This window comes from Sebastes umbrosus, chromosome 23 (assembly GCF_015220745.1).
Source record: "Sebastes umbrosus isolate fSebUmb1 chromosome 23, fSebUmb1.pri, whole genome shotgun sequence".
NCBI lineage: Eukaryota > Metazoa > Chordata > Actinopteri > Perciformes > Sebastidae > Sebastes > Sebastes umbrosus.
This window is the reverse complement of record NC_051291.1, coordinates 18886742-19453475: the sequence shown is the minus strand read 5'-3', so window position 1 is coordinate 19453475 and position 566734 is coordinate 18886742. Positions and strand designations below refer to the sequence as shown.

The 566734-nt window shown below is 41.1% G+C and overlaps 4 protein-coding genes and 2 long non-coding RNA genes across 16 annotated transcripts; 2 read left to right on the top strand and 4 right to left on the bottom strand.

The window, feature by feature from the left end:
* Positions 1–94597: 94597 nt before the first annotated feature.
* Positions 94598–310397, bottom strand: LOC119483147. The gene is made up of 7 exons (XR_005205630.1): positions 310342–310397; positions 306203–306372; positions 283978–284101; positions 191186–191250; positions 190278–190397; positions 135894–135986; positions 94598–94661 (listed from the first exon to the last, which is right to left on the bottom strand). It is a non-coding gene; the product is annotated as an uncharacterized LOC119483147 (long non-coding RNA).
* LOC119483146 (leucine-rich repeat neuronal protein 3) lies at positions 136126–139671 on the top strand. The gene has a single exon (XM_037761235.1). The coding sequence runs from the start codon at positions 136361–136363 to the stop codon at positions 138488–138490; it is 2130 nt and encodes a 709-aa protein (XP_037617163.1). The 5' UTR covers positions 136126–136360; the 3' UTR covers positions 138491–139671.
* Positions 310398–313139: 2742 nt separating the features above from the next.
* On the bottom strand, positions 313140–455589 carry dock4b (dedicator of cytokinesis 4b). Of its 10 annotated transcripts, none has more exons than XM_037761280.1 (53): positions 455370–455589; positions 417735–417818; positions 414053–414093; positions 412079–412134; positions 411899–411995; positions 411180–411328; positions 408305–408389; positions 399701–399852; positions 392805–392886; positions 392567–392627; positions 392312–392444; positions 390971–391059; positions 382385–382510; positions 377448–377572; positions 376680–376842; positions 373579–373685; positions 371791–371944; positions 369878–369975; positions 369602–369685; positions 367872–367972; positions 366795–366876; positions 365019–365189; positions 362580–362769; positions 361811–361962; positions 359649–359783; positions 359012–359110; positions 357692–357786; positions 356809–356884; positions 356232–356332; positions 355929–355987; positions 354016–354164; positions 352564–352649; positions 351272–351298; positions 350799–350894; positions 350610–350670; positions 349159–349252; positions 348181–348329; positions 346719–346805; positions 346400–346504; positions 345921–346062; positions 342634–342800; positions 339228–339314; positions 337079–337255; positions 333403–333486; positions 331871–331990; positions 331339–331460; positions 330341–330461; positions 328276–328357; positions 326761–326870; positions 323897–323969; positions 320045–320161; positions 319199–319263; positions 313140–315507 (listed from the first exon to the last, which is right to left on the bottom strand). In XM_037761280.1, exons 1-53 carry the CDS (start codon positions 455404–455406, stop codon positions 315052–315054), a joined length of 5961 nt encoding a protein of 1986 aa, XP_037617208.1. In that variant the 5' UTR covers positions 455407–455589; the 3' UTR covers positions 313140–315051. The 10 variants fall into 10 exon arrangements, with proteins under 10 accessions (XP_037617208.1, XP_037617209.1, XP_037617211.1 ...); XM_037761281.1 differs by having other exon boundaries at positions 319199–319260; XM_037761283.1 differs by having other exon boundaries at positions 361826–361962.
* Positions 455590–457144: 1555 nt separating this feature from the next.
* Positions 457145–487205, bottom strand: LOC119482964. The gene is made up of 3 exons (XR_005205586.1): positions 487070–487205; positions 473876–474080; positions 457145–457400 (listed from the first exon to the last, which is right to left on the bottom strand). It is a non-coding gene; the product is annotated as an uncharacterized LOC119482964 (long non-coding RNA).
* Positions 486235–493891, top strand: ifrd1 (interferon-related developmental regulator 1). 2 transcript variants are annotated; one of them, XM_037760875.1, is made up of 12 exons: positions 486235–486462; positions 488957–489061; positions 489556–489637; positions 490315–490439; positions 490713–490870; positions 491034–491084; positions 491388–491566; positions 491731–491839; positions 492002–492136; positions 492362–492490; positions 492979–493074; positions 493210–493891. In XM_037760875.1, exons 1-12 carry the CDS (start codon positions 486426–486428, stop codon positions 493294–493296), a joined length of 1293 nt encoding a protein of 430 aa, XP_037616803.1. In that variant the 5' UTR covers positions 486235–486425; the 3' UTR covers positions 493297–493891. The 2 variants fall into 2 exon arrangements, with proteins under 2 accessions (XP_037616803.1, XP_037616805.1); XM_037760877.1 differs by lacking the exon at positions 486235–486462 and adding an exon at positions 488755–488785.
* Positions 493892–542630: 48739 nt separating this feature from the next.
* On the bottom strand, positions 542631–555464 carry tmem168a (transmembrane protein 168a). Its single transcript, XM_037760759.1, has 6 exons — positions 555411–555464; positions 553051–554024; positions 552576–552866; positions 550604–550746; positions 547068–547345; positions 542631–543518 (listed from the first exon to the last, which is right to left on the bottom strand). The coding sequence occupies exons 2-6, from the start codon at positions 553900–553902 to the stop codon at positions 542968–542970; spliced, it is 2115 nt and encodes a 704-aa protein (XP_037616687.1). The 5' UTR covers positions 553903–554024; positions 555411–555464; the 3' UTR covers positions 542631–542967.
* Positions 555465–566734: the final 11270 nt, after the last annotated feature.

Sequence of the window (566734 nt, the reverse complement as noted above, 5' to 3'; positions counted from 1 at the left end):
AGTGTTTGGCACTCCGATTCCAATGCACAAGCCTCCATTAGACTCCGAGGCTGCAGAGTGGATTACCCTTCCGTGATAGCCTGTAGTGATGTAACCCAGAACAGATATTTGGATATGAACAGATAATGCACTCCAAACAGGCATCTGAAATGGAGCAGTAATATCTTTTTTTAAATTTTTCTCACAGCATGGAACTGTCATAACATTGTGGATAATTTCAAGCGAGAATCCCCCTGGACGTACGTTGCTATTAGGACCTTTTTATCCCCCAAGCCTCCAAACAGCAGGCAGTGTGTCAGAGCCCATTGCCAGACGCGCGCGCACACACACACACACACACACACACACACACACACACACACACACACACACACACACACACACACACACACACACACACACACACACACACACACACACACACACACACACAAAACAGGAAGCGGCGCCACACACTTCCATCATCAGCTCTTTTAAGTGAAAATGCTCCCGTGCACCAAACAAATGGTTCAAGAGGGTCAAGTGAGAACAAAACCCGGCTTAATGAGTGGTATGTGTGGTTGCGTTGGTTACCGTCATCACTTCTCTTTTCAGTCAATACTCCTGTTTTATAGAAAATGTCAACAGAATCTCAAGCCCTATATTCAATAGCTTATTTTTATAATCAATTTACCAGTAATATTGCTTTGAAATAATATTAAATTAGAAGCTCAGATACTGCTGGATATGTCATATAAATGTATGTATATGCTTTACCCTCTGTTCAGGACTGCTACCAAAGTGACTTATTTAAAAAAAAATTACACAATAGCTTTAACTTAAGGTCCACTTATTAGCTTTTTCTGGAGCTTCCAACCATATCCCAGCTTGGTCAAAAATTAACTTTCATATCCAACTATAGACTGTACATAAGAAGTGGACGTAGTCACTGTGACGTCACCCATTGGTTTGTAGACTGCCGTTTTGAAGCATTTTGGCCTTCGCCATCTTGTTTTTTTTTTGCAACTTGAAGTGACATGAGAGTTTGGACCATAATTTACTAAAAGAACATCATGCTGTATTGAATAAGACTTGAAACTAGCGATTGAGACCATAAACTCATAATCAAGTGAGTAGTAGGGTCATTTTCTCATAGACTTCTATACAATCAGATTTCATTGTGCAACCAGAGGAGTTTCCCCCTGCTGGCTATTAGAAAGAATGCAGGTTTCAAGGCACTTCCGCACTGGCTTCACTTTTGAAAATGAAATAGTCTAAAAACAAAAATATTCTTAGTATTATTTATCTTACGTTTGGTGAAAAAGAACACTGGTTACTGTTATGTGTGTTATTGTTGCTGTCAACCTTTAAGGTGGTGGTTGATTGACAGGAGACAGATATGTAACTTATCTTACATGTATCATATTTTTTAAAACTGAGAAACAACTTCAGGTTATCATCAGCAACGGGCTGTTGGAATACCAATAAAAAAAGAAGAAGACAAAACCACCAGATAGACACACAAAATCATTAAAACGACTCGCTTAATTCAAGGTGCTTGAGGATTAAATGGCCCGGGCAACCCGGCTGACAAAAGAAGCATCACCGCGAGCAAAAAATAACAAATCAAGACCAATAATTGTTCTTACATGGCCCGTGTCAAGGCAAGGGGACGACAAGCAAACACATCAGGAGCGAGCGAATCATTTCCCAACCGCGATCAATAACAGGCACATTATTAAGGAGATGACTGATTGAGATGCACGACGGTGTGACAGACAATCACCCCTCAGACAGGTTGCCCTTGTTTAGATTTCCTGATGGAGAGAGCCAACACATAAGCAATTGGCTGGCTTCCGTTCACAGCTGTGGCATGTCATACCGGGCACCATATGGCAGGTATTATAAGCTCACCAGACTTGATTATGTGTTGGGAGATATTTGCATTTTGATTAATAATAAAAGTTGTGAGAACACAGAAGCTACATATTAGCGTTATTGTGTATCATAATTAGGGCTGTCAGTCGATTGAAATATTTAATGGCGATTAATTGCATGGTTGTCCATACTTAATCGTGATTAATCGCACATTTGCGAGTCGCACAAATGTACCTTAAAGGGAGATTTGTTTTGTTATTTAGCCTCCTTTGCAACCAGCTGGTATGACATGTTTGGTAACAATGGATTCCTCAGGTTTTGTAGTTTCATAAGATATCAGATATTTTCACATTAGCTTTAAAACTGAGCCCACTACAGCCTAAAAATTGTGTTATGCGTTAAAGAAATTAGTGGCATTAAAACGAATTTGCGTTAACGCGCTATAATCGCTTTATTAACTTTGACAGCCCTAATCATAAGGTGATAGTCCACTATGTTAACATACTGTTACTATGCAATGCAATGATCTTTCAGTACTATCTATTTAACATAGCATTGATCTTCACATATGCTGAGAGAAGGTAGCCGACATCATTACATCGTTTGACCCATTAACGGTTGCTCTGATTTAACATACATCACATTGATTGAAGGAGCCATTGGCTGAGGCAGCACTGATTATCCGTATGTAATTGTGTTAGAGCCCCCACGGCCGTACTGGCCTCCTCTCCTACGCGCTGACCCCGGCCCCGGCTGTAGCTTGTCCCTGCGATTTCTACAGAAAATGCTATTACAGCCACCTCTCCGGGGACCAGATAGACAAGGTCCTCGCGGTCTTGGCTCGGGATAAAAAACAGCTGAACCCGTCTCCCTCATCACACGCAGAGATGAGGGTACACGAGAGAGGGGACGAAAGTTCATCCCGCGGGTTAATAGGGTCCTTGGGATGAAATCATGTGTTCGGTACAAACAAAAAGAAAGTGAAGGTGCAGAAGTTTTTAAAATAGATTTTTTGATTTCCCCAGCTCTTTTGATTTCCTCTCCGTCTTCTTCCCTACTTGTGTGGCCGATTGCCCTTCAGATGTTTTGAAGGAGAACATTAACTTGTGCGAGATAAGATTTCACGCTGTAATTGAGGCTTAGGGAACATAATAGCGTTTCAGCGACGGTGTCTGCTGTACCAAAGACCGGCACGAGGCTGCTGAGTAAAGAGGCCGTCTCCCTTAATGTCACCGGTGTGACATTACACGCAGGGATTGAACTCGTGACCTTCATTGTGACACATCGTTCTGTTGGTTCTAGTGGCCTTATTAGCTCCCTTGAGCTAAAACACCTTGTCGCGCACACACACACACACACACTCGGCTGTGTACTGTATGTCACAATGTCACGGACCAGGATGTGGCCGTCTTGTTAGAAGGTTACAATACATTACAAGGAGCCTCTTGGCAGGAGCTCATTTTTCTCTTTTTCACACAAACACTCACGCACACACATGCACAGTATCTCAGGTTGCAAATGAATAAGAATTAGAAGGACAGGTGGGGGAATGAAGTCAATGCACCATTTTACAGGCAAACGATCTGACACCAATAAAAAGCAGCTTTATTGGGAGAATTTCTCGCTTCAAATATGAAGGAGGATATGAGCTGTGACCTCCAGGAAGACTGAGCGTGCTGCTACCGCCACCAGCCATGTGCACACATAAAACATGCACACACACACACACGTGCACAAAAGCAATCAGGCAAGCACGAAAGAAGACTTGACCTACTTGTAGTCATCATCACTCATCTCGTTGCATACCCACAAGACAATTAACTCTGATTCAGCTTTGATTATTACAAAACCACTTGAAACATGAAAACAAAACTCTCAAAGAATAATTATATCTCTTTTAAAGGGATAGTTTGGGTGTTTTGAAATGGGGTTGTATGAGGTACTTATCCACAGTCAGTGTATTACCTAGAGTAGATGATGGTCAGCGTGCCTCCAGTTTAGAGAAGCAGACAGGAGTACAGACACAGGAGCAAAGCAATGTACTGCTGTGGACGGGGGCCGGCAGCAAAAAGCTATTTTAGCCTCCTAAAAGAAAGGCCCACCTTAAAAAAAAATCAAAACCATTTAAGTGTACGCTATATTTAGAATATTTTCACCACTTTATCTTGCCGTCAGACAGCCCTTTCTGACGGGGAACTGAACTGAAAGTGAAACTTATCTATGCTCTCTTCAAAGCCACCAGACTCCATTAACAAAAACAGTAGGCTACAGATAAGTTTCACTTTCAGTTCAGATCCCCGGTCGGAAAATATTCTAAATATAGCATACACTTAAATTGATATTGGCCTTTCTTTTAGGTGGCTAAAATATGTTTTGCTGCCGGCCTCGTCCACAGCAGTGCAGCAGTACATTTGGCTATCTGGAGTGCCTACCAACCCAAAATCTGTGAAATAAGACAACCCAGTCAGTTTTTTGTGGGCTGCCTAGATCAGAAAACATGTGATCCAACAGGTCATTCGGATTTGGCTTCAGAACTACCTTTGCAAAGGTGCACCATATTTTTCTTGCAAGCCAATCAGAGCAGACTGGGCTTTTTTGGAAGGGGGGTCTTAAAGAGACAGGCACTAAAATGGAGCATTTCAGAAAAATGATGAATACAATAATGTGTTTTTTGAACATTAAATCATGTAACACGTTCTAGTAGAAACCCAAAATATCAGTATGAACCTATGTCCCCTTTAAGTAAAAACTATTACGATAAGATTCTTTGCAGGGAAATGTAAGAGTAGAAACCAATACTGTTTTATTGGAGGCTAAATTCCAGTAAACAACCAGGCTCCACCTTTACATGAGAACTAGTTTGTGTGGTGTTGTGATTTAGTGACGCGTAAATCCCAACTTAGTAAGCATTTCTTGTGTTAACTCACAAGAGCCGGTGCGACCGGTTGTGCTGATTACCTGGTGACCAGACTTTTGCAAAAAAAACTACAGGCTACAGAGCTCACGTTGCAAACATTAGTCCAGTTACTACAGACACACTGAACTCCACGCAGCGAACTGCATACATCAGCGTGGGATCATTGCCAGAGCGGGAAAAAAAAGCCAAAGACAAAGTAACAAAAGAGACGTGTAAAATATGATTTTCCACAATAATGTTAATGCCACTTGGGCTTCGGGGCACCGCTCATATTTGTCACCTGGAAGGCTTAATGTAGGTTAGATTGTTATAGTGCCATTTTCTTTCTAAAATGACTTTCAACCCTGCACAGAATTTTAAAATCAACTTTCTTTGTGTTTGACTCATTATGGCATGTACAACTAACTATGCAAGCTGTTCCGTTGGACAATATCCAGCCCCGTCTGTGTCTCGCTGTTGCCACATAAAAACAGGTCTGGGAACCAGGGAGATTATGGGTCAATAATTTTGGCGAGGTAATCAGCCCACGCCACATCCCCAGCGAAACCCCCCCCTTTTGCTCACCTCCAAAGACAACACTGGCTGTGGATGTGCTTACGGTCAGGTGGCGCGGTCGTAAAGCCTCATAATTGTTTAATGGTGCGTTTTATGAGGCTACACTGTGAGTCAGTGCAGCCTAAAGGCTCTGAATTCCACACGATAACACGTCGGGCTCGGTAATGCGAGGTTAATCACAGGTGGATATTAGTACACTGTGGGCTATGGGCAGCTGCTGGAGTGTGTGCGGCCTTGGGTGGAGGGAAAAAGGTGCATCCAGAGCTTTCTGTCTGAGTCAGGCCGACCTTGCCGTCTGAGCACAAACAGGCATCGGAGGGGACGGGGACATGCTGTTCCCCTGCAAAACACAACACACACAATTGCAGATGTGCTTGTAGAAGACGCTCACGCCTCACACACTCGTACGTACATATTGTGCGTGTGCACACAAAAGATTTGCTGAGGTAGGGAACCTACACAATGCTTTGTTCCGTGATCAAAAATAACTGTTCCCCAGCTGTCTGCGCGCAGTGATGCAAGGTAACCCGATACTGTCCCACAGCACTGTTCAGCATGAGCTGAACAGGCCCCTGTAGACGGTCCCCAAACACATGCCAAGTCACACACACAGGCATACACACACACCAATGCAGTTACAGAAATTTAATCAAAGAATGCATGAGCGTGCACACACACGCAGCCCGACGCAGTTAATGTAAGCTGAAGAACGGAGTTTGTGTTACCCTGTTAGCGATTGTTGTTACCATGGTTACAGTAATTATTTGCAGTCACGTAGACAACAAACCCCAGCACTGAACAAGAAGTAGCCCAACATTTTTACTTATTTTTGCACTAAATTCTCACTAAAAAGAACTTGAAGTACCATGTCAAGTAGGCCAAACCCAACCAGAACATCATTTGTAAATATTTGTCCGACGGCTGTCATGATATCAGACTTTAATTACACAGTTATTGTGGCCAAAAGAATTCACGATAACCATATAATCGCGATATTGATAGAAAATATGTATAATAAAACTAACAATGCTATCAGTCAAATTCATCTTTGTGCGTTTTGTATCTTCTTTTGGTAAATTAATTATACTCAAAAAACAAGTGTAGGGGGTTGAGAGAGTCTGTAAACATAACTGTATATAAAAAATGATTTAAGAGGCACTGGATTATGTACACAATATTATCATATGTGTATCAATAACGTGATATCAATAATTTATTTTTGTAAATATCACGGTTATCGTCAATACTGGCATATCGAGACTGTATATAAGAAGTGGATGTCACCGTGATGTCACCCATTGACATCTCACAGACCGGACAACGCCGATAGCAACCTGTCAATCACAAGGTAGCCACGCCCTAAAGCATACCCTGCTTTATGGATGAATGAATGAACAACATGCTGTATTGAAGAAGACATGAAACTAGTGATTGAGACCATAAACTCATGTTTACAATGTTTACTGAGGTAATAAATCAAGTGAGAAGTAGGCTCATTTTGTCATAGTCTTCTATACAATCAGACTGCTTTTTGCAACCAGAGGAGTCGCGAATGCAAGTTTAAGGCACTTCAGCATTGGCTTCACTTTTCAGAACCAGAGGTTGCTGCCTGAGTGTGAGACTCATTTTGTCTGAACACTCTAACAGACACACACACACTGCACCTAAATAAAGACACTAGGCTCCTGAAATGAAGCTTCTCTGAAGAACTAATATCTTTGTTTATTAAATCCAAAGTAAACTTTTTATATTGTGAAAGTTACTTAGTTTCTAATGTTCTTTCTCGTAACTCACTGCATGCTGATATTACTTTATTGGCTGACTCTGAAGAGGATTTTCAGGTTTTGCTGAAATGTGGCTGACTGGTGTTAGAAATAAAAGGCTTTGGGAAAAAAAAATATGTTCCTCAACGCACATTATTGTCCTATAAGCAAAGCTTGATTTTAGACAAAGACACTCTTGTAAAGAGGTTGAACAGAAAAGCATGTGAGCTCACTCGTCTTGCTCACTGCAGCGGCGGCCTGTAAAGACGTATGGAACCACACGTACACACCACGCAGGTGTCCAAATAGCCTGTAACCATCACTTTAGATCACTTAAGCTGCAGGTGTTTGGGAGTTCAAAGCAAACTGAAATGGTCCTGCTCTTCAGAGGGCTGTTAAAGCCACTTTATGGATTTAGCTGTACTGACATTAAATCTGTGAGCGCAATCAGATATAAATATGACTTTCTTCGCTTCAAGAAAATCTGAAATAGGGAAATCAAAGAGTCACTATTCTTCTGGGAGGCGCTCTGATAGGCAGCCATGAGATCTGCTTATGTTCCTTCTTGTTTTCAATGACTTGTTTGAAATTGATATACCAAAACAGATTAGGGTGTGGCATACTACACATGAAAAACTTGAGAAAACTGCCTTGAAACTATTTCATCATCTGTTATGCCCCAGTTTGGAAGCTAAAAATATTTTTTTTATTAACAATATTATTACGATAGACACTCATTTTAACTAGTTTCTTATTCATTTCTGTTGTGTAAATGAAAAATGCCTGTGTCTAAACTGCCAGAGATTTTACATACAAAACATCCTGCTTTACTGACAGTAAACGCGAGAGCAAGATAAGCTTCTTTGTATTATATTTTTGAGTGACATGTTTTCTCGATGAGTGTCACCTGTTTTTCTTAACTTTCCTTTCAAAGGTCTGACCGTCTTGTGCCTTACTTGTCATTGTGTTTTCAATATAAATCAATGCTTAAAATAAAATAAAACTAGAATTACCGCCTCACAGTTGTATGCCTCCGCCAACCAGTCAAGTTGTAGTTTTATATCCATGTCTGTCCACAATCGTAATTTGATCCTATTAGACATTTCTGTAAAATTGTCATAATTAGCATATGAATTCTTGAGTTATGGCCAAAAACGTGTTTTGTGAGGTCACAGTGACCTTGAACCTTTTATTTTTTTTTTAAATGTAGTTATTTATTATTATTTTTTTAAAGATTACTTTTTTGGGCCTTTATTTGATAGTGATAGTATAGACATGAAAGGGTGAGAGAGAGAGAGGGGATGACAGGCAGCAAAGGGCCACGGGTCAGATTCAAACCTAGACCACTGCGGTAAGGACTCAGCCTCGGTACATGGGATGCCTGCTCTACCAGGCGTGCTACCGGGTGCGCCCACAGAGACCTCGACCTTTGACCAACAAATGCTAATCGATTCATCCTAGAGTCCAAGTGGACGTTTGTGCCAGATGTAAAGAAATGCGCTCAAGGTGTTCCTGAAATATTATTGTCACGAGAATGGAACGGACGTAAGGTCAGAGTGACCTTTGACACCAATCTATTCAGTTGATCCTAGAGTCCAAGTGGATGTTTGTGCCAAAATTGAAGTCATTGGCTCCAGGCGTTCCTGAGATATCGTGCTCACGAGTACGTACGTACGGATGGATGTCTATCTCTCTGTCCAATACGGGTGAAAATGCCAAATAAATAAATGAGAAATGATTCTAGTTAGAACTACATTCATAGTTACAGTATGGTAATCCCATGTGGGCCGGAGATGCATGAATGCGTGACATTGAAAGAGATTACACTAAAAAGTCCCCCTCTCTCTCATCTACACACATACTGTACATTACACCCACGCAGGCTCAGCTGCGCCATGTATCTGAGTGAAGGAGTTAAGCCTCCTAATCAGATGACAGAGACTCAACAGTCACGGCGTTAAAACTTAAAGGCCCGCATCTTGGCTCTCATGCATACGAGCTATTAGGCTAATCCCGACTACGAGGTAAATTCGAGGGGAGATTTGACGCGTCATTAGGTGCGACGGCGGTGGCTAACGCCTCGTTCTCATCTCTGCTTCCGCCTGCGGTGATTTCACGTTAAAGCGATGCAGCTTTGATAATCTCCCTGTGTTTTTTTTTTTCAAGCAACGGAGACAATGCCACACATTATCAGGGTTTACTCTGCATCTTTGAAGAGAAAAAACTTTATTTGCTAAGTCTAAACTCCAAGGTGAGACGGGAGGCTCCATCTAATAACTCACAGCTACATCCGAGCCCAATAACACAGCGTGGTTATTTGTTCGGATTTATTCAGAGATGCAACCAGATATGAGTGTGAAGAGAAATGCTGCATGACGGTGAATTAGGTTATGCAAATGAGGCCCAGCAATAATATGATTTAACGTCCCGTCTCCCCATCCATACCTTTCGCCTTGACTAGTGCGGTTCTAATTTTAATTACATTAGATTTACATAACGATTTCCCATTAACTGGGTCCCCGGTGACCCCTCACTGATGGCGCCAACTGGTTCCCCCAATTCCCACAAACACACACACAGACACACAGACTCTGTCTCTTGCCATTACTTTGGAGTCTGTGGGCGGTGTGACTACTTAGCGACGCCAGGAGTGTACCATTAACACGCAGAACAGGTCTGATAATATCGGCGTATAAAAATCTTGTTAACAAGTGTTAAGTCGTCAAATTGAGACGACTGTTTCGAGAAATCGCTGCATGCATGAATTTTAATGGTCACCTTAAAAAAGAATTTCTAAGAATGTGTGGATGTTCCTTCAAAGTAAAAGAGCTCAATTTAAAGGGGCAATCGGCAATCTATTTGGCTTAATGTGGATACGTTTGTCCTGAATTTTTTATATTTGATCTAGGACTAAACCTTTAAAGCTGCAGTAGGCAGTATATTTTTGGCATCACTGGGCAAAAATTCCATAATAACCTTTCAGCATATTGTAATTCAAGTGTTCTGAGAGACTTCTGCTCCTCATCATGGCTCTGTTTTCAGGCTTTAAAAATCTAGCCTGTGACGGGAGACTCTGGCCAATCACAGGTCATTTCAGAGAGAGAGAGCGTTCCCATTGGCTGTTCATTCAACGGAGGCAGCTGTCAATCACTCGCAAAGTCCGATCAAATGGTGAAACTAGACAGCGCTGATCAAATATGAATCAATATTCTGTTACTGTAATGCCTATTTCTCGAGTAAAATGTTTTCAGAAACATCTTGTATTGTACTGTTTAGCTGTAAAATGAGCTGGTGGGCGGTGCTTGGTGTTTCTTCAACAGATCTCAACATGGCTCCCGGGGTCACAAATGTTCTCATTTCACAGCTAAACAGTGCACTACAAGATGTTGCTGTACACATTTGAGGCGAGAAATAGGCATTACAGTAACAGAATATTGATTCATATTTGATCAGCGCTGCCTAGTTTGACCGTTTTTTGCAAGTATTACACATGCAAATGAATCTAATTATTATTCATATAGGATAAAAACTACCTGACATGACATTACAGTGCTAAATAAAGGCTGCCATGCAACTTTGGACTTTATTTTCACATATATTTAATCCCAAATCCGAATCCACAAACCCCATCTCCCGAGTCGTCTCAGGGTTATCTCCGCTTCCCCCGCTCCTTCACAGAAGGTGACTCATTGTTTAACATGGATGAAAGCCCTGAATGGAGTTGTGTACACTGCGGGTGGAAAGCGAGAGGCAGGGGGCCTCCTCCGTTATCTCCTGACACACTTACACACATGCCTTTTTTTCTCTGAACTGGGGCAAATTTCAAACAAATCTCCTCCGCCTATCACATCCTGTCCTTTTGCAGTTTACACCGGGAGCGAGCAAGGGAGAAGAAGAAGAAGAAGAAGAAGAAGAAGAAGAAGAAGAAGAAGAAGAAGAAGAAGAAGAAGAAGAAGAAGAAGAAGAAGAAGAAGAGCGGTCTTGGAACTGACCTAAAAACAACTCCTCGCGGACGATCTCCGTGTCTCAAAGACGCAAGGCCCCACTATCAAATATTTACCAAAAAAGCCGATCACTGAGCAGAAGGGAGGGGGGGGGGGAGGAGGGCGTGTTTGGTAAGAAAAGGTCTTTGAAAAAGATTCTAAAGCATCTGCGAGCAGCAGTACATCGGCGCTCTCTCCCTCTCTGGTCTTTGAATGGTGATGCGGAGAGAAAGAAAAACACTTCCTTTCTTTCCCACTTGCCCTCAATTCAACTGAGTGATTATATGGGCCAGTATAGAGTCTCTCAGTGTGACGGATGCTCGCTGTAATTCTTTCAACGCTCTGGGATCATGAGGGAACATTTGCATATGTATGATCAGGCTGCACAATAAGTAATCTCCCCCTACACATGCAGGGATTCACTACACACCAGTGACTTAAGCCCCTCAAACCCAATTTCGCATACTCTTTGCAATTAAGGTGCTTTTTTTTGGGGATGTTTTTGCTATTTTCAGATTACCATTACTCAGCGTGTGTTTGATAAAGCTGAAAAGGGAAACTCCGGAAACCATATCATTCATATGAAAATGAGTCAAAGCGCTCGGTGATGCGCAACCGAGCTTTTTCTTCCTGTCATGCAGGGCAACACAGTTACAGTAAACGTCTGAGATGCGTTACTCATCCTGGCCACTAGGGGGTAGAGGTCCTCTGCTGTGCAGGAGAGAAGAGGTAAACTGATGCCATGGTTTTCAAATGAGCGGCCTTGTAAACATGCCATAGACCCGTTGTTAAAGATGATAATGAAAACGGGGGGGTGATAGAGTGCACGGCACAATGAATCCATTTTTCCAATATGCACAAAGGGGAGTGCAAAGGAAGCTGGGGGAGTTCTTGTAACCACTGTAGAGGTGAACATTTTGATTTTTACATCGTCGAGCAGCAGCCTTTACAATGCCGTCTTAAATCCTTCAACCCTCGCTGACAGCATAACAGCCTCACTCACTCCTTGCAGACAATTATCGTAGCTTTTAATTGCATTGTTGTGGAAAGCGACATCTCTTGTCACTCAATTGTGTCTGCCGCGCTGGCTCGGTGTATGCAGCTGTCACTCAGAGCTGCCAGGTGTTCCTTTTGGGCGACGCGCGTATGTTTTCTTCTCCTCTATGTGTGTGACTGAGTGGCAGTGACACATTTGATCAACTTGCGTGCGGGGGTGACAGGGTCTTGGAGGTGACAACAGGGGTGGTGATAGAGGCTGATTTGCCTTTCTACAGGTGACACGGCGTTGTCACCCACAAAGTCTACCTCAACCTGTGGAGGGACAGAGAACGAGTCTTCTCTTCCGCCCCGATAACATCTTGTGTATACTGTCAAGGGAATTGACGGCGGCTGCCTCGAAGCACTGTGGGTCACTGTCAGTATCGGCCAGCATGTCCATCACAGGTCTGACCTCGGGAAGGGGAGGCTTGGACCTTGAGGCGAAAAGGAACTGAACACAGAGCCGCAGGAAGAAAATAGAAGAAGCTGATGGATAGAGATGGAGCGAAAATAGGCAGCCGGAGAGAAGGATGTATTGGATGAAGGAAGATAATTCTATATGACATGATAAGGAGGAGACAGCCCTCATGGATGGAGGAGGATGAACTGGACTGGAGGCAAGAGGACGCATGTATGAAGATGAAATAGTAATGTAGAAAAGATTCTGTATCCATGTTGGAAGATAAAGCAAACCTGCGATAAGAGATTTATTTTTGGCCACTTGGGTGAAACGGTTGTGAAGATTGATACCACTCTCACGTCTGTATGCTAAATATGAAGTATGGACTATTGAAAATGAGTGCTGTCAAAGTTAACACGATAATAAAGCATTGACGCATATTTGTTTTAACGCCACAAATTTCTTTAACGCATTACTTGCAAATTTTAGGTTGTAGCGGGCACAATTGTAAAGCTATGACCATTTCAAAGGGGTGACTTTGACCTCTGACCTCAAAATATGTGAATACAAATCGGTTATATATTTGTGCCTTCAAATGAAACTCGTGAGCTTGTGTTTACAACATGGGAACTCCTGTGTTTTGATGCAATCTCTGAGGTAAACATGAACCTGAGACGTGGCGGTGAAAGCATGATTCATCGTGGAGACGTGGGACTTTAATGTAAAGGCAATTATCAGCACACAGAACAGACAACGCTGACACACGAGCCGAGGTGCACTTTAAGGCCGTTGAGAATATCAACATTTTCCTCAGACATATTATACGTCAATATTAATGTCAACAAACGCATCACGAGTCATAAACTCTGAGCTTTCAGAAACTTTCCACTTACGAGGTGGTGAATACCATAAGAGGGGGGCGTTCATATGGACTCTTCTCGCGAACACGGTAAATACCGACACCATTTGAAGGCACCATTTGGGTACCCACGAGTCTCCCCTTTACAGACATGCACACTTTAAGTTAATCACATGCAGTTTAGGGACAAATCATAATCATAGTCAAGTCAGCACACTGACACACTGACAGCTATTGTTGCCTGTTGGGCTGCAGTTTGCCATGTTATGATTGGAGCATATTTTTTATGCTAAATGCAGTACCTATAAGGGTTTCTGAACAATATTTGTCATTGTTTTGTGTTGTTAATTTCCATAATAAATATATACAGTACATACATTTGCATAAAGCAGCATATTTGCCCACTCCCATGTTGATAAGAGGATTAAATACTTGACAAATCTCCCTTTGAAGCTGAAGTAGGAAAGATTGGAGCAAATCAAAAAAGGTTATTTTTTTAAACGGTCGCTTATCGTGACATATCGTAGTACATGAAATAGGTATCCTGAAAAACATCATGTGCCTCTGTGTCCTCCGGTGCTCCTAACGGCATCTGCAAGATTTCACAGATCGGAGGAAAACAAGCAGTAAGAGCTGATCTGAGGTTCGCTGTCCATCTGCTGTCTATGAGAGCCGGCTGTCAATCACTCGCGAACTCCGACCAAACGGTCAAACTAGGCAGCGCTGATCAAATATGAATCAATATTATGTTACGTTAATGCCTATTTCTCTCCTCAGATGTTTTCAGAATCATCTTGTAGTGCACGGTTCAGCTGTAAAATGAGAACGTTTTTGACGCCGCCGCCATTTGTGAAATCTGTTGAAGGAACGCCAAGTACTGGTCACATGACCGGAGCACAGCCAATAGATTTTTTTAAGCCTGAACAGAGCCATGAGGAGGAGCAGAAGTCTAGTTATCTCTCAGAACACTTGAATTACAATATGCTGAAAGGTTATTATGGTATTTTTGCCCAATGATGCCAAAAATATACTGCCTACTGCAGCTTAAAGGTACATTTTGAACAGATAAAAAATGTGCGATTAATCATTATTAACTATGGACAATCATGCGATTAATCGTGATTAAATATTTTAATCAACTGGTAGTCGTTGTAATACAGTGGTGATGGAGGTGTAAGAGCATCAACAGCGACGACGTGCCTGATCAATCCAAGCACACATAGTCCATTAGCAGGCGCAAAGACTTTGAGCTGATTAATTGATTTTTAATTGGCCGAGGCGACATGGTGGCCAAAGGCCCAGCATGATGGCTTTATGGGAGGAAAAAAGTCCGTTTGACATCCGTCAGCTATTGTTATCCTCCACACACACACACACACACACACACACTAAAGCCGTGCACTTGTAAAGCCTCTCGAGTGTGGTTGTGATGATGCTAATTGAGAGGTAGCAACTCCAATGCTCCTCGTGCCATGAAGCTCGCCGGGAACAGGATAATCATCGGCACTGTGCACAGGGGGCTCCTCGGCCCCACAATCCTTTGCTGCCGGGAGGTCTCAGGGTTTAGCTGGTGTCGGAAACCCCTTTCCTTTCCTTCGCTCTGCTCTGACAGAGCAGCCTATTAAACTTGACTTTATTATACAGGGTCCCGATACACCCTAAAATAAAGTCTGGGAAGACTATCACAGATGCTGTTGGTTTTATTTCCACATTTATTACGTGCCCGCCGCGCGACATCTCGAGAGCTGCATCTTATAAACTGTTACCATTTGAACGTCGTTAGCCGAATATTACACATCTGCAAAAGCAAATGCACAAACAATGTGACTAAATGTTCTCTACATAAGTTTCTCAGCGCTTCATCTTTCTGAGTTTAGAAGTCAAATCTGTAAACCTCTCTGACTGATGTGTTTTGGATGAAGAAGGCGCCGTTCACGGCGGCGTGATAACTTGTGTTCTCCTGTGTTTTGATGCAATCTCTAAGGTAAACCTGAATCCGAGGCGTGCCGGTGAAAGCGATGATTCATCGTGGAGACGTGGGACTTTACTGTAAAGGCAATTATCAGCACACAGAACAGACAACACCGATACACGAGCCGAGGTGCACTTTGCGGAGGGGAGTTTATTAGCATTAGTCATTGTACCTGAAGCGACAACGCAAATAGGCCTGCTCATATACAGGAAATTGGCAAGTAATGGAGAGAGAAAAAAAAAGCGTCTTTTGTCGAGGGAGCTGTTCAAGACGCGGCATCATTACTATAAGTCACTGCATTCATTACCGAGCACATTATGTTGCTAGAGTAAACATATCAGAATATCACATATTCTGCTATAGTTTGAGTGTCATGATTCTGTGCCCTATTTGCACTGTGTGCATCGACTGTAAATAAGTGGTAGTATTACATCTCATCCATGGCAAGTTTGTATCTGTTATTTTTTTGAGATGAAGAACATCGCCTGAACAATAATTACACTTCCACTCAGCCGCTTAGCTGGACGGCCGCTGTGAAGCAGCAGCAGCAGAGTGTGGGAGGCCGGATGCCTCTCAGCATTAACTATCTCTCTGAGAAATTCGGCAAATGAGGAGGATTTCAGCGTTGCCAGAAACTAAACGGGGTTGTAGTAAATCACCGCGGTCAATTATCCCCGACCTAATGCAGTGACAAACCTGCACACACCCACTGATTTTACTGCCGCAGATTCGGTATTAGATCCTGTGTGCGGTTTTTAAAATGAGGCTTCTTGGAGGTGAATGTCATGTTTGTAGAAAATGATTTCTCTCTGTAGCGTTTTCTGCCTCCAACAGGAATCTTCCAGGTTGTAGCAGAAACAGCTTTCTAAATCCCCAAGGAGAGATGAATTTAGGACACATTCTCATTTTCTGCATTTCTTATCATCACAATTAGAACTTAATGTGAAAGTTACATTGAAGCATAACGGCGCTGATCGGGAATACCAATAGCGTGTTATCTCTAACTCCTCTTTGCCCGTGTAATTGTTGTTAGCATTCCACTCATAACACAACTGAAGAATCACACCAGACGATGGGTGTTTGAAGGGCTTCAGTTTCGTGCCTCGACCCCCCCCACCATCAACTCCCCCCATACTACTGCAATCAGTATCTTTAGAACTGCCCTGATTTCCATCTTTTCTCCCTGAGTGGTTTACACATTAATTTTGTTTTTGGTGGTGAATATGTATTGGCATTAATCACAGATGATAGGAATTTGCAAGTTTAATTCTGCCCTCTGAAATCTCAGCTGCACACTAGCTGCTTATGAATAGCGTTTTTTTTTGTTTTTTTACCCCCACAAACATTTGCAATAAAAAATAATTACAGCCAGATAAAGAGCCTTGATGATAACTCGGTGATTTCAAGTGCACTTAATGGTCTATTGTCTAAATTTGTCAAGCGCTAAGAGTTGTTTGGTTGTCTTTTAGAGCGGTAATTAGCCAAGTGCAGTCTGTCCTCAAACGCCATACACATGACGCAGCTATTTCAGCCAATCTTTCTCCAGACTGTCACAACAATGGAAGCTAATGGAGAAAATGGGCATCTCAAACATCCTCTTTTCAAAAACTCACAATGCTGAAGTACAAACCGCTCTCTGTGACAGATTTCTTCAACTTCACTATAACTCCACTCGCTTTTGTTTAATGTATTATTTGAAATATCAAGTCCTCTAGCACTGTGGTTCCCAATCGTTTTTGTCTGATGGGTCCCCACAGCCGTCACATAACTTTTAACTCACTATTTCAACTTGTTTATCCATTACTTTTAGCTCACTATTCCAACTATTTATCCACTACTTTTAGCTCACTTTTTCTACTATTTATCCAGTACTTTTTGAGATCTATTTCAACTCTTTCCCCATAACCTTAAGCTAATTATTTCAGCTGTTCATCCATTACTTTTTGAGATCTATTTCAACTGTTTGTCCACTACCTTGAGCTAACTATTCCAGCTGTTTATCCATTACTTTAGCTAATTATTTCAGCTGCTTAACCATTACTTTTAGATATTTATTTCAACGGTTTATCCATTACTTCAGCTGATTATTTCAACTGTTCATCCATTACTGTTAGAGATCTATTTCAACTGTTTTTCTGTTACTTTTAGCTAATTATTTCAGCTGTATATATCTATTACTTTTAGAGATTTATTTCAACTGTTTATCCATTATTTTTAAGTGAATTATTTCAAATGTTTATCCATTACTTTAAGCTAACTATTTCAACTGTTTATCCATTACTTTTAGAGATCTATTTCAACTGTTTTTCTGTTACTTTTAGCTAATTATTGCAGCTGTATATATATATATATATATATATATTACTTTTAGAGATTTATTTCAACTGTTTATCCATTATTTTTAGTGAATTATTTCAAATGTTTATCCATTACTTTAAGCTGACTATTTCAACCATTTATCCCCTACCTTAGCTAACTGTTAAGACATCTCTGCTCGCTTGCTGACTGCTTCACAATCACAACACAAAGTTTTCAGTTGACTCAATGTGATTAAAAAAATACAATACAATTAAATCAGAATTTTTATTCTGTCAAATTAGTTGAGCTACTCCCCAATATTTCTACGTACCACTATGTGGCCACCACAGGAGTACACCCATGGGGAACAAGTAAGTTACCCCTAATCACTGCTCTGTGCTATCTATGGTATATCCAGGCATGGAAAGAGTATAGTCTACTAGAATATTTTACTCTAGCAAAAGTAATGTCACTTTATAGACACTAATATTATAAATAGTACCTTACTGTCTCGTTAAAGCAGTTCAAAAAGTGAGCAGTACTGTAGGTTCACCATCTCTCCTGCTGTCTTCATTCTCCTCGTTAGATGATTTCTCTCTTGTTCACTGATGTATGTGCCACAGAATGATAATGGAGCCCAATCATTGTAAGGAGATTGTGTCCTGAAATGGGAAGCAGCGGCAGCTGAGTCCTTTGGATCATCTCTCCACAGATTAAAAGCTTATTCAAATTATATTTCTCCCTCTCTTATAAACAAGGCGAGCTTTGCATTCCCTGCAGACAAGAAGTGCTGGTAAGTAGCTTTGCAAACATTTGGGTCTAGAAGCGCACAAATTGAAGCTTGAATGAGCTACTTCTTGTTTGTGAAATGAATGCCCAAAGACGTAAATGGATTATAAGTCATTTAACAATATTGTGGAAAACAAATGTGGTAATTGTTTTTGTAATCTGATATTGACTTAAGTAAATTGTTTCATCATTGTTAGGGAAAGGAAGAAAAAAAACCTCCTACTGCACCTATACTTCAACATAAAATGAATTTAGTAAACAATTGTTCCCTGAGCGTGTCTTAACATGGTTAAAAAAAATAAATGTGTTAAATATGATTTTTCAAAATGGCATCTGTCATGCCCCTGCGGAGCCCTATTAGCAAATGGGTTTGTCATTAAGTTAAAGAAAACAATGGGCAGAGCGAATTCACAGCAAGAATGCAGCAAATCCTGTAGCAGCATTTCTTTGATCGCTCTATCTGTAAGCTACGGAGCACTCGCCATGGCGTAAAAAAAACATCTATCACGTGTACTTCCAGCAGAAGAAGCTTAGATCTCCACAATAGCGATGGGCTGTGCTGTGCTGTACCAGTTCGGCTCTACTCCAGCTTCTGGCAGCTTGGCAGTCCCCACGCTTTGCATATTCATGTGAAACTGTGCCTGACGATGAAACTGCAAAGCCCTGACACCTTGTTGCAAAACACAGTTGATAGTAGTAAGACGCCGGCCCCTCAGTATAGGGGTGTGGATATTTCTCCTGTCAGCACAGGTGTCTGCGTCTCACTGCAGCGTTTCCTCGAGTCACAAGCATTTAGGGGACGGGGAAATTCTGGGTCTCCGTCGCGCTTCGACGACGACTGGTGATGAAAATGAAACGGCACATCACCTTGGCACGCTTAAGAGAAATAAATTGCTTTAATGAGGTGGAGTTATCCTCTCTCTTTGTCTTTAAAACAAACCGATGGAATATTGATACGGCAGAGAAATCACAACAAACTTCTTCTATCGGTTTCGCTGACAAACTAAAGAAAAAGTGTCATGCATGAATTACTACTCCAAAGATAAGAATGTCCACACTGTTTCAGACAACTCTCTTTGCATCCTTGACTGCTTATTACATGTTACATCCTGACAAATGTGATTCTTAAGAAATCCTTTCAGCCAGATGATGGCTCACCCAAGCCCATACTACACGGCTGTTGGCCTTCAGAAAGTCTGAGCACATTTACTCTAATAATACGGTGCTAACTTTCCAGTAAGCATTCGCATTATACAGTCGGGCTGTATTCAGATCCGTCCAAATGAATGATGTGTAATTACTGTCCCCGCTCCCCTCCTAACCCCGTGCTATGGGCATGCACAAGCGCTTGCCACGGCACACTGCCTCGACAATTCGAGCCGCGATGTCATATCGCATTATGAAGAATGACCTTTGTCTTTGCTGTATCACAAGCCCGGAGTCTGTACTTAATCAAAGATGATTAGTTCAATTTACTAAGTCTGCTCGGTAATGGCTGCACAGAGGACCGGTGGCACTGGGGAGAGGTCACACTGAGAGGAATTCAACCCCTCTTGTCATTTGAATGACGTGTGTGGGTAAACACTCGCTGTGGCTCAGCTGGTGAGGATGCCCTTCATCTGCAGCATTCTTGGGTTACACATGTTGCTTTATTTGATCTTATTATGTTTGTTTTGTTGCTAGTATACTGCTTGCTAATTATCTTAGACTATCTGTTCCCTAGAAAGGAGGCACCAGCACCAACATGGTGTCATCTGTCCAGTCTAATATGTCCTTAAAGAGAACTTGAGTTAGTCACTAATCCTCACTGTACCTCAAGTTATCAATAAATGCATGGGTTTGATGCTTACACTCTCATAGCATAACATTCCTAGTATTTGTTGTATAATAGTAAAATAAGGGCTGTTAATCGATTCAAATATTTAATCTTGATTAACTGCATGATTGTCCATAGTTAATCGCGATTAATCACACATTAATTGCACATTTTTATCTGTTCAAATGTACCTTAAAGGGAGATTCGTCAAGTATATCAACATGGTAGTGGGCAAATATGCTTGCTTTATGCAAATGTATGTATATATTTATTATTGGAAATTAATTAACATCACAAAACAATGACAAATATTGTCCAGAAACCCTCACAGGTACTGCATTTAGCATAAAAAATATGCTCAAATCATAACAGGGCAAACTGCAGCCCAACAGGCAACAACAGCTGTCAGTGTGTCAGTGTGCTGACTTGACTATGACTTGCCACAAACTGCATGTGATTATCATAAAGTGGGCATGTCTGTAAAGGGGAGACTCGTGGGTAGCCATAGAACCCATTTACAGTCACATATCTGGAGGTCAGAGGTCAAGGGACCCCTTTGAAAATGGCCATGACAGTTTTTCCTCGCTGAAATTTAGTGTAAGTTTGCAGCGTTATTTAGCCTCTTAGTATGACATGATTGGTACCAATGGATTCAATAGGTTTTCTAGTTTAATATGATACCAGTATGTTCACTCTAGCTTTAAAACTGAGCCAGCTACAACCTCAAAAAATCGCAAGTTGTGTTGATGCGTTAACACAAATTTGTTTTAACGGCACCAATTTCTTTAACGCGTTATTGTTATGTTAACTTTGACAGCCCTAAGTAAAATACATAAGAAATATCTTTAAAATAGGTGTTCATAAAGATCCATCAAATAAGATCAATTTGATTTCATCTCACATAGTGTTAGCAGGGGTTGATATTAAACAGGATTGGTGTGTGGGTATGTGTGTACATGAAAGCTTATGCTTTCACCCTTCACTATTTTACATGCATGGCTGTGCGCCGCCGTGCTCCTCTTAGACATGTAGGTCCTCAAGCTGCCTTTTGAGGAACCCCCCTGTCACACTTAAGCACTCTCTCTTTGAGATATGTGACCGCATGCAGATAAACTGTATCATGCGTCAGATGTGGCAGCTGCTGATAAAACGCTCACAAATGACTCCTCTTCCTCCTCCTCGTCTCCGGCGTTGAACATGCGCTGGCACATTAGCATTTCTGCTGTGTTTTGTAACAGCATATGCACACGTCTTTTTATTTTACTTTTTAGTTATTGGAGGCCTGTTTCAGTCAGCTCCTGATGTGCAGACTGTAAAAAGTCCTTTGTCAGAGCTCTGCCTCAGACTAATTTGTTAACTGATAAAAAGTTCCTCAACTCTAAGGTTGTGAGAGCCTTGCCCTGGGCATCTACTTCCCCTACCAATTAAATGAAAGCTAATTAAAGCCATTTAAGCAAAATGAAACAATTCAACAGAGGTTGCTTGCCACAGGTTATGAAAGCTGGTGTTAAGACATCCAGTAGGGAGAATGCTATGACATCTATGTGGCAATAGCTATAAAGAAAAAAACAACATCACACTGTCGAATGCATTTTTAATTTAAGATGAGTGACCTAAATATAAACAGCTGGGTTGCCTTCTAGCCTTAAAGTGTCCACATATTAAACATTTAAATCTGACCTAGTTTTTGATACTATGTTTTTTTTCCCTGTAATAGCAATTAAAAGTATGCACATTCAGTAATTACCTCCTTATATAGCCGTTTTCATTGTTAGTGGCGTGGTCCGCCATTCCCGCCTTGGACTCAAATCGCCTTCTACTCATGTAAAATGGCCTTCGTCAGAGCTCTGCTTCAGTTACATTCATTAACTGATGGAAAGTTGCTCAACTCTGGGATGCGAGGGCCTTGCCCTGGGCGTCTACTCTCCCTCTACTAATTAAATGAAAGCTAATTAAAGCCATTTAAGCTAAATAAAACAATACAACACAAGTTGCTTGTACATATCCAATAGGGACGGTGTTTTGTTTCCAACAGGACAGAAAATCTATACCCCACTCTGTGAAACATACACTTTGACATTTTGCCGCGAAGCATAATGTCTTGTAGTTCATATTAAAGGTGCAATTAGTAATTGTAATTAGCTTTATTAGGCTAAAACTGTATAATTACAAGAGAGCCAGGGCCGGCCAACAAAGGTCACTTGTAGTCACATGTGTTTTTCATGTTGATTAGGAAACCTTTTAGTTACCTGCCTTGCTGCCAAATTTAAAATGTTAGTGTCTTTGGTGTTGGTGGTCAAATATATTTGATTCTAAACCAAGTAAGTTCAGTTATCTATTATGGACTTGTTTACTTGGGTCAGGGACACTTTAAGGTGTTTCACTGTGTTTTTTTTGGTGTCACCGAAAGTTTAAATGCCAAAGCAAAGTTTCATTCATTTGTTCAAGCATCCTATATTGTATGCATTCATGTCCCATTAATGCATGTTACTAACTTGGTTTCTTCCCAAGAGGCTTTCTCATATATTTCCATTATTATTACTGATACTATTACTACTATTAATATTTTCATTCTATTACATCCACTGCTGCTATTATTAGTAGTAGTAGTCATTTTTCTATTATTATTTCTGCTACTATTACTGCTATTGCTATTATCATTCTATTACATCCACTGCTGCTATTTTTCGAAGTAGTCATTTTTCTATTATTATTTCTGCTACTATTACTATTATCATTATATTACATCCACTGCTGCTACTGTTATTATTATTATTAGTAGTCATTTTTCTATTATTATTTCTGCTGTTACTATTATCATTCTATTACATCCACCGCTGCTATTATTATTATTATTATTATTATTATTATTATTATTATTATTATCAGAAGTAGTAGTCATTTTTATATCATTAGTTCCGCTGTTACTATTATCATTATATTACATCCACTGCTGCTATTATTATTATTATTAGTAGTAGTAGTCATTTTTCTATTATTGCTGCTATTACTATTATCATTCTAATATATCACCACTACTATTATTATGTTGTTGTTAGCCCTATTTCTATTGATATTATAGATGCTGTGCTATTATTGTTGTTGCTGTGCATCTGTGTCCCTCTCTCTCGCTCCCTCTCTCTCTCAACCCAACCGTTCGAGGCAGATGGTCGCCCACTCAGGACCCAATTGCGCCCAAGGTTTCTACCCGCTAAAGGGGATTTTTTTATTGCCACTGTCGCCCCAGTGCCTGTTCATGGGGTAATGTTGAGTCCCTGTAAATTATAGAGTACGGTCTAGACCTGCTCAATATGAAAGTGTCTGGAGATCATTTCTGTTATGATTTGACCCTGTATGAATAAACTGAATTGTTGGTAAGAGGTTTGATATGACATATGGCTCAGCAGGTACATTATGGCATTAATATAGTATATTATGGCACCAGTAGTGATTTAATTCCCCATAGAAGCCAACAGGCAGACTCCAACACTACACTGTTAGGTATTCAACAAAGCATCTCTGCTGTGTCAATGCATGCTATAAATACATGCACTCATGATCCTGCATGTTGCTTTTGGATAACATGAATTTGCCAAATGACAGCAATTATGTCTAAGTGCAGCATCTAGCTTTAGATAGAAACTATGAAATATGGGGCACTAGGGTCGCATCTCTGCCTTTGTGTCATATTTGCGTCCACGGTAGTTGTGATACTTGGTATAAATTATACTCTACTGGACCGTAACATACTCTGGGCAGGGATTAGTATGTGGACTATGTGGAGAAAAAAAGGAAAAGCAAATGATACATGGCAGAAGGAGAAGAAAGAGAAAGATAGAGGAAGAGACAGTCTGCTAGTTCCAGCACAGTGGATGCTCCAGCCTGCTATCCAATCTGAGCGGTATGAGACTGCAAAACGCATTAATGCCTATTGAAAATATCCTCGCTGCCTGATGGAATCCCATAGGATATATGAACAGTCGTACCTCAATATCAGCTTCTGATCTAATTTGACAAATGGATACCTATTATACAATTTCCTCTGATAGGTGTGCTAGGCAGTGGAGTGCGGGGTGCTGCCACTTTGAATTTAGAAATAAAACATCCCCCCTCTAAATTCCTCCTCTCCTGTACCTGATCCTCTAGATCTGCCTGGATTTGTATGTTATCTTTAGGATGTATTCTGATTGAATTCACAGGAATGCTGGCTCGGCTAAAAACACATTAAGTACATCTTCAATATCTCTTCATCAAGCTGTGCTGCGGGCACCTTTCCTCTCCTCTAACCTCTCCTTTGAACACAGTTTGGCCTTTTTCTGTCCTCCGTGCAATTAAAAAATGTGCAAACACATAGCTCATACAGTGTGGACAGACATGACTCACATTAATCATTTGTACTGCCATATCCTCTCCAACAATACACACACCCACGCACTTTTTTTGCTCATGTCCTCACACATATATATCTCTCTCCCCAAACGTAATTATCAATTCAGAGTCTAGAGTAGTGTCATGCCTGTGACAGGGTATCACTGTGAGAGTGTATTTTCTTTTTTTCTCTCTCTATAGATGTGAATTTACCTGGAGATAAAGAATCTGCCGCTCTCGGATACTTAATTAGACTGACCCTCGCAGGAGACGGAGACTGAAGCGCTTGCTGGGTATACCTGGAAAGCTGGGAAGGGATTTCATTATGTAGTCATGCTAATGATCTTATTTTCTAAAAAACTGGTGAAACACAGAGGCAACTTTCTTTTTAACAATTTGCACATTGAAAGACGGAGATACGAGCTGTCTGGAGATCCTCAGAAGTTCCTCAGAGTATGAAATCTGGTTTCACAACACGGAACAATAGAGCTCCCTCTTCTTTGTGTAACTCACCCTTGTACCCTTTTCTAGATGAGCAGGGAAAATAGTCAAAAATTAATGAGCTTTTTTGTTGTTATTTATTGTTACTATCAATACATATATACATAACTCCTCCTGCCCTTTTTTAACAGGGGAGGGGAACAGGGACGGGTTGAAATGTAATTATTATTTATTTACTTGTTTATTATTATTAATATTATTATTTTTACTTTATTTTATTTACTTACTTTAACTTAAGTATGTCTTGTCTGCCTTGTTTTATTAAGTATGCAAAACCACTATGTATAAAATCTTTTTAAAAAACAAACAATTAAAGCAGCAGTAGGCGAGATCAGAGCAAATATGATTAAATGGTCGCTATATCCTGACAGTAGAACATGAGACAGGTAATCTGAAAAGATCCACGTGCCTCTGTGTCCTCCCGGCTCCTAACGGAATCTGCAAGATTTCACAGACCCGAGGAAAACAAGCAGTAAGAGCTGATCTGGAGTCTGCCGTCCAGCTTCTGTCTGGGAGAGCCGGCTGTCAATCACCCGCAAACTCGGACCAAACAGTCAAACTAGGCAGCGCTGATCAAATATGAATCAATATTCTGTTATTGTAATGCCTATTTCTCTCCTCAAATGTTTTCAGAAACATCTTGTAGTGTACTGTTTAGATGTAAAATGAATGAATTTCCTCAACTGATCTCAACATGGCTGCCGGGTCACAAATTGTCTCAATTATAAGCTAAACAGTACACTACAATATGTTTCTGAAAACATTTGAGGCGAGAAATAGGCATTACAGTAACAGAATATTGATTCATATTTGATCAACGCTGTCTAGTTTGACCGTTTGATCGAGTGATTGACAGCTGCTCAGAGACAGCAGGCTCCAGCTCGGCTCTGATTGGTTGTTTCCCTCCGGACACCGGAGGCACATGAATTTTTCAGATTACCTATTAGGATATAGTGACCGTTTCATAAAAATAACTTTATTTAATCATATTTGCTCCAATTCTACCCACTGCTGCTTTAACACACTGAAATGGGGTCTATTTTATTTCAGGTTACTGCTTAAGAGACTAAATTAAAACTTGTGTCTGATCTGTATGTAGCTTGTGTGTTAAAAATATTACATTAAAACGTCACTATGTAACAACATTTTCTGAGCAGCAGCCACTGTGGCCACAAGTGGACTCTCTTGCTTTGAAGACAAACTCTTAATATTTACAACAAGTTCTTGTATGTGAAATGTGTCGCTCATAGTGATGAATCCACACAGAATTATTCCCATTAGTTCCCATTGTTTTGAGTTGCATGGCTACTGACAACTAAACTGCATTCTCAATTAAGTTTTGAGGGGAACGTCCCTTCTCCCTGATTACAGCCACAGTCTTAAACAGATGGTTAACATTGTAAATTGAAAACAAAACAAAAAAACGCAACTTCACTACTTAGTTATAGGTTTAGGCAACAAAACTATTTGATTCAGTGCTGGCAGGAGACTGTTTTATACAAAAAAGCTCTAGAAAACCCACCACGCTCTACCTTCCCAGCACCAAATAGCAAATAGAGTAAGTTAGCAACTAGTTGAACATATTGGAGGATTTAGCGGCTAACACGTTCACCATCAACTTAACATACATACAACATTGTGATACACATACCCTGTAGCGAGGAAACATTGTTTTTGTCTCATTATGTGCGTAATGAGATACACAGAATGAGGCAAACATCTCGTTATAAGCTAAAAGTTTCTTCTAACAAGAAAACTTAAAAGCAACCACTGATACTGCAAAAATGGCAAATCTAGTTCTACATTTTACGATTTTTAAAAGCACACAATGAAAATGACTCAGAGGCTTTACTTGTCTCTGCAATTGAGCCGCTGATTAACTACAGAGACAATTCAGCATTTCGTATTATTTCTTACAGGACAGCTTGTTCTATCAATCACTGTTCTTCTGTGTAATATTCATCCGTCAGTGCAGTTTGTGGGTTTTATTCTAACCAAGTCGCATGATTAAAGATCAACACATCTTGTTTTAACATGAAACTTTTTGTTGCCATAACGAGCAAAGATTCTTGTTTGACAATGTTTGCTTTTCTGTTACAATGGAAAAAACAAATATCTTTCCTTTCATAACAAGATCCAGTGTGAATTATTTAATCTCAGTGTAGAATCTCTGCATTGCTGTGTATGGTGTTTCTATACATAAAAGCCTTCTCTTATGCTGCTTTACCAATCACATAAAAGCAAATATTATAAAAATGAGTCATGAAAGTAATGGTAAACTAAACATAAAAGCATGTACATAAATTGTTGTAAAAAAAAGTGCTAAAATAATGATGAGCCTCCTGACCGGAGCGCCAATAACGCAGGTCGTTTCAAAGCTTCGGGTCTCTGATGGCAAAAGTCTTAAACCCAGATTTTGTAAAATCCAGAAGAGTTCTGGCTGCGGATCTGAAGGCTGGCATCGGCTCATAGGAGGTTAGAAAGTTTGCAATACAGCTTTGGACCAGACCCAAGTGAAGACTTATATTTGAGGTATTTTTTTTCTGGGCTGTGCTACTTGAGATCACAGCTGCTGCATAAGACAAAATACAGCAGAATATCTTAAATATTATGGGATATAAGTGTGAATGACTTCCTCCAGATCGCTAAATGGTAAAAATGGCCATGCAGCTCTCTAATAATGTCGAATTCTGCTTCTTTCAAAGGAACTAATCAGAAACAGTCCACACTTAAACTGATAAATGTCTCGTGTCTCCCAAAACTGATTCGCGGCCCTCTCATTCATCAGCGCGATAAGGGATTAGATGTGAGAATGGCACGGGTCTGGTTGATGGATTTACGCCATTCATCATAACCATTCTGAAGATAGCTTCTCTCTTACAGCTAACGATACGTTTTGCAGAGTGTTCCCTTGCCAGAAGCTCTGACTAATGCAGGAGTTGTCAGAAAGATTATCATTGCTTTAATGTAAGGAGGTGAACCAACACTAAATCTTGATAACAGCGGCAGGCAAATAAAACTTCGGTTCCTGCCCTTCCCCTGCTGTTGATGGTGATGCTTCACAGCGTAGAGAGAGATGATGTTTGCTTTTTTTACATTCGAAAAAATCCTTCAATCCTCTGGTCGCACATAACTTCACACCGTACCGATGGAGGTAAAGTGGGCTGTTTATTTGCTCAGTGCTTATAGTCTTTTAATTTTTAATCTGAATTTCAATCAGCTTTCTTTTCTCATCTGTACAGAGGAAATTGCCGATGCTAATGAGCGACAGAGGAGAATTATTCAGTTAGACTCTAAGCCAATATAAATGGTGTTTAATTTCTCAGATAAATGAAGAGTGTGCGTCTGCGGATTCATCACTTCTGGGTAAATGACATGTGACCTGTGGAAGGTGAATTGTCAGCTGAACATCGACTCTTGGTTAAATCGACTGCCTCTTGACAAGATGAGAGCTTTATAACGAGTTTCAGCTCGTTGTTTAGCTCCCCGGTCCGCAGCTGTTCAATCTAAAAACTCACTGTACACTACCTGCTCAGCACCAAACGGCACAGTTAGCAACTAGCTGGGGAACATAGTGGAGCATTTAGCAGCTAAAGAGTGAGATATTTCCCTCAAGACCTGGTGGAGACCAAAAGCAGAGCTAAAAGGAGAGTGAATATTGGACTTACAACAATCAGGTGGCTCCAAATGAATGAATTTAGTTGCCTAATGTGGCTAAACATTATTCATAAAGCTGACAGATCAGAAAACAGCAGCAGCGTAACATAATTGTGATTGGCCCCAACTCCCATACTGGAAACCAGCCTTAGATCAGCACCATGGACAGCAGCCGGAGCGCTAAATTTATCAACGCTAAATTAACAGCCTGTACAGCACATTATCACAGACACAGATTTCAGTAAGGACATATTTTCCAATATATGAGACGTAACAATTACAGTGCTATAGATTTAAATCCCTGATCCCATTCCAGAATAACAAAAAGAAACCAGTACTCACCCATTAGAAGTTTATCCTACTGGTCGGAGGTTGCCAGAGAGCTGAAGGTTTCCTACTGCGGTTGGCTATATTGTATGTCATTGTTGTGATTTCTGTTTAAAAAGAACAAATGAAGAAAGATAAGTGGTTACGTATCCAGTCTGATCTCAAGCACACAGCTGATAGGTAGCCTATGTGGTTTGTTTACATGACGTGTAAATGACGTGGACACGGTATAGGAAGGTGATTTTTTGGCGCATGATAGCTTCTGGGTATTTATGCCACTGGAAACCAGTCATTCTGTAATGGTTTTGTAAGGTACTGACAGACTTCTACCAATGTGCTACATCAGAAAATGCTTTTGTAAGGCAATGCCAACCAATCTATTTTATCTTTTAGTTTGGAAGACTTTGCAAAAACTTTTCACCTTTCTATCTGGCTTGTTGAGAAAGAGTCAGAATTAATGGATAAACCAATTGGTCCGTTGGCTGGTGTCAAAAGCCTGCAGGGACAGAAGTGGTTATTTCAGCATCTAAATGAAAAGTATGGTCCCTGTATCCCTCCATTTGCTTTCACAGTGAAGAGATGACAGTTGGCAGCCAGCAGAGCGCGACGCGACAAGACTCATTTCTCACTTCAAACTAGGTTAATCAGTAAATTAGCTTTCGATATAGATGTTCGCACTTCCATGGGATGTTAGGATGATCGGCTTTATGGCATTTTCGACAGATCTTTTCCAGAAAGAGCTGCTGTGCGGCTCAGACTTGCATGAAGAGAACTGGAGTCCCTGTGTGATCGCGCTCTGATGCACACTGATAATAAGCAGCATCTTTTAGATAATACTTTTCCCTCTGATACAACATCTGCACATTCAGCTAAAAGATAATATGGCCACTTGCTGTTCTGTATGCGATGATGGGTGTTCTAACCTCACATCTGTTCCTACAAATTACTCACCACTCCAAGCTCTTTAGCATCAAAACACTCCAGCTCAAACAAGTTTTAACTAAAAGTCTCAAGACTTCTTTAAGTATCCTCAAATATTTCACAGAGTTCGGTATTTAAAGTATAACCCCCCCTGAAAATTCAGCTTAATCTACCCTTGGGTGCCTCCTTCTGTGGCAATGTCATTGCCAAGGTTTTAAATATTTATCAGAGGTATCGGTTAATTAAAACAGAGCGGGGCTGCAGATATCCTGCACTCTAATCCATTTTAACGAACATCTGCCAGCAATGCATACGAGAACATGTCATTAAATTTAGCTGCAAAAGTACGGCGCTTTATAATCTCCTCCCAACCGAAAACAGCAAAGCCCTCTGAATTACTGAATTCATTATGATAAACATGTGCTTTAAAGAAAATCTACTGAATAATCTTTGCCCAGGGCGTCATTTTGTACTAATAGTGTGTTTCTTATTGCCAAGAGTTTTCTGTAAAACACATCATGTTGTTTGGGAAAAGTTCTGTTGTTCATAAAAGTGCAATCACAATTTCTGAATGAAAGACCAATAAAAAAAAAAAAAGCACAGAATCCTCTTACAATCCCCATAAATACCAACTTTGTTAAACTGTCCACAATCCTACAGTAAATCCAGTGTTTTTATTTCTTTCTCAGTTCAGCTGATAATCTCGTTTAGAGCTAAGCAACTGTAAGATTTACCAGCCTAACCTTTCCCCACATAATTCATGAAAAGAAGCAATTATAGATTGGAACAATGAATGAAAGAGAGCCATCGCCACATTGCAAGACTCCCTTCTTTCTCAATAATGGAGGAGATAATCCTATCAAAAGTGAAATGCACTAACATTTCTGAGGTTAAGCCCTCAGACTGGCAACAAGGCCTGCATGTCGGCTGCATTCACAAGAGACAGCAGGCATGTTGAGACAAGTAGCAGCTGTGCATTTTCATTATTTCCCAAAATATTGAGCAGGAGAAGTTGCTTTTGCGTGGGCTGTCGGATTTTGGAAGTTCTTGAGATTGGAAAATACTTCAGGTTCATTCTTTTGGACCGACCGAACACAACAAGTGAGTCTCCACAGTCTCCCATGCTCAGCCCAAACCTTTAAATTCACAATCCATTGTCAGGTTTGCATCAACGCTGTAATACTGAAACATTAGAATATCAACTAAGCGTGCAATACACGAAGGGCTGTGTGTTTTTCACATAATTTATGAGGCTGCAAGATGTGCTGCCCCAGCTGACGATAAGAGAAGCAAGGTTTTAACAAACGAGAGAGAGAGGCAGGAAGAAAAAAATCCTCCAACTTTGATTTACAACTGGAATGGAGAGCAAAATGAATGTGAGGCTGTGAAGCTGAGACCTCCCATCTGCTGTGCTGTAGGACAGAGGCAGCGCAGCCATCTGTGCCTGAATCTGTTTTAACATTTACATTTAGCAGTGAGAAATAGGCAATCTAGATAACAGGCCCAAGATTATACAATCTGCTATCAGAGGCACGCTACATCTTAATATACAATGCATACACTACACCGTAGTTGTAGCACAATTTCTGGCAGTGTGAAGAGGTAATTCCATTTTTCATTTTATATGCTCAACTTGTTCTAATAACTCTCAGAGACATTATTTCACAATAAATGTAGTGCAGACTATTTCACGATCTTGGTCATGACCGTGATCCCAGCCCCTTTATTTAAAATATAACCATTATTAGCAAATTCGTACCATTCAATAGCAAGAAGCACTGCTGTTCCAGACTTGACATAATCATTTCCTGAGAATCGAAAGTCAGGGCTTCTACTTTAAAAATCATATCACATCTTTCCTGCCTCCTCCACTGGACCTTGGGCCTATGACAAATGTCTCATATTTGAACACCTGCCAGACATCACTCTCCGATTCTGTCTTGGGTTCTGCAAATTACAAGGACAAAAGAGGAATTGAGGCAGATATATAGCTAGATTAGATAGGCTAGATAGACAGAACTTTGAACAACTTTGGATTTTGAGAAAAACAACATATATATATAGTAAGTATTACAGAAACACGTTTGAAAAGACGTTTGTGGTGATGTTGTGGATTCACTTGACGTTAGCCGAGTTAAACTAGTGTGAACTAGAAAAGAAGAGCGATATGAATCTGCTATAGCGAGCAGAATTGAGACGTCAACTGGTAAGCTCTGCTGCCCGGTCTTTCTTACCACATAAAATATTATTTAACTTTGCGGTGTGTTTTAATGCACAGTTAGAAACAGTGACATTTTCAGGGATAACTCTAGCTGGGGACAGGCCACCAAAAATAGGGACTGTCCCCGGAAAATGGGGACCTCTGGTCAACCTAAAAGAAATGCACAAATCTTAGAGCATACTTAGATACTTAGATAGCTAAATGTGTAGCTACACAGCGAGCTAGGAAGCTGGATACTGTGGATAGATATTTAGACAGCTAGCTAGTTTGCGAGCTACATCAATACAGTAGCTCGCTAGCTAGCACTGGGTGGATGGATGGATGGATGGATGGATAGATGGATAGATGGATAGATCGCTCGATCCAAGCTTAAAGTGTTGAGTAGCTGAGCAATAGTTGACTATTATTCAACAAAATATTTAAACCAAAAGGAAGTTTGGACATACAGTACACAATATTAAACCCATATAAATTACAGGAACCTTTTAGTAATAGGAGGTTAAGGAACCAATACCTTCAAAGAGGAGCAACAAAAATCAGAGTTGGGTATCTGCAGAGAGTGCATGAGAAGGACAGGGAACTACAGAGAGGCGGTGAGACTTCAATGCCATGCACATATCAGCCCGTCCCTGGATTCAGAGCGAGCCACCCCGCGCAGATGATTCACATTGTGAGATGCAATTACCAGCGTGACATTTCCTTTTAATTGGGTTACCAATGACTCCTTTCTGAGGCAAAGGTCATTTTCTGGCACAAGTCAAAGTCTTCTCCCGCCTATATTTCAATGGAGGACTGATGAAGGATGGGTCTAGTGAACGGCAAAATCACATCGGTGCTGAAAGTGATATTTACGTATCATTTTCAAGCTCTTTGGTGAGTGGAATTACAAAGGCCATGAGGTATTTCATACATCAATCCCTATGGAAACAACCTAATGTCCGTGCATGTGCTATGGTAAAGAGATTATGTATCTAACTAAACTGAATGTCATTCTTTGGCATCCATCCAATGAACATGTGCTTTACAACTGGGCAGTAGTGAAAATACATTAACTCAAACTTCACAATGGGTGTCGTGCTCATGAGTGCAGTATAGCTGCCTTTCAACCTTACCACATCTTTGCTTTAACGTCTGGTGAGAGCGATTGTGCTGTTCAGGTTCCTTTTATTACCTCGTAGCTATGCTGGTGGAATTAATCTCAGTACAGATGGAATGGCTCTGAAAGTAGACTACATATAACATCAGTGCAAACATCAAGGACATAAGTGCAAAAAGAGAAAAAAAACACAAACTCCATGTACAATTACAATGAGGCCGACTTCTCAGTATTATCAACTGCATGGCTCTGGAGAAGAAGCTCCTGTTCAGTAGAAATTAAGTCCCTGTTGGGCTTTTTGCATTTGATTGTTGTTGTCGTTGAGGTTCCATTTCAGGCTATTGCTGATGTGTGTACCAAGGAACTTGAAGGAGTCGGTTATTGCAAATGGTTGGCTTTCAATGAGTATAGGTGCTTTTATTGAGGGTAGGTGCTTTCGGTGAGAATAGGTGCTTTTATTGTGGATTGGTGCTTTCATTGAGAATAGGGGCTTTTATTGAGAATAGGTGCTTTTCTTGTGTCAGTTCTATAGCTACCCAGATAGCAAAAGTTGTCAATTCAACATTGAGTCAAGGCAAGAAAGGTTGGGTTAGGGCTGTTGTTAAAAACCTACTTTGAACCAACATTTCTACAGTTTAAATTTTGTAATTTAAAGTTTGATGTAGCATCTTTTATGCTGAGCAATTTGGTGAAAACAGATATGTTTGTTAGGTTAGCAGCAAACCTAAACTCTAATATACTGCAGTTAGCGGTACTATCAAATGTCACCTTTGCTAGTTGTGCTCATATTAGAAAAACTACAGTATATACGCCCATATGTGAACTTACTGTAAGGGATACAAAATGGTAATTGTCTATCAAAAGAACATTAAAAAACCCAAAACATCAGAGTAGTTTGACTTTAAGTCCTTTAAAGAATCAGAATTCTTCAAAAACATTTCAAAGTCATCCTTTCATTTTCAGAGAAACGTCCACAGGAGCACATGCCATCGTTTCACAATCTCATAGCTCGTGGTGAGTCTGCCTTGGACTCTTATGACATTACGGCTAATAATCAAAATCCTTGATTCAGAATACGAATCAATGAATGTTCACCTCTGGAACCTCACTGTTGAGCTCTATTCACACCTCCTTTGAGACGGGTGGGAGCTTCTTACATGATTTGCACTTGACTTAGTTAATAATGGTAAGTGAAATAAATTTTTTGGTAAAAGGAATACATGTTTCACAATACTGTAGTGTGGAGAGCTATGTAAAATGTCCTTATTTGCCAGCAATACAAAGTCTTTCTTTTGTATAATTGTCAGGGTTGGACTTCCTAAGTGGTGATGTACAAGAAACTGTCCACCACCACAAATGGTCAACTGTCAGCTTCAGGTGGGGATTTGAGACACTGATGAAAGACAGTATATGATTTTGTATCACAATAAATTATAGATAATGTGGATTTAATGCCCCTTTGAGCCCCATTAATATACATTATAAGATCGTCAGTTTGTTTGATCCTTCATCTACTTTTTGGAAATATTCACGAGTTAGCTAATTTATTTTTCTTTTAATAAAATCAACATTTGTCTTGAACTTCCTTTACATGTAGAGAACAATATTATGCTGAATAAATACAGAAAATGTCATGAAAAGGTCTGGTTTCTTATAGTTAATTAGTGCAACATTATTTCAGTACATCAAAATTAAATAAAATTCAGTCACAGGCACCCTTTTAGAAAATGAGGTGAGAGTCAGTCATGATTGAAAATCTGACATTTATTTAACATAATGAGAGCTTTAATTTGGTTTTCTGTGTCAGGCATCAATCAGTACTTCTTCCTGACAATACTGATTCAATCATAGTTTGCTATCTGGGTAGTGTTTTTGACATTATTAGAGGCACACATCGATGAGCCTCATTTTTAAAACAGTAGTTCTACATGTCAGGAAATACAATTATTCACTTCCTGTCTTGAGTTCATAAGAAGATTGATACCACTCTAATGTATCTCAGTTAAAATAAATTTGGTTAGCTTAGCTTAGCATAAAGACTGGAAACGGATGGGGCAGCTAGCCTGACTCCATCTGAAGGTAAGCCCCTGCTAAAATCAAAAACTGTTGTTTTTACACTTTTCTTCGGAGTACACAAAAGCTATATAACTTGTTAAGTAGTGAGGTTTAGAGTTTTCCGTCTTTGTGCTAAGCTACTGTAAGCTAACCAAATGATGGCTCCTATTGAACGAAAGAAGGTTAGAGTCGACAGTCGTAATCCGTTAAAACATGCTAACTAAGGAGGTGGTTTTAAACCGCCATCACCTGCTAAATACTGGAGAGTTGCAACCTGAGTGAGTCGATGACGGTTAGAGCAATTTTGCCACTTGCTCACTTTTTGCAATTAACTAATCAGGTCAGATACTATGGGAGTTGGCCCCAAGGTGTTTCCTAGCAACCATGCCGCCGTGGTCGACCCGCAGTGTTGGTGTGTGTGTTTCTGTGAAGAGGGAGAGTTACTGCCGCAGTAAAACTGTCTCTCGGCCCATAAGTGATTTGTGACTTTCCTCTCTTTGCTGTGCCAATGTAGTGGAAGGCACGTACCGTCTTTTGTTTGAGCAAGCACACTTTTATTACGAGGAAGAGATTGGCAGGTGGTGCAGGATCTTACTTACAGTATAGCTATGCTTCATCCAAAGGACAGTGCAGCTCTTTCTCACTATGAAATGAAGAAGTTTGAGGAGGCCTACATTGTATTTTTATCGTGTTTGGCAAATGAACACATGTGGTTAACACAGCGGTGCGATATCACAATAGCTCAGATCAGAATGCTGGTAAACAAAATTTCCAGGTGGCAAACAAAATAACAGATGTGCATATTCAGATTCGGATACCATTATACTCTTATCTAAGATCCAAATAATGGTGTTATTGGTTTTCAAGTTTTAAGCACAGGTGCGGCAAGCTGGAATCTAATGGGGAATCATCTGGAGAAACCTCAGGAGCTACATGAGTTACACTTTTGTCTAGACGAAAATATCTCAACTTTTGAAAGGATTGGATAGCAATGGAATTTGGAGCAGGCATTCATGGGAGTCCCTAAAATCTTGGTATTTCAGGGGTTAGAAGACAGCAAAACCGTACCCCAACCACGCCTGGACTTCACTGCAGATTTTCAAATTACTTATATATGACCACTGATAAATTCTTAAATTGACCATCATAACGTTATGCTGGAAAATAAAGATGAAGGCACAATGGATAAATCTATAAAACGTTACCCCTAAGAGCAAAGATTAACGTACCTGTCTGATCACATTGTGATTTTACTTGACTCACACACACACACACACACATTACTCAACTCTCATACGCTCACTCGCCGATTGTAAATTGAACAGCTTACGTCAACGATAAGGTGCGATTCGTTTTAAATTTGTTGACAAACTGGTCACGTTAGGTTTATATAATTTTACTTTAGGGTTAACCAATTTAACATCAACAATAGACTAGGGTGACTTCATTCTTTATAGCTCCATGGGGCAAACATTAACATTACCGAGCGCTCCGCACGCGAGGCTTGTTTACAAAGGAAACCTTTTAACGTAAAGTTAGCTTGTTAACAGTTAGCTAACATTAGTTTTACTAGCCAGTAAATTTCATCCAATATTTCCATGGCACATGATGTAGGGCGCAGGTTATGATAAATCTAATGTTAGCATGGCTGGATAGTGCAAAATAAAGTAGTAACCTACATTATGTACAAAACTAACGCAACTCATGAACGGGCGATCACGGAGGTTGCCGAAGCACGCGCTTCTACGTCCTGCAAAACCACTCCCATCCGCGTGAAATAACAAGTTTTTAGGGAGACCCGGGCATTCATGTCCCCCTCAGGATGAGTTGTAATCACTTTGGTGATCCAGCGCCATCATCTGGTCAAAATATGAATTTGTCCCATACTTTGGTTTATGAGCTAATACCTGCAAAACTGACATCAACCTGATCTGTACTGCGTGTTTATTGCCAAGTAGAAAATGCTAACAGCTAAACTAGGATGGTGAACGTGGTAAACCTACTTCACCATGTTAACAGTGGCATTGTGAGCATGTTAGCATGCTGATATTAGCATTTATCTCAAAGCCATAATGTATAAAGTAGTAGTAGTAGCAATAAAGGGGGTTCATTTTCAGGTTCTGCATTTACACCAAATGTAATGAAAGCCACAAAATGAAACATTTTAAATTGGATTTCATATCATTATTGCAGTATGTAACACACATTGCTTATTTTCTCCATACCTCAGAGCTCATTTTCTGTACCGGCTGGATGATTATTCACTCTCTCTCTGAACAAGAATTATACCAACATTATAAATGTAGCCTGTCTTGTAAACTAAGCCATCAAGCCACTGTGTAAAATTATGCAATACAAGGCATGCAGCGTTTCAATGGCCTCCCTGCATGCGCCGTAATGAATGCTGATCAACCTTAGATTAATGGACAATTACAGTTGTATTTTACTGCACATCAACAATATGGCCAAGTAGACTGCTGGGGGTAGCAGGATGGCAGCTCCGAGGCATTGCAGAAGTAGAGCATGTGGGAGCGAGATTTTCTGTACGCTCCTACATGTTTCATTTCTCATAGTATACTGACGGAGAGCTGGCGGAATTAAATGATCCAAAAATATGGGAACATTGATTATCCTTGACATGCTTGTTCTCGCGGAGGGAGACTGTGAAATCATTTTCCTCCTTTTTCGCTTCTCGCTGCTGTTCGGCTTTGTGCGGCGATACTGTAACAATTTTATTCTTAGAATGTGCTGTGAACAACACAAAAAACACTGTCAACTTCATTAGCTGCTGCCAAATTCATTAGCCAGTAAACTGTTCATTAGCTTAAGAAGTTGAAAAGTGATCCTGACTTGGGACAAAGCTTTGCTTTGATCAAATTCAGTCATCCCGAGAGGAGGCTGGCTCTTTGTCTTTATCATATCTTGACAACAAACCCCACAAGTCTGTCCTCTGTAGTTTGTGTATGAATGTGAAGGCACACATTTGTGCCTGGAAGTGAATGTGTCTTCGGGGGTATGTGTGTGTGTTGTGTGTGTCTGTTCTTGTGTTTCTAAGGAGAGCTGGGAGAGTAGGTGTGTGTGCCAGTGCCTGCTTGCGTGCGTGTGAACTGACAAATCTGAAGTTGCCTCCCTTCGGCACCGGCTCCCGCTAGCAGCTCTCTGTCTCTGTTGTGTTTGTAGATTACAGGGGCTGTTGATTTTGGAATGTTTCTCTTTCCAACTTCAAAGTTTGACTGATCTGGCTCGCAGTAAGGGACTGAGCCACTTAAAACTTTCATTATTACTTCCCTTCCTTCCCATTTTTCTCTTTACTTGTGTCCACACGCACGCTATGTACATATTGCTTCTTCTAGCACAGGAGCACATACGACTTGATACCATACCATAAGCCATTCTCACCGATTTCCCCTTGCCAGCATGACCAACGCCTGAAAGATATTGAAGAAATTGTAGCAAGATAGACTGCACAATCAGACTCACTATACAGCTTTAGAGCAAATGTTAATGCAAAAGCAGCGGGCGCAAAGGCATTTGCGAGTTGCCACTGCAGAGTAGACGCATTAGAAATCCGGCTGAAATCAAATACAACAACTTGAAAGCTTTTTTAAAGCTCAAGAGAGTTGAGAGTTAGAGTGCATTACAGTTCGTACATTAGCAAGTAAGGGTGGTTAGCGGTAAATGACATTAATCATGCACCCACTCAGTGTGTTGTGGAACTAAATGCTTGGGAGACCTGGAGAGGACACGAACAACACCTCATGTCATTACTTATAGTTATTATTCAATATTAAGTATTCTGTATGAATACTTTATCTTGCTGATATTGCACATTAATGACCCTATGTGAGTGTTGTTAAGTAGCTCTGGCGTTTTTAATTAAGTGACACCGGAGCAACAACGCATTACAGATCAAGGCAAAGCTGCTAATTTTGCATACTTGCTACATTTCAGTGGGAAAGAGAATTCATGCACTTGATTCGAAGCCATTACTGTGGGTAAATGTGTCAGGTTTTACATGAAGTGATTGAATTAACAGTACGAGTTCAGCCTTGTGTTGTTGTGTAATCATGCTCATTATTTACGTAATCCTATTGGACCTCTAGATTAGAATCATGTTCCTCTGATCAGTCAGAAAATCAAAGTGGGATTACTCCGGCCGTATCATGGATTTCTAAGAAGATTAAGAGCTGAAACGCTCATTATAATCTAAGAATATCGCTTACTTCCTGATTGATTGTTGATAAAGATGAAATCATTTTTTATATTTCATACCGGCAGTGTCCATAGCAACGGAAAACCCTGCATGTGATGTTCTTGGAATCTGACAGTTGATTGGTGTGAACATTTCGATTTCACAGTCTGTCTGTCTATTATCCTTCTCTGGAGAACAATCAGCTTTGAGATGATCAGATTCAAAGCAGCTATCATGTCAGATTTGACGAGAGGGAGGTGGGGGAAGCGGAGTAAAGAAACAGCCCTGCGATGTATGAATGAAGCAGAGCTGTGTTTGCATTTGTCTTGTATTACATATGTACATCTCATTACCGAGTCTCCCAGTGTGGGTTAATGAAATTAGCTTAAGAAATCAGTGTAAGAACATCCTACAGAACTTGTAAAACATGCTTCCCAACCAACTTCGGGTGTGTAATTAATCATGTGGAAATTAAAGTAACGGGCGAGGGTTTGACCTTGTCCTCAGAGAGTTAACCCGTGTCCTCGGCACACGACTATTTTTACATTATTTTCAATTATCGTCTGAAACGGACAGGGACCCTTGAGGAAGGTAGCCTCATTTTTTTGCCAACTCCCTGTCATTGTTACATTACCACGTTCTTTATATAGCAGAGCTGTGGAAACACGGTCAGCTGACCCACACAATACCCGTCCCTTCCATCCCGCTTTAAAATCCAGGCTTGATTTGACAGAAATGTTGGATTTTTACTTGCTTCCTACATGCTCTCTTTGAAAAAGCACAACTATCTTTTAACACCGTGGACAAAAGATGTTAAAGTGATGAATTAAGTATAAAACAACTCAGCCCATTACATATACAGCAGAAGAAAGACTAGTGTTGACAGGTACATTCACAGTGCATTATTTCATAAAATTACCCTGCATAAAAATGTCACCAAAAAAAAATGGCACTTGAGTAATAACATAAAAGCATTCTACTACCCACGTAGTGTCCATGATAATGACTTTAGAGATACTGTCTTGTTATGCACCAAATACTTCTTCGTTTAGTGTGACAGCATCTTAATTAATACACACTCTGGGGGTGCTGGAGTGGACTGGGTGCCTGTGGTGATTGGCAGATAGATTAATATTGTCAGACCCTGGAGACACACGTGTCACATTACACTTGAAGCCATTGTTACTTGTTTCAAGGACAGTTTCCCACCTCGACTTCTTCTCTATTCCACTGTTGCTGCACTGAGAGAGGGACTGTGAGGGTCATAGTATCATTGAAAGCAAAGTCTTATAAGACAAATACAGTAGTGGCACCCATGGGAGAAGTAGCGCTTTGTACAAAACATACCGACAGCTCTCTTTTCTGTGAATACTGCTTCTACAAGAAGAAATACAAGTCAGTGGGATGAAATTCAGGAAGAATCCTCACCGGCAGCTATTCTACCTCCCTACCTACTTACCTATTCTATAGCCTCTACAAGATGCCGTATGTGTATTATCATAAAATCATGGGGGTTGAAGCTATGTGCTGTTATGTGTTGTTATGAAGCTGTGTTGTTATATGTTGTTATGAAGCTGCGCTGTTATGAAGCTTTGTGTTTTTACGAAGCTATGTGCTGTTATATGTTGTTATGAAGCTGTGTTGTTATGAAGCTTTGTGTTTTTATGAAGCTATGTGCTGTTATGTTTTGTCATGAAGCTCTGTTGTTATATGTTGTTATGAAGCTGTGTTGTTATGAAGCTTTGTGTTTTTATGAAGCTATGTGTTGTTATGTGTTGTCATGAAGCTCTGTTGTTATATGTTGTTATGAAGCTGTGTTGCTATGAAGCTGTGTTGTTGTATGTTGTTATGAAGCTTTGTGTTGTTATATGTTGTTATGAAACTTTGTGTTGTTATGAAGCTATGTGTTGTTATATGTTGTTATGAAAGTTTGTGTTGTTATGAAGCTGTGTTGTTATATGTTGTTATGAAAGTTTGTGTTATGAAGCTACGTGTTGTTATATGTTGTTATGAAAGTTTGTGTTGTTATGAAGCTGTTTTGTTATATGTTGTTATGAAACTTTGTGTTGTTATGAAGCAGTGTTTTTATATATTGTTATGAATTGTTGTGTTGTTATGAAGCTATGTGTTGTCATTTGTTTTTATAAAGCTATGTGATGTTATTTGTTGTTGTGCAGCTTTGTGTTGTTATGAAGTTATGTGTTGTTATGAAGCTATATGTTGTTGTGTGTTGTTATGGAGCCATGTGTTTTTATGACGCTACGTGTTGTCATGTGCATGTTGTCATGAAGCTGTGTTGTTATATGTTGTTATGAATCTTTGCATTGTTATGAAGCTATGTGTTGTTATATGTTGTTATGCAGCTTTGTGTTGTTATGAAGTTATGTCTTGCTATGAAGCTATGTGTTGTTGTGTGTTGCCATGACGCTATGTGTTGTTATGAAGCTATGTGTTGTAATGTGTTGTTATGCAGCTGTGTTGTTATATGTTGTTATGAATCTTCGTGTTGTTATGAAGCTATGTGTTGTTATATGTTGTTATGCAGCTTTGTGTTGTTATGAAGTTATGTGTTGCTATGTAGCTCTGTGTTGTTGTGTGTTGCCATGAAGCAATGTGTTGTAATGTGTTGTATGAAGCTAGGTGTTGTTGGGGTGTTTTACTATGTAGCATGTCTGATTTTATGTCCTGTGGAATTACAGGACAGAGTTCAGAGCAAATTTCCCCCCGGGGACAATGAAAGCACATCTTATCTAATACTGTTAATTATGAATTAACCGTTCACTAAACCCCTCCTCCAAGCGCAGCTTAGCAACCGTAACTAGGGTCGGCAGGCCTGTCAAGCTTCAGATTTCTCCACACAGAAGAACTGCGTGCATGGGGCTGTACTAAGGCAGATATCCACTAGCTACAGAGTTACTTAAACAAAAACCCCAAAGACGTAAGCTAAGAATCAAAATAAGATTATGTTAGAATGAAAAGAAAAAAGTCTAATCTTTTTATTCTTTTCTAATCTTTTTCTTCTTGGCCATGTAGCTTTACCTTCAGTCTTTTAGCATGATCAATTGCATTTTGCACATAACCATCAAGTGCCTATTCATAACACCTTTTACAAGATTCATGTTTTAAAAGAACCAGAACCAGAACGCTTCCGATACCAAAATCTTGTCCCGTTGCCTACAGATTACTTGATTCAGAAATGACTATAGAATTTTGAGTGTCAAATCTGCCACTGTTATCATTGTAAACTGTGTATGTGCTCTGCTAGAATGAAAAGCAAGAGTTACATAAAAAAATAAACTTTATTAAGACTGAGGGTCAGAGCATTGCTTTAGTATTATAGACACACTGTAAATACTGTGTGGCAGAATTTTACTGCTTGCTTACGATCTGTATTCAGGAATTTTCCTTATGTTGCAGCTTTAAGACAAAAGTGATGAATTAATGCACCGCTGATAAGTATGTCTCTCCATTCTTGAGGCATTCTTCATGTTTTCATTTGCTCCTACTGTGTTTTTAAGGTCATCAAATAAATCAAATCAAAGACACGTCTGAAAGCCAGAGGTATTTCACACACCGCTTTAACTCCACCAGGGGCTATGTTTCACTTCCTGGACTCCACATTTTATTTCATTTTTTTCCCCTTCACCTCGTCCCTTTCCCATATGGGTTCTCCTTTATGTTTGTACTCTGCTTCAACTCTGCCTTGGGCTCAACTTTGGAATGAGTCTGTCTCTGCAGGATGATTGGCGTTTGGGTTGCAGCCAGGGACAGCTGGGCCTCTAAGAAAACTGTCTTGGTGTTTGGAATACATTAACGGCCACCGCACTCAAGGTGCCTTGATGTAGTTGAAGAAGTCAGGCTGCCTTTGACACTCCATCTTCTTTCAATATCTTGTTTGACATTTGGGATGTAGATTTATTTCTTTCAGCATTTCCCCGAAATGAATTTATTCCATCTAGTTATTATTTTTTTTTTACCCCCCCCTCCTCCCCCATGCCTCTACGGTGCATTAGAATCATATTAACACATGGCTCTGTCACTCACAGGCGGTGGCATTTCTCTTGTTAAAATCGCCTGCTTATGCTTTACAGTCACTAAGCATCCCCCACAGTCAATCTAAACATTTTATTTATCAGGGACTGACAGAATATGCCCCAGAGTTTGAATGCTGCATTTGTTATCAGCGCTTAATTGCAGACTACATGTTTAACACTCCACTGGGCCATGGATGATTCAAAATTGCTTCATTTAAAATGACTGCAGTGTCAGTCAATGAGGGAAGCCGCATTCTCTCCTTAAGCTGCACTATCAGAATTCAAAATGACAAGAGAGAGTGAAGGAAGGATATTATTAGCAAAGACTTTCTTCTTGATTATCGCTGCCATCTCCCTGAGAGTCATAGTTAACATGCATGAGTGTATTTGCAGTTGATCTGATACCAACAGTGTTGGCCATTAATGTGTTATAATAATGGGATTGCTTTTTTAGCTTCTACCAGAAGGAGAAATCAGTGTTGGCAACTATTTTTAATGGAAAATAAATAGCTAACACAACACACAAATTTGCATATCCATTTACACATTATTTTTTTTTTTTTACATATATACAAAATCTTTAAGAAATTCAAGCTAAAAAAAGAGAAAAGAATCAAGCGAAACAAACTGACTAACTAACTTTATCATTAGCTATTAATATTTTATAAAATGCTATCACGCCAACAATATGCATCTAAATCTACCTTTATTTTCAAAATCTTTTTATGAAGGCTGCTGTACGAATAGACTGTGGAAATGTAGTGCCAGACCCGGGAATAAAGTCACTCGTGTAAACTCTATATTTTGAGAAAAAAATACCAACTTGAATCGTCAAGTTAAATCATTTTCTTAGTTCCTCGGACAAAACAATGGGGATCAGTGATTGGTTGTTAACTCCACACATTTACAGCTCATTCATGTTTCTGTCTGGCGAGTGATTGGTCAACTGAATATCACTAAATGTCACTAAGTGGGTCTTAAAAGTCACTAAGAGAAAATCACTATGTCACTAAGTAAGGCAGCACTGGGAGCTTTAGTGTGAGCTAATGGAATTGCTCCAGGAGTCTTTTTTTTTTTTTTTTGGAATTAAGGCCGTTACACACCGGTGACGATTTTTTATGTGTGATTAACTCGTACACCAATATATTTTTTTGAACTGTTGTCATGAGCATTTTCACACAGAATGCGAATATTATGTGGCGAAAAAGCAGAGTACTTTTATTCTGGACCGAGGTCGATCTTCTGAGCTTTCGCACCGCAAATAAAGGCATCAACCAATCAAGTTGTGCAGAACGGGTTGAGCTCCGCCTATATTTATGAAACAACAACTCCGTAGTCTAAACCAGGATGGCAAACATTATTACTCCTTTCAAACTTGACAAAAGGCAGCGCATACAAGATCCACTTCTTCTGATCCCACCTTTCAAAATAAAAGCCCTAGACATATATTAATCGCAGGCGAGTATTTCGCATTTTTGTGTCCTTTATTCGTCACACACACATAGTGTGTAAAGGCCTTTAGAGGGAGTGTGAACCTTGCAGCTTCACTAACAGGACTTTTCGAGTGCTTACCGTCATCGGGGCTAACGTTAAGCTTGCTGTTGATGGTCACTAAATACCTCAGAACTATCGCATGGCCACTTGTTGAGACACAATCTCTTGTTTTCTAGTTCTACATGTGTTAAATGAAGGATATGTGACATGAGGTTTGGAGTTGTGTTCTTAGTAATGATTAAGTACTTTTATTTTCTAGTGAATGATTTTAAGTATTCATATTAAGTAACTTGCATGGACACTGGATACCAATTAGTACACCACCAAGGCGAGTAGAGTGCTTTACGTCAGATTGGAGGTCAGCTGGCATAGTTTAGTGTGACTATGCTCAACACATTTTTCTTGATCTTACATTGGCAGTTTGTTTTGTAGAGATCAAATTATTTTTTTCTAAGGTTTTGCCAGTGTGAATAGCATTCCACAACTGTAGTCAGAGTAATATGTATCCGTCTGATGTGTAGATGACATTGTCGAAAGCATTGCAGCCAAGGACAGCCCTCCTCTTGCCTTTTGTAGCCATGTGTTGCCCGGCTATTGAAGTTGCCTTTTGCTGCTTGGCAGGTGCGTGTGTATGTGTGGCCAAGTCCCACAGTGAATGACCTCCATGTCCTCGACCTGGCCAGACCTGCCATCTCTGTAATGGCTATCATATCTCAGCCCCACTGTTCACGCTCTCCAATTGTGCCTCCCTGTCCCTCGCACTTTTTCACTCTCTCCGCCTCAAGTTACTGTGTAATTGGCGTTATTAAACATCAGCCTGTTTGAGGAAGATATATGAATGTATAGATTTTTTTTCCCCCCACAACGAACTTGTCCAATTTACACAGTAATCTCAGTGAAATGTATGTGTTTTAAGAAATGGTCTCACTTTAAGATATTTAATGGTAACAAATAGTCAATATTAGCGCTGATCTTTTGTCTCTGTAAAATAACCACTTGTTATTTGCTGAAGATGACTGCAGAGATAATGGAGTTAGTGTGCTGGAAGATAGCTCGGCCAGACAGCGGAGGTACAGTACACAACTGCCCAAGGCGGTCTCGTCAAGCCAAAAAATGTATTTATGAAACATTTTGTTCTTTACAGTACATTAGGCAATTCAGTTTTTCTACCCGCTTTGTGAATATCCCAAAACAAAATCAGTCACAGCAACCAACTGGAGCAAGAGGAAACGCATGCACATTAATGCAAATCAGGTTAAATGACCACTGTGTTTAGAAAAGAAACTGGGCCGTAACAGTGGGCTGCAGTCTGAGATTTCGTCAGCGTCAAATTCCTATTTCCCTTTGGAAAATAAAGTTCTTTTCTCCACGGTTGTGCAAATGCTTTCATGCCGTGAGCTTGAAGTCTATGATGTAAAATCTGATTCATGCTGGTACTGTGCATAACTCATGTTACTCAAACAATTTGATTTGTCTTTTAAGCCTTTTAATGTGTGTTAATGCAAAAAATTTGCAACTGACCTGTACATACTTTTCTTTGAATAAGACACCCTGACTTTCCTGCATATTAAATTAACATACTCGAAGCACATAAAAGGGCCAAAAAGTCTGCTACATTTCGTGTAACAGATGTTTGTAACAGCCCCCCCATGATTTTTTTTTTTTACACACACAAGAGAATTTGAATGTGAAAGCAGGAATGGGCTCCTTTTCCAAAGAAGACACTGGAGCTCAGGATGTGGTTGACCTCTTGAAACATCATGTTCCATTCACTGTTTGTGTCTGTTTTTGAGCGATTCAACTACACTTGTGTTGACGTGGCCAGATGGCATAAATAGTTCTCTGGCTCTGTACATTACAGAAACAACTCTTGCATTGTAAGAAGCTTGGTGAATTTTGCTGCAGTGTACTGTACATGATACAGATCAGGAATAATGTTGAGACTGGAGTGTTGTGGTGCATTGAATTTATTCTTCAATGTGTTTACTAAATGATTTAAAGTGAAATGTACTTGAAAGTGGCAGACTTAACTGTCATAAGATCTGAATAGAATTCAAAAATCTAAATAAATACATCTTATGTATTACTGGGAAATAAGACAAAGAAGTGCCAATTGGCTGTAGCACACCACAGTGGCACAGGATTATGATTAAGATGCTGAGATTTTGTGGCGGCCAATATAATGACATTACAGAACATACCCCCAGTGTGAAAACTAGAGACAATATTTATAGTTACTTATAGACGAGGAAATGCTGCCAAGTGCTCTTCTCAGAAGTAGCCTACAACTACAGTTCGTCATTGTTTGTTGTGTTAAGGTATGAAGGTCAGAATTGCTCGTGTAATGAGAGAGTATACTGTACGGTACATTGTTAGATCAGGTAGCGCTTATACGTATTTCTTTTCTTATTTCTTTCAAAGTTATATCCCATTACCAACACAACAATAAGACCACAGAGTCTGATCTTACATTTTTCTGTACTGTACTTACAATACTAAGACTAACTAGCTCTACACTGCAGTACAAGATCAATACTGACACTTTATTTGCATGTCTCCCACTAATCATCAATCAGTGAGAATGCCTTGAGTATAGCTTTAGCCTTTGTGTTTTAGCATGATTGCATGCATGTAGCCAGCAAGAGTGCCATGCCATTGTTCCGATGGCCCATTATTCCCAAACCATAATAGTCCAAAAAATGTCCCACTGGACCGAAAGCCCTTTTTTTCCGACAGCCTGTTATCCTTAAAACAAACACCCATTACTCCAAAAATACAAACTCTCCATGCAAGGTACAGAAGCACATGGCTTATTATTATGAAAAGTGATCTTCTTTTTTATCCTACCATGGCCATAACTATGCATGAGGTGAACCAACCAATGAAGGCCGCAACAAGTACTAAGAGGCAGAGTGGTGGGTCATGCCTTCTCCAGTGGGAAAAAAAATTGTGAAGGTCTGATGAAGGTCATTCTGCATGATAATTAGCCATGTGCTTCTGTTTGTTGCACTGAGAGTGTATTTTCGGAGCATATAGGCCTTCGGAACAGTGGGCGTTTGTTAGCGGAATAATGGGCTGTCGGACAAATGGGCTTTTGGTCCAATGGGAAATTTTTTGGGCAATTGGGGTTTCAGAATAATGGCTGGGCTATCGAAACAATTGGCAGGACCCCCATCAATAGAACATTCAATACCCCTTTTATGGAGAAAAGGAAAATAAGTCAGCTGAGGACATTATAAAGTCAGCCAGTGTTGGCATTTTAAACCAACTCACGGAGCTGATGTTAGCTTAGTTAGCTAACTGATCAAATCAGCCAGCAACATTTGTCACTTAGCTGGCAAAATCAAAGGCCGCCAGTTAGAAATGAGGATCCTGCCATTGTCTGTGTCTGTTTTAAATTCAGAACACATTGTTTTTAAAAACTTGCTAAGAATTTTGAGTGTCACACTGTTTTCATTCTAAACTGCAATGTGCCTTGCGAGAACAGTTAGCTTGATATTTGTCAGCGAGAGATCAGTTGAGCCTGAAAATAACTGATAATTCTGTCACATTGACATACAGTAGGCGTAGTAGTTATTCATTTACTGCAAAGCAAATTTGATGATTACTTCCGATACCGTGTGGTATCAGCAACCGTAAATATCTTCATGACTTGGACACTGTACTCCATTTGTGCTTGTGAAGTGTTTTGTAAACACTCCACTTGACTACATGGTCAAAGTATTCATGACAATATAAAGCCGGTGGAGGTCTGGAATATCTCAGAAACACTACCACCACACGGTCTATTCAGCATCCACAACCTCTGACTAGTCAACATTTTTAAGTGCATCGGGATCCAACGCGATCCAAAGTGCACAAATTACTCCCTCTTCCTAAAAGGGTCTAAATGATATGCTTTTAAGAATAATTATTCTCAAAGGCATGCAGATAAAGCAGAGCAAAAAAAGAGAGGCAGAGTGCCTGTATGTCCCCGACCTTAGCCGTGATTAGCATAATTGAATTTCAAACGATCAGGGGAGTATTGAGGAAGAGGGAAGCCATTGAAAGTGTGTAAATGGTCCACAATCTGCACACCTCTGTAATATCATCATAGAGAGTGTGGATGTGGTTGACTGCAGGCTTGATGTGTCAGGCTAAATAAAGTACATTAAGTGAAGACATGAGAGAGGGTCAACAGGTCACGGAGGGATTCTGTATGAATCAGTCTGTAATCTTAAAATGTTGTTACTGCCACTGAAACTCTTTGAGCTCATATGAAGTACTGGCACGATATCCATACCATGGTTTTTCTTAGCCCACATTCATTTATACACTCTGATTAATGTTTTGCTATCAGGTGCCAACAAAATTGAGTAATGTGTTTGTTCTGTTTACATCTGTGATATCTGGTATTTTGAGACTGTCCTCTCAAGAAAAACATCAGAATCTGTCATTGCAGAAAGTGCTCCAAAACGACTAATTTTATGTTTAAGTGACAAAGCCCTTTATTGGCCGAAGTGATGATGGGAGCAAAGGAGGAAGGAAAAAGCAACAAAGAAGGCAGGAAGGCACGTTAGAAGGCAGTAGGGGGGGATAGGTGAACAATACGTGTTTGTTTTCGTTTCCAACCGACAGTCTAAGTTGGTTATTATTATAACCTTGATGACGATGGTCCCCGAAGTAGTAATTTGAAGACAAACCATAATGTTTCCCTAAACATAACTAAGCACTTGATTTTAACCCAAAACACGATCTTCCCCTAAACTTAACCAAGTCGTTTTTGTGCCTAAATCTCACCGAACATGAACCATAGCGTTGTCAGATCAGAAAACAGATGCATATTTTTGGTAACGGTTTTGAAAGGCACAGACAAATCTGCCGTCAGATCAGAAAACGCCTCTTTGTGACGTTGTAAAGGGCAGATACAAATAACCTGACCCACAAGATGGATTGTAACACAGAAACATCTGAGAAACACTTTAAAAAAAATGACTTGGCAGGTGATTGGATGAGCAATCTGTCAATCAAACTCAGCCAGTCGGACTGGGGAGAAGAGAGAAAACATCTTTTCCATCTAGAAAAGCCTTCAGTGCTGTTCTTTGTTCTTCTTACAATGAAGAAATACTCCAGTTCTGATATAACTGATGCTGTTGCAGCATCTACGCTAACCCCTTCAGGAGCCATCATTGTTGTTTAGAACAGTCGCCTCTCCGTGTCGTCACACACACCTAAGCCACGCCCGTAGCTGCCAGTAGCTCTCACAGGATGCTGATTAGCCCGTGGGCTGGCTTGTCAGACACAAACACGTTACTTGAAATCTGACAAGATGGTTTTTCATGTGAGATGTGATGCCGCAATTCTTGCGTGATCTCGTCACATCGCGAGAATCCATTACTGTATTTTGAAGTTTAATTTGAAGGAGTTGTTGGGTATTTTGTTTTTGCCTTCTAAGTACTTTTCAAATATCAGTCCTTCTCCCTTTCACTGGCTTCATTTCCCCCTCAGTGTTCAACCTGCTATGCTATCTTTAATTCTTCCCACCTGTCGCTGGTCTGTTGACATGATGTCCCCATCGATGTAGGTTGTGATGATATGGAGGTATTCTACCCCCCCCCTGTGTCATTATGATGAATGACCAGAGAGGTGTGGCAGTGGGTAGGGCAGCTTTCTCCTTGTGGAGCGGTGAGCTATCGCTCAAACACGGTCTCTGGAGCCGAGATGTCCATAAACATGCACATAAAATCAGATCCCTCAGCAGGTGGTATGCTGTCCTTGGCAGAGGAACGAAAAGTCAAATTGGCATACATTAGAATGATGGCTGCGGTCCCCGAGGACAGACTGTTTTTAGCTATCTGTCACTAGTCGGAAGTCAGAGCCTGCCTTAAGAGCCCTCTGATAGGATTTGATTTGTGCCTCAGAGGAGACTAAATGTAATCTTAGCACTCAAAAGCAGCTACTGCCCACCCTTCACAATGTAGAGCAAATGACTCGCATGCCACCCATTAAGGAACGGAAGATTCAAACTATAGGTCAGACAATTGAAATCATAATTTTGCCCAAAGCGTGCAATTTAACTCTGTTCTTTATTTTCTATAGTTCGTTAAAGAGCAAAGTGCAGCGTGCATACAAATAGGTAATTAGTCTTACTGATTAACCATTTCTGAACAACTACCGCTGTGAATCCCGGAGAATCTTTATGTGCAGCTCTTCTTTTTAAAGCTCCGGCACAGCTCATAAACAACATATGCTCACAACAATTATGGTTATCCTCAAGGCAAATTTAACCTTGAGCCTCCACAGCAGATGTTGGCAAAAATAGCAGAGATTGTAACAGCTTCAGATGCATGATTCATTGGCACTGATGAGCGCTTATATTGGTCACCAGTGTTTACTGCTGTGCAACTTTAAAAAAAAAGAATCTGCACGATATAACAGACCATTACACCCTTGCTTTTTCCCTTTGTCCACCCACACTTTAAAATTTGAAAGATGCAAATGCGCTGGTTTGGCAGTCTGTAGATCGAACAGAGGATGCTCCGGGCCTGTTGGAAGATGCGGAAGCAGAGGTGGCACCTCTCACATTTATGGCACGAGACTGTTTGGAAAGTCGGATACTTTATTCTTGTCTGTCTCACACTGTGCAACGTGAATAATAACAAGGACTATTAGTCACTGCTGGAGAAAACATCTTTACCATCAGACTTTGTAGCTTTTGTTAGAGAGTAATTTGTGTTCTGCAGTGCAACAAAAGGCATGCGATAAAACTCCTGATCTACACATCAAACGTCAAGACTTGTTTTTTGTGATGTATTTTGCTATTAGAAGGGAAATATCATGCTCATTTTCAGGTTCATACTTGTATTTTGGGTTTTTACTAGATTATGTTTACATGTTCACACACATTAACACATTATTTTTCTCATACCGTCTGTCTGAAACGCTCCGTTTTAGCACCTGTCTCTTTAAGACCCCCTCCCGAAAAAGCCCAGTCTGCTCTGATTGGCTTGTGAGAAAAATATGGTGCACCTTTGTAAAGGTATATTTCTCAAGATGTGGGTTGAAATATGCAGATGGGGGGCGGTATATTCTAATGAGCCTGCTTGTGACATAGGAAGGTGAGCCAGATCTTGTTGAATCACATGTTTTCTGATCTTATTTCACAGTTTGTGGGTTGATAGGCACTCCAGATACCCAAATAAATGTGCAAAAGCACTAAAAACGTGAGTGTTTCATAATATGTCCTCTTTAATCTGATATAGGGCTTGGTTTGCTTTGTTTCAGGCTTGGCTTATCTCAACTCCCTTTAGACTCTTTTTGTCCCAAACTCAGCCGGGCATGGTCCTAATTGACTTGGATATGAAGCAGTCTGGGCTACAATCCTGTCCTGGGGTTGCAGTCTTAATTAGGTTGTAAACCCTTGGAATTCTGGGAGGGTTTCACCAATGAAACGATTGTGTGTTACCAACATGGCCAGAGAAAGCTCAGGTCTACTGTTAGTGTGATGAAACACTGTCTTATAAACATCACAAAAAACATATTTTGTTTCTCGACCCTACAGCCTGCCCTCAGTCTACACCTCCCAACAAGACTACAGCCACTCTAGAGCTAAATGCTAACATTAGCGTGCTAGTATGCTACCAGTTATCATGCTAACAAGCTGATGTTTAGCAGGTTTAATGTTCAACATTGTAGTTTAACATGTTAGCATGCTAACATTTGCTAATTAGCACTAAACACAAAGTACAGCTGAAGCTGATGGGAATAATTCTGCTTTACAAAATGCAATCTTCGTTTGACCATGCATATTAAAGGTGCAGTGAGTGTGGCGGCATCTAGCAGTGACGTTGCAGATTGCAACCAACTGAAACTTCTCCCATGTGCCAAGCCTGTATAGGGGAAATACGGTGGCAAACGCGAAAATGTGAATGGCCCTATCTAGAGCCAATGTTTGGTTTGTCCATTCTGGGCTACTGTAGAAACATGGCAGCTGGCACCGTGAAGGAGACCTGCTCCATATGTAGATATAAACGGCTCATTCTGAGGTAACGAAAATACAATGATTCATATTCTCTGGTGATTATACACAAAGGAAAACATACTTATTAATATTATAGTCTGCTAATACATTCACCAAAATACTACACACTGTTCCTTTAAGAGAAAGAAATGAACTCTAAACAGCGTATTTCTATTTTTATTAGCGAGTTTACCGCAAAAACTCTTTTCCGGAGTGTTTTCAGATCATGACGATAACCTTGAGCAGAATATGACAATTTTCATCTAAAGTGTTCAGCAGCATCCCTCATTGTTCCAGCAGTCACATCAGAACACTTCATAATAAATGCATGCAAGCTTTCCTTGTACTCTACAATGTAAGATCAATGCCAAAAGAGGTTATAAAATGGTAATTACATCTCATTCTATTTTCATGAGTAAGTTAATTTAAGAAGGCCTGGTGCACCAGGCTGACTGAGTCTTGAGTCTTGACTCTTAGGAATCTTTTTTTTTTGTTTCAAATAGTCAAATCAGTTACTGTCGTACTCTGAATTGTTTCTGTTATTCTCTTTAAACATTATGAAATCAATTATATATCATTTAGAAGTGTATCATGAATATTGGCCCAATGATAAATGACTGAATGCTGCGGGAACTTGAATTGTCTGAATAGGCTGGACTTGATTAGCCTTGAGGGAGAAGTGGATGAAATGTTGCACCCCCAGTTTAGTTTAGGGCCCGGCTAGAACTGACGGCCTCCATATGCAAGAGGCGTTCATCATTTGCTTTATATCTTAAATGTCCGTTTTGGGAGGAATCTTGGCAAGATGACACACTGTAAAACAATTTTTTGTCATAAGTTGCTATGAGACTAAGATTTAAACTGTCATGCAGAAATGCAAATTAATTTGGTGATCCTCTGACTTTTCCTCTAGCGCCACCATCAGGTTGAAGTTTTTAGCTTAAATGAAGTATCTCGGGGATTAGCAGATGGATTACCGTGAAATTGGGTACACACATTTTTGTCCCCCTCGCGCCGTCATCAGGTCAACAAAACTGCCTTAGCCTCCGTTGTACTATGTTTTAGTGCAAATTAGGAAATGTTAGCATGCCAACATGCTGAACTAAGATGTTTAATATGAACATTGCGTAGCTCAAATCATCGCCGTGCCTACATAAAGCCTCACAGTGCCGCTACCTTGGCTGTTAACTCTTATTTTTATTTAAAATATTTACAAAAACTGATGAAGCATATTAATCGCTGTGTTCAATATGTTAAAGCCGTAATTCGTATATATACCATAAAATCAATTTGTATTTAATACACATAATCGTGAACCAGGAAGTATAAAGGCCGACAAACACCGTGTAGGGAGGAGGTTGGGGTGGGTCCAAAAACACCGGACTTTCGCTCAGGAGACCGGTCTTGGTGTCCCATATGAGTCACGCAACTTCCGCACTTAAGATACGCCAATTCCGTATTTTAACCCAAGCGTTGACTTATTTGTCACGTAACTTCTGCACTTAAGTAACGCCACTTCCATGATCTTTTCCTAAACCTAACTAAGTAGTTTTGTCACCTAAACCTAACCAAGTTGTTTTATGTGAAGACGGAAGTTTATTTTGAAAAGACTGTATGCATGTAACAAGCGGAATTTGGAAGGTGTCGCTGGACTAGGAAAACGCATGAAAAATGAGGAATAACTTTTCGTAAGATATCCTACAAATTGTTATATGAGGGTACGTTGAACTGTTTACTTAGCCGTGGTGGTTCTGTTGATAATGTCCATGAGAGCTCCTTCAAGGACATGTATTAATGTGTCACCTTACTGGTAGATGGGGCAGTTAAAGGGAGAAAAAAGACCAATATATGGGGGGTTGAGGGGATTTTCAGTACAACAATCATTATCATCACATTCTGTGTTATAGAGTTTCAGCGATGGACTGGAAATCTCACAGGTTTCCACTGTGTAGTCTTGGTAAACAACCAAGCCAAATGCAAAAGTCCCAGTGCAAAGCAGGTTATTTGAATTCTCTTCCTGCCAAAAGATGAAAGCTTTAGACTCAAGATATGAAACAATGATCAGAACACAGGGACAGTCCGAAGCATCTTGCACTCAAAGAAGATATACACACATACCTGAGTTCATACATTCGTAACAGGCAGTTGACAGGCAGGTGCACACATACACAGACAAGCACCTGTCCACCTGTCTGTTAACACGTACACAAACTCAGACATCCATACAGAAAACGTCTTTCGGTACACCCATTCCACCAGATAATGCTTTAATATATCAGTCTTGTAGTACACCTTCAGATAATGAAGATGTTATGAGAGCAGAGCTTTCAGAGTTCTCCTGATGCAGCAGTTCCACACCGAGCCACTATTTCTTTTCACAAATCTTTCACAGTATGACACGTTTCAGCCTCAGGACGTATACATTATTGAGTGTAACTACTTTATGCTTCACTTGTCACCGTTTCTGCTCTACAGCTGCAACCAGACTCTACAACATGCTAGCTGGATGTTGTGTTCATATGTTATATCTGAACAAATCAGTGTAAACAGGGTTATGTATGTCTGATGCCGTCTGAGCATTTGTACTTGTTCTTCGTTACCATGCAATTGGCAGTAAAGGATGTGTTTAATTACAACATGGGCTGTATTTTCATAGTTTTTGCCATCATTCCTCTTGGTAATAATAACAATACGCTTCACCTAGTTAATTGCTGAGATCTTAACAATGCTCACGATGCTAACAAACTTTTGTGGAATGCAAACAAACCCCCAGGTTAACCAAATTTATTTGGAAAAGAAAAAGAAGATGAAGGCTGAAACTATTACCCAAACTGGTGCCAATAGATAAAATGTGATGTAAGTTCACTGCATGTTTGCACTGTACAAGACGGTCTAAGAAAGTCTGAAACCAAGGTTTTGGACCTGATGATGGAGCTAGATGAAAAGTCAGGTGGGAGTCATCAAAATTATTACAATTCATCCCGTGGGGAACGTGAATATCTTTACCAAATTTCATGGCAATCCATCCAATAGTCACAAAAAAAAATGTCAGCCTCATGGTAGTGCTGGATAAAAAGTCAGAAAAATCACCTAAGTCAGTAGACTCATTCTCATGAATGCCTGTAAAAAAAATGCATGGCATTGCATTCAATAGTTGTTCAGATATTTCAGTCTGGACCAGGCGGAAACCTCTGGGTCTGAGAAGTGAAGCCAATGCTGAAGTGCCTTAAACTTGCATTCTTTCTAATAGCCAGCAGGGGGCGACTCCTCTGGTTGCTAAAAGAAGTCTGATTGTATAAAAGTCTTTGAGAAAATGAGCCTACTTCTCATTTGATTTATTACCTCAGTAAACACTGTAAACATGAGTTTATGGTCTCAATTGCTAGTTTCAGGTCTTCTATTATACTTAGCTCCACCTTGTTATGTCACTTATGTTTGCAAAAAAAACAAGATGTTGAGGGTCAAAAACCAACACGGCGACGGCTAAAATGCCAAACTCGAGGCTTCAAAACGTCAGTCCACAAACCAATGGATGATGTCACGGTGACTACGTCCACTTCTCATATACAGTCTATGGTCTGGACCAAATTGGCCGACCAACCGAGCAACTGACAGACCAACATCACCATCCATAGAACGTGACCCTGTGTGACCATGTGACCCTAGCATGGCTAAAAAATGTAGCAGAGCAATGAACAAGCTTTTTCATAGTGTTGCCACTTCTATGTATTGAAAAATGTCAAAATAGGTGAAGAAGCTGGATTGGCAATTTAAACCCTATACACTTACGACTGTGCTTCCCATGTGAAAGTGTTTCCTGCTGCTTCCCAGCCGATGCTATAAGGAGCAAAGTCGTGGGATTCAGCTCTTTATTCCTAGCAGTCGGAGGCAGAAAGAGGCTCTACATACGGAACACTGCGTTTATAAAAAGACACCTGCTAAGGGTGAGAATAAGGGATGTTCATGACGTATGCCCCTATGCACATACATACGAGTACCTTCATGTGAACGTCTTTCTCTATCCCTCAGCTTAGCAAGCTCAGAGAGCCGTTTGCAAGTGTTTGACTGGATGTTGCAATAAAACTCCAAAAGACCGCATGTTCTTTGTGAATTCATGCCACCACAGAGGAGAGTGTGATGGTCTTAGCAAGTGTCCCTTTGAAAGATTTGGGTGCTACATTTTTGACACTGTGAGAGTTTTGAAGTAGCCTGTCTTTGGGCACCAAAACTGCCGGTGAACTTGTCTAACAGTACGGTATAAAACAGTTGATTGACAACTGAAGATTTCACCACGGTTCTCTCATGATTTCCTCTTGGACAGCCCAAAATCACACACTGTAAAAAGGCATTTATTGGTTCAACTTTGACCTACTGTTCTTACCGTGGTTGTAGTTTTCCTGTTGTAGCTGAATCTACACAATTACTTACTACTAAATGAGAACCTATGTGCAATAAACCGGAATTATCCTTTTTATCTGCGCAGCAATGCAACCAAGAGACACTTTTCTGTACATCTACATTGTATACTCAGATTCTTTGAGAAACCAACCACAAGATATTGGTCTTCTCTACAGTGATGCGGTTACACAATATGGATCTCAGTTTGGATTAGTGTTATTTGTAGAGCCAAACTGTAATGCACTGATGGCCACATCCCTTTATAGGAATCAAAGGCATTCATGCTGCGGCTGACACATCTACAATAGCGTTTCCTATCTCTTGATCAAGAGAATCAAAGACAGCTCTCGGAGGGCTACTGTGCTTTTGTAATCGCTCTGTGTTCGCTCTAACACGATTGCCCATGCGTACGTTAAGGGTTTCCTGCTCCTCCATGTTCCAAGTACAGTTTGATGGATGGAGGCTGGTTTGAACCCCGCTGCACCACGACGCCAAATTGCAGCTATCTGCTGATGTGTTTAAGAAATAACATTCTCCATCTCGCCCTGTCGAGACGCCAGGCTGTTTGGCCTGGCGGCGATGTATTAAATGGTATATTGATAATTGAAATCTTCGCGGCCCCCGCAATGCCTTTTTGCTGACTGTGATCTTTTAGGCAGATGGTCTCTATTACTCATGTGCAATTGGAGAACAGAGAGGAAAGGGGGGGGGGGGGGGTTCAGATAGACCTTATGTAAAATTCAGATTTTATTATACGACCGTGTCTTTGTATCCGAGACATACAGAATACATCACCACCTGATTGTACAAGCGAATTTGACAGAACATTATCTTTATGAATACAGTGTGTTTTATCCTTGTACTTCATATCCCCCATTTGGAAACGCACTCAATATTCCAAACATACTTAACGATTGATAAATGTGGACCTCGCTGGTTCCCTCTGACTGTGTGCATCAGAGCTATAACCAGATCACTGCAACACAAATGAGAGACCTCTTTTCATTTCCATCGCCTCCGAAATATCACATTGAAGGGTAATAGCCCATTTCGTTTCGATTCCAATGGACCTCGTGAGTGTATTTTCACCCATGGCGCTCTGCTAAAATAGAAATAGAACAGACTGTTGACAGTAACCAATGTCACATAATCTCCCCCTGAAGGACAAGCATCAAAGATCAATTTATTTTCCTAAATGCTATTCATATATCCATCTCCGCCGAGCGCCCGGGGACATTGCATATCAGAGTTTAAATCTAATGTTGCATGAATGGATTCTACGAAGGGGCAAAAGACAATACAGTGACATAGAAGGCAGACATGAGAGAAAGAGAGAGAGGTGACAAAGAAGCTTGCGGAAAACAATGGAATGAATTGAATAGCTGCACGGAGAGTGACGTGGGAAATGGGGAAAATGTTTATCTCTAGAAAGCTATTTGTGCTGCGCCCTGACAAAGACATAGCTCATCCACCTGTGCAACTATATGCAAATATCACGTACTGAAAAAAGATCAGAAAACAAAGTGGAAAGTGCTTATTAGATGTATCTGCAATGCATAATTAAAGCTAATTGTAAGTGTTTCTTTGCCCGCACCTTTTTTGGCTCCAACTGTTTTTTAGCCTTTTTATAGCTCGTGCAAAACCTGCTACTTCTTGCACTTCATAATTGCTCAGCACACATGGGACAGGGAGGCTTTGTTTACTGTACCGCAAGCCGGCAGATCAATTTCTCTCCCACTCTGCCCCCTTTGATAATTGCTGAGCAGAAGATGTGTGTTTCGCAGCTACAATTCTGCCAGCTCTGAAACACTTTGGACAGGAATAAAAGCGAAAGGCGAAGTGGATGGGAGCGGGGAGGAGAATAAAAAGCTGGCAGCATCTTTTTGAGAATGCAAGGCCTGATATGATCGGTGAAAAATCAATACTATTAAAAATGAGGGATGGGCCCAACAGAAAGCCCTTCAAAGTGTCAGATTCAATAAAAGATGGCGCTGGGATAATTAGCCGGTGTGAAGAAGCCACAGATCTCCTACGTGACCTTGGGAAGAATTAACATTCGAAAGACACACTCAGCGTTGGACTGGTAATCTGGCATACCGGGCACTTTCCCGGTGGGGCGACACACATTGGACGCACCATGGGGCCGATATAATTTAATTTTGAATTTTGAAGTAAGTGTAGTTTGGTCAGAAATTGGCACTACAGGCTACGTATGGCTGTAATCCACCAAAAACAGAGTAGAAGAAGTAGAGGTGGCGAGTCGGCTTGGCCATCTAACCCATCTTAGAGAGAATAATGGAGAGAGGTCTTCAGGGATGTCAGCTAGTATTGGCCATGTTTCATCTTATCCGAAGACACACGTTATGGAAATAACCGAGAAGACGCCAACAGCAGAAACAGCTGATCTGTCATGTGAGTTAAATGTTCGCTACGTCAGAATTTAGTCGGCACAGGTGTTTTTCCATAATCCATTTAGCCAATCAACTCTTTTTCGACAAAGGCAAAAACCTCCTCGAGCGAGCGAAAAACAATTATTTTGCAATTGAGGAAGTTTTATCAAATTTTAGAAAAACAGCTTTTCTAATGTGATACTTGTGCATACAAATATGTGAATGGAAACACGGCTTGTGACAGATTTGCAGGTGGTAAGACACTTACACGCTTCTAGTTAAAATAGTACAGATGAGCTGTGTGTGGTTGTTCAATGAATCTGCATTTGTATGTTGAATATTTCTATAGAAAATCAGTTTGGCACATTGATTTTCCCTTAATTCCCCAAGATCCTTGAGTTAGTTTCTTTACAGACATCATCATTAGGCAGCCTGACAGAGTAAGTGGGAGATGGGACCACAAGCAGGAAACCGCAAACGTGTCTCACGTCGAGCTGAGACATGTTTACGTCTTGTTCTCCTTTTGTGATAAAAGGGTTGAAATGTTTGTCTGTGACTTGCTAAAACACAGTGTAACAGTACCACAAGTAGAGAAGTAGAGAGGAGTCATATAATTAGTATCAGTAATGTCCATTATGTAGCAAAACTCTGTATCTTTTATATCTGTATTATTGTTTTTATAATTTTTGTATACCTTTACCTCTCCTGTGTTTCACTCTGTTTGCTGATGTTGCTGCTTTGACATCTGAATTTCCCTCCGGGGATTAATAAAGGTTCATCTTATCTTATCTTATCTTATCTTAATACCTAAAGTTTGCTAATATCAGATTTTGTTGTTTTTCAGGAAAATTATTCAAATAAAACAAGAAAAAGAAATCACACTTTAGTTGAACTGGTCACATCCGATGGTGACAACTGGGGGTCACAGGTACACACTCCTTTGTTCTAAGAGGTCAGAAGCCAGAAAGGTTGGGAACTACTGTGACACCTGATTAACTTGTCATACCCCCTTTCCAAATCATTTAGATAAATAAATTAAGATTTAATTTTGCAGTTAAAAAACAAGGTATTACACAGCTTTTTGTCAGTCGGTTGGATGCTGCTTTTAGTTATTCTGCTGTTGTTTTTATATTTCTATTTCTTTATTATGATGCATATAAAACAGTGGCAATGTTCCTGGTTGATAATAAATGAAGCCATGAAACACAGTTGTACTCACCTCATGATTAGCTTTGGTTGAAAATGTTCTGCACACCAACGCACTGCACTAAAACGCATATAGATTCGATGTTTCTAAAATGGGAATTTGAGTAGCAGCCAGCTTTAATGTTGTCTCTCAAAGCCCAACATCCCCAGCCATGAGGGGTGGAAAAAAGGTCTAGGTAAGGAAAATATTATTACCCTTTATATCTTTGAGGAGGCAGGCATCCAATCCTGCGCTCCTACCCTTGAGATATGGCAGAGGCTGGTTGTTTATGGGGCCCCTGAGAGTCAACCACCAAAGTGACAGTGCAAAGGGATCCTCAGGCATGGCAATGAACTGTGCACTTCTTCAGAGAGAGGGGTAAAGAGAGGCAATTTCTGGAATGATGGGTGCCGGAGATGATGCCCAATATGCTTCAGCTCTTTAGAATTTACAGCCTCTGCAGCACTGTGTAAACAGCTGGGGAGCAAAACAGGGTGCTCTGCAATTTCCTCCTCCCCTTTCCGCTTTTTTTCTCCTCTTTTTTTTTTTATGCTCGGTCGGCAATGTCCTTGAAAGAACATAATTTTAGATTTCTCTGGAGAAATGCTTAACGATAGTGCCTTGCCTATTGTTTGGATGCCAATATTGCAGTTTTTTACTCATGCATCTATCACCGGTGACAGCAGAATTGTTGTGCTAAATACAAGAGCGCATTCCTGCCTGTATAAGCACGCAGGGGTTAAGAATGCTGTTATGAGCAGGTGTTTAATGGATAGTTGTGGAAATGACAACAAGAATTCACTGCTATCTTGATGCAGGGCCATTATTGTGAATCTTTTTTACGATGCCTGTCGGCTAACAGAGTCCTTCCGAAAGATAGAGACTCTTTGCTTTTTCCAGCTACTGTATATAGTACATCAAATATATAAAATATTAGAGCCAACTTCATAATACTGAGCTGTATAATCCATATCTCAGGTTTATTGTCTCGGGGGTTTAAAAAGTACTTTTCCCCCTGCATCCACTTTGTCTATACCTCAGCTTCAAAACTGAAGTATAGGCTCATTTAGAGCTTTCATCCTAAACCACTAGTTGGTTGTCATCACTTTGCATCTGTTCTTTATTGTAGTTTTTTTGTGTAACTGTGTAACTTTCAGAAATGTTCTCTTGTGCTCCCTCGCGTTCTTTCGCAGATGCCCAGATGACCCGGCAGAGCATTGATCCTGGTGTTTAAACTTATTTTACACTTTTGCAAGAAAAGTTCAGCTTGCCCCCGCACAACTTTTGGGAGACGATACAAAAGCAGATACATATCAAATATTTTCTCCACTTCTCTTCAGAGCTTTATATAATTCTGCCTAATGTATAGCTTGGCTTTTTTTTTAAGTTTACTTCTTTTACTGTATTTTAAATAGGTAATTTAACCCTCTGTTTTGGGAATTTTTAGGGGGTACAGGGGGTCTTTAGGCGGCAATAGCAGGTCAACAGTAGATGTCACATAGAAGTGGTTTACATCATCTGAAAGCTGGGAACCTGGAGATTAATTTGAGATGCAGCTCACTGTGTTGAGTCCTTCCAGTCATAAATCAGAAATAAACATGAATTAATTAATTACAATAAATGCGAAAGTCTAGAAGGGTTTAGAACATTATGATAGAAGTATATGATGGTCATCCCCATGCTCTCTTTTGTCTCATAAGTTGTTGCAGCAATTTTGAGTTGATACCATTTTGTTACAAAGATTTGGTGCTAAATTTAACCATGTTTTACCACTTGAGAATTGATAAAATTAATGATCAATAATCCCTCCAGAATACGACATTAAGACACCAAGACCTTGAGAGAAGAATTGCATTTTTTGGCGATTGGATGGCGAGCACTTCTGTTCTGGAAACTGCTCAGAATCCCCCTTATTGTCAATCTACCTAGGGAAGCCATCCATCCTCTGAATGCTGTAGGTCTCTAGTTCAATGTACGCAATTCCAAGGCTGATTAGGGACCCCAGTATGCAGAAATATTCAAATACACCATTTTCAGAATAGGCAAAAATAACACATTTATACTGCATTCAAAAAACTGCATGGGTTTTGCCCCAAACTGCATGTGATTATCATAAAGTGGGCATGTCTGTAAAGGTGAGACTCGTGGGTACCTATAGAACCCAATTTCAGTCCCATATCTTGAGGTCAGAAGTCAAGGGACCCCTATGAAAATGGCCATGCCAATTTTCCCTCGCCAAAATTTATCCTAACTTCGGAGCGTTATTTAGTCTCGTCCCTGACATAGTAGCATGACATGCATGTTACCAGTAAATGAGGTTTTCTAGTTTCATATGGTATCTGTAGCTTCCCTCTAGCTCTAAAACTGAACCTGCTACAGCCTCTGAAAGACATGAAAGTTGGTCAGGATCGCAACCTACTTTAAAAACTTTTTATTTTGGCTTATCACTTTCTTTCCACATGCTATTATCTAATGCCCATCAAGAATAATATCCATAAATCCGATTAGAATTTATAGAAAAAAGACGCTCCAGAGCTTGCCTGAGATTTCATCATGTTTTAAGTTTTCAAGTTTTCTTCAGTGTCAAAGTAATCCAGTGATGGTTGTCTGTACATCCGTGGGTGCATTGCAAACAGGAACTGCTATTAGCTAATTCAGCATTACTTTTAATGGTGCCAATTTTACCAAAATGTAAATAAATACAGGCTAAACTTTGAACATTCCTGCCTTCATCTAAATAGATTTGGAGATAAAATGTGTTACACGAATCAACTCAAATACAAATAAACTTCCAGCAAAATATATATTGTGTTCAATATGTCATCATTATTATTATGGCTTGCCAATTTACTGAGACAACTACTGAACTTCTACAGTTCAATAGTTGCTAAGAAAGTTCTTTCACTCTGTGAGCTGCCTCAGGGTCTGTATGCATGATCATCCTCTGCTGTATCTGACACTGTAACATCACCTACTGCACAATAATCCAAAGACCTTTTTCTCAATCAGACATGTTCACATGTCATAGCAGGAAAAACACAGGCATAACTGATAACATTTTAAATGACTGCATTCCACTTAGGTGAGCTAGTCTCAGTGTCCTGGCCATAGAAATAGAATAGGAGTAGAACGGACATTCTTATTCATATCAACGTAGCAGGATGGTCAGAGTAGCGGCCATTTTTATGTGTACTATTGCCATTGTGACCGCTGTAGCGCACTAACTTCAGTATAAACTAACCGACTTATGGTAAGTCGCGGACTCACTGAGGTGACAGGGTACGTGGGAGAAGTTTGCCTTCAGGGCTTTCTGCCAGAAAGGGTTTATTTTAATGCACACCAAGATCTTTTCCTAAACCGACCCAGGTTTGTTGCCTAAATCTAAGGATATTTCTAGCAGAAAGCCCTGAAGGCAAACTTCTCCTATGTGCGGTTTTGCAGTAACAACATGAGCAGTGGAGTAGTACCGTTACAAAGTATAGAGAGCTGGAGTAAATGAGTACAATTTAACAACTCAATGCTTCATCCACACACTTGTCACAGCGTAGGAAAGCACATTGCTATCGCCAGATGAGTAACAACTTTGTTCGACTCATTTTCTGTAACCAATGTAACATTAAAGCATGGCGCACAGCTGGCTGGCTCGCTAATTCCGCCACTGGTAACCAGGGCCGGCTTAAGGTATAGGCCATATAGACGGTCGCCTAGGGCGCCATCTTCTAGGGTGAAAAAAAATCTAATTAAAAATGTAAAAATTAAAAGAATAAAATGCTGGTGGGCGCCCTCATTTTCTGCATTGAGGTAACAAATGAACAAATAAATAAAGAAATACACTTTTCACCCATGAAACTCTCTTTCTTACACTTTTCCATCTGCCCGGCAGCACTTATTTGTTCATAAAAGTGTAAATTGTAGTGAAACTAACTTAACACTTTTCAGCCGACAATATCAGGGATCAATTGTTTGTGTATATTATAATAAATACAGTTATATATGAAAATAAAAATCTAAATTTTTGTCCTGAAACCATCGTGATGTTTGATGCGTGTTGTGGTTTACAGGGCTAGGGTTTGGGTTTTGGGGGGTTGAACCCTAACCCTAGAGCAGCGTAAATTTTGCCTAGGGTACCAAAAGGACTAGAGACGGCCCTGCTGATAACAGAAAATGAGCCGAACAGTGGGCTGGCTGCTAACGGGCCTGCCTCCCCGCCACTCCAGAGCTGCGTCCGTTCTCTTCCTGGCGAGCTACGACCCAGTTTACGGCCCCACTGACATTTTCTTTTGTACTAGTCAAGTGACCATGGAAAACAGTTTGATGTCAGTTCTCCTCCTATTCTATTTCTATGGTCCTGGTACTGTGCATGCTGGCTCCCTCACATTGGCCTTCTGGGACACTTGATGGCACTGAGCCATCGTTAACAGACTGTATTTCACCTGTGCTCTTCCTGCTATGACAAGTCACATGACATTAATCAGGTTGAAACGAGCAATTTACGACATTTATGTGGATCGAAGAGAATTTTGTGAATCCGACCTGCAACACATTTACTGTACAAACAGTATACTGTATATATACACAAATATATTTTCTTGCATGAAGCACAGAAACAATTCACCTAACCAGACCTCTGCAGCTATCCGACTTATTCAGAACATCAACTTGGAAGGCTGTGTAGAATAAATTTCCAACCGTTTATTTTAGAAATGTAATTTAAATCAACCGTACAAAATCGTGGCAAAAACGTCTGCATGCCGATGTACTGTATTTCAGAAAGTTTTACTTTTTTAAAAACATCTATTTCCTTTACTATTTATAAGTGTTGTGGATATTACTTTCCTCTGGGGATTGCAAAACATGCCGGAGGCCAAAAGAGTTCACACAGTCTCAAGCCGTGTAGGTCAACTCCCCGTTGGAAACAAGCATGAGAGCCGGTGCCAAACATGTTGAGCTCTGACCTCCAGAGAAATCTATCGCTCACTCTGGCCCGCTCGTCTGACTGGAAACTTTTTCCAGACCTCGACGCAGATCTATAGCGTGAAGCTGCGGGGGTCCTCGCCTGTCGGTGCTAGCTGTTAGGTCTCGGGGGCCAAACAAGTCGACATGCAGCAGACTTTGGCGAGCTGTGGGTTTGCTCTGAAGGAGCCCTGCTGCGTGTTTGTTACTGCCGGTGCACTGCCTGTACCCTACGCAGTGCAGAGAGGCATTATGCAAGGTAGCGTGGATAAGGAAGTGGTTCTGTCCACCCACAGGGATGGATCTCGAGTGTGTGTGTGTGTGTGCGAGCGAGCTGTGTGTGTGCAGGGATGGAGTGGTATATCTTGATGTTTTTTTTCCTGCTGCTGTTAAAAAAAAAAGCCTCTTGCACATTTCTGCCCAGCGCACAGCAAATGTCCACTCAATGACCCCGACCTTTCATGTAATGCACAATAAAATGTTTAAGTGGCATAGCAGCGCCATTGAACTCTGGATAAATTGCCTCATATTTTTCTGTGGGTGCTCCACGTTGTTCAAGATAACACAACATTCTGGACACACAATGGAGAAACTACGAGATTGAAAAAATATATTGCGGCAAAAATTGTGTTTATGGTAGTAAACAAAGCTTTAGCAATATTGTCATTGCTTTACTTATATCTCCAAACTGTGACCGTCTTTTTTTTTTTTGGGGAAATGAATCCCACGCAGATAAATATCTGTATTACACCTTTGTTTTCTCACTTCATTGTTTACTTTTGCTCACTTCCAGCATTATCACAAAAAGGAAGAGAACACAATGCATATTTCAGCCTGAGAAGCGAATGTGATAGAAATGCACGACGACGACGGTGATTCATGCATATAATGGCTCCGGCGTCCCAAAAGAACGTTGCATAACCCATCTAACTTACGTCGGCTTCAAACTGTCACCGTGGCTTTTAATTTCACATATTGCCCCGAGGTGTGTCGGGAGACTGTTTGCATCCAAAACACCTTTAACATAAAAATTGAACTCATGAACTCGCTTGCTTTCTGCCTTACTTTTTCTGTTATGATACATAAAAAGTGAGGGTAAAAGCTATCTTTACCCAACAGACTGCTTCGTACAAGACCTGCATAAAATGGGCATGCTGAGGGGTTTGCAAATGGACTACGGTCATTCCATTTTAAACTTTAGTGGCTTGCCCATTAAAAAAAAAACATTTTAAAGTGCTGTTAGTCAGATATTTTTTTAATTACAACTCTGAAAAGACTTATTTATAATTTACCTGGGCTGAATAAATCCAAGCGAGCACTGAAACCAAACTGCCCGTAATCTTAAATGCTTGTTCAACGGTGGCATGGGGGAAATGAAACACAGTATTTTCTGGTTAGCCTGAATTATACATTTATAGGAAAGCCTGTTTAAAATAAAACCATTATTCACTGTAGTGAAATAAACAAGTCATGGAACAAGGTGCAGCCGTGCAGTTTGTAGGAATCTGTGTACGTCTCAGCCTTGGGAAACCCTGCAGGCAGGGGAACACCGAATGCCTTCACACACACTTTTTTTTCAGGCTGCTCACGGAAGAGATTACCATGATAAACATGTCCGCTGGGGAAAGGGTAAGTAAGAGGGTAAGATGGACACACAGTATTGGATGCTTCCCAGGTCTGCAGTGCATGTACTTCAGTGTCATTTCACATTCATATCACACACGGCAGCAGCGAGCACTGCGATTGGCAGCCACTGCGGCTTTAATTTGATTTTAAAATACACACATAGCGACAGGTTTTCAATAAAAGAAGATATATTAAACTGGGAAAGAAAAGGGCTACATTTATCGGGAAGAAATATAAATATGCGAGGCAAACTATCCTCACACATTATACATAACTAAGGGTGATATAAACAGCTTGAATTATTGAGAACAGTAGGAGGAGGGAATGTGTGATTACTCCGACACAACAGGACAAAGGGAGACTATTTTTGTGAGCTGTTTATGGATTTACAACGCCAGTTGTGGTTGCATTTGGCAGAATTGCTGGGGTAAATGATGCACATGTGAAAGTGCAAGATTAATAAGCAGTTTATCCCAGAAGGGGTTACATCTCCTGCATCTTAATGTGTTCGCTCTCTTCCATTTGGGAAAATAAATGGTCGTACACTACACACACAAACAAACCTCACCAAAAAACAAAAGGCATTAAGTTACTTCCACAAAAACACACTCTCCTTATGTGATAAAATGTCTCATTTTTGTTGAGGAGATTACATACTTGGTGTGTAAATTCAAAAAATTAGGTCTCTTGATAAGTTTAAAAACAATTTTCACTGGAGAAAAAGGTTTTTTTTGTTAAAGGACTGGATTGTTAAACCTCATTTCCACATGGATTTAATGTTCCCTCCTGCTACTACTGTAGAAGACACTGTTCACTGCAGTTTACAGCAAATGATGTCCTTTGCGAGAAGCGAAGCTTAGAAAAGAAATGAGAGAAAACACAAATGAGCTGCTCATTATGCAGTCCCTCAAAGTAATTGAAAAAAAGAAGGAGAGAAAAAAACAGCAATTACTAGAAACAATGTCCCGGTTACTCAGGATAATCCACAGACCTCAGCATCAATAGTTTTCATATAGGGGTTATTTCCTCAGTTATGAAGAAGCTCTGGAGGTCTGTGGATTAACAGGGACCATTTTTCCTGGAAAGACACACTGCAGAGTCTTTTCAAATGTCATTTTGCAAAGCTTTAAGCTCCACGAACAACATTACATTCACCACCATTGTATTGTGGTGGCAGCAGAGGTGGATATATCAGCAGCAAGGCAGATAAAACCGAGTCTATCTGCATGGCTAGATACCACAACTGGTGGGTGAGGAAAATATGTTTTTTTTATGCTTTACATATAAGTGCTTTGGGTGAGATAAATTCCTGGAAATCTTTTTACTGCATCTGCAAATTTGTTTAAAAAAAATTCAAGCTAAGAACAAACTTTTTGTTAGATGTGAAGCACCTATATATGCCAATCTGCACCATCTACAGAAGAAAGAACAACATGTTTAGACCTGCAGGTGTAGACATGTCAATGTAGCCTCCATAGCTGAGTAAACTTTAATGGCCCTAATTTAACGATCTATAGTGCATGGTCTAAAATGCATGGCGCAAGTGCATTTAGGGCATATCAAACTCCACTTTTGCTAGTTAAACGGAGCATAATCTGGGCGTAAAGTAAGGGGCAAAAGGGTAAAAGGGTTGTATTTAGTCTCTTCATTAATCATAGGTGTATTTTGAGTGCATTTGAGTGGTTTTCTGCAGTGAAAATGTTGCTTTGAAAGGCTAAACGCCAACAAATACGGCTTGAAACAGAATATATTCTTAGATAAAAAACATGCTGTGAATTTTGGATATTATTAGATCTATCTTTTTTCAATCAATTTTGACTTTTGGACTTTACAATGCTCTGGAGTTATTGGAAATGTTTGGATCACACAAGTTGGAGACAATTCTACGCAGCCACCACTGGAATCTAATTCTACAAAAATACTAATCATATTAGTGCAGCCTGATCTTTTTCAGAAATACCGGGTCCACACACAATGAATACACTTGCGTAAAACAAAAAAAAACATTTAGCTTGATTTAGAATTTGAATCTCAACGTTATGAATGAAGCTTCAAAGCTTCCAACTATTCCGAACAGCCCAAGAATTGTCTTATATTGATGAGTTTCATATTCTGTTGGCACTCCGTTTACTATTTTTGTCGCTGTCCATTGTCGAGGGGTGCTGAATCTGGAGGCTGCATGCACACTGGGACTTGCTGCCGGGCACTGCCGGAGAGGCGGTGTGTAATAAATGGAGACATCAGCCTCAAAACGCCGCTGTTTCGGGGAGAGGGTCCGCAAACTTTGAAGCATCCTACGTCTACACTAGCACACACAGAGGGATGAAGAGAGGAGATGCTGAGAGTAGACAGAGGCATGGGTGCACCGTCCACACAAGGTTTAAAAACAGCACATTTTGTTAGAAAAAACATGCGTGGGGAAGCCTCCGAGTGTGTGACAGAGGATTTTACGTTTTCCTTAACAAAAATAAAAACATTTCCAGTATATATTAGTGCATCAAATTTCACAAGAATGGAGGAAATGAAGTGTTTGATGCTCAAGATTTCCGTTGTGAACCCGCCTATGTGAGAACATCTTACTATCTGAATAATGTGCCCTTAAATAGCAAGAAAATACTGCGCCAGTGACTGTAGACCAGGTGTTTGTAGGTCAATGGCGCAATCGCTTTCTGCTGCCTCAAGATAGCAACGCGCCAACAATGCGCCTGACCAAACCTCATTTTAAGATCAACACACCCATGGGCGCACAGATGGGACATTCGCTACTTATAAAATGTGGGCGCTGGGCGTGATAATGACAACTGTGTCAGTGTGAAACTAGCAATGACAGTTGCGCTGTGCTGTGCAGCGCTTTGCACCGGGTGTAAGATAGGACCCCTTCTGCCGCCGGCTGGCTATGAGGGTTTCATCTGTCCTTTTTTCTTTTTATAGCAACTTCTTTCTGTCTCTGTGTGTGTGTGTGTGTGTGTGTGTGTGTGTGTGTGTGTGTGTGTTTTAAGATTGTATAGGTTTTTGCCAACACTTGAACCAACTGTTAGCAAAAATGAAATTGTATATACAAATTTTATCCAGATATGAGACACTGGAAATGACATTAAATTGGGCCTTTGCCTGCCTGTATATGGTGTATATCAGCATGTCTACTGTACTTCCGGAGCTCTAAATTGGTGCTGCCGTTACCTGCCAATAGGTGGCGTGTGTTGGATTGTCTGGTTTTGGGAGATTTGTATCAATGCCACTGTTATTTTGTGATCGTGCAAAACATTCTAGAGGCCATCCTCCACCTAATTTGTATTTTTAGCATCTAAAGTTATCCACCGAGATTGCTCCGAGTTCTGTGATCCTTGGCCAAGAAGATTGTTTGATGTTGAGAGTGGGGGTTTTGTTGGAAAATCGCAACAGGCTCTAAATGAATATTTCCACCATATTTTGGAAGGGGCAGCACTGCGTGTCGATGCCAGCAGCCACCAACTGTCTGCTCTTTGAAAATGTCCTGGAAAAAGAAGGCCCTTAGTGGCGTCTAAAGAAGAACAGGAGCAAAGAGGGAATACTCATCTATGTTGCCTGGAAATATCAAACCCCCTCTGTGACTCATACCACACATGGCGAGTGCACCCAGAGGTCTGTGTGTGTGTGTTTGTGTGTGTCACTGATTTGTTCATCACCAGTGACTATTCCTGTTTGAAGATAATTCAACATGCTTCCACTACACCTGACTCGTTCTGCCTCGGCATCGAAATCAATTTCTCCCTCAATCCCCACTGTAGATCCCACTCGGAGCCTCACATCCCCCTGACTGCCAGACTGCTCAGCTGTCCATCATGTGGCAGCCTTTAGCATCCCAGACAGTAATTGGATGTGCGCTGCACACAGGCAGTCTCCTTCATTTACATTACGCTGTGAATATGTAAGCAGAGGATAAGGTGGAAGTTATGTGGATACGGTTATATGTCTACATTAACATATCTGCAGCTATATGTGGAAATGTTCATATAGATCAATCTTAATGGGAACACCTGTCCGTGCATAAAGATGAGTCATGGGGAGGGGAAAGGAAAAAGTGAACACTTTCTCCGGTCGTCAGCTAAGGTAACCATAATTGGAAGTAGGAATAGAAGGGGAAACTCAATTCAGCAGCTCACATTAAATTAGAAAAATTGCACAGAAAGTGAATCATGTTCTAAATCAACTTTGGTTATTGGCCCGGAGCCTCCTCTCAAGCTGTCAGGTGGTGCTCAGACCCAAAAAGAACTTCCATCTGAGATTCGGCTGCAGCAACATGAGACGTTTTATGCCCACGCTAATATACTGGATGCATCAAATGTTCCATTTTCTTTCACACACCTGTTGTTTATGCTTCATTTGAGAGTGCTGGAGCCAGATATTATACCACTATATTTCATTTACAGCACAATACAACGGTAACACAATACTTCCTGTCTTTGTTTTGTGTTTGACAATGACACTCCTAGTGCTGCTTTTTTCAGTGTAAGATATAATTATTTATAGCCCACAAAAGCAGTCGCTTCATTATTTTGGTATTAGTCCTGAAGCTGACACAAAGACTTAAGGGACTGTTAAAATCACTCCGTCATAAAATATTTACCACCGCCTAATTATTTGAGGCTTGGCAGCCATTTTTCAAAAAGCACCTCAGTGGACGAGCCAATTTTCAAATGAAAAAAAAAAAAAAAAAAAACATTTCTGTGAAGTTAGCCATGGCCCCTATTAATATTCCTCTATGCAAATGCCAGATGATCTTCCCACACATTTAACGGCTGGGCCTTTCTGCTATTCACTGGGTGACTCACAGCCCAAAAGGAAGTGTCTTTATTTTTTTATACAGTATAGAAGAAGAGAGCATGCGGTAGAAATACATAACAATAACTGACAGCTGTAAGGGTGAATATTAAAGAGTTTGATTTAACTGTAAAGAATGACGTCAACCTAAGCTTAAAACTGATCTTTTGAAGCAACATGTTTCTTTGATAGACCGCATTAGTCTGACATTCACCGCAGAGAGAAAAGTGCCATTTCTCCACTCCTAATTCCTCTTTTCTGCTTTTGTTGTTTCTGACGTGCGAGTGGCAGGTAGATAGTCCGGCTGGTGCTCTAAGACGTCAAAAATAAATTCAATGATCAAAAAAGTAGAAATACTGCTGGTAGTTAAGTGGTCCACAATTGTTGGGTTGGACTCAAATTGTTGGATTTCAAGTGAACACTTTTCAGAGCCACTGCCAACACTTTGAAGTATTTATTTAGCCTTGGCCACTCTATAAATGTATAGTTTTGAATTAACATCGATGTCAAAAATCAAAGAGCACTCCAGATTAAAATATGAGTACCCATCGACTTCTCTCTTTAATTAAATAAAGTAGAAAAGATTAAAGCGTCTACAGTTCCATAACGACTCAGCAAACTACATCTGCTGATGAGGAATGGGGCGTAGAGCGTTGGCTCAGGCAGAGCACTGAAGTTGCGCTCGCATCAGCTGTTTCATTCATGCTTCATAATCACTGGCTCACCGGGAGCTGGGTGGCTATAAGCCGACTAGTCACGTCCAATCATATTCATGGAGGTGTACAGTGTGGCCATTATAACCAGACATTTCTCACTATTACACTGTTAAGACGCTCATGCTATTGCCATCTGGTTCCACCGCTCCTCCACCACTCCAACCTCCTTATGTGCTATATTTTTTGGTATTGTTTATTTAACGCTATAAATGGTCGCTTCCTTGTTGTAGGTGTTTCAAGACATGTGATCAAAAATAAGTGGGACTTGAATTGAGATATTCTCGTCTTGTTAAAAAGTATTTGTTCATAGGAATTATACCAAAAAAGTAGAAGTAGTCTTAAAGTTATAGTGTTTAATATTTCTTTTTGATGCAGCAGTCCTGCCCCAATTCCCCAACTGAGGGGTCGGTTCAAGCTGACTGGTAGATGAATAAATGTACAGGCCAGATAGATAGACAAAGACACGCCAAACATAATTCATTGTTTTTTACTATTGCAATTTGCTATTATTACTATTCAGTGTGTCATCTTGGTCTCATATGCAATTCTCAATCAATATTATAGTAGTGTGCAGTAATAATAGTAGTAACACCAACTGTATGCAGAAATATGAATTCAACTGTTTCAACACTAAAGTGTAACACATTTGAATTGATAAATTCAGTGGTATTCACACTTTGCATTTCAGTGCAAGAAGGATCTTTCTTCTCATCCAAACTGCAAAGACAAAAATGATATGCTAAAATTATTATATCAATGAATTAAAACGCATTAATAATACTTAATTACAGTGGCCACTACTGAGTTACACTTCAAATGGGGTGCTCAGCAAAACTCGGAGAAGAGGCTTGTTGTGTCACTAAAGTGAGTCTGAGCCGAAGTCGTCGCTAACTTTGGGTCTAATCCCTTTCACTTTAATCAGCAGGTGGCAAGCAAGACACGGGAACTTGGCTTGGGTCTTGAGGAGTTGTAGCATCTCTTCACTTACTAATAGACTAAACACACGCACTGCACTGCTACGTTCACAGCTGTAATGTTATTGCTAACTTCATCCTCACCTTCACTCACATTCTCCCCCCGTCTTTCTCTCTCTCTCTTTCCGCTCCATTGCAACTTCAGCGCCCAGCAGCAAAGCTACGTTTGCGCCATTTTGGACTGAGAGCGACTTCTGGACGCCAGTAAAACGTCAGCTTAAAAAGTGCTGTACAAAAGTAAAACAAAATTATTTCTATTCTACGGTCATATTCTACCGAAATGGCCAATTAAATACTATAAATATAATAAATGTTTGCAGTCCAAAATAGCGGCAGTGGCTGTTGTCAAAATAACATCATGATGTCACGCACACAACGCATGGGTTATTCTTTAAAGGAGTTTGCTACTTGTAGGCCTATAACACAATAGTTTAAAAAACACCTTAAAAATGCATTAAAAAAACTCTGTTAGCTCTGTTACTTGCGGTAGCTAATGTTAGCCTTGCATAGCAGGGCAGAATTGAAGCAGATTGAAGTGACGGTAAACCAGTAGCTTTTTCCAGTGCGTGTAGGAAATTATTATTTTCTTCTACCGGCCAGAGTGGCGGGTGGTCTCCATAATTTGCTCGCCAAAGACTAAATTTACTCGCATTTGGCGACTGCCGACTGTTAATCTTGGACCCTGTTGAGACAGCATCTAGCCTGAGGCTGAAGAAACTGGCATTCACAAGGCTACTAAAGGCATCAAAGAAGCAGATGGCAAGCACAGGCAATCTGCCATAAAAAAGCAGTACTGATGCTCACCCATATTTTTGAGCTCGTCTTGTCCGTACGTTTGATTGCTCACTTATTCCTTACTAGAAACGGCCATTTCATTCCTGTTGCTCTGTCGATTTCCAATGCCAAAACCCTACTCTTATCATTTCATAAATCATAGAATATGCACCATCTTATCTGCCCAATCACACTTACACTTAAGTGACTCTTGTAACCAGAGAGACAAGGGTGAGCTAAAAAAAGTTTAATACAAGGACATGTTTGAAAGAACACAGGGCACATTCAGGAAATTAACTCGAGACCTTCTAGTTGTGGGGTGGACTCCCTAACTACATTGCAAACATGACACTATGACCTATCTTAAGTAGCTCCACAAGAGTATTTCAGGTTAATGATATCAGTAAAGACAAATACTATGGGCATCCAACAAAGTCCTTATTCAAACTTAATAATACACCAAATCTAAATCTTAAACATTAACTCAATTCTTAACCCCTCTTTGGAGGATTTTTTTGCAGCTTTCTGTGCTTGTGAGGATATCTTATGTTCTTGAATATATAAATACTACAAACTGCCTACAGACAGACACAGACAGATATCTCAGCTGTGGCCATATTTTGTTACATTTTTAATTTTTAATAATTCTGTAGTTTGGTCCACCACTTTGGTCCAGACTGATTCTCTCAACAACCGTTGGATTGATTGTAACAAAATTTGGTACAGACATCCATGGTGCCCAGAGGATAGATCTTAAAGACTTCAGTGATACCCTGACTTTTTTTCTGTAGCACCACTAGCAGGTCAAATTTACCCGACAACTAGTTCCACCATAAGTTCGTCATTTGTGGTTTTGAGTGAAATGTCTCCACAACTTTGGGACGGATTGCCATGAAATTTGGTACAGTAAATTAATTGTAATAACTTTGGTGACCCCTTAACACATCAGGCAGCACCATCATCAGGTCAAACTTTTAATTGGTCTAATAACTATACAAACTAATGACATTGTTTTCAGCCCTCAGCTAGTGCTACTCTGCACGTTAGCATGCTAAGATACTGAACTAAGTTGATGAACAAAGAAAACAGTAAGCCTGCTAAATGCCAGCATGTTATTGTCCTTTTGAGGACGTTAGCCTGTAGCTCAAAGCACCACTCTGCCTATGTACAGCCTCGCAGAGCCTTTAGCATGGCTGTACTCTTCTTTTGTCTTTTCATTTTCATGTTTGTTGCTCTACTGAAGGCACTAAATCAAAGTGGCTTGACAAGAACAAAAGGGAGGTACACCCCCATTCACACACAAAGCCCCTAAATGCTGATTGGAACAATGACACTGGCAATGACTTAAAAACATAACACAAATCCGATGGTAAGCCCCCAAAGTTGCATGCAGACAGGAACACAGAGAAAAACACATGCCTCTTTTGTCTCCTCCGCCAGGAGTCTCCTGAGAACCTCTGAGGCCTTGTTCCCGTGACGACAGGATTTGGCAGCCGGCACCGGTGTCACGCCTGTGATACAACACCGGGGGTCGTTTGCCAGCCAATCATAGCTCGGTGCCACATTGTTCCATACTTTGTGATGTCTCGCTTCACAGCTCAGAGTGAGGATGAAGGTCTCCCTGGCAACTGGACAGATGCTGTGCAGGAGACATTACTGTTCTGTTCCTCTGACCCACCCACAGCACATACACATACTATATCCTGTTATTTGTGATGTTCACCATTCACTTTAGCCCTGGGGAGGACCAGCGGACCAAGGAGGCTTCTGTGTTTCATGCACTGTTAGGTTGGCTAGGGGCTCTTTACAGCTGACTCCTGCCAGTCCTGCCCAGAGTCCATGAGTGGATAACCTGCTGGTCCATGGAGATCCCACAGCTTCCCATGGGGATGTGATAGAAAACGATGCTTACTGATGCATTATCACCGAAAGAGAGCCAGCTTATCAGTCTCAATGCAGACTTGATGTGATTGCATATAAGCAAGGTTTGAGGAAGAAAAAAACAACAGGCAGTCTTGTTAATTCTTTGCAGCACTCCTTGTATTTGACATACCTCTGTGGGAACCGAGTTGATGGAGCAGAAAAACAAACAAGCGGTGACGTTTGTTGCATTCTGAACACTTGTGTGTCATCAACGCGCTGACAGCTTGGCTTGTAGCCCCAGAGAGCAAAAAGGGTGTTTGGAAAATGAACAGGTCCAGATTGAGATTTCCATTATCTCATGCTTGATCACCGCTCAAATTGCAATATTTCGCCAAGACAAATTTGCTCCTTCATGCTTTGCGAGTTTTTAGGTTGGATTGTTTCACTCTGTGCCTAACCGAAAAAGTCATTTTATGGGTTGTTTTAGCAAATCGTGTTATTCAGAAATGAGCCATTACTTACGCTAATGTGACACGAAGCTCATTCTGACCAAAGGCCCAATATTTCCCGGCCTCACTGAAGCAAGTCATATTTACATGATAAAGACTTGTTCATCTAGCAGATTTACTTATATCTACAGCCCCCTTTAAGCCTTTTATCAGTTACAATGTAATATTGTGCTGCTGCTGCTGCGCCCCCTCCTCTGTGCAATGTTCCTCAGATCCAAGACACCACTGGCAGGGCACGATCATCTCATTACGCCAAATACTGAATTTTTAATGGGTCATTATGGTCGGCCATTTTCCGGCAGCGGTTCTGTCAGTGCAAACAGGTGGAATAGGGCTCCGTCAGGTCACCGTCTGCACAGGCAAAATATCTCCACTGATCCCCATCTATATCCTGTCTGCCAAATGAAAAAAAAAAAAAGCGACAGGGGATAAAAGCTCGCTGCTGCCATATCAGAGCCAGATCTTGACCCCTAATGTCCTTGTGGAGTGGCTGCGAGACGGACGGTGCCTTTCAAAAGCCATCAATTTATTCCAGGGTGAGGCTAAAGCTAATTTCAACAGCCCTCAAAGGATTTGCTGATATAATAGATTACGCATTATAACCCCACCGTGCTCCTGTATGCCATTAGACTTTGTTTGTACTGCATTACTGATTCAATCTTATTTAAATGTACTCTGGTAATTAGGCCCTACAGTAATTATATGGAATGATTGTATTAATGCAAACTTGAAAATTGAGAATTGACAAATGCATGCAGGCCTATTAACTGACTTCCACATTCACCTAATATTTATTCATGTTTTTTTCACGGTGGTTCGCTGTACATCAGAGAGACAAGCACCAGTGTTCCAGACCGAGTGCCAAGAGCAAGAGACCATTAAGTCTTAAGAGACTTGCAGTAGATGAGGGTAAAGAAAAAGAGAGAGAGAGGAAGAGGAGAAGAGAGAGAGAGAGAGAGGGGGTAAGAGAAAGAGAGAGTGCAGAGTCCGATCAATATTCAAACTGCAAAATGAATTTGACTGGAGCGAGAACTTCTCATCAAATGAGAAAAGAAATTGGATATGAAAGATGACCTGCCATAAAATCCGATATCCCACAATGCCATCTGTCAGACACCGGCTGAGGAATAATGACAACGGCTAATGAAAGTTGAGCCCTGGTTCGGCGGTGGTTTAAATCAGCTCCTCGCTGCGGCCCGCCTCGCCGTGCTGACTCAGTGCCCCGTCTTCATTCCGGCTCAGCTGGATGCCACAGAACAAAAGAGCGGGAAACCTCCAACATTACCCCGAACTATTTCAAACACGGACAGAAAAAGGGAATCGGGTAGTTTGTAATATTCCTCAGGTATGGAAGGAGGTCTGTACTTGCCTCAGACTAACAGGGAGGTCAAAAGGTCAAGATCAGTAACAGGACGGCAATAGTGGAGCTGGTGGAAATGACGGACTCCTCAGCAGCGCAGAGGCTTTCTGTTATGAATGCTTCAACTTAGGTCTTCTAGTTGATGGACAGTCTCTCTGCCACCCTATAGATGTATATGTAGATGGACGACGCGTCTCCACTTCCTCCCACTTTACAAAAGTAAAGCCAAAATAACCCAAATAACACAGAGAAGGCAGGATTTATGACCTATGCAAACAACTCTTGCAAGACTCACTGCCCAACGACCTATCCTAACCTTAACCATTCAAGGTCAATGCCTAACCTTGACCATCTTGCAAGAGTTTCTGAATTTGCGTGTTACCTTCTAGACATGCCTCACTTTTGGGGAGCTGTCATATCGTCCATCTTTATATACAGTCTATGCTGCCATGGCGCTGCACGATGTAGATGCAAACAAGTGTAGAGGCTTGTAAAGGTTGCCGGTCTCTACAAAAGTGTTGCTTGTTTATGGTAATTACACGGCTGCATCAAAGTAAATTGTTTCTTTAAATGCTAGACGTTGAAGTAGACATATTCAGAAGTTAAGAATAAATTCCAAATTGTGACTATCTTTAATGTATTTTTCACGTCAGATCCTTTTTTTAAACATGATCTTTTCTTCTCTCCAAATTAAATTATAACACATTTAGGCAAACAAAGGGAAATTATTAAGAAATCGGACTGACTTTTACGTTAAGTTTTGTGCCTCTACTCTATCTTCATCATTTGTTCCAGCCTTCATGTACATTTCTTAGTGATTTACAGCAAGAAGTGCCTCCATAAGACCAACATGAAATCCAAAAGGTCAAGCTGTCATGTGCTCCGTATTTCTATTAGCAGAACAACATGAGATATTCGGAAGTAGCAACGACAAGCTCCCATTCTTGAAATGTGCGAAATGAAAGTGTTTGCCTTAATCTGGTAACTTTTTCAGCAACGTGGCTGCTAGGAAACTCAGAGCCTCGCGGCATTAAACTGCAACGCAAGTGTCTGTCCTTTCAAAGCAACGTATGTAAAGTTAATGGCCTCTTAAATAAACTGTCAATTGTGCCAACGCTTGGCTTTTTTTTTTTTTTCTCCAGCCATGAGAAATATTCCTCCACGCTGAGAAAAAAGCTTCTCTCGCTTCTCCTTCTCCTCCTCTGCCCGTCAACCTATACTCCATTTTCTGCCAAACAGGCGGATTTAATAATTGATCTCATTTGATCCTGTCGATTTCCATTTCAATCTACACCTACGGCCCGCGGGCGGAGGCGGGGAGGGGCGGTTGTTGCCGGGAAATCACATGACGCTGTGTCAGGATAGATTGCGAGGGTGCAAGGTGACTAATGTCAGGAGAAGGGGGTCTTATATCTTACTGTCTCATTCAAATATACACTCTGCTGTTGGGCTGTCAGCCTAAATCACGGCGCACTGGTTTCTCTGGGCCAGAAGGGGAATTAGCAATATTGAATCCGCAGTCGGATATTGAACAGCTCATGGAGTTTGGCAACTTTGGAGCGGCAATTAAAGCCAGCACAGAAAAAAACTATAGAAAAGGGGAAATACGGGAGAGTATGGAAGATTTATAGCAGGAAAGTGAATGAAATCCTCTAACAGCAGATAAACCTTGATGACATAACAGTATGTTGTGGGCTTCTGTTGCGGAATATCAAAGTGAAGAATATACCTCCAGCACTGCGCTCGATGCCCTGACATACTGTTTATTCCATCAGGGCCAGTGAATACCCTGAATACAGCTTTGAGGTGACTGGAGGGCAACTGGATGCTTGTTCTTTGTCTCAGTCTCATCAGTTAAGGACATTTAAACCAGCCGTGCCCTCTTTTTTTTTCTTGCCTGCGAGTATCTAAAAGCAGTTTCCTTGTTAAATATTCATGCTGCCCTTCTCTTTCAGGCAGGCTAAGATTTTTTTGAAGTGCATAAGTGCTGTATTGGTGTTTCGATGGCGGGGCGTAAATGGAGCGTGAGGACTTTGGCAGATTTGCGGCCCAGGAATTCAGCTGTTAACAGCCGTGTCCGTTACATGAAGGAAGAACACAGAGGCGCGCATCTCACGACGCCGATGAGACGTCTACTTTTGTTTGTGTGCGGAGGAGACTGGGGAGGCGGAGAGGGATCGGAGGAAGGAAAAACGAGGAGGTGTGAGATACTCTTGAGGGACCAGCCCTCGATAGAAGAGCTATGTAACAGAAATATGAAATCATTTTGAGAGTTCCCCTTTTTGTGTCCTTGCACTAACCCACCCAGCAGCTCCTTACTTAAAAGCCAGAACTTGCACGTCCTTGAGAATAACCTGCTTGTAATGAGCACTGTGTAATCTTCCGTTGGACTTACTTTTAATTGACAAAAGAACCATCAAAGGCAACTTCATAGCTGGGACTAAGCGTAAATCATGTTTTAATTAAGGAGGATATAAGGATTCCTTTCTTCCCTCAGCGAGGAAGACTTTCCCAACGGACTGCCTTCAAATTCCACAGTAACGTTACTCCAAATAGCTTAACGAGATGCTAATTGGAGACTGTGCTAGCCAAGACGAAGCTACACTCTTTTTTTAATCAATCTTTTAGGCAAAAGGGCTACAGTGGTGCTTTTTGCTTTTTAAAGGAGCCGAGTTGATTGCCCCCAAAACAGCACTTCTTTCTAGGCAAAGGGTTTCTGCAAACGTAACAGAACAAGAAAGGTATAGAGTTTAGTGTCAGCAAATTGTTTGTGGCTTTGCCCTTTGATTCTCCTCTCAGTACTTTCACTTAAATAACAACTATGAAAATGAAATGCTGTGCAGTGTGAATGAAATGTAAGGAAGACATGAAACTGCCTCAACCGTGAAAAGTAGTTTACACTGCAGCACGTTGTGTCACCTAACTACACTTTTCTCAGGAAAAAAGCTCCTGAAAGCAAACCAGACACATCGGTGACATAATGAACATTGATCAGGAACCTTCCCAAAGTCTCAAGACAAAACAAAATCCTGTTATTTTGTCTGACAGGAGGGCCTAAAACCACTTAGAAGCACTTATTGATTTTTGTTGAGCAATCACAGCTCACATACAGAGATATGATTCACAGATAACCTTGAGGTATATGAATGGAGCCGACAACTCACCGCCCACAGAAGCCATCATCAGCGTACGAGTCATTAACATGTCATTTATGTATGGTGGGGCGTGGGGGGGACAATAGGCCATCAGAGGGGCCAGGTGGAGTAATTAAACTCGCAAATCACTTAGGATCTGCCATTTCTACTGGCAACACGTTAGCAATAAACACAAACTCATTATTGCAGTGCACTCCTTGGCCTATAAACGTCTCCGAAGCTGAGACAGGTAATAGTGATGAGCAAAGCCTTACATCACTGTTTGGACTGATAGGCCAGAAGGGAACCCGCCCGGCATCTGTGTGTATTCCACCGAAATGGCTGAAATGGCAGCTGCAATGGCCTGCGAGTTATTTGATTAGGGCTCCCTGCGGACCAATCATGCCGCTACAGAGAGAGGAGAGAGACAGAGACGGATGGAGAGGGTGAGAGAAATGTGCTGTTGGTGTGCATGAAGCGCCAATAACCAATCATATTTGTCAAAGGAATAGTTCAACATTTTGGGAAATGCAGTTGTACACGTCCTGCTGAGAGCTACATGAGCAGATTGATACCACTTTCATTTCTGTGCCTTCAATATGAAGCTGGAGACAGGGGATGATTAGCCTAGCTTAGCATTAAGACAGAGAAATGGCTAGCCTGGCTCTGTCCAAGGGTAACAAATACACCAACATGCACCCCTAAAGCTCACTAATTAACACATTATATCTCATAACCGAAATGTAAAAACAACATTTTGTGGTTTTGTTTGCGTATTTGTCATCATCGTTTCTCGGCCAAGAAATAGTACAGCACATAACCCACCGTAAAACCATGAATTGTTCTTTCTATACATGGGTTAGAGTAGGTTTAGCTTCAGAGGAGCCATAGATTGATTTTGTTGTCTTTGGACAGAGCCAGGCTAGCTGTTTTCACGTATAGGAGTAGAATGGACATTCCCATTCAAATCAACGTAGCAGGCCGGTGAGTGTGGCGGCCATTTTTATTTGTGCCGGGCTAACTTCCGTAGGCTATACACTAAACCGACTTTCGGCAAGTCGCAGACTTACTGTAGTGAGGTTTTAGTTAGCTTAGCTTATCTAGCTAGCTAAGTAGCGGACAGCTGGCTAGTTAGCTAGCTTGCTAATTCCGCCATGCTTTAATGCAACACTAGTAACACAAAATGAGCCGAACGGATGGCTGGTGGCCAGCAGCAGCGCAAAGTCTAATGGACTCCCCAAAAAGCGGAGAAGGACAAGCTACCGGCAAGGCTCAGACCACATTTTACAGCCCCACTGACGTGCGTTCTGTAGTCGGCATAACAACTAACAACAATCAGCATTTTCTTTTGTCCTAGTCAAATGACCAAGGAAAACAGTTCAATGTCTGTTTTACTCCTATTTTATTTCTGTTTTCACCTCCTACGTCGCGGTGACAACAATAACTTCAAGAAGTCACTGCTGGTCAAGAAAGAGTCCAGCACACAACACCCAGTAAAAACCCCAAATTGTAGTTTTTACACTTCAGTTTTTGAGTAGATCCAACAAACAAGATATGACGTGTTAATTGGTGGGCTTCAGAAGAGCCGTAGGCAAATTTTGTTACCTTTGGACAGAGCCAGGCTAGCTATTTCCCTCTATTTCCAGTCTTTATGCTAAGCTAAGCTAACAGCCACTGGCTCTAGCTTCATATTGAACGCACAGAAATGAAAGTGGTATCAATCTGCTCATCTAAATCTTGGCAAGAAAGCATTACAGTGTATTTCCCAAAATATCAAACTATTCCTCTAATTTATGACAATAAGTGACAGTTGGTTATGGTTCATTAATATTAAATATAGACACGCATCTGACAGTGAAAACAAAGTCCATCTTTTCATGGAGTTATTATGCTAAAGGGGATTAAAAAGTTGATTTTGTTTCCCCCTATGTAGCTGCAAATGCAAAGTGTCTCTTCAATTGGCAAACAATCTCATCTAGCCAGGCCTTTAACCTTGAAAGCTGGCATCAGATGCAAAGGCAAGTTTTATGATTCCAGTGTGGACACTGGAAGAAAACAGTGAGTCACTGTTCATTTACATCTGTAGCAGCGTGCCCTCTGGTGATATCTAGGCAAATGACTGAACCTAATTCTTGACTCTTACACTGTACCTGTACAAGACTTTCTCACATTGACTTAAGGCACACTCGCCACATCAGAGCAAACACTCGCATTTCGCCAGCCCACCCATGCTCACATCACACGCAGTTGCTAATGAATGGCACCGCTAATTAGCCTCCTTCCTTTCTTCTGCCTCCCACTCCCTTAACACAGGATCACAGAGTGTGGGTCGGTTGTTCTCAGTGTGGAGGGCAGACTATTCACTAGAGAGCCCTTTACTGCCGAAATCACCAAGATGCCGGTGAGCAGCTTGTCTGATTAGCACTGATTACGCTCTAATTGGAGTTCTCCAAAACACGATGACCTCTGCTTTGTTTACTGATGGGATTAATCACAGTCTGGCAGAATTAGAAATCCCAACTGAATTCATTCCTTCCTCATTATTTGAAGGCTGCGTGGCTCAGCCCCCTGCCCCTCTCCACCCCGCCTCCTTTCTTGTCGGATGCCGAGTGGCCAGCAAAATGATTTCAAATGCCGTGCATTTTCTGCAGAAGCTGTGTGTGAAGACATTGGGTGAACCTCGGGCCTGTCACTGTCCACCTTCTTGTTTTCAGGTTTGACCCAACGGTTGGTCTGCCTCTGTTAAGTCGGAGTCAAAGAGGATGGCTTTGGTTTTGCATTTGTGCTCCTGTGAAGGTGCAGTGGGTCAATTCCACATAATAAGATCATCAGGGATGACCAGTTAATGCTGATGTCATTGATTTTTATGTATGTATTGTGTTAAATATATCATATCATATTATATAGTATGGTAACACCATTTGTGACGGATGTGAAATTGAATTTCATCACACAAATGTGACCCTCAGATGCTTCTGTGGGTCCATCCAAACTTGTAATTTACTTGACATTGTAATTAACCAAAATGTAACAAACATTTCTTGTCAAATAATTAATATCTTGGTAATTAGCTCATGTAATAAGCAGGAAACTGCAAAAAGAAGCCAGTAATTATTGCCAAATTGGGTCTTTTTGATGTGATCAAGACCCTCCACTTCACACTAGGGTCTGCCTGAGCTTGTTTGGCAACAACGACAGCTCTCTTTACAAAACCACTGATTCATTTTCCGCAGTAAACTCCTAATTAGGGAGATTTTGGCTGTTTTCTCGAATGACTACTTTACTGATTTTCAATCTTATCTTAATGTTCTTGTTTATAGACACCATTACCTCTATCAATACTCTTTGTATAGCATAGGCAGGCACTGTTCAACCACAACCTAAAATTGATGCAGTCAAGAAAAGCAAGAAAAACTGCAGTTTTTCATTTTTTTTGCAGTCTTTCCATTGTATCTGGAATAATCAGGGATCTTTGTGATGAAATTGAGCTGTTCTTGCCACTACTCATCCCGTGCTTGCATCATCAGGTGAAGGATTTGGGGATGAGCTTTTTACAACGTTCACATACTGTAGGTTTGACAAAAAAGGTTAAATATAGGCACATAAGGCTATGACAGTGAGATATACAGGGAAGGTTGAACATGGGCAAAGTGGTTGTTAAAGATATTGGCAGTACAGCTGATGGCGAAGAGCAGCACTGAGAGTGCAGACAAAGGATGACAAAGTGTTGAAACCAACAACCTTTAGGTTTGAGTGACCACTTCGGACAAGGAAGGTAACTGATGACACAAGCCACAGAAGACAGGAGCGGTTACATATGTAGACGGGTACAAAGACAGAAACACAGATGCATGTGGATGGATCCGGTGTCACAGCCAGAGAACCAGCCAGCAAGTGAGAGGACAGAACAGATGCTCTGGGACGGGCCTGGGCTCGCAGCCGTCACAACCACGGAGTCTGTTGTCAGTGCGGAGAGGTTGATGGCAACATCACAGATCTCACTTTAGAGCCTGCTCGGGAGCATCGGCCGATCCATGGGGACCGGGTCAGGCAGCCGGCGCTGTCGCGTGGCTGGCACTGGTAGGAAATGACCAGGTTTTCAATGATTTCACTGACATCTGTCACCCTCTGAACACTCGAAGCCATACCACTCAGTCTACGCTATAGAAAAATGCCCATCCTACAGCATTCATGAAGTCATACACATAGATTGTATATAAGAAGTGGACGTAGTTACCGTGATGTCACCCTTTGGTTTATGGACTTCTCTGTTTGTGGTTTTGAAACCTTGAGTTCGGCGTTTTGGCCTTCGCCATCTTGTTTTTTTGGAACCAGAAGTGACACAAGAGGGTGGAGCTAAGAATAACCGAACACTGAATAAGACATTTTTAGGCAACCACGATGTTACAATTAACTTTCATGACGAAAACAGGGACAACTCCCAGACCGGACAACATTGTGGTAGCGACCTGTCAATCACAAGGCCCTAAAGCATCCCCTGCTTTATGGTCTATTTGACTCTGAACATCATGCTGTATTGAAGAAGACTTGAAACTAGCGATTGAGACCATAAACTCATGTTTACAATGTTTACTGAGGTAACAAATCAAGTGAGAAGTAGGCTCATTTTATCATAGACTTCAATACAATTAGACTTCTTTTTGCAACCAGAGGAGTCGCCCTCTGCTGGATATTAGAAAGAATGCAGGTTTAAGGCACTTCAGCATTTGCTTCACTTTTCAGAACTGGAGGTTGCCGCCTGCACTGTTTCTTTTTCTTCTGGAAACTCTTAAAGGACATTACACCTAATCACTTTCTTGCTGAAAGTAAGACGGGAAGATTGGTACCACTCTAATGTCTGTCCATTAAATATGAAGTTCAAGTCAGGAGGCGATTAGCCTAGCTTAGCATAAAGACTTGCAAGCAGGGGGAAAAGGCTAGCCTGGCTCTCTTTTCAAAATTCAAAAATACACCCACTAACACCTCTAAAGCTCAATAACTCTGGTTTTACACAGAGTTATGCGGCCAGATGCAGTCATTTTCCTGGAGTTTTATTGACACTGTGAGGTTGCCAATAGCAGGGACTCCAGACACTGTCCAGGCGCTGTTTGTCAAGAAATATCTAAAGCATGTTAATTAGTGAGCTGGTACAGTGTAGGTGTACTACTTTTGAACTTGAAACAGAGCCAGACCAGCTGTTTCCTCCAGTCTTTATGCTAAGCTACGCTAATTGTTTCCTGGCTCTGGCTCAATACTTGACAGAACAGTATGTAGCATTTAGGGGGATCTATTGGCAGAAATGGAATATAATATTAATAAATGTGTTTTCAATAGTGAATAATCACCAGAAAATATGAATCGTTGTGTTTTCGTTACCTTAGAATGAGAAGTTTATATCTACATTCGGAGCGGACCTCTTCACGGAGCATGTTTCTACAGTAGCCCAGAAGGGACAAACCACGTTTTCATATTTTCGCATCGGCCACCATAGTTCTCCTAAACGCTTGGCACACGGGAGAAGTTTCAGTTGGTCGCAATCTGCAACCTCACCACTAGATGCCGCCAAATCCTACACACTGCACCTTTAACACGCAGACACGAGAGTGTTATCGATCCTCTCATCTAACTCTCAGCAAGAAAGCCAATAAGTTAATTTCCCAAAATATAAATATTTTCCTTTAAGGTAATTCTTTGTATGATATCACTTGCAAAGCTCCCTGTATCTTGAGAATAAGGCACAATAAGGCACTTCAGTTGTTTTATTTGATTATTTTGAGTAGTATAATTAGTCATAACAAAATATATCAGTACCAGCCACAATATAGTGCCCATCCATTTGAGCTGTTTCAGCAGCATCCAGTACTCCGTGAACATGAACAAATTGAAACCCTCCATGCCACAACCAACTGACATAAATACATTATGGTGAACTTAATGGAAAATATTTTTCCTGCTTCCTAATCTGAGGACATTTTCCATTAGGCTAATTGCAAAAATTGTAAATTTCAAAATGCCCCAGAATATTTGATGGTTCTGGGTCTTTGCCACTAAAAACTTACTTCCCCCGCCATCCAAACAGTGTTGTCCTCTCTCGACACTCTTGTGTGCAATCCAAAACACTTAAGGACCCATTAAGGGGTGCTAAGTACATAACCCCTAAGATGCAACCAGGGACAATGATGCCGAACATTTACTCATCTATCTGCTTAGAAAAAATAACATGCACGAGAATAAGGAGCTGCACTGAGTGAAACACACAGTTCAAAGGGGTTTTTACATGACTTGATGTGCAAATCATTCTTCGTCTCTCTCCGTGCTGTCTGGGATCCTGGGTTGAAAAGATCTCCCATCAATGATGAGCGAACAGAGCGCTGTCATTTTGAACATCATCAAAGATGCATCCGCTCTGAATGGTTAAAGAGAGAACAGCTCGTTCACATCACACAAGGCCCTGCTCAGCACACTTTTTAGCCCCTCGCAGCCTCAACCAAATTGCCTTATCTTGTGTAGAAAACGATAGAGCTGCTATTACCAACGGGGATACTAAAACATTTAACTGACAGCTTCCAATTACACACCTATTGATTACAGTAGATTTCTCTATCACCCTCTCGCCCCTGCCATACCTATCATCTGTACCTTTCTTTGCCCTTCTTCAGATGACAAGATAGTGAGGCCGAACTGCCCCCACAGATCAAAATTCCAAGTCCTGTTTTCGGAGAGTAAAAAAAATAAATAAAAAACTAGACAGAACAGCAACGCAGAGCAGAGTGTGGTACCCAAAGAGCCTGGCTGACAATGATTGCAGCAAAGAGTGGTAATGGCTCACAATTGCACTTGTATGCTTTGTACCCTGTGATCAAAAAGGCTGCGAAGGCTGTGGACATTTTTACAGTAACGTTTAACTGCAGAAGGGGACACGCAAGCCTTTTTGTAGCTTTTTCGAAGGTTGCAGAAATGAACAAGGTTGCATATCAAAGTCTTTTTCTTTTTTTTTTCGGAAGCTGCTCAGGTGGCTTCTGCAATCATACTTTAGATGAAATAGCATAATCCTCTCTTATTCTCCTTATCATAAAATATAAAGGCTGTCAACATGATAATAACGCATTAATGCAAGATTATTTTAACGCCGCTAATTTTGTTTGTGATAATAATGAACGCAAACAATCTTTTGGAGGTTGTAACAGTCTCAGTTTTAAAGCTAGAGTGAAGATACAGGTATCATATGAAACTAGAAAACCTAAAGAATCCACTGGTACCATGTCATGCTAGCTTGTCTCAAAGGAGTTTAAACAAAGCTCCAACCTGAAAAACTGTCATGGCCATTTTCAAAGGGGTCCCTTGACCTCTAACCTCCAGATATGTGAATGTAAATGGGTTCTCTGGGTACCCACGAGTCTCCCCTTTACAGACATGCCCACTTTATGATAATCACATGCAGTTTGGGGCAAGTCATAGTCAAGTCAGCACACTGACACACTGACAGCTGTTGTTGCCTGTTGGGCTGCAGTTTACCATGTTATGATTTGATCATATTTTTTTATGCTAAATGCAGTTCCTGTGAGGGTTTCTGGACAATATCTGTCATTGTTTTGTGTTGTTAGTTGATTTCCAATAATACATATATACATATATTTACATAAAGCAGCATATTTGTCCACTCCCATGTTGATAAGAGTATTAAATACTTGACAAATCTCTCTTTAAGGTGCATTTTGAACAGATAAAAAATGTGCGATTAATTTGCCATTAATGACAGTCATGCGATTAATCGTGATTAAATATTTTAATTGATTGACAGCCCTATAATAAATACAAATTAAAGTAAAACAAGAATAAATAATTATTCTCTCTGAATGACCCTGATATTCTGCGACCACAAATACACCACAGCCTGGTCGGCCGACCGGGCTCCCCCCCTGACAGGACTGTGCTTACAAGCGGAATGCAAACGACATAATTGGCTATGTAAAACTCTTGCTCTATTAGACGATGGGAGCATGGTGCCTGATAGCCTTCATCACCACTAAAGCTCTTCATTAATCTCCATCCACAAGGTCAAGGAGTTGCCCCGTACAAGACAAATGAATTAAAGCTCCGCCATCAAGAAATGAACCTCGTGTGACCGAAGCGTCCGGGGTGGCACGCAGTTTCTGTGGGGGGACTTTGTTATCGCAGTAAGCTCCGATGCACCTTCTTTTTTTCCTATAAAAGAGATTATTTTGTTGGAAAAGTGGAAATCATGTGCATGTCTCCAATGTCCTCATGTTACGTGCAGAGGTCTAACTCAATTTTTCTTTGCTTTGAAGACCCCTAAAGCTTCAAACTCCCCCAAGAAAACTCAAGTGCTTCTTCCTCAATGCAGCGAACAACAACTCTGGGCATTACCAGAGCTTTTATGTGCACAGCGTGCCGCCTGACCCTGAAATAATTCCCTCTTCCACCAAACCAGGCTTCTACTCGGAGGTAAAGGTTAGCCTCCGAGCCAGCGTTTAATGTAGAGGAAAAATAATGTGCGCCTACCACAAATAAATCAAAATGCATTTAGGACAGATCTGCACTCGTTCATAACCCCCAGGAGCACACTGCGCACACGCACTATCTTCCTCCTCTGAGTATTGTAAGCAGCGAACACAAAAGCTCCATTGATCATACCAGAAATAGGTGCTTTCATTATATCCTCGGAGGTCCCCTTCACTCCCTGAGCGTGCCCTTTTCCTACCAGTTTTTTTAATCAAAGTTTGCTAATGACAGATGAAATTGAACACATTCCGATGGCCAACTCCTCTAGTTTATCAATAGGCACAGGTCAGCTGCAGGGCGCTCACCCTTCTGAAAGACGCTCTCTTATTAAGGCCCCCGCGATCAAAAGTGCTTTGGATGATGATAAAATGGGGTTATATTCATGAAATACGCCTCTTTAATAAATCCTCTCCCATCTGCCTAAATAGATGTTTTTGAGCTATTACATCTTGTCCTCAGAGGACAAGGGGAATCGAAATCTTAATGGGGCTGGATTGCCGCCGTCGTTGTCGGGAGGTTTTAATGACGGACATTTTGCCGGAGAAATGACCAGAGAAAAAAAACAACTGGTGAGACTTGACTGGAGAACAAGGCTGAGAGAAGCGAGCGGCCTGACCTCAATTACATGGGCGCCCCTCGAGCAGCGGCTTCTCTGCCGCACCTGCAGATAGGCATTTGCATAGGTCCTCACTCATACATGCATACATGCTTGTGCAGATGTCAGGCACTTGCACATGAACACACTTGCAAAAGGAATATTATTACATAGAGGAATATCAGAGCAGCTTTGTGTCTGTTTAACTTAGCTGTTTTATGTAAATTATTTCTCTCTTAAAGGCGAACACGACATACTTTACACATCAGTAGCAGTTTAATACTCAGGTCAAATATGTATGAATGTATGTATGTATGATTCATAATTTTTTTTAACACAGGTTAAAGTGTAATCATTGTGTTTAGTGCAAATTGTTCCTTATGGTTTGATGCTGTTTATGTTTGATTATAAAGATATTGTCTTGTGTAAGCAGAATTTCACAAAAAAATGATTAGCATTAAACAGGCAGGTTTGATGAGAAAAAAAAAAGACATGAAAAGGACAAATTTCTTTTCATGATGATTTAATGATGCCCAGTGGAGTTTTCTTGTAAACAAACAGCTCTGTTTACATTAATTCTATTAAATGCGCCGTGTTTATCACTAAGGTCTAACAATCGTTTCTTCCTCATTAAACATTTGCAAAGCATTTTTAAAAAATATCTTAAAATTGTGCATTCTCTTCCCATCCATGTTTACTAGCTACAGTAGCATGCTAGCGTGCTTGTGCATTCTGTGTCTACGTGTGTGCATGATACCAACAAAACGAGGACTCGCACATAAAAAGCATTGCACCATAGAGCCACTAGTGGTCAGAAACTCTGCAGGGTAGAGTTTTTCTTCAGGGCTAAACTTTTTAATGAATTCATTTAAATTCATCCTTGAATATTACACATGTGTATGACGGTGCAGTATTAGCACGGGGCAACAGAACCAATCACTTAGGTTTAGACAACGAAACCACTTAGTTAGGATTAGGGAAAACGGCACGGTTGGGCCTAAAATAAGTACGTAAACAACGTAACACCAGCATGGAAAACACGTCACAATCATTATTAAAAAATATGTCACAAACATCACTAACGTAACTTACAAAACAAAACACCGGTCTCAAACACCGTTCTCCTGGTTGAGAGTCCTGTGTTTGTTGGACCCATTCACCTCCCCTCCCGCTCGCCATAAGCAGTCTCTCTCACTTTTTATTCTACATCACTAGCTCTGAGCATAGCATATTTACGCAGATAGATAGATAGATAGATAGAAACTTTATTGATCCCGAGGGAAATTCAAGTTTCATGGATCACAGTTCCATAGTGAAAACATATTAGTAAAAGTGGCACAAGTACAACAGAGTATAACAATATATACCAGTTATAAAAATAAAAGGAGATGAAGAAACTGTTAAATGTTGAATATAATGCAGGTTAACAACTGAGATATGAGACTATTAAAAATGTGAATATAGTGCAGAAGAAACTGTTAAAAATGAATATAGTGCAGGGTAACAACTGAGATACAGGACTATTAAAAATGTGAATATAGTGCAGAAAGTGATATAGTGCTGGATAATAAAATATAGGAGATATAGATATTAAGAAATGTCAAATAAGGAATATAATGCGGGATAAGAACTGAGGTAGAGTTTTTTTTTTTTTTTCAAATAGACTAAAGTGCAGAATAAAGCTGTACATTGTTGTAGAATACAGTAAAATGCATTTACATTGCAGTCAGTACAGACTACATGGCCTACAAATGACACGCCAAAACCAAGAACAGCGTTCTTATTGCACGCTTTGGCCTTGTGTATTATTGTCTACACCTTTTTCGTGCAACTGGGCTGCAATGTTATACGTTACAAGTTATGTTCTTGTCTAACAACTGCAACGGTATTTATAGAGTATTATAAGTTCATGTGGTCTGTATGTGCATAACAATAAATAAGATATCTAACTAACAAACCGCTCAGCCAGTCAAAACTGTTATATAATGTCTTATATGGGCCTGGAGGATCTTGGGAAAAAATCCCTGATGATGTCATCAGGATTATTTTGGTTTGGGTTTAAAGACTACAGGTTCTTGCAGTTTGAAACATCTGAGATCAGGCAGGGAGGGTCTAGCAAAAAGTCTATTCAGTTGCATCATGGGAAGTGTAGTATCCTGCTTCTTTTTGGAGCTTGGCCCATATTAGGGACAAAAAGTCAGGATATCTCGGCCTCTGCCGCTCCAATTTGGACTATTCCTCTTCTTATTTGTCTCTCACAAGTTGTCCAACTTTATCAAAATGCCATATAGCTAACATGATAACTCATTTAACAGACTTGCCTCAATTATTTAAATGTGTGTGTTTTTTATATACTACAACACCTGCAGCCACTCCATCTTACATTCCATTATATTGAGTCTGGGTCACACCAGTACGATCACATACTACACAGCGCACTCATTCATGCTCACATATATAAAAAGCCAGGAGCAATAATGGAGGTGAAAAACTGGTCAAGGTCAGCCGGGCAACTTCTCTCCATCACACACACAAAGAAATAGAAGGGGCCGTGCTGTTCAGTATCAGCGAGATCTAAACATATGCTGCTTACACATATACTTTCACAAGCACACACACACGGCCTTGAAGCACACTAACACACCGTAATAATTCAAGCTCTGTGCGGCTCACGCTGTGTCAATGTGACGCCTCTCATGCTCACTAAATGAGCAACATCATTTGTTCTGGTATACAACTGCTGGTGGTGCATGTGAAACTTGGCTCCCCACAGCTAAAAATCATTACAAGTCTATATGTATGTGTGTGTGTGTGTGTATGTGTGTGTGTTGGTGCCCAGTGGGAGGGACGAGGATGCATGTTTGCCCCGAGCACTGATAAGACAAGTGGCTGGTGTGCTGCATGCATACATAAAAGAGGGAAATCATCATGTGTGGTGCTTTATATGCAAAGGGTTTGATTTCTAAACCTGACATTCCCACAGCAGAATGTGTAATAGTATATATTGCGTCAATTATTTTCGCATCAGTCTTGATTTGTTTCTTCATACGACCTACTGCTACTGTACATGATGCTGCTTTTTTTTTTTAAATGCATAACTTCCTTGAGCTACAGGACAATAAATCACCTGCACATTATTGGATTGAATAAGTTCCGCGCTAAACAAAAAAACATATTGCAAATTCATCACTTTGATTAAAAATGACTGCAAAGTTGCTAAATATCGACTCGCAACTCAAACTGAATAATTCTCTGCTCCCTGTTTTTATTACCTTTTTAAATTACGGCTCTGCCTTTTGGCTGCCGCTGCTACAACACGAAATGCGAAGCTCGCCCGCGCCGAGTGCCACTTAGCAGCTGCAGCCCGGACGAGACATTTCAGATAAGTTGAGCTCAGTGGGTGAAAGCTCCCGTGGAACGCCCTCTAACCCTGGTTTATTGTCCCAACAACCGGCGGTGATGTCACACCTCAATGTGCAACTTGGCCTTGACACCTCACACACTGGCTTGATGCCCTGCGGTGGCTTAAGAACACCACTGGGCCTAGTTACCGTGTCCTGGCGAATGACACTCACTAGCAAGGTGACTCAGTGCTCGCCCCGCTGTAAATGGCACCACTTCACATCAGATTGATAGAAGCGGTGTGTGTGTGTGTTTCTGTGTGTGCCTCCTTACCTGTAGCAGTCTCTCTCTCTCTCTCTCACGCTCTCCCTCTGGTTAAGTGCTTAATGGGATGCATGACATCGGCCTGAGGAAGAGAGCAGTGACAGCAATAAGACGGCAGCACTGTATTCACGGCTTGTCGCAGCAATGAGAGCTTTGGTGAAGTGAAAATTAAACTAAACATTGCTTTCTCAATTATACAAAAGGTGCCATCTATATTTAGTGTGATGCATAAACAGGATAAACAGTTAATTTAATTAGCATGTTCAATTTGCATGTCATTTAGAAACAATACAAATACAAGGCAACATTTCCACCCGACTGAAATGTGGCTTTGATGAGGTGAAAGTCTGCAAGCTGCTTCAGGCAGCCACCTCGATTATGCCGCTTCACTCACACAGCACACTGCTTTCATGTCTGCTGCAGCACCGGTCAGCTGAAATGCTGTTGCTCGCTGCTACAGCTGCCACTGCTGTAGCATTTCAAAGGACCCTACTCCACCTCAGCATCCACTTGTAGGCTCAGAGCCCATCGACGTGTCCAAAACCAAACTACATACTAATTCTAAGCAGTTTTTTTATATATTTATATATATATATATATATATATATATAGTGTGTTCACACTGGAAAAGTATATATACTGAAACCAGGTGGAATGCATACTAAATACGGACGATTTTTGAGTGTGCTGTTGATGGATACTATTCTCCCACAATGCAATGCACATGCATTGCATGTTAAACCAGCAGTGACATTCCAAAGTCATAATTTGATAGACGTCTGTATCACTTTCTTTTAGTAGCTATATTGAATTTTTGTTTGTACAAATTATTAAAACAGTCTATTATGACAATAAGTATGAAGTATATACTGTATGAAATTAGTATTTAGTATAGATTTGGGACACAAGTGAGTTATTATCATCACTCCCAGTGGGCAACCTCCGGTTCTGAAAAGTGAAGCCAATATGGAAGTGCCTTAAACTTGCATTCTTTCTAACAGCCAGCAGGGGGCGACTCCTCTGGTTGCAAAAAGAAGTCTGATTGTATAGAAGTCTATGAGAAAATGAGCCTACTTCTCACCTGATTTATTACCTCAGTAAACATTGTAAACATGAGTTTATGGTCTCAATCTCTAGTTTCAAGTCTTCTTCAATACAGCATGATGTTCATTTAGTAAATTATGGTCCCATTTAGAGTCAAATAGACCATAAAGCAGGGGATGCTTTAGGGCGTGGCTACCTTGTGATTAACAGGTCGCTACCACGGCCTTGACCCGTCTGAGAGTTGTCCGTGTTTTCGTCTTACAACTTTAATCCTTTCACAGTGTGTTTTCACTTCATGAAAGTTAATAGTAACATTTCGGTCGCCTAGAAATGTCTTCAGCTTCTAGTTGTAGTTAGCTCCACCCTCTCGTGTCACTTCTGGTTGCAAAAAACCAAGATGGCGACGGCGAAAAACCAAGATGGCAACCGAATTCGAGGCCCCAAAACGGCAGCCTACAACCCAATGGGTGACGTCACAATAACTACGTCCACTTTCTATATGCACTCAATGTTTACTCCCTGCTCTGCAGAGCTTGGGTTTTTCTCATAAAGACTTCTGATGAAGTCAGAACCTCGATGCCAAACATCAACTCTGTACATATTCTACATTCAACGTGAGTTGGCTGAAACGTTATTCCCTCCCAGGTAGACTCTCCTTCCAGTTTTTGCCTGCAACCAGATAGGTTTAGTCAATCACTAAAAGCGGTGTCACGCATGGCATCAAGCACATGGCAAACGTTCTGCAACAACATGCCTCACAGCAGTCCATGTTCTTTGATGAAGCCCATAAAATGTACCCAGATATCGGCACTCTGGACCCAGTTAGCAGTCAAATGAGAACACTTGTTCTTTTTAATAGATGCACACCACAGAAGGTACACACGTTGCCTATAGGTGGTGACAGCAGGCAGTTTAACTATTTACATGATGAACAACTCAAACGGCTGTTGGTTTGCAGACTCTGTGGATTTCATGATGATATTCATCAGAACCTTTTGACAGGGACTCTGGGCCAGTCTCTCCCCTGGCCAATAGGCACGGCTAATATCGAAGCGTCTCTTCTCTAATTCCCCAGTCAAACAGTCTGACCGTCCTCTTTTTTTTGTGTAGCTATAATCTTTATTTAAATAACCGGGATAATGTCTTTAATTTGTGTCGCAGTAGATGGAAATACTTTTGATGGTTAACTTTGAGAAAGTCGACTTCACAAATCACATTTGCAGACATTTTTATTGTTTTAATGAAGACTAATGGCTGTCCTAATTATTCATAATTATAACAATTATTGCATGGGTTCTGTTTGAGCCTGTCAAATCAATTGATGCGTTTCCACCTGAAGCCTCAACTCAAATTTTTCTCCGTTTTTCCTATGCGAGGACAGCGAGCAAGAAACAAATAACTGTGGACCTTGCAACTATAAATGTGGGCATGCCTTACAAATACACATCCACTCAAGTGCACATGCGCATACACAAGGAACGCAGCCTTTATCTGGTAGATAAATACAGCTCTATTTGTGCATCGGCTCCGAGCGCTAGAAGATAACACTGGAAATTAGAGCGTATAAAAGCTTCCCCACTGGGAGCGCCATCAATGGGTTTACTGGCAAATTTTACACAGTTTGTGTGTACTCATGTGTGATTATACTGTATGCATGTGTTGTGCATGCTCTTGTGAGTGCTTGAACAGTTGCACACGTGATCTGCGAGTGTGTGTGTGGCTTGTGTCTAAGTGGGAGAGTAGAAGCATCTGGAGATTTTATCCTAAAGCCCCCAACACCACCTCCTCTCCGAGTCTATTCCTTCTTCTTCTCACTCCTGCTCGCTCTCTGTCGCTCTTTCTCATGGTTTGATTTGAGGCAGAACTCAATTCCTCAATTCCACACCCTGAGTGGTGTTGATAAGGGCCCCGCTCGCTGCAGTCGGGCCCCAGAGAGGGACACAGCGTGCACTCAGAATGGCAGAAAATCGAATTCCTCAAGACAATGAGGTCCATTTGTGGAGTTAAGCCGGATGAAAGGCCCATATTTAGCCAGCCACTGTTTCAGCCACCATCTCCCTGTTTCCCATTGTCGGCCAGAGAAAAATAAAAGCTTATTTAAGAGAAAGGAAAGTTGTGAAAAAGTGTTTTGGCTCCAATAATTAGCAGAGGAGCCAGCTGGACTGCTTGGTGTTTTATTTTACATGCTTTCTCTACTTATTTCCACATATTTATGCATTTTATTCTATTGATGATTGACAGATATGTTCACTGCTTTTTCTCCATTGGCAGAAAATAACAAAAAACTAATTATCATATTGTGGATTACTGTTTTTATGAGGCTTAATGGTTGAATGGAACATAAACTGTTAAAAAGGAGGAACGATGTATTCTTTTTAAATGAATGATGCTGGAATCTGTTTTTGTGTTATGGTGTCAATCAACAGTTTAACATTTTGTTAGCAGCAACCATTCAGCTTTTGATATTAGAAAAATATACACAACATTGCAAAATGTCTTACAGTCGTGCTTCTCTAACAAGCAAAGTAATCAAATTTGATAAAATATACTGTATAATATACAATCAATGTACAGAGTTGCTAATTGATAACATGATTAGCTTAATGAAAGATAATAAGCATTAATAGGGTGTTACACTCCGGCCCGTGAGCGTTCAGCGAAGCAGACAACCATGTGTTCCGGTTATTCCTCATTAACTATATGTCCCATTGATTCCTCCAATGGTGCGGTAAATGGAACAGACCTCAGTCAATGATCTGCTGCCTGCAAACAATCTCTTTGATTGCGAAGTGACATCATCCACAAATAACAAAATGCCAGCTCTTGACTCCAGATCTGTTTCACACAGCTTTTACCTTCGGGAGCTACATATAATAGGTCTTTGTGCACGATTAGAATGGCAGGATCGTCCTTTTTGGTTGACTTAAAAGGTAAATTTGACAGTCTTTTGTGGTTGAAAGACATGGAGTTGTGAAGTAAAAGGAGCTGCTGGTTCTGTATTCCCATTAATTAATATATATATATTTTTTTTTTTTCAACGATATCCTCAATGTTGCTCAACATAGATATATGACACTCTCCTAGATAGCCATCCTAAAGGTTCATGATATGGCCACCAGTTTCAATTACCTTAACTCTGTTTCTGAGAAACCATGTGTTGTCCGTCATTTTGGCAGACAGCTCTAAATACTATAACAACCATAAGCCTTGGCTTCATCAAAAACTGACTCAAATCAAAAGTGAAATTGATTTAAGCTGCATGTTGTAAAAACACAGTAATCTCCCACAGCCAAAGTGACAGAACTTTAAGCTCTATGATTGGATGTTTCTAGCCAAAATGCACCTTGGGAGTTGTAGTTAAAGGTGCACTTTGTAGAATCTAGTGGTGAGGTTGCACATTGCAACCAACTGAAACTTCTCCCGTGCGCCGAGCGTGTAGGACAACTACGGTGGCTGACGTGAAAACGCAAATGGCACTCTCTAGAGCCAGTATTTGGTTTGTAGATATGAAATATAAACAGCTTATTGTAAATTAACAAAAACACAACAATTCTTATTTTCAGGTGATTATATACCATAGAAAACATACTTAATAATATTATATTCCATTTCTGCCAATAGATCCCCCGAAATGCTACACACTGTTCCTTAAAATTTCTCAAGCAACATTTTTATGTACACGAGCTTGTAACCTTGATTTTGTTTGTTTGATCAAAAGAACCATATATATCAGTTGTTAATCTTTTGGACTGATGATTCAACCAGTGTGCTGATCGAAGCCGTGAAAGTGCTATAACTTACGATTATGGCCAAAATGATAATGTTAATGATACGATTATAATGATCGTGATTAGTCATTGATTCACTTTCACATTGAAATAAACAGAGCACTGCTTTAACTTCCATGTTGTGCTACATTCCTGCTAATGTACACATCTTTGGACAAATGATAAGACTTAAAATAAGGTTTTTCTTCACCTGAATTCGGTGCATTCTCACGTTGCCCGTCTGCAGATGAGCAAAATGAGTGATATACAGTACATTACTCTTTATTAAAGGGACTATTTGTAACTTTCAGAAATGCTTCTTAACAGCGACACATGGGGCCGTGAAATCAACGAAAGTCAGCGTCGGGCTCGCGCCTGCTCGCTCTAAATATACCTGAACGAGCATCGCTCAAAACAGTGAGGTGACACACGTCAGCTAAAACTACAATATCACTCTATATTTCAGCTGCTTGGCAGTAATGTTAGCTGACCAGACGAAAGTCTCTCCATGAACATGATTTAGATCTGATCTTAGTGTTGGCTTTTACTGCCTCAGCGCAGGCTGATGCAGCGGGGCTCTACAGCGTTTCTCCCAGCTCTCTCCGCCCGCAGCCGGAGAGAGCAGGGAGACACCGGCACCCGGTCGGTAACAAGACGATAACGTTACTAGCTGAGGAGCTCCGACACTTCACAAGACACGGGAAACCTCTGTTGGTCTGGAGGAGCTGCAGCAGTTATTTCTGCACAAACGTCCCCTGTACATTCACTAGATATTCTCAGAGCTAAACTAACTCTTCTGCAGTGTGGAGTGAGCGCGTGTTCACGTCTAGAGGTGGAGCGAGCTGAGAACGCGCGCGCTCTCTGAGTGAAGGCAGGCAGGCAGAGGAGGAAAGGCAGCGGCCACACGCGAACGCGCATATGCGAGCGCGCATGTGTGACGACCCGCTACATTTATACGCTTAAAAAGTTACAAATAGTCCCTTTAATCGAGTTCAGATCGAGTTAAACATTTCGATCGCCCCCTGGTGGTTGGCTGTTAGTTTAGAAAGCGCTTGATTTGATATGCAGCAAAGTTTTCTATAAGTGGAGCACACATTTGAAATGTTAATATTGTATCGATCATGTTCATTTAATTGTGGGAAGCCCAAATCATGACCGTGATTAATTGTGCAGCCCTGCTTCGACTGTAAGTCACATAATATTGTCTATCGGAAAAATTCATGGGACTTCTACTTCCAGAACCCGGGGCGATTCAAATAGCTCATTCCGCTCCAAAAGTCTATTTTATAGAATAGAGCTGAAGGTCTGAATACTATTATAATATCATCAGGATCGCTTCCATGTCTAGCTTCCAATCTAATAAATATAATTTCAAGTGGGCTGTGTTTACCGCAATCCAGAAGACCATATGGAGAAGACCAAATGAGTTTGGGGTAAGGTACGAGGACGTGTGAGCTGAAACAACAATTTTTCCTACTGAACTGATGAGAAATGATTAGAAACAGAGCGGTGAAAAACTAAGAAAAAAATCACCATAACCAAATGATGGTTACTGGTATAGCGTTGATTTATATTTTGCAGATAAATGTCTGCAGATGTGATGCAGAGAGAGAAGAAAACTGAAGCAAAGATAAACAATTGTGGGAGGCTGACCAAGAAATAGCCGGAACAACCTCTCATTTCCTTGTCAATGTGTAAAAGCTTCCCTACAGTGTGAAGACCGGGCGAGGCAGAGCGGATGACCGCCAATTGCCTGACTCTTCACCTCCTTCCAATCAACTCCTCCTCCTCTATAAGAACTGCAGCCCAGATAGCCCTATAATGGTGACTTTTAATGGCCTTTAGACCTGCTGCGATCCACACAGGCTCCTACATGCGCTGCTGCCATTTTCCCTCTGATGCACGCCTTGACGGCCTCCCGCTGAGCGATGGGAGGAGAGGAAGAAGAGACAGAAAGACAGACGGAGGAGATACTGCCTGTCTTTACATGAAAGCGGAGACAAAAGAGAAATGCTCATCTTATACGTGAATCATGGTGTCACTTCCTCTCTTTCTTGTGTCTTTGTTTATTTGTTGCGGCGGAACGCTCGGAGATGAAGTGGAGGGAGGTGAGGAGACACAGACTTGATGACTTGTGTGTTTTGGCGTGCCCAATAGGAGGAAGGGGCGCAGTTTTATTGGCATTGATTGGAGCATTATACTGTGCATTGTTGCAAGATTATTGCATTAACGGGCCTGACTTAATCACATTAGGAATGCGAGGGAAGAGAACGGAGTATGTCATACCCTCGCAGATACACACATCATAGCCTCGGCCTTTATGCTCGGTTGGTTTATTTGGCGGCGTTCCAGGCAGCTACAAGAACTGTGGGAAGTTTGCTGACTTCACTGACAAATGGACTTGAAAGGGGGAAGGCAACTTTTTCGGGGTTGTGATTTATGTTGTGTTTCTGTCCTCAATGACTGTGGCGATCTACCCTCCCTTGGATTTTTTAGATTCGACCTATTGTTCGGATCGCTGGGAGATGACATGCCTTTGTTCTCTAAAACAATGAGAAGAGATCAATTGAAAATACATTTTCTGTGGTAAACTAACTTTTTTTGCTGCTGGCGAAATTCCTTCAAAAAGTTCTCCCGGCAGCTGACCCCGCTAAAGGGGCCGAGAGGAAGTGACACGGCAGTCCAAATCGCTTTTACTTGGTATGCCTTCTACGCCTCATTGCCCTGTGACCTGCTTTATGCAAGCAGCATCGCGGTCCGAGGAGACAAATTGTGCCACGTCAGTATCTATAAAAAACAGTGTTCCTTAGAGCCCAGCTCGGGCTGCTCGGGAGGTTAATTGACCCCAGGCAGTCTACCTCCCTCCGCCCCAGTCAGGGGGCCACTCGGCCGGAGTACTGAAGCTCTCAAAGCATGTGGGAGTCGGCGCCTTTCCCATTTCCTCCCCGAACAACAGGCTTTTAACTCCATTGTCTCTCTTTCCCCCCTCTAACTCTATTTGTCTGTCTCAGTCTATCTCTGCGTTTCTCTGACTGCCTCTGTGCATACCCGCGCGCATAATGAGACATTTCACTCCTCAGAGAGACGTGCTGAGGTCTGCTGCCAGGACCCCACCTGTTCACCACGGGGCCCTGCACCTCCAAGCTGCCCTCATTAGTGCCTGGCTGAATACTGATGCTCTGCATGTGTCTGTCTCCATGTTGATCGTCGCCAGAGTACATCGGGTGTCAATTACAGATGCATGCAGGTAATAAAAGTTGGACTCAACCTGTAGATAAGCGATGGGCAGGTCCTGTAAGAAGTCCTACCGTATCAGATCGATGAAACTATGGGATGGCACCATATCAGAGATTTAGTAGTCCATACCAATACCAGTGAAATTATGGAATTCTCGATACCAATTCAATACCACGGTAAAAAAACAAAAGTAGAACAACAAATCCCATGTACTTCAACATATACTCCTTTTGCATACTGGTTTTTGTTAGGAAGTTAAAAAGGTCATAATTCCCTCTCTATTATCTATTTTATATTGCTGTGAAAACTTCGATTGATTAAAACATTTATGCCTGATTAATCGCATGATTGTCGATAGTTAATTGCGATTAATTGGAAATGAATAGCTAATTTTTTTTATCTGTTGAAAATGTACCTTAAAGGGAGATTTGTCAAGTATTTAATACTCTTATCAACATGGGAGTGAGCAAATATGTTTGCTTTATGCAAATGTATGTATATATTTACTATTGTAAATCAATTAACACAAAACAATGACAAATATTGTCCAGAAACCCTCACAGGTACTGCATTTAGCATAAAAAATATGCTGAAATCATAACATGGCAAACTGCAGCCCAACAGGCAACAACAGCTGTCAGTGTGTCAGTGTGCTGACTTGACTATGACTTGCCCCAAACTGCATGTGATTATCATAAAGTGGGCATGTCTGTAAAGGGGAGACTCGTGGGTACCCATAGCACCCATTTACATTCACTGATCTGGAGGTCAGAGGTCAAGGGACCCCTTTGAAAATGGCTATAACAGTTTTTCCTCGCAAAAATTCAGCGTAAGTTTGGAGCGATATTTAGCCTCCTTTGCGACAGTATTCAAGCTAGAACAATTTTTTGACAAAAATGTGCTATTACTCTCCATTTTTACTGAATAGAGCCTGAAAACATCATAATGTAGATCAATGACATCTCCCATTAACGTTAGATATTAGCTCCGTGCAGGACTGTGCTACTTACCGGCTGCTAACAGCTAACGTTAACTAGCTCTCGTCCTGCCGATTTCAACACAGATTCGTTGATCACAATGTGGCATTATCAGGGAAAAATAGGGTGCATCACCTGGACATGTCAATAGTGAGTTTACTGCGTCCCAAACACATTTTCTTTCGTTTCCGGGACGTCGGGACGCCGTTAGTCTCGAGCCCTGATGGTACCAAATGAATATCGGTACAATTTCAGAATTTTGGCATGGACTTGGTAATGAAGTATCGGTTCTCGTGACATCCCTAGATGAAACAGCTGGATAAATATGGGTTTTATGGGAAAAAATAAACTACTTCGCAACAAGTGTAAAAGCTTTAAAATCCCCCAAATTCTGACTTCAACTTCTTGAGCAGATGGACTTATCCCACCTCACAAATCCCTCAACCTCCACAGGTGGTAAGCATCACCATGGCCACATTCTCAAAAGCCCCTGGCTTGCCCAAACTGATAAATACAGATTCTCACACACACCGAAGACCCATGGTTTTCTCTTCAGCAGTCAGAGAATTTCAAAAAGCCTCATTCTCTGCTGTGATAATTACCCATGCTGCTCTCTGATGGAACATTTGCATAATCATCATCAGCCATTCACCGAGGATACACAAAGGATTATAACGAGGCAACAGAGAAACAAGAAGCATTTCAGGGAGCCATCGAAGAGTCGCGCTGAGAGGGCAGTCATTGTCGTCCCGATATTGCACACAGAACGCCGCCGAACAAGAAGAGGGATGTAATGATCGTCCCTTTAGGGGAAAAGAAATCACAAAAACACTCCGGCCAATGTGTCCCCGAGCGCTCATGTTGCTCAATTCGGTGTAGCCTTCTCAGGTTGCTGAGATGCTGTATTTGTGGAGAGTCGGTGGAAAGGTGAACCAGAGTGGGAAGTGAAAAAAAAATAAAAAATCCTCTTAGCAAACTTGCTGTTGCAACAATCACAGTAGGTGGAAGCAGCAGGAGCTGTCAGACACACCTGCCTTTAAATCCACAGTTATTTCTCCAAACTTTGTTCTGCTTGCTAGAGCACGAGTTCTTGTGCAAAGCAGCAGACATCAGGTAAACTTTATTTTACTGCACAATGTGGATTAGCAGTAACAAGATGATGTTTACTCATATATTTGACCACAGATTGATTTCATACACTGACCTAAATGCCTGGTCCTGCTATGTTAAGACTGATTTTTGCAGTTTAAAGGATTGAAATTAAATCAAAAAAGTAAATTACTTAAATAACAAATACTGTAAATGAGCGAATTCTAGGTTGTGAGAGATGTGAGCATTTAAAAAGAAAGATTTTCTTCCACCTTCAACAGCTGCGTGCAGGGGCTCAGGTGTGTTCTGATGTCTCTGGAGGCTACTGGATCTCACACAGCCTTTTCATGAAAGGTTCGACACCGCAGCTTTATAGTCCTGTCAATTTAATGATGAAAAGCTGGAGGGGTGCTGCAACACGTGCAGGAACATTAACGACATTAAAAATTCCGTTTCTGTTTTGAACACGATTTTCAGGTCAGGCTTTCTTGATCGCTCTTGGAAGATTTTATGAGGACCGGGCGGAGAGCACAACATGTCAGCCAGAAAGCGCATCATCCTGCATCAACCCCCTTTTAATGCTAGGATCAGGATGATAGAGAGGGGGACTGCGTTAGATAAGGCAATCATAAAGCCATAAATTCTCACTGAGACTTGGCCAAGATAACGTGGCGGACTGCATGTTGGACGCAAACCAATCATAGCTTGCTGTGTTTCACGGCCTGCGCGAGGTACAAAAGGTAGTCTCTGGTCACCTGGCAGCACAAACATCATCTCTCTTTGTCATGTTTACTGTGGAGGAGCGACATGGGACATGTCATAGAAGAAAACATTCTAACATGCTTGTCTTTTGCTAGTCCATGCTGCATTGATTTACCAGGCAATTGTTACGCCAAACAAACATTTTTTTGTTCCCCTCACCCCATGTCTGACTTGTTTGGCTATTATCGGGGTGATACTGTGTAGCCCCTTTTCAGGGCTATGTATTGCCCGGGGCAAGTAAAATGCCACATCGGGCTAGTAAATCTAGCACCTCACTTGCCCCGATCGGGCAAGTGGTAAAAAGGAATTAAACGCATCGTATTTTCTGGAGCTGATGATGGAAGTAGCTAAGTGAGTGAGTCATCTCGCTTCCTTCTCATCTCTGTTGAGAGTTGCACATGCTCAGTAGAGTGGTGCAGGGATGACGTATTGTTGTAGGCCAACCAGGAAGTTAGAATCACCCTGGGTTCCCTCGACAAAAAGTCGACCGGATTGTTCCACCGTTTTGGATTATTGCAGAAAATAAGCTCTGTGGCAAACAAAAGTTTATGATACTTACACATTTTGTTCCGTAAAATAATCTCCACCAATGAACAACACTTTTATGATTTTCGAAGCATAAATGCAATCGCCAGAAGTAAAAAGATAACGTTGGGCTATGAACGAACTACACCATGGTCAACAAAACGTTAAAGTCTCTTAAGCTTGTGTTAATATTATTTCTGGCATCTAATCAATAATTAATTAAAAAAATGTATTGACTTCAGAGACCAAGGAACCGGAAGTGCTAAAATGCTAACTCATTTCTAGGTTTTAGGACTCAATCCTGCACCACTCTATACCGATTGGGCACTCGCGAGAAAATGGCGGCGGGTACAGATAAAGTTTATGTACTGAAGCGCAACTGAGCATTTTAATTATCCTGGAAACAGGTGTTTAGTTGGGTGGCGTTAGAGGATTTGGGCAAAACTGCAGATTAATTTACTTAAATAAAAGTAAACATGGCAATTCATTTTATTCTTTGTTGTTCCGCTAATAAATAAATAAATTTGTAATAGGGGCAAGTAAACATTTATTTTGGGGCAAGTAGATTTCTGACCCACCTAAAAAAAAACAAAAAAACATGAACGTTGAACACTGCTTTCACACTGTTTCAACACCTGTTTTTTGCCCAGTGGGTCCCAGTCAGAGAAGTACTAGTGTTGGAACTCCCCAAGTCTCCAGGTATAATTGTTTCATCAAAAGAGTGGTGATAAAGAAACTTTTGTTCGTCTCAGTAGGGGAAAAATTGATCTTTTTGCACAGTGTCTTAGGGACAAACACAAATCTTCTGTAGAGTTTTTTTTTCACCGTCTGGGATTTCTTAACTAGAAAAACGAATGTGTGCACATCAAAGAGAATGGCATGAGCCGTGATCAACCGGCCTTCCAGCCTCCCATGTGGAATTGTTCAAAATAAATGCATCTGCACTTTGAAGTGAAAGAGCCTTATTTATTGGATGTTGGGAAGGGGAACTGAAGAGCAGGCAAGAAAATGTATGACAGATCAAAAGTTCCATCATTCAATCCAGCCAATGATTTATTAAGGCTCCATACTGTGCCGGCTTAAACATTAATGTTAAACTAACGACGGAGCGCTGGGAATCAATAATTCAGGTTAAGATGATCATGCGTTGCGTGCTGAGTTTGACGTATCAAAACATTAGCCTTACATGCCGATGCCACACATGAACAAAGTAGGTTAAACCGCGACATGCGAAGCCGCCTTTTGTCTCCGTGGCTTTGATAAATCCATGTTGCATAAAGCTGCGTGCCCTTCAACTGACGGGTAAGATATGGTTTTATGTAAACAACAAGCAAATTATGCATTCAGCCAATGAGCTGGATGTGAGCAACATCTGCCCACTGCACTGTGCAGTCGGCTAGCTTATTCGAGGATGCGCTCGCAGAACAGCCAGCCTGTGGGGAGAAGTGCACGAGTGCCATCCCTGAGCTGTTTCTCCTCAAAAAAACATCCTGCATGCCTGCTGGTGTCCCCCTCCCTTCCTTCCCGTCTCTCGCTTCTCTCTCCCTTTTCTGCAGCTCCCTCACTTCACAAAACTCCCCCATGAAGGGACTTGTCATCTGAACACCTCCTCCTTGTCATGTTTTTCCTTCCCCCTCCTCCTCCTCTCCCTCCCTCCCTCCCTGTAACTTTCACTTGCTCTGCCTCGTCTTCCTCAGAGCCGGTCCGTAGTGACAGCGCGGCCTCTTCCTCTGGATGCTGCTGTGACTTGACAGGGCCAGGGGAGGCCCAGAAAGCGAGGAAAAGACAAGATAGGCAAGGAGGGGGAAAATAACAAACAGAAAAAAAAGGGATAGTGAAGGATAAGGAAAGGCATGCAGAGAGACAGAAAGGAGGAAGGGGAAGGGGGAGCTGATTAGAATTAGAGGGAGAAAAAGAGGCAGGTAAAAAAGGGAGAGATATGGTAAGATAGAGCGAAAAGACGGAGTGATTAAGAAGAAGAGATGAAGGAGGGAGCAGAGAGTGTGCAGTCAGGGCTGTGGGGATATGAAACATCCTCCGGCAATATTCCTCAGCCTCAGCTCTCTCACGGTGAAAAGACAAAAAACTTAGCTTTTATGCCGGTAAACTTTGCTGCGTTGTAGACGGGGCTTATAGGAGAGTGTGTGCAGCGCGGTGAGGATGATGAGGAATACAAATGTTAACTCTCCTTTGACTGCATAACGTAGGGACTATGGTAGGGCATTAAGTTGTTACTTGGGAGGTGTGATCTTTTTCGACAAGGGCATCAGGAGCAACTAACGTGGGCTGCCACAGAGAGGTTGAGCACAGTGAACTCGTGGCCGGGCTGACCCGCCGACACAGGCTTCATCAGTCATTACAGTACGGCCACCCTTGGTAATACCAACTCCTGGGTTTGTTTGAGGAGAGCTATTGTTAAGAGGGCAAAATAAATTGACTGTTTGCTAAATCTCCCCTGAACGGTAATTGTCCAATCATAGCATAGCAACTGTAACTAAGCACAGCCGGTCCAACACATTCTCACTCTCAACTCGTCAAATAGTACCACTTGGTCAGTGGCCCGACACTTCAAATTATTAGTTCACGAGCAAGACCCCCAAAATTTGGCCGTCGTGCCAATTTGGCGGGCTCATGGTGATTTTTTTAAAGGTCTATGTCCCTAGTGTTGGGAAATACATGATAGCATTGCAGCAATGGTGGCATTTAAACATAGATCCGGTATAAAAGAGGGTAACCTACACACAATCACAAAGTCATATATCATTGTGAAGCTTAAACTATAATCTATCTACCAGTCACATTTGCATGACACAGAGGACAGCAGAATTTGACATTTGATGCTCTAAGTACTCCTCTAGCGTCAGTTTTAGACTCAGGCACGGCATGTCAGTTTCCGCTCAATACACGCATAGTGTCTTTTCACAATAAACTTACAACGTAGGTTTACCTACGCAACAAAACTACTTGGCTATAAATTTAGGAAAAGATCGTGGTTTGGGTTAAAATATGTAAGTTTGTTACATAAAAAATACCTACGCTTATTACATAACTGTCATTGGTTAATTTTGGAAGTTACGTAATAAAAGTAAGGTAAAATAACTTGACGTTGACGTTCTCCCTTGGCGGTCTCCTGGGTGAAAGTCCTGTATTTGTTTGTCCTGCATGTTAATGGATTTGGGGAAGATTACAGACTGGTAACCCAAGATATGTTAGGGTTACTTTTGCCAAACACATCAGTTAGTCTTCATCCCAGAAGACTTTTGTTTTGTAACGTTAACAGTAAAAACATAGCCATGTACACTAAGCAGCCAAATGGGGTTTTAGCTAGAAGGAAACCATGATCGTATATTTTTTTCTCATCATACTTCTAATACTAGGACTAACTAGTTCTACACTGGATTAGGAGAACAACGCTGTTTCTTTATCTCAATGTATTTTATATTATGTATCAACTGCTGACTTTTTGCCTGGGACATGCAGCATGATGTCACGTAAATGGCAAATGGACTTGCATTTCTATTAGGGCTGTCAAGGTTAAAGCGATAATAACACGTTAACACAAATTTGTTTTATCGCCACTAATTTCTTTAACACATTAACGTGATCAAGGTTGTAGCGGGCTCAAGTTTAAAGATAGAGTGAAGATACTGGTAGAAAACCATCCATGTCATACTAAGTTGTTGCAAAGGAGGTTAAATAACGCTCCAATCTTGTGCTAAATTTTGGCGAGGAAAAACTGTCATGTCCATTTTCAAAGGGGTCCCTTGACCTCTGACCTCAGGATATGTGAATGAAAATGGGTTCTATGGGTACCCAACGAGTCTCCCCTTTACAGACATGCCCACTTTATGATAATCAGTACCTATGAGGGTTTCTGGACAATATTTGTCATTGTTTTGTGTAGTTAATTGATTTCCAATAACAAATACATACGTACATTTGCATAAAGCAAGCATATTTGCACACTCCAATGTTGATAAGTATTGAATATTTGACAAATCTCCCTTTAAGGTACATTTTGAACAGATAAAAAAAATGTGCCATTAGTTTGCGGTTAATCGTGATTAACTATGGACAATTACGCGATTAATCCAGATTAAATATTTTAATCGATTAACAGCTCTAATCGATATAGGGACTTTCTAGTCTTTCGACGACTCAAAGCACTTTACACTACTGTACATGTCAGCATTCACCCATTCACACACACATTCATACACTGATGGCAGTAACTGCCACGCAAGGTGCCAACCTGCCCATCAGGATCTGATCTAAATACTCACACAGCGATGCATCAGGAGTAATTTGGGGTTAAGTATCTTGCTAAAGGACACTTAGACATGGAGGAACTGGGGATCGAACCCGCTCTACGACTCGCTCTACCTCTGAGCCACAGCCGCCCCATGTATGCAGCCATACGTTGAAGACCCCATAAGATTCTTGTTTTGAAACGAGTCATCCGGAAACATTACCAAGTCAGTCGGAGACTGTGTTTTCAACCAATTACTGAAGCTTAATTAGCTAGCTAGCTACAGCAAATAACATCTGCCAGTGACGGTTGTTATGCTAATAGCCACCGGCTAGAAATGAGAAACCTGCTTTTGTCTACCTGTCGGAAATCAAGGAGCCATTGTTATAAATCACAAAGGATTCTGAGTGGTAAACCTTCCACCGTTATCACTGTAAACTGCATTATGTGCTGTGCCAGAACACAAAACAGGCATAGCAACCGTAACTACGAGGGGGGCGGGGCCTAGTGAATAGCCAATTAACCGAGAAATTGACCGCATAAGTGAGTTTTTGAAGAAGCTTCACTTGAAATTTATTATCTCCTGCATATTGATTAGCACTTGAAGTACTCTCAGGGCTTTTTTTTTTGGACCACACTTGGAGATTGTGCCTCAGGCTGTGTGCGTCTGTGCGTGTGTGTGTGGGAGGTTCAGAGAGGTGTGTGGGTGCAACTGAAGCATTTTGACTGCGTTAGAAGAACAAGGTCTGTACAGCTAACACGACAAGCCTCTCACTCTCTCACTCATTCTTTCGCTCGCTGTCACTCTCTCTTCCTCTGTCATCATTATGAAGTAAATTGGCCTGCCGCACAACAGCCAGATAGTCTTTTAATGTGAAGTAGGTCATCACATACTGTGGCATAATGACTCACTCAGGATCCAGCACGCGGACTTCAAGCATTTGTCTGTTTTATCATTAGCGATGTCGACTTTCATGTACTGTGAACGTGATGCAAATTGGTAAAGTGTGACTGATGTTTTCCTGTTTCATCGCTACAGGAGGTAAAGCAAATAGGCCTATTTTCTATCCTGTATCCATGTATTTATTTACATACAGTAGGAGAGGGTATTTTTATATTTTCCAAACATGAAACACATATAACATCACAGACAGCATGTTGTTTTTGAACCCAGTCAGGGTCATTACTTGAGGGGATATTCTTATATCTGTCACAGAATTATCAGAAAGAAAATACAATTTCCCTCAGTTGTTTATAAAGGGCACTAGGTTTAATTCAATCAGACACAGCACGATACAGAAACGTGAAATAGAACAACAAGCCCGAGATATTTCTTTCTTCTTTTATTCCTGGCACATGCGAAGCAAATATCAAGAGAATAAACGAACGTAATTGGAATTTTGAGACCTGAGTTTCGGTGTCTGCCGACGTCCAGGTTTGTCATTTCTTCAGGGGCTTTAACCAAAGCACAGGCTGCCTGTTCTGTCTTAGCCAGATAGACGCAGTGAGCCCAAACCTGCACTGTGAGTCTTAACTATTATTTAAAGAAGCACCCGTGGGGGTGAATGTTTGACGTCACCGCTATTGTAGTGGTGGGTGTGATTAGCTAGAAATAGGTTTGGAATCAGAGCTAAGAATGGCATCTGCAAGGGGAACGTGATTAGATGTGATCCTGAAAGGCCTCCAGCACCGGAGGACTATCGATAAATTACAACTTAGCGGTGCAATATTTTCATTTCCGCTACCGATTGAAATAACTCAGTAGATAGAAGTCACTCAGTGTACATCAAGCTTTTACATTTGCCTCTAAACAGCCAGAGTCCGGCAGGTTTTTCTATCTGGTGCACAGGAAATGGTTTGCTTAAAATAAAAAAATAAATAAAAGCTAGATACAGAGGGTAAGCAGCAATATCCACAATGGTTAAACAAACAGAGGAAATAGTGCCACTTACTCAGACCTCATTAATGGAAAATACAAGCTGTGACAGCGCTGCCCACACAGGTGATCTCTGTCAGGTTCAGTGCAAATAGAACAAAACACTGACTGCTTGTAGAACCAAAGATTTGATCAAGTGTTAAAGAAAATCTAGAAAAATAGGCTTAATGAGCTAAAGGTTACAGAAGGCAAATCTTTGAGTAGACTAGTCATTTATAGAAGTATAATTTACTACATATGGATCAACAATAGCGTATTATTCACTTATTACACAATGCAGCAAAATGTGTGGTGGAACATTATAGAAATAAGGTGCAACAGTGACCAATACTTTTACTTTCGATACTTTAAAGGGGACATATGCTGATTTTTTAGGTTCATATTTTTATTTTGGGTTTCTACTATAACATATTTACACGATTTAATGTTCAAAAAGCACATTATTTTCTCATACTGTCTGTCTGAATATACCTGTTTTCACCCTCAAAAATGGGCCAAGAGGTGGATTGTTGGTGGAGCCGAGGCAACCAAGGAGCAGCGGAGAAGACAGCTAGCAGCTAGCGACCTGGTACGGCACCAACCTATCACTCAAAGCGGCCACGCCCTCAATTATGCCTTAATATAATTTAAACAAGTGAATTATATGAAAATTCACCCTCGCACAGTTGTCATGAACGGGGGAAATTAGCTATAGAGAGACGCTTTTTGCACCAGGCTGTAAACATGTTTATTTCTACTGTAAAGTTGGCCGTTTAACATGGAGGTCTATGGGGATTGACTCACTTTTGGAGCCAGCCTCAAGTGGCCATTTGAGGAACTACACTTCCGCTTTGGCTTCATTTTTCAGCATCGGAGGTTGCCGCTTGGTTGAATTATGTTTTCTGATCTAGGCAGCCCACAAAAAAACTGACTTGGTTGTCTTATTTCACAGTTTTTAGGTTGGTAGACACTCCAGATACCCAAATGTATGAGCACAAGCACTGAAGAAGTGTGTTTTTCTGAATGCACGACTTTTACTTGTGACTTCCACGACTGTTTTTTTGGTGGAACAAAATATGTCATTCGAGTGACACAATATCTCTTGCTTCCTGTGAAACTTCCTTGAATTCTCTTCAATGATGTAACTTTACTTTGAAGAAAAAAAATAATGATCCATCTCATTCAAAGAAACTGTCACTTTAGACTCCCCCCCCTACACCAGCACCAGCAAGCTGTTTATTTGCTGAAATAAATTTCCAAGTTTGCGGAAAACTAAAAATTTAAGGAGAAAAATTGCTTGATTTCTAAACAGTGCATTTTTGCAGCGTGCGATCCAGCTGTATTTCTCAGACCGCAGCAGTTTGAGGAAAGACATTAAAGCCTCGGGGTGGTTTTTGTGAGGGATACGTATTGTTTGAGTAACACTGACTGTGCAGCATAGACAGTGGTCTCTTTGTATACAGCTTTTCTCTAGAGACGATTATTCTTCTGGAGATCTCCCCATAGACCGTCTTCAGTGCAGAACAGAAGGATTTTATAAAACATATAAGACAATGATAGTGAACACAGCTCCGACTACATACAAAATTGCGAATGCAGGCTGTTCATACAGTGCCTAAGGAGAATGAACATATTGCTTGGAGAGCAGCTAAGGGGTTTTCCAGGTGCTTTAAATACTTTGCCTTCATCTTGGACAATATTTATAAAAAGCAAAGTTATAGTCTATTGAATGAAACTTTATTTAATACAAGAGGCATGACTGTTGGCAGCACACGGAACAAGTTTACAGATCTCCGCGGCCCCAGCCGAGAACAGATCATTTTCTTTATGTCACTTGTAAAAGACTCATTTATAACTGTGAAATTCAGTCAATAAATTCTCCTGCCCTCTGCGGCTTTTTTTCTCCCCCCGCGGAACACATTGCAAAATGTCACCATGAAACGCCTTCAGAATATTCCCCAAACGCCGCAATAAACGAGAATGAGCGAGAACATATTTTCACACTGTAAACACCTCGGGCCTTTTCGCGGGAAGCTCCATCCCCTTCCAAAAATAATGTTTTATTGCATCAAATGTGATGCAGATTCTTCACGGCCGGGGTGATATCCTGTGTTTTTTTTTTGTCTATGAAAAACCCTTACTCCTCCTTGACACTGCCAAGCTGTGTTTAATGAGGCAGCGAGTGCACCCTTGACTGGCTTCATGAGGTGTGAAGTCACCACGGTCAACTTATACAGTAAAGGTTCAAGGCAAAAAGTGCAGAATCAGCTCTGGGTATGGTGCTATCACTGCCCCAGTCATCCCTAACGGCCGAAAAGTAGGCCGCTTTAGAGGATTTCTTCTTTGTAAGAATGGAAATTCTTTGATTTTATGTATTATTGGAGTTTATGCGTCATAATATACTGTACATATAAGGGCTGAACTCTGGTTTTCAGGAAAGATAAGCAAGACGTAAATACTTTAAATATTCAGAGCTTATTTTTCAAGCACTGCAGGATCTTGTGTAAGACAGGATTCACTGTGCAGAAGGTTAAATACACAGACAGCCCATGTATGCTTAAGTGTTTTTCCATGTCTCTGTCTGTAACTACTATAGTCCACACTTGAATAAAACGAAGCAATTTCAAGGTGTGCTATGACATGTGCAAATGTTCCATATGTGAGAAACACAATAATGGACTTTAAAGCAGTGAAAATGCGAGCAGGTTCAAGACATAACACAACTTCAAATGAATTATCCAACTGGAAACTACAACAACTACAGACTTTACTGCTTGGTTATTGGGTCGAGTTTGTTTGTCACATTCTCCTCATTAACCACAAACTTACATTAATAGGATTAAAGAACGAGACGGAAGGTTGTATTCTGCAACCTTTGGCTATAAACTGTTGTTAATGGATTCTCTGTTAGTAGTCTTCTCAACAATGAATCAAAGAATCAACTGAAATAAAAACATTTAGGTTTAACAAATACCTCTTAATAAACCTAAAAGCTATAAAATAAATCAGGTGCTTTATTCTGTGTATTAAGTAGTGTGTCACTTGGTGAAAGCTTCCCCACGGTTTGAAAATCACTGTGGAGCCTCACTACATTGTCCGGTTGTACCTCGGCTGATATTGTTATATTGTGCCTACTGAAATGTTTAGTTACTACGGCAAATATAGGTGTTGTCCAACCACTTCCAAAGGCAGGAGTGTCTATAACTGGCCGAACACACTTTGGTTTGTGAGCATAACTTTTGGTGCCTTCAAATGAAACTCGTGAGCTTGTGTTTACAACGTGAGAAGTCATGTACACAATAGGCTTGGCGTTCAAGCGGTTAAGTCGTGAGCACACCGCTGCTAAGTGACGGCAATATTAACATTACTGTCGGTGTCTAGAAGCCACAGATGCTAACAATTAAGCAAGCCAGCAAGTTGGTAACATAATGCAGGAAATGCAAAGGCATTATGACGGAGGAAAAACACGAGGCTGTTGGTGAATATCAACATTTTCCTCAGACATATTATAAAATTACAAAGAAAAACAATATACGACTAAAATTACAATATATTCACTTATTATGTACCGAAAAATGAACTTCAAACAACGTCTACAAACACGTCACAACTGGTAAACTCTGAGCTTTCAGAAACTTTCCATTTACAAGGTCGTGAATACTACAAGTGGGGGGGGAGTTCATATGGACTCTTCTAGTGAACACGGTAAACACGACCCCATTTGAAGGCACCATTTGCCCTTCCCTCTTTTATTTTGAAGGAATCTGAGTTTCTGTGGATGTTTGTCTTTTTCTCTGGAGGTGTCCAGCCACATTGTCTATACAATAATACAGCTCACATCTAAACTGCATAAGTATGAGGAATAAGGCATGACATGATGATTCATGATTAAATGTATAACTGGACTTCTATTCAATGAAAGGCGCTGTTACAAAAACTAGAATTACCGCCTCACTGTTGTATGCCTCTGCCAACCAAGTCAAGTTGCAATTATCATCTACGTCTGTCCAAAATGTCATCACTTCATCATTTTATCCTGTTAGACATTTGTGTGAAATTCTCACAAATAGCATATGAATTCTTGAGTTATGGCTGAAAACGTGTTTTGTGAGGTCACAGTGACCTTGACCTCTGACCACCAATCAGTTCATTCTTGAGTCCAAATGGACATTTGTGCCAAATTGAAAGAAATTCCCTCCAGGCTTTCATGAGATATCGCGAGGGGGCACAAATGTTTAAAAATATGCACAGGCATAAATAAATAATGCTATGAATTACCATTTTTTAAAGACTCCTAAAAACCAATATAGGTGATTTAGAAATGACCAAAAAAGCATCTGAACATTTTAAATGAAGAAAAGAACATGTGACTGTATTTTTCATATTTTTGAAACATGGATTTAATATAAATTTGACAACTGTAAAAGCTGTGTTGTGTTTTATGTCTATTTATGACATACATGCTAATGAAAACAACAAATGTGTCACCCTGTCAGGTAGCCTGTCATCCTGTCATTGAAGCTGGCAGACAGGCAGAACAATAAAAAGCTGTAAAAAAAAAAAGGACAAATTCAGCTGGAATTTGCTTCAGAATTATGGAGCGAAATAACAGATTTATTTCACTACGTTAACCAGACGAGGTTTACTCATTAAACTTGACCACATCAGTGAACACACAAACGCAATGTGATGAAAATTAGAACATACAAACTACAGCTTCTCTCCAGGCTCACCATTGTTGTTGAACAAGTCCTGAATTAAAACAGCTTGCTGGTTTTTCTACTATCAGAATAAAAAAGCAGGCGTCTTTTGAAAAGACGTTTGTCCCATTATTACAGGCAGAGGGCGGTTTAAAAAATCTACAGACAACAAATCTTAAGTAGCGTCATGAAAAATGCAGAATAAGCTAAGGAAGGGGAAAAATATGGTTGGAAAAATTGCATAAATACTTAAGTTTGAGTGGGTAGCACCTGAGGCATAGCAAAATCCTCTGCATCTAATTAAAGAAAACTGTCTAAATAGTCTCATGGCATTATATTTATTCATAAAGGTCATCCATTTATGAGGAAACAAACTTTCAAAATAAATTAGCCCAGCACAATTTACATGAAATTTGAATAATTTCTACGGGAGATTCAAAGGAGAACTTATGGGGATATTGACCCAGGAAAAGTCCCAGAGGCTTTACACAAATGTGAATGACACCAAATAGATAAAAGAGCACCATCGTGCACTTTAAGATTGTATTCATTAAGACTTGGACCCAGCCTAACAGCCTCAGGTAGTAGTGTTTGGATCAGAACCCCTTGGGCTGTCAGGTGAGGTACGTCTCTTTCTCAGAGGCGGCGGATAACCCTGCCCGACCTCCAGGAACATCAGTTTGTAGAACATTGTGTTAGAAATCCTCCTGGGATCTGAGTCGGGAGCTCTGGAGCTAATAGGTACAGATATCCATTTTCTTCCCTGCCTGCGCCTTCTTCCTCATTCCCCCTGCACTGCAAGAAATGTCCATCTCCAATGTACTCGCACACGGAGAGTGGCAGCTGCCGGCTGGGCTGACACAGTGTGCGATGAATTCAGCGGTTGCACTTGTACTGATGCGATAGTGCCGGGAAGAGGTGTCAAGTCAAAATATAACATTCAATGCTTTGACATTTCTTGTTTAAAGCTGGAGTGCAGATGTTGTCTCCCCCTTCTGGTAGTAATTACACAAACACTGTCGACCCGGTGAGCTCGCCGTATCTCCCCCTGCCCCCAGGAGTATTTGTTCTCGCGGTCGATCACTTTCTATTTTTACTTTAATCCTTCCTCTGAATCCAATTCCATCGGGTGCATCCACTCCAGAAACTTTTCTTTGACGCCTCGTAGGATTTTCCGCCATACTCCTAGCTGATGCTTCATCGCTATGGTCTCCCCCCTCACCCCCTTCCTGCCCTTTTTAGCTCTGGCTGGTTGACGTAAAATGCTTCACAGGAAAGTCGCCACAACTCCGGTATACTGCGAAATACAGAGAGCCTTCCCTGGCAGCGATAGGCTTAATCATCATCGTGTGAACTCGTTCGGAAAGGGCTCGAATGTAACGGATGTTCATTTATATGTAAAAGTGCTGCACTCCAACGTTAAAGGGGACATATTCTGCACATTTTCAGGTTCATACTTGTATTTGGGGTTTCTACGAGAACATGTTTACATGCTTTAATGGTAAAAAAAAATATTATTTTTCTCATACTTTCTGAATATACCTGTATTCATCCTCTGTGTGAAAGGCTCCGTTTGAGTACCTGTCTCTTTAAGACGTCCTCCCAGAAAAGCTCAGTCTGCTCTGATTGACTTCAGAGAAAAATATGGTGCACCTTTGCAAAGGTATTTCTCAATCACATGTTTTCTGATCTAGGCAGCCGACAGAAACCTGACTGGGTTGTCTTATTTCACAGATGGTTGGTGGGCAGTTCAAATACCCAAATGTAGTGTATGTGCACAAACACTACAAAGTGAGATTTTTATAATATGTCCCCTTTAACTGGTAAAATACGTAAATGTAAGTCAAACTACACAATATAATAGGCTGAAATACCTTCAATTAACGGCTTAACGGTGCCAACAGTGCAAACAACGGTCACAGTGCTGACAGAGCTAAGGGTGTGTGCTACGCTGTGTCTGTGTGCAGTCAGTCGGAACAGCGTTATCAGCAGTAACGGCCATATGAGTGCAGTGCAGACCGTTGGCCATTAGCTAGCCAGCGGGGCACGCTCACATGCACAGACCACAACGCACACAGAGGGAGAGTGAATTCTCTGCTCAAGTAGACAGTACTCCTCTATATCTTTACATAGCAAATAGTTGTTTGCTGCTATAATAATGCTCTGAAAATCGTAGAGACGCCTTTAAATCTGAGTTAATCACATGTTGGTATAGGATTTTGTGACATCACAACTAGTATAAAAGCCAATCACGAACCAGTATGTAACATAGGCAAGTGTGCGACGTGGAAACTTGAATCCTCTAGCGCACATGCACCAAGAATGGACTTAAGAGACATCTTGTGTCCAGCGGTTATAATTTTGAAACAAAAAAATATTTGCATATTCGTAGAGAAGGAGGAGTTGTAATTTTGAGAGTTTTTAATTATGAAATTTAACTTTTTTTGTGGAAAAACATATCAGACACAAATTATTATTTGATGCAAAGTATTTTTAAATGTCTTAAAACATGTCTAGATCTTAGTGCTAAATGGCCACATGTTGCCATGGTCAATTATTATTATCATGAGAAGATGCATTGTCGATACACAAAGTAGTTTGTACTGCCTTTTGTTACTTTTTTATACTACCACTACTACCATGCATTTTCAAATAATACACATAGAAGACCCAATAGTGTCTGTTAGGCAGCATAATTAACTGAGTTATGTCCCTGTCATGCTGAACTCTACATTTCTCAATAAGAAATACCTGTAGAAATACCCTAGTTAATATGGATATTTCTTGCAGCGTGCATCACCTCCATCAGAAGAAGAAGAAGACATGGATGAGAACAGAGCTTTGTGGTGGATATGACTGACGGCTCCTCTCAGCCAATCAGAGCGCGGATGCTGCGAGCTTCTCTGCCGCTATTGGCTGCTCTCTGGAGAGAGCCGCGCTGCGCTCTGATATTAATGACTGCTGAGGAGGAGACGGCGTCAGGCGCATCTATGTGGTCCGCCTGCCTGACACTTGATCGAGAGGGAGAGATGCGCCGTGCAGACGGGAAGGGAAGGGCACAGGGATAACACATGAAGAACAATCTCTCTCTCCAAGCTCTCCACAACCTGCTTTTGGACTTCTTTTTTGGTGCGTTTTTGTGCCGCGGATGAAGCTGATTTCTCCATCAAACTGCGTAAAAAAATAAGAAGAGCACACATTGTTGACTGGCTTTATGTTGCGCGCTGCTGGCTCGTCATTGGAGCGACGCGCACTTGATGGGAATATAGACAACACGCATACTGCTTCGAGGAGGCTATCATGGTGAAATCGGGTAAGTTTACTCTGCTTACTCCAAAAAAAATGATTTCTGTCATTTGATAAGCTACAGTACACACCGCACGGTTGCATCTGCGGCGCAACGCGTTCTCCAAGTTAACGCACAAATGCCTGAATTCAGGGATGTTTTACTGGACATGTAGTCTTGTGATCTTAGACACAAATCACTCATGCGTGCGTGCAGGAATTAGGAAAAATATTGCATGATAATTCTGCTGATGACTGGCCTCGAACCTCTCACTTGACGCGCTTTTGCGCAACTCTGCAGGATGCGCCTTAACCAGACCGGATTTATGATGGAGTCTTTTTTTAGGCTAGAAGCACTCCTTCATTAAAGGAGATTTGCATGTGTATGTGTGGAGTGATGGACTGGCAGTTTTCATGTCCCCGGGTCCTGTTTAGTGAGACACCAGACACGTCTCGAAGAAATCCACAGAATGGTGGCCACCCCCCCTCCTCTCCAAATCCTCCTCCTCCTCCTCCTCCTCCTCCTCCTCACTCTCCCTGTTAAACCTTCCTGTTGCAAACAAGAGAAGTCGTTATACCGACACATGCCACGAAAGTGTACTTCTTTTCTGACACAACCACTCCAACGGTGGACAGAAAAAAAGGATGCTTTGCTTTCAAGCGCCTTTTGTGTAATTAAGCCACTGAGAGAAGCGGCGCGGATTCACCATCACCTGCCCGTACACCCACACATCCAGGAGGAGAGGGAAGGTATTCACTAATCCCTTAACTGCATTGGGGCGTCTCTCTACCCTCTCTCTCTCTCTCTCTCTGTCACCCCCCCCCCCCCATCCCTCCCATTTCATCTCTCACACCCTCCCCTCTGTCCAAAAATGTATGTCATCCAGCAAGATGTATTCTTCATGAATATTTCAAAAGGCAGATAAACAGATAATGGCCGATAATGACAAATGTGATTTCCACCAGGGGGGCTACTGAATGTGATTGCTGTAATCTTCCATGCATGTGTGTGTGTGTGTGTGTGTGTGTGTGTGTGCCTGTTTCCCCCGGTGATGGATACAATAGATTTTGGCCTCCACGGTGTGCGAATGACTCATCCCAAAGCAGCTGCTCAATATGAAACACACAGTCAAATGCCACATGAGAGCCATCATGCCCTCACATCAGACAGCCACAGCTGAGAGAGAGAAGAACCCTCACGGCCCACACGCTACGTATTGTTCCCGCTTGGGATGATGGGACTATACCTGCTGAGCCGAGGCCGTAATATTCAGCCGTCGGGCTTTTTCACGAGTGACCCTTGAGGGGGAAATGTTTACAGAGGTCTTTTTTTCCCCCCTGCTAACAGCAAACTGCTGGTCATTTCATGACAGTTTGTGAGGTCCAATATTAAGTATTAAGGCTTGCATCATAACATTGTAGCCACCATGTTCTTACCCTTCAACAGTAAAGCAAAGCAGTAATGGGTTGCTTTATTAATTTGGTCACATTTGTTCAAAACAAATCAATATTACATGTCCACACTAAGTCATACACTTAAAGTGAGTGGCTTTGCGAATTGCCTATTGATCTGCGTGTGAAACAGTGTGTGTTTGTGTGTGTATGTGTAAAAGGTATTGTGCCTGCAGTGGCCTTGTAGAGGCTTGGAGAGCGTGATAGACAGCACTAGTGTGGGTGTTCCATATTCATTTCTCTATAGGCAGAGGGCAGCCGGTTCCTGCGAGGTGAGACAGGATGCGTGGGTTACCAAACACTACTACCACTTCAGAGTCAAAGACTATACTATTGCGGCCATCAAAATCAAATTAATCTTTGAGATCTTTTTTTTTTTTTTTTTTCTCATAATGGCGGTAACAAGAAGCCTCAGGATCTATCGAGGCTCCTGAGTGAAATGCATGTAAACATATTCACAAGACGGCTGCAGGGGATCAGCCTGCGCAGCCAAGCATAGGCTCTCTGATAGCATCCTGTTCCCAAACAAACACGGGCACCCATTAAAATGGAATAAGCACAGACAGAGGGCAAAAGGAACAAGGGGGTGGGGGGGTGGGAGAGAGTGTTTTTATTTTCTAGGATCTGGCGGCTGGACTGTAGCAGAGCCAAAGTATATGAAAAAGACACAAAGAAAGAGGAGCAAAGGATCAAAACATGGTTTGATGGCAGCATGCGTGGCATTTTGCTGGTCAGTCCATATCAAAAGGTCAGAATGGGATGTGACACCTCCTTTGTATCCAATGATATTTGCTTTTACATTAGCATTTAGCTAGCACACGTGTGTAGGTACAATGTAGCGCAAGTACCTAACCTGTTTTACCTAAACAAGTGTTCTAAAAAATGATCACGTATAACAGATAAATGTCAGGTGTTTGGAGAACAAGACTCATGCTGATGCTCACAAAAAGAAAAAAAAATCAAAGCTACTCATCACTAATTAGTCTGCAGATTCATATCAGAGCTGGACATGATAGGGACATATGCCCATATTGCAGTTTCAAACATGAGCAGAGAAGAAGAAGGACATCTAAGTGCTACCGCTGTGCCGCCCATCTGTTCTGCGTTCAGATTGATACGTATAGGCCCCTCAGTGCACTAATGAAAAGCTTTGTGGATGCTGTATCGTGAGACCGAACCAAAGTGTTCATGCACAAGCCTGTTTCCTGCTACATTACATTCCCATGCAACTAAACTGGGTTCTCATGAGATTTTTCTGAAGTAAACCTACTTGAAATCTTGTTTCCTCTCAGTAAGCGGTTTATTTTTCTCTCAGATAATGACACGTGATTCTTGACCCTTCGCTAAGCCCCGCCCCCTGCTGCTACACCGTCAAGCCGTCAGAGCTACCATAGAGCCCACGCTGTCACTGACTAACTGCAATCCCTGCAGAAATATTATCTAATATTATCTATCTGATTGCATGAGAGTCTATGGAGCAGAGCTGGACAGTTGTCAGCCCCTGGTCGAAGCTGGCCAATGCTACGCTATGATTGGCCAGTCTGTGTTCGAGGGGCGAGACTTAGCGAAGGGTCAAGTACGTTTGGAGGGAAACAAATTTTCTCCTGGATTACGGTTGCAGTTTTAAACATGTTAACGTTGTAAATTGAAACAAAACAAAACAAAACAAAAATAAAAACTAAACTATTAAGTTAGGTTTAGCAAAAAACATTATGGTTTTGCTTAAAATGACTACGACGTTGAAACAAAACAAAACAAAAAAATTCAACAAAACTAGGTCTACTTAGTTAGGTTTAGGCAACAAAAGCACTAGGTTAGGTTTAGTAAAAAAAAAAAAATCATGGTTTGGTTTAAAATTACTACAACTTTGAAACAAAACAAAAACAAAAAAATGCAACAAAACTAGATTTATTTAGTTAGGTTTAGGCAATGAAAGCGCTAGGTTAGGTTTAGTAAAAAACATTGTGCTTTGGTTTAAAATCACTACGACATTGAAACAAAACAAAACAAAAAATGCAACAAAACTACTTAGTTAGGTTTAATAAAAAAACATCATGCTTTGGCTTAAAATGATGTAAGTGAATGTTGACTTTTAGTTTCTAGAGGAAAGCTCAGTGTTTGTTTGACCCATCCACCTCCCTTCCTGCCGGCCCTTAGTTGACTTTCTCACTTATTATAGGCTACTCGTTATTAGACCAATAATGTTATTATTCCACGTAACATTCATTATTGATATACTACATCCCCTGCTCTGCGTGTTGCTCGTTGTACTACGTCACTCGCAGTGGCCGCCCACAGACTATTTGTCAAGACAAATGCAATCTGCAACAAAATACGTTTCCCTCCAAAGGTAATTGAGGATGCAGTTTAGTCGTATGGGAACATAACAGGCCTGTCGTGTATTGATGAAGCTGCGGTGACTTAGGCATAGATTATGCATGCATGTCCAGACACACGTTGCCTGTATATGCATTCATGTGCAGAAATATGCACATAAATGCACATATATAAAGCAACGACTGTCTCCAAATCAGCCAGTCATTGAGGCTGCTAAAGCCTTTGAATAGACACAAAGCCATGGTGCCGTTTCAAAGTGTCATATCTTCCATCTGTTTCGGCTGAGGGAAGAGTAGCAGAGAATGAAAACAGAAAGAGAAAGCCCATATCAAACCCCATGAAATCATAATAAAGAGGTCCAAGCCGGCGATAAATGCATTTCAGTGGCATATAATGATTGATTCCGTCTGCCGTAGGAACTTATTCCCTGCAGGCTTGTGGCCCCTTGACCAGCCATATATTATTCATATAAATATAGATAGCTGCGCATCTTAGAGGCAGCACACATGCCACATTTGCACCTGCAGATTCAATTTGGCTCTGACTTTGAGGGATATGCCGCTGGCTCCATTCCCCCTGCCAGTCCCCCCCCCCCAACCCCCACATCCCCCTCCTTCCTCACGCCTCCCTCTTTCATTCTGGCTAGCAGCTATACATGGAACATTATGCAGATTTTTGTCAAGAGTGAGTGCGATTATGTTGGGGGAGAAATGAGTGTTGGAATGTTCGCTACGCCTTTGACCTTATCAGCGGCAGCCTTAAGCTGGATACCTTGGCTTAATTTTAATAGATGCAGCACTATGCGAATTAGACGGGGGGACCTAGCTGTGCTCTTTCACTGTGTGGTGCGTTATGCAAGCATTATTCCAATGAGCTTGGGTATGTTTGCTTTTTTATGTTCTCTGTGAGGACAAAGTTACATGTATCTTTCTATGTATCTCCGCGTGTTCCTGTCTGATGTGTGTGTGTGCTATTATGGTAGTGCAGCATGTGTGTTCTCCCTCACTCAGCCCAAGGGCATGTCTTGTCCAGAAAACGGCTGAAAAACCAGAGATCAGGGTACTGTGGTTAATTTGGGACATTGATTTTACATTAACAGTCGACTTGTCGCTGATTCATGGCCATACAAGTGCAGATGTAAGGGGAAAGGCTTCCGTCCGCTCTCCACACACACGCGCGCACGCACACACACACACAGGAAGCACATACAGGAAGCTTCATTATGCATACACGCTGCATTGAAGGCTCCCTTTAATGGACTCTCCCTTACCTTGGAGATAGTGTAATAGTAAATCAATGAGGTGAAGGGCAGAGGGAGGGACAGTAAAGCCTTTCAGAGGCATCCGCCCACTAAGGGGCTTACCCAGGATGTCTTATCGGAAGTGGCTTGGTTGCGTCATGGCTGCGCTATACGTGCCCACTGTGGGTCCAGTGTCCACCGGAAGTGTCTTCAAGCTCACTTTTGTTCCTTTGCTTTCAAATTGTAATCAACTATAACCCTGGAAAGAGAAATACAAACTCTACAAAAAGCTTAGCAACAGTAAAACTGGTTTGTATTTATAGCGAGAAGGATATTAGCAGGAAGTAGGGCTGTCCTCGACCAAAGAAATTCTTAGTAGACTAACACTCATACGATTTGTCGTCTAATCAATTCGTTGATTTAATCGACAGATCTGTGAAATTGAGTTTCTCTACAAAGAACCACACAAAAGCACGACTTTAAATCTTGTGTTTACCAGACATGTGCTCATAAGTGTCTTGGAAATAAGTCATTCAGCATGAAATAAAGCATAAAAAATGACTAAAAACTGAAAACTATCTTTCTCTAAAAATGTCAACTTTTCATGAGCAAAGAAACCAAAGACCTGTTTTTAGCCTTGTGACAATTGATTTCTTTAGATAATCCAATGGGTTTTAAATGTTTTTTATACATATCAAGAAATCATGAAAGAACTCTGAACTCTTTAGTTCATCTGGAAAAAATCAAAATCACTTGGAGGATCATGGTTTTGCTTGGACAGCTACGTAAGGTTACATAGGTTAAAAAGGTTAGACACCTCTAATTTTGCATTAATGCAAAGTGACTGCTTGTAATATTAAGAAATCTAAATAGATGTTATGTGCAGTGATAAATGACATCATTTTAGAAAACAGAATATGGGCAATAGTCTGGAAACACAAATATTTTGCATACTCTCTTTTCTTTTTTCCCATACTTATGCATTGAAAACACTGTTACTGTCCTATGAAAACCATGTACTTCCAAAATGTCTGCTTTTCATGAGCAAAGAAAAACTGCCTTTTGACAATAATCTTTTAGACAATCCAATGGGTTTTAAATGATTTAAAATTAAATTAAATTAATATTAAAAAAGCATTAAGGAATACATAGCTTTGTTTGGACAGCAACAATAGGTCAGACACCTCTAATTTTGCATTACTGTGCCTGTAATTTGAAAAAGTCAAAACTAGAACGTTATGTGCAGTGATAAATGACATTGCACTGGCTATCACATTAAGATATATGGATAAGATTTGCATTTCAGCTGTAAATGAAAACAGATTTATAGTATTACATTGTACATTTACTGTACAGATTGTAAAGCCCCCCTGGAGCATATTTGTGATTTGTGGTATTGGGCTATACAAATAAAATTGAAAATTGACTTGACATCCACAAGGGATGATGCTCTTTCAAAACACAAACCAGGCACGTGGTGGACAATGACGCACTGGATGGAATGCAATTGGCTCCGGACCGAACCACATCCGCTGGACTTTAGGGGTTACAAAAAAAAAAGTCATCATACGCAGGCCAAAAGAAACTAATACAGACACGGACATTTTGTAATTAGGAAATAGCAGCCACTGAGACAAACGGTCAGACGGGATGCAGATAGACTAGATTTGACACAGCAGGGCTGACAAGTATTGAGAAGGCAATTAGGCCGACAGCGAAGGAGCAACGAGACAGTAGGATGCCCAGGAAGAAAGACGGGAAGCTGGATATGCAGGGAGACTAAATTAAATGCCTATTTTTCTAAACAGTCCGCGGTTTGGCTGGATCGTGATGCAAGTGGGGGAACATAAGGAGAAATGTTCACTATAAGGGTTTTGTAGAGTGAAGACAAATGTGAAGAGTGCAGGATGAAAAGGACAAGGTTTATAAAAAGAGATGTGGGGGTTGCAATATCACGAGAAAAAAAAACCGGGAGGAAGAAGAAAGAGCCTGAGAGAGAGGGGGGGGGGTGACTTGAATAAGAAAGCCTTGCGAGGCTTATTACCAGTGGATCAAAATTCCCAGTGAACCATTTCTACAATACACAGGCCATTCTCCTGAAAGACGAGGCAATTCGGCTGCGCCCTACTTTCCACTTACGTCTGACCTTTATGTCTTCCGCCCAGTTTTACCACAGTGTAATGTCTACCTCTCAGCAGATGCAATACCGCCTTGTTACAACTTAAACCGTGCAGGCCTCATAATCATCTCCCCGAGGGCCACCTACATCTCGACTTGTTCCGCAGCTCACATCTCACAAGTGCCCTCTCTCATGCATTCCGTAACCCCCCACGCAACTTGTGTTTTGTCTAATAAATGATTTTATTTTTACATTAACTGTAGGTCAAGCTGTCGCCACACAGGGCATTCACGAGCACCCGACCTGCGACAAAGCAATCATCTTTACTTCCCCGCTCCGCTAAACCTCATCCGAGCCCCGTGAAGCGAGGGGGTAGGATTTATAACTCATTTCAATAAACAGCATAAAACAAACAGTTCTGCCCGGGCTGTTTGGCGGCCTCGACCGACCTGAGTCAGGCTCGCCTGAATTAGCGCCGCAGAGCCACCAGGACCAACGCTTCCTGCCCCTGCTGTGCACACTCATTAATTTAAAGTGGTCGTATCTCACTGGTCTCTAATCAAACTGTATTTGTGCCATTACTGTCCGCAGCAGCCACGGTGTTAGTATAATGGAGGTGGCCCGGTGGGAAAGTGAAGTGCGAGGTGTTGCCAAGATCTGAATGGAAAAGCTTTTCACCTTGACAGCGGCTGAACCTCTTAAATGTAGCCTCGTCCCAAATCTGGTACATCATGATTAGTCTGGCTGCCATTTCCAGATGAGAGCAAATGGGTTCCAAATAGTACATTTTGGGCACATACGTCATGAAATCCACTCAACGCATAAAATATGTGCCTGAGTCAAATTAATATTACTGAACAAAAAAAAAAGAAAGAAGAGCTTTTACCTGACAACCTAAATGTGCAGCATTTTAATGAGGAGGCAGTAATGTCAAATGTCACGCTAATTAAGAGTGGAATCTGTGACTAATGGGGACTAAAAACATACCGGTTTATAATGGTGATGCGGTGACAGCTTCTCAGTTGGAATATGTCAATAAATATACAGATATAGTAGCTCCCAACTCTTAATGGTGATGCAACAGCACTTCCATAAAAAATATTTTTAAAAATGCTAGAATGAATACCAACATGAAAATCTGCATGATATTGGCCCAGTGTACAGATTTGAAGTGGCAATAATCAATATTTTTTAAAATAGCAATGGATCAAATTACTGGGTATAATTTCTCTTGTAGTGACCAGCGAGTCACATTTTTTAAACTCCCAAATAATTGATATCAATATCGTCCTAAAAAATCCAGAATCAGTCAGTCTATAATAATAATCACTTCAAATCTTTATAGTGTGTTTTAGCTCATAGTGTCCTTTTCAGCTATAACAGGCAGCTAATTTAAAAGAAAAAGCTCTAAAAGAACCCACAGTACGCTACCTGCCTACCATCAAACAGCAGATGCAACACACAAACAACAGTGGAGCATTTAGCAGCTAAAGAGCCAGATGTTTCCCTCAGGAATTAGTGGAGACCAAACCAGAGCTGGAAAGGAGTGAATATCGGACTTGGTGAACAGAAACAAGACGAATAAATGCTCATGTTTCTCCGTATCTGCTGAATGTGTAAATAGGCAACTGTATGCTAACAACTTAGCTAACTTAAAAAGGTGATAAGTCGATTTTCAACGTATCCTCATTCAACGGTTCGTAATGTACGGATCTTATGAAAAGTTAATCCTCATTTTTCGTGTGTCTTCCTACGAATGTCCAGCAACACATGACACACGTGTCAATTTCCGCTTGTTACATGCATACAGTCTATTCAAAATAAACTTCCATCTTCACAGGAAACAACTTGGAGAGGTTTAGGCAACAAAACTACTTAGTTAGGTTTAGGAAAAGATCAACTTGGTTAGGTTTAGGCAACAAAACTACTTAGTTAGGTTTAAGCAACAAAACAACTTTGTTAGGTTTAGGCAACAAAACTACTTAGTTACATTTAAGCAACAAAACTCCTTTGTTAGGTTTAGGCAAAAAAACTACTTAGTTAGGTTTAGGAAAAGATCAACTTGGTTAGGTGTAGGCAACAATAGTACATACTGTAGTAAGGTTAAGGAAAGGATCAACTTGGTTAGGTTTAGGCAACAAAACTACTTAGGTTTAGGAAAAGATCGTCTTAGTTAAGTTTAGGCAATAAAACTATTTGGATAGTTTTAGTGAAAAGATTGTGGTTTTGGTGTAAATAACTTGACTGAAGTGGCATAACATAAGTACGGATGTTACATGACAAAAGAAATCAATGTTATCTCGTTTCACACAAGATATGAACACCGGTCTCCTGGGCGTAAGTCTGTGTTTTTTAACTCACCCGTCCATCCCGACCTCCCGGCGTTTGCCACTGTTTATACTTCCTGGTTCACCATTACGTGGATTACATACAAATTGATTTTGTGGGATATTACACAAATTGCAGTGCATTATTATATGATTACATTATTTTTGTAGGTACAGCTACGAATGGTGCATGAGAACAGCCTGCGATGTTGTGTTCACAGTTTGTGAGCACAACATCAGTGGTTGTAGATGTAACCTTATTTTCGTTGGTGTAACAAACCAAGCTGTATTTCTCACAGTTAAGGCAGTCCTGAAACAAGCCAGATACCAGGAGCTTGTTTGCTGTAATGTTCACAGTCAGGATTAACACTGGTGAAAGAAAAAAGCCCATGGGCTAGACTGTCAGCCTGCTACTGTAATGGAGGTGCTGTGGAGACCATGGCTTGAATGATTCCCCCCCCCCCCCACTCCCTTTCCCTCTGACACCTGGGAACTCGTGTTAGCTCCATGAGTGAACACCTTAGCCTGACCTATAAAAGGTTTCCATTGGCCGCCCGGACAAATGTCAAAGCTTAGGCCTAATGTGTAAGTGCAGTTAGACATTAAGTTACAGGAGATCCCATTCAAAGCCCTCTGTTACCAGCTGTTGATTATGTATCCCTCTATGCAAGATTTCCAAAGGCTTTTTCCAGGCACATATTACAAGCATCCATCTTTTAATTCTATTTGCCCAAGCCTTATTAACCACATTATTCTTGGTGTACCCAAATGCAAGTTATTGCCACTTAATGCCAAATACACCACAACATTTGTTTTGCTTGGAAGCCGTTGTTTTCTCCCACTCTTTGACTGGCTAATTGTTCTGCTTTGTGGTCTTGCTAAGGTTAATAGTATTTCCTGCAATGACAGCATTCTCATGGGTTACCAGAGGTTAATGCGCCACTACTGATACTATGACAAGTTCCTCCTCTGGCGAGTCATTTTGTCCTCCAGATCTCTTCTCTCCCTTCTCCCTCCCCTCTCCACCGCAATTACCGGCGCTGAGCAGCGGATTGTGGGAAATTAGCTCTACATCGTAGCAGTGGGTGTATGTGTGGGGGGGGGGCTGCGGCTGGGTAGCTTGACTGGGCTTCTCACTAATAGGTTAGTACAAGTGTGTGGACTCGATAGTCACAGCAGTCACGGTGCAAGGTCCCAAGAATATAGACTGCTTCTTCGCCGGGCTCCACTATAATGCAGTCGTACAATACCAATTTACCTGTTCAACTGCCTGTGCATGATTAGGATAATTCACTTAATATGATGCAGTTTGGTACAATACTTCAACCTCATAACAAAGTGTAATGAAACGCAGCTTCTGTACCCTTAACAAGCTAAATTTCTCCAGCCAAACAAGCTTCCTTAATGGGAGGCGCTGTTGTTGAAAGCTTTTCAATTTTGCTGATGTGTGAACACATCTTGATTAACTAACACGGAGCTCTGAGGATGTTCCACTTGTCATTAACATTCAGCTAATCTGAAAGCACGCATTGTGTAAGCATTTTCTTAGTTGTATTACATAGCCTTGCCTCTATTGTTTTTATCCCAAACTGTTTTATAACATGACTAAGTCATTGGCTCAACACTATTCCGCTCAGGCGGCAAGCATGCCTGAAGACTCAGTACTTTTGCCACATCAGACACATTGCCACACAAGATGTCACCTCTGATTCAGTCAGCTCCTTCTTACAAATGACTCCCAATGTTTTCCTTCAGCTGCCCTCCGCTGGGACCTCAGCCCGCATCAAGGAGACTGTATGTTTAACTGAATTTACATAGATATGTCTACAGCATTTAAAACTTTATTTCTGGGACTATGAAAGGCATGCAATATTTATATTATATATAAATTAGATAGCAGCATTAATAATAATAATTTGAGAGTAAATCTCCATTTTTAAATGTATTGGCTGAGTTACCTCATTGTCATGGCTAGAGCCTGAAGTATAAATCTGCCTGTGATTGGAGTAGATATTAATACCATGAAATATCCACATTACTGGATACAAAGTGAAACTAGAATTACCACCTTGTAGTTGTAGGCCTCCACCAACCAGTCAAGTACAGTTTACACCATGTTTGCTCAAAATATCATCACATCATAATTTTATTCTGTTAGACATTTGTGTGAAATAGTCATAATTAGCATATGAATTCTTGAGTTACGGCCAAAAACATGTTTTGTGAGGTCAAGACAGTGACCTTTGACCCCCAAATTCTAATCAGTTCATCACTGAGTCCAAGTGGACGTTTTTGCCAAAGTTAAAGAAATTCCCTCCAAGTGTTTCTGTTGTGTCACGTTCACGAGAATGGACGTACGGATGTATGGACGGAAGGACGGATGGACAACCCGAAAACATAATGTCTCCAGCCACGGCTTTTGCCGGCGCGGAGGCATAAAATTTCATGAATTATTATTTTATCAGCTGATTAGTCTAAACACAACATGTTATACTATTTAACGACTCAAGTGATATCACATGAGGCAATTTATCAGATATCCCACAGCTCCCTCTGGATAATATGCTTAACCTTTAAGGCCATTTTACCGGAAATTGAATTGTTGGATTCATAATTTGGTGCTAACTTAAGCTAAATAAATTAATTGATTAGTTGATCATTAGAAAATTAAATTTGTGCCACAATTTCGGTAATCGCCTAATTGTTCAAGTATTTTTTTAAGATGAAAATTCACTGGGCTCAGCTCCTTAAATGTGATTTTATTCTTCCTATAACAGTAAACTGATTATGTTTGGGTCTAGGACTGTTGGTTGGACAAAACAAACAGTATAAATATGTCAGGTTGGGCATGGTTAAACATTTTAGAGACCAAGTGTTTAATTAGTAATTGGAAAAAATACGATACTAACATTCCAAATTTTAACAGTAACTGTAATTTCGCTGTCACAGTGAAGTGGTGGCGTTTGGAAAACAATACACACACCCTAGTGGACACAACCAGGGCTATATTTTCATGAACCAAGTGTTGGATTATCATTAACAGAATTGTATCCTCATTAATTAGCAGGGAAATATGTTGCGTCTGCTGGCCACACCATCTTGCAAATTGTCCGGTAAAGCCTTCCTAATCCCGTCCACCAATTTTGCCAATGCGGGACAACAGCCGTTAACATTAAACTAAAGACACTAATTAATTCCCTCTCTCAATCTGTCTCTTTCTACCTCTCATTACCATCAGTGCTGTCCTCCCTCACATCTATCATTAAGCCTTACCAAAATCTGATGTGAAAATAGGGCAGCGCTGTTTTCTTATTCCACACCAACCCTTCACACTCAGACTTTATTTCTGAGTGCTGCAAAGCCTCTAACAGGAAATATTGATCATAAACTGAAAGCCAGAGCCTAAAAAACGTCCCCAAAGACACCATTAACATCATCAGTAAAACAAATAACAGCAAAACCCCGTTAGAGCCACCTGCAGTGATTGCACAATAAAGCTACGCTGACCACATTACACTGCTGGTAATTGTGATTACTAAAGAGAGAAGAGCAGAGCGAGCAGAGGTGAGACCCAAACGCTGTAGGCTGAATTACAGATTATGGCCTGTGTTTCCAGGGCACGGATCAACTGCATAGCCCTCAATGAGGAGCCAGTGCTGAGGGAGAGAAGCTAAACCCTGTTTATCAGAATGCTCTGGGTGTTGCAGCTTATTAAAGTGCCAGGTGTTTTTGAAAAATAATCCCGCCCCGTCTCTCTTCCTCTCTCCTGAGCTCCATGTCTGCCTTTCCTCCTCTCCCACCCCCCCCTAAAACCAGACTCCAGCCAACGCTGGAGCAGAGGTTGAGGAATGAACCCTCGACTTGGCTTCGCCAGCGGGGCCAAACTGCAGCGTTTCTGCTGCCTTCTTATTTATTTATTTATTTATTCTATTTTATTTCTCTCCCCACATCTCCCCGTGGCCACTGAGGTGGAGACGGCGAGGGGTGATGAAATGAAACCATTTCTCTCTTTTCTTGTTCTCACTATTCCAGCCGCCGTCACACTTCTTCTCTTGATTCTTTCCATTTCATCCCCTGTCTCTCTTGACTTTTTCCCCATGATGTGCTGCGTGCTCTTAAAAGGCCCGAAATATCACAAGCACCATCAAACCTATCTGTTCGGTAAGAGGCGGTTACATGCGACAAATTACATGGTGCACTTCAACTGTGGAGTTTCTGCCATAGCAGGAGAGGATGGAACATGAATAATGGGATGATAAAAAGAGGCACTACATGAAAAAGAGATATCTGACTCGCTTGCGAGAGGATGCATCGTAGTTCCATTTGTAATCTACAGCATGTGATTATTTTTCTCAAATAATTTCATGCTTGAAATGAAGATATTTATGGACAATTTAATCTTTATTTTATCACTGGAAGAACTGAAAGAATTGCATCACCTCTAATACACCATAAATGGCAGATAATCAGAGGACAAAAATCTGCTCACTGTTGATTTGTTTGCCTTGTAATGCTCGTTTAAGCTTTTACTCTTATATGTGCCCCATTTCACAACAGGGCTAATAACTATGAACTATAAAATGGGCCTAGAATCTGCCACTAACAGTTTCTGGCTCTTCATTGATTGTCACCAAAACAAACCTAGAAATTATTAACGTCTCAAAAATACTACTTGTACATAAACAACATTACCTGCATCTCTAATATACAGTACAATACATGTACCTGTATGTTGTACCTAAAAAACGAATGAAATATGTAAAATATAAAAAGCCCTTAGCTTTCACTCAATTTAGACAAAAGTTGTGTCCAAAATCACTCCCTATAAAGTGCTGCAGGGATGACGTTATTTTGTAGGCCAACCAGGAAGTTAGCCTCGCACTGGTTCCCTCAACAAAAAGCCAAATGGGATTTTATCATTGGGTTTTGGATTATTACAGAAAATTAGCTCTGTGTCAAACAAATGTTTATAATACTTAAACGTTTTGTTCGGCAAGATACTTTTATGATTTTTGAAGCATAAATGCGATCGCCAGAATTGAAAAACTTACGTTAGGCTATAAATGAACTACACCATGGTCGCATGACTTCAACGTCACCACCACTAATCTTCAGTGTTCAGCGTGATGACGCATAGTAGTCTCATTTAGTCACTTGTTCGCAACCGCCTTTTTTCACACATAAAAACTTTAAGTTGTTTTTGTCAGATATTTACTGACTGATTTTATGTTGTTGAATAAATTGTTAAAATTTCTTAAACTTGTGTTAACCACAGACCTTATTCCAGGCATCTAACAAAAAACCCATTCAAAAAAATCCATTGACTTCCATAATGTCCCACACTAGAATGAAAAGTCAATGGCATGTAAACTACTTTCTGTAAAGTATCCTATTCATTTTTGCTATAATTGATGCAAAAATTCCTGTGAGTGATGATGATAAATGGCGATGATTCATAAGTGTTGAGAGTACTGAATGAGTGAGACATTTCAGACACAGTTAAAGTGTCACTTTTTTTTCTCCAATGTGTCATTTTGAAGAAGTCTGTAAATGTCATTTAACAAAGCCGCAGATTGGACTTGTGGTAGTCTCTTTTTGACCTTTAATTATTGTTATTTGTAAACAGCTGTGTCCAAGACCATGTTTTTTTCTTTTTCTTTTTAGGCCTCTGTGTGTGTATACACATTAACATAGCTGTTTGCAGTATGTGGGCACTGATGAACTGCATGATCTGTATTTTCCAAAAATGTTAAATCCCATTAGCGTGCAGGTTTGTTGATTGCACCGATTAATTATGTGAACACATAAATGCATTTTCATTTTTATGGCCGTCGGTTGCTGCAAATTCTAACAAACAGGTGCAAACTGCATCTGTGTCAAATGCTTCGTTTGCATGTACGGCCCAACTGTCTCACTGTGGTGTGTGTGTCATTGCCTGCCCGTTTACTTGTTGCCATAGTGACTGACATATTCCAGTGTCTTTAAGCAGCTTGCCTTGAAGGCTAATGCTTAAGCCCTAGGATGTCTGCCATTTAAGAATCTTAATAAAGCCTTCTATTTAACCAATAAGAGACTCACACTGCTAACATCAGTATTAAATGCCATATTGTGGGGGCGTCCCCAGAATGAAGTCTAGAAGGTCAAGTAGATATAAATCCACGGTTCTATATCTTGAAGGGAGCGTGTACAAATGTCAACATGCATCAGTGTGCCTATAACAAATGTCAATATGCCCAAATCCTTCTCTTATGAGATTCCCTGACCACGTCCAGTATCGTGTAATACTCACACCGCTCCTCTCTGTCTTGTTTGTCTTACAGGTAGGAATGGACTGGGCTGTGGACTCTGGAAGCTGGTGACGACAATCAATGAGGACATCCGTCTGTAAAGAAAGAGACGATTTTTCATGGATACCTATAAATGTGCTTAACATAAGTCCTTTGAGGTGTAATATCAGTCCGTCCTTTTTTTCTTTTTCCCCCCTCCCAACCTACTCGGGTCTGCCTGACTGCAGCCTTGGTCCCGAACCCTGACACCTGCAGGCAGCATTGAGTGATTGGTCATTACATCCAAGGGCGTCTACACAGCAAGACAAAAAACCCCAGGGAGTCCTGCTGCAGTTGGTGGTGGCGGTGGCAGGGGCGGTGAGTCAATCGCCTCAGCAGCTGCAGCCAATGATTCATTATTTGTGAAGTTAACAGCTCAGACCACTTAATCTACAAGGACCAATTTCTTACTGGAGGGAATCGGTCCAATATGAAGGACGTGTCATTCGTGGATCGTCTCTTTGTCGGCTTGGCCGTGGCCTCTTTTGTTGTGGCCACAGAGGAGAGGCCTGATTGCCCGAAGCTCTGTGTATGTGAGATTAGACCCTGGTTTTCTCCGAGTTCGGTGTACATGGAGGCGCAGACAGTTGACTGTAATGACTTGGGACTCTTTAGCCTGCCGGAACAATTACCAGTGGGCACACAAGTACTATTACTGCAAACAAACAATGTTGCCAAGATTGACAAACCCTTGGATTACCTGGCCAACATCACGGAGATCGATTTATCGCAAAACAACTTATCCTCTATCAGCGACGTCCACCTGGGGAATCTTCCTCTGCTGCTGTCCCTTCACATGGAGGAAAATTGGATACGAGAGTTGCCTGAGCGAAGTCTCGCTGAGGTGGCGAACCTTCAGGAGCTTTACATGAATCACAACCTCATCTCCTCCATTTCCCCGTTGGCTTTCCAGGGCCTCAGCAACCTCGTGCGACTCCACCTCAATTCGAACAAGCTGACGGCCATTAAAAGAGAGTGGTTCGACCCCATGCCAAATCTTGAAATCCTGATGATTGGTGAGAATCCTATTCTTTCAATTGATGATATGAACTTCAAACCTCTCAGTAACCTCCGCAGTCTCGTTCTCACCAGAATGAACCTGTCTCAGCTTCCCGACGATGCACTGGCTGGTCTTGATAACTTAGAGAGCATCTCGTTCTATGATAATATTTTCCCCGAGGTGCCTCATTCTGCCCTAAGAAATGCTAAAAATCTCAAATTTTTGGATCTAAATAAAAACCCAATTTCGAGGATACAGAGAGGGGACTTTGTGGATATGCTCCATCTGAAAGAACTGGGGATTAATAGCATGCCAGAGCTAGTTTCCATCGACAGCTTTGCCCTCAATAACCTCCCCGAGCTGACCAAAATAGAAGCCACCAACAATCCTAAACTCTCCTACATCCACCCTAATGCTTTCTACAAACTACCACGGCTGGAAACCCTAATGCTAAATGGCAATGCGCTCAGTGCCCTCCACAGGATTACTGTCGAGTCCCTCCCAAATCTCAGAGAGGTTAGCATGCACAGCAACCCCATCCGCTGTGACTGCGTGGTCCGCTGGATGAACATGAACAAGACCAACCTTCGCTTCATGGAGCCTGATTCGCTGTACTGTGTGGAGCCCCCGGAGTACGAGGGCCAGCATGTCCGACAGGTGCACTTCAGGGAGATGATGGAGATTTGTCTGCCACTCATCTCTCCCGAAAGCATGCCTGGTCATATTAAAGCACGGAACGGGAGCTCGGTGTCGCTCCATTGTCGGGCCTTTGCTGAACCAGAGCCGGACATCTACTGGATCACCCCGTCTGGCACCAGGGTCCTGCCTAACACCGTGTCTGACAAGTTCTACATGCACCCAGAGGGAACTTTTGACATCTATGATATAACAGAAAACGAAGCTGGTCTTTACACTTGTGTTGCCCACAATCTGGTCGGAGCTGATCTTAAATCTGTTTCGGTAGAGGTGAACGGATATTTTCCCCAACCTGTAAATGGTTCTCTGAATGTCGTAATCAAATCAGTGGAGACAAACTCCATCCTGGTTTCGTGGAAGGCCAGCCGTGGCACCCTGGCTCCCAACATTAAATGGTACACAGGGTCAGACGCTAACCATCCCACCACGGCATTTACCACCAGGGTGCCCTCTGACGTCCAGGTCTACAACCTCACCCATCTCAGCCCCGCCACTCTGTACAAAGTCTGCGTGGATGTCGGCAGCATCCACTACAACCATGACACCAAATGTGTCAATGTCACCACTAAAGGATTAGAGCTGGCAGCCAAGGACACAGAAAAATGGGACGCAGCAGTAATCACCGTCTTTGGTGTGCTCTTGGCGGTGATTTCAGTGGCATGCCTGCTTATTTATGTGTCTCTGAGGAACCACCACCTTTATGGGGATATAAGGAAATGCGACTCCAAAGCTCCGCTGACACCAGCGGAAGCTACCGGTATGCACTCTCCTTTCTTTACAAAGCTGTGGGTTTCGGGTAAGGGACTGCCAAGTGGAGTGAAAGTGAAAGCCACAGTCATAAATGTATCTGACAATGCCTTTTAAGAAGCGCCGCTTTGTAGAGCACCACACACCAACTACTACACTGAATGGACAAGGCCATGGGCAGGGGTGGACAAATCTGTAGTACTGTTTCAAAAAGGCATACCCATTGCTGGTCCCCGGCTCAGATACACTGGCAAACCTATTATTGGACTGGGATGGAACAGTTTAATATAGACTACATGCTCTCCCAGTTTCAACCCCAGCTGAAGTGGTGGCTTTGTAACCGTTAACATCAAACCAAGCTAACATCAACAGAAAAGGGGCATTTACGGCAAAACGATATATTTCAGTACCATTCATACAGAGATGCAGGCAGAGAAAACGAAAGTGAAAATGATGATGATGATGATGATGATGATGATGGTCAACTCTCTTGTAATTGACTGTTAAATGTGTTCAGAGTTGTGGAACTGTCCCGTGTGGTCCCAAGCAATACCGTCTGTGCTTTGTCAAACATCCATAGACGAGTTAGAGATACACTAATAACACCTGTCTATTATGGGAAGGGAGATTTAGTAGAGTAGACAAATTACAGTGACTATGGTGTAAGCCTTTTGATGAAATATAAACCCCCCTCCCCCTTTTTCTATTTAAAATGGATTCTTGATTTTTCATGGAAATATTGTTATATATTCTATTATGTTGATGTAATGACAAATCCTCTGTATCTGAACAGTTTAAATGGGTTTTAAATTAAGGCAAGGGGCAGACTACTTTTGATTACAACGTCACATTAAGCTTAATGAAATTCAGCTACAAAATGAGTATCTAGAGAGGGCATTTGCCAAATGGCTGTTTATGCTGTGTAGTTCTCATTGCAACGGTGACTAGGAGAAAAAAAAAATGCGTTGGACTAAAACAAATATAACAGGTTGATTAAAACTGAGGTGATTGATGTGTTATCTCCTCGCGAAGCGGTCTGTTATACCCTGGTAAGTGCCTACGACAAGAACTACATGAGGTAAACAGAAGGAGCGGAAGAAACAGCAAAACATGGCCATGTCATCATTGCGGAATCACAAGCTACTCTCCGGTACTTTTAGTGGAAATACTTTCTCAGTATTTTTAGCATACATATTTTAAGAAAAACATTTCGTTGTTGCTTTGGGTGTAAAGTTAAAAAGCCATTTTTATATTAACTGTACTATATGTGATCAATGGGCACAACAGACTAATTAAGAAAAGTGCTAAGAAAAAAATAAATGTCATTGTTTCTTTTACAAACAATTGCCTACTTTTCTGCTTTGCTTTCTTCTCATATTTGTCATTTCAGACCAAAATGCATGGTATTAAAAGTATATTACTTTTCTTTTCTTCGTCATCCAACCATGGGATAACTGTAATGACTTTTACATGTGACATTTCAACTGCAAGCATGTAAAAACAAAATATTGATAATGACCATGTAGTACGGAGGGAGTCTTTTGAGTCAGACCACGGGGGAAAAGTCAGGAGACTTTCAGCTGAATGGTTGAATGGTCGTCCTAACCCTGGCAAGAAGAAAAAATACAGCAACAAAAGAACAGAACTCATTAGCCGCCTCATTAAGAACATGTTCGTCCTTCAGCCGGTCTGAATATAGTCACTGTGCTGCAGCTACAGCTGCTGCAGCCTGTGCTTTAGACGGGGACACAGCGTCCCTATCACAGAGAGAGAGATAAAGTACAGTACTGAAAAGTCAACGCAGGGTGGGACCGAGCCGAGTCGAAGCTTTAGGACTCCCCCGTTTTATTTGTCTTACTGAATTATCCAGCGCACAGAACATTTCACGCGAGAAAGCCGAGCGTGATGAATGGCTGTCAGAGGCGGAGTGACACGGTGGATTTATCAAGCGGGGCCTGACGCTCATACATCAGGAACAGCCTTCAGCACCACGGACAGAGGCTTTTAGAGCCGAGCCATCTGTCAAAGACAAAGGGAGTTAAAATATTGACGCGGTGTGCTCCTCAGGTAACGCTCAGGTCGGACTGTCTCTTTGCAAATGCAGGCACAAATATGGATCCACAAACACCCACATATACATATAAACATGCGTAGGTACATGCAAACATAAATTCAAGGTTACTCAGAGGTGTAATGTAGCAGCTTCGATCTCTCTGTGTGCGTGCTCGGAGAAACTAACCCATGACAGCAGAGGAAGAAGCCACCGACCAAACACGTTCTTTGAGATTAAAGCATCTGCCATATTTGTTCTTCCTATTTTTCTTTTACAGCTCATTATTTGATGACACACTTGAGTGAATAAGCTGAATGCAATCCAGTAACTCATCTCTCCTGCTGTCGGTCCCAATCTCATGCATTTCCTCCATCTTCTTCTCTCTCTCTCTCTCTCTCCTCGTCCTTTCTATCCACTGATTTTTTTTGTTTGAATTTGTACATTCAAAGCAACCTATATTAGAAATAAAAAACCCTCTGGATTTAACTTAAATCCCACATGAAAAGAACCAGCGAGCTGCCACCATTTAATCCGCAGCGAGGAAGGAAAAAAATGATGTTTCTCGCTGAATCTTCAAATATTTCAAATATTAAAACCACCTTGTTCTATTCAGAAAAAAGCCATCTGCTCTGAGGCAGATATTAATGCGTGCTCTGTAAAAGGCTTATAGATGGGTGTTCCTGTCGGTTACATATTCATTTTAATTTCGCGAGGATCATTGTCAGAGGGGGCCGGAGATTTGAAGGTGCAATCCACCAGTGGGAGGTGCGAGTTCAATGGGGCATTTATTTATTTAATTTTTTAACAAAAGGCAGTCATTAAGTCAGTGGCTGGCATGTCATTTTTTCCTTTTACATTGTTAGATGAAAAAAACAGTATTACAGGAAATGTACATCTGTGAGCCTGCTTAAAGTTATAGTTTTATTCAGTTGATTTAGTTGAACGCTCTTCTGCTAATTTCCTTCAGCACGTGGGAAGCTACTATTTACTTGTTCTATATGATGGTTCTCCAAATAGCTCATATTTATATAGTCTTATTCAGACAACGGCCTGATTTAATACCAAATGTTTTCACTTTTTCTAATGCTGCAATCAAATATTTAATTTCAACTCCATCTGAGATAAGATTTAAAAAAAAAAATCCTATAGTACTGCGAGGGGGCTGCAGAGAGCAAACAATGTCGGAGCTGCAGCAGGCACTTTTATACGTTTGAATTATCAGCTTATTAAAGTTACAAACTTCCACGTAGGTCAGCCTGTGTAGCTACAGGCAGCTACATTCAAATGGAAAGTGAAATGTCAACATGCATTTACAATCCTGCTGCTAGCACTATGTTTAATGCCATTGCTTGCTTTTAAGAGGCCTTTACGGCCGGCTATTGGGGGGAACAAATGGATGACCTATGGATCGCAATAACAAAGCAGGGATTGCTTTCATGATGGAATAAAAAATGGATTTGCCTCCTGGAGTCGCACGACAGGAAAATAAATTCTACATATTATCATGATGGTGGATCTTTATTAAAGGGATAGTTTGGGTGTTTTGAAGAGGGGTTGTTTCAGGTACTTATCCATAGTAGGTGCATTACTTACAGTAGATGATGGTCAGCATACCCCCAGCATCGAGAAACACCGGCACCAGCAAAGCAATACAGTGCTGTGGACGGGGACGGCAGAAAAACTTATTTTTGCCACCTAAAAGAAAGGCTCACCTAAAAGTTTTTTATATCCATTTAAGTGTACTTAATTTTACTTATATTTTCAATATTTTTACCGCTTTATCTTGCCGTCAGACAACACTTTCTTTCTCCTTTCCGATGAGTAACTAAACTGAAAGTGAAACTAATCTATGTGCTCAGATGACAAAAATAGCATAGATAAGTTTCACTTTCAGTTCAGTTCGCTGTCGGAAAACATTCTAAATATAGAGTACACTTAAACGGATATAATTTTTTTAAGTGAGCCTTCGTTTTAGGCCGCTAAAATATGTTTCTTCTGCCGTCCCCGTCCACAGCACTGCATTGCTTTGCTCCAGTGCTCCTGTCAGTTTCTCGATGCTGGAGGCACGCTGACCTTCATCTACTGTGAGTAATACACCTACTCTGGATAAAAACTTCATACAACCCCACTTCAAAACACCCGAACTATCCCTTTAATTAAACAATTCCGCTGCAGCAGTGTCGTTTGTTTCGTATCTTATCACTTTTTGATGTGTCTACACCGGAGCTGATTGTTACTCCCGGTGACAGGTGAATTTTTCATACCCACCACGTATCATCAGTGAGCCAGAATTTGCCAAGCGCATCGCCATTCTGAACATGCATTGCTGTGTATTTCCTGAAAAGTAGAGACAGGACGTCGCGGCGGATTTGGCACGGCTCGTCAAAGAGCAACCAGTCAAAAGCCATTTGTGTACGGGCATCTCTGCTCTTCCTGTCTCCATTTCCACAGCCATCACTCCCAAGGCGGCTTCTAAAAATGACGTGCTTCTTTCCCTCCACCCCCCTCGAGCCTCTGCAGTGCATAGACACACAACCACATGCAGCATGCACATCCACATGTGTGCAAATCCATTAACATGCAGGAAAAGAGTCCCACCAACACACAGCTGCTATTAGTCACTTCCATTCTGTCCGCCCGATAAGAGTTCACATTTATATATTTCCTCTGATTCACAACTTTGCATGACATCACATATAAAAGAGGAAGTTGATTCATTGATTCATCATAAGGAACCCAACATCCTGATAAATGCGGGGTCCACAAGTCTTATAGACCGCGGTGAAAAATCAACCTGCATTGAATGTGGGAATATTATTACACCACAGAGGGCTTTTCCGCTAATTGGACGAGCCATTCTCAAATAGCTGATTGGTTTCCCGGGCTACTGATTGATTGCTGCCTCCCTTTGTCTGTTTCCTCTATGAAGTGCGCATGCAGCCGATCGATGCGGGGACTAATGAGTTATTCACATGCATGTGCTCACATTAATGATGGATTGGGATTGAGTGGGAGAGAAAGGGAGGGGAGTGTGTGCCTAACAAGCAAGGACATGGAGGAAAACCCTGTTCTTCCTAGGTTTTATAAAGCACCGTCAACCTCGTGACACAGACGCACCATCGCTCTCGTCAGAATCATTAGCGCTACAGAGGCCATCGATATCGATGGCGGCCCGCATTAATCATCACCGAGCATTAATGTCTTGTTGTGGAAGAGCCACCTACAGTTATAGTCCCTGTGGAAGTACCGCCATTCTACTGCAGGCTAATGCTTCACTCACATCCATCTGCACATTTGAAGAAGAGTTGGGTAATAGTTGTTCACGCTGGAACTTTTGAAGTCGGTCTCCAGGGTGTTTTTAATTGAAATCATGAACGCCTATATATAACTAATATGTGCAAAAGCATGCATAAATGCTAATTTACTCACTGGTAATTATGCACTGGCCAAATTGATGGAGCATCTGTGCCAACTGTCACAATTTTTTATATAACCAGGGGAGAGTTGAGAGGAGTACATGGAAAATGATGAGGAGTTTGAGTTTAACCTCAATGACTTTAAGTTTTGTGTATAAAGAAATATAGAAACATGCAGGAAAAAAAAGATTTTGTACATAAAAATCTGCTTGGGTGTCTCATTAATGTAACTTCAGTACCATTTTTTCATGACTAGTTATTTTTTTTCTTACAAGTTCTCAGAGTTTTAGCAATTACAAAGCTATAATTGCAGCTTTTGAGAGAGCAGAAAACTAAATTAAGCAATCTGGACACGATAATAATAAGCGGCAACAACAAAATACCAGAGGGAGAGCACACAATAGCATGACAGGGGGAAAAGAGCAAAAATAAATTTAACTCCGACAGTAAAATAAACATAAAAGTAAAGTTTTGTTTTTTAAAATTGCTGGCACATCTTCTGTAAATAAGTGAGGCGTTTAACACAGGCTGGTCATAATGAAGCCAAAATAGGGAGAGAAATGAAATTAAAAAAAAGGATCTTAAATACTACAGCGCCAGTGATTGTGCTTCTTTAAATCTTATAATGATGAAACCTTGTATTTTTTTAGTCAGCTGGAATGGCTTGGGGCCCATTCTACAAATGTGGCTCGACTAATTCAAGCTAATGATCCTGGTAATTCTCGTCCATCTAACTTGGTTCAGTTAAAGGTTTGGTTTGTTAATGCTGGATGAAATTATCTAGAACAACTTCAAAACGGCAGTCCACAAACCAATGGGTGACGTCACAGTACAGCCATTATTGCTGTTTGACATAATGTCAGAATACACCAAACACATAAAAAGATCTGTCCTGAGGCATTTAATAGTTTCCGACTCTGGGAAAGTGGGAAAAAACAGTAAATCCCCCCAAAACTACTGTATCTCTGAAGCATCTCTTTAACCAAATCACACACATTCAGTCTATTCTATGTGATCTTCTGTTGATAACTCATGTTTTTAGCGTCTCCTGAAACTGTTCGGAGCCTCACTGGGGTGGCCCGCCTCACACTTTGCAAACCTCTGATCTGGAACAACAATGTGCTCTTATTTTTAAATGAAGGCAACATCAGTAAAATACCACGACCAACACTCATATGATGGCGTGGTGGCACTCTGGGTACAAACGGCACTTTTTCATGGCAGCTGTACAGTAGTTCATTTAAAACTGAGGAACCACCTGAAACATATTCTAACTATGAAATGAAGCCTGACAAAAAAAAACCTCATGAAGCAGATTTAACGCATTCGAAATTTCAATTAAGAGATTCAAATTGTATGACCCGTTTCCAGCAAGTTCTGAATCTGATTTAAATATTTTACAAATAAAATAATAAACTGACGTCAATGACTGACTAAAATGGATTTTTTCAGTGTAATTGTATACAATTTATACGTAAGTACATTTAATAACAAATGATAATATGATTTCATTAAGTGTCAGAAATGTGTATTCCAAAATAAATTTGGATTGTTTTTTTGTAAGATCGATTCGTCTTTTATTTTGTTTTATATGTTTTGCCGTGTTTATCTTGATCTTACATGCCAAACACAGCAACAAAATCATGCAATCTGATAATTAATTTGACAAGAACAGCTTTATTTCCCCCAAAACATACAGTGTGTCCAGGAAAACTGGATTAAAACTAACTTTAACTCGCCCCTTTTCACTCTTGTTTAATGTTTAACTATACTTTGGTCGGTTATTGGTGTTCTCAATCACTTCTTAATGTCAGAAAATGCAAAATATCTGAACTGCATTTCAGCATCACTCCAGTGTATGTGTGTACTATAGGAATGCAGCAGCAAAAGGGGCCTATGGCCTAAATAAAATACCTTTCCTGCAGTGTCTCTTTCATCATAACGGGTGGCCTTATTCTTTGATGTAATGATGGCAGCGTCGGGTGGAGAGAGGGATGGGTTTTATTAGATGGGGGTCGAGGCTCATGAGGGCCATTCGGCGAAGGAACACATCAGCGCAGATAAAGTGCCGTACCCCTCGTACGTTTCAAATTACTGTTCACACCTGAGCACGCTGCGAGCATATTTTATTATACACGAGATACTCATCAGTTTTGTCCCTTGCTCAGGTGTTGATGCTAATCAAGCCAAAGGACGGGAAAGATGTCTTTGTATGTGTGTCCCTGCTGTCTGTCAGCGCTGTTTACACCGGGAATTTTAAGCCTGCTTTCAAAATGAACACACAAATGGCCGCGGTGCACCATCAATCATCCTCCCAACCCCCCCCCCCATCCCCCGGCACGTTTGGATGGCGGCTCTGTGTGATTCCATACACTGTGGAGCAGCATGCGGCTCGCAGTAAGGTTACACAAAACAACCATATTGCTTCAGTTCATTACACGCTTCCCTGGAAACTAGAATAACAATAACCAAAGGCCCGCGTTTGATCTTCATTATCTTTTTTGATAGATTCCCGTTTCCTGTTTCCTCTCACCTCCCCCCGGATAAGACGAATCCACCACTTTAGCTCAGATCACGGCGAAACCGAATGGCCGTTTCATATTGATGATAATTGTGTTTTACATAAATTATCTATTGGGATTATTTGCAATTGTAATGAAGGGAGCGGGGTAGTTAACAGTCTGGCAATCTGCTCTCCTTCATAATGTACGCTATCCAGAATGATGTTTCCACTGACTGAAAGCTGTTCATCTATGAAATAAAAGAAACCGAGTGACCTATTAAATTGTATTATGTTAATGGTGGAATTAGCAGCAGACTGTGGAATACCATCACATTCATTATTGTCTTAATAACAAATTATTCTCTCTCGAGGCCATGTTAAAACACTCTTTTCTCTGACTGGGGAATGTAAAGCTACCGCATACTGTAGTTTTGCAAGTGCCTACTGCTGAATATGTCGGGATCAGTGAAGAGAAATGTGTCGAGAAAAAGGCTAAAAAATAAATGAATATGACTAAAAGCCCTATTTATGTGCTGTCTGTGCGACTAGCTGTAGAGATTTGTAGCCCTGTCTCGTCTGTCAAAAGAGAAAGCTCTCCTCAGCCCTCTGAAGTGTGTCCAAAAGAACATGGGTGATAACGAGGGCCTGGCTCCTCTCTCTTAGTCCTGCAGGCCATTAGTGGTTAGTCTTCGCCGCATCTCCATTCGAAGGAATGACTATTTTTGTCTCGATGGGCTTTCGCTTTGGGAGCCGGGAGACGCTTGTTGGCGAGTCCGCCCCGCGGGCTTCAAACGGAGGATGTGAAAGGTTGAGCGAGAGCCAGTCTCGGTTCCGTGACTCTGGCGGAGGATTAGCAAGGTGAGAAAATGCGAGAAGGGGTTGTTGAGCCTGATCGGAATCAAAAGGGAGCTGAGGTAATGAGGGAGGATTCGATTAAAGGAATGGGACCGCTCTCAGAACAAAGAGGTCTTAAGCCCACAGCAGTCAGGAGACAGATAGAGATCTTCTGACAGAACTCAACCAAAGCCACATTAGTGTGTGATTCAGCTGGACAGCCAAATGAATAGATGCCTTTATTATAAAGGAAACAGGACACACTGATTCACCTGATAGACCTTTTTTTTAACTTTAGATTAAAGCTGCAGTTGGTATCTTCGAGCAAATATGATAAAAAAAAAAGTCCTTTTTTAGGCCTGTCAATCGATTCAAATATTTAATCATGATTAATCGCATGACTGTCCATAGTTTCACATTTTTTATCTGTTCAAAATGCACCTTAAAGGGAGATTTGTCAAGAATTTAATACTCTTATCAACATGGGAGTGGACAAATATGCTGCTTTAAGCAAATGTATGTATATATTTATTATTGTAAATCAATTAACAACACAAAACAATGACAGATATTGTCCAGAAACCCTCACAGGAACTGCATTTAGCATACAAAAATAGCGTAAATGATAAATGGCAAACTGCAGCCCAACAGACAACAACAGCTGTCAGTGTGTCAGTGTGCTGACTTGACTATGACTTGCCCCAAAACTGCACGTGATCATAAAGAGGGCATGTCTGTAAAGGGGAGACTCGTGGGTACCCATAGAACCCATTTACATTCACATATCTGGAGGTCAGAGGTCAAGGGACCCCTTTGAAAATGGCCATGACAGTTTTTCTTTACCAAATTTTAGCATAAGTTTGAAGCATTATTTAACCTCCTTCTCGACAAGCCTATGGGTTGCATTGGGTTCCTTAAGTTTTCTAATTTCATATGATGCCAGTATCTTCACTCTAGCTATAAAACTGAGCCCCGTACAACCCAAAATTCGCAAGTAGCGTTGATGCGTTAAAAAAATTGTGTCATTAAAAACAATTTGCATTAACACCTTATTACCATGTTAACTTTGACGGCTCTATTATTTCCATAAAACGGTCACTATCTCCTGACAATAGTGCATGAAAGAGATAATCTGTGAAAAAAACATGTCCCTCCGTGTTCTCCTAGTGCTCCTAATGGCATTTGCAAGATTTCACCACGCCCAAAACAAAAGCAACCAATCAGAGACGAGCTGTCTCTAAAGCAGCTGTCAATCACTCGCAAACTCTGATGAAACTGTCGAACTAGGCCAAGCTGATCAAATATGAATCAATATTCTGTTATTGTAATGCCTATTTCTCTCCTCAAATGTTTTCAGAATCCTCTTGTAGTGCACTGTTTAGCTGTAAAATGAGAAAAGTTGTGATCTGGCCGTCATGTTGAAAACAGTCGACCCAAAAGCAAGCACCGCCCACCGGTCGGAGCAAACTTATTTTACAGCTAAACAGCATCTAAAATATGTTTCTGAAAACATTTGAAGCAAGAAATAGGCATTACAGTAACAGAATCTTGATTCGTATTTGATCAGCGCTGCCTAGTTTGACGGTTTGATCGGAGAGTGATTGACAGCTGCCCAGAGACAGCTCGGCTCTGATTGGTTGTTTCACTCGGGCACATTGAAGTCTTGCAAATGCCATTAGGAGCACTATGAGGACACAGAGGAACATGATTTTTTTTCACAGATTATCTGTCTCATGCACTACTGTCAGGATATAGTGACAGTTTTATAAAAAACAACTTTTTTATCATATGTGCTCAAAGTTGCTGAATGTAGCTTTAAACCATCACGTTGTTTTTTTTCCCCCACATAGATTGTTTTACCCCAAACCAGTGCTTTTACTCATCACTCATACAGCTGGTTGATTTCTTGTCATTTCCCTCCCCCGTTCGCGCAGTGTATTTTCACAGTTCAATAGTCCAAATTGGATATTGTTTATGATGCATGATATTGAAAGCAGACAGACTCCTGAGGGACCGGCGACAGTCTCGTCGACTGACTGAACAAGCTAACAATCAGATCCAAGTGATTTTTGTTGATGCTCCGAGGCATGTAGCTCCCCGAGCACAACAAAGGGACATTCATTCTATATTTATGCCACCACTGAAGTGTCAGAAATATTGATGACCCTGGGCAGAAATTAGCCTGCTTGTCAAAATAGAATAGTGCAAATGCAGGCTTTTTCCTTTTCATCCCGCGCGGCGCTTGCAACACTCATCAAGTAACCAGAAATTGTGAGTGAACAAGCACAAAGCCCCGACGCACTGGATCATTGTCAGTCTAATTTTAAACTAAACACATCTGTCATTTTGTGTCGCTAATGCACAAAAAACGCTCCAAGGTTATGAAAGTTACTTGCTTAATTGAAGTGAGACTTGTTTTCTGCTGCTGCCATCAGGGAATTTCAGCATCGGCGTGTATCTGTCACTAAATGGAAATAAACGAGACTAAATTGACGTTTTTTTTTAACTGTGATCTAGGCAGAGGCAAATTGTTCAGGGGCTGGCACACCCCTCTTTTGTTTGTTTACTTTGCTAACTGAGTTAGAGAACTCTAATCCAAAATCACTTTTCACAGGCCCGGACTTGTAAGTAACAGATGAAAGCATCGATTCCCGTCTTAGATCGATTCCTTTATTTCCTTGACTCAAAGTTCACCATCAAACTCTTAACCGCGAAACAGCCGGGCCGGGGCGGGGAGAAAACCATCAAAAAAATAACAACGAAAAAAACATCAGCGCCCGGAGAAGACAATGGCAATTGATCAGGCGTTCGGCGAGAGAGGTGGCATCTCTCCTATCAGATTCATTAGTTTTCCGGCCGCTCTGACATTTCCATTTGCACACTCCAATTGACAAAATAAAATACCCGTTCGGCTCTCATCCCTCAGCTCCACGCCGGGTAATCACTCCTCCACTGCGCCATACGCTCTCGCCCCCCTCTGTTCCTCCGTCCCTTAAGAGTGCAGCCTCATCATGAACGGAATATGAAACATAAACACAACATGCGCCTTTTTTTTGCAGACGAGTACGCATGCCACTGAGCATCCCCTCAAATCTGGGGTCACTTGAACAAATCACCTCAGGGAAGGGCACACTTCAACTTTTCATTTTCCTCCCATCGCCACCCTCTCTCGTCTCTTTTTCCCTCTCTCCGTCGGGCCTCTCTCGCTCATCCTGCATACCTAAACAACTCCTCCGAAGTGCAGCCATCTCCTAGAATCAGCATCAGCATCTCCCTGCCAGGCTATTGACTGGCCGCACGCTTGCGGGGAGTCTCTCAGCCATCCATTTCATTTAGACACAACTTTTTGACTCCTCCACATTAGGGGTCAAACAGGCTCTTTTCAAAAGAGACTCGGAACGGAGGTAAATTATACAAATTGAGTGGCAGGAGGGAAGGGAGTGAGGCTGAGCCTCGGCGGCTCCGTGAACCCAGACGACCTCGGGTTTTCTTAATGATGTCTTTGCCAAGCCAGATGGAGACACATTGGATGATTATGCTGCAGATCGGGCAGAAATCTCTCGGTCTTGCTTTTTTCTCTCTGCACCCCTCCGTCGCCCGCCACATCCTCCCAAACATCCATCACCCCGCTGCTTCTCTCTCTCCCTCTCCATTCTCCTCCTTTCCATCTTTCTCCATTCCACTATACATTCATCCTCCTCCTCCTCTCCTTCCTCCTCTCCCTCTCTGTACATTCATCTTCCCACTCCCAGACTTTCTCACAACTCCACCCGTTCGGAGCAGCGGCAACACGCTGAGAGACTTCGGTCAAATCTGATGACGCTCCCTTCCAACAGTGGCACTTAATCAATCGAAATCTTATTTTGGGGATGAGCAGAGAGGAAGTTGTTTTTTTCATGAGCTGCTCTATAATAGAATAATACAGCCAGAAGGCCAGGTCCCTCATCACCGGGGACTCCACAGATTGATGTGATCGAGTTGTTTGAAGATGAATTTTGAATGCTGCCTACGCCGGCTGGCAGGCTGTGCTCAACTCTAACTCACTTGAAATTTAGTAATAACGTATAAAAATGTCAATTAAAAATGGAAATTAGAGTGAAAAAAAGAAGCTAATATTGCTTTGAAGTGGGTCTGATTTGCATAAAACATGTTTAGGGAAATTTAAGTGTTGGCTTTTTTTGTAGAGAGTAACAGTAAACAGTAACAGTAAAATACTGTGCCTAACACCTTTCTTGGCACCATTTCTTGTTTTTTATTTTCTTTTTAAAATGTATTTAACCTTTATTTTTCCAGGATAGTGCCTTTGAGATTTAAAATCTCAAGGGAGTCCTGGCCGAGATCTCTCTCGTTCAAATTTTGGCATAGATAAAACCAACAAGTCCATTAAATTAAATGACTATTTCATTTTTCATTTAACCAGGTTTAAGTCCCATTGTGATTATTAATAATATCTTAATTTTTATATTTTTTTTATAGCTCTACCTTAGGAGTCTAGAGGCCTGTACTACGGAGACCCTAATAACCGAGATCCCGCTAAACGGTCCTACCACGGTGGTTATCAACTCAGTAAATCAACCCAGGGTTTCTCCATCTGGTTGTGAGCGCATTCACATGAATGGGGCGGTGTTCGCAGCATCTGACCAATCACAGACATGGACAAGTCTACAGATTTTGCAGACAGACAGGCAGAGCAGCACATTTTACAAAGGAAGAGCAAACTACATTAGATAAATACGAAGAAGTTAAACATATAATCCAGGCTAAAAGTAACACGGTTGAAGCTGCCAAATGCAGGAAGGACAGCTGGTGAAAGAAAAAACTCCCGATGTGTGAATGTGTAAATTAACAGACTTATTAATTTAACGGAGCACTCAAAAGTCAATAAGATATAAAAAGCTTTTAGAAGTGTTATGTAGGAATAGATTACACTTCTTTATGCATATTTACAGGGACGTGGCGTGTATGACTATTTCAACCTTCTTTCAGCTGCGTCCCCGTCTCCGGCGGTGTGAAACGAACTCAAGAACAAGTAAAAAAAATTAATATAAAAACATAATTCAAAGCGGTAAACACCCACAGCATAAATCCAGCTGTCCTTCCTGCATTTTTCAGTTTAAACTGTGTTGTTTTTAGCCTTGATTATGACTTAAACTTCCTCATATGTGTGTAATATTATCATGCGATCCCCGCACTCAGCTCTGATTGGTCAGTATTATACGAGTTGATCTCTTATCTGGAACATAACCTGCTCCGGAGCAGGTTAGCTGTTCAGCACAAGTTACCATGGCGATCTACCCCGGTAAGAAGTGATCCACCTTCATAGGACTGAAAACCCTGAGTTAACTCTGAAGCTACCTCGCCAACGCCAAATCCTGCTTCGTAGTACAGGCCTCTGGTCAAGAGGGCAACAAAACAATATAAACAGCACAAACAGACTAAGACATCTGTCACACATTCCAAAAGAGTATCCAGTTAAAGGTGCTAAATACAGGATTGGGAGCATTTCTATTGCCTCTCAACGGCTCTCAACATGGCGACCGCGAGCTCAAAACTAATTTCTTATCGGACAACTTTATGGTTAAGGTTTGGTTAGGTTTAAGCACCAAAACAACTTGGTCAAGATTAGGGACAGATCATGGTTTGCGTTAAATTACTACTTCCCTAAAGTCAGGGGACGTTCATCATAATAATAATAACCGCTTGGTTAGGGAACAACTGTGCATGGCGATGGTTAAAAGAATCCAACGTTGATTGTCAGCAGGAAAGAGGAAGCGAACAGCGGTGTCCTTTATTATAGTCTGACATTTTGTTTACCCATTCAGCCACTTTGTGGATCTATAATGTCATGCTATTTCCTTCTTTTCTCTCCCAATGGACGAGTCATAATTCATAAGGCTGCCAGAGAGCTTTGTCATTTAAATGGTAAATGGACTTGCATTTATGTAGCGCCTTTTCCAGTCTTCTAACCACTCAAATCACTCACTTCAGTGTAAACAAATGTCATTTTTGGCCATTTGATGAAAAAAAACGGAGGCTGTCATTTTTCTTGGGAGAACAAGAAGAACCCACTATGATATATTTCAAATCTTGTGTCGGCAACTTCATATCTTCAGTCAGTGACATTTTCGTAAATAAAGATCTGTTTGTAGCATTAATTGCCCGATGATAGAACAGAGTATTGATTCAAGCTACACACAGGTCATTAAAGCTTTGACATTTGCTGTCTAAACATGTATCGACGGGTTGGTGTGCCTCTGGCGTAGAAGATGAATAAATAAATAAATATAAAATAACAGTTTTGCTATACGTATTGAACTTACAATATATTGTAGTTCATTTGATTCCAAACAGAAAAGTCTTCATAGAGCAGACATACCCTTCAGCAATATGTTCCATTTGATTCCTTCTATATACAAAGCAATTGTGCATTCACAAAGTGGGCAGTGAAGAAGAACCCAAGTGTCTAGTATTTTTCACTCAGATGTAAGAACATGGCGGAGCTGTAAGACTGCAGGATATGAGCTCTGCATCAGATCCACCATCTGACAGAAGACGCAGCCTGTTAGTTCCTCCACAGCAGATGGACAGATGAATGGTGGTCAGGTGTCATACACACACAAACACAGGCTCCCTCACACAGACACACACATACATACATACAGTACAGTACAGTACAAACGACCAACACGTCTTCACATGCAAATAGAGACGCACACAAAAGCACTATTATTTCCACACTGCAGATCAGTTTTGTAATAAGTATTCAGATCCTTTGCTCAAATCAAATCAATATGACATACTCATCACAAGCACTGTAAGAGTACTGCATTCAAAATGTCACTTAAATAATAGTACAGAAGGGTTAACAGCAAAATGTTGTTAAAGGGCGGGTCCATCTGCGTTCTTTTCTGATTTTTTCAAATGGAAACGCCCACTGTTGCAAAAAAGCAATGACGTAGGTTACCACAGTAAGCTAATCATGAAGCTAATCAATAAGGTTATGAATAATGTGAACGCTAGCACTAGCTGAATCAAAATTAGCTGTGCTAAGTTTGTAAAAACTGAAAGGGTTAGTTCGGATTTTTTGAAGTGGGGTTGATAAAATTACTGTTTCTGTGAACGTAGTCTGGTGGCTTTGAAGAGAGTGATATAACAGCTTCAGTTCCCTGTCGGAAAGGGCTGTCTGACGGCGAGGTAAAGCGACTGTGACGGGAGCAGCAGCAAAAACTTATTTTAGCCACAAAAATGTAGTGTAGTACTAATGTACTAATGTAGTGAGTCAAAAGTACAATATTTGCCTCTCAAATTCAGTGAAATAGAAGCAGTAAGAGTAATAATAGCAGTAAAATTAGCAATAAAGTAAAGTACACGGACCTCAAAATTGTACCAAAGTACAGTATTTGATTAAATGTACTTGGATATATTCCACCACTGCCGTACTGTAGATACATACAAGTATTAATGTGTAATCTTGCAAGCACACATACATGTTCACCAACCCTAGTCTAATAAAATATACGTTCATATAAGACTTACATTCGCACATGATTTTTAAGAAAAACTGCTTGGATAATTTTTTTAAAGATCAACTTAACAAAAATATGTGCATATTGAAAGCATCTGCAAAATGTTCATACTGAATGTCTCTGCAAAACCTTTACTTTCAATGTCATATTTAATTTGTTTCCCTTACAATGTGACTCAAAGCACCTTGGGTAAGGTGAGGGAAAGATAATGGCCTTGGTTAAATATTGAAGCATTACACAGGATGCTTGGACTTTTTTAGTATTGTACCAAAATCACAATAGTTCCCTAACCTTAAACATTTTTTTTTAGTAGTCAAACTCTAACCACACCTGGGACACAGGACACAAACATCAGCCCCCAGCATGTTATGTATAAGGTAATACTCCTGACATTGCCCTTGACCAAGGCACTGGCCTCAGAAAAAGAGCTGGTCCCCAGGCACTGCCACTGCTCTTAAACAGTTAGGATGGGTCAAAAAGCAGAGGACGAATTTCCTCACAGGGATTAATAAAGAATAACTAAAAGACCTGAAGTGCAATCATGCACGTAAACAACGCAGAGGAAGCTACACACACACACACACACACACACACACAGAGATTCACACAGAGACTGATGCGGCTTTGACTGATGGTGATGATGATGACATGGCATTTGGCAGGTCATGCACACAGATGGTGGACACCTAGCGATTTCACTGGCTCGCTGCGGCGTGTTAGATTTGGAGCCGGAGCCTGACATTCGTGCTGCGTCCTCGAGAATCGCAAGTTCAGAGAGGGGGGTAAAAAAAAAAAAAAAGAACTGGCCCCACAGATTAACAGAACAGATGTTCTCACCTCCTCCATCACTGACAGCCAAACACATGGTGACCAAAACTGACTGCAGAGAAAAGTTGGTTCAAGTTTGGACTTGACTGACAGGCGTACAATGGCTAAAGCTAAAGTCTGTGATTGTGTGAATCAGACGGCGGCTTTATCTAGATAGAGCTCCTTTGAATTCTGGGCCTCAATTTAGCAGCACTCACTCTAAGCAGGGATCTTTCAGGCTGCCAGACACCCACCTAATAAACACCAAAGCATTACATTGCTCTCACACGACCATTTAATGCATCAAAAATAACATAAATAAATAAGTGCGTGACTTTAACCCCGACAGAAGTGTGCCCTTGTTTCATTGATATAATGCCACAGAGGGAGCGTTTATAGTGCCTGCGTTTTCTCGAGACACAGCGCATTCAGTAAACAGAGAATAGGCCCGGCTATGATTGGAATAGCAATGACCTTTTCGTCGTATTGATTTTGGCTGGGGTTGCTCTAGGACGGGCTCGGGCACAGGCTTGTATGTGTCTTTGTGTGGCACTGAAATGTGTGGCTTGGCCTTTTCTTGGAATACAAACATTCCTTCAACAGAAATAGCCATAATGCCCCAATTAGGTTGAGCACTAACAGACAAGAGCAGCTCAGGAGGAAGCTTTCTCCCATGTTCCCACGCATTGTAAACAGTGACAGAGGGAGACACAGTGCACAGTATATGTTGTGAATTGTATTACAGCACAGCCTTTATTGGCCACAAGCTTCAGGAAGTTTTGAATGTTTTGCTAAGAAAATATCACTTTGATGGGGTATACTAGATAGCAGCTTTCTCTCACTTTGTCCCTTATCTATCCATCCATCCTTCCAAGCATTCACCCATACATCCATCCTAATATATATCCTCCATCCATTAATCAAAGTATCCATCCATCCATCCATCCATCCAGAAACCATCGAAATAGCAACGTTTTCATCAACCTATCCATCCAAGTATTCCTCCATCCAATAATCCATTCATTCATCCATCCAGCCGTTCTATATCAATCCACCCATCCAAGTAAACCTACACTATGAACTACAAACAATGTGCACTTTAAAAGGATTCATGAACTGCAAATCAACTCATGTAGTATACAACTTAAAACTGAAAGAGAATTGCTTCTCATAGTAAGGAAGATGAAGACTACCCCATGGTCAAGCATTATACTACTCTGATTGTCTGGCAGCGTACTCCAGCCTTGGTATATCTGTGAACTGTCATTTGTTTATACATGCCCTGAAGAAGACTGTGAGTTGAAATGCGTAGGAGCTAAAACCTTTTATTTAAAGTGTTTTTCATTTTTGCAGTGTGCCTTGGTATTTTTGATTAAGACTGATGATCACAACGCAAGGTATCTTTTTGTTGTCTAATGATGTCCTTGGAAAGAGCACCTGTTTTTTGATACAGGCTTTCCTGAAATAGCACTCCTCAGCCAAACTACTAGAATTTGTTCTCTCCATCCATCCAAGTAATCATGGGTCCGTCCATCTATGCATCCATTCAATTATCCATCAAAGTATCATCCATCCATCTATCCAAGTATCCATCAGTAACAAACCATCCAAGTATCCATCAGTAACAAACCATCCAAGTATCCATCAGCGACAATCCATCCAGTTATCCATCAGTAACAAACCATCCAAGTATCCATCGGTAACAAACCATCCAAGTATCCATCAGCAAAAAAACATCCAAGTATCCATCAGTAACTAACCACCTAAGTATCCATCAGCAAAAAAACATTCAAGTATCCATCAGTAACAAACCATCCAAGTATCCAGCAGCGACAAACCATCCAAGTATCCATCAGTAACAAAACATCCAAGTATCCACCAGTAACCAACCATCCAAGTACCCATCAGTAACCAACCATCCAAGTACCCATCAGTAACCAACCATCCAAGTATCCACGTATCCAAGTATTTATCAGTAACCAACCATCCAAGTATCCATCAGTAACCAACCATACACCCATCCATCTGTCCAAGTATCCATCAGTAACCAAACATGCATCCATCCATCACCTATCTCTCCAGCCATCTCCACCTATCTCTATCGATCCATCTTACAAACCAAAGACAACTCAATGCAATGAGAAACACAAGCCATAATGTCAATTTAAGGAAAATGAAGGAGCCCCATGAGACAACCAAGAAACATTTCAGTGCATATTAAGAGTCAATAAAACCCATTACATACTTCACTGCTCTATGATTACGCTGTTAGTTTTCACGGTCAGTGATGGTGCTAAAGAAGACATTACCATTAAATGCTGAGACATATTGTACAACTGTGATTCAACATCCCAATGACCCAGATAGAGGATCTGTAAAAACAGGGAGGCCAGAAATTAGGCTAAATGTGTTAAGATTAGAATATCATGTTCAAAGTGGTGTCTTCTGAAATACATTTACTGTGGGAGCAAGAAAGCAAGCGAGTAGTGGGAGAGGAGGTGAGGGGAGGGGGGCTTTAATGGGCTTCTCAGATGACTAACTAAAGGTCCCAGGCGCTCTGCTGCTAATTAGTTTGATTCACCAGCCATGCTTAAAGCATTGTGGTTTGTTGTTTTGCCATTATTATTTCCTATCTTGAGTTGGCGTCCACTCTTTGTGGCTCCGTTTAGTGTGCCATCTGAGGCCCTATGGAGAGGAAAAATCCGAGTAGGGCCCACCCTCAAGTCACAAGAAAACATTGTTGTTTTCTTTCCTCCATGGTGTAAAAAGATTTCAGAAACCAGAGTAGCTTGAAATTAACTTTACTGTAAGATAGAAGAAAAAGTTAACTGAGATAAAGAGAGTAAACACAGTACAGGAATTACCACCGGGGACTTTCAGAGCAGCGGAAAGTCGCAGAACAATCTCCTCATAAAGGACACTTTTCGAAGCAGAAACACATTGTCCCTAAAGGCTCGGTGTGATGTGACGGCGGCGGTCAAACGGCGACAAAAGATATCGAAAGAGAAAGAGTGGGGGGGGGGGATATGGGGGAGGGGAGTAGAGAGAGAAGCAAACGATTAAAACTATCATTTACCTTAAAAGCTGGAAACTGAAGTTCCGCCATGTGAATGAGTTCAATAGAATTCATCACCTTTGTCCAAAAGCGGCTTGGGAAATCAATGGAGTTTGGGCTCTAGGAGACTGGTAGTGGTTAAATACTCTGGTAATCAATAATGTAATAACCTTCACAGGGGTATGTAACCACAATGAATCCTGAAGCCCCTGCCTTTACATTCGTTTGCTATGCAATATTGTGGCTTTTGGAAGGTATACACAATACAATAATCTAATTACTATCCCTACTTGAAATAGGACAATATTTTACTAAAGCTTTTTACACTCAAGAAGATAAAAAGATGTTCTAATTACGGTGCCGCTTTGCACCGTTTCCTGAATTACTGTGCGAGACACAAAAGCTGGAATTTAAGCAGATGTAAAAAGGTAATTGGATGTATACTGATTTGATTGCTTTGAGAATGTGTCACTAGATTGCTGACATGACTGTGTGTGTGTGAAAGTTAAACTTTGATAAATGTAATTTCTTTTGAATCAAAAATGGACCAGAGTTTTGAAGTGCGCTGGGTGTTGAAGCAGTACAGTAAACAAACCGTTTTCTAAACATTTTTTACTCTTCTGCTGACTTTGGAATTTAACTTCTATTAGCAACTTACTTGTAGAGAGAGAAAAAAAAATGCTTGGTTAGCTTCCCGGCACAATGACAACACCCTAACGGATGTCAGCAGCGCACCGTGTTAGCCCCAGAGCCCATCTTTACCAACAAGAAAATATTAGAAATGGAATTCTGATGATTTGACAATCAGATAAAGAAAACGCGGAGCACGTCTCCCGGCAAATGATGAGCGCCTGCAAAATAAGTGCTGTATAGAGCCTCGCAGGTGATGTACTGACTGCTGCGGAGCGTTAAGCGACACATTCAGGAAATAGCTGCTGCCTCTGCATATGTTTTCAGTATTGTGAAGGGAGTGGAGTTGGGTTTAAAAACAGATGTGCAACCTGCCTGTGAAAAAGGAAGTTGCAGTCAGTCAAAGTTGTGAGGGGGGAGAACGTGCGTGCACGATTGTTTCATTGAACTCCGAGAGTCGGGAGGAAAAAAAAAAAGGCAGAATAATTCAAACGGTTTGGCGCGGTCGCCGCAGAACAGCTTGTATGCATTAATTATATGCAAAACCTTAAATTAAAGATTGGCGTTTTTCTTCCTTCATCGGTTGTGTAGGGAAAAAGACCCAGAATCATATTTGATGAAAAGAAGAAGACGATTACCGAGTGACAAGACGAGGGTTTTATCAGGTGGTGTTTGTTTCCCCTTTGCGTTATTACTGGTCTACTGTAATGAAACATTCAGCGCAGTCATGGCAGATGGTTGCACGGATCAGCAGGTGACGGCACCGGATTGAACACCATGAGCAATTTGACTGATTACGACTGCTCCGGGTAAGAAGTGGAGTTACTGTAATTAGTATCGCAAATATTTTCACAAGTTCTAATTTGTTGTATTGGAGAAAGCTACGCTCAGGCTAACAAACAAATTAGCTGTTAGCTAATGAAATAAGCTCTTTTGTCTTCTGTGAAGTCTCCCCAGCTCTCCTCCTACCTTTCCAAGCTTCCCAGGCAGCCATTAATGAATGATATTTCACCGCTGCCTCTTTCTTTCCTTGCTCCTTCCTTTTACCCTCTCCCCTCTCCAAGACCCCCGCTCATCAGCCGGGCTGCTCGTCTGTCTCTCGCTTATCTTCCCTAACCACTGTGCAGTCATATCACCCTGACCCGACCATCTATCTTACGCCATCTCCCTCCATCACCGTCAGCGTGTTTGGTTGTGTGTGTGTTGGACCTTGAGCTGTCTGGCAGCGCTGCATTTTCCAGCCCGAAAAACCATCCGTGTTTCCCCTCCAACAGGCCCTGAAAACCCTCCCCGCTCTCGCTGTCTGCAGCGGCTGAGATCTCTCACTGGAAAATGTCTGTCTGGTCTTGTGTAATAGAGAAACAGAGCGGGCAAGAGCATCAAGAGGTCCGCCTCGCTTTCAGCTCACAGTTTATTGCGGTTGATGTATCTGAAGACAACCGCTGACAGCTCTGCAGCCCTTTGAACCCCCACATCAAAGGACGACAAAATGGTGGGCACTGTGTCGCAATTTGATCAGTTGAAATGAGCCGTCAGACGTGGACTATTACTTATCTGAAATTCAAAAAAAAGTTTATGGAAAGCCTGTTTACTCATTGCTATTGAACATCTATTTTAAAATAGTGACGCAACACTCAAAAGCTGAATATTCCTATCCTATGGACGGTGACCTGTGACCTCATTTAAAGTAGAAGTTTTCCCAACTGGCACAAACTCTGCACCACATTTGCATGATGCTAAGCTGTCCCACTTATCAGCTGCTGCACAAACTGCCGGATCTTAACTTTAATGGTTTTAAACCTGTCACACACACACACACACACACAGACACACACACGATAAAATCCTTTTGGATCCCGCTACGAAATTGTGTGCCTAAATACTGCGGGGTAAATAAACGAGTGCCAGAGATATGTCTTTCTGGCATTTGTCAGTTGCGCAGCAATCTATTTCAAACATTTACAGAGCACAGCAGAGGTGCTCTCAAGCTGTGGCTAAGCAATCATTTGCTTCAACACATTCAGAAGGAACAGAATTAAGATGAAATCACGATGGAAAAATACTGTATGCAGCATGCTGTTGCTCTGCAACAAATCAACAACAGTATAGCTTGTTTTGGACATGGACTCTATTCCATAAATGCAATTGTACATGATAGTAGTGCTGAAAAAATTAATCCATTAGTCAATCAACAGAATATTAACCACCAACAATTTTGATAATCGATTAATCATATTTAGTCATTTAAAGGTGCAGTGTGTAACATATGGCGGCATTTAGCTGTGAGGTTGCAGACTGAAAATTCTCCCGTGTAGGAGCGTGTAGAAGGACTACGGTGGCCAACGGGAAAACACGGATGGCCCTATTTAGAGCTGTTGTAAAAGTAGCATAGGTCATTTGGAGAAAAGCACAGTTAGAGCGTAGAGTGTGTGTGTATTGTGGGAAGTGAGTGGCGAAGCAAGAGAGAGAGAGAGCAGCGGCGAAAGTGTATGTGAGAACAAGTGAGCCAGCGGAGCAGAAGACAGTTTATCTTTGACAATATCAGGTGAATGTACAGCGGAAGTTGCAGTTTGTGCAGAAATAAATGCTGCAGCTCCTCAAGACCAACAGAGGTTCCCTGTGTCTTGTTTCCCTGCGGCTGAGTGGAGTGACGGGGGTTAACTCCGGAGTGAGTAAAGGTATTGACTCTGGCCCAAGCAGAAAAAAGTTAACACAGTGGTTGTCCGTTCTGGGCTACTGTTGAAACATGGCAGACGGCTCCGTGAAGAGGACCCGCTACGTATGTAGATATACAGTAAACGGCTAATTCTAAGGTAACACAAACACAATAATTCCTATTTTCAGGTGATTATAAACTAAAGAAAACACACTTATTAATATTCTATTTAATTTCTGTCAATACATCCACCTAAATGTTACACACTGTTCCTTTAATAACAAAAAATTACAAACATTCTCTGATTCCATCTCAAATTTGAGCATTTGCTTCATTACTCTGTCTTGTATCATTGTAAAACTAACATCTGTGGGTTTTGTTTTTTTTTTGCTTGGACAGAACAAGTAGTTTGAGGCCTTCTTTCACTGTTCTATTCTTTCACATTTTATAGATGATGCTAAAAAATAAATTGATTGAAAAAAAAATGGAAAAAGAATAGTACAGCAGATGAATCAATAAAAACATAATAGTTAGTTGATGTGTTTTGGTTGTTTGAAAAGTTTGAAAAGAACTCTTCTTCTAGAGCAGTCTTGCTGGCGGGCACATTTCCATAAAATGTTTTAACATGGTCTAAGTGTGAAAAAAAAGCCATCATAATGCCCTTGAAGGCAAGAAATACAACATTCTTACAAATTACATTTTTGTTTATATGATGACAACCAACTATCAGAGAGTAGGAAGTGAAGCTAAATGCTGCACCTTGATCAAGGAAATAATTTTGAAGAGATAAATTTTGGGCTCTGGAGAATGACCTTTGCAAGCTACAGAAGCTACACCGCTTTTAACCAGAATTACCGCCTCGCAGTTGTATGCCTCCGCCAACCGGTCAAGTTGCATTTTACATCCATGGCTGTCCAAAATGTCATCACTTCATCATTTCATCCTATTAGACATTTGTGCAAAATTGTCATAATACGGAAGGACGGATAACCCGAAAACATAATGCCACTGGGCGCGGCTGTCGCGAAGGCATAAAAATGGCAATTTGTTCAACACTAAAGTTTGAGAAATGTGGGGATCACCTTATATTTGAAACAGTATGGTATATGTAACATCCTGCATTGCCTATATTCCTGTGTGCTACATGCCAGCTATTACCCTGGTATTGTGGCTTTATCTGTAAAGATCAAGCCAAAACAGTATGGAACCTTTTCGTAACAGAGATGTTGTTTGTGAACTACAACTCATTAAGTGCATACGTTACTGTGGAGACAGCCTCGAAAGTTGTTTGAGATCAAATTAATGCAAATTACGTTCGCAAATTCTGCCCCACGCGGCGTCTGCTGAGCGTGCTAGCATACTTAAAACACCAGCATGCAACATCATATATCACATCTTTGACTACGAATTTGAGATAAGCATACCAACCAGTAGTGGTAATGCTTTTAGCGGGACGGCTGCCAGCCATATCAATTTGTGTTTTCCTATACAGAACATACGACGCAGCTGAAGAGGAGGTAATTAAGAGGATGCACCGCCTGCATGTTCATAGACTCCTCTCTTTGTTATTTTGTTTGTGTGCTGTATGTGTGAGCGCAACCGTCCCGGGGGAAAGGCGCCGTCTCTTTCTTGTGGGTAATTATGGGTAATGTAGGATGACAAAGGAGCAGTCACATAAACAGCAAGGGGACTACTACGGTGACTTACAGCACCCTGATTAATACAGAAATACCGTCTACAAGTAGGCACACACACCCACACACACACTGTATAAATACAGAGACAAACACACATGAATGTAAACACTCAGCAGGTAATGGAGGTGTGTATTACAGCAGCTCATTGTGGCCCCTCGGTAAACACACATTCTGCTAGTCAAGCATGTTCCATAGCATAACATCTCATCAGCTGTGATCACTGTGAGACCATTAGATTGTGTTAGTCAGACGGGAAGTGGAATCAGATACCACACAGCATGTATGTTTACCACTTGTGTGGTCTTGTGTGTACACACTGTATGCACATTTGCATGTATGTGTGTGTCGCCTCTCTGCATGGAGTACCAGCACCGTCTCAGTGTGACCATGTGTTTGTATTTCTTATCCAGCTAAGCGAGGCAGTTTTGCCGGCTTGACGCATAGCAATTATGCAACGGCGAATACACATGAGAAAAACAACTATGGAACGACGGTGGATGTCTTTTTTACTTTGCTGATAATGGATCACCGGGGTTTATTTTTCATTCTAACAAGGTAAACACACCTCTATCCATCCATGACAGGAGATATTACATCAACAAAAATATGTATTCACCTGCATATACAGTATTAAATGTAGATGGTGCAGCATACCAATGAGCTGTGTCTTCTTTGGTTTAAACATGTCCATTAAATATGAAGCATCAGCCAGCAGCAAGTCAGCTTAGCAGCTAGCCTGGCTCTGTGCAGAGGTACTGGTTTATGAGTGGATTAAATAAATGAACGTGTTAACTAGAGACCATGTTGCAATGGGATCACACTAGCCGTGACGCAAAATTAGGCCAGGGGCGTAAAGTGGGTGCGCCCTATCCCCACTTCCTACCCACTTCTTTTGGCACCCGTCTTTGAACTCGGCCTTCATTTGATCTCAACCACACATCTGTAAAGTTTCATGACTGCATCTTACACAGTTGCGATGCTCTCGCGGTGACACAATCTGTCCAAAGACAGACAGACAGGAATATAAACACTTAGCAAAGTACTCAAAACCGCATGCGTGGTAGTTCTTGATCCAGTAGGCGTCTCCAGGACCACAGTGTGCCATGATGACTCACACACAGATAGAATCACAAGGTGAAAACAAAATCGGTGTCGCTACGTACAGAGACTATTAGCTTAGCTTCGCATAAAGACTGGAGCAGGGGGAAACGGCTAGCCTTGCTTTCAATTTAGTTTGGAGTGAGATCGGTATCAATGAAGTCGGTGCATTTTATGAGTAGACCTTCTGTAATATTACCCACCACAGAGGTCAGAGATCATCAGTCCTCAATCCCCAGGAATTTTGTTTAAAAAGTTCAGCTGTCAAATTCACAATTTTCAAGCATTTATACGTGAAAAACCAAATCAATAATCATCATTCATCATCAATGATAAATAAGTATGTTTGATCGGCATACTTGCCAACCTCCAGACATCATAGCCTAAATGGTGCTGATTAATCACCCTGAGTTCACTTAAAAAGTTGAGTGTGAAATCATCCTTATTCGATATATTCTATTTGACTTATGTTTGATCTATATCGCTTTGTAATGTTGATTTTTCAATCAGCTGTTATGGCTGTAATGCCAGCTAGGCTGCTGTCTGGTATGAGCTAGTAGTACTATACTGAAGACTCTCTTTGCAGCCATCTGAAGGCAGCAGGTATCTGTTCCATCTGCAGTCTCTAATTGGAGTGATGTTGCGTACTGTCAAGCCAAAATTTGCACGGCAGATCCACTGGTTACATTTTGTGTAACCAGCAACAGACTGTTGTAAAATAACCACAGAACCCCTCCGTACTCATGTGCACATCAAACGTGTCGTTTTGATTCATCCTTCTACACAGTAGAAGTACAACAGTACTGACAGGACACATTGAAAACAGTTCACACAGCTGCATGGAAAATTGCGAATCACTTAAAACTTGTCACCCCCTCAGGACGGCCCATTCTTTCCTATCCCGCCCCGTGCCCAAGTACGCCACAGGTGCGCCAAGAGAGCCTGAGCACAAAACTACCAAAAGTCCAGAAAAAAGGGGCCTATGGTGTCTTCTAGTGCACACAGAGCAGCAGTAACCATCAACTTTAGAGTCAAAGAGATAAAAACAAACGCTCTGTGAAGAGAAAGTACTGACAGCTGCTGATTCTGAGGACAGACAGGATGGACATCTGAACCATGATGCAACATGGTGAATAAAAACACCACACAGTAAGTGGTAATCAGCCCAACTAGTGTTATATAAGAATTTTGTTTTCTTTTCAGTTTTGACTCAGCAGCAGCATGTTGCAGGTTCAAATATCTCATCACATTGTTTACCCTGCTGGAATATTATTTCAAGTTCAAGTTTCAGATTGTTCAGCTGTTTATTTCAAACAATATGTGCATGTAAGCTGCACCTCGAAAATAAAGCATATTTCCCAAAATGTCTATTAAACTATTGCTCATTAATGTATATTCAATAAAAGAGAAAATCTAATAATAGTTGGTCTATGAGGTATGAAATAAAAAACACTAAAGATGGGTCAATAAAGTTACCTTTACAGGGACAAATAAAAGGAAATTAAGAAGTGGCCGTGTTGTTTCCTCGGTGTACAGCATTTAAACTTCATGATATTTCACTTCACAGAAACACAGCAGGACATCAACACCGACATGATGTGTGTATGATCTGGCCATATGATGGATAAAGCAGCACTGCTGCGGTGGTTATGAGAGCCCTACAATGCAAAACACATCCTTCTTGATACATTTTTTAAGTCTGATTCAAAGTGAAATGAAAAATTCATCATTGTTTGTGCAAAAAAATCATGTCGAAGTGATTTCAGATTGATTGATAATTTTGAGGGATTGACAAAAATGTCAAACATGTGGATTTGCACTGAAAAGGGGAAAACTATTTCACTCCTTTGGCAACATTTTCACTTGTTTTATTTGGATTTAAACACTTTTTCCCCCATTCTCTAAGCCCCATATAGCTACAGTACCATACAGGATGATGATAATCCTGTGCCTTCTCCCCCCCTCTGCCTCTCAGGTTAGGGAATCAGTAGGCAGCCTCACCGGGAGACACAGAGCTCCCCAGGCATAAATCACACACCCACACTATTTTCCATCCTAACTCCCCTTTCTTTATCCTTTTTTTTCCTCCATCCCCCCCTCTCACTGTCCAACCCCTACCCCCCACCGCATCCTCTTCTCTTCTGGCTTTGCTCCTCTATTGCTGTTTTCATCATGTTGCCACAACTCCTTCGCTATTGCTCATGCTGCCTCTTTCTCCTACTTAACATTTCTCTATTTTTCTCTGTTTCCACTGTTGCCTCTCCTCCTCCTCCTCCTCCTCCTCCTCCTCCTCCCTTTGTCTCCCTCCCTCTCGGTCTCCCGCCTCCTCCTCCAAATTTACATCACACCATCCTTTGTCTCAAACTGCGAGAGGATGAACAGCCACCTGCCGGGTACAGCATGGGTGTTAAAATTACACTCAAATTATTATTCACTGTTAATACGATTATGATGCGAGGAGGTCAAAAGTCGAGACAGAAGGAAAGAGGCGAGCGGCGAGAGGATGAATTACTGGATTGTGTTTTATTGCAGTTTTTCATCATAGTCAGAGATACTGGAATTATTTAGGAGAAATTACCACAAAGTGTGTGTGTGTGTGTGTGTGCCTCCTTGCTTTATCTGTCCCGCCATGTGTGTGAGTGTACTTGTGGGGCCTTAATTCCAGCCTCACCATCTAATTACTTAAATTGTGCTTACAGGTCTTATTGTACTGTACACTTTCCCTTGGAGAGCAATACCCTGTCTTCCTGCTTGCCTGCTGCATTAGCAGTAGAAATAAGCACATTAGGCAATTTTGTGCTCCATAATAAGTACTGCACCTGAGGGATGTTTTGGGGTAAAAATGTCTGGACAGAAAGAAAAACAGCTTTCTAGCCCAACCGCACTCTGTCCTTCTTTTCCTCTGTTTTTTTTTTCCCCTCCTCTCCTCTCCTCTCTCTTTTGTTCTGTCCCTCATCGCTGGCACAAGGAGAGATGAGTTTCTCGATAGAAAGGCCCCTTGTTTTTGTGCCGGCCACCCCTCACCGCTGATTGCTCTGTGATTTTACAATTATTAGTAGATAGGACAGTTCACCCTTTCCAGGAAATCGTTTCTCTCAGCTTTCGCCGCCAATCAACAGGTCAGATTGCTTCATGGCACCTAAAACAAAAGCACTTAAAAGAATAGTATGGAATTTGGGAAGCCCATCTCTATTTTATACTCGCCACTCATGTAGTTGTGTAAAGATAGGCTTGATTTTCACACACTTTTTCTTCACACTGTGAACTGCAGCTCCAGCTTTCCATCCTGACTTAGCCAGAGCTATACCATGATGCTACAGCAGCCCCTTAAACCAAGAACAGTCCTTTTAAAATAAACGTAATCAGATGCTTACTTAAACTAAAGGATTCAAAATAATCACCTTTTGTTTCCTTAGAAACCAGAAACTTTTAATGTACCTGAAAATGAGATATAAAATATGAAATGTTTTAATTAGGGCTGTCAAAGTCGACGTGATAACAACGCGTTAAAGCGAATTAGTTTTAACGTCACTAATTTCTTTAACGCATTAACAGAACGTGCGATTTTTAGGATGTAGCATACCGTAGTTTTACAGCTAGAGAATTATGATTTTTGCCATAATCAAGCAGCCCTAGGGAGAACATAACGCCTCCGGTCGCTGCTAGGGAGAACTCAAAGAAAAACACACTCACACACAAAAAAACGATGCACACAGTCACAGCACACATTACTCGGGAGCACTCAGGCTCAATTTTCCTGCGAAATCATTGCCAATAAGCTAAGTTACGCATGCAGAAAGGAAGGAAATAAAGAAAACAGCTGATGAAAGCAGCACACGGGGACTGTGGCTTTATTGCTGACAGGCAGTATCTCAAGTCATTTAGAAGAGAAATTCCCTCACTGATTACCTATAAATTAGCTGTCGTTGGCACATTTGCCTTTTTTTTTTACATAAAGAAGTGTTGTTTTCAAATTGCATCGCCATTAAGTAAGATGAATATAGTCCTGGTAGCCAGGGCTGAATAAGAGCATTGCGATGTGAAATATCACACCTAATTACTAGGAGCACAGCAAACGATACAAAACACTGGGACACCCACCAACAGAACTCGACGCACATACAATATGTAAAAACATGTTCAAGGGCCACACATTAACGGGGGGACTTCCACTTCATTAACTTTAGTGAGGGCCTCCGTTTGGGTGGGTCGCAGGAGGACGAGGTGTTCCAACACGTGGACGCATCTAATGAGGCGAGACGGCACGATCGATAAAGTGTGAAGAGTGTGTGTGTGTTTGTTTGCAACATAATCACCGGTCCCTGGGTAATGTGACAAAAAACACGAGAGAGAGAGAGCGAGTGATGGGAAGAAAGCAGCTATATGTGTGTGTGAAGTTTGCTTTTTTATATGTGTGTTTAGAGTATTACACACGTCCTCGCTGATATTTCTCTCGACACAAGTGTGGTATATCTTCAGTGAATTGCTGGAACGGGAAGATAGGGGAACGCAAGTGTGATTTTGTCAAGTGTTTTATCTGTCTTCAAAGCTACTTAAGGGAAGATTTAAGTGGAACAATGGGAGCATTAGGGCTCAAGTGGTTAAACTAACCTTCAGCTTTCATTTCCAAAGTTACAGTCTTTTTTAGAATAATACCGTCCTGCTGAATATGAAAATGCATGCGGCAGCGACGAGCCTGAAATATAGGACAAAGATGCCTCTTTCATAAAAACTGCAGTTTGTATGTGCGCAGTCTGTGTGTGAGCGGAGTACAAAATTTAGCGTCGCCTGAATAAAATATTTCCCAGGGGCCTCTCTGCTTGGCGCTTTGCTGGGGGAAAGCCTGGAGCATCTTTCAATATCACCCCGAGAGAGAAGAAGAGCATTCATGAAGGGATTAAACGAATTGTCACCTTTCTCGCTCTCCGTCTTCGCCACCAATAACAAGGGACTCACGGGGGCTCTCTCTGGGTGCAATGCGGTGCAGAGGCTGGGGGCGAAAGGTTCGGACGGGATCATGTGATCAAATGTGTGTGAGTTTGTGTGTTTTTTGGCCAATGCTCGTTTCCGGATTGTTGCCACGGGGCATGACTTCACCAACCACACTACGGTATACTGCTTTGATCACATGTTTCAGCAAGATAATGAATAAACCAAAATAGGATTATGCTTGTTTTTTTCCAATCTAAAATCTGTACGTATATCAGAAAATCATTTTATAATGTGTGCTTAAAGGGATTCTTCTCCACCTCATTCCACGTCGACTCCTCATCTCCCAGCTGTGCGCATTAGAAAGATCAAAGGTAAGATAGAAGAATGTCAAAAAATCAAAGGGAGAAATGAAATATTTCCTTAGGGCATGTTTAAGTCTTTTAACTTCTTCTGTGCTAAAACACCATAAACTCAACATGAAGAAATGTGTAGAAAAAGGTGCTGCCCCTTGCCTGGCTGGTTCAACCTAGTGTGCATGACCTCATTTTTTTCCTGCTAATAAATCAATAAAACAAAATTCAAGTTGGATTTCTTATTGTATCGAACAGTCTAGAGCTGCATGCTAACACGCTAAACTAAGATGGTGAACATGGTCAACATTATACCTGCTAAACATCAGCATGTTAGCATTGTCATTGTGAGTTGATGTCATTGTAGCATTAGCATTAAGTACAGCCCCACAAAGCTGCTAGTATGGCAACAACTCACAATGTTGTGACAATGCTAACATGCTGATGATTAGCAGGTATAATGTTGACCATGTTCTCCATATTAGTTTAACGTGTTAGCATGCAGCTAATTAGCACTAAACATAAAGTACAGCTGAGTCTGATGGGAAGGTCGTTAGTTTTGCAGGTTTCTGGTCATAGACCAAAGTATTGGACAATTTAAATGTGCTAAATAGTGGCCGGCCCGGCTATGTAAACAAAGCACGGAGAAGCTCAGATTACAACACACACAGAGGGAGAGGGACTTCATTCTCTGCTCAGGTAGACATTACTCCTCTATATCTTTACATAGCAAATAGTTGACCTGATTATGGCGTCAGAGGAAAAGTCGAGGGATTACCAACGTTATAATAATTCACCCTGAGGGGAACATGAATGTCTGCACCAAATTTCATGGTGATCCATACAGTAGCTGTCAAGGCATTTCAACTCTAAAGGGAAAGTCAGGGGATCACCAAAGCCATTAGGATTCATCCTCTGGGGATCACAAATCTTTATACAAGATTGAGTTGAAATCCATTGTATAGTTGTTAGTGGTTAATTGACATTGCCACTAATAGAGCTATGTCACCAGCACAGCTAAAAGGCTGATTTTACAGCAATTGTACCACTTTTACTGGAGTCATTTAGCACCGTATTTAGCCTCCTTTAAGTTCTATTTTTTTCCATGATCAAATAAATTACACAAAACAAGCAGAAATTGTAATGTTAGAAAGTGTCAGTGCAAACTGAAGAGCATCTGGAGCTGTTACAGCACAGTGAGGGTTAACATTGTGTTTCAAATTACTTGTAGTTTGTCCTAAATTAGAAAAAAAAAAACAGAGCAGATGGTTTTGGCTTGAATCTGGCGACGGGCTCTTTCAAATAATCAGAGCTGAAAGTTGGATGCTGAGCTACTCCCTGTTGCGTGGTTAATTACACCATGATACAAAAGACCGAGACCTGCTGATGATATGAGGACGAGGACGAGGAGGAGGAGGAAGAGGAGGAGGAAGGGAGGAAGGGAGGAAGCAATAACGTAGGCTGTAAAGCCATCAAAGCTCCAGTAAATGTTGACTGAGTGTCCTTGAGATCACGGTGGAAGGGAGAGGAGCGTGCCGCTGTGTGTGCTCATAATGGACTTTGTGTGAGCTCATGTGTGCACATATAAGTCAACATGTGCCATTTGTGTGCATGTGAGGAACATTATGTGGACGGGCATGTGAATGCTGGAGAGCGTAAACATGGACCCTAGTGTGAAAATGAGGAACGATGCAAACGAGGGATGAGTGGCTAAAGACAGAAGAACACAAGTTAAGTTTGGAAAATGATTCTTTACAGATGACACACTTGTGTCTTCTACAAATGCATGATCATTAAACAAAGGATCATGTCCATATGAGGGACCCAATTATCAACGTGAGACCTTTCCTGCATTGTCTTCAAATGTCTCAGTAATTTAATTAATCAAGCGTCAACATGTAGGCTGAGAAAAATATCATAATAGTTGAAAGTATTAAATGTTATTTCTTTTTCCATCACACATTCAATTAACCCCGGGAATGAAAACACTCACTCAGACACTACACCTCACCGTAAGCAGTGTTTAGAGTACGAAACAATAAAGTTTAAGTGTGAATAAAAGAGCAAACAATAAAAAGTGCTTCCTTGTGCTTGCTCTGACACACACACACACACACACACACTCCACAACAACAAGCCTGCAGGGTGTGAATACTGTAAGCAACCAACTAATCAGGCAGTCAGCACATGTGCAAATGCAGATAAATGAGCGTCAGTGTATGTGAGCAACTTCCACTGCTCGCTCTCAGCTGATCACCACCTTGCATCTGTCCTATAGGACCCGGCAGGAATACCTACAATGTGTGTGTGTGAGTTAATGTGTGTTTGCATGGTGACAGGAGCCCGCCACTCTGTTTATCCCATAATCCGCCCTCTAAGGGCGAGTGTGCTAAACACAGATTGTGCTCCCCATGTAATCTACAAGGGCATCATCGCCAGCATACGTGCAGGCACATATGCAAACACATACACGCAGACATCGGGTGGCCTCGAGCTCTATGCGGCAACAATAAATCTATTGTATGTTCGTTTACACAAACACATTTTGTGTAAAAAAAAAAAAAAAGAAAGACAAAAAAAAAGTAAATTAAAGATAACGAAAATGAACAGAAACACCTGTCTCCTTGTGCACATGCAAACACACAGTACTGGGTGGCCTTCAGCCGCATCTGATAATTTCATTCAGCCAATCAATGCTCATCAACCCACAGGCTGGGAGGGGGGGAACATGTGCTCCTGACAAGAAGCACACACACACACACACCAAAAACTCTCATGCACTCCCTGATTGCATTGTTGAGTTGCACCCATGGATGCAAACGCACACACACCTCACCTCAAAGAACAGGAATAATGAGGGATTTATATGCAACTTCCTCTCTATGCAGAATTTTGCTCAGAGTAATATACATAGAAAAACAAAAACACAAGGACACTCGGGGATCTCGGCTATAAGCTTCCTTTTGCCTCATTTTCAGCTCAATTTCAGCTGCTAAGAATTTTTTTTTTTTTTCCATTGTTCTTACTTGTGTTCCTTCCAGCGTTGGTAAATCTGGCACGTTTGGTTTTACATCACAATGTTAGAAATTAAAGGGGACATATCATTAAAAACTCTCACTTTTTCAGTGCTTGTTCACATACATTTGGAGTGCCTACTAACCAGTGGGCAACCTCCAAGTCTGAATAATGAAGCCAAGATGGAAGTGCCTTAAACTTGCATTCTTTCTAACAGCCAGCAGGGGGCGACTCCTCTGGTTGCAAAAAAGATATCTGATTGTATAGAAGTCTATGAGAAAATGAGCCTACTTCTCACTTGATTTATTACCTCAGTAAACATTGTAAACATGAGTTTATGGTCTCAATCGCTAGTTTCAAGTCTTCTTCAATTCAGCATGATGTTTTACAACTTTAACCCTTTCACAGTGTGTTTTCAATTCACGAAAGTTAATTGTAACATTTTGGTCACCTTCTGGTTGCAAAAAAAACATGATGGCGACAATCAAAAACCAAGAACAGCTAAAATGCTGAACTCGGAACTCGAGGCTTCAAAACGGCAGTCCACAACCCAAAAGTGCACCGTATATTTTCCACAAGCCAATCAGAGCAGACTGGGCATTTTTGGGAGGGGTTTTAAAGAGACAGGTGCTAAAACGGAGCATTTTAGACAGAGGGTGAATACAGGTATATTCAGACAGACCGTATGAGAAAAATAATGTGCTTTTTGAACATTAAAGAATGTAAATATGTTCTAGTAGAAGCCCAAAATATAAATATGAACCTGAAAAATGAGCATGACATGTGTCCTTTAAAATGACCATTCTTCTGGGCATAGCAGGCCACAATGATAGTACATCAGTGTACATGATGAGGAACATATATGCAACACAATGAAAGTATGATCTCACTGAAGCAAAGCTGTACAGCACATGCATGTGGCCCATATGACATCCTGTGAGATTAATGAAAGAGCTTAAAACCCCCACTGCTCGCAGTATGGGCTGTATATTCACACACACACACAAACACACACGCGTAGATAAGGAAGTGTTCTTCCTGCTCATTAGAGCATCTCTATCCTTAGGTCCTGCGGCCACAGGACAAATGAGCTAAGGGTGAAAGGAAGTCTCTTTCCATCTTCATTCATCTTTTTAGTTTCATCTTTGCTCTCTCAGAGCCTTAAAAGCTAAGTCTCTGTCCATCTTTCCAACAGTGCCTTTTTCAATCGCTCTCTTTCTCCTTTGTTTGCTTCTCTTTCTGCGTCACCACACTTCCTTCACCACCCGTCCCTCTGTGTTGATACATTAACCCTGTGTTGTACACTGCATGTACCTCTAGAGCTGCTTTCTTTTCATTTCTTTCATCTGCGTCTTCACCTGCGGGCCTCCGCGATCCCACAATGACTCAAACATTTACAGACCCCAGTTGGCCTAATTAGGCTAAATAGAATATTGAGAGAACACAAAGGGGATGCTTTAGTGCCTACCGTCCTTAAGGATGCTTTGTGAACACTTGGAATTTCACAGGCAATTTACCTAAGGGCTGGTCTTTTCCTCAAAAAGCCCTTTTCAGCAGAGAGCACGTCTGCAGCGCTCAGAGTGGGCCATGCATCATCCCACGCCGCAGAGGACTGCAGAGCTGAGGAGAGCTTGAGATGCCAGGAGGCTAATGTTGTCTATCACATCACGTCTTTGAGTTTGTATTATTGAAGTCTGTGCTTCATATACAGACCTTGAAAGGGCCGAGCTCTCGCAATGCTGAACATGTTCAGTAATGAGAGCTCAGTGCTGTGCATTCCAGAAATGAAAACGGGATACTTTTTCAGATTGAAAAAATGTTGGTACTGTGGAGATCCACAGTACTATAGCCAATATTTGCTGTGCTAACTTGTTGCACTACTAGGGCTATTTAAATCGCGATTTATCACATGACTGTCCGCGATTATTCCCAATTTAATCACACATTTTTTATCTGTTCAAAATGTACCTTAAAGTGAGATTTGTCAAGTATTTAATATTCTTATCAACATGATAGTGGGTAAATATGCTTACTTTATGCAAATGTATGTGTATATTTATTGCTGGAAATCAATTAACACAAAACAATGACAAATATTGTCCAGAAACCCTCACAGTACTGCATTTAGCATAACAAATAGGCTACCAATATGCATATATTAATATGCTGAATACCATGCTCGTTACCTGTGCTTAATTATGAAGCTACAGTTAGCAGTTACAGTTAGCTTAGCTTAGCACAAGGCCTGGAAATGGAGGGGAACAGCTAGCGTGACTCTATCCCAGGATAAAAAAAAAAAAATTCACCCAAGCTAACCATCTCCTAGCTGTAGATTCATATTTAATTTTAAATTATGCAAGTGGTATTGACCTTCACATCCAATATTCAGCAATAAAGCGAAGGAGCAACTTATCAGCATTTTTTTTGTAATACAATTTTAGATTCAGTGTTTATCATAAAAAAAAATGTAAGAATTGGAGAAGGAAAGAAAGACTATCTCCGTTCCGAGAACTCGTCTACAGCTGCATCACTTCAGCAACAGCAACTACATATCTTTTCACGGAGTACGAAGAAAGGTAATCTTGCCCTGAAACTCTCTGCTGAATACTTCCTCACTGCCCATGCTGTATTTTCCACTGATTCTATTATCCGTCCCTCGCTCTCAGCGGGGGAAGAGAGTGCCTTGTGTATTCCTTCAGACGACAAGACAAGCTTTGAAGAGGCTCCTTCTCTCTCTCTCTCTCTCTCTCTCTCTCTCTCTCTCTCTCTCTCTCCCTCCCTCCCTCCCTCCCTCTCTCTCTCTCTCTCTCTTTCTCTCTCTCTCTCTCTCTCTCTCTCTCTCTCTCTCTCTCTCTCTCTCTCTCTCCAATAGCCGTCCCAAGGATGAGGATATTTAATATGAGGGAGTGAAATGGCCCGATGAAGCAACCCCGGCTCGGTACCGTTACATCCCGTTCCGCGGAACATAAAAGCCAACGTGTCCCTGTAATGTGCATAAAACCTGAGGCCTTCGGCAATGTACAGTGCTCGACGAGATACATAAAGGTACATGTCTGCAGAAGTGGTTTCTGGGAATTGTTTTGTCCTGGATGGGGAATCCAAGGTCAGAGATGTGACTTGCTGATGATCCTTCACTAAAATAAAGAGCTTTGACATAATTTACTGTTGCTCCCCACTTACAAGCATTTATCTCTGCATTATACAGATGTCTAATTGATAATGAGTCTTGCATGCATAACAACGTCGGTTATTTATAATTACCTCAAAGACAACAAGCACTTCCTCTGTGATCAAATCACGCTGATACACCTGCACGACTGCACCTGCTTCTTTTCCAAATGGCGTGAACCACTTATGCACCCGTTTTGAGCTTTACTGTTGAAATAAACACGTGAATAAAAGCCGCCTGAATAAAAAAGACAAGGACATTTGAGACTAACTTTGGATTCCTGTGCCACAAACTAACTGTGCAGCGGGTCTGGGTGCTACGTGTGCAGATGTGTATGATTTATTTACACCAAATCATATAGCATTAACCGGTGCCAAAGACAGAATCTAAATGCAGGAAAATGAACTCCGTTATACCTCTACGTGGGAGGTTATACAAGAACCTTATCGTACTTCCATTTCTATTATCCGGAGGAGAATGCAAGCAAGTTGGCAGCAGCTCCCACTCTTGTTTATTTGCCTTTATAGATTTTTCTCTCTCTCTCTCCTTCGCTTTTTTTTTTTTTTTCTCTAATGGAACCCGGCACTGTGCCACCTGCCAAATTGTGGCGGTAGAGAGAGAAGAGCAAAATAAATACAGCCTGTGTATATATATGTGTGTGTGTGTGTGTGTGTGTGTGTGTGTGTGTGTGTGTGCAGGTGTATTGGGGCTTGTGGGAAGACAATAGTGTGTGTGTGAGAATGTTGTGGACTTTCTATTTGCGCGCTGCTGTCAAATGAGCTCACTGTAGAGAAAAAAAAAAAGGAGCAATCAGGAGGCCGCGGCATCGGAGGCCGTCTGGCAAATCAAAACACAAACCTGAGTGTTATTGAATTGTCTTGCGGTGTCATGTCGCGCCGGCCTAGTGTTTTAAAAAGTGACCCGGTGAGGCTGAAACGAGGCCAAATGGGCCATCACAATCAATTAAGTGCTTTTGGGTCTGTCTGCTTGTTTGCCAAGCCAGACGGGGGCAACCGTTCTATGTGGTCAATAAAGAAAAAAATAGATGATATTTGCAGAAAGGAAGGGGAATACAAATGGAGAGAGACGTGCAGATTAAAGCTTCAGTAGGCAGAATGTTTTTGGCATCATTGGTGGCAAAAATTCCATACTAACATTTCAGCATATTGTAATTCAGGTGTTCTGAGAGATAACTAGACTACTGCACCTCCTCAAACTTTCTCATTTTACAGCTAAACAGTACACTACAAGTCTAGTTTGACCGTTTGATCGGAGTTTGCGAGTGATTGACAGCTGCTCAGAGACGGCAGACTCCAGATCAGCTCTGATTGGTTGTTTTCCTCCGCTATGTGAAATCTTGCAGATGCTAATAGGAGCACCGGAGGACACAGAGGCACATGATTTTTTTTTCCAATTACCTGTCTCATGCACTACTGTCAGGATATAGTGACCGTTTATAAAGATAAACTTTTTTTTAGTCATTGTTGCTCCAGTTCTACCCACTGCTGCTTCAATGTTTTTTAGAGCTGAGAGGCTCGACGCCCAACATGCAGAAATTCACAAGCCTGCAAAACAAATATCTTCAGTTTGCCACTGCATCCGGCTCTTATGCTCGACTATTATAATGACCACTGCAAAATGGATTGCCACTTCAGTGTAGTACGGCAAGCAGAGGGACGAGTTATTTTATTTATTTATTCTTTTTAACTTGGCTACAAAATAAAGCCCATTGTTGTGATAGTCTGACTTGCATTTTAAATGCATCATTTATTCATTAGTTTACAACATTTTGTCACTAGCAGCTCTGTTTTCGTGCCATATTTTCATCTCCGGTGCTTTGGAAGGGATTCTTTTTTTTTTTGATGATGCATTCAGTTACCCATATGAGCATTGTTAAGCCCTAAATTACCTTAGTGATGTTTTTTTTTTCAAGCCCATGAAGAATTTTTTTTTCCTCATAGGCTCAATTTGTACAGTTTTTAAACCAGAATGAAATGTAAAATCAAATTACTGCGTGGTTCCTCATTTCACTTATTGTCACTTCATAACAGCATGGAAAGTGAGCACTTGGAGGCATTTACATGAGGAACCATTGACTGTGTGTGAGTGCTTGTTGAATTTTGTTCCATTCAAAGCGAAGCAGCAAAATAATGCAGGCTCATTATAGCACACCTGGGGCGAGGGAGATGTGAATACATACTCATTTGCTAGGTCTATATGTGTGTTTTATTACGAGTTTGTGTTTTTTGTGTACGGAGAACAGAGTGAATGACATGCGTGGGACGATGCATTAGCAGCATCCTCCTTTATATTCCTCTATAAACATCTGTGTGAATTGAAAATACAAGTTTACATTGTGAACTGACTCAGTCAGGGTTCCCGCAGACAAAACCCAACAAAAGGCAATGTTTGCTGAAGTTGTACGGTGGATTGTGAAAACTGTCATCAGAGTAGTGCTTGTAGTTTTGCTTATTATCTATGCATTCAATAGGCCATAAACCTACTCTTCGATAAGTAATAAAATGTATTCCCGTAGTCATTTCTCTGCACATGCCATTTTTGTGTCTTAAAGAGGACCTATTATTCTTATTTTCAGGTACGTGTTTGTATTCTGGGTTTCTACTAGAACATGTTTACATACTTTAATGTTCAAAAACCACTTTATTTTTCTCATACCAGCTGTGTTGAAGCACCTCTTTTCACCCTCTCTCTGAAACGCTCTGTTTGAGCTCCTTCCCCCGCCTCCCGAAAAACCCAGTCTGCTCTGATTGGTCAGCTGGCCCACTCTGTTATGATTGGTCAACCAAACCTTATTTTTCGGATTCCACTCCAGCTCCGCACTAACTAGCTTTGTTTGAGGGCGTGCCAAACTAGCCTCTAGACAAAGTATGTTACCTGGTGACATCACCACGTTACGGAAGAAAAGGCGGGACTTCAAGCAAGACGTTTCAGGCAGTTCAGGAGCAGTGTTTCTGTGGGGGAGAGTAACTCCCTTTGGTGCCGACCTTGGACTTTGCAACTTTGTAGACCTTTTACATGCACAAATATAACACACTAAAGGAAAAGGGAAAAGCACGAAAGCATAATAGGTCCCCTTTAAAGATGCAGTGTGTAGGATCTGGCAGCATCTATTGGTGAGGTTGCAAATTGCAACCAACTGAAACTTCTCCCGTGTACCAAGCGTGTAGGAAAAGTACGCTGTCCAATGCGAAACCGTGAAAACGCGAATGGTCCTATCCAGAGTCAGTGTTTGGATTGTCTCTTCTTGGCTACTGTAGAAACAGAAGAGGACCGGCTCCGTATATAGACTCAAACGGCTCAATCTAAGGTAAGGTTTTTATACACAAAAAAAAAACATACTTATTATTATTTATTCCATTTCTGCCATTAGATCCCCCAAAATGGTACACACTGTTCCTTTAATGTATTTATTCATATGTCTTGTAAATTTTTGTCTGTTGTGAGATTATGTTTTATCCTTTTCCGAACATCCCATTTGGTACAATTTAAAGCAAGACCAGTATGTGGTTTGAAAGAGTGAAATAACTGTGTAACCTTGGGTATATTTGTAATTGCTTCGTTTTATGGTGATTTATGAACAAGAAAACACATGCAAACAAGTACAGACTTCATAATATTAACAGAGCAAAACAAATGTTAAGTAACTGCTCCCAGCCAAGAAAAATCTGGCGCATAACACCACCTCTAAGACAAATTGACTATTCTTTAAGCCTTGCCCCCCTTAGTTACTGCTGCTTCGCCTGTCAAGATGTCCGTTTTCACGCAGCACATATACAGTTCACAATAATAGCGATGGCAGACTTACCACTCAAAATTCATAGTCATTCTTGAAACATTGATTTCAGACCCAGACTCAGACTCCAGCAGTTTTCCTCAGTTGTAGCTAACAAGCTAATTAAGATCACATTTGCTCCATGGTGAAAAATGCTGTCTATCATACTAAAAGATTGCGGCTTGTCCAAGGCAAAAAGTCAGCTTCCCTACTAGCGGATGATCTATGTAGAAGTTATGGAAATAAGAAAGCAGCATTGTCTCTGTAGCACCACAAAATGTAGCTAGCTCATGATACCCCCTGGCCTTAGAAGTAATGCTGAGTTAGGTTACTACTGTAAGTATAGCTGGACATGCCAACATTAGAGCAGAGGAGATAAACACACAATTTAAACCATTCCATACAATTTTGTTCTTTTTGTTTTTTGTTTTTTTTGCAAAGGCTGAACACCATACTCTTAAAATGCAGTATCACGCACCATACACGCCGCTTCAACTGCGCTGCTTCGAAATTCAAAGGTTGACAGACCTGCCATACCTATGGGGTTATTCCATTGGCACTTTTGGCCAGATCAAGTCAAACTATGCTGAGCTGATTTGCGTTTCCATTACCAGTGTTAGCACACCGAATTGTGCTGCACCGTGCCGTGCCCAAGATGGACCAACCGGGGCAAAGTGCGCCTGACCCGCCTCCAAGCGGGTTGCGGTGACGTCTTGCCAACTGCAGTCAACCAACCTGTGACGAATCCCCCCGTTTCCCCCTCAAACAAGCGTGTGTTGCGAGACTCCACTCAAGTCTGTGCAGGAGACGAGAAAGAAAGACTTTTCTTCTGTGTTCAGCTCTCAGTACCTTTGTAGCTTCTAACTGAATCTCTATGGTTTGAAGTTTAGTCTCCCTCCTGCATCCCTGTTTATACTTCCAGATATCTTCTTTATTTTACTGTTTCACTTTCAGCTGTATGGAAGTCGTGTTAAGTTTCTGCTGATGAAAACCCAACATTTCCTAATTTTGTAGTTTCATAATAAAAGCTTTTGATTAACAAGATCATGGGGGACTTCTATTGTGAAGAATTTATAGGAAATGAAATGTGTTTATCACCGAATTAGCTGAGCTTTGTTGGCGGCTATTCTTCAATAAAAACAAGTCTACTAATACTGCAAGGAAGAAGAGTACAAGGAGCAAAAATAACGGGGTACTTTTATTGTGAAGAATATAGGAAATGGAATGTGTTTGTTCACTGTTTTAGAGCCGCTCCTTTGACCACTAGTCACAGCCTTGGTTACACACACATTCAAGCGGGTAGCACTGTTGTAATGGAGATGCAAACCCCTGCCGTGCTGGGCTGACGTGCCGAGTCTGACCGAGTGTGTATGGAAAAGGGGCTCTAGTTATAGTTGCTATGCAATGATTGGACAGTCGCTGTACTGAGGAGGAGTTTAGCGAACAGTCATTTGTCATCTTTGGTTTTTGTACGGATTAAACAAGATACATCACCTGCTTCAGACCTTTCTGCTAATCTATGATGTGAAAGACATGACATCATCTAACTCAACAAAGACAATTAGCTTATTCCACCCAAATCTGTTACTGTTCCTATAGCGTGATCCCCATTTGCTTATCATGCACACATGGGCCTGCAAACACACATATTCGCACACTCAAAGTGAGACATCCAGATATGTAAAACTTGCACAAACAAAAAACACAGAGATGAAAGCCACAGACGGAGCACTAAGTTTCCCCTTAAGCCACCACAGGTGCTGATGGAGAGGAGAAGAAGCAGCAGGGGGTGGGTGAGGGCGGGGGGGGGCATCTCCTTTAACCAGCCAGACAGATCGTATCAGAGTGTTTGCTTGCTTGCTTCGGGCCCTTGCGGTGCCATCAGATAGCATTTGATAAGACTGTGACACGCTAGGGCAGCGAAGGTCAGGACATGTTGGCAGCGAGGGCAACGGCAGCCAGAGTCACTGTGCTGGAAGGGGAGGGAGATTGTTGAGGGTTGGGGTCAGAGATGAAGCGGTCCGCCGAGGCAAAAAGATGCAGCTGCTTTAGGAGATTTACCGCTTCTGAGGCAAATTGCTTGGCACGTCTTGTTTCAATTGTACAAATGTGCAGAGGGATCGAAAAGTCAACGTGCATTTGAGAGGCAGGTTTCTTAATGCAACTTGACAGTTTGTGAAGAATTACGGAAGTCATTTAAATACCGACACAGGATTTATGTAGGATTAGGACTTGTACAATAACATCGGGGGGGCGAGCCCTTACAATTCAAGGCTGCATTTGATTTGTCTTCAATTGCCCTTTTTCCAAATAATCTTGATGCAAGGTCACGGGAGTTCCGTTTTTTAAGCCGATCCAGTCAGAGGGCCGTGTCTTTCCGCCGAGCCGATTCTAGCAATCCCCATTACGCACACATTGTCATGCGTCGCCGCTCGGCTCAAATGAGTTACAAAGGAAGCGGGGAGGGGGAACCATTAGCGGCAGTTGGATGGACTGGATGCATAAAAATATTAGAGAGTGATTTATGGCCCATGTCGATAGCCGGTTCCAGGCAAACAGCGCTGTGTAAGCAAAAGGCCCCTCTGGCGTCTCTATCCACCATTCTGGTACAATGGGTGACAGGTGGAGACTATTGAGCCATAATCCTTCAGCATCAATCAAAGGGATAAGTCTACCTGTGAGAAACTGCCACTCATGCAACTAATGTTAAACTTCACTCCCAAACCTATACTCCTACCCATACCCCAAAGACCCCAAAGTGGCTAAACAGCTACAACAACCCAGATTAGATTAGACATGAAGATACCTACAAGAGTAAGATAAGAAAGAAAAACGACGTCCCTAAAAGATGCACTGTATCTGGGGCTGTAAGGAGTCGGGCTTTATGGTAATCTTTGCTGTTACAAGAATGGAAAACTAGTCACAGCCAATGGAGTACAAGCAGGTATTTAGAGGGCAATGTAATATGTTTCTTTCCATGTTAATCAGAATAATTGCAACGTTTGATTCATTGATGACAAATAACCAAGAAAGACAGCTGTATCTACCTACACATATCGTCCATAAAGTTCCTTCCGTTAGCGGTGACCAACATTGCGGTGACTAATACATTAGTGAGGTTTAAATAAGTGGTTGTCTGCACGGCTGTCTATCACTGTACGGTTATAGAAGCAGGTTTATCATTATGACGTCAAACTGCTTTTGTCCTATAGAACAGTGTATGAATAGGTATGGAGCAAATATCTGTTATTAGCTACCTGAGAGCTGCACTTTGGTTCATATGTACTGCACTTTGACACATACACTCAAAACTACAGTGTACTCTGTAACCTTTTCCCTTGGATTATATAGACAACTGTTCTGCATTTGTATGCTCGCAGAAGTTAAGCTGGAAAGAGCCACCGTGAGATTTGTGTACTGCAAATTCACACTTCTGGGTGACTGATTTTCTGCAGTGGCAGCGCATAAACTATATTATCTTGATGAGTGACATTCACCGCTTTGGTGGCAACACAGGTGGACTTTTTAAAGTCAGCATAGCTTCATTCAGATGATTATCCATGATGACCTTACACCGTCAACTGAGCACTTAGAGGGCACTACACAGCAACACTCATAGGCATGTGACTATAACTGTGCAATAGAAGAAAGTCTGTGTTACAAACAAGCCGAAGGGGGCACAAACAGCCTGGCCATAACACTGCTGTTTGCCACTAAGGTGTTGCAGCCCTCACTGTAAAGACAGCTCAACTTTGGAGCAATATTAAGCCCTTTTCCCAGTAAGCTAGCATGACATGTTTGGTATCAACGCTTTTATCGCAATCTCAAGATTCATATGATACCAGGATCGAAACCTGCAACGGCTTGCAAAAGTCATTAATGTTAATGCCAGTCAGATCAATTTCAGAGGTAGGCCAAGTAAACTGAGGAGGAGAATAATTCTAATTTTAAGATCATGGTGATCAATGAGACAGGCAGAGTCCAATTAAAATATAACCTATGGTTCTATTTTTCACTTTTAGATGGTTAAATTATGTTAGAAATAGGTCTACAGGTATGCTGCAGTTAAATTTTTTGCCTATTCAAACAAGAGAATTGCATTTAAAAGATTTATATCTTCTTACCTTGGTTTTTTTTTTTTCAATGTGTTACTGTTACTAGTGCGTTCTGGTCAGATTATATATATATATATATATATATATATATATATATATATATATATATAAAAACTGGAAAAACAAAGTTTGGAAACTTGTGTTTGGTCGATTATTTCTCTGTTATTACAATGCTAATGGTCATTGTATTTTACATCGTTGGAAAGCCTGTTTATTTACCTTCGCAATGATGTCCAACTTGTAAGGATCATGCATTTGTGGGATGATCAGCACAGCTGATTATGTGGGTAGCGCCCAAGAAAAATTTGCCAAAATGCTCCGTCAATGGTAAACAGTGTATTCTCCTGTTGGTATTGACTCTTGTTTTGAGTTGTTTGGTGGATTGGATGATTGAACTCTCTTTCAGTAACAAGGAACAAACAAGACATATTGGTTATTTTACACTTTATTCATTTAATACACCGTCAGGAGCCTCAGTAGCGGTGGAAGATCCATACGCAGCCACACCAGCCTGGCACCTCCTCCTAATGCTGGTCACCAACCTGGTCACACGTTGCTGTGGGATGGCGTTCCATTCCTCAACCAGGATTCGTTGCAGGTCAGCCAACGAGGTTGTGTGGGTCACTCTAACACGTACAGCACGCCCAAGCTGATCCCACAAGTGTTGAATTGGGTTGAGGTCTGGACTCTTGGCAGGCCGTTCCATTCTCTCTACTCCCACATTGTGGAGGTAGTCTGTGATAACCCTGGCTCTGTGGGGGCGAGCGTTGTTTCTTGGAGGATGAAGTTAGGTGCCAGATTGTGGAGATATGGGATCGCCACTGGCTGCAGAGTCTCATCCCGATATCTTACTGCATTGAGATGGCCTTCAATGATGACAAGCCTTGTTTTGCCAGTGAGGGAGATGCCGCCCCACACCATGACACTGCCCCCACCAAAAGCTGTTACTCCATCGGTTCAACAATCAGCATAGCGTTCTCCATGTCGTCTCCATACTTTGACCCTGCCATCCAACTTTCGCAGACAGAACCTGGACTCATCACTGAACATGACATTCCCCCACATGTTCAGGTTCCATTGTCTGTGTTGTCGACACCAGCGCAAACGGGCCTGACGGTGAAGGGCAGTCATTGCAGGCTTCCTGGTAGCCTTATGAGAATACACTGTTTACCATTGGCAGAGCATTTTGGCAAATTTTTCTAGGGCGCTACCCACATAATCAGCTGTGCTGCTCATCCCACAAATGCATGATCCTTACAAGTTGGACATCATTGCGTAGGTAAATAAACAGGCTTTCCAACGATGTAAAATACAATGACCATTAGCATTGTAACAACAGAGAAATAATCCACCAAACACAAGTTTCCAAACTTTGTTTTTCCAGTATATATATATATATATATATATATATATATATATACACACACATGTATATATATAAGAAACAAGATTTGATCTTAAAAAATTTAGTCTTGAAAAAAATGGGTTGCCTCACAATCAAAGTCAATATGGTATATGATAAGCAGGTTAAGAGGCTATGCATAAAAATAACACTGTTTAAGAACTTCCTCTTTGCGAGCGTACAAACAAAATTGTCATTGAATCTTGCTGCCTAGGGCACCAAGCTCTGGTACCCATTTAATAAGATGCACACAATTTGCAGCAGCACTATCTGTAGCAGTAGAACGTGTCATATCTACAGGAAAAGGTATTTATGCAAAAGGCATATGTAAATTGAGTGCTCTTATTATATCAACAGTTATATATGAGCTCTCCAATCAATGCAAAATGATCCACTGCAGAGCACTGGAGAGGCGCCCCAGGTTAGTTTCTCAGTAAGAAGAGGTGGCATGCTTCAGCAGCATCCCTGGTGGCTGTGAGCGGGGCTATTCACACAACAGGTATTGTACAGTCTGATGGCACAACAGAGCGCCTAAAGCACTTCGTGTTGCACCTTGGGGGCAAAAGCCAGAGGCTCTAGGTGCTCCGTTGGTGGCAGCTCACCGTAGAGGGGGCGGGTGGTTTTGTGTAGGACAGATTTCAGTTTAGCTCACACCCTCCGCCCTGCTACTGCCTTCAGGCTGTAGCAGCCAGCCCTTTTTTTAAACCAGTTTGTTTATTCTGCTTGCCTCCTCCATCTCAGCACTGCCTCTCGTGCACACCACAGCGAAGAACAGCACACTGGCCACCACTGATTTAACAGTGACAAATGAGCTTTTTGACCTGGATAGTGGCTGAGATGTATGAATGGGTGCTTGTGAGACTGCATCATGTCCTCTTCACCTCAATGCTGAGGAGGTGTCTTTTTGAAGTCATCCACTAGTTCCTTGCTGCCACTGAGCTGCAGACGGCAGTATCAAAAGACGAGACAAGGTTCCCCACTATACTCAAATACAACATTGTCTTGTCCTCCTTACTAGAGTAGTTAAACGTGTCCTTCTGCACTGGTGTTTCTTTACAGCTTCATGGCTCGCAGCACATTAGGTGTAAAGTTACTTGAAATCTACAGAGAAAACACAGATTGTATGTTGCTTATCACACCTTGTCAACACCTCTGCGTTACTATGGCAACATGCTGTAGTCATCCCATACATACAGTGCTGTATCTCCTGGCAGATCCAGCCATGTATTAGTCCATCCTCAGCAGCCGAGGATGAGTCTTTGGGTGGATTTGCTGCAGGATCAGCAGCCACTCAGAACGAGTGTCGTTCACTTTACCCCCGCAGCTTCGGAAAAACTGTGTACATGCTCACACTTGATTGTACCTACAAAACACACATGCGCTCACACACTTTGGTAGATATCTAGTCCAGAATAGAACTTGGACGTTCCAGGGAAGCAGCGAGTTTAGAGGAGACATTTCAAGCTCAGTCTCACCACAAGGTCACAGTCTGCAGGCAGCAGCAGCAGCAGCAGCAGCAATAACGGCTCTCCATCTCCCAGCCCCATTTAACTGACTGATGCTTTTTGACATGTCGGAGCAATCGAGCCAGTTAGCCTCTGGGAGGCTTCAATTAGGACCGGGACTTAATGCAACAGAGAACTTTGCAAAGCCCTGATACGAGGTTACAGCCAGACTCAAATCAATACGGGGGAACATGGTTAAGAGGCAGCTGCACCGAACCCAACGCTCACAGAGCGGCTCGACAACTCGGGAGATTGGGGAACATAGATTGTGGGGAGAGAAGTGAAGCGGCGACAGAGCGTTTTCTGAGCAGATGTGTATTTCAGTCAGGCTGAATAGTCCCCAGGTTGTCTTCTGAGAAAGAGCTTGAACCCTCATAGGCAATTAGATAAATCTCAGTGAAGTCGGAGGCAAGCAGGTGCGTGTGACTGCTTGAACATGTGCTTGAATCTTAAAAACGCACAAATTGGAAATTGTTTCAGCTGCACCTGTTGCCTGCATGGTGCATCACACACACCCACCCACACATTTTGTTCCGGTGTGATAATGACATTAAGGAGGAGAGCTGTGTGAGTGACGCGGCTTGCCGCACTATTTCACGTCTCCTCCGACAGGTCCATTTCCTTGCAGCAGGCACGTGATTCATCCGAGGCTCCTATATAACCGCCGCTGCCACCTCGCATCGGCCCTACGCACCTGATTTATGGATAAGATGCGTGCGGTTTTACACCCCCTCAGGGACCAAGCCTATTTGATTTTGTCAGGGGCAATTAAACAGTCCGCCATAGGGCTCGCAAACCGTAATATGATGAACTACGAGGCGATACCGATGATGATTTTTATATCTTTAGGCTGGTTGATTCTTGATTTAGCAGAAAATAAGCTCCAACTGGGAATCGTGTTTTGTCGGGAATGCAAGTATTGCACTTATTCCGTATATTTGCATCAGCTTCAGTGAATAGCAAATATCAAACGCTAAAGTTTTGTCTGACTTCTTCTCAATTCTTGAGTACATATTACATCGCTAAAAACTATTTTTTTTCCATCACTTCAGTGAGTGGTAGTCTGTGCTAGCAAAAGCCAGTTTGACGGAGCAGTGGAAAAACAACTTTGAGCCAGGCAGACCTTGAGGTTGGCTGTATATCATTTTCCCCCCACAGTGCGAGTGCATCATTGTCTGGGCTGTAGCAGTCAGAAATGACAACAGAGGGTGACACTGAAAGGTCCCAGAGTTCAGCTGCCTGAAAATGTCACTGGGCTGGCTCTGACAGAATGCCACACAGGGAGAGGGGAGGGGATATGACAAAACAACAACCTTGAAGTGCTACAGATCTCTCTCACACACACACACACACACACACTCATGGAAATGTGCATATTCTCTTCCTCCTCCATCCAACACACACACTGTCGCCCTTCATCTAATGTAAAGCACACAGACAGGAAGGTTCTGTAAGGTGAATTAATGTTTCACTGATGAATCGTCAAAACATTTCATAATTAATTACTCGTTGAAGTTATTCATCCAGCTTTCAGCTTCTCAAATGTGTGGATTTTCTATTTATTTGGAGAAAAACAAACAACTTTAAGACGTCACCTTGAGATTTTGGGAAATATTAATGAGCATTTTTCACTATGTTCTGAGATTTTCTACAATAAACAACTACCTGACTATTCAGAAAAATAGTCGCCATATGAATCAACAATGAAGTTAAAGTGATAATCTTTAAGATTTTAATTAAATCAAACCTCAATTTTGAAACTATTATGATTGGCTTTTTCCAGCAAAAGTCATTTGATGTATTTACATTCTGTAATTACTTCTCTATGAAGTAGTTGTTTTGTTAGTGGAGTAGTCTGCCATTACCGCTGGATTTAAATTGCCTACCTACGCACAGGGGTGTCACAGGAAACGATGCATGCATGTAATCCATTGTTACTGTTTTTATCTCTTTGATAACAGCCTCACTATTTACTGCTGACTTCTCCTACAGCCGTATGTTCTACTGCCGCTGCTCTACACGGGGGTGGCTTTTATTGTGAAGTCATTTTGCCTTTTTTTAGCAGATTAGTTTTATATATGGCAGGGTAGCTGGTCATGGAGCGTTTGCAGTGTTTCCTCTATGATTATATGGGGGAGGGGGGCCCGTACCACCTATCAGACCCCCCTGCCCCGCCTGACCGACGGAGGAATTATTGATTTCATCCATACGTTTTTAAAAAATAAATAAATATATAGATATTAAGAAATAAACTTGACATTTAATGTTGAAATAATGTCATGTATAGTTCAAGTATTGTGTTTCTGAATGCTATGGTGTTATTTCTGCATAAACAGTTTGCTTTATCTTTTCAAAGTTGTTTATCTGTACATTCCTTGCTTCAGTAGTAGCGTGCAAAGTAAGACGCACTTGATATAAGTTCTTTGAAAGAGGCGAACACCATCAACCTGGCGGCGGAGGCGATGCAGACGCTGCCTCTGGACCAACTGAGAAGCTCTGGAGCTGACCGGGTAATAGACTGCGGTCAAGCCAGCTCACGTCTCTGTGGTCAAACTAGCTGCCGCTAAAGTTGGAGTGCAACCGTATTCTGACTTTTATGGTAAATGCAGTGAAATGGCTGCTATGACTAATGCAGTGACTATGTCTGCTTTTCAAAATAAGGTGTAAACACATGTAGTACTCACAAAATATACAAATGGAAATACGATTAATTGGATTATATTCACAGAGAGTAGGTTACCTAAGCCCTTTATACATTAAGAAAACCAACTTAATGGTAAGAATTGTGGGAAATTACGGACATCTCTCACTACATACAGACTCAAAATCAAGCATTCTTTTTACTGTATCAATTTGGAAAGTTGCCAAAATTAAAGTCCTCCATTTGTACCTTGAAATAGCTATTCAGCTTTGTTCCCAGCTAACACCAGCAAACAACAGATTGTTCTTCACCACAACTCCAAGACGGTTAATCTGGGGGAAACACTGGTTTGCTGTCGTCTTAAACTGCACTTGATGTTACCATGGTAACCACAAGTGTCACCAACTCAACCAGGATTGAGATGTTCAAGCAACAACTTTAATCTAATTGACATAACAGTCACCTATTCATACGTCGATGTACTGAGTGAATGTGTGGGACACTGAGGATGTGACAGTCCCTCTAATAGCAGACTGCATGTTCCTGTGAGTGTGTTTACTGTAAGTATGTAAGGTGTGAATTCATCACGGCTTTCAATCCTTTCATATGTGACTGAGGGGAGGAGATGGTGAATCAGAAACGTCTTCCCTCATTACACCTGACTCCCTCCCTCTCGTCTGCCGCTGACAGAGAGACTCATATCCTACCTCCACCAGTCGGCTCTCTCAGTGTGGCACCGGTCCATCCGCATGAGTAACTGTAGCTCTTGCCTCGAGTCAAAATCAGTGCATCCGCTTCATCCGATTGGCCACGCACGTCAGCATCACCTAGTGTGAACAGAGAAGATAAAGAAAAAAGGGCTCACTGTCTGAAGTCTGGCCAAGTGCTGCAGTTCTGCCACAAAAATGAATGTACAGTACATTTCCTCCGGGGTGTCAACTTATTGTTTCAGCTCCTAATTTTTCCATGCTGTCAGCCTTGTTTGTCTCGTCCTTGTAGTTCCAACGATTTTGCTGTATAAATGTAACTGTGAACTGTGAAAGGCATGAAGGGTAAGATGTACCTGTTCAAAACAATATGGAAGTCTGCACAAAAGCTTCATGAGGTACTGGACATTGGAAGTACCTTAAAGGAAAATCACAGGCTATTAAAACGTGGGTCTTAGTTTCATAGTTTTCACCACTTTGTGAGAAAAAAACTGGAATTATCCTTAATACCCTTAACCAGGTACCAATATATTCTCAAGCTTAGAGATTTGGGTATAATTTCTGCTAATATTCATATCACATGCATAGTAAGAGGACATAGGACTGGCTAAACGAGTGATCAAATTCATCCTGGCACTTCAACCCCTTCTTACACTTTCTGTCATTTTCATACTTTCAACACGAGGAATTCACAGAATTCTTAGCGAAGCTTTTATTCTGGAAAAGCAAGCTAAATACACCAAAATAAACTCCTTGATAACGATGAGGAGGTTTAGAAACAATAAGGACCATCACAGAGAGTTGTTGTTTTCTTTGAATAGAGAGATTTTTGATTTAAATAGTGAGACAGAAGAGTAAAAAGAAAGCACATTAAGTGAATTAACAGGGTTAGTGTAGTTGCAACTTACCCGCAAAAGATGACTCAATCTTCCGGTAGAAGGACAGGATGCATCTCTGCATTTCGTCATCATTTCTGAGAGAAAAAGAGAAACTAGTATTATGTTTTGCTCATTTCAAAAGCATTTAAACATTCATTTAAATGTATTAACATGAAAAACAAAAATATGTCCCCTAATAGGTGTTTTTCACAGCAGACATTTAGACTCATCATAGTAAGAAATGCGCATGAGTTACCAATAACATTAAAGAGGACCTGTTATGCTTTTGTTCTATTTCCCTTTCCTTTAGAGTTAGTTTTTTTGTGCATGTAAAAGTTCTGCAAAATTACAAAGCCCTAAGTCCACGCCCCCACAGAAACACTGCTCCTGAACAGCCTGAAACGCCTTGATTCAAGTCCTGCCTTTTCTTCCGTAACGTGGTGATGTCACCAAGTAACACATTTGCATAACGCCTTCCACCTGCCTTGCGGCGAGTTTGGCACGCCCTCAAACAAAGCTAGTTAGAGCGGAGCTGGAGTGGAGTCGGAAGAGTTTGGTTCGGTTGTCCAATCACAACAGAGTGGGCCTGCTGACCAGCAGAACTCATCAGGGGTGGGGGGAGGGGGGGCTCAAACAGAGCGTTTCAGACAGAGGGTGAAAAGAGGTGCTGCATCACAGTCGGTATGAGAAAAGTAAAGCGTTTTTTGAATTTTAAAGCATGTAAACATGTTCTGGTAAAAGCCTGGAAAATGAGCATAATAGGTCCTCTTTAAAGATGGCTCTGTTCTATTCAAAGCCTACACAATACCAGGAGTCTGAAGCCAAAGCAGCTAAATGTAATTCAGCCATTATTATTTTATTATTTACACCTGTGCTTTTCCTACTGTGACATATCAAAGTGTCTTCCATGAAAAGGCCTATTCTATACACAAATACTTGGTATTATTTTGACCAAATATGTATCCAAGCATTTTTTCAGTTCGTGGTTATATCAGTCCTGCTTTATATTTTCCATCTTCCAATCACCCCCAATCCGGCCTCACACTACTCTAAAAATTGGGTAGCAGGTGTAGGAATATAGGCATATATCCACAGTTACATAAAGAAACCCTTTCACACAGATGCTGCCAGCTGCATGTGTGTAATTACACAAGTACAAATAGACCAACGCACTGACACACACACACACACAGCTGAGAGGTTTCCGTGGTAACCAGAGGCCAGGAAAGGACTCGTATTGAGCGACAGTGTTTTAGTGCATATAAGACCATTTGACCACATATTGAATCTTTCTGCTCTCGGCGGAATCGATCCTTTTTGTCTGAAATGTTGTCATTTAACTGAAAACGCAAAACAGATATAAACATTTGTGAAAGGATGAAAAAGTAAAAAACTCTTGTATGACTTTTAAAAAATAATGAGCTCATTCCTAACAGCTTGGGTAGTTTCTTTTATGGATTACTGAGTCTATGATAAGAGCGCTTCCACAGATGTTATCACAGCTATGCAGATGACTTTTGCAGCATGTGCCGAGTTTTCAGGAATCCATTTTCATAAAGACGCATTATGGTGAAGTGATGAACCATCATTAGCACCCAAAGGCGCCACGGTGTTAATTGGAAGAGCTGTCGCTATCCTCCAGTAATAACTCTGAAGTAAGAACAAAAATGTGTCAATACCATTACCTTTCTGAAACCGCATACGATCGTGTGATAGCCGCTAAATTATTGGCCACAAGGCAGAGCATGTGTCAAAGTGAGTGAGCGTGGGATTGGGAGAGAAATTGAGGTTACATGGAACGGAAATAAGCATAGCTCAGGTTAATTTAAGACTATCAAGTTTGCTAATTTGTTTTAAATGAAGCCCTCTCTCTCATACACGCATGTCCAATTAGTGGAACTTTGTGGAAGGAATCTCTTCCCGTCATCGTTTGCCAAATGCAGCAGCCGAGCACTAGCTGTCAATTCAATCAGAAGCTATCTGTCAGTCTGTCTCGGAAGGAGAAATGGCCTCCCGGGGGATCTTACACATTATGATGGTTAGTAGTTTTAGAGTGCTCAGAAAGAAAGTAGGTTTGGTAAATGTAGAATGGTGGTATATAAGTTGTACATTCAGATCCAGTCAGTATGAACATGTAGAGACAGTTTTCCCCCAGAGAGGGATGATGGGAGATCTCATGTAAAAAGCTGCTTGTGAATCATGCATCGAGTGTTTTTCAGAGTACCTTCTCGCGCTGGCGCTCATAAGAGATGCTCTTTTATGCGGCTACTCTTCACAAACAAATGGGACATTCTACTCCTAAGCAGCAGGCTTTAACAGCATCAAACGCCCCGACTGCATGTCAGCTTTAACATGCTCTCATCAAAGGGCAGCCAAAAACAATGCGCAATGGGGAAAAATGTTATTTTTCCTCCATGAGAATGCGGTTGCATCATCTCTTCTGAAGTTATTTTGATGAGAATGATTGTAAAATAAAAGAAAAATGCCAGCATACCCTTTGAGAGAATTGTTTTTTTCATAACCTTGGGAGTGGTGAGCAAAAATTCTAAGCAAATAGTCCTGATAAAGCTTAACACGTTTAGGCATGCTAAGAGGTTAGACTGATAATGTCATCATATGAGGGCGTGGGAAAAGTGCAGCCCAGTCGCCAGGAAAAAAATGTTGGCATTGTACGTTTCTGCAAACCATGGATACGTTGAATGGCGACGTTTCTGCATTCGGTCAGAGCAAGTGACGTACTAGTACAACGAGCGATGCGCAGTGCAAGTGACGTAGCATATCGAGCAACCGTTATTGAAAGTTACGTGGTATAATAACGAGTATAACAAACAAGAAAGTCCACTTATGGTCGTGGGTGGGAGTGTTGGTGGATTGGTCAAACAAACACAAGACATTCACCCAGGAGGCCGCTGTTCGTGAGCCTTGTGAAACCAAAAGTAAATTTTTACTTTACGGTTGTTACGTAATGTTACCTAAGAAAGTCGAAGAAGGGCAGTTGTTATTTATTTACATTTTGTTTTTATTTTAACACAAACTTTTTTTCTAACCTTAACCAAGTAGTGCTGTTGCCTAAACCTAACCAATTGTGAAACGAGGCTGATATGAAACATATTCATGAAACACATTTTGGGTTCAGAAACGCCGACATTCAACATATCCCGTGGTTTGCGGAAATGTACAATGCCAAAAACAATTCTGGTCACAGGGTTGAAAAGTGAGCTAACTTCACTCAGGCTGTTCTCATACACCATTCGTAGCTATACCTATGAAAAGTGAATGACAAATGATTTATATATATCCCACAAAATATATTTGTATGTAATCCTGGACCAGGAAGTAAAAAGGGCGACAAACGCCATGTAGTGAAGAGGTTGGGGTGGGTCGGTGAATGGGTCAAAAAACACCAGACTTTCGCCCTTTGAAAAACAGAAGTCAATGTTGGTTTATTCCCCTCAATACCCTGAAGAAATCTGTCATATCGGAAGGGTAAATTATTAAATCATCTTTTGCATCGTTGCTACGCGTGTGAGACTATTTACCTCTACACTGGTGTCTGATCCATCTCTCTCTCATCAACGATGATTTATTTGTCACGTAAATTCCGTACTTAAGTTACGCCACTTCCGGTGTTATTTTAACCCAAACCATGATCTTTTCCTAAACCTAACTAAGTAGTCTTTGGTGCCTAAACCCAACCAAGTTCTTTCCAGTGAAGACGGAAGTTTATTTTGAAAAGATAAACTTCAAAATGAAGTCATGTAATGAGCGGAAATTGGCACGTGTTGCTGGACATTCATAGGAAAACGCATGAAAAATGAGGAATACGTTTTCGTAAGATATCATACAAACTGTTGTATAAGGTTGAAAGATTAGACTAGATTAGAAGATTAGAACCCTATGTGAGGGGAAAAACATGCATTTCTTAATCGGAAAAATCAGTAAGGAGGGGCTTTCGACAGTGTATGAGTGCAGCGCTGGGAGTTGCAGTCGCTCCAATAAGTGTGCCTCTCTTTGGGATGAATGTCTTGATCAGCGAGAGGGGAGGAACAGGAGGCTGGGAAAACAGCTTGTACAGCCGGTATAATCAGCCCCAGCTTTGGCAGAGAGTGGCAGCGCTTTATTACTTGTCTAAGTAAATGTATAATTGAGCGAGTCACTTCATCCACTGGTGCACTAGACTGCACTGCGAACACTGGCGAGAGACAGACGGATTTATTTGAACTGAAATCTCAAAAAAAAAAACTGCCAGGGAGATGACTGACGGGCATCAGGACAGCTCAGGATGCTGGGATTCTTACAACCTAAAGGCATGCAGGGCTTTTGGGGAATAGTACGAAGCAGTTCCTGTCAGATTTAAACTATATTTCCAAAAACCCTGGAAATGGTGGATGGAATTGGCGCTCGGCTTCCCCGGGGAGGGTATTAAATGAAAACACTGAGATCAAACATTCCCTGCTCTTTCAATTAGATGCCATTCCACTTGAGCCCACTTGATCTCTTATGTAAAAACCCATGTGTTGCAATTAGTTCTGATTTAGTTTGTTTTATTAAAACATAGCCTGGAGGTTGTGAGGAAAGTCAGCACATTTATGTTCATCCTGGCTTTCTATCTGGAAGTCAAATGTTAAAATCATTAAGCTAAACTCTTGAGCTGAAATTTGACATAAAGGACACTCATTACAACTCAATAGTACGAGAGCAGCGGCTAACTTTTGGCTTATACTTACAGAACTCACATCTGTGTGCTCAGTTTTCTACTGATAAATGAAGGAAAAGAACCGGTACAACAAGATATCTTACTCTTCATCATACCAGCTCGAACACAGGGCACCTCAACATTACGGAAAGGGGAACAGAAGGAGTTTAATTTCCACAGTGCTTTCAGCATCATTAACGATGGCGTTGATTAATGGTTTACATCCACCCAAAGCCCCACCTGTGAGAATCACAATAAAGATCATCATTTGTCGGGCTGCAGCCGCCTTCGATTCCCACGCACAGGCGCGGAGAAAGAACAGGAAAGTAAAAAGGCACAGGGGGCTTAATTTTCCTTCACACCTGTACTAAAGTCACCGCTGTTGTAAATATTGTGACTTTCTAATCAGCAATTTCGGTGCCAGTGCAGAAGGGGGCATGCAGTGGGCGTGTTCGATAGGGAAAATAGCCTCGCATCAATTCTCCCGTTTTCTGCCGACCTCTTCGCTGTTTGCAATCCACCCATGTAATCCATCATGGAGACATTAATTATGTACTAGGCTCTTCCAGGACAAAGACTCTAATGAAGGGCCTGTCAACACAGGCCTTTTCCCCGAAAACAGTGCAGTCACGGAGGTGGGAGGGGACGCTAGCGCTGAGCCCCCCACTCGGATTTGATCTTGAAGAGGAAAGCGAAAACAGTTCAACTGCATTTTCAGCACCTGCATTGTGATAATGCTTGCTCAGTGCTGCACACCTGGAAATGTAAACTCTAATAGATACACATGGACCACTGGGGGTGAAGCTAACTTTGCAGCAGTGCTACCAGACTTTACACACAATTTGTGACTACTTTGTTTTCAGAAAAGGTTTCACAAAATGCTATTTTATCATCATTTTTAGTTGATGTGGAAGCTGCAGTAGCGGTTTCTAGGAGCAGGTAACATTAGGAGTTGAGTTACAACTATTGTTCATGGTTGTAGCTAGGGAGCAAGCAAGCTATGCAGAAAGACGATTTCCCCCATTCTTAACATGTAAAAACTGTATGTAGCAGTTTTTTGAAACCACATTCAGACTCAAAAATTCAGAAATTTACACAAGGAATATCATTATTCTCCCCAGTTGTGACATTACACCGAGAGGCTGTTCAACTCTGCGTGTTCAAATGGTGCAATCTTATTTCATCAAACAGTGAGGAGAACCAGCTTTTGTGCACTTTAATAACATCTTCAACTGCAGGATGCAACTCAAGACTAGACAGTCCTTGTTTACCCTAATACCCCGCCTTTAAATGCTATTACCTCGAAACATTTGTTAAAGAACACACAGTCAATTGCAAACATATTTCAGAATTACAAAAATATATATTATATATAAGCAATCTGTCAATCGATAATAATATTTAATCGCGATTAATTGCATGATTCTCGATAGTAAATCACGATAAATCACAAATGAATTCATCTTATTTAATACCTTTATCAACATGGGAGTGAGCAAATATGTTTGCTTTATGCAATTGCATGTATATATTTATTATTGGAAATCAATTGACAACACAAAACAATGACAAATATTGTCCAGAAACCCTCACAGGTAATGCATTTAGCATAAAAAAAAAATCACAACATGACAAACTGCAGCCCAACAGGCAACAACAGCTGTCACAGTGTGTCAGTGTGCTGACTTGACTTTGACTTGCCCCAAAGTGGGCATGTCTGTAAAGGGGAGACTCGTGGGTACCCATAGAACCCACTTTCATTCACATAGCTCGAAGTCAGAGGTCAAGGAACCCCTTTGAAAATCACTATGCCAGTTTTTCCTCGCCAAAATTTTGCATAAGTTTGGAGCGTTATTTAGCCTCCTTCTGGACAAGCTAGTATGACATGGTTGGTACCGATGGATTCCTAGTTTCATATGATTCCAGTATCTTCACTCTAGCTTTAAAACTGAGCTTGCTACAAAAATCGCAAGTTGTGTTAATGCGTTAAAGAAATTAGTGGTATTAAAACAAATGTATGTTAACGCGTTATTATCGCATTAACTTTGACAGCCCTATATATATATATATATAAAGCATGTGTATGTGGACAGCGTTTCAGTTTCATGTTTTGTCTCGCAGGGAGTGAGTACTACACACGTGTATGAAGGTGTAGTAGCCTACCAGCAGGGGGCAACAAAACCACTTTGATAGTTTTAAGAAAAATGTCATGGTTGGTTTTAAAACAAGTACGTACAATTAGTAAAATATGTCCAGAAACAATGACACATCAGTACGGAAAACATATGACAAGCTACAAAACATGTCATGTCACTAACCTAACTTGCAAGACAAAACAGCGATCTCAAACACTGGTCTCCCGGTTGAAAATCCTATTTGTTGAAAAAAAACAACCTAGACAAAACAATTATTCACCTTCTTGCCAAGAGTTATATGAAAAGACTGACACTACTTTCATGTCTGTACAGTAAATATGAAGCGAGAGCTAGCAGGTGGTTAGCTTAGCTTAGTTGATAGACTGGAAGCAAGGGGAACCTAGCTTGCCATCCTGGCTCCTGTCAAAGTAAAAAAATAATATGCTTATCAAAATCTTTAAAAGGATACTAATAAAACAAAGTAAATACAACATATTTATCAGTACCCAAATAAGAATGTAAAAAGTTTTGGCTAAGCTACACTGAGCTAAGGGCTTCATGGAGAACGTAGCTTCATACTTACAGTACTGCACGACATGAGAGTGGTATCAATCCTCTCGTCTATGTCTCAGAAAGAAAGGGGACAAGTAGAACTATTTATTTAACACACAAAATGGTCAAAGTACCGCAAAACTAGAGAGCATGTTGTGTTAGTGAAGTTGCTTCACCTGTGATATTGCATCTAGCCATGATTCTAGTGGGATCCATAACCGTGTGCCCCAGACAGACATGACAAGTCAGCCAGACAAAGCACGTCCCCGCCAGCCGGGCCAGAATGAGACAGTTGTGTGGAGGCGGCGTGATGGATTGAAGACAGACCCAAGACAGGGTGCTCTCTGTTTCAGCTGGACACCTCGCGGCATCAGCAGCCCTCGCCGCGCTCTGAGCCTCGGAGGCACGAAGGGACGACTCAAGGTGTGAAACTCCAGCCATAACTGAGCCGTGTGGGCTTTTGTTTCATGGCTAATTACCGCTGACTCCTGGCTCTGGTCCCCTCCCCCACACACCCCCGCCATGCTTTCTCTTCCCTCCATCAACCCCTCTGCCTGCACTGTCTTGCTGTTCACCAGTGGAAAAGGTATTACTAATGACAGAAGAAGGTTACCCAATTTATCTTCGGGCAAAACCTCTCAGAGCTAGCTCTCCGTGCGTCCCTGCAGAGCGCAGATTGCCAGAGGAAAAAAAGCACAAAACACACACAACAAACAACAACGGGTGCAACCAGGGACTTAGCTGATCCCAATCTGACTCAGGTTTGAATTAATGAAATTATTTAGCTTTTCTTTTTAATTTTTTTGTTCTCTCATTCTTTGTTCATACGGCTGCAACCTTAAGACATTCAATTTTTAGATTCTATGGGCGAAGAAACCTAAAGGAATCTTTTTCAAGGTAGCTTCCAGATCCAGGTGGTGTGCTTTCAATGCAGATGGTGTGATTTATCACGGAGGATGAGAAGAAAGACTGGGGGGGGGGGGGGGGGGGGGGGGGGGCAGCTTGAAGAGAGCTATGGTGATTTTGACCATTTGATGCAGTTCGATTTGAGAAAGGCCTTTTGGCATTGTGAGGGATCGACAGTTGGATGAAAATCTAGCTGCATGCGGCTTTAGACGACATCTGACTCTCTTGGAGTCATCACGGTCGCAGCCAAAGTGAAATTAAAAGCGTCTCTACCCTTCTCTCTTAGGAGGTACTGTCGAAGTACCCTCGAGTATGTTGCTTAACTCCACCTAAGCTGTTTAATGGCCATTAGTAAACGACTGGCTGTAAAGACACAGATGTGACTGTAAAAGAGCCAGTGTTTTAAAGATTAGGGACAAGTCCTGTTTTTACACTCTACAGACAAAGTGAATCAAGGTAAAAGCCATTATTCCTGATTGTTTAAACTGCCAGTCACAAAGAAGCTGTAGATAAAAACAGAGGCACTTACAGAGGGACTTTTTAAAAATAATTGCTGCCAGTCAGTTTTAGGAAGATATTTTGCACGAGGTAGGGTATTGCATGGAAGTAGGGCTGCAACGAACGATTATTTTCATTGTCGATTAATCTGCCGATTATTTTCTCGATTAATCGATTAGTTGTTCGCTCTATAAATTGTCAGAAAATGGTGAAAAATGTCGAGCCTCGAATGACGTTCTTAAATTTCTTCTTTGTTCACAACTCAAAGACATTCAGTTTACTGTCATGGAGGAGTAAAGCAACCTCACATTTAAAAGACCAGTGTGCAACAATTAGGGGGATCTATTGGCAGAAATGGAATATAATATTAATAAGTATGTTTTCTTTAGTGTATAATCATTTGAAAAATTAGTATGAGCTGTTTAAATCTACATAGGGAGCGGGTCCTCTTCATTGAGGCCACCATGTTGCACCACCATGTTTTTAGTAGCCCAGAAAAGACACAACCAAACACTGTTAATTTTTCCTCCTTGGGCTGGAGTCAATGACGTCACTCGCTCCCGTTGCCACCGCTCTCTCTCTCTCTCTTGCTTCACCACTCACTTTCCACGTACACACACACACTCTACCCACTGGCTCTGGTCCAGACGGTTCTAGAGAGGGTCATTCATGTTTTCACGTCAGCCACCGTAGCTCTCCAAAACGGGAGAGGCTTCAGTTGGTTGCAATTTCCACAACTCACTGCTAGATACCACAAGATCCTACACACTGTACCTTTAAGAAGCTGGAATCAGAGAATTTTGTCTTTTTTTCTTAAAAAATACTCAAACCAATTAATCGATTATCAAAACACTTGGTGATTAATTGAAAAGTTGACAGTTGTTGCAGAGCTACATGGAAGCAGCATGTATAGGTCTACCTTTATCTTATCTTTCATTGATAAAATAATGTAACTTCATAATACAACATAATTTGAACATGGGGAAAGTTACGGATTTTCTTGTTAAAAAGAAAAGTATGATATTTTGTCAAATTTGCTGATTTGCTCTTTTGCTGAGAGTTAAATGAGAGGATTATGTGTTAAGCCACGAGAGTGGTAGTAATCTTCTCATCTCGGCAAGAAAACGGATAATGGTATTTCGCGAAGCAATTTCTTCAATAAAATACTCCGCACATAATGTATATGAGTATAGCACATGTACATTCAGCTAATAGTATAGAATAAGGGATAGGAGGTAGCTTGTATTTAGAGGGAGTGCAAAAAAAGAGGATGAGATGAGGGTGAAAAGCAAGGAGAAAGTGACTGACGTGTCCATGCTAAATAAATGAGGAGCAGGAAGTCCACAGCTGTTACCGACTAAACCCTGATTAAACACTTATTAATCAGCTGAGGCCGAAGGAGTCGCTCCAACATCCATCAGGTTTGAGCCGCTCCGCAAAGGCCAAAGACGTAGAAGCACTAACACAGACGGATTAGAAAAAGGTGGACCAATAGGAGATTATTTTAACACGCATGTCCGAGGTTTTGAAGGTGAACACGATCAAGTCAGTGATCTTTAGTCTCATCCCTTACTCTTATAAAAAGAAACATTTCTACTACATAAAGAAGGGCTATCCGGTGCGTAGGCTGATGGAGATTTTGAAGGGTGAAATCTCACACCGTCATCTACTCCTCCATCATCCCCGGGTTGCCCTGCCTCACGTTTGCCAGAAATGCCAAACTATTCAGTAACGCAATTTATCACGACACTCCCCGTGTTCGACTGCGCCTCCTCTGTCACTGCGCCGGGGCAAGCTGTCACTTTGGGACCCACCTCCTGTTTTGACCTTTGTGATATTCGTCCCATTCATTTTCCCATCAATTCCTTTAGAAGGTACACAACAAAAAGCTGCCAATTACTTCTGTGGTGCGCAGAGACTGGAAGATTTATGGCAACAAGGCCATTTTAGCTGAAAACACTGATTGACTGATACGTCTGCACACTGCACGGTTTGCAGCGATGTCGCTGTAAAAAGCATGAAAAACTGTGACATATGGAAATAAACATCCTCCGCTCAGTGTCGGTGGTTTTACAAGGGTTTCAGTCCTGTGTGAGAGATCTATGAAATGTGACTGCGCCAATATGGATCTGTCCATAAAAAATATACTGAGTGAAATTAATTTATGTAAATGATGGGCGAAGGTATAAGGTTTAGGGTCTCTCGAGACGTGGCATTTCATCAATTCTTTTGCGGCCACTTTGACATAATTGCGAGCTCTAAATCTGTGATCTGCTCGTGCGAGTGCAAAAACCCACAGTGACATTTATGGAGGGTCACCTCCTGCGGTAGAGAAGTGTGGATAAGAGGTGGGACAAAATGAAATGTGATTTTGACCTGCCGAAGAGCGCGTGAAATGTACAGAAAATTACAGGTTGAAGAGTATGAGCGTATGAAACTGAAGGAGTGTTTAATTAGAGGCTTTGCTATTGATTAAGCTGGGCAGAGGTGGGTTTTTCATGAACTGCTTGGGCTTTTGTGGAGCAATTTATTTTGCAGCCGGCAGCAGGCAGAGAGGATCCATCCTGCAGAGAAATGAAGCTGTTGGATGGAGAAATTCGAGATAAGAGAGGGAAAGGCGAGGAAGGGGAGGAGAGCGATGGAACGGAGACAGACACATAGATACGATTTTTTTTCTTTTGGTATTAACTTGGTTTAACTTTGCACAAGCAGGGGGGGTTCTTTCTAACTTAATTGACAGCCTGGAGAATGGCTGAAGATGCAGTGGGAAGCAGGAGATTCAACACTATATAGGAACTGAAACATAAACAGTATGAAGCCGGGGGAACCAAACGCACAATAACAAGCTGAAAAACAATGGCTGGTGCAAGAGATCAGCATAGCAGACTTTAAGACTGTGCGTGTGTGTGTGTGTGTGTGTGTGTGTGTGTGTGTGTGTGTGTGTGTGTGTGGTGTAGTGGGGGGTATGATCGTCCTGGCAGAGCAGTCTCAACAGCTGTAGTGTCTGTGAGCAGAAGCAGCGGCATCAGCAGTGGCGGGTGCAACATCTGTCTCTGCTTCTGTGCCCTTTAGTCAACTGCAGATTTGCTAACCCTCCATCACAAGTGTCCCTCTGATGAGCTCAAGTCTGAGCTGTACTCAAAAACAATCACTGTTATTGAAATTACAGTAGCAGCAGTGTTCACATCACCAAAGATCCTTTACTTTACTGATTTACTGTATTCTTTTTAACTGTAGTTTTTCCAGAGAATTAGGCTACGTTCAACATACAAGCAAATGAGTAGTGTGGATTCTTTAGTTAGTGTCACCCGGACTGCTTTCTTCCACCTCCGCAACATCTCCAGACTCTGCCCATTCCTGTCTCATCGAGACATCCGACCTCCTTCAGGAGTAAACCCCCTCCCGTTCCCTGCACTCATCTTCAGCTGGTCTTCTGACCACCCCCACCTCACGCCTCAGCACCATGAGAGCTAGGGCGTTCAGCTGCACTGATCCCAGGCTCTGGAACTCACTCCCTCCTCACATCCGGCAGTCTGATACCGTTAATACATTCAAATCCCACCTCAAAACTCACCTGTTCAAACGGGCATATTCACTGTAGTGTGTCCATCAGTCCATCTCGTGTGTCTGCATAAATGTGTCTTTGTCATGTCTGGCTGTTTTTATCTGTTTTTGAGTTTAATTTTATCTTTGTAAGGTGTCTTTGGGTGTCTTGAAAGGCGCCACCAAAAAAAATGCATTATTATTATTATTATTATGAGTCGTAACAAATCATAAATTGTGTTTTAGAAGGAGTAGATGTTTACCGGTAAGCTCAGCTCCGTTGAATTTAACAACAAGTTAATTGAGGTTTTCCTCCGACAGTAGGGAACAGTTGAAGACTTTATTTTGTCTCGTCAGTTTTAAAATGTAAATTAACTTTTCAGACTTTTCACAATTCACTCAGTTCTTCAGATACATTTTTCATGTTTCACAAAGCAAAACTCTGATTTAATGAAATTATGTGTAATAAAAATGATGATAAAAAGATGTGTTGACTGGCGGTGTTCTGAGATGTCAAACAGTAACGTCACACATCGTACTTTAGTGTATTCAATTTACTTCGAAGAAGAGCTGTTAAAGTTAAATATCAGACGAAATGAAAAGTATTTCTTTAGGAGTCATTCAAAGTCATACGTTATGATTTAGGAGTGTAACTGTGTAACGGGGAACCCAGATCTGTTAAATTGAGTAATATGTTAACGGAGTCTGGCAGTCATTGGACTCCAGACAACTCAAGTGTGTATTTTCGGAACAATGGGCTGTCGTACGGCAGTCCCCCATGTGTGTGACGTTAATGGTTGTATATGAGGTTTTTTAGAGCAGAGATCTTTGATGTCAGATACAGTCTAGGCAGAAAGATCGGATCTGTGGAAAATATCGGAATTGTAATGTGAACGTAGCCTAGTGATTTGTGAATTAGGGTTTGAATAGATTGTAGGAATTGTGGTTGATTAAGATGCTAAATGGACATTAATCAAAGTGAAAACTAGAGCAAACAATGTAGAAGTAGCTGCAGTTTTATTGTTGGTGATATGTCTTCAGTAGTGTGCTTGAATATAGTAGCTCAAAAAAGAGGTAAAGAAAGGGAAATAGAGAGAGGATAAACAAAGGCAAAAGCATGAAAGGGAGTATCATGAGAATCTCACACCCTGACTGATATGTGACGTCATTGTTCAGCCAAGCTTTGTAAAAAAAAAAAAAAAAGACAGAAAAAGATGCAAAGTAAAAGTATAACCTCGCGCACAGAGAGCACCCACACAAAGAGGAACTCGGTGTGAGGAAGAACACAACTTTCAAAGAGAAAAACAGATGAATGCACAGGCATGACTTAAAGATGAGAGAAAAGTTTAGTGTTAGACTTTGAGAACTTGCTGTCTCTGGGCTTTTTGATCATCTGCAAACTCTGCAGTTTTGACGCCATGTTCCTAAATGCAAAATGTTGAATGAGTGGAAAGATATCAGAGAACACGCTGACAGACTGATGTAAGGCATTACCGTCACATCATCAATGCGGCTCTTGACAGGGTCACAGGTGCTTGTCAACCTCTCACATATAATCATATTAATATGGTGTTTTTTTTAAAGCGTTGATAGTGATTTTAGCAAAAATAATACATATACTGTAAGTAACTAGTCATTCTGTTTGATGCTTTCTCACTGGTGCTACTTGGCCTTGGCCCTCGCCTGCTTTCTCAATTTGCATAAATATGAGGAGTTTAAAATGCCAGTGTGAAATGAAGCCACCTGATGAACTCATCCCGGGTTAGCCACGGAGTCCATTAAGTTTATTAGGCAGGCAGCGGGCGCAGGCCGACGCTCAGGGTTAGGCATGTGAGACACGTCTGCCTGCATCTGGCAGATAGCTGCACACACGTGATTCACACGGATATTTGCATTTGTAGCATGTACACAGACATTTGGACTCGTATATATATGTGTAAGCTTGTTTGCAGACACAAATAGACACACATGCTTGTATAAATACACAAATGGATTTATCAGATTAGTAAGTGGAAGTGGATTTTTTACCCTCAAATCCATCATATTAAACCTGCATTCATAATTAGCACATCTGGAAAAAGTGGTTAATCTGTGCATTCATGGATGTTCACTGCTAAAAAACTGTGTTTCCTTGAGAGGAAGAACATTGTACATGCCGATAGATGGAAATTACTTATTATTTGAAGCATCTGGAACTTGCAAAGCATCATTAAACTCCGTGATTATGACATGATTCTGCCATTTGAACAGTTTACTGTCTACATTGCAGGATGTTGGACTGCGAGTATACACCACCCGTTGGCAAAATGTTATATTTTGCTTCTTCCTGCTGTCCTTTTCCCCTCTCTGTGCTCTCATTTTTTTAAGTCCCCGTCTCTATTGTCTCCACCAGCAGGGGTGGAAATGGGTCGGGACTCACCCCAAAGGAGTTCCGGCAGTAAAATTTGAGCAGGAACAGAGCCCAGTTAAGGGACTAGCTCAGTAAAGGGATTTGAGCCTCTCAGGCAGCGCTTACTCACAGGTTAGGATTACGGCCATTGTTGGGGCTTTTGGGTCTGCCAGTCTCGGTGGGAGGCTGGGAGGAAGTGCTGCCTGGGAGGCTCAGCTCATGTCAGAAAGTCTCCTTTTATGGAGTTTCACCTTACTTTGATACCAGTGGTAGCAAAGCTGGGTTAGCCTGCACGGCAGCGTCAGGAAATGCAACTTGATGATTGTACCACCTAGTATATGCTTTATCACTGTTGGAATCTGACTCGACAGCTAACTCAGATGTTATTAAAATTGGTATTATCAGCTGTGTATCCTAAAATATTGTGTGTTTTGTTATTATATTTGACCTTTTACTTGTTTTTTTGGAAAAAAAGTAATTCAACCAGCAAAATGGCAACAGAATAATGTGGCAAAATCATAGTCAGGTTTTTCTAAGCTTCAAGTTTCTAGATCTTTTAAAGGTCTAGTGTGTAGGATTTGGCGGCATCTAGTGGTGTGGTTGCAGATTGCAACCAACTGAGTACCCCTCCGCTCACTCCTCCCTTTCCAAGACTGCGGCAACGCGAGTCGCTCAGTGCGTAACCGTGGTAACACCGTTCGCCTCTCTTAGAGGCCATTCTTACCATAATAACACTACTTTAGCAGCAACGGAAGTCATATGCCTGCTGACGATACCACGGTTTTGCACTCACAAGTGAGTCAGAGAACTACGGTGGCCTTCAGGTAACGTAAATACACGAAAGGCTCTCTCTAGAGCCAGTTTTTGGTTTGTTCGTTCCGGGCTACTGTAGAAGTATGGCGGAGCAACATGACAGACTCCCTATGTAGATATGAAAGGCTCATACTAAGCTCATGAAAACACAAAGATTCTTAGTTTCAGGTGATTCATTATACACAAATGAAAACATAGTTGCAAATATTATATTCCATTTCTGCTAATAGATTCCCAAAATGTTACACACTGTTCCTTTAAAAGTCTTGGAGAAGTGACAGACATGTAATAAGAGTCTACAGCCACGCTAGCGGCTCAATGAGGCTGTATTTGCTAACATCAACATGCTAACAAGCTCACAATGACAATGCTAACATGCTGATCGTAAGCTGGTTTAAGAAGGTTTCATGTTTACAATGTTCATCATCTGAGTTTAGAATTTTAGCGTGCTAATATTTGGTAATTATAACTAAACCCAAAGTACATGCTGACTGAGTGATTGTTTAGTCATAAACCAAAGTATTGGACAAATTGAAATTTTGACCGACCAACAGACCGACATTGTAATCCCTATAGAGCCATGGCTATAAATAATGCAATTTCATAGCAGTCTAATTGTAGCTTTAAAGGTGTATGGAGAGTTTTCATTTTGATTTAGAAAAGGGAGGATCAAATAGTACCAAATTATAGACCAGACATCTTACTTCCTAATGAAACTGCCCCAAAGGTATATAGTACTATAAGAGAGATAATTGCAAGAGTGATTGCCTCTTTCTAATGTACAGATCATGAATAATATTGCTAATGCTATAATTAAGCCTTGTTGATTCATTCTGTAGATAGTTTGAAATGTAAACACATCCAATTTTGCATAAAAAAGAGATTTTATTTCAATAAATTACTAAAAACCAGTGAACGATATTTTGCAAGGTCGCGGGTAAACTTAGAGTTTTGCAACCATCCTTGATAATTCTGATTAGATTAAGAAATACATACACCCCTGACATAATTGCTCTTGTAACAGAATGAGGCTCCAGCTCGACTTTCCTTCTGTGCTGCTGGCACAGCGTGGAGACAGTGCTCTGCCAAAACATCCTGTTTTATCTCCAAATATGTCCGATTATAGAAGCAAGACACCTTCAAACTGTCATTTCCTGGTGACTTCAACCAATTCCCCAAAAATCGTTGTTGTGACTCCAGCTGGAGCCGAGTCCACTATGTGATCTGGATCACAGCATCGGTGTTACAGGTGTCATGCAGACAGGCTACCAGCAACTAGAACTTCCTCTCTACAGTTTCTGTTTTTTGTGGGTTTTTTTTTTTTACAGCCTTACAGTCCTGAGCTCACCACCATGACAGACAGCTGTGCTACAGACGGGATCAAATCGAAAGTGTGGTGTTGACACGGATGAAGGGTGGTAGTCAGTCAAGAGTGAGTGTAACATTTTTCAAAAACTTGCTCTACGGTGTCACAAAGAAGACTTCCAGCCACACAGTGATACTCAGGCACACACACACTAGCACGGTCACTGGTTTGATGTGCGTGATGCAGTGCTGGAGGTACTGTTGGAGCGAGTAAACATCACTGCCATGAAGAACTCAAAAAACATTAAAGACCGTCTCGGTTTGGTCATCGAAACCAAGGCACACGGTGAAAACGTCTGTGACCAAGTGAGAGTACAGTGTGCAACCAAGATGGAGTAGAAAGAAAGAAGAAAAGACGCAAGACAAGCAGAGACAAATAGGAGGGGTAGAAAGTAAGTTTGCTCGCCACTCCATGGCACGGCCAATGTGTTTGATCTCTCGAGGAGCTTCACACGAGAAAATACAGCACCACAACACATCTCAGTAGGGCTCCTCACTCTTCCACAACCACATGCATCCCTCTCTCCTCTCAGCAGAGAGCGAGAGAGAGAGAGGGCTGCCTGCTACAAACAAGGGCGGAGGGAGATGAAGATGGAGCGAGGATGAACAAACGGTAAAGTATGATTTATGAACACTTCTCTTGCTCCGGTTTCCCCTCTCCCTGCTTCCCTGTTGTTGGGGTAAACAATGCTGATTCCTCAGAGGGAATGTGTGTACAGCCCTTCTTTCATTCTGCCTCTCTCTTTCTCTCTCTCTCTCATGCACACAAACACAGCAGGAGAAGAGAGCCCTCCTCTGTCTACTATACCTTACCCTTCCTCCCTCCTCCTCCTTCCTCTCTTGTCTTTTTAGCCCAGAGATCTATTTGTGCTGACTTCTTAAAAGGCCTTCGGGGGTGTCACTTGGACAGAGTGGATGGGCCTAATTGCATTTAGCAGAGTGGAAGCAGATTTGTACAAGCATAAATGGATTGAATGTTTTTGTTTTTTTTCTTCTTCTTCTCGCTTTATTCAATTGCTCCTTTAATGCACGTCTGTCACTTTGTGCAAACTCTGTCACTTTGTGTGCTTTCAGCGTGTTCTCCTGTTTTACTAAGATAGTTTAACATGTATCGTATCGACTGGCAGACGCTGACACTTAAAACAATCCTCAGGGGCTATTTAGGGAGCGCTGTAAACTCACTCTGAACCCGGCGCTTGAGCAGTTAGCAACAGCATTTTGACATTTTCTATTTAATTGTTAGACCTTCGTTCTTTTCACAGCGAGAGGTGAATCATTACTGTTAGCCTCGCTAATGTCTTCACTTCCGCAACCGCCGTGTGGGATTGTATGCAGAGCAGCGGACGCCCACCCGCGCAAGTCTTGTTTAGTGCTTTTCATAACGGAAATCGATGCGCTTGATGGTCATAAACTGTATTTGATGATCATATAATTTCATCTCTATAGCTACTCAAATCCAATCAACTCTCAAACGGAGGCTCTTTGTTCTAATAGTTCAATATGAAATGTAAGGCTCGTGGCAGTTGCCCCGGGTGGCCCAGCTTTATCTATCAGCTATTCACAATGTATTGAGAGGTTTTGTGTTGAGTATGCACATTGCATTTCCTCACTACACTCTTCCTAACGTGGCAACAGCTGCTCCGTCCTCCTGTCTTTGTCTACTGCCTCCAGCTGAGCTATCAATATCTGTCTATGTATTTTGTGTCCTAATTCAAATTTGTACAGGGCCAATACCAGGAGTGGTTTCTTTCTATTGACATTTATATTCCTTGGACAATGTGTACATGTTTAAGTTTAGCTGCCAACAAATTATACTAAAAATAACATGGCATTGCTTTGAGCCATATTGCATGATTGTATTTAAAAGGTTGTGCATATAAGAGGAGGAGTGCACAGATGAATGTAAAAGTGGTCTGAGGAATCTATGATAACAAAATGATATAATAGCATAGCATATAATTACGATTGTATTAGGGCCATTGTAGTAAAATGAAGGGGGGTAATATTTCTAGAAAGAAACTCTGAATTTCCGAGGTTGAATTTGTAAATTTACGAGAAAAAAAAGTTGGATATTCTCAGAGATTAAAGTCATATTTTTATGAGAAAAAAACATTCTAAAGTATTGTTACTATGGTCAGGATGGCCTCTGAGTGAGGCAAAGGTCCTGAAAGATACATATACACGTTTTCTTTCATGTGCTTTCTATGTTCTTTCATAAACATAAGTATACTACTATTGTAGAAGTTACAGAAAATCTTATTGTCGTAAATTTACGACCTCATAATCTCACAAATTTGTGTTTTTTCTTCTCGTAAATCTGCCACTTTAATCTCAGAGAATATCCACGTTTTTTTCTCGGAAATTTACAATTTTTAATCTCAGAATATTACCCTCCTCCCCCAACTCCGTCATTATTTTTTCTACCTACAATGGCCCTAACACACCGTCGTATATAATAGCTCATTTAGTTTTGTTTTAGTAATTTTAAGTAACTTTTTAGCCAACCTCTCCTGCCGTTCCTCACCTGTCCACTAGCTGTCACTATTGAGCTTCCCGCCTCACATCATCACCTGCCTAACCAGCTGCTCCTCATGAGCAATCACCCTCAGTATATATAGAGGGCAGATGTTTTAATGACCATCTGCCACCCTCATCCCTCTGGATTCATTTCCCGGTCTGACTACTTTCTCATTTGCAACTGCAATCATGCCTTTTGACCTATAAAAGACTGTTTCCACCTCCCGAGCCTGCTTTTGAGCACCAGCTCTGTGATTCAGTATTGCACTTCCTCACACTGCCTGCCCCCCCTCTACTGTATCCCCCCCTCCTGCGTGACCTTTCAATTGTGTGCCTTGGCAGTCTCCATCTTGGGGGGGGTGTCATGTCTCCTTGTGAGGGTGATAATGACTGTTATCATGAATGTGAGGAGGCAGAGGCAGACGGTGGGCATACATTAGCGAGCCATGCGAATAAGGGGAGGGATGTGAGTAGAGATGAACAGCGTGCTTTAACAGCACAAATGCAGGTGCAGTACACAGAGGAGGACTGTTGGTTAAATATAACTGTCAGCATGTGGTATTTTAAAGGCTTCCTACAAGCTTTACAAGTTATTGACACACAGAGCTTCTCATACAATGGCTTAACAGTGTGTGACAGGAGAGGTTTTACCCAATATCCGGGATTTAATGGACTGTCCTCTGTGCTTTTAAAATATGAGTGCTTTAAAAAAAAGTTTTCTTTCAGTTAAGTATTATGTATCAGTAGCAACAAAAAGAAATCCAAAAGAAAGTTTTTATAAACATCTACAGTATGTGTGATTAATTCGCAATATATTTTTTTTATTTTTTGTTTGGATACAACGTGAATATTACGTGGCGGAAAATCAACATTTTTTTTTGGAACAAGGTTGATTTTCTGAGCATTTGCACTGCAAATAAAGGCATCAACCAATCATGTTGAGTGGAACGGGTTGAGTTGCGCCTATATTTATGAAACAACAACACCTACGCTCCATAGTCCGAACAAGGAAGGCAAACTGTATAGGAAGGCGAAGTCGGGCGGGACTTCGCCTTATAAAAAAAAATACGTATGATAGTCAACGGCGAGAGGCAGATACTTTTCGATCCTGTTTGAATTGCGCCATGAATTACACATATGTTAGTCAATTTAAAAAATAAATTTGCAAGTCAAGAAAGTCTTTTGTTTTTTGTAGGTTTGTTATGGAAATCATTTAGTTTTGTGTGAAACCGCTCAGTGAACTACATCTCTCTTCTTGCTCAATATACGTCACCAATGCTAGCTTGTTAGCCAACTTAGCTATGACCACGCACAAATGTATCGTTATCTTTCCTGATGTGTTTTATCCAGCAACTGCAGGTCTTTTTATCAGTCGGCAAGCAAAAGAACGAGCAACACCAGTTGCTCCTGTGAGTACATCCCAGTAGGAAACACACAGGGATCGTAGCTTCAGAGAGAGAGAAGCACTAACGTGTCTTCTGGGTGTGTCGTCTTTCTAATGATGTATTTTCACAGTCTGATGTTTTACGACGAACTGCGACTTTCTTGACTTGCAAAATTATCTTTTAAATTGACAAACATCATACGTGTGATTCATGGCACAATTCAAGCAGGATCAAAAAATTACTTATCTCTCTCCGTTGACTACCGTACAGATTTTTTCCGAAATGAGGTGCCATGGTGTTCCACCGGAAGGGGCGAGACTTTGCCTCTCTATTATTCCTTTCAACTTTGACAAAGGCAGCACAGGCCATGATCCATTCCTTCCATTCTCACATTTCACAATAAAGCCCTATTCATATAATATTCACAGACGAGTATCTCGCATTTAGTGTCGTTTATTCGTCCCGGTGTGTAAAGACCTCAATGCTGGAATAGAAACTCTTCCATTATGCTGTTCAATGCATTCCATGTGAACTGTCTGAATCTGCCGCTCTTCTCTCCTGCCATGTCTTTAACATCAAATCCATTCATTGCTCTTAGATCATTAGAGTGCACCTGCAAGTTCATGTGACTGACAGTCTTGTATGTATAATTATAGCACAAAATTACTGCTCGCTCAACCTTGAATCAATACACTACCCTCTCGAAACACATCCATCTCTGTAAAAGCAATTAAACACTGACAAATCAAAGAGTACATTCCATGATACACCCTGCCTGCGAAGCCTGCAGTGAGAGGTCAAACATCGAGCGACATGAAAGATTAAATGTATCAATAATACATTCAGGCAGAATGATTCAGTGGGGGCACATAAATGAGGCGTCACTGCCTTGTCACATTGGGGAACAGGTGTGCCGCCGCATAAGGCGCGTATATTTGGCGTGTCAAATGAGCAGGTGTTGTGTATAATTCATCTTTGTTCCATATTTCATGTACGGGAGCAGGAGAGTGGGTTTTGGAGTCTGCTGGGGGGGTCTTTCTGAGAAACAGTGCTGCCAGCCTTCTGGCTCAGCGTGGTGCACCTCTTCTGGAGGTCTCTCAGTGGGATCCGGTCTCTAGGAATGTGCGTCTGTGTGTGTTTTCTGTGTATGATCTACCTGAAATCTCATGCTGTTTTTTGCGTCTAATGTCTTCTAAGAATGTCCCCGTAGTCCAGTTTTGACCAGGACTTTTTTTTCTTTTTGACACAGTGATCCGCAAACCCCAAACTGGAATCTGCTCGCCTTTCATCCCATCTCAAAGGAGCCGCAGTAGCCAAAAAAAATGAACATGAAGTGGAATACCGGATTAATCCACAGAGGCGAGGGAATGTACGTGAACCCACTGCCAAACACAGTACTCAATTTGCTCTCTCCATCCAAATATTTTACTGTCAAATTGTGACAAAAAAAGTACTTGTAAACTGACACGTTAAAAATTTAAATTTGCTCAATTGAGACAAAAGCCTCCATTTATTTGAATTATACCAGATTTGATTTCAACTTAGTCAGCAAAAAGTGATTCAACTGCACCACTTGAGGGAAAAAGTACAGAATCTATTTTCCACGTAATGGGCGATGTCTCCTTTAACAGCGATAAAGTGAGTCGTTGATCTGTCACTCAGATGCCTAGAAGGGATTCTGGACCATAATTGTTTCAACTTAGGCTGTAATTCATGTCGCGTACCGCTTACATCGGGTTTCTTCTGAGGCTGTCAGTGGGTTAGAGTCGAGTTCTGGCTTTACGACAGACAGAATTCACTAATGAAACAGTGGTCGAATATATTTTTCATTTGTACGGCAGAGCAGTGCTAAAGCAGAATGTTGATGTTAAGGACAGTATATTGGAATGGATTAGGACATTGGATGATATAAGAAATGATATGGTAAAATTAATATGTATTTTTTTTTAAAGCAGCTATATTAGCATGTCAAATTGAAAGGGGTCATCAGTAGTGATGACATGAATCTGCAGCTACTCTCGACTCTACAGAGCTTTTCTGTGAGTTTCAGTGGTCCGATTCTTCACTATAAACGCTCTCATGGCACCGTTTTCGGTCACAGCTGGCGAACATAGTGGAGCATTTAGCCGCTACAGACCCAGATATGTCCCTCAGGAGTTGGTGGAGAACAAAACAGAGCCAAAAGGAGAGTGAATATTGGACCTATATTCACCAGGTGGCCAGAAACAAGACTCCAAATGAATGCTGATGTTGCTTTGTGTCTGCTGAATGTGTAAATTAGCAACTGTTGGCGAACATGTTTGTCATATCAACCTTATAAGGGGTAGGGGTTGTAAATCACAAGTTTAATCACGATACAATATTATATTGATTTTTTGGACAACAATACGATATTTGCTGATATCACAAAGTCTGCCACGATACGATTTTGATTTGATTAAATTCAAACGCCTGCGATCGATATGAGACAAAATCATATGCCCATTTACAACAATCAGTTACATTTATATTGACTCACAAAAAGCAACTAAAATATGATCTGACAATTTTATTACTGAGCTCTTCCAGACATTTAAATGAAAAACAATCTATTCTTTTTTTTTATAAAAATAATAAATATAAAGTGTGAATTTCGAAATAAAGGCATATCTTAAAGATGAAGATCTGTATCAAAATTTTCAACGATATTGGATCGTTAAATCGATATATCGATCCAGACCGAAGTATCGTTACACCCCTAAGAAAGGCGATGATGTGTCGATGTTTACAGCTTGTAGCATTGCCCCAATTGACCAAAAAAAGAAAACAAACAAGAAGTTCTCATGATGATGCAACAGATTTCAGTAAAATTCAGCTATTTAAACATGCTTACAGTGGCCCATGATCTCTTAATATGATTTCTGTAATAAGAGGATTGTATGGAGAGACAGTAAGTCGCTTATAGAAGGGCTGAGGGTAGACATTATGGCCAGTGGCTGTGGTAATTGGCTGAAATACTTAAAATTCACATTTCAGGCCTGTGTGTGTATTTTCAGGTGTTAAAAAAGTTGATAATGGGGCCCAGAGGAACAAAGTGGAACGGACATATCTTGAGAATGGAATTGCACTGGTTGAGTTCTACTGATAGTCATCATTACGCCCATTACATTGTCCAGAAACTGCACTCTTGCTACTACAGTCAGGGACACTTGGAGGAGGTTATGGGAGTTGTTCAAGGGCCCCTCAGTGGTGATTTTTGAGGGAAGGAAGAACAAATTTGGGCTTTGGATTTCTTCTGCAAAAACGTCTTGCTGGCTTACCACCACAAATTTACAGAGAGTTTATAATGATTTTGTCTTAATTGCTTTGTTAACTCTATTCTTACAAAAACCTCCAATTCCATTTTGAGAGGATATACTGTAAAATCCCCTATTATGCCACTTATACGCCTTTATGTTGTGCAGATCCCGCAGTATGATTTAAATAGGATCAGACAGTTACACAAACAACAATTAAAAGCTTGGTTAAGTTTGTTCTTCCTGATTACCAGTGAAGTTGTCTCCTGCATACAAAGCGGCGCCTCCACAACAAATGTCTGTTGATATGCATTTGTGATGATCAAGGCTTCATTCAAAAGCTGCCTCCGTCCCTCCCACAGCACAATACACACTCGTCCAAGGCCTTTATGAAAAAGGCCAGTCACTTTACAAAGACAGATGGTAATAGTCTAGTCAGTCAGGGACTAGCAGAGCCATGTGTTTGTAGTCCTTTGTTGCTCAGTCATAACAATATTCAGTGAAATGAGGTAATTCATTTTGATTGGTAGACATAAGGAACATCAAAGGCCTGCCAGGGATGTAACACGTCATCTGTACGGGAAGACAAACACGAGGCCTCCAACGGTCACAGCCATCCTTCATGGTTCTTCTAGGCGAGATGGCGCGCTGTGATTGCCTCGCAAGGTGATGGCGATGAAGACAAATGGAAAACCACAATATGTTACGGTTGGCGCGGAGCAGCACACGCACTGTAACAGGCAGAAGTCAGTATAAATGTCAAAGAAGATGGAAGGTCGTCTGAACGAGATATTACCCTACGGCAAACTATAAACACAACTTTGATAAGTTGCAAGTTGTTTGAGGGTCTTGAAATATTGATATTAAATTAAATATTTACACACACCAATACTTTATGCCAGACCTTTCTGAAAGCTTGTTTTTTTCCAGTCGTTTTCTTTGGAGGATGAAAAATCTAATTTGCCATCCAAAGTGTTGTGTGTATAGCAGCAGAGATGCACCAATTGCAATTTTCTTGGCCGACCTGACGATGACCTGCCGATACCAATTTGCTTCCTTTCTAAGAATACAATTGACAGCATACATAAACATTTTTGTAACTTTTCTTTCATGGTCTGAGCCGCTGTGTACTCGATGTGCATGTTGTGTGTGTGTGTGGCTGTAAATGTTACGTTCTAGGCCGCTGTGTGCGCTGGCTAAGCTAGGCTTATCCCCTCCCAGCTCCAGCTCCATGCTGTACTTAACGGACTATCATGAGATTGGTATCGATCTTCTCCTTTAACACTTGATAAAAAGGTGAATAAGCATATTTCCCAAAATGTTGAACCATTTCTTAGAATGTACATATTATCTTAACAGCTAAGAATCTAGTAATATTTAGATTTTAATCCTAAAACCTTGAAAAATTATTTATTTTCTTGTGTCGATATTAGCAGCTGTCATAAACTGTTAAAAAAAACTACAAGGAACTTTAATTTTGTATTGATTTTGGTGAACCCCTTGGACAAAAGAGGTAGTGTTTTCCTGGAATGAAGACTGCATTTCCCATGAGCACCATCGCCTTTTGTCGTAACTGGACGATCTGGAGGTGGTGGCAGAGGGGAGGATGAGGAGGAAGCTGGACGCTATCCTGGATAACCCCTCCCACCCCCTCCATGATGAGCTAGTCAAGATGAGGAGCACCTTCAGCCACAGACTCATCCCCCCTCGGCACAACACAAAGCTCCTGGTCAGTCCTTCATGCTGGTAGCCATCAGGCTCCACAACCAAGGCTGACCCCCTTATGAGAACTATGAGGACTTTAAGAACTTTAAACATGCACTATCTGCAACCATCTTGGACTCTAACCACTGGCACACTTTACACTATACATCCTATATACCACTTTATAGACTGCACATATGTACATATTACATTTATTTATTGTACATACTACATTTATTTATTGACGGACTGTACACACTATGTTCACCCATTCACTCTGTATCTTTTATATCTCTATTAATGTTTTTATAATTTTTGTATACCTTTACCTCTCCTGTGTTTCACTCTGTTTGCTGATGTTGCTGCTTTGACACCTGAATTTCCCTCCGGGGATTAATAAAGGTTCATTTTATCTTATCTTATCTTAAACATCTTAATCTGGCTAGCGATTGCATTTTTTTTGGAAGTGGGTGAAAGAAAGATGCGACTTCTTTTTAATAATATTTTACATTTTTAAACTCAGTGATCTCGCCTCTCAACTTTATACACTGCTGTCGATTGCCTGGTGCATGTTAGTTGGTCATCATGCTCATAATCACAGAAAGTTTTGCGGAGCTTGACAAATACAGCTAGCTACACGCTACACGTTAGCTACATTCAACTAACATTAGACAAAGCGTTAGCTAGCTTTGTTTTAGCCACCAACCAAATTCATATATTGATGTAAAACCATGTCTCGCAATGTATAAAAATAGACATATTACATACCAGTCTAGGAGCAAGAGGGCCTGTTCAGAATCGGTTTTGGTTGGTCTTGTAGTAGCTTTAATGTTTATGCTATAATTTATGGTGAGCTGGGAAGCTGGTCATCATTCATGACTGAAAGTCGACTTTACATGATTGTACTGCTGCAACTGTACAACTGTACAACTGTACAACTGTACAAGCAGTCATGTATTCTGTCTCTGTTGTTGTCCCGGAGCAAGACGTTGAACTCCTACCTGCTTACTCATATAAGCACTGGATAAGAATGTCAGCTTACTGTCTAAAATGTAAATATCCAGTGGGAGGAAAAACTGCACTATAATCCAATAAAGACACTATGAATGGTTGTCATAACAACCTACACGCTACCTTAATGTTGATGCCAAAAAACCAAGCCATTTTTAAGATCCAATTTTAGCTAATATCTAGTATGCAGTGTTTTGTTATTTTTCCAGTATATGGTGTTTTGCACTGATTTGTTTTAAACAATGAGATGTCGTCTACTCAGTGGCTGATGATGTTGCCTGTAAACTGCTCATTAGCTCAGGCAGTGACCCTGGGCCTGGTCTGCCTGTGACTCATCCGTCTGAAATCATAAACAGCACACAACACTATCCCCGTGCTTCACCGCAGGAAGAAAATTAATAAGAGAAAACTTGTGAAACCTAATAAAAGCGTCTCGGGCGAGCTTCGCCATCTCCCTCAAATATTGTCGTGAACGCATGCATTGTTCCGCTGTTATATGGAAATATTGCTGACATATCATTGGAAGGCTTTGAAATACTATATTAAACAAACAATGCTATCCAATTTCTCGAAATGGTACACTGATCACTCTGTGCGTGGTCAGAATTGGATTTTTCTGAAAAGTGATATTTGAACTGACTGCATCTCGGTGAGGGGGAGAGTGAAGGAAAGAGCCATTCATAAATCATTCCTTGACATTGCTGCTTCATTACCCCAAACTCACTTTCTCCCAGCCTCTCTCTGTCTCTCATCAAAACTCCATAATCCCTGTCAAAGCTGTTTGGATTGTAGGTTAAATGTGATTCACAAACAGGGTGAGAAAAAGAGAGAGGATGGAGGGGAGATGGAGGGGATGGAGAGGACTATAATCTCCTCAGCATGGAGCTCTGTTCCATACACTCTTATGATAATTACCTCTTGCTAGCTTTCACCGGCTCCATACCTTTTTTTATAGGTGCTGGGAGCGTGCAAATGGAACTAGCTTGTAATTATAATGCTCCCAAGTACAGAGAATGGTCCCCTCTGTGAGCACATTGCAGAGCTGATCATTGGATTTTCGAGGCTGCCATCGGGGCCCCTGTTTTCACCAGAAATGTCAGCTTGATGGATTTAAGTCAAGGTCAAATTTGAAAGCTCTGATTAAAAACCGAGTGCTGTTATGGATCAAATGTTGGGAGAGCAAAAGCAAAACAGAGTGCAGCAGAGAGGAGTACGGTACTGTTTTCAATCACTGTGACATAAGACCATGTAAAATAGCTTTTGGTCAGAAGCTAACTATGTCAAGCCCAAGGTTTTTGGACCAAGTGGGTGGAGGACGGGAACAGATATCACCTAAAGCTGATCAACACAGCACAAACAACACAATTCCAAGCCAAGCTAGGAAGTATCCAAAGTTGAGAACCAACCACAAACATGTTACATAAATGTGGGGCCCTCTGGCAAATGATGATCTGTGGGCCCAAATTGAGCCTCCGCACACACATGTTGAACCAACCCATTTTGTCCAGAATCCTAGAAACCAACTACTATTGCTAGGAACAGTTAGACATTTTGACTGTTGGCCTTTTAGAGAGCGGTGTTGTTTTTATAGGGGTATCATCAGCATGTATGATTCAGACTATAACTATCATCTGAGCTATACAGGTCACAGTGACATAATTATAGAGGAGTGTTAACAATGCAGTGGTGCTGGGAAAATCATTTACTGATTCACTACATACTGAGTAGGGCTGCAACTAACAAGTATTTTCAGTGTCGATTAATCTGTCGATTATTTTCGCAATTAATCGATTAGTTGTTTGGTCTATAAAATGTCAGATCAGTGTTTCCCAAAGCCCACAATGATGTCCTCAAATGTCTTGTTCTGTCCACAACTCAAAGATATTCAGTTTACTGTCATAGAGGAGGAAAGACACCAGAAAATATTTATTATTTTACTTTTTCTTAAAAAAACGATCAAACTGATTAATCCATTATCCAAATAGTTGGCGATTAATTTAATAGTTGACAACTAATTGATTAATCGTTGCAGCTCTAATACTGAGTTCCAGTTTTTACGTTTTCAAGACTTGTCTCTCATAAAGTGTGGTGCACCTGTTACACGTGAGAATAAAAAGCAGCAGTCTAGTAATAATCTACACTAATATTGAGTTGATGTAAGGGAATTTAACTTAATAGGAGAGTGCACCGAAATGAGCAATATCTGCAGTGTCCCATATCACCTTTACGTGAGTCCATTCCGCTGTAGGGACTTGCCGGTAATAATGAAACATCTCAAAACAGTGGTTTTTAAAAGCCAGGGTAAGCTCAGAGGGACAAACAGGTATCACCACCCACGCTGTTAAAAGCCACACTTTGCCACAGTAAAGAGTGAGTTTGTTAAGATTAAGATTGTAGTCCCTCCATTGCAATGACAGAGTGTGTAGTTATCGAAAAAGCTGTAAGTAGGCAGAAGGAGGCGAGTTGTTGTCGGAATCAGAGTGGAAAGCTGTATGTAACAAGGCAAAAGTGAGCATGGCTCACATACCCTCGCTCAAGTACGGCCAAAGGTTTTGCCCTTTTGGAACTAATGGAATAAGTCTATTGAGCACAATGTAGCTTGTTATTAGCTCACCTTCCTCTTCTAACCCCCAAAAGGCACAACAAGACCACAACTAGACCACACTGTCAACCATCATACCAAATGTGAAGTTCCTAAGTTAAATAGTTTCCGGGTTCTGCTCCCGAAACAAAAGTGTGACGCGGAAATGGACGGACGGACAGACGGACACGCGGAGCACTATATACCCCCAACTACGTTGTCGCGGGGGTATAATAAAAGCAATACCACTGTAGATCAGGTAAGATACATACAGATCTCATAACCGATTAGACTGTTATCAGGCTATCAAATAAGCATTATCAGTGGCTATAAGCACCATAGATGTGGGTCAGTAGGGCTTTGAGACCTGGGTTCACATCACGTGTGAAACCAAAAATGTTATTTTAAGCCAAAACATTATGTTTTTCCCTAAACTTAGCCAAGTGTTTTTTTGTTGCCTAAACCTAAAGAATTTTTTTTTGTGTTCAAAACGTTTCATTCAGTTTTACAAGGCGTTAGAACGTGTTGCTTTTAAGTTTGGCTTTCACTTTTACAACGTAGTAAGGCCCAAATGAACCACATCTAGTGTGAACATTGGCTCACTGAAATGAATGGGTGATAAGAGCCTTGTGAACCTACTACTATTAGTTTAGTAGGCCCCTGCTAGCCTACACACTTGGGACATATGTGTGTTGATAATGCCTATTCATAGCCTGAAGTCACATTCACTCATTTTTGCACGGCATTGCAGTAGACTGAGGCTGATTAACTGAGAAACAGAGGAAACATAATTAAAAAAGGAAAAGTAAGGAACCGACATGGAGTGGGAACTCGTGAAAGCATCCATATTATAGTGACATTTTCGAACCAGTGTGCTTATCCTGCACTGGCTATAAGTGATTCATCTCCTGGAGATAAAAGCAAACAAATGCCGCTTGGAGAGATGTCTGATGGTAGCTGTCCATGGTGCTGAATTTACCCTTGGCTGCTTTCTCTCCCTCCCTCTCTCTTTCCCTACCCTCTGTCGCTCTGTCGGCCCGTCTGTGTCCATCTGCCCAGAGCCTGTGTGTAAGCACACATTGCCAATGTCACTCAAGACTGTCAAAGCAAGGCTGCCGCAGCCACCTCCTTCGCCCGGCGCCTATAATGCCTCAGTCAGTTGAAATATAGGCAATCTCTGTGTGCATAGTGTCAGTGGTTGCAGTCAATATGTTCTTTTTACTGTTTCAATATAAGCCTTAAAAGTCACCAGGCAGAAGACATACAACAACATAGCCCTGACCCATTCAGATAGGTGTCAACTGCATTCACTCTAACATTGGCCTGTCCTATCAAATACATACATCAAGCCTTCCACTATCTTCATAGGAATGTAACAGGCGGTGCGATTGGGTGTGTGGGAAGCAGCAGACTGCGGCTGTTGTGCAGTTAAAGACACTGGCTGATTGACAACCCAGCAGTGTGGCAATCTGGGAGATATACATCCCTTTCAACGGGGGAACATCTTCCCCTCCTCCAGTCAAACCCATGCCTGGCAAATAAAGACCGGGACAGAGATATTTGAAATAGTCACCAAGACGGGGACAGACAGAAGAAATGACACAAATAATCATTACTCATACCCGCATAGACGCATGTACATAGATATGGCATAAACATAAACAAATTGCACAGATATTTATAACAAGACTAAGAGTCTAGAGCCTTGCTAGCAGCTCTGGAAGGTTGTACTTAGGCACAGCAGTGCTTTGAGCTAAATGTCAATGTCGGCATGCTAACATGCTCACAATGATGATGTTAAAGGTGTTATTGATGTCACTTTTATGTAGACCAATATTTAAAAAAATAATACATCCACAGAGCTTTTAGAAAGGTACTGTGTCTTTTTCTTTAAAAAAAAATATTATGAATGTGAATTAATCATTTTAAAAATGTTGACTGGTCCAAAATGAATATTTTGTTCATCTCTGTGGAAGATATCTAATAGTATAACAACGTTGGTGTCACATAGTGTCTCATAGTGCTCAAAAGGAGGCTGCCACACTGACACTGCTGTCTGACTGCTCTCCATCGGAGTGCAGAATAAGTTAATATTTCATGTTGCAACAAGTGACAACTGACGTTAGCACATATTAGCTATTATAAGCCATAAAATTACAATTCTGCATATTTACACGAAACCAACAACAACTACCAACAGCCATAGTCCTTACAACCGTAACGTATGTGTTGTCACTGGTTTGATAATCAATATGAGAAAAATAAAGACAAAGTACAGCTGCGGCAATTCGTTTTTCAGATATTTGGTCATAAAACAAAACTACTAGATGATTTAAAATTTTGGCCTGATGGTGGTAGTGCATGAAAAGTAGGTGAATCACCAAAGTCATTAGGATGCATCCTCTGGGCACCATGGAAATTTGTACAAAATGTCATGGCAACCCATCGAATAGTTGTTGAGATATTTCAGTCTGGACCAAAGCGGCGGACTGGCTGACATACAGACAGACCGTGCCTAGAGCCATGCCGCTAGCATGGCTACAAATATACATGCACAAACAACCACGACAATATATTACCATTTAAATGAACATAAAAGTTGATTCATTTCTTCATAGCGCTGTAAAATGAAATGTCGAAGCACTCACAACAGCTGTCCTGAAACCTAAATTGATGGAATCTTGGCTTTTAAAAATCTCTATCACACTATGATGTTTTTTTTTTATCCCATGATTGCATATTGTCATTTTTTTTCTTTTTTTTTTTTTTTTCAATAATTGAATTTTACTAGCTTTGCCAGTACACACCACTGTTGATTTTATCCACACCAATTCATTAACTTATCAAAGGCTTTACTCTTTTATCTTCCGTGGTTCTGAGGCGAAAGAGGCCCTTTGTTATTTCTAAGAAAATAATCCTTTGTATTCATGGCATGGATGAACAATCATAGCTAATGAAGTATTACTTCACAGGAAGAGAAAAGAGAGCGATGATTTTAATTTAGAATGTGTCAACAGTTTTTGAGAAGCATGTCAAAATGCTGCGGCGGTTTAGAAATTAAAAGTGAGCTGGCTTCTTATGGAGAGCTTACTTTTTTTTTCTGTAATAGAAGAAGCTGTCACCTTACTATTAAAGCCTTCTGCTCTGTGTTCTGCTGCGTTTCACACGTGTCACAGAAAACATGGATCTCTCTTTGAATATGGTGTCTCTTTAAATCTATTACTGTTTCTATTAGTAATTCAATTTCTTATTGCTCTAATAAGGACGTTTTAAGGCTTTATATAATATTCATTTCACACATTTAAGAGAGGCCCAAGGCTCACGACTGTTTCGCTGATTCTTACAGCGAGTTTCACAGTTTAGAATTCTAATTCTAATTTTCAGTGGACTTATTTAATCCTAAAATGCCCCTCTGGTATGTCGACATCAATTAAAGATGAAAGTTCAGCGCTCTGTGTGTTGGCTTATCTGTGAGCTATACAGATATTACCCTGAAACTGACACCCACAGTGTTTGAGCCAGACTTGTCTGAGAGGGGGTCGAATGGGCCCAGTAGTACTTTTCTCAGGGGTCACTGCTCTACCCAAGGGGGGCAATGAACTATAATTTGTAAGATGTACACCAGCAAAGGCTGTAAAATTATACTAAAATAATACACTAATTGATAAGTCCATATGATTGTCCATAGCTAATCGTGATTAATCACAAATTAATCACACATTCTTTATCTGTTCAAAATGTACCTTGAGGGGATATTTGTCAAGTATTTAATACTCTTATCAACATGGGAGTGGGAAAATGTGCTTGCTTTAAGCAAATGTATGTATATATTTATTAAAGAAAATCAATTAACAACACAAAACAATGACAAATATTGTCCAGAAACCCTCACAGGTACTGCATTCAGCATAACAAATATGCTCAATCATAACATGGCAAACTGCAGCCCAACAGACAACAACAGCTGTCAGTGTGTCAGTGTGCTAACTTGACTATGACTTGCCCCCAAACTGCATGTGATTATCATAAAGTGGGCATGTCTGTAAAGGGGAGACTCGTGTGTATCCATAGAACCCATTTTCATTCACATATCTTGAGGTCAGAGGTCAAAGGACCCCTTTGAAAATGGCCATGCCAGTTTTTTCTCACCAAAATTTAGCTTAAGCTTGGAGCGTTACTTAACCTCTTTCTCAACAAGCTAGTATGACTTGGTCGGTACCGATGGACTCCTAAGGTTTCATATGATGCCAGCATCTTCACTCTAGCTTTAAAACTGAGCCCGCTACAACATCTAAAAGATTGATTGCGTTAACTTTGACAGCCCTACAAATTTTGTTTCTGATTAGAGATAGAAATTCTTAAAGAAATTATCCAACGGCAGATAGTTTATTGACCGACAGACTCATCACTCTGCTGGTCTCCCTGTTAGCAATCTTCACTAACTTCTTAAATATCACAACGATACACAGTGGCATTTCACGCCTTAAAAACATCTTTGGCTGCGCATACAGTGGGACACTGGCTTACGATACGTTTAGCAGATAACAGTCAAGTTTAATTTTACAGGTAAGCTAACTCAAAAAATAGATGTCGACACAGCTTACAAAATCTAAAAATAGAGAATAATTGTTAAAAGCTTTTTCACAACAATCAGCCTTTACAATGATGGGACACTTCATTTGTTAAAAACGGGTGAGTTTTTTCTCTCACATTCTTTTAAGGTAACATTTTTTCATAGAATAATTTGTAATGCTTAAATGCATGCATTTTGAGGAGACACACTTCTTCAGAGAAGCAGCATGAAATTCATGAACAGTCTCATACTACAGATCTCTAACAAACAACGCTTAGAGTGCCACTCTCTTTCTCTCTCTCCTTCCCCTCTCAGCCATGCATTTGACTGTCAGATTCCCTTTCATGAATAGCATTTGCAATAAATGGAGAAAGGCCTTTTTTTTTTCTGAGGATGCTTTTCCTCCCCGAGTCCCTTTAGGTAACATGAGAAATCAGCAAGAAGAATGAGCTCAATTCAATTATCTTCCTCCGTACTCGGGGGTGCCAAGGAGCCTTTAACAGATTGAGGATGGCGAGGGTTGATTCAGGTAAATGGACTGAATCTCTTTTAAGTATTTAGAAGGGGGGGAGCGTTAGTAGGAGGAAGATCATATCTTGCAGTTGAAAAGCTGAAGATGAAATTTTCCATTGACCATTTTAGACCAAAAAAGTCTGTTGCTTTCAATCAATCTCACACATGAATAACATTCATATTTTTGAGCAATATCAATCAGGATTCTGCTCCCAGCAGAGCACAGAAACAGCTCTTAACTAAAGTAACCAATGATTTACTTCTCAACGCTGATTCTGGGGCTTGTTCAATTTTAATCGGTCGTCCAGGATACCCTTGTGAATTGCCTTGAAAACAGTGACACTGCCCTTGCCTGGTTTTGCTCCTATCTCTCTGACCGATTGTTCTCCTCATCCCCAGACCCCCTCTCATGTGGTGTTCCACAGGGGTCAATTCTTGGCCCTTTACTATTTTCTGTTTATATGCTTCATTTGAGTCAGATAATCCGTAGGTATAATATTAACGTCCACTGTTATGCAAACGACACTCTACTTTATGTTCCGCTGACTTGTAATGACATAGACACATTTTCTCATGTTATGGATCGTCTCTCTGATATCAAATGCTGCATGTCACAAAACTTCTTCCGTCTCAATAATTCCAAATCTGAGGTCCCCCCTAAACTGAACTTTGACTTGAAAAACAATCTTGGGAACCTGTCCTCCAACAACAAATCTTCCGCCCGAAATTTGGGTGTAATCTTTGACTCGGTTTTGACATACAAATCACCAAGGTAGTTGAATCAAACTTTTCCCAATTTAGGAATATTGCAATTATTTTATTTTAATTATTTCATCTCAAGCATACCTTGAAAGCGTTATCCATGCTTTTATCTCATCACATCTGAATTATTGTATTTGCCTGTATTCAGGGCTCAGCCAAAAGGCCATCTCATGTCTCCAGCTCGTCCCAAACTTGGCTGCTAGACTCAACAAATTCTGAGGGAGACAAGACCATTACATATCACTCCCATCCTTGTAAAGCTACACTGGCCTTGCTCCTACCTAACATGATAGACTTACTCGTGCCCTATGAGCCTAGCCACTGTCTGCCTGTTTTCCATAAAAGCCCCGCAGTTGTGGAACTCTCTAACTGAGGACTTACCTTCTTTAAAATCACTCCTCAAAACTTAAGGTTTTTTTTCCAGTAAATTGGTTATTTGTCTAGTTTTATCCCTCTTTTATCACTTTTACTTTACCTGTTTTTATTATACGCTGTTTTATTCTGGTCTTATGTTCTATGTCTTTATTTATGTTTTTGTTGTTTTTATGTTGACGATTTTATCTTGTTCTGCTGTAAATCACCTTGTAACTGTGTTTTCAAAAGTGCTACATAAATAACCTTTATTATTATTGAATGGTATAAAGCTTGAGAGGCCTCAACAGCTTTGCAGCACCAACCGTCCTCCAATCGGGGAAGCGGGAGCGAGCCCAGCATTGCTTTTGTTCCACTCACTAGGCTTTACCTTCTTTGCTCACAATGCAAGATGACAGCTTTGATGTAAGGCCTTGTCTTCCTCCAGTATACTACCTCTGTCTTTAATGTGGAACCGATGCCTTCGTCATGGTGAATCACAAACATTTTGTAAAGGTTGGCTTTCCTGCTCAAAACTGTTCCTTCTAAACCTAAAGCAAAGGAAGCGGTGATTTTTCATGCAAAACCCAGAAGAGATATTCCCCCCTTCTAGTTGAGCTGTATCATTTAGCATGTGCCTGGGACTCTATTCATTCTAGTCACTGTGGTGACCTCAATAAAATGAGTGGGTGCTGAGCTGCAATAGATTTTGTAGGTGACAAAATATATTTTTGTGTTCCAGTTGCAGATCTATTTTTTTTACTGCACGTGTGCATGTTTGTGTGTACATACCACACAAACCTAAGTATGTATGCGTGTATGGATGAACAGATGAAATTAACATTTCATGTGTGCATATATGAATAAAAAGAACAGAACGTCAGTAAAGCGGATACAGAGACTCTATATCAAGTCGGATCCAGTTTGTTGCCAGTGCCCTCTCCTGTGGGGAGCAATTTGCTTGTTTTCCTCCAGGCTCCAACAGCAGTGGCAACGCCAACAGCTCCTCTACCCCCAAAATGAAGAGGCCTCTGCTGGGGAAATCACCTCTCAGTTTGGCCTCTCCACTCCTAGATCCCTCATCTCCTGCGCCGTAACCTCTGAAAGCACCCGCCGTGCGACCATTACCCAGGCACTGGGGCTTTAAGCAGGGGAAGATGGATCTAGAGGCTGTCCCCAGCCAAAGCTCCACACATCCCTCCTCTGTATTCCACACCATTACTTGTCTAGCCGCCTGCCTAGCTTTCCTGCCTTCTCTTTCTCCCTCACTGATTTTTTCCTCTTTTTTTTTTTGTTTTGTTAGCCACTACAGTACATGGCTGTAAAAAGATATAAATATCCGAAGGCGTGAGCCACATCCAATAAAGCAAACTGATGTGAAGGGCTGTGACAGGCGATCACACCATTTGAGGACTGTGACAGCGATTTATTCGCTCAGTTAAGGCTGGTAAGGCCTTAAAGCAGTCCACTGGAACCAGAAGACAAATGAACATAGATCTTGGTAAACTAATGTATTAGGGGTAAATGTTACATTGGTTCCATATTCATTTATTATTTAAACAGATCGTCCCTTGACCATTTTAAAATTACATTTAAGGACAACAGTCAGTAAAGTATGACCGAGATCGTATCAGGAAAGGGTTATGAGTTTTGTTTATTATACACTGACAGTCAGTAAATACCCAGTGGTCTCGTACAAGATGATTCCTGTCACTGTGAGCTGCTAATACTGTCACATCCATTCCTTGCGCATGAATAAACTGCTAATTATAAGAAAGCTGAACAAAACAAAGTGTTGATGGCGTTACTTTGATGTGCCATGTGTGGCTCTGTTTGGAGGACCCAGCAGGTGGCCTGAAACAAACCTGAAAGGGAGTCGCTGCCCTACTGTAACTCCCTATCACACATTCAAACCTCTCGTCTCTTATCTCCCGGAACCCACAAAACAGCCGCTCTGTGTGTGCTCGAAGTGCGACACATCAAAAACGCCACGTTTAAAAGGCGGACCACAACGGCGCCGTTTTTTCGGGAATCTTTAAAGGACTGAAATGACTAAGCATTTCACGCTGCGATTGTGCTTTTCACATACTTCTGAGTCAGTATACACGCTGTAAGATGCTGCAAGTCGGGGATAACAAGAGTTGTACTCGTTGAATGTCAACACATCAATTATTACGGCTCGACAACAGACGCATTTATTTGTTTGGTGACAGTTTTCTTATGGTTACTTATACAGAGGCCCGTAATTGACTCTGACTTGCAAGTGTTTCAAATGCACATATCTCAATGCATATTGGCTTCTTTCCCATCTCATATGACAGGACATGTCATCGCTGGACATTGCCAGAATTTGAATCGTGCTTAAGTGGACCTTTGGGGATGATCATAATTGCCACAATCCAGGATCATTCAGCAACTCGCACAAAGAAAGGATCAATAAAACTATAGAATAAACGATCAGCCACAGGGACCTGCTGTTGATTGTATAGATTTCTATTGAGTTTACTCAATGATATAGTATCCCTGTAATATAGCCATTACCTCATAAGCTGCTGTTTATCATGAATTATAAAGATGCCACTATAGTTCTGTGCCTTTCCTCAGCTCTTCTTTTCCTAGTGTTGGTGTGATGCCAGAATATATAAATGTGAATGTCCAGACTGAGAGTGCCCACAACAATGCACACAAAGGAGCCTTAAACAAAGAGGTGGAATTGACTAAATAGCAACGTGGTCCACTCAAAGCTCAAACAAAGAGGATGCATTGATTGAATAATTATATTCCCTCCAGACAAAAAAAAGTAATCAAACTTATAGGTGTCCTTTTGGGTGAGTGGGCTAACACACAGGCCATGTGCATAATTAGACCGTAGTATCTTCCATTTGGACCCAGCACAAGATATTTGTTGCACTGCACCCCATCCTCCACTCTGTCTCTTCTCTACAAGTCTAATAAGTGGAAAAACAGCCAGATAAAATGAAAAATACAAAAAATGTATCAACTGTAACTATAAAGCTACGGTAGAGAATACAAAATGTGTCTCTTGAGAACTCTAAAAGCAGTTTGAGAGTTTCAATAGACCGTCTGAAAGCAGCTTATAGAATGATAGAATGTGACTACCATCTTGTAGAAGAATTAAATAACAGGACTACAGGTGCATTCCAATACTCATACTACCATACTGTCCCAATACATACAGTAGTGTGTCAAATGCAGTATGCCAAAAATACCAGGATGTCCATCTGCATCCAGTTGCATTTTGTAGTATGCAAGTCAGCATTCTTTTCTGGCTATTCTGACCCACAATCCTCTGCGCAGCGGAAGATACTGTACGTCACATCGACGGGAGAGCACGGATAGATGACAGCTCATTGACAGAAGCCGCCGGATATATGAGCAAGAGGATCAAAGTTCAAGATGCAATATTATGACGAAGTAATATGTAGTATACAGCAATTGTATGCATCCTGCATGCAACAGTACGTATACTTTGTAAGGGCAGCTGCAGTATGTACTAAAAGAAAGTGTGCGATTTGGAACAAGTCCTCTACAGCCCTGATAGTGCCTCTGTGAGGCTCTACTACTACAGTGCTTTGAGCTAAAAGCTAACATCAGTATGTTAATATACTCAGAATGACAATGCTAACATACTGATGTTCAGCAGGTAAAGTTTACCATGTTCACTACTGTAGTTTAGTGTGTTAGCATGCTAGCATGTGACTCAACCTGTATATATATAATCTATTCTTTAATATTCATCTTATATATATATTCACTTAGTCCCATATGCATATAAGATAAGACAAGATAAGATAAGATAAGATGAACCTTTATTAATCCCCAGAGGGAAATTCAGGTGTCAAAGCAGCAACATCAGTAAACAGAGTGAAACACAGGAGAGGTATAAAGGTATACAAAAATTATAAAAACAATAATAGAGATATAAAAGATACAGAGTGAATGGGTGAACATAGTGTGTGCAGTCCGTCAATAAATAAATGTAGAAAGTGCAATAAATAAATGTAATATGTGCATATGTGCTGTCTATAAAGTGGTATATAGGATGTATAGCGTAAAGTATAGCAATTAAAAGTAATATAGTTATATGTATATAACCTATCTATGTATAGATATAGATATAACTCCACCTATATATATAATTTATTCTTTATAATCCTGGCGGGATTTGCACCGTCGATTTATATACACCACATATATCCCTATTTGTATATATTGTCTTAATCAGCACTTTACTAGTTTGCACTCTGGTTAGATGCAAAACTGCATTTCGTTGTACTTGTTGTACTATGTGCAATGACAATAAAGTTAAATCTAGTCTAACCTAATCTAATTAGCACTAGTACAGATGAAGCTGACTGAGTAAATCAAAAGTTGACCTGCTGGTAGTGCTAGAAGAAAGTCAGTGGATCTCCAAAGTCATTAGGATACACCGTCTGGGAAGTGGTCGGCTAACTGACAGGCCGACACTGCCATCTCTACAGTACAAGCAGCTAGTATATGGCTAAAAGCCCATAACATTAAAGCTGTGACCTCCTCTAGGTCGGGTGCTTGGCAAACCTGCAGTACTTTCGCAAGCCGCGGTTCACACCAAGACTGTGCGGGAAAGGCTTGAAGTATGACTGAACATGCAGACGCATCGAGGAGGCTAAAAGCTGCAGACAAAAACACTAATGAAGGAAGTCAGGTGGAAAATGTAAGCACAGTAGTACTAATTGACCTGACAGACACCTCCAGTGAGTCTCAGTGGAGAGAACTGGTGGCAGGGCCCTCTGTTCAGCTGAAGTGTGTGTGTGGCACTCCTCTCTGTCATTCAGCGCTCTTTGTCTCGCACCGTCCAAGTCTCTAAATATTGCTTCTCCCCCTTTGTGTCCTTTGCTTGTCCATTCACCTGTCATCCAGTGCAGCCCCACTTTTTCTTTTTTAAACATACTCAGCTGTACGCACACGCGCACACACACACCGTTCCATTTCAGAGGATACCACTCAAACTAAATCCCAGTAGTGCTGTCCCCAAAAAGCCTCCTCCATCAGCGTAACATAGTGCGTCTAAGTGCTGGAGCGGATATCACAGTGTGTTGCTTGACCCTCTAAAGTGACAAAAAGCACGGCAGCAGCAGCACATAAGAGCAACATCAGCACTCTGGGCCACACTGGAGCAATTCCTTAGCACACCGCAGCAAACTCAACATCAAAAAGCACGGAGAAACTGTAAAAAAAGGAGCTGTTACAGTGCCCGTTGAAGAGATCTTAAAGGAATTAGATTTACTTGTGTTACGTCCATGTTTCCAGGATCATGCCAATCAATATTCAGAAGATGCATTCTGAAACAAACATCTGTCCTCTCCATTTTTACATTGCATATTATAAGATGTCTCCCCTCAACACGGTAACGCTGAGGGATTGTGTGCTTGTGCGTATGCATCACACACCTCTTGGGGCACGGGGGCAATGAGCTGGCAGTAATTGGGTTTGATTTAATGCAGAAATGTATCCAACACAGCTGTCATGCTAAACAAGCTTGTGTGCACAAGTACCATATTTACCTCTGGCGTGAATGCGTTATCTCAAACGCACTGCCTTGTGCTCTCAATTAAAAGCTCCTCCATCGTTCGTTTTATTCAATTCTATATCATTAACTTCCAATATATTCAGAAATTAAGTTTTTGCAAGTGTAGACACTTAATAAATGTATGAGAAAACATGCTGGGCCAAACTGTGCAGGAGCAAAAGAAATCATGTGAACGTAGATTTCCGTTTGGATAAGTTGACGTGCGCTTGATGTATCCAAGAAGACACTAAAAGAGTCTTGATACCACACAGATCGCAGGGGAGGATACACTTCACATGTTTTATTAAGGTTTTCAAACTGTACTCATCTACTGTTTTGTTCAAGCCTGTTGTAAGTTTTGCAGGAAAACACAAACTCATTTGGGAATCCCGCCAAACTTCTTCCCTTTTCTGAATGTAGGCCACCGCTAAATTAATCGTTTAATTAATCATTGACAAAAAAAAATTAAATTTGTATGAAAAAGAGCATGCAGGTGGTATTCCATTACAGCTGCTACGGAGCGGCGTGTCAACTAGGATAACATCATCCGTGGCCATCCAGAACCATTAGGAAGTCCAAGCCTTTCTGTGCCTTTCCCCCCGTGAGCTGCCATGTTAAAGAATACATGTCTTCAACACAGTGCACTGTCAAGACAGATGCTAGCATCTGATGGAGAAATGGAGTAGAGTGGGAGTACACAGCCACACAAATATGGTATACATGCACTCTTCTTGATATCTTTATCTGGTGGTGACCACAAGCAAAAAATATCATGACTTTTGTATTTTGTAGAATGCAAATGTTGGCTTAGTACACACTGCAACCTCACGCAGGCACAACCGCATGGGAGCACATTACTACACACGCATAAACGAACACAAACACAAAGTATGTATTTATCCAGCTGCTCCCCGATTGGGCAGCTTAATGCCTACTCGACCTTGTAAAATCAATTCATGAACAGAACTTCATTTTTTCCTATTTCACATTTTGATCGGGTCAGGTGCCCCAAAGCACAAACAGTTCCCATCGAAGTCACTAAACAGGTGCATAAATCATGCGGTGACCTTTTTGTGGTAGAGCAAGCAGAGGACAGGTTGGTAGCTTTAGTTGTCCCAGGGCGTAAAACTTCTCACGGTGTGTGCGTATGTGCATGGCTCACAGACTTTGTAAATTTCATTGATGCAAATGCATGTGTTTTTATGTTGACGCTGCTAATTTTACATTCAGCAATGTGCAAAAAAGTTATTTTAGGCTTCCAAAAATAACACATCTTTGTTTTTAAATCTCCGTATGAACATCCAGACTTCACTAACTTGCCTTAATTGACAAATAATCCCGATAAGCTTGGTGTCCAGGGAGGTTGGCAGTAAAAAAACTAAACAAATAGTAAGCCATAGTTACAATCTGGCCTTTAAAGAGAGACTCATTTTAAAAGAAGAAAGTGCACACTTTTCCCTCTTACAAACGGACAGTTGAATTCATTAGCAATAAACACACATTTGCTAGTATACACTCAGTGGTTTTGCTGCTACAGTATTACTTGGTCCGGTATGTCCAGGAGCTTATGGTAGCTAATGTTAGCAAAGAAATGACTGTGTGACTGACATGACTAAGTGCTGAATGTAGGACTATTCTATAGTTACCATTATCCCATAATTGCTACTTGTAGCCACAGTGGTTGCTGTTTAGCAAACAGTTACAGTACATTAGGTTTGCTTTAAGGTACATTTATCTACCTATGGTAAATGTGTTTTTTCATTTTGTTGTTTTATTGTTTCTTACTTTACGTTATCTACACATATCTTTAGAATTCTGAATATTGTTTTGACTTGTTGATTATACATTATTTAGGTAAATGTCCTGTATCTTCGTATCATCCCTGCACACTTTAATCCTTTCATTATTCTGTCTTTTGTATGATTTTAACCTCTAAAGTAATTGTGACAACACACTTTCATCACCGCTCAGCAGCAGTTGATGTTTAACATTGTTCGAGCATCCTAGATGCGCAGGGCAATTCATTTCATCCAGCCCTGACGATTAAAAATCCCACTTTCATCACCGCATTCAATTAAGGTCCATTAGAGAGCGCAGGGACTAGAGTTTGTGACTCTCCTCTTATTTTTATGTTAATGCACAATTCACAAGCATATGTGGTATTACATAATAAAGTTTTTTTAAATTCTGATTATGATAACCTTGAGAAAGCATTAAAGGTTCTAAATGCCTATTTTCAAAGTGAGCGTACTACTACGAGCGATGAAAGACTGCCAAAGTTAAAACAGTTTTTCAAATTAGATTTCTGTATTTGTGTTTTGTCTGTACTCTTCTTGCTAGTTTGAAGTGGTTGGGACCATAGACTGTGTATAACGAGTGAACGTGGTCACTGTGATGTCACCCATTGGTTTGCGGACTGCCGTTTTGAAGCCTCAAGCATTTTGGCCGTAACATCTTGTTTTTTTGCAACCAGGAGTGACACAAAAGGGTGGGGCTAAACACAACCGAACGCTGAATAAGACATTTTTAGACGACCAAAATGTTACAATTAACTTTCATGAACTGAAAACACACTTGGAAGGGTTAAAGTTGTAAGACGAAAACACAGACAACTCCCACACCGGACAACGCCGTGGTAGCAACCTGTCAATCACAAGGTAGACACGCCCTAAAGCATACCCTGCTTTATCGTCTACATGGGACCATAACTTACTAAATGAACATCATACTGTACTGAAGAAAACTTAAAACTAGCGATTGAGACCATAAACTCATGTTTACAATGTTTACTGAGGTAATAAATCAAGTGAGAAGTAGGCTCATTTTCTCATAGACTTCTATGCAATCAGACTTCTTTTTGCAACCAGAGGAGTCGCCCCCTGCTGGTTATTAAAAAGAATGCAAGTTTAAGGTACTTCCGCATTGGCTTAATTTTTCAGACCAGGAGGTTGCCCACTGGTTGGGACCAGATGTCACAGATGTGATTTCGCATATTTCCGTGCACCTATCAGAATTTAGTAATATTCTTGCCAGACCACTGTCAATAAAATCTGATCAAAGAAATTCTGTAATCTAATAATACCTAAAATTGTTGCTTATTTAGTCATGAATATTTAATGTTATAAAGAAAAACTCAATATTTGAAACCAAGTTTTCAGGGATTTTATAAACTTTACAGTTAAAGTAATGGCATCAGTGCAAAGATGCATATTTGCTTGTGTTCTAAAACTGTAAAGCTCCCCCTCTGTCTACAGGAAGTATGTGGTGAAGATCTGTATGAATTATGGTTATTCATAAAGTTTTCCCCAAGTCATTTTCACAACTCTCTTCATTATCGGTCCAATCACTTCATCAAAGCCTTTTGGAAATCAAGAGTTTAAGACAATGCAACACAATCAGGCTGACGTAAGTGTAGGGCTGCTGTTCACACAACAACACAAGCAATGGAAATAGCTAATTCTCCCCTGCTGATTATGTAAATACCACTAGATCCCAATCTCAAAACACCATTAATCATGTCCGCGTGGTTCGACTGTGTGTTATTTCAATTTCCTTGTGAAGGGCTCATTTGAGAAGCAAAGCTAATCAATTGTGTCTCATTATCGCTGCATAGATCTATGTCTGTGACACTGTACACTCAACACTGATATTGACAAAAGACTGATACTTTAACAATTATACCAGCCTCAACAGTTCTTTGAGCTGAATGCTAACATGGGCATGCTAACACGCTCACAATGACAATGCCGGCATGCACAAAGTACAGCTGAGTCTGCTGGGAATTAGTTTTAACGGGATTTGGTGATATCGGAGTCTCAAAAAAAGGCGAAAAACTCCAATATATAATAAACTGAGTAACATGCAGCCTCCATGTTTTTGACCTTTTTGTAATTGGCTGCTATTATTTGCAATTAAAGAAACCCATTTTCCCCAGTATTGTCACCGTCTCTAAACACTTGAATACACACGTGCAGTACATAAATCATCATAGCAACGGCTAAAACTGGCTGTTTAAATTAGTCAAGGAAATAAACAACGCATGGCACCAATACTAATGAGACTTTCACCTCTCGCTGGTGCTGGTATTTTAATTATAAACTGTTGTGCTGCAGCATGCTTTTAATGACTCGCTTTTAATAGAAAACACAATTGTGTACATCTTGCTGCCATGCCACATTGAAAAAAAAATAGTCACGGGAATTGGAATAATGAAGAATCAATGGAGCAACATATTGGATGTAGATGTTCATCAATATGGCTGTAACCAAAGAACAGCCTTGCTGCTTGTGGATTCATGGCATGGTTAAAGAGATGGGGGCCAGGATTTATTCATTTTTTCCATTTAGTGTGTGTACAGTATGTGTGTGTACGCCTTTTTCCAAATTAATTACGGCTTTAATCAGAAGTTTTTTGAATAAACAAAACCCTCTGCGAAGTTAGTGACCTATAAATACAATCAGAGGCTTTTCAAATAACTGCTATGCACAAATATATTGTTATTAAAAAGTGTACTGTAGTTTAAAAGTCAAGAGTCGAGCGTCTAGACACGGGCTAAGTGAGACTGGGAAATTATTAGCATTTTCTGTCACTCTGCCCGGCAGGAGACACATTTGGGGCTTGTCTGCGAGACGTGTCTACCCTGTTCCTGGGCTCCAATTGCTTTCTGTCCACTATCTCTTGTGAGGGACAGTGATCCCACATTTGAATTAACATGCAATCCACTTTGGATTGCCTTCTATGAAAATAACATGAGAGGGCGAAGATGGGGGAGACAGACTAATTTAAAAGCAGGCTGGAAAAAAGCAATTGGCGACACTGATGGAGGAAGCAGGAGTTGGAGTGGAGGGCGGGGACGAGAAGAAAGGCGAAGGAGGCCCTTTGAAAAACATGCGCCTGGTGGGAGGAGAGAGACCTTTGTAGTGTGTATCCATATTTGAATTGTGTAAAAACAGGAAAAGGTTCCTCTGCTTACAATGTTTAAGGTACGCCGTCCTCCTGCTCCATATTTCTCCCCTCCAACAGACTGTGAAAGATCATATTAGTGGGTGTCTGCTACCTCTCATTACACACCACAACCTGGGCAGCGATTGGATTTTGTGGCATTTAGAGTCAGGATGTGGTCAGACGGTGAGACAGTAGAGGAAGTCTGTAACAGTGTAGTTGGCTCTGTTTGGATATGGGATCTGACAGGCGTAAAGGAAAAAAGAAAAAAAAGAAAGTGTGCTTGTGTTTCTACGTGTGACGAGAGGTGCGTGTGTTCAGGACGCGGCGGCCTGTGCACTTAACTCGTGGGCATATTATCGTGCTCCTGCTGGTGACAAGGTGTGTGTTGCCCACAGCTACACAGCTGCAGGGGCGTGGGGCATGATGGGAGCTGTCTGACAAGCGGTGGGTAACCAAGCGTCGGGAGAGAAACTGCAGCAGCCAGTCGTATCTGGCAAAGCTGAAGTCCAATCGGATTCCTCTGAGCAGGGGAGGAACATTTACTTCACTTTACTGAAACCTGACGGTGAAGTTCTTGGTAGGGCATGTACTGGAGGCAGAAAGCTGTCAGTCATGCCGAAGAGCCACTTCCACACGAATAACAAGCTCTCTTTGAATTGCTTCGGACGTTCTGTTCCGGTGATAAGATGGCATATGACATCCCCGTGGTAAAAATGACGTGCTTTATTGGTACCACCAGGAAACAGGTGACATCACACAAATCACACTGTGTGAAAATGCAACACTTGAGGTGTAAGTGTGTCACACTATTTTCTATTTTTAAACAAAGTAACACTGATCCTGGTTTGCTGCAGGAAGCTCATTTATATGATTATATTTTTTGTCACCGTATTACAGTGCAATATCAAGAAAAATATATCCCACATAAAAAAAAGGTTAAAGTCAGCACCCCATACTATTTTGACAAGTAGTTGTCCCGAAATAAAGGTTGTGGTTTGCATGTTTGCTGATGTGCTCGTAATCCTGTTTCATGCTCTCCTGGAGAGGAGTCGCACCATCATCCCCGGGCATGACAATCCCACCTACAGGAGTATATCAGCAACCTCCGCAACACCAGTATGACTGATGTGTTTACGCATTCTCTTATCGTATTTACCCCTCAGTATCCTCAGTGCAGAGACTACTCAACATTTACAGGGAAGTGATTCACAAACCATCAAGAACAGTGGTGCATTATTTGAAAACGTGGGGGCAGCTCTACTGCTGCAACATTTTTCTTCATATAGCAGCATATTGACTATAAAACCTCCATCCAGGATGTGAGGAAATAACCATAATCTAGTTTGAGGAATGCATGGCGCAGTTTTTTGGATAGTCTACTTACTTCTCCCACAGTGGGCCTAAATGCTGAAGAGGAGGAGAGAGAATTCAATCACACCTACGCACTCCCATCGCGGCGAAATCAAGAAATAAATGGCAGTCCGGGTTGTCATCCTTTACTTCCTGATAAGTGTGACTTTCGGCGCTACTCGATAGCCCAAAAAATGTACAGCGGTGAGGTCAGCCTTCAGAAAGAGACAAAATGATTTAGGAGATATCGGTGACAGTCGAGGTGACGCTCTCTCTGTGCAGATATATGCTGTTGCTCAGAAAGATAGAGAGAGGAGGAGATGGAGGTGGGATGAGATAAAGAAGTGGGAAGAAAAGCTGTCTATTGATGCTGCTGCAAATTTCCCCGTGGCCGGGCTCTGACAAAAATGGATGATTTTTATTAAGGGCCTTGGCTTTGTATCCTCCACGTCGTATATCTTCTCTAGCAGAGGAAGGCCATCTTTGTACCGCTCATAGAAAGAGAGTGTCGCACTGCTCTTACTTTGAGAGGGGTTTAAATGTGGGGAACTGAAATTTTGACTTTGCCTCACTTTTTATGTAAGGAAATATAAACTATAATGCTGCTACAATGTGTGCACATTTTTCAAAATAAGATCAAACTGTTTTTGCATTTCAGCTTTAGGTCTCTGAGTGAGTATTTCCCAATTTGAGGGCCGGTGTTGCTAGGAGACGTACGGCCAACTTTTGTAATGGACTGGAGCGCGATATAGCCCTGTATAGCCTACAAAAAAAAATGCTGATTTTCTTTCAACAAGGTCAGATACTGTAGCATCATAAACTTTTATCGACTGAAGATATCTCTCCCTTTACAACATTTTCTCATCAATTTTAATTTCATTTTAAACATTAATGCTGAGGTTATGTTATATTTTACTTCCCAATCCCATGAAAAGACCAAAACCAACATTGTGTCAATCCCTCTCCAAATATTTTTCTGACTTCCCCACCCTGTGTGAGACACTGTGGCTCAGTTCTTTCTACTGAAGATCTTTAAAAACGGGTCACAATTGAATTTTTAAAAAAGGCACAGTAATGTCCTGAGCAGCAGGGTATTGTAGATTTTTTTGGCAAACATAATAGAGACACAAGATAATAGTGTATTTGCAGACTGAGTTGTTAACGTGCCAGTGAGTATTTTTGGCACCTGAAGGGATAGGATCGACTTAAAATAAACTACATTACCCGTGTTCATGGCAATGTAGGAACGTGTCTGTGTTTTTGGACGGAATAAAGGCTTATGGCACAGAGGAATACCTATTTTTCTTTTCATCCTCTGCTCAAAACATTATGTGGAATAATATATCGACTACTAGACCCTCCACAGACAGCACAACTTGCACAAACTCCACCACTCTCTTTCTTCCAGCCTGGAATCGCAGCCCTGGATTGTTGTACTCACAGCCTGCCACCTCTGACCCCCACCCGTCACATCTCCTCCCTCCCTGGGGAGTCTCCCGGCTCGGCCTCTCTTTGTAGTACATGCTCCTCCACATCCCAGTGACAGGCCCCATAAACCACCGTCGAACAAGATAGCCCGAGCGCTCTGCTCGCCGGACGGCCTGCGGGATTGCCATCAGAGAAACGAACAAGGGCACAAGTCGGGTCTTGTGTTGATCAATAATGTACTCTCTCCGCCATCGCACTATCTGTCACCTCCATTTCTGAGAAAACAGAATAAATAGAGCCTGGATTTGTTGCTTCCAATGATGGATAATGGGAGATAACGTCGCCTTGGCAACTGTTCTGCAGTGTACATACGCCATAAGGGTCTCCAGCGCTATCTATTCTTACTCTGAGCCTGGATGTCTATTCTCTTATTGGCAGACTGTCACTGTAAACATCCTCCTATAGCTCAAACTGACAGTAAAGTAAATGAAAAGCTTCGTTCCTCCCCCGCAATCATTTTAGGTTAGTGCACAAAAGCTATGACAAAAGCCATGTACGGTATACCCCCTTTGCTCCCAGTGTCAACATAAGAGATTGTCAGCAAATAGAGAAAAATAAATTAAAATCTGAGGCTTTGACTGGATACATAAAATAAGTGTTTTTCCTCCATTCAGGCTGTTTTGTGCAGCCGGTCACTACATGAATCATTCTGTCCCTCTGTCCACCATCTGCTAAACAGGTGACACCTGCGTATACACGGATAAACATTTCATGTGCTTTGAGAGCAAAGTAGGCATCAGGGACCTTGACTTACAAAACAAAATCATTTATATTTCAACGTTTGAATACTAAATCCATTCTGAGACTGTGTTATCCATGTTTACAATAGAGAAAGCACGCACTTCACTGTAGAGAAAAGCCAGGAGAAAGGTCATCTAAAAACACATCTAAAAATAATTTCCTGGTTGTATCTCACTAACCTGTCCTTTAGTGCTGTTTATTGAGTGTAAACAACCGCCGCTAACTGTGTGAATACAAAGAAAGCACATCGAAAAAAGACAAAATGTCAAACAGCCGTACATCTAGAGCAAATCAAAACGGACGAGCCAAAGCAGAACGTTTAGCCTCCCGTGGCTCTGTCTGCCTCAGAGAAATCAGTCACGGCCAACTACGGTAATGCTTGAGGGACTGCCCGCTGTCAGGCTGAGATGAGCACTAAGAGTCTCTACCACAGGTTCCATGTGTTCCGACTCGCTGTACCCAAAATGAGCTTTAAGCTGCATGCCTGTCGGACAGACAAGAACAGACCAGAACACCCTGTTTAGAGCGGACAAAAACCGAGCCCGCTGAGCAGGAGAGGAGAGTGCTGGAATAGAAATGTGGACAGTAATGATCCTGATACAGATGAATTCTTCAAAGGGTATTAAAGAAAACATGTTTTTTGTTTTTTAACATGGATTATTCTGGCCATTACTTTTCTTGCATTGAAAAAAGAAAAAAAACTCTTTAAAATCTGTTTGGCTATTTATGATGAAATATGACATTTTCCTTGCAAAGCAGTGTTTTTTCCAACCCAATCTCATGGGAAGGCATATAAATAGCACATTTCCATGTGTCATAATAACACATTTTACATTAACAGTCTCTTTTTATTCTACGTCACTAGCTCTGAGCGTAGCATATTTACGTGGATGCATTTGCATTGCAGTCAGCACAGACTACATGGCGTACACATAACATGCCAAAAGCAACAAAGGCGTTGTTATTGCGCGCCAAATGACTTGCAAATTATCGCGTCATTCATACGCCATTTGTTTGTTTTTCAGTGCCTTCCAAAATGTCCTACATGAACTGACCTGCCACCTACAGTATATGGTTATAGTTTGGTTAAGTTTGGGCTACTAAAACAACTTGGTTAAAGTTATGAACAGATTGTGGTCATAGTTACAAGACTAAGAGTCTACAACCACGCTAGCTTTGAGCAAATGCTAACATGCTCATAACAGCAATACTAACATGCTGATATTGAGCAGGTATAATACTCACCTTCTTATTTCAGCATGTTAGCATGCTAACATTTGCTAATTAGCACTAAAAACAAAGTACCTTGATGGCGCTAGATGGAAAATGAAGGGATAACCTAAATTGTTACAGTTCATCTTGAGGGGGCCAAGAATGTCTGAACCAACTTTCATAGCAAAAGTTGTCAAGGTATTTCTCTGAAAACCATCAACATCAACCTCGTGGTGGCGCTATAAGAAAAGTCTGGCGATCACCAAAGTCAATAGGATTCATCCTCTGGGGACCATGAATAGCAAACCATCCCATACATACCATTGATATTTCAGTCTGGGCTATGTTTTGCAGCGCTGTAACACCACCCTATAGTTGACTTTGTTTCTGAAAGACAGCAGCATTATTGTCACGAACACAAAATCATCTATAGTTGTAATGAAGTGTCAACTTTTAGAACTCTAACACATCTGTGCTCTGAAGATGCCTTTGTTTGTTTTTTTTCTGCAGCATCTGGCCTGTCAGCACAGGTGCAATGTAATGTTATCATGGTGAAGATAAGCTTGTATAGCGCTGCTGTCACAACTGCCATACCCCGACTCCCAGAGAAAACAAGAACCCTGGTGATACTGCGGTAAACTTCCAGCCCTTTGAGCCATAAAGTAAATTATGCTTTTTTCTGATTGCAATAATCCGGAGCTTGATTGTAGAGCATAAATTAGTGCATGACCTTCAGTAGAAGATTAAACAGAGAAGAGAGAATATATATTCACACCAGCTCATCAACCCTCTGGCAGTCGTGGAGCATCCTGATATTTACCTATGATCAATAGTCTTGATATCACGAGGCAACTTGAAAGCAATATTCCTCATCATCCACAGCATAAAGTAGGTAAAACCAATAGATTTTGTACACTTCCAAACTAGCCCACTTCAACAGCACTTATGCAGTAAACACAGAAAAGGAGTGCTGCTCAGAATCGCTAAAGAGGATTCAACTATATTGAACAACGTTTTAAAAACAGGCATGCGCTTTGGAAGCAGGCGTTCTCAAAAGTCTTCAGTTATTGAATATGCTCTCTATGTGTTGTTCAAACAGCTGCACTGAATTCATATAAGCTTAAGACGGCGCGTTCCCCGACAAATTCCATTATTTTAATCGGGACTTCTTCAAATTAATTAACAAAGATTAAAAACAATGAAAGCAGAAGCGGGGACCGCAACCCCTGTTGTTTTTAATAAAAGCCAAGTTGTACAGAATCCATTCTAATGAAGGCAAAGGAAACGCGCGTCTGTTCTCTTTGTGATGTGCATGGAAATAGCTTGCATACTTCTACAAACAAAAGTCTGGCATTTAATTAATGACACAAAAAAAAAAAGTCCTTTCATGACGGTTGAAGCGGTTTATAAAAGTAGAGGTAATGAGCTCTAAATGGCCAGTGAGGGCATTAGGAGTCGAAGGGGAAAAAAAGAGAAAAGTCACCGACATGCCCAGTCGACGCCGCCAGGTAAAAGCCTCCAGGACCAATTACTGAGCTGGTCACCTCACAGCAAGAGACACAAAGGAAGCTGGTCACACACAGGAGTATGAGCACACCCTGCTAGCAGCTTAGGGGGAGGAAGGTTTTTTTTTGAGCTGCTGTGTGGCCAAAGCGCCAGAAGCACTGTTTTTCTGCAGGCAGTAATGTGCTGCGCTCAGATCTGGTTTGAACAGGCATTATGGAGCCAAATGGCCACCCAAAATATCTTCAAAACTCCCAGAACAGTAGGCTGGATGATAAGGAGGCTTTGGGTTTCAGTGTAGAGAGAATATTTATGCTCTCTAATTGGGCTGCGGTGGTTGAATTCACATAGAGGGGATTGTCTTTAATTTCATCTCGAAACAGTGTTTTGCTAACAACTCTTTTCTTAATGGTGCATTCCTTCCGAGGCTTGTGTGACGACCTCCCCTCTTCCTTCTGCTTCAAGGACGGCGGGGAATGAGATAAAGCGAGCTACAAAAAAGGACAGAAACAATGATGGCTTGAAAACCAAAAGGGTAGAAGGGGGCTCAGAGAAAGAAATGAAAAATGTAGAGAGTTAATAGAGGTTGAGAGGAGGGATTAGGAAAGAACAGAAGAGAACAAATGAATTCCACACTGTCCATTATACCAGACGTTATGTGGTGTAGTGCCACAAGCCAAATGCCCTATTTATTCCAGGCATAATTACACGGCAATGAGGCCCTGCTGATGCCCAATGCGAGGTTAAGTCGATAGGTGACCCAGATTTAAAGCAGCCGTGTCCTGTAATGGCATCTACAGTCAAAGAGCCTTGCCTGGATTCCAATAACCCATCTCATCTGTCATAATAAAAGTTTAGCTTGCAATTTGTGCTGCCCACTGTGTCCCTCACTCCCCGCCTCTCATGTTCCCTGTCCTCACCCTCTCTCCCTCTCTCTCTGACTCTCACTTTGTCCCCTACACACACGCTCTGTGTATGTGGACACACATACACAGAGCGCTTCAGTGGTAATACTTTATGTCACCGGGCTCATATCGATTCCGGAACAGTATCCACCGATTTAATTACCCATGCTGCATATAAAATACCCCACCGACCAATCATTATGCTCTAAGCAACGTGAGCCAGTGAGGCTTGAGGTATCTTGCCTAACAATCCTGTTAAAGCATAAAGCTTTTAGTGCTTTTGACCACACTCCAGAACGACGGAACCCTTGACCTCTTGCATTTTTTTTTCTCTGTTCGCTATACCACTCTTCCTTTTCCCTGCCTGCCCTTTCTGTCCTTGGACACAACTTTTTTTGCCTGTCAAACAATTTTTTTCTTCTTCTAATTGAGTTTTTGGACATAACATTTTAAAAGTGCAGTGTGTAGGATTTGGCGGTATCTAGCAGTGAGGTTGCAGATTGCAACCAACTGAAACTTCTCCCGTGTGCCAAGTGTATAGGAGAACTACGGTGGCTGACACAATAATGCTAAATAGCCCTCTGAGGAGCCGGTGTTTGGTTTGTCCGTTCTGGGCTTCTGTAGAAACATGGGTTACTATGTGTTGATAACACGGCGCTGATACGCAAAAATGAACTAAATGGGTTTTATTCTATAAAAAAGCGAAAACGACAGTGGGGTCGGTGGGCAAGTAATGTAATCGGTGTATACCTGAACACTGTGTAACATCGGTAACACCGACTACCACAGCAAACCTATTATACACTAAACAAAACATACTTATTAATATTATATTCCATTTCTGCCAATAGATCCCCCTAAATGCTACTCATTGTTTCTTTAAGAACTCTTTTACTATAAAAATGTTGTCATTTTTTTTAGCTTAAAAGGGGAACTCAACCAATTGTACACATGCCTCGTCTTTGAAAAGAGTTGTACATGTCCTCTGTGGCTGGATGGAACTTTCTAAAGTCTGAGAAAATACCCTGATGATGTCATCAGTGTTATTTCCCTGAATGATGTAATCGGGGTCATCTGAGATAGGGCTTGAGACTTCAATTTATTTTAGCAGAAAGCCTTTGTTAGAACTTGGAGCTTGACAGACATTGGTATTTATGAAGTAGAGAGGGTCTAATGAAAGATGCCTTTGAGTTGCATTATGGGAATTGTAGGATCCTGTGTTTTTTTTTTAGCATTAGTCATGTTAGGAACTAAAAGTCCAAATATGTTGGCTTCTGCTGCTACGATTCCTTTTGCAATCCGTCTCTTGTGAGTCCCTCAACTCAATGAGAATGCAATGCTAAATCACTGGAGTGACCCTTTAAACTTAGCTTTGAAATATACAAATAGCCTACACAATGTGTTTATCAAACAGTTGAATTCCAGGAGTGACAACAGCACAAATGATCAAAACAACCACAGAAACTTAATCCAATATATCCACTGTTGGCCTTCAGTATGTTTTTTTTATGTTTTTGATATTTTTATACTCAAAAAATTTGAATTTCTGGTGGAGTATCACAAGTTCTGACTTGCTGACGAGCTGCCAAATGTTTATCGAAATCTTGAGTTATTTCTGTCGTTTGATTTGATATTTTTAAGATCTATTTTAGAGATCAGATTTTATAGATCAAATTGCATTATGTCTGACATTCCTTCCTGCTGTCACTCTCCATTGTGGCTGTGAAGAGCAGTCGGAAATTATGTAAGAAAAAGAGCTCCGAGCTTCATGCAACTGTCTACTCTGACCTACAGTAGTCGGTACAAAAAATAGATTTTGTGTGCAAATGTCACCATGACACACACACACAGACACAGACACAGACACAGACACACACACACACACACACACACACTACCTGAAATGTACGATACGACCCAATTCATTTTTCCTTGTATATTTCCCTGACGGCGACTGAAGGTGACGGCTGTGCAATCTACAGTATTAGCATGTCTGAGATGAAAGACAAAAGAAAGTGACATTTGTGCTGGTGAATTTCATTTTTGTGTAATGAGTTGACCCCTGTATTTTCCATTTGAATGATATGTGAGCGCTGTCTCTCCAGGGCCTGAGAAAGTGAACGTAAACAATGCGCATTAAAATGATTTCTGTTGTTTTTGCATCCATTTGAACCTTTCACACTTTATGTGATATGACACTAGGTATCATCTGGGTCTTTATGTTCTGATATTGTAATTGAAAAAAAATTTAATATACTACTTCAAATTAGTGATTGTGTTATTATCATGATCATTTAAACATACACAAATTAGGTCGCTGGAAGGGTTGAGACTCATTTGAGAGACGTTCCACCTGACTCACCTAATGTGAAACAATTATATTCACTGTGATGTTACAACCACATTTGTTAATTTAGGTGCTCAAGCTGCTGCAACAAATGGCATTGAGAACAATCATTCGGTTTTACTTTTAATCCAGATTTTGTTTGGGTAGCTATGATAATTTCCACAAGCTGATTATCCAGTTTTATAAAGGAACACACTGTACATTTTGGGAATGATACTTACTGCATTCATGAGCGTCTAAATCAACAAGATCATTTAAAATGTTAATGCTCAATATTTTAAATTGAGATAAATCACGCTTCCTTGTTATTTTACGTCAGTGTAGGCACCTATCCTGCCTTATGGGGATTCATGGCTATTGTACAGATTAAAAAAAAATAATGAGACAAGTCCCAAGATGTACAATCAGTATTTTTAAATTAACAAAGGATCTAATTACTATGTGGAATGTGAAAGTTGCACCAAGTGGCACACTGACAAAGCTGTTGAACACAGCGGTGCATTTTGGAGATACAGAGCCAGATATTTCTCTAAGGAGTTAGTAAAGACCCGAGCTAAAAAGGAGAGGCCAGGTGGCCAGATGCACGAAATGAATGCTAATGTTGCTCTGTAACTGCTGGATGTGTAAATAAGCAACCGTTTGCTAGCAAGTTCCCCACATCCACTTTAAATGTGATATGTCATTGTTACATTTACTGCTTGTTACCACCGCTCCCAAGTGGCCAAAAGGAAATCAGTGGACGCAGGTTTAATGCTGCTGTTAAATGGTCAGCATCAAAGCGTATTATTTTTAATGTCGACCAGCTCAGCAACGCTGCACGCTGCATGGTCCTGTAATGTGTTGTCACCATCTGACAAGGTGTTGAACACGGGAGTCCATGTGTTTCATTGGACTTTGCTGATATTGTAATAGTGCAACAGTTCTGCCGGCTTCAGTGGCCCATTTATTGTCATTTGACTTCCGACAACCTTGTTCATCTCAGTCAGGGTAAGATGCAAAGTCATCACTAGCTAATGGTGCAAATACTGCAAATGGTGAGAAAGCCCATTATGATCCATTGAGGAATGTGGACAGTGAGTCTTCCGCGGAAGTTGCCGAGCTGTGTGTGCGAAATCATTCGCATCCGTCTCTCCTAAAACTCTACAGTATGTGTAACGAGTGCAGCGGCGAGAGAGGAAATGAGAAGTGCAGCCATTAAAACAAAGGAGGTCTGGGATTTCGTCCAATTAACATTTAACCTGGATACGATCAACTGGAGGTGGAGAATGAGGGAGGAGGAAATGTGAAGTGGATTACCCTCATTCCCGATGCCAACCTTCAGAGGCTGCTATTTTCTATTAAGGATATCCTGATAGTGATTTTAGTTTGAAATTGTGGATGCCAAACATAGCTTTTTTAGCGTGTAAGTGAATACTGGAGTCTATACTGTATGTGTGATTCCCATGTGTGCATGAACAGATGCATATACATTTCTACAACAACAGGTACGTTTTCCCATCGGGTTTGTCTGTAGTTTAAGCAAACAAAATGCAAATCCAGCTGCGTGCATTGCTAGATATAACCCAGACATTGTCAACAACACACAGAGACACTAACCTGACAATCAAAAGCGAAGAATAATTTCTCTGCCTCTATTTCTTTCTCAGCAGTAAGCCAGCTATGCCGGTACCCATGCAGTGCAGGAGAAGTCATTGTGTGTGTGCCCATTATAAAAGTTCAGGCCCTCACTAAAGGAGCCAGGGAAACAAGGCTCCTCAAGCTTGACAGCAAATCTTTACTAAAAGCATATAATAGGAAACGTTTTTTTTCCCCGCACAAATGCCAACATTATGCCACACGCGTGAGTAATGGAGGCAGGTTGCAGGGCCCATGCCACTCCACGCTTTGATCAAATAAATATTAAAAACGGTTGCCAAAGTAACAGACTGCTTAATTGCTGTATGTTGAATGATGAATAGGGTAGTGTGTTCTCTTAAAAACATGGGTTAATTGGACTGTCAGACCCCGCTGTTGACTTTGCTCCAACGCAAAGTTTCTGCTGAGTAATGCCAGGCCAAACAGGAAGCATTCACCTTATTCCCAATGAAATATTTCACCTTTAAAGCTGTAATGACAATCACAAAGTAAATATGTGTATTGGCATCTTAGAAGGATTCATTTTTTAAATTCAAACTAGGGCTGTCAATCGATTTAAATATTTAATCCCGAATGAATCGCAAATTTTTTATCTGTTCAAAATGTACCTTCGAGGGAGATTTGTCAAGTATTTAAGTGGGCAAATATGCTGTTTTATACAAATGTATGTACATATTTATTATTGGAAATCAATAACAACACAAAACAATGACAAATATTGTTCAGAAACCCTCACAGGTACTGCATTTAGCATAAAAAAATTAAAATCATAACATGGCAAACTCAAGTCCAACAGGAAACAACAGCTGTCAGTGTTTCAGTGTGCTGACTTGACTATGACTTACCCCAAACTGCATGTGATTATCATAAAGTGGGCATGTCTGTAAAGGGGAGACTCGTGGGTATCCCTAGAACTCATATACATTCACATATCTTGAGGTCAGAGGTCAGGGGACCCCTTTGAAAATGGCCATGCCAGTTTTTCCTCGCCAGAATTTAGCGCAAGTTTGGAGCGTTATTTAGCCTCCTTCTGCATAAGCTAGTATGACATGTTTGGTACCAATGGATTCCTTAGGTTTAATGCTAGATTTAGTTGTGTTAATATGTTAAGGAAAATAGTGGTGTTAGAATTATTAGAATTTGTGTTAACTCGTTATTATCACGTTAACTTTGACAGCCCTAATTTAAACCTATAACAAACACTCCTGCAGTCAGTTGTTCATGACAAAGCAAGTCGTTTCACCTCGCTCATCCTTCTCTGCCTATTCAGCATGTGAGGGAGGGGGGGGGGGAGACGACAATAAATCAAAGTCCCCTACTCCTGCTGTAGTGCTCCACAGGTCCAGGAGGACAGTGTCCACTTCCTTACATTAATCTTTTAATGGACTCTCCTTCCTTCTCTTTGGCAGCTGCACTTCCCCCGACAGGTCAGCAACGATTGCCGGGGTCATTAGTCCTCTGATAGGCTGAACGATAAGATCAGCAACAATGGGGACAAGGTGTGGGAGAGAGAGCGCTGAGCTAGCTACACGGCTCTGGGTTAAAGAGGAGAGTCGTCTTCGCAAGGTCGTTCGGAGAGAGAGAGAGAGAGACGGCTGGAGTCAATTTAGCACTGGAGAGCAGTGCTTGGGGTTGTGTTGTAGTGCTGATACTCTACTGTTGATAGATTACACTGTGAATATTGTTATAACAGCAGGAGGAGCAGCAGCCTCAATTTTGTCTTCAGTAATAAATGCATTAAATTAGACAGATGTGCTTCTTCTTCACAGAGAAACCCTTGTTTCACTTTACTGACCTTAGCTCTGTTGAAACACTTAAAATTTTGAAAATAACCAAATAGATTTGAAGCCTTCCAGTGTGCGGCAGAATACTTAATCTTTGGACGATCTTCTCAAATGCGTTTCGCACAGCGCTATAGCCCCGCAGATCAAGGTCGACTTTGAATTGTATGACTGAGTTCTCTGGTTCAGATCACAGCGGATAAGGCTGGAAAAAGACAGATTTTCTCTTAATGAGCTGAGAGGAAGAGTATTTCATAAAACAAAAAGGACGAGATAAGAGGGAGGATGTTTGTTCTCCAGGAAAAGGCTTTTGGCCCGTCCTCTGATGCGGTTTTCACAGCCGGGCCTCATCCCAGTTAGAATTAACTGCAGACAAAAACAGTTCAATCCATATTGTCCGAGGGGAACAAATGGGCTGGAGTTGATGGGTTGATAGTGGGTAAATGTATTCCTTAATCTACACTGGGGTGTAAGGGTAACTGGGTAAATGTGGCCCACTACTCACAACAAGTCCCTTGAGAGATTATACCAATTGCCATTTCAGAAATGAATTCAGTGACCTACAGTAATGTGAATTTCATTTGCACACTATTTGCTGCCAGACAATTGTGTGTGTATGTGTGTGTGTTATGTGTGTTATACATTTCCTCCTGTCGCCTCAATAGCAGTTGAAATATGAATGTGAAAAACATATAAAATGAAAACATGACAGCCAAACAGAGTGTCAGCATGGTCTGTAACTCTGAAGTCCCTGAGGTTAGGGGTGGTCATAAAAGTGCATGCTAAATGTTCAGATTTGTGTCACTAGCTTTCTTATTTTTCATCATAGAGACTTCAAACCAACGTTACATTCATCTGGACACTGGTGGAAGTACATTTTACTCAATTAAACATTAGGCTGCTTAAGTATAATTTTAACTTACTTGTACTTTAGTTCAGATTCAGAGCTGCAACGATTAGTCGACCCATCGATTAACGTTAAAGTAATTTTTCATGCAAAAATGTCATAAAGTGCTCTTTTCAGCCTCTCAAATAGCGAGATTTCCTGCTTTTCTCTGTTGTATGTTAATTAAATATTAAATATTAAACTCAATATCTTTGGGTTTTGGACTGACAAAACAAGACATTTAAAGACATCACCTTGGACTTTGATAAACCAAGATGGACATTTTTCACTATTTTCTGACATTCTATACCAAACTATTAGTTGATTAATATAGAAAATACTCGGCTGATTAATCTAAAATGAAAACAATCGTTAGTTGCAGCCCTACTTTACTTGAATAATTCCCTTTTCTGCTACTTTCTACTTCTACTCCACTGCATTTCAGAGGCAAATATTGTACTATTTCTCCACTATATTTATTTGACAACTATAGTTACTTGTTATTTTGTAGATTAAGATTTTACATTGAAAATATATAATCATAAAAATACTACTGCATTTTATAGATTACACAATGAATTAGGTATAATTATCTTCCTTTGACCAACTACAACATTAAATTCTGTTTACACATTAATTCATGTATTTAGGGCTGGGCGACATGGCCAAAATCTTCTATAACAATATAGGTAATTTCATGTTTCTTGGTAGTTCAATAAATAGTCTATAAATAAATATAAATAGCCACATGGTAACGCCTATGTTTGTACAATCCTGTGTGAATTAAATTAAGTATTTTCTCATTTAATTAAGAACTTTGGTGCAAAATTAACATTTTTGTAATTTAAATTCTTAGTTTCAATTGAAAATATGGAGGAAAAATAAATAAATATTTCCAGCTATACAGTGACTGAAGTTTACATGCATGCACACATTAAACTTTCTGAGAAATGTTACTTAGTTTGTGCTTGTTATTATCAATTTAGACGACAAACAATTCAGCCCTACATGTATTATTGTAATACAAGAATAACATCTATACTCTTATAATGACCTGGGAGGGACCATTCTGCCTAATTAGTATTTTTTCTTCTTCTTTTATTTAGACTCAGTTAAGACTTGATTGATGAGTTAAGTTAGGGATCCACATCGCCCTGAAGGGGTTTATTTCACAACAATGACCTGTGAGCTGTACAATATCTTGCTTATTACACAGCTACTTACTTAAGAAATCAATAATTTGACACAAAAATGGTCTACCAGAATTTGAAATCAGATCTGCACCCATAGCAACAGTCTGTTATACATAGCAACGGTTTGCTATAAAGAAATGACAGACCGTAGAGCGCTGTGATTAACCAATCAGAATTGAGTATTCAACAAAGTTGTGTAATAACACTCATTAAAACACTAAATTCTGAAATCAGTTTGCTTGCCTCCAACTCTTGACTGCATCTAATCAAGAATGTGCAGAATTTAACTACATGGATTTATTTCTTGCTTCCACATTGGGAGAGAAGCAGCATTCAGCAATCCATGTCTTTTTACACGAGATAACATTTATAAAGCTAGATCAAGAGGAAATCCTACGATGTGCCTTCTTTTACTTAGTAATTATATTCTAGCCACTAATCAAATTATGCTACGGTTTGCATAACAGCAACCCCACAAACACGCAGACGCACAAAACGCAACATGCAAGTCAAATTTAGTAAGCAGTGTGGGCTGTTGAACCCTCACTTAGTGCAACAGCCTTCTCTCATGTTATTATTTTAGAAGACACAAAAACACTTGGACTGATTAGTTCGGGGAATAAATGATCTCTAATTAGGCTAAGTGCTTCAGAGGGAATATTTTAGAGGAAGAGGAGCCCTGAATGGCTACAACACAAAAACAGGAGCTAAAACACAGAAGTACGTTCTGTTTCTTCAGATAGTGTGAGGCAGAGAGAGGCAGAGAGAGGCTGGGTGACTGATGTGGTTTTGTGTAGTATTCAAATTAGCAGCATTGCTTCCTCTTGTAGTTTAATTAATAAACCATGAACTTTAAAAACAAATTCCAAATGTCTGGGATCAGTGAGAGGAAAATCCTTGGAAATTTGAACATCAGAAATGATGTAATCTGACGTCTGTGAACTGCATCCAGATCACGTTTACTAGAATTTGAAATGGATACGAGGCAAATGATATCCCACTGGGGAGACCCGCTTTCTCTGGACAGAGCCATTACTTATCTCTTTTCATGCGACCGATTGAATTTCATTCATAGAATAATTATCTCTGATATAATCATAGAAATCGATGCCACACGAGAGCGATTTAACACATATTCAGTTCATTACAGCTTTTACACTGACTGTTGGCTGGGTGAAAAACCCTCTGGCACACTGGAAGTGATGTGTTTTAAAAACAACAACACTGTTGCTGTTGATGTGCTGCTTTTGCACCTCTTTTAGCTTGTTTTCACATCCGTGCATTTGTATGGTTGAGTCTGAGCCACTCTCACCTTGTGTAAGCAGCTGTTAACTGAAACCAAAGCCTGATAAATCTGAGCACTCAACCTTCCTAGCAGCAAATGGCACAGTTAGCAACGAGCTAACAAACTTTCATACCTGTAGTTCGGTTTAGTTGGTCCGGATCAGGGGAAAAGATATGTTGCATTTTGATTCTGGTCTGGTCTGGTCTTTTCACACTGACTTTTTACAGACCAACAAGTAAACATGAAGTTATACAGACTAACCAGTAACTTGTTGACTGGACTGTTTTGGCGATTGTCATCCTGCATTATCAGGACCCACGTGGCAGACGTTTATGCGGCACTTTAATGCTTCCGATGTGTATATTCATGTTCCTTGGTGTCAAGAGACCTCTCGAATAAATAACTGATTATTAGCATTATTAGACTGCAAATCGACCTCATGTTATGAATAATGACTAACAGGTAGAGATAGGATGAAAAGGGAGCGTCTTGTACAGTAATGATTCAGAGCTTGTTAGGCTACTGTGGGATCGCTGTCACACACTTTTTAATGGAATTAATGAACTGACAAAATACACAGAGTCGGAAACCAGCACACTAGTTTCAACAGCTTTTAACCTATTAATCAGGGAAAATATCCACGCTGACATGCATGCGTGTTACCATGGTTACCAAATGATTTATAGCCTATACATGGCCTTAAATAGATCAATTATAAGATCGCTTCCTGAAGAGATTTTTAGAGTTTAGCTTTTGAAATCATGCTACAATCACTGCTATCATAAAATCCTGCAGTTGGTTTGTTTGCTTTCATACCACAAACGAACCACACCAGAGTCTGCTTGAAAGGGGACAGAGAACAACCTTTTCAGGAGGTTTCCATTCGGTTGTTTGGTCTGCACCAGAGTTCGATTGACAGCTTTCACACCGGCCCAAATGGACCGTACTAACTGGGCAAACTGACCTGAGTTTGTTTTAAACAAACCAAACAAACACCCTTAGAGTCGACAACCACACTCCTACACTACTAAGGCACAGTACTGCTTTGAGCTTAACTCTGATGTTTAGCAGGTATTGGTGTTGGTTATGCGTGCGAGTTTGGCCCAGTTAGTAACAGATAACATGTTAAAGAACCAGGTGGAACAGTACAGTAGAATGGGCTGAATAATGCTCTGATACAGGAGGAGATGAGGGGAAATATAGAGTCTGGGATTGCTGGGAAATATATTGAAATGTATTACATTACCAGCTATATCAGCTTATAGTCAAAGATCAATACAAAACAAAGTTATCGGTTTGGACTTTGCTTATTTTTTGATGAGGAATATATAAAACCAGAATTTAATTGGGGCAATAAACTACAATAAAGGGCCTTGACTAGAATAATAAGAGATTTTTGTGAGGCAATCTCACGTTTTAGGCTGATGAGATGCATGCATTTTTACACAACTGTCCTGTCTATTGGAGCTTTAAGACACGTCAATAATGTGCTTAACAAAATCTGTCTGTATCATCACTAATCTAATTACCGTCACTGACAGGTCTTGTACAATAGCTGAATAATTCTTCCAATACTGTGTCATCATGCATAGTTCACAGTCTGTACAAACTTCCACGAATGTTTTTCACCTCCATGAGAGATTTTATGCAAAACCACAAGGCCAGAAATGTAAGAAATGTTGCAATTACACAGCCTTTGATAACATAAGGAAGATGTCTTTTTTTTTATGTCCATGCAATTTATTCAAGTGTTTGAGTTGTTTTATTAACCAAGCCACATTATTGTGAAGTAATGGTGACTATGTACTGAATAGAAACGCAGCTGTTAAAGACTTCAATATCTTACGGCTTTTACTTTGAGCGCAATGATTGCTTCTCTCAAGGGCAACTACTGCAAGCTGTTCTGACAGAAAACGACATATAAACGGAATATAACATAATTTGATAAATAATATGTAAACCATAGAAGTGCACAATACAAATAAGACCTTATGAATAGTTAAAGGCACATTTCACTCCAGGCCTTTCTGAAAAAGTACTGTCGCCCTTACTACAACTACAGCACGCAACAATAATGTGCCATACATCGGGAAGAGAGAGAATACATGATGTCCGGTGTTTTTGTCAGTATGAAAAAATTGAAATTCTACTCAAATTGTACATTAACGAGATTCGTTTTACGCTCCGATTTAATGTTAAGTAACTAAAACATGACTACAATTGCACCCCAGTATGCTGGAAACAACACTAAAAGCTTTTCCTGCCGGGGCCCTACAGCACATGGTGTAAATAGCTGTCTCAGCGAGGCCAGTCTTTGCCAGCCTGTGATTTCTAAGGAAGCTTCCATTACACATCAAAGCGAGTGAGGGAGGTTTATTTATCTTGTAAACACATGCGCATCACTAATTACACCGCATATCACCTTAAAAGAATTCCACCTCCATCAAAGTCACGACTGCTCGATAGAGAACGATTTTTTCCTCTTTTCTTCTATTCTCTCGCCAGGACGGGATTAAAAGCTGGTTATCGTTCAATTCCTTTAATGTCGCCTCTCTCCCCGCTGCCTGTTTCAAGCTAATTAAATTTCTTCCGGGGCGATGCTGTATTGGCTGGCTGACAGGTAACATTATAAAGCGTGACCTTCCTCGCGTTGTTATCCTTCTGACAGCTCAGAAATCCTGCTGGTGGGGGATGAAGGCAGGACAGTCCTCCAACTTTCCATGCAGCGGATACACTTGTCAAGTCGTGTCAAGTCATCCTTTATTTGTTAAGCAAATTTCACACAAATAAACCGGTTGTGCTCTACATAAAATTAACAAAAAGCTAAACAAGGGTTCCTATTTTAGTATGTATTCTATTTGCATAAACAACATCATATAAAACACTAATATAGAGTCTAAAATCCCATCCGCAATGAGGTATTTCTAGACTTGCTGAACAATGACAGAAATCTAGGGTTGACTCATCTCTTTGAGTAGGAGGAGAGGAGCTGCTGTAGCGATTCCAAAACCAGCCATGTGTGTGTGTGTGTGTTGTTGGTACATGATGAGCTTCCAGTGGGATATTCAAAATGATTACAATGAAAGCAAATGTGCTTTTAACATCGAGGAACACACTGTGGGTAATTGTTATCCAACACCAGATAAAGAGAGCTTTAGAATGAAACCTTTCATGTATCCACACATCGCCATTACCTCCGTCTACACACCCTTGCCTGTGGGTTTGCACAGCGGCAGATCTTTTACCTGCTATAGTCTGTGTGTTTTTTGTGTTATGCTTGCCTGTCTCTGTGTTTATGTGTGAGTACAACGTGTGAGGACAAGCGAGCACTATGTTCAATTGTCCGTTCACTGAGCTCAGCGGGGTGTGAGGCCCCGCTGTTGCCAAAAAAAGAGCAGCATTTTAACAATCACATGAACAATTACTATTTAAAAACGAGACCAATACAAAGAATACTGATGACATGAAAGCAGATCATATCGTTTTCCCCCAATAATGAATAAAAGGTTCTAAATATGTCAGAATTTTGGTGCAACTGGGAAAGCATTATGCAGTTGTTGCCATTTTAAATATAATGATATACAACATTTCAAAAGATATAAACACCAATTTCCCCACTTTAACAATGAATGAGACCACGGTTTGCTGTAAAATCGGGTAGACAAAATAATGAAAACAGTTAAAGACCAACTTAAGATTGGCTGAAAATCTTGTTTATGCTTCCAGTGGTTTAACTTCTCCCCTTGCTGCAGTGATGTAAACATGTACTCCAGGGTGTGACAATACAATGTGACATCACTGTTAGGCGTGGTTACAGGCTGAACACGGCAACGCATCGTCATACAACGAAAAGTTATTCCTCATTTTTTGTGCTTTTTCCTACGAATGTCCAGCAACATGTGACAATTTCCGCTCGATATATGCATACAGTCTTTTCAAAATAAACTTCCGTCTTCACAGGAAACAACTTGGTTAGATTTAGGCAATACAACCACTTAATTAGGTTTAGGAAAAGATCGTGGTTTGGGTTAAAATACCTTCAGAAGTGGCATTACTTAAGTACGGAAGTTCCGTGACAAATCAACGTTGACGTCTGGTTTCACACGGGGGCGAAAGTCTGTGTTTTTTGACCCACCCATCCACCCGACCTCCTCCTTACAAAGCATTTGTTGCTCTTTATACTTCCTGGTTCATGATTATGTAAATTCCATACAAATTGATTTTGTGGGATATATACGTATTACAGTGCATTGATTTGGTATAGGTATAGCTACAAACGGTGTATGAGATCAGCCTGAACAGAGCGTGCTTTTGATCACACCCAACAACGGCCAGCATCAAGAGATGAAACAGACTCTAAACTTTCAATGAAGAAAGGACTGAGAAACACCCTGTAATCACTATAACCATTTAAAAACTGAATGACAGTTAAAAGCATTATACGCTACAGTATAAAAGAGCTCTGGCAATCAGCATTTAGACATATGGATTTTTCAATGTAATAAGAAAACGAATAGGTCTTCTAAAAGACCAATCATCTTTCCCTGAATTGGGGGGGCACTGGTCAAAAAAGCGCAGAATTATTATTTATTTATATATATATATAAAGAGGAAACAAGCTCAGCATCTGATGCACAGGAAGTCATCCACATAATGTCCCTGGTAGTAGCAGCAGCAGCATGTTATTTGTAATGAATACTAGGAAGCAAAGATCCACAGACACAAATTCAAATTTCTCAAAACTCTGAGAAAGAGATGGCATGGTATTGGCCGAGCAGCTTGATTGCACGATTGATCTCTGGGAAATGCAATTACCAAAGATGTCATCTAAATATAAAAGCTGTCAGAACTAACTGGGTTATTCATACTGTGTGTTGCCTTTCAGGAAGATGGTTCAAGATATATTTTTGGAGCTATACGTAGATGTCCATGAAGTGGAACTACAGGCCAAAAGGAAAGAGAATCTGTGGGGGCTGCCCTCAATAAGGAGCTCCTGCTGAAGGTTTTGAACTCTAACAGGCTCCACCGAAGCATTCACATCGTTTTAAAAGGAGCTTGCGTACCTGATAACGCTGTGTGACTGCAGGATGGAGAAATGGAAGACGATGGAAGAGAGAGAAAGATATAGAAACATAGCACAGTGATGCAAAGATGCAGTGGAAAAATAGAAAAAAGGAGGCTGACAAGCATCCTGACAGATAACTTTGCCAGGATTGTTTTCCCACTAACCATTTGTGCCTGTGAATTAAAACAGAATGTGCCAAGAGCTTTTCAGCCAGCCTCTCCAGGCTGGCAGAGAGAAATGTAGCTGCAAGTATGAAATTGTCTTCATGCTAAATTGCACATGGTTTCTCAAACCTCACAACCCATACTGCCTTTGAGGATGACGTTCCCGGGGCTAAGCCAGCCATATTCTATTGTTTCCCTCCGCTGTTATGAGTTCATATTTGAAGATTTTTTGGTCCATAATGAGATTTAGAAGATGATACCTACTCTTTTGAAACAATCAACAGACTACAATTAAAACAAATCATGATTTCCAAAAGAATAGGAAGCAATTTAAACCCTTGAGTGATAACACAATAATGCAGTAAATAATGGCTTTTACCAACATTCACCTCGTCTTTGTGCTTCATTAAAATAGGAAATGATCCAAATACTTTGTGCAGTTCAGTGTGTATGAGGGGTTTTGAAGGAGCTCCTGTCCTACAACAGCCAATAAAGCACTCAACCGATTTATGGGATCATTCTCCGTGAACTCTGGTGGCAAAATACAAAACATGGAATAACTGACCTTGACACTGACCTTTCTGAGCGGCTGGTTTTTAGATGTAGCTATAACATTTCAGTGCTCCACACCAATGGTGCTACGCTATTGGCTACTGACTTGGCTAGATTCCCCAGCCAACTTTAGTTAATCTAAAAAGACCCAAGGTGACATTGACCAGCACCAACACGTATTTCTCCAGATGAAGAAATATAGCTACCAAAGAACCAACATATTATGGGGTTTGGTGGTCCTTAAAGATGCACTATTTACAATTTTTACATTTGATGAGTGTAATGGGAAAGGAATCGCTCACATTGATAAACCTACAGAGAATTATCACCTGACTCTGCAATTCCCCTCAGCTCTATGGAACGCTTTAGCATCTTTCAGCTCATTGTTTTGCTTGATATGCCCAGTAACTTTACTGTTTAGGTTCACTCTCACTGCTCTGATCAATCCCAAATCCAGTCGAAGGCAGCGGTTTTCAGCAAAAAAGCCCTGATAAACCCACTGTACATTTCTCTCAGGAGATGCTGGTGACCAAAAACTGTATTCTTAATGTGTAAATAGGCAACTGATATCCAACACATACCATATTAACCTATTAACTTCGTGAGGTGATACAGGCCAATGTTGTGTTTAGTGTTTGTTGCGCTGCTGTCAAGTGGCCAAAAAAAAAGAAAGAAAAATATGTTTAAAGATAGAATTAGAATTTGGAAAACATATTGTTTAAAGGTCATGCTCATTTTCAAGTTCATACTTGCATTTTATGTTTTTACTACAACACATTTACATGCTGTGATGTTCAAAAAACCTTCACTTACCTCGTATTGCTGCCTGAAAATGTCTGTATTTACCCTCCAGCTGAAATGTTCTGTTTCAGCACATTCTAATGGAATTTTTCCTAAAAAAATTCAACAGAATTGCGTTGCTAGGCAAAAACTTTGTTCCACGTCTACTTCCTATTTGCTGATGTCATTCACATACACTGCAATCAGATAAATTGGGATACATTTAGAATGTTTACATTTAAAACTGTGAAATGGTCTAAATATTGTATATTTGTGACATCGCAAAATGACAGAAATCCTGACAGCCTGTTTCAAAAGCAAAATTTCTGAATACAGGCTGTGTGGATTTCCCTGTGGATTGAGCATTTCGATAATTTCACAGTATTTATATAGCACTTAAACCTGCTTTATAATAAAAAAAAACATGAAAATCTTTTCTTTCTTTTTTTTTTACAATAGGGACCTTTAAAAAAAATCATTGTGGGTTTCTGTGTTAATTGTTCTTTTATTGGTATATGCCAAATATTTCAAAAATATATCTTACATTAAAATCATTTTTTATGCTTTATCCATCCTTTAATGGTGGGCGTTTACATGCAATACATTCATCCAATCAAATTTTATTTGGGGCAACTAGCTGAGCCCTTCCATCATATGAAACCACACTTGAACACTATATCTTGAGGTTTGTATTAGCTATCTTATAGCTCATATTAGCTACTTTATTGATCATATTAGCTAGCTTGTGGGCCATATTGGCTAGCAGAGTGTTGCCATGGGTCAGGGGTGTTTAGATACCATTTGGGAAAAGAAAAACTCCTTACATTTTCAAAAGAGCATGGTTGAATCTCTTTTTCTCTTCATTGTTCCTCATCTAACAATGCTGGTGAATCAGATGTTGGCGGAGACAAACTGTCCCCTAGCTCCAGTTTGCTTTGGTTTTCCATGTTTGCTAAATCATGCTCACTTTCCAGCAATCAGATCCTACTGTTTGCCTTACAAAATAATACCCCAGCAGCATATTCATTCAGCAACACGTCACATTATAGAACACTGGGATATTGTGACATACTTCCAGCAATACACATGAGCCATACTTATAGCTGCTGTTAAATTGAAAACAGCATTGTGTTATGTGTGGTAGACTAAACTATGAATAATCGTCCTTGTAGTGTGGGAACTATGAGTGGAAACACTTTTAAAATCGTATTTGTCATAGTCCTGCTTTCTAGAAGCATAATATGACTGCTTGGCTAAATATCAGCATGGGTGGGAAGAACATATTGTAATGCTGTGTACTCGCAGCCCAACCACTCTGGAGATTTCTGCATTTAAAGGGAGGAGCGGGTTGAGGCTGTGTTGTTGTTTTGGATTTTGATCTTGCCCGTTGTGACGCCTGGTACCCCCGACGGACTTGCTTTTCACTAGTAGTCCTCTGTAAACTTCTCAACTTGGCATGATGTTTGCTAATTAAACAGATAGGTAACACCGGCTTGAAAACTGATGCTAAAAGGAGTCCTCAGCACAGGAGAGCCCTGCGATGCTCGCTGCGGTCTGTCCTTCGAGACCCGCATGAAGAAGTAATAACGGCTAAGTAAACAGCGTTTGAAATCGCAGAAAAAAAGAAGTGAGCATAGAGTTTGGAAGTGTGTGACAGAGAGATATGGCTCATACTACATCCCCTAACCTTCGAGATATGGCTCCTATGTGTGCTGCTCCTTTTGAAATTAGAGCCTGGATGAGATTTTCAATGTCATAACAGCGCACATTCCAGGGAAAACTCATTCAACAGTACATGATTTACTCCAGATAACTACACACATACATGATGCCAGAGACAGCGTGCTGTGCTTGTTTCTCTTTTATTTGACCCTTGTATTCAGAGGCACTTCAGTTGACCTCACACACATAAGAACTCACACACTACCTCCCTGTTTTGCACATAATGCTGTGCACTAAAACCCACTGAAAATCATCACCTCAGGGGTCTACTATTTATAGTGGTTTCTCTAACCCTTTCCTAACCCCCCTGCCATTTCTGCAATACATGGCTCCATGTTGCTCGCCTCTTTTCCTCTCCTCCTATCTGCATGATGGAAACATATTTCTGGCAGTGAGCTCCTGAAACACAATTCCTCCCCTGTCGATATCCTGCTGCCTCCGTCACACCTCCATCCATCTGTCTCTCTCCTTCTCCCAGTCTCTCACGCCGCCTGCATCTTTTACCCATCTCCCCTGCGCTCCCTCTCGTGTCCTGTCCAACACCCGTCCTCCTGGCTGACTGATCTGTGGCCAAGACTCCCTGCATTGTGCGGAGTGTCGCCTCCTCCCCTTTCCCTTAACGCCACAATCACCCACCTTACCCGCTCCCTCCATCCCTCCATCCCTCCTCCCGGTCCATCTTCATTCTGGGCAATTTCCTTCACTCTCTGCGGGGAAGGGTCTCTGATGCAGTTTGTAGTGTGAATCGCTCTCACCTTGCACACTCCCCCCCCCCCCTCCTTATACCCATGACACTGCACACACACCCGTCCCCTCTTCCTTCGCTCCTCGCCGCTCCATTTTTCGCACCATCTCATTCTGCCAGGTGGAGACGGCTGCCTTCAAATCTCTTACAAGGATGCTGTTTTCATTAGGTGTTAACATGGAAGGCTAAACACACCAACTCTGTCACACGCACACAATGTACACTCTTGGGCGGCACCACACAACACGCACCCGAAAGCTATTGACTGGTGACAATGGCAATAATCACCTACACTAATCCATTTAGAGCCTTTGTCATTGGTGCTAGCATGGAAAGGGGGATTGAGTGGGATTGCGCTGGCTCTCCTCAATGTGATAAATTCTCGGCAGAGCAGGCGATAAGTGTCAAAGTCGGCCTCAGAAACCTTGTTAAACAAAGCTAATCTGGCTACGGATTGATCTAAAGCAAAGCAGCACAAACTGAGAAGTAAACACAAACACTATCTGAAACACTGGTGTGACCGGACCTACTACTGAACCAGCACGATGTCAAGTCTGACCTTCAAGATGTAAAACTGATGTAAGGATACTGTACACTAAAACATACTGCTTTGGACAAAAGTACAAAATACCATGGTAACATGTACCATTACATGAAAATGGTACGAATACAATATGAACATGTTTTTATGGAATCCAATAAAACGTGACTGTTCAAACTTGCACCTGCTGCCTCTGGCACTGTTTCAATAGGCCTTTCTTCCATATTAAGTTTAATGTGGGAGTTTCTGAACATTGCCTCCAATCTTTGTTATATTTAGACAATCTGAGCAGAATTGAATTTTCTTTGTTCACGCTTGGTTGAGCTGGTCAAATTTGAAAAAACATCAACAAACAACAGCAACAAAAATCAATTGGACTGATAATACCAACATGTTCCCAAACAGTAGCATGATTTTCAGGGACTGGAATGAGCCTCCATACTACATCAATTCTTAAGGTGCTGATTCAATCGGCATTGCATTTCTTTTCAGTGTTGTGTTTCTGTAATGTTAAGAAACAACACGCTGATGTTTTGTGGTTTTTGGTTATACTTATTAGACTGATGATTAGTGGATTGATTATTTTAATGATATTCAATATTCTATTTCAGTAAGATTATCTCTTGATACCTGTTGTTTTACATAGCAGAAATGAGCAATTATATATATTATATGCCTCAAATATGTAGACTAAAAGCACTAAATAAAGAGTCATTAAAGGTGCTAAATGCAAGACTGGGAGCTCGCAGCTAACCGTGCTAACAGCACTAACAGCGACAACAGTGCTAACAGTGGAAAAAGCAGCAAAAGTGCAGACAGAGCTAACGGTGTTTACCTGAGGGGGAACTGGAGGGTGGGTGCTACGTTTCAGCGATGATGCCATCAGTCATGCCGACATTATCAGCTGTTACCACCATATGAGGGCAGTGGAGAGCAGTGGACATGAGCTAGCCAGTGGGGCACACTCACATGCACGGACATGCACTAAAAGCAAGTGCAGCCAGCCCGGATTTGTCAACAAAGCACGGAGAAGCTCGGACTACATCACACACGGAGGGAGAGTGATTTCATTCTCTGCTCAGGTAGACATGATTCCTCTATATCTTTACATAGTAAACAGTTTTTTGTTGCTATATTAATGCTCTAGATATCATATAGAGAACCTATAATTAATGTAAAGAAAATCTCTTGTTTGCTACGACTTCTCTAGCACGCACTCACAGCACCCCACAGTCTCACAGAAAAACAACAACAACATGACTCATTTTTTCCACCAACCTTCATACTTATTTTCCATGTACTGCATTAATGTAGAAGTAGTATGCGTACAACACAACAGCACTAGGCTCCAGTAAGAGTACTGTAATATTGCTCTACAATTTGTAATTTAAAGGTTAATCCCTCACTCCTCCCTCTGCCTCGTCTCTTTTCAATGCTGCCTCTGCAAGCTTGATCAATAGACTGCCACTGGCTTTGTATCCATCAACAAATAACTATGCAAATAAAAATCAATGGTCCAACAACAGAAAATCACTGGCTCACCAATTAAAGCCTGGCACCTTTCCGAAAGAGCCTGTGGGCCATACAGGCACTTTCGGAAAGGTGCCATGCACTGCAATAAAAAGGGTAACAAGTCTCAGTGTTGGCAAAGAAAAAAAAAAAAAAAAACACTGGCAGAATTGGCTAAATCGAAACCTCATGATGATTTCAAGAAATAGAAAAACATGCTTGAAGGAATCGGTGCATAAAAACATGCACGATTGTTCTACTGCAGGTGAAATGTGAGGCAGTTCTCTGTGCAGACAGGCTGTTCTTAGCTGCCTTGAGGAAGCCCTTATCTGTCGGTATGATCATTATCCTCGTAATCCAAAAACACTCAGTCATTGACCTTCTTATTCAATTGGTTTACTGTTTGAACAAATTATACAGCTCATACCCTTTCAAGAGGTTTTGAGCCATTGGGAAACACTCAAATAATCATGCAGTTACAGTCATGTAGACAAACGGTGGGCAGCACAGACACACACACACACCCACCCATACGCAGTTGTGAGCACCTCTTTGATTCAACCTGTTACCCTAGCAACCACATGAAAAATGGCCAACAAGACCTGTCATTTAAACTGTGGTGATGAACAGTTGCTCAGATCTGCAGAATCACATGGACAAAAACTATACGCTCGCACTGAAGCTGTCAAATATTTCAAAAATATCTTTCTTCAGGAAATGTTAAAATGCACAACTATATATATATAAAGGCAGATTGATTCCAGTGACAAATAGCAATAAAATATGAGCAAAATTAGCTAAATGGAGCAGTGTGATATACTGTGAGATCATTTATACCCAGCAATTAATTCACATATCCCATGATGCTTTTATCACCTCTGAAAAGACCCCAAAGACGTGCCGCTGTGTAAGGGGTTTCCCATATTTCACTGAACTCTGCCAACGAATTATGCCATGCTTTGAGCTGTAGATTACAGCAACACAGATGCAAAAACAGCGATAAAAAGAGACTAAAATAGGAGCGCTTCACATCAGCCTGAGCCCCGGGCAGGCTGGAGATTTGAGATGGGCCGGCAGCAGGGTCTCAACCTCCCTCTTGCATTAATCACTGTAAAGATCATCTCAGATAGGAAACCGCAGATAGAGGCTGGGGAGAGCTGAAAGGTGAGGGCTATAGGGCTGAGATGATGGAAGCTGGGGTGGATGGTGCTAAAAGGAAAGAGAAAAGGAGGAAGGGGTGGGCTTTGATATTGAAGCACCTGGTGAGGTGATAGGTAATGAGGATTGAGGGCAAGGTGGTTTAGAGGTTTGGGGCCCATGTTGCCTGGGGCTTAAGGGTCCTTGACCTATTTTTAATAAGAAGTGGGAGCAGGTTGGGGGCTTGGTAAGCAGAAAGAGGGAATGAAGTATAGATTTCACTCGAAGTCCACTTTCCACTTACTTAAACATTATCCCGGTGACCTCCACACCGAATAGTTACAAAGTAAAACATATTGAGAGCTCAGCACTTTGTGATTAGAAAGTTAATTGCTCACATCCAGCACAAAGAAATTAGAGAGCAAATTAGAAAAAAAGGTCATCACCACCTTTTGAAAGAAAGAGGAAAGCAGCTTGGCACTATAGTTAGATGTTTGCTCTGAGTAGGTGTAGTACTAGAAATTATGATGCGACATAGCTGATGATTAAATGTGACTATTACTGTAGCAGCATTACTGGAAGCAGCTATAATCCAAATTTAACAATTAACAAAGGATCACATGAACACTTTTATGTGAAAGGGGTCACTTACTTGTAGTGACCAATATTGGACTTAAATTCATCAGGTGGCCAGAAAAGGGGCAGCAGTAGCTCAGTCTGTGGGGACTTGGCTTGGGAACTGGAGGGTCGGCAGTTCAAGTCCCCGAACAGACAAAGTACGGAGTGCGTACTGCCACTGCCGAAGTGCCCGTGAGCAAGGCACCGAACTGGGGTGGCCTGTCCATGGTCAACCCCATCGCTCTCCATTAATGCAAGTTTATAGTAGGGATGTCACGAGCACCGATCATTCGGTACCAAGTCAATGCCAAAATTCTGAAAATGCGCCGATACTTGTGTTTCTACAGGTACATGTGTGTTTCCCAAAAAGGATGTATTTAGGGGATAGAAGTCTTCTATTCTAGTTATTCCATTATGACCATTAAAAAGTCATAACTGGACAGTTTTTTGAGCTCTTTCGTTTCATGTGTGTCTACGATGAGTAGGAAAACAGGCAGCGCAAGACAAGCAGTACAAAGTAAATGTGTCCAGCAAGTCTTAAGAGTGAATATGAGTTCTAGTTGCTACAAAAAGCTCCAGTGATCTGCTGGCTTGGCCCTGAGGCAAACACACGCGCACATGTACACACATCATGGGCCGGGTCATATTTCACAGCTTTAATGAATAGCTGCGGCCGCTGCTGACAATCCCCCCAGTGCAGAGAGAGAATAATAAGCTCTGCATAATAACTGTCCCTCATCAGCGTTCACTCATCATAGCACTGTATAGCACACTCGCTCCCTTCTTTCCTCCTCATCACATTTCTGCGAAGGAGAGGGGGGGGGGGGTCTAGTAAAGCGGAGCGGGGCGAGCAACGAGGCTCCCATGGGAGCGGGCTACACGATAGAGCCATTATGCGGAAATAGGCTCGCACATTTCAGGGGCCAAAAGGGGGCATGCTTAAGTAAAGAATCCCCACTTTTCACTTTCATAGCAGAGATGCAGCCACGGAGTCTTTAATAAGGTCTCAGACACACAAAAACACACATACACACACACTCCTGCATGCATTCATACAGTATATTGAATAGCCTGCAAAAACATGTAAATTCATATGCAGGTTTGACACACACACAATCCCAGCAGGACAAAACAGACCTGAAAAACACGCCCAGGTGTTTTACAGCTGGGAGCTACCTTTTATTCAGTGGCAAATTCAAATTACCATCAGGTATTCTACTTCCTCCTGCCGTTTAAAGAGTGAATGAATCTGTTGGGTAAAGGCATTTTCATTATTCAATGCTGTTGCAGATTCAGAAAATGCTCCTGCGAGAATATTATAATGGCATCGCTGGCCCATTCTTGCTCTCAAACCACATCGCTCTCAAGACCTATTGCCAACATGGAAGGTTTGTTGTATTTCAAAATGAGGATTAAGATTGAATAATTTATACAAATGCCTCAACAGCTCTTTACAACAGCACAAACCCATATACAACTCGGCTCAACACAGCCTCTCTTTCTCTCTTTACTGTTCCGCTCGATGGCTGCAATCTCTGACGCAAAATGAACCAAATTAATGCTACTTTACAGTTCACTATGTTATATTGCAACCACATATATCACACATTTACTCTGACATGATGGGCAATAATAAAGTCGTGATCTACTGGGAGTAATGAGGCGCTTTGAGTGTAGCCACAGCTCGCTGGGTTCATTACTAAATAACCTGATGATATGCAGGCTACATTCTAGTTGGATTTACTGGGACTCCTTACCCAACTGCAGGCAATATACTGTTGGTTCTGTCCATATGAATAGTAGAGTATATACTGTACAGTATGGGATGTCCTTGACAACATGCAGGACCAGAATCTTGACCACTCAAGACTTTATAAAAAAATCTAAATACAATATTTAACAGCCTGAAATGGGATCTTTTGGTGAATTTTAACCCACTGCTTTATGCTTGCCAGGTGTCAAAAATGCCCAATCTGAACAGAATACAAAAACATTGGAACCAATTTGTAATACATAACGTGTTAGTGTTACACAATAAACGGCCAACAGACATCCACCCTGATGTGTCCAACCTGCCTACAACAGCTTTACACTGAAATTGGTATACAGTGTCTTGATAGACACAGATATACGCAGGTATTACAGTATGCAGGCTGTTCTCATATATCATATATCGAAAAGTAATGTACTGTAATTGGGATATATCCCACGACATTAATTTGTATGTAATCCACTTAATCGTGGACCAGAAAATATAAAGAGCGAGAAACGCTGCCGAGGGAGGAGGTTGGGGTGGATAAAAAAAAAAAACGACATTTGCCCAGGAAACTGATGTTCGTACCCCATGTGAAACCAGAAGTCAACGTTGATGTTAAAACGTTGATGTATTTGTCACGGAACTTCCGTAATTAATTTACGCCACAGAGTTATTTTAACCCGAACCACGATCTTTTCCTAAACTTAAGTTGTTTTGTTGCCTAAACCTAACTAAGTAGTTTTGTTGCCTAAACCTAACCAAGTTGTTTCCTGTGAAGACGGAATTCGTAGGAAAATGCACGGAACATGAAGAATAACTTCCTAAGATATCATACGAACCGTTGTATGAGGATACGTTGCAGTATGTGTTGTATGTAACACAATATAAAACCATTGAAGAGAAGCTGTGATACAGTATTTTCTTGTGTGAGTGTGAACATGACTGTTTTCACTCATTTTAAAGCAGTATTAATAGGCGTTTTCCTCTCTTCTGCCACTATGGGGAAAAAATGATCAGGACATACAGTAATATAGTGTTTGTAATGTGCTATATACAGGCACTGAATGACCCAAGTGAACAATCAAGTTAAAGCCTGTTATAAGTAAAGTAAAGAATATATATAGTGATGATCAAGTGAGGGTATTTTTTGCCAAGAGAGATCTAGTAGGTAAGAAATAAGAGATGCAAAGAGTCAAGGACGAGGGTTTTTAGCCTGAAAGTTTCCCCACCACATCTCCGGCAAAAAGTGCCTGGAGGGAGGACTTTTCAGTGGAGGTTCATTTGAACCCAGGACATTTTTCCTTGTCAGAAGAAAGGGGGCCTATTTTTATCTTTCCTTCTTGTTCAATGAACCCACAGGGAGTTTAGCTGTTCTTCCTTGATCCAGGCGGGATGGAGGGTTTAAAGGGATTCCTGTCCTTTTTCCATAGGAGCCTGCCAACGTTGCTGTTGTGCTCTTCTGTATGTGTTCTCTAAATACTGGTATCTTAAGTGTACCGTGCTCTCACAAGGTCTTTCTTCTATAGCTCCGTCTCTTTAAGCTCATATTTCTTTTATCTAGTCTCTTTTTATGGTGTCTGAAAAGCACATTTAATCACCATTTTAAAAATATATTTTTCAGGCGAACAGCTATGGACTATGGTGCTTAATGACATGAACCTCAGATCTGCTGTAGAAAATGGACTGATGCAATCCAACATTAAATGTTACTGTAGCAAAATACTACTATTTCTGGGCCAAAAAAGCCCAACCACTGAACCTTAATATGCCATCTCTCAACATCGTATTCTGTATTCACAAAGGATTTAGTTCACTTTCTCAACTCCCTTCAGTAGTTCGCTATTCCCATTTCTCTCGTCCCCCGGCTCTCTATATCCCTCTCAGTTCTCCCTAAGCTCAAGGGTGTATTGTTCTTCGAGACTGGAATCATACTGGAGATTTAGAACTCGGTGGATTAGAGGAGGCAGCGTTGTCCCTGGTGGCTATTCCCTTTTGTAGAGCAGGCCCAAAAATAAAGGTCCAAAACCGCCTGAGGATAAAGGAAACAATCCATCATACAGGTGGAAAAATCCCACTTGCGGTCAGTTAAAATGATAGTGTATCTGTACCACAAGTGTACCGCACGTTAGTGCGTGCAAGCATGCATCCGTGGACTCAGCCGCTACATCTCTTGGCATTTTACGCGGTACCATCTCTGTATCTCAGAGGATTTACTGTAACACAGTCCTGGATCCTCGGAGAATCAGAGAGAAATTCTGGCTTATAAATCAGTAAGATCCACACTGATGCCAACAAAATCCTTTTTGTTTTCTTGCTATGATCTCCATTCAGCTTAAGGTGTCGTGCAGAATGTTTTTTTGTAGTAAAACCAAAGCAATACAGTTCAAGAAACTCACAAGAATACCCCGTTGATATCAGGCTGGCACACACTGGTACTTAAAAAAAACATCATACATCCAAAATCTAGATGTATTAATCATAATTTAAACCAGATAGATAAGGCATTTATGGATAAAGCCTAATGTTTAAACAAAAGGGACATTATGTTTTTCCAATTTTCCATAAATAGCGATATTAACTAAGTCATAAAAAGGGGGTATATAAAAGGCTTTATTAAGACAAGTCAGAGCCAGAGTTCATAAATGCTACTTCTTTTCCAGTCATAAAATGTCAAGGACACCAACTTACCTTGCAGAGAGCTACACCTGTATATCACAGTATAGACGGTTTTCAAGTGTACGGCAAAGAAGACGTCTTAGTTTCTATTTAGTGGTGACTATATTCTCGCATGTGACACATGAGATGTAAAGAGTCTCGCCATCTGCTCACCGATCACAACATCACACAAACACTTTTCAAGAGAATGGAAAATATCACACCTCTCTTATGCAACTATTGGGCCAATTATTTGTTTGTCTTCTGAGGTATACAACGTTAAATACGTTAAAAAAAAAATTCATGTGATCCACTCGTCAGTGCAAACGGGTCGCCTAGACACTGCCCTTTTCTACAAATAACAAGAACAAACGTCAAGAGCGAACATGCAGCAAGATAAGTTAGACAGATAGCTAAAGTTGGCTTGAAACATACACAAAGTATGAAGCTTATTAGTCTTTATTTCAAAGACTGAGTGAGACAGAAACTGAAGTTTCCCCTGAAATAGTCGACGGCGAGGACGATATGGAGTAGATGGACGAGGAAGGCAACAAGAAATGTTAACTGAAACCCCCGGCAGCGATTCCAGTTCATCCTCCACTGGCGGTAGGAAATACAATTATAACCCGCAGTCGCAGAGAACATTCCCATGGCTCATTTTAGAGGTCAACTTTATGTATTGCACTGCAAATACTGCAAAGGGCAGAAGCAAGCGTTTTTGTTACAGGCAACCCTCACCTTAAATGAGAGAACATACAGAAACACAGTAAATCGCGGAGGCATGCTCTGTGCAGAGATGTGTACATCTCGGAAGTACATGCAGGAGGCTGTGAGACGGCAGGTGCTGCTCTCCGAGGAGGAAAAGAGGAGAGAACTGAAAATTAAATGCAATATTGCATATTGTGAAAGAAGAGGTGGCCAATGTGAATTTTGGACCACTTCTTACCCTACATACTGTAACAAAAATGGAGTGGACATAAACCCAACATGTGAAAAGTTAAGCCCTGACCCATATGTTACTTAAGATAACATCACTACAAGAGAGAGAACAGCCAAAACGCATCTGCGGTATGTCATTCATCATTATTTTCTAATTTTTTAATCAGGGATTTCTGCTTGAACCATTTAAAGTGTTACACACATCACACCCACAGGCTGCTTACAGTAACCAGAGTCATCTCCTGTCTCCTGCAACTAAGCAGCTTTACTGTAGCAGTCAGGGATTAAGCACCTTGCTTAAGGCCACTTCAATTTTTTTGGTTATTACTCAGAGAGCATTACTCATTTACTTTTCTGACTGGTCTGAGGATTGGAACTGGCAACCGTCCAGCATCCAACTTCTGCAGGCTAATTCTCATTCAATAGTCACTGGACAAGAGGGCTGAAATGTCTGGTGTGAAAACTGTTACATATTTTTAAACCACAGCAGAGTGGCTCTAGGGATGACCAATGACAGACTGTCGGTCAAATACTTTTTATTTGACAAATTGAAATTTTGTCGAAGCGTTTGGTTTTCTGTACAATGAGCATTACTGCCTCACAGGGTTGCTAGCATGGCTGTAGACTCTTTTGGGGGATAACAGGCATTTTATAGGTGTTAACAGTCAAAATGCGTTGTCCTTATTTACTAAAAATTGCACGTTTTGTTTCATGAAATATATATTTTAATGCCTTTTCTGTTTAAAGGCGCAAAGAGGGAAGGAGGGAATGGAAATTTATATAAATACCCTCAGCGCCTTATTCATCCCAGCAGACTGACCACTGTGGCAGCGGAAACTGCATCTAAAATTTAACGTGCGGGAAAATCTGTGTAAAATCTGCAGCATTGTTTCAGTACACACGTACAGAATGAGAGACAGCAAGGGAGAAACAGTGATTTAGACTTTCTACCTCAATCACTGATCTTTTTGTTGAGCTGACAACATCGGGCTGTTTTACATTTCTCATGGTACACAAACGCTTCTCCGTGCAGGATGAACGCACACTTGCAGTCCCAAAAGTGACTCCTCCTCAACCGAGCTCAACAGCAGCAAACACTTTCTCCTGCGCTTCTTTACTTTGCATGCACAACACACATCTAAACAGCCTGGCATCCTGTGTTTCTTAGCGGCCCTTCAATAATTCAAAATCAAATGAACTGCGACTGGGCTCATTTACTACAACTGTAGTTTTAGTAAATACCCTGCTAAATTAAAAAATTGCAGTGATGCAAAATTGTGTGCCCTTGACGGTATTTCTAACAGCCTTAGTAAATATCCTCCTTTGTCTTGTTTAGACATACAGAATGCATCTGCTACAATAATCCACAATGGGCCACAACAGGGAAATAAATAAATAAAACAGGCCTACTGACCCACTTAGAATACTCCATTTCCTAATTTCAATATACTCCATTTCCTAATTTCAATATCAGATTTGCAAACAGAACTAAATTATTTGTATATTCATTATGTACATTTATATTACTGTAGAGTAAATCCAGCTTGGGCACAAATCTCTAAAAGACTATTTTCCCTAATACCCCACACAACAAGCACTCTCAGACACCGCCACACACTGAGAGGCGTTCACAGATATGCAAACAAACACAGGCGAAACCAACTTGAGGTGGCAGACAGCGCACCGCAGGAAATGTAAGCACTGTACACAGGGGGCAGTGTCATTCAAAGTTGCATGAGGGGAAAGCAAAAATTCAAAGAAAACTAAGTTGTACCTCTGAAGATACACGCAACTCTGCTGACATTACCACACCGATGCATCCCTGCTGACGCAAAACCCCACAGCATGCGAGGCAAAAACCAATGGAAAGGAGCTGAAAATTTGGTTTGTAGCAGCATGGGAATGAGTAATGCGTGTTGAAGGCTGTCTTTGGAAGCCCTTGGAAGGATGGATGTGTGGCAGCTTGAGGCCTGGTGATCTGTCTTCCACTGTCGTGGTTTATAAATACCTGAGATCTGACAGGGAGGACAGCTCCTGGATACAGACAATGCCCATGTACGACGGAGCACACATGTGCACGTAACACAAAATAAACAACACACCTACGCTCAAACATGCAAAAAACGCACACAAAAAGAAGTGTAAATACAGAACACGAGCACCTGCGCACAAAGCTACAGAGGCACTCTGCTCAGAGGCAATTTTATTTTAAGACCACATGCTTTGAGACAATTTTTCAGGGGAGATAGGGTTCAGTCATTGCAAATTGACTGATCAATCTTCATAACTGTCCTTGGTACAAAAACAGATGTTTTTCTGTCCTCTCCATAGGGCAGCCGTTAAAATGAGTCCATCCTTATTCTACACCAGCTGCACTTAAACCTAAATCCAGAGTCATTTGTTTCTTTTTTAAAAATACAAGTTTGGGTCAGAACAGTCAATGTCAACGGTTTGTTCTAATGGTGCTAATTATCAGTTGATCTAAACTAATGATGTGGCACAAATTAAGAGAAATAATTACGCCTTATCTCCCCCGTTTTGCTCTCAATGTGTCAAAGCAGTGGCCTAGTTGTCTCATCAGTGTCGCTGCCAATGTCAGTGTGATGGAGGTTGTCCTCAAGCGTTTAAGTGTGCGAGTATGAGGGGGCTGGAAAGGGGGAAAGAGTGCTAAACTAAGCTTTCAAACATTTTTCAAATCAATTACTGACCAAAGTGTGTTGCTCAAGCATCCATATACCATACCATCAAACTGCTCTCAGGCTACAGCTATGCAGGGACTGACGCACATTATTGGCAGCAACCAACAACATACTGTGGGGTTGACAGGTTGAGTGGTTGGATGAGTACATTTGAAAGCAGAATATTTTGTAGACTTAAATAACCCGTTGATCTTTGGTGATATATCTGCAAGGAAACAGATTTAGATTAGAAGTTATAGGCAGCACAGAAGGCAACCTAAACATACCTGACATTTCAGAGAGCCTTCCACTTTGTTTCAACATATGTGTTGTGTTTCTGCTTCCGATTAGTTCTATTCAAGTCATCATTTCAACACTGCTGTGTACGCATTGGTGCCTGTGTCCCCGACTGCTCTTTAAATATACTAAAAGAAAGTTTAATTGGAAATGAAAAAATCTGACTGAGCTGACTTGAAAACAAATGATCTTTTAAAAGTATCATTGAAATACATCAAGGTCGAGATTGAGGTTATTGCACCGGAAGGGGAAGTTATATGGCAGACAGGAAATAAGAACTCATACCATAAAATCCAAACAAACCAAAGTAGCGTTCACTAGAACAACATTGTTCATTACGTTCCAGAAACCTAAAGTGCATGACTGATGTACATGCCACTAGCCTTGACCCGAACCCAGAGTAAAACCACTCAATGCCATTGTGTTTGTTGTCCAACATTTCAAAAGTTACAAATATGATATAAATGGACGGCACTTACATTGTGCTTTTAAAGGAATAGTTCGACATTTTGGGAACATACGTTTCTTTGCTTTCTTGCCGAGAGTAAGATGAAACTAGAATCACCACCTCGCGGTTTTATGCCTCCGCCAACCAGTCAAGCTGCAGTTTGCATCAATGTCTGTCCAAAATGTCATCACTTCATCGTTGTATCCTGTTAGACATTTGAGTGAAATTGACATAATTAGCATAGGAATTCTCCAAATCAATTCATCCTCGAGTCCAAGTGGACGTTTGTGCCAAATTTGAAGAAATTCCCTCAAGGCGTTCAAGAGATATCACAAGAATGGGATGGACGTGAGGTCACAGTGACCTTGGCCTTTGAGCACCAAAATCGAATCAGTTCATCCTTAAGAATGGACGAGACAGACAGACGGACGGACAGACGGACCAACCGAAAAACATAATGCCTCCGGCCACGGCTGCCGCAGAGGCATAAAAATAGATACCACCCTCATATGTGTTCATGTGTTCAATATGAAGCTACAGCCAACTGTCAGTTAGCTTAACTCATGTCATCTGCTCCAAGCCAAGAAACAGTTCAGCACATGACCCCCATGTAAGACCACAACTTTTCATTTTTACACTTTGGTTTTTGAATGGATTAAACAAACAAGATATAATCTGGTGGTGCTAGTAGGCACATTTTGTTACCTTCAAGCAGACCAGGCTGGCTGCTTCCCCCTGTTTCCAGTCTTTTTGCTAAGCTGGACATGATCGATCTTTTAATTCAACTCTCAGAAAGAAAGCAAATACGTTTATTTCCCAGAAATGTCAAACAATTTCTTTAAGTATAAAGCTAGAGGCAGAAGGGAAATATGCGTAGCTTAACATAAAGACAAGAACCAAAAATATGAGACCTCGAAAGCTCACTAATTAACACTGTATATTGTTTTGTGTGTGGATTAAACAAACAATGTATAATATTTTTCAGTAATTAGTGAGCTTTGGCTTTTGAGCTAAATTTACTGAAAACTGGCAGTGTATTTGTGCTATACAGTACTTTATCCTTGAGTTGTGAAGCAAGTTAAAGAACTAGAAAAGGAAGTTCCACTATAATTTTTTCTAGCAAACCTGGGTACACTGTATGAACTTGAAGAAGTGCTTCCAAATTCTCCTGCAAATGATTTGTGCCTTTTGTGTGCAACAGCGTGTCGGAGGTCTACATTTTACAGCGAGCATACAGCGGGCCCTAAGGGAGGCAGAGATGTGGGCAGTTTGAGTGCCATTAGAGGGTGCGTGGGTGGCAGTAGGTGGGCTGCCATTGGGGCAGCCTACTGAGCTGTGCAGTGAGTAGATGGCCTGGGGCTCTTGTGTCAAACCTGTTTAAAAGCGGTTTGGCTTATTCAGTCTGTCCCCTCCACCATTTGGCCTGGCTGCTTATAGCCAAGTGATCTTTCTCCACCCACTCCACATCTCTCTGTATCACACTGTCCCCTGCAGTTTATTTTCAATTTAAGCCCAGTAGGCGTTCTTTCCGTCCATTATCATTTTCTCTGGCTCTTTTTTTTTTTTTGACAGACTTCCTCCTTCGCCATGCTATGAATGCCCCCTTTTTCTGTTGAGGAAGCATTAAATGCCCATTGTTATCCAACGCTTTATGTTTCGGAAATTGTTTTCCAAGTTTACGAGAGAATTGCAGTGTCCAAACTCCTAGTTTATATAGACAAAAAAAGCAATAGGAGCGTCTTTACCAGGGCTGGTTCCGGTCCATAATTTCAAAGCAGGATTGTAGAGCCTCTTCACACTCCTGAGGCAAAACTACTAAAATAAACAATGGCATTTGAAACGTACCAACGCACTTCATATATTTGCAAACCAGCAGATAATGGCAAGAACGCCTCTTTGTTTTTATCTGTCTGAGCTCTTCTATCCACAAGCATCATTGTAGACATCTTGTCTAGCCATTACAATATAGACAATTCAAAAAGGTGCAATAAGTCAAATTTATACCATGTCACGACACATAATGACTATAATTTATTATATCTGAGGATGTTTGTTGAGGTGCATGATTTCTGGCCTTTAGTTTTTCATTGTCTGGGCTATACTGTGTTTTAAAAAAAGCCACTCATTCACCAGCTCTATTCAGCAATAATTATGTACAGTCAACAATTTACTATCTGCATTTTAGTCAGCATTTCTCTCATCTGTCACTTTTTTTTTTATCTTCATTTGCTGACACTTAAACATACAAGCCACAGCTTTTATCTGTGAACACATGCACAATAGGCTACTTATCTGGATCAGATTCATAGAGTTCTCTCCTTGCACCAGCTTTAGTTAGCCTTTTTAACGCACTGCCTTCCGACCACTCAGACTGCAGTGCAATGCATCCGCAGCAGCACTTTAATTAAACTTGGCTACTAAATTGCTCACTGTCTCCCTAGCCGTGTGTTCTCCTTACCACTTGAATACTCTCCAATTTTTAATACGAGGCCTTGGTTCCTCCCGAAACATCAAATGCTGACTCTTACATGAATGCCCAATTTTTCTGTAAAAATTTAACAGAATTTATGCTGTATGCCTCCATGCAACACAAAGAGCTACTTTGATATAGAGTTTATACCGAAGGATAACTAACCTTGAAAAAATACTTAAATATATAAATACAGTGTGTCATGAAACTGTTAATTCATTTTTTTACAATGTTGAGAATTGATGGATATCTCGGTCAACACTATAATTTTACTTATGAAGCATAACTGGTGAAAACAGTTAATGAATGCTAAAATAATACAACATAATTACATATTAAAAATAGTTGTAATGTATAATATATATATATATATATATATATATATATATGAAATTATTTAATCGCAATTAATCACATAATTGTCAAGTTAATTCCTCTAATTCCTTAGATTTTCTAGTATCATATGATGCCATTATCTTCACTCTAGCTTAAAACTAGCTAAAACTGAGCCTGCTACAACCTAAAAATTGCAAGTTGCGTTAATGTGTTAAAGAAATTAGTGGCGTTAATCGAATTTGGGTTAATGCGTTATTATCGTGTTAACTTTGACAGCCCCACATGAACACATGTATGAACAGTTCTAAAGCTGCCTGTGAAGGATTTGTGTCTGTGTGTAAACAGTTAATAAATGCTGTTTGTAATCATAAACCTGTGTTATGTGTTATCAAGCATTCATTAACCATTTATAAAGGTAATTAATTATACAGTTAGGTGTGCTTCATAAGACGAGCTGTTGCTTGTTGACAATTGCATTAATAACCACTTAAAATGTATGTCATAAACCAGCACTGCTTATAAATGTTAAATGCGGAGGTTAAAAGAAAGTGTTCTGGGAAAGATCAAATCACGGCAAGGTTTATGGAACTTAATGAGAAAGGTTGCATCCTATTAATTCAGATTTGGCTGTATTTGTGATGACAGATTTGCAAACTGGGTCTTTCATGTTTAGTTCGGTGCGTTTTTATTTCTGTGCTTGCCCGGTGCACAGGTCTACCTCTTCAATATCCATAACCCACACACTAAACACCTCAAGGCATGTTATTTACGTGTTGACAGCTGTGTCCAATCCCAGGTGAATGCTTAGATGTGAACCTGTATCCCAGGCCAATCACAGAAATAGCATGCAAACCCATCAAGATTCTCAGTCTCAAGATCCTGCATCTAAATCAGTCAAAACACACATCGTGTATTGTTTCAGGGGTGAGATGAAATCTGCAATCTGCGCACAGAGGCCCTCTCGTACTAAATATTTCATTGACAATAAACACTGCTGTGATTGATGTGAAGCCGAGCCACTCAGAGAAGGGCGAAAGAAGAAGAAAAAGAGGGGAGGATAAAGGAGGGGAAGGAGAAAGGTCGAGGAATAGAAAAAGACAGACTCACTGTAGACACAAAGCAATAGAACGGATCTAGATTCTGCTCATCGGGTTGCTACAATAATAGAGGTTTCGAGGTCAATGCATGCTTGAAGTGAGAAATACTCATTTAATTTTACATATAGGGCCCAGCCTTGTTTGTAATGAGGCCCTATGAGTCATAACGCTTGCCATGTTAAAGAGGGGGTGGACATTACAGAGCTGGAAGTGAAGGCCAAGCTCTCACTCCTCCATTGGGCAATTTAATTACTGCAATCAGAGGATCAAGAGTTACCGGAAACGACTTCAGTTCCACAATCCCTCTCAATATATTAAGAAACATGGCTTTGCGTAGCTCTGAAGGGCCCTCTTTTCTCAACGATCATCTCATCATTTAAACGTTTTTTTCCCCCTCTTCTAGGCTTCATTCCTCTCCTGTAGTCACGGTCACTCTCAAACCAAGGCTGAAATCCCCTTTCACTCACCAGTACGGTAAGACTCATGAATAAAATATACAGACGAACAGGAATAATAACGCAGGAGGAACAACGTATTAATAGAGCCTTTGCATTCATCTGTGACTCTAGAGTCATCCTCTTAAGACTGGCCACAATTAAAGTTTAAATGAATTCTTTCAGGAATTAGCACTTTTATAATAGCCTGAGGAAAGAAACGAAAAACTGGAAACACCTAGCATGAAGGATGAATGTTTAATGTCAGAGGGGAGCACACTGACTGGTGAGAGAAAGTGATTGGCTGGGGTGAGAGCAATTCACCGTTAGCTGAGCCCTTGTTGCCACATCAAGCTCTCCATTCTTGCACATATGGAATTTACAATGATAACAGTAACACAGTTACCAAACAATAGGTCCTACATTTCATACGGAGTAAATAAAAGCAGGCTTCTCATTCATGGACTTAAATGACGACTTTTGCTAGCGATATTGTATTATACATTGTAGTATATTGTATCGATACGCGGATGTCAAGTATTGATCTTTTATTATATAAACTATTAACCTCTTAATCTCGGCCTCTGTTCTGTCTTTCAGACGTTGTAGCAGGCTCAGTCTTAAAGCTAGAGAAGATACTCTACTGGTATCATGTGAAACTAGAAAACCTAAGGAATCGATTGGTAACAACCACGTCATGTTAGCTTGTCAAGAAGAACGCTAAATAAAGCCATTTTCAAAGGGGTCCCTTGACCTCTGACCTCAAGATATGTGAATGAAAACTCTGAGATGAACAGTTTTAAAATGGGAAGCCTCTAAATACACAAGATGAATACATACATGATGAAATCCTAAAGCTAAAGTAGCATGGTTCCCACACAGTGGATGTTCCAGACTGTCACCCCACAAAATAACGTTGTTCACTAATCACATGCCCCTTGCCTTTAGAAATATTACCAGGTTATAACTGTTGATTGTAAGCTAGTTAGCCAGACATACTGACATTTGCAGCTTTCATTAGGCCAGATAAACACTCTGTTCTGCAAATCACAAACCTTTTTTAAGGTAATCTATGCACATTTGTTGTTAAGGCTGATATGCAGATGTGTCAAATATTTTTCTGTTATCAGTGATGTTGATAAGTGTGCAATGTAGTGAGTCATTTGAGTTGGTCCCAGGGAAATTGAGTGGTTCCACAATAAAATGTGTGCTTTTTGAGAAATTGTAGTGTTAAACTTGGGTTTGATCAGAATATCAATATATTTTTTTTGTAGAATAACTTTATTTATATTCAAATCAACATTTTGTAATATATATATATATATATATATATATATATATATATATATATATATATATATATATATACACACACACATACTGTATATACAGTATATATATATACACACATTTTTCTCTCTAAAAAAGAACATTTCAAAGTATGATTTAATCCATACAAAATTTAAATAAGCTACTTTATAAATTTAATAGTTCAACATTTTGAGAAATATGCTCATTCGCTTTCTTTATGAGAAGAGTTTTAACATTTTCCCTTCACTCATTGAGACTATGAACAAAATGGGATCTCGTCAAAATGGCGGCCGCCGGTGAAAATAATTTTTCAACACAGCGCATCCCCTGGACGGTAAAGCATGGGGTCATCATTGACACGAGTTAATACAGCATCAATCAGTGGTCACGTGAATTTATTTACCAACACCAAGCTTGTAGCTTCGATTATTGAAATGAAATCTGTGCGGTGAGGATTGGTGTTGATGCAGCAAGGGCATTTAGTCTCTCTCGCTTCATGAGACTATGATCACGTCTGTGCAAGACAGATGCTCAGACGGTAAGAAAATAATGACCGGTCGGTGGATTTTTTTTTCTTTTTTTAACAGCAAGGTTTCTTTTGTTTATTTCTATGATTTCAACACAGATTTGTTGTTCACAATGTAGCATTATCAGGGAACACTGTATTATTATTTATGGATGAGCATTACTAACAAACTATTTCAGGCTCAGAAGGTAGCAGAGGTCAATAAACACTGAGGTACATGAGGTAAGAGCCAGATATATCACGGGCAGGTTAGGTTTGAACGTAGGCCCTAATAGCCGATCTTGTGTACCCTCATCCATCTCCATCTGCAGCTGACCAGTATAAGGGCATTGTACTGTAATTGAATGTGAAGATGCACAGGACATCCCCCGATACACAGACACAAAGGGATGAAAGAAGACCCTGTCTGCTGAATTCAGTCTGTCATAGAGGAAGGCTTCTTTACAATGCGCATGCTCGAGTGTACGCCAGAGCGTGCGGGCAATCTTCATGCATGTGTGTGCACAGGTATTTGTGCGTTTCCATGTGTGGCGAACACACCTGACAGATGAGAAAGAGAAGGCTCGGGGCCCACCGGGGACCAATTTCCCCAGTCTGTTCATTACTGGGAGCGGGAGGGAACAATACTCCGCAGCCCGCCAACTTCATTTGCTGCCATTTTCTCTCATTCTCTCCCTCTCCTCCTGAAACACGACAGCGCGCCACCCGGACTTCCCACAGCGCACCACTGCACGCCTGTGAAGCCGAGATTGGTTGCAGTGGGCTCTCCAAAGCTCCAAAGCTGTCGCCGCTGCCTAGAATGTTTTCTCTCTCCCTCTATTTTTCATCTGTCATGTTTCTGAGAGTGAAAATAAACCAGACATCTTGGTTTTAGTTTTTTTTTTGTGCTATTGCATGTGGGCGCCGAGAGTTTGAAGTTGGCACTGGAGAGGGGAGAGGGAGTGAGACAAAAAGACAAAAGCAGAGATACCAGCCTGCATTTGAAGGATGCTAATGCACCAAGATAGCAGCAAATGGAACTTGAATGAACCATCCTGTCATGGACTTGGGCTTTTAAAGTTTGTTTGCCTGGTTTTCTAGTGCTCATGCACACATAAATCTGCAATATACTACAACACAATGAATATTTATTTTCAAACGATGACACTAAACAAATGAAAAATCCTGAAAATGTGTCTGTGGTTGGGAGCGAGACACCATGCAGTGAAGCAGAAGATGCGATTTGTATTTCGGAAGAGAGACAAAGCTAAAATTAGATGGCTGATGTACAATAATGATACTATATCAAGCCAACGCGTGCAGCATATGATGGATCCATGCTGAAAATGAGATCCCATTTCACATTTCTTGCAACACTTATTCTTAGCGAGCAGGAACACAGACAAATAGAAACCATCAGATGGAAATTGATCCTTTGCACGAATCAGTTTTACAGGCAGCTCACAGATGGGTGTGCTCACAGCAGCATGCCGAATAAATCAGGTTTGTAATGGCCCTTACTGCAGGCATGACAAAAAGTCTAAAAGAGGCACTGAGCCCCATACGGGCTCACGGAGCCACCGGTGACAAGGCGTTTTTCTGAGTCAGATGCCGCCTCTTGAAAATGAAGGGTATATTCAGTAAGTAAGTCTCTGTGGAGCCAAATGTTTCCTTGAACTATTTGCTTTCAAGAGTGAATATCAATGATGTGTGGGAATTACAATCTGCACTAGAAACAAACATGTTTGAAATTGAAATGCTGAATGAGACATTTGACTGAAAAAAAATAGGTTTCTCTTGTCTCAAAAATTTGCTTTTGTGACACAGGGATCAATCCCCTGGAGCTATGACTGCCAAGACGCATTGCAAATTGCTGTGTCGTGTATCATCCCTCTTAGGAAAATATTTAACCTTGTATTTAACAGTCTGCAAGCTAGCATGAGCCCTATTTTAGGCAGCTAGATATTTACATGTCAGCAAATACAAAAATGCAGTGTATGTGACATTACAACACACTAGGGCTGTACCGAACACCATTTTTGGGCTCCGGAGCTTCAGTAGTAGTCAACAGCGAATATTCAAAGCTTCAGAGTCTTCACCCACACATGCTTTTTCGAACATAAATGTGTCATGATGAGTCTGCACACGCATCCATTTGCGCTCAGCGTCTTGCGGGCCCTCTCACCCTAAACAGCGGCGTTTTCAGGCTGCTGTATCTGTGCAATATGCACCACCGGTAATGGCTTGCAAAGGCTTCCTCTCAGCCCTTTTTATCCGAGCCTCGCGTAGTTTTCGCTCTGACACAAGCAACGGCGACGAGGGCTCTTGGCTCGTCTCCGTGACATGACTTGGGATTAGGGGTATCACGATTTTGATTCTAAATCGAAAATCTATCGAAATAAAGCTTCTGATTTCAACCATCGGATCAGTGACTCTCCAATAATTTTTCTTTCTCTTCGCCCCCGACTACATGCGAGCGTCCAAAGGAGAAAAAAACCAAACAACAGCACTTTAAAGACAACACAGCGTATCTTACCAGGAGCCTAACCCTAAGCCTTTCACAGCGGTTAGAAAACTCGTGGCAACTCCGGTGTTACCAATTACACCAGACATTTTTCAAGAAAAGATGACTGTCAATATCTGTAGAGCACTTACTTTGACCTTTAGCGTTGGATGACTTTGTGTCTGGCCTCGCCAGTCCAGCTTTCGCTCCGGGGCCGCAGGTGTCCAGGAAGTGTTTGGTTTCCATCAGCAGCCACTTAACACGACTCCTGTGCAGCTGAAAGCAAAACAGTAACATAAAGTAGATATTTGAAATTGCAAACAGGAAAGCAGGAGATTCACACACCGATGGCTCAGCCTTCGGGAGCAATTTTGGGGTTAAGTATCTTGCACATATGGTCTTAGTGTGATACATTCCAAAAAAATATCACACTCGATAGCCTCTCTTTTTAAAGAAGAATTTGAAAGTGTAAATGACCGATGTCAGGCCATAAAACCAACGATCTGTTGATCTTCGCGATTCAAGACTCCATGGTTCAAAAATGGCATACTGTGATTAAATTGAAAATCAAAATGAAATCTTCAAATCAAATTGTGGATTTTAAGAATTGTGACACCCCTACTTGTGACGGACTCAGTCAGACATTTCTCAGTTCTCGGCCGAGATGGACGACATAGCGCTGCAACATGTGTCATTCGGTTTAATTAAAGGCATTCATTTTTAAAGATTCTGTGGTTCTACAGTTGTTGTTTTTTATTGTTATTGAATAAGAAGCATTTTCCAAAAGGTTTGGTGTTTTTTGATGCCTCTTTGTTGGGGTTAAAAAAAAAACAACTAATATCCAAATACCAAAATTGAAAATCGATTATCTACGCAACAAACAAATAACACACATCTATTTCCAACCTTCTAAATGGGTCGAATTACAGCAGATATGCGAGATGATCAAGTCAAGAAAGTGGCAATAATCACTCTCATTCTCTGCCTGTGTGTGTGTGCATGTGTCCCTTTTGTGTATGTAAACTGTTCTTTGTATTTGTGCATTGTCCTATGTCTTCACAAGCAGAGATCCTGAGCTAAATATCAGCTTCTGTGCTGACTGGATGTCTGCGATTGGGTCTAGACTTGTTTTCACCTTTCTGCCAAATTACTGTCATTGTGTTGAATGGCAGATATGGGGAGCTAATACACATCAGGCGAATTAGTATGCCCCCGAAGCGCTCAGTGCACTTTGTCAAGACGAGAGGTGATGTAAGAGGGGATAAATGTTGCAGTTTCCCCCTGACCTGGGGCTCAGCATCCCCCGCACAGCGACACACTGCCCCCTCTGGGCTGCTAATGGAGATTATATACTTTCAACAATTTAAGCAGCGCTCTTTTAAAGTGATTTATCCAGATTTGCAGTGACGTGGGAGCATCAAAGCTCCTGGTTCTGTTGTGAACATGATGAGTGTCTTTATAGCAAGGTGGGTGCTGACGTTAAGAGGGATATTAGGGCACCTCCCATACCTATCAACCAAATTACACTCCGCATACATGATGTTTAATCTGGATTTGAATACTCAGGCCTGCAAAACAGCAACAATCTCAGACTTGGTATTATGGAGGGCATTTTTCTATATTATCTGTCATTTTGTAGACTAAACTATTGAAGAAATGGTTAAAAATAATCATCAGTTTGAGCCCTAATCATTTTTTTTCTGTCTGCTGGCTTGAAACAATATTTTAAGTGTTCATTGTCACAGCTTAGGTATGTGCCTCTTTTTGTTCTTCTTCCGCCTCAGCTGAGGAAGTTAAACTCCATCCTTTTAGTCCAACACAGTCACATAACGGTGCCCGTAGCACACTCGTTTTTTTTTAATAGTTGACGTGTGTCAAGACACAGCCGGTGTGCAAGATTTTAAATAGAAAACAATCAGCAGGGGTGTTTTGATGTGCATCGTATGGCGCCGGCTACAATGCTTTGTCTAAAGTGAGCAAGAAATTTGCAAGACAAAGTAACATTACGGTAGCCGAGTTAAAACAGCCATATTTCAAGTTGTAGCAACGACATGTCATTTTTTATGTTCTGACTGTACCAAGCATTCATTTCCCTGATGTTGCACAGACTCGTTCAACACTGGTATTTCAAGTATTTTATCCATTCTATCCTACCACGCATCCGTGATAGGGTTTCATTTCTGGTAATCTACAAAACCTAATGCTCAATGCTTGTGTGCATTCTGACTACAAAGGATGAAAAAAAGTAATCTTCTAGCAATAGCTGAATCTGACAAGGTTGTGGAATAGTTTCTTTAAAGAATAGGAATGCTGCAGAGAGGAGGATCAGTGACGAGGGGTAACTGGGGCGATGTCGTCCTCGTGATACTTCTGGACCTTCGCCACAACCTCTCTAACAAGACATGTATGGAGGGAGAGCAAAAAGTGGAAAGGTTAGTGTAGTAATAAAAGAGCAGATGTGCTTGTTAACTTGAGTTAAATTTATTCATAAAGTGCTCTTAAGCACTAAGTGCTTAACAAAGAACAGGGGTGATGAATAAAGATGAAAAGAGTACCGAAAAGAAGAGAGAACAAGCATTTCACAAAATGTTGTGATACGGGCCAGAAACCTGTGTGGGAGAGTGTGCATTGCTCCATTTTCTTAGCATAACCTAATGTTAATACGTTTCTTAACTTGGAAGCTTATTACTGAGATGGAACAATGATGCCCTGGGAACTTATACTGTAGGAGAATCCAGGGTCAAAGTCAAAGTCTTTAACTGATTGCTTGAAACGCGTTAACTGTTTAAAACACTTTCTGAGGGTATTGGAGCCAAATAATACATCACTTTCTGATATCTATCATTTTACATTGGGTAATAAGCACATACACTGCAAGATAACAAAAACAAGGTGGACACATACAGTGGAGCCTAAAAAGCCACAATATTACTTGTCCAAGTACTGAGCCCTGAGGGACTTGCTGGAGAAAAATGATTCCTTGTTTTGCGTGGAGAAATTATAATCCTTCAGAGGCAGTGTGCTATAGTTAGTCATTGTGGGCAGGAGGTTTGTTTTATGGTTGTTAATAATGTGACTTCCAACAACAACAAAAAGAGTGCAATCCTTATTTCCCTGAAATGGAAGAAGAAAAAGAAGCTAATAACTAATACAAATTTGGTCTGCTCTCACAGTTTTATTCTTGTTTAACAGCAGAAGCAGTCAGTGTGACTCATGCTGACTCATGCTCCCCACGTTGCACTTCACAATACAACCTTACACCTGTTCCCAAAATACAGCGAACGAGCTAACATGTGGCAAGAGCAGACAAAAATGACCACTCTTAAAGGATAGATTTGGATTTTTTTTCTTAATACAACACTCAATACTAAGAAATGTGGGACAAAATCCATAGTTCCATGCAAACATGTGTTAAATTAATTGAGTATCTTCCAAAGTTATAGCCTTTTTGAGTATGAAATAGAGCTGCAACGATTAATCGATTAGTTGTCAACTATTAAATTGATAGTCAACTATTTTAATAATCGATTAATCAGTTTGAGTAAAGAGAAAAAGTAAAAATTCTCTGAACTGAAAACAAAAAACCCTGAATATCTTTGAGTTAAGGACAAAACAAGACTTTTGAGGCCGTCATCTTGGTCTTTGAGAAACACAAATTTTTCACCATTTTCTGACATTTTATAGACCAAACAACTAATTGAGAAAATAATCCACAAATTAATCAACAATGAAAATAATCATTACTTGCAGCCCTAGTATGAAATTCATTATTTTTGTCTCCTCGGATAGCGTTTCCTGTCCATACCACAGCGGAGGAATATCCCCTGTTGGAGTGGGATTGCTAGACCAAAAGTTACCCGTAATAAACCCACACGAGCTACCGGGACTAAGAAACAGACTTGATTTGGATAACCCTCACTGCGAAGAAGAAAGATTTTTGCAGAGAAAGGGGACTGTGGATTTTACTGCCCATCACTTACAGTGTGTGTTATTTATAGTGTCTACTGGTTCCATGCAGAAAGGAGTGTTTTTTAGTTTTTTAGACAGACTCATATTCCCTTTGAAGAAAGGTGTTTTCTAGCCCAACATGTCCACAGGTTTAAGAGTCAGATCCTGGAAATGTTGTGGCAGGTAGGGTTGACTGTGGGCTGGTGGTTTTGGCAGGCTTGGAGGTGAAGCAGGTCTGTGAGATGCTGCAAAAATAGAGTGAAAGTCCAATTTTTCAAGCAAGCAACACATCACTTGTCCTGTCCGCTGATGCATGAGGTGGTTAGGGCCGTTTGAGAGCACTGAAGGTAATTCAATACTTGCTTGTTTGCTTGCTGGCATCATGGCGTGTTAGAAACGGGTATTGGGTGTTAAGAGATGTGTCCCAAGTACATGAGCATGTCCTGAGTCAACCTCATCTATAAACATGGGAACTCTGAGAGCAGAGGACCGTGAGCATATTTTCTGTTTGGAACAGGAAGAGAAGGATCCGTTGAACGAATGCTCCTGGGAATAGATCAAGCCGATTGGATATCATTCATTTGAACGAGGAAGAAAGGGAAACCACTGGCTCCATCTTGTTTGGATAATGATAACAGAGGTTCATTGGATACCTGGGCAGACCAAATATAACAGCTTTGATCCAATATTTAAATTTATTTATAATTCTGACATTGAACTCCTTGTATATTTACCACACCTAAGCATATTTAATACTATGTTTCCTTTACAAGGCTGTTTTCCTACAAACTATAGATTAATTTGCCGCCTGTGTCCTTGTATTTTCTTGGCTCAGCTCAGTCAGCTCTCATCCCCAGCTGAACTAGCCCTAGCTCTATGTATGTCAGCCTAAGGGGCCTGTGGATATGTGTACGCCACTGCGCATGCGTGAATTGTGTGTTTGTCCTACCTGGCATAGTGCATACTATCCCTGAGGACCACAGTGTGTGTTAGTGTGTGTGTGTGCTTGCATCACTCCAGCTGTCTCCTCACATCCATCCGTTCTCTGATGACTGAACTTCACAGCGAATCTCTCCGAGACGCTGCTTTTAGGGCTCCACCCAAACAGACATTACATTTCAAACAATGCTTCTTCTTGGGATTGGAGCCAAATCACGCAGTGGAAAGCGGAACTTATAGATCAGTGTGTGCAGAGGAAGCCATCTTATTTGAAACAGACCGGCACTGGATGGACAGCTAGTTGCTCGGAGATCAAGCAACTCCTCTGATGTCGACAGGAGAAAGCATGCAGTTGACTCTAACGGACAACAATCTCTGACTTTTCTGCCGTGGTCTTACTCATACAATAAAAGCAGGACAAATTGCTCATCCTCATTTGTGCAATTTTATTTAGCTACCTTTCAGCCTTTGTATGTTTTAGCCTTACTAGAGGAGATCATTCCTGATGTTATCTGGGGCACAACATCCACTAAAGGTACAGAGAGCGCAGATAGACTTATATTTTATTTATAGACCTTCAACATACAGTACTGTGCACACACAGCTCCATCACAAAAGAGGACGAAGAAAAACCCCTCTATGGACATTATTAACCCTACACTCCCAGGAAACAAAGCAACACACACTCTTGCACACACTTTTTCCGATCACAACAAAAATATATAAAATGAAACCCCCCAAAAAAGAAAAGAAAAATAGAACATGATCAGCAGTAAAAAATCGCTGTGCTGACTGTGCCATTGTTTTCCTATGGATAGGGCATTGCCTCCCAACTGGGCAGAAGTGCTGCCCTTGGCGTGGCGCTCAAAATTCAAATTACTTCAACTTTAACCTTGGTTGCTGCTGACCTTTTGAAGCGCATCCAATGAGATATAACAGCTGTGACTGTTGTTTTTGCCAAGACACAGTGTATGTTGTTCCTTGCGCACTTTTTGATGACATATCATACCTGCGCTGCGCTTTGCCTCTGCGCCCTGCCTCGCGGTGGGCGAAGAGCAAATTTCTTATGTGAAGGCAGCTTTAAGGCCTTTACACACCATGGGCGTGACGAATAAACGACACAAAAATGCGGAATACTCGTCTGCGAATATTACATGTCTAGGGATTTTATTGTGAAAGGTAAGAAAGGAAGGAGTGGATCTGGTCTGCGCTGCCATTGTTGAATGGAGTAATAAAGTTGTTCTGGCTACGGAGCCTCTGTGTTTTTGTTTCCTAAATATAGGCACAACTTAACCGGTCCCGCACAACTTGATTGGTTGATGCCTCTATTCACGGTGCAAAAGCTCAGAAAATCGACCTCATTCTGAAAAAAAAAAATTACGTTGTTTTTTTGCCGCATAATATTCGCTTTCTGTTTGTAAGCAGTCATGACAAAAACGACAGTTTGAAAAAAATACATTGATTGAAAAAATATATTCTGAACTACTCGCACGGGCGTAGTGTGTAACGGTCTTAAATCAAGTGATACCAGATTGCAGATTATCTTGCACTTATGCAATCTTGGACTTGTGTGTGAAAAATGTTAAGCCAATAAACTCGTGCACAATGTGAAGGCCAATGCCATGTGTTGTTCTTGAATGTGCCATAGGGAACCAGGTGATTTGTTTCCAGAGAAAGTAAACCGCTCCACCTAAACCCCGCCTCCTTTCATTAGTTATTTCACTGTGGACAGAGGCCTCTATAAACACCATGTGGACACAAATCGTTTTCACACTAAAACAGTGTTTTAAAATTTAGACGGCCTAATGTAGACATAGTGTGTTTCACACACAAACACACACACACACACACACTCATACGGGTCACACATGCACACAGAAGTGTGAACTTGCGACTTCCCAGACCATTTAGATTATTCCTGCAAAGGAAGTGTTGACAGAGAGCTACAAGTGTGGGATCGACAGCGAGTTAATTAACAGCCACGTTTCCAGCTCCCCAAAGATAAACAACACCTGTAGGGGGAAGACGGGCTGTGTGAATTCAACCTAACACATACAAACGGAGAAATCGCACGGATCATGAATATACATCAACGTACCACACAATACAGATAATACTGTGAGGGGTGTATAACTCAACTAATTTCCTGCATGCATTACAGGGCCACATCGTTTATAGAGCTGTTTGCACTTTTCAAAGTTGATTCTATTGTATCTGCATCATCGATCTTCACCGCAAGCAAGAGTTTCAGTGTTTTACCGCATGAATGTTGTTGTTGATGTTAATGAATGTATTTCATAGAGGTCAAGCAATTCTTGCAGGGTTAACTTATTACAGTGAAGGTAACGAGCTCCACAACAAACAGCGGCATTGACAGCATGTTTGCCCAAAGCCACAAACTACATTAATTGGTCACCCATCACTAAAAACCAATGAGAAGTCCAGGAGGATTAGCTCCTACCAAATAACACACAGGCTTACATTAGGCAAGTTGGTTTTTTTTCTCATAAATTAGAAATTAATGTATTTTCAAAACTGAGACGTAGTGATAAACATAGGTGAAGGTTTTCACTTTAATTTCTGCAGTTGACTCTGTGCCCTCAGTGTTTCTAATTAGAGCAAACAAGCCGTTTCTCTGATGGGGTCAGTGTGCTCTAGCTCCTCTGTACCCTTCTGAGCCAAGAAAACAACACATCTCCAGATCAGCTATTCCATTTAATTGTGTTGCTCCTCTGGGTTCCAATTTACTTTGATGATGTATAACTGTGAATGTTCTGACACGGCCGTGTTCTCCACCTGAATGAGAAAGAATGCCATTGTTTATTAAAAAATATTGATTAGAGCAGCTTTAAAGCCTTATTTTCTTAAAATAAGTGAAACTGAGATACTTCTTTCGCAGCCCAGTGTCCTATAGGCAGGACCGACCATTCCACGGCTCACGATTTATATCCAGAGCAGAATGTATAGTGCATGCTTTATTTAGCCAGACAGTATGTACTGTAAGGGTGTGGAGGTCGGCGTCGTGGATGTAGCATTACATCTGACCTTCATGCAGGAGAGTGAAGTTCACCTCCCATTACATAACACTCAACAAAAACCTTTTATATATATATATATATATATATATATATATATATATATATATATATATATATAAAAAAAAATTTTAAACGAAGCATTTGAATAGTGATTTGGGGGTCGAATACCATGGCAACGGTCGAAGCTTCGAAGCATTCGGGTCAACCCTAGTTTCCTTATTCTAGAGCAGCATCCTGCCTTATTCTTGTTTCGAGATGCATACACTCAATTCCAGAAAATTCTTAAAACTTGTTATCTATTTGAAATAGGTTAACAATTTTAATGCACTGAGAGCTTGTAGTAAGGCATTTAAGACTCAATTGTGGACAGAAGCAAACTGATGACTGCTTTTGTGCAGTGAATGTACTTAGACTTTACTGTGAAGAATATTGTTTATCTGGCCCTTTGCCAACAAAGAGAGGCTTATGAATGGGGAGCATTACAGGACGGTACATTCAAAGCAATCAGGCCCTTTTGATGAACACACCATACTAAATGATTACGTTCCAAGGCCGAGGCAACGCACTGTAAAATCCGAACATCAAGCACGGTTATTTCTTTCTCATTTTTAAAAAACAAGTATCACACTTTATCACACAGTGTCGCACACTGGTAACTGTAGTCTTAAGAAATATCTCAAGAGTCTAGTGAAATCTTACATACTGTGAAATCAACATCATTGATGACAACCGCTTGCAGCATTATCCGGACACAAGCGCAAATTCCGTCTGATATTACCTCTAGATTGGAGATAATCAGTCGTTAAAAAAGGGAAATGAGGCAGACAGTGAATAAATAAAGGGAAATATTCATTTCTGCACCCCACGTGGGATGTGGTATGATATGTCTTTCATTTCTCTGCAGCAATCAAATTCGAGAGTGGAAATGGCAACAAGCATCCAAAGGCCTGCTGGTAGCAGCGTGCCTTGCAGACAAAGGCGCCGCTGGTGCCCTGCAAACGGCATGCTGCTTTCAGCGGCACTATGATGCCTTCACTGAACGGGCATAATAAATCATCTGCTGGAGGGGAGATGGAGAGAGAAAGGGTTGGAGGGGGGGGGGGGCATGATGAAAGCAGGGATTGAGAGGTGGAGGTGTAGAAATACAAAGATCCGGAAGAAAAACATGGGAAAAGAGGGCGACAAAAGCATACAAGAGGCTTTTATGCTCTGTTTTATATGTTGCTTGATTCACTCCATGTTTGCTTTCTCATGCTATCCACACAACACTTCCAGGACAGCTTTTAGCTCAACATTGCCTTGAAAATGGGAATAGAATATTGATGTTAGAGTCCTGTGGGAAGTGGTCTTTAATGTCATCCCTATGCAACGGAAATCCGCCTTGTTCTGTTTGAGTGAGCACGGACAGGAAGTACAGCTATATTTAGGAGGTAGGTTCTCTCCCATGATTAAACAAGGAGCACAACAATTAACATTTTAAAGGTTAGCCCCTCCGTAGAGAAACATGCATGTTGTCCCGAGCACCGCACATATGGCACAGTCTCTATTCTGCTCTGCTTTGCGATGCCGGCGTTGTTTACTGCATATCTTAAGAGTTTGACACAGTTAGGATGGAACACGAGCTAAGGTTCAGGGATAATCCCTCAGAGAGAGAGAGAGAGAGAGAGAGAAAAAAAGAGGGAGATTATGAGAAAATGATGAAAAACGGAGTAACATGCTGCAGGAAGGCAGTGTTTCGGCTGTGTTTCAACATAGGTAAGGCGCAAAAAAAGCAGACTTCAATCAAGTGATGACTAGAGTGGGTCCAATAACGAGAAAAAAGCCTCTGCAGTGCCTGATCCAACTCCGATTGCATGCAATAGCCCTCGACAAACTAAAAAAATAAGACAGCTATGCCAAAAAAGGCAGAGAAAAGGAGGCCGATGCAAATTCAGTCTGGCTAGATCCAACACAATTAGCCTCTGTTGCTCACTGTCACTGTACCACGACCCCAGAGAAACGAAGGTGGGCGGAAGAGACGCCATCTCATATCTCATGTGTTAGAATGAGACCTGAGGTAGAACCTGTCTTTTGTTCTCTTCCAGGCAGAGAGCCGACTATTCCCACTTGACGCCACCTCTCTCCTGCCGTACATATTGCACAACCTGCTCAGATGGTTGCAGAGAGGCTGCGATTCCCTCTGCGATTTCTCTTTGATTCACACCCAAATCTGTATCGACACATGCGCACAAAAAGGGCCCTATTAAACATGTCTACAGCAGTCACAATATATCATGGCTGTGCATATATTTACAAGACTTGTCACTTGCACTAGAGTTTAGTTGATGTGCACGAAACATAAATAGAGAGTTAGCTACAAATACTATAAGTGCCTCATGGGCACCGTAAAGTGGCACCTCCTCCGCGCTATATAAGCCTGCCAATACTGGCAGCTCACACACACAAGAGCACAAATGTACACTCATACTTCCATTTGTCAGAGACGCACATACACACACAAATCACTATGAAAATGCTGTGCAATAACATCATACTGTACCACATACACATGCCTGGGCTCCCAGTCAACCCAGCCCATCATGATGCTTCACTATAGCAGTACTCAAGATGGTGGGCAGGACATTTTCTTTTATTGGCCTGCCAAAGAGATGTCATTGTACTATCAGTATGAATTGGACCTCTTCTGTTGTCACGCATCGTGGTTTATTGTAGCGTGACTGACAACGCTCGAGTGCATTACTCTCATCCCTCGCTGTTGAAAACATCAAGAGCAGACCAGACACATGAAAGAATGCCAGCAGGTATATTTCATTATTTTCCTGGAGCATCAACCGCACACGCTCCAGGAGAGGTATGGAGATGATGTGCTGTAACCACAGAGGACATACAATCTCCATCTGTGTCAGCTAAGTGCACAGTAGTATATCACTTGTGTGGTAACGCTGTGGTATACAGTATTTCTCAGTAAAGATTATTTTACTGTAGCAATAAAAATGAATATTATTGCTGTCATGCACATGTATGTATTGTATGAAGGTAAACATGCTATGGACAATCTTTAATGTCACCAATGCTATGCTCATAATGACAATGCTAACATGCTGTAGCAGATACTGTATAATGTTTACCATTGATCACCTTAGTTTACTGTTGCGTGTCAAGATGCTTACATTTGCTAATTAGCTCTAAACCAGTGAGCAACTCCGGGGTCTGAAAAGTGAAGCCACTGCGAAGTGCCTTCAACTTGCATTCTTTCTAATAGCCAGCAGGGGCGACTCCTCTGGTTGCAAAAAGAAGTCTGATTGTATAGAAGTAGTAGTGTAAGAAAATGAGCCTACTTATCACTTGATTTATTACCTCAGTAAACATTGTAAACATGAGTTTATGGTCTCAGTCGCTAGTTTCAAGGCTTCTTCAATACAGCATGATGTTCATTTAGGAAATTATGGTCCAATGTAATGTAATGTAATGAGTAAAGTAGACCATAAAGCAGGGGATGATTTAGGGCGTGGCTACCTTGTGATTGACAGGTCGCCACCACGGCGTTGTCCGGTCTGGGAGTTGTTCGTGTTATTGTCTTACAACTTTAACCCTTTCATAGTGTGTTTCCAGTTCAGGAAGGTTAATTATAACCTATCTGGTCGCCTAAAAAGTTTTATTCAGCGTTCAGTTGTACTTGATTCCACCCTCTTGTGTCGCATCTAGTTGCAAAAAAACAAAATGCCGAACTTGATGATTCAAAACTGCAGTCCACAAACCAATGGGTGGCGTCACAGTGACTATGTCCACCTCTTATAAAGGGTCTATGCACTAAACACACAGTACAACTAAGCCGGATGGGTAGGTATTTGGTCATAAACCAAAGTTTTGAACAAATTGAAATTAATTTCCAACCATCAGGTGGATCCCAACCTATTACAATTCATCTGGAGGGGAACATGAACATCTGTACCCAATTTCATAGCAATCCATCCAATTTTCTTTCAAGATACTTCAGTCTGGATTAAAGTGGTGGTCCAATCGGCCGAGAGAGCCATGCCGCTAGCATCGCTGAGAAGAAAAAGAACATGATTTGCTAGAGTGGCATTTTTCCTACTTCTCCTTTCCGATGAAGACACACTACTTAATCTACATTTGCTCACAAGACAATACTCGAGGGCAGCTGACATAGAAAGGGGAGCTTGTGGGGAGGAGGAAAAGAAAATCAAAGCATCAGATCAGTACTGCGCTAATCTCATTGCCATTTAGACCAAAATTGATTTCCATAGGAAGGAGCCCCGGCCTCAGGGCCTCCGCAGCCCAGTCTCATCGTTCAGAGCCTATGGCCTTATTCAATAGGAGCTAAAGGCCAGGCTGGTGTTTATAAGGGAGGTAATTAGCTTAGTGTCTTGCCATGCTAAGTAGCAGCCCCTCCAAATCAATCCAGTCACTGTGACCCACTCTGCAGGGTCACCTGCCTCTTTTACTGACTGAGCACAGGAAGTAGTAGTAGGTACTACTTTGCATCATCTCTTTGAGCAAATAGTTGCACTCAAGCACTGTGTTTATTGAACTGGTGAGTTTATAGATTGTCTCTTTCTTTTCCATTCTGACGTGCTGTCAACAAAACCTCTCCTTTTAGCCAGAGAGGGATATGCAGAAGCTGTTATGACGGGTTCACATGATTATAGGGAAAGTGTGATCTAGAACATGGACAGATGGATGGATGAGTGGATGGACAATAAGTAAAGTACGCCATAGGCAGACAGAGGATGGGGAAAAAAGAAGTGTACAAGCCTCTCCATCATACACTGAAGCCATGGCAACAGCGATAATGGTTGGGATGACAACTGAAAATACAATTATTTTATATCTATAGATTGTCCTGAACTTTCTGTTTGGCTTCATGTGTGAGTGGAGCCAAGCAGAACAGAAAGAGACTTTGAAAGAAATCTTTGGCAGTCTCTGTAAATAAATAGCATCATTAAACCCACAACTATATGGTCCATCCATTGTAAACTGTCAGAAGCCTTTTCTCGTGTCAAGGACCAACAACAAACTGATGTGCACACCCTTTATGTACTCATGTGAACCTCTATAACCTGAAATACCCTGAGATGCGGAGTCACATAGGCAGACAGAATGACACAGAGATTGATAAATAGACACATAAAGCACAGGCTGTGGATGGTGTTGAGAGTCTAAGGGGGTAAACTTTAACAGACAGAACGAAACCTCTAGAGAAAAAGGAAAAATTCAGGCGCTAAAGCTGAGCGGTCCTCCAATCTTACCGGGCAGATTGCTGTACTGTAAATATGTCCCACTTGGTGGGAATCAGTGTAAAAGGCAGCTAGCAGCTGGTGCTTAGCGGGGTCCTGCTGGCCCAAGCCCACAGCCACCCCGGCTCACTGATGAAGACAGATGGATTGGGCCACAGCCCCGACGCAGGAAACACACCCCCGAGCCGGCAGATTAGAGCCAAGCCTCCAATGGAGCCCTGATAGCCCGCTGAGGGAGAGAGAGCAGACTGGGCAGACAACTAATGCTTGGTGCACAGGCACCTCTTCACATGAACTTTTGAACCAAGGAGATGATATGGAATGAGGTCGGCTGAATGTCAATGGTTGAGTGAAACGGTGCACAGCGGAACTGCAAACGGTGGGATTTTTTAGAAAGATCATTAAATTTATCAGCAGGTAAATGAACAGCTTCCCATGTATTCAAATCATTTTGGGTAGAAAACGACCAGTAGTGCTTTAAAGCTTCAGTAGGCAACAATTCTTTCGGCATCATTGGGCAAAAATTCCATAATAACCTTTCAGCATACTGTAATTCAAGTGTTCTGAGAGATAACTAGACTTCTGCACCTCCTCATGGCTCTGTTTTCAGGCTTTAAAAAGTCTAGCCCGTGACGGAAGAATTTGACCAATCACAGGTAATTTCAGAGAGAGAGCGTTCCTAATGGCTGTGCTCCAGTTGGTGAGCGGTGCTTGGTATTTCCTCATGGCTGCCGGGTCACAAACTTTCTCATTTTACAGCTGAACCGTGCACTACAAGATGTTTCTGAAAACATTTGAGGCAAGAAATAGGCATTACAGTAACAGAATATTGATTCATATTTGATCAGCGCTGCCTAGTTTGACCGTTTGGTCGGAGTTCGAGAGTGATTGACAGCCAGCTCTCATAGCCGGCAGCTGGACGGCAGACTCCAGATGAGCTCTGACTGGTCGTTGGGAGCACCGGAGGACACCGAGGCACATGATTTTTTTCAGATTACCTGTCTCATGTACTACGGTCAGGATATGGTGACCGTTTCATAAAAATAACTTTTTTTAATCACATTTGCTCCATTTCTAACCACTGCTGCTTTAACAAATGACTTCTCAATGACAAGGTTATTTGATGCAGTTGGCCAATAACACCCTGCATGTTTACACTGACGTGGTAACAGAACCTCTAGGTAGCACAGTGCTGTATAGCTGTGTTGGGTGTGATGTTTTCCTTTCTCTAAAAACCTCTTCATTGTTTGGATAGCATCCATCCATAAAATATAGGTGAGTTGGCTATGAAGGCTACAGTTACAAACGGTGAGAGAAATTACATTTATAAGAACCAGCTGTATGTTCAGGGAAATGCAGATTGTTTTGTCCGTACACTGATGGACCTTAATGTTGAACTAAAATATAACCTTATGTTAATCTGTGTTCAATTTCAAGTTAAAAGTAGCTTACATTGCTGGCACTCTGACAACCCACGCAGCTCATTATTTTCAAATGCACTTTTTGTTTGTTAGCGTTGGCTTCACTTGCTACACTGCTTGAAAATGTTACACGTAACTATGCAAAACCATACAAGAAGGCCAACTGATGTAATACATCTCTTTACCAAGCTCTCCAAAAAACCTCAACACACAAAAATGATCTTGTGACAGCACATCAGACAGACACAGCGTTTTACTAATATACACCCACCATTCCATATGCATTGAAGCAACATGGCACAGTGGAGCAGTCGGCGCTGGATCACTGACTATGAGACAAGTTAATGCTGCAGTAGGCAGTATATTTGTTGGCATCATTGGGCAAAAATTCCATAATAACCTTTCAGCATATTGTAATTCAAGTGTTCTGAGAGATAACTAGACTTCTGCTCCTCCTCATGGCTCTGTTTTCAGGCTTTAGAAAATCTAGCCCGTAACTGGAGACTTTGACCAATCACAGGTAATTTCATTGAGAGAGCGTTCCTATTGGCTGTGCTCCGGTCATGTGACCAGAACTTGGCGTTCCTTCACCAGATTTCACAATGGCGGCAGCATCACAAACTCTCTCATTTTACAGCTAAACCATGTACTACAAGATGATTCTGAAAACATTTGAGGAGAGAAATAGGCATTAACATAACATAATATTGATTAATATTTGATCAGCGCTGCCTAGTTTGACTGTTTGGTCACAGTTTGCGAGTGATTGACAGCCAGCTCTCATAGACGGCAGCTGGACAGCAGACCTTAGATCAGCTCTTACTGCTTTTTTTCCTCCGGTATGTGAAATCTTGCAGATGGCGTTAGGAGCACCGGAGGACACAGAGGCACATGATGTTTTTCAGGTTATCTGTTAACATATTTAGCTTTCAGATACAACACGTACAACAAAAACCTCTACCAAAACAAGGCACAATTCACGACCAGTGTGCTAAGACCAAGTGACTGAGAGGGCCAGAGCTGGTGAGAGCTCCAGTAGCCCCGCGAGGATAGTATTGATCGGTAAAGCCCCTGCTAGGTGTGTTACAGTTGGCTCAGGCTCATCTCTGATTGACTTAGTGTGATGAGAGCATAATTAAGACTGCAGCACATTAACAGATGGCCGCAGCATCACACTGAGAGTGAGTTAGAGAGAAGATGCCTGGTGTGCATGTTATAGCATAGCGGAAGGCCTTACCAAAGCATGCAGTGCCTACAGATGCTAGTTGAAGTAGCTAGAACTTTTTAAAAAAGAGTGCTACAACATAGATTTATGATTTTTTTTGTTATGATAATAGGGAGAGCCGGCGTACTGTTCTGTGAAGTAAGACACACACCGACCACGTTGTGTAGCATCTCGTCAGTTGATGCATAGCACATATACCTAACACGCCATGCAGAAAGAGGGAGCAGCCGTGCCAGGATCCGGGCAGTAAATGTGATAAAATTTCTGCTTTTCTGGAGAGTTGACAGGGATCGAAGCTGGGAAATAGGACTTTGGTGTATCCTGACTTGGCCACCAATGTCTGGTCTCAAGTTGAAAATAATGGTGTTTTGACACGAGTCAAACGACCAGCTGTGGGTTATCTTTAAATCACCTAAAAGTTGTCTATGTAACTTGTGCTGTAATGGTGCAATTGCAAGATATTGGCACATTGAATTTCCCCTAATTTCCCTGATTTAAACATATCATTTGATAACAACTAACAAAGGAACAAATATTTTCTCCTCATGAGGAACCGTGTTTACTGTATTCCTTGTTTTGTCAGGTAATTACAAAGTCAGACTAGTGTAATATCACATTAAACATATAGTAAGAACTACAGATGTCTCAGCATGACCTAGAAAAACATGTCTAAGCAGACCGATTACTGTAATATGTCTTTACATGTCTCTTTAAAAAGCTGACAAGACAGCTTCAGTCGATGCTTAACGCTTCTAGTCACGAAAACCAAGAAAGTAGAGCACATCACTTCAGTTTTCAGATCTCTGCACTGGTTTCCTGTGAGTCGTTGAACGGATTTTAAAATATTATTATACATTCATGAAGCACTGAATGGTTAAGGGCCAAAATGCATTTCTGATTGGCTGCTATGTGACAAACTATGAAGACCTCTCAGGTCATCTGGGACAGGTCTACTTAAAATCAAGATTTATACCTTTTCTGCCACTGCATTTTATTACATTACAATTTCTCACTGCGCTGTTATTGCAATTATTCTTCTGTTTTGACAGTTTTATTACATTGCAGCTTATTTTTATCTCCCACTTAATTAAATGAATATGTTTTTAGACCACATCCATACAGTCCGTGTCTTTTTATACTGCCTTGTATTTCTTTGTGCTATACAATAAACTTGCATTGCCTTCTATTTTTATAATAAAGTGATTGAGGTTTATCTATGACATGCATGGACCAGGACAGAGAAGAGCCGTGAAGTCAGGAAATTGACATTAATGTCAGTTACATAGCAATATCTGTATATAGTTTCATAACATTAAATTTGCAGTTTGCTAATATTAGCCAACATTATCAACCGTAAGCTACATGTTACACAAGACTGTAATGGCTAAACTACTAAACTAAATTGAGCAGCAGTTTGTTTTATTTCTTTTGAATTTCTATTTATCATTTGTAGGAGGAAGATTGTGTTACTTCTTCTTTCAAATTTACATAGTCTCGCTTTAACATCAAGTAAGCCACATCCCATAAGTACAGTACAACTGCATCTCCTAACCGCCTACATCAACACTCCCACTGTTAAATGTTTTGTAGTCCAATGTTTACAACAACGAAAACAAAAAAATGGTTGAGGATTAACATTCATGAAATGTCCTGGAACTTTATTTAACAAGTGACTTGCACGGCAGGTCTGCTCATTGTGTTTACTTCTATTTTCCAGTTTTCATCCCGGCTTTCATTCTCCCTGTCTTTTGTTTAGTTTTGCCCCATCCAAATAGGATAAAAAAGTTAATAGAGGAGAGGAACCTCAGGGAGCAGATGAGAAAACAGTAGTCACGATTCAAGCCACATACAATTTGATGACATGACCAGAAAAATCAATAGGAATTCATTGTGAGAAACCCCCTCAGAGCTTCACTGCCAGAACAAAAGAACAATTCAGTGCTGTCTAGCTGAAGCGGTAATAGCCCAGTAAAGTCATTCTCCTGCAGGAATCAAACCATGCGTGCTGAAGCAGTGCATTATCCTTCTCGTGGCTTACCCCCCGCCGCCAGCCCCCTTTCCCGTTCATCACATATACCAGGGCGCTAAATTCTGATAGCGTTTTCTTTTGAAAACAGCATTTACAATTTGAGGGCAGTAGAAAACAAGCAACGAAATGAAAAGTTTGCAGAAAGGCAGAGAAACAAAAGTGTTTCTTCTGTTCTTTTGGCAGCCAGTTAGCTGCTTTTGTTGAACTCTGCGGAGAAGTCATAACCAGTTTGTAAATCCGAGGGAGATACAAGCAGCTGCTGCTAGCTTTCCAGCTGTGGTTAGCTCTCATGCCAATCTCTGATTTAAGGGTCTGTATATGCCACAAACATAATTGTTGGATGCCAGTGCATATAAATAATAAAGTTACTTGTAGTTATAAAATCAACATATGTTAAAAAAAAAAAACACACTATTGGCAGAGAGGAAGCTTTTCTTCACCATCTACAGATGGTTTTAACGGTTCCGATAAAATGTACACTGCGGCTTGCTGAAATTTGACCCCTATAGACTGTGATTCCACTCAGCCCTTTTTTTCTGCACCTTCATGCAACTTCCAAAATATTTTGTATTCCCTTGTGTTGCTGGTGCTTTCTCTAGTCTGCCCGAATGCTGCTCATCTACATTTTTCAGTTTTTCTCCCACAGCTCCTCTTCGCTGTTCTCTGGCTCAAATACGGATGGATTTCACCATTCGCCAGGCAGTTATTCCCCAAAGGATTCCCTTTCAATGGTTTGTTTCTCTTTGGGGTGGAAAATATTCTCTTCATTTCCAAATATGGACATTCACCAGTTTATCTAGTAATGACATAATTCCCATTCACAATTAAAATGTTTAGGTTTGATTAAAAGTTCGATTGTGTTCAAAGTCTTTGTGTGACCAGGCCTTTACTGTGTATCTATTATGTATAATTGTATTAGGTGCTGGACAAACTAGAAACAAGTTGTTAAACAGAGACAATCCCATGACAAAACTTGTTCAATATGCCGCTGTATACATACCTCTCCATTTAAAGCAGAGGTAGGCAGAATATTTTTGGCATCATTGCGCAAAAATTCCACAATAACCTTTCAGCATATTGTAATTCAAGTGTTCTGAGAGAAGACTAGACTTCTGCACCTCCTCATGGCTCTGTTTTCGGGTGACTTTGGCCAATCACAGGTCATTTCAGAGAGAGAGGGTTCCTACTGGCTGCTCATTCAACAGAGGCAGCTGTCGATCACTCACGAACTTGAGAAAGTTTGTGACCCGGCCACCATGTTAATGAAATACAAAGCACCGCCCACCATCCGGAGCAAACTTTCTCATTTTACAGCTAAACAGTACACTACAAGATGTTTCTGAAAACATTTGAGGCGAGAAATAGGCATTACAGTATCAGAATGTTGATTCATATTTGATCATCGCTGCCTAGTTTGACTGTTTGATCAGAATTTGCGAGTGATTAACAGCTGCTCAGAGACGGCAAGGCTCCAGCTCGGCTCTGATTGGTTGTTTTCTTCTGGTCTGTGAAATCTTGCAGATGCCATTAGGAGCACCGGAGGACACAGAGGCACATGATTTTTTCCAGATTACCTGTCTCATGCACTACTATCAGGACATAGTGACCGTTTTATAAAAATAACTTTTTTTAAATCATATTTGCTCCAATCTTGCCTACTGCTGCTTTGATTGACAATTGACAGAATAAACCAATATAGAGAAAAGCAAGAGAAAACTCCCATGAATTATCAATCATGCAACCAAAAGAAAGGCAAACTTCATCACTGAGAACCCTTCACACACACCCTTCACCAATCCTTCCAGCTATTCCCATCAGGCAGCCGCTTCAGAGCACCTCTGGCCAAAAAGAGAACTTACAAAAACTCTTTCATTCCCACTGAAATATCTATTTTAAACAGTGTGGCGTCCACACAGCAGTCCACACAGCAATCCACACAGTAGTACATTGCTTAGCTCCCGTGCTGGTTCTCCTGTCTGCTTCTCCAAATTGTGAGCATGCCGACCGCCATCTAAGTTACTGCATGCAACACACAGACCATCAGGATGTATATATACACTGTATATGTAGCAACGTCATCATGCAGAAACATACGTCAGGTCACGTGGGAACGTTTTTAGAAAGGCTTGGGGAAAATAGCATTTTGACACTAAAACATACGTACTTGGACCAAAATGTGAATGTTCAGATTTGAATGCAGAAGGAACACCACTGGGAAGCTACAGAATGATATAAAAAATAAAAAATTAAAATTAAATAATGGACCTGTCCGTCCTTTTAAGTGCTTCTCGGATGATATGTGATAAATTATCTGCTTATGGATCAAAATAGGAATTTGTATTGTCTGCTTGTTTTACATCAACTATGTTGTTACACAAGGAGTGTGCTCATGCTGTAGCAAAACCAGCTGTGTGATGTTAATTGTTAGTTTAGTTAGCATGACACTGGCAAAGTAATGATAGCGATAATAACATCTAAACGTCAATTATTTTGAACACCACTAATTTCTTTAATGCATAAACGCAATCATTCTTCCAGAGGTTGTACCAGGCTCAGTTTTAAAGCTAGAGTGAAGATACTGTCATCATATGAAACTAGAAAACCTAAGGAATCCATGTCATAGTAGCTTGTCGCGAAAAAGGTTAAATAACGCTCCAAACTTGCGCTAAATTTTGGCAAGAAAAACTGTCATGGCCATTTTCAAAAGGGTCCCTTGACCTCTGACCTCAAGATATGTGTATGAAAATGGGTTCAATGGGTACCCACGAGTCTCCCCTTTACAGACATGCCCACTTGATGATGATCACATGCAGTTTGGGGCAAGTCATAGTCAAGTCAGCACACTGACACACTGACAGCTGTTGTTGCCTGTTGGGTTGCAGTTTGCCATGTTATGATTTGAGCATATTTCTTATGCTAAATGCAGTACCTGTGAGGGTTTCTGGACAATATTTGTCATTGTTTTGTGTTGTTAATTAATTTCCAATAAGAAATATATATACATTTGCATAAAGCAGCATATTTGACCACTCCCATGTTGATAAGAGTATTAAATACTTGACAAATCTCCCTTTAAGGTACATTTTGAACAGATAAAAAATGTGCGATTATGCGATTACTACGACTTACCACAAACTGCATGGGATTATCATCAAGTGGGCATGTCTGTGAAGGGGACAAAGGACCCTTTTGAAAATGGCTATACCAGTTTTTCCTCGCCAAAATTTAGCGTAAGTTTGCAGCGTTATTTCACTTCCTTTGTGACAAGCAACTATGACATGGTTGGTACCAATTGATTCTTTATTTTTTCTAGTTTCATATGATGCCAGTATCTTCACTCTAGCTTTAAGACCGATCCCGTTACAACCTAAAAATCGCAAGTTGCATTAATGCATTAAAGAAAATAGTGGCGTGTTAAAACTAGTAATTTTGAAATTGGTGCTACATGACCAGAGAAAAGGCCGCTCTCCCCCCGGGCTGCGGCTATTGGATAAGCTTGACCAAAGTCTATAAAGCTCTATAAATAAGGGCAGCAAGGCAGAGCTACAGTGGAATGCATCTAAAATATCAACACTAGTCATCAATTTATGGAGCCAACTTTTCAAAGAGTTATATGATGATGTGCTGATGCAAGAAGAACAGTAATTGTTATTGATTTTGCTGATTCAGATGAAAATATCCTCATTGACACATTTCCAGTCTGCTTTTTAAACTGTCAATATCCTTCAATGTTATAGCAATAGATGACTAGATAAACAAAGCTTACAATATGAAGTACTTTTGGGATGCATTAGGATTAACATTACCAATATTTTTTTTAATTAGTGAAATGATTATACTGGCATAAAACAAACATTTGATGTCTTGGTTGGTGTGAAAGTCAGTAGCTCAGCATCTCTTGGGTTTGTTATTAACTTTTTCCACAGTAAAACGGTGATATTTCTTAGTTTAATTCAGTACTCTAGTATAATAGTACTCTGGCTATAATATAAAATGATGTTCAAGTAATGATGCAGGTACATCTATGGCAGCAATAGATGTAAAATATGAGCAACCTTCCCTGGTGGTTAGATGAACTATTGCCACTGGTTTCCACATATGGTGCCATTCCTTTCAGCCAAGGACCCAGCATGGACCCAGCACGGATCGGCCGGGGCCCCATCACGGAGGGAGGGGAAATCCAAGGTGGCTTCATCTGTACTTTATACTGAGAGGTTTACTTTCCACTGCCCTTACTGTGCCATCCTTCCTGCTCTTATGTAACCCCTGAGCTGTTTTGTTTTTTTTAACAGCAAACCCTTATGGGGACAACCCTTCAAAATCTCACCTGACCTTATGTTTATTCATGTGTGTAGGAGAAACAAGAAAAGGCCTCTTCACACCTGAACTAGCCAGGCAGAACTAAGGTGATCACCCAAGAGAGCGCCGATGAAGAGAGCCTAACATTTAATTTAATATACACCCCCACAGAGAATGAGAGGGGTTGACAGCGAGGTGTTGGATGAGGGCAAAAGAGTACCTTTTAGCATGGCTGGCCTGATGCAAGTCTTGATGCAGCTGGCCTCTGGTCCCGCTGTGCAGACTGCTGAACCCCAGGTGCTGGAGTGGAAGCCGGGATCGAGAACCCTTGATGGGCACGGGAGCTCAGTAAACAGGGTCACCATTTGCTGACCTTCGGAGGATGACTCACTGGAAAGGATAGAGGCATATGATAATGAGAGAACTGCAGTAGTGTGGTTCAAGTGCTAGATAAGAGAGTCTCAATAGGCATGGGCTTAGCATACAAAGCAATGTAAATACTTTGAAATATTTAGGGTGAAATGCTGTCACAGGTAGTATTCATGTGTTTTACAGAAGATCCCGTAACTTAACCCTCAATGTCAAGCTTTCCCAAGCTTTCGGGTTTAAGTAAATTTAGCTTTTTTTCCAATTTCGACACTGTCTGGAAGTATCATACGGTATATACTGTATATATATATATGTTTATCTGTTTGTTCCACCAATATATACAAACTGTGATAAATATGATCTGATAAGATTCTGTGTAGAGTAGTACAGATTGCCATCTGCACACAAAAAAACTCCCTTGGTTTAACCCTGAATACAAGATGATCGTAATGCTACTACATTATAAAGGACAAAGGTATTCACAGGATACAGTGCTAGCTTTTAGAGATCCCAGTTTTTGAGTAACTTCTAACCTTTCAGCTCTGAAGCGTAGGCCTTTACTTGGTGTCAACAATATTGAATATTCTGCTGTGTATTCTACAATAGCTGTTTCAATGTATGCCACACCAAATAATATGGAGTAGAGCCAGTTTAGAATTAATTGAATCTAATAGAAATGCAAAAAAACAAGAATCTGGTGATGCCAGTAGGTCTTAAAAGTGAATACATGTATAATTTACAGGTGATGCATGACTGCATTTGAAAGAAAGGTATGCTCATCTGAGACTTTTATCAAGTCTTTCTGCTTACTTTCACGTTTTTATTGGAGAGCAACCCCAAAACAGTGCTGGCAATAATGACCATTATCTGTTTGGCCCTTTTAGCAGTTTAAAACATGGATCAAGTGACTGATTATGGATGATGCTCCACAAAAGAATTCTGAACTTTGTGCTGTGAAACTTAAAAATTACATGGGACATTTACTTTTTTTCTGAGATATGGCTTGTATTTCTGACATTATATTTAAGATATTGTTTTATGTGTTTTTGTTGTTACACATGTTAATTTTAAAAGGTTTCATTTTATATGTTTAACCTGCTTTATTGGTCTTGCTTTTAACGACATTACTTATTTACTTTGTTGTCTCTTTTGTTGTTTGTTACTATGTGACCAAACTAGTTTTCTCTCTGTGGATGTATAAAAAGCTGTCAGTCTAATTTAATTATTTATTTATCACCATAGAGTACTTTTTTTCAAAATATTTACTTTGCAGTCAAACTAAATTTGCCACAAAGTGTGATAAAGGATGAATACTAAGTCATTTTCCTCTATATTGTTAGAACAAAGGTTGAACCCAGCGCTACACCTTCATGCAGTGGTTTTTGAAAAATACTGCACAAATCGGCAGGAAGAAATACAGTATGTCTCTTCCAAGAACACACATTCACACACGCACGTACGTACGTACGTGTGCAAACACACATGCCTGCATTCCCCCTGATCTCTTTTTGTCTTGTACTCCTCTTCAGCATTCAAAGCATTTGAAACTAGCAGTCAACTCGTCATCATTCAGCTGAGGCAATAGTCCTCCTCCGAGGACGGCGCAAGTCAAAAAATTAAACTTCACTCATCGTGCCATTAAAAACAACCTGGAGTATTTGAAGCTGTCAGGTGAAAATCCCCCCATAAGCTGCTGAACACAACAGAGCAGATACACGAGTGGAGCAGAAAGATAAAACACGCCATCTATTCTTGCGAGTTTCTCTTTGAAACTTCTCTTCAGTGTGCCTCTGAGATGGAGGTTCTTTGCTCCCTGCAGAGCTGCTCCAGCTTCTCCTCTCCCTGGAGAGATTTGCAGAGCGAGACAAACACCTTGGGTTTCTCTGCGGCTGTGTGTTCTCCAAAATTCGCCCCAGGCAACTTTAAATTAATACCTAGCACTGCCTTTCCCCTGATAATTATGTATCATCACCCATGAATGCTATAAACGGAGGATGTTTAGTGCTTTTATAATAGGGCTAAACTGTTCTGCTAAAATCTTGTGCCGGATGTAATGAATGTTGCATCTTTCAGAAATGTGCTGAACGTCTCTACAATTGCAGGGAGCTCTGCAGGTTCAAAATATTTACATGTTATTACAGCTCTGTGCCTTCCAGCTACGGCTCCTTTTGTTGTAGGGAAGCTATCTGTGCTTCCTTACAAACCAGGACAGGCTTTGTTCACCACTACTACAAGTAGAATGCGGTTCTTCTCTCAATAATGGGCAGATTGACAAGCCTGTGGAGGTTTATAACGGACAACAATTCTCCCAGGCTCGCTGAATGGCGGAGACATGTCTCTCCTGACGCTACAGTACGCGCCCTCTGTTGCAAGGAGACTCTGCGATTAGCCGGGAATTCATTCCTGACATGATAATTGCTGTCAAATTACAGCCAACCACCAACAATTATGATGGGTGCTGACAGGTGAAGTGTGCTTGTCGCTGTGCTGCGCACACACACAGTGTGTTTATAGGCGAGAGAGTACACACAATTTACACACGCCGACACAATTTACAGTTGTTCAAGGTCCCTCGGTCAAGCAATGCAGCTCCATCGACTCGCAACTGTTGTGCTGACTGTGGCGGTGGGGTAATTAAATACTTTGTGATGAACTGGGAACTTTCTCCCTTGTATGAATGTGTCTTCTTTTATCAAACACCAGTAACTCATCTACAGCCCTCTGAACCACGTCTGTACCAGAGGGAGATTTCTGCATGCTTTAACGCATCGGCCGTGGTGCCAAAGGATGTGAAATCTATGAAGAGGAGCAGGTTAACAACTGAGCCAATTACATCCTTACGAAAATCATTTGAAAGTAAGGACATGACAAAGATGCAAACCATGATTTTTTAACTCTGTGTATTGATTAGGGCTGACCCGAATGCTTCAGGGTTTTGACCGTTGCCATGGTATTCAACCTCAAAACCAGTATTCAAATGCTTCGGGGTTTTTTGTTTATATATATATATATATATATATATATATATATATATATAAGCATATAATAATAATAACAATAATAGTAATAATAATAATAATAATAATAATAATAATATAGTCCATGAGATAAAGAATAATCCCATAACATTATTAATATTCAACATTTATTATTATTAGTTATATTGCAAAAGCAGACTCCCTGTAGACCAAATTGCTATATTACAACGCATAACAAGCAGGTGATGGTGTAAAGTGATTTTTGGAGGTAAATTGGTCATACATTTTCAGTATATGAAGGCCAACATATTAATTCAATAATAGGCCTCTCTCTCTCAGACATTTTGTCATAGTAGGAAAAGCACAGGTGTTACTAATAACATTACCGATGGCTCTGTTCTATTCAAGTGTTACAGGGAGAGTGACAGTGAGCCAGCATGCACCATACCAGGAATCTAAACTCAAAGCAGCTAAATGGAACTCAGCCATTATTAATTTCATTATTTACACTTGCTTTTTCCTATGGCTACAAGCCACAATGTCTTCCGTGAAAAAGGCCTATTACGTTGTATATTTTCCACTTTATTTGTACCTTTATATACTCTGGCTATGGACCTCTGCTCCTTTTTTTAACAAGACTACAGTCAGCTAGCTGCTCTGTGAGAAACAGTGATGCTAATTGACTCTTTAACCTTAGCCTAAACACAGAGTAACATTACAGCTGAGGGTTGGTGGGAGTGTCATTCATTTAAACCACAGTACCGTTTTTGGACAGTAAAAATGAATGACAGACCAAAATGTTCAGCTGTTAGCATGGCTGGAAACCATATAGCCTACTGTTTATTACCAAACAATAGATAACTTTATGTTAGCATGTGAGGTTCAATCATATTCAGTGGCGTTTTTAGTTGAAAAAATGTCAACTTTACATTGAACAAATTAACGGCAGCATATAATGTGCTATTTCACATTTCCCAGTTTAACACAGGTGATAAACCGAATAGGCACATACCTGTTCTCTGACGAAAGTGTTCCAATCCACGTACTTCCAGAAGTACACAATGTAGTGCACTGTGTGCTCACTTGAGTAGTGCGTACATTTCAGCGGGGTAGGGTCGTCTCAAATCGAATACTCTGCTGCGCTCTGACCGGAAATGACGATGGCAACATTTGACCGCGGCTCGCTACCCGCCAAAATATCTTCTGAAAAAAATGAAAGCAGAGTGGAAATTACGTTTCCAACGTCGTGACCTACGCCTGAGATGTGTCCTCCTGTTGGCTAAAGATGCACCGGTATGTTTAGGTATTGTATTGTTTTATTACAATCTGTTATCGCCGTCTGTTTGAATAGTGGTCGTGGCTCCGCCCCTTCCGCTACATAGCCAAGATGGCGACAGTTAAGTGTGGAAAGTGTTCAGCGTTCCACACTCAACGATCTGACCGTTCTGAGTGCAACATCCGGGTACTTTGAGTGCACTGCATTCTGCCGTACTTCCCAGTGTGAACGCACTTATGCACTCAAAATAGTAAGTGTAAGTACAGAAGTACGCTAGCATAGTGTGTTCCAATCTGTCTACTGACAAGATAGCAGCTAGCCAATTCAACCACCAATCAAATTGCAGCAGGGAAACGTCACTCAGTCGCGCGCGCTCGCACATGGTGAGTTCAAAAGCGCTAGTGATGGGAATTCGGCTCTTTTTAGTGAGCCAGATCATTTGGCTCAGCTCACAAAGAAAGAGCCGGCTCTTTCAGCTCCCAAACGGCTCTTCGTTTTACCACTTCTGCCTTCTATAATTCAGCCAAATTTAGCGCCGTTTTGACCTATGATTAGTATGTGTGCACATATATCACTTAAATTATTCAATATAATTATACTAAACCTTATAATTTCCAGAATACCATACTTTTACATGCTGCTTCGTTTCCGACTGTCACTCATCTTGTCTGCTATTCGCACACCGCACTCTTCTCTCTCTTTCCCTCCTCCTCTCCCTCCTGCTCTGTACCTGTAGACCATCAGCGCGCCACGCACCCCCGCCCCTCCCTGCTAGATGGGATGATCCTTGTCTGTCATCACCTGATTGGTTGCACGGACGTCATTAAAACAACATTCAGTCACAGTCAGTGCATGGAGTGCCTGTGGCGCGGAGAAGGTCATCCTATTATTCTTAATTAATTAAAAAAGAAAAAGAAAAAAACGATAAGAGCCGGCTCTCGGTCGGGAGCCGGCTCTTATCGTTCACTTAAAAGAGCCGGCTCGTTCATGACCGACACATCACTAGTTCAAATGCAAATCCTGAGCTCCTATGTGCAATATGGAAAGTTCTGTACACAATATGCTTGGCGTTCAAGTGAGAGAACACCCCTAGCAACGGCAATATTAACGTTACTGTCGGTGTCTAGAAGCGACATAGGCTAACAATTTAGCAAGCTAGCAAGTGGGTAACATAATGCAGTAAATGCAAAGGCCAAATGAGAGAGGAAAAAATGAGGCCGTTGGGAATATCAACATTTTCCTCAGACCTATTATAAAATTACGAAGAAAAACAATATATGACAAAAAATTACAATATATTACCTTTTTGTGCATCGAAAAATGAACTTCCGTGGCCTCCGTCATTTTTGACAACGTCAACAAACACGTAAAGTTTCGGAAACTTTCCACTTCCACGAGGTTGTGAATACCACAAGAGGGGGGCATTAATACGGTCTCTTCTCGTGAACACAGTAAACACAACCCCATTTGAAGGCACCAACAATGGAGGAACTTGACCTTGCCAGCCTGTAGGTCTGTAGGCCTCTGGGGTCAAGCCCATTTAAAACACCATTTAAAAACTATTCATCATCAGTCACTGACCTTAAATGTAGAATAATGCCAAATAACAGCAGCATTAATGCAGAATTATATTAATTTCTATGTACTCCGTACCACCAAACCTTGCTCTGCTGCCAGCATGTGGAGCTCTGCCCCAAATGACCCTTCTTACCGGATCAGTGGGTCAATCTCATGGATGTATAATCCATTGTCAATCTCTTTTAGTTTGTCCCAAGGAAATCCCCAAAAATTGTCCTTTCAAACTCAGCAGAAGATCTACAGTATTCTACCATAGCAAGTTTGAATACAGTGCTACATTTTAACAGTTAAAGTACAAAACGAATCGTGCTTCCAAATGGCGATTTGAATGGTTTACATTTTATACGGTTTCCCACCGACAATTCTTTCTTCCCTAAAACAATTCCTGGGTCCGTTAAAGGCCTATTTAAAGAGGCTGGGACACAGGTCATGGATTATAACACATGCGCAGTGCGATTAGTTCAATTTTGGTGAGTGCTTTTCGGCGACCAGATTTTAATGTCCAAAGATATGATGCGTTGATGACCCGTGACATCTCCTCTTTTAACCCTCCTTGGTTCCTGTCAGAGTAGGAAGTGAGCTAGGGTGTGGTCATTTAAGCAAAGAACATATGTCGCCAAGAAGTGAAAGTCAATTGTTCGTTCCATTGCAACGTCAGCGCCCAGCGGCAAGGCTACACTTCTGCCAATTTGTACACAACTGTACACCATACTACCGCACCGTAAGTGCCGTACAAAAGTAAAACAAAATTATTTTTATATTCTATTGTCATATTCTACCGAAATGACCTGTGTTGAACAATAAAATATTGTAAATATAATAAGTGTTTTCTGTCCAAAATGGCGGAAGCGCTGGGAGAGTGTTTGTGTATGTGAAACCTCAATACCACCACAAAAGAAGACAAATTCTAAGCCATAAATCTCCAAGGTCTCATAACGTAGAAATCTGCCAATCAGTCCGTTTGTATTACATAGGGCAGTTTATTGAACTTGTAAATGTGTTAGGTGTCATTATGCATGACCTTAGTTTTTCTACACTCACAAAACCATAAAAGTTTGAACATTTATAATAATAATTTGCTGCTTCAACATTACATTCAAAGCTGTAAATTGTTATAGCTACATTTTGTTAAAAACACAATATTTACATTAATTGTAATACACAAATTTTATATTTGGCATACTTACATTAATCTCATCATATAATTTACAGGTTCTCAAGTACTGATTAATGTGAATATTTAATCTCAAAAATTCACAACAAATCAAAAAGTAAATTAACCATACAAAAATGAAACATACAAACAATACTAAAGCTAGCCCCCCCCTCCCCCAAAACAAAAAATGGTGCACGGGATTTAAGATTGATGAATATTTTATGCCTCTATTTTACAAAACAATGTGAAATGTGCCTGCCACAGAACACTTACTTCACTGCAGCAATGCAACGCGGTTGAACTGAGCAACTATTTATAGTGCAGTCAACGCACGTCCATCTTTTTAATCAAACACAAAGTAAATCTCAACTGTACAAATATTTGACAATGATTAGTTTGTAAATATTTCTTCAATAGAGTGTCAGTCCTCGGGTGTTTTAAGGTCGCTGCTGACAGTGAAATTCTGTTCCAATTACTGCTTTGTCAAATAGAGAGTTCATAATAACAGTACTGGTCATAATACAGGTGATAAAGTCTTGTTTGTGCTTGTCTTGATCGATAGATTACAGTTTAATTAGGATTTTCGGGGTGAAATCACTTTAAATATTCTTTAATAAAAATGTCTTTTTCAGTTGAGCATTTCCGAGTGTCTTGATTCCAGTTTCTTTTCAGCACATTGTACATTTTCCTTTGGCACAATACTTGGTAACCCTAAACATCTGTTGTCATGTACATCATGCAGGAGGGATGGGGTGTGTTCACATAAATAGCAATGGTCAAAGGCAAAGTCCAGCTTCTACAGTAAGCATGCAATTGCACCAGCGTTTACCCGTGTGTTTGGTCCAGGCTCATGGTTTCATTGTTAATGGGGGGCAATTTTTGGTAAGAGGCTGATTTTAAGATTCTAGAGAGAGAAGAGGGCAGTAGAGTGGTTTGTTAACATGAAAACTTCCCACTAAAAACCTCTCTAGTTTTCTGATTTACATAGAACCATGTGGAGTTAAATAAGCCTCAAAATTGCTGTCATTACTGTGCCAAAGTTTGTTACCATTTTCTTTTATATCACTGCATAAAAATGTCATTTTCGACAGCATTCTTTTCATTTAATGGTAATACACTTTTGTTGGCATGTTCAACTATTTTTGCACCATTGCTTTGTGTGGATATGACTATGGGAACACACCCGTTTCTACTACACTTCACTGAAATGCATACTCGAGGCCTCTAGCACCTTTTTAGCCATATAGTATACAAATGTACGGAGTCGTTTTAAAAAAAAAAACGTGCAAGACTCACGGATAAAAGACTCTGTTTCCAATACTTAAGGCAAAAACAATTCTCATATATACCAATATACATATATTTGAGATTATTACATCTATCAAAACTGTGTTTTTCTAGAGTGTTCTGGTAAACATATGTTGCGACTGACCGTGGTGACCTATTATACATACTAGAGCTAAAAGTGCGGAATGACCAAGTCAAAGTCAATGCAATGCCCTCTAGTAAATACAAAAAGAAACTTCCATTATTTGACAGTTTCTTCAGTTTTGTTTTTTTTGACTGCCTGTTAATCTATAGGCCCGTGTCTTTTATTGGAGTGTAGGTCAGGAATGCCAAACTGAAGATCACATAAAACAAGTGAGTGCCCAGTAGAAAAGTGCAAAATACGCCAGTGTGTTTCTTCTCCAGACCTGGACCCGAACCAGCACCTATAGCTGGGACACTTTCCTGGGCAGAGGCCTCGGTCTGGGGACTCGAGGGTCGGAGGTTCCGTCCAGCTTCATGCTGCCTGTGCGGAGCTGGTGAGGCTTGGGCGGCAGGGCCGGGGGGTCCGTCTGTGGGGGGATGGAGAGGCTGTGGGGCAGCGGCACGGGCCGCCGGGGGTTGTTCCTCTCGTACACGCTGTAGGGGGGAGGCGTCTTGTTCTCTCTGCGGATCGGCTCGTCCGAGCTGCTGGAGACGGAGTTTGGCAAGGTGGAGGGAGGGGGCAGCTGGTGAGGCGGGTGGTCGCCCGCGGGCAGATCGGTGCCCGAAGCTTCCGACACGCTGCAGCGACTGAGCGAGGAGATGCCGCTGCTGTAGCTGCCGGAGAGGACGGGGGAGTTGGAGACCAGGCTGGTGGACTGGCACTCGGTGGGCGAAGGGGTGAAAGGTGGCACTGCGGTCTAGAGGGAGAGAGAGAGAATGAAAATCAGATATTTTCTTCATGTATAAAGCCGTGGTTCACAACCCTTTTGGCTTCTGACCCTTTGAAATGAAGCAGCTGAAGCTATTAGTCGATAAATGGATTAGCCGAACAACCAAAAAATGAATTGGCAACCATTTTCATGATATATTAATCATTTGAATAGCATCATAACAGCACCTGAAAATCTGCCAAATGTTTGGTGATGCCAAACATTACCCGTTTCTAGCCTCTCTATTGTAATGATTTGCTGCTTTTCTTTTTTCTTACAGTAACAACAAACTAGGGCTGCAAGTAACAATTATTTTAATTATTGATTACTCTGTAATTACTTTTTTGATGAATTGATTTGGTCTATGAAATATATATATATATATTAAAAAAAAAAATAGATAGTAAAAAACTGCCCATGATCTGAGAGCCCAAGGTGACTACAGTCCAAATATTAGATACACAGAAAATGCTCCGTTTCAGAGAATATTTTCCATTTTTGCCAGACAACTGTAATGACTGTAAAGATGATCAACATAGATTTATTTTCTGTTGATCGACTAATCGATTAATCAACTAATTGTTTCAGCTCTATAGACCTTTTCAAACGTGACAACATAAAAGATTCCAAATGGACCCCGTTGTATTTCCTGTTGCAATGTTTGTTAATGGAATAGCTGACAGGAAGTAAACTTGGACCAAAGCTGTTGCCCTGGCAACATTATAGCAATGAAAAGGTCTATAATAAACTGAATATCTTTGGGCTTTGGGGACTGTTTGACTGTTTGTTTCTGACATTTTTTAGACCAAACAATTAATCAATTAAAGGAAAGAATAATCAGTAGAATAATCAATAATGAAAATACTCATAGCTCTAAAGCAGTTTCTACTTGTGACCCCTAAGTTCTACCAAAGAGTGGGTTTTCCTTCTCAGATTGGTTCATTTGAAGGATTTCTAATGAAGTTCAAGGATAAATTCTATTTTTCAACCCATTTCCCCATGTTTTGTGTCTAACTGACTAATAGGAACAATCATTTCTGAAATTGGTCCAGTATTGAGCGTGAGCGCTGTAGACGGCAGCTGCTCACAGGTTGCAATATGGTGCTATTGGGGCAAGCTGGCACCGTCATTTACGTCCACTAAAAGTGCTTGTTTTAGCCATGACAGGCTCTGATCGTTATAATAAGTGTCTGACATTATGGAAAGAGTCTCGCTCAAGGAGAAGTCTCGTTCTTAAATCTGGCGAGGTGACGTGTTGCCAGAAGACATCGGTTGAATACATCCATGGTGGAAACGCGAGTAACGGCCAGGCAGAGTTTGTTGCGTTGGAGTACAGAAAGCGTTATTTAAAAGACTTTCAAAGTCATGGCTAAATATTTACAGTAGATGATTTCGCCAATGTGGTTGAGGTCTTTGAATTCGATGGCCACCTGTATTTATTTGAGCCAGAGTATACGGATATTCAGACCTTACAACAAGACTTCTCCTTGAGTGGGACTTGGACACAATAACAAACAGATCAGATCAAGCAATAGGTGGGTGAAAAGGATTTATTTCTCTGTAGGGTCCTTTCTATAATGTTGTCAGACACTTGTAATAACAATCTGAGCCTGTCAGTGGCAAAAACAAGCACTCTTAGTAACATTACACTGACGCTGCGCACTTGCCCTCGCGGCTTGTTTCGCGGCTGCTGATTACAGCGTTATCCCTCAATTCTGAACCAGCTTCAAAAATGGCTGTTCCAATTAGTCACTTAGATACAAAAACATGGGAAAATACCACCAATGTTACTCTTTAAAGTATCCAGCATTTCACAAGAATGAGGCAAAAACTAGTTTAACGTCTGAAAAGAAATAACATAACATGGCATTATTTTATAATTACCGAAAGCATGCAACCGTATTGTATGCATCCCCTATTCTGCTGTCTCCAACATGTGTGCTGACACAGCCCTACAGCAACGATAAATACTTTTTATAAAAAAGGAGAGTCAGTGAACAGATTGAGAGGGCCAGGTTTTCACACTCCATCAACCGGCCCTGTGCACCGAGACGAAAAAACACAATATGCCGCACTTCCCCCTCTCAAAAACCCAATCACTCATCAAAATGTTTTTCTAAGCAATTACACCATGCTGCCATTATATCTGCTGAAACTTAATTGGATCTAGTGGAGTGTACAATTGATCAGTAAGGTTGTATTGCTCATGCTACAGGGGGCACGCGTTAAGAGAGAGGTAACCATTTGACATGCACGACTGGACAAACCTTTTCACATCTGGGGGCGCGCTTGATGAAAAATCTGTGTATTTAATGTAGTGCTGACAAGCAGTTTAAACTCCTGACCCAGTTCTCCGGAGAGAGACTGCCACTAAATATCATTTCTACCTCCGCACGCGAGTAAGTGCAGCCCTGTCAGGTTAGCGCCGTGTGTTTTTCTGCAGGTTCACTACCGTCCTGGGGTTTGTGGTCTGGTAATGGGCCCCTGGCTGCACTGACTGATGTGTGTGTTCTGCGTGTGTGCCAGATAATGGGGGCCTGCTGGAGGTCCGCGGAGGATCCGTCTCTGGCTGTGCTGTGATGGGCAGCTTGGTAGTTCACTCCAGGCTTCTTCTATTGCCACAAACAAATGTGCCGCCATGCACACACCTAACCACACACACACGAATCTGATTGACAGAGCATGCTGAGTGCCAAGCTGTCACTCACACTTTGGTTTCCAGAGTCGCTCTATCTCTTTTTTTCCGCCTCACACACACAGACACACATTCTTGGGAGTTGTCACATGTAAGAACACATCGCACCCGTAACAAAGCTGGGAGCTTAACACTGTTGCTTGTGACAAGCCCACAAAAGATAACAGTTAGCAGGAGACGAGCTTTTCGGTTCACTGGAGTTTCAAAACAACTTTCTAGCCCCTCATTAAAAGCTCACTCAGCGCTTAGTTAACCTTTCCTGGACCTTCTGCTTCTGCAGACTGGTATTAACTACTAAGAGGCTCATTAACAACAAATCAGAGCTCGGAGACAAAGCGAGAGTTATCAGTTTAACTGCAGATAAACATAAAAAACACTGGAGGTCGGGCGCATTTGTTGTGTTTCAACACATCTCCGTCGAGAGACGCTGGAGGGAACATTCGGTACAGGCACGCGCGCAGGTCTCGCAGCATCAATAGTGAAGAGAAAAAAAACATAACAAACAATCAGTCTTTTGAAATTTAAATTCACTGACAAGTACATGTAGTGAAGTTGAATAAATCCATCTGGTTTTGCATATTTTTTGGCAAGCAGGCCAGGTGGTGACCTCCGCTCAGAGCTTGAATTAAACACAGCGGACGACAGTTGGCGCCTACCAGGTGTACGCTCAGCTAATACGATGAGTGCCCTCCAGCCAGTCTCGTTTTGAGTCCTCTTCGGGACAGCGGTGTCATAAAAAAACGACAAAATCAGCAGCCCTTAGAAGCTTCAGTGAGCAGTAATGCAAAGCTCCCCAGGCCTCGGGATGACACAGAGAAGGATAAAGACCCCGGAGCTGAGCGGTAAGATGTTATAGAGCAGAATAAAGGCCCTCAAGGCGGTCCAGCAAGGTCAGATTGTCTCAGGGAAAGAAAGAGAAACTAAAAAAAAAAGCCCAAAACTCAGCAAAACAGACAGGAAGTGAGTGACAGACACGGAACCAACCTTTTGCGGCGATCTGGACGCGGAGACGGGAGACTGCGACCTCATGTTTTTAGCCGAGGAGCCTGCTGACAACCAGATGAGAGGAGAGAAAAAGAGGGCAAATTCAAATTAGGGGGCCGTTTTTCTTCCATTCACCATGATGACACAGCGTGAGTCATGCAAACATACACACATGGAGCTGAGAGGGCCAGTGGCTTAAAGCATCAATGAATCAAATAAGCGCTGATGTTCTGCGGGTCCTTTAGGCTGCTCTAAGCTGTTTCTACATCCAACAGCTGTTCCTGCTCTATGCAATGAGGGCAGAAATAGTGTGTGTGTGTGTGTGTGTTGGGGGGTGAAACGCTCCATCTGCTTATTACGCTGCTGGGCAGCACAATATATCAGAAAGCACTGGGGAATAAGTCAAGTCTGTTGCATCTGTAAATAAGTAAACAACTAGAATACAGTTTGAGTTGATGATGGAGAAAACTGTTGTTGAAATGTAATGACATGCATTTCTCAGGGGGGCTGAGAGGGAAAAAAAACAGATCCAGGAATTGACTGGAATTTCAATTGGGATTGACTTCAGCCCTCTCAAAGTCCACAGAGATTTTCAGACTTGTTCTCAGCAGAACTCGCACATCTCATACCAGAAAAATATCGGCGTTTCAAGCCAGTTAGTAAAAGAAAATGCTGTTGTGGATGAAGTTAGGAGCAGCAAGCCAGGAAACAGCAGCTGAGAGCCTCAGATGGGAAAATGTCACAGTAGGAGGAGGTGGGGGGGGGAAGCACCAGGTGTCAAAAGTCGGAGTGGGAAAATTAGTATCATTCTTCATCGTGAGAATTCACCGTGATCGGCCACTTTACCTGAGTACGGTGGCCTAGGAGGTACAGGAGGGCATAGAAATTTGCCAAAAGAGTCAGAGAAGGATGGAGCGCCCTCTTTGACACTGTCTAGGCTCCAGCTACTGGGTGTGGGTCGCACTTACGGTACACAGAAACACATCACAAGTCACTCAACAGGTTATGGGATTACACAAGACAACATGGAGAAACACATTTCAGATGGATGGTATGAGAACTGGAAACAAATTAAGAATGATTTGATGACATTCAGATTCACATTCTGGCCTGCAGAAGGAAACTGGTTTCACACCAAAATTTGCAAGAGTGCATATATTGTCCAAGTGTAGGATGAAGCGGAGGGACGGTGTTTTGGTTGCAACTCGTGTTTTGCTCTGTTAAAAGATTGTCGGTGAAAGATACGTCTTTGTTCACCACATGAATACAGAACCGAGCTGTATTGTCAGCGTTGAAGAGATGATAACAAACGCAGAGCAGTAAAATCAAGATGAAATTTCTCTGTATCAGTGAGAGTGTCACTGTCGAACTTTTGCCAAACTACTATTTTCATTGGCAAGAATGAGCCTCTTTGCTTAATTCTCAAGACAACAGAAATAAGAAGTCATAAAAGTGCTATGGATGAAATCGTAATAGCTGTGGAGCTGCTACACTCATGTGACCGTGGTGTAGTTTGTTTATAGCCTAATGTTAGCTTTTTACTTCTGGCGATTGCATTCACACTTCAAAAGTTTAAGATTATCTTGCTGTACAAAACATGTGAGTATCATCAATGTGTGTTTGCCACAGAGCTTATTTTCTGCAGTAATCCAAAAACCCAGCGAAAAACCTTCCATTGGCTTTTTGTCGAGGGAACCAGAGTGATGCTAACTTCCTAATATGTCATCCATGGAGCACTCTGTTTCTGCCTCTTGACATTGCTAGACTTCCATTGGACGCGCATTGTGGAGGTCAGCACATTTGGGGTTACACTAAAATGAACTTTGACCGCCAGGGCAGTGCTCGCCGCTATGGCTCACTAAGCAGCCAAGAGGAGCACAGCTCACTGTAAACTTTGACATCTGGTTGATTTAGTTTTAGTTTTTTGACTAGAGTGTGCGTTAGTCAGTGACATTTAAGTCTCATTTTCTGCTATGCATTTTTAATTATTGTGTCTTCCTCGAATTCCGAGGCGTGCTTCAATGTTTGACGTGTCCCAGCTGTTTGCTGTTGCTTTGTTCCTTGCTTCCTGTCCCGTCTCTCTTGTGCTTTTCAGAGGGACTGTTGACGATTTTAGTCCATAAATGTGTTTCTTTATTTCTTCCAAAAAACAGTAACATTACTAGCTGAGACATGACAGAGAAATGCAGGATGATGCTTAAGGTCAAGCAGCTAAACAAACCTCTGAAGAAGTGATATTTGTGGGTGGTACAGGATACTTTTTTTTTTTTACCAATTAAGAGCATATGTGGTATATAGGGTATATGTCAATTGTTATTATTTTATAGACAGTATACACTTTGTATCTTTACAGATACCCCCCATTTAATTGATTTCTGATTTTGGAAAAGGCATGAGAGCAACTGTGGGTCCGTTATATAAGCTGTTCAAGGATTAAGAACTATGACTGTTGGTACCTATGTTGATTTTGTTTAAAGATGCCGAATCGTCATGTTATGGGTGATTATTGTTTGCTAAAATAGCTAATGTGCTAAAGGCAGCTGTCACTTTCCACCATAGCAACCGTAAACACTGGGCTAACGGCATGGAAATAGAGTGCAGAATTAAGATACAACGTAAATACAGATTTGATTCATTTTATTTAGCATTAAATGATTTTAGTATTAGTTAGTTAGTTATTTGTAATACCATTGAATTAATTGTAATTTTTGTATTTATTTATTGTTGTCTATAAAAAACATAGTAATTATAAGAATTGTAGATTGAAAAATTAGTTTTAATACCTTTGTATATGTAGGAATTCTGAATTTATTAATGTTTAATACAATAATTTAAAGAATGTATCAACATTCTGGGACCCTGTGATTTTGACATATTGTGATTGTTGCCATTGTACATTGTTTAGAGTTGAAAAGCCGCTGAAGACCAGCTGATCGTTTCTTGTATTTTTATTTATTCTTGCAGAATTAAATTTGTTAAAATATGTCCATGTTGAGTCCGGTGTGATTCGTGGGTGCAACACATACAACGTGAGATACATGCAGGTCAGTGACTTTGCATGAGACTTTTGCATTAAAACAAGTAACAAGTTCATATGTCCATTTGTGCATCTTTCACATTATTATTTAGTATTTATTCGTTGACAAGAAGTATAAAAAAGGAATTTCATCATGGAGTTGTTTTCATCGGGGAAAAAAATGTCCTTGAATAGAGCGAGGAAATAGAAAAATAATGGTCTTGTTCTGCGCAATGCCACACTTGCACATTTGGTGTGAAAACATGGTAATGGGTTTTCCTGAATGTACATTTCACATCAACAGGAATAAACTATAAAATACAAATACACCATCTAACCGACACTCCGGTATACTTCTGGTAGAAATCGCAGACTGTTCTTGTTTACTCTTCAGCTTTATAGGTCACAATCAATCAAACTTAAAGCCCTTAAGTAGCCACTTCAAGTCTAGGAGCTACTTCGAGCGCAGACATTTCTGTAAAAATAAAATGTAATCAGACACTATTGAAACCTCAGCCGGGGTGATTGGTCAGGTCACAGTTTATGAAATAGTCTGATGCCTCTGGACAGCGCTACTAAACAGGCTTCATTTTCATTTCACTGCAAAGTGAGAGCCTAGGGAGCATCATATCATATTTTAACAACACTATATTTGGCATGTGGAGTTATAATTTGAGGCAGAAGATGTGGCAAACAACGCTTTCATACAATCACAGGTTTGGTGTAAATTCCAACACCTTTCGTCATCGCCGTATGCATAAAGGTGTCACGTCACCGTATTGCCGCAGTTCATCTACCTCTCGCTGCATTATTTACAGATCACACTCGAGTCACATGGAAAGGTGTGCGAGTCACAAGGAAGCGATCACATCCACACTCTTTTATTTTAAGATGTCTCTTCCGCAATCCTCCCCCTAATTATTTTCCAAAGTGTTTGTGTGCAGCATTCACGGGAGGAAATACATTTGTGCATTTTATTCTCAGTTTTGCCGAAGTTCAGAGAAAAAGCAATCAGGTTTTTTTTTTAAATTTCAGTCTCAATTCACAGGCATATTTTCTCCCAGAAAATGCAGGAAATGTGCATCTCTCTATGGCTATGCTGAGCAAAATGACAACCAGGGGGATGCTTAACACATAGATATGAATTCATACATATGAATGTCACACACATCCATCACCGTTGCCGGAATAGTACCTGCCATTTTATTACTCTTTTAGGATAAGGGAAGATGAGAATCTCGACGGTGTGTCTGGTTCGGAGTCGGAGGAAAATGGAGCTGAGTACGTGTGTGTGAGCATACTGTATGTGTTTGTTGGTGTGTGTGTGTGTGTGTGTGTGTGTGTATCCCGAGGCGCTCCCTGAAGCAGCTGTGTGAAGACAGATGCCTCCAGTCACTTTGCGGTCAAACTGTCACACACACACACTGCATGTCTGGACAGATGACCGCCACCCTGGACGACGGTGCAAGCGACGGTGAGTAATGGAGAAGATGCGTGTGAATGCTGCATCACTGCGTTAACGGTAAGGAACACGATAAATAATAAAAAACTGCACAGCTCACGTTGGCATTATCATTCAGCTGGAGGGGGATTCCCTGCGAGGTGAGAGTGTATTTCGAGGGCGTCGGATCTGGATCGTCATGAGTGCATGGAAGAGAGATATGCTAAACATAGTGTTTTACCTTTGTCTGGTGCTGAGAGGTTGGGGTCGCTCCGTGGTAAAGTGGTATCGCCTATCTGATGAGAAGGAGCTCTCTGCACAGAGGAAAGAAATAGTCCAAATGACAAACATGTACAGCGGGAAACAGTGCGATCTGAGATAACATAGGTAAATGCCAGCTTTAACGCGGGGAGGAATAATTGAATATTGAACGGTTAAAATAAATATCAAGGTGTGAAATCTCTCCCTAGCAAATTCAATAGAAGAGACAGAGGGAGGAGGCACAGATAGCAACAGAGTCAGAGAGAGAGTGTTGAATGCGTAATGACCTTTATGTCTGGCAGTGGTGTGATATTTGTAGAAGTGGGTGAGCACTCGCCCTCCATCCTCAAGTTGCTCTAATTACAGTAAATGCTACAAGTCATCAATGTTTCTAATAATCAATGTTCCATTAGCAGCTGCTAGTTGCTCTCAGGTATGGGAATAATCATTTAGGCCTCCCACCGTCTATTCATTTGGAGACTTAAAACGATTCAACACAACACAGGGTGAGAAAAGCAGGTGAAGTACGCCACTACTGCTGACCCTGAGAGATGAAAGACCTCGACAAACATTTTTCTTTTACAGTAGCTTTGTCACCGAGGATGGGGTGTGTGATTGCGTTACATACTGCCCTTCAGCTAGAGAAGAAGACACTGCAATATCATGTTGTTCTTGTTGGCTCTCGTTCTTGCTGTACTGGAATGTTTTCTTCACTGAAATTGAGGCAAAGCTACTGGACTGCTGCTCTTGAAAAACAGAAATTCTCATCTACAAAAGGCCTCGTAGCATGTGTCCTCGTCCAGGAGGCAATTTTTTCCTGTCGCCCATTGAGATGTGCTGTACAATACAAAGGTGACCTTGATTTCCTGCCCCAGCATGCACCTCAAAAAGTGGCTGCAGAGTCGGGACAAACATGCCTATAAGGAGCGAAGTGTCAAAACATATGTTGATTTTGTCTTATTCCAAATCACTAATTTAGGTAGGTGGAGCCAAGTGAGCACGACTGAAGAGGACGCAACCATCTGTAGGAGCCACAAGAGAGAGAAAGTAAAAAAACGAGTGTTCCTCTTCCATCACCCTCATAAGAAAAAAAAGAATAGCACACCCAGGGTGGAGATGTCCATCTGCTTATAGAGAGAGTATAGAGAGCGGGAAGGGAAGTGTCTCCCCCACATTCTGTATTTCAAACTTTCCTTTTAATTATATTCTCAACGTTACTTTATATAGAAACACAGACGGCCCTCAATACTACAAAACACACAAGCCTTGGTCGCCGTTGCTATGGAGAAGAAGAGCTGTAGTGAATTCAAAAACACTTTGTTGTTGCAGTTGGGAACAAAACAGAGCAACGTAGTTGTTAAATGTATTATCAGTTTTCTGAACACCGTAATCTTAAGCTTCCCTCCACCGTTAACATAACTAATCTTAAGCTTGGTGACTGGATGTTTCTTGCCAAAATGCACCTTGGGGAGTCATGGTTAAAGGTCTTATTGATAACATTTTTATGTAAATGAATCATTCAAAAATAATAATACAACCACAGAGTTTTTAGAAAAGTGCAGAATCATTTTTATATCTAATTTTTATATATAATTAATAATTACATTTTTTTTTACGAATTTTGTTTATCTCTGTGGAAGATATCCGATGTTTGGTTCCTACTTCTAACAAGGCTTGTGAGCCAATAGTATTACGATCTTACAACCTTAACTAATGGGTTAAAAGTTAGATTGTCTTAATGTTATAGTTCCTTCAAACTATGTATAGCGAAGATGTGCATCAGACGGGATTTAGAAGTGGGTGGCTGACTGGAAAATAAGTAGGTATACGCCGATTACCTGCGTATTCCCTGCACTACATCACGGCTTAGAAGACAAGCTAAACGTTACCTAAAACTCGTTAGCCATATCCTCAGATTACATTACATAAACCTTAAAACACCACCACACAAAGTAACCGTAATCTATAGCTAATGTATAGCTACTTGTTGCAAAATGACTCCATTACTGTACCGTAAAAGATTCATCACTTCACATGACTGTCTGTCAGAGTCTCCCACCACTCAACCATAAAATATGCAGTTCGTGCAACGAACTGGCAACCACCTGTTGTGAAGTGAATGCAGTGGAACAAAGGAGGGAGAGTGTGACTTCTCCCCTTACGTTTTTTATGTACAGTGTTGCACCTTCAACTGTTTATCAAATATATTTTCTGATAGAGTTTTGCATCTTCTTTACTGATGATTCAACCGAGTTGCATGCAAGACGTGGAAGTGCGTCACCTGTGAGTCATCTCCCATTGTTTATGGAGAAAATGACCAGCAACAACAACCAGAGGTGCCTGAAATAGCTCTTCTAATTCCGTAACGCTATTGTGATTCTTTGGGTATGCTAATATGCTAAAGGCCTACGTGACGCCACACGTGGAACAATAGCATTTTCATTTTAGTTGGCAAATTAGATTTATTTTTTTATAGTATTTCATTACACAAAATGGTTTCGATGCATCGTTACTGTGTGTCCTTCTATTGCTGGCTTACCTTTGCATTAGTGCAGCTAATAATCAGTGCCTCAGGGAACAATATTCTCAAACTTGTCCTTGTGTTCAGTCACTGAAAGGTCAAAAGCTCATTCGTCTGTATCTATTTTTTAACAACTTGTTCTTTGCATGCAAATATCCATTAGTTTTAACCTAAGGGAGGTGACAGTTATTTGACTTGACAATTAAAATCTATTCTATACTAGAACACAAGTTATAGCCGGATCCAATAAATGTGTTCATTCCTTCTGGTTATACCGCCCACCTTAATGTGTGTGTGTGTGTGTGTGTGTGTGTGTAAAGCACCTGTGCAGGGTCCAGGGGGTTGGGGAAGATGGCGCTGACCGGTCGCTCTCGTGGAGACAGACAGGCGTTTTCTCTGGAATGCTTGTGTTTCTCTGCCATCTGGGGTGAACCTGGAAACGGACGGTATGAGATGTTACAGCAATAACACACACTATAACACACACGCACGCACGCGCACAAGCACGGCCATGTGCAACACATAAGGGACCAAATAGCAGCAAGGTGTTAGACTATTACCCACAAATACTGGCAATCAGGAAAGGCCAATCTCTCTTTCTCCCTCCGAGCCTCTCTACCATTCTTTCAGCCTCACTAGCTCTACGACATGATAAATGGCCTGCCCCCTTCCCCACACACACACACACACACACACACACACACACACACACACACACACACACACACACACACACACACACACACACACACACACACACACACACACACACACACACACACACACACACACACACACACACACACACACACACACACACCCTCCTCACTCCCTCCTAGCGCACTCCCTCACCTCCTCCGTTAGACTGGACAATTACAGTACGACAGACGGGGACACATGCTAAACCTTGACACAGAAACATATGTAGCACACGCACCGAGATAACCGCAACGCACGCCGGCACCGTTTCCACAGCTACTTCCCCTCATGTGACGTTAGCCACTGTATAGAATCTCGATCCATTAGCGAATGCGATAGCACTTGGAAGGCTATCATGCGAGTATGAGATACCTATCGCCTGGCTCTCATTCAGATAAGACCACACAAGCAATAACTCTCTACAGGCTTTATGGGTAGACAGAGGGCCCCTTTTATAAGGGCGCCGCCCGCTGCCAGTGGCTCGCCAAAGGGGAGTGTATAAGCTTCCATAAACGTCTTCATATATCCTCACTTTTTATGATGTGGATCAGGCAGAAACACGTTTGCACATTTGAACATGAGATAAGACAGCAGGCAGACGGAGGAAGACATTAGATATTCACACTCCAGCACACTGTAGAGGAGGCTTTGGATGGCCCGGGCTGGACTGGAGATTGTATTGAGGTCCAAGAGAGATACTCCACAGCGCTGTAATCATCTCTTACTCTCTGTTGCATCTTCACCCGCTCCATGTTTCTTTCAACAGCATTTGTCACCACCACGTCTCAGCCCAGCTCATTTTGTATTCTCTCTATTTTCCAGTCTCAACCCTTTCCCTCCCGCCCCCCTCATTGTTCTCTTCTTTCTACCCCGTCATCCTCTCACTGCTCGCGTTCCCTTAGCTGTTGTCTAACCCTGCACGACCTCGCCAGACAGGACGCCGCGCCGGTTGGAGAGAACATCGTGTCACTTGAAAGGTCAAAGGTTCAGTCCCCGTGTTCAGTGTGTCCAGCTGAACCTTCTGTCTTCCTCCTCCTCTGTCTGCGGGAGTCACTCTGGAGTGAAATATCAGCTAAAAGCTCTACAGTGTGTAACATTGTAAAAATGAGTGCTTTCTGAGGAGCGCCGGTCGGTCTCACCTCTGGCACTGGAGGGGGCTGAGCTGGTGACGTTGGGCGAGGCAGAATGGTTGGAGCTGAGGCTTGAGGTAGACGGACTGGGCTGTAGGTGGGATGACAACAACAACAACAACATCACTAAAACAGAACAGTGATGTATGTATAACAGAACAGTATGAAAGTATATTTTATATGTTTAAATAAATTAGCTTACTTTATAATACATTATTGACAAAAATAAATGTTTGTGATGAAGTCTTTAGGGCTGGGCAAATATATCTGTCATGTTTATCTTCAGCTCAATAATTAACACATTTAATCTGTACAAAAACATGTGGTGGTTTTACAGCGGTTATGTGCTGGACTATTCATAGTTACTGCCTGTTGCCGAGACACAACAAGACTAAGCTAAACGGCTGTAGGTGATAGCTTCATATTTAGGTAGCACGCCCATGTCTATAATGCCTTATAAACATACTTATAATGAGTTATAATCTGCTTAAAGCAATGTATGGTTACAGCTATTGATAATGCTTTATAACAATAATCATAAAACATCATGAAGCATTTTATAATAAGGTCAAGTATTATAATTCTTCATAATTGCTGGTCATTTTTGACTGATATTTTTTGCAGGGATCATAGTGTTTTATAATTCCCATAGTTGGAACACATTACAATCATTTTATAAGCAAGGGACAATGTACAGCAAGCCGGTCCACAGGTCTGGCTTCGCCTTGAGGGGGTTTATTTCACAACAATGACCCGCTAGCTGTACATTATCTCGCTTATTACACAGTTACTTACTTAAAAATCAATAATGTGACACAAAATGGTCCTCCAGAGTCCGAGTTAAGGAATGCGTCATTAGCAACGGTCTGTTATACATAGCAACAGTCTGTTATAAAGAAATAAAAGGCTGTAGAACGCCATGATTGACCAATCAGAATGGAGTATTCAACAAAGCCGTGTAATAATGCACTATATTCACTGTTGTAATGCATTATAATATGATTATTCTAACTGGTCATTGGGTGCTTTACATTAAGTAATGAAATTCCTGAGGTATAGGCACATATAATACATTATGAGCTGGTTATAAGTCACTAGAATTGGTCATTATTTATGAAAAAAATATCATTAAATCTATGCACACACAAAACATTATAAGAGTGACCAGCAATCATGAAGTATTTACTTGACCTTATAAGTCATTATAAACTGCTTTATAATGTGTTATGATTATTGTTATAAAGCATCAGGAATATATGTGAGTGTGAGTAACTATAATTATACAGTGCTATAAGGAGATTATATTTTATATAAGCATGTTTATAATGCATTAAAAACATGGGTGTCATAGAAGGTGCTACCCATATAGATTACACTAGATTAGACTGTCACTGACAAAAACAACCCAAAAAGAAACCGATAAAAAATCCATATACAATCCATCACAGCGTCTGCAGCTGAAACCTTAAAAGTATATGTCTCCATGAGGGTGGGGGTTAAAGGCTTAATGCACTTTGTGACTTGACATGTTCTGCAATGATACTTGTCTGTTGGGACATCGTTCAGTGAATTGCACTTGATCTATAGAATAAAAGCTATGATGTTCAAAAATAATATTGTAATAGGTTCAGTCAGATCTCCGACAACAGGCTTTTTTTTCCTCTCGTGTTTGCCTCTGCTGCCTGGCCAGGTGCGCCACAAAAGCTTGCCAGGAGTTGTCGGCAGCTTTTCTGAATTGGCCAAATCTAGTTTAGATTACTGCCCAACTCCAGCAAGCTGCCTGGACGGACCACACAAAGCAATCGTGTCCTTATTTGATATAATCACGACAATTTGCTTGGCCCGGACAAAAGCTCCGAACAAGCGGAGAGAACAGAGATAGAGAGAGAAAGGGTCAGAGGAGAGGAGAAATGACGGTGGAACGGAGAGAGGAGGATTACAAAGTATTGCACTTGAAACCTGTAGGGAGCACGGGGGCAAATGTTGGGATGATGACTCAATCTAATTACCTTAAGAGTACTTGTGTGGTTGTGTGTATGAGAGAGAGAAAGAGAGAGGGAGAGAGGGAGATTACCTGCATGTTGAAGACTTCATCCGAACTCTCCGATTGCCCTGTGATGTTACTGACTTCGTTGGAGGCCTGAGACGACAGAGAGGACGAGGAGTAGCGGTTCACCGCAGGGTAGCTGGGCAGACTGAGGGTGAGAGAGAGACACAGAGAGAGACGGTTACGGTGGGTTTCCATAAAGGGACACCGGCTATGGTATTTTGTTTCATTAGCTTTCAGAGGTTTCACTCACCGAAAGTTCAGCATGAAAAGCCGACAAAAAAGGCAGGCAGGGAGGGGGACAAAGACAAACAGGGACAGAAAATGTCAGATTATAAGAAGATAATCGATGCAGCAATCACAGCATTCCATCAAGCACTTGTCTGGGAAAAGTGTAAAAGAAAGGTTAGAGAACAAACACAATGGGTTTCTTAAAGGGAAGGTTAAAGCGGAAGTCATCACCAAAAATGATTTGAAAAGAAATAACTTGTTGTTGTGTTGCCAAACAACAAAGAAAAGCTCAATAAGTAAAACGTGAAATGCCACTGGGAGATTGAGGTGATGTGTATGTCTGGATGTGTGGCTTCGCCTCCTGGGATCAGACTGGGGAGGCAGAATGTCGCAGGTAGACAGAGTGGCAGGGTCACTGAACACATCAAGAACACAGACACACGCGTGTGCACACGGTCTGTCCGCCGGCTCGGCAGCAGCCACACAGTAATATCCCTGTGGGTGCCAGCCAGCCGCCCCCACCTATCGCATGCCCAGATGGAGCCACACTGGTGGAGAACGGAAGGAAGAAGGGAGCAAAGGCACCGAGCGTGGTGTTCGAGGTGAGGTGGGGACACAAATAAAAAAACAAGAGAGAAGGGCAGCGCATCGAGAGAAAGCAGAGAAAGGTGAGAAAATATGAAGGAGAAACTTGTAGTAAAAGAAGCTTTTTGGGTAAATTTGTAGGAGAAAAGAAAGACAGACATAACATCAATAAAATACAAAAAAATAAAAGCAAAATTCTTAGTCGTCACCTCCGCCTGGCAACCGCTCTGCCACCGTCTGGGCTGATGATGTTGGGCACCGAGTTCCTGCATGTTCGCGGGCTCCCGTTGGTGAAGTGCACTGGGCTTGCGCGCACATAAGCCGGAAACTCCTGGGGTTTTAAAATTGGAGAAGAGGCAGTGCACATGATTAAATGCTCAGCGCCAGCGTGAGGTATGTAAATAAAATACACACAAATGCAGATGAAGGAAGTGTGTGTAATGAGGGGTGGCTTTTCTCCGCGGAGCACTGAAGGGGTCATTCACTCGGAAGTCTGAAACGCAGCGGGTGGGCCTCTGTTGTCACATACAGTGTGCACTTCCATGAGAGATTTAATGATTTGAGGAAAATCATTAACACAAGCTGGATTGTTTTAATCTTCCAAATACATAATTTATACTCATTAACAAAAATAACTTCTGTTTAACTTGACATTTGAAGCCCTCATTGATTTACAAATGCCTCTGCAATACGTTCTGAAAGATGTACTGAAGTGTCACAGTGTCTCGTCTTCTGGCCTACCTGTATGCCCAGACTGGATTTCATCAGATGAAACTGGTCCACTAGCTTCTTGTGGAGAGGCCTCATGTCCGGGGGGACGACCTTCTCATGCACGGCGAGGCCATACTCCAGAATGTGTGCCTGAAAAACAAAAAACAAATCTTTTAACATCTCTGTTGTATTACAAACAACCAAATCTGAGGACAAGTGTAGAGATGAATGAAAATGACAGAGCTTTTATTCCTCCCACTTCATCTGTGTAAATCGCTAAATATTTGCTCCCGACGTGCTCGGTTAAAATTAGTCTGCAAGTTGACAAATTCAGTGAAATACCTTCCACTTAACACATGTTATTGTGAATTGAGTTTTGTTTAGCCATATTTAATGTAATTTCTTATTACTTTTTAACAAGAACAATTAAGAACAATTTGTGAATACAATGAGATACAGTAAATATTTTGAAAAACTATGAGCAAGCTAATCTCACCTGATACTAGAGGTACTAGAGAGAAAAAATGTTCAACTTAGTACATATCTTGGTTATGTATGAGTTAAAGGTGCAGTGTGTAGGATTTGGCAGCATCTAGCAGTGAGGTGGCAGATTGCAACCAACTGAAACTCTGCCAGTGTGCCAAGTGTGTAGGAGAACTACGGTGGCCAATGCAAAAAAGCAAATAGCCTTATCTAGAGCCAGTGTTTGGTTTGTTCGTTCTTGGCTCCTGTAGAAACATGGCGGTACAACATGGCAGATTCTGTGAAGAGGACGTGCTCCCCTAGAAATAAACGGCTCATTCTAAGGTAACGAAAACACAACTATTCTTATTTTCAGGTGATTATACACTAAAGAAAACATACATATTAATAGTATATTCCATTTCTGTCAACAGATCCCCCTAAATGCGACAAAATCCTCCTTTAACACTTTTAATTGTGAATTGAGTTTTATTTAGTCATATTTTATAACTTTTTAACAAGAAAAATGTGTGAATACAATGAGATACAGTAAATACCTGGGAAAAAAACATGTGCTATATCAGCAAAACCAAGCTGATCTCACATAATAGAGGTACTACAATAGAGCTGGACCAATAAAATGCAGTACAGAAATACCTAACGTATGTGATAAAACTGCATTTATATCATTTTTCACCAGAAAAATGTTCCACTTAGTACATATCTTGATCAGAGTTACGGGATCCTTATCAAAAAAATGTGAATATGATATGTGTTTAGGTGAAAATAATGAATACTGGCCAATATAGTGTTATCTGATTATTATTTTTAACTCTCAGACACAGGTATCTGCCTCAATAATCCAGTACCTGTCTGGCAACTCAAGGTCCACTTCCTCGCTTTCATTTGCAGATTGAGAAAGCTCTGAAAAAAGCGAGTTAAGTGGACCTTGAGTTGAGAATGTTTTGTCAGAGGATAATCATGCTGTTTGATATAAAGGTGGCCTATTCATGATCATCTTTTTATGTATTTCCTGTGCATTTAAAGCACACGATGAGCATTCACTACACTCACACATGTATACATCTTTTATTACAGACCTGTTCAAACATGAGTTCTCTCAGTCGCCCGATCTTCTCGCCATCCTCGGGGTGATTCATAACGTAGTCCTTCACGAAGAAGGCCTGCGTGGAGACAAAATGCAGAATATCTGTTATGTGCACACCGGGAGCTGAAGCGCTATGCTTTCTGCGCTGCAGTGTTACCTGAATCCCTGCTGGGCTGACACAGTGAATTAGTGTCCACACACTTTGTATTGAATCCTTAAAAAACAAAATATCCAAAGAGAATAAACTAACATTCAGCTCAAGTGGGGTGTAATGCTACTGTCTGGGTTTTTTTTTGTTGTTGTGGTATTAATATCGAGTTCAGGGACCAGAATAAAAGTACACAAGGGCTAAAAATAGAGACGGAAAAACTCTGTGCCAAATGGTGGGATCAGAGGATTGATTTGACTTTGATTTAGGGGCCAATTTTGGTCTTAAATTTTAAAAGCTTTCTTCAAATCACGTCCATTCATGTAACAGTTACAGATCATGTCTCTCCAGAAACATCATACTTCTTGATTATGGGTTTCAGACTGCGCTTTCTATTCGCTTCTCCAGACATTTCCTTCAAAAAACGGCGACTTCAAGGAGGAACAGATAAGATGAGAAATGGCCTGGTGTGCTTTTGAACGATGATAACCGTTTTTTTTTTTTTTTTTGTGGCACCCATACATTAAAACGCCAGTCCCCTCGCTGTTTACAATGCCATCAACACTTCAACATCAACACAGATTATGTTAAATCCTTTTCAATCTGCATCGGAGCGCACAAAGAGGGAGAGACGGCGAGCCGATGAAAAGGCCCCGGCTCGCAATCTGCTTTCAAATCTGCCAAAGAGGGAAACACACACACACACACACACACACACACACACACACACAGAAAATAAGGGACTGAAAGGTAAAGGGGGAGTTCGCAAAAAAAAAGATCAGCGCGGTTTCTCTCCCAAGGACATAGCTGTTTATCTCCAAAGAGACAGAGCCAGATGACAGTTACAGAGGAGGATAATGCTTGAAACATGTCACACAAAGTCGTAGATCCCTGTCAATGAATGCACTGAGACTACCAATCCTCAATAAAACAAGGAATATTATTATTCCAGACAAACATCCTCAGATGGCAATCTTCGTCACGATAGCATTTATTAGTATGCACTGCACAATATCACGTTCCTCTCTTATTAAACCACGAAACACAGACGGATATAAGAAATGAAAAATATTACATCGCATGAATGTTATTATGCTCTTTATAAGCGATATACTATATGGTGCACATGCAACAGAGCCATGGTGGTACTTCTAAAAGAGAGACGGGGCTGCGTTTCAGCAGGAAATTCCGTCCAAGGACCTCCGGAAAAGGCAGCGAAAAAATCAATAATCTTCTACGAATGATGGAAAAATTTTGCGCCGGGCTGCAGGGAGTGAGTCCTCGCCATGGAGTAGCTCAGTTAATCATTAGAAAAGTCCAATTAGAGATGGAACGGTAGGGGGGGGAAGCATGGGGGGAATAAATCAGACGGCATTCTCCCTGTAGGGTTTCAACTCAAACTAAAGCAATAAATCTGAATATTAATAATGACAATTTCTCCTTCATTCGTAGCCGAGCGAACCTCCACAGCTGTCAATCGGCATTACGCGGGGAAATTAATAGATTCTACCGGCGCGTTCCGTAAGGGGTACCTCATGCGATATTCTGCAAAGAAAAATGAGTGTTGACGTCGGTGGCGGTGCGTTTTTGCTGCAGAAACAGCCCCCATCTGTGTCCGCCTCTTGATAAATAATTGAAATATGTCACTTTTGCATTGTGTGTGAAACGAAAACACAAATTAAAAATGGTTGAAGGAAGTTGGTGGTCAATTTTAACCAGAGAAATGCCACTTTTTATATAATTATACACTGTTAAGAATTTCCCAGTAAAATAACAGTGAAGAACTGGCAGCAGGGTTGCCTTTATGTTACTGTAAAATTAACATTATTATACTGTCGCTGAAATTTACAGCTTTGTACTGTTAATGAAAAATACAGTTTGAACTGTTTTTTTTTAATTAATTTCACAGTATTTTACAGTTAATTTACTGTTTAAAGATACATTATATAGCTGTTTTTCACCTTTCTTTTACATTATCTTACTGATTTGTTTTAATGTACTATTTAGGTTGTATTTTTTTACATACATTTTAATAAACATTATTTTTTTGCCCTAGATGAATAGACTTAGCAGGTTGCAGACATAGGAATAGTCACACTAAATACAATTAAAGGCACTTGTTAGGGAAAAGGCTATAATAGACTTGTTGACACTTTTCCCAAAAATGTGTGTCTCTAGCTGGCTACAAGCACAGAATGCAAACAATGACAACATGTGAGTGAAGAACAATAAAGCTAATTCACTGATTTTCCAATCATGTACAATGTACAAGCCTCACATGAGCAGATCAGGTCCCAGAATAAAAAAAAATACTGCATGAAACTGTTACTGATGATACTTTAGACAGTTGATCAGCAGTAAAGTGATGTTTTTTAACAATGCATTATAGTTCAGTTAAAAAACAGCCTATGAGCGTAATTTAACAGGTTTTCTTTTGTATTAACAGTAAAGCACTGTTTTTTAGCAATAACAGGTTAATACTGTTGAAATCCTGCTGTAAATTAACAGCAATTGTTTACAGTGTATACATAGAAATATACGCATGATGCTGCCATTAGTGCATCAAAGTAAAAGGGTGGCTCTATAAGTATACTGGAAGCTGAAAAATCATTCCATATACCATCATTTTTTCTAACAAAATGATGGCAGTAAAGGTGGAAAGCACTTCAGCGACCCTTGCCTTTGCGGCTCTATCAAGTATCCTACAACCCATTAATAGGCTCCTTCTACACAGAGGCACGCTCTTCTGCACAAACCCAATATACACTCACAAACACACACATACAGTAAGTGCCCACACACACACACGCACACACACCCGCATGCACGAACATGAACCCCCACACACGCGCTCCCAGTGGAAAAAGGGTGGTTGCTATGCGACACGAGCAAGTCGCTGAGTCCACTCACTTTGTTGAGGGTAAAAAAAACGCTTTTGGAAGCCTTTTTTCTTCAAAAGAGCTCCTCCTGCTTAAGAAATTGCGCTGTATTGTTATCCTGCAATTATCTACTGTCTTTTGGAGAAGCAGTAGAAGCAAATGTTTGTCAGCGGGATTGACAACATTCCAGTTTTTCCTCCACCAATCTGTGTGTCTGTCTGTTACCACTTCAGAGTATAATACAGCAGCTGCATAAACACTCCCATCTCATTCATTCAGCCATTATTAGCCATTCATCTCTCTATGCTCCGTCCTCCCACTCCTCTATCTGCCATATTCTGACCTGACCCCTCTTTCTCCCCACATCCATCCCTCCATCCATTACTCATCCATCTTATTTCCCCACCTCCATCCACTCATCTATCCATTCCCTCCATCCGCATCATTCAAAACCTTCATGTATCCATCTATCCATCTGTTCACCCGCTCCTCCCTCAGCAAAACGCTCCCTGTCCATACGTCTCTCCGCTAAAGTCCACCTTCATGCATCATTAGGCGTTCCATATGTCATCGCTCCTAACTCCCTTCCACGGTCTCTAAAGCCCTCCAACCTTATCCTCCCTCCATCCATCCATACATACCTCTTGGTAGCGGGCCAGCCCCCCGTTGACAGCGGCGTCGATGACCCCGTTGAGGCACATGGTGAGGGGGTTGATGTTCTGCATCTGCCGGCTCTGACACTGGGTGATCAACGTGCGTAGCTGTAAGTTCTTGTTCTCGATCACCTCGATGGCGTTCTCCAGCGGGCTCACCTCCACCTGCGGAGGAGGATGTTGTTGAAAAATGAAAGGTAAACTCAGGCTAGTAAACTCTGTTTCTTCTTTTAAATCACGCCTCAAAACGTACCTTTACAGGAAGGCCTTTTTAGAGCAATCCCTTGTTTTCATTTTATTATTGTTGACTTTTTTGTACACACTGTTTTATTAAGTCTTATGTTCAACCTTTTATTTTGCCCCTATGTTTTTATTCTGTATTGTTTTATCTTGATGTTTGCACTATTTTAACTCATGTAAAGCACTTTGTAACTATGTTTGGAAAAGTGCTATACAAATAAAGTTTGATTTTATTATTTCTGACAAAAGCAATAACATTTACACACTTCCACACACAATGTACTGTATAGACTAATACAAAAATAATGCCTCTCAATCATCACTTGTGACCCAATAGAAGTGTGTGGCCGTATCTACAGAGACCCGTCCCACTGCCTGTATTTTGTTATTTTGCTGTGTTCAGGACATCTATAAAAGCTTAGCGACTAGGTGCCAGATCGTAAGCACGCATCCAAGAGGAAGCTAAGAAAATTGTAGACACAACGTTGAAAAAAACACGAAACGCGAAATGGACAAAGGGGTCGGCTTTCACCCACTGGTGAGCACCATATAACTCTCGTTGAGCCGGGGAGGAGGGACCAATTTTGAATGTTGTCTTTACAAACCGCAACCAATAAATCCTACTCATTGTGCCTTTAAGATCGGACTGAGAAGTCATTGAATTTTTGGTGGGTATTCTTATTATGGAAACGAAAATTGCTAAATTTTGGCCACTTGGGGGAAGCGTAAAAAACAAGCTGTAAACACAATACTGATATATTTTATCATCATTAATTTTAAAATGGTGAAATTGTTAGATAACACTGGCTTATTTACACATCTAGCAGATATGGGGCAACATTCACATTCATTTAGAGTTGCGATTATGTCACCTGATGAATGTAAGTCCAATATTCACTCTCTTTTTAGCTCTATTTTTGGTCTCCACCAACTCCAAATATATGAAACATCAGATCTTTAGCTGCTAAACGCTCCACTATGTTCACCAGGTAGTTGCTTACTTTGTTTGTCTTAAATTATGATAATTACCTATGTTTTTATCACTACCTGCAACACCTTTCCCATACACGTAGCATTCAAACCTAGTGATTATAGCAGCTTTATGTATAAGGCACACACTGTATTATTGCAAACACATAATTAGCACATGGTGACTTTTGCGTTTACTCATGGATGCATAAAAATGTTGTTCCCTTTATGCTGCATTTTTTTTCCTTCTCTCTCTTTTTCTTTCTCTGTCTCACACAAAGCTTAATCCTCTTGCTAATAGAGCTTTTTCCAGTTCTGTATTTTTATATGCTATTGCACTGCATAACCACCGTAGAATAACACCGGGTTCACAATCCACAATTTCACACCACGCTCAGCAGCTATGCGCTGAAGAATATGTGCTTAGACCAACAGAGACACTGTGTTATGTTTTGCATACGCTGGACAAAACAGCATTTAAAAATCCTCCCACTCCTTAGAGATCCGAATGAGAAGATCCAAAGCGGAAAGCTTTTGAAGGGGATTTACGTGTAGCAATGGACTCGTGTCAAATATGAAAGTGATTCCAGGCCCAAAAAAACCCAGAATAAGTGTTGGTAAAAAAAAAATGCTCCAATACAAAAATCTATTTTAAAAATTGGACATTGGCAATCAAAGCAAAGCAATTACATTTTTAGCACACCATGTTATCTATTCAATAGAGGAAATGAAATGTGTCCAATTGCCCCGATGTCATGACCTAGGTCATTATTGTTGTTCAACGAAATGACTTGGATCGATACTTGGGTATTGGCCGGCAGTACTCTAAATTGCAACCTGCGGAATAAAAGTGTTATTACAGTGTCCCCTGTGTGATGTGTTGCAGTTATGTCCTCATGGTTATTTCATCAGAGGTTGTCACACTCACCAGCTCTCTCTTCTCCACTTCAAACCAGCGGGAGATGCCTGGAAGACTCTGGACCAGAGTCAGGGTTGTCCTCTCCACCCACAGGCTCTGCATTAACACACAATAATAGTATGGAGTATTAGCTGCTTGCTAAATTGCACATTTTGAAAGAAAAAATCCATAGCTACTTATGCCTGATGCACACATGCACTCTATCTCTGGCAGAAGTCACTAAATTTAATTACTTATACGTAGTTTAAGTGGAAACATGTAGAGTACACCTACTGCCAAACACCCACTTTAAGACATAGGTCAGGTGTCATGTCTTATATCACATATCGTCATTCATGTTCCACCACTTACCCTGTCAGCCAGCATGCTTGTCAATATGCCAACACATCGCAAGGTTATTCTGACAGCACGTTAACTATGGAAACTCTATCATTTACTGCAGGCTATTAACATAATAAATTCACACTATAGTGGAGCGCCTACAGTTATGTTCACACTATGGTTGCATTCCAAATCACATACTTAGTTACTTTTAGTTCATACTGCAGCTGCCCTTACAAAGTATGTACTGTTGCATGCAGCATGCATACAATTGGAACATACTTCTTCCAGACATTTCGCCTTGAACTTTGACATACTATGTATTGGGACCTACTAAATCTCTTTCTGGCATACTAAATAGTATGGCAGTATGTGTATTGGAACAAACAGCAGGTTTGTTGTAAACACATCTAGAGACATGGAGAATTGAAAGGAATTGTAATTTGTGTATTTTATTTACTGATATTTTATAGATTAAAGCTATGGTTGGTAAACTTAAAAAAACTACCAAGAGTACGCTAGATTTAAAATAAAATGATCCGACCGAAAAACCCATCACAGTGTTGCTAACTCTTTTCCAATGAAAGTCGCTAGCAGCTCCAAAAGTCCCTAAATCTGGCGAGAAAGTCTCCAAGTCGGCAACACTGACAGCCCGTCCCTTCAGGCCTCCCTCCAAAGCCACCCCCCCAAAATAATCATTATGAATGTAAACAATGAACATGGCTATTGTTAGTACTCACAGCTGTCAAGCTTCGGGCCAAATAAAATGATTGAACAGGCTTATTACAGTCCTGCGACAGTCATAGATACCAGATCTTTTTTTTTTTTGTCAGAGCTTTTGATTAATTGATTGCTGTTGGAATGGGGTGAGGAAAATATTGAATATTGCGTTACTATGTTTTATTACACGGCTGTGTTGAATACTCGATTCTGATTGGTCAATCACGGCATTCTACGGTCTGTTATTTCGTTATAGCAGACCGTTGCTATGTATAACAGACCGTTGCCATGGGCACAGCTCTTATGTCGGACTCTGACGGACCGTTTTTGTGTGAAATTATTGACTTCTTAAGTAAGTCGCCGTGTAATAAGCGGGATAATGTACAGCTAGCCGGTCATTGTTGTGAAATAAACACTTGCAGGGCGATGCAAGACTCCTCCGCTTCGCGTCAGGGTGCGGCATCGCCCTGTCGGGGTTCATTTCTCAACAATGACCGGCTCACTGTACACTATCCCTTACTTGTGATACTGTTATTAATTCTCAAAAACACTGAAGCGATTTTGTTTTGATAGTTAACATGTAACTCAGTCTATATTTTATGCCATTTGCAAAGAGATGCACCGTCTCAGCATATGTGCCCTCTCACAGTAGTGCTATGATGTTGGATGTAACAGAGACTGGGATTCATGCAAATGCAGATCCCACTGTTCTGATTGCATAAAAGAAGTCAACTTTACTCTGATTTTTGCATATGATGTATTCTTTATATTATGACAGTTTTCCTAAAATTAGAATTAAAAAATTCTCAATATATCACCTTGCTTACAGTATCATCACAATATATCGCAATATATTGAAGCGAGCTTCTTGCCATTACAGAACCCTAGCTTTAACTATTCCATCAATAAATTAAAAAAAATAGTAATTCAAGGTCTACTTTTCCTTTTTGAAGCTTTATTTAGTCTTTTTTTGGTCATGCTACTGTTTCCAAGGTCAAGAATTAGCTTTCATTTTGAATCTCTATGAGGCTGTATTTATGCACAGAAGTGCTTTGAGCTAAATGCTAAAATCAGTTTGCTAATATGTTCACAGTGACAATGCTGACATGCTGATGTTAAGCAGGTATGATGTTTGCCATGTGCACATGATATTTGCACTAAACTAACTTATTTTAAGCCTGGTCTAGAAGCCAGTGTCTTGTTCAAGGACACTCCGGCAGTGCAGATGAGTGCTGACATGCGGTATCGATCCAGTGTCCTCAGGTTGAGAAGGGTCTTCCGACTCGCTACACAAGCCGGCTGCCCTTTATTGATTTTCTGCTTTTTAAGGCCAAGAAACCCACCTGAACACCTCTTGGAAGAAAAAAAACATGTATTACAGTTTAGGATCAGGAAGTTGAAAGGAAGAGGGAAAAAATAAAAGACTTGACCTTTCTGCAAACATTTCTTTTTCTGCAGATAGAAACTTCTGTGTTGAATTTTTGGGCAAAAACAGTGTTCTTTTCCGCTTTATTATGACTGATCGCACCGTACCCTGGCTGCTGCACACTCTTGTCACCGTGCAAAAGTTTATCATACATATTATTCCCACCTGAGGGGCCGGAGATATCCAGCCCTGATGGAAATGCGATATCGTGATTAAATTTGGCCAAATAGCTTTGATGGAACCGAGATGAAATGACTGCATGGAGCGCGCGTGTGTGTGTGTGTGTGTGTGTGTGTGTGTGTGCGTGTGTTAATATTGAATATTTATGAGCCTAATATCAGGGTCTTTGTGGCGTGTGTGTGTGTGTGTTTAGAGTGCGTGCAGCTGTGTGGGTTTGCATGTGTGTGAGTGTAAAGACTTCATTTGCGCGGCTCTGACTAGTACCCAAGTATAATTAGTGATACCGGAGTCATGATGAATAAAACATGCGCCACACACAGACAAATACCTGGGCGCAGGTTCAAACTATCATTACCTACACGAGCCTGTGATCGATGAACAAAGCAGAGAGAAGGAAGAAAACGAAGCTGTTTCACATCGGTTTGCAGTGGGAAAAAAAATGCTAATGATCATAAATGTATAATTTTAAGTCCTGAAATATAAAAAAAAAAAAAATGATTTTTTTTACGATTTATTTCATAGCACAAGACAGTTTGGATCTACTCAACAAGCTGTAAAAGGCCGGTTCAATATCTAAGAGCACGTTTTTATATCTCCACAAAATTGGGGATGAAATTACATAAACGCAGAGGAATGTCTGTGTCGCATTGCCCTCTTACTGTGTGTGTGTGTGTGTGTGTGTGTGTGTAGTGCAGATGTGCTTTGCGTGTCAGCAGCTGTCTACCTTCATCATCTTTTCTTTCTAGTGAATTCTTTTCCCCCCCGTACCTTGAACTCATTCTCCTTGTCTTTGGTGCCCTTGTGAAAGGGCCGGTCATATCTGAACCTCCAGATGTGATTGAACTTGTAGAAGCTTTTGATGTTGTCAGGCACTCCGTCTCTCTGCAGCACATCCTGACTCTCTGGGATCGGGGTTACGGCGTAGATCTGCAGGTCTGGAAGCACCGGAAGTTAAGGAAAGTACAAGAGAGAGTGACAAGGGAAAGCACTAGAGACTAAAACTCACAAGGAATCTTCAGTGACCTGAAAGAACATGAGACACTGCAGCTCACACAGAGGACAAGAACACACACAGACAGACAGGGGTTTACAGGGTGGTTAAGTGTGTGTCTTTGAGATAAGCACATCTGTCCTGCAATATATTTTCTTTCATTAGCCACACACACACACACACACACACATACATACTTTTATTTACATCCACATGGAAACAATACCCTGCCAAGGATATACTATAAGGGACCAATATAACAATCCCTGGATGTCTAACAATATTACACATCAAAAACAAATGGTACCAAAAGCAGCAAGATCGCCGTTTCTTAACAACCGATAAGTGCACTCAGACCACAAAAGAGAGACAAAGAGGTAGAAGAACTAAACAGAGAAACAAAGACACAAAAGAAAAGTCAGTTTTTTTCTTGTGTCTTATACAAGAATTCATATGCATGAGTGTTTGCAACAAGGATATACAGATGGGTGAGCGATCAGAGAGCCTCTATTGATTAGTGTTATGTGTGAATAACACAGCGGTGTGCTAATTCATTCAGACGATCCCTGTCCTCTTCGGTAGGGAAGCACATGGAAGCAAACGTATCACATGGATACATGCCTCTCTCCATGTCTGCCCTCCATCTGGCTGTCTCTTAGCGCTGCTCTCCAGAGTCATTGTGTCATTTATGCCACTGAGTCTTTGCTTTTCCCATCTCGCTCTCCCTCCTCCTCTATACAGGCCAACAGTTGTCCCATACTGTACATTAGAGTGAATAATTAAAAAGGCTCCCATATTGAGTGCAGCTCTCAACGTGACTAGATTTATGTAAGTGGGCATGTTGAAGCACAAACTGAAGTCAGATACAAACAAAAGTACGAGAGCCTCACAGGACTTTAGCCAGGCGCAGAAGTCATTTTATAGTCTGACCCCTCCAATCATGTATGTCCACGTATAAACATTTGGCGCTCTCTCGGTCTGCACACAACAGCGCCGAGGTCTGTTCAGGAATTCTGTGCGTTTCTCTAATATGTGTCCATGTTCAAATGTTTAAATGTTGTATGTGCCAGGGGGCGTTTGTGAGCTCAGGGACCGTCTGTGTTAAGATGGCTCAGATTTGTTCCAGAGCGTCACATGAGCAGAGCCACACGGCCAAACTAAAACGTGTATTGTTGCAATAAATGGTTGAGTGTCTTGACTGAACTGCATTAAAAAGATATGTATATCACATTTGTTACTGTGCTTTTCATCATAATAATAATGGTTTAACAAAAAATGAGAAAGGTTATGTAAATCATCTCATTATTAATGTCATAACCCTACTTAAAAGGTACAATGTGTATGATTTGGCGGCATCTAGTGGTGTGGTTGAGGACTGCAACCAACTGAGTAACCCTCACTCCTCGATTCCCAAGACTGCGGTAATGTGAGCCGCCGAATGCAAAACCATGCTAATGCCGTTCGCCACGCTCAGAGGCCATCCGTACCATAATAACACTACTTTAGGAGCAACAGAGGGCAGACGGTGGCGGGCGGTACCACGGTTTTGCACTCTACGGCTCACGTTACTGCAGTTTCACAAGCGTGTCGGAGAACTACGGTGGCCTTCAGGTAATGTAAAGCCAGGGTGACATTATATGAAACTAGAAAACCCCAAAAATCCATTGGTACCAACCATGTCACACTAGCTTGTCGTGAAGGAGCCTAAATGATGCTCCAAACCTACGCTAAATTTTGGTGAGGAAAAACTGTCATGGCCATTTTCAAAGGGGTCCCTTGACCTCTGACCTCAAGATATGTGAATGAAAATGGGTTCTCTGGGTACCCGCGAGTCTCCCCTTTACAGACATGCCCACTTTATGATAATCACATGCAGTTTTGGGTCAAGTCATAGTCAAGTCAGCACACTGACACACTGACAGCTGTTGTTGCCTGTTGGGCTGCAGTTTGCCATGTTATGATTTGACCATATTTTTTATGCTAAATGCAGTACCTGTGAGGGTTTCTGGACAATATTTATCATTGTTTTGTGTTGTTAATTAATTTCCTATAATAAATATATAAATACATTTGCATAAAGCAAGCATATTTGCCCACTCCAATGTCGACAAGAGTTTTAAATACTTGACAAATCTCCCTTTAAAGTGCATTTTGAACAGATACAAAAATGTGCGATTAATCGTGATTAACTATGGACAATCATGCGATTACTTGTGATTAAATATTTCAATCAATATATTGTTGTAATAAATGGTTGATGTGAGTGTCTTGTCTGACCTGAATTTAAAGACATGCATATCAAATTGTGCTTTTCATAATGATAGTGGTTTAACAAAAAATGAGAAATCATTGCATTACTAATGTCACAATCCTACTTCAAGTCATATTTATCATAATACGATATATAATGTTGGATTAGCCTCTTTATTAAAAAGAGCGTATGTTGGATTGATGTTTGATTCTAGTCAGATATCCAACAGACAAAACCCAGGGTAAAAAAGTCCTTGAAGCACTCGCTGCTGCTGCTGCTTGTAAAACTTATTACTGCTGTATGAGCACAATGAAATAACCGAGGGAACCCAGATGACTGTAGCATCAACATTTCATCATTTTAGAGCTTCTCTTATCTAAACTATAGCGAGCAAGTAATTTCTTTTTCAAAGTTTGTTCCCAACTGAATATCCGGCTCCCTTAGTATGTATGACCACGGCGTGTTTGATAATGCTTTCTTGAATGAGATTCTGTATGCCGCACGTAGTATGCAGAACAGTATGCATGCATGTGTGTGTGTGTATGTGTGTGTTCCTGTGAATGAGCCTTTGATAATGGCAAGAAAAAGATTGCGAGAGATAGAAGGAGGCATGGTGGGTGATAGCGTGTGCCTTATTACAGGTAATTGCGCGGATGCAAACACAAAGCGTGCCTCTGTGTGCGTGCACACATATGTATACATCCTGTGTGTGTGTGTTGTCATATGTTATGCATTTCTGCACACTTGACTGCTCAGCGTGGTCCACCGCTGGGAATTAATTTAGTATGCTCCTCTTTCTATAGTCAAGGATACACTGTGCGTCGGCCTGGTATATGGTCTGGTCTGGCTGGTTGACGTGCTGCATGGCGATGGCGTGGGGGAACTCGTTGAGCATCCGCTGCTGGAAAGCCTCCAGCCTCTCGTAGTCATGGCCGCGGCACACAAACTCCTTATTCTGCAGAGGAGGTGGGATGGTAGGGGGGAGAGGAGAGGGGCAGAGCATAACACAGCGTGGGGTTAGCTTGACATCTAGTGGTCGCACGTCGCAACTGCAGTTTCCTACTGCCAAACTCCAAAACCAAGGACACCACAGGGCCTGTTACATCATTAAATGGCATTGAATAAGAGTTGCTGAATGTCACCTCACACTGGAGGAGTCTTATATAAGGAAAGTTAATTCTTCCTGCAGGTGTATTTCTTCTTTGGAGAGGGTGAAAGAATGACTCTATTCAACTCGCTACTGACAAAGATGAATATGATGAAGAGAGGGGAATATGGAGATTTTTTTTTACCCGTAAGAAGAAAGGAAACTTCTTTCCGTAGAAACCCACTCGGAAGAATTCGGGTTCTAGTCTTTGCTGATCCATGATCTTGTCATAGAGAGAGGCTTCCATCATCTGGCAATGGAAATAAAGGACAATATTGAATATAAACAAACAGTGTGTGACCAATAAGGGATTTGATGCATTGACAAAAGGTATTTTAAAGCAGATGAATAGTAGGTATAATATATACTTTTTTCTTTCCTAGTTTTCTAGGAACATGGTAAGACTTCAACAAACAATGCTTCTTCAGGAAGTGTCTGTAGCTTGTTTGTTGTGGACAACTCACCCTCATCTTGCTCAAGTTCCTGTAGTCGTAGTACGACTCATATTGGTCCGCCAGTTCTCTGCACAGGATGATGCCATTCTCCCAACACTGAAGACATAAAAACACACACGTATTCATCCTCATGCTCACTGATTCCTGTCTTAAAAGAAAGCAAATACATTAAAAAAAAGCAAGAAAGCTCATGCATATCCTTCTAAATTTAGTATATTTGAATAGAAGGCTTAATGAAACTCTCTCTGCAGTGGTGCTGCTAAGCTCCGTTTTCTCCCCACTGGGTGGCACTGGTGAGTCGACAATATCGAGAGTCAAATCTAACCTCTTCATGCAGGTACACGCAGCACCCAGCCATCTTGCTAATTAAATGAAAAGCTTTCCTTTCCCGCTGCCTCCTGATCCCTGTGCGGCAGCACCGGCAGATGGCAGAGCTCGTGAATGTGAAGGGAAATTGGACTATGAGTAACGAGGGGAGCGGTTTTAATGATTCCGTAGAGCTGTGTTATTTCATCAGGGATGCTGAAGGTTTTGTGTGTAATTTTGGAGGGTTTCCATAATGCCACTTTTTTTCCCTGAGAGTGAAGAACTGAGGCAAATGTAGTTAGGATAAAGAGATAAAATCAGTAGAGAGGTGTAGTGGGAGGAAGACAGAAAAGAAGCTACTTCTCGAATGCATCCTGAATCAGCTGAGCTCTGTTCAAGCTGCACGATCTCACTGTTCATTCTTAGCTGCTGCCTTTAAAACCAACACCGCCGATGCAAGTCACGCTTCACCCGTCAGTCTCGCTGTCATCATCTCCCACACACAATATTTCTTAAAAGGAACGGCGTAGGATATTGTGGGGCGAAATGGATCCTGCTTTAATTACAGCCGCCAGAGATTCATCTGATTAAACCGAGGAGGTGTTGATGCCTCGAGCCGGTGTCACAGTTCACTACAGGTAGAAATTAAACGTCTGACCGCGAGTGACATGTATTTTTCTTGCTCCGTACAGCTCACGGCTCGGCTCTCTTATGAAGGGATTTCATTTCATGAGAACGATGTCACACCTCCTCTTAACAAGCGGGGAACTCTAGTTCTCTCGTCTTCAATCCGCGAGTAATAATGTTTAATGGATGTGTTAAAGCTTATGAGGTTAAAATCCGTGTATTTATGGCTGGTATGTGTTCATTCTAAACGGAGCATTAATAATATGGCTGTGCTTCAATGCCAGGTATGAATTAGAGTTTACAATATGCATGTGAAGCTGCATGACAAAGCCACTTATCTTGCTCTTATGTACAGTGTTTCTCAGAGTTGGTATCTACTAAAAACACAGCTGCATGTAACTGTCTTTATATACCTGTGGAAAACGTAGTGCTACATTGTGCCACAAAAAGTGCTGAAGAGAGGATTTTTCTTGTTTCTGTTTAACAGTCAACTGCAAATGTAGATTACGGGAAAACATGTTTGTGTTCATGAGCTCACCTTCCCCCTGTCGAAGTTCTGGACGATCGTGAGGTGCAGGTACTCTTTTCTTTGCCACTCGCTCTGCATGGGGTAGTTGAGGAACTCTCTGAGCGGCCTGTCTGACCATTCCAGTAGCTCGTCGTACAGCAGCAGAGTGTACGATGCCTCTGTGACACACAAACAGACACACAGACAAGCAGTCAGCAGATTATACGCATATAATGGGAGCAGTTAAGGCGAATACATTTGGACATATAGTGTGTTTAAGCAGCCTGGGGCAGCTTTTTGTAATTGTTTTCATTGAGAGTATAACGTTTTGTGCACTGCTTTTGCATTTCTGAAACAGCTTGAGTTGAATTTCTTTCAACAGCGCCTGACGTCATTGGCGTTTTTTTTTCATTGTGGTAACTTTTGCTGGATACCTGGAGCTATGTGAGTTTACAAACCGTAGTTATAATGATGTGAACAGAAAACAGCAGGAGGCAAATTAGTGTGGCACTTGAGATTTCGGGTAAGTTGTTTTCATTAATGTAAACTGTACTATTAACTATATGTAATGCAGAGTTCATGGTTTGTGTTAAGCTTACATTAGCACTCATTCGCTGGTTGCCTAGCAACCCCCTAAAAAAAAAGAGAGCGCAAACTGCAAAAAAACACTCTGATCGGGCAACAAACAGGAAGTGTGGTGCGCCTCAAGTTTTCCACCTGCAAAATGTGATCAGGGCATTCAGGTACTATCACCACTAAGAATTTACGTTGAATCTGAAACCAAGTCTCTCTATGTAAAATCAGACATTCAGCACCCCCATATATCCAGAATGGAATGATCCACCGTGAGATTGGCAGTCGAATCAGGCTCCTTAATCGCTGAATAGTCGACTATTCGGGGTCTCCCCTAATTGCCACATACAGTAAGACCACAACAATGTATCTCCCACACATGCAGACACTCACACTCACCCATACTTTACGTTAGAGTCGCTCCTTTAGACGTACCTGTGTAGTTTTGTGCTTTAAAGTGCAGGTCGTACAGTTTGTGAATGTAGCGGATGTACATCTCCTCTTTGTTCAGCTCAGTTTTGTAGAAGTTCTGACAGCAGCGGTGGGCGGTTCGGCGATGATTACGGACAAAAAGAATCACAAGAGATGGGGGAGGATTTAGAAAAATTATACAGAGAGTTGGAGATGCAAATGAGGAGAGATTTTTCAAAAGTGACAGATTGTTGTATGGTAGAGGAGGTGCAACAATATATTTCAGCTGCTGAATAGCAGTGACTTCTGATCCATCTGCCTACACGCCCAGGTGCTCTTACAGATGGCTGCAGTTACGTAAGGAAAAAACATAGTAGGCAGAAGGGCTTGACAACAGAAAACAACAGAGTTGTGTTATGTCTATGAGTCAAGATGTCAGCTGAAATACACTTTAGAGACTTATAATGTAATCCTACAAAACACACAGCAATAAAAAAAACATTCAAATGATGTAAAACAGACTGAACTGAAGAAAATAACTAGTATACATACAATTTATTTGATTATTGGTAATTCTTTATCAAGAAAAGGGTGAACATTTAGCACTTGTAATAGCAGGAGAATATAAAACATTAATTATGTCCTCATATATTCTGTTCTCTTTAGTATAAATGAAGATTGCTCTACTATTGCTCTAGAAACCTACTGAAAAGGCTTAACGCATGGTCACGCTTGTGTGTAATTAACATTCGCCTCCCGTTCACTTCCATTCTATGCAGGCGAAGAGGCGGGAAAAACATTCGGTTCCAGTGGCAAAGCAAATTCGCGTGTAGTTCAACTTTGGTGAACTTTCAGGTGAAAATTAAATTAGCGCATGTGTGACCAAGCCTTAAAAAGTATTTAACAATAGTTTGGGAAATACACTTATTCTCTCAAGAGTTAGATAAGAATGATACCACTCTCATGCCTACGTGTTAAATAGGAATCTACAGCCAGGAGGCGTAAACTAGCTTAGCATAAAAAGTGGAAGTGTGTGGAAACAGCCGGCCTGGCCCCCCAAAAGGACACATTAAGGCAATAATTCTGTTGAAGATCCGGTTTTGTAACAGCCAAAAACAAGTCGGCATTAGGGATGCACCTGAATTGCGATTTATTATTAAAATAATAAATCTTACACCAGCAACTTGGTAAAAACAATCTTCAAAACTAACATTACAACTCAAGTATAAAGCTTTTTAATGCAGCAACAAATTGGTCAAAACTCAAACAGGAATTTAAAATCCAGTATATGATGTATAGAGTATATAAATATAGAATTGAATTGAACAGATCGGCCCTATTGTCAACGATATCCGATCCAGCTATTTGAGTCAGTATCGGACCGTAATCTGATCCGATATCGGTGCATCCCTACCGGAAATCAGTTATACTGATACTAAAAGCTTATGTAGTTTTAGACAAGCAAACAGACTCACCAGTAAACTGACAGTACATCCAATCTTTTTCCCATCCACTTCTCCCAGCTTCATACAATCCCTGCGATGGAAACATCATAAGACATACAAAGCTATGACTTAAAGTGGCAACAAGAAAAAAAACTTTTTACAAACATGATTCGCATTGATAAAGCATGTTTCTGAGAGTGTATGTGTGCACACTCTCACCTATAGTCCAGCAATCTCTCCATTAAGCGAGTGACGGTGGCGATCAGAGAGATGCCGCTCTCCCTCCAGGTCTCTCTCTCAATCTTCTTCAGCAGGCTGGAGGGACAAGATGGAGAGATGTTATGAGCAGAAGAGACAAGAGATAACAGAGAGCAAATGGGAAAGGAAAGGTGACGGGGGGGAGGGAGGGAGGGAGGGAGGGAAAAGGAAGAAGAAATTACTACAAAAGAAAAGGAGGCGAAGCAAAGAGGAAATCAATCCCAGTCACACCAGTGTCACCTATGCTTACTGGCCTGCCTGTAGGAGTTAACAAAATAAAATACCCAAGGTGGCTTACAAAAAATCACAATAGTTAATAATATTTTTGCCACCTAAATAGATATTTTAATATTGATGATTGGTTAAGTTCTAGCCTTCCCGCTGTTCCCCCTCACACAGACGACACAGAGAGAACAAAGAGGAGAGCGTCTTACCTAGGGTACGGACCAAACAGAGGAATTCTACTCCAGGCGGGAAGCATAGGCGGAATAAATTAATATTAATATGATTAATATCAGCACACACTCACACAGGTTAGTTTAGGGGTTAGTGGAGTTAGTAGCAGGAAAATAAATTAAGAAACTAAATCAAAACAAGAAATCAATCAAGGCTAAAATCATAAACATAAAAACTAACTTATAATCTTTATTTGATAATTGCAATTTTTATTATAATGATTATTAACGCATAATTATATCATATTGCAGAGTATAGATTACATTTATTTTAATGATATTTAATATTTTACACTGATATTACACCATGTTTTACACATAAAAATGGTTGGAAAGAGAATGATTGACTATGAAAGACAAAGGGACAATTACAATAGATGCATATTGATAATATACTTATTTAAAATCACACTTAAATTCACATCTATGTGATAGTTAAATAGACATACAGTATGTATGTGATTCAGAAAAATGGCTTAATTGAATGCATTCATGTTTTTAGAAGCTTAATGTGGGGCTGAATTATAGTACAGTAGTCCTATGTGGAGGTGAACATAAATATATGAACAGGCACAAAAAGAAGCAGGGATACACACACGCACACACTAACACACACACACACATTAGCGTGAGCACATACGCTAAGGATGCAGGAGCACAAACCTGGAGACACAAGGACACAGTGGACAAGGACCGGCCACAGGAGGAGGTGAGAGTGGAGATGAAGGTGAATACTGATCACTTACCTCTCATTATTATTCTATCTAATAAACGACTACCCACTGCCTACTCTCTAATACTAATGAATTTGTGAAACGTTCAATTAAAAACCACTTTCCCTGTTGACATAGTGGCCTGTAATCTACCAGCTTAAAGCATTTAACAGGTTTTGTATTCAGGTAAAGGAGCGTTAATGCTGTTATCTGTGCTCTCTGGCTGCCAGGGTTAGGAGCTCATTTTCAAAACGGAATACATGTCCTCCTACAGATAAAGCGGCCATTTAACTGAGGCAAACGAGCTGGGAGCCGCAGCCGCATCATTTAGGCTATTGGACTCTAAATAAACGGCTGTTTTGTCTGTTAGATTTTACTGTTAAGCTAGTTCTTGAGTGGCTCTATGGGACAAATAAATTACATAACACACTGGCCAACTGACCCAATCCCTCCTCCTTTAAAGTCCAAGCTAATTACACAAATGTAAGTAAGTTTGCATCCATCCGCCCCTCATCCCCATATCTTCTGTTTCTACTGCCGTTCCTTTCTCTAACTCACATGCTGTTGAAGAGCTCCCTGTACGTCTCATCTCCTTTGCCCTCAGACATCAGGCTGTCCAGCTTGTCGATCAGCTTGGCCTCCACCTGTGAGAAAAAACAACAACATTTCAATCTCAAAAGGGGCTGCCAGTTCAGACGATATTGATAAAATGGCAGACAAGACGAGCAGCACGGGCGGTTTAGAGTTTGAAACTGAACAGCGCGGTCTATCAAATCACTCCACGTCATGTCAAAATCAGTCACGTGTCAAAGTAAAAAAGGCAACGGCCTCTGACATGTATTTTGTGTTTTATGACTTAATCTTGCAGTCATGAAAAAGTGTTTCACCATCAACAGGGTGCAAGATGGTGGGGAATAATGAACTGTTTCCTTTGGAAATTGTTAGAATTTTTCCTCATTATTAGTTACTTTTGTCAGGTATATACAGTATTAATTTTGGGCCACATCTCAACTGTCATTTTCCATCATTATTTTACACAGCAAGACAATTTTACATTTGATAAATGTATGTGTTATCTATATATTTTTTTACCTTAGATACTTTCAAATAATTGTAACTGTAAATGTGTTTTTTTTTCTTGTTGAATTACCTAAAAGCACTGGTCCAATGTGATAATTGAAATTAAAAAAATATTGTGTCTGGACCTGGAGATGGGCCCAGTGTCCCTGTATGTAACATCAAACAACAATAACAGACTGTATTGTATTCATACTTATGCTGCAAGGAAGAACATTGTATTGCAGTGGATTAGTGAAAAAGTAGTGAGTGTTAAAGACTGGCAGAGAGTGCTGTTTGCTTTGGTGCCATTATAATACCTCACATGGATATTACATTCAAAGACAGACCAGTTCTTTAAAATGTGGGAACCCTACTTGAGCTATATAGAGCCTGGTATCTCTGCTGTGACATGCTGCAGGGATTTTCTACAATGTTTTATTGCACATTATCATTGTAATCTCTGGTGTTTGCGTGAATGAATCTGAGCTAGTGATTTTGGTTTGTTTGTTTCTATTGTGTAGTCTTTTGTATTTTTTTTCTTCGCTCTTTTATGGATTCCATGATGTATCCATCTTCTACTTGTTGTAAAATTGTAAAAAAATAAATAAATAAGTTGCAAAACAACAAAAAAAATGACCTAAAATCTTGGCAGCTAACATTACTGTAGTTAAATTGTTGTCCTAACTAAGTAGCTTGGTAACTTGGCTACACTATAGTATAACTTAGAAAATTATAATATTTGCGATTACGATAATTTGATGATGAAAATGTCAAATAAACATTACAAGTTCAAATAATTATTTTGAGCAAAATTATGAGGATAGCGTATATATTATTTTGAGATTATAGTTCTGGTGACTTTCGACCTGCTAATGAGGGGTAGGGGGTAAACCGTGTGATTAAATATGAGTTTCAGGCAAGTTGATCTCTTTTTTTTTTACAGTTGTGTACCTGTTTGAAATTGCCACTGCGCCTCTGCTCCCAGTCCATCATGTCGTGGAAGATGGGGATCATGACATTCCTCAGATCGGGCTGAGGTACCAGCGTCACTTCCAGGAACGGACCAATCATCGCCGGGATGAAGTTCAGCTTGTGTTCCCCTGAGAGGCGAGACAAGAGGTCAACATGGAGGTTAGGCTCTCACTTTATCCCTGAACGCAGCTTATTGTTTATTTCAGAGGCAATTTGGACAACTCTGGAAAGCACTCTTCTTCTCTACCACTGGCTGCTCTGATAATTTGGTTTAAGTGCACTGCACTCTATCCAAATTGATGGAGTATTTTAATAATAATCACAGCGCCTGTGTTACTTACAGTAAAATTCATTAGTGTTAGTGGGGAGACTTTCCATTCCCATTGACATCAAATAAAAACAAAATAAATTGACTTCCAAATGTATTTCAAATTGGGCTCACTTGAATACACATAAAAAAACACTAGAAATTATTATTATAAAAACACAAAATTGCACAGATCCATCACAGACTGAGCGGAACAAAAGGTTGAGAGCACCCATTTGGTTGCCATGGTGACAAATAGTTGTTGGCATAAAGGGAAAAAAAGGCTGAGAGTTTATTTTAGTTCCCATCAGCACAGAGAAATAATGCCGAATGTACTGTATTTGTCCTTACTTTCTCTGGTGTTAGTGCGTCACACGGGCATCAAGAACACTACGTTTGCTTCAGAGGACAAATAATTATGGAGATATTTTACAGGCATGTTGTTATAGATACCTACTACTGGAATGGAAGACAGACGGTTGCCTTTATTGTACTTTATTTACAGCATCACTCGGAAAAAAAGTCTAATATTACTATAGCGCCATTTCCACCGCAGGAACTTTCCCCCGGAACTAGGAACGTTTTGAGGAACTCTTTGCATATGGACCGCAGGGACCAGGGTCTAAATTAAGTTCTGGGAATTTTTTTGGGGATGTTTTTACCCCACAAAAAGGCCCTGCTCGGGGGGTAGTACTTTCTGAATGTACAGGAACTATCAGGGTGGAGTTTGCAGGGATGGCCGTCGCCGACTGGTAAAACACACACAGCCCCGCTGCTTCAACGCCTTCAAATTGTGTACCGCTTGATTCATAAACAAGGAAGTACTCTAGTATCGATTTAAGACGAGAGGAGAGCATTTTTCTTTGTTTGATAACATCGAAAGTAAAGTTAGGCTCTGCTGTCGGCTTCCCGCCTCATTAAAAAAAAGACAGAGAGAAAAAAAGAGACAGATTGCGAGGTAGAGCGGTAACGTTAGAAGAGGGAGATGTAGCGCGGTGGTGCTGTGAATGAGAAAGAAAGAAAAGGTATTTTCTGATTGTTTTACGGCGGTTACCTTCTAAAGCAAAAAATAAATAACCATAAAACAGTCATCGGATGATTTACCGTGGAGACAGATGCTCTTAGTTTCATTTTCCTCCGCTGCATTTCATTCATTACATCCGACGTGCATCAGTAAATACTAGGGAGCAGTAAATGTCGTCGCAATGACACATTTATTTTTCCCAACAGATTTTTTTAGATGAGACAGACACACTGAACTGCAGCAGCAGAGTGTGTTTACCGCTGCGACCACCAGCAGTCCTCATCCCATGTCATGTTGCTTTTTCATACGTCAGCGGACTAATTCGCCTCATCTTCGCAGGTCTTTAGACCGCTATAGAAACGCAGACAACAGTCGGCTGAAGGAACCTTTTAGTTCCTTGAAAAGTAGTCTTGGGCGGGAACTAAAATTACCAGGAACTTCTTGGTGGAAACGGGGCTCTAGAGTCTCTTTTTTTCCTTTTCTCCGATGGGTTTTAGGAGCAAATTTGGGAATAAAACAGTCCATGTGAACCATGTGCATTGAAATGCTTTATCATCTTACCTAAATTCTGCCACATGCTGAAGATCTCACAGCCCATCATCACCCTCATGTCTCCATACCTGCATGATAACACATCATGGTTAGAAAAATGTGTGCCTGCTACAGGCAAATACCGGGAGCAGCGGTGAGAACAGCATGTTAAGTAGCCATTATACTGTATGTGACCTACAGTATACTTTGTGTGAGTGTGTGTGACAGAGAGCGGGAGCAGGATAGGATGGCTTGTTGAGAAACACATGGCTCATTACGGGAACACATCCTAACACGTGTGTGCACGCGCGTTTGCAAACAAGCTGAACTTACTTTTCCAGTATCTTCTTCCTCTTGGAGGGAGAGAAAGACTCCAGCTGAAGACAGGGCTGGTTGATGAATATTACAGACAGATAGAAGTACGAATCCCACACCTGGAAATGACAGCAAAAAAACAGCATCATGTCAATGCTGCACAAAAAAACATTCTCCACCAACTTTCAGGAATTCAAGCAAAAAAACACCAGATCATTTGCCACAGGTATCCATGGATTTGAGTTTTTAGTGGTATGTTGGACAACTACAGCTGTTAATATAAGTAATCAGCTGTTAATTTCAGTCACAAAAAAAGCTAAGCATCCTTTAAACAATCATTTTCAGCTAATTGTCTGCCTTAAGCTTCTGACTAATGGTATTAGCTCTGTTTTATGTCTGTGTCTCTGTGAAGGCTTTTGTTTTGAAAAGTGTGATGTAAAAAAATTCAAATTAATGACCTTTATTATAAATGCGTATCTGTCTGTGTGTCTGTTTGAGTGAGAATGTGTGTGGGTGGGTGAGGCTGTTTGATACTCACTGTAGCATTGTTCAGATGAACACAAACACACAGACAGACATCGACAGAGCCGCCTACCTTGTAGTCAAACTTGTCATTGAGGAAGTTTTTCCTCAGAGCGTCAGAAAGGTAGAGGACAGTTGTGATGATGACACTAAAAGAACACGACAAAGAGAGGAGGAGGTGGAGAGGGTTATTGTGCTAGCTCGCGGGAAAAATGCATCACAATTTACATGCTGTTCAAATGGCCCATTTGCAGAGTGATATATCACATGGGTGAAGTGAGGAAACATTTGCAATTACATCTCATATTGATGAGGGTCAAATATAAAACTCTCATCTATCTAGCTGTGACCTGAAGTTGTGAAGTTCCAGTTTTCTGAATTTAAATAAACATTTGTTATATTATTTGCACACACATAAGACTTCATAAAACCCAGATAATGAAAAGAAATTTAAAAAAAAATGTCACAGGAGAGGTCAAGAAGCCACAGCCTTATACAATGGACCTTCCCTCAACATAAGGAGAAAAACAAACAGTAACAAAAAAGGAAAACTAAGCTAATATAATTTAGAAAAATACGGCAAAAAATAAATGACCGTAAGACACACAAAAAATAGGCAGAAAAACTAAAAAATCATGAGACAATAACCCAATAAAAACAAATAAATACATGAAAAACAATACCGGGGGGAAAAAAAGAAGAGAAAAAAAGATATATATACAGCCACAAGAAATAATTAGACATCATGACTTGTCTTTGTTCCTCCACCTTGCAGCTGTAATCATGTAATAAAGAGACATCACCCAGGATTACTGACGGCAGTTGACCTTTTAAAAGAGACCGTAGAGAGTCGGAACACACTGTCCATGGAGAGAGAGAGAGAGACCAGGCTCGACATGCACTGTAAGTAGATGAAAGCTTTCTCTACTTGTGCACATTCGTGTGTGTGGTCTTACTTGTTGGTGACCAACCGCATGACGGTCCAGTCTTTAGGGAACATTTCTGGTCGGATTAGGATCCTGAAGACCGTGAAGATCTGAAGGAGAAAGTCCTGGAACACACAAACACACACAGCCGACGTGTTAGCATTGGAAACTCAAATCAATTGGGTCCAGGCTCAATATCAAGCTTGTGCGGCAATTCTAAACAGTCTTTCCCTGCGTCTCTCTCATTGGTGCTGAGACATTTAAGATTAAGCTCTGTGCATATCACTCCCTTGTTCACTCGATTAGGATTTAAAACACTTGTCGATCTTTGTTTTACTTTTTGTTTTATTGTTTTTATTCAAGGAGAAACGTAGATGTTTCTGCATAACTGTATCACGCTAATTTCCCACCGTATGAACGTGCCACATACTTAAATCTAAGGATCAGTGTGTAGTATGGAATCAAATGCAGTCAATGTATGTCTCTCTCCATGGTGCTGAAACGATGAAATCCAGTGTCTCTTAGTTGAAATCAATTGTAATTTAACATTTGCTTTTTCCCAGTGGTTGCTCAGTCTCCTCCAGACACTTACTTTGGATACTTGTGATAAAAGCACTAGAAATAAAGCATGAGTCCTTCTCAAACAAGTGCTCTCAAGCTAACAAGAGCATATCACCTCTCTACTTTTTCTGAGATTCAGCCAATTGCCATTTCTCACTGGGATGAACTTGTGACCCCGCTAACATTCTCTAGTCTCTTCTTCAGTGTTCACATCTCTCTGCTCTTCTTCATTTTGTAACTTGCCACCGCTGACCCCCGCAGTACAGCTCCTTTACATGCACACATTTGTATGCATACAGAGACACAAATACTTAAATGTACAGTATATATATATATGTATATATATATATAAACATATACTGTATGTACGTGGACATAGATTTTTTAGAAATGTCTGCGAGCGCAGCGAGTGAGTCACTTGTGGTTAAGTGGGAAGTTTCTAAAAAACTTTCAGAAAGTTGCTGAGAGAGACAGATAGAGAGGCGGAGAGCGATGATGACTCAAAGAGGGCAGGGAGAAAAACAAATGTTGTTCAGAACAACACAGATTAGAAAGTCAAATCCCAAAAAACAACATTTTCTGCAATTCTTCTCTCCCTCTCCACCCGATATCCATACGCCAATACACACACTGGCCAAGTAATGACAAAATATAACGCAATGTGGCTAGAAAAGGATATGAAAAGGGATTGATATGGTCTCAGCGAAAGGGGTGGTGAAGAAGAGAAGCATTGCCACAGATAGACAGATGGAGGCAGAGAGATGGATGGATGGATGGTGGTGGTCTTACCCTCAGGTTGTCTTTGCTGCTGAATGCCTGCAGCAGCTGCTGGTAGTGTCTGTCACTCATCTGTCGCAGGAGGGCCAACAAACACGCCACAAACTCCCCCTGACGGGATGAAATACAACGACAGAGAGAGAAAATAAATCACTAAATTAATTGTGCTTTAAAACATTTATGTGGAAAGGAGTCAAGTTGGAGGCGTGGCAACGCTGAACTACGGCGCCTTTGCAAAGGATGCTCATTTATATCCTTTGCCACAGGAAATAGGAAAGGAAGCACTCTGTTATATTGGATTTGCAGAATGCCCCGTATTAACCTCTATTGGCAACCGGTAAGAGCTGTAGACAACATTAGCGGAGCTCTATTACAAGTGGAACAACCCCTCCTTGAGTCTCCATCATCACACAATGATGATGATGATGATGATGTCATTATTATCCACTTCACCGTTCCCCCTTTGTGCTGTGTTGTATTCTAAATCTTAATTATTGCCATTAATGTTAATAATGTTAGCGGGATTATGTTCGCCACAGCAGCAACTCAATTTTAAATCTATAATTACTCCTGCACATTTAGTTAAGTCCCAAAACAATTTGTAGTAGCAAGCACACACACACACACACACAGGGTAAAACACACATACAGTGACATCCTGGAACTGGAGTCTCATGGCAGGTCCAGCAGGCTGGGGCCGGTTGCTAATTTCCAGGATGGTTCTCAGCAAAACTCCCAGCAGGCTCTCGACAATTAGCTCCACCTCTTCTGAGACCACCGGCTCCTACACAGAGGACAAAACACTTACGCGTGAATTACAGGCGACAGGATCACTTCCACTTTATTAACAAAAACAAGAAAAGAAAGAGCTAAAATGTCAGGGCGATGTGAATACGTGAATGTTCCCTTAAAATGATCTTGACTAATTTGCATTCTAAAGCCTTGAACCACGATCGACAACTGACGTCATTCGGCCTCGGAGCCAAAGTCTCCACTCCTTACCCGATAATCCTACTTTCATCGCAGTTTTAATGTGTCTTGAACCAGTAAGTTTTGAGGACTAATAAGAAGTTTCAAGGCTGAGAGCAACATTTTGAAACTTTAAATTCACAGAGAAAGAGGAAAATGGAAATGAATAAAAGAAGATGGAATACAAAGGACAGAGAGAGAGACAGTTAAAGATGAAAAGCAACTCAAAGGGAGTGGAGGATAAACTGGTGTGTGTGTGTTTGTGTTTGTGTGTGCGTGTGTGTGTGCGCATCTCCCTCTAGTCTCCCCTGACAAGACAGACAGGCCTTGGACGGAGCGATAATGAGACGGAGCCTCAGACTGGCACATTGGCTGCCACTGCTGTCACTTCCCTTTAGATGTGGTGCCAGTCTTTGTGTGTGTGCGTTGTCTGTAAGTGTGTGTGTGTCCTACTGGGCGCCTTTACCACTAGCTGCCCCTCTGGCAGCCAACAGTGCAAGTAAAGCAACCGGAGCTGCGACACACACACACAAATCAGACAAACACACAAGTGATTGCCATTTCGACAATGCCCGTTGCTAAATTGATGGGTCTCATTACTGAACTGCACGGCTGCCAATGTCCTTGTTACAAAGACTAATTGACCGTAGACACAACAAAGCAATCTGCTATTGCAATGTATTGGCAAGGAAATTGCTTTAAGACTAATTCCTCCAGCTTTGACTTCCTTTAAAGTTATTTTCCAGGTATTATTATTATTATTATGGTGGTTGTAATTCATGCTTATTTGTCTGTACAGTCTTGTAGAATAGCAAAGGGAATTCATTCTAACTGTACACATTGTACAGGATAATGTCAAGGTATAAAGTCACATCATCCATTATAAAATGTAAAAAATCTCTAGGAAGTTTTAGCCAATTTTCTTTTTAAATCGTGTTAAGTAGTTTTATGCAACTATATGCATACAACTTTTTTTTAATTTTTCAACAGCTGCCACTTCAGTGAGCATGCAGGATATCTTAAAGGAATAGTTCAACTTTTCAGGTAAAACACTTCATCGTTTACTTGCTGAGAGACGGATGGTAAGATTGATGCATGCCAATCTCATATCTGTATGCCAAATATGAAGCAGCTGGTTAGCTTAGCTTACGCCTCGTTTCCATATAGCTCTGTGTACGTATGTGAGTCAAGAGAGTTCCTATGCGAACCTCCGTAATCTCCTCCTTCCATTTTTTTTTGTTCGGCCCGTAATTTGTACATTGAAAAAATTTAACTTTTGCAGCAGATTGCCACAGGAAGTTAACATTAATAATTAACAAATGAATAACTGATTGATGAATGTAATACAGTTCCTTTTTATACACTTCTTTTCTAAGTGAAAACTTTGACGGCATATTCAGCAGTTTTGTGACAATTTTGTTAAAAGACGTATGAACCAATATGCATGCGAAAAACAGAGAGTAACTATCTGCAGTGGTGTTCCTATCCATCCGTAAAGAGATGCATTTCCTTGCGTTGAACACTTGGGGACATAATCCGTATACTTTACGGATTTACTGTCACAAAAGAAAACTGTGAGGAAACAAGGCGCCAGCCCAAAGATGGGAGGATTTGGGATTTTGTCACCTGGCAGAGCCAAGCTAGCCGTTTCCCCCCCGTTTCCTGTCTTTGTGCTAAACTAAGCTCTTAGCTGTAGCTTCATATTTACCGTACAAACATGGGAGTGGTATCAATCTTCTCATCGAACTCTCAGCAAGACAGCAAATAAGCATATTTCCCAAAATGTCAAACTATTCCTTTAAGTATGAGGTGGGCTTGTGCTGTATAACGGCAAACAATTACCACCGTGATACTCACCGCGGTGCCATTCTCCTCCTTCTTGATGAGGGACAGCATGCTGGTGAGGATGCGAGCACACATGACCAGGTCTCTCTGCTCCTGCATGTGTGCCTGGAGGACCCGGAGCACCACCGGCAACAGGATGCACCGGGACTCTGCAACGCAATCACACACACACACACAGTTGTCACACAACAAAGTCATAATGATATATAAGGAGCAGGAAAACACACTAATCCTCTGTGGCTGTATTAGTTCTTGTTTTGCTTTCACGAGCGCACAGTGTTTCTTAAATCTAATTAAATGTAATTCTTTGTGTAACATTAACGTGATTTGCATGAGGGATGTTTTTCTTGCTACGTGTAGCCTTTGGGGGCATGCTGGGAATAAAACGTCGACAGTAATTCGCTTCAGTGTAGAGCCTTTATTAAGAACAATTTAATGACATGGTGTTAGGTGCACTGTAGGGTAACAATTAATCAAGGTGTGCTCTCAAATGATTGCACTGCAGGATCAGTATAATATGGACTAATAGTCTGTTTGTACATGATGCAAGACAAACGTACAGAACAAAGCATCACTGATTATTGTCTGCATTTTGCAGAGTTGTTCAGATCTGTTTGTTTCCCTCTGTGCTGTTTATTTTCCCCGTGTTCATAATCTGCATGCAGAGCTTTTTTGTGATATTTGCTCCCAAATTTTTCCATGTTTACAAGCTTTAATTATGTGTGCGTATCAAACGGTGCATCTGTTTGTGTGAACAAGTCTTTACCTGGGTTAATGTAAAGCTGGCTTTCCACCGTCTTGGCAATGCACTGCAGTTTGACAGCCTCCAGGCAGTCGGCGTGGACGGCGGTGGGCAGGCTGCCCAGCGTCTCCCTGACGAAGCCGGCCACCTCCCGCACTGTGAAGATCTTCAACAGCTCGCCGTAAACGGCTGGAAACGTCCGCAGGAACACCGCCTGCACAGAACAGGGCAATATTAAATCATTTGGAGGCACTATGAATATATTATCGTAAAAATATGTATATTTCTCAAAGACTGGAATCACTTTTTGTCGAAAGTTAACAGCTAAACACATTCAAACTGCAATATATAGTGTTTGTTCAGTAATTTCAATACATTTTCCACCAAATCTGCGTTGCATAACATATATTTAATCTTATAAGAGGCCTCCATTCTCAAGGTGATTGGGAAAACTGGCAATAATAGATTGTGTTCAGAACCTCAGGGGCTTTGGATAAAAGAGTTCATTACACAAGATTCTGTTAAATTGTAAAAGAAAAGGCAAACACAACACAATACTCCTTGTATTCATACCGACTCTGTTTATAGAGGGAGGTTTTGTTGGGAAAACAAAAGGTAAATATGGACTATTGTGCTATGAATCACTGGCCCGGCAGTCAGGGATTATGTGGATTCAATTTAAGGGCTACTCCAGGGGGATTGCTGTCTGTCGCTTGTTTGTAGCTCTCAGTCTGATGCTCTTTCTTCCTGTCAACTTCTGTCAGACTCTCGCCGCACAATTGAAAAATGAAGATTACTAAAATCTAGAGAGGTGAGTCACCGTGTGACACTATTTTTTTTTTTTTTTTTTCTTTTTCACGTTCATTTTTCCAGGAAAGCCTGTCAGAGGATTGAGGCCATTTCTCAGCAACACTTTGTTTCACTGTCACAGGTGTTTACTTTTGACAAAAGAGCGGTTCAGACGGAGCAAAAAGGAGTTCCGCAGCACTGCTAGTTAATGCAAAGGGTTTTTCTACCAACATGGGGTCTAGACTCAGACAGGAGTCACAGAAGAATGATAAACAAGACTCCTATTTTTGTTGTGAATTAGCATAAATACATTAAACATATTCTAATGACTTTGTTTTTTGTATTCTTTTTTAATTGCTCTTTAAATTACATATTTAGAACATAATAACTGGGTTGCAGTCCAGAAAGGTCTGTAAAATCCTCTGTTAATTGTTTAGAGGAATCACTTGTTCCATAACACAACTCTTTTTGACATTTACTTCATAAATTACACAATATTCAGGCAAGGTACTTTCTCTAATATTGATGGAGCAATCTCTCTCTGTGTTCAGTGCTCAAAACATCGGATGTTGAGTAAGAAACTACAACACATCTCAGGCTACAGGTGCTAAATTATGAGTACATGGATTTGCAATGTGTGTGTTGGACCAGTGTGTGTGTGTGTGTGTGTGTGTGCCCACATGTCACAGATTAACTTGGATTAGCATTAGCCCGGCCCGCATCTTCCCACAGCTACTGTTGTGTTGAGAATACAGATTAGTCGAGATCAGGAGTCAGCGGAGGGATGAAGTGGAGCTTTTTCAGACGGCATGGAGAAGAGGGCACAACCGCAATAGCTTGATGTTACCCTCGCACAGTGAGGTGAAATAATTACAAAGTGACTGGAGGGTTTAAAACAAGTCTCTGGAGTAGATTGTTATAATTGATCAAATGAGCTGTGAAAAGAAAACCCGATGAAGTAAATTGAAAAGATGAGGACTGTTTTCCCCGCTAATGCGAGAACAAATCATATGTTCAGGGTGAGGGCACATGAGTGAAGCAAACAAGGCAATAAAATGAAAGAAATTATTAACATACTTAGGGGGAATAAACACACACTTTTTCTGACTTGAGAGCTGAGAGCAACCTGGTCAATTAAAAGAGGACACGACTCACGACTAAAGAGAAGTGACTGGGAATAAAGGAGGCAAATGAGAATAGAAAACAGTCAAAGAAAAGATGATGAGGAAGAGGGGGAGAAGAAAAAGAAGAGACGGAAGCAGATCACAGATCCACACACTGGAGGCAAACCAAGCAGGTATTTCCCTACAAGTGTGCATGAATACACACAAATAAACCACACAGGCATCTGTTTCTGGTGTGTAATTAGGATTATCTTGTTTGTTTTGGTTTGCTTGTTGGAAATCAGTGAAGGCGTCCGCCCTGCTGTGCAGACCTCCCAGCGGAAATGGAAAAGCTGCCACAGAAATGCCTATTCCGACTCCAGACCCTCTGGCAGCGTGAAATTCAATTACAGACAATTTCTCACCTATCACAACTGCATTAACAGGAGGTCCCCGAGACAGCAAACATAATGTGGTGCACAAGTACCAACAGGCTACACAGAGATGCACATTTATGATTGTGGAGGCAGAGGGGATTTGAGACATGTAGACGCATGTACAGTACACGCACCTGTGTTTGTGCAACGGGACTGACGCTTTTGTTTTCCTGCGAGAGGAAGAAGCGGATGGACATGAAGAGCTCGTGGATGCAGACTCGGAACTCCTCCTCGTTCTGGCCTCCGGTGGCCAATGAGAAGAGCCGGCGAGACTGGATGATGTACTTGAAGATGTACTCGCTGGCCTGGAGGAAAGGAAGAACAATCGTCGTTTATCATCTGTGCTGTGATGAAAAAGCCAAACAAGCCAGACTTCCCTTCCAGCGGAAATGGGTAAAGAACGATGTGACATTTCATTTTGCCCCTGATGCATTTCATCCATGTTCGACTTTTATGACTTTCTCTGATAGCAAAAAGTGGTGTGCACTTTTGTTGAAATGACAGATAATTGATTCACTGTTTTAAGTCAAATGCCAAACATTTTTTGCTCTAGCTCCTCAAATGTGAGGATTTGCATCTTTTCTCTGTTTTATATCTTCGTAAATAGAATATGGCCAGGTTTCAACCAAGAAGTTGATGGTAATTTTATTCCCGGGACTACTTTTCAAAGAACTAAAAGGTTCTTAAAAAAGGTCTAAAGACCTGCGAAGATTAGGCAGCGGCACTGTGTGTGTTTTACCAATCAGCGACAGTCAACCCTGCAAACCCCTCACCAAAAGTTCGGGTACTTTCAGAAACTACCACCCCCTAACCAGGGCCTTTTTTGGGGGTCCCTAGTACTTAATTTAGACCCTGGTCCCTGCAGTCAAAACACAATGAGTTCCTCAAAAGGTTCCTAGATCCGGGGGAAAGTTCCTACGGTCGAAATGGGGCTTATATTTCAGTTTTGGGCTCTTGTGTTAGGCATTTTTCATGATTTTCTTACATTTTATAGACAATAGTTATTGAAAAAATAGCGTCAGATTGACTTATATTGAAAGACATAATTAGTTGTAGCCCTAGTGAATACATTTTATAAATAAATAGAATAAAAAATAGATAAAATAACAACTATTTAACCTGACAGTGATCAAGATCACTGTAAGATATTGTATTTTTGTATATATTGTCCGTCTTTACCTAGTATTGTATTCTATGGACCTTCTCCCTGTGTCCTTAATATAGTCATTATTATTATTATTATTATTATAAGATCATTTGACTCATATATTGTGGAGTTTATCTACTGTACTACAGTACATTGAAAGTGCCCTGCTTTTTTTCACAAAGTTGTCTAAAGATAACCTGATTCACATTTTTCTTCACTCCAAAAATAAACCTGTCTAAAGGAAGTGCTCTAAATAAAAACTATTGACATGCTATGAATCCCTCATACTGTACAAGGAAACCTTTAAACACATCTGCGGTGTATCGCTCATTTATTATTTACTGTATGACAGCGTAACATTTACTTCTGGAGTACAGAATGTACCGCGAGAAATGATAAACGGGGAAACCACAGTACAGAAGCCACAATGTGCCTCTCTGACGCCGCATCTGCATGAGTCAATAGAATAATGTGATGTGGATTCCCAACACCAGAGGCACTGGCATTTCTGCTGATTAAAATTGCATGCAGCATAAGAGATTGAGGAGGGGAATAATGAATGGTGGCGAGATGTATTCGCTGCTGATGAAGCGGGGGGAAGGAGGGGATAAATTAGGAGGAGTGGCAGCGAGAGGGAGAAGTTTGTTTGTTTGTATCTCAGGATGAATCTGTGTTGATGGTGTATGTGTGTATATATGCATGATTGTGTGTCTGAAAAACAGCATTCTGGCTGCCTTTGCCTGTGCCTTTGCAAACGCCTCACCTTGAGCACCTGCTGTATGTGATCCTGGTGTTCTGCGTCAACAATGCGGTCCACGTACCACTTCAGCACTTTGATCAGGTCCCTAGAGAAAACACACACACACACACACACAGTTATCACCACTCACCCCCTAGCCACATCACACGTAGCTTCTCTCACTGGATTTAGCAAATAAAGATGAGGCAATGCAGAGTTTTTAAATGAAACCCTTCATTACAAATCAATTTCAGAGAACTTGTTTGCTAGTTTTTCATAAATACGGCTGTTACAGCTCAGAGTAATGATTTTAGGATGACAGGCAAATTCAATAGTTCCAATTCCAGTTTTTTAATTGGTGCAGTTTAGAATAAAACTCTTCAAATCGAGGCAGATATTTCGAGAGAGGCGTCCTCTTTGTGCTACAGTAAGCTGGTGACAAAGAAGGCAGACAGTGATTACTGAATGAGAGGATATTCTCATTTTAATCACGACTGGATGACATCTTGCTTCCCCTATTAATAACTTAAGATAGTTATAATACTTTCTGTGTTAATTAATTAAGGTGTGACACCTCGAAATGAAACTATATCACAGGTAAAAGAGTTTAAAGCAGATGGTTGTAGCAGCAGCGTTCTGTGTGGGTGCATGCGAAAGACTGGAGAAAAAAAAAAGAGAAGAAGAAGAAGAAGAAGACAGCGCCAACAGCACGTTATCTTAGCAGGTACAGAGAGTGTGAAGAAGACAGCCGGTGAGAACAGCAGGTTGTGAATATGTGTGTGTGTGTGTGTGTGTGAGTGTGTGTGTGTGAGTATGTATGTGACAGATAGAAAAAGAAAAGAGGAGGTAGAGAGCAAATGTGAGCACAATTTGGTATTTCCCTTTTCATCAGCCAGGGGGCACCATAAGCATTTCATTCACACTGTTGACTAAATCACAGCACTGACGCAGGTTGGCCTCTCTGACTGCCTGCCTGCCCATTGTGATATGTGTGTCATTAGAATACAATATACGGGGAAGGCTGCATTGTTGAACGCTCAAGGCACAGCTGTGGCTTTGAACAGCCACATGTGGAGAAGTGGAGGCTGAAACGTCACATACCTGTAGGACAAAGCTCCGGCAAAGTGGCTCTCGATGTAGGTGTCCATGACTGGTTTGAAGTGCTGGAATTTGCTGTCCTGGAGGAGGTTGATGATATGGACCTGGAAATACACAGAGAAGACATTTTATTATAAAAAAAACATTCCTTGACATAGAAGATTAGGTTTTGTGCAACTCTTTTTTTTCACCCCTTAAAATGCAATTTTTACCCATATAAAGGAGCTTTATGGTTGACACATTTCACACTGTACAACAGTATATATATAATATATAATATAATATATTCTGTATCAGCTACCAAAAAACATAATTTGAGGTGATGCTGTTTTGTTAACAATTGCTAAAGACAGCTAATATAATGAATAATAGTGACTCATTTTTCAGATTGTTGTTATTGATATTGAACTTTAAACTCTAACACCAATATGGGACATCCATGGTGAGAAAGTAAAATGTTATGAAATGCCACTTCGCAGACACAACATTGTGTTATCAGTAGAAAAAAGAGATAAAAGGTATCAAATATATAATATATGAGGACAACAAAGTAAGATTCTAAAACAGAGAACGAAAATGTATATTAAAGTTCCCGTGAAACAGCTAGCAGAGTGCTATTTGCTTCTGCATATTAATGTATTTCCTGTAAAAACATTAAGCTATAGGGAGGGACTTGTTGTGGACATTGATTGGCGTTTACAGTAGCCAATAGCGCTGAATGTGTGAAGGAAGCGCCATCTCATGACACCCTGCAATTGAATGAATGGGCGTGTTTACAGTGGAATCTAGACATGCCTTCTCAGGAAACAGGAGGGGGAGTAGGGGGACTCCCAGGAGCTGGCAACTGGCTGGGAGGCAACATTTTAGGTGGCTGCATCTACAGTATACGTGCTGAGATCTGAAGCCGACAGTGCTGCTGGTGAAGGAGAGACGCAGGCTCATTCTCGCGACGGAGATGATGCATCCCAATGGTAGGCTTGTGTCTATATTAAAGTCGTTAAATTGGATGCAATATTCTAAATATACGCCCCTGAGTGCAACGTGAGTCATCAACATTTTTTTTTTGCGTTTTCCAGGATATGACAAACTCTAAAATACCATTAAGAATACCAACTAAACAACTTTTTTGTCATTGTTGGGCCAGATACTGGCGTATAGGTGATAATATATATGTGATAAAACAACTTAAACATCTACTTTGATTTCATAGGAACATAACATGTACAGAAAAGCTAAAGCTAAAACCATTTTGACAGTGGCTGCACAAATCACGCCTTATTTCCCCTGTGTGTGCAGGACAGGTCGTTGTGAAATGCACTGAATTTGTCCGACCACAGAAGATAAGTCCAACACGTCAGACTTGTAGGATTGATCTCAAAACCACAAAACGGAAACTTGATGACTGCAACGGCTCGCCAGACCTTTTCATCACTGATAACGCCACGCTGAGAGGAGAGAAAGTGTGTTCATGTGTCAGCGTGAGACTGATGCAGAGAGAGAGAGGGACGTGCAGACAAAGAGTCAGAGAGAGAGAGAGATCGATCACAGGCCTCGCTCTATCAGCGCAGTGCAGCGTGACCGGGGCGAGATTGGTTCAGCGAGCTCTGTGGCGTTACATCACTAGATCTTTCTCCGTCAGTAAGTTTGTTTCTGCTTTCTGTGTTTGACTCTATGAGATTGTGCTTGACATATAAAGAAAAGGAGGAAAAGATTCATTAGAACAACTTACTTACCAGTGAATCAAACACCTTGAGGCCATATCTCTGAGAACTTTCATCCAGAATACCAAAGAGAGTGTCCAGCGTGTCCTGTAGAAACTGCACAAAAGAGAGTTTATATATGTGTGAGCTGCAGCATCAAATTAACTTGACATTTCAATATTTGAACATCCTCTCGACTTGAACTTAAAAAAAACACACAGACTGAAATCAAATCAGAAACAATCAATACTACAAAATGCCAGGATAGCGAATGCAATTCAGTGCAGAGAAATCTCATCGCGGGCCTACTTTGACAATCTCGGAGCCATCGATCTCCTTTAGTTTAGAGAGGCTGTCGTTGATCCTTTCGGGGTGGGCTCGCCACTTCAACAGGTCCAGCATATCTCCTGGAGAAAGACAAAAAGAAGGGAGGTATAGAGATATATAAAATAGTAAATGAAGGAGATAAAGACAAACAGAAGTGCAGAGCACAAAAAGATCAAGACACATGTTGTGCTTGCTTGTAAAAGAAAACGCAGGTTTATGAGAGCAACATGCACCTCAGATCACAAAGCAGCGCCACACCTTTCAATTATAGCCCCAAAAACTCCACAGAATCCAAACAAATGATGACATTTTCAAGTGTGGCGGGATAAAAGAGATAAAAAGTCATTTTCCCTGAGCCAAGGTCCCCAGACACGCACATGAATAAAACATAAGCCTCGAGAAGAAAAGTCTTTTAGCTGTCTCTCCGGATTCTGCTCAACCTGAAGTGTGTCTTTTTGCAAACTTCATGTGTGAATGTGTGTGCGCATGTGTTTTCTGTGCACGCGCTTGACTGCATTTACCAATCTGTCGAGTAGATTTTGTCATCAAAAGCGCTGCAATACTTCTATAATCAATGTATTCAGGGAAATTAACAGCCTGTTGCAAGTAATTTGTGCCTGTAGCTTTTTTCTGTTTATGTATTCTACCGTCGACTTAATGAGGTAAAAAATGATTCATCAGTCACGGTTTTATTGCAGCCTGAAAATACTGTTGTCTGGTACAACAGTGACAGTGTCTGGTGAGGTTCGAAACGCTGTCAACATACACGGTATATAGGAAGTGGACGTAGTCACCGTGACATCACCCATTGGTTTGTGGACTGCTGTTTTGAGGCCTTGAGTTTGGCATTTTGGCTGTTGCCATCTTGCTTTTTTGCAACCAGAAGTGACACAAGAGGGTGGAGCTAAGTACAACCGAACGCTGAAAAAGACATTTTTAGGCGACCAAAATGTTAATATTAACTTTCATGAACTGAAAACACACCGTGAAAGGATTAAAGTTGTAAGACGAAAACACGGACAACTCCCAGATCGGACAACGCCGTGGTAGCGACCTGTCAATCACAAGGTAGCCACGCCCTAAAGCATCCCCTGCTTTATGGTCTATTTGACTCTAAATGGGACCATAATTTACTAAATGAACATCATGCTGTATTGAAGAAGACTTGAAACTAGCGATTGAGACCATAAACTCATGTTTACAATGTTTACTGAGATAATAAATCAAGTGAGAAGTAGGCTCATTTCCTCAGGGACTTCTATACAATCAGACTTCTTTTTGCAACCAGAGGAGTCGCCCCCTGCTGGCTGTTAGAAAGAATGCAAGTTTAAGGCACTTCAGCATTGGCTTCACTTTTCAGACCCATTGGCAGTGACTCAGTGGAGAAAAATAAATGTCTCTTTTGCTGCACACCTTATATTTCAATTCATGATTATTATTGGCTATTGTTTACAGCAACGATGAGACTACAATTCCCACTCTGCAAGCGGATTTATGAAAGCAAAGATTTATAGGTTCATTAGTGAGCACTGCAAACTGGAAGCTATTCCCACCCCCCTGCATGTTCACAGGTTGTTTTTCACACACGTGGATGGTTTGGATAGAAATATCACTTTCTCACCTGCACAGAACGTGTCACTCGCTCCTTTTTGTTTATTTAACACATGGCATTTTACCATTTTGTTAGCCTTTTGTGAAGTGTTGATCACTATCTTTGGCAGTAATATAGCTCCACACCCCGACTCACAGAGCTGCACAGAAGCACGGGACCATCTAGCGTACAAGCTAACTCCAATTTTAAAAATGTGACAAGAGTTGGAGCGTAGCAGCAAAAAAAAAAACACCTCACCGGGCAAGCGGCCAAAAAAATTCACAATCCCTGAGTCTAAGTTTACCATTTTGTGTGAGCTTGGTGGAGCAGAGAAAGCTGGTGATCCAGAAAGACTCCTTGGTGCCTTTCAGGGTCTGGTTGTTGGACGGGAGGTTGGCCTTGGAGAACGGCAGCTTCAGGTAGCGCGTACACTCTGCCAAGCTGGTATTCTCCTCACACTTTGGAAACAAGGAAGGACAGAAAGAAAAAACATTTTGTAAACTGGCACAGAAGATTTAAAGGAGAGGAGTGGAAGAATGTGATATTATCAAAATGCATTTGTCAACACATTTCAATGGATTATATGTGGGTGATTTTTATGATTGTACAACAGTGTTATAGGTTTTCTAGAGGCGTAGGGTTTTAGGCTGTATATCAATCACGATTGAGACATTTAAGCCATCGCACATAATCAATCACGGTTGTTATTTTTGGGATTTAATGCGCCGCCTTAATGCCTCCAGCTGAGGCTGTTTGAGCTCCAAAAGCTACCACACAGTTTGGACTGATTCTTCTGTGTCTATTTTGGGTCTGAGGAGAAACTAGGCCATGCCAGTTTCATTGAGCTTTTCAGCAACTTCCAACTGGCATTAGAACGGGCCTTTCCCCCCCCTCTCAACGGTGGGAACACACTGGACTACCAGAGTTGTCCTCTAAAAACTGGCAGGCTCAGGTTAGCGGGTTTCAGTAGGATTAAATCTGGCCACTTGACAGGGAAAGAAGACAATGAAAAGGAGGAGTTTTTGTTTTTTAAAGACTGTTGAAAATAAATAATGAGACTTTTTGGTCACCGTTCGGCCTCGCTGCCATAAAATGTATGAATGCACTCCATGCTTTTCTGTCCTTCACGGAGCCTGAGGTTTATGCACACACCCTTCGCCTGCAGCTGAGGAAAACCAAGTAGTCTGCAATTATTCTGAATTACACCCAAGACGGTCTTGCAGTAGCTTTTAACTGGCCATTTTATTTGCTTTAGTCTTTTGATGTTTCAAAACCAAAATGTGTGAAAAGGAGTGTAAGCGTCTTAAGGTCTGTAGGACATAAAGGGTCATGCTAAATACAGAGACTTCCTGAAATGAATTGAGTTGTCTCTTACAATGTAAAAAGCAAAACACACATATTTACACTCACTCGCGGTTCAATTCAACTCAACAGCTTAAAAAATGTTACGTAAGAGAACATGACTCATGGGCCAGTGGGTTTGTAACGGAGCGATGTGAGCTGTTTTTTCAGCCCCGTGGCACCAAACAGTGTGATAACAGAATGGCCTGCATTTTGCCATTTAGAGCAAGTGATTCACATAATCATATACGGCATGTAATCCCATCCGAGGTAGCCTTGGTGACACCAGTGTGATGCAAAACACTTGAGTGGGTTCGCGCAGGAGGATCTCTAAGCTGCAATTTACCAATGAACAGAATGACCATGGAGATTTGTTCTTTCTGTCTACTGAAATCTTTTGTTTTGAAAGTGCACTTTTCCTTTTAAATACCATGCCAAATGTGCCCTGCAAGGACTTAAGACTGGATGGCACACTGATAAAGGCCAAGTATCTTGAATTACCATACCCCTGTTGTTGCATGATACCACTTAACAAAAATAAGTGGCACTGAAAATAGTGAAATTATCACATACTGGTGCTTCACAATAAGATTAAATTTTGGATGGAACTACACATAAAGAGGAATATTCCTGCAGTACAATATCTAAGCGCCGTGCGCGTGCCAAAAACAAATATCCCGCAAAGCACACAGTCGATCTGATCGCATGTTGTTCGGTCCAAACCTTTGTGGTGAGGCTATGAAGGTTTTACCTTATGGATAATGAGCTCATGGGTGCCATCTGGCAGAGTCCTGCCATCTTCCTGCATCAGAGGGACAAAGGAGTAGCCAAACAGTTTCTTCTCTCCCTTGTCTTTAGCTGTCAAACAACAACAACACATGGACATGGCATTGAGTCCAAAATAAACAAGCACAGACTGCATGACAATAAACAAAACAAAGACTAATGTTATGAAACTGGTTCTTTTCAGATTATGCAATACAAATGAATAAATTGGAAAAAAGTGATCTGATGCTCAGCCTTCAGTGAATGTGTTCTATTTTAGGAATGTCACGACAGCAGAAACTCAGTAGTCGATACCAATACCAGTGAAATTCCACGCTTCTCGATACCAATTTGATACGACGGTAAAAAACAAAAGTAAAACAATGAATCCCATGTATTTCAGTATGCCCTCCTTATTAACCATTTGCATATTGGTATTTGTAATGAAGTTAAACAGGTCATAATTCCCTCTCTATTATGTATTTTATATTGCTGTGAAAACATCTCCTTTAAACAACTGGATCTATTCAAGTTTCTCCCCAAAAACTACATTTTACAAGATCATGATAACGTTAGAATTTATCTAGCCCGATACTCTTTTTTTTTTTACTGAATAGAGCCTGAATGCAACATAATGTAAATCAATGGCACCTCTCATGTTGAGATCGACAAGATGAGAGCTAGTTAACGTTAGCAGTCAGCAGCCGGTAAGCAGAACAGTCCTGTACGGAGCTAACAGCGAACGTTAACTGGCTCATGTTCTACCGATTTCAACACTGATTTGTTATTCACAATGTAGCATTATCAGAGAAAAATAGGTTTGGTCCCCTGGACGCGTCAATAGTGAGTTTACTGCATCCCAAACACATTTTCTATCGTCCCCGGGACATTGGGACGCTGTTAGTCCCAAGTTCTGATGGTACCTATGGTACCTAGGTACTGTAGAAAAACGAGTACCGTCACATTTTCAGAATTTTGGCATCGACTTACTACTGAAGCATCGGTTCTCGTGACATCCCTATTCTACTTAATGTAAACTCAACACCAAGCTGAAAAGCAGTATTGACCATGTACACAAGCATGCAGGTGGCACACACTCCTGTCTTTTACATTATTCCATTGATCGATAATGGAAGAGTGCCAAGAAATGTAGCAGTGCATCAGCAAAAGGAAATAGAAGACTACTACCTAGCAAACATGAATGCAAACAGTTCGTTCTTCACTTTGCATGTTAACTTTGCAAATGTTTTTTAAGGAAGGAAATGCATTCAACAAGATTGTTAGACCTTAATGATGCACATAATGCATCTGATGAGAAACACAAAATCTTGACAGGAAAACTCTATATGGTACCTTTAACCTTTAACCACACCCAGCATTACTGTTGGGTATGGTCATAATCTGTTGCACTTGTAACCACACACAATGATGCATATAGGGTGCATTGAACACACCCTCAGCACACTTACACACAACTTTAACCACCGGCAACAACAAGATTATTCGATGCTGTTAAGTTAGTCTTCGAGGGCCTGATTAATGTGGGCTGCTGTTTTTAAGAAGCTTTCTGGAAGCTCTGGGCATAATTTGCATTATGAACACATGTAATCTGATTTATCTGCTGCTTTAGCAATAAAGTGCTAATGTACGCACAGCGGGGAAGTGAGGAGTGTTGCACTAGCAAGGTTTCTGTTTCCTTTTATTGCAACACACCACTTAAGCGGCGTCTACCATGCCGCTGTGTGTGTGTGTGTGTGTGTGTTCACTCTCCCAGGAACAGCACAAGTTGTACTGTATTAAACTTAGAAAATGGTACCGCACCATGACCATTTTATTTCTGTCTCGCTTTGCTGTGATTAAGTTTTTTACACCAGGAAAGTTATTGCTTACAAGACTGCAAACTTTTGCTTTTTTGTGGTGTGTGTGGCTCCTTTCTAATCTCTAAACCCTCATCGCCTTGGGCGCCAGGAGATTAGGAAAGATTAAGTGGTACTGTGTTGAAACTCAGGCTTTGCTGAGCGTGGCAGACCAGGTAGAGATGGATGGATGTTATATCTTGAAACCACCCTACCAAACACACTATGCTATTATATAGTACAATTTAATAGTCTGGGGGCTTGTTAGGAATTCAGGGTTTTAGATTGTAAACAAGGAATTATCTTTAAACTGTCGAGTGAGAGAAAAAAAAAAACAGCTGCTCCTAACAATAAAGTGCTGAAAATAGTTTCAAACTGTTTGAAATATTACAGAACCTATCAACAAACAATCAGCTGTAATAAAATAAAGTATCGCACTGCTGGCGCTGACAGGTTCTTACAGTCCCCTTTAGCATCATTTAGGAACAACACTGGGCTCCCCACAAACAAATTAACAATTCCTGCCGCTGCATAATGAGTGCAAAAACAAGACTGAGTTAAAAAGCATGTTCATAAAAAATTCTGTTTTGCCTTAATTGAAAATGAAGAGTGTCTGCTAATCACATTTCTACAGGCAGCTTGTCCCAGAATTTGGGAGCCCTCCGTGTAATATGGTCTCCTCGGTTTGGTGTCACCGCAGGCTCTTAATGGGCAGCCCTTGGGTAGCGATGCTAGCACTGCGAGCAGTAATAAGGCTACTATATCTACTGCACGCAGCCACACAGCCTCCCAGCTTGGCTGCAAACGGCATAATAATATCAGCTTGTTAGGAATGAGAAGTGACTGCCCTCTCCCTGCAGCCCAGAAACAGAGAGTGAGAGCAATATTTTGGTCATAATTAACAAGTTTTTTCTCATTAGGAGGTGAGAAGTTGGACAAACTAGTCTCATTATGAAAATGCTTTAACAAGGACACACTTTTTACACAGTCTATTTGGGGGTGGCAGCAGCGTCTGGGCCCAAGGCCGGAGAGTTGGCAGTGAATGCTTATTGTGCTCTTCTCCCTCCACAACAATACCTCTTTACCTCCAACTCCCCTGGATAATCAACTGAAAAATAAAGCAGTGCCTCAGGCATTCACACATGAAAAATGCGTGAAAGCCTGGAAAGATGTGTTCACTTGACCTTTCCTGGATAATTTAAAAGTTATCCACAATCCCGTTCCCACTTACTGGAGCAGTGTCGGAACTCGAACCGGACGTGCGACCCGCGAAACATGTCGACCGGGATCGGCAGCTTGATCTGCTCCGCCCAGCGGGGGCTGTTGTTGTGGTACAGCACCAAGGAGTGGTACTCGTCCCCACCTGGTTCACCAGCGCCGGCAGCCACGTGACTCTGAAAGATAAGAAGGAAGAGAGTAAGAAAGGAGGCGGAATGAAAAGAAAAAACAGGATGTGAAAAGAGGAAATGAGAGGCCGGGCTGAAGGGTGAGGTAATGGGCCAGATTTGGAAGGACACAATGAATTAATGAGTCAGACATGAAAAAGATAGGAGTGTATTGCAAAGCGTCCACACACCACAGATGTCAATAAAGTGAGAATGACACAGTTTACATGTGTGTGTTTATGTGTGTAAGAGGGTTGCATGCCATGCGGTGGCAGTGGCAGTGGCAAGCAGGGTTATATTTGAGTCTATTTTCTGTTCAAGGCCGAGGCAGCGCAGGAAACCACATGAGCAGGCTGTCACAGTGCTGCACCAGAAATGGGCAACACACTGGAGAGACACTTAGCTCTCATCTGGGTCAGCGATATTTAAATGAAGAGTTTGGCTCCAATATAAAACACCCGCTATTAGAAAAAAAAAACTATGGGATTAATTAAAGCATTTACTAGCCTTAAACAAAAAAAAATTCTGTATTTTTTCAATGGTCCTTGCAACATGGAGACATAAAAACTATGACATACAGTTGCTGCATAAGAAAAAAAAAAGTGTTTTTTCACCTTGAGGATCTGTCCATCGATATCCAGCACGTAGACGGTGATCTCTACGTTCCTGGCAACGCTTTTCCCACCCTTCTCAAACTCGCCTTTCTCCAGTGTGACATAAAGGTCATTCCTCATCTCTCCTGCAGGAACAGGAAGGTAAAAAAAGGCAACAAGGCATCGATTATGCATACGAGCAAGTATTATTAATGATCTCTCAGCAGCTTGACGTCAATTTTTAGCGGTAATGCTTCGGGACAGGGGTGGACAGCATTTAGATTAGTGGCACTGAATGATATATTTTCTGCTGACGTGAAATCTAAGCCTGAGCTATGACAAGATTTAAAATCTGCTGAAAGTAGACTTGGTTGCTAAAATCCATATTCTGTGATTACAGCAGAGTAACAAGTGGCCATAGTACACCTATTTAGCATTGCACTCTGACAACACTGTCAAACTGATGCAGTACATCCAGATATATCATCTTTTTTTTATTACACGCATTCTTCATCCTTACACAAAAGCTGGTGCATACGTTACCCACAATGCAACTCAACCACCAACAGTTCAGTCAAAGACATGGTTGTGTTATGCAAGCAACAGATTTCTTTTATTTTCAAACTTGTAGTCTTCAGCCCCAACCAACGCTGACTCAAGTGACATCACTTGAGGCAATTAATCAGATTTCACCATAGAAATAGAATAGGAGTAGAACGGACATTGAACTGTTTTCCGTGGTCATTTAACTAGCACAAAAGGAAAATGGCGATTGTTGTTAGTTAGTTGTGACAACACATGTCAGTGCAGACGGAGCTCCAGAGACGGCTTGTCCTTTCCGTGTTTTTGCCCACTACAATGGTCGCATTGGCAATGGTACACATAAAAAAATTGCCGCCACTCTAACCATCCTGCTACGTTGATTTGAATGGGAATGTCCGTTCTATTTCTATGGATTTCACGCACCTCCTTTTGGAGCCATGAAAGGCTTTATACAACTTTTTTTCACACATGCAGTAGTACTCCCCAAGATCTGTAAACAGACTTCTCATTCTTAAAGGTCCCATATTGTAAAAAGTGAGATTTTCATGTCTTTTATACTATAAAGCAGGTTGAAGTGCTATATAAATACTGTTAAACTATCAAAACGCTCAATATACGGAGAAATACACACAGCCCGTATTTAGAAATTTTGCGTTTGAAACAAGCCGTCAGGATTTCTGTCCATTTGTGATGTCACAAATATACAATATTTAGACCATTACACGGTTTTGAACATAAACATTCTAAATGTGTCCCAGGTTATTTCCCCTGTTGCAGTGTATGTAAATAAAATAACCTGACAGGAAGTAAACATGGACCCAAACTGTTGCCTAGCAACGCAATTCCGTTGCCATTCAATTGCAATTCCGCTGAAATGCACACAAAATGGGACCTTTAATTGTAAGTGCATATCTGGTCGATATGTATATGAGAAGATAACGAAATGTATACAATGAAGAGAAACGTGCTTGAGAGCGCAAGGTGTCACATCTTATTACGACAAGGTTTCGAGTTTGATCCTCAACTAGCCGAAATAACTATCAACAACCATGCATCCTAAAAGTGAATAAAATACAGCCCCTTCCTGCACATATATTTCATAATATCCTGGTGAATTCAAGTGCTTTAAACAATGAACTCAGTGTCTCTTGTGCTGCAATCTGTAAAAACAATTAGGGACACATAATCCCAGGAAGTAATATTCTACATCTTTTTGTTATAATTGCAGCTGAACGTACAATGACTGGACCAGGCAAACACATTTATTTCCTTCTGTGGGGGAAGTTAAAATGGTGCAAAGTGCTCTGGGTAAGAAAGAGGATAGGCCTGCTTCCTCTGCAGCCAAAGCTGCGGTCAGACACATTGTTAAATAGGTTCCCTATATAACCTCTGTGAGTGTGTGTGTGCGCGCTCATCATATCTCTATCTCGAGGGTCAACATCGATTTTCTGCTCTTAACAACAGTAACCATGGCAACATAGGGCATTCTATATACACCCTTACTGTACGCTCGCTTCACACACAGAGAGCAGGAAGGCAGACACACACGGGGGCAGTTTGTTAATGTACAACAGGAAAAAAAGGAAGTGGAGAGGGTGTGGCCAGAGCAGCTGGAGAAACACACAGTGAGATACAAATCCAGAAAAGAGAGACAGAAAAGGAGAGAGAGAGACTGTTTCCATAGCCCAAGGGCAGACTTACACAGGGAGAAAGGGTGAGAGCACTCAGCATTAAGGGTTTGTAGTCAGACAAAGACAAAGAGAGAGACAGTGAACATAAATCTGTGTTAGTGAGGCGCTGGGGGACCCGCAGTCTGTGGTTTCTCTTTATCTGTGTGACCAGACAAGCACACCTCACTTATTTAAAAGAACAGCTCTGCTGTGGAGAAAAAAAAAAGTCCCCTGATGTCCAGCTCTCATAAATGAATGACCAGACAAAGAGTCAGAAAGCTGCTTTTTTCCACAGTCTATGTAAATATAAACATGTTAATCTTCAGTCCCTTGATTCATCTTACATTCAAGTGGTTGTACATTAGTTACCGAGGCAACAAGACCCCATCCAGCTAAGCCTGGGGGGTCTCTGCAGGGGTCTGTGAAGAAGCTATCTACAGTAAGTGATGCCTATCTACCTGAATCTATCTGAATATTTCATCTTTCCGAGGGCAGCCTTAGGTGGAATTAAATATCAAATATCACACATGAGGTAGGTGTGTCAACTGTTACCAAGGCAACTACAGTAGATGTTATAAGGCAGGTCAATGTATACAATACAAACACTAAAAAATATATTATTAAGTATATAGCATCAAAAGGTGTCAGCTACAATATTATTTCATGAATTGACATTTTATATAGAAATCAGCATTTTATTACTCTGAATCCCCAGTTTATGACACCTGCTACCTGGTCAATCTCTCCTCGGTATACCCATCTGATGCATAGGAAATGATATGTTTTATGTCTCCAACAGCAGTAAAAGCACTTTATGGGGAAAGTGAAAAACATGTTCCGTTCCAGGTCTGTTGCAGGTGGTCCTGTTTCCTCTAAAAGTCCAAAGATACGCAGGTTAGGTGAATTGGAAACTAAATTGTCTGTAAATGTGATTGTGAGTGTGAATTTGTTTGTCATCTATATGCAAATTAGCTTTGCGATAGATAGGATAATAAGGGATTTCAATAATAAATCTGGAAGGAGAACTGGGTGGTTTGTATGATCAGAAATAGCCACCATAGAAGGGAATTCCAACTTCAACAGAAAACCAAAGGAACAAAATGTCATGTGCATGATAGCCAAGTGATCTCCGGGATGTGTAGTGGAAAATCACCACAGCAGTGACTGTTTAGCACCAAAAAATGTCAGCAATACGTTGAATACGTTAATGCTGAAGTGGTTAGAAGATTAGTCGATTGGCAAATCAGCTGATGTTACTACAAGTTTTTGTTAAAGGTGGGATGTAAAGATATCTTCCTTAATTTAATGCATTTCTTGAACCAGGATCTTGGGGCAGGATATAACACAGTGAAGCCCCCCCCCACACATGATCAGCGGTTAAACCATACTGCGCTAGCTGTGCCATTGTTTTCCTATGGGGAGAGTGGTGCTACCCTCGGTGTGGTGCACCACTCAAAACTTTGACCTTGGTTGCTGCTGACCTTTCAAAGTGCAACCAAGGAGAACAGCTGCAACTGTTGTTGTTGTTGTTGTCTAGAAACAGTGAATGGCGTTCCTTGTGCTCTTTTGGGTGACATATTTTACCTGCGAGGCTCTGCGCCCTACGTCTCCGTGGGTAAAGAGCAAATGTCTTATCGTGTGAAGGCAGCTGAAGAGATTTGCGCTTGGTGGTGATTTCGAGTGCACCACGCTAAGGAGAGCGCTTCTGCATACTCGGGAGGCACCGCTCTCCACATAGAAAAACAATGGCACAGCCAGCGCAGAGCAGTTTTAACACTGATCATGTGTGGGCGACTTTATTTTGTGAATGCAGCTTGAGGGACCAATCTTAACTGTAAAAAAAGATGGGGTATCAATTAGGGGGGAAAAATGATGTGACATTGGTTGGTTGTCATTTTGTAAAAAATTCTTAACCGATAACCGACCCTCGTTAACCGATTATTAACCGAACAGATATTCGTTGACGGGAGTCCCCAGTTCACCCGTCCGGGAGCGCTATGCTGCGTGTAGTGTCGCGAGCCACTTTCCCAGTAAAAGTCTCCAGCGCACATTTAGCTTAGTTTAGCAGGTTGTCAGCTGTGTGTCTGCCCGGCGTAACGATACTTTGTCTGCCCGGCATAACTTTAGCGAGTGGCCAACAAACAGTGTGTATTTGTGCTACGTTAGCAGCTCTAGCATTGCCGGAGGCTTGCCGCCGCACACGTAGTCTGCGTAACTTTAGTGAGTTTCAAACAGACCGTGTGTGTGTGTTGGCCGTGAGAGTGAGGTTGCTGGTGACGTATAGCCGCTCCTCTGAGCCGCTCAGCTTTTGAGTTAATTATCAACATTTCTTTTAACCGTTTTAACCGATAGCGTTAATCGGTTAAAATGCTTAATGTCGGTTAACGGTTGAACGGTTAATTATGGGCATCCCTAGTTGGCATTGGTTGGACAAGTTTGTTACTGGTGCACAGCGAGATCACCACCCAGGAAGGAGTTATAAAAGTAAGTCAGTATGGGCTTGATCTTGTGTTCAAAACGTCTAGAGAATGCAATGAAGTCACTTCTTAAATTAGCGATGTGCAGGGATTAAATGCTATTCCACCATCGGACCTAAAGAGAAGTTATCTGTGTTGAGCAACAGGAAAGACTGTTCACATCCATGATGATCTCATACCCACAAGACTGAGGAAGTTCATATTGAAGCTGAAAATCCACTTGGGACCGTATTACTTGCGTAAGTAAAGCTTGTTTGTGGTGTCCTACCTGGCATGATGACATCAGAGAAGCCCAGTTTCCTGGTGATGGACACGCCCCGCGTGAACAGGACCATGTACTCCCGTCTCAGCTGCTCTATGTCCCCGTGGAGGAGCTGGAGAGCCACTGCCAGACCTAGCAAAGGAATAATAACAAAAGTTCAAAATCTGAAATAGCATATTCCTATATTACAGCCTTGATCTTCCCTCCCTTGTCCCTTTGCCACTCAATAAAGTGCTCAAAATATATCATAACCCTATTCCCAGCACAATAAACAATCTGGTATGGGTTGAGCTCAGGAAAAAATTATTCACCAGGGCATATTTTCTGTTTTATTACAGCCACATGAACTTGTGAACCAGACAACTACAGTTAAACCTGCCAACAGCAATGCTTGTGTGTATGGAAGGAAGCAGACACCCCCACATTATACATAAACCAAAAATGCAAACAGCCTGTGAGTCATCTCCGGCTTCTTTTTTATTAAGAGGAAATCCTACATAAAGGCTGTCATCTCAAATCAATATCCTTACGCAATAACTCCAAATGTCAGCGCAGCTAAATTAAAGCAGCGACTTGTATTTAGAGCTCAAAACGCATCTCCTTGATGTCCACCTGTGTGTGCGCCTGCTCATGACGAGGAGAGGCAGATACACAAACAGCTTATTAACAGCTAGGGAGTGTGTAAGAGACAAGGTGATGGTGATTATTATTGTTGTGCATGTTCTCAGGAAAGTTGGGAGGCAGCGGTGAAACGGTTCATTAGCTGCGTGAGGTTTCAGTCACTGAGAGTCAACAAGGCAACGTGACTTGTTTGCAAACCTGTTAGCAAGATGCCAAAATTCACCGCACACAAAGGCATAGAGCAGTAGTGAAGGGTTTAAAGTTTTCAGGCTTGCCAACAAATTGTTTAACAGATAAAAATGTTGCAATGCCTTCATTTTGAGCCTTTTTAGGCTGATTATTTTACCCCAAAACTTGTTGCCATAGAACCTGCATAATTCTATACAAATTGTTTCATTTATTAGCATTTATCAAATAACAACAAAGGACAAAGTTAATTGTCATGTTTAATCTTTAAAGGTCCCATATTATGCTCATTTTCAGGTTCATACTTGTATTTTGTGTTTCTACTAGAACATGTTTACATACTGTAATGTTCAAAAAAAACTTTATTTTCCTCATGCTGTCAGCCTGAATATGCATGTATTTACCCTCTGTCTGAAACGCTCCGTTTTAGCGCATTTTGACAGAATTGCAACAGAATTGCAACAGAATTGCGTTGCTAGGCAACAGCATGGGTCCATGTGTACTTCCTGTCAGCTGATGACATTCACATACACTGCAACCAGGAAATAAACTGGGACACATTTAGAATGTTTACATTTTAAATTGTGTCAAGGGTCTAAATATTGTATATTCGTGACATCACAAATGGGCAGAAATCCTGACAGCTTGTTTCAAATGCAGTTTCTGAATACGGGCTGTGTGTATTTCCCTGTGGATTGAGTGTTTTGATACTTTCACAGTATTTATATAGGACTTTAGCCTGCTTTATAATAAAAAAAAACATGAAAATCTCACTTTTTTATAATATGGGACCTTTAAGTAAAAGAATCGCCCACACCATCTAACGCCTCTAACGCCACCCAACTAAACGTCTGTTTCCAGGATAATTGAAATGATCACTTGCGTGTCTCACTCCAGCTCCAGAAAAAAATGAAAAACAATGCGTTTGATTATTGCCCGATCGGGCAAGTAAGTTGCTACATTTACGAGCCCAAAGTGGCATTTTACTTGCCCCAGGCAAGCGGGCAATCCTTCTTGTTGAGTCCTGGCAAAGGAAAATGCAGTATCTTCAGACAAAATGCTAAAATGCTTTGTTTAAGAAAATAAACCTATTTTGATTATTTACATCCCATAGTTCAAATTGATTAAATATATCTGTGGCACCAGTGTGTTCACTATCTTTATTGATGTTGAAATCAATAAAATAAGTCAATTTACAATTAACACATTGAATATGTGTGAACATGTGTGTGTAGTGTGTAGTTTAACCACACCAAATCACATAAATTCCACTAGAGTAGTGGCTACTGCTACTCTGCTAACATTCAACCAGTTGTTATCTTTAGCAGAAGTTTTAGCTAATTTGACTGAGCTGCTGCCTCAAATAGTTATGGGGAATAACAAAACTGAACTACCGAGCTGTCTGTTAATCAAAGTGGTTATCTGTTAATTACAAATAACAGCTAGGGAAAAATTAAAAACAGCCAATTTAGTTTTAGTTTACCCTTCTGCTTGGCTGTTTCTCTGTGTGATGGAAGGTTCAAGAGTTCACATAGTACCAAACCACTGCGGCTTAGTTTGGTTTTAGGCTTGGTTTTAGGTTTGGTTGTGCAAAGTTTAGATCTTTTTTTTCATAAATTACACATTTATATGGCATACTCGTTTTCATATGGCAAAGCAGCTGTCAAAAAGTCAGATACTGGTGTGAACTTTGACCAAATATATAGAGAGAATCTACGTTTTGGCTTTTGTAGGGCAGTACACAGCTCCGCACTATGAGGCAAGAGGGCATGAAGGGTGGCAGAGACTCTACAGAACAGTCCTCTGATCTAAATAATTCAAACATAACACACACAGTCCATCACCAGTGTGTTCAACCTGGCACAAAAGCCTGCTGGGAAATAGAAGGAGGAGAGTCCCATTTGGTTCAGGAGAATTTTGTTTCTAATCTGCCTGCCCCCTGATGTGGATCAAGCCTTTGGGCCTTTATATACACATAAACGAACACACACACGGACAGGCTCTAAAAGCTACTGCCGGGCTACAATTAGGCAAACCAGCTTCATTGCTATTCTGCTTGGTAGATGTAGCTGACGCCGACAAAAACACCATCAACCTTTGCTGCCCTCTCAGCCCACCCGGATCGCCTCCTCACAAAAAAGAAACATAGAGAAATAAAAACAAAACAGTGGAGTTGTCGCAGCCTCTTCTGTCACTGCCTACGCTCGCATGGAGGTGGGAGCTGAATTATCTACCTGACCTGACTCATGCAGAGCCAGATTCTTATGAAATCCCTTTCATGGATTACTGGGCTACGTGTAAACAAAACCGCCATCTCCTCGCATCAGCTCCCTCTCTCGCCTTTCGAATTCAATTACTCCAAAAAAAGCCCCAATGACCCCGAAACACACGTGTAAAGGAAAATTAGGTAGTCATTGGTCTGCATGTGAACAAAAAAGCTGTCTCTCCACATCGACTGTCTGTCTGCCTCTTTATTACCCAGCAGCCCAGTGTTCTTTATATTTTAAGGGCACTGCATTCATCTCTCCCCTGCTAATTGGCTGCTAATAAGAGACTTCTGGCCCACTGCCAGGTCTGTTTAAAAGGAGAACCACACAGCGAGACACACACACACTCATACAAAGATGGCACGGCGCACACATATACAAACATGTACACACATTAACACACATTACGTTATCTCACTCCACTGCGCACTTGTTTTAATTGCCCTCCTGACACTAAGTGTAATAAATTGCGGACCTTAAATTATGCATGGTGTTCCATAACTCCTGCACGGACGCTTTCACAGGGACAAAGTGGAGAGGAGATGCTGACCTGTTTGCTAAAGATGAAATATTCTCTCTCCAGTTTGTACATTCGGTGTCGAGGCTAGACAAGCGACTTGAGTTTTATCTACGCTGTAATGTTAATCTGCAGTAGAATAATTGCCCTTTCGGGAGGAATTGACTTTTCGGATGAGGATGTATCCAGAAAGAAATGTGCTGCAAGTGATGTTGTGCGTAGCTGTTCTGAATGTCGAGTGAGCACAGTTAAAGGGATAGTTCGGGTGTTTTGAAGTGGGGTTGTACTTATCCATAGTCAGTGTATTACCTACAGTAGATGACGGTCAGCACACCCCCAGTTTGGAGAAGCAGATAGGAGTTACCGCACGGAAGCAAAGCAATGTACTGCTGACGGGACCGGTAGCGAAAAACGTTTTAGCCACCTTAAAGAAATCAATATCACTTTAAGTGTACGCCATATTTAGAATATTTTCAGCTCTTTACCTTGCCATAAGTCAGCCCTTTCCAACGGGGGACTGAAGCCGCTGTATCCATCTATTCTCTCGCTAAACCCACCAGACTCCATTGGAAAAAACTGTAATTTTACCTTGCAGAATACGGGAGTTGCTGGACTACCGCTGTCTCAATCAGTTAGTTTGTTTGTGTTATTGTGTGACTTTGGTGAATCCAAACTAACCAAAGTTACACAATAAGAGAAACAAACTAACCGATCAAGGCAGCGGTAGACCAGCGACTCCCATATTCTGCGAGTTAAAATTACTATTTTTCTCAATGGAGTTTGGTGGCTTTGACGTGAGCATACCGTAGATAACGGCTTCAGTTCCCCGTCGGAAAGATAGACTGTATAGCTGTCTCACAGCAATGTAAACTGGTAAAAATATTCTAAATATAGCGTATATTTAAACTGATATTGATTTTTTTAGGTTGGCCTTTCTTTTAGGAGGCTAAAATAAGTTTTGCTACCGGCTCCGTCCACAGAAGTACGTTGCTTTGCTCCCGTGAAGTAACTCCTGTCTGCTTCTCCAAACTGGGGGCGTGCCGACCATCAACTGATGGATGGAAGTACCTCATACAACCCCACTTCCAAACACCTGAACTATCCCTTTAAAGTACACAGATTTAAGAACTTAAAAAAAGGCAATCTAAGGGTTTACACTGGTAATGTTTCCTGGAGTTTCTTAGGTTGACGTCAACTTCTAGCTGAATATGTATCTTCATAAATGTGGATATGATATCTGGCTGTTGCAACTTGTGACACTACTGTCTTCAGTGCTACTATAGTACGAGCAGGTGTGTGTGTGTGTGACACGTGTAATTAAAGCGATAGAAGAAGTGAAAAAGAGACAATGACTGTCAAAGCTAATAAAATAATGATGAATTAATTTGGTCCGGACAGATGAATGGTGCTCATAGTACATAAATGATAACTAATAGCCAGTGTTCATTATCTTAAAAATTTAAATTATTACCTCTGCTTTTTGTAATTAAAGCATTCACTTTATACGATCAATGTCAAATTCACTTAAGTGCTGGGAATTTAATTTTTGCTTGAATTATGCATGCCAGAGTATTGCGACAAAAGCCGCAGCGCTCTCCCCTAATGCACTTTGAAAGAGAAAGCACTGAGGCTAATCAGCCGTTCAGCTGGATCAATGTCTTTAGCTGACAGCTACTCAATAGCTAACATCCAAGTGTTTGTGATAAACTGTGCACACAGCAGCCAAAGACGGGAGTAACTCTTTAAAATAATTCACTTACATGTGTTTATGATGTGTGTGCCAGACAGTGTGTGTGTGTGTGTGTGTGTGTGTGTGTGTGTGCATAACGCTGTCAAATTAAAGCCTTGAGCAAACACTTAAATGTTGGATACATTTTGAGGGAACTACTGTGAAATAAGACAACATGCTGTCTTTTGCTGGTAATGTTGTTTTCCTAATCAGTGTAATTAATTGTTTTTGATTACAGAAAGCTTATTTTAAAGCTTGAAAATGTCACTGTCATCCATCAGGCGTGAAACATTAACTGAGTGTCTGCAGTGTCATCTGCCGAAGGTCTTGGAAGTTTAACATCAACAACGAACGCGCCGCATTATCTGTCTGCTTTATCTGTAATTAAATCTGATAACAAGTGCGTAGCTGTGATAATACAGCCAGTCAACACTTTAAAGAGCAAATAAAGCTGATATAAGTACTTGATTAAGATTTTGTTGGAGTGCAATATGAGATAAGGAAACAAGTTAAGTGGTTGCGTAATATTTCTATTTTAGTGTCATTTCTTCTGCTTTATCAGAAATTCATTTAGACTTTTGTGGCACTTATCAGCTCAGCTATGCAAAGCCCCTTACTGTACTGTACGTCTCCATTTATTCAACAGCAGCACCGCCGTATAGAACTTTTATTCAGCTGTATGCTGCAGTTTTGTTATTAACCGATGCTGCTTGGATAACGCAGACTGTGTTAAATGGCTTTGTGTCATTCAGTTTAATTACTGCACACGCCTATACGCAAGATTATTCATGATAATTTCAAGTCCCGGAGTTGTATGGCTTCTCCCCGAGTAATTAATTATTGGTCTTCTGAGGGGAGGTGAAAAGAGGAGCTGAGTCAGTAGATCACTCGCACAGATTCTTGACATTCCTATAATCTCTTCTCACTCAAACAATTAGCGACCTTTTTTTCTGGGGAGCGGGCTATGGTGGTCCTCTAAGAATACATGATGGAGATGTAAGGAGACAATGAACTCACTTAAAGGGATAGTTCGGGTGTTTGGAAGTGGGGTTGTATGAGGTACTTCCATCCATAGCCAGCGTTTTACAGTAGATGACTTGGAGAAGCAGACAGGAGTTACCGCACCAAAGCAAAGCAACGTACTGCTGTGGACGGGGCCGGCAGCAAAACGTATTTTTGCCACCTAAAAGAAAGGCCCACCTAAAAAAATCTATATCAGTTTAAAGGGACTGTTTGTAACTTTTTAAGCGTATAAATATACCGGGTCGGGACACATGCGCGCTCGCATATGCTCGCTCTTACGCGCTTGCCTTCACTAACACAGCGCGCTCGTTCTTGCTCTTTCGCTCCACCTCTGAACATGAACGCGCGCTCACTCCACACTGCAGAAGAGTTAGTTTAGCTCTGAGAATATCTAGTGAATGTACAGTGGACGTTTGTGCAGAAATAACTGCTGCAGCTCCTCCAGACCAACAGAGGTTTCCCGTGTCTTGTGAAGTGACGGGGCTCCGCAGAGAGAAACGTTATCGTCGCTGACCGGGTGCCGGTGTCTTCTTGCGGGCGCAGTCGGGAGGCGATAACGTTTCTCTTCCTGCTTCAGCCCCGGCACCGACCCGCTTTTGCTAAAGCTGGAAAAGCCAACACTAGGATCAGCAGTGATTCATGGAGAGACCTTTGTCTGGTCAGCTAACATTACTGCCAATCAACTGAAATATAGAGTGATATTGTGGTTTTATCTGACGTGTGTCGCCTCACTGTGTTGAGCGATGCTCGTTCATGTCTATTTAGAGCGAGCAAGCGCGAGCCCGATGCTGACTTTCATTGACTTAACGGCCACAGGTGTCGCTGTTAACAAGCAATTCTGAAAGTTACAAATAGTCCCTTTAAGTGTACGCTATATTTAGAATATGAAGTCGTTATCCATGCTCTCGCCAAAGCAACCAGACTCCATTGAAAAAAACAGTAATTAGTTTGTTTGTTTTATTGCGTGACTTTACAATAGCACAAACTAAGTCTGGTGGCTTTGGCGAGAGCATACAGTAGAAGGATAGAACGGCTTCAATTCCCCGTGGGAAAGGGCTGTTTGACGGCAAGGTAAACCTGCAAAAATGATTCTAAATATAGCGTACACTTAAAGTGAAATTGATTGTTTTAGGTGAACCTTTCTTTTAGGTGGCTAAAATATGTTTTGCCTGTCCACAGCAGTACATTGCTTTGCTTCCGTGCGGTAACTCCTGTCTGTTTCTCCAAACTGGGGGCGTGCAAACCATCATCTACTGTAGGCAATACACTGACTATGGAGAAGTACCTCATACAACCCCACTTCAAAACACCCAAACCATCCCTTTAACACGCAAAATAAATATTGTCTTTATGAAAATAACAGCCTGCAGCAAGTTTGCAGCAACGTTTCACACAAAAAGCATTATGTAAATCAGCTTTAGGACAAACTCCTGATGAACTGTAAGCTGGTTGCTTACTGTTGATGGAACATTTGCCCCTCGATGCAAACAGCTGCAAACCAGCCAACACTGTTTAATTCATGATTACATCTTCTCGCTTCACACTTTGTACCCTATTTGAGTTTCCTTCGCTGTAGATTATATTTTTGAGGTCGTAATCACAAGTTCTTCTTGGGCTATAATTTTGTGTACATAAAAATGTGTGTAATATGATTGCTCTACCAGCTGCATCTACAAGAGTCTGAGTACGAATCTCATTGCGAAACAAACCTCTCCACGTGTCACATGACATTTCTTTTGAGGTTTGAAGAACTGAATGTTCTGATTCTCCACCAACCTGTTGCTATGGGAAACTGCTGATGCTGTTGTTCAGTATGGTGCCAATGCAGCTATTTATAAAAAAGAAAATCATCTGAATGCATTTGCAACAGCAGGCTTCCTGCAGACACGACCATGTGAAGACTGATCCGCTCCCCTAAAGAGGAACTTCGCTACCACATAAACACGACTCAGACTGACCGGAAGCTGACTATTGCACGGTAAGAGACTAATGATGCAACTGAGCTGCCAAGTTTGTCATCGTGGCACAATGAGGGGTTTTGTGAAAGAAATAAGCCCGATTATCACCAGACTATTGAATTAACAGCTTTGAAAGTTGTTCCCTGATAATAAAAACAAGAAAACAAAACAAAAAGTGAACCAGTACATTGGATTAAAACCAAATCCCTCAGCGCTAAAGAGGCCAGCTTGTAGCATTACTAAATCCCCTTTGTTTAATGAATGTACGAATAAAACACAAGTGGTTCTTACCGGTGTTGGAGCCCGACAGGTTGTATCTGGAATTCGCCTTTTTGATGATGTTCTCGTGGATCTGGTGCCACTCACTCTCTGTGTTACACCTGAGAAAGAAAGGTGAGTGACAGGAAATACATATTTTGAATAGATTTTCTACTCATAGAGGCACATTTAGTATTTCACTTCGATACAGTAGAAGAACTCACAAGGACAGTTCACTAAAAGAATAGTCAAAATCAATACAGCAGATGCCGATGGTGGCTTGATTCACTGTAACATGAACCACACATTGGTTATATGAATCACAGGTAAAGTTATGGGTTTGACTGTGACTACAAACAGTTTGAACATTTAACTAGGGCAGGTCAAGTAAACAGATCCTTACAGTATTTACAAGGACGTCTTGTCTGGACCTTATTCTGAAAACATCCAGCTCAGAACTTTAATGCTAATCCATCTAAAACCTCAGTGGTTTTACTGCAGGTATAAAGAAAGTGGCTGTATTTTCTTCTGAGCTAAACGTGTTTGGCCAGTCAGTCTGATCCAGCTATAATTTAGGTCAAACTACTGTGTTGACTATAGCCTTTTCTGTCCCTCAGGGCACCGTGTAGACTAGGTTGGACCACAGAGTCCTCTCACTGTTGGCGAAAAACACACCAGGCCTCTGAAGCACAACAGGAAAAGGTGCAATTTTATTATGAAATGTCTTTATATAAACTGTTGTATTATTTAGTTAGATTACCAGCTAACAGGATTAATTACTTTGTAAAATAAAAAAGAGAATTCTAGCCCTGGGTTTCTGAAGACAAATCTGTCTTGCAAGATGTGTGGTTGGTATTTAGAATAAAAGCTATGATTTTAAAGACCAGTGACTCTTAAAGCAATAGTTCAACGTTTTTGGGATATACGCCTTTATACGCTTTCTTTCCGAAAGTGAGATAGGAAGCCACTTTCGTGTGTCTGTTAAATATTAAACTAGAGCCAGGAGACAGTTAGCTTAGCCACAACCTGTTGTTTTCACACTTCGGTTCCAGCATGAATTAAACAAACAAGATAGAAGTTTTAATTAGTGAGCTTTTTTGTTTTATAGATCACAGCAAATATATATTTTCTATTCATAATATATATTTTTATTACTGTTTAATATATGTGTATGTCAGGATGCTACTTAATTTTGTTGTTCTTTGTGCAATGAAAATAAAGGAATTCTATTCTATTTAGAGGTGCTGGTAGGTGGATTGTTTCAGCTTTTTTATTTTTGGCAAGTGTATTGCCCAAAATATTGAACTATTCCTTAAAGTATAGCATGGAAGAAAGGACTTTGTATTGAAATACTGGTTGTTTACAGTGACTTACGCATAAACCTTGAGCAGGTGGTCATCCTTTGAGTCAGCAGTGAGGAGATCAGCGATGCTGACGACAGCACAGCCAAACGGCCTCCTGTACTGTACGCTACACAGATTCTTCTTCTCCCCTGCTCCCATTCTCCCTGCACACACACACACAAACAAAGAATCATCCACAGTCATAACAGCGCTGCTATGAAAGCCCAAGAGATTTAAAAGACATGTAGTGCTCAGTAGAGTAAAGAAGCAGCATCGTAACTCCCACCTATTCTTATGATGTGCACAACGATGTAGACATCTTTTCTTAGATCACTGCTTCCCAAATCCTGAAAAAGAAAACAAGAAAACATACTTCAGCATCAGATTCAATCATTGTAAACAAGCTACAGAGGACTGACTTAGCTCTTATTTTTCAGGGTAATGGAGCGTGACTTTACTGAACATAGCTTTAAATTGCTCCCAATCAATCTTTGTAAACGCAAAAAGCCATGTTCGCTACTCACCACAAATAGCGTGCATTGTCTTTCTGTCTTCTCTGGCGACTTGGGCAACCCGCTCTTATTCAGCTTGACAAAGAACCTTTCACTGTACAAGAGGGAGGGAACACACATTGAGATGAATGGGGTCAGGAGTGACGGCTGGGTGTCATCATAAACAACTGCATCCAAGCCGCTGCTAACGGGAACAGAATAAAGATTAGAAACAGTGTCAAAAATGTCAAGCACTGAACGGATGGGCACTGGAGGAAACGCTTCAAAGTTAAAGCTTCAAACCAAAGCTGACTGAAACAGAATATGAGGCCGGAGAAAGACAGGCAGAGAAGGATCAGAGACAGAGGGATAGACGGAGAGAAAAAAAAGATATACAACCCTTGAATTACTCAACCAAATCCCCAACACAGAATGTCTGGAACATATCCGACAAAAAGTACATCAACACGTGGCTCCTCCTGCACGGCCTGCAAAAATATGCAGTGTGTTGTTGCACGTCGTGGATTCTTTCTGACAAGATCTAGCTCAGATACTGGACTGTCAGCAAAAAATAGTGATGGGTTACAGCAAAATATGTGCAACCTCAGTTTCATAACTGCCAAGCTGGTTGTCAAAAGCCTTCTAGTTGTGACAGGGCTAGACTGAGACCATGATGAGCAAGGTGAATGCAGAGAGGAAAGGACACAATGTAACCTGCTAAGTGCTTGTAAATGTCAGAGATACCATACTGTACATGTAAATTAAAGTATGAAATATACAGAAACAGAAATTGTATGAGTAACACATGTAACTGCTTGGTTGCTGATGCATTGTTTTGTACATTACATAAGGAACAGTTTAGTAACTAATGAGTTGTTTGGTCTGAGATTATTTAGCATAACTGCTATGCTAATGCTAGTGCATGATAGCAAGTAGACAGCCACGCTAACAACATCATAAAATGACACTACAGCAAAAGTGTTGAGCTAATAATTGTGATGCTGTAATTAGGCACATTGGTGCTTTGAGCTAAATGCTAATGTCAGCATGCTAACATGCTGATGTTTAGTATGCTGACCATTTTAGTGTAGCGTGATAGAATGCTAACATTTGCTAATTAGCACTAAAACTAAACACAAAGTTCAACTGAGGATGATGGGAATGTCATTGTTTTTACAGGTATTTGGTCAAAAAAAAGTCCTAATTGAGCTAAAAGGAAAGTTATTTCAATTTATCCTGAGGGTCTGTACCATAGACCTATACTGTATATAAAGATGGACGACATGACAGCTCCCTAAAAGCGAGGCAAAAACATCTCAATTGCCCCCTGGTGGCTGGCTGCAGTATATGTCATAAATCCTGACCCCCTCCATGTTAGAGAATGAGACATGGGCCAAACTAAAAAGTCAAAGTACACGTCAAATACATTTTTCCCAAAGATGGTTTCTATAATTTTAGGTAGTTTTTATCACGCTGATGTATGTTTAAGTGTTAATTTTTCTGATAAGTTTGGTTTTAATTAGTTATTTGATGCTGTAAAAACTGTGTGAGACATCATGATTGACAGCTGTGATTCTCTAATCACTGACAAGCTGTGGCCGTACTCGGTTCACGACTGACTACGGCGGGTGTGTGGGCAGGACCTCGATACTGCGGCTCCAGGCTACTGCGATCCCTTCTGCGCAGACTCTGGCTCCAAATGACGTCAAATCTCAAGATGGCAGCTATTTTGCTGCGATATTTTGGCTTCGCTTTTGTACAATGGGAGGAAGTGGAGATGCGTCATCCATCTATATAAACAGTCTATGGTCTGTACTATCCAGTAGTTGTTGAGACATTTCACTCAAGACAACAAAAGTCAACCCTCTGGAGGCGCTAGAAGAAAAGTCAGGGGATCACCACAGTCATTAGGACTCATCATCTGGTGACCCTGAATGTCTGTACAAAATGTGATGTCAATCTACCCAATAGTTGTTGAGATATTTCAGTCTGGACCAGAGTGGCAGAGCAACCAACTGACAGACAGACCAACATTGCCATCCCTTGAGCTATGATGCTAGCTACGGCTAAAAATAAAACTCAGAGCAGCCACACTGAGACAATTGGAAAAGTAAATCTGGCTTTCTGTCTAAACAACACTGAATCATACTTTGGATAGTTCGCACATCGTCTGCAGTGCAACTTCAGCATGTGAAATCCAAGAGCTTCACAGAGCAGAATGAACTGACTCGAAATAACAACTCTGGCCTCACATGCCCCGCGCCCCGCCTTCGTGCGAGCGGGAAATTAAGTGCATGTCGGGCAAAGACAGAAAAGGACGGACACAGATCGCCTTTTCATTCTCTTTGTACTTCGTCCTCTCTCTGTCTATCTCGCACACACGCTCAAAGAGAGGCGGCGGAGGCATCCTGCTGGGCCCCGTCTCATCCTGGCTGGCGAGCTGAGGGCTAATCCAGTTAGGTGACTTTCACAGTCCACCGATAAGCAGAGAGAAAACCTTGTAATGCACCAGCGCATGACAATGAGCCAAGTCTCTGGCACGGTTAGCAGGCGCGCGCTACAGTAGGCCCATTCACACAAGAGCAGAGTTTACCCCAACAGATCCTATATAACTTCACTTCATGCTGCATACGGCTACAATGGATTAGGATGTTTTATAATAGCCTGAGCTATTAAAAGCTCTTATTACAACAGCTTAAAAAGTTGTCTCCTCCATGATGTAAATAAGAGGCTGCTTCTTGCACTGTTACTCAGTGTTTTTGTGTATGTAGGGCAGTGGGCGCCCATGTTTGAATTAATTAAAGTCCTGATAATTAATTATACAAATGCTTATGATTTTTCATACATGTATTCCTTCAGTAAAGTTTTTCCGTATTGGAATGAACCAGTTGAGAGCCAATTTGATTTAGATGCGGTTGTTCCCTCATTAGCTGCTCTCTGTAACTTTCCACGCCATTTATCCAGCCATATGGAGACGGATTCCTATGCATTAGACATGAGACTCCAAGCACGTTTTTTCCCGAGCCCTAATTAGCGCTCCATTGTCGAAACCCCAACTGCCAATTAACAGCCACTCCTGCAAACACAGACACACACATGCACGAGTCTCTTACGTGCCCTCCCCTGCCGCCGACTCTTCTCCCTCACAGCTGCAGCGTGTTGATCACCCGAGCTAAGAGGACCAGTGTCCCCCGGCGGGACCTTATCTCCCTCTATCACCGCTCGAATTAACATAACATGAATGGCCGATTTCCCTCCCCTCTGGGTCCACACGGCGCTCGACTGTTCCCTCTCCTGATATCGATGATTGCATTAGGAGCTGTGCGCTCGCCTGACGAGGGAGCGGAGGAGGGGGGATGGGATTGTGAGCGACTGGCGTGTAAAGTACTGGCTAAATTAACTGCCACTGTTGCTTCCCTCCCCCCTAGCTGGGAAACCTAAATCTACCCCAAGAGAGGCCACGTGGACAGAAAATGACTAGACAAGTCAGCCAGGTGAACAGGTAGAGAACACACAAGGCCAGACCTACCAACGACATCTATCCCTTTGTCAAAAACACACACTGGGCCTCTGCTGTTCACATAAAATGAACAGAAAACACACGTCCACTCATCCACGGGTGACCTTGCTAGAAGTGCGAGTATGTATTGAGAGAACAGAGTAAAGCAGTATGAAGGGCGTGTGTTTGATCTGGAATAGCACCAACACTTACAGAAAGAGCAACAGGATCATGTGTGAGCATGGTACAGTATGCCACAGTGTGTGTCCTGCTGGAAAGCCAGACAAGGAGCCTGTATTTGAACACAAAGGAGCTACCATGGTGCACAAGGGGCTGCTGGTGTTGGCATGGTGCTGAGACAACGGGTCGGACCCCCATCTGGTCTGTGACACACACAGAAACCAGCACAGAGGGAAGTGTCCAAATGGCTCCATGCCAGGCATCTTGCGTAAATGGGGTGTGTGTGTGTGTGTGTCTCTGTTTATGTGTGTGACCAGACAGTGAGAGATAACGTTGGCCGACTGCCATTGCGAGATTTTCCTCGAAGACAGAACCGCTAAGGCACAATGGTTAAGGCCTGTCTTCCTTTATCCCCCAAAACTGACAGAAAAATGGTAATTAGGCGATTTAGGAGACAAGATAAACTGAGAAAAATAGAGCTTTATGTCCGTTTGTTCTTATATTATTTACTATTACTTGTATTCAGTTTAGACAAAAGCTCATAAGATTTGTTTTGTACCTTGTTGACTTTCTGAAGCTGCCGTTTGATATCTTTCAGAGTACATTTGTGACGGATGTTTTAGCTCAACAACTAAAGCCGACTTCCTTCTGTTTCAGAGAATGAGAGGTAAATCCAGTTCAGATGCATGTACTATATGCTTCAAGTGGAACTTAAAGAGGATCTAATACGCTTATGTTCAGGTGCATGTTTGTATTTTGGGTTTCAACTAGAACTTGTTTACATGCTTTAATGTTCAAAAAACACTTTACTTTTCACCTCTTTTCACCCTCTGTCTGAAACGCTCTGTTTGAGCTCCGAAAAGCCCAGTCTGCTCTGATTGGTCAGCTGTCCTTCTGTTGTGATTGGTCACCCAAAACAAACTCTTCGGACTCCACTCCAGCTCCGCTCTAACCAGCTTTTTTGAGTGCGTGCCTAACTAGCCGCTAGGCAGGTATTATGCAAATGTGTTACTTGGTGACATCACCACGTTACGGAAGAAAACGCGGGACTTCAAGCAAGGAAGTTCAGGCAGTTCAGGAGCAGCGTTTCTGTGGGGGAGAGTAACTCCCTTTGGTGTGGACTTTGGCTTTGTAACTTTGCAGACGTTTTACATTCACAAAAAAAACTATATAACACACTAAAGGAAAGGGAAAAAGCATAATAGGTCCTCTTTAATATAATACCGCTGGACTCTAATTACCCACTTCAAGACAGATGAGGGTTAGGAATAGTCACAAAAATGTACCTTCATTATTGCCAAACCTTTTACTGTACATCAAGAATTCGAATGTATGAGCTAAAAGAAGGCAAGAGAGCTAATATAAATATACCTTACTGATTAAAAGTGATACTGATCCACTGATTAATCACGTGTGTGTGCTTGTGAGTACACACGCAGATCATCTTTCTCTCAGATAGACCACATCATGATAAACCAAAAAGTCCTTGCACACTTCATGTAAAAATGTAACCTGTTTTCTTGTGTGCAATTATTCATATTACAGAGGAAACCACAGACTCTCCATGCAAGGTTTAAAGAAACTCAGGTCAACCAAGTTCGCGCAAAAGTTTAGATTTTCTGCCTGTGATGTTATGAATAATATATTTCAATAGAACCAAAAGTGGAGCTACTGTATGCTGAAACAAAATAATATAACAATGAGTCCCATCAATGTCATCCTTGTTCCTCTGATGTGACCCTGCGGGGCGGAGAGTAAGCGTCAAACGCAAGCATGACTTATCAAAAGGAGTTTTCAGTGTTGCCGTGCTCATTTTTCAACCCACTCATTTCCCTCGCCTGACGAATCCACTTGTTTGTGACATGAAATGGAATTTCTTCGCTTTGAACTATGAAACCAGGGAGTTTAAACACAGTCTTGTTTTTGGCCGGCGCCCCATCAGGAGTACGCGGGAGTGTGTGTGTGTGTGTCGGTGTGCGTGCGTGCATGATGCAAGTGACGTGTGCAGACTCCCAGGGCGATAGGCTCTTTTATGTGGATGGCACGGACACTTTTTATATGACTAAATAGCACGGCCTTGCCCACTTTTATGTGTTCAAGCACGCTTTAACAACCTGCTTCATTCATTTAATCAATCTTCATGAATATAATTAGAGCAGTCAGCGGGGTCTGATGTCAAGAAGACTGCTCTAATTATATTCACACTTTTCATTTGAAATGACCAATCCACCTCACTTACATTGCTATGGACTGTGCATCCAAAACACATGAGCATGAGAGCTATTTTAACCTTTTGAATACTGATATTTGGTCAAAAAATGTACAGTATAAAGCAGAGGTGGGACCAAGTCATTGCAATACATAAGTAAGTCTCAAGTCTTTGCACTTAAGTGCCAAGTCAAGACAGAGTCCCAAGTCCTAAACTTTGAGCTCCGGTTCCTAAACAAGACCTAATGCACTCTTCACCAAATGTAATGGCAGTTTAACAACAGAGTAACTGGCGCCAACTGACACTCAGTAATGTTAGTTCTTCATGGTTCTCTCCTGCAACTGGATTGGATGCTGTCAGATTGGTTCAAACAAAGCGGAGCTGGGGAATTAAGTGTAAGATAATCAAATGCAAGTCCCAATAATATTCACCAAAAATAGTCCCACTACTAGCCACCACTGTTCAGGGATTCAGCAATAAATAACAAAAGATAGAAATTCTGTTTGTTCAGTTCAGTTCAGTTTTTTCCCCCCAAAGAGTAAATCCTCTTCCCAGACAAATAAAGGATCTCTGGTCAGTTTGTTCAGTTCCATTATTTCCCCACGTGTAAATCCTCTTCCCAAACAAATCAATAAAGGATCTCTCAGAAAGAAAATAAACCCAACATCTCCGACGCTGTCGGAGTTACCTCCTGTAGCGGGCAGTTGATCGGCTTGGGGGAAGGTATAAAGTATTTTCTAATCAAAAGGCTCAAGTCACTGGTGTTAAAGTCCAAATCGAGTTGCAAGTCTTTGTCAAGTCGAGTCTAAAGTCATGAAATTTGTGCCTCTGACTCGAGTCCAAATCATGTGACTTCAGTCCACACCTCTGGTATATAGAGCCACAGAAATAACAGTTAAACCTCCCTACATGTCAAAGTGATGAAAATGTATAATCTAGGTATAATAATGAAGCAAATATTGTTACTAGTATACAAAAGTGATGCATTTCCCATCACTACTTTGTAAAATGATGGGGGGTTCTTTGCTCTTAAGTGTCTACCTGAGTGGCCGGTTCTCCCGTCCATCATAAATGTGGAAGAAGACTTCTAGCTCCTCCCCCAGGTTGGCGCTCATCAGACTCTTCACGTGGACGAACAAGTGATGGGTGCTGGCAGGCGCAGGGGTCTCCTTCTTACGATGCCGATGTTCCATCTGCAGAGGAGAGGACAATATCAGCACAAATCCATTTACTTATGGTATTCTGAGCAGGGAAAAATCAATCTGCAACTCCATACTCTACTCAACTCTATATAGAACTGCAAAAACTAAATAAATTAAATAAATAATTTACTAATATAGTAAAAAATACATATTGTGCTGTTCTGATCTAGGATTGAAGGGATGGATTTCGAAAGGTTAAAAAAACAGTAAAATCTATAAGCTCTAAATCCTGAAAGATCCTCAAACGCAGGATCAAAGCTCATCTAATACAGTTAATACCAGGGGGAAAAAAACAACATGTGGTTACATCTCTCTTAATACTGGCCAACGAAATTCAAGAGCTGCTGTATTTAGTGTGGAGTTTCCTCGTCAAAGATAAAAAAAATATCCCTCTGAGACACCTCACACTTGGGAGGAGCTTTGCTGCAGATTTGCATATATATTTGAAGATAAAGATTTTGTTGATATAGATCGAGTTATTATAGCGTGTAATATCGCCGACTGTCAGCAGCACCAGAGGCTAAGGTGTGAGAGTTCGAGCTGTATTGTCTGATGATTTCTTTGTTGCATTCTTGGTGACAAAGAAACAGCAAGCCCATTTTGCTGTACATACAGATGTCCAAATAAACAAACACTCAATACATAAGTATTTATACTTTATATTACAAAGGCTTTCACAGAAATGTATTATAGCCTATTCAAAACATATTTATCATCAGGTATAAAAGCACCAAAGACATGCACTCTTCCTTATTTATTTACCTCAAGCATTTATCTGTAAGTAGGTTAATTATTTTCTTGACACAAAGAATAAATAGTGCTGTGATTTGCATCCCTTTCAACTGGTTGCTTAATCTTAGAAAAACAGACACCGAAGTGCTGAAATTCACACTGAATATAAATGCGAGGAGTCAAACAATGCAGCACAAAGTCCCGTCTCAGCGCCTTGGTATAGTGCATCGGCACTCGTGTCTGATATTACAGGCTATATTAAGTCCATCTATTGCAAAAAGATCAATAAAGCCTCACACGGCGCGGTGCGGCGATGTAAATACCATCCAGATCAGCACACACATTGCAGCTTTGTTTATGAGAGGTTCATCCTAATCTGCTGTCAACATCCAAAAATACAAGGACAAACACACACATGCACACGCATACACACACAGAGCACCAGATGGCCGGTCGAGCCACTGCCAAATTGTGCTCCGCATTCACTTTCTAGAGTAGGACGTAAAGAGACGGGGGGGGGGGGGGGGGAGAGGAGGATGAGGAGCGAAGGAAAGGAGGAGAATAAAGAAAATGCAAGGGCGAAGTGCAGTAAAGCACCGCCACACATACAAGCATCACTGAGTTTCCAGAGTCAAACACACAATGGAGAAATTTCTACCAATCGCCTCCAACAGTAGATTATTAAAGGAGATTATATGTGAACAAGGATTCGTCTGTCCTGGGGAGGTTTTGTTTTCTGCATTTTGTCAAAGTTGCATATTGTTGGGTGGTTCTGCAGAAGCAACCATGTTGGAGCCCTCTTGTTAGTGTAATTAAAGGAATAGGTCAACATTTTGGGAAACACACAAATTTGCTTCATTGCCAAGAGCTATATGAGAAGACCAGTCACACCTATCAAGTTTAGCTTATCACAAAGACAGGAAACGGGGGGGAAAGAGCTAGCCTGACTCTGTCCAACGGTAATAAATCCACCTAATAGCATCTCCAAAGCTCACTAATTAAAGGTCCCATATCATGCTCATTTTCAGGTTCATACTTGTATTTTGTGTTTCTACTAGAACATGTTTACATGCTGTAATGTTCAAAAAACACATTATTTTAAATTTTTAATATGAATAAATCCTAACGGCTTGTTTCAAACGCACAATTTCTGAAAACGGGCTGTGTGTGTTTCTCCGTATATTGAGCGTTTTGATAGTTTAACAGTATTTATAAAGCACTTAAACCTGCTTTATATTATAAAAGACCTTAAAATCTCACTATTTACAATATGGGAACTTTAACAGGTAACTCGTTTGTTTAATCCATACAAAATTAGTAAAAAAAAAACAATTCATTTAATATTTTACAGGGTTATGTTCCAAACTATTTCTTGGCCAGGACCAGTAACTTCCTGAAGTCACCGCTGGTTGCCTGGTCAGGTTGTTTCCCCCTGCCTTTATTCTAAACTAAGCTAACCAGCTGCTGGCTCCAGCTACTGTACATATTTACCATACAGACACGGTGGTGTCAAACGTTTCATCTAACTCATCTTATTTCCCAAAATGTTGACCGATTCCTTCAAGGAACATCTGCGGTTGATTATTGTTACCAGAAATGAGTGAATTTGCAGCAGCCTTTCTGAAAAGTTGTGATACATTTTCTTAATAACCTGCCGTACGCGTAAAAACACAAGGTCGTGGGAAGAAATTGTGATCTTTTAGTGGAACTTGTTGGATTAAATACACAAACTGGGAGTTAGCATTGCTTTAGAAAACAAATCGGGAGGGAAAGAAAGTCCCAGAGGACAATAATATTGGACAGCTGAGATTGAGGATTGACTTGTACTTTGGCTCATATTCCATGATTCTGAATCGAATTATATAATGTAGAATATTGCAGTGATTAAAAGAAATGGGCAAGCGTTCTTCCAATCTGGCCTTTCTTTCAGAGACAATAAAATATATCACTGGAATCACGAATTTCTGGAGGGACTCTATTATAAACTAGAATAACTACCTCACGAATTTATGCCTCCGCCAACAAGTCAGTTGTAGTTCAGTTCACATCCATGTCTGTCAAAAATATCATCACTACATCATTTTATCCGACAATAAAGACATGTATGTGATATTGTCATAATTAGACCTTGACCTTTGAACACCAAATTCTAATCAGTTCATCCTGTTTGTGTCAAATTTGAAGAATTTTCCTCAAGGTGTTCCTGAATTATTGCGTTCATGGGAATGGGATGGATGTGAGGACACAGTGACCTTGACCTTTGACCTTTGACCACCAAAATCTAATCAGTTCATCCTTGAGTCCAAGTGGACGTTTGTGCCAAATTTGTGCCACGGCTCGGTTGCCGGCGCGAAGGCATAAAAAGTCAAACCTTGAAGACAAATAATACATAAACATACACCCTACATTACATATGCTGTTCTGTCTAGGCACTGATGTTGCAATGTTTTGAACACACCCAAAGAGTGCACAACCACGTGATGACGATATTGCTTTGACAAAAAACTAAAAAAGGCAACAAAGTGCTACCTCAGAGAAGGTTTAAGTCTCTGAAAGCTGAAATTTTTATGTCGTAGTGAAATGCGAGATAAACAGCGACTGCCTAGAGGGTAAGAAATCAATCTAAAATTTATGATACAATGCCTTGGAAAACAGTTGGCTGTACTATAAATACAAACATATGAAAAACCACTAACAATGCCACTACAAATCATTTTACAAGTGTAATATCTGTCAAAGTGAAGAATGTGTTTTGTTTCGTCCTGACTGCTCTGCCCTATCTGCGATCCCAGATGAAAACACACTCTAAAAACAAGACACTGTTTTTTTTACCAGATTACTTTTTTTCTCTCTACACAACAGGGCAGAGCTGCTGTTTTTTTGACGCAGAATGACTAGGTCTGGGAAGGCCTAATTTATGCTGTGGGATTTTATTACGGGGTTATTTTCAGTGTGTCATTTAAGCTGCAGTGTGTGGTTATATGGCAGCTTCAGCATGACTAGACACAAAGGATGGACGTGACAGCCCCGGCAGCCCGGCTGGCAACATAAAATGATGTGGGGAAAACAAAGAGAGGACCAGAGAGATGAAGCTGAACAGAGAGAGCATGACCATGTGTGTGCTTTCCCAACCGTCTCATTATTGCTCACTCTTCCTAAACAAGCAGCACCGAGCGGAGAGACTGACGAACTACGGGGAGAGAAGGGGGTCAAACTGAGGTGGCGGAGAAACTTCTACGTCCCTCCGTCAGAGCTGCCTTTCATCACTCACTTCTACATCACTATATTTAAGCCTCTTTTCATCCCTTCTTTTAAGCTTGTGTGAGGGAGACCTGTGTGACACAAGCAGGAAGCAAAGAGATGTGAGCGGAGCCTTTAAGCCCGTCTCACTTTAGCGATAACTGAAGCCACAGAGGAAATTTTACTACCACATGTCCGGGGCCAGGCCCGAGCCATCCATCACTGCTGTCTGATCTGCCACCGTTAATGAATTCATCGCTCTGGGATCTAAATTCTGGTCTGCTCACGCTCACGCTGCGTACCGGACTCACACTCCAGGGACAAAAAACGGGGAAGTTTGAAGCCGTCTTGCCTTTGCTCTACAGACAGCTTTAGCAATTGAGCAGACTTAGCGTGAGACTGGGGAGCCAATTATAAAAGGTTTCCTCTCACTTTAAAGCTACTACCAAATAAAATGCTTCAAAGGGTGTCAAGTCAAATAAGTCGACTAAAAAAATCAGGATTCAATCTCCACTGACAAACTTGAATTTCCCCAAGGGGATGAGTAAAGTGTCTTCTATCTATCTTCCTACCATAGAGGGGACAAAGTATCACTAGAATATGTCCTTTAAGTGCTGACCCTCAGGCGATGTATCGCTTTGACCAAGCCTTTCAATTGACCGTTTTTAAAGTTACCAACACTGAAAAAATTCTAATATGTACCTGCTAACCATTTGGTTTATGGATCTTGTTGGCAGTACTACACAGCAGGGTAGACTGAATGAGGGGAAAAGTCATTGCCTATTTATACATACAGCAGACATGGGGCAACATTAGCGTTCATTCAGTCTTGTTTTTGTCCACCTGACAAATGTAAATCAATTATTTACCCTCATTTGAGCTCTGATCTGTCTCCTCCAACTCCTGAGGGAAGAATCTGGCTCTTTAGATGCTAAATGCACAACTAGGTTCACTTGACAGCTAGTCACTAACATGTCATTTGGTACAGTGGGTTCACTGAATCACAGATTTTTTTTGCTGAAAACAGCTGACTACTACGGCTTGAAACAAGGTCGATGTGAGCAGTGACGGTGAACCAAAGTATGTAGAGCTGAGGGAAACTAACAGATGGGTGAATAATCACTGTGGGTTTGTCACAATAAGTCATGCCTTTCACAATACACATAAACATTTGATGTATTGTTTAAGGTGCTAAATGCGAGAGTTGGAGCATTTCTATTGCCTCCGCACGGCTATCAACATGGCGACGGCCGAGCCGGCGGCTCGCAGCTAACAGTGCTAACAGCGCTAAGCTCACGCAGCTGGCCCAGCTATGTAAACAAAGCACGGAGAAGCTCACATTACAACACACACAGAGGGAGAGTGACTTCATTCTCTGCTCAGGTAGACATTACTCCTCTATATCTTTACATAGACAATAGTTGTTTGCTGCTAAATTAACGCTCTGGATATCATATAGAGCACCTTTAATATAAACAAATATTGATTACTGCAGATCTAAATATTACCACAATTTATTGCAAAAAACATTTTTAAATGGCCACAAATCTTGGTACAGGTCTATTGGAAAAGTCGCTGCAAATATTATACTTTAAATATACTTTAATATTTAAAAAAAAACTTAATGAGATAAATAAATGAATAAATAAATAATCAAACTTGTCATATATAGTCACGCCATTTATGATTACTCTCTTAGTCAATGCACTGAATGTCTTTCCTTTATCCTTCTCATTATCCTCTTTATTTCTCAATGGGCAGATATCCCATAATTCCCACAGTAACACCCCACTGCCATTTCACCACACACACACACACTGGCATACATACACACACCAGGTAATCCCCGTCTCAATTTAATTAAGCCCCACCACAGCCGCACAGCACAAGACGGAAACAAAGAAGCTGCTCTCATAAACAAAGATCTCACTGAAAACTATTGACGTAATTCGGGCTCGATGTCACGGTGTTTTGTGTCTGGCTGTTCGCGAGCGTGTGTTGTTTTTGTGTGTGAACGCCGGTCCCTTTATCTTGTCTCGGTATAGGGGAATTGCACTCATTTGCTCATTTTGTACGCCGTTTAATGGAGGTGCATTAAGCTTTCATCCTGCTATGCTTGCTTTTGTTTTGACTAACAAAAAAAAGAAACAGATGGATTAAGAGCCTCAATTACCCCTGCAAAGGGAAAGCCGTCACAGTGTGTGTGTGTGTGTGTGTGTGTGTGTGTGTGTGTGTGATACAATTCTCCACGCACTGTATCAGGGCAGAGAAGTGGTTGCCACAGTAACAGCGGTTGGGGCTTGGAGAAAATGGGAAGGGGAAGCAGGGAGCAAACAAGGAAGGAGAGAATGAGTGAAAGAGGTATGGAGACGGATGGAAGGGATTCAGACATTCAGCTATACTTTACATTTCCACATGCAACACTGAAGCCAGTAGCCCATTGAGTGGCCAACACTGAGTTTGTTGTGTATTAATTCTGTGGAAAGTATCTAAAATCGCCAAAGCTTATAGCGTCTTTTGAGCACCATTGGATAGTTTCAAAACGGTATCAGAAACATTCATTTTTCAATCTTTCAGTCCAAACTTTTAAACCAACATGAAGTCCTCAAAGTGCTGAGAAAAACGGAGGGAGATTGCGCGATACGATCGAAAGCTCCAGCACAGCGGTGAGATTGTTTTGCCAACTGCTGTTGCCAAGGTCAAGAATGAACTGTCAATCTCAATTTTTAAGCCAACATGGATGAGAAGTGCTCAGTGGAAGTAGAAATTTGAACATCTACAATTCCTTGACAACTATAGGCAAACTTAATCTGCTGAGGAAATCGTGTGATGCAGTTGAAAGCTCCAGACCAGATACTGAATGGACATTGTGGTGAGATTGTTTCTTATTCACAAAGATCCCTGTGTTGTGTCCCAGATACTTTTGTTGGATGATATATTGTCCCCGAAATAATTGCGATAAACAATATTATTGTCATTTTAAGAAAAATTTATACCACTGATATAATGATAATATAATAGCATAATAATTCAAGTACACCCTTTAATTCTTAATATTCAGACACTGAAATTGGAATGTGGAAAAAAAACATTAAAATACCCTAAATAAATAAAATAAAACCACACAACCAAGACAATAAATAAAATGGACTCTCAGGTTCTGTTAACAAAAATGTGCACTGTCCAAGTCCCTTAATGGGAGGGAAAACCCTGTTGTTTATTCTGGCAACATGTTGGTTAAAATGTTGGTGACATTCTTATGTAAACAGTCACACATGTAAACACAACGGGCAATATAGAGTTCAGCAAAAATGATCTAGGTTGTGTCCGAGATTTTTATATTTTTCTGAAGCCCAAAATTGTGAAGTCGATCCCCACCTTCCACAGTTAAAGGTGTGCTTACGTAGAGATGTGATGTGAAGAACTTTAAAGACTGATTCTCACATCACCTTAGAGGTTAGCCGGATCAGACAAAGCACTGAACGGACAGACTGGTAAAAACATCCTTCAGCTGTCTGATGCAGTCAGTTGAAGGATGTGTTGTATAAAGCAGTTTGCTTGATGCAAGTAGCAGCTATAAGTCTGTGAATGATAAACAAAATAATAATACAGCTGCATAGAGTATATGCAGTATGGCACATCCATCCATCCATTATTCACAGCCACTTATCCTGTGCTGGGATTTGCTCGGGGCTGTAGCCTCTATTCTACGTTCATCTATCATTTATATTTTAGATATATTTGGGTAAAATGAATGGTAACCAGCTTGTTGAAACATGACCAAGCTTACATATAAATTGTAAAGGCTAATTGTTTTCCAGGCATTGAATTAAAATAAACGCAATATGAAAAAGGCAAATCAGGTGATGCTATAAACACAGGTTTATAGCATCAGTCCAATCTGATGCCATGGACCAAGCCTGTAACACCACTGTCCACTATACAGTACAAGTGATGCTATGTATCCTCATACAGCGGTTTATATGATATCATACAAAATGTTTTTCCTCATTTTTCGTGTGTTTTCCTACCAATGTCCAGCAACACGTGTCGCACGTGTCAATTTGTGCTCCAGTCTTTTCAAAATAAACTTCAAATTAAGTTAAAATAACTCCAGAAGTGGCATAAATCCAGTGTTTTGTTACCCGCCCGTCCATCCCGACCTCCTCCCTAGACTGCGTGTGTCTCTCTTTATACTTCCTGGTTCACAATTACGTGGATTACATATGAATTGATTTTATGGGATATATACAAATTACAGTGCATCACTTTTTGTAGGTATAACTACAAACGGTGTAACAGCCTGCGTGATGAGCTGGATTTAGCATCTTATACAAGGACACTTCAGAAGAGCAGATACTTTATATACTTTTAATCACCTGCACTTCGCCACCCTGCTCCCTTAATGAGGTGTTAGTTTGAGAAAACGAAGCAGTTCAATATTGCGTGGAGGGTTTGGAAGACCACTCACCAGTCTGTAAAGCTCTGTGACGCTGATTTCATCGGGGTCCACCATGCTGAACTCTCGTCTGGGGACCAGGTCCAAGCAGAGTTGTCTGTAACACAAAGATTCACGCAGTGAGGAAGTGAATTACATCACATGCAATGATAAGTCTGTGACGGGCAAAACAGACAAGGTTGACTTAATTGAGCATCGACAACAAAGTGAACGAACGCACACTGGTGCTGTCAGATCAGTCGTTGAAATAAACTTGACAGATCGTCCTATCCTAAGGAACATATGAAAGAAAGGTGTCCTCTCCTTTTAGCACCCTGTTACGCCGGCTGTCCTCTTTATCCTTCTTCCTCAAACGTCTCCCCTCCATCCTATAACCCTCTCTCCTTCATGGTTTCCACAAACAGCTCTACCTCTCCTTTTCTTCTTCTTATCCTCCTCTAGGCCGGCCCTTTCAGTGGACCAAAACGGCACGCTGGAGAGTGTCTCCTTGTCAGCAATAAAAGAGACAGGCCTGGTCAACCATACAACAGCCCACAGCGAGGGACTGTCCACCCTTCTCCTCACTAAGGAGGTGTGTGTGTGTGCGTGCATGTGTGTTTGAGGAGTGCCCACAGCTAGGGGATGAAGGAGAGTGAAGGGTAAGGACAGATATAAAAGAGAATGACAGAAGTTGGTAAATTTATTATTTCCCCCCCATGGCATGGAGAGGAAAGAGAGAGGGAGGATGGAGAGAGAGACTTGATTGAGTGAGGAGTGCGCCTGCAGGGATGGTAGGTGACAACAAAAGACAGAGGAGCAGGGAGAAAAGAGAGGGAGAGTCTGAGAAAGAAGGAAGAGAGGTGCAGAAAGCTCTAGCTTGGAAAACAGAATAAACAAGTGATTGAATCAGAAATTCTGTGTTATTACAATTTCCTATTTGTTCCTAAAATATGTGAAGAAATGTGAGATTCATTTTCCAAAATGATGTTTGCTTCAAGTGTTTGGTAACTGTTAAATGAGCCAACTTGTTATTAGACCACACTGGGCTGTTTCTCATTAACTACGAATATGCTTTCTATTATTGATAACCATTTCCCAACTTTAGTCGAAGTTTTTACATGAAATGAACTGCCTTCCTGGCTAAAAATAATAAAAAAAGAATATTCAGGGTCTTTAAACTCTCTGCAGGTCATCCCTCACAGTGAACATAAAGTTGGATTTATTTTATTCATTTATTTTGTACAAGATATACAGGGTCATAATGTGGTTATGCAGATGTGAGCAGGGGCTGGGGATGATTCATCAGTGGAGCATTCAAAGAGAAACTCAGACACTCAAGATTTGAGTATGAATAATATACAAGAGTTATGTTAGAAAATCACACATGTAGCCGTTTTTGATCACAGTTACAGGTACGAAGGAGCCACAAGAACGAGCAGTGCACCGATCCGATACACCAGATCCAATATCGGCCATGACATGACTGATCCACGTTAACTATAAGGCATTTTCGGACCAAAGGGACTTTTTCATAGCTCAAAGAACTTTGTTCTAAGAACCCCTGTTTATATTCTGTCCGCATCGTAAGAACTAGAAATGATCGTATAGTTCTTAGAACGCCATTTTTGAGGGACTTTTTTAGCTCCTATTTCAGAGAAGGTACTCGCCCAGCACAAGAGGAACCATGAGTGACGCCAGTGATGTAAGTGTACGTTGATTGTTCAAACACGTGAGCCAATGCAGCAGCAGCAACCACCGATTTTAAAAACCCGTTAGCCATGTAAACAACAGACTACACAAAATACAGACAACAGCTCGTGACAAAATAAATGGAAGAAAAACCGGACAAATGGGCCGACAGTGAAGTCCAGAAGTTAACTGAGCCAAATAACGAGTGAGAGCCGCTGCTCAGCGAGCTAAACTAGTAGCACAAAGCCCACCCACTGAGCCGAAAAACGATATCCATTTCGAAGTGAAATCACAACAGGTACTTTTGTGATGGCTTTTTTGCTTGAGTTTATATAATTGTGACATGTAACAGAATTGTTTATTGTATTCTTATATTACTAAAAAAGCTAAAAGAGTTTGTGAATCATAGCAAACTAGCTACTCGCCGATCTCCCGGCTGGAGATGTGTGCCAGCAGTGCCAGCCGGTTAACATCACTTCAGCGTTCCTATTGGCGGTGCGAATGCAAACAGAAAAAGCCCTTGAAGGTATATAGTTCTCGGGGCGCTCCCCAGTGGGCAATTCCTCTCAGGAAGTCCCCAGAACTGTTTGGTCCGAAACGTCTATTGTCTCTTTGTCAATCTCAGTATAAAATTCAGTGTTTCATCCCAGATAGAGACGTTTTTGGTTCAAGTAACTATGGCATTAGAACTAAAGCTTTGGTCCCTGGTTTCTCAAGTCTCACAGGTAAAGTTTCCTGAGTTTTACTAAAATGGTTAGTAAGGTTCCTGCTGTGGATACGGGCGCATGGAAGATAAACAAAAAGCCAATATAAATGATGCGAAAAGGATGAGATGAATCTGGTAGTGCCTTGCATTTAAAACTACAGTGCAGCAACTAACTTTCAAACCCTTGATGTTTCTATTGAATGCACCGAAAAGCAAAATGATTCTGCTTCACAACTGCAGTACCATTTCATAAAAAGTTTTACAAAAAATAAGGCTGACTGAATGTTCCCTGTGATGGATTGCTGCTCTCAAGCGAGCCTCTAGTCACCGGCATTTTATTTTCATACAATACTATAAAGTTGATGTAATGCGATGGCTGAGCAGAGGGCAAAAAAAAATCGATCTTAAAGCTAGCAGTAAAGTTTAACTGATGAATGATTAATGTCCGAAAACATAGAAAAACAGACATAAAAACACAGATATGGCCCTTTTGAGATGGAGGAATAAACTCACTCGTTGCCCCAGTCCAATCTCGCCGTGATGTGCTGCTTGACGTCCCTCATGCGGTCATGGGTGAGGTGGCCCACCAGCACCTGCCTCCTCAGGTCCAGGATTTCATTCATCACGTGCCAAAGTCGATGGAACAAATCCCCTTCATTCTTCTGCAGAAAATAGGAAACAGTGGGGAGGGATGGAGAAGGAAAGAATGAGCCAAGGAGCACAGTGAGTCAGTCACAGGGCGGTGATTGAATGGGAAATCGACAAGAAGGATGACAGACAGACAGAGGGAGAGGCGCAGATGAGGAAATATAGAGTTGCATCGAGCCAAACAAAAAACATAAGTGAAAACGAAGTGACAGAACACACATTAGAGAGCCAAATCGACATGGAGAGGAACAGGGCGACCCACAGAGAGAGGCAGACAGAGGGACTTAAAATGGATTTGTGCAAATTAGCTCCAGTGTCCTGCTGCTTTTTGCCGCAAATTTATGCACTTTGATCTGCAAGTATTCATCAGCTCAATTTAATCAGCACCCCAGATAGCTTAATAGGGCACAAACACAATCAATCCAACTAATGAATGTGTATGAAAAAGCTTTGACTGTTTGCGCCTTTTGAATTACCCAGGGCCAAATAAACTCCCTTCAGGAGAAAGCTAAAAAGGCAGCTTCGCTTAGGCGGTGGTGAGATTTAAATCGATGCAAACTGTGTGTGTGTGTGTGGATTCTTACCACATAGAGTTGTTTCCACATGGCACCCCAGTCTCGCAACGTCGACGTCATCTCTGTGATGACAGAGTCCTCGACGGGGATGACAGTCTCAAATTGCCTGCAAACACACACACAAAGTTCAAACCTATACGACGCCACACAGAAGCGAGAGAAAAGAGAAAATAACACGGCACTACTTACCCTTTATTCTTGACGTGGGCATTCTTCAAGTGGATGTAGCTGGATGGGAAGATCCCCTTTGAGCAGAAGATAAACAGGTTAATGAGAAGTCCTTCTAACGCTCAGCAAGTCACTCTGTCAGCAACGAGGCACATAATCAATACGGTGCGTTACAAGTGTTTGTGGGTTAAAAGAAGGGAAGCGGAGGGAGAGAGGAGCAGACGAAGAGATAAAAGCAAAGGAGCGTTGGGATTTAGGAGACAAAAAAAAAAGATGAAAAGTGTGTTTGTGTGTGTGTGTGTGCGTCCTGTTTGACGCTAATAAACTGCAAGTTGCTCCCTATTGACTCGGGGAGATCAAAGCAGAACCTACGTTTAAGTATCTGGGGATAAGTGCAACACACACACACACACACACAGAGACTCTGAAGACAACACTTGGTTTTTGTTATCACATGTTCTCCGGCACAAGAGCTTTTAAAAGCCAAACCACATCTGTTACTGTCAGTTTGGTTTAATTGGTTGGTCTTGGGCAAGGATAAGGCTTTCATTATCAAACTACAGATAACACTTTTTGCATTTTCTACTACTTTTGTCAACAAATAGTTGGACTGTTGAAAAAAGTCCAACTATTTGTGATAAAAATAGAATGTGAGCATAAACTTTAGCTCTCCAATTGCACTAACTACATACAGCACCCACAGCATTATATAAGACCAGAATAAATTAAAAGAAAATAATTAACAAATTATTTAAAAAAAACAGTGTATATAATTTATTTAAAAGAACTTTAAGTCTTCTGTGAAAAAGGATATTATGAAACAAGTTGCTTTTGTGAGTTTAGTTTCTATTAGACTTCTGCTCAGGTTGAAGTTGGACAGAGCTCTGCAGGAAATTACATGATGTCACTTTACTCCACGTTAGGCCTACTAATAGACCTTTTTCATTGCAGACATGTTGAATTGTTTTAACACAAGTGTAGTTAAAAAAAACTAACAGTGGTTTCATTTAACTGTCCCAATGCATTAGACTGTTATCAGGCAATTAAATATGCATTATCAGTGGTTATCAGGCTCACAGATACACCCAATAGTAGGCTTTGTCATCTATTCACATAGTCGATCACCGAAAGAAGGAATAAAAGAGGGTTTTCACCCAAGAGACTGGGCTTCGCATCCCATGTGAAACCAACAAGGTGTAGTTATCTTTGTGTTGTTCGCAAGTGTTAAGTTTCACTTTTGAAACGTAGTTATTTTAAGCCAAAACAGGATGTATTTCCCTTAACTTAACTAAGTGGTTTTGTTGCCTTTTCCTAAAGAAGCTGTTTTGTTTGTGTTTCGTGCAGTTTTATATGTCAGAATGTGTTGGGTTTTTTTCACTTTACGACGTATGTAGTAGGCCCCTAATGACCCACATATTTGGTGCTTATGGCAACCGATAACGCCTATTTAATGGCCTGATAACAGTCGAATCGGTTGCCCAATAAGCCATGTTAGTGCCAGTGGAAGGCAGCCATTATTCCATTTCCTGCTATGGCATGTCTTGATATGTCATAAAAAAGGGTCTAAAGTGGTCCCAGTCTAACAGGTGCAACAAAACTAGGAGTGTGAGCACCGTCTGCATATGGCCACACAGTCCTGCTCTAATCAGGCCAAACAACTGTGTGGATGGATGGACCATAGGTGTGTAGGGCCTTTAACACTTAATGGATACAGAGACAGACAGCAGCTAACAACATGCAGCTTATGTTACCAACATGCTGAACACTTTAGCCGCACAAGAGTAAGTACAGCTGCTGAAATCTGCCACTGAGAGGTGTCATCTCAGCTGGTGAAATTGTTAGTTGCGGCTAAAAATGATGGGGGACGCTTGGCTCTTGACACGGCATTCGATAAAAAAAGACTTCATGACAGAGAGCATCAGGGTTGAACGAGGGTACAAATGAGTTATAAGCAACCTAAAGAGAAGTAAAACACGCTCGAAAAAGTTGGCTCACCTTGACATTTGGATTCTTCAGGATGAATCCTCGGTACCAGCCTGCAGAGACAAAGCACCATTATAATTTACAGCATGTCACTATGAATAATATAGCTTATAATCTATATATCTGGCTGAGTGTACAGGGTAATGATCCAATCCTTCTGACAGCTGTATGTACAAACTAAATCCATAACAAGCCCACCAGACATTTATTTTTATTCCAATTCAGTGTCATGTGAAAGGGGGACTGAGACATCTCACTGCCAACTGAATACCTTTTCACTGCCAATGAAAAAACACATTTTACACCATTTTTCATGTCATACAGGCACTCAAGAGCGTTGCGGTACAAGTTGCTTTTGTGTCTGCAGTGACCACAGGCTAATGCACAGCAGAGTGAAGAGAGGAAACCTGTGAAACAAACCAACTGAAACCCTGTAAACGTCACCACGGCTTGTCCTAGCAGGTGTGAGAAAAAGCAGCGAGAGAAAAGAGGTGAAAAATCTGCGGCTTGCATACGCTCGCGCTCTTCTCACACCATTAGACACTCCAATCTGAGCTCAAGCCAAATTAGTACGTGCTTGATGCTTCTGCAAATCCCAGTACTGATAGAAAACAATCTAATACATTTATATCAGAGGCTTTGAGCTGATGCTCTTCTACAAACTGACGATTTAAGCTCATCCCACTGTTACAGTCATTGTAAGTCCCTCCAGATAAGAGCATTAGCTAAATAGCTCAAATGTAAATGCATTAGATTATTCTAATCACTGTTGGGTTTTGCCAGAGCATCTGTGACTTAGGTAGGTAGTGTTTCCTCGCTGATTTGTTTCAGGCGTGCATAGTCGGAATCGCATTGAGTAATTCGTCTGGGTCTGCTGCGCTGTGGAACACATGCTCAGTATTTCCTAGATGAGTCACTTTTTCAGTAGCAGAGGTCAAGTACTGTGACAGATTTCTCAAGCGTTATAGGTCAGTGAAGGATAGCAGCACGTCTGGAAGCGATAAGCAGGATGTGATAGCTGATCCGTTTTTTCAATCAGTGATTCCCATAAAGATTGAAGTAGCTTTGAAGGAGTTTTAAAACATCTGAGACCGGCTGCAAAAAACACCTTAAGGTAAGATTTTCCCCTAAAGTCCATGTTAAGGTTGCCTTAAAATAAAATTGGTTGCATAAATCACCCTTAAGTCTTCTCCTTAAGGTTTCATTAAAATGTTCACTTATGTATTTAAGGTTTTCTGCTTATCTTGGTCTTATAGTTAAGGAATCCTGGTGCTTTCAAATGGGGTCGTGTTTACGGTGTTCATGAGAAGAGTCCATATGAAGGCCCCCCTCTTGTGGTATTCACAACCTCGTAAGTTGAAAGTTCCTCAAAGCTCAGAGTTCACGAGTTGTGACGTGTTTGTTGACGTGGTTAGAAATGGCGAAGGCCATGGAAGTTCATTTTTCAGAGCATAATAAGTTATTAATTGTAATATAAGTCGTATATTGTTTTTCTTTGTAATTTTATAATATGTTTGAGGAAAAGTTGATATTCCCAACGGCTTTTTACTCTGTCATTATGCCTTTGCATTTCCTGCATTATGTTACCCACTTGCTAAATTGTTAGCCTCTGTGGCTTCTAGACGCCGACAGTAACGTTAATATTGCCGTTGCTTAGCAACGGTGTTCTCACGACTTAACCACTTGAACGCCAAACATATCGTGTACACGACTTCTCATGTTGTAAACACGAGCTCACGGGTTTCATTTGAAAGCACCATCCCTTAAAGTTAGTTAAACCGTTGCACAAAAGACAAAAAGCTTAAGGTACCTCTGACTCTATCTTAACCGTTGCAACATGGCCGAGTTTATGTCGATAAATGGAAGAAAATGAATGCATCCCGAGAAAATTGTTCCGTGACCAGGAGAACCCAACGGATGAGCAACTGATTTTACACTACAGATTTGACCGGCAGTCAATTTATGATATGTCCGAGTTAGAGCCTGATCTTTAGTAAATTTATTGTCATAACAAGTAAGTTATCTGCTACAATAGTCTGACTGCACATACACACCTCCCACCAACCTGAACCAGTTGTAACACCTGAACACCACACTGATCGAGAATGTGAAAAACCTAGTTAACAAGCGAGCAAAGAAGTCAAAATAGTTAGCTAAAAGTCATTGATAAATGTTTGAAATAGTTAGTCAAGTCAAGTCAAGTCAATTTTATTTGTATAGCTCAAAATCACAAATCACTTGCCTCAGAGGGGCTTTACAATCTGTACATGAAGCGACACCCTCTGTCCTTTACAATGTGACCCTCTTAAAGTAATGGATAAATGTTTGAAATAGTGAGCTAACAGTTATGAATAATGTCTGAAATAGTTGGCTAAAAGTCATGGATAAACAGTGGAAACATCTGATGCCAATAGTAGCATAAATGTTACCAAACCAGACCTAAACAAGAACAATTAATTTGTTTGATATTATAATATTACTGTACCAATATCCACTTTTATGTAAGTTTAACTAACATCCACTTTAAAATCATTTGGAATGAACACATTTGGAACATGAAACATTAGGCGGTGTCTATGAAGGGTTACTTGAACTCATTTGATAGGGCTGTGGGGGTACCTCAGATAAAACAAGTTGGGAACCACTGTTTTGCATTACACTTTAACTATAATACACCCAGCCAAATGTATTCACTGCTGCCAGGAACTTAACAAAAGTTAAGACAAAAACCATTGACTGAGGCGGTGCCTGCCTTTACAGACAGCAGCCACATGTCAGCAAAGACACTCTCCCATGATAAGCTCTTGTGTTTTGAAGTGTCAACAGTATCTCAACATGAGGCAGACCCATTAGTCTGTCTCCTCTGCTGTCAGCGGCCCCGTCTCTCAGCCTCCTCGCCGCTGGCAGCATTTTGATTTTTGTTCCTCCCTTCTGGGCCAAGCGTTCCGCTGGCTGTGCTATTGTCTACTTCCTCTGGGCCTTTTACCGCAATATCACAACCCTCTGGCTGGCTGCACGACTGACTGCTCCACTAGCTCGCTGGCTGACTCTCTTGGTGCGAGTGTGTGTCTCCCAACAGGAAGTGAGACGGAGTGTGTCAACAGCTCCGGAAGAGGGAGGCGTGCACGGCTGCTTATTTGTGTTAAGGTGTGCAGAATAGTGTGGCTTTGCTGTGGTTAGATGATTTCAATATTATCCTGGAAATTAAAAAAGGCCTAAGGACAGAGAAAGAGAATACAGAGCAAAAGAAGGAGACGAAAATCCTATTACAGAAAGCAAAAGAGAGAGTGTGGACGAGAAAGCAAGTAGAGGAGGAAAAACAGACTCAGTGTGGGCAGGATGGCGGGAAAAGCAGCCAGTCCGTTGTGCAGGAAACGGTAGCAAATATGAATTTCTACAGGCATTTATCACAGACACGGTGATGCTCATTTCGTGTGCATGCTGCACCATGATATCCCTCAAAAATATATAAAAGAAGTGTGATATCTGCCAGCTTTCACATGGATTCACTTGATCTGTATATGTAATAAAAAGAGGATGTGTTTCCTAATATTTTGTAAGTGTGTGAGTGCTGTGTTCGCTTCACTACTCCTGCAAGAGCGATGTACTATTCTGTGTAATTTCTAATTTTTGTTTCTCAGAGATAGCAGCTAATTTGAAAGTGATATACCCGCAGCACGTGTGAACACCGTACCTTCACATTTCTCCAGGATCTGCACCGTGTCTCCGATCTCCAGCGGCAGGCCATGCTGGACAGTCCCTCGGAAACTGGCCAGCACTACAAGAAAAAAGAGGCACAAAAACACCCACGTGAGTTATTTTGACATTTGAACTTAGTTATGCAGAGTTAAGAAAAAGGTCCTGTGTCATAAGCAGAGTGATACAAAACAAAAAATCCTTCTGAAAAATCAGAACACAGAGGGAGGAGGTGCAATCAATAATCTGAGTAGGTGAAATCAAAGCTTATATAAATAATGAAATATCGCTGTATTTCTGCACAAACTCAAAATAGTAACACACAAAGCAAACTTACATCAATACATTCTGTGTCATATATTTTTTTTTATTCAAAAACTACCATTTCCAACAATGAAAGGAAAAAGACATTAACTTTTGGAAGGTCTGTAAGGACTGTTACAGCAATCTGAACATGAACACTCTGAACACCGCCCCCTCAGTCCTGAACACGCGGGGGTCATAAATCTTTTTTTTTTGCGTGATGCAGCGATAACAGGAGCAGCCTGTTTCTGATTCACCTTGGACTGTTTGCTGTAGTGATTCTTTCCCTACTGAGAGACAAGCAAGCAGACACGCACAGGTGGTGAAATAACATCTCTGCCATGTTCTACAGACCTGAAACGACCCCCTTACTGAAACTACTGTTTATATGATGACAGCTTTGAGAGTGGACACAGAAGAGCAAAGGAACGGTGTTATCCTCCTGCAGGGGTCAAATATAGAGAGATTTTACACGTCTTCTATTTTCAAAATCAAATCAAAATAGATGGAGAGCAGATGTAGGGATAGATTTAAAGGGGCATGCATTGCTTTCTAACACTTTTGTGTCCAAAGACTATATTTAGTTTGATGAGGAAAAATGCAACATTTGTTCCGATTGGTCAAAAGTGTTGAAATTTGGTGCAGACATATTTTGGGTAAGTATCTAACAGTACAACTTTGAATTTTTTGAGATCATCTGAAAAATCATACTTTGATTAAAAGTCAGTATTTTTTGAAAAATGAGGAACATTGTGTTCATTTAATGTTTTCCGTGATTATTTTTACACTGCACGTGTCAACTTGTTATGAGTTCATACCAAATACTTGATTGTGCTCCTTGTAGTTTCTGAGATACAGACATGTTCTTATCATAATGCAGAAACAGTAGTTCCATGTGCCCAAAGACTAGATATAGTATGATAAGAAAAACTAAATTTTCAGCATAACGGTTTGACCGATTTTGAAAATGTCTCCACATCTGTGCATAGGCAAGCCCAGAGAAAAATTTCAGTTGCGTGCACAAATAGGCTAAAAAGTCTGAAAAATGAATCTCCGGTGACGTGATCAGGGTTATCTCAGATTGGGCTTGAAGACTACATCGTGTTTAACAGAAAGCTTTTGTTACAAACCGTGGGCGTGAGGTTGCAAGACATGGCTATATAACCAGGCATGGAAGATCTGATAAAGGGAGTTAATAGAGTTGCATTGTGGGAAGTGTATGATCCAGGGGTTTTTGAAGCTTTACCCACAGTAGGAACTATAAGACACGGTATCTCTCAGCCTCTGCAACACCAATTATTTCCCTAATCGGTCCATTGTGAGACCCCCAACTTCATGGAAGTGCAATACCTAAAATCACTGAGTATCCCTTTAAGAGAAGTAAAGAGGCAGAGAGAGAAATTATGCCTCCATTATGTAACAGATGGAGGTGTAGAAAATGTCCAAATTTAACATCTCGCAGAGCGAGCACAGAGAGATCTGAAACACTGTTATGAAATGGAGAAAAAATCTTAATCAAATAAGTTTGCTGTTACTGATGATATAATGAACATACTGTGTAAGATTTGAGCATCTTTTCGAGACAATATTGAAGCAAAGCCTGAAATATAAAGGAGAATAAGTAAGGACTAGCTCCTTACTTCTACAGAGAGATGCTGATGGTCCATTAGCAGTGAACGCTACTTTGCGCTGTGAGAGTGTAATAGCCTTCAGAAGTGAGTGTCAGTTGACAGCTCTTCAACCGGCTCTTTACAACAGAGCCGTGTCCCGCCGACTCGCTCGCTGCAGCCTCTCACACACTCACACACAGATATATATATTAACCCGCACACTTAAACCTGCATGTACACACGTATATATGTCAACCGCTGCACACAGATGTTCATACAGATACAGAGGCGCTGACAGATCCATTCCACACACACACAAACTCCTTACAGCAAATTCACACAAGCAGCCTATTCAAGCAGCAATGTATGCGAGCACACACAGACATGCATTCACACATGGACACACACACACACGCAGAGGAAAAAGACAGCTTTACAGGGATTTGGGAGTGGAAACGTATAACAAGAGTCCCTGCCATGCAGAACTGAGCGGGATCCCGCTGCTACAGCTAAAGTGTTTAGAGAGAATTTCATTTCTTCTGCCTTCCGGGGCTCGTCCAGTGTACCTGAACGCACCGTCCAAACAGCACTGACTGAATTTTCTCCCCCGCAGGAGTGGGATTATGTTTAATCCAGCCCAATTTAAAGACACAGTGAGTTGCACCAGGAGATCTAGAGTACAAACATCGTGGGTAAAGGTGATATAGGGGGGCGCTGCACGTGAGGACACACTCATTTAACGTTCAGTGAATCCAAGAAGATCTGTTTGAAATGGCTTGCTAATATATAAGTCTTACTTATTTTAGTTTTTTATTCCAAGAATTTATCAGTATTTATTTTGAAAATAAAAAACTGGCAAAAGAGTTGGGGTGAAAGTCAGTTTAAACTGAAGCACTGTCTAAAAATGTGGCTACTTTTTATGAAAAATGGCAAAAACAAAAAAAGATGAACTTTATAGACTAAGATGCAATCAAAGAGAAATATCAGCAGCAAATCAGAAATTGACTGCCAGAGGTGTTTAGGTTTTTATTTTTTAGTTTTTTTTCTGGCAGCCCACTACCCAAGAGAGGAGTCAGCTGAATTACCCATCCACCCACTCTCTCATGTTGACATTGAGATCAAGTCTGCTGATGAAATCAAACAGCAGCTAGACACTCTGTGCTGTCTGTAACTCCGTGTGTGTGTGCATGTGTGTGTGTTCTGCATCTTATGCCAAAGCTTCGCCAGCTCCTTGTTATCCCTCGAGCTGCAGAAACACTATCTTTCCACGGGATTTGTCACAAGTGCACATCTGACTTTGTAATTCATTCAAAGACCGACCGCTTGCGTGCACACACATGCAGAAAAAACCCCAAAACTTGCCTACTTTTTGTAATTCATTCAAAGCCCGATCACTCACGCACACACATGCACACACAGAGGCAATCACGGCAAACACACTTACACTCACAAAGTGTGCCCGACGCATGAATTATCCAAGTGACTTTCCCAGCTGCAGTCAACTAAATTATTCACTTTCAAGTCGCCTTTTTTTTTCTTCTCTGCCGTGAAATGAAAGCTTCCTGCCCGTCAATCCACGAGCCAGCTGCTGTCTGTCCGTCTGTCTGTCTCTAACGGCCTGTCATCCGTCTGCCTCAGACTGTCAACTGTCTGGGCTGGCTAACCGCCAAATGATGCAGTGAGAAGACCGGAAAGGTGCTTGCTTACACTTGAAGGAATTGATTTGTTGTTTGTGTTCCATTTGCTGAGGATGCGGCATGTGTACTATTATGTCGGAAAAAAAGAGAACAGAGAGTACAAATAACGAGGAGAAAGATGCCATTCATGGCTGTTCGACCACACGGTTCAAAAACACGCATAGCGGGGGGGAAATCTTATATAAACGGACCAATGCACACACAAACATAGCACGTTTAAGTGGATGCCGCTGGTGCATGAATATCCAATTGCATAAATTGAACAAAGTCAGACCCGCTGATGCTCAGTTAAAACATGAACACATACAAACATTGCCTTTCTACTGAACCCGTTAGACCCAGTTTCCAGATGGCCTCAAATGACCAGCATTCCAGCCACCAAAAGGCAAACTCTGATGCTTTCTGACACACCCAAACACTCACAGTCTGATTCTATGCGACATCGGTCCACTGGGTCATGGCAAGGGAGCTGCTATTCTTGACCAGACTATCGTCCCCAAACTAGAAATTACACAAAGACGGCAATCTGGAAGAGCAAACAAACAGAAACACAACAACAGAGGACAGACAGAGGCAGGGAAAAAAACTATTGTCAATCTTCTCAAGAGAAAACAAGAGAGGTGAGGGAATCGAAACTGACAAATGCACCAACAGAGAGGCAGAGAGCGAATATATAAAGTCTAAAATTAAATTCAGAGGGTCTGTGGTGGAGAGCTGGTGGTTTAACACTGATGCAGTGTGTCACACTGGGTCTTCATGGGGCTGACGTGGCAGCACCCATCTCCGTCAACACTTGAGGACGTCCCTTTGGGATTCTGAGCTCGTGTGAAGGTCATTAAGAGAGAAACAGCATGGTGAAAAGGTCAACATTATATTCACTAACAATAGTGATGCAAAAATCATTCTTTATCAAGTATCAGTGGGCAACCTCCGGTTCTGAGAAGTGAAGCCAATGCAGAAGTGCCTTAAACGTGCATTCTTTCTAACAGCCAGCAGGGAGCGACTCCTCTTGTTGCAAAAAGAAGTCTGATTGTATAGAAGTCTATGAGAAAATGAGCCTACTTCTCATTTGATTTATTACCTCAGTAAACATTGTAAACATGAGTTTATGATCTTAATCGCTAGTTTCGACAGCATGGTGTTCATTTAGTAAATTATGGTCACCATAAAGTAGGGTATGCTTTAGGGTGTGACGACCTTGTGATTGACAGGTTGTGTTGTCCGTGTTTTCATCTTAGAATTTTAACCCTTTCACAGTGTGATTTCAAGTCTGAAAGTTAATTGTAACATTTTGGTCACTTAAAAATGTCTTATTAGCATTATTGTTCTCAAAAAACCAAGAAGGCTACGGCCAAAAACCAAGATGGCGATGGCCAAAATGCCGAACTCAAGGCTTCAAAACGGCCGTGCACAAACCAATGGGTGGTGTCATGGTGACTACGTGCACTTCTTATATACAGTCTATGGAGTGGATCCAAGTGCACTCTTCATCAAAAGAAAGAGAAGCATGAAAAGTGACCGGTATTGTTCCTCTTTCAACTGCTGCTGCTCATTAACTGGAGGTGCATTATGCCGATGCCTGTGTTGGTGTTCTCTTTCTATTTGTTTGGCCGTTCTGTTTGGGTCGACCGTATTGTTAAACTGGTCTAATTACAGGTCTGACTATTTAAGGTTGCTTTTGGGTTGGGTCTCCTTTTTGCGAAAATTAATTCATGCACATTGGGTTTCCACAGGTCCCTTTAAAACTGCAGAGAAAATATGATGAAGTTATTTGTATATAACTGTTATTATATCCTGACAGTAGTGAATCTGTGAAAAAAAGTCATGTTCCTAAAACATATTTTAATGTACTGTTTTGTTGTAAAATGATAAAGTTTGTGACCCAGCCGAGTGAAATATTGCACATGCCATTAGGAGCTCTAGGAGGAGGCAGGGGAACATGAATTTTTCACAGATTATCTGTCTCATGCGCTACTGTCAGGATGTAGTGACAGTTTTATAAAAATAACTTTGCTCAAAGTTCCCGACTGCAGCTTTAAGGTCTGAAAAAGTCACCTTGGGCTTTTGGGAACTTCAGTTGAGCATCTTTAATTTTGGGCGTTATAGATGAAATGATTAATAATTAAAAATGATTGATAGCTTCATCAATAATGAAAATAATCATTACGTACAGCCCTAACTTGCATATCTGATCAAACAAAATTGCACTGGAAGCAAATCATCCATTCATTAACCGACAGCGGCTGTGTCCACATGGGACCTTGAAGTCAGAGGTTGCATTGCGATCTCTTTAATGCGCTTTCACCTCGCCTTAATCCATAAGGACTTTATGCGTGTTGGTAGTCTGCGAGTGAATTCTGCTGAGTAAGTCGAGATCCCTAGAAAGCCTACAGGCTCGGATTAGGCTTGCATGTGTTTCAGGCTGCCACTTGGAGTCAAGGCCTGTCAAACCACGTTATATTTGGTTTGCTCAACGCTCCGCCTAAGCCCCTTTAGAAGAACAAACACTGCCACAGGCCCCGCGTAAGAGGAACACCAGTGCTCCTCCTTCAAAAAAAAGCGACGACTGAACGAGGCAGGTATACTGCCAGTTATCAAAGCATGATATTATGTTGCTGCTAGACTCAATTTTACAGAGATTTCACCATAAAAGTAAGGAAAAACATTAAAGACGCTACTGATTTCTGTCTGAGCTCACGGCTTTTACCAGCTTTTTTGCACTAAATCACATGGCAAATTTCATTCAAAAGGCTCCTTAATGTGCTTTTTAACCTCATTAGCCTGACCCTTTCTTCTCTCCCGACTGATCTGACAATGATTCATGTGCATAATCCCCTCCCACGTGTTAATTATACAGCATTTATATCATTAATATGCTAATTTCACAACACGTCAACTGGTGGTGCTCCACTGGCCTCCATTGCTGCCAAAAAGTAAAGCATCATGAATATCTAATTTGTGCGTGGGAATCTATGTGTGAGCGTTATGAAACATGATAACACACATTTGTAAGATAACAGCTTATTAATGAGTTTATTACGAAGAAGGGGGAGGAAGAGTGATATCCAGAATGGGGAAGCAATGCTTGTTTTCATCCTGTTTCTTACACATTTAGAAGGTGAACTTTAAAAAAGCAACCTAACACACAGAACTGAAAGTTAACTACACCAGTAAACCTCTTCACTTCCTCACGCTGCATGTTCTGCATGTCCAAAAAGCATAACGCTGTCAGAGAGTGCGTTTGCCAAACCAAAAGCGCCTTTTATTCCAGCAATGTGACTGAGACATTCCTACTCGGACCAAAACTAGCTCAGCTATGTTTTGTCTTCGCCAACTGGATGCACGCTGTGTTCCAAACCAAAGGCTTCTGGCATTTATCTCTCTCTGTGGTGAGGTAAAAAAGGGGCTAAAATGCCTCCACGTCATGTCTAAATACTGTCCCACTGCCTCATGGATCCAAGGCAGCGAGTCTGTGAGTGTGGTTAACAACACACAAGGACTTACTCAGGGAGCGTGTGCAGCAAGAGAAACCACAAAGACGTGTTTATGCATATATGAGGCACACTTGCAAGCGCAAATACACACAATATCACATGAGTGTGACAGAGCAGGAGGAGAGGTATCTGACAGCTTCAGTGCGAGCTGGAGACAGATTAAGTCGGCGCGTGTGCACTCGTGTGCATCCGCAAAAAAAGGTGATTTCTTTGCTTGGAATGCTGGGAAGTGGCATCGTGCATTTTAAAGCAGGGGGAAGCAACAGGGGTCGGCAGCGGGAGGAGAGAGCAGGCAGACGGCGGCTGGAAGTAGCGGCGCTGAGAGAAGGCCTTGAACAGAACTCAACTTGGCAGTTGGTGCACACGGGGAGAGAGAAGACAAAAAACACACATGTGCAGACATAACAGTGTGATGATAGGCGACGCAGACAAAAGCCAGGCCGACGGAATCACCCAGGAGGAACGGCTTTCATTTCGCTTCTCTCTCCCGTCGCCTGCCGCCAAGGTTCCTCTCGCTGCCATTGTGTGTGCAGAGATAGCAACCTAACCGCCATCACTGGCAACAATATAACCCTTCGCCCCAAATCACGCTGCTGGAGCAGAAGCTCTCAAAGCAGCAGAGTTGTGTGAGGAATGTTATTACTTTCTTTGAAATGGCTGCATCACAAAAAAGTGCAGCTCCAGGGCTCAGTATCATTTCAGCATTGCCTCAAGTGTCAGTTTTATTCAACAGTATCTGATGCATGAAAGACCTCAGAAATAAATACAAGCTGTGCACGTGAGTTTTCAATTTACACTTTCTAAATAAAGTGTATTTAACACGGGAAAACACTTTTTTTTCCTCCATTAGCTTTTTCATTAGCGTGATTACCCGCTAATGTGACACCAGCTTTTGCCCCCAATCATATAAAGAGCAGGAAAACAGAGAGCAACAAAAGCAACATTCAATCTGTCCTACTGGCCTCAGCAGGAGAAATCATAAACGACTCAGATTAAATAGAAATATAGGTCAGTACACTAAACCTCACCTCATTCCCAGGCATTAATCTGACTGTATGTGTGTGTGTGTGTGTTCATAGCAAGCTAAGTGCATGCATTAGATAGCCCACTGATGCCAAAGTTGAGATGAGATGATGATTTATAATCCTCTTGGGAGGTTTTATCTCACCTGTTCTGCATCAATTTGTCATGTGTATCAAGCAGTGAGTACCACTGTTACAGTGGTTTGTACACTAAAACAGACTCCGGGCCATCTTTATCCCAATCCTCCCTCTCTAATCCCGTATCGCTTTCCTGTGGTTCATCTCTTTTATACCTTGGGGATAGCTACAGTAGTCGCAGCCAACGAGGCGCATGAGGGACACTTCCTGTGACTGGGCTGAATGGCATTCCTGCCAAAAACAAACCAGCCCGGATTTCACTGGGAAGCGATCTGACGCCAGCTCTCCCAGGAGGACAAGAGGAAGCCTGTTTAGGTTCCACCGTGAATTCGACTCCAGTGTTTTTACGTCTGTAAACAATAAACACACTCCAACGTGCGCCGAACGAGTCAAGTGTGAAGGAAAATTCACCATCTTCATCAGGTATGTTGCACATTTAACTGCTGAATTAATTGAGGGAAGTGCAGCAAATTATAAACACACATTGACATATTATATAGTTGATATGGCTAATGTGTCAGCAAAGAGTTGGTGAGAGCCATTGAACAAAAACACTAAAGTTGCTGATGGTAAAACCAAAACAATGAGCTGAAAGACGCTAAAACGCTCCGTGTAGCGCTGAGGGGAGCTGCAGAGTTGAACAGTTGAGCAACATTATTAGATTTGAAGGTAAAAACTGAAGTGTCAGTAATACCCTTACAGTAAATTACACAGGAAAAGTGTGGGTGCATACAACTCAGGCATGTACGTTAGGTCATAGTTGAACCAGGAAGTTGGTCAGCAAACTGCGATGGGTGTTAACAACAGACGGTTTCGGTTGCAATTTCACATTACGCCTTTGTTGTATCTTTAAAATAGCTTTGACTAACCTGGGCAGCTTATACTAATACAACGGTTTGTATGACATCTTACGAAAAATTGTTCCTCATTTTTTGTGCGTTTTCCTACGAATGTCCAGCAACGCGTGACGCATGTGTCAATTTCCGCTCCAGTCTTTTCAAAATAAACTTCCGTCTTCACAGGAAACAACTTGGAAGGTTTAGGCAACAAAACTACTTAGTTAGGTTTAGAAAAAGGTCGTGGGTTAAAATAATTCCGGAAGTGACATAACTTAAGTACGGAAGTTACGTGACAAATCAACGTTGACTTCTGGTTTCACACGGGGTATGACCACCGGTCTCCTGGGAGAAAGTCCATTGTTTTTTGACCCACCCCAACCTCCTCCATACACAGCGTTTGTTGCTCTTTATACTTCCTGCTAGGAATGTGACGGTGAGGAAATTTCCAGTTAATAAACTTGTGACAACACCGGTGTTACCGATTACACCCGACATTTTACAAGAAAAGATGACGGTCAATATGTATAGCGCGCTTACTTTGATCTTTAACGTCAGATGGCTGTGTGTCTGGCCTCTCTGGTTGAGCTTTGTCTGCGAGGCCGCAGGTTTCCACCTGGCGCTGCTGCGCCACACACATACTGGTTGTGACCGCTCTGTGCTCCTCACAGCGATTGCCTCATTAACGTTACGGTTCCCTTATAGCATTGGGTTTGAATCTGAGATATTGCCAAATAGGCGCTTTTGTTTTTTTTGCTTCGGCACCAAATCCTCCGTCATCGTCTCGTCTGTCAACTCTCTCTCTCGCTTCCGTGTGTGTGAAATCTGACTCCTGCTTCTCTGTGCTGAGACTCCATACGGAGCAGACACTTTCACTTTCAGTTTGTAGCGTCCGTCGTCTGACTATGTGTTGGTAACATGGCGCTGATATGCAAAAATGAACTAAATGGGATTTATTTCTGTAAAAAAAGCAAAACAACAGGTAAGTAATGTAGGTATTGTAATCGGCGTGTGCACGACTACCCTGTAACACCGAATACCGCGGCAAACCTACTACGTGGATTACATACGAATTGATTTCGTGGAATACAGTATATACAAATTACAGTGCATTAACTTTTCATAGGTATAGCTACGAACAGTGTATGAGAACAACCTGACCTGTGATTTAAAACTTCTGACTGCTTGATATTCTTGCCTCGCTTTCCTTCTTTTTAGGGATGCTGCCGCGTTCCCGGATCTCAGCAATTAACTTGGTGAATACAACGTGAGGACAATGGGCACAGAATGGTAGCCGAAACTATAAAAATATGCTCCGATAAGCCAGAATCATCTTTTAAATTACATTGTGGTTACTTTATTATTATTATTATTTTTTAACAAAGCTCATGACACCACACTCACACAAAAACATCTATTCTCTCTTTCTAATGCTCTTAACCCTCCAGATGCAAATGCTGGGAGCTGCAGCTTTAAAGAGTGCTGATTTTCAGCAGCAGCTGAAGTCCCACCGACACTGGTGCCTACACATCCTCCCACCCTGCAGAGAGAGAGAGCTGGAGAGTGGAGGAAGAAAGGCTAAAATATACAGAGGGAGAGGAGGGAAAATGAAGGGTGTGGGTGTGGTTGATGATAAAGCAACACAAGAAGAAGATTTAGGCAGACAGAGAGGCATGGTGGAGAGTGATGGAGGGATAAATCGGAGGGACAGAGATAGATAAGTGGAGAGTAGGCTGCATCTCCCACTGACAGAGCAGGAAAAAAAAGAGAAAGACTAAAAGGCAAACATCTGCTTTCAGGTATAACGGTTAAAAGTGGGAGTGTCAAATGAAACCTCCTGCATCAATCTGTTTCTCTCTCGCTCTGACTCACTTCCTATTCTTCTATCTCTACCATCCCTCAACCGCTCTCTTTCACGGAAGAGGAGGTGTGACTGACCTCTATCTGCACTTCAAGCTCTCTTGAATCAAATTACAACAAATTATGCACTCGTGCTGCAGCAGCACATGCAGATGTAAACACACTCGCGCGCCCGAAGCTGACAGAAAATCAACAGAGAGAACACGTGAATGCGGCCCGTACAAAACCTGTGCATACCTGAGAGTGAGTGACCTTTGTGAGTGCATACAAACACAACGCATATACATTCGCGATCCACATAGATTCATGATGTATTTGGCAGGCTGTGTGTTTAGCTGTCGGCATCACATCTCACTGACATGGCATCGGCAATAGACCCTCACCCACCACTGGAACAAAAACACACACGCTCGCTTTCATAGCTCCAGGCTATAGCAGCCCAAATAGCAGTCATGTCCACACTGAGTATGATGAAACGGTGATGAAAAAAGTGATGAAACAAAATCCTCCAAAAACAGCATCTGTGTTTTTATCTCATAGCTCCAGTTCAAACACTGAAGGTGTGGCCTTTATAAACCAAAAAAAAAAGGAAAATGCTGCCCCAAGGTGAAGTTAAATCAATTGGATTTGAAAAGCAGAGCCGGTAAAACCGCTAAAATGGCTTAGTTTGGATTTTTTATTTGTGTTACGTGTCTGTCAGGAGACTCAAAATGGGAAAGACAGAGCAGTGTAGCCTACAGACACCGCCTCAAGCCTATAGATGTACAGACACTAGTGGGATTTGTGCTGAATAGGGAGTAAAAAAAAGGGGTGAGTCTGGGTAAAGACAGACAGAAAGAGAGACAGAGAGAGAAGGTGAAGGACAGATAAGAACGGTGAGACTGACAAACAAAGCGATGAGAGTGAGAAACAGAAAGAGGGAGGGAGAATCAAAGAGAGGCAGGAGAGATAAGTAGCTGTCTGCCCTTGTGTATCACTTCACTTTGTTTCTCCCCGGTACTGTACGGCAGCTCGAGGTTAACGGAGATGCTCTGTCGGCTCTGAAACATTTGCACGCCGACGGCAGGGCCAGCGGAGAGAGGTGAGGACGAGAGCATGGAGCTAACAGTCAAATAAATCATATGGGAGAAAGAGAAGAAAAGAGGGCTGCGTGACACGGAGAAGATATCTGATTATAACTGTATATAAAGTGATAAAGTTGGTGAATTAAGCGGTAGAAATTCAAGATTTAACTTAATTAATGTTGCTACACAGCTACGTCAGACTCGCTGTGGTTGGAGAAGCTCTCCATACTCGGGTTCCACCTGTCTGGTAGATAACACACCACCATCATCACACGCTTTACATTTCACAAATAGTTTACTAGATGCTCTTTCAGATGTGTAATTATAACATGTGGAAAGTTACTGACTGTCAAAAGTGTACACTTTTTTATGTGTGTCTGGACATTGTGTACACAATAAAATCTAAATCATTTCCCACTTATTTTCATCTTGAAAGCTAAATGCATTCATCAGCTCCAAAAGCTTTGTACTGCGATGACAGCTTCAGGTACAGAATGTGCAAAAACCCGTTAAAAACACTGTCACCGAGCGATAACTTGCTGCTTGAAAAAACAATGCTTGTAACTTCAGCGTAGCTCTGGCAAAGGATGACATTAAAGCAGGGGAACAGATCAGAAAATAGCAAAAGCCCCTACTTGTTAGATAACAGCAAAGAACACAGAGAGAGAGAGAGAGAGAGAGAGATAGAGAGAGAGAGAGATTGTCAGGGGCAACAGCAGGTTTGCCAAAACATACAGACGGATGACAAATTAAAGGAAAGACTTGAATAAATTAGTGGAGAAACATAACAGATGCTCCCATACAGGCTGCGAAGGGTGACAGAATTGATGATGACTAAAGTGATGTGAAAATATCCTATGGCCTTCGCAGTCTCCAGATCTCAATCCAGCTGAACGCTATTCTCACTAGTATGATGCACGATTTGGGGGCCCTTAGGTGAGACGGTGCTCGATAGAACACCAAATGAGGGAGTATTTTTTTTGGAAGAATGGTGTTTATCCCTCCAGTAGAGTTGCTGGACTGGGCTATGGTGGAGGCTCAAAGTCAGCCAACACCTTTCTTAGACACCTGATGGTGTTTTTTTATAGTTTAATTTGTCATCCATCTCTAATTCTACTTAGACTGTGTGATGCAAATTCATTTGAAAGTTCTTTTTGACTTCATTTAAAATATAACACATTAAACTGTTACTCCAACTGGACTTACTGGATTGTAATTCATTGTCTCACTGGTACGTTGAACAATACGCCTCCACCAACACAGCCCCCCTGCCTCGTTTTAACACAGGCCTGTTTTTGGTCTCAATCCATGTCTAAGATCAGTTATCCAAGATGTTCTGTGGGATTATGTAAGACATCATCCTCTAGATGCAGAATTTATGGACCAGTTTTATACATCCGTATGCCCCAGAAGCAATAAATAAGATGCTACCATTCTCTCTGAAACAGCACCTTGGTGCCGGATTGTCAGTCTATGGAATACATTTTGCTCTGCATATCCAGATGCTCTTGCTTCTTAATCAAATAAATGCTTAAAAAAGTTGTTATTTTGTTGAATGATTATCAGAAGGTGTATATTCAGTAGCATGTATTCATCCCTCAGGAAATAAAGACAGCAAGACATTTGTAAAGAGGATATATAATTCAAAGTTTAGAGTATTTAAATGTAATGTTAATGCTTTCTCGAATGCATAAGTTGAGGACGATGCATGAGCTGTGCAGCTCAGAGTTTGAAGGATGGTTCTCATTTGTGCACCCAGCGTGTGTTACTGTGTTAATGTGCTGCTGGTATCATACCATTCGATTCTGTCGTATCATACTGGACAGCTGGCGCTTATCACCTCATTAAAACATATTTCTCCCCGCCCCACTCTGATGAAAAGCATGTTGTACTGCACACATACAGCATCTCAGCATGCACACATGCATGAGATTGCACTCATAGGTCTGCGGAGGCACATGATACACACACAAACACACCCACGTGCATGATATTAGCGCCGTGAGCAGGGGTCGGGAGGGGGTAGCACGCCCGGCATCTCTGAATCTGCACTGAGCCATGAACGACCATATGGAGACTTTCTTCTTAGTTAAACCTGCTGGATTGTTGCACGAGTAGCCTGGGAACCAGTTACACATTTTATTACACACAGATGCAGGGTATTTCTGAACACCGGTTTGTTGTTAAGGCAACGCGCCGCCACAACATCGCCGCCGCGCTCTCAATTGTAGGGTGTGAGCGGTGACACAAAAGCCCACAGACAACGAGTGAACTTTCAACAACTCAATAGCGCACACAGACGCCTCCTCTGAGCTAAAATTAAAACTATTGTTCAGCATTCCTCACTGCGGAATGAGATCCATCCGTGTTTCCTGGCACTAAATGGGAGCAGATAAACACATAAATAGACTTAAAGGGTAATTCTATCATGCGTGCATGGTAATACATGCTGCCTATAGGCCTAACTCTCTAGGGGGCTATGGTGTTGCTGAGGCCTGAGAGGAAATGAAAAGAGACACTTTACAGGTTCATTTCTGTGAAAAACCACAGCCTGGGTTCAGGCTTTAAACACACACATACCTTGATGTCTGTGTGGCATCTTAATGCACCTATAGAATATGTATTTGTGCGTGTGTGTTTGTTTGTAGATGTGTGTTAAAGGCAACAAGCCTAAAAAAGAGGCTGTGCTAACATAAAATTAAATAATACAAATTGATTCACCTATGTATTGAGATTTTTTTTTACGATTTCAAATTGATTTTTTAATGCCAGTATCGATATATTTGCTACATTTGAGTCTATGCGGAGGTAGAAGGAAGTTACCGCTTTTATTGTTGTAGTCTGAGTAACGTGACATCATATCCGTTCCGTATCCGTCACTCAAAACAAACAGTAGCTGGCCGGCCATAGTGACCAGAAACCAGCAGATACGTCAGAGCAGAAAACAGCAAAATATATATATACAAAATACATATATGGAAATAATATTGATTGGATTGTATTCACCAGAAGTATAAAATATTATATGTCCCTTATAAATCAAAAGGAATATACCACTAATTTGTGAGGGAAATGTCTTTATTCTTTGATTTTTGGGTTGTTGGAAAAGTTTTTATAAATAATGCCTGACAATGACTAATATATTGGACTTCAGGACAACATTTTAATGTATTAATTTAGATATTTTCTCAAGTAAAAGTCCCTAGAAGTGTATGATTCAACTTTTTCCCATGGTCTAGTGTTAAAAAAGTTAACAAAAATCGCAATAAATCATAATATTGAATCGCAATACATATCGAATCGGCACCCAAGTATCGTGATAGTATATCGAATCGTGAGATAGGTGTATCGTCCCAGCCCTTTTATAGATGTGTGTTAAAGGCAATAAGCCTAAGCAAGAGGCTGTGTTAACATCGTCCCTATGGGCAGGCAGGCTTCTGCCTCATCTGATTAACAACCCTCGGATCAAGAGCGACACACACACACACATGTGCAGAGAGAAGGGAAGGACGAGGGGAAAGGTTAGCCTGAGTGGGAAGAGTTGGGTCGATCAACAGGGCTCGATGAACTAATGAAAATGGAGGGACGAGAAAGTGATAGAAGAGAGGAGAGAAGGAGAAAAGGTGAAAAGGGGTGACTTTGGAAGATGGGGAAGCCGGCAAAATTGAAAAAAAAGGAGAAAATAAGTTTGGTAAAGATGTAAAAAAGAGAGCAAGAAGATGGATCCTGAAGATAAATGTCAGCAGTGGACCATGGGGATAATATTGACTTCAACCTCCTAAGCCATTTTCATCTAATTCCCCCTCGGATCATAAGTCTTCCATTAGCGATGAGGCTGACTGTACGTGTCCCCTTTGAAGCACAATATCAGCTAGACACGGAGAAATGACCCCGTGCTGCTACCGCTGAATGCCGAGCCTCGCAGTAACTAGAGAGCAAAGAAAAAGAGACAATGACAAAAGAAAGAGGGGAGGAGGGAGAAATTACAATGTTGATGATAGGGCTGAAGCTAATTATAGAGTTGAAGACAATCGAAGCAATTACGTTACTTGTTTTTCATGTCGGCTCAAAGTTGGCAATCCTGCCGCCAACCACCAAGAGTCTTATTTAGCCTAGTTTGTTGCAAACAAGATAAAAAAACACAAAACAGAAGGGGAGAATAAAAGAAGCGTCATAAACAGATGAGAGAGAGAAAAAATCCCGCCGGACTAGCATCCAAAATACCAGTCATTATTCTATACGTTCACTTCACGTCCTGACCTAGCAGCCTTCATCCCGCCCTCCTCCCGAGGAGATAAAAACAAAGAGCTCAGTGACAAGTGGAGACAGAGAGACTGTATAAGAGAAGAGAGAGCACTGAAGCATCAGTGAGTGATTCGAGTCGCCGGGGAGTGTATGAAAAGCACCGGAGTGAATGAAAAGACCACAGTGTGGGTCGTCCGCGCTGAGCCGAAGGGCCGCCGGGTGCAGGTCGGGATGTTAGATGTGTGCTCGGATTCACTGCGTGGGGTCGAGACACTGACTGAAACGTGCGTGTGCATGTGTGATGATGTCGTGCTTGCTCAAAAGCACCACGCGTGCACTGACAGACGGCGATGGCCTCCGAGCACAGCCAGGGCAATTGAAGACACTTCACAGGAAGTGGCAGCGTGGAGTAACTCAGAAACACACACATAGTGGCGCCACTCAAGGACACACAGATGGCAGGTTGCTACACAAATACAAGCCACCGGAGCATACCGTATTATCTCAGCTAAGCTGGCCAGCCAGCTAACTAGTCATTGCTTCACAATAGGAATCAATCTATCAGCTTCCCTTAACATGGGAAAAGAACAGCTAAGCCAGGGGTCAGCAACCTGCGGCTCCGGAGCCACATGCGTCTCTTTAGCCCCTCTCCAGTAGCTCGCTGTGGATTTTTAAAAATGGAAATGAATAACTGTTTTTTGTTTACATTTTCATTTTTATTTATCATTGTTGTAGGTCTATGGTATTAGGGGCCACATTGAGGAAAATAAATAAATCTGAGATTTCGAGAATAAAGTCATAATATTATGAGAATAAAGTCAGAAGTTTAAGAAAAAAGTCGTAGTATTATGAGAATAAAGTCATAATATTTTAAAGTAGTAATTTTTACGTGTTATTTTCTTTTTTTCTCGTAAAGTTATGACTTTTTTTCATAATATTACGACTTTTTTTCTCGTTAAGTTATGACTTTATTCTTGTAATATTACGATTTTTTTCTCTTAGAGATATGACTTTATTCTTGTTATATTACGACTTTTTTTCTCGTAAAGTTATGACTTTTTTTCATAATATTACGACTTTTTTTCTCATAAAGTTATGACTTTTTTTCATAATATTACGACTTTTTTTCTCGTTAAGTTATGACTTTATTCTCGTAATATTACGACTTTTTTCCTCGATAAGTTATGACTTTATTCTGGTAATATTACGACTTTTTTTTCTTGTAAAGTTATGACTTAATTCTCGTAACATTACCACTTTTTTCTCGTTAAGTTATGATTTTATTCTGGAAATCTCCGATTTTTTTCCCCTCAATGTGGCCCTAATACTCCGTAGTACATTGTCTCTTTGGCCCTCACTGCATTAGACTTATATACTATATATTTAGACTATAAACTGTGTTACCTTCATCACAATACTCAAATGTTTTGCGGCTCCAGGCAGATTTTTTATTTTGTTTTTGCCTAAAATGGCTCTTTTGATAGTAAAGGTTGCTGACCCCTGAGCTAAGCTAACAACTTAAAGGGAATCCCTGTGAAGCGCATTATGTTCAGCAAAACAAATGGACACATGGAGGGATGTATGATGGATGGATGGATGATTTGTTTAATGATAGAGAGATAGCTAGTTATAACCATTTACTGTGTGTGTGTGTGTGTGTGTGTGTGTGTGTGTGTGTGTGTGCGCAGAGTAGCAAGATGTTCACTGGACAGATTGAACACTCAACAGTGTATGTTTGTGGGCATGTGTGTGTGTTTTGCCATTTAAAGGGATAGTTCAGGTGTTTTGAAGTGGGGTTGTGTGAGGTACTATTCCATAGTTAGTGTAGGGCTTCTGCTAGTGTATTGCAAGCAATCGTCGGGAAATATGTATTTTTAAAATGCTTTTTAAACTAAAATGTGTTATACAGGTAGCAGGAGAGAGAGAGCACGTGTGTGTGTGATGGACTGTGAGTATGAACAGTAACGTATAACTGTGAACGTAGCAGTGCCGTGTGTACAGTTTAGGCTGTCGGTTAATGAATTATACAACTCCCAGGCCAAGTTCCTGTCTTGCTTGTCACCTGCATATTAAAGGGAAGAGGTTATCCCCAAAGTTAGCTACCGTTATCTACTGTAAGTAATACACTGACTATGGATAAGTACCTCATACAACCCCACTTTAAATCACCCAAACTATCACTTCATATTTCCCTATATATCCAGCTTTAAAAATACACTATATCACAATGGGAATTATCCATAAAAGCCAACCAAAATGCCATGTCATCAGCACAGTGAAATATTGCAACAGATATAAAACAGTGTCAATGCAAAACAAAATATTGCCACCCAAACCTAATGAATGTGTTGATTCAACTGAACACTGTACGCCGTGATTTCTGATCAAACCGTTGCTTGAAGAGAGGTGAGAGAGTAAAGAAGAGGAAGAGCGACTGGGGCAGAAATTAAATGAACAACCACGAAACCCATGAACTTGCATCAACACAGCAACACCAAGCAACACAAACCACTGTGCACACAGTCAATTTTGGTTTATACGAAGAGAGAGCATTGCTGTGGTTCTTGTACAAATTATGTCACATGTTTAATACAGAAGGAAATCAGCATAATCACAGGCATTAATAAGTCCTTAAACTGCATTTACTCTTGTGTTTCTGACTCTAAATTACGTGTTTTGTTGCCAAAAGGTAAGGACTGTTGCTTTGCAAGTCTTTAGTCTGATTTTGAGTGCAAATCTGTTACCAATACAGTTCAGTATCCTAAGGGCCTCTAAACAAAGAGGCATTCAACAGTGGCATTTTCCAAGTACGGGGTGTACCACTTGGTACCAGGCAATTGTAAGCAACAGCAAAAAGTAAGCTCTGCCGTAAGTCCTTCCGAGCTCGGCAGGGTAGAAAGAGCTGAGGATGCCATTTAACGCGGGGACCACAATAGAGCATCACTAACAATGACACGATGGCGACAGGCAGCGACGACGGCCGACTGAACCAAGAAATATGACAAGTACGGAATCTGTCATCCGGCCCAAGCCTCAGAATAAAAATAAAATGTTTTTCATGTGACATGCATTCTGCTTTTCCATGAACCACAAGATATGGAGAATGAATGTGTGTGAGTGTGCGTCCATGTCTATACTGGCTCTGATTCTTCATTCTTTCCTATAAAGAGAGCCTGACACACACTGAAAACTGAAGAATGAGGGTCGGATTCTGCGGCTTGTTGGCATGCCAGTGCTTCTGACATCTGCTATAACTTAAGACAGATCAATAATGGATGTCACACACACACATGCACACACACCGAAGTAATGGGGCAGATCAGGAAACACTGATTTAATGGAACCGACAAAAAAGCAAACAATTACTCTCTTGCGTACCAAGTTGGTTTATAAAAGGGAAATCGTTTGTGTTACAATCGCCTAATGGCTTTCTGTGGGAAGTGGATTTCCTTCCTTTTACGTGCGTCTTGCATGCCGCTTGCTGTCAGGAAATGTAGGCCTCATGTAAAAAAAAAAAAAAATCCGAGAGGTGTCTTGCGCCCCAAATTTGCTTTCATGTTCATCCAGAGTCGACAGCGCTAATGTAAACAAGGGCAGACGGCTGGTTGCGACTGATTCCAAAACAGCCATCTTTAGAATGAAGCGCTCTGTTCTGCTCCGCACTGTGCTGCACTGTGCGTTTGAATGTATGGCCTCTGTGTGTGTGTATGTGTGTGTGTGTGCACGTGGCCAAACATTCCTGCGGGGCTAAAGGGGTTCAGCTGTCGTCGGGGCTATTTTTCCTGTGCGCCGCATGCCATTGGTGGATCAAGGAGGATTATTCCTGGGGTCGGAGAACTTTGGGTTCGGAGAGATGGAGGAGAAAAAAAAAAAAAAAAGAAGAGAGAGAACCACGATGGTTTGGAACGCTTTCTTCCAGGAATCAAACTCGGGCGAAGGGGGACTGCGGAGCTGTGTTTGTCAAAGCAAACCACGTAGGAAATCACACAGCCAAGAGCTACACTGAGCGAGAGACACAGAGGGAGAGGGAGAGAGAGAGAGAGAGAGAGTAGCCACTCGAGCCATCTAGAACCAGAAAAATAATTAACCGATACTCAACTGTCACACAAGAAAATCCCTAGTGCCTGCTTTGAATTTTGCTTTAGCTCGAGGAGCTGCTTCACACTTTGCCTTAATCTTCTCCATTACTGCGACGATATCAGTGTGAACAAAGAGACTGCCCTCCAGTTTGTTTTAGAACGCTTCTCGTCCTGTCAGGGACCCCCAAATGGATAACTCCTCTACACGTCCTCGAAAGATCAAACTGGTGGGGAGAGGGGAGCCGTGGCTAGGCTCAACTAGGCTATTTTAGATACAACAGCGAGACAGAGGCAGACACAGTGTCAAGCTGATGGCCGCGCTCGGCTAATTTGCTCGAGCTCGGGTCCAACGCAGACAAAATCAATAGAGTGGAGTAAGAAGTTGGAGGGGGCGAGAAAAAAAAAAAAAAACACGCCCCAGTTTCCTGATTTAGGTCAACGGCAGTAGTGTGCACCCTGACGCTGTCTGTAATTAAATAAAACTAGTTAAAAAAGTCTGCAGGAGCTGTGAACTTGAAGTGGGGAAGAGGGATGAGAGAGGTGGGAGGGACGAAGGCTAGAGTGATTAATTTCATCTTTGTTTTTCTCCTCCCACCGTTGCGACTGAACACCATTATACAAAGTAGAAAGGTAGCCTCATTTGTGTGCCCGTTCAACGCCTGCTGCTCCCCGGGGGGAAGAAAGTATAAAGATTCTAATGAGCTGCAGAGAGAGCTCCTGAAGCACAAACGGGCAGATAGAGACACACTGGGACGCTGCTCTGCTCAGTCAGCCAGCCTTGGCAGCTCGGCTCTGAGGAGGGAACGCCATGTGGACCATCAATTGACAGCCCATCAGCCGTCACATTCTGCGTCTGTCTGATTGTCTCCGCCTCGCTTTGTCTCCTCCTCCGTCTCTTCCATATACACCTCTCTTTCGCTTTTCATTCCTCCCTACCCTCCCTTCATATTCTCTTCACTTCCGTTTCTGTGATGCTCGGTAAAGCCTGGCAGATCATGATTGGGATAATTAAGCGCATATACATTATATAGAGTCAAACTATCACCATCAGCCTATATCAGCTTTAAAGGCCCACACAGTCAGAGCTCGGGATCTCTGTTATATAACTAGTAATGTATGGCTGACCCATTAACATTAACTGACAACTAAATTGACATTGATAATGCCAAGATAAGTGAGATTACAGTGACTTTAAAGCACATTCATTCATTCATTTTATCATGTTGTGCACTACATATGACTCAGACAAATGCCTCTGCAGTAGTCACAGGTATTTACCAGCTCCAGCTTCGATCCGCAGTGATGGAAACATGACACCCCCTTTTCTGGTGCGGTGCTACAGTATATGACGCGCATTGAAGTGAATATAATAAATGAAATCAACCGAGATTTGGACAATTATTATTATTGATTAACGTACAAAACATACAATTCCCATTCTCTCCTCCAAGCCACCAGACTCCATTGACAGAAACAGAATTGTTACCTCACTGATCATTGCAAAACACAATTCATTAAAACTCGACAGAAACACAAAATAAAACACTAACTTTTTCACTGTTTATTAACCCTGCTTCCAGTGCTGGCCGGCACGTCTGTGACATTGAACGTGACACACCATGGAAAATTAACAGAAAGAACAGTGCAACGGCATGACATACTTGCAATGGGAAAGCAGTCTAACTGCAATATTTAGTGGGTTTTCCCATGTTTAAAACTATGCATATATGTGCTAATTTTGGTGGGAAAAGGGTAAATGTCACAATATTTGATACAGATATATATCACAATATTCCAGTTGAAACTATTGAACAAACATTTAAGTATTTTTTTCTGCCAAAACTGCCAAACATTACCCACATTACTTATGAAGATTTACTGATTTTCTATTTTATTATTTATTATCATTATAAACTGATTATCTTTGAGTTTTTGACTACTAGCTGGACAAAACAAGATATATGAACACATCACCTTGGGGTTTTAAGAACTTGCGAGGGACACTTTCCATTATTTTTTGACATTTCATAAACCAAACAATTGAGAAAATAATCCAGAAAATAATCAATAATGAAAATAATCGTTCGTTGCAACCTAACCAGCCCTAAATGTATTGTATTAAAGATTACATGTTGAATGCTACAACTGATATGTAATGCAGTTAACTGCATGATGCATCATTACTCATGTAAAAGGAAAACCTCAATATCTCATTTAGTAGCATTTAATAACAACCTTCCCCCACCTCAAACAAGCTCCACCAATCAACTGATTATGTTTAGGTTTAATTTATATATGGTTGAAGATGAGATTAGGGGGTTATAGGATGCAAATCCAAGCAAAAGAAGAAGGATTTGTAACCAGACTGACCGGATGGTGTATTTGTTCTCGCATTTCAAAATATATGATATTGATATTAGCATCTGTGTTTAGGTGGAGTAATACTGGAGACTGGCCTTACACACATCCATTCCTAGAATATCCCCACTCGTACGCTGGCATGTTGTGTGTCCAATCCCACACAGCTATATGACAAGCAAGCACAGTCCCCGCCAGCCGCCGTCACAAAGTCTGTATTCCTAGGTGGTGGCGGTGGTGAGGTTACTAGTGCATTAGGACAGCCTGCGCAAAGAGGATTATGGCTGGAGTCCAGATGAGGGTCCCGGGGGGAGCTTATATGGGTGACGCATCGCCACTGATGATGCCTGGAAACATTCCCCCACAAATCAATGGCCTGGCTCCAAGCGTCCAGTCAATCACTACCATTACCACACTAACCTCTGAACTTGATACAAGCTGGAGGAAATGAAGCCGCAGAATTTTGCGAAATGTCAAAATCGGGTGCATCCTTGTACCTGTAGATACCGTAATGTAAAATGCTGGATCTGAACTGAATTTTGAAAGAACTAGGAATCATAAATGTGTGTTACTGGAAGCAGATTCAAAAAGGAAAAACAGCTGCACTTTACATCACAAACACAAGCCAAGAAGTTCCCTTTTTCTGCTTCGGGGAAACAACAGCAGCATCAGCGACCATGCTAAAACATATGTCATAAATGTGTGCAGTGTAGCATGCTCCATTTGTGCATCAGTATTTTTAGCATCCCCATACTCATTATGTCAGCACGACACAGCAGCAGAAGGCCCGCGCTGGTCTGAGCGAACCGAGCAGAGACACAGGAAGGAAAAGATAATGCACGGTTCTGCTTCAACCCGGGCATCTGCTACTACGGCATGCGAGCCGCTCACATGTATCCTGGCTGTGAAGAATGTGTTTTGCTCTTCACTACTCCAATTAAGTTTATTTCGGAGGGGTGATGGAAAACAAATACGCCTCGTTTTCGCTGCCGTAGCTGCGTCCCGGCGAGCTCTAGAGGTGCTGCGTAAACAAAGCCTAAAAGAAGAGGATGGGATTCAAGAAGACAAGAGACATAAATCACTGATGTTAAGCTATCCGTCCTGCTACTCTTTTCGAGTTGAACTATTGAAACAACATGAAAGCGTCTTTCTTCAAAAAGCTCAAAGACTGAAATATGATACTGGGCTTTGTAATGACCATCAAGGTCAAAATGGAACCACTGACAGGTCATTAGGCTGGAGATAAATAGGTAGGGGGAAACATGATCCAAAAAGAGATTTCCATTATTGATCCATTAACAGCAGAGATTACTCTCTGGGAAAATACTTCTAGTTGGGCTGCTATTTTTAAAATTCAGATGCCCTTGGGGATGAAACACAAACCACCACAATCGCACTGTATTTTATCACTTGACCAACGAAACCATCTGCTGTCAAAAAGCAATAAATACCAGTAGAAAGTGGGCATTTTCTCACTGGCATCAAAGCTTCTGTACTATTTCCATGCCAGCGCCTGTATATTTTATCTGAGGCCAGCTCTCAACACAAATTGCTTGTTAGCAAGAATAGCCGGGGGCCTCACAAGGTATGAGAACCATCCGCTGGGAGGGAAGCTGCTATAAGATCATGTTTTGTGCCTACGTTGTGTACATAGCAAACATACATACAAACAATAACTCTCCTCTGCTGTCATCTCCTCTGCCCAACTGAACCAACTGCCTGAGGTGTCCATCCGCCGCCATCGCCCAGACCGAGGAGTGCTTTTTACTCCTCCACACAAAGGCTTCCACAGTGGGGGGTTTTCCTTCGCATTTCCCCTCTCGCCCCCACACAAAGGGGATCCATTTCAACCGCTTTTAGCAGCGCCGCTTTCCGCTTTTAGTTCTTCAGATTCCCTCCCCCCTGAGGGTGCGACTGGTGGAAGGCGGGGGGAAATAAAGACACCAGGTGGATGCTTGGAGAGGAGGTTAGGCCTGTGGCAAACAGGGCCACTTCAAGTCAATCCCACAGTGGTTGGATGTCATCTTTTTTGGTAACGTCTGGTAGGAGGAGAAGAAACAGACACCACTGCCTGGAGTGACCCTGGTGACTGGTTTAGTGTTGCTTCATGCTATCGGACAGTTGGTGCAACATCAGTACATATCTTTAAATAATAGGATATGGGTTGTCATTCAACATTTTGGGAAATATGCTTATTCACTTTCTTGCTGCTGAGAGTTAGATGAGAAGATATCACTGTTATATTTGTGCAGTAAATACAAAGTTACAGACAGCAGTCCGTTAGCTTATCTTAGATTAGCATAAAGACTGGAAACGGGGGAAACAGCGAGCTTTTCATGTTTGTTAAATCCTTTTTTCTATACAGATTAAATAATCAAGATTTATCATATTAATTTGTGAGCTTTGGATGTGCTGGACGGAGCCATGCGAGCTATGCTTTTCCCCTGCTTTCATTCTTTATGCTAAGCTAAGCTAACCATCTGCTGGCTCCTGCAACATATTTAGTGTGAAAACAAAGAGTGGTATCAATCTTTTCATCTAACTAAGGATGTCACGATATCAGAAATTTAGTAGTCGATACCAATACCAGTGAAATTCCACGATTCTCGATACCCAATTCGATACCACGGTAAAAAACAAAAATAAAACAATAAATCCCATGTACTTCAACAAACACTCCTTTAATACCGTTTGCATACTGGCCAAAAACTACATTTTACAAGATTAAATTTGAACCCATCATGATATGTTATAATTTACATTTGCCCAATACTAACTTTTACTGAATAGAGCTTGAAGGCATCATAATGTAACATAATGTCACGTCCATTAACGTTAGCTGTTAGCTCATTTATTTAGTGAAGCAGAACTGTGCTGCCCACCGGCTGCTAACAGATAATGTTATCTAGCTCTCCTGCCGATTTCAACACGCATTTGTTGTTCACAATGTATCATTATCAGGGAAAAAATAGGATAGTCCCGTGGATGCATCGATAGTGAGTTTACTGCGTCCAACACGTCAGCGCTTGGTTTGTCACTTACTAATCAATAGTTATACATACATGCATACAAAAATCCCTTTCGTCCCGGTGAAGATCTCTGTTCGTCCCAAACACATATTCTATCGTCCCCATGGACTATGGGACGCCATTAGTCTCGAGCCCAAAAAAACGAGTACCATCACATTTTCAGAATTGACTTTGTTATGAAGCATCGGTTCACGTGACATCCCTACATCTAACTCTTGGCATTTCCCAAAATGTCGAACTATTCCTTTGACAACATGAAAACACATAAAATGTCTACTCCATCTCTTTGCAGTTCCCTCTTAAATGGCAGGAGAAGTAAAATCCAGCTTACTGAATCAACAGAAGCAATTCTCTGTGCAACTTCCAGAAAAGAAGCACAAACAAAGCAAATCAACCCTACAATGCACTGCGATGCCAACCTTTGGTGTTGCTAGAAGAAGGCTGAAAAGGCCCCATTCAATCAACGATGAGAGGCAGGAAGAGGCGGGAAGACATTTGGTCTGCTCCCCTCAGACAAACAAAACTTCAAATAATCCAGTGGCTCAGATGTTTGGGGGGGCTTATTAATTCAAGACAAGCATTTAACTAAGAGATCTGTTTCTGTCTCTGTGTGGTTTGAAGGCTTTCCTCTTAACTGGATAAACATTCCAAATGGGAACAGTCCCCGAAGAGGGGTCGGCTTGAAAAGAAGGAGACGTAAGAAGTGAACTGGGTCGCAGTTGGAGTTTAGTCAACCTGATGAATTAAACAGACTCTCTGAGGCAATAGCACTCTACAACACCCACACAATTAATTTAGGAATTCATAAGAATCGTTCAGCTGAGGAGAACAGTCAGTTTCAAAGTAATCATATTTTTGGAGCTTTGTCACCAAGATTGGAGTTAATCTCATTTCAAAGTTGTAAGTCCTCTTTTCTTTTGCCCCATAAATCTAAATGAAGAAAAAATACCATACATCCTATAACTTCTCCTTCTATAGAGTAAAGCCATTTCAATCAGCTGAGCAGTCTTGCGCGCCAAAAATCAATTGCAATCGGCCTCGACACTTCAGTCTCAAATTGGCTGAAAAAAAAGAGGCCGTAGCGAAAGCGAGCAAAGCGAGCGGTAGTGGGACTGCGATGAAAAGCCCTTTTGAAAGTCAACCTGACATGAAACTGGCTTTCCTGTGCGCGGGCAGAGAGAGGAAGTGAGGGGAGTTGACAGCGGCGAGGTGAGGAGGACGGGCGGCGGGCCAGCACCTCGCATGCAGCAGGTTGACGTGCAGAGGAGAGCCAGGGCATCATCACGACGGCACAGCGAGGGCAGGAAACAGATCGCTCGCACACACACATGCATGCATGCACCTCAAAGGGGGCAAAGATCAAATGTAAAGTCTGTATATACACCGATTCAACCGCAGTACACGCACACAGACACACACATTGTGCAGGTAATAAGACAGCTAACAGCAGCCAAGGTCGGAGAGGCTGCTGCCCAGAATTCAGCCAGGCGGCAGCTGATCCTCCCAATGTGATCTTTACAGCGACAGAGAGAGTGATGGAGACGGGAAAACAGTTCAATCTCAGCGAAGAGAGAGGGGGATCTAAACCGATCAATGTCACTACCACAGCTCTTGAGCCCACAGTCAATATACACTGCTAATATGGCATACCTGCGGCGTGTGTGCGCAAGCATCTCTGTTTGCCGCGGAGATTTTTACGGTCACTTCTGAACTGATCATCGCTCCGATTCAAATATGTGTACACAGAGAGTAAGTAGGACCATAAAAAAAGGAAGATGAATGGACAGAGAGACGAGAGAAGACGACAATTCACACCGGTGCTTTTTATAGAGACAGAAGTATTCAACAGTAAGTAAGTGACAAGGATGAAGTGTCATTCTTATGTCTGCACTGCATGAAAACAGCTGCCTCCTCCATTAAGAAAACACTGATAAAACAGGTACCAAGGCCATAAATAGAACAGACACAACGGGACCGAAACCAAACCCTGGGAAACGGGAACATGCCATATGTCTGCCTGCTACACACACTTCAAAGACATAGACTTAAAGTCAAATGTAAAGTAGAATGATTTTTCTGCATCTATCAATTGATCTTTCGCTAAGCCCTGTCACCCTTAGTTACTGTTGCTACGCCTGTCAAGCTTTCTGTTTGCGCACATATGCAGTGGCAGATTTACCACTCTCAATTTACAGCTATTTTTTTAAACATTAGGTCACTGATTTCACACAGACGCAGACTAAAGCAGGCTTCTCGTTTCTAGCCGGCAAGCATTGATTTTGCTGACTGACACGACAGCTTTAACTAGCAGATTTTATCAGCTGTAGGTAGCTGGCTACAGTAATTAACTCCATCATGTGGTTGAAAACACCGTCTCTGGCTGACTCGTTTTAAAGCAACAACAATGAAAAGGGATCTTAAATATGCTATTGATGACTATATACAGGATATTGTGTTAAAAGACTAAACTGCATGTCCCAGGCAATAAAATCAGCTTCAATGATTCATGTAGAAGACATGGAAATATAAAGGAGCAGCTTCATGTATTGCAGGGTAGAGCTAGTAAGGTCTGGTATTATATATATGATGAGGGAAAATGTAAGTATGTTCAGACTGTTATTTTGTTCTAGCATCTCCCTGTTTGGATGCTAAGCTTACTATAGAAAAACATACTTGGGCATAGAGCTGCAATGATGAATCGATTGGTTGTCGACTATTAAATTAATCGCCAACTATTTTGATAATTGATTAAGAGTAATTTTTTAAAGAAAAAACGTCAAAATTCTCTGATTGCAGCTTTTTAAATGTGAATATTTTCTGGTTTCTTTCCTCCTCTATGACAGTAAACTGAATATCTTTGAGTTGTGGACAAAACAAGATATTCAAGGACATCATCTTGGGCTTTTGGAGACATTTCATAGATCAAACAACTGATCGATTAATTGAATTAATGGACAATGAAAATGATCGTTAGTTGCAGCCCTTCTTGGACAAGCAACAGAGTTTAGGTTTATAAACTGAATACAATAAAGGCTTTATTGTTTGTATTTCACTTTTACAAGAGAAAGGGCTATGAGGATGAGGACAAACTGATGAATTTGGCAAACGTAAACCTATTTCTGATAAGCTAAGATAACTCTTTCAGTCCTGATTGGGGCTCCTTCAAGCGCCAAACTAATGTAAGGTTAGCTAGTGATGTGCTCATGGCCTTGGAAACATCACTAAGTTAGCCGGACATGCTCACATTTGCAGCTTACTCAAGAGAACATAAAAAACACAGTTAAATTCACTCCAATATACACTAAACTTACACTTTTGTTCTTGTGTTTTTTCGTTTTGAAAATGCAATAAAAAGAAAACCACCATCCAAACTCTTAACAGTTGCAATAAAGCTATCGCAAGTGTGTATAGCCCTGTGGTAACCATCTAATCCTTTTTTGATACCTTCAAAGTATAGTGAGCATCCTGGGTCTAAAATGTTTGTATTTTGTCAATTGCAACGCCTCCTTTGTGATTTTACATTTTCCACTGGCAACAACTTCAAAAACGACAGCATTCAGCGTTTTCAAATCTCATTATAGGAGGATATGCTTCCATCAAAAGGAAACACGTTCAAGAGGATTTGATGCGAAGCGGAGTATGTAGCACAACAAAAAGACGTATAACATCTGCTGTAACTACAGCTCTACTCCAAAGCCTGTGGGGCGTCTGTAGTGCTTTATCATCTTCAGACTTAGAGTCCACTGAGGCCGCTGCAAACTCACACACACTGAAATACTACGACATACAAAAACGCGCACACAAGCATATAAACGCACATATGCAACATTAGATTATACACAGCCACAAAAATGCATGCACCCTTGAATACACAATCTTGGATACACAAGAGGCAAACACACACACAGTATCTGGGGATATCTAGGACAGGTGAGTGTGGATCCAGAGGAGGGAAGGGGGGAAAAAAGCGACATGTGGAAGGGAGAGATAAAGGTGGAACAGACTGCAGCACAGATAGAGGGAAGTGGGCTATTGAAAGAAAGAAATAGAAAAAAACACACAGACAGAAAAGGAATGACTGAGCAATAGATGAGAAAAAAGAGGCAGAAAGTGAGATAAGGGTCATCACAGTGTGATCTGCTGTCTCTGGAAACAGTTCACTCTGCAAGAGAGGGAACAGGAAACAAAGGGAACCAATTCAATACAACAGAAATACAATAGCATTTCCATTTAATTAAGCCACCGCAAGACAAAAGAGGGAACAGATGATGTGGCCAGCAAGGTGTGGACAGCACTGTGAGCGAACGGCCAGTCAAGGTCGAGCAATGGCGTCTACAAGCTTTCTGTCTGTAGACCTTTCACCGTCTGTCTCTGTCTCTCTGACAGAGTAATGCTGACCGTCGCCCTGCTGATAAACTCCTGACAGCGTCCCCAGTGACCTGTGATGCTTTTCAGAGGAACTGACCAGAGTTGAGCTGCACTTTTTCGAGGGATCATTTTGTGAAAAGTATCTTGGCACTTAAGAGGAATTTAGGTCACGTCCCCACAAATGCATCTTTAGCCCTTCGTTGTGGCATTACATCCACACTAAGCTGGAGATTTATACAACTTGAATCTGATCTTTTACTGTGCAAAATGGATATAAGGTTTTAAATGATAATATTCATGTGCGCATGGAGCATGAGAGCTTTTAGAAAATGCTCATGTATGACTGTCACAAGATAAATCTTCACAAATAGGGCTGGGTATATGTTTAGAAAATGTTTAATACTGCTGTCAATGTTTTGCTAATAACAAGGTTTAGGGGCACATTTTGGTACCAATACTTCTTTATGATAGCTTGATTTGAAGAAAAGCATGTTGTTGTTTCTTCGAAAATACTCTTTTAGCCATGCCAGCAGCATATCTTGACAAGTAAATGTAGGCTAGTGCCATGATCCCCTGACCTTAACCAGAGAGCACTGACAAATTTAGTCAGTACATATACTGTATATTGGTCACAATCCTTTAAAAAATTGATTCTCAGTGAACAATGACTACGTTTACATGCTCAAAATATAATTTTTTTTTGCCCTTATTCCGAAAAAGACAATATTCCTTCTCCTTATAAGCTGTTTACGTGGCTAATGAACATGAATATTCCACTAATTTTCCCTTTTAAATGCAGCGATGCATACTCATCTCTGCGTCCCCCTTTTTCATTTCTTCAACCACCTTCCTGAAAAGGTCAGCGTTGCGGTATATTGGCGCATATCCAAAAAACGTAGGTGTGTTTCTCCTTCCGACCAGAAATGTGGGCTTTTCTTTTGGGCATGCATCTCTGCAAACTGGCTGGTTTGTGTACAACGCACGGAGCCATGAAAAAGGAAAGACGATGTGTGTCGCAAACTGCTGTAAAACCCCAACTGAGATGCATATTCTGACTGTGCTGTATATACATGACCAAAGAATGCTCCTAAAACCTGAATAATATCAGCATGTCTTAATCGGAAAGTGCTATATTCAGAATAAGGCCTAATTCAGAGTATCCAAACGGAATATTCTGTTTACATGTCATGTTTGGAATAATATATCCGTGTGCATGTAAAGGTAGTCGACCAATGCAGATGTGGCCTGATGTGAATCACTCATCCCACAGAGATGAATATAGATTACACTGCAGAGCAAAACAAAGAACAGGACCAAAGCGATCTGTATGAGTCTCCTCTGGTTACACAACCCCCACTGTGATTGTGTGAGTGAGAGTGTTAGAGGCCGACTCTATATTCACGAATTAACAGGGTAATTGAAGACAGAGACAACCACGACCATTAGCCTTTTACATTCTTAAATTATGCATATGTTCTTTAAGCAAGCCGTGACACTTTACTAGCCATCAATAATACATTAATGCTATAAGATCTATTCTGAACAGACCATAACTACTCTTTTTTATCAACACGTTAATGATGAATTAAACACAGTGTTTAGTTTTAGAAACTTGGCGGTGAGCAGCTATTACTGAAACGAGCTTTATGGGAAAATGGAAGCGTTGAGGTCATTACGATGTGCAGGGTCACCCACACAAACGCTCCCATAAATCAATTTACACTTCCTTTATGGTCAATACATGCGAGCCTGGATTACAGCCGCACATGCACAGAGAACTGATGCTGGACCAGTGCAGGCAATCGGTTTTTTTTCTGCCATAAATGAGCACGAAAAACAAGTGTCTCTTGACGCATAAACAGCTCTTCCCACCCGCCAATCACAGTGATTGTCACCGGCAGACGCCCTTCGTTTATGAAAATAGCATGTCAGTCATTTTTCCCCCGGCCCACGCAGATGACACAAACACACACGCACACACACACACAAGCATACACACAGGAGCGCTACTGATCAGTTAAGCTGCTGAATTCCTAATAGGACGTATCCCATTAACCTCTCTCACACAGGGATCACGGATTGATACCGAGGAAGGGGAACCACGACCGTATAACGCCACAACAGGCCCGCCGCTATACAGGCACAGAGTATTTCATAACAGTGAAGCCGGCCAAAAAAGGTTGACCACAAATTTCATTCAGTATCTTGAAAGGAAAAGAAAATCGCATTACCAAATTTAATTTTCTGATCAGTGCACAAGTGAGCCTCTAAGAGAGATTTTAGCAATCGCCAGACAGGCATTTGAAACCTAATAATTCATGTCAAGCCAATGTAAAATTATGTCCATTACAAGAGCCACATGCATTCTGGTAAACTGGAAATCGCTCGGCTATCTCGGAGCAGAGGCATCATCTCCCTACAGCGAGCACGCTAGACCGCCACTGGAGTGGAAACGAAGGAATGCTCCCCCCCCCCCCCAGCTGCCTGTCTGTCTCAACATTGTACATGGACATGGACAGACGATTACAGCATATTGGTTTGTTTGTGTCGCCAACTCCAATGGGATTCACGAGGGTATCCCCAGTGTGCGTGGTGACGACAAGCTGGAAATAGGGTGAAAAGAAAAAAGGAAATATTTTCCATAAAATATAACTGAGATGACACAATTATCTTTTTCCCTGATTCTGAATCCAAACAAACAGATTGTGCGGTTTGCGTGTTTTTCTTTCATAATTGAGGGCTCCGTAATAAATAGAGCATGATTTAATTAGATAACACAAACGAACCAGCGGTGGCATTTCTCCAACTCCGTCCTCGCCGTCTCAGGCCCATGTTTTGTGCTACAATGGGTATTATTGTTGGGGGGGGGGGGTGAATCAGCAATGAATAAAACGTTCGCTGAGCGCGTCATATGTCACAAGTCCATGTAGATTTATTTAACCCTTACGTGATTGCACACACACACACACAACAGCTTGTGTATAGTAGTGGCGGGGCTGGGTGGTTAACTCTCTTGCTCTCTATTTTATTTGCATCTGTTCAATTCACAAGGGAGCCCTCCTACGGTCTCCCTCCATGTTGAATGATTGCAAATGGTGTGTGCACGCGGAGGAGAAGGGGTGCTATCTCTGCAGATGGAGACGAGGCAGCGCCGGGCGAGGAAGCAATTACAAGCTGGTAGGCTTCACCTCACCACGCCTCCTCCTCCCCCCATACCCTCTCACATACATCGCCCTGGGGCTTGCTGCATTAGGGAATCATGGGTATAATGGTGGAATGGGCCTTGGGGCCCCCTCCAAAACAACCTGCTAATCCCCTGTGGAGTGGGGGGGGTAAGGGAGGAGGGGGTGAATTTGGGGGTAACAGGGCAGGGCGGACGCCCCGACAATGAGTCAACCCCTGACACGCGCCAGCACCCTCACCCCCCTCCACCATCCCCCAACAACCGCATCAACATCCCCCCAAGGGAGGAACCAGCGATGTCAGCCATGGGAGAGCAGGAAAAACCCTCAGGCCCGACATCGGCCCTCCATCGCAGCCAGGAACATTCAATCGGGCCGCTTTATCTGATGCTGCTATAGTCCCGTTTTCCACGCCACTCAACGAATGAAACAAATTCAAGCTTCTGAAGAATTCAACTTGCACGCACACAAACCCAAACCAGCTCATTAAAACGGTTTAATTACGTGTCTAAATTATGATGAGCAATGACATGCTTGATTGGTTGGATCAGAGGGCCTTAATGAGGAGAAAGGCCTCACTCACTCTGTCTGTCTGTCTACGGCGTTAACTCTACGTCGTCTATACTAAACATGACACAACGCGGCCTCGAGTATGCTCTGTAGTCGGTGATTAAGTCACAGTGTGTTTGTCTTCTGTTGACATTTGTGACAGATTATCCATCATGCACTTATGTAGCTATTGGAAAGAGATTCTTGGGTACATCTGTCATCCAGTAATCTCAACTCTTCACCATCTAACGTCCCGATCTTATCATTTTTTTACTAGCAACCGCATCGTTGTGTTCAAAAACACGATATAAAAGATTCTCCCTCTTGGCTCAATCTAATTTCTCCACATCCCAAGTCCATTTAGGAATCAGATATTAACATCATCTCATCAATCTTCCAACCTTTTTGCTCCGGGTTAAAAAGCAGTAATCACTCCACTGGTGGGCTAATGGGCGCCTTAACATCAGCTCGCCGAGAGTCCATTCATATTTCATCAATGGCAGCAGTGGCCCCCCGTCCTCCCAGGGTCCCGCTCCGCTGGTAAGGCGAATCGACATCAAACGCCGCAACCTTCCAATTACACAGCGAGATGTTCTGATCTCATCTCGATTTGGCTCGAGATCAAATGTTCCTGCAAAGGATCCAAGGATTTCCAAGCCCTTTTAGTTAGCCAGCCCTCCCTGTCAAAAGGGGATAAAATGTTCGCTGAAAGCACCTGGAGGAGATCACATTTGAAATGGCTAAGGTAGGGACTTACTTGAACCAACATTTAGATATCGCAGCAATTCTACAGCAGGGATACTCATGAAAGGTCCAACAGGACTGGACAGAAAAGTAGAAACAGATGTGGATCAATGATGTTAATCGTACTGAGGCGTGATTTAGCTCAGTACCATTTCAGGTAGTGTTTTTGCTATAAACTGTGGAGACTAGTGGAAAGGCAACAGTTTGTTCATCCTGGCATGAATAATTTAGAGTGAGATTCAATCTGGTGGATCAATGGTCATTGCTGATGTGAGGTCATTTTGCCACAAGGATAAACATTTGGTTATCCTTTCCCCTGCAAAATAAGTGAACTTAGAGACCAGCTAATGGAATATTGTGTTATGTGTAACGATATTGCAACAACCATGCTGAGCCACAAACATTTCAGCAACAGCAAAGTGAAAGTCTTTCATTTCATTGGGATTATCTGATGAATATTAAATGATTCATGCAGGGCTACTTGGACAGTTTTGTGTTGGCGCCTGTATGCTTCATCAGAAGTGCTTGTCAGAAGGTCAAACAGCTTTGCAAAACCCCTTCCCTCATATCTTTTTGACACAGGAACTGGAAGAGGGGCTGCGTTCAACAATTTATGTAACTTTCCACAAGCGCCAATCCGACATTCATGCCCACTTCATGCAGTGATTGACCAGCTGAGCGGAGGTAGAACTATTTCTGTGTTTACAACGAGCAGCAACCTCCGATTCTGATAAATGAAGCCAATGCATAAGTGCCTTAAACTTGCATTCTTTCTAATAGCCAGCAGGGGGCGACTCCTCTGGTTGCAACTGATTGTATAGAAGTCTATGAGAAAAGGAGCCTACTTCTCACTTGATTTATTATCTCAGTAAACATTGCAAACATGAGTTTATGGTCTCAATCGCTAGTTTCAAGTGTTCCTCAATACAGCATGATGTTCATTTAGTAAATTATGGTCCCATTACGTCACAAGAACTAGTTCCTTTGTAGCATGACCGGCCCTTATGATACCCCTCAAAGCACTCGATAGTCTCTCTAAAGTCTCCATTGATCCACTTAAAACAGAGTGAATGAATTCCTCTCCAGACACGGATCGAGAATGTACAGCACAAACAAAACCAAAGACCAAAAGCACATCAGAACAGCTTTCAGAACTTCAGACTGAAAAAAAAACATGCGTGCGTGTGTTTGTGTATCACGTAACCTGAATTTCATAACAGGAAAACACCCTAGTTTCCTTCCTAAAATAAAAAAAGGAGCAGGCCACAAAGAAGCGTGCCGTTGCCAAAACATGTCTTAAAAAATAAATCACAGCCAATTAAATGAGTCTCATTGCTGTTATTGAAGAACGAAATGGATAAAGAGACTTAATCCAATTAACAGGGCGCCCTCTTGCAGTTTGGGGACAATGGTGAGTATTTAGCCTTCAAAATAAATGTCTTCCTTTTTATCCGGCCAAGTGAACTTTGACAGAATGAGATGGGTTTAAAGAGGCTAAATGGAATAAATCTATTCGGCCCTATCAAAAATATGGGAGTCTGTGGGCTCTGGGGGGACTTTGCCCTGCACAGGATTAAGTATAATATAACTGCACAGTGACTGTACTAGTGGGTATCAAGGCTTTACATGGACATGGACAAGAGAAGGGAAACAAGTACCAGGGGGAAATTTAGCAGTCAAGTGGCCAAGCCACAGAGTGTGACAGAGAGAGGCCAAAGGCTAGTTTCTGGTTCACTGTGCTTCACTGATTTCAGGTCGAGGTGGCGTTTTTGGACAGTAAGCAACATTTAAATTAGGAGCCTACATTATAATGCAACCAGATAGGCTACTATCTATTATTATATTTTATATTTTTATATTCTATACTTCTAGTGTAACACTTCTGTTTATATTTATGTATTACATCTTCCTTACCTGTTTTATTTGCTTTATAACTGTGTGTGTTTTACCTGTTATATGTTTTATCTGCCTCGTTTAGTCTTGTCAAGTATTTGTTTTAAAGCACTGACCAGAAGTGGCAACTGTGGATCTCGTTGTATTTAATACAATGACAATAAAGCTTTCTATTCTATGCTATCCTATTCTATTCTACAGACAAGAAAAGAGAGCACAATGAGGAAAAATGTATAATCTTGTTATCATATAGTTGTAGTTTTTTACTGGCCACTTTTTCCTGGCATCCTTACAAAGATTACAAAATGGTCATTGGCTGGTTTTCAGGGAGGCTGTGGGATCATGTAGGGGACCAGAGCATCACACACCAATATCTCAGGGGAATATCATTATGAGATATTTAAAGCCTCCTCTCAGCATCTCAATGAGATCCTTCTGTTTGTTTTTTTTGCGGGTAAAAGACGAGCAAAGAAGACATTCCAACCACACCAACAGGACAAAGTCTGTGTGGGATTTTTTTTTTTTTTCTCCCCTACATTTGGCTTGTTGTTGTCGCTTGTTTGTCTCACTTCAGTGTTTGATCCAGAGCCTCCTTTCGACTGCCTGGAACAATGCACCACCAAGGGAGACACACACATTTCATCCAGGACCTCTCAGGGTCTAATGCAATATCTTAAATTCATATACACCAAAATAAAGAATATGTTTCCCATCAGATTTGTATTTCTTTCGAAGAATTGGCAGAAAATATCCTGACTGGAAAGCAGCTGATTTTCCCCCATTCAAACACAACATAACACAAATACAAAGCATCTGAGTCAAAATAGCAGACTATTTCCCACCTGACATTGCAAGGGGAAATAGGGGAAATAAGGAAAGAGAAAAAATAATCTAAATGTGTCTGTTCATTTAGTAAACCATGGGGGGTCACAGAGAGATAACCTATCTATGCTTTGCAATGTGGCAGTCAGATGCGATCCAATCCTCTCATCATGGGCTGTTAGAAACGGATCTGATGATGCCTTCCTTCCAGTGAGAAAAAAACAACATAACAATTCGCAGTGCTGGAAAGCATCAGTTCACCTCTAGAGAAACCACACATGCCCTACAAACTGGATGTGACTGGACGCAGTTTTAAATACATAAAGAGCAATAAACTTACCGACGCCGTATTTCTCATGTTCCGTAGGTATCCACATGTTTACGGTCGGCACATTTAAGTGATCGGTCGGAAAAGCAGCGAGAAGCAGGGTTTCGGTGCTGGGTAACGCATTTCTCTACTGGTGAGCTTTCCTCCGGTCTGTAGTAGGACTCATTGTTTAGGTTACAGACAGACAGAGAAAGCTGCTGCTGCTGCTAGTAGTGGTACGGAGACGTGCTGCCTTCTAGTGCTGTCGGAAATATGAGGACTGCGAGGTCAGCGCACTTGGAGGGCCCTGCGAAATGAGAATCTCTGTCATTTCCCACTTCGTAACATAGGGGGCGGAAAACATGAAAGCTGTACCAGTCTCTGATGTTTAAATTGACTTACTTAAATTAACCTTTAACTATTAGATATCAGCTGTTTCATTAACTTACAAAAACACTACGTTGCTCTGTGTAAGTGTTAAACTATTGCAAATATCGTTTTTATTCGGCTACACGTGATACTTTTTCTTGCAGACATTTTTTGTATCATTAGCTTTTCTATTGCCTGCACGTTTTCATTAGTGATGGGAATTCCGTCTCTTTTTAGTGAGCCAGATCATTTGGCTCAGCTCACCAAGAAGAGCCGGCTCTTTCGGCTCCCAAACGGCTCTTCGTTTTACCACTTCTGCCTTTTATAATTCAGCCAAATTTAGCGCGGTTTTGACCTATGATTAGTATGTGTGCACATATATTACTTAAATTATTCAATATAATTATACTAAACCTTATAATTTCCAGAATACCGTAATTTTACATGCTGCTTCGTTTCCGACTCTCACTCATCTTGTTTGCCATACATGCACCGCTCTCCTCTCTCCCCGCCCTTCCCTCTCGATGGTATGATCCTTGTCATTCATCACCCGATTGGTCGCACGGACGTCATTAGCACAACATTCAGTTACAGTCAGTGCATGGAGTGCCCGTGGCGCGGAGAAGGTCATCCTATCATTCTGCCTTGAATTAATTAAAGAAAAAAAAAAAAAAAGTCTCTCAGACGGGAGCCGGCTCTTATCTTCACTTTAAAAGAGCCGGCTCTTTGAACCGGCTCGTTCACGACCAACACATCACTAGGTTTCATTAGTGCTATTCATTAGCCATTCCCACTACAGTAACAGCACACATTTAAACTAACCCAATCTATAAAACAGAGGTCAAGCAATTAACAGCATTAAAGTGACTGTATGTGTGACATTGCTGTAACTGACATGAGGTTACTTCACAATAAAAACATTTGAAACAAGTAATAGGCTAAAAAATACATTACAACAACAACTAATACGGGCTAAAGCATGTTAATAAGGCTAGTACCACTAATATTAACCTGTTTTTGATAGAAAAAGATGAGCTAACGGTAGCTAGTAAGCTGTAGAACACCACTAATGTTAGCTTTTTTCTTTCTCACAATGTTACAGTAGGACTATTACTTACCCTACATAAAACACTTGTGGTCCCAGTTTAAACATGCTACAGTAGGTTGTCTGACCATTTTTACAAATGAGTTTCCCATCCTATTTTGATGAATTTCTGGCAGACTAGTTATACATGGACTCTAGGTTTTATTTTCAATGGAAGTGATATATATATGTAGCCTATAGTTTACTAACAACACATCTGATGTGACCATCACCACAGGTATCACCAAATCCACCAAACAAACAGAAATACTTGCTATAAAACAAGTTAAATGATGAAAACTTACATTAGACCTCTTCAAGTGAGGGGACTGTTTCATGACTCCAAATATAATAGATTCAGCAACATGTCCAACCTGAGTTGTTATTATTTTATATATCACAACCACTTGAGTTTGCAGGCAGCTGCTGTGATTTACAAAACCCGGAGTTCCGAGGAGTACTTGAATGCAGCAGCGAAGCCAGCGCAGCGAGAATTGAGAGCGATGCTTTCTGGGACTTGTAGTACATACCCCAGTCACGATGAAGATCACATTATCTGTAGCATCTTCACAGCAATCAGAGTATTCTACGCCTTTCTATGTGTAGTTAGCCTATCAGAAAGAAAGGAAGAAAGAAAGAAAGAAAGAAAGAAAGTGTTTTCTACTGATATTCCCCCTATAACAAGACATGTAAGCACACATTCGCATTAGACCCCTCATTTCAGGGTATTAGTGGAGAACATGACCTTGAAACAGTGAAGAGTCCCGTCTTGGACATACAGGCCTTCTACTGGGACAACTGGTGCAATGAAAAATACATGAGACTGGATGAGAGGAAGCAAAAAGCTGGAGGGAGTTCCAAAGCCAAAATGAAAGAGTTCAACACACAGCTCTCTGTATGCGTATGTGAGAGGAGAGCGTGAGTTTGGGGGAGCGCATGTACACCCAATGCCACACATTTTTTATGAGCCATGTACTCACCATCATAAATCCATAGCACCCATACACCCCCCTTCGTTCATTCCCTACTAACTCTCATCACCTGCCTGGGTGTAGCTGGTGTTGTGATGAGTACAAAGGATTTTTTTAATGTAAAAACCCATTCTAAAGCACGTTCATTTCCCATGCTGCAAATGGTGCATTGAAATGCTTTGAAGTGTCAAATGTGCCTCTCTTTTCTCTCTGTCTCATCACTAGTTCGCATGTCCACTTAGCCATCCACCTTTGTAGTTTACATGGTGAATTATGAATGTGTGTGCCATGAAAAAGCAAGCAACCCGAGGCTCGCTGCTGGCTTAGGTTAAAGAACATGCCACGTGCTTAGGGCATCATGGGTCATCCCCTTTTCTTTTTTCACTCGGTTTCTCTCACTGTACACAACAATACAGTGTGTATAATAATGATTAAAAAGCAGGGTAGCAGATAGAGCTGGATTATTGTACAGTGTTGCTCTGCTACATCCCCATCCGGCCTCCTTCGATATTTCTGATTGGAGAGGTGGGGGGTTGTGGGTGTACTAGGGTGGGTGTGGGGGGTTGTTGGAATGTTCTACTCCACGTATGAATAAATCATAAGCCGGGGAGCAAAGTAAGACAGAAGCCCAGTGGATTCATCCCTGCGAGGACAGGAGATTGGAGCCAGTGTGCTCTTTTAGAAAGTGGAAACTAGACTATATGTGATCTACATCCCTGCGCAAACTTCGGGCTGCCGGCACATTTCGGTTGTGATGGAGGTGAAAAAATATGGCAAGGTAAACAAGACAACAGGAATGGAACAGATAAGAAAGACAGAGCTGTTGACTGCCTACAGCTAAATGTGACCGGACTGAAATGATGTAGTGTTTTGTAGTGTGAATGCAATATTTGTTTCATGAACATGCTTTTTATCACAGTTTTTATAGTGTCAACAAATAGCATAATAAGATAGCATTTCCTTGATGATGGTGCTAGATGAAAAGTCAGAGAATCACCAAAGACAGTAGGACTCATCCTCTGGGGATCATGAATTTATGTACAAGATTTGATGACAATTCATCCAATAGTTGTTGAGATATGTCAGTCTGGACCAGTAGGCAACCTCCGGGGTCTGAGAAGTGAAGCCAATGTGGAAGTGCCTTATACTTGCATTATTTCTAATAGCCAGCAGGGGGTGACTCCTCTGGTTGCAAAAAGATGTCTGATTGTATAGAAGTCTATGAGAAAGTGGCCCTACTTCTCACTTGATTTATTACCTCCGTAAACATTGAAAACATGAGTTTATGGTCTCAGTCACTAATTTCAAGTCTTCTTCAATACAGCATGATGTTCATTAAGTAATAGCACTTATGGTTGCAAAAAATGACAAACTTGAGGCTTCAAAACGGCAGTCCACAAACCAATGGATGACGTCACGGTGACTACGTCCACTTCTTATATATATAGTCTATGGTCTGGACCAAAGTGGTGAACCGACCAACAGATGGACCAATCAACTTCGCCATCCATTGAACCACGCTGCCAGTGTGGCTAAAAATACCAATCTTCAGTATATTTAGAGACACATTTTCCATCCTTTCGATGTCTGTGATGTGTAACCATGTGACACTGTAAGCCTCAGACTGACAGAGAATGATGAAGCGGCAGCTGAGGGGCTGAAGACAGGGAAAAAAAAGGAAGAAGAGGGCTCAAAGGTGGCGTATCTGTTCACTGACCACACTGTGAAAGGATTATGGTGGTGGACTGAGGACCGGTTGAGTCACCCTGGATTCTGGGCTTGATTTCTCCTTCCCCTTCATCCCTTCATCCCTTCATCTCCCTTTCCCTTTCCTCTTATCCGTTGTCCATCCCCAGTGTCCGTACACCTCCTCATGTTTGCTCCGAGTTTCATCAGGTGTCCCATATGTTCCCTTGCGGGCGTCAAAGTTGCGAGTGCGACTGAAGATGATGGAAGGAAGATGAAGTCGGGTCATTTACACAGATAGCTCCACTATATCCCAGATGGGCTCTGAAGATTGCTCAGCATTTCCGCCACTCAACCACCAGCCTCTTTTCATCTCTGGCCCATGGCCACACATAAAGGCAACATCTGTGGCGCATAAATCAAAAAGGAGAGGATAGAAGAGATTTGTTCTTTGCTTCAGCATCAACCAGGACTCCATTGCTTTTGGAACACAAACAAGTTGTAAAGGAGATGCGAGACGACATGGTCAGCGATGCGTTTTAAAGCCATAGTCGAGCTTTCAGGTTTCATTTAAGGGCAACCCTGGTTTCTTTTTCATTTCTTCTCATTTTCCCCCCTTTGGGCATCAAACCACTATAAATACAACCGGTTTATTTGTCAAAAAGTGAGATGACACAATGCTGATTTACTTTGCTGGACGGTTGGAGCAAAAATGACACCAGCTTATCTCGAGAGACCACTGCCTATCACCTCTTCTCAGCACTTCTCAGCTTTGCTTTAATTCACACCAGGAAGTGTAGGTCAGATGGGGGGAAAAACATATGCCTCCCTCAGCTCACACGCAGCCGGCAATATCCTCACCTCCAGTAAACAGGCCTCTAAATATAGCCATGAAAATAGGCCTGTGCCTTACAAGAAAAGCACCCCTCTCTGTATATTGTACCATATGAAGGATGGATTTCACAGCCCAATACCTCAGATGAAGGATCTTCATACATGGCCTTAATTACTTTGCCTTTCCTAGAAAGCACATTTACAGTATTGGCACGTTTACTGTAGCTTCGAAAGGGATTAGTCATTTGCTCTTTCTATGTAATGTGTAATACCTTCTTAGGGTATAATCCACCCATAAAAGCCCAGTCATATTCACAAAACATGTGGATCTATATACACATGTGCATGTACATACATAGATATAAACACATATTGTTAGAAAGAAACACAGTTCACACATATACAGAAGCCAATACAGTGGGACCTACAAATAATACAAGCACTGTGAAAGAGTGGAAAAGTGAGATAAAATTGAAAAAAAAAAACATTTTGGGGGATCTATGAACAGAAATGGAATATAATATTCATGACTATGTTTTCATTAGTGTATAATCACCTGAAACTAAGAATAGTTGTGTTTTTGTTTGCTTAGCTTGAGCCCTTCATATCTACATAGGGAGCGGGTCCTCTTCATGGAGTCCGCCATGTTTCTACAGTAGCCCAGAACGGACAAACCAATCACCGCAGTCTCCGAAAGACCCAAATCCTGCCCACTGTGCCTTTAACTCCCTAAATGCTTTGAGCTAAATGCTAACATCAGTATGCTAACATGCACACGTTGACACTGCTATTATTTTTACTATCTTAGTTTGTCCTCCGGTGCTCCAAACGGCATCTGCAAGATTTCACAGACCGGAGGAAAACAAGCAGTAAGAGCTGATCTGAGGTCTGCTGTCCATCTGCTGTCTATGAGAGCCAGCTGTCAATCACTCGTGAACTCCGACCAAACGGCCAAACTAGGCAGCGCTGATCAAATATGAATCAATATTATGTTACGTTAATGCCTATTTCTCTCCTCAGATGTTTTCAGAATCATCTTGTAGTGCACGGTTTAGCTGTAAAATGAGAAAGTTTGTGACGCCGCCGCCACTGTGAAATCTGGTGAAGGAACGCCAAGTTCCGGTCACATGGCAATTGAGCTAGATAAGAAGTTAAGGGATGATAAAAGTTATGACAAATCATCCTGAGGGGAATAAATGTGTGAACCAAATTTCATGGCAGTTTCATTCTGAACCAAAGCGGTGGACTGACCAGCTCAAGTCCATCCTTCAAGCCTCACTTCTAGGCCTACTGCTGCTGAAAACCCTTCAAAACTACTGAAAGGCGATGTATTACCAGATATCTGAGTCAGATATCTGAGCATTATCCTTGACAGGCTCCATCTGAACAACATGAATGATAGAGCAGTATCTGCGGTAGAGACTCTGGATGAGAGCAGCTCTACTTTTTTCTCCTCTCCGCTGGGCCTTCACATCAAACCTTGTTTTGGCTGGATGTAAAAATAGACCTCCTCCGTCTCCCTCCTTAGCATCAACACGGAACGCACCAATGGATGATTTTTCATCGGTTTGATATGCAAAACCGCACTCAGAAGCTATAAAAATCTGATTTTCCAGTACAGGAAAGGATCCTGTCACCTGAAAGTGTTCACCGTGGGAATCAAAAGAGTGAAAAGTACAGTGTTTCCTCCCATGTTCTCTCTTATCTAGTCTAATCGCTTCTCTGATGCACCCAAAACGTTTACCATCAACAAGCTTATGAGTCACTGCAGTCGGGGCAAGATATAATTATTTTATATATTTCCAGCTACTTTTTTTATATTTGAAAAGAAATCTTTGCCTCTTCAGTCATGAAGACTTTTCAGTTTTCAACTCATTGCCAAAGATCTCTGATGCTCATGGGATCTGAGCCCTGATCTCGTTTCAAGATATCAACAAGTGGAGTCAGTCGTCTTTATACCAAACCTCATCTGTTGTCTCCCTTAGCCTGTGAAGTGGTCTTTTTCATCCGCAAGCCAAAGAAAAGACAAGCTCTTCAGCCGCCCACAATAATATATCATGTGGGCATTTGCCACCCTGGTAACAATCTAGACATTTTCATTTAAAAACTTCCACAGCGCTGTATGATTGCGAGTGGTCCTCTCGTACCATGATGATCATGGCGTGGTAAACAAAAGAAGACAGATTGTATTGGTCAGCTAAACCACTTTCTTTTGAGTCATGTTACCAAGATGAGTTGTAAACCTAAAAGCCACACTGTTCTCAGGTTACAGTCTTTGGTTCGTGGTAGCTGCGGGCTCCCAGATCGGGAATGTGTTTTTATGACTAACTAAATGCACTGCGGGGCTCCCACGTCCCTCGTGCTGTTGCACACTGTGGGTGCAATATTACAATATACAGCCACCTGGACCCCCGACACCCACCAGTGAAAACATAATTGTGCCTGCGAGTGTATGTACACTCAGACACACACACGCACACATGCACACACACGTACATGCTGGACAGATGGCTGTCATAAATGGCTGTATGTGTTAGCAAGTTGAAAGCAATCCTTGGCAATGTGTCCCCTCCGCACACCTACCCACCGACCCACATACATGTTTCATGCTACATCACAGCATCCTCTCACAGCCACACATACACACAGAGAAAAATGTGTGTCTTAACAAGTCATATTTTGTGACTTAAAATTAATACTTAAAAGACTTAAAAATAAGAATTAAATAAATATAGAAATAAAAATAAGTGTGGCTGAAATATCCAATTGACCGTTCGCAAAAACATAGATTGCCCAATCATAGCTTAGCAAACATAACCAGACACAGCAAGCCTGTCAAGCTTTGGATTTGTCCACAATGCTGAACACAGTTTGCATGGGGGGGGGGGTTTAGTAAGAGCGATACTCACAATTTAAAGAGTTTGGAGGATTGACTTTTTTTTATTCAGCCTTTCAAAAACACAAGAGTAAGAGAGCGTAAGAAATGGTTTGAACAGTTTGTCTGCACTAATGTAAGCTGCATAGGTTAGGATGTCTATACATGTAGCTTAGGCTACTACTAGTAGTGACCTAACCCAGTGTTCCCAAGCTTTTTGACACAAATTAGACCGCAGACCCTCTTCTGAGAGGCTTATGTTCCAGGTCCCCCATCTGAAAGTGTATGAAACCCAGGACCAAAATAGTCATATATTCTGTCATCGTTATGGATGGAATTATAGTGAAAATAAATGATTCCCCTTTTTGCGGGGAGCACCCTGGACCCCCCTCAAGGACCCTCGGGGGTCCCTGGACACCAGTTTGGAAACTACTCACCTACCCGTTGTTACTTCCAAGGCCAAAGAGCATTTCAAAAAAGCTTATTTTGTACAGATTTAGTATTTCTCCACAGAGCGAAGGCTAACATTAGTGGCTCTGTGGGGTTATTTTAGAATGAAATAACAGTGTGGTCTTATATCTGTCCTTATTTTACTTATGATACCAGTGTTTTGTTGCTTTTAGCACAATATCATGATATAGCCACGAGTGCATATTTTATAAGGGTTTCTGATTGAAAACGGGTCAGCTTGAAACATTAAAACGTCAGCTGATGACATTTTCAACCAACAAATGAAGCTGTCATTAGTTTAATTAGCTACCAACTGATAAAAATCAACAATTTGCTGGCTAGAAATGAGAAGCTGCTTTTATCTGACATGTTCATAAAAGCATTACCATTTGTTGTTTCAGCAAAAGCAATGGGCTTTCCCATGAAACATGAGCTAATGTAAAGGAAGTGATGACATTTTAGGTGCTAAAAGTGGATTATTAGGAATACAGAAGTAGAACTGGATAGGAGAAGAAAAGCTACACAGTTTCCTAAATGTGATCCACTTGTTTTGACTGTTCCTCAAAATGAAAGATTCATCAGCAGATTAAATAACACGTAAAGAGTCCATGTGCAAAAAACATGCAATCTTTTGTTTTGTTGTAGTCATCTTTCTTACTCATATCTGTAAAACCACAGACTGGCAACAGGGCGACCAGCTCTCAGCTAAGTGCTGTTTGCTCTTTTCTGGTTGGTGTTTAGCCGTTCTGTCCGCCTGTTGGTGTGTGGGTGTTGGTGTGAGGAGCAGTCTGTGCTGCGATGAGTGTACCCGCCCCACCTACATCCTGTAATCCGCATAAAGACGTGGTGTATAAGATTCACTCGCTACAGGGTGAGCTGGTAATTTCTGCTTTTCCGATCGGTGCATAAAAATGTCACGAGGACTGTGATTACCACGGCTGCATGTTTACATGGACTAATAACATAAAAACATGCTGACATCTTTAACTGTGGCCTGTGACACCTGTGACAGCATGCAGTGCTATCAACCCCAGCGGCTGGAATTACATACTGTAATCGCTAATGCTTAGATTTAGCTGAAAGTCAGCAGTTAGGGTTATCTCTGGTAAAAACATGGCTGCAGAGAGAATGAGTTGATATCCAGAAGGCAAATATGAATTTCCATATAGATCTGCTTACATAAGGTAAAGAAATTATGTCATATATGATCCCAGTGAATATGTTGGTGTATGAAATGCCGTGTGAGAACATGTTTTATGTTATTATGAAGTCAAACATATGCATGATTAGTAATCAGGGCTCCTGGAACAATCCGTCAGCTGGCTAAATTATCTTTTTAATTGGACTTTTTTTTACATAACAAACTTACTAATCTTACAATGCTGTTCAGATTTCATTCAACTCAAATTTGGTGGAGAGATAACCCAAGGTCAACGGATCGGTTAATTGCATTTCGGTGGTGATCAAGATCTGGGATTTCCGACGTTATATGATTATCTTAGTTATTGTTATTATGATGAGCTCATGTGCTAGTGGGAAGGTCTGACAGCTTCCGGGACCTTCAAAATCAGATAGAAAATCAACTAGTTTGAGTATTGCTTTAGTTTTTCTTTGCATCCATGCTTCAAACTGTGCAGAAAGACACAAATAAGGGCTTTCCTTGAGGCTATTTTTCTGTGTGTATGTGTGTGTTTGAGCATGGTTGAGTACTATATAGAGTGGCTTTGGCCTGTCAGCAAAACCAGAAGCAGGAAAGACTGATCTGGAAAGATAAGTCAACAGAATTACAAATCCCAGCAGGATATGAAGCAGCCGAGAAGCTGTGTCGGGCACTATAGTCTCACATGTTGTACACTTACAGTCTATCATTTACAGGTCTTTGTGCTGCACTGTCATGAACAATAGACCAGCACAATGTGAGAGGAAATCATGAATTTATGAATTTCACACAGCATAAAACATTTTTTAAATACACACTTTAATAAACTACTCTTTCGAAAGGTAAGCACAACGACAAGTCAAGTATACCTTTCTGTAGGCCTATAAGGCAAGAATACTTAATTATATATATATTTTTTAGGTATATCTCGATCAAAAGATTAAGTACAAGTAGGCCTATAAGCCAAGTATACTTAGGCTTTACTGTATACTTGTCAGTATAAGCCAAGTATACTTAGACTTTTCTGTATACTTGTCAGTATGAGCCAAGCATACTTTTCTGTATACTTGTCAGTATGAGCCAAGTATACTTAAACTTTTCTGTATACTTGTCAATATGAGCCAAGTATACTTAGACTTTTTTGTATACTTGTCAGTATAAGCCAAGTATACTTAGACTTTTCTGTATACTTGTCAGTATGAGCCAAGTATACTTAGACTTTTCTGTATAATTTTCAGTATGAGCCAAGTATACTTATGTATACTTTTGTTAAGTATATCGCTGATAAGTACATAAAAAGTAAACTGAAAGTATACTGTCTTATTTTAAGTTTAAAATAAGTATACTCATAGCACACTTGAATAAACTTCTTTTTGGTAAGGGCTGACAACAGCACTCTGTATTTAACTCTGTGTACATGTTAACCCGGTGAAATAATCGATGCTAATTTAACTGAGGATGTAAATTCAGCACTAAGTCAGTGCATGTTAATGTCTGCGGCACCGTCGGAGTCAAGCGAACACCTTTTGGATCATTTCGAACACTCAAACCCAGAGCTGCATCGGCTCTATCAGTGAACAAACAACACTCCAATCAACACTTGTCAATACCAAATAATTGTCACTGAAAAATCAACATTCATTAACGCTAAGGAGATTTGCTGCATTCAGCATCAAATGTACTTGATGGTTTAGAAATCAGGGTTTATAAGTAGGAGAAAAGAGGGTAGAAAATTAATGTGACAGAGTGGCAAATGAATAATATGTGTGTGTGCTTTCAGTGCAGTTGCATTAAGGCACAGATGAAAGGCGGTGGAGGGGAGATCTGTGCCTCATGGCTCAGTGGGAGACACACCAGGCTTTACTCTGATAACCCTTTGACAGTGAGGTGAAGGGGTCTGCTCCACTTGCTGCAGAGTGCATTACGTAGATATCCTCAACCAAAACTCACACATATGCAGGGGCCTATTTCAAGCACACAGAAACATAAAAGATATAAACACAGGAAAAAGAGAGAAAGGATTGAAATTATGAAACTGACAGAAACAAAGACAGACATGCAGTGAGAGGCGGAGAGAAAGAGAGAAAGAGAGAGAGAGAGAGAGAGAGAGAGAGAGAGAGAGAGAGCGAGAGAGAGAGCTCTGGACAGATTTGAAGCAAACAGAAAAAAACACAGCTCCATTCTGCCTCCCACATCAAAAAGACTTCTCTTCCAAATGTCAGGGCAGCTGGATATCAGGCCTGTGTGTGCTTCTGTGTCAGGCCCTCGTGGTTTGATTTGCTGTCCTCAAACCCTGACTGTCAGATGTCTTCTGCAACCGGAGCATCTTTTATGGTTAATATTTGAGATGCGACTGCAGCTACGAAAGGCAAGAGGAGATGACCATTTCTCGGTGAATGAACTGATGTGTAAGAGGTTGGGTGATAGAAAGAAAGACGGACTGGCACCTGGAGAAATAAATAGAGGAAATGAAACAGCGACTGTGTTCCTGTCATTATGATTTATCACCTCGGGTATGTTTAATCCACTCAGACTATAAAGTCCCTCGGTTCTCACCACTGTACATCCCTTTGAGGGGGGAAGAAAGTAGATTGTGTCCAACATGCCTGACCACAATACTGTTTGGTGAGCAGGGCTTCCATTTATTTCTATTTATTACTTTGGTGTTGTTCATATAAAAAATCACTTTTTATCCCCCTGGAGGGAAATTGAAACCCTTCTAGACTGCAAACTGTGGATGACAGTCCAACCTTTGATCCAGGAGATAAAAAGCAACAATCCTTTTATTCTTGCGATTTATTAGACTTTCTTATTTCCCACATTCGCTTCTCTCTCTTCTATCTCCCTCCCTCATCTCTGGCCCGACAGACAGAGCCGAGTCCCGGCAGATATTCCTTTCTCCTCCAACTGTCACGAGCGCTGACATAACCTTTAAAAGCCCTTTGGCTCGGTTTCTTACATCAGTCTGCTCTATTTCTGAACAGCATCCCTGCCGTGATTGCGGCAATTTTTCACTGAATGCTCAGCCCGGTCTATTATCAACCGAACATGACATCAGGCACTCTAAAATGAAGACCAAATCAATAAAATGAGTGCAGCGTGGTGGAGTGCCAGGAAATGGTACAATGCACCTTAATATGTCTCTGGTATAAACTACCAACAGTGATAAATCAGTGGAGAATGAGATAGAGCAACAATTTGATTTACACACAGCAGTTTTTTCTATAGGTACACATGCATTTGTGTAAATACTTTGAAGTGGATGATACATTAAAGAGGACCTATCCTGCTCATTTTCAAGTACATACTTGTATTTTTGGTTTTTACTAGAACATATTTACATGTTTTAATGTTCAAAAAACGCTCTATTTTTCTCATGCAAGCTGTGTTGCAGCACCTCCTTTCACCCTCTGTCTAAAACGCTCTGTTTAAGCTCCTGCACCGCCTACTGAAAGAGTTCAGTCTGTTCTAATTGGTCTGCTGGCCCACTCTATTGTGATTGGTCAACTAAACCAAACTCTTCGTACTCCGCTCCAGCTCCGCTCTAAACAACTTTGTTTGAGTGCATGCCAAGCTAGCCGCTAGGCAAGTATTGTGCAAATGTGTTACTTGGTGACATCACCACGTTACGGAAGGAAAGATAGGACTTGAAGCAAGGTGTTTCAGGTAGTTCAGGAGCAGTGTTTCTGTGGGGGAGAGTAACTCCCTTTGGTGTGGACTCCGGGTTTTGTAACTTTGCAGACATTTTACATGCACAAAAATTATATAACACACTAAAGGAAAGGGAAAAAGCACAAAAGCTTAATAGGTCCTCTTTAAACAATTGTGGAAACATATTTGATATCCCCAATCAATACAAGGATAAAGAAACAGACCTGAACAACACCCATGTGTGCAGCCAGGGGAAGGATAATTTCAAGTTGTTTTATGGAGGAATACGTACCAGATCTTGGGCGGTAGCAACAAAACTCCAATAACTCAAATCCCCTTTATGTGATAAAGCCATGTGTTCAACCTATTCATAGCCCTGAGGCCCTTAGCAGTGTCTTAGCAGGACTTGCAACATGCTATGCAGAACTATATTTACTTAAGGTCAGTGGTCACAAACTGCTTTGAGTGATCACATTTGGTGATTCACCTTCACGATGGAGCAGCATAATGCGCCTCCATGAAGGGCGGCACATACTGTAAGGGCATCTGACATCAAAACCTGTATTCCTTGCAATCGTGTCCCGGGGGCCTATAGTCACGGTGCTTTTGAAGATGTACGCATGCATGCCTGTTAGCAGCTCACATACATGTACGAATGCACACACTACCAATCTATGTATCTTTGATGTGTGTGCTGGCTGCATACATTACGAGGGTGGATTTGTGGTAAAAGCACCTTGGAGGAGGAGAAGAGAGCTGGAAAATTATGAATTCTCTGGCAATTCTCTGGAGAGAGTTGAGGCTTTTTTTATACATGTGGCAGGTTGGGGGGGTGGATTGGATGCATCATTTTTTATGCCAAAGATGTAGTTTAACAGTCAAATCCAAACGCCAATGACAAAATGTTTTCATTTCATCCATTTGTAATGAAATATTTTGAGTGTACAGAGTAGGAGAGATTATATGAAATTGTATTTATAGAAAAGGCAAGATATTCCAGCCATGTTTCACGCACTAGTTTAGTTCAAGAAGACAGCTTCAAGTGATTGGTACAAAAGAGTGTCAACAAGCTACAAGTACTGACGTCTTGTCTGTGTTTCAGAGGCAGAGGGGGGTCCACACACACAGAGGGTAAAACACATGAACACAACCAAACAGCCAGCTGCTTCAGCGGGAAGTAACACTCCCTTGAACATTGCGTTAGTGCCAAAATCCGAATCAATAAGTGGAGGAAGGAAAACAGACTCACGGGGGGGGGGGGCAGACAGTGTGAGAGCGAGACAGAGAGGCAGCAGTATAGATTTAAGCATACTGTAGATAAAGGCAAGACACTGATTGAGCATGCAGACGGAGACAAGAAAAGGAAAATCTGATGTACTCATAACTAAGCTTTTTCTTTTTGCAGGGAAGCCATGCTGGCTGTTTTATGGAGTTTCCTTTAGCAGCTATAACAAAGTATCCAGGTGGGAACAGACAAAGCTTCCTCAGCCAGCTGTTTGCTTTCAAACTCCAGCAAAAATAAGAGCTTCCATCATTCAGCCTAAACACACGACATGTAAGAGCCTATGCTCACCAAACAAAACAGGAACATGCTCTTTGGAGGATGCATTACAAACAATAAATAGATACTATTGAATGTTATTTCTAAGTCTAGATAGCACGTACCATTTGTACGGTGATACAGAAAATACAGAAGTGCAGTTTGATGACATGGTGGTGAAAAAGGGGAAGGTTGAATTTAAGGAGGTGGAATTGAAGAAGTGCTGGACATGATTTATGATTATAAAACATAGAATAAAAAACAGAACTGAATCCATTACATATCATGTATCTGCTTGTGCAGAGTCATTTCAATCAACTCGAGGCATATATATATATATGTTATATATATATATGCTATATATATAGTATATAAATATAATGGAATTAATATGTTGATCCCCACTGATACAAACGTTTTAATGGAAAGGGCCAGCAGCAGCACAAAAAACAACATGCTGCAATATGAAATGCTTGAAAAGGTTTGCTGTTTGAAACAGTAAGAAGTTTCTTTTTTATTAGGATGGCAGGGCGGCGTAATGGCTGCAGTACAGTAGCCTGTTAATGTACGTGAATATGAAAAATGTGCATGCCTGTTAATATAATCCATAAAAAGAGGGCTGTCAATCGATTAAAATAGTTTAACGTGATTAACCGCAATTTTTGTATCTGTTCCAAATGTACCTTAAAGGGAGATTTGTCAATTATTTAATACTCTTATCAACATGGGAGTGGGAAAATATGCTGCTTTATGCAAATGTATGTATATATTTATTATTGGAAATCAATTAAAAACACATAACAATGACAAATATTGTCCAGAAACCCTCACAGGTACTACATTTAGTATAAAAAATATGCTCAAATCATAACATGGCAAACTGCAGCCCAACAGGCAACAACAGCTGTCAGTGTGTCAGTGTGCTGACTTGACTATGACTTGTCCAAAACTGAATGTGATTATCATAAAGTGGGCATGTCTGTAAAGGGGAGACTCGTGGGTACCCATAGAACCCATATTCATTCACATATCTTGAGGTCAGAGGTCAAGGGACCCCTTTGAAAATGGCTATGACAGTTTTTCCTTGCCAAAATTGAACACAAGTTTGGAGCGTTATTTAACCTCCTTTACATACAAATGGATTTCTTAGGCTTTCTAGTTTCATATGATACCAGTATCTTCACTCTAGCTTTCAAACTGAGCCCGGTAAAACTTGCGTTAAAGAAGTTAGTGGCGTTAAAATGAATATGCGTTAACGCGTTATTAGCGCGTTAACTTTGACAGCCCTACCATAAAGTCACACCTTTTCAGATATTAACAAGCAAACACGAACACCAAAGAAACACAGACATGTGTGCTGTTTGAGTTCCCGGATGTGTCTGTATGTGTGTGTGTGTGTGTGTGTGTGTGTGTGTGTGTGTTTCTAGCTGAGGGCAGCAGTAATGGTGATGGTATTGGGACTCAGGGGCCCAGTGCCCTGCTGCTGCCCACGGCCTTACTGGTGTGCTCTGCTATAGAGAACTAAGCTCATTTTCTACACACAAACACACACACACACACACACACACACACACACACAAACAAAGGGGAGGAAAATAGCAAGACAGGGTGAAACAAGACGGAAAGCAATGCTACAAAAACCAAGAAGATAATCATATTTTTAGATTTTTCCATTAGACAATTTGCTGTATTTTGTAACACGATTTTTTTCAGTTCACCACTGCCATTTCCTCATTTGCTCTAGCCATCTGGGGGGTCTCTTTTAATTGCCTCACTCATGAATTCTGTGTGTATGTTTGTTTTTCGTGTTTTCTTTGAGCTGGGTCGGGAAACATTGCAACCTGTGAAGCCCATTGAGACACTTTATGATGCTGTATACTAAACTTGGACTGACTACCATGACTACCAAGTTACAAATTAATTCATTACCTTTAAGAAAACAGCTAATATGTAATTTAACACGGTATTCTTTTATATCTTCTAATGCCCTGCCCTCCTTTCTTTGTTTCTGTCTCTCTGAATTACTGAGTGCCCATTGGCCCAGCAGGCAAGCAGCTCCAGTGAGCACACAGTGGTAATAATTCACAGTCAATCTGTGCACTGGACCGCCACACACACTCATTTAAATACTGCCCACAGCCATTACTATATTTCTCTGTCTCTATCATTATCTCTCCCCTGCCTTGCTCACTTGACCTCCCCATGCCTTCCGCCACGACTGCTTCTACATTTGTTTCTGTTTGGAACCGTCACTCATTTGTGTATTCACAGCATCACTCCTTCCAATAATTATTCGATCCCAGCTTCTCTCCTCTCTCCTACCTTTCTCTCATACTCTTTATTTATCTGTTCACACAATCCTCACAGCTCTGGGCTGAGTTGCCAGGACGCCAGGAAGCTCTGATTTACTTATCTTTGTTTGTGGCCCGTGGCAATAATGTTTGAGCTAAGACGGAGAGCACGGCGAGGGCTGTGTCAGTGAAGGGAATTAGTATGCCATCAAGATGCCTGACTGAATACAGAATGAACGTGTGGAGACTGACATGTATAATACATACAGTATATAGTCAAGTATTTTTTGTATGTTTTGCACTCCTCATGCACACCTACAGTATACAGTAAGGTCCTGCTGTTTTCATGGCATCCGTCAGCACATACAGTACAATATTATATGGAGATATATTGAGCAGAATCTAAAATCTAAAATACATGATGCTTCTTTAGCACTTATGCTGTAAACATGTTAAAGGAAAATTGCACTCTCTGGTACTTTTACACTGTCAGGTTTAGGCAAAAAAAACGACAACTTCTTTAGGTTGAGGCAAAAAACGACAACTTATTTAGGTTTAGGCAACAAAAACTACAAATTCTTTAGGTTAAGGCAAAAAAACTACAACTTATTTAGGTTCAGGCAAAAAACTAGAATTTCTTTAGGTTTAGGCAAAAAAAAAGACAATTTATTTAGGTTAAAGCAAAAAAAATACAACTTCTTTAGGTTCAGGCAACAAAAACACATTAAGTTTACGGAAAAACTTGTACCGTATTTTGGTTTAAAATAACTACTTTTCAAAAGTGAAAGTGAAACTTAACACTTGTGAACACGAAGACAACTACTCGTTGCTTGTTTCACATGGGATGCTAACCTCGGTCTCCTGGGAGGTTTTCAAAGTGGGGTCCAGGGGACCCCCAGGGATCCTTGAGGGGGTTCCAGAGGACCTCAGCAAAAATAGAAATAATTTATTTTCACTATAATGCCATCCATAAACAACACAATAACAGAATGTATGACTATTTTGGTCATGGGTTTCATACACTTTATGTAATAAAACATTTAAAAGCAAAAAATTGTATCAAATGTGGTTCCATGGTCTAATTTGTGTCAGTTTAGGGGTCTTTAATGTGAAAAAGTTTGGGAACCACTGGTCTATACTACAGCGCTGACTTGCGCTTCTGCTCGTATCATAATTACTACGGTCTCTAGAGGTCGCCGTCATCTTCTTTTACACCGACTTTCGGTTATCTACCATGTGAATAGATGATAATACCTACTATTGGGTGTAGTAGGCCCCTAATGACCCACATTTATGGTGTTTTAGCATCAGATAACGCCTATTTTGTTTCCACCTGACGAACTGTTTGTACCGTTCACTCACTCCCTGCTTCATAAATATCTCATTTGGTTTATTGGAAAGAGCTATCTCAGTGCGCCACGGGTGTCCATCTGCATCGGTTAAGGTGTGAGCGAGTGAGCGAGTGATCAAGTGAACGAGCGAACGAGGGAATTGGAGCATGGTGAGAGATTCAACCTGGGAGTCGTAATCATCTCCAGCTGCTGCCTGTCATTTCTCCCCAGTTCTTTCATTTTTCCTCCAGATTCCCTGCTCTCTCTGTCCTTAATTCCCCCCCCCATCTTTTCTTACCTCTCTTCCCCTGTGTTATAATCTTCCACACTGCTGGAGAAATCTAGCTCAGGGTACCCATAGGCTGTGTTTATCCCGAGCTCCAGGCACCCCAGGCTGGCATGCTTTGGAGAGAAGAATCCCCCCACCAAGCCTCGCCGCAGGTTCACCGGAGGTTCTCATGGCTTCGCTGCACGGCGCCCTGCAGCGCACAGTAGGTGCTGACCTACAGAAATGAAAACATCACCAAGGATGAGGGAGAGGTTGATTATACTGGATTGTGAAAACCATTTGCAGGGTTTACATAAAGCAAAATCTACAAGACTTTTTTAGTGAATGTTCTGGCGATGCTGGTGTTGTTTATCCCAGTGGCAGGTTTTCTAACAGAGCGTTAATCCAGCCCTCTTGAACACATCCAATTTTGTTTTCCCAGATACTATAAAGAGAACTTGTTGTGGGAATGGATTATTTCATTCTTTGTCCTGAAACTCATTCCTGCAGTTACATAAGGCGTCATAACAAGCACCACACTTCCCCCTCTTTGTGGCTCCAGGGTTGCCAGGCAACTCCAAGAACGTCTGCCTGGCTGCGTCCCTGCAACCTTTTGCGGCACACACACACACACACATGCATACACGACCCAATCCTTTAAAATCACCTGTTCTCCTCTAGAAGTGTCTTGCCTCAGAGGTAGGTTATGAGGTTATTTGGCTCTGTTATTGGTGTTTATCTAAGCTAATGACGTTTCTGAAAGGAGAAGTCTGAAAAGAGAACAGAAACTTCACTGGACACCAGATGACAGCGTGGAGTTTCCCAACTAACTTCCTGGACAGAGACGGCCAAAGGAACTTTGGACGCATATCGAGGCTGCGTCTCAGTTTGTGTCTTTTTTTGAAGTCTTTTTGTCTTTGGACTCATATTTCCTCGCCTCTGCCAAACTTTGTCAAGGCTAACAGACTAAGATCAACCAGTAGGTCTGATTCGGTTGCTGCAAAGCATGGATGATTTGTGATTAGTAGATGGATGACACCGGACAGGAAGGAGCTATTCAGATATGCAACATCATCTTGTTAAAGGATTAGCTGGAAGCTTTGAGTCCTCATCCAGCGTCTGGTCACTTTTAGTCACACATGCGTGACCTTGACAAATATAGATTCTCTTTCCTGATGAATGTAAAAATAATTGTGAATCAGAATCATCAGGATCAAGTAGCACTCTTGCACACATAAAGTACGAGGACTTACAAGAGACAGATTTTAAAACGAGTGGTAAAAATCAAAGCAGCAGAGGCCGACATAGCGTCACTTTTAGTCCCTATAAATCTTGACCCTACATTTCCCATAATGCAACTCATGGTGGTCTCTTACGTTAGACCCTTTATGCCCTGTAAATGCCAACGTCTTTCAAACTCAATGCCTCCTGGTTTCTACAATATGCTTCTGGCAAAAATTTGAAGTCTGAAGTCCAATTTAGTGATTAGTGATGTTGATGAAACTCAAGACTGCTCATATACAGTATGCCCATATTTCTAAAGTATACTCCTTGAAATATATTTTGGCCTTTACAAAGAAATGCATTGCCTTATTAATAGATGCAAAACATTTAATTCCTCTATATTAGCTCATATTAGCTTAATACACGTCTGTGTGATGCTTGGCATTTCCACTGTAACTGCCATCAATGAGCCAGTCTGTGATTTCTTTCAAATATCTCTATACTGCCACACTGTGATTCCACTCTGATGACTTACACTAGTTCTACTCTGAGACTGGGCTGTACAATCCATTCACTGTGTCTCCTTTAAAATGGATTATTATGGCCTTGAAAATGGATTCACACTAGACGTCCTCTGTATGGCGAGAGCAGGTGCATTGATGCTGTGTGGTATGGTAAACAGAGGCGGCCCTCATAGCTCTGAATGGATTCAAAACCGTACAACAAACCCCGTTTGGAGTCTGAGAGATTTATACAAGCTGAGTTTATGTATGTTAAATACTAGCTTGAAGCAGACTATGAATTATTAATGTTTTATTGTAAGAAATAGCATTTTACATGACGGAAGCAAAGTGGACTTCTATGGCATTACAACAGGAGGGACAGAGATCAAACTTCCTGTCCTCTCATATGTCTTTCATCCACATCTGGATTTTTATTCCAGGTGAAAAACAGAGAGAGGTTTGATATTTTTCAGCTCTGATGGTACAAATAATACCTCATGGGTCGATAGGCTCCTTGATATCCCCGTGTTTGTGCTCCCCACAGGCACATGCACACACAGAGAAAAAAGAGAAGTTTGTGAGTACTCACATGAGAATGAAAGAAATGATGCACAAGATGCAGAGAGATACAGTAAAGGGGGAAATAGGAAGCTAGCATATAACAATGAGTTGTAGTCATCCAGCGCTGGAGATTCCCCAATAGATCATCTGGCTGTTTTAATAGCCTTTGGGCGTAATGTCCTTGTTAGATGGGATTCCTTTGTCTGGAAGGCTGCTGCCTGCCCAGACATACACACATACACTCTGGCAGCATCCATGTACAGTATTTTCATTAAAGGTCCCATGTTGTACTAATTTTCAGGTTCATACTTGTATTTTGTGTGTCTACTAGAACATATTTACATGCTGTAATGTTCAAAAAAACTTTTATTTTCCTCATACTGTCTGCCTGAATATACCTGTATTCACCCTCTGTCTGAAACGCTCCGCTTTAGTGCATTTCAACAGAATTGCAACGGAATTGCGTTGCTAGGCAACAGCTTGGGTCCATGTTTACTTCCTGCCAGCTGATGTTATTTACATACACTGCAACAGGAAATAAACTGGGACACATTTAGAATGTTTATGTTTAAAACCGTGTAATGGTCTAAATATTGTATATTTGTGACATCACAAATGGACAGAAATCCTAACGGCTTGTTTCAAGCGCACAATTTCTGAATACGGGCTGTGTGTATTTCTCCCTATATTGAGCGTTTTGATAGTTTAACAGTATTTAGCACTTAAACCTGCTTTATAATATAAATTACATGAAAAACTCACTTTTTACAATATGGGACCTTTAAAGGTGCAGTGGTGCGGCTCTGTGAAGAGGACCTGCTCCGTATGTAGATATACTGTAAATGGCTCATACTAAGGTAACAAAAACACAAATATTCTTATTTTTAGGTGATTATACACTAAAGAAAACACACTAAATAATATTATATTCCATATCTGCTAATAGATCCCCTAAATGTTACACACCGGCCCTTTACGAGGATGCCATATTTTGTTAATGGCATTGTTTATTTGCTTTTTCCTACTTCTGTGTACTAATCTGTGAGGCTGACAACTAGAATTAAAATGAAACCGACATAATAACTCAGATTTCAACCTCAGGGTAACATGGGGGAGAAGATTGTCATTTGAAATAGGATTAATCGTTTGGAGTTCATCACTGAGAAGTCTTTTAACTTCAAACCATTCATTGAGCTCGCCTCTCCGGGTGGCTGCACCTCACGCATGAACCTTTTCAAGTGTTTTCTTTCCAAACCTTTTCCACAATCTCTCACACAGTGAAGGAAGGGAGAAAATAGAGGAAATTCCTATAATAGGAAAGGGGCTTTTCTGAGGAAATGGAATTGAACGAGCTGTCTGGTAGCTCAGCCCTCTATTGATTCAATGCCCAGAGCTCTCTCGGTCTATCTGTCTGTTGAAACCTGCAAAATGGACCTCACATCCAAGTGGCTGCTGTGTTTGTTTCTAGGACTTGGTCAAATGAGTGATAGATAGCACACAATGAAAAAAAAATAGCAGTGGAACATGCGTTACAACAGGTGAAAATATGTCCTGTGATGGAGTTATGGATCTTGTTGCCTCGGGTGATTGGTATGTTTCCAACATATACAGTATTTTGTACCACAACTGTAGGTGGAAAATGTTGGTTACCTCCAGAGAAGGCATCAGGTAATGAGGACAGAGCAGAGGGTGCCGTTTATCCCCAACACAGGGCCACAGGGAGCCCCTAAATGTGTTTTTAATCTACTTAATCAGATGGCCAGATGACAATGACATTACCTTATCAGCTCTGCGTGTGTGTGTGTGTGTGCTCGAGCATGTGCTTGTGGGACTTAATGGATTTTTTTCCCAGGACTCAGATAAGCCTATACATACCTGGAGTGCAAAGTGCTTTCATTGCAGATTCTTATTGAGATTCTGCAGTAAATTGATGATCCCGCCTTCTCGCTCACAGCAAGATACAAGGTAAAGCTCACCTTAAAATCACATTTAAGGTAAACAGAAGCAGCTTATTATTGCAGCAGACCTGTAGCGCAAGTATAGTGCCAGTCAAAGGTGGCTGGCTTTTAAAGATTCAAATATATCCTGATGCTTTATTGGATGACTGACTGACAAACTAATTTGAAATAGCTATTTAAAGAGAGGCTGTGACAGAGTGACTTTCTGCTGGGAGTGTGATTAGGTTTGAAGTTGAGATGAAAAGGCAGAGCAGGGTTGGGGCATACAGGTGTTTTTGACCGACCTTCTCCCAACTCTCTCTCTCTTTATTGTTTTTTTTTTCCCCTTCCATCTTTGATCAATTAAAATCCATATTAGGTATCCTAGCGGCCCAGCATACCACATCTTCAGAACAAAGCCTTCTCTCTCTCTCTGGAGGTTAATGGATTGAGATTTAAGTTGGAAAATATGAGCCAGTATAAGACAAATGTATGTTGGGACGGAGAGGTAATTACGATGACAGAAGCGTGGCCTGGCTGTCATATTAAGCTGTCTGATAAAGTGCTAAGCCCCCTCTCAAAACAACAAAATGAGGGGAAAGAATATGGGATTGAGCCAGTGACTAACAGACTGTAATTAGGAGCTGGATGCTGTAATTTGAGCTCCCTGTCTCTATCAAACAGCAGTTGTTTTGATAAATAATATGAGTTTGAATTACGACTGGTAGTGTCTAAGCCAAGTGAAGTTGATGCCAAATGATAGTGTGATATTTATTTTTATAAAGGTCACATTAAATCAAGTTTGTTTGGAGTGTTATTCACACAATCAGTAAAGAAGGCAGTTATGACAAGAAAAAAAATGCCGTGATCCCTGAATGCAAAAGTAAACAAGGCAACTGAATCAGAAATATATAGGCTATATTTTTAATTTGCCTAATAGGAGAATTTAGAAATGTATCATTATGTTGTATTTAAATTAAAGGAGAGAGTTAGATGAGAAGATTGATACCACTCTTATGTGTCCAAAATCTCATACTATGCACTACATACTCAATATGTGAACTATCGTTCAACATACTTTTGTGTGAATAAACAGTAGTATGTATCTTTTTGGATGCACTGAACTGAAATTTATGACGTCACTTCCTGAGAGCCTCCTTGCTGGTTGGAGACGCATAACCATGGTAACCTGTGCGAACCTCATGTGATTCAACGATGATTTGATAGAATCATAAAGTCTGAACTAATTTAAAAATATATATTATGCCTAGCAAAGTGAAATCTTATACTTACACTTAAATCAAAGCTTTACTGACGTTACAGAGCTGTCCGTCAATGTCTGTTATGAACGTTGTCGTCACTACTGCATTGCATTGTGGGATATTCTTGCTGGCGTGGTGTCCAGGGTTTGTATGCTGTAATATTTCACCAGAGAAAGTGTGCGTAAAAAATATCACACTGTTTTAGCGTACTACATAACATATTAGTATGGAATTTCGGATTGCAACTTATTTCTTAGCCTGCAGCAGCGACTTCCTTGAGTTTTGGTGCGAGGTTGCCAGGCAACCAGCGGAGACGTGTTGGTAAGCACCTTTTGTAACCTTCAGACACAGCCAGGCTAGCTGTTTCCCCCTGCTTCCAGTCTTTGTGCTAAGCTAAGCTAATCGGCTGCTGGCCCCACCTTCATATTCATTGTACAGACAAAAGAGTGGTATCGACCTCATCTGTCAGCAAGAAAGTGGAACTATTCCTTTAAACCTGATCATAGCATGTACATAGTAAATGCTGGATATATGCATTGATAGCTACACACCTAAAAGTCCTTTGCCCAAACAATCTGCAAATGATCTGAATACAGATGCATAATGAGACCTTGCTTGGTTGAAATTCTTACCGCCAAATAGTTCAGGAAGTGGAGCTTCACTTCACCTCAAGGTCTATGGAGGCCTGTGACGAGAAAAGGAAGAGAAGGCACACCGCTACATTTCAAAGAGAACTGTTTGAGGTTTGTGAAAGATCACCTCTGCTAAGCTTTTGACGTTGTGTTTCCATCAACCTTACAGACCCCCAGATCATTTCCTATAGCCTCGCTCCCTCCCCAACCCATGCAGCCTCACCACATTGCTCCAGGCCATGTCATGTATGAATTATTTAAAAACAGTGGTATTGCACATGAAATTAATATTCAGATATTTCCCATTATCTGCTGTCTCTGCCTGCTATCTGTTATGTTGGTAATGATCTGTATTCCTGTGGCATTAGGTTGGTCAGGGCTTGTGCCCATTGATGTAACGTGTCAGGCATGCTGAGTGGGCTTACACTGGGCTGCTCTGTTTTTTCTTACTCCCACACTGGTTTTACTGGCAGGTGATCTCTCTCTCTCTCTCTTTCCACTACACGTTGCTTAGCCTTTTTCACTACTCAGTATATATTTTGAAATTTTTACAGACGTCCTATAACTGGTTTGGTTTATTTGATATTTGCATCGCACGCTCCAGCCCATTAAACGTTTAAAGCAAGACACAGCTCAGCAGTGAGCACAGTTCACTGAATCACTGAATTATGGATCAAAAGCATCTCTTGGAATTTCACTTGCTATATTGCAGTGAGAGCAGTGTGTCCTTTGAATTTCAAACAGAATGGCTCCCCCTAGTGCCAAAGATGTGTTGTAAGGTCTGGATGTTGAGTCCTCATCAAGCAAATATAGTTTACTATTTCAGGCGACCTTCACTGTAAGTGTGTCTACATTTAGCAATGTTATACTAGCAGGATAATAATTCCATCAATAAAAATATTTTATCATTAATGATTAGGGGGGGGACAGGAGGTCTTTAGGGGGAGAAAGCAGGTCAACAGTAGATGTCACATAGTAAGTGGTGTACATCATCTGAAAGCTGGGAACCTGAAGATTAATTTGAGATGCAGCGCAGCACTGTGTGTCAAGTTGTTCTAGTCATGAATCAGAAATAAGCATGAATTAATTAATATAAGAATAAATTGTGTATAAGAGCTTAGCACATTATCATAGAAGTATGTGATGGCCATTCCCATGCTCTATTATGTCTCATAAGTTAAAATTTAACAATTTTTTATCACTCGAGAATTGCTAAAAATGATCAATAATCCCTCCAAAGTACCACATTAAGACTCCAAGACCTTGAGGAACACCATAGAAAAAGCCATGCTGTGATTTGGTATCAAAAACTTTTGACATTTGGAGATTTCGGGAAGAATTGCATTTTTCGGCGATTGGATGGCGAGCGCTTCTGTTCTGGAAACTGCTCAGAAACCCCCTTATTATCAATATACCTAGGAAAGCCATCCATCCTCTGAATGCTCTAGGTCTCTAGTTTGTGGTTGTAAAGTTTCATGAGGCTGGGATTATCCCAGAGGTCACCACAGGTCATTGCATACAGTGAGATCAAGTTTAAAAAAATGGTCTCATTACAATGTATGCTATTCCAAGACTGTTTAGGGACCCCAGTATGCAGAAATATTCAAATACACCATTTTAGTATTGGCAAAAATAAAATGCATGCTAAAAATTTAGCCTAACTTTGGAGCTTCATTTACTCAGAGCTCTCTGATTTTGCTATATTGCCCAAACTCGACAGTTAACACTGTCAACTTGAAGATTTTGTGACACTATTGGACCCCTTAAAAAATCAAGGAACGTATCTTTCATAATAATTTACCACAAAATCTACCATATTGTGTGGAATGCGCCCCACTTGACCTCAAACTATGTGTTATTGTGTCCACTTAACACACCCCAGCTCCCCTCATCATGAATTATTCAAGCTCGATGCTGCAAAGAGCAGCAGTTCTGTCCATGCACAGCGCCCTAAGGGCTACACTAGCCTCTTCTGGAAATGAGTACAGTGTTGCGGTGGGCCATCTTGAGGGTAAAAAGTGTTTGTAACCTAAAATATTCAAGGCAGCACAAAGTGGAGCACAAAGAAAGATCACATGTGCTTACTCATTATAGAAGTGCTATATTGTTGATGTATTTCATGTCAGAGTTGGTTTGTCTGCAAAGGAGGCGGATTGTCAGCGATGTTTTAAGGATGAAAATTGCATATGTTTTGTCTGGTGTACAAAAAATTTAAAAATCAAATGTGTTTTTGTGCAAACCCTTTCATCTTTGCAATTACTGAGCACTGGTTCTCAAGTTTTTCAAACTTTGGGCTCCACTGTTTTATGAAACGCCAAATCTTTCTTTTGAAAGATTTTCAAAAAGAAAAAGATTTTGTGGGTGACTAAGGAGCTGTTGTTGAAACTGCTCCATCCTGCTGCCATTGGCCACTGCCTGCTGAAGTGATGAGGCAGATACTATTTACTCTTTTTATGTGTATTTTTGTACATGGTATATGTTGATCATGTGGAGCTTTAGTGTTTCTCTGATGCTACTCTTGGCAGGATGTACGGGATAAATCTCCTTTTGGCAGGACTATTTGATCAGTAAAGTAAAGATTGAGAAAATCGCTGAATGTGTTTTTGAGTCCGCCCACGTCTTGAGAGTGCTTGTGGATCAAGGCAGTCGCCTCTCCAAAGAAAATACGATCAAACCTGACAACTACACGATAAAAAAATCGTATAAAAAAAAGAAAAAATCAAGTCAATCAATCATGTGTTCGGGAAGCAGCCCTGGAAACCTCCCAGTAGTCGAACATGAGGTGCATGAAAAATGAAAGTGAGCTTTGAATTCTGCAAGCCTATACATTCTGATGTTTGTCAGGTCTGAGCTGGCAGGAACGCTGTTGACAGTTGGGCCGTGGGAACGGCAGCATGGAGGCTGCATCTGTGAGATTTCTTCACTTGTGTAACAAAGAATGAACTATTTCTGTTCTGTCAAGCAAAACGCACAGTGATGGAAATAAAAAAAGCCAGAGAAGATAATTTACTGGGATGATTCAATCTCAGCTCTTTGTTAGGCCAAGATTTGATAAACGTTCATTAGGATATTAGCACATGTTAGTGGAAACTGTGATGCTGTCCTGTATTTGACCTCTAAACACCGTATCAAGTTTGCTTTACTGACAAAAAAGTTAAGTGTGTGAAAGAAGAGTTTTCATGACTCTACATAAAGTGCATACAAATTTGCATATATACCTATAAGGGGTGGAAAGAATAATGGCAATACCTTACAATACAGTATCTCATAAAAATCTTAAAGGTGCATAGGTGTGTAGGATTTGGCGGCATCTAGTGGTGTGGTTGCAGATTGCAACCAACTGAGTACCCCTCCGCTCACTCCTCCCTTTCCAAGACTGCGGTAACGTGAGCCGCCGAATGCAAAACCATGGTAACGCCGTTCGCCTCCCTCAGAGGTCATCCTTACCATAATAACACTACTTTAGGAGCAAAGGAAGTCAGACGGCGGCTGACGATACCACGGTTTTCCACTCTGTGGCTCACGTTACCGCAGTTTCACAAAAAACTACGGTGGCCTTGAGGTAACGTAAAAACGTGAAAAGCTCTCTCTAGAGCCAGTGTTTGGTTTGTCCGTTCTGGGCTACTGTAGAAAAATGGCGGAAGAGAGGACCCGCTCCCTATGTAGATATGAAGGCCTCATTCTAAGCTAATGAAAACACAACGATTCTTAGTTTCAGGTGATTCATTATACACTAATGAAAACATTATTGTGAATATTATATAACATTTCTGCTAATAGATCCCCCGAAATGTTACCCACTGTTCCTTTAAAAATAATGCATTCCAAAACAATGCTAAAAAGACTCAAATCCAGACCAGGAAACTCCAACATGACTGCTGGAGTACAGATATTGGACATGTGCCTGCCTTTTACGAGTCCAGGAAATTTTTGTGTCACTGATACACATTGTCACACATAGTTGAGGAAATGTATCGATTCCCATCGGGCTGGATTACTGGATTACAATGCACTAGTGATTATTATCAATGGCACGAACTGACCTTATTTTCAGTGACAGAATAAAAAGGGTTAACAAAGATGTAAAAATAACAATATCTTCTTCAGTTAGTGTATCATACGAAAGGGTCAGCTCCCCAGAGCACAAGACACACAAGGGACTCTGCAAGTATTTGGCCAAATAAACATTTCAGCGTCTATGTGAATCCAATTGACCATTAAAATTCTCTTTAAACTTTTAACTCAGTTCTTGAGCTCAGAGAATTAATACAATTATCACTAACTGCAGTAGGTGTATGAAACTGTGGTCTACTTGCTAGAATGTATTCTCTCCAACAATGTTACTCTGGGAAATATGCATACTCCTTGTACCTCTGCAAATAAAGCAACAAGACTGACGCAGTTAAACCTCTTTTATATCACTTTCTTCTTCTGAAAGAAAGACAAAACACTCAGTTTCACACCTTGCACTGATGAATAACTGTTAACGGTTGCATTTACCTACGTTCACACCCCAGACTTCATGGACAGTTCCTATCAATTGTTCTCCTCCGAAAGGAACAAACAGAGCAAAAAATCCATCCCACTCAGGGCAATGATCACAGAGCATGAGTACTGAAGTGTTTTCACATTGGATTGCATTATTGGACATTGTATCCATATCCTGTAAACTGCTAATTTATATAATTTGTGTAGCTGCCTAAGTAAGTACGGATTTAGTTGTTGCCAAGTACAGAAAACTTGGCAAAGGCAGAACAGAAAGACTAAACGACATTTAAATGTCAAAATATGTTAAAAAATCTGTTCAATATCTGCAAAACAACACTATTAAGAAATATAATGACTAAACAGTAGGTTAATCACAGTGTCAAATGCATTACATAATAATATGCATAACTGCAGCAGAGGACTCTCTGTTGCATCACTGTCCTCTAATCACAGCATCCATTGAATCACAGACGCATAAAATGACAACATCAACTGTATCACAGAGATCCTGTCATCATGGTGTCAATTGAATTACAGAAGTAAAGAATTACAATCACAATGGAACATTATCAGTGGGCTATTGTTGCAGCAGAGAGCCCTGTAACACCATCCACTCCAGAAAGATGCATATTGCATCACAGGCAGTTGTAGAGGTTGTACTCAGACAGAGCATTTACTTCAGTAAAAGCATCAATGCCGAAATGTAAATTGTATGTTACAAGTAAAGATACTGCATTTTACTGAAGTAAAGGTACAGTCATATCAGCATTATGAGCAAAATGTTGTTTAAGTATTAAAATGTGATTATGTATCAAGTGTCTTTTTAGGATATCATTATATATCATATTATCATAATTATTGTTGTTTTAATGTAATGTGTAAGTAGCCTTTTACTGTAGCTGATACATTTGGAGATTTTTCTTCTTTACTACTCTATATATTACTTTGTTGTTTAATCTATAACAATGCATCATATTTGATTTGAGTCTGCAAAGTCACTTAGCAGTGGAGTATATTTGCCTCAGAAATGTAGTAGAAAGTAACAAGAACAGCAGTTAATGTATTATCTGATGCATCACTCTGATGGACTGTTAAATGAGTCATACACTGTCAATAACCCTCTAACATCAAAATATCCACTGCTCCCATTATAATTTTTTGTTCAGTTTTTTAATGCACATTCTTTAATATGCACATATCAGCTGTCACTGTCAATATAAATCCTACACGCTGTACATACAGTATATAGTCATCTTCACATGTACATACTGTACATAATCATTCAGTCCAGTATTTATTTCTTTGCACTATTTGTATTTTTTACAACTTACATAACACTTGACATGTATATAGACTTTTTATTTCTTATTTTATTGTTGGACATTGGTGATTTTTTATATATATATATTTGCATAATTTGTATGTATAATTATCTTCAATAAAAATAAATAAATAAATAAATGAATACAAAAAGTGTAATTATTATTTATTTATGCATTTCTTTTTTGTTCCTTGAATTATTTTCTATCCCCTCTTTTATAATACTTATAATTTAAGTTATCTTTCCTTTCCAATTTTGCCTTGTATGTTAGAAGTATTGAGTTTATATTACAGTGCCTTAATGTTTGTAAATTAATATTCTTCAATAAAAAAAAAAAAAAAAAAGTTCCCTGCATCACGCGCGAACACACGCGACGCTCCCTCCTGTCTCCTGATTGGTCGCTGACGCCGGGAAACCTCCTCGTGACATGTGAGCCGGGTATAAATACTCGTCGCCGCCCTCCACTCACGCAGCCCTGGTTTTATGAGGGAAAATGTTTCGTCTCGGCCAACAGTTTATCCCCAAGATCGCCTTCAACTCCTTTCTATCTGCCGTGCCACGGGACTATTTTCATTTTACGAGACAATATAATAAAAGCTGGACGTGTATTGGCTGATTATTAATCAAAATCATCTATTTTATCTGCGTGAAAATGCCGAGGACCAAGAAGAAGAATAGCAGCAGCAAGGGTGAGTAAAACGAGCGGCCCGCATTGCTTTTGGCCTTTGCTTATTTTGACTTACCCGTGCGAGGGAGTTGTAGTTCTTTCCGTGTTGTGAGTCCATTGAGTGGAGTGGAACGTGTTTATAGTACGGACTACAAAAACGTCACAGGGCTGGCCTAACGTCAAAACACAAAGCTAACTAGCCATGGTCATACAAAAGCGTCGCTCTTTCAAAAAACATGCCATCATAAGACAATATGTTTTTGCTTTATATTTATTTATACACTCGTTTAATCATCATAAACTAATTTATACTTCACACGAGTTCCTCTATCGTCGCACTTTACAAGCTAACGTAAGCTAGCCAGCTAGCTAATGTCAACTCCCCACCAAGGACTATAGAAGGAGGCTTGGTTAACGCGTCATAACTGCAGGGGTATTGCACATGCGCAGTAGAATCTGGCCGCCGAAATTGATCCAATCACAACGCAGGACCGCAGCTTCAGTTACACTGCGCATGCGTCACACCCAATCCTCAAACCCGATGTACAAGCCTTCTTTCCATAGGCCTTGTTGCTAACTAGCAACATACTGCTTTGGTTGCTAGGTAGATTTCATTTAAAGATACTTACTTGACAGCTTTAGGGCACGATTGTTGCTTCTGTAGACGAATAAAGAACTTTTTAATGGGTCTACAAATCAAAAGACATTATGTTAACTAGCTTGAGCTCTATAAAGTGATGTGGTCTTGTCTGAAGAGTGTCCTCAGTTGATCTTAGAGGCGGTGCCCGGTTCTCAGAAATCAGCTGTCCACGTCAACACATAGAAACAGCCTCTATAGGTGGCTAAAATGACCTTTTAAAAACAGTGGACAGTGCTTTCTATAGCCATCTATTATGGGTTGACTTATTTAAGTCCTTTCATTTATGGTTGTGACTACTTAAAAGGTCCCATATTATAAAAAAGTGAGATTTTCATGCCTTTTATATTATAAAGCAGGTTTAAGTGCTATATAAATACTTCATAAAGTGGTAGGAGATCGAGAAAAAAAACTCCCATAGTGCACTGGTTCATACCTACCAGCATAGTTCTGCTCTCATTGGGCCTGTCACCCCAACTTCTTTTGGTCCACAAGACACAAATGTGTCTGTTTAAAGGTCCCATATTGTAAAAAGAGAGATTTTCATGTCTTTTTATATTCTAAAGCAGGTTTAAGTGCTATATAAATACTGTGAAAGTATCAAAACGCTCAATCCACAGATAAAATACACACACAGCCCGTATTCAGAAAGTGTGCGTTTGAAACAAGCAGTCAGGATTTCTGTACATTTGTGATGTCACGAATATACAATATTTACACAATTTCACAGTTTTAAACGTAAACATTCTAAGTGTGTCCCAGTTTGTTTCCTGGTTGCAGTGTGTATGTGAATGACATCAGCTGACAGGAAGTAAACATGGATCCAAACTGTTTCCTAGCAACGCAATTCTGTTGCCATTCAGTTGCAATGCGCTACAACGGAGCGTTTCTGATAGAGGGTGTATACAGGTGTATTCAGACGGACAGTATGAGGAAAATAATGTGTTGTTTGAACATTAAAGCACATAAACATGTTTTAGTAGAAACCCCAAATACAAGTATGAACCTGAAGATGAGCATGGTATGTGACCTTTAAGACATGCTCTTACATTGAGGAGCTTTACCAGCATGTCTGCCAGGGGTGAATTCAGGCCAGGCCAGACAGAGCCTGTTGAGTCTAGTCTGATTACAGTGCACAACCATTGAAGCAAGTTACTACACATTCTGTATTTTTTTTTATTGGAAATTTCTCACATAAAAAATGAAGCACACTCAAGATTTCCACACCCTTTTTTTTTAGCTGTGAATTTTCACAACTCTCCCACACTCCTCCTGCCTCCAGGAAGACTTTTACAATATTCAGCATAGACTGGCAACCATGCAAACATTGTGTGTGTTTTGGATCCAGGTTTTCATTCCAATTAACAGTATTGTAAATGTTCCCCTTCTGGACTGATAATCACTTGTACTGTCTGGTGTGGACTTGGAAAGAAAAAGAATGCGCTTCCTTCCTTGCCCTCCTTAATGCATGGTTGCATACTCTTGTGTTTTTGGACTGTACCAAAACTGTAACTCTATTCTGAACAGTAGTTTTGCACCTGTGGCAGATTGTGAGAGCTTCTGTCGTGTCTCAAAAGTTCAGCTGTGTTGACCCACGTCCCTCCAACCTGAACATAATGTCGTGTTTACACAGCCAACAGAAGTGTGGGTTGCCCTTGACCCTGACAACATGGTGCATTTTCATACAAGATAATGAAAGTACAGCAGGGTAAAGCGTGCAAAGGACAGATTAGATAACTGCAGTATTTCCTACAGTACCTGTGTGCAGCAGCTGTGGTTACATAATGGACTCAACCATATGTGCTGCACTGTACTAATGCATTTGATTTGATTAGGTTGAGTTATATTTTTTTGTACTTACATCTGTCTTTTCTTTCAGGAGGGCAGCATGGAAATGTGCAGCCTTTCAGTGATGAGGATGTCTCCATTGAGACCCTCAGTCATTGCAGCAGCTTCAGTGACACCGCCAGTGTCGCAGATGAAGGTAGGTTTGTGTGTATATCTGGGTATACAGTTGTGTGTATTATATGTGCTTCAGTCTTTAGCCCCTTTCCCACTGGACAAATAAAAACAACCAGCATCTGGCTTTTGTCTTTAGTGGGAAATAAAGGTCTTTATCGGCTCCAGCTCTGATTGGCAGTGATAGAAATATGGACGTGGCCATCCGTCTCCGTCCAAGCAGCGCTCGAACATCGTTCCAAATTAGTCGGCACAGAGTTTGAAGAGACACAGAATAAATAACAGATATAAAAAAAGAAGTAAACATCATAACATTTTTTGCTGGCCACTGTCGGTTTGAATTTTGCCGTTAAGTTTTTTTTATTGGGCAAGTTATTGAGTAAAACTGCATGTTTTTGTTCTTCTTGAAATCAAGCAAAGGTTAGAGAACCCTGCTGTGAAAAGTGCAATTCATCTGACGTTTTGTTTCCAGTAACTCGTATCAAAACTATGAAGCATAACATCTTGTGGTGTTGCCAGGTGGAGAGGCCAGTGAGGACGCAGCCCAGGAGGATTTCCAGTACAAGCTGAAGGGCTTCATCGACAGCACTGTTGATAAGAGGTAATAAAAAGCACTGCCTGCTTCTCAGTAGTCTGCACACACGTCTGTTTCCCTTGTAAATGAGATACATTGAAAATAGTGTGTAAAAGAGTTCTTAGTCGCCAAAAAATAAATTGTTTTCCTTTATAGAATGAAGTCACTCTAAGGATGTAATCAAATTCATAACAATAGTGCAAAAAAATATTGACTAAGTCATTTGACAAAAGTAGATATACACCCCTGAATTACTGACAAAAGTTCCTCCAGAACACATACGTTTTAAATAGGTGCAACTAATGCGGTTTAAAAAAGCTTATTTCTAGGAGTTTAGAGTGCCAATGTGTCAATCACAGGAGGAAGGTATCATCACAGTTTAGAGAAACAATGTAGAAATTAAAGAGTGTAAAGTCACTTTGTTTTGATTTTGTTAGGCTCTTTTGTTAGTTAATTTTATACAGCCTTAAATGTTACATTTACTGAGACTTACATATTAGCTCACAGAATAATACTTATAGAAACTTTTGATTTGAAGTTGATCTAATTGCTCAGTCTTTATATGGGCTAATGTCTTCATGAAAATATATTTTATTCTGACATTTCACTGTCTTGCATCACTCTTCAGTCAGTTTGATATTGAGGGAGAGAGATAATTATTTGTATAATGGCAATAATGAATGTTTGTGTAACTGTTTCCTCAGTGCTAAGACCAGACAAGGGGCGCTGGATGGGCTTAAGACGGCAATGGCCACACGGATCCTGTATGAGTTCATCTCGGAGAGAAGGATGACCATCACAGACAGCATCGAACGCTGCCTCAAGAAAGGTACCAGAAAAGATAATTTAAGTGTCATTTAAACAGTCTGGTCTTATTTTCTAATGGCTCAGCAGATACGTGTTTTAGTTGCCTTTTTTATGTTATGAAATTCTGGATTTAAATACAATACGTTTTTATAATTGTACATGTAAATAATTTTATTTTAGTAGGATCTGTTTGATATTTTCTGTTGAATACCTCAACTCTATAGCTTCAAATCTACTTGTAACAAATGTCCCCTGAATTTAAGGGGAAAAGTTAACGCCTTCTTCTCGCTGTCAGGCAAAGGCGAGGAGCAGCGGGCGGCAGCTTCTTTAGCCTGCCTGCTGTGCATCCAGCTGGGCTCGGGCATCGAGAGCGAGGAGGTGTTCAAGACCCTGAAACCAATCTTCAAAAACATCCTGGCAGACGGATCAGCCAACATACAAGCCAGGCAGGCTGTGAGTACTTGATATTGTCGGTAGCAAATAAAAACATTTGGAAGAATGCATTGTCGACAGGTAGCAGAATCAGCCACACTGTACCTGCTACTATGTGTTTGTCTGGGTAACGTGTATATGCTGTGGGAAGTCAACTGAACAAGTCTCTCTGTTTCTCTAATAGGTTGCGACAAGTCTGGGTCTGTGTACTTTAGTTGCAGAAGATGACATTTTGGTAAGTTCTTGATCACTTCTGGTGCCTTTTCTGTGGTTTGACACCTCTGGGCTTGAGGGCAAGCTGCTGTGATGTCTCCTCTACAACCTTTTGTCAGTCGTTCATTTGTACTCATTATCGGTTGTGACATTGTGCCTCATTCAGACTTAGTGTTCGTGTCAACAGCACTGGCAGCTGAACTCAATTGTGCCTCTAGTGATTAGTCACATAAACATGTTATTTGTGGTGACTGGTGTTTTGTGTTTTTGAACACAGCATTTAATAACCAGTCTTCATATGATCCCCGCTGCTTCCTCCTCTTAGGACGTGCATGCCACCATGGAATGCTTTGAGAACCTGTTCACCCGGTCCTACGCGAGGATGGATGGTACCTGTCCTTTGATCAATCCCCAGACGAGCCAGCTCCACACCAACGCCCTGCTGTCCTGGGCTCTGCTGCTCACCATCTGCACTGCCAACCAGCTCAAAGACATCCTGCGCAAGTAAGACCCACTGTTGTCAACCCCTTAACTTAAGTTTCACAGCTCAGTTTGAGAAATTTACCTTACCCACACATAAAAAATCCCAGATAAGCACTGACAAATTTAAGAATTGATGTGTGTGTATATGTATTTTAAAATATTTTGGAATGTGTTTTGTTTTGTAGACACCTGCCAAAACTGCCAAGATTGCTGGAAAGTGAGGATGTCAACATGAGGATTGCTGCAGGGGAGACCATTGCGCTGCTTTTTGAGTTGGCCAGAGACCTGGACGCTGTAAGTTCACTGTCATTCCTGTAGTACAGTACAGTGAAATGTTAAATTACTGTTGTCGGATTCAGAAGGGACTGTAATTTTCTCTTTATTTTGCCCTAAATTGCATATTATTTAACATTTTCATTGGTCACGAATGCAGCATTTCTTTCTGTGTCCCTTCAGGAGTTTGAGTTTGATGACTGGGACCAACTGTGTGACAAACTGAACGCGTTAGCCACGGACTGTAACAAGCACAGAGCCAAGACCGACAAGAGGAAGCAGCGGTCGGTGTTTAGGGACGTACTCAAAGCTGTTGAGGTGAGTGTCCGTTGACAGCATCTTGATTTGCTAGCTTTTAATTTACTTTTTAGATGCTTCTTCCTTGTCTTATCCTGGGTGGTTAGGGTTACAAGCTAGATATTCTGTGTTTCAGTCGAGACAAATCAAGAGGACTTTTTTTTTTATAGGAGGATTATGACTGTCAATTTAAGAATCTGTTCATGGCAATGTATATTTTTCTCATCTCCATCTATATTCTTCCAGGAGGGCGACTTCCAGTCTGAGGCCATTCGCTTCGGGACTGAGCGCATGACCATCGACAGCTGGGTCAGAAAGAGGACCTATGATGCCTTCAGGGAGTTTGTGGGCTCTGGGATGAACTACCACCTACAGGTATGTTTTTAATAAGTGGAGTGTGACGTAAACGTATGAGTCAATGACAAAATCTAAATGTATGGGAGTGGACATTTTGATTTAATTGCACTGCAGAATCACGAGGTTGGGATGTGTAACAGGAGCTCTTTTCTCCTGCACTGACTCAGCACTAAAAGACAATGAAGATGTGTAGGCCTGCCTGATGCAGGAAGACAGCACTTACAACTCAATTTAGGATAATGTTGCGCATTGTAGAATACAAAAAGAAAGCCATTAGAAGTAGCTGGTTAGAAAGTAGTCTGGCTGTCAGCCAGTGCTTGTGGAAAAGTGCAGCATTTCACAGGTGAAGAGAAGACAATGGAACATATTTCAGAGCGCATTACGCTGTAAACGGTATCTAAAATTAGCTCGCTATTGTTTTTGTATTCTGCTTGTATTGTGTCATGGTGATGGTTGTTAATGTGTTTTTGTTAATGAGTTTTGTGTTTTTATTTCTCTTAATCAAGGCCAATGAATTCATCAGAGACGTGTTTGAACTGGGACCACCTATGCTGGTTGATTCCGCCACAATAAAGGCCATGAAAATCCCTCGCTTTGAAAGGGTAAAAAACATTTACAACTCTAGTATTTCACTTTTTTAAACCTTATAGCATGGCAAGTTTGCCACATTAAACATACTATATGTACTTGTAGCTTTTCTTCTATTTTGAATCAATTGTTTTCTCTCTCTTTTCCAGCATCTCCACAACTCTGCTGCATTCAAGGCCCGGACCAAGGCCAGAAACAAGTTCAGGGACAAGAGGGTGGATGTGGGAGAATTTTAACCTCTCTTTTTTTTTTTTTTTTTTTCCCTCTTTTTCTTTCCACTCTAATACCCTATTTATCAGACTTCCCTGCTTTTTAGATGAATTATCACGACTTTGTGTCCATCCAAATCCATCTTTTGAATATCAAACGCTCGCCCTTTGTAGACTTGAAAGGTGGCTTTATCACCGATGCTCTGTAGTGGACACTCTCTTTTATAGCGTCCTTTCAAACCTACAGGAGGGGAGTGTTTGATAATCAAACGGTTAGATTTTGAGTAATGTATCCACGCATAAACAGTGGTGTTGTACATAATAGTGTATATTTGTTTGCTCCTCATGTTAATATTCAATATGTGGCCTTTTTTTCCATTTTTAACATAAGTTATATAATTTTTCCAGCATTTGTCTTGCACCACGTAAATCTAGTTAGTTCATAGCAATGTCCAGACGCATGATCTAACCCCTTTGATGAATTTGTATTAAGTTGCACTTCCTTGTTAAAACCTTAGAAGGTTATTCCTGTAGGACCTCGGTGGATATTGTGTTGTCTTTTTAGTATTGGGTATGTAATCTAAAGGGCAAGGATGGTGAAATAAACAGTGAAAAGCTGAAAGAAATGGATCCTCATGTTTATTACACAAGATATATACTGCACTTCACTGACACAATAATGCTGCCTGACCAAGATTAGTTCATCAAAAGGATAATTTCCAATTGTGGAGAATAAAAATGGCAGTAGGTTTTGTGGACGTGACCTGAAACTTCACTGGAAGAGGAGTTGGCAAGTAAGTTTTGGAAACCAGAAGTCTGATTCTCTTTGAAATCCTGGCAGATATATGAAGGTCATTTTGAGCACAGTGGCAGTATAAATCTTATTTTATTGCTACTTGGACGTATCAAAGTGAAGGATCTTGCTGCCAAGGTGACAGTGGCATTATAGTGAGACTGACTGAGCAGTACACCCCCGTCTGTACCTTCCCACACATAGATACGAGGCTCTGTGATAGAACCTCTTGGGTTATTGATGCAAGTTAGTGAAACTGTTGAGGGAGCAGAAGAAATAATGGATGTCCAACATAGATTGTACACAGTATATTTACTCCCAGGGGTCCCGCTTGAAGGCGGCTTCTTCTTTTTATAGGGTAGTAAAAAAATAGTCCATAACGGCAGCGAGTATCACATGATAAAGGTCAATGTCACAAAGCTACAAATAGTCCCATCAATAATATTGGCCTGTTACCCAGGAGTTTGGAGCACACAGTCATCTTGCGATCGATGCAGCCTCATACCTCAGGTGAAACAATATTACCTTCAGGAGGAAGCAGCAACATGGAGTTGGGAGCATTTTTCATGGCCTGTGTTTTGGCTTTCTCCCAGAGGATGGTTGTGACTTTGAATCAATAGATGTGATGATTCATCTGTGCAAAGACGACCATAAATGAACTGATTTTACTTGTGTTTAATTCAAATATTTGTATGTAAATATCTTATTTAACTAGTCTCTTCATTGAATTTTAAATTTTCTGTCACTTATTCTGACACACAGTAGTCTGCATCACCTCCTAGTCCTCCCAAACCCATCAACCCCCCCCGCCCCCCCCAAAAATTCAAAGGGCACACAGCGAGAGAGAAAATGTGTCTGGGGCTGACTGACTGACTGCCTGCCTCAGCCAAATGGCACGCTGTAAAGTTCTGCCCTGTCATTTCCCATTTCTCTCAGAGCACACCATTGTCTCCTGACATAAATGGAAAGTTGTGGTTGGCTCGACTACAAACTCCCCGACACCGGTGGTTGACTTATCATTTGTGAGATGAGAGTGAGACCGTGCATCTTTCTGTGACCTGAGAGGCAAACTGAGGGGTCGACACCACCTCTGGTAGTTCTCGGACCAGTAAAAACCCTCGTAAAATGAGAGTGGGAATTTCTCTTATTCCCTTTGAATGGCTCAAACTTCAGAGAGGCACTTGTTATACACATTTCTTAAACATTTAGACTGAACAAAATTGCACTTGCAGTCACTGATAACATAAAGAGTCGTTTGCCTCTTGACTATATGTCATTTCAATGATTTGGGAGGATGGATTTTAAGCATGGCAGAACTGTAATTTTTAGAATTTGAGGATTTTGCAAATTTGCTTTGCTTCAATCCTCTTTGGTAGGAGAGAAACAGATGTATGGTACTTTCTCAACAACCTGCATAAGTACTAGATATTGACCTTATGGAACTAGTAGTGATGGATTAATATTATAAAATGATAAAGAAAAAAAGTACTACCGAACTAGCATGGACTGTTTTTGGAGGTGGTTACCTTGGAAATCTAGGCCTTTTTGCCAGGATGAGTCAGGTTTCAATTGAACGTCCAAAAAAGGAGTACTCCATAGATTCATAATTTCTCTTCTGTGACATCTCATGATAGACAGTTAAAAACTAGAATTACCGCCTTGTGGTTGTATGCCTCCGCCAACCAGTCAAGTTGCTATATGTGTCCAAAATGTCATCACTTCATCATTTTATCCTATTAGACGTGTGTGAAACTGTCATAATAAACATATGAATTCTTGAGTTATGGCCAAAGATGTGTTTTGTGAGGTCACAGTGACCTTTGCCCACCAAATTCTAATCAGTTCATCCTCGTGTCCACGTGGATGTTTTTGCCAAATTTGAAGAAATTAGATCAAAGCGTTCCTGAGATATCACAAGAATGGGACGGACGTGAGGTCACAGTGACCTTTGACCCCCCAAAATCGAATGAGTTCATCCTTGAGTCCAAGTGGACGTTTGAAGAAATTTTGCCTGGACGGATCAAAATCGATGCAGCAGAACTGTCTCTTTTTTTTATTTCAGGTATTGTTCTTCCTTATAAAAACCTGCTGCCTACATTACCCACAATGCAACTAGATGACAGACAGATAGTTAGATGCTAAAAGGCCCCGTAGAGGTTAGGGTAACTGATAATTCTCTGTGGGTTCTACTATCAGCCCTTCTCACATACACAATCATTTAATCTATATTTAATCTAAAAACATTGATCGCAGCAGCTTTAAATTCGATTAATCAGTGTTTACTTTAGAATGTAATAATTGCTATTAAAAAAACCCATATTAGTTTCAGTGTTTTTGTGCAATTTTCTGTATTGAAAACTGATTCCTCCCAGCATTTATGGCTCCTCTGTAGATAAACACTATCATTTGATTAGATCCTCTCTAACTTTGCAGGTATGAAGGAATGGGCAGAATGCTAATGGTTCATTGTTATTATTCATTTTTCATCACAGTGTGTTGTTTGCAAAGAAAAAGCATCACTCCGTAATTAAGAGGGATAAATGAGGAGCGGGAGATGTGATAAGGTATCTTTGGTTTAATCGATAATTAGTTTCATTTGCGTGTCGTTGCGCGCTCAATGCAATTTACAAGACTGAATGCTCTCACTGTTCCATCGACTTACTGGTTAAGCAGTTCCCTCTGTGAGGTTCTGTTGTGTGCAAGATGAGAATTAAAAAAAAGCTGCGGCGAGTGCTTCAGGAGTGGGTGGGTGAGATTTCACCTGTGGGTGTATGGAGGAGCAGAGCAAAGAGCTCAGAGGCCGTATTTAAGGAGAAGCAATCTCTTCACCTCTTCTACGCCTCGGCTGATTGCTGCCATTGACAGTTTGATATGATTGTGATTGAAATGAGCATTTAGGTTTCCGCCAATTGACCTTTCAAGGCGATTGATTTTAACCGGAAAGCCTCATCTATCGGTTCGAGTTGATTGTCGTAATGTGGCACCGTGTTTGATTAGCTGCGCTACATAGACACTGTGAGCCGCTCGTTGCCATGGCTGGTTAGGCAATTCCATGTTGAGTTTAGTTCGCCATTCATCGTGCCGCGCATTGGCGGCAAAAAGGGCCTCAAGCCAAAACATTGAGCATGTGTGGCAGTCACACAGACACACAGGCTGAGACGTTTACACACCCTCCAGATACATGCTTTTCAACAGTAAACCAGGTTAATGTATTTATTCCACTTGTGTGCTTCTGGCGCCTCAGCAGCTGTTACCGTGGCACCCACTATAGATCAACCTGTTTCCTTGCACATGTCTGATGTTGACACTAGTGTGCCACCCGTATACTTCCCTCTCCTCCTCCTCCTCCTCTCTCCAACATCTCCCTTTTCCCGGCCCCAGTTGCTCCCCGGAGCAAGGCGTATACAGTATAGCTATCACAATGAAAAATGGATAGAGAGATTAGCGGCACTTTGTCACCGAATGAGTGTCGTGTGTGTGTGTGCTCTCCATCCCAACACGCCAAGGGGCTTGTTGTTGTGACTGATAAAATGGCTGCTGCCTCTGATGACTTCAATTATGCTGCATACATATATCAAGAGGATGATCTAACCCGCTCTCCGTCACCTTCTGTGCCACAAAGCGACCGCAATACACTGAGAATTCCTCAGATATCTCGTTTTCTTTGTTTGTGTGATTTTTATTTACCGCACACGAGATGACGTAACCCTTGAAGCATCTCTTGCTCCTCTTGGTTGGTCTCCGGGGAGAGCATCATCCTGCATCAGATCAGCTGTGGAATAATTATGTAGCTGTGAAGAAGCAGATGTAGCCACAGCAGGAACATGATAACCCTGGAGACAACCACTGTGTTTGTATTGACCGCCTAGATGTGTTTTTATTTAACCCGACCTTTGCGTTGATATATTGATGCTGCAACATCGCCATAGAGACAGAGGATGGATGGGTTTCCATTATTTAAGATATTGCAGCACATCACAAAGTCGCCACGAGAATAAATTACTTGTTTGTGCAGTACTTATTTACCAAAGAGGAGGGGAGAGTAAATAGAAAGTGAGAAATGTTAATGTGTCTACTTATGAAGTGAGACGTGGAGAAAATTGGCAGACTCCCAGGAGAAAGATATTAGCTGTTTTTTTCCAAGTGCAGCATATTGAGCCATAAATCACTGGTCATACACTTGAGTTCCTGTTTCTCACTACCAACGTCTATGCTGCAGTCCATGTTTAATGCATGGCGACCAGCGTTCTGTAGAGTCACACTCATGGCCCGAGGCCTGGCTTCTTTCACTTGAGGTCCCATATCCCGGCGCTGTACACGTGAGAAAGCAGGAGAAGGATTTTACAATGTCTTTATAGTCAGTTGGGTTATTTATTTATTTTTGAATTCAATTATTATTTTTTTCCTTATTTATTGATTTATTTTCTTTTAATTTACTTATTTGAATGTATTTATTATTATTTATTATTATTATTATTATTATTTGAATTTATTTATTATTATAAATATTTATTTAGATTTCTATAATTTCCCTTTTTTCTAAAATCTCTTTGTCATTCCTAAAATTCCTCGGTGTTGTGTACCTTTCCACTACTGATTATGGTGCCCTCTTTGCATTATACGCGCATCAAAGCGTTGAAACTGAGAAAGCAGGAAAATGGGGTACAAGGTTTTATTCTGCGGGTGTATTATAGTGGGTTTGTCTGTTGTTCACACCTCCGACACCCATTAGGATGCCAGCGTTCCACACATCAAATTTTGGGGACAGTTTCTGGTTTAGGAAGTTTAGTTTTTATTTCCAGCAACCTGATGGATTACTATCCTCAACACCTCTCCTAAAGCTTTAAGTAACACCCTCCCTATAGGTGGAGTTTTACACGGCGCAGGGCCACAACCCGTGATAATCCATTCCCATCACACAGCACTGGGACAAGAACTCCTCAAGTATGCTACGCAGAGATGGAAGGATCAGTGACCATGAGCACTTCAAGACAGAGGTCATACTAAATCATAATGGCAAGAAAAGTGGTGCGACGATGTAGAAGAGCTGCTATCCTGCTACAGCTGCCAAAGAAAAACCTTAGGAATAACACTTTTGGTCTTTTAGAACATACTAAAGAGCACATACAATGCTTTTGTGATGGCACCAAACCTGTCCTGGGTCAGTTTAACCTGGCTACTACCACACAAGGGTTAAATGAAATACTTTATACTGTATTTATGCCAGACAGAGGCTTTAACCTCTATAATACTCTATTAGTAATGCACTCGAGTATACTGCACAATAGCCCTTGAAGATCCATTATAGTTGGAAACAAACATTTATGTAAGCACATATGCACTTACACTACCATCTGTGTTTACCACTTCTTCCATGTAAAAGGATAGCGCGTGTTATAAGCATAAGGATACTTCAACGCACGTAGTCACTTAAGCTTCAATATTAGTTTACTACTTGACAAATGTCTCAGAGGAATACAAATTGTGTTTACTCTGTTGTGAGTGATTTACTCAACCTCTTATGGGTCTCTCTTATGTGCAATTTCCAATCTCCTTGAAAGCAGAACCCAGCACTCAGCACAAGTTGGAGAAAATAATGAACAGTGCGTTATGAATTATTGACACAATACACAAATAGAAAAAAGGCATACTTATATGTTTAAAAAAGCGTAATTTGTTACAAGCTGTTTAGCGCAGAGTTCTGATGATACTCTTATACTGCTGCAGTGAAAATAACTGAAGTCATTAAAGTGTACTTAAATATTGCAGCTTTTTTCCAGAGCATGAGAGGAAACAAAGCACGAGCTATGAATCATCTCGACGGTAAAGCGCCGATTGCAATTATGCACCGTGTTAATCTTGCTCACATTGCTGTCGACACCTCTGAAATGTACATGATGTCAGTAGATAGTAATAATGATGTCAAGGTGAGTGTAATGTTAAACTCCACCAGGTGGTGGCAGTTGCTCACCATTAAGCCGTCTGCTGTATCAACACTTGAATTAACAGTAATCACCTCTGCACTTGAAACTGAGCGTAAGTGATGATACTGGGGATGGATTTTTGAGGTTAAAACAGGATTTTGTTGAATTATAAAGAAATACACATTCTCAAATGAGTACATTTTTGGTCCATTATAATGCTCATTTACCATCAATTTAAAAATGATGTCCACCCTGGCAACAGATCTGTTTTGAACTGGAGTGAATGGATGACCCTGTATACAGTATATCAATAAAACATATGATTCCACATTATCTCATTCATCTCTCAGCAAAACAGAGCAGGCCCTATATCATACTGTAGTGTGCAAAAAATCTGACACCATATGGAATGTGGTTGTAGACTTGAAATAGAGTCAAGCGGTACACATTTGTCGTGCTGGGCGCAGATGCATTGTAGCCCCCACACTGTGTGACTCATAGCTACTGTACGCTCACACAAGCACACTCACACAAATACACAAGTGCACATGCACAGTCAAACTCTCTCTCTCTCTCTATCTCTCTCTGTGATGTAGGCCAGTGACAAGCAGCAGACCCCCATCAGGGCTGACAACTGTTCGCCGGATGATGCCACAGAGAGGAGGCAAGAGGCCACAGTTAAGGGGACGACACCTGTCTCTGTGTCCAGCAGCAGCAGCAGCAGTCCCACACACATACACACACACACAAAAAAGGACTTTTTTGACAGATACATGTCTAGACTCCAACCTCCAAATCAGATTTTTTTTTCTTTTTTGCCCCCAAAATTTCCGAAACAAATAGAGTCAATACACACTCGAATTTGGCATCCGAAGCTGAGTCTGCACACGTGGGAGGCCGAGGCTTTATCTCCTCTTTCAAAGCGTTGACTCAGAGGCTGTACTTGGTTGACAGGAGGGAAGCGATAGCAGGGTTCCCCTCCCTGTCAGCTTCCACTATCAGCTGCTTAAACTACAGCCTATGTAGAGCTCGAAAATAAATCAGCAACCGGAGTATATTTTTGTCATTTATACCCGCCGTGACCAACTTCTGTATTAGTTGAGAGAGTCCAGGAGCACAATAGAGAATTAAAGGATGAGTTTGGTATTACATTTGGTACACGCTTATTCGCTTTTCTTGCTGAGCTCTCATGTCTGTACACTAAATAGGCTATAAGATTACAGCCGGGAGACGGTTAACTTAGCTTTAAAGGTGCTGGTAGGCAGATATTATGCTAAGCTAAGCATAGTCCAGCACATAACACCCTTTAAACCTTTGTTTTTTACACTTTGTACAGATATTAAAAAATGCAATAGGCTATAATGTTTTAATTAGTGAGCTTTTGTGGTTCTGGTAGGTCGGAGGATTTTTTACTTTTGGATAGAGCCAGGCTAGCTGTTTCCTCCTGTTTTCAGTCTTTATACTAAGTTTACCTAACCGTCTCCCGGCTATAGCTTCTTATTTAACAAGTTATATCTTGTTTGTTTTTAAAAAAAAAACAAATTGTACAAACGCAACCTGGTCTCACAGGAAGGCATATAAATAGCACGACATTACAATGACATTCCGTGTGTCATGAGGACACATTTTAGGTTTTTCACGTGTCATTTGTTTGCCACGCAACAAAACTACAGTAACGTCCGCAGTTAAGTTTAAACAAAAAAAAATACTTAGTTAGGTTAAAGAAATATGTCATGGTTGGCCTTAAAATAAGTACGCAAACTAAGTACAATATGTACGGAAACAACGTAACATAAGTACGGTGAAACACGTCACAAACGTCACTAAAACGTGATAATTGTCGCTAATGTAACTTACAAAACAAAACACCGGTCTCGTGGTTGAAAGTCCTGTGTTTGTTGGACCCATCCACCTCCCCACACGTGTCACTCTGACTAGCATATTTATGCGGATGCATTTACATTGCAGTCAGGACAGAGTACACGGTGTACAAATGACACGTGAAAAGCAAGCAAGGCGTTCTTATTGCACACTAAATGCCTTGTGCGGCTGACAAACAACACGTTGTGGTTTTGAGGGGGGTTATAAAAACTATTTCTTCAAAAAGAACACAGAAGGGGATGACCAAAAGGTCTCTGAGTATGTCAATAGTTGGTTTGGACAATTTAGGATACTTTTTGACAGATTTTTTACATTTTTGGGGCATCCTGAGCTTCTACAGGTCCAAGATTCTGATCATGTAGGCTAACTGCAAAGTCCCCAGTTTGAGTCATGATGATGTCATCCCTTGCCTCTCTCTCTCGTCCCTATTTCTTGTCGGCTCTCTGCTTTTTTAGATTTTGGTTTGTATTATCTCAGGTGCATTTATACTTAGATTATAACGTAACGTATGATCTGCAGCTCAGAATGAAGGCTAATTTCATATATAAGGGGTCAGACACATGACTTGTGAAGTATAGTGGAGATGGTATGTGTGCTGCCAGAGCTGTTTGTTTGATCCCCCAGCAACCAGCTTGCTCACTCAGGTTTGAAATGGATTGGAGTATCTATGCTGATTTTTTTATGACCACTGTGTTATGGCCTGCAGTACTCACAGCTTATCTATCTGCTTTGAACATAGCCACTGTGCGTACGCTGCATCTTTCAACTTATCGACTCAACGAAGCAGGTTTTCACTGTTTGGGCCAACCTAAACTGGACTTAAATGATCCCACAGACAGAGAAATGTCTGTCCCGGGCTGGTATAGGATTAAATAAAGTGTCTCACATTGATCTCGGTCTACTCAGAGAACCAAAAGCTCCCATGCCGGATTTATATTGGTTTCACTTTTTTGCCAGCGGGGACCTTTATCTGTACATCAGCTGTTCTACAATCAATTTCTGCCTGAACCCAACTTGGGGCGAATTTTTCCGCTCGATCCTATTTATGCAGGCACACACCTGTGTGTGTAGGGCCAGTGTGCGTCTCGCGTGTTTATAGGAGATCGTAATAATGAATTCATGAGGTCGTCAATTAATCTGTCACTCGTGGGGTGAAAACGGCTCAGCCTTAGTCTTCAATGCACACAGTAGATCAGGACAGATGTGGCAGTGTGTGTGTGTGTGTGTGTGTGAGACAGCTCACACACAAGACCTGAATACAGAGGAGACGGATTTTTATAGGAGACGTTACGAGCCTGCACAATCAGACACTTTTCACAGATGTAAAGGCAACCCCCCATTCACACACACTCACACTCCCACATCACACTAGTGTTTGCCGGCGAGGTTGTTGCCAAGGCTCAGCATGAGCGACTTGATTGGTCGCCTCTGCTCATCACCGTAGGAACTCACCAGTTGGATTGGCCGGTTCTGCAAAGGAAGCTTTTCAAGATGTTTTCCCCATCTCCTCCTCCTCCTATACCAACCGCCGGATCTCTCATTACTCTTATTATCGCCACACGCTGCTCATCCAATTAAATTAGCTTGGCTTTACAGCGGTGCTTTTTTATTCCTTTTTATTGCTTTTATCGTAGCAGGAGAGGTATTGTAAGGTGAATCAAGGGGGGAATCATTTTCTGAGTACAGATCTATCCACATTATCATATGAATGATGATTCAAGTAAAAAATGATCACAGCGATATATTGATTCCCTCTAGTCTTTGTCAGGATGAGGTGATGAGCACATGCCTGAGGGGTGATATATATGCCGTATGCGGTGGTAATATATATATATATATATGCAGTATGAGGACATAATCCTAGAACAGAAGAGATATCCTGTGTAGGCTACCCAGCATAAGCAGCACACACAGACACTTTCCTTGTCTGTGGTTTATATCCGTTGATAAGCACCAATGACAAAATATGTCCTCGGCCCCAGGGTGAGCACGCTCGAGTGTGTCTGTGCACGTCCACATTGTGTGTCTGCGCGCACGACTCCGAGCACGCACGACTGTGTGTTTGCACGCCTTTGGCTGTGTGCGGCCGTGCGTGTGTGTGTGTGAGAGCGCCGGCGATGTATGTGCTGAATTAAACAAGGTCACTCAGTGCAAGGCTGACTGCTCCGGCAAACAAACCCACACACACACACACCCACACAATCAAGACAGACCATCTCCGTGTCCAGTATAGTGGTTTACATCCCCCGCCTCTGGAAGAACATAAAGAGATGAAAGGACATATCCTGAAATATTACAAGTGACATCCTCAAATATGATTACTGGATGGTAACTCTGGAAATCTTTACCACTGTCATGTCTGTATGAAGCTAGAGCCAGCAGGTGATTAGCTTCACTTGGCATAGGATAAAGGCTGGAAGCAGGTACAAATCTTTACCGGTATAGCCACACATTTTGCACCTTTGGACAGAGCCAGACATTTTTTTCTTGTTTTGTTTGAATAATTATTGAAATGTTAAATGATCCAGTGAAAAAGTTAAGAAAAATTAAGTTGAAATAAGTTTAGTTTTTTTTCTGCTTTATTATCCTGTTAATAATCTTGTGACCCCCTCATGTTACTTACAATCCCTTGTGGGGTCCTGATTCCCAATTTGGGAACCGCTGAAATAAATAATCTTGGTTTTCTGGTGTCAAAACATATCTAGAAATTCACTGGATTCCTAATCTCTATGGCAACAGGATAAAATTTTGGTATCGGAAACAATGGTTTCCATTTGTAGTCTGAGAACGTTTGAGCAGGCTTTGGTTGAATACAGGTAAACAAGCTGCCTCCAAAGTGAGTCGTGTTTACCATGTTCACGAGAAGAGTCCATATGAACGCCCCCCTCTTGTGGTATTTATTGTTTATTATTTTTGGTGAATTATAAGTTAAGATATTGCATTTTTAGTCGTATAAAGTTTTTCTTCTTAATGTTATAATATGTCTGGTGAAAATGTGATGTTGATATTTCCAACGGCCTTATCTTTTTGTCCGGTCATTATGCCTTTGCATTTTCTGCATTACGTTACCTGCTTGCTAGCTTGCTAAATTGTTGGCCTCTAAAAATAATAATAAAATGAATTTTGATCCCCCCTGATAAATAAATAAATAAATAAATAAATAAATAAATAAATAAATAAATAAATAAATAATAAATAAATAAATAAATAGCCTTTGTGGCATAGTCGCCGACAGTAACGTTAATATTGCCATTGTCTAGCGGAGATGTTCTCACGACTTAACCACTTGAATGCCAAGCATATCGTGTACACGACCCATGTTGTCACTTCGAGCTCACAAGTTTCATTTGAAGGCAGCAACAGTCTGTGTGGAGAGCAAAGAGGCGGGACGCACTGGTCGAAATGCAATCTCGAAACCCGTTGGCTATCGTCTGATGATGATTTAGCTTTTTATTGGTTTAAAATGAGCTTGTCAACTGGCTACTTGTGAAACAATCTGGTTGTAGGCGTCATCTCTCAACTCCAACTCCAGTCTCTCATCTCAAGTTGGTAAATTGGATATTTCTGGGTTCAGAGATTACTGAATTCCTTCTCTGTAAGCTCAGTTTTACTTTCATTTGCAGGTGAAAAGATTTCAAGGCATATAGATTAATACAGGGTAAAATTTGAGAGCAAGATAAGATAACTGTTAACTTAACAACATTTCTTAACTGTGAACATACTGCATGTTTAATTTAAGAAATGCTACAGTTAAAAACCTAAACGACAAGATGTCTTTTCACCTACAAATCACCAAAACTGTGCCTACTGGTTTACTGCCTACCACTCCAATAAAAAACAAAAGTACCATCACTCTCCCCCTCTCCAAGGCAACCTTATCTTTATCACTTCCTCCAGTAAAAGATGAACAGTGGCGCACACAAGCTCAGAAGAAGCCAATTATCGTCAGTTAGCTGTACACCGTATATCTGTCACTCCTTTTACCAGGCAGTCAGGGTTAAAATGTATTCCATCATCATTTTTTACAAGGGCCGGTTGAATGCGTTGATGTTATTTATAGGCAGCTGTTTTCCCTTCCATCAACGCTGTCACCCCTTCGCCTGTTTACTGCACCTCCTTGTTCACCTCTCCGGTGACAGGAAGCTGGGTTTTATAATAGGAAACATTCCACTCCTGTACTTGTATTGTCAGTGTCTGTGGATCTTCTTTTTCTATGTCAATGCCATGAGCAGAAAGATATCTCAATGAAGCTCTTTCATACATTATTATTTTGTACCAGAAAGTATAATGTTTTCTATAAATGCAATATGCCTACAAATCTCACACATTTAAAATAGAACATAAAAAACATCCATCAAACCTGTCAGACAATCAATGAATTAACATCTGAGGGGTAAGACGTGTTAATCACACACTTTCTTTTTTTTTTTTTTTAAAGTTATTTTTTTGGGGGCATTTTCCATTTTTATGACAGGACAGTGGATAGAGTCGTGAAAGGGGGGAGAGAGAGAGTGGATGCGGAAAGGGCCACAGGTCGGATTCGAACCTGGGCCGCCGCGGTCAGGACCAAGCCTTAATACATGGACACCCGCTCTACCAACTGAGCTAACCCAGGCGCTTAATCACACACTTTCATACCTGATTTATTATGCCTCCTTTCCTCAGCTTTTGTGTGCAACGTGTGAATGTTATTTGTCAGCATGTGTGACCTGAAGTGATTTCTTTGCTAGTGCAAAGATACTTATAGTGCAAATGTGGCTCATAGCAGCACCCTTGCTGTCTAATACAAGACATGCCCCTCACTACGAGCAATGCGATCCGACATGAACACAAGATAATATGCCCAAGGTAGAGCAATGTTGGTTATTTTATGAGAGATTTCAGTATTTTGTTTTTGTCCTGGCTTTTCTCACTATAGCTTAAAGCATAAGCTGTATATAAAGATGGATGATATGAGAGCTCCCCAAATGTGAAGCCAAAACATCTTGATCGCCCCCTGGTGGATGGCTGCAGGCTTCATATACATTTTTCCCAAAGATGGTTTCTGTCATTTTAGGTAGTTCTTATCACACTGATGTACGTTCATGTTTTATTTTTCTGATAAGTTTGGTTTCAATAAGTTATTTGATGCCATAAAAAGGGGTTGAAAGGCAGAGGAGGCTCTGGAATTGTACTAGAGAGGAGATGTAACTTTAACTCTCCATAACCGTCACGAGTCAGAATGTGTCCATTTGATCATAGATGTACTTATAGAGATATTATGTCTAGTTGTTGTGTCTTTCTAGCCAAATAGCTACCGTGGTGATAGCGTAGCAGCTAGATGGCTCACGCTAACAAGCTGCGGCCGTTCTCGGCTTGTGATTTGCTTCTGCTGGTGTGTGGGCGGGACCTTGATACCCTGTCTTCAGCTCCCTGATCCCTACAGCGCAGACTCTGGCTCCAAATGATGTCACAATCTCAAGATGGCAGCTCCTGTATCCTGGATATTTTGGCTTCAATTTTGTACAGTGGGAGGAAGTGGAGACGCGTCTATATATATACAGTCGGTTTGAAGTGGGCAGGGTTCAGTTGGAAAAAGGTGATGTCACATACCTCTGTGCACCAATCAGAATTTGGCAATATTTGAAGCAGAGTTTTTGAGTGTTAATCTCTTAATAATAATAATGATAATGATAATATTACCTAAAAATAGTATTTATTTTTCTCTTAAAAATTTTAACTTTTGTATTGTGTATTGCTTCAATATTCTGAACAAATGTGATCAAGAAAAACTTGAATTTGAAACCAAGTAAAAAAAACAGTAAAAGTCAAAAGTTCCTGTCTTTGGTGGCATTAAAAAAGACACCGTGGTAGGTGGTGGTAATTTCCACCAAGCTTGTCTCTTTTTCTACAAACATAAATGTAGGTTATCAGAATAATTTGAAAGATTAAATATGCAAAAATCACATATAAATCATTCATGACAAGTTGTTCATACCAGAGGCGTTGCTAACTAACTGCTATTTGTAAAACTAGTGCAAGTAAACAGTGATGGTGACGGGAGGATTGAGCTGGCCACGGTGTTTAAATCAATCTGCCTTTCAAGCCCATTGGGCCAGCTTGAGCAGATACAATATAGATATATGGCTACAGAGTATTCGCTCTTTGCTTGGTTGAGATTACGATTCAAAGGCAGTTTAAAGGTACATTACGCCAGGGCTACAGAATGGTGTCGGCTGTCAGAGGGCCCAGTGGATTTACACAGTACAGCCTGATGGGCCCTGCAGGACCTAATGAAACATCATTCAACATAAAGTCTGTGCTTTTATACACATCTTTTGACACATTTAACTATGTGTATTGATAACTTCAAATAAAAAGAGTTGAAGTGTCACTGGTGCACAATGAATGTGATTAAATGAATGGGTTCTGACACATTTCACAAAGCAGGATTGACACACTACATGTAGATGCAAGACATAAATGAACAGGATTTAGCCAGATCCATTGGTTGAACACACTACCTTTCTTAACCCCTCTGAGCTGCTAACACCATGTGTTGGACTGTGACAGTTGTTTCATAAGCTAAATTCAAGTTTTAGACCTCAAAACAACAAAATTGTCCTTACACAACTGATGAAACCACAGTCCAACTGTGAAAGTAAAAGTGTTTTTCTTTGGTTGGTAACAGCTCAGCACGGTGGTGTTATTCAGCCAAGACCAAACACAACTGTTGACTCTTGTTATCAGATGCAGTTAAAAGGGTTTTGAGGCAGTCGATGTCCTGGGTAAACCCAGTTTCTCTGTCTGTCACCCAAGGGTGTAGTAGAACTTTGCTAGGGACGGTAGGGACATGTCCCTATGAATATTCAGCAACAACTAAGTGTCACTAGCAGTAATTTTAATGAAAAAAAGAAGCTCTAACACAGCCACGAATTAGCGAGAGAATAAGATAAACCAAAATGTGGAATTCAAGTCTGTCAAGTATTAAAAAATAATAATGTGAGAATTAGAGAATTAAATTAGAATATAATATTACAAGACTGGCAGCTCTGTGTCGCTGTCTCTACATCCCTTCGCTTATAGACGGGGTTATGGGTCTGTCAGTTGGTCTGAAGGGGAGATTACCATATCAGCAGAGCGCAGAGCAATAACATCATGCACAGCAGAATATAGGACAGGTCGATTTTTTTTTCTTGAAATATTATGTCTTTATTCTCATTAAATTAAGACATTATTCTTATAATATTTATATATATAATATATTATATGTTTTGAACATGAGCAGAAATTGTGCTGAAACACATATGAGCTTTTAAAGTCCAGGGGTTTCTAAATTAATTAAAATTAATTCATGTGTCATTGAGGTGAATGGGTGCCACAAGCACATTTAAAGAGGTTACTTACCCCAAACAAAAGGCATAAAAGAGGAGGGAAGAGTAAATCATGCTTACATGCAGGGATACCATTAAATAACAAAAGTTGATCTACAGGAGAATAAATATTTGAATACAGAATGCTGCATTATATACCATTATATTTTTATATTTTGAATTGTCAACTGCCGTCTGAATTTGGTGTAATCCCTTACATAATTAAAAACATTTTCCACCATAAATTGGTGCATAAAAATTCACCAGAATGCAGGAAATGAAGTGTTTGACGCTCATTATTTCATGTCTCTTGGCTGTCTCTCTCGGTGTGTGCAGGAGGTCGCTGTCCTTATTCATAAAATAATGTCCTCAATAGAACCTCAGAGGCACTTAAAGTCCCCAGATGCATCTCTTATCAAATCTTTTCCTTTATATAAATTGGTTAGCGAGTGATTGAAAATGAATCATTCAGTATTTTTGTCCTCGGCATTTATGTTTTTGCCAGACTTGCACTCCCACCAGGCAATGCTAACAAAAATAAATCTGGTCCTTTTTTTTTCCTGACAACATCTTTGCTTATTGCCAAAAGCAGAAACAAGAAAAGTTGGTGTTTGTTATACAGCGAGACCTAAAGGTAAGATGTGATGGGTTCATTCCAAGATCAGAGCTGCTCCTCCAGCGTGTCTGACTGCGTGGAGGCCTGAAACCAGCACAGTCTCAGAAATGAGGTCAAACTAGAAGGATATGTTATAAACAGAAATTAGATAGATATTTACGATTATTATGGGACAATGACACAAACTTGGATGCTCCATTTTCATCTTTTCAATTCGTGTGAAGGTTATTTTGAGGTAAGATATTAAATTTGGTTTGATTAAGATTATATTACTCCACTTATAAAATAATTTGTTAGATGAGAATATTAATGACATTCTCATGTCTGTATGGTAAATATGAAGCTAACATAAAACGGTGACAACAAGACTCCAGGAAGTGGCACAAAACTCTCCACAAAATGCCATTTTTACAGGTTGTGTCTAGAAGATACCCCGCAAATTGCGAAAACATGCAAAAACTCTGGCGAGACTCGCTGCCCAGAAACCTATCCTAACCTTAACTATTCAAGGTCAATGCCTAACCTTAACTTTATTACATTTGTCATATACACACGGGTATATACATGAAATTAAGGAGAAGTGAGCTGCTGTAAAGCGCACGGGGAGCAACTTGTGTTTTAGGACACTTCAACATGCAGGAACCAGGGATCGAAACGCTGATCTTGCGGTTAAAGGATGCCCACTCTACCCACTGAGCTACAGACGCCCCCCAAATAAATAGTCAGGGTCAATGCCTAACATGAACTATTTGAGGTCAATGGCTAACCTTAACCATCTCGCAAGTTTTGAGAGTTTCCCAAATTATGGGTTACCTTCTAGAAATGACCGTTTTTACGCTAAGGTTTTTGAACGGATCAAACAAACGAGAAAATGTTACTTAGTGAGCTTGAAATGTGCATTTTGTTCTTCTCCTTCGGTGTTTTTTAATGGCATAAGCATTAAAAAAGATACTCCATTAGAAGAAATGGCCTTTCATGTAAGGAAAAAGTCCGTACAAATACAATTTGGATTTTATGTCCATGCAGGATTGAATGATGTTCACATGCTGAGAGCAAAATATGGCAACAGACCTATAGGTTAGATCAAATACTGCAAACTCATGAACCAATCGGGCATGTATTATGTGGCATATTTAATCTCTGACCTAGTTGTCATCATAAACTGACAATATATGAACACTATACGCATCTCTCTGTGTCTCTCACAGTCACAGCACACATCTGCATCACAAAGCAATCATCGTCAGCAACAATCAATATAAAACTATCAATGACAACAACATCCCACGCACCACTTTACTACACCTGATGTATGAAAGTCTATTTGTAGACCACTGCAGGGAGGGTGATTAACTTATATAACTTAGTATTGTTCACCATATTATGTTCAGTCATGAGAGCATACAGATTACATTATTAAGTACAGAAGCTCCCTCGTACATTGAACCACGGCCACCCTGATGTTCCCTTCTTTGTTGCTTAGCAAAAGTACATCAGCCCTGCAGTGCTATATAGATTCAAAGTCAATATTGCATGCATAATGCATGACAATGTACAGTAAGTGATATAAAAAAGAAGAAGGTGAAATGAGGATGGTTTGTGTTCCAGTAACAGATCCGTTTCAGTTTGTTGGGTTCGGGCATCTCTTTGTCACCAAAGCAGACCGATCTGAGAAAGCTACACTTCGAGGTTTTGTCCCTTTACTACCCTTGTTGTCTTGCTTTACACGTACATGTAGATTTACAGCTTGAGGCACAACACTCTGCCAGCAGATGGACCAGATAACCTCGTATGAGACTTTACAGCTCCGCAGTTATCGGTTCAGACCCTGTGGAAACACAGCTTTTGCTTGTGCACGGTGGAAACATGACCCATAAGAAACACAGAGAATGATTCAAGAAATGAATAGATATTATTCCTCTCCGTTTGTGTTCCCTCTTCCAAATAAATTATCTGCAGTACTGTTTCGTATCTTTCTGTTAATGATGTTGTTCGGCTGCCTAAATGCTTTTCCATTGACTCAACCCTGTTTGCTGCATTTAAAGGATCAGTGCACAGAGAACTTATACTCCTAGAAGAAGTACTTTGTTGTTTTTAGTCCGATAACTGCTCCAGCTCTTTTCAAAAAGCCTCCGGGACTACCTTCTCTCTTGATTCCACCCGTTTCAAACAGTGGGTAAACAACATCTGACATTATTAAAGTCTAGAGTGGTAAAAACTTCCAACAGTTCTGCTAAAAGCAATAAACCACAGCTCTGATGAAATGACCCCGGTTTGACATAAATACAGCTTTATCTCAGACAATATCCAATTTATTCTTGATGGATTTCTTCTTTTGTTTTTCTCGTCGTGCCTCATCAGTTAGGAGATCTACATTGCTTTAGTAACATATAGACATCTTTGGTATCGCCCAGTGCCAGACCTGATGTCAATGATCTCGCCTACTGGGTTTTGCTATCCTCATTCAATACATCAAAAAGGATGACGGTGTCCACTTATTTATTTCACAGTCGAATTCCTCCTCATTATTCTGCCATTCTTCCATGTACACTCAGCAGTAGAGAACAGCAAGAAAAAAGAAAGAGATGGCAAGATACAAAAGCTTGAAGGACTTGAAAGTGCTAGAATGATTTCAGATCCATTTCACTGGATGAGTTGCAGTTGTGCATTGAGGCAAAAAGCTCCCCACAAAATCGCTGTATTGATTCATCAGAGATCAGACTGTGTCAAAAGGCAAGGTTTAGCAGTTGTTGTTTTTTTCCTCCAAAAGCTACTTGAGTAGAAAATGATGAGGGAGGCAGAATAACAAAGGTAAGGGCTTCTGTTCAAAATACATCAAAGAGTAGTTTTTTAAAAAGTCAGTGCCAATTTTTCAGGCAGTGTAGTAAAGAAACATGAAATTGAAGTGCTGAAGAAAATCCAGGAAAAGCACGAGATGAATTATTGTCTGAAGCCGAGCATAGAATTAAAAAGTTTGATGACATTCACGCTCAGAAAAAAGGAAATCAACTCGGAGGGGGTAAATAATCAGATTAGCACTGTTTACTTCTGTAAAGGAAAATAAAGTAAGAATGGCAACACAAGGCACACTCAATCAACCCAGGGACAATGGAAAGACAACAAATGAAACTCTCCAGTACACACAATAACAGATATGAGGGGGGCGGAATAATCATAAAGCCACGGTTGAAGCAGTGCATGCTGATAGAAATTAAATTAGGGTATGACAAAAACACTGGAGGAAATCATCATACAGGAAAGGAAAATTATTTGTCTAAAAGTCTACCAGAAAAGGAAAAAATTGTACCGTAATGTAAAGTAAAGCTGCTATAATCAATATTTTCCACATTAAAATGGGTTCAAATGACTGCTTCTATGCAAAACCCACTTTAGCTATACCTGCCGAGCACCAAACGACAGACAAAGTTAGCGACTAGCATTGAAAATAAACAATTTTAAACATTTAAGAGAAAGATATTTCCCTCAGGAGTTGGTGGAGACCAAAACAGAGCAAAAAGGAGATTGAAAATTCGACTTAAATTCACCAGGTGGCCAAAAAATATGTCTCCAAATGAATGCTAATGTTGCTCCATATCTACTGGATATGTTAATTAGCCAACTGTTTGCCAGCAAGTTTGCCGTAGAAACCTAAAAAGTGACGATATATCAGGGTGGTTATAGCTTGTTTCTGCTGCTCCCAAATGGCCAAAAATGTACAGGTTTAAATAAATTTGATAATAAAAAAAGTTACTCTATTTACCATATGCAGTCTTTCTGGAACTCAAATTGAAAACTATAAAAAAGTTGCATTCATAAGTGATGAAACACACCCTTGTTTAATTCAGTATTCAAAGGAGTTTTACTGCTACAGCTTCACTTGGTCTGGTATGACCATCAAGGTCAAGCTTTATTGCTGGGCACCTGACCTGACATTACTGAGTCATTTTACTGACTTTATATGCAATTCATGTTCAACTGTTACACTACTTTTATGCATTTACCATCTTGTAAACGTCACATTGGCCACCGCCTAGGAAATGTTTCATAGTGTGACTTTAAATTGACAGTAGATAGAGAATAGACTGGGAATCTAATGCAGAATTGGAAAAACACACAGAGGATGTTTTTGCTTCTATGAAACCTATGAGACAGGTGAAGAAACAACAATAAAGATGTCAAAACACATTCGTGGAAAAACAACTAAGGAAGAGAGAATTTCAGTATGTGGCAATCTTGTCTCCTAGAAATTACATGTATACACTAGTTGGATGTAGACATAAACTTTGACACGATGCATTGCAATGTGTCAGTTTCACCACTTGCTTCTAAAAATGGGGGTATAGATTGAAGACTAATGTTTTCATGACAATTCATTTTTTTTGGGGCTCTATATATTTTGATGGAAGCTTACAAACACAGCAGCATGTTACGACTCTCAGCATATAATATGTACCGGGCTCAGCACTGTGTCAGTCTTAAAGATGCAAAGTAAAAGAATTTCTCGAATATATTGTTTGCCGCTGATAAAAAAAAAAAAAAAAAGCTGAAATAACGGATTCCAGGTTTATGCACAAACAAGCTGAAAACAAACCCGGCAACAAATTAAAAAATATATATAGACGTAGAAAAAAAAAAAAGAAACTTCAGCAACCGGCTTTGTTACAAAAAAGAACCTGGGTGATCTGCTTCCTTCTTTAATTTGGTTTACAGTTTGTTTACAGGCATAATCCTCCATGAAAAATACTTTCTGGTTGACAATATCTGGAGCTTCAAAAGCGTCCGGAAGGGGAAATAAAAGATGCTAATAGACATCAGCTCACATCTGCTGTAGAAAATAGGGCCAGCAGTCATTATCACAACTCATTAGACAATGATACAGAGGAAATTCGTAGGACGCTTTAAACCAGATGTATTACACTAATAAACTGTGGTATCATTGTCACTTGAGCATCAGCTGATTGTACACTAACTACGTCTATAAATCATATAATGATGGTTGAATGACTGTACTAATCAAACTGGTTATTTTTGTAATTCTAATTGCATTATATAATTTAAGTGCTTCATATAACCAGGTTGGAAGAATAAAATGAAATACTTGAAACAAAAATGAGCATTATTTTGTCCATAAATATTATTTGGTCAGGTTGGACTTTGCATCTGGGAATTGTTAGTGTCTCAATGAGGCTAACTGAAATGTTGTGCTGAACATTTTAAATTGAGATGTTATGAAGAAGTTGTACACAAATGGAAACCTTTTGCTCATCCCTCGGAGCATAGTTACCATGGTGACGGCGAGGCCTTTCTGTGCAGCGGGAACTTGGTTGACACAAAAGCTCCTAATGAGCCACTTTATGAAGACTAATAATAAGTTGCTTAAAGTAAAAAACATTTTTTAGGCTTCTTTCTCTAATGGTACATAAAGCCCGGTACAGCACAGGAACTGTTTTAATACGGCCAATCTATTACAGTGGGATTTCAGAGATGACACTTTTTACACAGACTCAGTGCGGATGGTTTTATATCATTCGTTGCCTTATTTATTCCTTGTAAATATGTTTTGAATTCTTTTAATACAATGCACTATTTGAGGCTGATGCATTTCGTTGTGCTTGCATAATGACAAAGTTCTTGTTTGATGTTTTTATTCCTAGGCTGTATTAGAGAGTATAGTCATCTCTGGTACATACTGCAAGCAGTCCCTCCAGTCAATATAAGAGCAGTCGGTTCTCAGGCAAGCAAAGGGAATATTGTGTGGTCCGTCCCATATTATCCATGCCGAGCTCTAAGGTAAATCAATGTAAACTCAACCATTTTAAAAAGTCATTTGTGCTTAAAAAAAAGTAATAATGTCGCTTGAGGCTGCAGGGGGTTGTGTAATATGTTGCTTGTTCTTATCCCTGCACTATGAGAAATTTGCGATTGTGATGTGCTTCAGTACATGTTGCTTTGTCTACATGTTGTTTGTCATGTGTGCAGCATTTGAGTCCAACACAAATTTCCCTACAGGGACAATAAACTATATTGTATCGTACTGTAACGTATCATATCGTATCGTATCGTATCGTATCGTATCGTATCGTATCGTATTGTATTGTACTGTATCATATCATATCACATTGTATCGTGTCATATCGTACTGTATCATATCGTACTTTATCGTATCTGTTGCCTCGTATGGCATCGTATCATATCGTATTGTATCGTATGGCATCGTATCGCATCATACTGTACCGTATCATACTGTATCGTACTGTATCATATCAAACTGTATCATAACAAACTGTATCATATCGTACTGTGTTGTATCTGTTGCCTCGTATGGCATCGTATCACATCATATCGTATTGTATCATATTGTACTGCACTTTATCATATCGTATCGTATTGTATCGTAATGTACCGTATCATACTGTATCATATCATACTGTATCATATCAAACTGTATCATATCGTACTGTATCGTATTGTACTGTATCGTACTCTATTGTATCTGATATCTCGTTTTGCATCGTATCACATCATATCATATGGTATCATATCATACTGCACTTTATCGTATCGTATCATATCATATCGTATTATATACAGGAGGTCTTCAACAGTCAGACCTCAGACCTCATTTTGACCTCGTAAAAATTGCTTTTACCCCACCACACATCTCTCAACTTCCTATTTTTATAGATATACGGGTGCTTGTTGTCTTCAAACTATAGCATAGAATCAGTATCCGGGTTTTGGATGACTTTAGTGTTTCCATTTGAAACACAAGAAGTCAGAAACTTTAATGCTTTAACAGTCGAGGGTCAGTTTCATTAAACTTTCTTTAAAAAAACATGTCATCATGGAAACACACTGATCTATTTCCATCCCCTCATTATGTCAGATATTACTTCTAAACTGTTCTAATCCATAGTGTAAGACTTTGTTTATGCCGTATGCAGAGAGAGAAAATTAGGTTGAAACAAAGTTTATTCGATTGCACATCCAATTGATTTGCATTTCCCAGACTAATACGCCAACCGAGGAGCATATCTAGTGTCTTATGCATAAATCAACAAGGATAATCGCATTATGAAAATCAGGTTGATGAGGTGCTTCTCGCTCACAGCCAAAGAGAATGTGCTTCAGTCAGGAAAATGTGCTCCCTGACAAAATAAAAAACTCAGCTGATGTGCTATTTCAGGTGCCAGGAAATGTCGGTCGCGGAAATATAATGAACCAAATCATAAGTCTCCGCTGTCACGTTGCCTCATTCACTCAGTCATGAGATGTTAACCACGTCCAATGAGAGCGAGCGCTCGTCTCAGCCAGTCAATGAGTCGCTATGACAACAGCTCTTGACAAGGGGAAATCGGGTTTTGATGTCTTGAAATAAAAAAAACAACCCTCGGCATCAAAAGGGGACTCCTCCTGGAGACAAGTGAAGAGAAGCCTGTCCACTCCGTCGGATGATGGAGCTTGTAAATGTAATTCAGATCATCTGTTTCCATTTTGTCAAAGAGGGAGACTTTATGAATAAGAAGTCTTATTGCATATTCAGAGACAATGAGCATCAGTGTCAATGGGATGTCAGTGGGACGAGTTTCCCTTCATCTATTAACCTCTGGACGGGTGGCCGTGAACCGGAGACCCCCCCAACTCATTACTGATGCTTTCTAATTAGTCTTTTGCTTCTCTTTGATCCCATATCTTGTTATTCACCACCGTGGCTTCCGTGCCCTTTGGAAATAGCAAAATCATTTCTTCCTGTGCTGTGATTTACAGTTATTGCGCGCCGAGGCCAGGCTAGGTAATTTGGAGATGAAAATGAGCCGGGACAGGAGGAGAGTTCAAGTCTGTAACTCATTTCCACCTTCACTTCCTCCTCCTCCTCCTCCTCCTCTTCCTCCTCCTCCTCACATATGAAAGTAATAACTCAAGTCTTTGTGTCCTCAGCTGACTACGCAGCCTTCGTTAGAGCACCACATCGCCGTGCGCGTTGTTGGTCTCAAGGTTGTCCTCAGCGCGGCGTATGAACCTCGATAAAATTGATCCGCGCACATCTCAGCCGAAGACAGTTGAGCTCTTGAGGATGGAGAGCTGAGAAATTTACACATCAAAAAAAAAAAAATTGGTGCTCGGGTGAAATTACACAGCAGTGCGTTTGCAGTACATTTTAGTCAGTCCTCACACCGCAGGCGCTTCTCAGATGCTTTGAAAATGTTAGCCTAATAAAAAAAAAAGAAAAAAGAAAGATATCGAAAGTAACCTGCAGTGAAGATCAAATATAATTGAACCAGGTAATGTGTCCATTTCCCAGCATGGTATTATGCGTACAAACTGTGCAGAATGGCCAAAAGCGTATTTTGTCTAATTCAGCAGAATAAAAGCCATGTAGGAGGTGTGTTTGTGCGCATTTCTTTGCATGTTTTGCTCCATAAATATTTAATATATATAGTAAGACACGTACACTTCTTCTGAGGCTTCTCCTCTCCCTCTAATGATCCCACAAAATCTCTCCCCAGCTCCCTCCCTGAAGTAGACATCAGCCCCAGGAGCTGTGAGTAAAGCCTTACACCTGGCTCGGTAGGGTCAGTAAACATAGATGATTTGCTCCCAAACACCTTGAAAGCACCCGACCTCATCCCCAAGGCTGCAGAGGACAGAGAGAGTGTGTGTGTGTGTGTGTGTGTGTGTGTGTGTGAGTGAGAGAGAGCAAGACACAGATTGAGAGAAGAAGAAGAAGAGGTGAGCAAAGGAGGGCAAGGATAGTTGTAGGCTGCATGGGGAAAATCTAAACAATTACGCATGAGTGTGTTTTCGGGAGAGTCAAGAAGAGAAGAAGAGTGATGCATTCATCTGTGTCTGTCATAAAAAGGGGGTTAGAGTGGATGGAAAGAGGCCTCTACTAAACTAGTTCTGATTGCTCACCTGGTGTACGTTTAGCCTGCGTGTGTGTGTGTGTGTGTGTGTGTGTGTGTGTGTTATGTATGGTTTGATTACTCAGTCAGTGAAGTGGTCCTAATCAAATAGTGAAGAGAGAAAAACACCTGATCCTCTGTAATTGCATTAACTCCTAACTGGGCTCGGCACGCGCAAAACCTGACATTGTGTTTCCTCGGACGACCTACATCAGCGGTTCCCAACCTTCTTCTCTAATGTGCCCCCCCACAGCCCTGTCAGATGAACTACCCCTCCATAGACATCACCCATCATGTGTTCATTTGAGTTGATTTTAAACTGGATGCATTCACACTACTACCAATATGAGTGGCAGAAACAGCCATTTATTATTATTAGCTATAGTCTATCCATTCTTCATAGCTTCTAATGCTTTTAGCTAATTATTTAAACTATTTATGGATTATTTAAAGCAATCAATTTCAAGCATTTATCCATTGCTTATTTCAACAATGTATTCACTACTTTAGGGTCGCATCTAGAAGGTAATGCGCAAATTGCATTGACCTCGAATGGTTAAGGTTAGGATAGGCCGTTGTGCAATGAGTCTACCGAGAGTTTTTGTAAGTTTTTGCATTTTGTGGGTTACCTCCTACACACGACCCTAATTTAGCTCTTTCCCGATTTTTAGCTGCAACCAGCAGCTCTATACAGTTTTTGCCTTAGATGCTGAAATTTGGCGTGGAGGTGGGAAGATATGTGTTTGTGAGAGTGGCCTATAACAAAAAGGCGCATAACTTCTAAACGGAATCACGTACCATAGCCAAACTCATGAACCATTTGTTGTAGACTCTTGTTGGAGGCATCGTTGGTCTTAGCAGAGAGCTCCCTGTTCCTTTTGCCATGGAGATCAAGTATTTGTGAGGTTGTGTGTGTGTGTGTGTGTGTGTGTGTGTATGCATGCACGTATGTGTTCGCAGCTATTGAGAATTCACACTTGTTTTCTGATACTTTAAGCTATATATATTTCAAGTGTTCATCTATTACTGTTAGTTATCCATTTAACCATTTTACCATTTACCATTTTATTATAATTAAAATTGACGAATAAACGGTTGAAATACAGGTTGTTAATTAGCTATCCATCTCAACCATTTAGTACTTTTGGCTAACTTTTTCAATCATTTCCCATTACGTGTTAACCATGGACTTCTCTGCTTGCTACTTTTCATACACTCATCAATCACAACTTGTAGAAGTGTTAAGCTATGTTCACACTACGAGCGACAAAAGCAACAAAACGGCCGGCGTGGCCAGCTACATCGTCACCGAGTCGCCGTTGAAGCGTTTGTTGACGTAGTCATGCCGTTAAATAGCACTGGGAACCAGCTAACGGCGTTTTTGTAGACGGAACAGAACAGGGTGAAAGAAAAAACAAATGATTGGAGTGCTGAAAAAAGACCAGCTAAACTTCATTTGTAGCGCGTCATGCCCGTCACACAGCGACAAGTGTCGGCTGTCAGTTTGTAGCTTCATGTCACCGGCTTCCATTGGAAATGACTTGTAGGATGTTGCGGTGTCGCTCGTAGTGTAAACACAGCATTACAGCAGACTCGGTAAGTATACACACAAATTAGTTGAGCTTCTCTTCAATCTTTACAAAAAGTCCTTGGAAACTGCAAAAGTAGCCTACCTGTGGTTGGGATTCACTGACCTACCTCGCCACGTGAGTGATGTAACAGAAGGGTTAAAAAGCCAAAAAAGATCTGGCTCATATAGATGATAATAAAGCATGACTAGAAAGGATGGAGAAGATGATGGAAAGAAGCCTGTTATGAGCCAGCAATAATCTGGGAATAATCAAACTAAGAGACAGCCTTCTCTTCACCTGGCTGGTTCCAGGACAGTGGTAATGTCCTTATAAAAACACTGATCCATTTACAGTTGAATTACAGCCTCTGCTGTTAAACCAAATCCAGCCTGTGTGTGTGTATTGGAGAGGAGCAGACTGCCAATACTGCCATCAATATCTGTTCATCTAATAAATGCACAATCTTGCAAAATAAAATTGAGTTTCATTCACAGTCGCCAGCGGGGCCATATTGAAACCTATTGATTGCCTCCGCTTACGCTTGCCTGCAGCAGCGGCGGCGGCCAAGGACCCATTGGTTTTGGGATGAGATGTGATCAGTGCAGCTGCCAAATGAGAGCAGCGACAGCGGCGACACCGGGCGCAACTCAGCAGAGTTTTCGGTAGCACACTCGCTGGCACTTAACCTTGAAGCTGTGTTCAACTTGCTATGAATAATGCCCTTGGGAGGGGGAAGGGGAGGTGTGGGGAGTGGGACGAGAGGAAGTGTGGTGGAAGGGGAGGCAAGGTGAGATAGAAATACAACGACAGAGACACTGGCAGGGTGTGCATTTAAAGAGCTGCGGAGACGCTGGGAAGGTTGTATAGGAGGAGTGTGTGTGTGTGTGTGTGTGTGTGTGTGTGTGGAGGAGGAGGACGAGGGGAGGAGGAGAGGGAGGAGTGGAGTAGGAAAAGATGCCAGAAAGGTCACTAGGCAAAAATGATGAAGTCATCTGTATTAGATTTTCTGTGGCTGCAGCCTGGATGAAAGCTGGCTGCTGGCCAGAGAGGTGAGCTGCCTGTACCTGCCGCCAGAGCTCCTTAGGCATTAGCAGCTCATCAGTTTTCTGGATTCACATGGAATTTTAATCAATATCCAGGGTGTGTTGAATTTATACTGCTTCTAATAAGGCTCTCTCTAGCTTAACTTACTGAGATAATACCAAGAGATGCTGTATTAAAGAGGACATATCATGCTCATTTCCAGGTTCATACTTGTATTTTGGGTTACTTGAACATGTTTACATGGTTTAATGTTAAAAAAACACACTTTATTTTTCTCATACTGTCTGTCTGAATATACGTGTATACACCCTCTGTCTGAAACGCTCCGTTTTACCAGTCTGCTCTGATTGATGGCTTCTGAGAAAAATATGGTGCACCTTTGCAAACGTAGTTCTCAAGCCATGGTCAGTATATTCTAATGAGCCTGCATGTGACATAAGAAGGGGAGCCAAATCTGAATGGCTTGTTAAAATCACACATTTTATGATAGGCAGCCCACAAATAACTGACTGAGGTGTCTTATTTCACAGTTTGACACTCCAGATACCCAAATGTATGTGCACAAGCACTGAAAAAATTAGTTTTTCATGATATGTCCCCTTTAAAGAGGTCCCATATTGTAAAAAGTGATATTTTCAGGTCTTTTACATTATAAAGCAGGTTTAAGTGCTATATAAATACTGTTAAACTATCAAAATGCTCAATATACAGAGAAATACACACAGCCCGTATTCAGAAATTGTGCGTTTGAAACAAGCCGTTAGGATTTCTGTTCATTTGTGATGTCACAAATATACAATATTTAGACCATAACACGGTTTTAAATATAAACATTCTAAATGATTCCCGGTTTATTTCCTGTTGCAGTGTATGTGAATAACATGAGCTGACATGGACCTAAACCGTTGTAGCAACGCAATTCTGTTGAAATTCCGTTGTAATTCCGTTGAAATGGACAAAAACGGAGCGTTTCAGACAGAGGGTAAATGCAGGTATATTCAGGCAGACAGTATGAGGAAAATAAAGTTGTTGTTTTTAACATTACAGCATGTAAACATGTTCTAGTAGAAACACAAAATACAAGTATGAACCTGAAAATGAGCATGATATGGGACCTTTAAGTATCTTTATTACCTATAAACACCTGAAAAAAAACCCACCAGGAATTGCCACATTATACATTTGCAGTGAAAGCCGCAGCAGTTTGTTTGAAACGCATATTTATCACAAACCATTTGAAGTTCTAATCTAAGATTTTCATGAAATCAAAACCCAACCAACATTTTTGATTACATTCAGTAATGTAATGTTTCTGTTAGTAGTGGCGGAGCCCGCCATTCTCGTGCTGGATTCAGGTTGCCTACCTAAGTACGAGGGATTCACAGGAAATCAATGCATTCATGTAATCCGGCACACATTTATCTCATTGATATCACCCTCACTGTTTATTGTTTACTCGCTTTAGACTGTGTCAAAGATGTATTAAGTTACTGGCAATCCAATCTTGGAATCCATTGGCTATCGGTCTGACGACAGATAAGCCTCTAGGGGCAAGGGGACATATTTCTGGGGTTGAGAGACGATGTGTACGACTAGATTGTTTCACAAGTAGCCAGTTTACAAGCTAATTTTAAACCAATAAAAAGCGTCAGATGATAGCCGGTGGATTCTGAGATTGCATTTCGGCCAATGCGTTCCTCCTCTTTTGCTCTCCACACAGACTGTTTACCTAAATTTAACCAAAGCCTGCTCAAACGTGATTGGTCAATACTACTCGGACTACAAACGGAAACCACTTCCGATGCCCAAATCTTGTCCTGTTGCTTACAGATTCCACATGTGAATGTAGAATCTATTGCCACTGATTTCCCCCCACCCACACAAATGCACACAATTCCAACTGTCTGTCTGTTTGTCTCCATGTCTGTCTCGCATGTCCACAGAGTCACTTTGTAAAAATCCAATAATGGCTCCCAAAAAGTTTGGAGACTGTGTCTTCCTCCAGGGCCCTGCATCCACTCCCCCTACCCTCCTCTGCGACGGCTAAACCACTGATGCAACAAATAGGCAATCCACTCCCTGTGGCCCAGGACAGCTCTAACTCTGTAGCCTCTGCAGTCAAGTCCTTTACCAGTGCTCACAGAGGCTCTTCCTCTGTCATAGACAATAAAGACGGGACTCAAACATTCAACGGTGTCTGGATATCATAACAGATTAGGTCTTTTCAATTCTGAGGATAGATTTTTTTAGAGGATGCAGAAAACCAATGTTCAGTCATAAAACATCATTTTCTTTGTCTGTCTTTTTCAGTTGAAACTCAAGTGATTCATCGGTTTATATTTAAAGGGAAAAAAAACAACTATTGTCAATGCATTGTATAAAAGTCATGAGCCTAGTTTGTTTGATGGTGTAGTTTTCTTATCGACTGGCCAAATGTGGACAACATGACCTCTAGTCAAAGTAATTACAGTGCACATGCAACAAAGGTTTAACAGTAGAAATTTCCTCCAACACCTAAAATGTCAACATGAGGTTTAGCCTTAGTACCAAACAATTGAGTTGCAATTTTGTAGATAACTATTTTGCTCTGACCCTCAATAATCACTCAATTCATAGTTGAAAAGACAGAAATACATATTCTCCATCTGACAGAAACCTCAATGGGCGAATATAACATAGAAACAAGACATGTGTCAAGCAACTGGGCTTCCTTGTTTCGGGGAGTATATGTACCGGGGCTGATGATTAATGGGGAGCAGGTGTGACAGATCAGGAGATGAGTCGGAGCTGGAAACACACTGAGAACAGTCGGTGGGCAGGTGAGGAATAGCAAGGTCTGGAGCCACAGGAAGTGTTAGTAATGCACAGCAAAAAAGAAAAAAAACCTGTAGTGTTGGAAGAGGATGAATCACATGAAACTATGAGCAAGCTTTTAGGTGGATTTTTCTTGTGAAGGCCCTACACAGTCATGATGCACCCACACAGGTGTTTCCACTTATTTTGCCTGATTTGACCTCCTCTCTGGACTGTGTGGGCGTGTAGACTACACACTACGATTGATTAGACCTCTCTCTCCGGTTTGGTTGCACCTGTCACGGTGAAGTCACACACAATAATCGCTGTATCCTTCTTTCACCTCAATCAAAGCTTGTGTGACTGGCGAATTCAACAAAGAGTTTCCTGTTTAAAGGTGCAATGTGTAAGATCTGGCCAGAAGTTTAGTTTAAAACTATTAAGTAACATTATCATTCTTTATTCATTTAATTAACCGTTATTTAACCTGATAAAAAACAGTTGAGATAAAATCTCTTTTTCAATGGCAATTTGGCCGAGAAGGCAGCAAGTTACACGCTGGGTACACGCCATACAATAAAAATACAAAACATTACAAAGTGTACAGAGTAAAACCATAAGAGATTAAAGATACACGTGAAAATAAAAATGTTATGTATTGTAACAAGAACAATTTATGGTAACAAAATGTGAAGCGGTTACGTTTACATGCACAGAATATTTCGTTTTTTGACCTTATTCCGAAAACATAGCTAATGAAAACTGCTGTAAAAAAAAATTAAACCCATATTCAGAATGTGCTATATACATATACAAAACCTGGATAACATCGGTATATCCCACGTCTTAATCGGAAAATGCTCCATTCGGAATAAGGCCTAATTCAGGATATCCAGACGGATTATGCTGTTTACATGACCCGTATCAAATTTGGAATATTGTCATATTAGAAATAATAGAATAATAATGTGCATGTAAACGTAGTCACTGTAGATGTTATGGCAAAGACGTCTACGTATTGTGCTTGTGTTTGTGCAGCTAGCCCCGGCCCGTTCTCTCTTGTAATACCACTCGTACCTCCAGAGGCGATAGTGAGTCACTGTAGCGGCCGACGCCACATGTGAAGGTTATAAGATAAGTGTTATTTTGACCGGCTCTCAGAGTTTCAGCAGTTTGGTTGAATTTAGCATATTCTTGCCCTGCTGTTAGTTAGCTGTTGGCTTTTTAATATAATATAATCGATGACTGTAAATTTTGATTGTATGGACCCAGTATAGAGGGTGAAATACTGCCCTCTTTTTCAATGGAGCATGTGGCCAGATCTTACATATTGACCCTAAAGTGCAAGCTCAGCAGACTCATCAACCTTTGTTCAATTTTGACCTGCAAATTTGCACAGTTAGCCAATAAAACCAGTCTTGCGTGCATATTTTGTGTGAAAATGGAGGAGTCACTCTGTTTTGTACAATTTGACACTAACAGACGGCGCTCTGCTCATTTCTTTGCTACTTTCCACTTTCTACTCCTTTCAGACCCATGCCAGTCTGAGTAGTAGAGTGCACTGAGTTAGGTGACATCATGTATTTTCCTCAGCTGCACCAAAGTCAACCTGAGTGGAGGTCTAATCAGACAACTCACAGCACCTGTGTAGGTGTGCTCTGATGAGTTGAGAAGTCCACATCTATCCATTGAAAAATACGCTCCACAGCCCATCTGTCTGCTACTCAAACCAACTTACCCCCTATTTTATTATGTCAATGGGTCCAAAAAGATGTAGAGGTGTGTTTGTATTTGTATTTTACAAGAATAGATTGATTTGGGGAAATTGCTTTCCTGTCTAAAGTTAGATGAGAAGATTGATATCACTCATGTCACAACCCAATCTCATACGTATGTAAATAATGTAAAATAAGTACAGAAAATAAGTCACAAACGTCACACGGTAACTTCAAAATAACTCAACAAGGGGCTTAGGCATGTAGGTTAAGTCCTTGGCAAATAAAAAATAAAAAAATTAAAAAAATTAAAAAAAATAACTCAAAAACACGTTTTATTCTACGTCACTATCTCTGAGCGTAGCATATTTACGCGAATGCATTTGCGTTGCAGTAAGCACAGACATGGCGTACACATGAAACGCCAGAAGCAACAAAGGCGTTGTTATTGCACGCAAAATGACTTACAAATTACTGTGTCATTCATTCCCACTTGGTGGGACTGGACTGCATAAAACCCAACGTGTGGGGTTTTACAGTTTTTTTTTTGTTTTTTGTAATGAACAAACATGATTTAGCATGTTACATAATGAGCTTTATAGGTGCCGGGTAGGTGGATATTTTTCTGATAGATCTGTTTCCCCTGTTTCCAGTCTTAATGCTAAGCTAAGCTAAGAAAGAGAATAAGCACATTTCCCAAAATGTCAAACTATTCCTTTACAACCAAAACCATTTGGCCTGTGAGTTTTGGCCTGGGCTCCCATCTGCCAGTTTCAGTGTGAAGAAGAAGAGGAAAGTGCAGAGTAAGGGCAGTTTAGTCCTCCTAATGATAAAATAGATGTTGATGACAATGCTGTTATAGGAGCTGATACAGCTTCTCTATCCATATTTCAACAAGGAGAGGACAATCAGCTCCTGCTTAATCACCCGTTTTAACACTGGCCCTTAGCTGCGATCAAGAAGCTCTATAAGGGTGTGAGCACGATCTGTGATGTGTACCGCTTCCATCAGTGAGCTCTTTTGGAAAATCAATGCAGTCATGCCTCAAGAGTAGACTCGGAGGAAGAATATTTCAAAGTTTTAATAATTGGGATTCAACTGATCGCGAGCTGCCTCCCCTACAGTTTCGGCTCTTCACATTTTCGAAGAGAGCTCTTTGCATAACTCGGCATGATTGGTCGTGATTTCTCAAGCGGAACCCCGAACGTCTGACAAGCCGGTGCGACATTGTTGAAAATGTCACGGCGGGTCAATCAGCACGCTGTCAAATGAAAGCTACCAATTACGTCGCAACCAATCACGGAGGGGGCAGGGTTTGCATGCAGATTAGCCGCCACGGTGGACATTATTATTTTTTTTATGACACCAATATTTTATTTCATTGCTGCCATAGAAACTGTATGGATTCTTGTTAAAGACGGTAGCCTTGCTGTCATCGCAGGGAGCAAAGGGTTGTCTCCCTTCCATATCTAAACAGAAAGAGAGAGAAATATATGGCATGCTGTTGCTCAGAAAAGCACTCTGAGAAAAAATGTGTGCATTCACCACATAACTAATAAATTCAATGCTTTGTGCGGAAACATAAAGAAATGTGAAAAGAGGAAGAAATGCAGGAGGCCAATCTATCATGCTGTCGTAAACTTCCATTACAACGACTGCCTGGGATTTCTGCGCATATAAATCACCTTCGCTAATATGATCATAGCATGGTGGCTGACCACAGGCCCCGGCTGCTAACCACCACCGCAAAAAAAAAAGAAAAGAAGAAGCAGAAAACACTTACACAGAAACAACACCCTCCCCCCACCTCCACCCCACAGTCCAGTTGTACTGACCCGAAAGGCAGAAAGCAATTTCAGCCGCGAGTACAAGCATTATTACAGGTCTTGATGGAAATGAATGGTGGGGTGGAGAGCTCGACAGGGTAATGCCTCACATTCCTTGTACCGCTTTCTGGGTCACGCGTTTCCTTAGATTACCATGTCGCGCAGACATACATGCTCACTTACACACACATACTGCTCTGAGTTTGTATTCCGCAAGTGAGGCCATCACATGGGGTCGTCTAAATTCATTATTGACTGATAATACGGCTGCTGGCAAGGACGACTTGTTGGCAGCCTCCTCCGCTGTATTATACAGGAATATGATACAGCCGCTGAATTAATTAACCACCGCTGTGAGACCACGGGGAATATGTTTACAGGCCTTTAAAGAATGCCATTGGAGATGGTTGCGAGAGATATTTTATATATTCCTGCCTTTGAAATCTGCTCATCAGTCATTAGCAGTCTCTTGGAGCGAAAAAAAAGACAATAAACACCCGCAGACTGGACTGGAAATTAATTTGTGCTCCGCTCAACGTTAATTAATCGCTTTTAAGAATGGTATACCTTTAGACCAGACTATACAGGATGTTTTGACACAGTCCTCAGAACATCCTCGTGTCCAAAAAAAGCGTCCATTCAGAAATTAATTACAGCCTCGCCATGGCTGCACCATCACTGCGAGTGCAAGCTGTTTTAATTAGCACAGCGAGAGCTTAAGTTATTCAGTCAGTTAATTCTCTGTAATGCAGCACAAGCCAATAAATGTGCACACAGTTCACCCGAGTGAAGTGCATGAAGGGTTTGTGCATGCGTGTAAAACTGGCCAATACGGACACACACACACACAGTGTATGGTATACACGGTTTGAAGGGACACAGCGGGACACACGAAAGACAAAACGCAAGAACAAAAGAGGGAAATCATTTAAGTCATTTCCCGCATTGCTAACACCCAGTTTAAAGAGGTTGATGCATTCCGCAGGGGCAGCCGTGTCTTTTCAGCACCTGTGCATGTTTCCAAATCCCCTTCCTCTGCTCCAGAGACAATCAATAGAAAGCTTTTTCGCAGTGGACAGCCAGGAATACAAAGGACCCCCCGGGTAATAAAAGTCAGTCCCTGATGTCGCAGCTTCAATCTCTCTGCCGCTGGTAAACATCATTGATGAGTAAATAAAGAAAACATGCAGCGGCACCCGGCAGCCTCTTGTCTCTTCAGGTCAGGACTGGACTTTCATTCATCCTCTACCAAATGTAAAAAAAAAGAAAAGATATGACTTATAGGCATTAAAGGCGGGCCATAGGTAACAAATGCGCGGCTTATCGTGACAAGTTGAGGGGAGCGCGGAAAAATTGCAACAATATTAGAAACATAAACTCTGGATTGTTGTCATGCGAGGTAGACTGTATTGGCATTTCTCTTTCAGGCCCTTCACATTAAAAAGAAATACAGACGACTGTACATTCAGATAACACAATAGCTCAGAGACATTCGTTTTCCCTCGTGACCCGTAACTCTTTTGTTTTCTATTCGGTGGCGCAAGAAGCCAATACATATCTGATCAGCTCAACTGGTGGTCGATCTCATTCTGTCATGTTTAATTTGATGCTTTGCATTACTGTCGAACATATGGCATCCCCAGTCTGCTTAAAGAAGCAGAGATATGCATGAAAAAGGACTTTTCAGTACTCCATTGGGGTTATACATGGTATTACACATGTTAAAGCCACTGTATATAGCTCTAGCACAAACTGATGGTTTGTTTCACAGAACCAGCTGAGAAGCCGTCATTGGAAACTGTTTGGGAAAAAAATACTTGGCAGGTGATTGGATGAACCATCTGTCAATCAAACTAAGGAAAGTGAAACTAACTGAAGGCAAAAACATCGCCGTACTTTACACGTTCAGTGCCGTACTTTGCTCTTCTTTCAATGAAGAAATACTTAGTGATGTTACGTGCTGTGCCGAGGCTTCGGACCGTGTGTCGAGTAATGCACAAAGTTTTCTGTGAAGCGCGTATCGAGGCTTGTATCGTTTTAGACAAATGACGTCTTTGAAGATGCCCGAAGCCGAAATACAGTTGAGAACTTATTATTCCTGAATAAAAACGAATAATGTCTCCCATCTATCATTTTCCTTTTGTTACACAAGCACATTCACTGCCCTCTGCCCGGATAAACCACTGCCACACATCTGTAATACAGTATATCTGCTTGTTTTACACTCTTTGACCAATAGGTGGTTTCGTGTGCACATGAAGCCCAGATGAAGCCTCGTGAAATTAACCCTTTTGCGAACTAATTTGCTGGAGAGCTTCAGTGCTTCATGAAGCTTCATCTCACCATCACTAAAAAATACTCTCCAGTTCTGATATAACCTATGCCATTGCAGCATCTATTCCAACCTCTTCAGGAGGTTGTTGTTTAGAACGAACAGTCGGCTCTCCGCGTCGGTCGTCTCACGCAATGATCTCACACACCTAGCCACGCCAATAGCTCCTCACAAGACGCTGATAGGTCCGTTGTCTGGTGATACGGATACAAATGCATTAATCGCGTGATCTCCTGACATTGCAAGAATCCAGCTGCTGTGCTTCTTTACCCATCTCTAATATTATGCAGTTACAGACAAAAGTATATGAAGCAGTATTCAGCATGCATAAGGCTTCCTTCACCTCATATCGATAGGATTTCTGTTTTTCTTTCGCCTGCAAATGAGAGAGACGACATCTGAAGGTCATTCTTGCATAAATTCTCAGTGCACAGATGAATACGCATCATAGGGTAACCATTTTCCATTTGCTGTTTCAGTCAATTTATTGAATATGCATCAGGTCATGATTTCTAACGCTCCTCCGGTCCACGCAGAGGTAATTAAACCGAATATGATCAACGGCCGGGTGTTAAACCAGCTCAACCTGAAAAAGCGGCTTAGCAACTGGAGGTGAAGTGCAGCAGTAATGGCAAAGAGGAGGGGAAGGTCCGGCAGCAGATTAACGGTCACGGAAAGAAGGTGATCAAAGAGACCCATCAAGAAAAGGATAAAAACATAAACTGTTCGCATAACAGTTTGGACCTGGCCGGTGTCCTTGAAGGCATCGTTAAAGCGCTGCCACGAGGGCTGCCTCAGAGAGCTGTTAATCTTCCTCAGTGTTTTGAATAAGAAATGATTCAATTATTCAGACAAACTTCATTTGTGTAGCACATTTTATACATTAAAATGCAACGAGCCCTTCAGGTGATGAGACAGGTTGACTGGTCTCATGCTTCATTCATGGTGATCAGTGGGGCAATTAACATGCATGCTACTTTGGTTAATTTCCCTTTCTAGATGTGACATCAAGACATGCCTATTGTTTTTATTAAAAGCAGGCGGTTGTTTAAGAGCGCAGATGCTTTTAACTTCTTATTCAGTGGCAATTAAAAGGTTGATCATTTGGAGGTCATTTCATGGTGGGGAGTGACTATTCACATGCAAAAGGGTTAAAGTACTGCACCTTTAGACAGAGTTTAAAGGTGCAATGAATAATGCCTGGCAACATGCTCCAAACAAACAGGTGGAAGCATTTTACCTGCTGAGGGCAGACTGGATGTTGCAGTGACTCAAGGTACACGTGGTTTTACAAGACAGGACGGGCCGGGGCTAGCTGGTTAACATCCTATCATTTCAATAGATATCAATCAATACATGGACGTCTTTGACATAACGTCAATGTGAATGTTTTAAACTAAAATTCTGGTCCTATCTTACACATTACACCTTTATTAGTGATGTTAGAGTTGGAAGATTCATTTTATTTTACTTAAAGGAATAGTTTGGGAAAATATGCTAGAGTTAAAGATAAAGTGTGTAGGATTTGGTGGCATCTAGTGGTGCGGTTGCAGATTGCAACCAATTGAATACACTACTTTAGGAGCAACAGAAATCAGACGGCAGCTGGGGGTACCACAGTTTTACACTCTACGGCTCACGTTACCGCAGTTTCACAAGTGTGTCAGAGAATTACGGTGGCCTTTAGGTAACGTAAAAACATAAAAGGCTCTCGCAGAGCAACGTGGCGGACGCCGTGTAGAGGACCCGCTCCCTATGTAGATATGAAGGCCTCATTCTAAGCTAATGAAAACACAAAGATTCTTAGTTTGAGGTGATTATACACTAATGAAAACATACTTAATAATATTATATTCCATTTCTGCTAATAGATCCCCCGAAATCCTACACACTGTTCCTTTAAATGAGAAGATTGATACCAGTCTCTACATATCTGTCTGTCAAAAGCATTGCTCTCCTATAACACAATGGACAGTGACGCATCAAAATCGATGCAACAGGAGATATCATCTTTTTATTTCATGCATTCTTCTTCCTTGTCAAAACCTGGCAGCTACATTACCCACTATGCAACTCGACCGCCAACAGCGGCTTATGTAGCCTTGATCTGCTGGCCTCAAGAGGTCTGGTATGCTCACTTCTCTGTTTTTCATTTTCAAACTTGCCTCAAGTGATGTCACTTGAGGCAATTCATCAGACTTGGCGCAGCTCCTCTCTGGAGCACCAAAAGTATTTGTACAACTTTTTTTCACATATGCAATTGTACTCATCAAGACCTTTAAACACACTTTGATGTGTAAAATTGGTGGAGTTCCCCTTTAAATATGAAGTCAGAGCCAGGAGATGGCTCACTTAGCTTAGCATAATGACTGGAAACAAGGGGGAAACAGCTGCTGTGCATGTCTGCTGATCTGTTAGAATCACACACAAATATACAGGGGGGGAGTTCACCGTCAATGTTTGGCAAAAATGTCACCCTGACACCATGGATTATAATTATGTGACTCTCTTGTTTGTGCCTACTAGGTCACCCTGACACCCGAGAGCAAAATGACCTGTTATATTTTATATTGTCATGCAAATTGAAACCACATTATTTATTATTAAAGAGCACTGAAGATAAAGATATAATCAAAATCTCTTGCAGAATATGGCACAGATACAAGTCTGCATGTGTCGTTGGCTCGCACAAACACTGTACTCATACAAATGAGTGAGCAAGAAAGCCCTTTTTTCATCCAAATGGAACAGCTGGACTCGAAAATGTAGCAACAGGTTATTTTCCTCTCCCTAACACATCACCTGACAGCCAAAAAACACAGCCTACTTCTCTGTTTCCTCTCTCATCTGTCTCTGTGTCTTGCCTCCTCTCTTCCTCACTGTCTGCTCCTCTCTCTTGCCTCTTCGCCTCTTCAAACCCCCCTCCCCTCCATCCTCTCTCAGTCTCCTTTTCTTTTCTCTGTGAATTTCTCTCTCTAAGCAGTCGCACTCCAGCCAAAACAGATGAGTCTGGAACGTTCCCACACTGCACTCAACGATGGATGACAGCCGTCCTCGCTGGGATTGTGTTTCTTTCCTCTATATGAGAGTGTTTTCTCATCTTTTTCTCTTTCTTTCTCGTTTATGCAAACACCTATGCACGCAAAAATCTCATGGCCTCCGCAGTGTCTCTCTGTCTCCTCTGTTCAGGGACATCCAGTCATCTGAATTAGGCTATTCCATGCCGTTGCCCAATTGCCCAACAGCATGAGGCTCTGACCGCAGCGGTTTAAACTGAGCACAGGCCTTCCGCCTGCCTTCAAATCCCACAGTAAAACCCCGGCTGTGTGGACACTAGCATCTTTCTTGCAGCAATATACTGTATGTGTCCAATGTGTTTGAGTGTGTGCAGGAATATATCTGAGAGTGAAAGAGTGAGTGTGTTTGATCGCTGAAGGACAGGTGTACTCTTTCCTCCCCCACTGCTTCACACTGATACACAGCCATGGGCACACCTGCCTGCCTCCATCTATCTTTATCCATCCTTCTTTTCTCCTAGCCTTGATTCTCTTGCATTTTTCTCTCCTTTTTTGGCTCTACAGTAAAGCCATAAAAGCGGTCTTCTCTTCCCACCCCCCGCCACTATTTATCGGGTCATCTTTGCTTTCCATTCCTCAGATTTTTGCTTCTCTCTCTCTCTCTCTCTCTTTCTCCTTTCTACACTTCACTCGGAGCCCGGCTGGCTAACATCGTGAGCCAGCTGTGAGGCTGCAATCAAACGAGCTCCTGCTGGACCCCCTGGGGTTCTGCTGACACTACACATACACACAAACACACAGGAAAAGAGAGGGAAATGTGTGGACGTCCTTGCACGATCTCACATGCACGCACACACACACACACACACACACACACACACACACACAAAAGCAGCAAGTTAGGGACACTCGGCCAAAATTGTGCATCATTTTCATACTGATTTGGCTCTTTTAAAGGGACTGTTTGTAACTTTCAGAAATGCTTGTTAACAGCGACACCTGTGGCCGTTAAGTCAATGAAAGTCAGCGTCGGGTTCGCGCTTGCTCGCTCTACATAGACATGAACGAGCATCGCTCAAAACAGTGAGGCTACACACGTCAGCTAAAACCACAATATCACTCTATATTTCACCTGCTTGGCAGTAATGTTAGCTGACCAGACGAAAGGTCTCTCCATGAATCACTGATGATCCTAGTGTTGGCTTTTCCTGCTTTTCCCGACCGGGTGTTCCGGTGTCTCCCTCCGGCACCCGGTCGGAGACGATAACGTTTCTCGCTGCGGAGCCCCGTCACTTCACAAGACACGGGAAACCTCTGTTGGTCTGGAGGAGCTGCAGTATTTATTTCTGCTCAAACGTCCACTGTACATTCACTAGATATTCTCAGGGCTACGAAGTCTCCTGCAGTGTGTAGTGTGCGCGAATGAACGTGAGGTGGAGCGAGACAGCGAGAACGCGCGCGGTGTGTGAGAGAAGGCAAGTAGGCAGAGGAGCAGAGACTCCGGCCACACGCGAGCGCGCATATGAGAGCGTGCATGGGACACCAAACCGGTAGATTTATACGTGTAAAAAGTTAGAAACAGTCCCTTTAACAAAAGGATTCCATTATTATTCAAAGTACAAATTCCACTCGAATCACCTTTAGGATTTTCTCTTCCTCTGAGGAAAGGTCATGGTATACATTCTGAACGTCTCTTTCACTGAATATATATGAATGTGCAAAAAGCAGCACACATTAAAGGTAAACTTCTACAAGACAAGCAATTGCCTACGAGCGCAGAAGTAAACACAACCCCTGATAAACATGCAGGAGAGCAAAAGACCTCTTGTAAATCTATCATGTTGGGAAGCAGCCATCCCTTAATCCCCCTTCAACCCAACCTTTCTCAATGCCTGAGCTACACTTAAAGCCAGCTGACTGCTTGTTGCAGGCAGTAAACAGGTACGTCTCCCGTCGGTGCCTGAGTGCGTTGTTATGTCATGGTTGAGAAGAGACCCCCAGTGCGGCTCCATAACCCACTTACCGGCAGTCAGACGGACTGAAGATCGGAGGAGCAGGCTTAGGTGAGTCATGCACCGGCGCTGCGTTAGTTGGTGAGAGAATTTCAAGGCAGGATGGGAGTCTATAGAGAGACAGCACAGGGAGCTGGGAGAGCTTTCTGTCTGACTTTAAATTCCGCTCAATGAAAGGTTTCATAACGACATTCAAACATTGCACAGAACAGACCTATCTACTCCAGTCTACCACAATCCACCTATATCTATCATATTATGCATGTTTGTACAGCATAGGTAAGTGTAAACCTAATGATACCGTAGCGTTCTTCTCCCATCGTTAACAATTTTATAGGATTATAAGCGTTAAACATAGACTGTATGTAAGAAATGGAAGTAGTCACCGTGACGTCACTCATTGGTTTGAGGAATGCCGTTTTGAAGCCTCGAGTTCGGCATTTTGGCCGTCGCCATCTTGGGTTTTTGCAGCCAGAAGTGACTCAAGAGGGTGGAGCTAAGTACAACCGAACGCTGAATAAGACATTTTTAGGGGACCAAAAAGGTTAGAATTCATTTTCATGAACAGAAAACACACTGTGAAAGGGTTAAAGTTTCAAAACACGGACAACTCACAGACCAGACAATGCCGTGGTAGTGATCTGTCAATCACAAAGTAGCCCCGCCCTAAAGCCCTGCTTTATTGTCTATTTGACTCTAAATGGGACCTTAATTTACTAAATGAACATCATGCTGTATTGAAGAAGACTTGAAACTAGCGATTGAGACCATAAACTCATGTTTACAATGTTTACTGAGGTAATAAATCAAGTGAGAAGTAAGCTCATTTTCTCATAGACGTCTATACAATCAGACTTCTCTTTGCAACCAGAGGAGTCGCCCCCTGCTGGCTGTTAGAAAGAATGCAAGTTGAAGGCACTTCAGTATTGGCTTCACTTTTCAAATCCGGGAGTTGTCCACTGGCGTTAAAGGAAGAGTCAGACATTTTGGGAAAGACACTTTCTTGCCGAGAATTAGATGATAAGGTCGTTATCAATCTCATATTTGTAGGCTACAGTGTCCGTGGTGCTGAAGTAGCAGAGAGATTTGTATTTGTGACTTTTTCTCTGAGTCCCGCCCTCAGTCCCGCCCTGGTATTAAAGAATACAGTACCCAAAAGAGTCGTTTATGGGGCGGTTCGCTAGTAGCGGGCGAAGGAAATGAAACAAATTGAGTCGCCTTCCCCCTATTAGAAATTAACAAAATCGCCTACTGGGTATAGATATTCTCATATAACTCTTAGCAAGAAAGCGAATAAGCGTATTTCCAAACCATTCCTTGTTTGTGAAGAAATCCTCTTAGTAAGGTCTGATCTTCAAAAAAGCAGAAGTAATGTGCAAATGAGAGTTAAATGACTCGTTTGCACAATGAATTGTGACGTTCAACACTAAAAAGTCTGTGTTCAGAACTATTCTAGACATTCCATCCAAGTATTTAAGCCGTCTGTCATCAGTGCTGCACACTTTCAACCATCCAAATCCAGCTCTACCAGCCCAGGTGACATAAAAAGATATTTCCCATGAGCAGCAGAAAGCCTGCTTTGGCTGACTTGGCTGATGTCTGGAGTCCCCAGCTGTAAGATCAGAATAGGAAAGTCATCTGTTTCACTAGCCTAGCTCAGCCTAGCCCCTGTCCCATCTCAACCCAACTGTGACAACAAAGCTAATTACCGAACCTCCGATCCCACAGTGCTGACAGTCTTGTTAGCCTCCGATTTACACTTTTAATTGAATCAAGCGTATCGGCATCATCTGGCTCATGCTAAGTATATTTGGCTGCTTACAAGAGCCAATATCCAGCAGCAGTTCACTTTGATTAAGGATGAGTTCAAAATTAGCAATCCATACTGATGATGACACACCTGGAAAAGGCCTCAATCACACCTCATATTATTATTAACCTGGGTTTTTTATCATCCTGAAGGGGTTTTATGTGTTTATGGGGCCAAGATGACAATAGGACAAGGCGGTCCAGATGTCCGCCCACAATACTCCACAAAATACACTCAATTCCTTTATCCGGCTATAATCTTGACCTTCACTTTACAACTGAGGCTACAAGGTCTGCTTCGCCCCTCCTCCCCTCCTGCATCAGCTCATAAATCCTTGCCCAGAGTAACTCCAATCCTTGTACCATGAATAATCTCTTCACATCTCTGCCTTGAATTTGAAAATCGATACAATTGCAGCTTATCTTGACAGTGAATGTTGAGGGGGATCAAAACTTTTGCCTTGAAGTTAAAGCAGTTAAAACTTTATCATGCAGAAAAATTAAATGTTACAAAACTAATTTGACATTTCTGCAAAAAATGCTCATTTATTTACCATACAGACTCTCATATCTGTATGGTAAATATGTAGCTGAAGGCAGCAGCTGGTAAGCTTAGCACAAATTATATATTGTTTGTATGATTTGTTTGATACACAAAAAAAGTGTGCAAAAATGACAAAAATTGCCTTTTTATGAGAGGTTATGTGCGGGGCTATTTCTTTGCCAGGTACAGCAACTTCCTGGGATCTCTGTGGTTGCCTGGCAACAGTAGGAATACTGTCCAAGGTTGTGTCCAAAATTCCATACTAACATGCTATTTAGTACAGTATGACATTTACCTTAGTATGAAACCAATAGTACGCGAATTGTATACTATTTCCGGTGAAATATTACAGTATACAAACACTGGACACTACGCCGGCATAAATATCCCACAATGCAATGCAATAGTAAGGACAACGTTCATGACAGACGATGGCGGACAGCTCTGGAGTATCGATGACGCTTCATTTCAGTGTAAGGATAAGATTCCACTTTACTAGGCGTAATATATTTTTTAAAATTAGCTCAGACTTTATGACTCTCACAAATCATCGTTTGTTCACATGAAGTTGGTAAGGGTTACCATGGTTACGCATCTTCAACTGGCAATGAGGCTCTCAGGAAGTGATGTGGCAACTACAGTCATTTACAGTCTGAAAAGACACATACTACTGTTTATTCACACAAAAGTATGTTGAACGATAGTACACAAATTTAGTATATAGTGCATGGTATGCGATTTTGGACGCAGCAAGTACCTGTGGTATGAGTGGTATCAATCTTCTCATCTAATTCTCAGTAGAGCGAATAAATGTATTTCCCAAAAATGTCAAACCATTCTTTGAACTATCCCTAACATTTTCTTTTTCCAACATCCTGGCAGGAAGTTAATCGTGCCCTGCAGGGTCTTGCCAAACAACGTAGTGTCTGATGCAAACTATCCGATATGAAATGACCATATGGGTTTCAGAGAAAAGTGCTGCGTTTGAAAGAGACGCCTGAGAGCAGGCAGATTTTGGCAGCCTCTTCCGAATGATTGTCTGCATAGTGGGGGAGCGTCGCACGGTTAAACGGCCACTAAACGCATCCTCAGCCCTCATAATTTGAGATAATGGCTTTGACATTTCAATGTCGGGCCTACTGCGAGCCGCGGCGAGCAGGCCCTCCTGAAAAGCAGGGGCACGAAAGTTGGAACGGTGATGCTGCTGAATCTGTGATCTCTCATCCCATTACTCCTTCTGTTCCAGGAGAGGGAGAGAAAAAGGGGACATTCAGCATTTATGTATATACAGTATCTGGTTCTAGTGCATTTAGTTTAAAAGGGAGGCATGCTGGATGTCACTGAGCTGTAGAAGTGATGGAAGATGGCAGCACACTGGATTTATTTTAGCTTTAAAGGTCCAATATCATGCTCATTTTCAGGTTCATACTTGTATTTTGGGTTTCTACTAGAACATGTTTACATGCTGTAATGTTAAAAAAAACAACTTTATTTTCCTCATACTGTCTGCCTGAATATACCTGCATTTACCCTCTGTCTGAAACGCTCCGTTTTAGTGCATTTCAACGGAATTGCAACGGAATTGGTGTGGGTCCATGTTTACTTCCTGTCAGCTGATGTTATTTACATACACTGCAACAGAAAATAAACTGGTACACATTTAGAATGTTTACGTTTAAAACCGTGTAATGGTCTAAATATTGTGTATTTGTGACATCACAAATGGACAGAAATCCTAACGGCTTGTTTCAAACGCACAATTTCTGAATACGGGCTGTGTGTATTTCTCCGTATATTGAGCGTTTTGATAGTTTAACAGTATATTTATAGCACTTAAACCTGGTTTATAATGTAAAAGACCTGAAAATCTCACTTTTTACAATATGGGACCTTTAAAGTCACATGCGTATGCTTTGATGAAGGTCTGACAGACCGACAGCTTAGAATACAGTAGAATTTTTCTATCAGCTTTAAAGTCACAGTAAACTAATGATCTCTTATCAAACCAAGTCTTCTCTACAGAGTTCAGACACTTATTACGATAATAATGAATAGACCAATGATTAAACAACAAACTGGCTCAAAAAACATGCTTTAAGGAAGTTAAAACTGTATTTAAAAAAAGGCACAAAATTGCCAACCCCCCACTGTTCCTCCAAATGGATTTGAATAAGCAATAATAGAGGAAGAGCCGCTGTATTTGCTGCTCCATGCAGTCCCAGTGCTGAGATGCAACTTGGGCTCTAAAAGCACATCTATTTTCCCCAAATAAATTGCAGGCGAGCGTCAGGCACATCACTTTGCCTGTATTAGAAGGTAATGCCCCATGACAGGCTGTAATTACCCACAGACGAGAGACTCAGCTGTAGAGAAGAAAGGCAGTAGAGAATTGGTGTGTGTGCGTTGTATCTACGCATGTATCTGAGTTTGTGTGTGTTTGAGTGTGTGTTTGAGTGTGTGTGCGGCAGCCTCTGACTCAGCACATCCTCATGGGCCTCAGAGGCGGCTGACTCTTTTATTACCTAATCCAGTTTAGGAGATGAATCCGGCCCCGTAATCTAATATTCCCGCTATATACATGAATCCCTGACTTTAGCTATAACCGCAGCTCGCATGCTGCGCAGCAATGAAAAGAAACGCCCACACACAAGGCGGCATTTATACTTGTCTCTTTTTCACTAATTGCCACTGTGAGTACTCATCTTACAGCCCATACCTGCTTAATGGTTTGGTATTTACAGCATTTAAGTACAGCATGTTAAAGGTGGTTAAAAGTTGCTCTGGTTCATGTCATTTTTTTTCTCCTCTGCTTACGTGTTATGGATGAAAGCCGATATGAAAACGTTGCTTCCGATGTCCACTTTCATCTTTCCAAAGTCTCCCCTAAACCTTGCTCTGTGCTTAATAGCGCCCTCCAGGCATGAGCCAGACCACAGACCTGCTTCCTGAGACCAGTAAAAAAAATACCCAGCAGCGCCTCGGACACATGTCCAGCCGGGGGAACCAGGAAACAACCGAGGTGAAAGCTCAGTGAAACAAATCCCTCAGAGATACTGTGTCATGTATCGTTTCATTTTCCCTTTACACTCTCATTTTTCTTCGGCACACAATCCTAATATTTGCCAGGCAGTGTTAGCGTTTCCACAGAGCAGAGTCTATATTTGTTCAGCGTCTGTAAAGCCAGCCACGTTAAATGAGCCTGGCCGATTGTCTACCACGTCTTGCTTTCTCCTTTTTTATTCCCATGTATTGTTTTTCTCTTCTTTTATTTCCATGTAATAAAATTTATTTTTTATTCCATGCTTACATTTCTCATATAACTTCCATCAGACAGCAATGTTTAATCAGTTTATTATCCAAATTTAATTTTTGACATTGTCAGGCACAAGGGGGGAATTAAGGTGAAAAATGCCACTCGACCTCTTGGAAACGTCCCGGTGAAACACACACACCTTAAGGCAGCAATCCACTCCAGAGTTTTAGGGTTGTGTGTGGGCGAGCGATCCAACACAGCAAATAAAGCAGGGAATAAAGGACAGTCAATATGAGTTCTTAAGGTCAGTGCGCCAATAAAAAACATTGGGAGATTCTTGATTTGTCGTTCTGCATGACAAGTCACTTTTTCACGGCGGCGTGGCGAGGACAACAGCTAGAAAGACTCGAAAGTGCTGTGTTTGTACAGAGCAAAATGACTTCTTCAACTTGGAATTAATTTGTGTAAATAAGCAGGATGAGGCACAATACAGGGCCAATGTCTGGTGATTATATACGATGCATCTGTCTTGGTGCAATTCAGGAATAAATGCATGTCTAAGATGTTTGAAAGTGATGAAGAAAAGATCCCACAGCAAGAGTCTCAGGTTGGCCTCGTGGTTAGACTGTGCTGTAAACCAGAGGGGTCACCGAGTTCAACCCAACATCTTTTTGTCTATCCTGTTGAAAGGCTTTAGGAAGACACCGAGCCGCTCCCTGCTCACACAGTTTAAGTTAAGAGTGTGAGCTAAATCCTCCGATATAAAAAAAGAGGCTATATATATATATATATTTACATATAAAAAATGAGGCTTCCAGGATGACCCCAAATCCATCTTCAAGGCACTGCGATATTGAAAAAAATTACACGTTGTAACAAAAAAAAGATAATCAGAAAACCTTTCCAGAGAAGTCATTGTGCAGTAATGGCAAAATAGTATTCAAATACGTAATATCACACAGCCCCAAAATATAATTAACGTATACAAATTTGATCGTTTATCTCCTCATATATTAAGAAACCATAGCTATGTAGTTAATATGGTTTTATCTACTGTTAATTGTGATATCTCTTACCATAGAAAAAACACTCCCTTTTCACTCCCTCATTTTGGCTTACGCAATATAATACTGAGCTGGTGTTTTGTTATTTAATTACCAACACAACGTCTATGCAACAGAGCAATTAAAGGACGGGTCCATGTGCATTCTGTTCCATTTGTTTTTCTCAAAAGGAAACGCCCACTGAGCTGTTGCAAAAACCAGTGATGTAGGTTGGCAAAGTAAGCTTGTCATGAAGCTAATCAATAAGGTTATGAATAATGTGAATGCTATAGCACTAGCTGAGTCGAAGTTAGCTGTGCTGAGTTTGGAAATAACTGAAAGAGTTTTTTGAAGTGTGGTTGTCTGTATACTACTGCGTTCTGCAAGGTAAAATTACTACTTTTGTGAGCGAAGTCTGGTGGCTTTGAAGAGAGCGATATAACACCTTCAGTTCCTCGTCGGAAAGGGCTGCAGATAAACACATTTTAGCCACCTAAAAAAAAAAATCAATATCAGTTTAAGTGTGCGTTTTAATTGGAGTATTTTCACCACTTTACCTCGCCATCAGACAGCCCTTACCAACAAGGAACTGAAGCTGTTACATCGCGGTTTTCAAAGCTACCAGGACAGACTCCATTCACAAAAAAAATTTTTATTTTACCTCGCAGAACACGGGAGTCGCTGGTCTACCGCTGCATCTATCGGTTAGTTTATTTGTGTTATTGTGTGACTTTTCGGATCCAAACTAACCTGGCGTCCACACAGCAGTACGTTGCTTAGCTTCCGTGCCGATACTCTTGCCATCTGAGTTACTGTATGTAATGTTAATACACTGACTATAAGGATGTATATATATAATGTACATGTAGCAGCGTTATCATGCGGAAACCTACGTCAGGTCACGTGGGAAAAACTTTTTAGAAGGGCTTGGGAAAATAGCATTTTGACGCTAAAACATATATACTTTGACCAAAATTTGAATGTTCAGATTTGAATACATAAGGAACACCATTGCAAAGCTACAGAATGATGATGAAATAATGGACCCGCCCTTTAAATATAATGCGAAAACAAATTTGGGAGGAGTTGAACAACCTTTCTTTCAGAAGGCCACATTTTACTTTTTGTTTTTTATGGGGTATAACCTGTGTGCATGTTTGCGTATAAAATATTGTAGGTACACAAGTATTATTTTTCCTTTCTATAAACACCTCGTACCCAGCGGTTAAAAAACAGAGTCTAAATGTACACTTCAACTTCCTTTCATTATCTAAGAGTGCACCAGTTTAATTCCCTGCCCAGTGTCCAGTACAGCTGGTGGGAACCAGGCCAGTTTACACCTCCTGAAGCAGCGCAGGCACACGCTGCACAGCCAGAACAGGTTGAGGCCACAGCACCAGTTGGACAGGTGCACCATGGGATACGTAACCTTGGGAAAGTGAGTCTTCCAATGCTTGGCCACGTCGCTCCCAGTGGGCAGGTGAAGCGTGTAGTCGCTCCAGCGTTTGGACACGCCGTACGCGGCCGTCACGGTCCTTCCCTTTTCCGACCACTGGGTGTCGCTGTCCGGGTTGCAGTTGAACTCCACCCATTCGGCGGTGAAGTCCCCGAGGAGGGGGGTGTCTCCGGCCTCTGGGTCCACCCTGGTGGCGGACAGCTCGGCCCCCTGCACGGCGACGTAGACGCCCTCCACCTTGCGTATCTCCTTCACCCAGGGGAGGGAGTTTTCGGTATCCAAGACGAGGATGAGCCGGGAGAAGTGGCCGGCGTTCTTCTCCTTCCACAACTCCAGCAACTGGGCCAGGTGGAGCTTCTCACCTCCTGCAGGACACGAGGTTAGATAGTGAGATGGAGAAGGGAGTAACGAATGATAAATCATTGTTCCAGTATCCCTACCCTTTAAGTTTTATATATTAAAACTCTAAAAACGGACTTCCTGCGGCCGCCCGATCGTTGTTTGCATGATCCTGTTTAAATCGATCTAAAATAAAAAACATAACAGCTAGAGCATTCATTCGTTTTGCAGCAGAAAGCTAAGGCTTTTGCGCCATCACGTTGCGACGCTCATGATGACGTCATAACGTTACGTTACTTTATGTGTGGTACAAAACCTGACGGTGCCAGAGTATTGCCTCATAATAGCCACAGGAGATTGCTAATTGCATCATCCTATTTAAATCGATGTAAAATGAAAAACCATAACAGCTAGAGCATTCATTCGTTTTGCAGCAGAAACCCAAGGCTTCTGTCTTTCGCGTCATCACGTCGTACGCTTGATGATGTCATTAAATGCTTGATGATGTCATTAAACTATTAAAACACCTTGGCACTCGATCTGCTCATAAAAAAGTCTATCTCAAAAACTAAAAAAATGTTTTAAGAAACATTTTGTTCATGTTTCTAAATTTAGAAATATTTTGGATCAATAATTTTTTCTGTATTTAGCAATATTTTATGTAAAACTATTAGATTTTTGTATTTTTTTTAAAATTTATGACACAATATCAATACTTTTGTCAATTATTATGGTTTATTGACTTATATAAACTTGTAGCTTAGGTTGTACAGATGTTAGGGATATGAAGCATTTTAAGATACTCCAAGAAATGACAAAATACTAATGTAGGCACTGGGCGACCATTTCTATTTCATTCAAGGGTTAAAGGTCTCCTTGAACTACATATCATTTGCATTTTTTTACGTGGCTAAAAAACTCTCCACCAAACGCCCTTATAGAGATATACAGAGGTGGTTATGGAGCCACTATCGGTTCAGCGTCGCGCTCAAGGACATTTCAACAGGACACATGGCTGTTGATGGACACGCCGGCTTTGCAGGGATCAAACCTGTCAACTCTGACACTTTCGGGACTGTCTGTCGGTCTAACTGCTGTCATCACAGCCACGCAAAAATGGCACAAAGATGCTGTTTTCCAGATGGCGGATCCAAAGTACGAAGATCAGAGCCGTGTGTGTACCTCGCCAACAGATGTACTGAATTATTTCCATTACCTCAAAATCATCATTTACTGTAGGAAGGTGCAAGGCAAGTAAATAATTGCTGAGGAGGAAAATGACTCCTTCTGTTGGCCACAGAGCAACTCCACCAAGATTCATATTTGGATATGAAATTGGTCTCCTTCCACATGCATAAATATCTACAAGAATCCGTTTTAGAAACTGCTGTTACATTACGGAAGCAATTTGCAGGCATATCCACTGTGATAAACAGAGTAAAGACAACGTACTTCTTTCTTTCCCTGTATAATTTAGGACTGGACAACAATGCCACACAAAGTCTTTTCTAACTGTAGAGAAAATATGACTTGAAATCTGTGGCAATTATCCACTGAACACCTCCTGAAAACGTCCCTTCAGGATGGTGACATGGGGAAGTGATTATCTTTTCAATGGGGGATTTTTTTTTCCTTCTTGTTTGCAGCAGCACGCAGAGATAATGTGTCAAGTAATCTCCGAACAGAGGCGTCGGAGCTGACACGGTGTTAACCTGCTGTGATTCTCATTTCTGTTGAGGGAATGCTGGTGTCACAGCGGACCGTCTCAACCTGTCACTGAAGCTTCTCTACTGGAAACAAACTTCTGTTGCCGAGTTCTTCCACAGCAATTTTAACTCTTTTGGCTTACTCGTCTGATCTGTGCAAATCAGACTCTTGATTGACAGAGAAGGAGGGGGAATGAAAAGAGTGGAAATCAGATTGTAAATGCAAATTTACAGTTTGCAGGGAGAATACAAGATCTACCTGCCATCCGAACGCAACAGCTCTGCAGTAAACACTGTTATTGTCTTCAATTGCTGTTGTATTCCGCTCTGAGTCAAATCTTGGGTAATTACCGACTGTTAATTTGTGATAACTACGAGCTAAATTTGAAGAGATAGAAGTAATATCCGACTCACTGTTCATTGTGGTGACTGACAGTGGCAAATTTAATCTTTATGATGTTTACAAAAAGTGTTTTCACCAGAGGCAACTGATGCTCTCGGCATCCCGCGGGGAAGCTTTCATAGATAAACCTGCTGTGAAAAAAATGCAACAGCAAATGCCAAAATAAATGATTCTTGTTCTGTGTGAAAGTAAAAAGCAACTGTGCTCATCTTCTTTAGTGAATTAAGCTACTCAGGACATGTGATGTTCAATAATAAATCATGATGTCTTGCATTAATAAAGCAGTGTTTTTTTTAGACAGCTGTAATAATACAGTGGTTCCCAACCGTTTCTGTCAGATGAACTCAAGTAACCCTTCCATGGACATCACCCAAGTGTTACATGTGTGTTCATTGATTTTAACCTGGATGATGTTTAACACTGTTCATTATGCAAAAGTGGAAATGTTATGATATTTTTTTTCATTCAATTGAACTGTAAATGTTTAGGTCAGTTTGTTTAAATTTGCATGTGTACTACTAGCACTTGGAGTGACAGCAGGTGGACATTTCAGCCATTTATCCCTGTGTTGATTTTATGCATGTGGACGAAAGCGGTAGTGGTTCCGAACACTGGCAGGGCAAAACTACGCTGTTCACTATGCCGTACAATTGATGAAGTGCAGACGTTTTGTTGCCATTGAAATTATTCTGCGAGTGTTGCGTTGAAGATGATGTCACTGCAGTTTCACGTGCTGTCGCTATGGCGATCAGCTGACAATCCAGAAAGGACCTAGCACCAAAAGTGAGTCGAGTAGTGCTGTACCATGCAGTGGAAACAAAGCTTAAGCTAACTTTAGATTCTTTGCTCACTTTCTAACTACTTTTCACGTGCTCTCAATCTCAACATGTAACGTTCAACTGTTGCACCTGACTCAATATGTGAATATAGTATAATAATAATAATAATAATAATAATAATAATAATATAATGTTTATTTGAATCAAATTGTAATTTCTTTTTTTTTTTTTTTTCAAATTAAATGAGCTTCAGTCTTTCTATATACTCCCTGGCAACTGCAGAAGCACCCCCTGAGGTACAAATACCCTTGGCTGGCAATCCCTGTAATAATAGGTTAACCCTACTGGTGGTAGAAATGTAGTCTGGAATAGTAGAATGGTTTCTCAATGTCTTTTGGATGGCGTTCTTGTATTTCATTTATTATAATATAAATAAATAAAATCAGAATAAAATAAGCTGTTATATAAATAAAATTGCCTTGCCTAGAATGGTAAACACATGCTGGTATTGCAGTCAAATGAAAGTGTCAGCTGAAATAAACATGAATATTACTGGTCTATGTTTCAAGATCAAGCATCCCTAATACATCCACAGAAATGTAATGAGCAAATAAGGGAGGGGATTTAACTGTGCAGACAGAATTTTCCAATAAGGTAAAGAAAAAGCAAAACATGTGGGGATCTTACCGGTCAGAGCCCAAGCCCCGTTGTTTTTGTACGTGTGCCCACTGTAGAAAATCAGATAGGTGTCATGACGGGGCCCGTCTGCTGTACGAAGCTCCAGAAAGTTGCGCAGCTTCGTCTGCACGGCCTCCATCGTAACGCCACTGGTGGAGTAGTCGCAACCAAACGTCTGGATCATGTGGTGGGAGAAGAGGCGCTGCACGTTGTTCAGCATACCTGTTGAGCGCGTGTTCAGCTGCTGTACCTGCTCAGGTGGTAGGAGAGTGGGCTGGCCATCAGCGCTGGATGGAAGAGAGAGAGAGAGAGAGAGAGATGAGGGAAAAACTTGGACTTTAATCTTTTTTTATCTACTCCGAGGGAGACTCAAGTTAGGTGGCTTGTCAGAAGCAGAGAGACGGGACGCGAGCAAACGGGAGATGAATGAGTGAGAAGTTGATAGTTTGACACACCGGGGAGAGGAGACAGAGTGCAGAGGATGAGAGGAGGAGGAGTAGCAGTCTGCATCGCCGGGGAGAGAGGAGACAGAGAGCAGAGGATGAGAGGAGATGGGGGAAAAGGAGATGGAGTGGTGGATCACTTGCTGTAGGAAATGACATTAGCCTCAGGGATGTAAAGGAAGTCAAGAATGAAAGGAAAAGTAAGAAAATGGCAAAAAAGGAGGGGGGTATAGAGAGGAGAATATAGAGCGGGGTGACAAGAAATGAGAATGGGAAGCGAGGTTAAAGATAGCTGAGGGAAAAGTGATTTCATAAAAGTGTGTGTGACTGATAACAACAAGTGCATGATAACATAGAGGGGGCACACACACACACAACGTCAAGGCTGGTGGCTTCTCAGTGCAGCCATACATTTTCTTTCCATCTCTGGACTTGATGTTATTCATGGCCAAAGTCATTCTTCACTCTCATAGACATCTGCATAACTCTCTCCATCACATTATGCTCAGTGACCCCATTATCACCTTCAACCTCACCTTGAAGGAAGACGGGGTGGAAGTTTAATCTAAACGTGGACACTCCTTGTGTTAAGCTATAGCTTTCCGTTTTATATTCTTGTGCTTTTGGAGAATTGGATGAACAATTTTCTTCATTAAGACAGCTTTCGTCATAACGTAAACGTCTGCTTTAAAAAAGACTTACTACATTTGGTCATGCTGCAACCTTTGCATGGCTTGCCAAGCTCCTCCGTTCACCTAAACCCATCTAATCTTTTCAGATCTCACGGCGCCCAGGGGAGTGAGAGCTTGTAAGTTTGAGAATTCAGACCACATCTTCCCCCGTTACACTCTCTCTATCACCCTTAAAAAAATCCTGTCTTTTTCTCTACAGCTCTCTCAGAGCTCTCCCCCTCTTTCACAATCCCTCCCTCTCCCTTCGCTCCGTCTGTCCCTTCTCGTTTTTACCACCACCATCACCACCACCCCTCCTCTCGCTGTTTACAACCTCAGCTCTCTCCTTGTGTTTTCTCCCCCGTCATCTCACCCTTCCCTGTTTTTACCCCGCGCTACTCCCCTCCTCACCCCTATCTCTCTAATCTCCCTGTGGGGCTCTTGTCATTGTGAAAACATGATCTGCAGCCATCAAACAGCCTATTATACACTGCTGCATTCCCATCATGCTCACACTCCTCCCTATGGACCCTAGCACATACGGCCTCGCATACAGAGCGTCTACAGCTCCGATAGGACATGGGGCTGCATCCAAAATCACCTGGAGAGTTAAACACTAAGGCTGGCCAGCCCCTTCAGAATGCTAAAGCTAACATCAGCTAAAAGGTTCAATATATAGAGAGTGGTCATAAACATATATACCAGCCAAAAATCTCTCAAGGCCAGATTTCAAGACCTCGGAGGGGCTCTTGAAGATGGAAACACTAATGTATAATTGATGGCTAGCTCTTTCTCTTTAGGAGGAGGAGATGTATCGGCATCATCAAAACTACATAGGCTAAAAAAAAAAACACTTGGCCAACTGAGAGGGCGCTGGGAGAGGCAGCGGCAGCAGCTAATGGCTAACTGCTCCAGCTGAACAACTTAGTATGCTGCGGAGGGAGCACTGGAATGATCCCTTAAGGGCCCAAACATTAGCGGCATGTTTATGCATAGTTATTGGCCTATTTATCCAGTTGGTTTTGTGTTAACCGAGGAGGGAGTTGGAAATGAGTGATCATATTTACCAGCGCCTGCGATGCCAAGAAGGGCTTCGACGTGGGGCAAAGGCGGCCCAGTGTGCGTTTAGATGTGTAAATGGGCTGTGTTTTGCTGCTGCTGCTGCGTGGTCTATTTTGTGTTGTGATAAGTTGAGCTGCAACTACAGCAGGAGAACATAATACTTGGGATAGAGACCTAAAACAAATATGAGTCAATTCATATGAAACAAGTACTTATTTAAACAATTAATTCAATTATTAATCAGAAAAAAATAATCAGCAGATTACTTGACAATGAAAATTAATTGTTAGCTGCAGCCCTAATTGACAGAATATTAAATTACAACAATTTTAATAACTGACCGTCTAAGTCTATATAAAGCAAAAATGTCAGACTTTTTACTTTTCAAATGAGGGGATTTATTTTTCGTTGCTTTTCTGTGTTTATTTGTTGTTGTTTTTAAGCTCTTTTTAGGGGGAATTTTGGCCTTTATTAGAAAGTAGAGAGATGATGGATGGCATTTTAACAAAGATTCCTAACCGGACTCCAACCACAGATATTGAGATTATACAATCAGCGTCTTAAATTCCCATTGCATCATTAACCTCTTTGGGTTTTTAACTGATAGTCAGACAAAACAAGCAATTTGAAGATGTTACCTTAAAGCTAGGTTTGGTAATCTTAAGAAACTAGCAAGAGTATGCTAGATTTAAAAAAATGATCCAATCGAAAAAACCCAGCCCAATGTTGCCAGCACTTTTCTAATGAAAGTAGCACTAGCTCCAAAAGTCCCTAAATCTAGCGTGAAAGCCGCCAAATCGTCAAAACTGATAGCCCTTTCCTTCAGGCTTCTCTCCAAAGCCACTCCCTCAAAATTGACATTATGAATGTAAACATATAATGAAGGTAAACAACGAACATGGCTATCGTTAGTACTCACAGCTGTCAAGCTGGCAGCAGACTTACGCGCAGGCAGCTCGTTTAATCATTTCATTTGGGCCGAATGAAATGATTGAACAGGTTTATTACTGTTCTGCGACAACCATAGATACAAGATTATTTTTCTTTTTCTGTCATAGCATTTGATTTATTGAATGCAGTCGGGTTGTAATGAGAATTTAAAATAATATAACAAAAATACTTTTGAGGACATTTACTAACTCTAGCTTTAAGTATGAGAAATTGTGGTGCTCACTGTACAAATATGTATCTTTAGACATTTTATAGATATACCGTTAATCATGGCGGTATGCTTAAGCTTTCAGTGCTCTGGTCACTTTTTTGCTGCATGCCTGCTGCCACACTACTCACTCTTGCTGCTACTGCAAATTTTAGTTTTTAGTCTGCGCAGGTTTGTCTGTGCGCATGTCTGTATGCATCTCTTCAGTACCTGCAGTAAGCAGTAGGTATGACCAGGGCGTAGCCGACACATGTTCCCCCCAGGCAGCTGCCCAGCTCGTGGAACAAGCCGTGGGTCAGAGACTCCAGAGGCAGCACCACCAGCAGAGCGCTGAGAAAGAGGCCGTTGGAGGGCTGCGAAAAAAGCAAAAGAATCAGAGTCTCTTTCATTCATCACTTGCAGCTTGTACCGAGGCAATCAGACCCAGCTAATTGGTGGTGACACTTTGCAAGACAGTTACACAATACGGGACTGACACAGTGTTATTATGGCAGGACAAAACATGACAGGACCTGACTAAATGGAGACACGATGCAGTGTATGACAACAGGCTAAACATACATCACAAGGATCCATTCAAAACAGAATCATTACTGCAGAGTGTGAGCCTGCACTTTCTGGGTTGCTCTGAGTCTGTAGAATAACACTATTATAATGCTATCATCTTGTCATTTACTGGAAGTTTCTTTTCTCTCGATTTTAATGCTTAACTACCGCGTACAAAATCGCACAATTCTTGCACATTAACACTTACAGACAAATACGTATTACCATGTAGAAACATAAAGCAGATCTTGTGCTACAAAAGCACTGTTAGGCTTTCGGGGCAATCGATTTCCTGAGTCACTGTGATGGTATGCGATGCAATTTAGCATCCTCAAAAAAGCTACTCTGATTTCATAGCACGGCAATGTGTCTGAGAATGCAAATCAATACCTGTATGGTTAAGTGGAACCACACTTGAGTTTGCAGAATATATTGAGCTGCCTAAGGTATGCCCGAGGTGAAAAATGTGTTACACTCATTCATTGAACTTTTATGAAGTTGTGTAGCCCTTAAACGTATAATACTATATTCTCCGGCACTTGAATATTGCATAATAAGCAGAGAAAGCACAATACAGTATAAAAGGAGGACTTTGCAATACAATGCAAACGGGAAGCGGTTCTCACAGATTGAGAATTGGTTTGCAGTAGTCGATCCCAAGCTATGGGAGTAGCTTAACAGCATTCCATTCACGAGCTGACCTCCGATTAGGAAAGTCATTTCTAAACATTGCACAAAGGCACTACTCTTCATTTGAGTCAAACCAAAATGCATTTCCACGCAGATTTTTTAAAGGAATATATACTACATACAATATCAATAATGTCTATATAATAATAATAATCTATTTGGGTGGGTCTTCCATATAAATTCAATGGAAAACAGTGAATCTAATCCAAATTATGTACTTAAAACTTGCATAGAGTTGAATCAAAACCTCTCTTACTACTGTTAGTTTCAAAGGCTGTATTTATTGCTGAAACAGCATGAGATTGTATCGACGTTGCCGTTATTTGATGTGTGTGTGTGTGTGCGTGCAAGAGAGTGATTTTAAGTGGTTGATCATATAATATTTACTGTATTTCAGCAGCAAAGGCAAATAAAAAAAGTTGTAAAACATCAAAAAAACACACATAACAAGAGCTAACTTTCTCGTATGCGAGTACAGACTCTCTCCCACTTTCTAAGGCAAATTTGCAACCGACATCAACAATGTGCAGATTTCAAATTAGGACTCAGGCCCATGAGACTCTGACAAGGTAAACGTCTAATAAGGCTAAATAAGTTATTGCTGCTCTTTATGCAAGCAGATAGGGATATTAAAGTGCTAATTAAATTGGTTCCGCATGAGAGCAGAAGTGCCTCTGCTTGGGGAGCAACTTACTAACTACACACTGCCACTAGCATCTCTCTCCAGACTTTATAACATGGGTGTATGATATGTTTATAGAGGCCTTGTCATGAAGAGGATTTTTCTATGAAAGTCTTAAGATTCTGACGTGCTGAATGCAACAAAGAGGTTTCTCAGCAATATGGCATGGCTATAATGATGCTTGCGTAAAAAAACACAATGCATTTTTATGTTTAGATGCTTTGCAAACTTAGTTTCTGATCTAATCTGTCTTGTATCTCCTACCTGCCAGGACACAGCTCCCAGTATGACCGTTGACAGAATACTGAAGAACACCAGCCGCTCTGAAATGAGGCAGAAGTGTCGGATGCCCCTGGAGGCCATGACTTGGTCGAGACTTCGGCTACTAGTATTATGGCTACTGGATCGCTGGGCCCGCCAGGCCTTCTGACACTCAGTTATTTTGGTGTGGAAGCCCCATATCGTCATCAGCAGAATTATGTGGCAGATGGACCAGAAAAGGCCAAACACGCAGAAGCCCGGGATCACCAGATACCAGAGCTCCAAGTGGCCCAGCTATGGAAGGCAAAGAGAAAAGTGGCATTAAACAGTAAAAAACAAAACACTGTGTCATCATTCAAAAATACTGTTTCAGAAGGGTTACAAATTTGAAGGAATGATTGAGTGTGAACGTCACACAGAAGCCCTAAAGACTCACATAATGGAAATGTCATTTTTTTTTGCAAAATGCTGAGTGTACCTTTAAGGCAGCCAGGACAAAGAAGGCCAACTCAATCAGACTCAGAGGCAGCAGGGACAGCATCCTCCACACCCTCCCCAGGGAGAGCACCGGCATCCAGCGCTGGCTGGGCCCAAGCCCGCTGAAGTACACGTCCAGCACGGGCTCGCACAGCAGCCTGCCCATGTAGCAGCCTAAAGCGTACGGGTTGGCTGCGATGATTAAGGCCTGGAAAAACACCAGAGAGGTAACCAAGGCGAAACTGGCCAGGTTAGGCAAAGCCAGCAGGGATTTCATCCTCAGATCCACAATGAGAGACCCGAGGGCCACCACCAAGCCTATTATGGCCACTGACTTGTGAAGAAGCATGGCAGTGCTGGCGATGCCGAATCCCAGGAGCTCCAGAAACTCAGCTGATGTTAGCAAGGTGGGTTTGTAACGGACGGAGCTGCATATTCGCTCGGTTAAAGCCCACACGGCTTTCATGACCACACTGGCTAACAGGAGATAGTTGGCGACCAGCTCCTTGACATTTGAATTCAAGGCATGGCTGTTGAGGAAGCACAGAAGGCCGAGCAAAAAGCCAAACCACAGATGGAACAAGCTGAGGCTGGCTTTCTCCATGGCGAAGTAGTAATGGAGGATGCTGGCTATCCCCAGGACAAAGAGGCCCAGGATGAAGATGACCAGGATCATCGGTTCGCTCGTCACCTCCCAGCGTACGTACATGCCAACGCATACCGCCACGAGGAGGTTGACGCTGGACAGGTAACCCAGGCAACGCACCGATGTAAACACGTCCACCTCCTTGGGTGCATCACCGACTGTCAGCTCCTGCTCCTCTTCCTCTTCCTCTTCCTCCCGATCCGCCATGGTTGATTTGACAAAAACTTAACCGAACACAGTCAATTTCTACCAGTCACTTTTTTTCTAGACTTGAACAGCTTTGCAAACAGAGGACTTTGCCTCTTGATGACATTCTCCAAAATCAGCCCCTGGGAACAATTAAAAAAGCAGAGTTACTCAAGTTACTAAGTAGCAATCAACGCATTTGTCAGGCTGTCCAAACTAATATATATTAAACCTCTTAGTTACTCATGTAACTTTTGCTCCACTGTTCAGGAAACTGAACATTCTTTCAGTTTATGACATAAGTATTCATCAGATATGTGTGTTTATATATAAATATATGCTGTTGCCTTCTTCTTTACCATCATCGTTTAGCAACTTCTTTAAATCTAATTCTCAAATTCATTCACATAATACTAGACAGGTTAATCATCTTGACCTGCCTTTTTACAAAACAAAACATGGCCAGTACTCCCTCAGATATTGCGGTGTAAAAATATGGAACACCAAAATACATGTTATCAAGAGCTCGTTATCCTTAGAACATTTTAAAAGGAAATTGTCATCACATTTAATTCATGATTTTTAATTATCTTTTGATATGTTTAGATACATTTTCTTTTTTTTTCTGTACTGTTTTTTGTATGTATTTCATTGTTTTTATTGGATTGTTTTCCACTGTTTGGTTAGGGTTTTTCTGCACATTTTGTGTACTTCTTGTTGTTGTTTAACTTTTGTTGTATTTTTAAAATGATGTTAGTTTAGATCTTTCTTCCTTTTTTGTTATTGGTTTTTTTTCTCCTGGGGTTGTGGGGAGGTCCTTTGTATAAGCCTGTAAGGCTTCTTGACCTCTCCTGACACATTTCTTGTTTGTTTTTTTCATTGACTGGATTTTGTGCAGTTTTATATATGTACAAATAAATAAATAAAAATAAATAAATAAAAATCAAATAAATAAATTGAATAAAATAAAGAAAATAAATACAATAAATAAAATAGATAAAATAAATAGAATAAAAATCAAATAAATAAATGTCCAGACGAATTAGTAAACTTTACATTAAAACCAACTCACTTCATTCTTGTTCTATAATCAGTTTGATCTTAATTTACTAATCCCTGACATTATAAAGAGTCTTAATAGGAGGAAACAATGGCTAAAGATATGCTACAGTGTGATCTGCTGGATTTCATCATGATAATAAGTCTAACACACACTGATCAACAGTAAAACAGTTGATCAAACATAGTATAAATAGTGTTAAAGAGCCTTGCAGCGTATGAAGCAGGTTAAGAGAGAGAGCGGCCCTGCTGTCAGGTTGTGACGATGTGGCACTGAAGTTTAGCTCACTCTCATGTTAGCCTCCCTGCTGCTACTCTTCCTTCTCGGTGAGCTAACTCACTGCCTCACGTCTTAATGCCGCCTCTTCAACTGTCTAAAGAACAAGTAAGCAGCTCTTGCAACAACGTCTGAGTAGTTAAACACTGTAATAATGAATATGTGATATTCTTATCGTCAAAGTGTTGCTTACATTTTGTTTGTTTGGATGACAGCAGAGATGCTTCCGGATTCCAATGGACGGCATCTCGCAAGTGTCAAAACACTCAAGCTTTCGCTTTTCAGGCTGGGTGAATATATCTGACGTAAATGAATCATCTAAAATTCAACTTGACATCAAGCAATAAACTCAAAATAATAATAATTATGATAATAATAATAATAATAATAATATTAATAATAATAATAATAATATTAATACTACTACTACTACTACTACTACTACTACTATTATTATTAATAATAATAATAATAATAATAATAACAATACTAATAACAATAATAATAATAATAACAATAATAATAATAATAATAATAATGATAATGATAATGATAATAATAATAATAATAATAATAATAATATTAATAATAATAATAATAATAATACTATTAATACTACTACTACTACTACTACTATTAATAATAATAATAATAATAACAATAATAATAATAACAATACTAATAACAATAATAATAATAATAACAATAATAATAATGATAATAATAATAATAATAATAACAATAATAATAATAACAACAATAATAATAATAATAATGATAATGATAATGATGATACTACTATTAATAATAATAATAATAATAATAATAATAATACTATTAATACTACTACTACTACTACTACTACTACTACTATTAATAATAATAATAATAATAATAATAATAATAATAATAATAACAATAATAATAATAACAATACTAATACTACTACTAATAATAATAACAATAATAATAATAATAATGATAATGATGATACTGATAATAATAATAATAATAATAATAATAATAACAATAATAATAATAATAACAACAACAACAATAATAATAATAATAATAATAATAATAATAATAATAATAATAATAATGATAATGATAATAATAACAATAATAATAATAATAATAATAATAATAATAATAATAATAATAATAATAATAATTAAATGTCTTATTTCTTTTGATGAGGCATCATCCATTTTTTTTTACATCCTGCTTTGTTATAAATACCGCAATCTGTTTAGGTGTTAATTCACATAAGAGGTTGGTTTGATGTTCATGTAATATGTGATGATGAACTGCAGCTACTTATTCTACTGGACTCAAGAATTTTAAAATCACTCTGGGCAGATCATACTTTAATTGCTTTGCATTGTTTGTTAAAACTATGCTAAAAGATTGATAATATGAAAAATTAAATGATATGGATATCATATTGGCCCAAGCATTATTACATTCTTAAACAAAAAAAATAGGTATTCATTTTTTTTTTCAACTTGTAATTTTGCAACTGCTAACTTCAAGGTTAATTCTTTCTGAATTTTCCAGCACAAGGGCATGCTTTTTTCTTTTTTTTTTTTTACATGTTTTACGTGTCAAGATCATCACAACTTGTATTTGCTGCTAAAAGCTATTCCTAGGGCTTTCTTCAGCTGATGAAAACACAGACATTAATGACAGTGGAATAGGTAAGTCTATGAAGCCCTGTATATATATATATATATATATATATATATATATATATATATATATATATAAACTGGAAAAAGAAAGTTCGGAAACTTGTGTTTGGTCGATTATTTCTCTGTTGTATCAATGCTAATGGTCATTGTATTTTACATCGTTGGAAAACCTGTTTATTTACCTTCACAATGATGTCCAACTTGTAAGGATCATGCGTTTGTGGGATGAGCAGCACAGCTGATTATGTGGGTAGCGCCCAAGAAAAATTTGCCAAAATGCTCTGTCAATGGTAAACAGTGTATTCTCCTGTTGGTATTGACTCTTGTTTTGAGTTATTTGGTGTATTGGATGATTGAACTCTCTATCAGTAACAAGGCACAAACAAGACATATTGGCAATTTTACACTTGATTCATTTAATACAACGTCGGGAGCCTCAGTAGTGGTGGAAGATCCAATAACAATGACCATTAGCATTGTAACAACAGAGAAATAATCCACCGAACACAAGTTTCCGAACTTTTTTCCCCCAGTATATATTAGGGCTGTCAATCGATTTGATTATTTTATCATGATTAATCGCACATATCTTGAGGTCAGAGGTCAAGGGACCCCTTTGAAAATGGCCATGCCAGTTTTTCCTCGCCAAAATTTAGTGTTAGTTTAGAGCGTTATTTAGCCTCCTTTGCAACAAGCTAGTATGACATGGTTGGTACTGATGGATTTGGATTCAGGTTTTCTAGTTTCATATGATATAAGAATGGTGCTTTAATTGCTTAAATAAACAGGCTACAATGTAAAATAAATACAACACACCTACAATTTTGCATAGCACATCCCAACGCCAATCTAAATTTAGCAAAGATTATAGGCTTTTAGGTGTTTTTTTTGTTTTTTTTCAGACATTGTTACTTATCATTGAAGGACTTGGACAGGTGGCACTTATAACAATAATGAGGGCCTTGTGTAGTGTCCCAGTGAGCGCAGCACGCCCTAATTAATTACACCCGTGTGTTTTCTGCTATGACATGCCAAAATGTCTGTGACAAAAGCAGATTTATTTTTATGGGAAAAACTCTCAAGCTTTTGACAGATTGCAAAACAACTCATCAAACTGAGAATATCATTATTTTATAGTACTGGCTTTGATTATGATAATTTTTGATTTAAGAAACCTCAGGAGGTTACTAAGTAAGTACAATATTCATGAATCAACATTTCAGAAATGTACAAAAATAAGTCATGCATGCCATGCAAAAACATTTTTAGTGGATGAAGCTTTAAAACTCATGACTGTTTCATGAAGATGGATGAATGAACTCTAAAATAATCTGTAAAATGTCCACAATAGTAAAATTCCTGTTTGTGACTGTATATTTCTGGCTATTCATACCAATGAAAAACCGTTTACTTGCTCCAATCCTGCAACTCGCATCACAAAAGTGTGTATCATGAGCTTTGTAGACCAAGATAAACCCATTGGCCTCTAGGATAAGAAGCCTATTCAGAGCATTACTGAGGAGAAGCCTGTTAAAAGGTTTATTTAGGATTTTCTACTGATGCAATGTGATAAATGTAACGATCAGGGGAACATCAAGAAGCAGGCTTACTCAATACCCTCAGGGTACACTAAAGCAGCCCAATGCATGCATGTGTGTGCATTTTTTATGCTTGTATTTTTTTCTTAGTGTGTGTGTGTGTGTGTATGTGAGCGTGCTGCTTTGATCAGATGTTGACACAAGGCACAACTGGGAACGAACAGTGCTTTAGCCCCCTCGACTGCTTACGCACACAGCCCTCCTTTCACACAGTGTTTATGGCTGAGAGTAAGATGTAAACACTGAAATTCACTATGATATATTTGTCCCGAGCAGCAATCTTTAAATTTTAATTCATCAGAAAAAATAAAATCCGTTTCGAATGGAGGATCTTCACACACAGCCTAGAAAATATTTCCTCACAGTATAATAAAAGTGTTGTGTAAAATCAAGGCAGGTCCAGAGCGGTGATGTTGTACAAGGAGGGCAGCCGTTTCATTGTGTAAAATCACATTTATTTGCTGCCTGTGCTTATTTGAGAAATGAATAGTGTTTTTACACAGAAATGGGCAGGAGATGCAACAGATGACAGTAATACAAATCAGATGGTGCAATGTTGTTTTTGTGTCAAAATCACTATATTTACCCTTGGCGTCACTTTAGGATCAGGCATCAAAACCACTATAGTTAGGTTTAGGAAAGAACTACGTGGTTGGGCTTAAAACTACTACGTTTGTTCAGTGAAAATAACACTGAACGTTGTGAATGCTGGACACAAACGTACAGCTGATTGTAACGTGAAAGTGAAACTTGACGCAAGGAACACTAACATCGCTCTCCTGGATGAAAGTCTTGTGTTTGTTGCCCGGTGCTAAAGGGTGCCTTGTGTGGCTGTACCGAACGCCGACGGCCGTGACAAAGCCTCAGTATTTGACGCCCTGGGAATGAGAACAGGCTCATATCAAAACCTAGTTAGGAAAGGCATTCATGTATGACAGACCTCTTCATGGCTTTATAATGTTTCAACCAATTGAATGAGCTGATCTCATTTTATTACTGTGAGTAGAAAATGGTTAAAAATGGTGCCATACAGAATATTATCGCTTTAAAATTGTGAACAATAACATTCATTTCCTCTTGGGGAAAGACTTTTGTGGTGCAGCTACAGAAGTCTGTAATGCTTTTAAAGAGAACAAGAGTGGAGCTGATTGATTGATCCTAATCCAATCCATTTTACAACTATGCAGCAGGAGCATTACAGATGGTAACCTGGAAATGTAGTCCCTTCGGTCCAAAGATTATATAAAAATGGATTGGTCATGCAAAACAACCCGGTCTCATGGGAGGATATATACAGTAAATACCATGACATTCCGCATATCATGACTGCATTTTAGCCTTTTTGCATGTCATTTGTACGCCACAAACTAAACTACGGTACAAACTAAGTACTATAAGTTCACTTAAAGAAAACGTTAAAAAGTATACTTGCAGTAAAAACTATTAAACTAGTAGTTTACGGAGAGTTTACTTTAAAGTGTACTTTCATAAACAAAAAAATGGGCAACAAGTATATAACTAGTAAACTAACAGTTTCCCTAAATTCACTAGTACTATAGTTCATATTATAGTTGCAGTAAGTATAGTACACTGATATTAGTATACTATTTACATAAAGTATACTTGGGATTATACTTGAACTATACTGAAGTTTATTCCATAATATAAACTTGAAGTATACTTCTTTTTTGTAAGGGTCTCCGGGTGATAATATATCTTTTTTCGCTTTTTGATACTACGTCACTAACTCTTACCGTAGCATTTATACATGGATGTGTTTACATTGCAGTCAATACAGGATACATGGTATACAAATGACATGCGGAAATCAAGGAAAGCATACTTATTGCACGCTAAACGCCTTGCGCATTATCGTGGCATTCATACGCCTTTTCGTGCGAACGGGCTGTGTAAAGATACACCAGCATCTGCAACTTTATTCACACAAGAAGAAGTCTTCAGTATGTGTGTATATGCATGTCCACTGAGATATAGAGCAGGTGGATAACATCACACAAGGACAAGCTTTCCTCATAAAGATAAGGCATTTACTAGAAGGTTTTAGTTGATGATGACCAAGAAGTCATTAGAGCTTCTCTTAATTCCTTCCAACATCCATTTGTTTCTGGATAAAGAACAAGATAAGTAATACGATGAAGAAGTAAAACATTTATTTAATTAGGGCTTTGGTGTTGCATTCATGCATAATTGAGGAATCCAGTGTTCAAATAATGTCCCAGAACTGTGGTAGTGTGTGCTCACTAACACAACCTGATCAGAGGCTCACAATAGTGCGGATCTTTTTTGATGTCGTGAAGGTTAATGCACTGAAAGATCTTCATGAATACACACAAAGAGAGGAGGAGAGTAAGAGAGTCACATTTAAAATGGCGAGGGTTACATGAGGATAGCAGTGTGTGTGTGTGTGTGTGAGAGAGAGAGAGAGAGAGAGAGAGAGAGAGAGAAAGGAGAGGGATATAGGAGACTAAAGGAGACAGGTTCATCTGAATTATGCAGAGGCTACCTTCGTTCTAATGTCAGACACACCTCCACACCACCTGCATGTGCCTGAATGTGCACATTCAAACACACACAACACGCATGCACACACTAATGCTTGCTTGATTTATAAATATTAATTTACATTTGTATTCTAATGTCAAATCAGTATTCAGAAGCCGTTGCTGTTTGGGTAAGGAAGCTGCTTTTAAGGTTGAGGGTAGGGGAAGATCGTGGTTAAAAAACAACATTAATGTTTGGTCTGAGATGGGACGTGAAGGTCGAACACACACTACAAATATTCACCACTCCGACACCCTTCGTTTTTGCTTCATTACATAGAGGGCACGCTGATTCCTGCTTTGGCGCCGAACGTTGGCATTGGAGGTAAATTGTGTGCCGCAGAATCGTCATCCAAGTACAAAGAGTCCTGTGCAAAAAAAAAAGCTGTGATTTGAAAACGCCTTCAAAGAGTGGAGGACAAAATAAAAAAAAATCTATTTCCACTCTTTGGGTCACTTGGGATTTTATCTATCAGACTTTGTAAGCATCACCGAGCAAATGTCTGAGCTGCAGCCATTTAATCACACACTACGTTTCAGTATCCTTCATCTCGACGATGGAGAGTTTGGTTCAGAGGAATTGAGAGAGAACTAATTTTACATAAAAGAGTCATCTCTGAATGTAGGTCATAAGGTGCGCCGATTCGCGTCGTTTGCCAGGCAGGTGATGGGGTGCATCGGCGTTCCTCCTTCATATGCTGTAACAGTGCGAGACGCAAGGCGGGGGCCCCTCGGCCGCCAGGAGAGGTCTGTTCAATCACGGTTTCATCTTCAGAGAAATCAATGTGATGGAGCGCTGCACCCAAAGTGGATGTTAGGAGAGGCAGACAGCATCAGAAGCCTAAATCAAAAGCCGCCGGTGCTTAGTATATCCATCAAGGCTGAAATGAATTTCGGGGAAAAAAGGGGCCTGTGACTTGAGTTAGAGGGAAAGGAATGAGTAGGGAGGTTGATGAAGGAGAGACAGAAGGAATAAGCAGATAAGGCCACGAGACTTGTTGACTTTTGCCTCTCCTGAAGGAGAAGCAAATGCCCTTTCCTTTGAAACCGATTCAAAGATAAAGTTTCATTGGATGGTGGTGTCAAAGACATTACGAGAAGAGAAGAAGAACAAGGAGACAACATCTGAGAATATTCAACACAGTCTCATGGTAGTTCGTGAAATAGTCACGAAATTGAATCTATTTGATTCGTGTTCATAGACATGAATTTTCCTCTTTTTTTTTTCTTGTGACGCTCAGCACGGCTTTCAACAACACGTGACGCACGTGTCAATTTCCGTTCCAGTCTTTTCAAAATAAAACTACTTAGTTAGGTTTAGGAATAGATCAACTTGGTTAGGCTTAAGCAACAAACTACTTAATTAAGTTTAGGAAAAGATTGGGTTTTACGGTTAAAATAACTCTGGAAGTGTCGTAACTTAAGTACGGAAGTTACGTGGCAAATAAATCAACTTTGACTTGTTAGGTTAGGTTTGGTTAGGTTTAGGAAAAGACTGTGGTTTGGGTTAAAATAACAACGGAAGTGGCGTAACTTAAGTATGGAAGTAACATGACCAAAACTACTTGGTTAGGTTTAGGAAAAGATCATGGTTTGGGCTAAAATAACTCCGGAAGTGGTGTGACAAACAAATCAACGTTGACTTCTGGTTTCACACGGGACACGAACACCGGTCTGCTGGGCAAAAGTACTGTGTTTTTTGACCCACCCATTCACCCCAATGTCCTCCCTATGCGGCATTTGCTGGTTTTTATACTTCCTGGTTCATAACTATGTGAATAGATTTTGTGCTGACATTCAAAATGGTAAATTCGTGTCTATGTACATGAATCAATAAATTAAATTTCATGTTTATTTCACAAGCTGCTGTATGACTGGGCTGGAATATTATAGTCATTTTCCTTCCTTCTCTCATTCTTCCCCCAACAGCAATATTCATTCATGAGTCTGGGGCTCCTATGAAGACAGGAAGCACACTCGGTATCGCAACAGAGAGGATGTAAAAATAAATCCCCCTCCGCTGATTATTAATGCTGAAAGGAAGTGAAATCCACCACTCAAAGTCACTTCCTGCTCAAAAGGCGAACCATCTTGGCGTGACAAGGACAAATGCCTCATCTGCCGAGACGTCGTGTCATTTCGCGGGGATCAATTCAAACAGCCATTACGCTGCTTCATCCCCAGCGCCGAAGATGAGACACACAGAGAGGATGACACATGAGGAAGTTGTTTGGATGAAACAGGATTTGATATGTGAAAGCGTTCCTTTAATAACAGGTTTCATAAGAGAGGCAGAATAGCAGCGCTCTATTGAATCTCTCAGCTTGATATCAGCGCACACCTGAAAAGTACAAAGACATTCTGCTTCTCCACGAACATGAACTTTGAATATAATGACCAGTTGAGGGCAATCATACATTACCAATCTAATTTAGTCCTTTGCCTGAGATCGCAGAGTGAAGCCGCAATGACTTTTTAATAACCCGACCTGTTCAGTCCCACTGAGCTGTGACGATGAAAAGTCTGATTCATTAATTGTGCCGACGGGGGGAAAATTACCATTCAAATAATGAATCTGTTTGTGCCATTGTGAGAAATGCAGTACACTCTCTTCAAGTCGCCTGTGCCCCTCTGCCGAATGGTTTTTCAGCCTGTGATCAACGGTGCTGATGATAATGGCATTGTTCATTAAACACACACGGTTTCACAAATGAGGGATTTGACTTCTATCTTTAATGTGCTTGTGTTGTAATTGGCCCGGATTAGTCAGCGGTTTGTCAAGTGTGAACAGAACACAGTCCAGTTGCGCTCGCCTCGCCTCGCCTCTCCTCGGCAGATGGATCCGAGACAAAGATTTGGTCACCTGATTGCCCTCCACTCTGTTCTGCAGTACACCCACACCAGCACAAAGTGGGTTTGTAGAGGAAAATATGCCAGAGAGTTGGAGTCTCACTGTGCTTTCTCAGGTTTAACAAATCAACATCTGTTGGCCAGTCCGCCAGCCAAAAACCCACTGACTCCAACCTAGATAGCAGAAAGAGAGGAGGGAAGGGGGCCGAGAATAGAATAGAGAGGGATCATCACACTGCTGAAATGTAGACGAGAGGATTAAAACTGGTTACGGCATAATTTGTCCAAAAGAAGCACTGTACATTTGGCCTTGGAGTGATTCTGCTTCTTGGCCTATTTTGATTGTTATTCATTTTTTTTTAGTCATACTAGCGGCTCTAGGGATGGCAATTGGTTGGTCGTACCACCACTTGGGTCCAAATTGAAATATCCTAACAACTCTTGGATGGATTGCCATGAAATTATGTACAGATGTTCATGATCCCAAGAGGATAAATTCGAATGACTTCTTAACTTTTCATGTAGTGCCGTCATCAGGTCAAAATGTGCCCAATACTTTGGTTTATGACAAATTGTTGTACTTTGTGTTTAGTGCTAATTAAGGCTGCAATACCAAATATTTTCATTATTGATTATTTTGATGATTATTTTGTCAAATAAATCTCAGAAAAATGTACATGATGTCCATCACCATTTCCTTTTCAGATTGCTTGTTTAGTCTGGTCACCATTCCAAAACCCAAACATCTTCGGATCACTATCACATAAGACAAGAAGCAAATTTTCACAACTGGGAAACAACAAATAGGTATATTTGCTTGAAAATGAGTTAAACGATGAATTAATTATCAAAATAGTTGTTTCTGTCAATTGACTGATCAATTAATTGACCAATCACGTCAGCCCTTGTGTTAATTAGCTAATGTTAGTATGCACAAAGGCTAAACAAAAATGGTGAACATAGTAAACATCATACCTGCCACACATCAGTATGTTAACATTGTCACTGTGAGCATGTTAGCATGCTGACATTAGCATTCAGGTCAAAGCACTGCTAAGCATTACCTCACAGAGCTACCACAGCTTGGCTGTAGACTAGGGGCGGATTCACAAAGAATGAATTGTGTCTGCTTATAGCACCATGAATTGCGCATCATTTGCAACCGCTATCAGCCCCGTCTTAAGGTCCGATTCACAAAAGCATATCGTACTAATGATATTACAGTGCAAACACAACCATAAAGTTTTGCATCTGATTGCATTGTCCATGTGACGTGAGGCCAGTGCGTCGATTGAGAGGGGTGACGGTCAGTCGGAGCCAGAGGCCCGTTGGGACTCGATGGGCCTGATACGCTGAGTAGTTTTCGGACTGGATTCGGGCCTTTTTTGCTTTTTCTAGACTGGGCTCTTCTTTGTGAGTTGGACTGTTTTTGCAATGAGGCTCATTTGGGACCAATTTTGCATCAAATTTCTGCATATTACATAACTTAAATACGTGCAAATGGCGCAGGAGCACCGAGACGCTATTTGCTTGGCAGCGCAGCTAGGGGTGCATTTCACTCTTTGCGGGTGCTTTGAGAATTACTCAGTTTCTTTTTGTCTTGTTTTCACAGGTTTATTGATCGCAAAGCCTGCACAATCCTTTTGTGAATTCGCCCCTTAGTCTTGCTCGAATACAGTTGAGGCTCAGAGTGACTGTAACTCGGTGAGCAGACTCACACGAAGCATTTTTGTCATATATTACTGAAAGAAATATACAGTCACTTAAGATCACAGTAGTTTAACACCCACAAACACTTGCGGTTACCGCAGTTGTCCCCACACAACTGTTACGCAAACCTTCACAGGAAACTCTGTTCTCCCGATCATCTGAAGTGTGATAACTGAGCAATGACTGACTCATATTCAGAGACACAGAATTGACTAAGTGTCCACACTCGTCTTGGTGTGAAGAGGGTTGGAGTCGTTTTCAGGGCTGTTGATGAACATGGTTAGAGTATTTGTCTGGCAGAAACCAAACTACTGGAACACATCATCTGCAAACAACATGACCAAAGAATAATTATGTTTATTGCTAGAACCACACATTGTTGTTTTCGATCATATGTGCAAATGTTATGAAAATGCTGCTGTAAATGTGTCATCCACAACTAGTGGCGGCATTGGGGTTAGGACGCCTTCTGTGCACTCGCTGATGATTCACTTCACAGAAGATACTCGCAGTACTCATCATCATCTCTCTGTCTCTCTCTGTCACACTCTCTCTCCTTCATTGTGTCACTCATGCCATTTTCTGTGTCACTCTTCCTCTCACTTCAAATCATTCTCTCTCTCTCTCTCTCTCTCTCTCCCCATCTTTAATATTGCACACATACACATATACGCTGCTTACACAACGTCAAGGTGAGTGAGCTAAGCCCTTTCATGCATCATTAGAGCAGTAATAACAACACGTCATAAAGAGAGAGACGCCTGATTGGCCTGAAAATGACTTCTTAAAATGCAATATATTATTATCGGAGAGATGTCATGTAGATGTGTGCACAGTATTAAGCTTATTTGAGATGTGAGGAACCAGACAGGGAATGAGCAGAACTGTGTTAGGACATTTGTAGTCATAAATTCACTAAAGCTAGATGACTCATGCGTCTTTTAGTTGCGAAAGTGGTAACGTTTGCCTGGAGGTGACATTTAACCTACCTAAACACAGGTGCAACTAATGAAGCGGCTAACGACGACACTCCTCGTGCTGAGCAATAATTAACTTCATCAGTTTCACCTGTGCTTGTCCTGCTCTCACTATGCTTCAAAACCT

Excerpts from the sequence above, each read along its gene's own strand:
- tmem168a (XM_037760759.1), bottom strand. The coding sequence starts at position 553,902 with ATGGCGGATCGGGAGGAAGAGGAAGAGGAAGAGGAGCAGGAGCTGACA. Across the intron at positions 550,747-552,575 it reads TGGGAGCTGTGTCCTGGCAG|CCCTCCAACGGCCTCTTTCT; the intron begins GTAGGAGATACA and ends CTTTTTTCGCAG. Across the intron at positions 547,346-550,603 it reads ATACCTACTGCTTACTGCAG|CGCTGATGGCCAGCCCACTC; the intron begins GTACTGAAGAGA and ends TCTTCCATCCAG.
- dock4b (XM_037761280.1), bottom strand. The coding sequence starts at position 455,406 with ATGTGGATACCTACGGAACATGAGAAATACGGCGTCG. Across the intron at positions 376,843-377,447 it reads TCGATGGACAGATCCTCAAG|AGTCACGTGGCTGCCGGCGC; the intron begins GTGAAAAAACAC and ends CTTATCTTTCAG. Across the intron at positions 356,885-357,691 it reads ATGCGGTTGGTCACCAACAA|TGTCATCATCACAACTGTCC; the intron begins GTAAGACCACAC and ends GTGTTCTTTTAG.
- LOC119483146 (XM_037761235.1), top strand. The coding sequence starts at position 136,361 with ATGAAGGACGTGTCATTCGTGGATCGTCTCTTTGTCGGCTTGGCCGTG.
- ifrd1 (XM_037760875.1), top strand. The coding sequence starts at position 486,426 with ATGCCGAGGACCAAGAAGAAGAATAGCAGCAGCAAGG. Across the intron at positions 489,062-489,555 it reads CGCCAGTGTCGCAGATGAAG|GTGGAGAGGCCAGTGAGGAC; the intron begins GTAGGTTTGTGT and ends TGGTGTTGCCAG. Across the intron at positions 493,075-493,209 it reads AAATCCCTCGCTTTGAAAGG|CATCTCCACAACTCTGCTGC; the intron begins GTAAAAAACATT and ends TCTCTTTTCCAG.